This window comes from Chrysemys picta, chromosome 8 (genome assembly GCF_011386835.1).
Source record: "Chrysemys picta bellii isolate R12L10 chromosome 8, ASM1138683v2, whole genome shotgun sequence".
NCBI classification, from domain to species: domain Eukaryota; kingdom Metazoa; phylum Chordata; order Testudines; family Emydidae; genus Chrysemys; species Chrysemys picta.
This window is the reverse complement of record NC_088798.1, coordinates 57,896,647-58,473,362: the sequence shown is the minus strand read 5'-3', so window position 1 is coordinate 58,473,362 and position 576,716 is coordinate 57,896,647. Positions and strand designations below refer to the sequence as shown.

Here is a 576,716-nt window from a genome sequence, read left to right as displayed (position 1 = left end):
CACCCATTGTTTACATCAGAGATACTGGAGCACAAATAAGGAAGTAAATACACTTAGTATTGATTCTGTGCTGTCGGTGTGTTTACATGGAATTTTCAGCATTGTTGGTCTAGCGCAGGGCCGGGCAAACTTTTTGGCCTGAGGGCCGCATCGGGTTTCAGAAATTGTATGCTGCGCCTCCCCAAACAGCCAGGCGTGGCCCGGCCCCTGCCCCCTATCCGACCCCCCCCTCTGCTTCTCGCCCCTTGACGGCCCACCCAGGACTCCTGCCCCATCCACCCCCCCTGACTGCCCCCGAACCCATACCCCTAACTGCTCCCCGCTGCCCCATCCACCCCCCCTGCTTCTTGCCCCCTGACTGCCCCTGAACCCCTGCCCCTAACTGCTCCCTGCTGCCCCATCCAACCCTCCCTCCCTCCTTCCTGACTGCCCCCCCCCCAGGACCCCTGCCCCATCCAACAATCTCTTCTCCCTGACTGCCTCCAGACCCCCCACCCCTAACTGCCCCCCACTGCTGCCCCCCACTGCCCCATCCAACCCCCCCTTCCTGATTGCCCCCGCCCGGGACCTCTGCCCCATCCAACCACCCTGTCTCCTGACCGCCCCCAGAACCTCCGCCCTGACTGCCCCCGCCACCCCATCCAACCTCTCCTCTCCTTCCTGACTGCCCCACCCCTATTCAACCCTCTGTTCCCTGCCCTCTGACTGCCCCCACCCTATCCACACCCCTGACCACCCCCCAAACTCCCCTGCCCTCTATCCAACCCTCCTCCCCTGCTACCTGCCCCCTTACTACACTGCCTGGAGCACTGGTGGCTGGCGGTGCGGCCGCACCAGAACAGGCAGCGGCGGTGCCCAGCTGGAGCCAGCCCTGCCCCGTGCAGCACAGAGCACCGGGTCAGGCCAGGCTCTGCAGCTGTGCTCCCCAGAAGCTCGCAGACCTGCTGCCCAGAGCATTGAGCCGGCGTCACAGTGAACTGAGGCTGCAGGGAAGTGGGAACAGCAGGGGAGGGTCCAGGGGCTAGCCTCCTGGGCCAGGAGCTCAGGGGACGGGCAGGAGGGTCCTGCGGGCCGTAGTTTGCCCACCTCTGGTCTAGCGTCTGTGTAGCTTCAGTGGAGGTGGCAATGGTGAGGCGAAAGAGGACACAGATATTTTTACCATGGTCACCCAATCCTACTCTGAGCAGGTTTAGACAACACTGTGGGGGGAAAATGCCTGTGTAGCGAGCACAGTGGGTAAATGGCTAGTGCACACAAGGCTGTTGAGGGGTGTGTGAGTGGGATACTTCTTGCCTAATGGAGATAGCCTTAAAAGCTCAGAAAATACAATGCATTATGGTGGAGTTTCTTTGTCAAACTTCCCTTCCCAGTGCTAACAAGCTTCCTGAAAATGTCAGTGAGTTTGGCCATGGTGGTGATACTGTCCACATTGAGGGCTGGTCATTGTGCAGAGTTTCATTTGGAGCTGACAAATGAGTATATTTTCCCACCTATCCCAGTAATATTTGGTCATCTGGTTGTTTAATGTTGCAACAGGAGCCTTCCCTGTAAACTGTATGGCTTCTGTTTTGCTTCAGTTTTTTGCTAGAGATGTGTACCTTGGGAGCTGTTGGTTATTGCTGTCTGTCAGTTGTGACTGAACAAACAAGTGGGTGTGGGGACAGAATGATGGCTAATGAGATAACGGAAGTCAATTTTTCCCCCCCTAGCTAATCTCATTTGTCTTTTGCCTTGTTCATAACCATCATACTGGATCAGAGTGGAGGCTGCCATGATTCATTGCTTATAGAAGTCATTATTAATTCAGTATCATTGTTTTGGCTTTTAAAAATATTTCATTATTGGCACACATCTGTTTTTATTTTACTGTAATATATCAATTCCAATTTACACAACTAACATCTGGGAGACAGTGCTGATCATGGGTGCTTGGTTGTCTGGCTTTGCACCACTCCTCAGGAGTAATGGAGCAAACTTGCAACCATGAAGCTTGTGTTTGCAATAGATGGTTCTTTCTGTGGGACTGGCCTACAACTGTGGAACTAACTCGTGCAGGGACTAAGGCTATGTCTACGCTGACACTTTAGTTGCTAAAACTTTTGTTGCTCAGAGGTGTGAACCCCGCTCCCCCGAACGACAAAAGTTTTAGTGACAAAAGCACCGGTGTGGACAGTGTTTTGTTGGCAGGAGCTGTGCTCCCGGTGACGAAGCTACCATCCTTTTGTTGGAGGTGTTTTTATTTTGTCACTGGGAGAGCTCTCTCATGGCGATTAAAGAGCAGCCATTCAGTGCACCTTACAACTGTGTGGCTGCAGTGGCACAGTCGCGCTGTTGTAAGGTGCACAGTGTAGACATAGCCTAAGAACATCTGTGGATTTTGCTGCTTTCTGGGCAAATGTAAACTGCACTTCTGCCTCTAGCTTTCCTACACAATAACACATAGAAAAATTGAATGAATGAATGAATATGCTAAAACTATGCATTTTTTCCACTTGTGGTGAGAAATAGAGAGGAAACATTCCTTGACAGATCGTAGTCTTGTTTAATTGTGGAAGGCACTCAGATATGATGGTGATTAGCATCATATAAGAGCATACACCAAATGGATTCTCCCCCCTCCCCCATCTTAAGGTAAATAATTTCAGGCTTTGTAAGTACCAGTTCACTTCAGTGTATACAGGAAAAAACCTGAATATCTGTAATGTATTTTTGGTGATGAAACACTTTTGAGTCATTAAATATACTTGCAAAGGGGAGTCCTTTCTCATTTTACAGATGTTTCCACAGAAAGATTCAGCAGATACTTACAGATGACTGAAACACATAATGTATTGTATACGACTGACACACGTTTACACTACTTCAGAGAAATACTAGATTTTTCTCATTCATCTTTGAAAGAACAAATCTTTGATGAAAGAAACATGGCTGGTAAGGAGAGCTAGCAAACTGAAGTTTATTGTATGTTTTAAACTCTAACTTTTGAACCTCTGGAGAGATTTAACAGCCTATTTCAGCTAGAGTTACAGTGTGGGGATATGTTTTTAAATGCATCTTTTTTACATCAGGAGGCTGTAAACCTGAAACTCAGCATGCTTGAAGGATAGTGTTACCCACTTTCTGTTACAGGATTATAGCCTAGTAGCAGGCAGGCCTGAGGAAATATTCAGAGTGGGCATGCAAGTGCAAGCATGCCCCTCCTCCCCTTTTACATGTGTTTTTAAACCATTCTACTCCTTTTTTAATAGAAAATCATGTTTGTTTGTTTTTTTAAATATATATACACCAACGTTCTCATCCTCATATCCAAACTTCCTACAAGAAGATAAGAGGGGCCTAGGGCAGTCTTCCCCTGGCATGCCTTTGGAGGGAGAAATGGTGTATTGTGGAAACAAATGCTAAAGCAGCATAAAAGACATCAGAAGGACAGTCAGTATGAGAGGAATTAAATAGTTTAAAGTATTACGTTCTGTTGCTCAGTCTCACAAACAGAAAATCCAGAGAAGGAAACTAACCAGCAGTAACTGGCTTGACAGTGGTTTAGCTCTTGGAGTAGTGACTTTTCCTGAACCGTGTTAAGGGCTGAGGTGGATGCATATACCTTAGACCGCAACATTAAATGTAATTGTTTTGCTGCAGGGTCTCCCTCTACCATAGATTGATGAACCCTTTGTTTAAATCACTTAAAGCCCATTTCTGATCACCAGGTTTTTTTGTCCAACTCTCCCACCCCTGAGCATTTTCCTCCTCCTCGGTCCTGGTAATGCATTTATTTGTATATTGGAGTGTGCGTGATTCCTTGATGTAGAAACTCTTTAATTGATAGCAAGGTTCTGCTGGCTTTAGTTGAGCCTCCTTTCACTACATTTGATAAAAGTACAGAGTACTAGTATCCTCATCCCAAATTCATGTCAAAATGATTTTGAGATTCATATTAATAATCTGATAACTAACCTGTTTTCTTTCCTAAATCTGTTTGCCAAAGGAAGCTAAATTGTATAGGTTAGATGTTTAGAGGGCTATATTTTACTGTCTGTAATGAATGAACTCTTTAATAAACCTCTAAGCGTTTTGTAGCTTTTGATGAAGAGTCTATGGGCGAATCCTTTTGGCACAGATCACTACAGTGGATTAAATTACGTATTCTGACTTCTTAGTTTGAAAGCCCTAGAGCTCATTTAACTACATCAAATGCAGATTCATGGCAGACAAATGTAACTTCTCTGTTTATAGAGTCTTTTGTGAATGCTTGATGCTCCAATTTTAGCTTTCCGCAGCCCTATTCTCTGGATGTGACATTTTGTTCTGATGCCATTAACAATTTTGTTAGGTTTGATACTGCTTGCTAAGATCCCAGGGGTGGAGCTCTGTAGAGACAATTTGTGAAGAAAGAAGAAAAAATTGCTTACTGTTCTTCTTTGAGTATATTGCCTCAACAGATCCACACTTACTTTTTAGGGTATAGCGCTTTAGTTTGAGTTAGTGGAAGGAATTGAGGTGATGGGAGGTCCAGGCTCCTTTTTATACTTGTGCCAAGTATTTGGCTCTCTCCTTATCCCAGATTGGTTCTGCAAAGACAGTATGTTTAAAGGACACTGGTGAGTAACCCTTTCTTTCTCGGGTGTTCTGGTGCAGTTTTCATCTCTGATGCTGGAGGGACATCAGTTTTATTGCATTGCTACGTGTCATGTTGCTCGATAATGAAGCATAAAACTTGGTTCCAATAAACGCACACCAAATATTTCTACGACTAAGATTCATCATGATCAGAGACTGTCAAGTGCCTTCAGAATGGGATTTTGCAGACACTTGGGTACTTCTGAGTTCATGCTAATAGTGGATAAAAATTTGTTCCAAGAAAGGAGTCAGAACTCATGAAAAAACCTACATGGCTGGAAGTTTCCCAGATCAGATTCGGATGGATAGACTTCTGCTTCACTTCTACCCATTGGAGAGTATCTTATTTAACTTCCTTTCTTTAGAGGGTGAATATTATTCTATTCTTTTTAAAAAAAACACCTCAGCTGTCTGGAAAATAAGTAAATTGAAAGTGCTGGAGTTGTTACAGAAATATAGCTAGTCCAGCTCAAATGTGAAAAAAATATTCTTAATTTGAGACTGACTTTTCTCTATCCCCTAAATTACCTGTTGTAATCTACAATATACTTATTTCTACACCCTCAAATTCTGATAGTCGTAATTTATGCATATCTTCTCCCCTCAGTGACTGACAGTAGCAACCGTTCAGAGAGCTCTGATTTTGGGATGGGAGCAGGAAAATTAGGGTGCTCATAGTAGATCTGTTTAATTTTAATTGACATATGCTCACATCACAAAAACAACTCAGCTGGTACTAACTAGCACCTTTAGCAGCAGTCTCAACACAGAGGCCAAGGAGTAAATAGGCTCAGAGGCTGAACTTCTGGCTCAGTCCTACAAGTGGTGCTGTACCTTCATCATGATTCATATACAAATGACAACGTGTTGTGAGGAGAAATTTGTGCTGCTCTTGGTCATGTTTTTCCCTGTTCTGTGGTGAGAATGCTTAAGTCTCTCACTTAAATCAGCGTCTTTTATGGGCATTCAGTGTACTTACTCCAAAAAGATAGACTTCATGCATTTTTTTTTTTTGAAAGGATCAAAATGTTGATAGCAGGATTTGCAGGTACTTCACTTGCAGTTCCAGCCATTGTTTAAAATATATATTATTGGGGTAGAAGAACTGGTTTTATATAAGAATTTGTAGTTAACCAAAAAGCACTCAGTAGAGTAAAATGTCCTAAGTGTTTGTCTTATTACTGACATTGGCCATCATAACATTCAAATTTTTTTTCTTAAATACACGTCATGGAAAGTCAAGTTTAAAATAGACAAATGGCATTTTCTCCAGCTTTATGCATGCAAGTATGTTTATCTCCCCTCTCTTGAGATCCATAGTGCTTTTTTTAGTGTTTAATTTGGCTGTGAGATAGTTTTCAACTGTACAAAGAAAAGGCACACTCATTTTTAGAAGGGGAGATGGGGTAAACTGAAAACAGCCAAATAGCTTCAGCCAGACTGTAGCTGAAGGAGATTGTAATTGAAAATACCTTAACCCCCCCCCCAACCCAAAAACCTATTTCACAAGATGAACAGTTTTGATAGTATTTGATTTAAGAGATAGTTAAACATTTTATGGATGATATTACAACTCTGTTTCTTTATAAGGTAATTAAAAAGGGATACAGAAGGGCTTTGCTAAACTATTTCTGCTGAATGTCCTTAGAATTAGCATATACAATTATGTACATTATTTCAGTGGTGGAGCAAAAAAAGGCTACCATGTTGTATCAGATTGCTGTTGTTTGAAAACTCAGGTATTCTGTACACGCTGCTATTGAATGAAAGTTACAGTTCTACCATCGCATGCTCAAATGTCAGGAAGCGATAGGTTTAAGGTTGTACCACCTTAATTAACTCTGCACCCTTGTTTTGTATGGATTACAATAGTGTCCAACAATTTGAGTCTATACTCTTTATTAAATGCAATTATTTCTACCTTAGTTAAATACTACATATGTGTAGCATCTTGTACTATTATGTATGCCAAAGATGGTTCACAAGAGTAATTTGTTAAGTGTATACACAAAATGCTACAATGTTTTAACGACAAAGCACACAATATTAATGAAAGTTGGGCATATGCCAAGTTCATAGCGAAGTTAGCTTCACAGCTAACTGCTTCATCCCTTGAATTGTACAGACCATTATGAAGGCTGTGCTACCAGCCCAAATTAAAATGTGTAGAACCTGGTTGCTGACTAAATTACTACAAAATACATGTTGGGCTAGATGATGATTTTACCATGTAAGTCACTACAAATATTCTAGATCATTGACTATTTTGAATATTGGAGGTTTTAAAAAATAGACCAAATTACTAGATTGTAGAAATATTTGTAGGCTATTGTGCATGTATATGATATGAGTGTGAACATATAATTAAGATTGTAGTATATCTTTGTCTCTCAATTCTTCCCCTTAGGTTTCTCCTTTTTTCTCTGGTTTTCCTGTCATGGAACCTTCAAGATCTAATATTAATTCATATCCATTTAAAAGATAAATAGAAAAGATTTTGTAAAATAGTGCATTAAACAAGCTGACCCTTCTTGTATATTTGTTCTCCTTATGTACTGAGCTTTGGGCTCTTTTGTTTCTTTCAAGCAGAAAATTGTAGCAGGGAGCGAAAATTGAGCTGGATAAATGTAAAATCCTGAGTGTAGAACTGGGCAGGTATGTGAAGGAGCCACTGGTTTTCAAATAACTTTAGAATGTATGTATTTGTAATTAAATCTGCAAATACATTCTGTCAGTTTATTGGAATCTTAATCTTTACCTACTTGTAGGTATTTCTGAAGACCTCTTCTCTTTCCATCTTTAAAAATAAATTTGTGATTAAATCAGACTTTCCTAGTCTTGAAAAATAATTTTATATCTCATGTGAAACTAGAACTTTCTGCTTAAAATAAACTTTACCTCTTGCAGTTTTTATCCATTTTTAAATTTATTTATTACAAGGAACAAATGCAACATCATAAGTTTGTGGGTTTTTTTTAACTGCTCTTTGTTCCCAGTTAATGTTACTCTTTGAGGGCATATGTATGTCCATAACAATTTCTGACATCAAAAATAGGATTATTACTTTACTTCCTGGGTCAGAACAGTGTCTTCAGGTTAGTGCATAGGACTGAGAATTCCTTCCTAGCTCTGAACATGAGTTGCATTATGACCTGCATAAGTTACTTACATTTTCTGTGTTCAAGATTTCCTACTTGTAGAATGGGAGCAATAATAATTTATCTACTTCACGGGGGTGTTGTGAAACTATAAACATTAGTGAATTAAAAGTGCTTTGAGATACTTAAATGAATGGTCCTATGGGATGAAATATTATAATAGATTAAGGTGTGAATAAAAATAACATCTTCTGTAGGAGATGTCAGGGGTCACTAGGAGTCTCTAGGGGGTCAGCTGGTCTCTCAAACTCTTCAATTGCTGTTTGTCTAGCAGGAGAGGAAAATTTTATTTCTTCTTCTGTGTGCTGTCTTCCTGAGGATTTTAGAGAATGCAGATGGAGTAGAGGATGCCACAAAACATGCAGTTTTCTCTTCTCTGTGCCCTCTCCCACTCCTGATTTTAGGAAGGTGTCATTCACCAGTAAATTCTGATATTGGAAGCCTTAAAAGGACTCTCACTGACTTGTCAGTAATTCCTTCTCTCTGGTGCTAGTAGGGCTAAACATGCAGTCCTGAAAATGGGTTTTCATGATCAATTATAAGTAGGTGTAGGGTGATCGGATGTCCTGATTTTATAGGGACAGTCCCGATTTTTGGGTCTTTTTCTTATATAGGCTCCTATAACCCCGCCCACCTCCTGTTCTGTTTTTTCACACTTGCTGTCTGGTCACCCTAAGTAGATGAGAGAAGTGACTTGGAAAGTTTCTTTCCGATCTTGGTAGAGCCTGAGAGAAAATCATGTGTTTTCTCATAGTGGCTAGGATCCTGAGCAAACTGAAGATTGATTTCATTTAATAATGAAAGCTGCTTTGGTGCTAGAAGTTATAGCTAGGCTAGTCAAAAAAGCATGAACAGAACAAATTAAATGGATTCATTTCCTGCGTGTGTCTCTAGTTTTTAAACAGTTTAAGGATTTCATGCATGAGTCCTTTGACTTTGGCAGTTACTTTCTAAGACAATTGCAGGCAGTGGCTAGTTCCTCTTTGAGCTAAATCCAGCTCTTTCCTGAGCAAATGCTCAAAAATAACCATGTTTGCCAAATTACAGCTTCTTGGCTGTCAGCTTTCAACAGCTTTGCAGAAACTAATGTCAAATCCTGATAACCAAATAATGGTGGCATTTGACCTGGCTACTCTTGAAGAAGCTGCGATTGAGTTTAATTCCCTGCTTGTGTTGCTTTTCATACCCCTGAAATTAAGCTATGATGGACACATCCATTTTTTGTTTCTTTCTCTTTCCCTCCCCCAAACCTAGATGTTGTCATCTTCACTCTGATGGGCCTTAATTTACAAGCTTTAAATGTAGATTTTATTCTTCCCTTTTCACTTGTGTGAAGTCGAGTGTTCTTTGTGCATTACAAGTCTTGCCTTAATTGCTGTTGAGGATTTCATACTATTTAATATTTCTTGAGTGACCAGACAACAAATGTGAAAAATAGGGACGGGGGTGAGGGGATAATAGGAGCCTATGTAAGAAAAAGACCCGCAAATCGGGACTGTCCCTATAAAATCGGGACGTCTGGTCACCCTAAATATTTTGACTGGTGTGTATCCTATCATATGAGACTCCCATCTTTGTTGAAATGGACCATTTGTGTTACATATAAAAAGAGGAGCTTGGGTTGTTTAGTCTGACAAAGCGAAGGCTGAGAGGGGATATGATTGCTATCTTTAAATATATTAGAGGGATTAATACAAGGGAGGGAGAAGAATTATTCCAGCTTAGTACTAACGTGGATACCAGAACGAATGGATACAAACTGGCCGTGGGGAAGTTCAGACTTGAAATTAGACGAAGGTTTCTGACCGTCAGAGGGGTGAAATATTGGAACGGCCTACCGAGGGAAACGGTGGGGGCGACGGACCTGTCTGGTTTTAAGATAAAGTTAGATAAGTTTATGGAGGGAATGGTTTAATGGTAAAACATAGTAGTCAAGGAAAGCCAAGCAATGGTGGGTAAATAGTATAATGGCTAACGGGGTCGGGCTGGAGACTCTTGCCTATATGCTCGGGGTCTTACTGATCGCCACATTTGGGGTCGGGAAGGAATTTTCCTCCAGGGCAGATTGGCAGATTGGCTGAGCCTCTGGAGGTTTTTCGCCTTCCTCCGCAGCATGGGGCAGGGATCTCTAGCAGGAGGGTCTCTGCCGATTGCAGTCACTAAAAACAGGATTGGGGACTTCAACAGCAGAGTCCAGGGAAGGGGTAGGGACGGTTTTATGGCCTGCAGCATGCAGGGGGTCAGACCAGATGATCATAATGGTCCCTTCTGACCTTAAAGTCTATGAGTCTATGAGTATGAGACCACAGAATTTTTTCTTACCAGAATTACCCTGGAATTTTCATTTTCCTGATCACCTAGAAATTCTCCTAATGTGTGTCACAGCACATTACTTGGATAGCTTAATGGTTAGGCAGCAAAAATTGGCTTTTACTTTTCTTAAGTTGCTATTTTAAACTTAAAAGAAAAATTTAAAAAACTAGTAAAAAGCAAATCAGAATGTGAATTGAGTTATCAACCCCTTGCATTGTGGAATCTATCAAAATAAAATTATATTTGATTGATTCATCTTAGTGTGATGACTGTGCTTCTTGGTTAAGTGTTTTATTTGGTGTACCATTTAGTGTATTTCCCAGGACAGACGTTTCAAACATATGGCCGTGGGTGGTATCTGGCTTGTATGATTCATTTATGTGGCCCCCATGACAGATCCAGGCTGTGCAGTATCTAAATTTTCTTTCTTGGGGGAAAAAAAAGTTTCTAGCCTTTGTGACTGCAGAGATGGTTCATGTTTTGAGGACTAAGTGTAAACTGACACAATTACATCTGCCTGAGTCTTCAGAAAGCCTGAGACAAATGGCTCAGAGGTGTGAACTTTCGTCTCCCATTAATCTCATTGGGGGTATCCTCTCTCAAGCCCAATGATGACACTGCAATGTCAACGTTAACTATTTGTTTGCTAAACGACATAGTGAATGGAATGGGAAAGGGAGTGGGAGTGAATCCCTTGATGGGTGGAGTTTGGTAGTTGCTACAGGGAAAGAAACACAGAAGAGATGCACAGACAAAGTGAGAGAAATGGCAATGGGGAAGGGAGAGAAGCAAAGGGCAGAAATAGCAATGGCCCAATAGGGAACATTTTTTTTTCTCACTGAATGGGACAGTAAGATACTGAATAAGTAAGTTTAGTTACTATAGGAAGTAACTGTAGTAACTATATTCTCCCTTGGATCTTTGTGCAAACCTTCCACTGACATTAGTGGGAGATCCTTTGTGGATTGAGGGGAGTATAAATCCTGAATTTATTTCCTGGCCCTCTCTTCTGAATGAGTTTGACATTCTTGTCCTAGGAGCTGGTATGTTAAACATAAAACAAAATACAGTGTTAGCAAAGTAAGTTCATAAGTTACCAGTTTTGGAAGCTCCTCATTCTCTTGAACTTCATATACAACTATACTATTCCTACTTAATAATAAACTAAGACTTAACCTTGGAAAAATCTGTTAATCCTTTTTCTGCTACTTTATATTAATAACAAGGTTATTGTTTCAAGTAGTTTCATGTACAGTTTTCCTTGCTTAGTTGTCTTTCTACTTTTCTTGGAAAGTGATTTGAAAATTTGCATCAGTGGTCTGAATAAAGAATCTGTGCTCCATAACACTAACACTGGAGGCCAGATGTAGCTAGATTACCACAGGAAAATACAGTACTTCAGTTGAATTAGAAAAAGTGTTGGAAGATGAAGCAGTTTCGGCTGCAGTAAGAGATCACCTGAAAATTTTCTCAAAATATTCTTTTTCATTTAATCCAGGCAGGCACAATTCTACTTGCTGACTCACCGAGGGCATGTAATTGTTTTTTAAGGGTGAGTTAAATATAAATCATGTTTTAATTGTCACACAGGAAAGTTAATTTTGTGCCCCAGTTATAAATATATGACAGTTTTGCAAATCTGATTTAACTTTTATGTGATATCTGTTCGTTTCAAATTAATCCAGTTTTTTAATATGGAAAACACTTTACCTGGCATGCTGTGCAAAACTGTCCAGATAGTGAGATGATCTTCAAATGAGAGCTGCAAGAATTCTGAGGCATTTGTTAATTAACGATTAAAACATTTTGAACCAAGTTCTCAAAATGTCAACTAAATGGTCCTAGAAAATAATTTGTTCTGAACCCACCCCACCCATGTGCAGATCTGTGATTCCTAAATGAAAAGCAGGTTTGTTAGACCGGTGTGTGTACACTCTCTCTTTCTCTCTCTCGTTAAACTCTTAAGGTGATTTGTTAAGGATTAGTTTATGGATTGAGTTTTTTAATTGGAGGAAATTATATGGCTGGAATTTGTTCTCTGGATGGGGGGAGGTTTATGTTTTAAGAAGATAAACTCAGATTTATGCCGGATTTATTTCTGTTTCATAGCTAAATCCAGAACAATGCTTGATTGTGTTAAATATGCTTTTTATTGAATGAATAAGCAGTGATGGAATGATGGGGCTTGCTAGAAGAAAGTCTGAGAGAGTTTTTCAGATTGAGAATTTGTTTCCTGGCCTTCAGATGTACAACACTTGATTTGATCTATACAGGTTTGGTTCATTCCTTGATGTATTAAATCTGTGGCAGCAATGAGCGTTCTTTTGCGTGAACTGCAAAATTAAAAAAAAAAAATCAATTTAATTCAGCAGTGTGCTGAATAGCCCCACTGATCAGGCTAAATGGAAGAGTCAGGACAGAAATAGCTAAACATTCTCACTGATCTACCCCCTGGCGTGTTGAAAATATACTGTAAAATAGGTCTGTGGTGCTCCATGGTAGCTGTGATATTACAGGTAAATGCATATGGAGTATCGCCACAGAGCAATAACTGTGATTTTTTTTTTTTTTGGAGAATCTTAAAAGAACAATCTAATTTTGGTGGTTGCTCTCACTATCCATGCGCAGAAGGACATTCAGCATTGTTGAAGTACTCATTGCATACTGTGATGAAATACTTAACAAACTGATATTAACCTTGGCAGCATAGCAGGGGTATTCTCTTCACTGTACCTCTGTGGTCCTCCTTAGATCCTTTACAGTATTGCCAACCTCAAAAATTAAAAAAGCTGTCAGACCCCAAAAAATTACAAAATTGGCTCCAACATCATGAGATTTTAAAAAATGTTTTTTTTTCTTTTGATTTTTGAACTCCCATCCCACCCAAGTGTGTGTCAGAGAGACAGAGTGGTCAGCTGTCCCAAATTTATTGAATGAAGTGACTCCCGCCATCTCTCCCCTCCCCCGCGTGCTGCAGGAGCTCTTGCTTGCTGCTGGATGGTGTGGAGTGTCTAGTTTCCCCAAACTCAAAAATTGTAATTTTAATTAATTCTGTGCCAGTCCATGCCAGGACGTAATTATGTACCCCCTCCCTTTGGAGGGATGAGGAGAAAGCAGGAATGCTTCTTGGGCTCTTTGTTTCATCCTCCCCTTTCCTCCTATGAGAATGGCATCACCTGCTTCCTCTCCCACATCTCTACTCGTAAAGTCCTCTCCGCTTCTGAAGAGCGTAGGGAGAGCTCTTTCCGCCTCTTGGAGCAGCCCAGATTGCCTGCTCTGCTCTTCTGCAGGAGATGGGGAAGGCAGTCAGTCACAGGGGTTTTCCCCACGCCAGAGTGGAAATCACCTAAATGCTGGAGTTTCTCATATTGTTGCCAGATTGGCTCCAGCAGGGTGTGAAGTCACAAGATATGATAGCACTTGCTTTATGTACTTAAAAGACTTCAGGAGGTTGGGAAGTACAATAGAGGTGGAGACATTGCTGCCCTGCTGTTAATCACTAAGGTTAGGTAATGCTCCCTGCTCCTCAGTGCCCCGTTAACCTCTTAGGGTCTGTTAATTTGTGTCTACTGCCCATTCCTCTGGTTTGTGGAACAAGATCATGACCATATGCTGAGGAACTATAGAGGGTATAAAGCAGTGGGTATGCCAAAGGCCCTGTGTGAAACCGTTTTTTGGTTGGACAAGATGTAGCCCCATAGATTGCATAGTGAAAATGAATATTACAAGTGTCTAAAGCAGTGGCTCTCAACCTATTTTCCATTGTGGGCTGCATCCAATACTACCCGTTTGGCTCTGAGGATGTCACATGGGCCGCAGCTCTGTGCTGTTTGGGCCGCAAGCAGATTGAGAACCTCTGGTCTAAAAAGTTAAACTTGTGTTGTCCTAATTTTTTTAAAAGGTATGACTAATATACCCTCATGCCTGTACAGAATTAACCTACAGGCTGCAACAAAATTGATTTTTATTAACGTAACCATACAAAAAGTTCAGTGGTAACTTTGTAGACTTGAATTCATTAGAAATTACTATTATGGCTCCAACACCTGTATTTTCATCGTGTATTCTTGCAGTCAGCCTCTTTGCAGACTGCGGCCCCAATTTAGCAAAACATTTAAGCACATGTTTAAATGCATCCCTATTCAGCACAGCCTTGTTGGAATGTATGTGTGTTGAGTACTTTGCTGTTTCCCCTGTGCTCCTGAAACTCTCCATGTTGCACCCAGGCTGCATGATGGAGGAACAAGATTGACTCAGATGTAGACCCCAGAATGCAGGGCTGAGGAGCATGCATGGAAACAAGATGTTTGGGGTGAAAGACAAGAAGAGCAGGGACATAATAGCAATAAGGACAAGTTGCTGGCAAGGAATGGTGGGGAAGCAGAATCAGAATGGGACAGGCTGGGGGGATGTGATGTAGTTACTGGGTCATTACGCTTGCACATAAGGGAGCTGAATTAGAGTTCTACGGGCAACCTTAATTCAAGTATTTTCTAATTTTGAGCACTTGATTTGGAACCTTAATGTTCTTCTAATGTAGTTTTTTTGTAGGTACTGTAATATTTTCTGTAATATTAAGCCACTATTTTGAAGGTACTATATCCATGTAAGACTTCACAGGAGTGTGACTGCTGTACATGAGTGATGTCCTGTCTTTTCCTTGCTTGTTGCAGAGTGGAGGGAGCAGGAAGTGCAGACCTGTGTTTAGTCTGGCCTACATTGTTGTGATACTGAATCAAGAGGATTTCCTGTTTTTTGTTTTGTTTGCTTTTTTTCCAGAAACGTACTTGTTCTTTCTTTGCCTCTTCCCCCTACTCTCCTTCCTGCGCATCACCAGTCCAAAGTGGAATGTTTCCAAGATTCTTTGAAGATGCTTATAAATAAACCAAGTTCAATATGAATTTGTTTTTTTCCCTGACTAACAATCTCTACTGCAAATTACTATATTTCCATATAATTGATCCAAGCATGGTAAATTTCTTATTAGTTTAAGAAAAATAGTTACGAAATATTACTAGCTGTAACTGTGGAGACTAGAAATGTAGGAAAATGATTTGAAGAGAATACCAACAATGATAACCATAGGGAGAAATTTGCAAGATGACTTGTTTTGATTTAATGAGCAAGAACATTACATGGAACATGTTTTAATGTAGAATAAAATAGGAAACTTGAGATCAGGGTTGGGAATGGCAGCAATGAAGTTTTTATTCTAAATAAGGCACAATCTTGTTTTTATGTACTATGTAGTCTGAAAAATCTTTTTAATGGATATTGACTGACAAGGAATGCCAATGAATTCTTGGGGTCGTTGGTGCTCAATGTAAGAAAGGGAAGGATTTCAATAGCACTTCCTGCCATTCATAAGGAGTATAAATTTCACTGGTTCACTGTGTTTAGATTCTGGATTTCAGGTTCTTAATCTACTGTGAATTCTGTATGTTTTCTACCACATGGAGGAGCAGGTTCTTTGCTTACTTAAAGGTTGTACATTCCCACATTGTTTGTGGAAGAGGGTATACATAGAGTATATATCGTCTTGTATTCTGTACCCAAGAATATTTGTGGTGTAGATTTTTTCTCCATTCTGGAACTGTAGCCTCTGGATAATTACCTTGGTTTGCCTAAGGAGCCAGTTTGGATTAATACTATAGAGGAGCAACAACGTATACTTCCCAAAAGAGTTTCAGTAAGGATAAATGTCACATTAACTAACTAAAGCAGATTTACTTGCTGTGACAGGATGATACCACACAACTGGTAAAATTCCTCAAATTTAATTCAGACTAAAATAAAGAGAACTCTTTTTCAGTGTTTCCTGTTTGGACACCAGAAATCTGACACTGCTGATGGCTTGTAAGTGGAACATATTTTCCCCAAGCCTTTATAAAAATTCCCCCGTTTTTGCAGTTGTGACTCAGTTTTGTAGGGCCTATCTGCCTCTTGTCAGGCATTGGCCTGTCTGTGGGAATTAGGATGTGCACATACCCAAACAGTGATGCAAGATTTGAAATCACACCAAGTGCACTGCCAGAATCCATTGTGCGGGATTGTGCTGTGTTTCCAGTTCCAGCTAAAACTCCTTTGTCCTACCTAGGCCATGTAAGCTGGAGTGCTGAAAAAATGGTTATGCAGCCTCAAGGAGGCAGAGAATCCAAATTGCACATTAATTTGGATAAGTAGGTAAACAATAAATACGAGAATCCTGCAGAGCACTAAAAACCCTTTCAGTTTTTTTTTTTGTCCTAAAGTTTATTTTTAGACTTGGCAGTGAGATTTGTGACAATAATTGGTATATTGTTTAAACAAGATCACTGGCTCATTGTGCATGTGTTAATCTATGTTCAACTGGTTTGTTTTAAAAAAAATAAAAATACCCCCTCAAAAATCTGTCGTGGGGCTATTAAAATCCTCCAAATTGGATGTTTCAAACACACTTGGTTGTTGGAAAATATATATCACTTTGACCATTTTTGCAAATCTGACAGTTTTTCAAATCTAAATCCTGGTGGCACTGCATATAAAATGCAGGCATCTGATTGCAGCAATTTTCCTCTCCCTGTGAGGCTCTGTCATTAGAATAAGAGGGCTTCAGGTGTTTAGAGCAGCTTTTAAAAAAATAAAATAAAAATGAATTATAATATGTAAATAAGTGAACCTATAATTGCTTTTTGCCTAATGTAGTGAGTCTCAACCTATTTACCATTGTGGGCTGCATCCAATACTACCTGTATGGCCTGGAAGATGTCACATAGGCTTCAGCTATGAGCTGACTGGACCACAGGTTGAGAACCACTGGCTAATGGGATTGAAATGCACAAATTTACCTTTTTGGTCTTGCTTTAAAAATGCAGTGCGTTACTCTGAAGTGTCTATTAAGAACTGAAATGGGGATTCATGTTTGTGTCTGAGTGACATCATATTTGTTGGGTTTTTTTGGTTTACTAACTGCCTGGAAACTTACCCTGCAATGTGGAAGTCAAACTGTGTTGTTTGCTGCTCACATCTTGTGTAATACAGATTCTGCAGTCAGTACTCACTTAACAGTTCTGTTGATTGTGTTCTGAATCTGAACAGAACATAGTACATAGCTGCACTAAATCTTCTAGGCCAATAGGAGTAAAAAGTAGTGATTTTGCCACTGAAGGAAGTAAATAAAATGCCATAGGATATGCTCAGGCAACAGAATGGCACTTTAAGAATGGATGAGTCACTCCTATATTATCTTTCTGGAGGCAATAGGATCTAGTCGTTAGTTGGGGATTAGTACTGTTGGAGCTTTCTGGGGTTTATTTCCGAGTTCTGCCAATGACTTGCAGTGTGGCCTTTTATAAGTCTTTTAACCTCCTGTGTACATCCGTTTATATGAGGATGTAACAGTAACCTCACTGGAGATGTTGAAACTTAGTTGTTCGTTGGTAAATGCTTTTGACATGAAAAGTGTTACAGAAATATCAATTGCAGAGTAGACTAGGGTTACCATTCGTCCGGATTCTGCCGGACATGTCCGGCTTTTTTGAGTTAAAAATAGCGTCCGGGGGGAATTTGTAAATGTCCGGATTTCCCCCCCCCCCCCCCCCCCCATGCAGAGCGTGCGCGGCTTACGGGGCAGCCGGCCGGATCATGCCACTCGCACGGGGCTCCGGCAGCCAGAGCCCCTCCTCCACTTTCCCCTCCTCTCCCCTGCAACTTGAGACCACTCCCCTCCTCTCTCTCTCCCTCCCTCCCCCCCCGCATTCGCAGATCGCCGGCCGGCCATTTGCCTCGGGCCTCCGGCAGTCTGGAGCTCCTCCCCCTGCTCCCCCTCCCCCCGCTGCCCAGCACGTTGCTCTGCAGCACTCTGTTCTGAGCGGGATGATAAGGGGACCAGGGGGTCAGAGAAGCGGCAGGGAGGTTCTGGAGGGGGTAGTCAAGAGACAGGGGGGAGGGTTGGATGGGTCAGGAGTTCGGGGGGGGCTGTCTGGGGGTTGGGGGTGTAAGGTTTTGGGCAGAGTACAGGTGGGGGGGTCTCAGGAGGGGGCAGTCAGGGGACAAGGAGCAGGGAGGCTTAGGTAGGGGGTGGAGTCCTGGGGGGCAGTTAGGGGCAGGGGTCCCAGGAGGGGGCAGTCAGGGGACAAGGAGTGTGTGGGGGGGGGAGTTCTGAGGGGGGGACTGTCAGGGGGCAGGAGTGGGGAGAGGGATCGGAGCAGCCAGGGGACAGGGAGCAGAGAGGTTTAGATGGGTCGGGAGTTCTGGGGGGGGGGCTGTCAGGGGGTGGGGAGTGGTTGGATGGGGCGTGGGAGTCCCTGGTGTCTGTCTGGGGGTGGGGGTGTGGATAAGGGTTGGGGCAGTCAGGGGACAGGTAGGGGGTAGGGTCCTAGGGGGCCAGTTAAGATGGGGGGGGAAGGTCTCAGGAGGGGGCAGTCAGGGGACAAGGAGCAGGGAGGCTTAGGTAGGGGGTGGAGTCCTGGGGGGCAGTTAGGGGCAGGGGTCCCAGGAGGGGGCAGTCAGGGGACAAGGAGTGGGGAGGCTTAGGTAGGGGGTGGAGTCCTGGGGGGCAGTTAGGGGCAGGGGTCCCAGGAGGGGGCAGTCAGGGGACAAGGAGTGGGGGGGAGGGTTGGGGGTTTTGAGGGGGCGGGAAGTGGGAGGGAGTGGGAGGGGCAGGGGCAGGGCTAGGGCAGGACAGGGGCGGGGCTAGGGCGGCGCTCCTCCCATCCTCTTTTTTGATTGTTGAAATATGGTAACCCTAGAGTAGACCCTCTTTTAAGCAATAACACAAAGGGCCAGAAAAACTCAGCCCCTGGTAGGAGTCCCCAGTTAAAACTGGGGAAAATATTGTAACAGAAATATTTGAGAGTATTTTTTTAAGTGGTTGCTTAAGACTAGGTTGCCTATTGTAGATAAGGTCCTCAGTGTAGCTTTCATAGCTTGAAGAACTGGACTTTGTACGCAAAGTTGATTGAGGATTGACCTCAGAAATACGCAGCTTAGTCATCTGGTAAGTGAATGTTTGTGCTGAACGAAACTCAAAACAAAATAGTTTGGAACTTGAAAGTGAAGTAATCTCTCCAGAACAGAAATGAGGCATGAAGAAACAAAGTGCTGATGTCATGGACATTGCCTGAGGCTGATGGTGTGTGTAGTTCTTTCAGGATTGGGGTTATGCCTCTCTCTGGCTGCCATATAGAATACAGAGGACTGTTGGCTCAGAGAGGTAATCTTGGTGGTGGGGGCCCTTGCCTAGAACACATTCCTCATACAGATGTATTGCCATGCGTGCACGCTGTCCTTTTTTCTTTTTTGGTGGTGAAAGGGTGTGTGTGTGTATGGAAAAGTATTTCCATAAATAGTCTTCTGAAAGTGACAATCTGTTCCTTCCTTCCTCTTCTGACCATTAGAGTTATCCTATATCCTTCTGTTGTTGGGAAAAGCCTCCTGTACATTGTTACCTTCAAATATATTTAGTTTAGCATTAGACTTAAATATAAATAAACTGGCACAGAAAGGCTATTTTATTTTAAAATGATAGTCCTGGCATAGCTTGCTCTCTCCTGGATGCTCACCTGCCAGCTGTGTTTGGATACTCATGTTGGATCCATGCGCTTCTAAACTCCCCTGAGTTTGGGGCAGGGTTTAGCCTCTGCCTCTGGCCTATTGGGCATACTTCCCAGGTAGAGTATCTATCTGGAACTACTTCTAGGGAATGGGACCCTCTGGTCCAGCTGCATTGGGCTACCAGGACCAGTGCTGGCCCCCTCAGCTGCTCTAGCCACTTCACCCTCCTGGATATTCTGTTCTATAATTTAACCCTTCAGGGACACATGATAATTGAAACAAATAACTCTGACTTCAAATCACAAGAGAAACTCAAATTTAGGCAAAATAATAAACATCTGTAGGCAATTTCTTCCCTCAGCCCTCACCACTTTACAGCATTCTTTGCAAAGGCTTTGGTCAATGCCTCCCAGGTCCCCTCTTCTGGAACTCACTCCCCTGGCTCCGTCTTCTGTTCCTGATCACGGAGCCTCCTCTAGCTCCTCCACCTAGCTCCCTTCAAATTATTTAGATCCAGCAGTCAAAACCCAAGCATCAGTTAAAATGTATGCTTGCTGAGCTAACACCCTTTCTGTTTGTTCCTTCCTTTCTCTTGAGATTTTCTATTGCCCAGCTCTAGCCCCTGCAATCAACCTGGGGAGAACTGATTTCTTTTAGGGTATGGCTTCACTACCAATGTGGCTGTGTAGTCGCGGCACCAGCGTTGGGAGAGAGCTCTCCCAGCCAGGGGTGGCTCTAGGCACCAGCAAAGCAAGCAGGTGCTTGGGGCAGCCCATTTGCAGGGGCGGCAGCGATCCAGCATGGAAGTTGAGAACCAACAGGGGGCCCTGGGAGCTGTAGTTCCTTGGTTAGCTCCCTGCCTATAGAGCCAGCCCTGGAGCAGGGAAAGAACTACATTTCCCAGCATTCCCTTGGCCGCTACCACCAGAAAGGGAGGTGGAGGGAGTGAGGTAGCTGAAACGTCATACTGCAGCTTGCTGTGAATGGAGAGCTCATTGCTAGAGTGGGGTGGCCCTGGGGACGGGGAACAAGTATGCCCAAGGAGTAGAAGGCTTTGGCCCAGCTATCCCCTTCTGAAGACATCCCCAGACTGGATTAGGGATACTGCTGTGACCTCACCTTGCAGCCCCCAAAGAAAGAATTGGGTGGACTAAATGGACAGTGCCCCTCTCTATCTGAAGCCTAGCAAGGGAGGTACGTGGATCCCACTAGAATTTAAAATGAAAAGTAAGGGAGGGGAGGTTCTGGACCTGGGCAGCTTTAGATACAGAACCAGGCACATAGGAGGATTTCCACGTCTGAGCCATGGAAGGAGAAAATGATTTTTCCTTTCCAGATTTAGCTAATATTCAGAAAGGGAATCTAGCACCTGCCCTCCAGATTTGAACACCTCAACATTCAGGAGTGCTCAAGCTCAATTCGGGCAGCTGTTACTTCATTTCTCCCAAATCAAATATACTGATCCACTGTAACTTGCTGTAGAAAAAGTAGGATAAAATTGAGCAAGAAATGCTCCCCAGTGATTATTAGGACTGGAATTGCTATTTTCAACAGCCATTGCCATCTTTTTTTTATAGTTTTATTTGTTTAAAAGGAAGACAGTGATATTGCATTGGCAAATTCCCCATAGAAACAAAGAGTGGAACAAAAGAATAATAAAGGCACCTTAACTTTTCCTCATTTATGGAGGACAGTCTTATAATATGCTTCCAGATATCCTCCAATCACACAAGCTGAAAATTGTTCCACTTTACTGCAGTTCTGTAACCATATGGGAACCAATCCTGTCTGTGTTCTGTGCACATCTAAAATTCCTGCTCAATGACCTGCCCTGGGAGCGAGTTACCAGTGACCCAGGGCTGGGGTGGAAGGAAGGTACAGTTGGCAGGGGAGAGCCCAGGGCTGGGGCAGCAGGGGGTGCGGGTGGAAGGGGGAGAGCCCAGGGCTGGGGCGGCAGGTGGTGTGTGGGTGGGGGCACTGGTGGGGGGGAAGGGGGAGCCCAGAGCTGGGGCAGCAGGGGGGGTGGGTGGGTGGGTGGGGGGGAGGCCCAGAGCTGGGGCGGCAGGGGGATGCGGGCGGTAGCCCAGGGCTGGGGTGGGGGGCAGCCAAACATTTTTTTTGCTTGGGGCGTCAAAAAACCTAGAGCCGGCCCTGCTCCCAGCGCTGTGTAAAAAAAACAAAACAAAACAAAAAAACACCCACCCCCGCAAGGGGAGTAGCTACCAGTGCTGGGAGCATGGCTCCCAGTGCTGGTGCACTGTCTACACTGTCAATTTGTGAAAAAACACCCCTCTGAGCGATGCAAGTTTCAGCGCTGTCAAGTGGCAATGTAGACAAGGCATTAGTCTTCAGTCACCTCATTGTTCTGGGCTGCTTCCCACCTGAATGGAGGATCATTCCTTTATTATTCTTGTTGCACCTCCCTGATCCTGGTCTCGGAGGTACATGACAAACCCTATTAGCAAATAGCTGATTGCTGTGTCACTGAATGTCTCAGAATATACTGAAGAGCTTCGTATAGTCTCCAAGATTTTTGACAGGTTGTCATATTTCCTCCCTGTCATCCATTTCTACTTACTGACATTCACAGGGCTGATTTGTAGATAGTAATTATAAGGTAATGATGACATCATATATAAAATCACTGACTAATGTCTGCATGGCATTTTGGATATACTTCAATGCATTATCCCAGTTTTACAAAGGCCACTGGGATTAAATTTCTCATCCAAGATCGGAAACTGAGTCAGGAGTCCTGGACTCATTAATTCACCTTCTCTGGCCTCCTGCACTAAACAGCAGACCCCACTCCCTCTTGCTGTTTCCCTATATTGCAACTTGTGGTACCAATTATTCCCCAAGAAGTGATATAGTCTAATCTAATAGATAGTAACTTCTTTGTCTGCTTCTCATTCAGCAGTCACTGCAAAGTTCAGAAAATAGGAATCAGATCAGTAAGTTTCACATACTTCAATGGTTAACTATGAGTGAAACTAGTCGTTTTGTGTGTGTAATGATCATATAACTCAAATATTTAAAATGCTGGAAAGGTACACACAACTTGTGTGAGCTAACGTAATTGTCTGACCTCTCCCTTGAAAACATCTGGGAAGTCTTTTTTACTTTGTTAATAAGGGCACCAAAGCCCTTGGGTCTGCCCATTGGGGTTTCTTATCACTAAACTGAAATCCTGAATGCATGAACACTTGGCATAGGGAAAAGACTAATCAAGTAGTCTCCATAATGCTTCCGAGGTGGCAAAGGCTGGGGTCATCTACCTGATATGTATGTTCTGTGTTCTGGGTGGGAGGGGAGAAAATTTGGGGCAAAAATTCCAAAACAAATACTGCAGATGAATGAATGTTGCCACCACTGTCGGTATTTCCACCTTGTCTACCACAGCCTCTTGGCTAACACCAGTGCAGGAACCATAATATAAGACAGAATTTTTCTATTAAAGATTTGTGGTATTTACACAGCAGAACGTAAGCGCTCTAATTATGGATATTGCTGAAGTTTGTTCCTTATTTATACCGTAATAATATATTGGTGTATAATGGTATTGGAGAATACTGTTGATTGAGCAGTGGTTGATTTTACTTCTTGGTTTGGAATGAAGATGTTGGCTTTTTTTCAGGTTTTCCAGTTTCTGAGAAGTTACAACTTTAGATGTGTTTCATGGGGATAGTAGCTTGCTGGAAAAAAGGCTGTTTATTCACTCTGTGAGACTGCTGCTGTCACCAGTGTTCAGGTGTTTCATTATTGTGGATTGTTGGTTCACAAAACAGTCTGTGAAATCAGAGCAATTTCTGCAAATGTGGTTTTGAGAGGTTTTGGTCAGCGTATCTGTTGCTCCTAAATTCTGCTAGCTATAGGTATAATAGGAACAGAGGAATTGCCATTCTGGATCAGATCAGTAATCCTTTTAATCCAGTAATTTCCCCCTAGGTGGACAATACGTCACGGTTTCAGAGAAAGGTGTAAATATTTCTATTCTAGCTTATTTTCTCTTAGCCGTAACCGTGTCTTTTCTGGTAACAGGAGTAAAATAACTTGTTTTTCTCACTATTGTCAATAGATATGACTCAATACATACATGGAGCAGATTCTTTAGGTAAGACTGTACCATTTTTACACAGTCATTCAGAACAAACCCACATTGAAAGGCTACTACTTCTGTTTCTTACAAAGTTCAACCTTTTAATTTGGCAAGAGCCCCCTGCAATAGTAGTTGACATTTACATAACTTGTTAGTGAAGGGACATCACATTGAATATTTACTTACGTCTTGAAATATATTTAATTTGCTGTTGCTGAAGAGACTCAGGCCTAGTCTTCACTTACCGGCTGGTCCGGCGGCACGCCATCGATGTTCTGGGATCGATCCCGGAAGTGCTCACAGTCGGCGCTGGTACTCCAGCTCGCCGAGAGGAGTACGCGGCGTCGACGGGGGGAGACTTCCGGCCGCGTCTGGACCGCGATAAGTCCGGACTAAGGTACTTCGAATTAAGCTACGTTATTAACGTAGCTGAATTTGCGTACCTTAGTCCGAAGTCCGGACTAAGTGGGGACCAGCGGTGAGAGTAGAGGGGGAGCAAAAATACGCAGCTGTATCTTTGTTTAGGTCCCATGTAACCAATTAGTTTTTACAATTTGTCGAAGAAAGTAATGTCTCTTTACATAGTAAGTTCTTTAAATACTTCAAAATTTATTTAAAATTCAAAAGACATTTCTCGTTAGAGTAGGCCCCAAAATTTAACCTAATTTTATAATTGTTAAACTGTGATTACTGTAGAGATCGTCTTCCTCTGTCGAGAATATAAATCTAAATAATTAATCTAAATTAACAATTGACTTTCCTCTTTCCTTATGGGTTAAACCACTACTGAACACTTTACAGGTGATGTTACCACCTACTACAATATAGCTGCAGCTGAGTTCTCATTAATTGAAGAAATTGGGTGTGCTATCACCACAGATCCTAGCCTAGAATCTACTCTGTTCTATACCAGAGCACTTCAGGTAACTTTTGTTTATTGTGTAACATAACATTCTCTTTTTACATTCAAATAGATATTTGTATAGTAGCTAGTTGCCCTTTCCAGTGTGCTTACTTCTCCTCCCTTCCCTTCTATCATCCTCCCCTCTGCTGCTGCCATATTAAAATCTTATTAGATGGTGGAATTGACTTCAGAGGTACCACCCTGTCTTCTCTGCTCTACTTCCCTATGGACAGCTCAATGCATAGTAGTGGAATTTAGTATCCTCCCCAGGATTGTAACACCAAACCTAAGACTCCAGCTATGTTGTCCTGTTCTTCTTCCTTTTTTTCCCTTTGCACTGTTTAAGATTTGCAAACTGAACTGATTTTAATACATTTTTAATCTCTATTTTTATTAAATGAATCTTTGCTCCAGATTCCTTTAACAGATTACCTTTTAACTCATCCAACTTGGAACAGTAGAAGTAGTGCGTCGCTGCACACATGTACACACTGTAAATTTACAGAAAATAATTTGATATGTCTGGAACTTTGAAAAAAGTCAATTGAATTCTATAACTTCACCATTTTTGCTAGATAACATCAATTACAGGCTCTGTTATCTTTTCCTTCTCCTCCCCCCCCCCCCTTCTATATATAGTTGAAGAATATTCTACAGATGCTGCTTGTGGGGCAGGATGTTTAGCCTTCCCTTTCCTACTTACAGCAGCCAAGGCTTTTGATGTCAGATGAATGATGTCCCATTAATATGGTGTGTCTGTCTCCAGTAGTGCATGCATGAAGTGGTTGATGCTAAAATTATCAGGTCTCATTATTTTTGACAGCCTGCTTGTAGAGGATGTGGTCACTTATTACATTTGTGTATGAAGGGGGATGGAGAGAGAGAGAAAAATGGTCATGTGAATTTTGTTTGAACATAGTCAGCAGGGCCTCTGGTAGAATATTTATCCTTTAACATGTGTATATGCTACAAATCCTTTCCTTTGGTCCGTAATGCTAACTTTGCAGTTAGTTTGCTTGGTGCTGTGATCAAATTTAGCAATATTGTCTACTGCTGGCAGAATGTTGGTTTAAAAGATTCCAAGTGTAATACTTTTTCCCTGGCTCAAGTGAAAAGAGGATGGGGCAGATGAAAATGTAATTTTGCCTACTGGAAAACAATTTCAGTAAAAGGCTAAATCAGTAGGTTGGTGAAGATTTGACATGGTATTCAACCCAATCTGTAATCATAAAGAAATGGATATCAGAGTGGGAATAAGTACAGTTGCTAGTTTTAGATTTTCTTTTCAGTTGAGAGGGATCTTACAAAGATTGTCACTAAAGGAGATGAAATATGTTAATGCTACTAGCCTTTCTTTTAAATTGAAATATGAAGTCAGATATCTAAGTCTTAATGATTTGTCTCAAGTTAAGCCCCACAGTGTTTTTTGTCCATAGCACAGTTGGCAGTACCTGCATTGGGGAAGCCAATCCTGGAATAATAACGGTTACAAGTCAGGACTGAGGGCCTGCATTAGAGAAATTTGCACTGGTATATGTATGCTGATGTAGCTACATCAACTGTAAGTCAACTCAGTAAAAAGAAAAGCACTGAGGGGAAGAACACATGGGCCAGTCCTGTGGCTACTGGATGTCTTGGTGAAGAGATGTCTGGCAGTGGTGTAGTTACATGATGACTGAGGATTAAGCTAGAAGGATGTTGCCATTTATTTGGGTCACAGGCCCATTGTGCTACTGGAAACCAGCTTAGCTTTCTGATTTATTCAAAATTGCTGATCTTTTCCTGCAAGCACTAACAAATTAGTCCAGTCTCTGACATGCATTTCTAGCTGAGAGTTTGCCGAATTAACAGTTTGTAGTGTTGCATTCAGAAGAATGCTAATTCAGGTTTCAATAGATAGCAATGATCCCAAACACAGCAATTTTTAAGGTACTACTCAGCTTTTCCTGGAGTGTCTTCATTCACTGATGTGAAGCAGTCACATGTAGATATGTCAGGTGCACTGTTCTAGACACGTAGTCCAAGGAGAAGTGGTCTTCACCTACAGGAAGTATTGCAGCGGGAAGCAGATGGATCCCAGTGATAGGAGATGGGAAGGGGATGTTAAGTCATTAATTACTTAGCTTTGCATAAACAAAACTTAGCATTTTGAAAAATGTCTTTTTAGCAAATGGAAGGAAAGTCATCTTTGAGGTTATTTAGCTATGTATTGTGATGTTTGGGTCAATTGAAAGGGATCTGTGACTCTCTTATTAACTTATCAATTATGGTTGGCACCAGGGCACTTTATGTACAGTTCCAGCTCTAGTGTGTCGTGTAGCCTGAGTTGGCTTTGAAAGTGAAAGAATATAGAAAGCTCTAGATTGCTTTTTCCCATGGCTGGTTGAATAAATTTTTCTTTGGTATATTTGTGTGTGTTTACTTGCAGACTGTCCAAACAATACGTAGGGCACAGTACTGAATTTGTAGTGAAGGCCGTATCCAGATGTCCCTCTGTTATTCATATATAAAGCAGTGTTGCAGTAGGCTTCAGCGGCCTTTTTCTCAATGCAATAAATACTGAAGATGAACTAGAATTGTGTATGTGTATTTCTGCTTCTACACACTCAGGAACTGGATAGCTTTCACAGAAAGGGCATTAAAAGAAATTAATGAATCTTTGTCAAGGACTGGATCTCCTCCAACTGCTTAGCAATTAACATTTTTATCACTTGACTAGTAATGCTTATTACTAAGCAATTAGTGTTTAAAACTTCTGGTACTCCAGGAGTTGTTTACAGTGGAGCTGGGTGTGTCATGGGGAAGTACTAAATGAGGAAAGGGAACTGGTGGGGACCACCACACGGAGGAGAGACAGCTAGGGAGAGGGAGGATTAAAGTGGCTGACTTCATTTTAATATACTTGATTTTAATGGGTTTTGATCATAAACTTAATGTTTTTTTCTATTTTCAGCACTAGTTTTAGAAACCCTTAAAGAATTATATGAGCATGAATGTGACATACATATATAATGGCTTCTCTGGCTCTTTTATAGGAAGAGGATTAAAGGGAAAGTAGACAGTAATGGCACATTTGGCACTATTTTGTAAAAGGATTTAGGAAATTAAAATTTATTTTTAAAACCAGTGTTTAAAATAAAAACTAAGAAACATATGCAGCTTTTCTGGCATGAACAACTCTAGCAGGATTTATGTAAATGTGCACATAGCTTTTTCTTATTACAGTGATACAAATTATACAAGTCTAGTAATAGTTTCCCCCCCCCCCCCCCCTTCATTTTCAGTAGCTGGAGTTGTAACAAAATGTAAAAGGTGACAGAGTACCAACTAGATAGAGCAGTAAGTGTAAACTCGATGTAAAGTAGTTTTGTAAAAGTAGATTAAGTAAACCCAGTTAAAACAACAGAAAAATACATAGCCAAGATATCTTGCAGTTTATCCTCTTTCTAAACCAGATTGCAGAAATCTAGTTTTTTGTGCCCCTGTGTAGGTTGGACTCCTCTGTTGAGCTCCCTATTCTAAGTTTGTCTTAGATATCCCGCTGAGGGAAACTTGATCTAATGCAGTGGTCCTCAAACTCTGGGACATGCCACCCAGGGGACACGAAGGAATGTTCAGGGGGACGTGCAGCAGGGCCTTGGCCAGCTAGGATTGCTAATTTTGGTTGGACATATTCCTGGAGGTTTCATCACATGACATAATCTTTAATGAAAGATTAATTTTTAATTCCTGGAGACTCCAGGGCAATCCTGGAGGGTTGGCACACCTAGTGGCTAGTTCCTTATTTTAAAGGAATGGGTACAATCTCATGACTAGCTGAAAATGAAAGACTGTATTTCTTTCCACAGTTACTGGCCATGCGTTAAGAAGCTATGGTGGGTCCTGCACTAAGATTGCACATTGTCTTGTGAATCTGATGATCAGAAGGCAGATTTCTTAATAAAGAGAGGAGATAGATGTTCTGGCTAGCAATTTGGAGCACTCCTCTTTCTACCAGCATCATCTTTTTCTTGTCTGTGTACAGATTAAATGGGAATAGTTTAGTTACTGAGCATGAATATTTATATTTTAGTAGCTGAAGTATGTAAGTCAGCAACTGTACTTTTATTTTAAAAAGAAATAGCAGTGTACATTAATTAATCTGTGAGATTCTTCAGTATCCTTAAGATACTCAAGGTTTTTTTTTTAAAAAAAGAAAAGCCTCACTGGTGCTCACACTGTTAATATAAAATTAGCAATGACATTCCAAGTGATTGCTAACACTCAGTGTGCATAACTTCAAAAAGGAAAACCCAATTCCCTCCTGAAACAACAAGTAAACATGTCACTAATAAGATATATGCCTGTCCATCTTCCTCCTTACTTTTCTTGAATGTTGTTTCCCTTCAACTCTCCTTTCATCTGCTTTTGCCTTTTTTAGGTTTCAAGTTCTTTCTTGGAATCATAGAATCGTACAACTGGAAGGGACCTCGAGAGGTCATCTAGTCCTCATGGCAGGACTAAGTATTATCTGACTATCCCTGACAGATGTTGGTCTAACCTGCTCTTAAAAATCTCCAATGATGGAGATTCCACAACCTCCCTAGGCAATTTATTCCAGTGCTTAACCACTCTGACAGTTAGGCTGGACATTAGGAAAAACTTTCTAAACCTCCTTGGCTGCAATTTAAACCCATTGCTTCTTGTTCTAAGGAGAACAAATTTTTCCCTCCTTGTAACAACCTTTTATGTACTTGAAAACTGCTTTGGAACAGTGCTTCTCTTCTAGTGCTTAGAAGATACTTAAAGCTTTTTGTGCAACTACCAAAATATTATAAACAATAATGAGGGTTTTCCATTATAATCCTGTGACTTAAGTAGATCAAAATACCATATTGCTTGTCTGTTAACAAAAAAAAAAAAATTAATCACAAAGAAATCTGCATTTTGCATATTGTACTGTTAATTATCTTTTGAAGATTTAAAAAAAATAATAAAAGCTTATATTAGTACATTTAAGTGTGAAAATCAAATGATTAAATGACTAGTGGATTATTAAAAAAAAACCAAAATAAACAGAACTTGTGGTCAAAATTATCAATGTTGAATTAAAGTAGCCCTCATGCCAAGAATTCTTGTGAGCTGTGGGGCTGTGTTCACATATGCTCAGTGGTTAAAAACAGGAGGTGAAAGGTGAAAATGTTCTCCAGTTGACCAATGAGCCTGTTTCTTTCACTGCAGTTATTTCTCCTGTTGACAGATTAATAGGTGACTTTGCACGGCTTGGGACCCAGCCTAACCAGTAAGTCAATTTGCACTGTTGCAAATCTATTGCAACACAACAGACCATGTAAATGCTTCCCATGAAGAGTTTATGGTCTGAAATTATGGCGTTCTTGCCCGTGAGTAACTGGACTAAGATTGACCAAAGTGGAAGAACTCTGATACATTAACTGTCTTGGATGCCACCAACAATAATAGATTCTGAAGGCCAAATGAGATCAATTTGAAGACAATGGGGTTGCATTGGTGTAGCTGAAAGCTTTGTTTGGCTTCCAGCATCTTCATTACTGGTAGCATTGCATGAGAAGTATAGAACACAGTTTGATTCTGAGCCCAGGATTAGTTTGCTGAGTTTGCAGTTAGAAGAATCATCTTTTTATTTCTAGAGTAAACAAATTTGATGCAAAATCATCGAGACACAATAAACGCAGAACCCCACTGTGCCATTGTTAGGTTCACTTTTCAGAGAAGAGCCACCCGTTGTTTAGAATATCTTGAGCTTCAGCTAAACGGAGATAGCCAGACAATGTTTCCTTCAGTTTAAAAGTCCATTTTTCATTTGATGAGCAATGGCAGCATCAATGAAGAGAGTAATTAGTAAAATGCCTTTCTTTCTTCATTTACATTTAAACAAACTAATCTCTGATTTGAGGTTCCTGGACTTGTTGTCATTGGAGGAGTTAATGTTTCGTGTCTTTTGCTTTCTGAAGTTCTGAAACAGAGTAGCATAACATGGAATTTTTGTCTGAACTTCCCCACCCAACTAAAGATACTTTAAGAGTTGAATTCATAGCTTGTTTTCTGTGTTGCTTTATCCTGTATTATGCATGCAGAAAGGATAACTATCCTACATATTTCAGAGTGTCTTTATCCTACATATGTGTATATATAGTGCATCTTTGTTTGGAAATGTGTGGCATAAAAATGTCGATGGGTTATGGTATTCTGTTCAATAGAAAATCAGCTTATAGATGAATTACAGTAAAATGAGCGGGCAGATTGGTTGATAAACTGAAATTCCCCTGTAAAGATGACAATGACGTCTTGTCATTCAATAAGCTGTTTGTAGGACAGCAGCAGAGGGGGAAGGGAATGGGACTGATCATCATTCCTGTCCTTGGGCAAGCTATCAACTACTATCTATCTTGTTCTGCCTTTAACTAGTGTTGTATTACATCCATTTTTTTTAGAATAATGCTGACACAACTAGCTGTGTATTTTCCAATTTAAAATCTCACACCCACACCCCCAGCTCTTGCCATGCTGCTCATATGCTGGGATCTTGTCCTATGACTGAGCTCAAGAGCTCTCAAAACCCTATATCCAAACACGATTTGCATCTGCACTGACTATGGTTTCAAGCTGTGTTTCAACAGCATTCAGAAAATGTGCTAAGATTTTGCAAAGGGGAAGACTATAAGATGTCTTCAGCTAGTATGATTACTAAAAAACAAAACAAAAAACCCACCACTTTATCTTTACTAAAGCATGTAGTGGTCCTAGTAGCAACTGTTAGAATGCTTCTCAAACGTGGTTTTGTAGAATTGACCAGAAATACACCGAACCATTTCCAAACCGTTTTAGCTATTTGTTTGTTTGAGTAAATAGAATAAACCACACCAAGCTTCCATATACTTTTATGTATTTTTAAACTTCTACAAAGCTAATTTCCTCAGATGCTAACAGAGGCTTTAAATTCATATATTTAATCTGATTTATTTTGGTTGCCTCTTACCCATCTCAGTGGTTCTGCTTGTGTCCCTAAATTGACTTTAGTGTCTACGTTTGCCTGATGGTTTGCTGTTCCTCATACTACTTAATTAAAATATTCTCTAGTCAGTGTAGCTATTAAAATGAAAACTAATGCTCTTCTCAGTCTGAAGAACCCATTCTGACTCTCCTGCTTTTACTTTCTTTGATTGCTGCAATTCTGGCCATTGCTGTTCTTAGTGGTGCTCCCCTCCCCCTTTTTCGTTGTTCCTGTGGTCATGAATTGACATTGACTGAGGACCGTGCAAAACATGATCAGGTTTTTTCAAATGTAACAGAGTTTCCATAACTTGCCAGAGAGATGCCAATGAGTATTTATTGGGTCTAATTTTTTAAATTGAAATGAAGCCATAATTGTCTCCAAACAATGTTCAATCCTTTGCTCCAAGCTAATGTGATACATAAAGAAAAGGCTATAGATCTTTAGCCCTACCTGGTAAGGCAGAGGTCTCCAACCTGGGGAGTATAGGGAAGAGAAACTACCTGACAGGTGGAAAAATTGTATGACTCTAGAATGGGGTGGGCAAACTTTTTGGCCAGAGGGCCACATCGGGGTTCCAAAACTGTATGGAGGGCCGGGTAGGGAAGGCTGTACCTCCCCAAACCCTAACCCTATCCGCCCCCTCCCACTTCCTGCCCCCTGACTGCCCCCCTTAGAACCCATGACCCATCCAACCCCCCCTACTCCTTGTCCACTGACCATCCCCTCCTGGGACCCCCTGCCCCAACCACCCCCCCGGGACCCCACCCCATATCCAACCCCCCCTGCTCCCTGACTGCCCTGACCCCTATCCAGGCCCCCCGGGACCTCACCCTCTATCCAATCCCCCCCCCCCCAAGTCCCTTTCAGAATGTGGCCCTGCGAACATGGGCGGAGGACTCAGGAAGAGCATGGGCAGCCACGCAGCTGGAGAGAAGCAGCAGTTTCCCCTTCAAAGTGCTGCTTGTCTCCTGTAGGCTGGGCGGCCACCCAGTGCTCCTCCTGAGTCCTCCGGCCGTGCTCCCGCCACCTGCACCGCCTGCCTGCTCTCCTGAGGCTGCAGGTGAGCCTCCCTTGCTGCTCTCCCCTACCCCTGCAGTGCAGCCCACTCCCGTGCTGGCAGCACGGCGAGCTGAGGCTGCGGGGGAGGGGGGACAGCAGAGAAGGGGTGGGGACTAGCCTTCCCGTTTGGGAGCTCAGGGGCTGGGCAGGACAGTCCCTTGGGCCGGACGTGGCCTGTGGGCCGTAGTTTACCCACCTCTGCTCTAGAATGTACTATTCCCTTGCCATAATTAATGTTCTCTTGAGGCTGAAAGTGAAGCTGGAGTGCTTCTTGAAAGCAACCTGCCTTCCTTCCCTGTTTCCACTGTGGTTCATAATGATGCTAGCTACAGGGCTTTTGGTACAGACAGCAACAGGTGGTTCAGACCTCACTTTTCACTGCTCCTGTGATAATCCACTAAATAGCAAGAGCATAACTAACCTGGACATGTGGAACCACCAACAGATGCCTCCATTCTAAGCAGCATATAGCTTCCTGCTGAATGGGGAACAGGAAGGGGGAACTACAAAACGGGGGAGCAAAACTGAGGAATAGTTAGAATTGGCAAAGGAAAAAATTATAGAAGAGAAAGGACCAAGGCACTTGAGAATGAGAGTAAATGGACTCAAAGAAAGTGGAAAGTGTTCCAAATAAGACATGAATAGACATAGGTGGAAGCAGGTGTGCGTGTCTATCTGCCAGCTCATTAGAAAGGGGAGCTCCATCAGAAGAATATTGGGAAACACTGCTATAAGTACTGTACTTCTGGGTTGCCGGAGTTTCATGACTCTTCTGACTCTCCTTACGTGATTTTCTGTCCTTGATCAGAATGAGGAGTTTGTGTTTCTAAGCTCCTTTTGAATGCACCACCCTCTTCTTAGAAGTAAACTGAAAAAGGAAGGAAAATTTGAGGTTGTGCTTTTCTTTGCTGTTTTATGGTGGTGGGAAAAAAAAGACTGAATGGTTTTACCAACAACAATAACAACAACAAAAATTTCTTGGTTTTGCTTTAAAAATACAGAAATGTCCAGTTCCCTAGTCAGAATTAAATATTTTTTTAAACTTCTGCATTCCCTGATCAGAATAGCAAAATTGTGTGATATGAGAAGAGCTGACAGAGTGAAATCTCCTCAAGAAACTGAAAATTAACCAGTCATGGAAGGAGAAAGAGGTCTTAGCTGGATTTAAAAAAAAAATCAGACTTGTCTTAATTGTGGTCACAAATATGACACTAAGTTTTGACAAGGGCAGGTTAATTTACTTTTCCATCAATAATCCATGTTACTCTTCCTTGCTAAAGTTTTAGTGGTGTCACTCTTAAGGCAAAGCAGGCTCTCCTTACAGGTGACCTGTGAGATCTTAAATAAACTGTTGTGAAATGTGGGGAGCTCTTCCCCTTTTGATTGAAATAAACATAGAATATATTATGTATGTTAAGACACATTATTTAAACTCCTCTAACTTGTGAACTCAGGGGTAAGGCAGATTTCTTTTGCCTGTCCTGCTAGAACCACTAAATACACTAAATCACAATATGTGACTTTGGAAAGGGGAAAATAAAACTTCTTCCCAATGATCAGACACTGGGCCAGATTCTGCAGCTTTGGCGGTGCAAAGGGGTTGTAAAGCTGCCCTAACTAGATGGCTCAAGATTCCTTCAGCATGTCCCAGTCATGTCCTCTTGAAAATCACTAGTCTGCATAGTTTAAGAAAGCCTGAAGCTGCTGTGAACCGTGGCCTGGACTAAACTGGCTCCTCAGGAGCCCCTGGGGTTAGGGGAGAGTGAAGATGGTATATGGCTAGACTTGGAAGCATTAGGTTTTTATCAGTTAAGGTCAGTAAACACTGATTTCACCCTTCACACGCACACAAACCAATGAAAAAATATTTCCACCACTAATAATTGGAATTTACAGGTAGATAAAGTAAGAAAAATGCTGCTTGAGAACTTATTCGAGTTTGATTTAAGGATATTTACTTGGTATGTTGTGACATGTGCAGCTGACAATTTATGTTTTAATAGTTATAAACTTTAACTTTTTGGGGATCTGTGTGTCTACTGTCATTAAATAATTGTCTGACCACCTCCATAATTTCTCACAACTGTGAAAATTTGAATCAATAAAAATAAAAAAAATCTTAAACATTTATATTTTCTGTCAAAATAATAACATATAAACCAAACTCTGCTAAGCCTATATATAGCCCTCTCTTAGCTGCACTGAGCAGAACTCTGGTGTAGTCGAGGATCTAGTTCATCAGGTGCATTTTTCTGAAGAAATTACAAAGTTACAAATGAAGGAAAATGTCTAAATAGCTGCCCTGTTTTTCTTTCCTTGCTATATACCTGCAAGACATTTCTGTTTATGGTATACTTCAGTTTGTGTGTATGGTGAATGTTCAACCCAGGAAAGGACAGATCTGGGAAAAGCAACATTTGGGAAGGTACTGGGAACACAAATGTTGGTGCCTAGATATTCAGAATATGTCTACATACGGCAATTAAACACCCACAGCTGGCCTGTGTATGCTGTTTTGGGCTTGGGCTACGGGGCAGTTTAATTGCAGTGTAGATGCTCGGGTTGGAGCCTGGGCTCTGGGATCCTCCCCTGGGCTCCAGCCTGAGCTCGAACATCTACACTCAATTAAACAGCCCTTTAGTCCAAGCCCGGTGAGGCCGAGTCAGCTGGCACAGGCCAACCACAGGTGCTTTGGGCATTTCTGCACTGCTATTAAAGTGACTGGTGAACTATAAATGCCCAGATATGAACAGTATCATGCACTGTGAGTATGATCTGCCGATGGGAGTTTTTTCTGACAACACAAAGCTTTTATTTGATGATTAAAATCATACTGAAGAATAAGGGGGTGAAATTCTCTGAATCCTAGAACTTTCTTCCATTTGCTGTTTTTCTGCTCTCTCAATGAAGGTGTTGAATCATACCTGACTACAGTAAGAAACCGGAAAGCAGGAGACTTTCTTGTCTTCTGATGTACTCATGGTCCTCTTGTTTTTCTGTCTCCTAAGGTGATGAGGACAAAGATGGGAAATGCTGAATGTAAACTTGTTTGTAAAATATTCCTTGCTTATAAATGAATCTGGACAACTTTTAAGCCCATGAACTCCCTTTTCTGGCCTGCCTGGGCAGGATCCAACTTTCTCTCCTTCCTCTAGTCTAGTCAATAGCGCTTTAGTGGTTGCTGTGCTTGCAGCTCTTGGAGAGTACCCACAGCCACTGCACCATCAGGAGTACTGAGATTTTGGAGATGACCTGAGAAATCACACAAGAGCCTGAGCCTCTGGCCAGTGCTTGATTGTAGGCACGTATGCATTAGATGTATCTTGTCTCCTTGGGCAGTGTCTGTGACACTCTTGCCATTGGCTTGTTTCTTTCATAGTGAATTAATTTACTCATCTGTTCCAGAGAGTAACATGTTTTTTACAAAACACAGGACTCTACATTTTTCAATCTGGATTCTGTTTTTCAGATTTTCTTCTTTATTACTCATAAACCTGGCCACTTTAAAGTAAACACAGCCGCTATCTTTCTGTTGTACATGCCAAAAAACACAAGATTTTTTTTAAAGGGAATTGGTGGTGGTGGGTTGGATATCTTTACAGTCCCATTCCATTGTTGATTCAGAATGGAACTGCTGGAGCAATTCACAATGTTTGCCTTCTGTAGTTATCAGCGACGTACATTGGCTGATGAAAGAGCTCTAGCTCAAAGCAAAGGTTCTGTAGTGGGACGGACAATTTTATTGGTCTGCCAAGCCAAATTATCCTTTTATACTACCAGCAAAGTCTTTTTGATTGTCGCTGTTGTAACATTAGCCCAAGGGTCTGTCAATATTTCCATTATAAACCCCCTATTTTCAGGGGCTTATGAATAGACTATTAAAAAAAAAAAAACCCTTGCTCTGGTCTGAAACTTGGCATATGAGATCTGAGTTCAGCAGCAGATATTTTCTTTAACAAATTTAAAATAGTCAGCTGTTTCTTAAGCTGTAGAGAGGGCAAAAAAATGTCTTTGGTTAAACAGATAGGAATATTTTTTCCAACCCACTTATTCCAATTAAATTTATAAAAGCAAAACTCTACTCCCTATTAGAGGGGGAGAAAGGCATGTTCCATTCGCCACAAAAGTTTGCCTCAAAACTTTCCCTTTCTTCACTTTGGTTTAAGATTGACTAAATCCCACCCACCTTCTCTCTTCTTTCCTCCTCCCCTATGCATATTTCCCTTCAGTATATTTACATTATTGCTACTCTAAATTAGAGCTTTCTTTCCTTTACTCCAGCTGATCCATGTAACATCGCTTTTGCCTTGCTGTCTGAGGTTTGCAACACCCAATTCTTATGAATCTGTCTTTGCCTCTCTAAAGGAATTTTGAGATACTTTGTTTGACAAGCTATGTATGGTAAATATACACTGAACAGATTTATTCAGGAATTGCAATTCTGCATTAAATGTTGCTTTAAGCTATCACTTGATTTACCCAACTTCTTAGGTCCTGAACATAAGAAGGATGACTGCTAATTTAGATTTTTATTTTATTTTATTTTTGTTGCTAAGACTTCATGCTGCATGAATGTGTGGCTTTAAACTAAGGTAATTTCACATTCCCTTATTAACCACTGTTGTTGCAAAGTGAAAAAGTGAATTACGATTGGCTCAGAACCCCATTGTGGGTTTTCAAGACTTTTTTTTAGTCATTTCCTGAATGTTTGGTGCAGAAACGTGAAAGCGCAGGAAATGACAACTGACTTCGCAGAGCTGAATTCATCTTCAGAAGCCAAACAATTTGCTGTAGGTGAGGGTTCCTGTGTGCTGAAGACTCTACTGAGATGCAGAAATATGGAGTAATAAGTGATGGTGTGAAACTCTATATCTAAATGATACCCGATTGATTCCAGTTCATCAGGAAGAACATCTGCTGTCATTCGTAGCCACACTACTGAAAAAAGCAGCTCAAGCATTAAAATGCTTTTGAGTACTCCTGACGAATGTGAACTGTAGCTGTATGATTGGTAAAGCACAAGGAAGTGTAAGTTAAAGAAACTGAAAGTCGAATGGTGGAAAATGAGTGCGTTTAAAAAGCAGTACCGTCCCTCCGCTGCAGCCTTTAGAAGATCGTTGTCAGAACAGGGGAGTGGAAGTACAAAAGTTGCAGCTAATTTGAAGGACTATCAATGGTACTACCAAATGAAGAGTAAGAGGACACATGAACAAGCTATTTCAGATCTAGGGAAGTCACTTGGTGCATACAGGTGGCAGACGCATCCCAGGTTTCACTGGAAGGGGAGCAAGAGAGAGTTGTCTCACAGTCTTAAATGGAAACATAATCAGCTAAGTCCTATTGAATGCCCTTTGAGGATGGACAATAGTGGTGTTGATGCTCTCCAGGAAGACCCAGCAAGAAAGATGAGCCAGGCAGATAGTATACCATTTCGAGTTCCATTCAGCAGGTCTATGTCTGAGCCTGCACCACACTGGAGAAATAGAAGTGTAAAGCCATTTCTGCAACCAGTGCGCTCAGTAGATTGTGAGCAACAGGGATATTTCATCCATGGTATCTTCTCTACACTTTCAAATGGCTTTTCTAAGATGTTGACCCGAAAAGGGGAGCCCAGCACTGAGCCAGTGAATGAATGGGGGACAGACTGTAATCAGATTGATTTGAATACAGGTAACAATGAATTGTTTTGTTCTCCATGTAGCTGGTTAACAGGTGAGCATAGTTACTTGCTCCTTGGAGAGATTTTTAGTTATTTAAAACTATTTGTAACTTCATACTGATTTTACTGGTGGCTAGTAATATGGGGAAGCTGATAGCATCTACATTAAATTGAGTGCTTCCTGATGTGTCCTTTAAATAGAGCAGTTTATGCTACTGTGGCCTTCTGAAATGTTTCCTTTCCTCCACTGTTGTCCTTGCCTTAACAGTGAACCCACTAAATGCAATTCTTTAAATGAAAGTGGGGTGGTGTTTAGGACTTTCCAAACAATTTTGCACCCGCTTAAAAATTTGAAAGGCTTTTTAACATGTCTTTTGGTGGTTTTAGGAACTAATAGCTCTCTGGAATGAATTGGATATATGGAGTGTACTGTTTTGAGGGCAAACTCTGAGGACTTGTAGTACCTTGATATATAAAACCTGCTACTGTCAAACTGGAGTGTGGAGGAAAGTAAAGCTGTCTTTAAACGGTGTACCAGGAGTGAAACTGATTGATTTAATTGTGCCAGATTCACAGTTTTGTAACCAGTCAGCTAAATTAATGTATGTTGTGTATTAGATGCCAAGAACAATAACGTTTGTAAAGATTTAGCTAGCTGGGAATGAGGTCAGCAAGCTTCTTGATGCCAGTCTGTGAGATTTCATTTAAATCTACCCCGTTGAGTATAATGCTTTTAAAGCGAAAGAGAAAAGGGGAGAGAAATTTGCCTCCTGTTGTCACTCTTGGTTTTTCATTTGACTTCCTAGTACTAGCAGATCTGATGCAAGTAGCTGATGCAGCTATGAAAGTGCGTTTAAACTCTTACTTGTAAAAACTCATAACGTTTTTCAAAATCCTCCAGATTATCGTGCTAAACCCCCGATTAATGTCTGGATCCATCTTAGATCATTGGACAAACCCTCTGTATTCCGAAAGCCTCCGTTTTATTATTAGAATGTACTCTGCTGACCTGGGCACTTACGATCTCTTAATTACAGTGGAGTGGTCTTGTATTTTATACACTGCATTTTTTATTGGAGTCAGTCACATCTCCTTGAGGAGATCCTACTAGTGTGGAATGTGGGTGCTGATCCTTGTTTACATTGCTGTAGGCAGCTCTAGTGCCTACCTGGCTGCTAGGATTTTTGTGCCCTGACGAAGCCCTCTTACTAGTAGCCCCTCTTCTCTCTTCTCCAGTCATCTGCTAATTCAGGGTGAGACCAGAAGTCCAATTGCAGATTACTGCGATAGTGGGGGGAACCAGTGGGTTAGAGTAGTGAATGGGGTGTTGCAGAGTGGGCCAGGTCCGTTTTCTGGTAGGCCTTGTCTGCCCCACTGAACATACATCTTCAATTGGGGCAGAAAGGGAGGCCCCACAAGAAGTGCTGCTGCTCAGGCTGATGCTGGGCAGGTAGTCCCTACCACATAGGAGGCTCTGGGGGTCAAGATTCTGACTTGGGTGAGAGCATAGAGGGGTGTAGGGGCTCAAGATAAGACATTCTTCAATAAACCCTTGAGCATTGTTATGGGAACTGATTTGGATAAGCAAGGCAAAAACCTGGGAACCGACATGAGCAAAGGGACTCGAGAGAAGATAGTTGTTGGGGAACTGTTCAGAGACACCAGACTAAGACAGACACCCGCTGGGATGTTTGAAGAAGCTAGGCCTGACTAGGCCCTCATTTAGGGTGACCAGACGTCCCGATTTTATCGGGACTGTCCCGATATTTCCTTGTTTGTCCCGCGTCCCGACCGACATGCGGTCGGGACACTGGACAAACAAGGAAATGCCCCGGAGCCTAGAGCCCAGAAGTGCTCGCGCCCCCCCCCCCCCCGACCCGACTCCACCCCCTCCTCCCCCGATTGGCTCCCTCCCCGAATCCCCGCCTCTTCCCCGGGCTCACCATTCCCCCTCCCTCCACAAGCGCTGGAGGGAGGCCCGGGAGACTCAGGGGAAGCGCGGGGCCGGGGTGAGTAAGAGTCCGGCCTGGTCCCTTGCAGGCAGGACTCAGTTGGGTGGTTGGGAGAGGAGGGGGGCGACCCGCGGGGCCAGGCGGCGACTGTTGTTGTCCCCCCGGGCAGCGGGACTCGGGAGCAGCCGCTGCTACAGCTCCCACTGCCGCGGGGGAGGAAGCGGCCATGGCGCTCCGCGGCTGCGGCGCCTCCGAACCCCCCGAGCCGGGGCCTGGTGCGGGGACCCAGCAGCGCGTACGCTGGGCCCAGCCCCTGGCCAGTCGCGTCTGGGCTGCTGCCCAGCTGGTGCTATCCCGGGGCGGAGGCATCGGCAGCCCAGCCCCATTCGTTCCCCTGCGGGACGGGGGGGCTGGGGCCTGCTGCCCCCACTCCGGGGCCGCCGCGCGATAGCACCAGCTGGGCAGCAGCCCAGACGCGACTGGCCAGGGGCTGGGCTGGGCGCAGCGTGCGCGCTGCTGGGTCCCCGCAGCAGGCCCCGGTTCGGGGGCGCCAGAGCTGCAGCCGCGGAGCGCCATGGCCGCTTCCTGCCCCTGCGGCAGTGGGAGCTGAAGCAGCGGCTGCTCCCGAGTCCCGCTGGCCGGGGGTGAGAACAGCCGCCGCCCGGCCCCGCGGGCCGCCCCCTCCTCTCCCTACCACCCAACTGAGTCCTGCCTGCAAGGGACCAGGCCGGACAGTTACTCACCCCGGCCCTGCGCTTCCCCTGAGTCTCCCGGGCCTCCATCCAGGCTTGCGGAGGAAGGTGTTTTTTTTTTTTTTTTGGCCCCGCCCCCTCCCCGCCCCCCCTCCCCCGCGCATCACCTCCCCCCTCCCCCCGCGTCCCGATATTTGTCTTGGGTGATCTGGTCACCCTCCCCTCATTACAGGTTGGCAGGCCTTCAAGTAAGATAGACTTGCATGTAGAGTGTTTGTTTTTAAACTCCTTGTCCCTAAATGCTTTATTCCTAATGTGAAAATAAACAATACTTTGATGTTAAGAAGGCTGTCTGATCTCTCTATATCACTTGTCACAGACTCCAAAAGGAAAGAATCACAGGTGCCAAACCCAGCCAGGCTGCTGGGTAAGCATAGTTGAGCCACCAGGGTCTGGTCTAAGAATGGGAGAATCCTAGGATTCCAACCCAGGAGAGGTAAAGGCACAAGGTCTAAGACCAGAAGGGGTGTGCGCAGAGACACCACAAAGGGCACAGAGGTGCAGCTTAGCCCTGATATGGACCTCCTCAATTGCTATTGAAGAGTCTAAGTTACAGGAAATGATCAGGTCTCCTATATTCCTCCCAAAACTCCACACAGATTGAGCTCAGAACAGTGGGCAGGCCACTGTTTGGCCATCTGGTACCATGGCATTCCAGGAAGCTCTCTGATTTCTATGTACGGAGGAAAGCATCTTCCCCTGACTTAAGAACACAGTCCTGGATTTTGTCATGGGAGGAATCCAGAGATCTGAAAGCCTGTGAGAAGTCCAGAAAAAAAACTTTCCCCTTCCACAGGGGGCATAATCAGAATCCTCAGACAAGCCACATTCTTACTCTGCCCAAAGGTGATGTGCTACTTTTTACTGCATGTCTGAGAGATGGTGCAAGACCTGTGTTCTCTCCCTTGCGCAGGCACAGCAGTTCCCTTTTTGGTGAAGACACTGGTACTCTCAATGTTGAGGGAGGTGTTTTTCCTCAAAGACCCTTCTGACAGGCAGTTCAAGAGATGATTGTGGGCTGCATCCATGGCCTTATGCTCTAAAATGCTAACCATTTGGCTGCAGGCTTTGGAGTCATTAGGGGATCACAAGTAGATGAAAAAGGCATTGGCTAACCTCTGCTTGGATTCCAGCTTCTTGGTATGATTTCCTTGGATGTGACCATCCCTGCTACTGACTAATAAGCAGCAAGTCATATTAGGCAACAGAATACTGCTCTTCTCAACATGGAGGACTTGAAGAGATGGATTGAAGACATCCCAAAAAACCTCTTGCTTTTATTAAAAGGAGTATGAGAAGCCTCTGCTTGGTCATGTCACAATGACTTCTAACCAGAGGGGGAGGCCTACTTGAGATGTTGTTCAAATGCAGAGTTGAAGAGGCATGTGACTTTTCACTCCATATTCTTTATGAAAATATGCTTATATAAATATGACATAACTGAGATGTACTTTATGCAAGATGGGTCTTGTAAGATATCATTGGAAAGGTTATAATTTACTGAATATGATTATCCAGTTTGTATGCCTGTATCTGAAATTAGGAATATTGACTATATATCTGTATTTCAACTATGCTACTTTGGGTGATGCCCACTGCTAACACTTCAGGTAGAACAATGGAAAACTGAGACAGGGCTGATGACCCATCAGCAAGGATAATGGACTGTGAAAAGGGTTGGCCTTCCTGTGGACACTCCATACTGCCACTGACTCATGGACGCTGTGATACTACATAGACAGGTGATCTTGTCACCTGATACTAAATATTACCTGGGACTTCTTGTAACTTTCCACTGGAAGGGAAGGGAGGGATCAAGTTTGGGAAACAAAGGATTCCCACCTTATGTAAATCCTATTTAAGGAAGGGGAGGAAGGCAAACTGGATTCCTCCTCTCCATAGCCTGTCTGCCCAAGAAGAAAGTCTGCTAAAGCTGCCTGAAGGAAAGGCAAGCAGGGAGTCCAGACTGAGATGGGTCCAGTCTGAAAAGGAATATAACTGGAACTCTGAACCACAGAAACTTTGCGACCTCCCTAAAATAACATTTAGGGTGAGAATTTACATTTGGTAACCTGTTTCTTAAGTATATTGAGCTTAGCTTGCGTGTTTTGCTTTATTTGGTCAGTAATCTGCTTTGTTCTGTCTCTTCTCTCTTATATTCACTTAAAATTCACCTTTCTTAGTTAATAAACTTATTTCTTGTTTATAATATAACCTAGTATATGTAATTTCTAATTGGGCGTGGGGGTGGGCAAGAAGTTGTGCATATCTCTCTCCATGTTGAGAGAGGGGGTGAATTTCATAAAACCTCTGGGTTTGTACCTCTTAAAGGGAATGGGCGTCAGAGTGTTGGGGTGAGCCCTTAAGGCTGAATCTTTCCAGAGCTGATCTCTGTCTCTCTGTGCAGCTGGGTGTGGCCCTGCCTGTGTGCTTGTCTGGAAGAAGCTTGTGAGCCTAACCCAGCAAGGCCAGGTAAAGGAGACCCAGCTTGGCAGAATAGGCTGACTCAGTGGCATCCCAGCACATCAGGTGACACCCCAAAGGGCCCAAACCTGTCACAAGGCACAGCAGAGTGGGGTTTATCTGGAAAGAAATGGGCCAAATCATTCTAATTACAGCAGCCAGTCATCCCCCTTCAATGGTGGAAGGACTCTGAATTTCTCTGGAGGGATTCTTCTGGATCTAGCAAGTACCTCAGCAGGGGATAGAATGCCCACAGGACCGCACACCAAATAGCAGTGCCGTGTATGTGGTAGGGCATATTGGGATAGACTACCACACAGATATTTGGGAGAGAGGTAGATAGACAAACCAGTCAGCTAGTACCCAGGAACAGTTAAAGATCTCTGTCCACGATGTCCTGAACTGGTTAGAAGAAAGCAATTCTGAGACGTCGTTAGCCTCTGGCATGGCTGAAACACTGTTAGATGCCACAGTGGCTCAGTTTTAACTGTGTTTAGAGCCAGGCATAACATTAACTGGCCTTCACACTGGTTGTAACACAGACAAGGCCTTAAGCTAAAGGAGTTTAGACTCAATATTTTTTGCCATTAACTTTCAATTTGAACATTATTTATAACCTACAGAAAGCTGAGAACAGTAAATGCATCAACTCAAGAAAGAGAAATATCATTTCAGTTAACAAACATCTGGATTGTAAATGCTCTTATAGAACAGGAGTCACAGTTTACCCCAGCCTTATTTGTTTCTTTCTTTACCCTGTTTCTGGTGAAACTCTTGTTTCCATTCCTTTTTTGGAACGTTTCATCCTGTTCCCATTCTTAGCTTTTTTTTTTTTTTTTTTTTTTTAAAGATTACTGAAGCAGGAGAAGGTTCTCAGAAAATACACATTTGATTGTTCTAATTTACCTGGAGCTCACGACAGAGCAGGTTCAGTTGAGATATTTTCCAGCTGCTCCACTTCAATAGAACTAACTCTCTCAATCTTGCCTTAGTATAGCTCTGCTTGATTCTGGAGAAAAAAATATGTTTACTATTCTATAGTGTTTTTCTGTTTGGCTACAACTAGCATTCTCTCGTTATCATCGTGATTATGGTATTTCCTTCAGAATTGTTTCCTCCTTTTGCTTCATCAGGACAAAATACCTTTGCTCAACATAAAGATTCTGATTTATAGTTCAGCTGATTTCAGAACTTACCCTATTTCTCCTGGCACCTCCAAAAGAGGGGCATTTCTGGTGCAATCCTGATTTTTCAAAAGCTCAACTCATTGTCCAAAAAACACCCCATTCTTTGTAATTTGATAAGCTTACTCAACCTCAGTCCCCTTCACTATGTGTTTCCAGTTTGGATTCCTCAGACTACATTCCTGACATCCTTCCATCCAAATTATTTAGATTCTGTCCTTTTAGATTGAAGCGAGACTTCAGTAACTTAGCAGTTTTAACACTCAGTTGTTCTGTCAATTCCCAGTCAGGAAACTGTTTCATTCTGTTTTGGGAGACAGGATCTGGTATTTAGTATGCATGGAAGCTTCTATTTTTGTATTAACTTTTAAAAGCTGCTTCTGCATTATAAAACTGTTTTTAATTAAAAATCATCATCCAAGAGAAATTCAGAACTAGCTAATTGGGTCTACATAAGACCCTTTTTCAATAAAGTGGTTTAGTTATTCCCAGTTGAATAAAAACCAGTTTATTCTGTATGCATTTAATTGTATTACTTAGTATACCTGCCCAAATAATTTACAGACTATCTTTTGACTGAATACCCTGCATATTTATGGTGCTATATAAATAACTATATGTAATTTCTGTTGGGTGTTTCTATGATGGGTTAGGGCACGTGATCTATTTACATGTACTTTAGTTAACAGTTAAAATTGAACTGGTTTAAAGTTGTTTCAAGAATGTTTTATAAATTATGAACCTAGTGCTGTACCCAAATTTTTGTAAGTTCGTTTTTAAATCTGTATATATGGAAATAATCCACGACAGTTCACATGCTGCCTTTGACACGCGTGCCATAGGTTGCCTACCCCTGGCATAGAGAGTATGCTTATAATGTTTGCAGATGATACCAAGCTGGGAAGAGTTGCAAGCGCTTTGGAGGACATGATTCAAATTCAAAATGATCTTGACAAACTGGAAACATGGTCTGAGGCCTTGGCTACACTGGCGCTGTACAGCGCTGCAACTTGCTGCGCTCAGGGGTGTGAAAACAGCCCCCCCCCCGAGTGCAGCGCTGTAAAGCGCCAGTGTAATCAGCGCCTGCAGCGCTGCACGCTTGCTCACAGCACTGCAAGCTATTCCCCTCGGAGAGGTGGAGTACTTGCAGCGCTGGGAGAAAGCTCTCGCAGTGCTGGCGGCGCGACTAGTGTAGCCAAGGCCTAAAATAAATAGGATGAAATTCAGCAAGGACAGGTGCAAAGTATTCCACTTTGGAAGGAATAATCAATTGCACAAATACAAAATGGTGCTTTATGGCATGTTGAAAATTACTCAGAACTAAGGCAGTCTTGAAATTTCTCGTCGGGGAACTATTACAGGTTTTTGACAGCTTTAGGACACTGTGTTTAAAAGCATCTGATGAAGTGGGCTGTAGCCCAGAAAGCTTATGCTCAAATAAATTAGTCTCTAAGGTGCCACAAGTACTCCTGTTCTTTTTGCAGATACAGACTAACACGGCTGCTACTCTGAAACTTATTTTTCTCAGAGTCTTTCTTTTTTACTGTTAATTACTGGCTGATTGCAGTCATTATAATGCTAACGTGGATTGGAACCAGTAATAATGGGCAAACACATTCAGCTGAATACTTCTGGTTTAAAAAAAAACCTGTAAAATAATTAACAATGTCAACATTTAAACTTGTCAATAAAATGTATAGTTAGGTAGCATGGACAAACTGTTGGAGGCAGGTACAATCTGTTCGGGTTAGGGTATAATAATATGGTTTTGAGTTTTTATCATTTAAATCTATGTGCTAGTATTAGGCTTCAGAGTTATCATCCATTGGGATGACTATAAGCGTTCATATGCCTAAAAGCTATTATTTCAGGCTGTTTGTAGACATGGAAGGAGAAAGTTACAATTGGTTTCCACTCAATTCATGTCTGCAAGATTGTTTTCAATAATAAGGTACTGAAATTTAAATATTTACAACATGCTAGAGTCTGCGGTAAGATGGTAAATTCTACTGTTGTGGAATTTCAGAATATACAGGGTCTTTTCTTATGATTAAGGTTGCCTAAACATTTCTGTAACTAGCACTTAGTATGAGTATTTACCCTTTTTCTTCTTTAAAAAATTTATCTATATATCTATATAGATCTAAATTAGAAAGGCCAAGGCACAAAACAAGATTAAACTAGCTAGAGACATAAAGAGTAACAAAAAAACATTTTACAAATACGTTAGAAACAAAAGGAAGACCAAGCACAGAGTAGGCCCATTACTCAATGGGGAGGGAAAGACAATAACAGAAAATGTAGTAATGACTGAAGTGCTAAATTCCTTTTTTGTTTGATTTCACCAAAAAGGTTAGCAGTGATCAGACAGCTAACCTAGCAAACATCAGTGTAAATAGGGAAGGATCTGAGGCTAAAATAGTTAAAGAACAAGTTAAGAATTATTAAGGGCTTGTCTACACTGGCAGTTTACAGTGCTGCAACTTTCTCGCTCAGGGGTGTGAAAAAACACTCCCCTGAACGCAGCAAGTTTCAGCACCATAAAGCTTCAGTGTAGACAGTGCACTAGCGCTGGGAGCTGTGCCCCTCGTGGACCAGTGTTGCCAATGTAGACTAGCCCTTAGACAAGTTAGAAGTCTTCAAGTTGGCAGGGCCTGAGGAAATACATCTTAAAATACTTAAGGAACTGGCTGAAGAGAACTAGGCGGAGGGATAGCTCAGTGGTTTGAGCATTGGCCTGCTAAATCCAGGGTTGTGAGTTCAATCCTTGAGGGGGCCACTTAAGATCTGGGGCAAAATCAGTATTTAGTCCTGCTAGTAAAGGCAAGGGGCTGGACTCAATGACCTTTCGGGGTCCTTTCCAGTTCTGTGAGATAGGTATATCTCCATATATTATTTTATTGGGCCAAAAGAAATCTGATGAGGTTCAACAAGGACAAGTGCAGAGTTCTGCACTTAGCATGGAAGAATCCCATGCACTGCTACAGACTAGGGACCAAGTGGTTAGGCAGCAGTTCTGTAGAAAAAGACCTAGGGGTTACAGTGGACGAGAAGCTGGATATGAGTCAACAGTATGCCCTTGTTGCCAAGAAGGCTAACGGCATTTTGGGCTGTATAAGTAGGAGCACTGACATGATCATTTCCCTCTATTCAGCATTGGTGAGGCCTCATCTGGAGTACTGTATCCAGTTTTGGACCCCACGCTACAAGAAGGATGTGGAAAAATTGGAAAGAGTCCAGCGAAGGGCAAAAAAATGATTAGGGGCTGGAGCACATGACTTATGAGGAGAGGCTGAGGGAACTGGGATTATTTAGTCTGCAGAAGAGAAGAATGAGCGGAGATTTGATATGTGCTTTCAACTACCTGAAAGGGGGTTCCAAAGAGGATGGATCTAGACTGTTCTCAGTGGTACCTGATGACAGAACAAGGAGAAATGGTCTCAAATTGCAGTGGGGGAGGTTTAGGTTGGATATTAGGAAACACTATTTTACTGGGAGAGTGGTGAAGCACTGGAATGGGTTACCTGGGGAGGTGGTGGAATCTCTTTCCTTAGAGGTTTTTAAGGTCAGGCTTGACAAAGCCCTGGCTGGGATGATTTAGTTGGGAATTGGTCCTGCTTTGAGTAGGGGTTGGAGTAGATGACCTCCTGAGGTCCCTTCCAACCCTGATATTCTATGATTAGTGATTATCTTTGAGAACTTGTGGAGAATTGGAGAGATCCCAGAGGACTGAAAAAGGGCAAATGTGGTACCTAATTATGAAAAGGGCATAAAGACAACCCAGGAAATTATAGACCAGTCAGATTAATTTTGGTACCCAGAAAGATAATGGAGCAAATAATCAATCAGTTTGTAAGTACCTAGAAGATAATGTGGTGATAAGTAACAATAAGCGTGGATTTGTCAAGAACAAATCACATCAAGCCAACCTAATAACCTTCTTTGACAGTGTAACAAGCTTTGTGGATGGGGGAAGGCATATATATGATATCTTGACTTTAGTAAGGCCTTTGATGCTGACTCACAAGACCTTCTCATAAGCAAACTAGGGAAATATAGCCTAGAGAGATGAATTTACCATGAGATGGGTGTACAGTTGGTTGGAAAACCATACTCCAAGAGTAGTTACAAGTGGTTCACAGCCAAGCTGGAAGGACAAATTGAGTGGGGTCCCGATATCTTCATAAATGATTTGGATAATGGCATAGAGCAGGGGTCGGCAAACCTTTCAGAAGTGGTGTGCCGAGTCTTCATTTATTCACTCTAATTTAAGGTTTTGCATGCCAGTAATACATTTTAACATCTTTAGAAGGTCTCTTTCTATAAGTATATAATATATAACTAAACTATTGTTGTATGTAAAGTAAATAAGGTTTTTAAAATGTTTAAGAAGCTTCATTTAAAATTAAATTAAAATGCAGAGCCCCCCCTGCAGACCGGTGTCCAGAACCTGAGCAGTGTGAGTGCCACTGAAAATCAGTTCACGTGCCACCTGTGACACGTGTGCCATAGGTTGCCAACCCCTGGCATAGAGAGTATGTTTATAATGTTTGCAGATGATACCAAGCTGGGAAGAGTTGCAAGCGCTTTGGAGGACATGACTCAAATTCAAAATCATCTTGACAAACTGGAAACATGGTCTGAAATAAATAGGATGAAATTCAGCAAGGACAGGTGCAAAGTATTCCACTTTGGAAGGAATAATCAATTGCACAAAGACAAAATGGGAAATGATTGCCTAGAAAGTAGTTACATAGAAAAGGATTTGGGAGTTATAGTGGATCACAAACTAAATATGAGTCAACAATGTAATACTGTTGCAAAAAAAGCAATAATTCTGGATGTACTACCAGGAGTGCGGTAAGCAAGACACAAGAAGTAATTTGTCCACTCTACTCAGCACTGATAAGGCTTCAGCTGGAGTATTGTATCTGGTTCTGGGCACCATACTTCAGGAAAGATGTGGACAAATGGGAGAAAGTCTAGAGGAGAGCAACAAAAATGATTCAAGGTCTAGAAAACATGACCTACGAGGAAAGATTGAAAAAATTGGGATGGTTTAGTCTGGAGAAGAGAAGACTGATGGGGGGCATAAGTCTTCAAGTATGTAAAAGGTTGCTATAAAGAGGAGGGTGATAAATTGTTCTCTTATGCCACAAAAAGTGATGGCTTAAATTGCAGCAAGGGAGATTTTGGTAAGATGTTAGGAAAAACTTCCGAACTGTCAGGGTGATTAAGTGCTGGAACAAATTACTTAGGGGGATTGTGGAATCTCTGTCATTGGAGGTTTTTGAAGAATAGATTAGACAAACACCTGTCAGGGATGGTCTGAATACTATTTAGTCCTGTTTCCAAGCAGGGGACTGGACTAGATCTATTGAGGTCCCTTCCAGTTCTATATTTCTACGATTCTTTTATAGATTTATTTAAAAAAACAACAACCAGGAAATCCCATTTTAAAGAAATTCCGACACTTATAAGGCCAGGAACATGGGGTTTAGCACTCAGAAGAAATTTCAAAGATAAGAGGGCATACCAAATCTTAACTTCTTTAGGGAGCGGCCTCTTCAGATTGGTATTCTTGAGTTGCATAACATTTCTTTTGAGTCCCAGAGCTATTTAAAGTGAAGTTATTTTCTAAAAAATGATTCTAAACTTGAACTTCCAAGTTTGTGTTTTAAACGATGCTGCTAGTAAATGCACTTGGTTAGAAAAAAATCTTTGTTTACAAGCTAAATCAGTATGAAATCTGTAAATTAAACTGGTATCCTAGCTCATGCAGCTTTCTTAGTAAAGATTGCGTAGGCCAAATGTTGCCCTCAGCTACTTCTATGACTATGTAATCTTTAGTAGGACTCAAAGGTGAAACTGAGTTAACAGTTCTCTTGATGATCATGAGCCAATAATCCAATTCATTAGCCTGTTGATTCTCCAGGGCTGATAGTAGTAAAAAAAAAAAAAAAGTTTTTATCTAGAGCAAGCTGATACAACTGAATACACACAGTGAACAGTTCTTCTGATAAAAAGGTGCCATTTTTAGTCACTTTTTAGAGTAGCACTATTCTTTAAAAAGAGTTGACTCTTGGCTGCCATGCTTCAATACTGTACATGGATTTAAGCTTTCACTACTGAAGAGTTTCCCAAACCCCATTCTTTCTGTGCATCACTCTCCACCTAGTGACACTCTCAATAGACTAAAGGAGCTGGACAGGAGTGGAAGGAGGAGTGAAGAGGTGCAGAGGCAGATGTGGACATCTCCCAGTTACTGGTGTGCAGTTTTCCTTTCTCAAATAATCACTTTCTTTATCATCTAATTTTGATCCTATAAGGAAAGGCTATTTTAATAACTAACTTCTATATATGTTCTATTAGGAAGATAGGGATCTGTGTGTTTAAATATGGTGTACTGAAATGCTACTGATTTCAAACATCTGTTGCTAAGAATTTAAAGCCTTAGCCTTGGCTGGCGTGTTGCTAGATCGTTGAGGTGCTGAGTTTCCTGTCAGTGCAACTGTAGTTTCATAAAAATAAACATTGTTAAACCACCATATTTTTAAAATGACTGACTGTCCTTTTCTTTACTGGACTTTCTGTCAGCATAAGGCAATTTTCAGTGATAGAGATTTTTCTCATATCTGAAGTCTAGAGCTAGTTTTGTAAGGGAATGATAGGGAAAATGAGTAATGGTTCTGACTCTGAGAGAAAGCAACTAGTAATTATGTCCATCTGAACACGGGGGATTTTGGTTACTCAACTTTGTCCATCACAAGAGGTAGGGCAGGTCTACACCAGAAACGCTACATCAGCGAAGCTACAGCACATCTGGTGAAGACACTATGTTGATGGGAGAGCGCTCTCCCATTGCCATAATTACTCCACCTCTGCAAGAGGCGGAAGCTATGTCAGTTGGAGAGCGTCTCACGCTTAGGTCACGGTAACTTGCGTTGCTCAGGGGGGTGTCTTTTTTCCCCACCCTGAGACATAAGCGGTAGTGGAGGCCTGCTCTCAGATGTGCCACTGGCATGTATCCTGATTACAACTGAGAACAAGCTCCAGCTTTGCCTAGTTTTGGGTCTGACTTATGTGTGTGCATAGTAAAATCCTTTTCTTAATCAAGATGTCCAGATGAGAAAGGCCTTTGGAACCTGTTAAGGCCCCAATCCTGAATACTCTCAACTCCTGTGGATTTCACTGATAGTTGAGGACCTTATTACTGTGCAAGGTCAGGGATTAACAGAAGATACTGTAATAGTAAAGCTATTGTAAAGGGATCTGCAGAGCCTGTCGTATTACTGGACAGGACTCTGCTGTTTGAGGATCATTTTTTATAGTAGAATAGTGATGTAGAGTGGGTATGGAAGGAATAAACAGCAGGCAGGCATGCACTTTTTCTTCATATCATCTTTGAAGAGACTGAAGCCCCTGAAATTGTTAGAGAAGCTGAGTCGACAGAACCAGCATGAGCAGACACACACAAAATACCTGCACACTAGAAAAGCACCTGAAAGTATCTTCATTGTCACATGACTGACAATCAGGGTTGCCAATTTTGGGTGGATGTATTCCTGGAGATTTCATCACATGACATGAACTTTAATTAAAGATTAATCTTTAATTCCTGGAGACTCCAGGCCAATCCTGTAGGGTTTGGCAACCCTATGATTGAGTCACTTTCTTTTAATTCTTAGAATAAGAAAAACAGTATAATCCCTAAAGATATTCTTTCTGCTTCATTGGACAGTTTCTGTTGGAACCTTCTATAGCTGCCACCTGCATGGCTTTCTGTTACAGACTGAAAGAAACTGTACACACAGGTGCACACCCAGTAAACAGTTACTGCTTTTAAGTGCCATTGGGCTTCAGTAATTAACATCAGAGACTACAGATTCATTCCCATGTAGAATGCATCATTCTGAATTTTATTATGCAGTATCATAGCTGAGAGTTTAAATACATTAGTCGAGAAATTAATGTATGATTTGCACAGCAGCCATAACTCAGACTCCTTGTGCATATGTAGCATTTTGAATTACACTATATGCTGCTAATTGTATCAGTATGTGCCTGCATTGTACAGCATAGGGGCATAGATATGCAACAACTCATCTTCACTGTGGCTAAGTAATGGTTGCCGTGGAAACGGTAACTTAAAATTTCCTGACTTTTATGCATTTAATATTTGTCAACTGTTCATTTGGTTTTTGTTTTGTTTGCTTGCTTGCTTAAAAGGGGGAAGGAAAAGAGACAAAACTGTGATTGCAGATTGAAATAAGCACTCTTATACAACACGAGTCAAATAGATGTATTGCATATTTAACTAGAATGTTCATGCTTGAGAGTATTGCATGTTCAAATAGACATAGCTATGTTTATTTTAATAGCAGAGCTCTGAATACACATGGTGGAATGCAAACATTGCAGAAAATAGAAAAAAAATTAGTGCAAATGTCTTCAGATATGTCAAAGGCACTTGCTGTCCATGAAGTAAGTGTGTGTGTGTGTGTCTTTAAAATATCCTGTTCAGGTCTATCAAAAGTGATTGTGTGAGATTTACCAAACTTTTCCAAAGAACTCAAGATCAAGCACAGGAAACTTGAGTCCAAATAATGTGCCTAGATACAGGTTTATGAAGAAAACACCTGCTTACCTATAACTATAGTGATACTTTTGCAATTCTTTTTAAGATACCCAAACATCCCTTGCTTGGTGTACCTGAGGTGAACAAACTTTGAACACACTTTTAAAATAAAGCCAGATCAATGTACAAATGTTTAGAGATATTGAATAGATCACTTGCTGCTCAGCCTGGAGTCTGGCATGTCTAATGCCCAAAGAATGCACAAAGAGAGATGCTGTAATAGCCTAGAGATATGGAAGCATGGCCATTGATGTATAAAATAAAATTCAAGGCAGTTTGCATTTTAATGAACTTTAATCACATGAGAGTTTAGAAAATAAAGAAAAGGAAATGATTTTTCTGGTTGTCATGATGGCTCATTGCTTCACGGCTGGAAAGCATGTTGATGTGTAGCTCACGATTCCAATTCAAGTTTTTATGCTGTTCTTGGAGAGGATGTTGTGAAAAGGAAAGGGATGAACTGTTGTCATTGAGGACGAACTGTTGTCATTGAGGACAGAACAAGTAGTAATAGAATTAAGCTACAGCTGGGGAGAAAAGAGCTTAAATATTAGAGCAAACTTTAAGAATTAACTAGGAACTGAAACAAGATGCCCAACATGATTGTAGTTGTCATTTGAGGTTTCTGTAACTAGTTATGACATCTGTCTCTTTAGAGGGGGTATCAACCAATATGGTTCTATGGAAGTTGCAAAATGAGGATACATTGTCTGTTTTACACACACTAAGATTCCTTATCAGGTGAGTTAGCTCAGATCTGTGTTTTTTGTTACACTTCTTGCTTCTGTGTCAAGTGCTTGAAATCTGTTTTAACACTTCTCCCTGCACCACTATTACAGAGTCCTCTCAGCCTCTGTGCACCCATCCTGCATCTCCAGGCCTCTTGGTGCTCTCTGTCACTCCAGGATTGACAATAAGGGGGAAGTGGATCTCTGTCTTATGCTTGAGACTCTCATACCAGTACAAGAGATGAAATTGTACCATCTACAAAGAGTATATGAAAATAGCTTATTTTTCTGTGGAAGTTCACCACTGCATACAGATAATGGTTTGTCCACTAGATACTAGTATCAAGAGATTGTGTGATATTAATGCAGACCTTTTGTTTAAAAAGGGAAGAAAAAATTTCTGCCTTTGAAATATTAAGTATTTTATAATGGAGAATTTAGAACAGCTTGAGCTTTTGTCCTATATTTTTTGTTTCAGTTGTCTGAAAGAGTAATCAGGTTTCAGACTGGAAAGAGGTAAATGGCAGTGTACCCCATTGGTCTGTATTGGAACTAGTGCTGTTCCACCAGGGTCGGTGCAAGGATGTTTCGCGCCCTAGGCGAAACTTCCACCTTGTGCCCTCCCACCTCCCTGAGCCCTGCGGCAGCTCCCCCCCCCCCGCCCTGAGGTGCTCCCCCCCCCCCCGGGCAGCTCCCCCCTCCCCCTCCCGGGGAGCCGTGTGGCAGCTCCCCACCCCAGCTCACCTCTGCTCCGCCTCCTCCCAGAGCACACTGTCGCTGCTCCACTTCTCCCGCCTCCCAGGCTTGCGGCGCCCATCAGCTGTTTGGAGACGCAAGCCTAGGAGGGAGAGAAGCAGAGCAGGGTGGCGTGCTCAGGGAAGGAGGCGGAGCAGAGGCGAGCTGGGGCAGGGAGTTCCCCTGCATGCCGCCCCCCCCCTTACTTGCTGCAGGCAGCCCTCCCTGCACCCCCCTGCACCCTCCTGCCCCAGCTCCCTCCACCTAAAGGACGACGACCGGGGCGGCCGAAGATCCGGCTGCTGCGGTCGCCGCTGAAGAAAATGCCGCCCCCCAAATGCTAGCGCCCTAGGTGACTGCCTAGGTCGCCTAATAGGTTGCACCGGCCCTGTGTTCCACATATTCATAAATGATCTGAAAAAAGGAGTAAAGTGAGGTGGCAAAGTTTGCAGATGATACAGAATTATTCAAGACAGTTAAGTCCAAAGCATATTGCACAGAATTACTAAGGAATCTCACAAAACCGGGTGGTTGGGCAACAAAATGGCAGATGAAAATCAATGTCGATAAACGCAAAGTAATGTACATAGGAAAACCTAATCACAACAAATACATACAAAATGATGGAATCTGAATTAGCTGTTACCACTCAAGAAAGAGATCTTGGAGTCATTGTGGATAGTTGTCTGAAAACATCCTCTCAATGTGCAGTGACAGTCAAAAAAGCTAACCATGTTAGGAACCATTAGGAAAGGTATAGATAAGACAGTAAATATAATGCCACTATACAAATCCACGGTACACCCACACCTTGAATACTCCATGCAGTTCTGGTTGCCCCATCTCAAAAAAGATCTTTTAGAACTGGAAAAGATACAGAGAAGGGCAACAAAAATAATTAAGGGTATGGGACAGCTTCCATATGAGGAGAGATTAAAAAGACTGGGACTTTTCAGATTGGAAAAGGGGAGGGATATGATAGAGGTCTATAAAATCATGACTGGTGTGGAGAAAGTAAATAAGGAAGTGTTATTTATTCCTTCTCATAACACAAGAACTAGGCGTCACCCAGTGAAATGAATAGGCAACAGGCTTAAAACAAACAAAAGGAAATACTTCCTTGTACAACACACAGTCAACTTGTGGAACTCATTGCCAAGGGATGTTGTGAAGGCCAAAAGTATAACTGGGTTCAAAAAAGAATTGGATCTATCCTCCATGAACTTATCTATCGGTGGCTATTAGCCAAGATGGTCAGTGATGCAATCCCGTGCTCTGGTTGTCCCTAAGCCTCTAACTGACAGATGCTGGCAATGGGTGACAGGAGATGGATTATTCGATAATTGCCCTGTTCTGTTCATTCCCTCTGAAGCATCTAGCACTGGCCACTGTCAGAAGACAGGATACATGGCCAGATGGACCGTTTCTTATGTTATGTGTGACTGTGTTTACACTCTGAATTTGTGTGCATCTTTGAGATCTCATTGTGTTCAGTGGCATAGAAGTAGCTCTTTAACTAAAGCCACATGAAGGACAGCTATCTGTAGTTATATTTGAAAAACATTTCCTTCTATTGTCCAAGTTGGTCCTAGATACTAATCCCTTGTGTACATGAACCCTCATCACCTCCACCCACCTTCTGGCAGCATACAGAATTCTTAGAGCTTACTGCAGAAATTGTATGCTTCCTCTGTAAGTTGTACTTCCCAATAGAAAGGAGATGAATTTCAACGATGACTGTTAAATGCACAGATGGGGGTTATTTCTCTTCCCTTCTGTAAAACCCCACTCCCAAACTAGATGAAAACATTTCAACCAAGAACTGTTACTTTTCTTTCCTCAGAAATCAGATTGAGTCTAGTGACTAACAGCCATGCTGTGAAACTGCATTTCATAATCCGCTGTTATCAGGGCTCTTTAAAGAGAGCCATCATCTGTAAATTTTAGTATGGTCCTGCTGTAAGTATTTATTTATTTCCCCAGCAGTCTATGCATCTTTGTGAGCCTCACATGTTCTCCTTCCAGAATTTGAGACAGCTTGAAAAAATGAATGTTAGTGAGGAAGTTTAGGTGATTCTTAAAATCCTGCTTGTGGACAGCATTATTGGTACGGAAAACATACGGTACATAAAACATTAAGGAGCAACAGCATGTTTGTGCTTAAAGGATGTAAGGTATTAAACGCATTAACTCTAAGCATCCAATAATTATCAATAGTAAAGCAGTATAGCAAAGGTTTAGTCCTGGTGTCCTTTACTTTTCTGGGATGTGGGGGATTGGAGGAAGGTGGGAAGAAAGAGGGGAGATGTATGAGGAATCCCCAGGTAGCATTATCAGGTGTGCTGTGTGGTTGAGTGACTTTTTGGCTATTAATTCTGGCTTTTCTCCTGGTGACCCCACAAACCTGGAGGAGGAAAATTCACATTAGAAAAAAATAATTCCAGTGAAAATGAACAAAATATCTTAAATGTTTGATTTAATTTAGTTTAGAATAAAGATTCTCATCACTTGTTCGCTTACCATGCACTCTTATTTTAGATCAGACAAATGAAAGATTAAATGAAACTTTCCCATGTTTCTAGAGTTGGAGGAAGAGTGTAAAACTTCCTGTACTGCTAGAAAATACTTAATTAGCTATGCCATTACCATAGTGTGCATTAACCATAATTAATCATGCTTACCATAACCATACTAAACTTACTTCACCTGTGAAATTTTGGTACCTACCTGCAGCATCTTCGCTGCCTTCAATTTCTAAATTCACCTCAGCCTCACAAGAAGGGACTTTTCAAATACATTGGTCCACAAGAATGTATTTTTGTATTGTCATGATGTTTCAGCCCTTAAGTTTCACTGGTGTAGGTTACTTCTTTCTACGTTTCCTTTATTTCTCAAGTCATAGTTTCCTTGGACAATATGCAGGCACAAAATCAGGCCAGTTACTCTACAGTATTCTGAGTAAAACTGAGCTTTGGTTTAAAAATATTTAGGTCATGTGGTGGTAGTAGTTAAAGCAAAACACTGAGTCAGGAGGCATCTGATCCTTCATCTGAGCTGAGACAGTGATTCACTGTCCAACCATGACCATATCAGTTGTCAACTCACTATCTTTAACCAAAGTGGATTTTTTTGTTTGTTTGTTTTGTAAAAGACAGTTCTCCTTCCCAGTTATTGCATCTGAGCCTAGTTTCCCTAGGTAAAGTAAGCTACCTCAAAAAATCCTTAAAGCTGAATTTGAGAAAAGGGTATTTAAAAACCTATTATCTCCATGCATTGGACTAAATATAGTGATTCAGATTAACAGCAATGGGAAGACTTTATTTGTTGTGCAAAACTGAGTAATACAGAACAGAATCCCCATCACATTCATTCTCGATTTCCCTCTGAAAAAAGGGGGGAACTGAAAAAAGCCTCTTCTGTATGGTCCGAATGTTTCTTTACTAAAATGTGTGCAGATTCTGCAGGGAGAGAGTAAGACTTGGAGGGCAGGGGAGATGATCTTTTTATTTGTTTGTTTGAAGTGGGTGAAATCCACTAATTGGTGGATAATAGCTGGTTCTAGACTCTGGTTAAAACATTTGTAAGATGCCAGAACTGGGAAGGTCTTCCAAAATAGCATGGGGAGCTGGTGGGAGGCTTCTTTATAATCTATTTAGAGTCTGCTGGAATAATACATTATTAAGGCAGTTTGCTGTTTTCTGTGGATCAGAGAAGTTCATATACTTTAATGACTTGGATAATACCCTATGAATGCAAGGAACAATGCCCCTTCCCCCTAAGTGAAAGACATTATGCTGTCTCAGTAAGATCGCACACATCTATGCAATGGTGGTTGTCTGTAGTCTCACTGTATCCTCTCAAAATTCGTATAGTCTCAGGCTTCAAGATGTATGTTTGTTGCAGAGTCCAGGAGGTGGAAAATACCTAAAATACTTGAGCTATTTTTCTGGGAAGCAATCAGGTTTTCATGTAGATTCATTACTCCCTACACTTCCAGCTTGAATACCATAGAAATCCACAGGCTTTCATCTTTAGAACACCAAATTTTTCTTATCTCAGACAGGTGACTTTTTTTCTATAGGGCAGGATTTTTTTTTTAAATAAATGGGAAACCTGAGGTCAAGTCCATGAAAGCTGTATGTGGAGGGTTGACACCTAAATGCTAGCTTTCCGTATTTCAGTTTTGTTGAAGCAAAACTGAGGATGAAAGTGTCTGAAAGGTTTAGGCCTTATAGCGGTTTAAACTGCACAGGGATAACATATAGCCTAATGTGTGCATTTGCCCAATTGGTATTTAACTTGTACTTGTATTGGTATACTTGTGACACCCAGCCCTTACCATTCAGCAGCTTTTTCTTGACAGTAGCCCAGCATTCCTCAATCTTTTCCTTGTCAATACCCCACATAACCCTCTGATATCTGTGAAACACACCTTCCCCCCACATCCCACTCAGGTTGAGGACCCCAGATCTTGCCTAATGCTTTCTAGGTCAGGACTGGCCTAAGGAAGGAAGATCTCCTCTCCAGATTAAATCCAATTGTGCTGTTTCATCAAGAGTTTTAGTACACTGAGAATCCCAAGGTAGCACTTGATTGATCATGCTTCACTAAAGGAACATGGTTCCATGATGTAGCTTTTATATGTTGCAGTATTAAATAGGGTTGCTAGGGTAAGAAGCTCCAACTCAAATCAAGTTTCAAATCAAGAGGTAGCTAGCAAGATTCTATTTGTGGATTAAATTATTCTATGGAAGTTCAAGATCAGGGAATAAAATGAAAACAAGGGGAATAATCTGTACTGATAAACTAATCATCTTTGTTTCCATTTAAAGGAAGTTCTCTAACATAATAAGCAAACAATTTGTGAAGAGGTCATTTGGAATTGCAGATATGAAGTGAGTTTTATGTTTGGCTAGCTGGTGATGGTTTGCTGGCAAGGGAATGGAATAAGGCAGTCTTTGAGAGGTGCTTTGGTAATAGCAGACAGGGCCGGCTCCAGGCACCAGCCCACCAAGCTTGTGCTTGGGGTGGCACCTGGAGGGGGGCGGCTTGGTGCTCCGGCTCCGGCCGCCAGGGAGAGCGGAGCCCCGGCTGGGCTCTCCGGCCTCCCCCCGGCGCTCTGGGCTCCGGCCGCCAGCGGAGCTGCGGCAGACTCGCCGCCCTCCCCCCGGCACTCTGGCCGGTCGGGGAGAGCGGCCTGCGGCCGGGCTCGGTGCCCTCCCCTGCCGCGCTGGGGGGGGGGGGAGGGGCGGCGGGAGGCTTTTTTGCCTGGGGCGGCAAAAAAGCCAGAGCTGGCCCTGATAGCAGACCTGCCAAATGTCATACGTCGGTCATGGCACACAAGCATTTGGTCCCTAGCCCAAATACAATCCTGCAACTGCACTGGAATCCTGTGCATCCAGAGGGGTTGCAGGAGCTGAGCAGGGTGTCCTCTAAGCTTATTTCTCCCAGCTGCTTGGGGCCACTGTAGAGCTGCAGTTTGAAAGAGACAGGATGCCTCTTTCCTTCTCCCTGCACCACTGCTGGCTAACTAGGGGAGAGAGCTAATTGTGGAGTAAAATGAGATAGTGGTCAGCATCTGCAGCTGTAGGATTTCTCTCTACTGGTAGTTCAAAGGTGGGAAAGAGGGGAGGAGATCAAACCACTTTTACCCCAGGGTGATATTTAGCTCTGGCCCTTAGACCTCCTAAGAAAAGTTCTCTGCCTCCACTTTCTCCAGGGAGAAGTGTCACTCAGGGAGCTACTCAGAACTTAGTGGCTATGTAGTAGGGCATATAATCTTTTCTTCAGTTCAATAAAATCTCTCTGCTTTTGAGAAATTGAGAGTGTATTGCAAACTAAGTGGGAATTTAACTTGCTGAGAGTGAGTGCATTTAATACTTGGGAGTGAAGGAGAGGTAAAAACTCAGTGGTCTGAGGCACAGAATGACAGCTGAAGAGGTGGGAAGGAGAATCCACTTAGCATTGTGGGCAGGGTCATACTGATGGCTTTGAGTGACTGCAAGTTATTTGAAGTTCTGGGTATCCTTGGAAACACAAACTATTATACCAATGGGAGCTTCTGTTTTGATGATGTCATGAGGTTTACAGAATCGTACAATGAGCCTCTTGTTTGCAGACCTGCACCAGAAGGTTGTGCTGGATTTGAAACATGCCTGCATGCTCTGTAGGATTCCAGTCTTAATTGTGTTACGTTTTTGGGGGTTCTACAGGTTGGGCTGTGAAGCAACCTTTGATTAGACCCTGGATTTTAAGGGCTCACAAAGATGTTAGTTTTTTTTCCCTCTCCTGATTCTCATTCTGTTTTTCATTACTGGTGCATGCCAACTTTACAAGACTTGAAACTCAATGGAAGACAGACAAGAGAAATGAGGATCAGTTACTCTTTTCTAGTTTAGCAATAGGCTGTGCAGTGTGTAAGAAGCTTATAGAGCTCAGCAGCATTCAAGCTAATTGACCAGCTTTAAACTGCCATTAAGAGCTTCCTCACCTTTGCTAAAGAGAGCTGAGCTGTGAACTGAGAAGCTTTCTCTGCAGTAATTGAAATCCTGCTGTCAGGCTGGTGATTGAGTTGTCTTAGACCAACTGCTTCTAACTGCTTAGGCCTGGCCTGTGGAGCTGACATGAGGGCCGCTGTCTAGCTTGGCAGAACAATATGATACACTCAGCATCTGCCAGTTAGGCTAATGTTAAGCCCTTAAGATGGGTGACCAACCTGTGGCTCCGGAGCCACATGCGGCTCTTCAGAGGTTAATATGCGGCTCCTTGTGTAGGCACCGACTCCGGGACTGGAGCTACAGGTGCCAACTTTCCAATGTGCCGGGAGGGGTGGTCACTGTTCAACCCCTGGCTCTGCCACAGGCCTGGCCTCCACTCCACCCCTTCCCACCCCCTCCCCTGAGCCTGCCATGCCCTCACTCCTCAACCACTCCCCCAATCTCCTGCATACCATGAAACAGCTGATTGGGAGGTCTAGGGAGGGAGGGGGAGGTGCTGATCGGCTGGGCTGCCAGTGGGTGAGGCGCGCAGGGGGGGGCAGGGGGAGGAGCTGATGGGGGGGCTGCTGATGTATTACTGTGGCTCTTTGGCAATGTACATTGGTAAATTCTGGCTCCTTCTCAGGCTCAGGTTGACCACCCCTGTCTTAAGACTTGGGTCTCCTTTTGTTAGAACAACTCCAGGGCTTTCCTTCAGAAGAAAATACCTCAGAGAGGCTACTCCTGTGTATTTTAGCAATGTAAACAATGTCTTGCAGCTTAATGCAGTTGGTTCTAAAGCAGTTGAGTACTGTTAGGCAAAAACTTGTGATACTAAACATTAGGGGCTGAGGCTGGTTAATACACTAGTTTACCCCATTGGAAGATCTAGAATATTAACGTGGCTTAGGTCGTAAGTAAGAGATTGGTGCTTTTGGCCTAATTTCTACTGGACAGTTGACAAGGTTGCAAAAACAACTGCCCAAGTGTCAGTCTCTTCTCAGGGGAGACTCATGACATAACCGGGAATAGCACAGATGTTACAAATCAGCATTGAGGTAAATTGGCAGAGCCATCTGGGAGCTCAGCTGAATAGGTGTACTTACCATGCTTGACTTTAACAGGACTGTTAATCATCTATCCTTTTCCTTGAAAGGGTTTTTCCAGTGCCTGTGAAACAGTTCTGCTTTTCCTATTCAAAGAAAAAACTTGGCAAGTAGCTTCAGCAACATCAGGAAGGAGCTGCCTGCTGCCTTTGCTGCTCTCATTGCTGAGACGGGGCAGGCATGTACTTAATTATTTACAGGTTTGTTTTTGTTTTCCATCTTTAATTGCGAAGGAGCTCCTGGTGGGACTGGAGCAACTTGATATGCATGAAAGTGACTGCTACATATTTCAACCCATCACCTCACTGGATCATCTTAAATTTTGTATGTAGAAAATATCTACCAGAAAACTTTAGGAATTTTCACAAACTTTGATCTTGTTTCCTAAAACTCCAGAGGGAGTTCCCTACTTTTCCTGTGTTGAGACCAGACTGCTTCTGTGTTGAGAGAGATGGAGAAGACAGCTGACTGCTCTTGGTGCAGACATAGCAGATTTCCTTGTAAGCATTCAGGCTTTCCAACTGTTGTAGAAAGACTGGTGCAGATTGAATCACATCAGGACATCTCATGGGAGATGTGGACAAACCCTCTTTAAATGGAAAATGAGGCAAACGCCTGTAAGTGATTGGTCACCAGGCACAAATGATGGAGCACATCATATCTGAATGTCCCCTTCGGCCTGGTCCTGAAGGACATTCACCAGCTCACTGCTGCGGCAAATCTAGATATAAATTTGTAATCATTGCTACCTACCCAAGCCATATGAAAGAAGACTTGTTGGTAGCCACTGTGACTCTCCTAAAATTGGCCATCACTAGTACAGATACAAAGATTCCTCATTTCTAACAGAGGACAGAAGAGCTTCAAACCACAGTTAAAGTAGGGTTACCATATGTCCGTTTTTTCCCGGACATGTCCGGCTTTTCGGCAATCAAACCCCCGTCCGGGGGGAATTGCCAAAAAGCCAAACATGTCCGGGAAAATGCCGGCCGGGCACTTCCCCTCCTGCGGCTGCCTTCCTCCTCCCCGGACTCTTCGGCTCTGTTTAAGAGCCGAGCTGCCCGAGCGCTATGGGCTTCAGGCAGCCCCCTTGCCTCTGAACCCCAGCCGCCGGCCGGGCACTTCCCCTCCCGGGCTCTGGCGGTGCAGGGTCCGGAGGCGTGGAGGCTGCCCAAAGCCGGTAGCGCTCGGGCAGCTCGGCTCTTAAACAGAGCCGAAGAGTCAGGGGAGGAGCAGAGCCTCCGGCCACGGCGGCTCTGCTCCTCCCCTGACTCTTCGGCTCTGTTTACGAGCCGAGCACTACGGGCTTCGGGCAGCCCCCATGCCTCCGGACCCTGCGCCGCCGGAGCCCGGGAGGGGAAGTGCCCGGCCGGGGCGCAGGGTCCGGAGGCATAGGGGCTGCCCGAAGCCCAAACGCTACCGGCTTCACGGTTTGCCAGGCAGCCTCCAGACCCTGTGCCCCCGGCTGGGCGCTTCCCCTCCCGGGCTCCAGCTGCACTGGGGAAGCGCCGGCCGGGGGCGCAGGGTCTGGGGGCTGCCCAGCAAACCGTGAAGCCGGTAGCGCTCGGGCAGCCCTTTTCGCGTGGCTGGGAGTGGGAGGGAGGAGGGGGCGGGGAAGGGGCGGGGCTGGGGGTGGGAAATGGGTGGGGCCAGGGGGGTCCTCTTTTTTTTATTTGTTAACTATGGTAACCCTAGTTAAAGATATGGAGATTAAGATCAAGTAGGAGATGCATTACCTAGCATCCAAAATGAGGGACCTGGAAAACTGAAGCAGATGCTGCAGCCTATGTATTGGTATCCCAGAATCCTCAGAAGAAATAAGTAAGGTAGCTTTTACAAACTACTTTCTGAATGTAGCTTTTCCACTACAAGCTCCTACCAAATACTGAGAGTGAGTGATCTTATTAGGCTGCTGGCTCTTAAACCTAGGTCAGGTGAAAAATACAAGCAATAACCTGCAAATTTCAAAAACGTTGTAAAGACAAATTCATGTAAGTATACAGGAAAATTAAAAGGAATGTTTGGTCATCAAATATTTGTCTGGATCTCAGTGTGGAATTGATGACTGAATGGAAATACTGAGTGTAAACAAGTATAGATCTTCCCTGAGCAGTTTATGGTGTTTCAGCTGGCCATATGGCCCCCATCCTCCACAGTGAGAAACATATTTTTTGGTGTGTGTGTGACACACAGGAACTAGAGACGGAAGCTCTGGTTCCTGACTGGTCATGTCTGTTATGTTTTGGGGTCCACCCACACCAGTAAGGGGTTCTGTCACTGCCTGCCTGGTATATTTTTGGGGCCCTTTGTACTGTGCAGCTGCGTTTCAGTTCCCTGACACAAGCAGCCTGCCCACCAGCACATGGTTTCACCCTGGCTCTCATCAGCCTAGTAACTCTCTGCAAGATGACACCAACAGCCCTTCCAGTTCTGGGTCTCCCCAGATGCATTCTCCTTGACTTCTTAATTACGAGACAGTCTGCCTGATCCCCTCTGGTTCATCACCCCGAAGGGTGAAACCAGCCATCCTCCGGTTATCAGTTCACTTTGGCATACACAGTGCACACAGTTTGCACACCAGAGACTTGCTTGGGATAAAAATAAACAAAAACTTTATTTAATAGAAAAATCTCAGATTCAAAGATGAAATAGTAAGAGGAAGCAAACATATGAATGTTGCACAGAAAATCAACATCTGCAACTGCACATTTTACACTTTTATGTTAGATAAATCCCCCTTTCTAGTAAATTACCTATTACCTTAAAACAGATTCCCAATGTACCCCTCAGCTCTAGGAGGGATCCAGCATTCCCAGACAGCCTTGAGATTGTCCCCCAGGTTCTGGGTGGTGATCAGTTCAAACCCCTTCCATTTTAAAAAGGGTTTGCAGTTTTCTTCAGCTACTAGAGATATTCAAAGTGGGGAAAACTCCCTCCTTTCTTAGTTTCCAAAGTCTGGGATTTTCTTTTCAGTTACAAGCATATTCCCATTTCCTTTGATGTTTCCTCATAGTTTTTTCCTGGGCTTGCACAATGGCAAGGTGCTTAAAGTCCGTTTCATCTGCCTTCACTGCCTTATTGCTCCACTGCGCAGTTGTGAGGTGATGGTGAAGTTGCACCACAATCACAATTTTCTGTATACACATACACACACATTCATAACCATAACCTGCACACGTATCTCAGAATGACTGTTAAGTTCAGTGCATTACAAGCTGTCATAGAAGATCTTTATTTATAGTAAAATAACATTATGCAATCAATTGTTTTAACTGCTTATTTTTGGGGGAGGATTAAACCTTCTGTTTGGGATGTCTGGACCCTGTCACAGTGACTCACATGGATTCCTCCTTGCCTGATACGGTCCTAAAGTGTGGGAGGTGGGGCGGAATCAGTATTTTAGACCATGCCTCGTTCCTTTTTGGTCATGGATCTGTCCCTGGTTATCTGAAGTCCAAGAAAATGCAAGTGATCAACTAATAGATTACCTTTGCAGGATTGCCCAATGCGAGAGGCGCTTAAGGAAGCCATAGAGGATTAGCTTTGGATTCCAGCCCCAATGGCACCGTGGCGCGGTCAAGCCATTAACTGTAGGTGCTGCCCGCTTCTTAACAGTTGTATTTTAATGCCATCAACATTTTGACAAATGGATTTTCCAGGTAGTCTTGGTTGCAAGCAGTTGGGGTAAGAAGGCCTGACCGATCACAAATGCTGATGGTCTGACAAAGTTGTCATCTTTCCAATCTCCCACCGTCAGTGTCACATTTCTATACAAGTATCTAGGCATCTATCAGCACCAGCAGCTGCCAGAGGAAAATGACTAGATTCAGTTCAAATGGAGTTGTGTGCATGTTCATGTTTGTTGGATGCAGGTACTAAATATAACGGAAGGAATTAGTGCTGGACACTCATCTTTGTAATAATATCCTATGTAAATGGAATGCCTTTCATCCCAAAGGATCCCCACATGCTTTACACGTTTAAAATAATACATAATCCACAGGGATCTTTTCACCTACCATTCAAATTCAGCTGCCTCTTGATTGAAACATGGCCACACCATTTCTCATCCAAAACTGCTGTGTGAATGTTATATCTGCAAGTGGAATCCTTGATAGGGCCAAATTGTGATGTAACCAAAACACCAGGGTTAGCAGCTCTACTTTGGTGCGGTGTATCAATCATGTCTTTAATTACCACATGGTCAGAGCTAGGTTTTACTTCTCCTTAGACTGCATCTGCAGCCCTATAGTACCCCCAGTGCCATTCTGGGACATTAAGTATCTGTACTGACTTGGAGAAGTTTGCCATCTATTGATTCCCCAAAACCACTTAATGGAGCACCCCAATTTTCCTTGGAATACTTCCTTCTACCTCAGCCTTGCTTATCTTGAGAAATGTGACACATCTTTTTTAATCAGGATTTGGGAATTTGAGAAACAATAAACGCAAGGTAGAGCCATGTGAACACATGATAGTATATTCTTCACTGTGCTTTTCCTAATGTCCTGTCAGAGCCCGTGCTCCTTAAGACTTCTCTCCTATACCCCAGAGCTTGTTCACTCATCTTTTAACTGTGCCACACCTGTCTGGACACCTGTGATTGCTTTCCTGGTTAAAGCTCTCAGATCTAGTTGTCTCTACATTTTTCAACCCTGTACTCCTCCAGTATAGTAGATCCCTGCAACTCTTCATCTAAAAGTTGTGTGGCTGCATGAGATGGTTAAATACAGTGTAACTACCTGTTTTCTAGGAATTGTTTGTGTGTCACATCAGTGGCTTCTTTTAAAGCAATGCTATCTTAGTAGGAGCTTAAGCTGCTTATGTGGGGCAAGGGAATGAAATGCAATGACATACAAACATGTTTTCCCCCCTCTTCCTTCATTTCTTTACTTTTATATCATTAGCTTAATCACTTTCCAAGTTTGGGTTCAGTCCTATAAATGTTCCTGTGCATCAGAGCCTAGTCTTTGTGGGACTTCACTGCACTAGCCAGGCTTGAAGTATCGGTTTCAGGTCAAAGGCAGGGTGAAGGTTCAGGTTGATGCTTATTTTAACTTAACTGCTTTGCCTGTACATATTTGTAAGTGTAGGGGGTGCTGACAGGCTCTCAGCTGACAGCATTTACCCAAAGCCCTCTGAGACTCTGTCACCATGGTAAGTATATCAAATATCATGAAAACACTGACACCATTTAAATGAACCTGTTGTCAAAAGGTGTGTTAGTGCTCCCACTAGTTATATATAAAAAAATAACCTCCCTGTGGGTTCACTTTGCCGTTAATTTAGTTATGAAGGAATTGCCAACCAGCTGTATCAGAAACATTAGGGGGTGAAAACCTGGCCCCATTGAAGTTAGTGAGAGTTTTGGCATTGACTTCAGTGAGGCCAGGATTTTAACCTAAGAGTGTATTGTAAGAATGAGCTTTTTTTTTTTTTTTTTTTTTTAAATGGGTATAATCAGGAATAATGTGACTTTCAAAGCAAATAAACTCCAGTGTCTGAAGTAATGTCCTGATTTTCCCTTTGGTAATCAGAGAGAGAGAGAGAGATGACCTTGGGTCAGAATATGTGCAGACTTTTGTCTATTTTGGGCTGACTTAATGCGCATTAAAAATGCACATGGTTTTAATGCAAAATTCCTCAATCTGAGAATTTTTTTTTGTTAGGGACAGTCAGCCCCTTTTAAATACTAAAAATATCTCCTCTTATTTGCATAACACTACATATTTTTGCTGGCATTGTTAAGGGAGAGGAGATGCTCTCTTGTTACTGCAACAAAAGGGCGCATTGTGACCAAATGACATTGAGGCATGTGTTAACTTCTGGAAATCATTCTCTAATTATATAATACTGAGGACTGGCTTTGGGAAATTTGCTAGACTTCTCCTGTTTTGAATGCTGTTTGAGTAATATTTTTAAAATGCTGCATGCTCGTAATGGAACGATGCAGAAATGCACCCACTTATACTACAGGTACCCATCCCAAAAAACTACGAAAGCACCCTTCAGCTCTTACAAAGTGTCACACCTCTTTCTGGAGGGACCAACTTGGACACTGGCTCTTTCTCTCCCTTCCTCTGCTCCCTATACTAAATCATACCCCTTTGTTTGCCCTGTCATGGTAAATCCATTGTTCACATTCATAGATGCCTTCTAGTTTGAGAATGATAATGTACGAGTTGCCATCCGGCTGAATAGAAGGAGGCTTTGTGGATATTTATAGACATGCTGAATGGAATTTCCAAAGCCATGGAAAAAAAGAACAATGCAGTTGTAGATCTTCTGGTAGGTCAGGTGATGTGACAGGCGTGCAGTGATGCTCTCCTCAGTTTAGCAGGGGAGTATGTACAGAAAAAGGAGTTCTGTTTTTTTAAGCTTGTTACTCAACTGATATTAGCATTTGAAGGGTCATAGGGTATGATCTTTGATCCTGTGAGTAGGCCAACTGATCTATTTTTTTGAATTTCCTGATTGTAAGAATGCAGAATGGAATGGATTGCATCAGACTATAGGAGGAAAATCTCTCATCAGTGCTTGCATTTTTAGGTGCCCGGCTTAACACGTTGATACTCTGCATAACGTCTGCAGGATTTAGAATAGGGGTTGGTTTTCCAGATGCGCCTTTCTAGTCCATATTTCATATTTACTTCAGGTCCAAAAGCTTAGCAAAGCTACACAACTGCATTCTTGAATAAATTACCTTCAGGAGAGACTTTGGCCTTCCAAATGTTGTTATGCTTTCTTATGTGAGCTGCCTCCTTCACAAAATGGCCCCACACTGAGAAATGAAGTAGCCCCGGCTTTGAACCTTTCCCCAGGAAAAGGTGTGCCACATTATCGTTAGTGAGAAATCCCAATTTTGTTATCTAATTTTCCACAATTCTTCAAACACCAGGTGACAATTTACTCCTATGGTTGCTAACTTGAGCGGTTGATTTTTATGTACTGAAATCCTTTTCGTCCCCATTATTCAGTACTACTTAACCTCTTGAAGTTCAAATGTAAGATAAAGGCGTAGATGAGGAATACAAGAAAACAGAGCCTCAGAGTTTATGAAACACTGTGCATCTTTGACACTGCTAGTGCACTGTCATAGGTTTGCATGGTCTTTGAAAACACTTAAGTCCCAAATAGTCTGTAGTCTAAACTAGTAAAATACCTCACAGACAAGCTTTTGCACAAGCTCTGGAGAGATCAGCCACCTTGGAAGACCCACTAAAAAATGAGTAAGGTGGATAGGGATATTGCTTGCCACAGAAACAGAGGCCATTCTGGGTACAGTACACAAATTAGTACCAAGAAATATCATTTTATCATGGTGCATTCTCTGTGTAATTTGCATTTAGTTTCCCATGGGTCTGCAAGACAGGCTTTCTGCTGGTTCCTAGAATGTGGACATCCAAATTGTGGCCTCCAAAGTTGCGCAAAAAAAAAAAAAAAAAAAAGTACCTGAAGACACTCTCCACTGTCTTACTGCAGGTACTGTTGTACAGTCAGAATGAAGAGATGACAGAACTGTGTGCTGACATTCATTGCTCTTCACTGATGTACATTCCCTGTTGGCTACTGGCAGTTCCTTATACCAAGATGGCATATTACATTGCCAGCAGTTGGTGCGGAAAGCTGTTCTGACGTAGCTAACCCACTTGACAGCATAACTGTGGCTGGCCCACTCTGCCTGATGCTCAGTTAAGTACTGTAGTTGTTAGTGCTGTGGGAGATGTTATTCTAGTCTATAAATCGTATGGGCTGAGTGTAGAAATACTGGATGCTATACTGGTGAAGCCTACATTTAGTGGAAATTATAATGCAAACGATTTTGCATTTTGCAACTTGCATTTAGCTTCTACACCAAAAAGAATAAGTCTGAGTAACATAGTTTTATTTTTTTTGTGATTGTCTAAGTTAAAAACGAATAAGGGGTTTCTGTGTGCACACTTGATATAACCACATCAAGTAAAATCCTGTTTCACAAACCTTAGTTTGTCAATGACAAAAAAAAAAAAAAAAAAAAAATTGGAAGTGTAATGCTCTATTTTTTTAGACTGAACTGTGTATGTGCTCCTCAATATTAGGATAGTGTATGGTGCTCAGACCATGTTTCACAATGATAGAGATTGTCTCATTTAACTGAGTCTCCTAAACAGGATTTTGAAGAATGCTGAAATACACAGAAATTAATTGTGCTTCAGAATTGCTCTAAACCAGTGGTTCCCAAACTTTAACAGCCCGCGAATCCCTTTCACTAAATTGTGAAATCTCATAAATCCCCTCCTAAAAATGAATATTTTCAGGGGTTTAAGTTTAAATTTCCTCAGTGTGATGGATGCCCCAATTGCCGGCACCGCTCTTCCTGGGGTTCGGGCTGCCGGTTCCCCTGCTGATGGGGGCAGGGCTCAGGCTGTCAGCCCCAACTCCCCGGCCCCGCTCTCCCTGGGGTTCGGGCTGCCAGCCCCGCGCGGAGCGCTGGGGTTCAGGCTGCCAGGCCCCCCCACTGACGAGGGGCAGGATTAGGGCTGCCGGCCCCAACTGCCCAGTCCCGCTCTCCCTGGGGCTCAGGCTGCCAGCCCCGTGCAGAGCGCTGGGGTTCGGGCTGCCAGGCCCCCCACTGACAGGGGCAGGATTCGGGCTGCCAGCCCCAACTGCCCAGCCCTGCTTTCCCTGGGGCTCGGGCTGCCAGCCCTGCATGGGGAGCGCTGGGGTTCGGGCTGCCAGGCCCCCCACTGACAGGGGCAGGATTCGGGCTGCCAGCCCCAACTGCCCAGCCCTGCTTTCCCTGGGGCTCGGGCTGCCAGCCCTGCATGGGGAGCGCTGGGGTTCGGGCTGCTGACCACCGGGACTCGGGCTGCCAGCCCCAACTACCTGGCCCCGCTCTCCCTGGGGCTTGGGGTGTCTGCCCTACAACCAGGTCCCACCTGCTGTCTCCAATACCCGGGGTTCTCTGTCCATTAGTGATTTTTTCTGGCGAACCCCCTGTAATGTTCTGCGAACCCCAGTTTGGGAACCACTGCTCTAAACTATAGTAAATCAAGCCTATGTTGCAAGAGTCAGGTAGCGTAGCACATAGACATGAATTTATTGGCAGATTCAATACTAATCATTTCATGAAATAGTCCCTAAAAAAATGTAGATGTTTTCTGAATGGTCAGAAAAATCCTACTGTAACAGTCTTTATCTGTGCCCTGAAAACTTGGCTCAGGTTAGGAGTCAGTGTTTTCAAGCTGGCAGATTCAGAAAATTTAGAGCTAGAAGATTATATTTACCTATCTGAAAAATTTATACAAATATTAACTCTTCTCACATGCATATAATGCTTTTACTAGTATATAGAAATTCAGAGTGTGTACAGCTTCTGATATGGACTGCATCTTTGAGGGCTAAACATTTAATTCTAACACTACAGTCTTGGCTTATACTCTACTTTTCTCCTAAGATTGATTGAATGCTGCAGTGTCTGAGGATTTGCTGGCCTCTAGCGGGGAAGATACAAAAGTCTAAAAACTATAACATATTTTAGCTCTGTACGAGTCAGTTTTAATTGTGGGTTGTTAGTGAAAGGAAAGGAGCGTTAAGAATCATTTGGATCTCAGCAGAGATAAAGCAGTGTAAAACTTGAATGTAAACTAGCAACAAAATTTAATGTTACAAAATAGCCAACATGTCTGACACTTGGAACTGTGTAAAGAGGTTCTTTGCATGTATGTTTCCTAAATTTTGATAAATTAGAGTACCCAGGGCTGTATATTCTTCCTCAGATAGATGTGCTCATTGAAACTTGAACAGCAGTCTTGACCTTTACTACCATTATTTCAACTGAGGGGTTCCCACAAATCTTTTAACAGCATACCTTAATCCTTACCTATATCCTTTATATTAATAATACCAAGCCAGCAATAGCTCTGTCCAGTCTCATCACTCCTGATGTGCAGCACCTCCTGCTGTTCCGGACTTGGCTGCTCCTGAGTGGAGACTGCCATGCATGGTGTGTGTTTCGTGACATAGATGCACACGTTTAAGTTTTAGACAAGACAATAGGTGTGATATCTTGCCCAATCTTGGAGAAAGCTTGTTGGTGATAAGATGCACAATGCATGGCTATTTAGTGCATATAATTTTAATGGGAAACAAAACAAGTTTTAAAAATAAATGTGCTCAGCCCACTAGACCACTTTGCCTCTCAACACTGGGAACCCGGCAGGCGTGAATTCTATTCCAAATTCTGCCACTGAGTCACTGTATGACTTTGGGCAAACTTTTATGTCTCTGTCTTTACAATCTTTATAATGGAGAGTGACTCCCCCCCCCCCCCACTTCATTTTGGAAGGGAAGCCTCTCAGTATTAGAGAAGGAACTGCTGGCAGGACATTCTCAGTGAAGAGCACTCTGCTTTGGAATCTACATCCACCATAGTCTGAAGTAGCCTGCATTTATTAACTTTTAAGACAAGGCTTAAGGCCTGTGTGTTTACTCAGGCTTTTAAGGAGGGAGAGGCGATAAGGGCTGATGTTTATGAGGGACAAGGGGATTGAGTATGGAAGCTGCTGCTTTTTACTTTTGTTCCAGTTTTTTTAGTTCTTAGCACAGTCACTTAGAGGTGCTTCAGGTGCTTTTGATTTGTTACAGATCTATTATAAATAAAAATAAACGTGTTAATATTTGTACTGTGATCTATACAAAGTTCCACACAGCTGACTTGTAGAAGAAGAATAGACTGTTTAATATACTGAAACATGCACTCTTTTTAAATACACTTTGCAGTTTTACGCTGTTTCTATCTACAGAGACTCAAAAGCACAAGAAGATGGCTAATTAAGCTCTCTAATGTTTCTGTTTTTCTTTCACAGATGTGAAAGGGCCACCTACCCACAGACTGTCCTGCGGCCAGTCTCCCTACACTGAAACTACAACATGGGAGAGAAAATATTGCATCCTGACGGACAGTCAGCTGGTGCTGCTCAACAGGGAGAAAGAGGTGAGACACATCCTTTGAATGTATTTGTCAAACAGTCAGAGAGTGTTTCTCTTCCTCTTGATTAAGGGAGTCATGACTGCAGTTGATTGTATAGATCAGGGAAGCTAAAATAGTATTAGTGGTGGTAGGAGATAGGGTATTGTCTCTATTAATGTACTGAGAAGAGAAGATGCTGTCTGCAAACTTCATATTATGTTGTCATTTTTGCTATAGTCAGCTGGGAGGAGAGGGAAGCTGAGATAGGGTTTGCCATTTTCTCTTGGTAAACTGGGCAAACGATAGGTGTCACTGGCAAAAGATGCTCAAAGCTGTTACAGCCTTCTTCGCTGTAGCTGTAAATTCATTATTTGTGTCGGTGGGATACATGGTATGGTGACGTGGTATAAAGGCTATCTCAGCATGATTCAGGGATAGCTACGTACTTCACTCGCCTTGTTCCAGCCACAGGCTGATAGAACCTTTACCCTACACCACACTATCATGTAGTCTGTATGTCAAACATTAGAGGAAAACCTATTACAAATGTGCTAGTTTTAAAGATTTTGTTCAGACTGTTTTTGTACCCTTCTGCCTGTAAAGCTAGTCTCCTCTACTTACCATGAAACCAACCAGACAGTTCTCAGAAGGAGCTGTAGGAACCTCTTAAAAAGTGGCCTAAAAATGGTTTTAAGGCCCAGGATTCCATAGCTCCGGCAGTGAGATAGGAATTTCCATGTTCCTCTGCTTTAAAGCTTGCATATCTGTCGCTGCACAGTCTCAAGATATCAGGCCTGAAAAACTATCACTGATGCAGCACTGGATATTGTCCATCTTGTGCTTTGATCAGTGTAAGTTGTTCTGGGATCTCAAATATTGGAAGTAATCTCTTGGGAGATGTAGCCAGTGAGGTGGTCAAAGATATATGAAAAACCGTAGATGCATGTGGAAAAATTCGTTTACCACAGGGTTCTGCAGTTTGTCACATGGATGTGAATGGTATGTGGATTTATAACAACACTTTAAGTCACTAAAGAAAATCATGGGCATGGAGGAACTAATACTATCCATGTACTAATCCCAGTTACACTCTGTATAAGAGAAACATACCTCATAAAATGTAAATTGGAATACACTAGGTTAAATCACAAATAACTATCTGAAGGCTGTTTTTGAACACTAATCACATAATAATTGGGTGTTTATTTCAGTTACAAAGATCAGTTAGGAAGGTTTTGCAAGGATATGAGTAAGATGAATCTCTTGGCTAGAAATAAAATCATGTGGGAGGGTTGTATTAGTTCATAGTATCACTAGTGTATTAAGTTAATGAGTGATATTTAAATGCTTTCCTGTTCTGCCGGTTGTATGTCAGAAATTGAAGATTCTATATGTGGGCATACAGAACAGGGGTATTAAATATACCAGTTACAAACAAGGGAATCCAGCAGGAAAGTTAACGTTCGCAGTGTGGTCTCAGAGGAGCCTGCCAGGAGTATTGCCTTGAGAAATTACTCATCGCTTCATCCAAATTGAGCCAAGTAGACACTGCCTGTGGTACAGTTATGACTCCATACACTGAGCATCTGACTTGTTTTAGAAGCTACAGTCTGCAGACTCAAATTTGCAATTCTGATTTGTTTTTTAAGTAATTGTAACTACTCTAAATGGAGAAAGAAGGGAAAGTCCTACTGGAGCCTTCAGTTGCACATAATAAAAATAGAAGGCCTCTAAATCTGTACACATGAGGGTGTGTTTCTCTGCACTTATAAAAGCACAAGTAGTTTTACAAGAAATTCTCTTGTGCAATCGTAAGGTGAAGAAACAAAGAGCTGATAAAACAGACTAATACAAAACAGCATAAGCACAAAGTGGTTTTATATCTTGAATGCTTTTTGCAATAGGTTAATCTCGGTTGTGGTTGCAGAGGACGGAAAGAAAAAATCCACTTGGTGAATTTTAATTGGCAGGTTATTCCTGCCAAAATAAAAGGTCTAGAGATCGGAGTGAACTAAGATGAAAAAGGAGAAGTTGGGAGACAAGCTTGGGTGGAGCATGTGGGATGTAGGAGGAGATTAGAGAAAACACTGTAAGTGGGACCAGAACTGTGTAGAGCCCTGAAAGTATAGGTGAGTAGCTTGAACTTGATACAAAAGGAAAGTGGAGGCTAGTGAAGGGAATGACGAAGTGGGAGAACATGTTCAGAGTAGCATGTGAGGAAGATGATCTGAGAGGTATCTTTTTGCCTAGGTCAGAGGGGGATGAGGCAATCAGTGGGAAGTTGGGCAGAGAGAGAGGTTATGGTAGCGAAGGTGAAAGGTGGTGAAAGTGTTCAGCATCTATTTTTTATTTTTTTTTATTTTGATCCACTAAAGTAAGAGACTTTGGGTTAAATTGGAAAGGCTCATACTAATACGGTGTTCACTGAATGTAACGTTTTATATCCAGACGGGGGGAAATCAGTGCATACAGAATACAATTAGGGAAGTAAAATAAACCCTAACTGTTTCACCTGTCGCACTGGACTAACTTGTGCTTCGTTTCAACACAGGGAGTGTTCTGAATGAAATGTGTAGACCTATTTCAGTATGCTTGGGGAAATGAATAGAAACATGTAATAAGACATTGGAAAAACTGCTTACAAGTATTTTTTTTCCAGAAACACTACACAAGTACATACATTGATTTGACCGAACAGAGACAATGCCAAGAATTCACTGTGTGCATATATTTCACGATGCAGTTGGGTCCAATGTATCTGCAGCTACTTAGACAAAAATGTTGGAGAGTAGGTTAACAATAAAAACTTAACACTTTGTGAACTTGTATGGAATTAAAATTGACAAGGAAGAAGAGGAGCCACCACTAAGGAAAAGAAGAGATCGAAACTCAGAAACAAGTGGAAAGAGAAATAAGCCTAAGGGGGAGGGGGACACGAGCCCACGGGCTCCTCCATGAAGTGAGGAATCACTAACCTGTGAGATGTGGACCCACTGTAAGATTTCAGAGGCGCTTTTATGGTGTGATCATGCCTTGCAGCATCTTCCAAGACCAGTAGAACAGGTCTAGGCTGCTTCACTTAAAAAGTTAGGGTTTTTTCCCACAATGGAAACATATACTAGATCTGTTTTCCACTCTGATGTTTGGGGAGAATGTGGATCTTTCCATCATCTCAGTAAAACTTTTATGTAAGGTAAGAGCTGTGAGAGCATGTTTTTAAAGATACCATAGTACAGGGCTATTCTCATAAAGGCCAAAGAAGCAGAGTTTAATTTAAGGGGTAATGGAATAGTTTAGTGTTTCTGAGGAGTGGTTGCAGATGGATAATCACACAGGACTCCCATGAGGGAGGACACAAAGGTGGGATCATGTGACAAGTAAGTGGCAGTCACCCCAGCAGGGTTGCAGTTCTTCTGAGGTTCACTGTCTGTAATGTGGCCGTTGTCTGGGTAGAGAATCTGTTGTTTTGTTTTAGATTAGAAGTAGACTGGGCAAGGATGAAGAGCATTTTACATTACGCAAGATTCTTTCTGAAGCTTCTTCTCTCAGATTCCAGGTTCTTTGTTTGCCTTTTTCAAGGACAAAGGGGGATAATGACCAGAGTCAAGGTGTAACTGTTGATAGTTTTGGGGGGGACACAATTTAAGGTTTGGGGGGGCACCCGACTGCCCTGTACGTTGCCTCTGCTGCCCACCCCATTGTCCCTTTGCATGCTCCCCCCTCTCACGGTTTCCTCCCGCTTTGCCCCTGAAGCCTGCTGCTCCTCTCTAACTCCCCTCCCCCCTCCCCACCCCCGGCAGGGCACATCCAGCTCCCAGCACTGTGCAGAGAATCAGCCCTGGCGGGAGCGCTCAGCACACCTGCAGCCTGGCTGGTGGGCTCCTTGCTCCCCCGCTGCCTCTGGCTGGTCCGGTGCCCTGGAAAAGTTCAAGACCCTCCTGCACGGGACACTACGCAGGAGAAGCCAAGCCCTGTGTGTGCCAAAGCCCCTGGAGTCCTGCGGAGCGCCGACACAGGGGAGCCTCTCTGTCCCTCAGATAAGCACTGGTGTGGAGTGGGAGGGATTTCCAGCCCATTCCTGCCCCAAATTCACAGGCTCCGCAGCAGAGCTATCTTTGCCCCTCTGCCACCCTGCTCGGCCCAGGTCCTGTCCCCCAGGAGCATGGGGCTGCTCCATCCCCTAGGCTTTGTGCCCAAGGCAGCAGCCATGTATGGTGCTGTTCCTCCTGCAGGGGGCGTCCTCCCCTGCTGAACCACCTCTGTCCAGGCTCCATGGCGGCTGAAGCCCCTGCACAGCCCAGCACCTGCTGCTGGTTCAGGGAAGGTGGGGATGGATCTGCTGGTTTCCTCCCCAGACCAACTCCCCGCTGCTGGGCACTGGCAACAGCCCTGCCCCGCCTGCTGCCACCACCTGCTCCAGTGGCCCTTACCGGCCCCAGTGTGCTGCCCAGCCGGTTGGTCTACATGGAGAGCCCCGGGACTCCACTGCTCCTGCTGAGCCCCCTGGTTTAATAGCTCCCCAGTGCTGGTGGATGCCTGGCTGGAAATGGAAGGCAGAAATCTGGGGAGGCATGTGACCTGCGTGCTGCCCCCCATGCATCGCCTCTGATATGGGGCTGCCACATCCTTTTTCCTGCCTCCTTCAACCTGTGACGAAAATTTGCTTCCTGCTGGCCTCTCCTACTAGTAGCAGCAGAGGGAGCAATTTATTTTTTCCTACTCCCCCCCACCCCTCCCTTATCCCCCCTCATGGAGCAGCAGCAGTGCTCGCAACAGAAGCTACAGGGAGCAAAACTTGTCGCATTAATTTCTTCTTTAAAGGCACAGAACCAAATTTTCCAAAGCACCCAAGTTCAGTTTTCAAAAGAGGCTTGGGGGTAGAGATGAGAACTTTCCAACAAAACTTTTTTTTTTTTTTTGATTTGTCAAAACAAACTTCAAGAATGAATGGCTAATCTGATTTGAAACAAAGTTTCAAAATTGTTGAAATGTCCCATTTTGATTTTTGATACTTTCTAAATAAAAGCAAAAGTTTTTTGTCTTGAAATCACTTTATGGTTTGACCTTTTAGGTAATTTATACTTTAAAAGGTAAAAAAGTTGGACAAGTAAAACAAGATTTTTTAATTTTTGGCTTGATTTGGGAAATTTTTGGATATCATGAAAATTCTCACAGGACAGGAAAACCAGTTCCTTCCAACCTCTGCTTAGGGACCTTGAGTGCCTTAGACTTTCATTGAGACTTAGGCTCCTGAGTTCCTAAGTCACTTTTGCAAATGTGATTTGGGCTCCTATGTCACTTGGGTACTTCTGAAAATTTTACCCGCAGTGCCTTTATTGTTGTGTCTGGCTGAAAGCCCCAGATATAGGCTTTGGTCTTAGGATTTGCACCACAGAATATAGTTTGATCATGTAGTTCAGTTGCAAGGATATCTCTAAGCTCTTGACCTGCCCTTGTTGAATCCTGGAACTTGCAAGTCAAACTTCTTAATTGGCAAGAAAAGCTTGTGGAATGTCCATGGATACCTATTTATATCCCAGGGGTCAGTCTGCTGCAGGGTCTAACATTAAAACAGCAGCTCCAGGAAGGCCAGTTCAGGGTTAGACAATACTCAAGATAGTGGAGTCTTGCAGCTTGCCAGGAAAAAGTTACTTGAAGAAATAACTCAGAACCTAAATCCCATAATGGGCACTGAAGTGGCAGCATTTCAGGATTCTCTTCAGTCCTGTGCTGAAATGCTCAGTAAATGGAATAGATCTGGTCGGGGTGTTGGGGGGAGCAGGAGGAATACTGTTTAGACAAGGCTTAATATGCTACATAGGTCATGGAGCTTTGGTTCTGCCCTTGCAGGTGTTTCTGTGCCACCTACTCTTGGAGTACATTTGACTCAGTCTAAAGCAGCTGACACAGCATGTCTGTCGTCTCCAACGTTGAGATATGCAAGGTTGCTGCCTGGAGCTCATTTTACACATTTATGCAGCATTATTTCTGTGAATTGACAGCTAGATCTGATGCCTGGTGCCTGAGGACAATTGTGCAGTATTAAACTAGTTCTCCTTAGACCTTAGGATGATAATGCTAGTTAACTTCCCAAGAGTGGGAAGCAGTACTGACAATACTTCAGGGAGAAAGAGAGGTTACTAAGGGCATGGCTACACTTGCAAATGTAGAGCACTCTGAGTTAAACCAGCCTTTGTAGAGCGCAGTAGGGAAAGCTCTGCAGTCTGTCCACACTGATAGCTGCAAGCGCACTGGCGTGTCCACATTTGTGGCACTTGCAGAGGCATTGGGAGCAGTGCATTTTGGGCAGCTATCCCACAGAGCACCTCTTCCCATTCTGGCGCTGTGGCTTGTGGGAAGGGGGAGAGGGATGCCGGGCATTCTGTGTCCTGTCCCATCAGTTCGTATCCCAGCAATCCCTCTGCTTCCGTCCACAATTGGCACCATCTTTCAACGTTTTTTGTACTGCGCGCTCTGTCTTCCCTTTCGGTCTGCGGGAATGGAGCCCGAACTGCTGAAGAATATGCTGATGAGTCTCGCCAGCACATCACATTTGACAGTCGAGTTATTCCTTAAGATCCAAAGTGACAGCGAGGACTCCGATATCGACTCGAGTAATGTATATGACACAAGATTGCTTATGGCATTCACGGACATGCTCACCACCGTGGAACGGCACTTTTGGGCTCGGGAAGCAAGCACTGAATGGTGGGATCACATTGTCATGCAAGTCTGGGATGATGAGCAGTGGCTGCAGAACTTTTGGATGAGAAAGCCACTTTCATGGGACTGTGTGCTGAGCTCGTCCCCATCCTGCGGCGCAAGGACACGAGATTGAGAGCTGCCCTGCGGGTGGAGAAGCGGGTGGCTATTGCAATCTGGTAGCTGGCAACTCCAGACAGCTACCGATCAGTTGCTAACCAGTTTGGAGTGGGGAAGTTGACCGTTGGAATCGTGTTGATGCAAGTGTGCAGGGCCATTAATCACATCCTGCTCAGAAGAACCGTGACTCTGGGTAACGTGCATGACTTTGCACAAATGGGTTTCCCTAACTGCGGAGGGGCGATAGATGGGACGCATATTCCAATTCTGGTACCAGCCCACCTAGCCTAGTACGTTAATCGGAAGGGCTATTTCTCTATGGTTCTCCAGGCACTTGTGGATCACCATGGGCGTTTCATTGACATTAACGCAGGCTGGCCCAGAAAGGTGTATGACACACACATCTTTCGGAACACTGGCCTGTTCAGGAAGCTGGGACTTTTTTCCCGGAACAGAAGATCACCGCAGGGGAAGTCGAAATGCCCATTGTGATCCTTGGAGACCCCACTTACCCTTTACTGCCGTGGCTCATGAAACCCTACACAAGGAGCCTGGACAGCAGCAAGGAGCGGTTCAACAACAGGCTGAGCCGGTGCCAAATGACTGTGGAGTGTGCTTTTGGCTGTTTAAAGGGCCGTTGGTGCTGTCTGTATGGGAAGCTGGACCTGGCCGATAACCGCATCCCTGTGGTTATATCCGCATTCTGTAACCTCCGTAACATTTGTGAAGGGAAGGGTGAAAGCTTCACTCAGGCATGGAACTCGGAGGTTCAACACCTGGAGGCTGAATTTTAACAGCCAGAGTGCAGGGCTATTAGAGGGGCCCAGCGCCGGGCTGCAAGGGTTAGGGATGCCTTGAGGGAGCAATTTGAGGCTGAAAGCCACCAATAATGTCTGGTGCCCTGCATGGGAGTGAAGTTGGTTCCAATGTGAGTAGTAATGTGTGTTTGCTATGTATGATACATTGATTTGCAGTGCCTGTTGCTTTCCTGGGCTAAGGTATCTTTTACTTTATGCAATAATAAAGAATGTTTTCAAAGCAAAAAAAATCCATTTATTGAAAAGAAACACAACTGCTTGGGAAACAGAAAGGGCAAGGGGGTGGGGTGGGGAATGGTACAATCACAGATTTGCGTATGTCCTGTTATCATATTCAGCCTTCCTGTTTGGAGTGCCGTGCAATGAGTGCTGCACTTCAGGATGGCTATACTGCATGGTGATGGGGGTTGAGTGCAGTGGATAAGGGTCGTAGTTTTCAGGGCTGGGTGGTGAACCTACAGGTGTTGGAGGCAGCTGGTGGCGATAAGAACCCGGATGTTGGGGAAAGTCAGTTGGAGGTGAAATGGGGGCACAAGGGAAAGAATTTTGGGACGAGGGCTGGGAGGGTGGGGGGCACGGTAGGCACTCCATGATGCTTATCAGCCACTCCATGCTTTGGTGCTGGTGATCCGCATTCTGCTGGAGGACCCTCCTTTCACTCTCCCACCACTCCTGCACTTTTTGATTTTCATTAAGGGACTGCTGCATGACTTTATGCAACATGTCCTCTTTGCTTCTACATGGCCTCTTCCTGATTCTTTGCAGCCTCTCAGCCGGTGATAACACAGACAGAGCAATGATTCCCCCGTACTTAAGGAGGGCAAGCATAGTCTACACAATAGCATAATTTGCCGGTCCCAAAGCAAGTGCACATAACCCACGGGAGCCCCAAAATGGTGAGTAAGCACAGAGTCAAGGGGGACTGATTCTTTCATGGCTGTACTGACCTCTGGGTTTCTGTGTCTTGGGAAGAGCCAACAGCTGCAGGGGGCCCCTATACTTAACACTGTCCCCACATTTTCCACAGGAGTTCATCCTGGAAGATATCTCACTGCTGAGGGTGACCTTGGAAGCAAGGGAGGGTAGGCATTCCACAGCTCCTTCACTTTAACCCCGCAATGCAGTGCATCCCTGTCATAGCCCCTTTCCGTCAGGGCTGGCTCCAGGCACCAGCCGAGCAAGCTGGTGCTTGGGGTGGCAGATTGTTCGAGGCGGCATTCCGCCCAATCCTAGGGCGGCACAGCTGCTTTTTTTCTTTGTTTGTTTGTTGTGCTGCTCCGGCTGCCCTGTAGGGGGCAGCGGCGTGGAGGACGGGAGCGCCCGGCAGCAAGCCCAGCAGGGCAGTCCGCGTCCTTCCCTCCCAGACGACTGGAGCGGCGTGGAGCCTCCCGGCAGGCGGCGCACCAGTCGGGGCCGCGTACCGGTCGGGGCCGCTTGGTAGCGCCCCGCTGAAGCCCTGGCTGCCCCCCTTCTCTCTCTCTCTCTCCCCCACCTTTCCCTCCCGCTAGCCAGGGCACATCTGCAGCGCAGGGAGTCCCCATGCACCCTGGATCCGGCCGCGCCGTAGGTTTTTTTTTTTTTTTTTTTTTTTTTGGCTTGGGCGGCCAAAAAGCCAGAGCCGGCCCTGCTTTCCATCATGGCCCTTGATATCTGGAGCGCAGCTGGGACTGGACAGCTTCCTTCCGACAAACACTGATGAGGTCCAGCACCTCGCCATTGCTCCATACTGGGGATCGCTTGGTGCGTGGAGGCATGGTCACCTGGAAAGATTCGCTGAGAGCGCTCCACGCCTTGCTGAGCAAATAGGAAGGGGATTTTCAAAATTCTCAGAGAATTTAAAGGGCAGGTCTGACAGTTGGTCACCTAAGGGCAGAGCAGTAGAGTTCAAAGTGATGACCAGAGTGGCTAGAACAGGCATTGTGGGACACTTCTGGAGGCCGATCAGAGCGCATTAACAGACGAGGGTGTCCACACTGGCATCCACAGCACTTCAGCGGGGGTGCATCAAATGTTGTTCCACTCGCCGAGGTGGAGTACCAGGAGCGCTCTAGCCACAGAGACAGAGCGCTCTACGTGCCTTACCAGTCTAGACGGGTCATGAGTTAGAATGCACTGGGCTGCTTTAATGCGCTCTAACTCGCAAGTGTAGCCATGCCCTTAGTAAATAATGCTAGTTTAAAATGACAGTATAGATCCCTGATTCCCCTGCCACTTACCTTCCTCTCTTCTTCAGAGTCTTTAACCCTGTGTTTGAGTTTGTTTAGACTGAAAACACAGTTTCAAACAAGAATAACACTGTTCTACAGCCAAAATGCTTCTGAAATAAATGTAGTCAAACTTTACTAATTCTGGGTCACTGAAAACGAAAATGATGCTTAAAATTGTTGATTGGCTCTAGTTTTCAAGATATGCTATTGGGTCAGTATATATGATCCTTGACTTGGGAATGGCGGAGGATAAGTGAGTTATAAAGGGAAGGGATCTCAATTTAAACCAGAAATGACTAAAATACATCTTTGACTGGATCTATGAATAAATCTATGACTGGGTTTGGACAGTACTTGCTTTTTAGGCAAAACAATGAATGATGCAATCTGAAGCTGGTATTGCGTCATACATGATATGAATTGCATCATGTTATTCCTAGAAGTCATGGATGATGCAATCATAACGAAGCTTACATCACTCTGCTAAACAAATTGCCCTATATCAGCTCTAGAAATCATACAGTGTCGTGCTCTCTTATTTGTCAGTGTTTGATTTTGCAAAGGGACACATTTCTGTTTAGCCAAAGTGAGCAGAGATGCCTCGTACTTGTGTGAACAGTGCAGATAACTTCTGCTATGTTTGTGGTGAAGTGACTTTTGCATCACAAAAGCGCAGTATAACCACTATGGTTAAGAAAGCCTATCACCTTTATTTTGGCTGCAAAATTGGAGATCAGGACAAGAGGTGAGCCCCACACATATGCTGCAACACTTGTGCAACAAATCTTCGCCAGTGGTTGAACAGGAAAAGGAAATCTATGCCTTTTGCAGTGCCAATGATTTGGAGAGCGCCAACAGATCATACCAGCAATTGTTACTTCTGCATGGTGCCTCCAGTTGGGAAAGGTGTGTCAAAGAAGAAAAAGTGGACTGTGCATTATCCAAACATTCCATCAGCTATACGCCCAGTACCCCACGGAGAAGGACTGCCGGTTCCTGATGCACCAGAATCATTCTCACTTGAGTCAGACGAGGAAGAGGATGAAACTTCTGGTCCTGAACCATCAATGTCACAGGACCCACATTTTCTCCCATCCTCCTCCTCTGAACCACACCTCATAACACAAGATGAACTGAATGACCTTGTCAGGGATTTGGAACTACCCAAGAGTAAGGCAGAGCTGTTGGGCTCCAGACTACAGCAGTGGAATCTCCTGGCAGGTGGTGATAGGGTTTCCATGTTCCGTGACCATCAAAAGGATCTTGTCCCATTCTTCTTCATGGAAGGTGATCTTGTAGCCTGCAACAACATCGATGGTGTGATGGCAGCCCTCAACATCGTTCACGATCCAGATGAGTGGAGACTGTTCATTGATTCATCGAAGACGAGTCTTAAAGCTGTTTACTGCATAATGGCAATGTTTTGCCATCAATTCCAGTTGGTCATGCAGTCCATATGAAGGAAACTTATGACAACATGAAACAACTTTTGAGGTGCATAAACTATGACCAACATCAGTGGCAGCTTTGTGGCGATTTGAAGGTTGTTGCTCTCTTGCTTGGTCTGCAGACTGGATACACAAAGTACTGCTGTTTTCTCTGCAAATGGGATAGTCGTGCAAGAGATTCCCACTACATCAAGAAAGATTGGCCACTCCGACAGTCATTGGAGCCTGGGAGGAAAAGTGTTCAGCATCTACCACTTGTTGAATCAAGGAAGATTTTGTTACCACCCTTACACATCAAGCTGGGTCTGATGAAGAACTTTGTCAAGGCCATTGACAAAACACAAGCAGCTTTCAAGTACCTCCGTGGAAAATTTCCAAGGTTAAGTGAAGCTAAGATAAAGGAAGGTGTCTTTGTTGGTCCTCAGATTCGTGAACTTCTTCGAGATGATGCATTTGACCATGCACTGCGTGGCAAGGAAAAGATGGCATGGAAAGCCTTCCAGTTAGTGTCAATAAATTTTCTCGGAAACAACAAGGCAGACAACTACAGGTTGTTGGTGGAAAACCTCCTCAAGGCATACAAAAGCCTTGGTTGCAACATATCATAAAGATACATTTTTTGCACTCTCATCTAGATTTTTTTCCCACCGAACTGCGGAGCAGTGAGCGACGAGCACAGCGAGCGATTTCACCAGGACATTGCAACAATGGAGAAATGCTATCAGGGCAAATGGAGCCCATCAATGCTTGCAGACTATTGCTGGACAGTGACAAGAGATGCTCCATTTAATGAATACAAGAGACAAGCCAAGAAGCACCGAGTAGACACTGAATAGGACTAAACTATGTACAGAATAGTTTTTTGCATTTTGTTTCATAATAAATTTTATTTATATAACCCTTTTGCTGATTTTTAAAGTGTTACATAAACAGGACAGGTGAAATATTATCATGTAAAGCAACCATAAACACATGAAAAGACCTAGGTTTACAATTTATGATTAAAACTCTACTATCTACACAATATACATAGAGATAAAATGTAAAAACTTAAATAACTTAGAAACAGTAGCCAATCAGTTATTTTAATTGTCATATTTGAATTCAGCACATCAAAATACATAATAAATAGTACATTTTAGCTCTGAAGAAGACAACTTCTAAAAAATTGTAGACCAGTGTAATTTTACTGAACCCAGCACTGTTTTAAGACAGACTTAGGCCAAATCTACTCTAACAATTTTGGCTGGTGTAGCAATGTTTGGTTGCGGGTATGCCTTTTTTTTTTTTTAGACATTTCAATACCTACAAAAGCCCTATTGTAGATGCAGTTATACCACCATAAATTGCTTTCGCTGTATAGCTTATTGTGCTCACCAAACTAATATAAATTATACTGGCAAAATAACTTTTTTGATTGTATACGCTGCATCTACAGGAGCAGAATTTGCTGATAGTTATACCAATAAACCTCTTACAGTGTAGGGCAGTGGTTCTCAAACTGTGTGTCCAGACCCCAAAGTGGGTCATGACCCCATTTAAATAGGGTCCCCAGGGCTGGCTTAGACTTGCTGGAGGCCGGGGCCAAAGCTGAAACCCAAGCCCCACCGCCCAGGGCTGAAGCCCGAGCCGCGCTGCCCAGAGCCAAAGCCAAAGCCTGAGGGCTTCAACCCTGGGTGGCGGGGCTTGGGTTACAGGCCCCCTGCCTAGGGCTGAAGCCCTTGGGGCTTTGGCCCTCCCTCCCGGGGTGGCGGGGCCCAGGCTTTGACTTTGGCCTCCCAACCCAGGGCAGCGGGGCTCGGGCAAACTCAGGCTTTGGTCCCCTGTCCTGGGGTCATGTAGTTGTTTTTGTTGTCAGAAGGGCTTCATGGTGCAATGAAGTTTGAGAACCCCTGGTGTACGGCACCCAATTTAGAAAAACACTAAGTGAAAAGGAGATGGGTTGGAGTCAAGGCCTTTGCTTTTGTAAAACCTTCCACTTGAAGGTTCAGTTTATGCAAGAAAACATATCTGGGACCCTGGCAGACATTGCTTTCCAAATGGTCATGACTAAGAGTACATGTGCTAGTCCCAAGAGAATTAATTTACAGTTACTATGCAAGTATCAATCATTTTCTGCTAACTTTCAACTGTTGACCTTCTTACCAATGCTATCTCATCCTCTTTAGCACTACCTTAGTCACAACTTAAAAATAAATCCTGGAATTTCAACTTCATACTCTTTTATTTGTCAGAATTATTTCTTCCCTTGCCCTTTCTTCATCGTTTTTCATAATTCCTTGCTTTTGTCTATTTAGATTATAATCTCTTCAGGGCAGGGACAGCGTTGCCTGTATTTCTATACAGGGCTGTGTAAATTCGAGTTTGTGGTGCTATGTAAACATTACATAACAAGTAGAGAATGAAAGAGACTGGCATTCTTGAACCCCTATCCCTTTGTATCAATGTGTTGCTTTTTAAATGACTTTGGGGGGGGGGGGCGGGGAACTAAAATAAGTGTGGTTAATTTTGGTCTGAACTGTGATATTTCATTTAGTTCCTTCTTTATGTACAGTAACTCCTCACTTAACGTCGTCCTGGTTAACGTTGTTTCGTTGTTGCGTTCCTGATCAGTTAGAGAACATGCTCATTTAAAGTTGCGCAATGCTCCCTTATAACGTTGTTTGGCAGCCACCTGCTTTGTCCACTGCTTGCAGAAAGAGCAGCCCGTTGGAGCTAGCTGGTGGGGGCTTGGAACCAGGGTGGATTGGCAGTCCCCCATCAGCTCCCCTAAGTTCCCTGTGCAGCAGCCGCCCAGCAGGCTATCAATTGCCAGCAGGGCCGGCACCAGCTAAGGAAGCAGGTGTTTGGGGCAGCCAATAGAAAGGGGCAGCAGTCCGTCCGCTACTGGGGCGGCACGTCCGAATTTTCTTTGGCAGGAATTCGGCAGCAGGCCCCTCAGTCCCTCTCTTCCTCCTTGAGCTGCCGCTGAAGTGGTGCCAAAGAGGAAGAGAGGCAGTGAAGGACATGCCTCCGGAGAATGGAGTGGTGCGCTTGAGCTGCCACCGAAGTGCCGCCGATCGGCTTTTTTTTTTTTTCTTTTCCCCCCCGCCGCTTGGGGTGGCAGAAAACCTGGAGCCGGCCCTGATTGCCGGGCAGTTCAGCTGTCCCCCCTCTGCCATATGCTGCTCCTGCCCTCTGCCTTGGAGCTGCTCCCGGGAGCCTCCTGCTTGCTGTGCAAAGGGGAGGGGGGAGAGGGGTGCTAATGTCAGGGTGTCCCCCTCTTCCCGCTCCTGCCCCCTGCTCCTGTACCCCATCTCCACAGCGCAAGCGGGGACATGACAGGGCGCAGGATGGAGTTTGCTGGCAGCCGCTGCTATCTCAACTTGCTGATCTACTTAAAAAGGCAGTGTACTTAGAGTGGTATCAGCATTCTTAAAGGTGCAATGCTCATCTCTCTCTCTCTGTGTGAGTGAGAGTGTGTGTGACAGACACACACACACACAGTGTGTGTCTGTCTCTCTGCCATGCTGTCTCTCCTCCCTCCATTTGTGCTGCCTTGTAGTGTGTGAGGCTACATTAACAACAATGTGTTAACCCTTAAGGGCTCAGCTGAGTGCTCATTAATCATTTAGCAGTAAGGCATTCCCTGGGAAATATTCCACCCTCTGACTCTGGAACCTAACCCCCCCCATTTACATTAATTCTTATAGGGAAATTGGATTTGCTTAACATCGTTTTGCTTAAAGTAGCCTTTTTCAGGGACATAATTACAACGTTAAGCAAGGAGTTACTATATGTTTTTGGTTAAAACCATGAGAGGCTTCTTTTTTTTTACATAGTCTTTACAATGCTAAAAACTGAACAAAAGGGGAGGGTAGAAAAAAAACCCCGTTCTTAAGGGTTAGAAAGTATGGATGAGATCTGTGGGTTCTTTGAATTCAAGATAGATGCTACTTTCTGGTAATCTGAAGAAGAAGGGTAAGCATGAATAGGGGTCAGTTATATGAATTCGCCAAGGTGCCAGTTAGATTTTAAAGCTGAAATCTAACAAATTAGATTTGCGAATTATAAGTGTTATAGCCAGTATTGAGTGGAGTCTAACTATGATAACCCCTTTTTTGCTAAGTCTAAGGAGCGTTAGTTGACTAATTTTAACACTTGGTTCTTTCCAGGCCTACATTTAACTTGGACAGTGTTTCTCAGATCAGGACACTTGGTTATTCTTAACCAAGCAACAGTTTATTAATGCATCCAGGACCACATATGTATACAATCAATCATAAGTATACAATTAATCAGTCAATGTGGACACAACAAATGTTCTAGGCATGTACTGAACACAAAACATACATGCAGTCTTGTAAGAAATTAACATAGACCAGTGTTGGGAGCCCAGCAGCTATACCAGGGAACAATACAAATCACTAAGATTTTCTTATTATATTTACTAATAATCATCAATTATCAATTCTCTACCTGTAATACACTTCTTATATTTCCAGTACTTCTCTCTGTAAATAAGGATGCAACTGTTTTGAATGAACTTTTAAGATTGTGGTTCCTGATAGTTGAATGATTTGGTATGATAAAAACAAGAATATTAAAAGCAATTGCTTATCATTTGTCTCTTAGGCCAGTTTGGTCACAGAGGTTTAGCAGACTCTGGGGTCCACACTGTGGCCTCAGATTTATATTGTTTCCAAGTCCATTGGAGAAGGGTAATGCTCTTAACGTATGTCTATGCTGCCTATATTAAAAAAAACCTGCAGCAGCGAATCTCAGAGCCCAGGTCAATGGACTCAGGCTCACACTAGGAGGCTAAAAGTAGCTGTGTAGACGTTCCTGCCTGGGTTCCAGCCTGAGCAGGAATGCCTACGTTGATATTTTTAGCCCTGGAGCACAGCCCCAACTCAGTTCACCTCAGGTCCCACAGATAGGGACCACACATCTCAAAGAACCTCCAGTTACAAGTAAGTAACCTCCTCTTCCTATTGGGCTGTGGTCAGGTGGGCACTCAGCTTTCAGCTCTTACTTTCTCTGCTTCTTCCATTCATATCCAGTAGATGGCATCAGTCTACAAGAAATGTCTTCAATCCTTTACTTTTCGGAGGTTTCAGAGTAGCAGCCGTGTTAGTCTGTATCCGCAAAAAGAAGAACAGGAGGACTTGTGGCACCTTAGAGACTAACACGGCTGCTACTCTGAAACCTTTCATTATGCAAGGCACTGCATTTAGCCGTATGGAGTGGAAATCCATCAACCTCATGAAAAAACTCGTACTTTTCGGAGGCTTTTTATATCTGATTGACTTCCAAAATTGTATTTCAGAATTTAGCATAGATTAATTCAAATATCCCAATTTTTAAGTAAATTCTTCTATTTTTCTAAAGTTTTATATCCAGGTTAGGTGCTTATATCTTTCAGTATTCTTTTATCTTCTGGTGTGTTAAAATTCTTATCACTTCTATAGTGCAACAGTAATTTAGAGAGAACAAGCAAACATCCCCTATAGTTCCTAGTTTGTACATTCTCTGATTATATCTATATCTCATTTCACATCTTTTAGGGCATATCATAGGCTGAGACGTTACATTGGAGGAATAAGACAGATTGCTCACTTAGAGACACAGATCTGATTCATTAGGCAGACAAATGTACAGTTTCTAATTTCAGGTGAAAGATATATTTGGCTGCTTGGGGTATCAGGTAGTTGGCCCTCTGGAACATTCAGCTTTTTGATAGGGTTACCATATTTCAATAATCAAAAAGGAGGATGGGAGGCGCCCCGCCCTAGCCCCACCCCTGTCCTGCCCTAGCCCCACCCCTGCCCCTTCCACTCCCTCCCACTTCCCACCCCCTCAGAACCCCCAACCCTCCCCCCCACTCCTTGTCCCCGTGATTGCCCCCTCCTGGGACCCCTGCCGCTAACTGTCCCCCAGGACTCCACCCCCTACCTAAGCCTTCCTGCGCCTTGTCCCCTGACTGCCCCCTTCTGAGACCTTCCCCACATCCTAACTGGCCCCCTAGGACCCTACCTGTCCCCTGACTGCCCCAACCCTTATCCACCCCCCCCCCCCCCAGAACTCCTGACCCATCTAAACTCCTCTGCTCCCTGTCCCCTGACTGCCCCCTCCTGGGACCCCTGCTCCTAACTGCCCTCCAGAACCACACCCCCTACCTAAGCCTCCCTGTGCCTTGTCCCCTAACTGTCCCCTCCTGAGACCCCCCCCCACCTGTACTCTGACTGCCCAAAACCTTACACCCCCAACCCCCAGACAGCTCCCCCCGAACTCCTGGCCCATCCAACCCTCCCCTGCTCCCTGTCTCTTGACTACCCCCTCCAGAACCTCCCTGCCGTTTCTCTGACCCCGGCCCCCTTACCGTGCTGCAGAGCAGCGCGCTCAGCAGCAGCGGGAGGGGAGCAGGGTTGGAGCCCCAGACTGCCGGAGGCCGAGGCGAACGCTGGCCGGCGATCTGCGAATGCGGGGGGGGGGGGGGGGGAGAGGAGGGGAGTGGTCTCAAGTTGCAGGGGAGAGGAGGGGGAAGTGGAGGAAGGGCTATGGCTGCCGGAGCCCCGTGCGAGTGGCACGATCCGGCCGGCTGCCCTGTAAGCCGTGCACGCTCTGCATGGGGGGAAATCCGGACATTGACAAATTCCCCCCGGACGCTATTTTTAACTCAAAAAAGCCGGACATGTCCGGGGGAATCCGGACGAATGGTAACCCTATTTTTGAGTCATCCAGCAAGCTAATTTTTAACTGGTCTAAACTTACATTTTCTACTCCTCTCTGGCCTTTGGTTAACATATAGGAGACAGTACAGCACTTGCACAGGGGAAAAAAGGGCAGTTGTTATTGTCTGTGTCCTGGCTAGGGATTCGCTGTAACTAGACCAAGAAAGATGGAAGTTTCATCCACATGTAAATTATGGGAGTCTCTGGTTAGAGGGACTAACAATAGTGATAAGACTCTTCTCAAGCATCTGAGCTTGCCTTTCCTGGAAATAGTGTACTTCAACTTCAGTTTAATTGATGCTTCCAGACAAGATTTCTCACATGTTGAGATGGGCATGTTGATTCTCATCCTCCCCGAGAGGAAGCTAAAGATTTTGAATATATATGGTGTGATCAATGTCAATCTTACTTGCTGCAGAGAGTTTAAAGGTCAGAGAGAGGATTGTAGCTGGTCATAGATCTTCAAGGCATATTTGATACCTGTATTAATTACAGTACCCAAGTTACGATTTCATGTGTGTGGAAGGCAATCAGAGTTGTGAAGCTTGCCACTAGTTAAAGAGCCCTAATCAAGTTTTAGGCAAGTGTTGGGTCTCAAATATCTGGGGGAAAATGGTCCTATTTAATGGATTTCACTGGTACTTGTTGAATAGTATATTCAACGTGATGCAGAGCTGGTAAAATGCTGTAAGAAACTATTGAATAAATATTGAATAATCTCTCTGAAAAATCACGAAGATTCACTGGATAAGACACTCATTAAATTTTATTATACCTGTCTGGTATCAGCACCAAACATGGACCAATGAGTCAGGTAAATTTCGCTCATGCATTTCTGCACAGATTCTTTTCTGCCCTTTTTGTTTTTCTAAGTAATAGCTCCTTCCACTGGCCATCATCCCCTCTAGGACACAGTGAATTGATGATACAGCTGAAAACTAAGCTTAGGCATAGCTGCAGAAACTTGGACCTCCTACTAACAAAGAATATAGATTAGAAACCTTGTTGGAAGGTCGGCCTCTGAGAAGCGGGAAACCTATTATCCCATTGTCTGCCTTTGCATGGCTAGCAGAATGGATGCAGGGATACCAGCCTCACCTGATGGATCTGAGGTCTAGTAGTCATGTAAAAGTGAAAATAGTTACTGGGTGGCAGAGTCTGATGCAAGAAGATAGACAAAGGTGTAGAGAAGCTGTATTTAGAGAGAAGGGACTATATCCACTTTGTGCGCTAATTAGCAATCTAGTCTTAGTTCCTTTGCTTGTGAGCTTCCCTGTATTGACTACAGAATTAGAACTGGAGTGGTGGTGCATGTTTGCTTAAAGGGTAGTTGTCACAAATCAGGCTTTGTGGGTGAGGTTAAGTGGAGTAGGGCACAGGATACTATGAAGATATTACATGCAGCATTCAACAAGAGCAATCTAAAAGAAAATGCAGAGATAAAGATGATAAAAGAAATGAAAAAGCATTCAGTAGGAAATATGCCTAAATGGTGTCTGCAAATGAAAACTGCAAATCTAATATTTGATCTTGTTTGAATGAGTGTAACACAAACCAAAAATATTAGTGTTCATTTAGTTTACTAATACTCTCTCAAATAGACCTCATTCATCAAATCGTCTGAGTAAAAATCCACCATCAAACTATAAAGTTTCAAATAGAATATTCATGAGGGAATTGAGAAATTTATTTTGAAAAAATGAGCAGTGCTTGAAGGAGGCAACAGACAAGCATAGTATTAAATTACATTTAAAAAGAAGACCTTAAGAGAAATGTTAATATTGCACAATTAAGTACTCAAAAGTCAGAAAATGCCGGAGCTAAGATTGCATGAGCCCTTAAGGTACAATCTATAACTAGATGATCACATACATTTCTCAAATACAACATATTATTCATATTTTATATGCCTTTGATACAAATTACCAATATCTTTTGCTATTACTGTTACTTTGTGTTATGCCAGACAGGAACAATAAAAGATATTTATGTATAAGGTGCACAGTGAGGCTGAGTTTTTCACTCCACAAATTATAAGATGTAATTTTTTCCTACAACCATATAAAGAACATGATCCTGTGTGTAATGTGAAATATTATGTGACCATGCAATTAAAGACTGTATCTCAGTGTCATATGCACAAGAAGGTAGAATAAGTTACATTTCTTGACTTTTGAGTGCTTATCTGTGCAGAATTAATGTCTCATAATTAATTTTTAATTGAAAATTTATAGAATAAGTAATTTGGAAAGGGGGAAAAAAACTGCATAGTTCCAGATTGGTGGTACGCTGCTAGTGCAGTTTCCCATGAGGCCAGGTCTCCTTTAGAGTCATTGTTTAAAAAATATTGTATAAAATAATTGCTGTGCATGTCTGAAGTTTGCATTTTTTTCAGTGTTTTCTAGTTCTGTCAAATCTCAGCCAGTTTTCACTAGAGCACTTAGTAACCACTGACAAAGGACTATTCCCCTGCTAAAACATCAGTTTTCTACCTACAGTCATTTCATATGCAGAGCTATTCAAAAAAGGTGGCAAGAATTTGTTTGTTGAGTAGGGTTACCATACGTCCGGTTTTTCCCGGACATGTCTGGCTTTTCAGCAATCAAACCCCTGTCCGGGGGGAATTGCCAAAAAGCCGAACATGTCCGGGGAAAATGCCGGCCGGACACTTCCCCTCCCGCGGCTGCTCTCCTCCTCCCCTGACTCTTCGGCTCTGTTTACGAGCTGAGCTGTCCGAGCGTTATGGGCTTCAGGCAGCCCCCTTGCCTCCGGACCCCAGCCGCCGGCCGGGCACTTCCCCTCCCGGGCTCCGGCGGCGCAGGGTCCGGAGGCATGGGGGCTGCCCGAAGCCGGTAGCACTCGGGCAGCTTGGCTCGTAAACAGAGCCGAAGAGTCAGGGGAGGAGCAGAGCCTCCGGCCGTGGCGGCTCTGCTCCTCCCCTGACTCTTCGGCTCTGTTTACGAGCCGAGCGCTACGGGCTTCGGGCAGCCCCCATGCCTCCGGACCCTGCGCCGCCGGAGCCCGGGAGGGGAAGTGCCCGGCCGGGGGCGCAGGGTCCGGAGGCATAGGGGCTGCCCGAAGCCCAAGCGCTACCGGCTTCACGGTTTGCTGGGCAGCCTCCAGACCCTGCGCCCCCGGCTGGGCGCTTCCCCTCCCGGGCTCCAGCTGTGCTGGGGAAGCGCCGGCCGGGGGCGCAGGGTCTGGGGGCTGCCCGGCAAACCGTGAAGCCAGTAGCGCTCGGGCAGCCCTTTTCGCGTGGCTGGGAGTGGGAGGGAGGAGGGGGCGGAGTTGGGGCGGGGAAGGGGCGGAGTTGGGGTGGGGCCAGGGGGTCCTCTTTTTTAATTTGTTAACTATGGTAACCCTATTGTTGAGGAACAATTTTGTTCACTCTCCTTATAGTCTATTATAGCTCAAAAGTTTTCTCAAACTTATGGAGAAACTAGATACAGAAAATTTCAGCCCAGTCAGTGAAACTTAAGGAAATATCTAAATAACTGAAAATAGTGGGCTATAATGGAAATATATAAGCAACTGAAAATACAGACATTGGTAGCAGTCTACCTATTGTAGGGGGGTAGTCCAACAAGGGGAACCAATTGTCATGGTTCAGGGATAGCTGCATTTTCAGCCTCTCAGTAACTCTGAGTGCAACCCTGCAGGTGATAGACCTCTTGCCTTCATCTCTCTGGGAAAATTGTGGAATTCCTCCCTGACTCTCAGACTGGGTCATGGGATATGACTGTGAACTGACTGACTTCCTCAGCAGACCCGACTGGGTTAGAGCCCTGCCAGTTTTCTCTTCAGGAGCTGTGACCTTTTTCAAAACAAAGTATTCAGTCTCAATAGCCAGAACAGACCATAACAAAAGCAAAGGGTTAGTAATGCAACACTCTGCACACATATCTCGTATTGGCCTGACCTAAAGCTTAGGTAGATCTGGCTTATCCAGACACCTCCACATCTGGGAACTGAGGTTCAGTCTGCTTCCCCACTGTCCCTGAGTCTCTCTCTCTGTCTTCAGGGGCAGACCTTTCATCAGTCCCAAATCTTTGTCTCCCTGCCTCTATTGAACTTGGCCAAACCAATTTATGCGGTTGGGGGGGGGGGGAGGGAGAGAGTTCCAAGCAGTTGATTCTGTGTTGTCCATTAATTATTGGTAAATGGGTGGCTATCAGAAGTTTCTCCACACTCTTATCTGTGTGCATGCTAACCCATGTATAACCTTTAGCAATTAATAAATCTGAATAAGCCTGCATTAATACTGTGTCCAGTTTTGGGCCCCACACTACAAGAAGGATGTGGAAAAATTGGAAAGAGTCCAGCGGAGGGCAACAAAAATGATTAGGGGTCTGGAGCACATGACTTATGAGGAGAGGCTGAGGGAACTGGGATTGTTTAGTCTCCAGAAGAGAAGAATGAGGGGGGATTTGATAGCAGCCTTCAACTACCTGAAGGGGGGTTCCAAAGAGGATGGAGCTCGGCTGTTCTCAGTGGTGGCAGATGACAGAACAAGGAGCAATGGTCTCAAGTTGCAGTGGGGGAGGTCCAGGTTGGATATCAGGAAAAACTATTTCACTAGGAGGGTGGTGAAACACTGGAATGCGTTACCTAGGGAGGTGGTGGAGTCTCCTTCCTTGGAGGTTTTTAAGGCCCGGCTTGACAAAGCCCTGGCTGGGATGATTTAGCTGGGAATTGGTCCTGCTTTGAGCAGGGGGTTGGACTAGATGACCTCTTGAGGTCCCTTCCAACTCTGATATTCTATGATTCTATGATTAACCCTTAGTAATCATATAGCAAATGCTATAACAATCAAACACAGAGATGTATATATAATATTCATAAAATATTTCAGGCATCTTCCATCTCCTTCTCATCAGTAACAACCTTAATTCAAAAGTTCCTCTGTCCTTTTTGTATGCCATACTGATCAGAACATTGGTCCATCTATCCAAGTACAGTATCTTGATTCCAGTCCTCTGTTATAGTTGATTGTAATGACTGTGTGTCTTTGTTGGCAGTAGTTACTTCATGCTTTTGTAGAGTCTCGAGGCCTTGGGTTTAAGAAGCCTTGTCATCTGATTAGTAAATTCTGCCTGATTTTAACAGTATGGAAATGAGTAGCACTTCAGACCAATGGCTCTTGGCCCTCAGTAATGGGAAAACCAGTTTCCAGGTACAAGATTTACCTTGTAATTGTATATGTTGTTTGTTTTTGTTGCTTGGTGTCTTTTTGGCACAGACACGTGTACCTCTGTGTGCTATGCACAAGTCTCTCTGCGTAGTTGCATTTCCTGGTAGCTCACTTCTTTTATAATAAACGTACTTCCCCTTTTCTGGATTGTAACCTCTCCAGAATTTTGTCGTAAGGTTGGATCTGCTGCATCCTGTCTGAATATTATTGCCAGATCAGTGAAAAATTAAACAAATCTCATTGAGACTGAGTATTAGAAGAAATATATAATGACAAATTAAAGATGTTGGTATCTTTTTCTGTAGATGCCTGTGGAGGGGGTACAGGAGCAGCAGGCAGAATCAACCAAAGGGCGGTGCCTGCGACGTACAGTAAGCGTCCCATCTGAGGGTCAGTTTCCTGAATATCCACCAGAGGGAGCCACTAAGCTTGGTAAGTTACAAAATTAGAAAAGCAATGTACTAATTTTAATTTATAGATGTATTATTTCTCTGTGTTAAAGAAATTGTTTCTTATCCAGCATTGCTGTCGTCAGTTTGCTCAAATCAATAGCATTTCAGCTAAATGTTAGCAGAGGTCACAGGAGAGTGACCATTGTGTATAATTGCCTGATAACAAAGTGACTTCAGTGTGTTAGGATTTATCTGAACATTAGTGAGGTTACTGTTGAGTCCTGGGAGGGAATACTGCATGGTACGGAGGCTTATAACTGCATTTGTGAGGATACTAAGGAGCTCTTGGATTTATAACTGTGAATCTGTGAGCCCAGGTCAATAGTGCTGCATGCTTTACAGACCGTTTTAAGTGGCTCCTCCTGGCTGTTTGTTTGAGCTGTTACTTGGTTATGATTTACTTTATTTAAGCATTTTAGAAGTTCCTTGGCTTTGTATTTTAGTGACTACTGGGCTACACCTAATCTCCATACCTGATTACACACTATCAGAAATACTGTCCATTTGAAGGTGGTGGCTTCCCAAATAAACAACAAGTTGTGAGCAAGGGGCTGTGCCAGTGTTGGTTATAATCATACTTTTCGAAAAATGAATCAAAGGAGACAGAACTGGAGGGCACTAAGGAAAACTGAAAAATAGATGAGCAGTTGTGATAATAGGGTTTCCACAAGGCCACATTTTGGCCCAGTTCCCCATGTTCTCTCTCTCCTCTTCAGTCAGCCAGGAGCAGTGAGGGATAGTGGAAGGAAGCAGCAATAGTACAAAGTGATTTCTTGTTTCCATCTGCAACTGGTGAAAGAGCATGGCTCGGCAATAGGCTGTCTCTTGCTGCTGGGGCTAGGAACAATTCTGCTTTTGCCCAGCTGTAAAGTTGCAATCCTAGAAGAGAGTGAGCTGCAAGAAGAGGCTGCAGGTACAGCTCTAAGCAGCAAACTAAGTAGGATAGTGACTTCATGTAAATATGAAGCATACATAAGAGGGGTTTTAATCTCACAGGTGTGTGCTTTTTTTAAAAAAAAAATTAGTCTATAATTACATGGATAATAAAATGCTCTAAAATAAATATTTTTTCCTGGGTATAGATGCAGTATAGCAGTTTCAATAGCTGTTAAGGCTGTATTTGTGAAGCACTCTACCTCACATTTTCTTCCTGAAAACAAATTTCCTGGTGGGAGGGAGTTTGAGCTTTTTCTCAGTCTTGCATTAGGGGTTTGGAAGAGAAATGCAATTTAGAAACTTAAAAGGGAAGATGCCAATGTGTAGGAATAGGAATAATATAAATGTGGTTTTTAGCCCCTTATTTCCAGATAATGGAAATTACACCTCTACCCCGATATAACGCTGTCCTCGGGAGCCAAAAAATCTTACTGTGTTATAGGTGAAACTGCGTTATATTGAACTTGCTTTGATCCGCCGGAGTGCACAGCCCCCCCCCCTCCCCCCACGAGCGCTGCTTTACCACGTTATATCCGAATTCATGTTATATTGGGTCGCGTTATATCGGGGTAGAGGTGTACACACAATTTGTTGCAAGCCAGAAGTGCTTAGAAGTCTTCAGGAATTAAACTCCTAATCTTTTTTTTATTTTTTAAATAATAATAATAATGAAAGTTTAAAGAAAGTTATACCTGACCATTAAGCAACTGAAAGTCTGGAATGCCAAAGTTGAGATTGCTAATGCAAATTTAACTCTGCTTCTTTGTGTGCATGTGTTTATAATACAGATTGTAATTCTATGATCACATACTCAAATAATAGAATATATTTTCCCCTACACCCTTAGATACACATGTAGCATCTTATGCCAGATAAGAATCCATTAAAAGTGCATAGGAAAAGTACACAATAACCCATAGTCAGACAATTTTTTACATATTTTGTATACAACTATCATAAAAATTTTGCTGGACCATATAGGTCACCTAATTTAGTAGCTAAAGAGGTGTGGGCACACAGAGCGGGAGGGGAGGAGGAAAGACACGGAGAACAAGATCATGAATGAAGGGGAGAGATGATGGATGAGTAGGAAGGTTTTAATGTCTGATCACTCTGCAGTAGATCAGGTTCCTTTTGTTTACTTTTCATACGCTGACTAGAGACATGGTTTATCAGTCATCACAAAATACCTGCTGATTGAAGAAGCTGGGGTGGTGTAGAGAGAACGGTGAGAAGTATATTTTTATGAACAAGACAGTGAGCTAGAGGGCAAACCAATGAAGTAAAGCACTGGGAATGATTGTAAAGAAAAGGAAACAGATGGCAGTGGGCAGAGTGTATCACCAGCAATACAGATAACAGCTGGACTGAAATAGTCTTTGAATGGACACTAAAAGCTGTAAAGCACAATGGGGCAGATAAACTATCCAGCAATGAAATTGCTGTGCGGAGCAGATTAGAGTATCTAGCTAGTCCTAAGGAAGTATGTGTTTGACATGGGAACAGCAGACGTTATAGCTTATGAGAGTGTCTGAAGTTACTATCCAGGGATGTGCTGGATCTATTTTACAGCTGGATCTATTATGAAGGTTAATGGATGGCAATGGTATTTGCTTTTTTCCTATAAGTAAGGCTACTGTACATGCTTGACTATAAGAAATGAGAGAATCATTATGTAATCAGTTAACTGCAGTGCTACAGTTATGCCTTTATAGAACACATTCAGATACTGTACTGAACCAACCTTTCATTGACTTTAGCAATTGACAAAACATTGTTATATTACTATATGATGAGACCATGCATATGCTTTGGGCTCAGTTCATGACTAGGAATAATACTGATTCTTAGGATTCATACCGCTGTCTGTGATCAGAACACTGTGGAAACATCCTAACACCAATCCTATAAAGTATGTAACTATATATTGTCCATGTTATAGATAAGAAACTGAAGCCCAGGGCAGATCTGTTGCAGGCACAAAGTTAACACACACGAAGGTGGGCATCTTGTTTATTTTCAAAAGAACAAAAACAATAATCAATGGATTGGTCATAATTAAGGCTATGTTTTAGTCACAGGTATTTTTAGTAAATGTCATGGACAGGTCACAGGTAGTAAACAAAAATTCAGGGCCTGTGACCTTGTACTGTATACCCTCCTAAATCTTGGGGGGAGGGGAGAGGAGGCGGCCCTTGGGTGCTAGAGTGCGGGGGGCGGCCTGGGACCCCCACTGGTGCTGGGGGGAGGGGTTGGTGGAGCTGGCAGGCTCCTTACCCTAACCGGCTCCGCGTGTCTCCCTGGAAGTGTTGATATGTGTCCCTCGCTCAGTTCCCAGGCGGTCCACGCGCTGCCTCTGCCCCGAGTGCTGGCTCCGCAGCTCCCATTGGCTGCGGTTCCTGGCCTGAGGGAGGGAGGGACATATTTCCACTTCCAGGGAGCCCCCCAAGGTAAGCGCCGCCCAGAGCCCTCACCCCCTCCTGCACCCTAACCCCCAGCCCTGAGCCCCCTCCCACACCCAAACTCCTGCTGCTGCTGGGGAGGGGGTGCATGGTGGCCAGAGACTGCCCCAGCAGCAGCTGATGCGGCTAGCCCAGGGGCTGCCTGAGTTGCTCGGGCGGCCCCCAGGCCAGCCTCTGCAGAAGTCACGGCAGTCCCGGAAAGTCACGGAATTCGTGACCTCCGTGACAAACTCACAGCCTTGGTCATAATGCATAGAAGTATGTTGCGTGTAAAAAGCTTCACCCTCTGGCTCATCCTAAATATTAAAGGAATGTCTATTGAAAGGAAAGCTACCCAATTTATGAAGAGACTGCACATGGTTATTCTATGTACTTGTTTTACACAGGTTGTGTGTAACTAAGGCTTTCCTGCGCTAGGTTAAAACCAGTTAAACTCCGCTGTGAAAATAGCTAATGAATAACACTGTGTGTGGTATTAAAAACTGTTTATGGAAGGGATGGGCAGACCCTCAATATCTCCCTTACGCACTAGGATCTCACCCATGGGAACACATAGCTTCAGAGGTAGTTCCATTTTAAATATCATACTGTTTCATCTGCTAAAAATGAACCATTGTTTTGTTTAACACCAGTCCACTAAAACATACGTCTCTGATGTGCTAATCTTCATATGGTGAGCAATATGAGCCTCCAGTGCTGGCACCCACACAGGAAGTTTAAGGATGAGTTTCATGAAGCAGGCTGAATTAGTGTATCTTCTTAATTTCCTCTTTTACTGTTACTTTCCTTATAATTACTTTAGGTCCTGCCATTCGGTAGCTTATAACTCTTCTTTAGAAAGGTTATGTTCTTAGTAATTTCTCATGGTTTATAATTACATATTGGTATTTATAAATCAACCATACAGAAAGAGCCTAAATTAATTTCACTGATTCATAACACGTGCCAGATCATTAGCACAGAATCACGGATCTGTTTCTAGTAGGGGTCCTATGTTTCTCCTGTCCCCCAAACATACACACAATCAAATGCAAAACAAACCACTGCACAAAATAAAATCTACAAAGTTTAGATATAATTTGGGGGGTAGTTTTTGTGGCATTTTGAAGAAAAACCTTGTTTTGACAACATCTGTCAAATGTATTCCAAGGGGTGGGAAATGAAAAGGCAAAAATCTCTTTTAATTAGTGCTTCAGTTATCTGGAAAGAATTACCATACCAGGGAGAACCTGTAATTAGTAACAACACAGTCTGTCTGTAAAATCTAATTGGAAGCAAGACAAAACAAAGTTGATTCTCAAGATTCCTTGGTGCTTAGAAAAGCTGTAATTGATGCAAATGAGGAAAATCCATTGAGAGATGAAGTCTTTGGAGGATAGAAACTAAAGACTATTGGATTTGGACCTATTGAAGCAAAGTACCTTATCTTTATCTATGAATTTTCTGAATTTTGGTGCTCTTTAAAAGAGGGATTAATAGCACTGGCTAGAGAGGCAGGTCAAGCATGAATAGGCTGTGTAGATTCCAACACCTTTTTAAACTTACACCTCAGCCTTTGCTATCTCACCCTTTCCCAGATGGGAGAAGCTGCCTCATTGTGCCAAACTCTGGGGTTTTATGACTAGAGATTAAGGATAATATTTTCAAAAGTATCCAAATAGCCTTTTCAGAAGTGACATAGACAGTTAGGTATCTATGTCACATTTTCAAATGAGACTTAAACTGCTAAATAACTTAGGTGCATTTGAAAATTTACCCTTAATTCCCTACATTCATTTCATTTGTGATTTAAATGGGTTTCTGAATGTGAGATTGCAGCATCCCAACCCACCACCATCAAATTTCTGTTTTACATTTTTCAAAAGGGCAGGAACAGTCTAACCTCTTGCTTTCTAGCTGTTGTAAATGAGTCTGGTGCTTCAGTGCTCTGAACAGGGAAGTCGGGGGGAGGAAATCTAAGAAATAGAAAAGATTCTGGCTGATAACTAAAACATAGAATCATAGAATCATAGAATATCAGAGTTGGAAGGGACCTCAAGAGGTCATCTAGTCCAACCCCCTGCTCAAAGCAGGACCAATTCCCAGCTAAATCATCCCAGCCAGGGCTTTGTCAAGCCGGGCCTTAAAAACCTCCAAGGAAGGAGACTCCACCACCTCCCTAGGTAACGCATTCCAGTGTTTCACCACCCTCCTAGTGAAATAGTTTTTCCTGATATCCAACCTGGACCTCCCCCACCGCAACTTGAGACCATTGCTCCTTGTTCTGTCATCTGCCACCACTGAGAACAGCCGAGCTCCATCCTCTTTGGAACCCCCCTTCAGGTAGTTGAAGGCTGCTATCAAATCCCCCCTCATTCTTCTCTTCTGGAGACTAAACAATCCCAGTTCTCTCAGCCTCTCCTCATAAGTCATGTGCTCCAGACCCCTAATCATTTTTGTTGCCCTCCGCTGGACTCTTTCCAATTTTTCCACATCCTTCTTGTAGTGTGGGGCCCAAAACTGGACACAGTATTCCAGATGAGGCCTCACCAATGTTGAATAAAGGGGAACGATCACGTTCCTCGATCTCCTGGCAATGCCCCTACTTATACAGCCCAAAATGCCGTTAGCCTTCTTGGCAACAAGAGCACACTGTTGACTCATATCCAGCTTCTCATCCACTGTGACCCCTAGGTCCTTTTCAGCAGAACTGCTACCTAGCCATTCGGTCCCTAGTCTGTAGCAGTGCATGGGATTCTTCCGTCCTAAGTGCAGGACTCTGCACTTGTCCTTGTTGAACCTCATCATGTTTTTTTCTGCCCAATCCTCTAATTTGTCTAGGTCCCTCTGTATCCGATCCCTACCCTCTAGTGTATCTACCACGCCTCCTAGTTTAGTGTCATCTGCAAACTTGCTGAGAGTGCAGTCCACACCATCCTCCAGATCATTAATAAAGATATTAAACAAAACCGGCCCCAGGACCGACCCTTGGGGCACTCCACTTGAAACCGGCTGCCAACTAGACATGGAGCCATTGATCACTACCCGTTGAGCCCGACGATCTAGCCAGCTTCCTATCCACCTTACAGTCCATTCATCCAGCCCATACTTCTTTAACTTGGTGGCAAGAATACTGTGGGAGACAGTATCAAAAGCTTTGCTAAAGTCAAGAAATAACACATCCACTGCTTTCCCCTCATCCACAGAGCCAGTTATCTCATCATAGAAGGCAATTAGGTTAGTCAGGCACGACTTCCCCTTCGTGAATCCATGCTGGCTGTTCCTGATCACTTTCCTTTCCTCTAAATGTTTCATAATTGATTCCTTGAGGACCTGCTCCATAATTTTTCCAGGGACTGAGGTGAGGCTGACTGGCCTGTAGTTCCCCGGATCCTCCTTCTTCCCTTTTTTAAAGATGGGCACTACATTAGCCTTTTTCCAGTCATCTGGGACCTCCCCCGATCGCCATGAGTTTTCAAAAATAATGGCTAATGGCTCTGCAATCTCACCCGCCAACTCCTTTAGCACCCTCGGATGCAGCGCATCCGGCCCCATGGACTTGTGCACGTCCAGTTTTTCTAAATAGTCCCAAACCACTTCTTTCTCCACAGAGGGCTGGTCACCTTCTCCCCATGCTGTACTGCCCAGTGCAGCAATCTGAGAGCTGACCTTGTGCGTGAAGACAGAGGCAAAAAAATCATTGAGTACATTAGCTTTTTCCACATCCTCGGTCACTAGGTTGCCTCCCTCATTCAGTAAGGGGCCCACACTTTCCTTGATTTTCTTCTTGTTGCTAACATACCTGAAGAAACCCTTCTTGTTACTCTTAACATCTCTTGCTAACTGCAACTCCAAGTGTGATTTGGCCTTCCTGATTTCACTCCTGCACGCCTGAGCAATATTTTTATACTCCTCCCTGGTCATTTGTCCAATCTTCCACTTCTTATAAGCCTCTTTTTTGCGTTTAAGATCAGCAAGGATTTCACTGTTTAGCCAAGCTGGTCGCCTGCCATATTTACTATTCTTTCTACACATCGGGATGGTTTGTTCCTGCAACCTCAATAAGGATTCTTTAAAATACAGCCAGCTCTCCTGGACCCCTTTGCCCTTCATGTTATTCTCCCAGGGGATCCTGCCCATCTGTTCCCTGAGGGAGTCAAAGTCTGCTTTTCTGAAGTCCAGGGTCCATTCTGCTGCTCTCCTTTCTTCCTTGTGTCAGGATCCTGAACTCGACCATCTCATGGTCACTGCCTCCCAGGTTCCCATCCACTTTTGCTTCCCCTACTAGTTCTTCCCTGTTTGTGAGCAGCAGGTCAAGAAAAGCTTTGCCCCTAGTTGGTTCCTCCAGCACTTGCACCAGGAAATTGTCCCCTACGCTTTCCAAAAATTTCCTGGATTGCCTGTGCACCGCTGTATTGCTCTCCCAGCAGATATCAGGGTGATTAAAGTCTCCCATGAGAACCAGGGCCTGCGATCTAGCAACTTCTGCTAGTTGCCAGAAGAAAGCCTCGTCCACCTCATCCCCCTGGTCTGGTGGTCTATAGCAGACTCCAACCACGACATCACCCTTGTTGCTCCCACTTCTCAACTTTATCCAGAGACTCTCAGGTTTTTCTGCAGTATCATACCGGAGCTCTGAGCAGTCATACTCCTCTCTTACATACAACGCCACTCCCCCACCTTTTCTGCCCTGCCTGTCCTTCCTGAACAGTTTATATCCATCCATGACAGTACTCCAGTCATGTGAGTTATCCCACCAAGTCTCTGTTATTCCAATCACATCATAATTCCCTGACTGTGCCAGGACTTCCAGTTCTCCCTGCTTGTTTCCCAGGCTTCTTGCATTTGTGTATAGGCACTTAAGATAACTCAATGATCGTCCCTCTTTCTCAGCATGAGACAGGAGTCCTCCCCTCTTGCGCTCTCCTGCTTGTGCTTCCTCCCAGGATCCCATTTCCCCACTTACCTCAGGGCTTTGGTCTCCTTCCCCCGGTGAACCTAGTTTAAAGCCCTCCTCACTAGGTTAGCCAGCCTGCTGGCGAAGATGCTCTTCCCTCTCTTCGTTAGGTGGAGCCCGTCTCTGCCTAGCACTCCTTCTTCTTGGAACACCATCCCATGGTCGAAGAATCCAAAGCCTTCTCTCCGACACCACCTGCGTAGCCATTCGTTGACTTCCACGATTCGACGGTCTCTACCCCGGCCTTTTCCTTGCACAGGGAGGATGGACGAGAACACCACTTGCGCCTCAAACTCCTTTATCCTTCTTCCCAGAGCCACGTAGTCTGCAGTGATCCGCTCAAGGTCATTCTTGGCAGTATCATTGGTGCCCACGTGGAGAAGCAGGAAGGGGTAGCGATCCGAGGACTTGATGAGTCTCGGCAGTCTCTCCGTCACATCGTGTATCCTAGCTCCTGGCAAGCAGCAGACCTCTCGGTTTTCCCGGTCAGGGCGGCAGATAGATGACTCAGTCCCCCTGAGGAGGGGGGGACAATGCCTGACTTGATGTGACTTAGATTCTCCACTTGCCACAATAGCTACTGAACTAGGATGCTTCATATACAAATCTATAAACTGAATTTAGAGGAACAAGAATGAGAGAACACAAGAGTCTGTGGAAATAGAAAAATTTGTAGTGGTAGAAACTGCAGTTTGATTAGTCATCTGGGCATGTGTACAATATTTTTTCCTCAGTAAAACACCCATGGAATGCTGGCATAAGTTTGCCGTTTCAATTGTGTAGGATCAATATTGCTAATAGAGATGAGTCCAAATCAAAATATCAGATCCAAGTTTGCAGGCCAAAGACCCTCATATTTGGTAAGAGTCAAATACTGATAGATATTTTAACCCCCTCATATTTAGGAGTGTCCAAACCTGCGGTTTTGGTTTGGGTCTATCTCAGATTCCTGGCTCTACAAGCAGGAAGCAGGTCCATCTACAGGGTACTTTCTTTAGGTCCAAGTAACGGTATTTCCTGCTTTGTTTTCATTGTTGCCTTATATAGTGGAATCCCTCTAATTGATGTTAGTGTGCCTGTTGTTGCTGGGTGCTGACACTGATGTTTCCTCTGTATATCTGTTTAAACTCTTTTTCATAACATTTGTCTGTTTTTTGGTTCATGGAACTTCTTCAAAGCCAAAGCACGCTTAGGAAATTTTGCATTTTGGGGGCAAAATGATGCTTCAGTCAGTTGTCCGGATGTTTGCAAAGCCACGTCTGCTCCACAAATTCACACTCCTGCATTCCAAAATGTTGCAGGAGAGGAGAGAGACGATGGGAATGATGCTAGAAGTGGCTTTCCCACTTCTGTCATTGTCACTAGCTTTAATACTTCTATAGGCTAATGGAATTTAGCTATGCTTAGGGCCCCGAATACTATATGCTGCATCAGACCTATCTTATATAACAAGGCCTTCTGATTTACGCAGTGGAACTACTCTGAATTATGGCCCTGATTCAGCAAAAGCACCTGAAGCATGTGAGAGGCAGGGTGGCCCAGTGGATAGGGCACTGGACTGGGACTTGGGAGTCTTGGGTTCTTTTCCCAGCTATGACACTGACCTGCTGTGTGACCTTGGGCAAGTCACTTCACTGCTCTGTGCCACAGTTTCTTCTCCTTCACTTTATCTACTTAGACTGTAAGCTCTTTGGAGCAGGGGCTGCCCTTCACTAAGTGTTTGGTTTGTTCAGTGCCAACTACAATGTGATCTCTCTCAATTGGGGTCTCTAGGTACTACTGTAATACATAGAATTGATAATAGTTAAGCATGTGCTTAAATCATCACTATCCCGTAAGGCACTTAAGCATGTGATTAACTTTAAGTACATGCTTACATTCTGTTGCAGTCAATGAGAATTATGCAGCAACGTTAGCTAGTTGTGAAATCATTCAGTATACATAAGACTAATGGGGAGCTGTATGCTGCACCTCCCCACCCTTGGCAATAACATTCAAACAGTTCACCACACAATTAAAATATTAAATTTGTTGAAGGGAGGGGGTGGGGGGACAGAATGGCCACAAATCATAAGAGGTCCTGGGGCAAGTAAGCTAAATGCTCATCAGGAGATCCTGCACTAGCAGTTCTGCATAGCAAGTGCCTACCCCTCCCTCACAGGTCTGAAGTCAAGGAAATGACGGTCCATTTCTGCAGGAGGGGAGCTTATTGTTCTGTGTGACTGGCTAGGTGAGCAATGGCTATGCCCATGTGTGGAGGGCTGAAACACTGTGCTGGGGGAAGCAATCAGAGGCTTGCAGGGACAGACTAAGTCTGGCGGACTGAGACTGCCACTGCTGGAAGGCTTAGGAGCTCCACATAGCAGCTAGCTTCCTCACTCTGAGTTCCTCCATTGGATTTCCTTTCACCGTCTTGTCAATTAGACTATTGATCTTTAACTTTAAGTCACTCTGTGATGCAGCCCTGCCAGACCTGTCAACTCTTGCACATTACTGAGCTGTTAATTCCCATCTCCTCCCTGCCCACCTCTGTTAGCCTTTCCCACCCATTCAAGCACCTTTGTGCTTTCACCCATTCTATCCCTTTTGGAGGAGATCCTCCCAGAAATGAGCATTGCTGTCCTCCAGATCCCTCCATAAATCTCACCTGTGTTGTGATGCCTACAAATATCTCTGCAATGGTTAGGCATTTGGTGTTGACACTGGTGCCTATTGTGGTGGCTTCACCTTTTACCCTGTCTCTCTCCCCTACCCCACCATTGTTGTCTTATATGTGACATTTGCCCACCTATTGTGAGAGAGAGAGAGAGAGTGTGTGTGTTGTGGGGCAGGAGCTGTCTTGTTTCTATGTGTACAGTGCCTAGCACAGTGGAGCCTTAATAAAGGCTTCTCTGTATTACCATAATATAAACAATTGAAATAATTATCTTCCCCTGTTTTGCAGCTAAGCTACCCAGGAGCAGGGTTCCATTCCTATAGAAGGGAGGAGTTCTGCATAATGGGTCCCCCCCATCCCCTTACACAGTTCCTTAGACAGTGCTTCAGCCCTTTCTGCTGCCCTGTCTGTAGGAAGATCCTTGGTTGTGAAGGATCTCCCTCTCCCTGCCCCTTGCACCCTCTCTTATAAGCAGTAGGGTGAGAGCAGGTGCAGGAGACCTACTGAACTCCTGTGGGGAGAAAACAGGAAAACTGATATGGATAAGGAAGGCAAAATTGGCAGGTGGACAAGCTAGGCAGTGTGAGGAGGATGGAAAAATGGCAAATTTTGTGGATTTATTTAGTGCAAAGAGCCTTGCATCACAGCGTATCAAAAAGATGTCATGTTGTCATTTGCACTGTCCCATTGTAGTAGACATGGGGTTCTAAATACCCCTCACAGTGTTCCTATTAAGTTATTAAATATCATTGCCCCTGTACTATAGATGGGGAAACTGAGGCTGAACTATCTGATGTGCCCATATCAAGCAATGTTAATGTCAGAACCAGGATTAGAGCCCAGGTCACCTGACCTCCTAGACTCCAGGGTCCCAGGCAGATCCCCTAGCCAGAATTTTCAAACTTGATTGCAAACACCTGCAGTTACCATTGATGCAACCAGAAGGAATGGATGTTTGGCATTTATGAAAACCAAGCTAATTTGAGGTCCTTAATCAAGGTGTCTGCCTCATCATACTAGAGCTAAAATTTTTGGTCTTAGCCCCCAAACAGAGGACCCAGAAAAACCAAAAGTGTGAAATCTACCGAAGCTAATATTTTTGCATTCAGATTTTATATTTAACTCCTTGTCCCCCAGCTCAAGCACCCAAGCGCACACACAGTTGATGGATTTTTAAATTCATCCTTTCTGAGCTAGTGATGTTTTCATACATGAATTACTCAGAGTGGAACTCATTTTAACAGTGAAAATTCCACTTTCACCTGATCCACTGTGCAAGGGGAGAAGTGGTAAAAATGAGGCACCAGTCTGTTTTGGTGCCAGATCCGGTACTGAATCAGGTGAAAATACTATCAGGTGACTAGTCAGCAATCCAGAAATCCTTTCTCAATACTATTTGAAAGAATGTGTCCATGGGCTTGGAAATGGTGTGAGCAACAGAACATTAGTTAAGTAATACTTTGTTTGATTGCTCCTTGGAATGTGCCTCCACCATCAGTTTCTGCAAGCAGCTGCTCAGCACTTCTAGCTGGAGGATGATTGCACCAAGGAAACACACAGTCCATGTTCTTCCTTCAGGTAAAAAACTTGGCGGGAGAGAACAGTAACTAAAGAACGATGTTTAGGATTAATTCTGTAACTGCTGTTCCCCATCCATAATATTCTCTGTATCTGTAATGATCAGAACCGAGCCTTGCTGTTTGCATGTTCCAGATGAGATGAATACTTTCTGTGATGGAGGAATAAACCTGTTTAGACAATACATTTACTGTGTGAACCAGTCTGTTGCAGTCCTTTCTGTGCAATAAAGTGTCTTGAATGATTACGTGATAAAGGAATACAACTTTTTTCATGACTGGAAAAAACCCTCAGTTTTAAAAGAAGTGCTGTTTGTGACCTGGTCAGTGAAGGAATCTGCAATGCACCAGTCTGGGTTAAATCTGTGCATTGAGCTAATGGCATACTTAAGAAAGGGGCAGATGTTTTGAAGAAATAGGCTTACCATGCCTTCTAACTGGATAATATGCTGAAACGGACTTTGCCTGTGAGGAATATCCGTTTGAAAGTGAAGGTGGGGAGTTGCAGCGTACAGCTCCCCATGTCTGTATTCCACGAATATTCTGTCTTGATGAAAGACTTTTCCTAACAGAATTGTCCTTCTGTGCCTTGTTGGCATGTGCAAAATGTCCATCTCCTGTCAGCTAACAAAGTGTCTGGTTGGGGCAGTAAAAAAATGGGAGCTTCAGCTTTGGTTCTGTCAAATTGGCGTGTGCATGTGCATGTGAGCGAGAGAGAGCGAGAGAGCATGGACTTTTTGGTATTTCTTTTTTTTAATTAGCATCTTGTAAGTGTGTATGTAAAACAAACCTTGTATGCCAAAAATGTAGTAAGCCTGGATTGAGAGATCTCCAATAGATACAATATAAGTTCTAATGAAATCAATGCACTAAGCACAATACTACATTTCTGTATGTGAATTTTAACAATACTGAACTGAGAGAATTGACTAGCACCACATATACGGCAGAAGGGTATTGTGCAAATACAGCCACAAGGCCTTCCTATTGCACTTCAGTTCTGACCTGCAACAATGTTAGTAACACTCCACAATGCATAAACCTTTCAGAAGCTGAGACTGCAAAACTCCGAGGTTAGTTTAATGATACGAACAAGGGTCTGCTGAAGCCTAGACAGAGCACCCAACTTTTGATGTAGCACATATTTGAATCCAAGTGTGAAAGTCAGGTGCACTGATTCACTGTCATCTATTGCTGTGATTATTAGCTGTAAGTAGTTGAACTGCAGTTATTCACAGGGAAGTTAATTAAACCTTATTGACTTTTTATTTATAATTTCTTATTGTTTTTAGAAAATATTAAATTTGTATAGCACCTTTTAGTCCCAAAATGCTTTACAAATTGTATTCCATTGAAATGCAGTAACTCTTGGTATAGATGGCAGTATGAAATTGCTGTGCAGCACAAGGCCAGCTCTTGTCTGACGCAAAATGTGTCCTGATATTGTTGGGCTCTGCAGAAAGAGACAAGACTTCGGGTTTTTTCCCTCAAGTCTCATTTGAAACCTAAACTGTACAGAATGCAGTTTGCCTGCCTCAGAATGATGATGAACTGAGCCAACCATGCACGGATTAGAACTGTGCCTTCAAGGAGGCTCTATATTTTAAACATGATGCTTAGACCTCTCAGACATCCCCTCTGGCATTTGAAGCTATTCATATATAGAAAATTGCTAAGCTTCTGTGTTTTTCCTCCAGTATAACTCAAGTAAAGGCAGATGACTTGTTTGTTTGTTTTTAAATGCTGCGGCCACAATCCTTATACACCAAATGCCAGATTTTAGCACGGAGCAAATTTATCTGGTTAAATCTTAAACCTCAGTAGAACAGGAATTAATGGTAATATGAATACACAATCTTAACACTTTGATATGCTGTGCACATAATCTGTGGGGGGAGGGGTTCTTGGAAATGTGTTACTACACCTTTCTGAAAGAAATCCCTGTAAAAGATTGTAAAGTTTATAAGAGTGGCCAGTGTTTGTCTTGCATCTACAGTGAGAAACAGAGATGTTGGTTCCAAGAGAGGGAAGCTGCAGGACTCCTTGGGATGGGCAGGTTTTTGATCTGTTCTGTAAACAAGCTACTGTTTAAACCTGAAGAAAGCTCTTACCTTGCTGAGCCCTATTTTTACTGTTCAGGGTTCCTCTGATATATACAACCCTCTGCATCAGGCATGAATTTGCTGTGACTTGTTCAATTTTGTGCATACTTTTCTGTATTTATGTTGCTTGCTCTTGCTTCAGAAGCCTGCTTATATTTACCTAGTTTGTGCACACTTATGGAGTTTTTTTACAATGAATAGTATGACAGCTGATGGAAAATTAACTGTAAATGGCACCTTTTATGCAGATCTCCTGTCCCAAGGATGACACCTACCCTTGTCTTAACTTTTCCAGTATAGACCAGGCTTAACTTGTTAACTACATTGATTTAAAAATCAGTGAAGTTGAACTAGTTCAAACCCCTAATGTAGACCTACTACTGAACTCCCTTTATCCAATCTAAATGGGAGTCTGACCAGGGGCAGATCGATTAATCAAATATTCAGATAATCAGGAGAATGGGAAAGTGCAAGGCTGCAGCGCCATCTAGTGGCCACAGGAGTGTTCACCCATTTCTGGACCTGTGTGCACTGAGAGCTGGATAATGGAGGGTCAGCTAAACAGGGTTCTACAGTACTTCTACTGTACTTACACCTTTTTAACTATTGCTGATATCAATTTAGCTAAATTGATAACTTACCAATGCAAGTATGGGTTTAATTGGTTTAAGTGCATTAATTATAGCTATTGCACCAATTTAACTAAACTGATTTTAAAATTGATTTCATTACATTGGTGCACTTATCTAATATAGACAAAGCCTTAAGTTCCCTATCCTGTGCTAGATGCCCATGGATTAGTAGCCCATCCATTTCCACTACATTCAGTTAAGACACCTTTGTGATCTTTTTATAAATAGAGCTTGAAAAATTTGCCTAATACTAACTATTCTGGAGACTAAGGATATATCTACACAGTAAAAAAGACCCGCAATAGCAAGTCTCAGAGCCTGGGTCAGCTGGTTCAGGGTCATGCTACGGGGCTAAAAAAAAAAAAGTGTAGATGTGTGGGCTTGGGTTGGTGACGTAGTTATGCTGATGTAAGTGTATAGTGTAGACCTAGCCTCAGATACTGAACTGGACTTATTCCAGCAAGAATATAGGCTATTTTGATAACTTGTTACCTTTACTCTAACTGATGACTCTTTTATACTGCAGGGGAAGAGGAAGGAATTATACTTGCTCTGATTGTATCAGCAAAATAGACAAAAATGTGTTTCAACAGTACAGCAGAGAGATAATTTGTTTAAAAGAAAAATAATAAAGCCACTGAGGGAAAGTGGGTTATTGAGCTCCATTGGAGTTCATCTCTTTCCTAACAGGCACCTTTATGTCGCATGCAAATCCCTGACTCCCAAAAGAAGCCTTGGAGATGGGGAGGTCTGTATGTTCTAGTGGTGATTAGTATCCATTAAGATCCAACTCAATGTCCAATAAAGTGCTTCTGGCTGCAGGCTGATAATTATTGATGCATTTTTGAGACTTCTTCATCTGTGTATTACCCAGTGAAAGATGGAAGCATTTATTCGTTTTGGTCTTAGAGGTCACTGCAAATATTTACATTTGAAGAACAGTCACATTTTTGACAAATTTCAGAGTAGCAGCCGTGTTAGTCTGTATCCGCAAAAAGAAGAACAGGAGTACTTGTGGCACCTTAGAGACTAACAAATTTATTAGAGCATAAGCTTTCGTGGACTACGAAGAAGTGGGCTGTAGTCCACGAAAGCTTATGCTCTAATAAATTTGTTAGTCTCTAAGGTGCCACAAGTACTCCTGTTCTTATTTTTGACAGAGATATCTGCCGGTGGTACTGATGAAGTAAAGACCAGACGAGCCACTGAAAATTTCTGCTTTGTAACTTTCTTTTCCTCCCTGCCAAGGGTGGCACATTGCAGCTAATTCTCTTCCATTTGGAAAGGTCTAGAGGAAGTTTTTGATTTTTTTGAAATCTGATGTGAGGGTCACCTTTTGACTAGTGCTCTGGGTCTCACTGTGCCAGTTGGGTAAGAGACCCGCTTTTGTGACCACGAGCTAAAGGACAGTATTAATGGGCATCTTTGGCTGGCTTTAGGGAGTCTCAAAATATCGGAGGATATCTCTGTTCCTGTTATTCGTGAAACATACCAAGAAGGCTCTAAGAACGAGCTGCAGCTTTGCATGACATTTCTGAGCAAGTGGGTGAATGCTAAGTTTGAATAATTCCAGACAGAGAAAATGCTGTTATTTCCGAGGCCATGGACTGTCAGGAATGTTGTGGGAAGAAGAGGCTCCACATTGTGTCATGATAACTGAGAATCATGGGTTGGAAGGCATCCTGACCAGTACATGCATGGGGGTTATAGATTAGATATAAGCAACAAAGCCAGATTAGAGTGTGTATTGGTGGTTTGACAGCTGCCCAAGGAAATGCACCAGTAAGCAAATGCTGCACCTCCTGACACGACACGTTTTTCACAGTATATTTTAAAAGTAGAAGACAGCTTGGTCCATTAAAAATATACCAGACACTGCTAGTCAGAGATATATATGAAAGATGAGTTAGTGTGTTCCACTAGAAAAACTGATAGGCAACACCCTGATGTTAAACCTAGCCTTCCTGCTACCATAGGCTCCCGGGAAGGGGGAGAGAGCAGGACTTACTGCCAGGACTTACGATCATATTTGAGACTTCATTTTTCATATCACTCTGGCTAGTAGGTGTGTATGAAATTTGAAGCTCCAAGCCCTCTAGCTGTTGAAGAGGAGGAGGATCTCTTTTAATCTCTTCTTCCCTATGTGGAGTCTTCTGAAGGCTGCGTATGAGGAGGGTTTCTGCTACTTCTCTACCCTTCTCCATGTGACTTCTGAATGCTGTGATGGGAGGCGGTCTCTACTGCACTCTCCCTGCTTTTGTTGCCCTGTGAATAGCTCCAGTGCCTTTTCTCTGCTGCTGCTCATGGCTCTCAAGCAACACAAAATTGACACAATTCTTGAAAATTTCATTTGCTACCTTTAGGGTTCTGAATAGAAACTGTGAAACTGTCCACAGTGTTAGTGAGGTCACTGCCACTGATTTGGAAAAGCTGTGAGCAGCAGCAGAGGCACTGAAGCTGTTAGTGTGCAAACCTAGGCAGACAATCCTCTTTTCAAATTTGGAATGTTATTTTCACAATCATAAAGAGTACAACCTTAACTGAATCCATTGAAAGCATATATTCTCCAGAAATTGTTAGTGCCCCCAAAGTTGCTAAGGAACGCTGGCTGCCGGTGAGTGGAAAAGTGGATTTCTCAAGGTCTGTCATAGAAAGAGAAATCAGAATTCTTTGAAACCGAAGGGGTCACTTGCAGTGACTGGCTTTAGCAATGGCTGTGATAGAAAAATGAGTGAAAGCGCTGAAGAGATAGCAGATGGGCTGGTAGCACTTAAATGCCTATTTTTGGATGCCTCTTTTTCCTGAGTATGCCTGCATGCAAAAACAGCGTTAAATAACGTGCATCTTTAAGGGAAGTTTGGGGGCAATTCAAGGCACTGTCCTGCAGAAAGCTAATTTGGTGCATAATGATGTCAATTTTTTTCCTCCACATTTTGGAGTTCCCAGCATTCTCTAGGAGATTGGCAAAATGGGAATTTCAACAAAAAGGCAAAACCCAATGCCATAGTCCAAATTCACATAGGTCACACCATCAATCACTGGGTTGTTTTGTGTAAATGTCAGATACCTTCATGATCCTTGGATGAGAGAGAGCTTGTTACAAGGACTTTGCAGATTGCATTTCAAGTTCCTGCAACAGACTGCTTGGATACCCCATTTGCTCCCTCTTCCCCTAAGCACTCTCCCTGCTTATACATCAACCACCACTTATGGTTCCTTTTCTGCTCTGCCTGATATCAGCCTTGAGAAGGCTTTTAGATAATGGCACAATGGGAGAGGGCTGTCAGTCTATTAAGAATCTGAATAGAAAAGAGAAGAAATCTGTTTGAGACAGAGCTTAGCAATTTCACTGTGGATGTTTAAAGAAATATTTTAACGTGTATAGGGAACTTAATATACTGTGCTTCTTCAGTCTTTGAAACAAGGTTTACTCTTCTATTTTATATTTGGCTTAAATTCAATCTTAGTAGTATACTTTATTCTTGCCATTTTCTCTCACTGGAATTGGGTAGAGTTTTAAAACACTCCAAGTAGCTGTGTATAGTTAATCCCTCCTCCAATACAGCAATCCTCACTACATACTTGGGGGTCTATTTCCTTTAAGTAGAATCAGATCGTTCCTTTGGCATTTCAAGAATCTAAATTTCTTCATGGCAGGTATAGCAGGATCGTGGCTGACAAAGCCAGATCTGACAACTCATCAGGTCCCTAGAAAACACTTCCATTTACAGAACAGCCAACCCATGGTCTCGGGGATATTAACCCATTTTCACAACTGGAACTGTAGTGTAAGCCCTCTGTTTCTAACCAGGCTGAAATGGAGGATTCCTGAATGATGTAAAGCAAGAACTGGAATTGTAACTGGATGAGACCTTAAAAGCCCATGGCCTGTCTACATAAATACTAAAATTCTGATGGCTCTTTAAAGAAGAACATGGATTTATCCCAGTGCTCTAGGCTTTATTGTTCCCTTCTTGCTGTTGTACAGTGTTGTGTGCACCAGTTGTTGTCTGTTGCTCTCCACCCCAGACATAGCTGCATTTCTGTCATGCTGAAGATAGTTTGTAAAGTGTTTTGGGATCCTTCAGGATAAAACGTGCTATATCATTATCAAACTGTTCATTTTAGTGGGGACACGTGTGGAGAAAGAGGGAGGGAGGGAGATTACTGTTAGTTCACAAATTGCTTTTCTAAGGAATCCTATTAAACTGAGATTGTTCTGTCCTTCCACTTCCCCAATAGTTAAGTATTTCTAGAACCAGGTCAAATTAATCTCTGTATAGATGGGCTTGTTTTACTTTTTTATACCATTGCTAGTGTCGGGGTTTTTTTTAACCTAAAGGCCTGTACTAGCATGAACCATGTACCTAGTTCTTGGTTTCTGTGTGTGGTAGTTGGCTTTAATTTTTTACTTAATTTTAGAACATCAGGTGGGGATGATATTATTTTTCATTCCACAATCAATTTTGTCTGAGCACACTGTCAGCGCGTTTCTCTCCCAAGAACTATCCTGTGGCTTTCATACATATTTCTCATGTGAGCCTTAGCAGGGGGTGGGGTCATGAAAGCTTCTATTCCTACTGGGAAAAAATTGCCAGGGCGTGGGGGTTGTTGCATAAGAGGAGAAAGAACAGAAGCTTATCTGAAACAGAAGTAACACAGAGAAAAGGAAGAGACATGTCACTAAGGAGAGAGGAATTAAAAAGGAAGAAGAGATCATGTTACAAACAAATGAACAAAACAGGAAAAACTTTGAACAAACTACAGAAGGTGGGAAAGAGCATGTGGTCTGTTTACTATCAGCTGTTCATTAAATTGTAGCAATAGGCTAAGTGATTTTGTGTTTCTCTCATGTCTATTTTCTTCTGCTCTGGTGCCCAGACTGGCAGGTGGGATCTGCTGGGAATCAAACTGTGGATTTTTAAATTGATCAAACTTGACGTGTTATCCTCAGCAGTGGCATTATAATGTGTTAAAGGCATCATGCCAGTAGCAGGGACTGGAATGTGTGTTTTCCCCTTTCTTTCTCTGCATGTTAAAGAGCAGCTTTCGTTCTCTGTTCTAGGGTAATGCTGCTGTACCTAGAAATCAAACTCTCTGCAATTTTAAAATAAACAAAAAAGATAGCAAGGAAAGATCTTTTATTTCAGACTTCACTATTTCTCTTTCAAAAGCCAGAAATCACACCCTGAATAAAAAGCAATCCCAGTTCAGTATCCAAGGAGATAAAATGTGCATTGTTTGTTTGAGAAAATCATCAGGGGTTTGTTGAGAGTTGTATATTTTCCTGAGATGTAGAGGTAGCTGGCGGTAGTAGTATCTTTAAGTATAAAACACAATTTTATGACACTGGCACTTAAAGTGGCAGCGAGTGAGCTCTTTGCTCCCCTGTTTGATTTGGGATTGTACTTTCTTGGAGTCAACCTAGTTTGTAATACTTTGGACAGTTTGTGATAGCAGCTTCTGAAATCAGCACTTCTTAGTTAGTTTTTATATAATTGATTTTAGATGTATAAATTTTTGAGACATCTGCTTGGATCCAGTGGCTTTCATTAGTTTAATACATCTGTTATTTAACAGCAGTTTCTCTCTCTCTCTCTCTCCCTCTCCCTCCCACCCCCCAGCCCTGTGTGCTCATTGTCACTCTCACTCTATCCACCCTCCCTCCATCCCCCATGGGACAGGAAAATTGTCTACCCGTCCCTGGTAGATTGTTAGCTGTTAATATGGGAGACTGCACGTGCCCGAATGCTGCAAGAGAAGGAAAGCAAGTGAGGGGCAGCTATTGTTTAACTGAAGCCAAGGAGCTGGGAGACAGGCTTGGGTTTGACTGGCTTTGGCTCTAGCTTTTCTGCATTCCAAACTGTCTGAGGCAGAGAAAATAGAGAGTGAGCGAGGAGTATGCACAGAGCTTTGTGGCTGTCATGCTGGCAGGATTATGGTAGAGGCACTAGGAGCATCACAGAATGCAGTTCACAGGTAAGATCCCTCATGATATTAACCACACAAGTCTGGAAACGTATTACTGCTGTATTCCATTGAGGTTTGACTGGATGAGAGGAGAACAGGTATTGTGTTAGAAATGTAACTATGCATGTAGTTAAGAACTAAAGCCTTGCTTTTCAGCCTTTCCTTGGTGCCTACTGTATACATACTTTTTGCATTACTTTATCAGTGTTGTACACAGCTGCTATTTTCCCCAGAGATGTTCACATGTGTTTCACCTGACAGGATGAATGCACAAGGGAGAGGGCAACGTGGGTATCTATCTTTCACCAGTGCAGAAACCAAGGGCAGTAGTATCCCTCTGAGACCCCATGTGGGAGAAGAGACGTCAAGAACCAGGACATTACCATAACTAGTTATAATATTTAAAATAGTTGCTTGCTATGTGAATTCTTAGATTAAAGAAAAAACCCAACTCCTCTCTAAAAACCCTTACATAATTAGGATAACTCAGGAAGAGCAACCTTCCACGTAAAATTAGATTTATGGATAAGGGCAAATGTGCTTTACTTGCTTTTTAAGAACACATTGAGTGACATTCTTAATGTGCTAGTTGCAGCTGGCACTGTATGTTGAAATCGATATAAAATTTTGCAAACCTAGCTTCCTGTTCACCAGGAAGAGATGATAAATCAAAGGTATTCAGGAAAACCCACAGGTGGTTCACACAAGCAAGAGGCTTTTTCAAAAGAGTAAATTTTCGTACTGCTGTTTTGCTTTTCTGGCAACCTGTGCTTTAAAATATATTGTCATAAGATAGTAAGCTGGAAACCTTCAGATTTTGTGGTGTTCGATATTTTTAGACATGTGCCACTGACTACAAAAATCAGTAAGTTTTGTATGAAGCCAAGCACTGAAATCTCGGAATAAAATGTTGACTACCTTGGAGTTGTCTTTTAACACGTATTGATTAGAGAGCGGTCATTCAGTTATTTCCTGTTTAACCCCTTCACTAGAGACAGACCTGCTAGTTCGCTCAGGCAAAGTAACTTTGCATTGTGTCACCCTTAGCCAGTGTGACGAATAATATCCAGAAGCTGCTTGTGGTTAGAGAATGAAAACATTCTACGTTTATTTTTTCATATAAGTGTGGATTCCTTAAAACAAAACAAAACAAAAAATCTCATAACCAGCTAACAGGGGAGGCTTACAGTAGAGTTCATGCTCCCTGCCTAGTTTCATATGGATGATCAGAGGAAGGTGGTTGAAAGGGGAATTTCCAGCCTTTTCTGAGGCCTTTTATCACATCACTAACCTGTTGTTATAAGAGTTGAATTAAAAGGAATAGGTTCGGTAGTGCTAGGAGCTCCAGAAGGTGGAGGCAGAGGACATTTGTATCCGGATGTTTTTTGTGGTCCCTAAATTTAGCTGATGTTCTTTACATTTCTTTTGGAGCTTCCTGAGCAGGGGAGAAGCAGCACAATTCTAATGAAAGAACGGTTCAGGAAAGCTGCTGTCAAAATGATCTGCCTTTACGCGCAGATGGCTCTTTACAGTGTATGGGAAGGAGTTGGCTGTGTTATTTGGATACAAGAGAAAGAAGGGCCATCCTGTTGCAATGAGGCTTGACCTGCTCTTTCACATTTTCTAGTACCACAGTAGCTCTTACCATAGGACAGTGTGCGAGTGCATGAGTTAGAATTTTATTAATAGCAGCATAGCCTTGTGCCAAAGAGCAGAAGACAAAAAGTATTACAATAAAACTTAAAAATTAAATCCAAAGTTATAAAATATTAAAATACTCATAAGTACAGATTTAAAAAGACATACTCCAGTAATCTACATATGATCGCCATGCGACTTGCCTTTTCCTTATTTTAACGGCTGACCAAGCAAATATGGCAACTGCTTGGATTACAGATACACTATCAGCCCCTAACAAATATTCTGTTTTCTGAGAGGTCAAGAAAAAGGAACCTGGGATAAAAATATGGAAAGCCATTTTGACCTCAAATGACAATGTAATAAATAATGGCATAGATCTTCCACCTGCCCTAAACCAAATGGACAGAAGCAGTTACATTTTTTATGCCAGTTAATTGGCCTTCTAAGTAAGCTGTCTGCATGAATTGAAAACTGAGATCTGTAAAGACCCTTCTAAGCATGTTATTACACAAACTGTCTAGTTGTCTGGCATTATCCATGAGTCTTTTTAACAAGGGGGAACCAAGATGATGTATCTGAAGTAGATACATCTGCCTTATTTAGTTGCTTATTAATATCCTCTGTTCTCTACTTGACTAGGGATTTTACGTTTTTAAACTTAAACCTAATAATTTCCAATTTTAAAAAACCTGGATGATGCAAAGAATTTTTAATATATTCTAACCAAGGAAATTTATGTGAAATTCTTGCTGAGCTGCATCTCTAAGCACAACCTTGCAAACCTATGAGTGCGTACTATGAATATGAAGCCAAAAATTAATATTACGGTATTGCATTTTGGACAGGGTGTTAAACTTTCACTTCAACTCATTACGAGTGCATTTATTGACATGCAGGAGGGCTGTGGCCTTCAATGTAATTACCTGAAAGGACCTTGTTCTTCTAGTACAGAGCCTCGGCAGGTTTCGCGAGGCACTCCAGCAAATGACGGAGGAGTTGGCTAAGGGTGGCCTCCATTTTTCGTGGTCAAAGACAAAGCTGCAAGATCTAGGACTAGGTCCACCTGCGACTCCAATCTCTCTGAATAATGAAACTGTTGAAGCAGTCTCTAGCTTTTGCTATTCGGGTTCTATACTCACCACTTCCTCCAACTCTCCATCAGATTGGCATCTCGGCGTCTGCCATGCGTCATTTACAATGAATATCGAATCAACATCATCTCAGTACGACAACCAAGTTCAGGATCTATTTGAGCTGTATATTTTCCATACTGTTGTACAGCTGCGAAACATGGACACTATGCCGCTCAGACTGGTCAAAGCTGGAGGCTTTCCACACACAATGCCAACATCGTATATTGGGCATAAAGTGGAATGACCTAATTTGTAATGCATATGTTTATGGTCACTCCGGTCTACACACTATCAGGGCCGTTGACATTCTGGCAAACGCTGTTCTCTGAGTGGCTTGTAACATTTGGGATAAAATTCCACCAAGCAGGGAGTGGAGGTGGTCCAGAAGCAGACCCCCTATTACATGGATTCATCAAGTCTGTTCAAATATTGGACACTCAGGCCATCAAGCCCTTGCGGCCACAGAGGAATGGACCAAATGGAGAACGATTGCTGCAGCCGACCATTCGGCTCAGCATTGAAGAATAATAATTTTGGACAGAATAGAATTCATACCTGTCTCAGCTCTAAGAATAGTGGCTGGAGTATTTGGGAGATCAAGGATCTTCCTAAGAATTTTTGTTTTGAATCACTTCTAGTCCTTTGAGATCATTCTATCCCTACAATTCTGCTCCATAGAAAATTTGAGTGCATACCTTAGCCTCAAACACTCAAAGGCTGGTGCAATTAAGTTGCTCACACAAGTCCAGATAAAATGTAACACCTCTTGCATTGAATCTGAGTTCTCTTTTGTACCTGAATATGCTTATCCCACAAACCATTTTGTACAAATCAAATACCCAGGTAGTGGAAAGAGCTAACTTGTTGCATATATAAACCAAAAGGGTATGATAAACACGTCAGTTCCAAAGGTGTTTGTGACAGTAGAAACATATCCTCTGCACATAATAAGATAGACATAGGGTGGTTCATGATTTTAGGGGGAAAATACTGATCCCCTTTTAATGCAAAAGCAACATCATTAATATAAAAGCTAAAAAGAAAAGGGGCTAAAAGATAAACCTGTTGAACTCCTTTTGTAATTGAGATAGAATCAGTTGGTTTGGTTTTTTTGGAAATTTTTTGCCAGAGTCAGGATTGTATTGTATGAATGATTGGCCTGTTTGGTTACATAATTGGTCCATTCTCCTACACACCAACTGCTCTCTGTATCTGTTGTGGGGAGGTCAAAGGACAATCGGTGCTTTAAAAACCTCACTTTTTAGGTAACCAATGTTAGCTACCAACTGTTATGGTCAGTCTGAGTGGCGATTCTTTACATAGCTTAACAGTGCTACTTCTTACTCAGCCAGTGGAGTTTGTTTGTTATGACACACAGTATGCAGTTTTCCTCTCCCCACACTTGCAGTACACTGAGCATGCTGAATGGGGTAGTGATTTTGTGATGTGGACACCTACCCAGCAGAAAGTGAAACAAATCCACCAACTCATTTACTTCACTTGGGTCTCCAAGCAACCATCGTAGTGCTGCCAGGCATTCAGAATATGAGTCAGGCCCTTAAAAATCATGAGATTATTTTAAAATATTAAATTTTTATTCTTTTAACTGGCCATCTGGTTTCTGAGTCATTAGGTTGATCTTAAGTCAAGTTTTTAAGCTTTTCTCTACCACAGTGAGGGCTTGAAACTTTTTCATAAATGAAAACTGATATTTTGTCCATGGTCACTTGATTCTAGGAGCTGAAGCTTTAAGAAAACACCAAGAATCGCAATATTCACAGTAATATTGAGAGTTGACAACACTGCTGATCAGAGCGTGACATTTTTCAGTCAGTTCTATTATGTTTAAGGTGACTAGGAGTCTCTTAAAACAAAGCACCAGAAATAATCTTCTGCCCTACAGAAGCTTTTGCAGAATTTATGCTCCCAAAGCCTAACCCTAACCCTAACCCTAACCCCAAGCCTTGTCCTGGTGTATTTTGGGCTCCCTATAAAACATGGGATGGATTCTCCAGGGGAAGTCCCTTTGATTGTTCTGAAATCTCGATCAGGAGGCATTTGTGAAGAGTATCTACAGGACACTCCACCAATCTGCACAGGAATTAAAGTAAGATCTACAAAACAGACATTAGATCTGTAATTTAGTATGGCTCCGAATGCTGGATGGTGAGGAAGAAACTGGAGCAGATCTTCAATACGGAGGAAATGGAAGTGTTAAGTTCGATGCTAGGAATTACAAGGATGGACCATGTTTGGAACACACAAATTAGAGAAAGTGTGGAGAGTGGCACCAATTACTGAACAGCTGAGAGAATCCAGCCTTCGATGGTTTGGGCTTGTGAATAGAAGACTGGACTGAAAAAATATAGAGGAAACAGCATGTTAAACCTAGAAGTGGAGGGTTAGAGAGAGATTGGAAGCCCCAAAATTAGATGGATGGATGTCATGCAAAACTATTTGGTTTGCTGTAGAGAATTGCTTCAAGACCGACTGGAATGCAGAAGGGGGACTTGAAGAGCTGACTCCAGATAGATGGGACTAAGGCTAGAAGAAATAGTATTAAACAAAAACAAATGATCGATGCATTAAATTTCCTGAATGGGTCATTAATGCAAGGAAGTGTCTTGAGCCTTGATAATTACCTCAGTTCTGCCACTGTTCATGTTCATAACTTGCTAATATTTATCTGTATGCAGAGAATATGAGAGGGAAAGAGGGAAATGTGATTCATGAACAAGGATGGAGGGAGAATCCATAGGATTGGAAGGACCTCGAGAGGTTATCTAGTCCAGTCCCCTGCATTCATGGCAGGACTAACTATTATCTAGACCAGGGGTAGGCAACCTATGGCATGCGTGCCAAAGACGGCACACAAACTGATTTTCAGTGGCACTCACACTGCCTGGGTCCTGGCCACCAGCCCGGGGGGCTCTGCATTTTAATTTAATTTTAAATGACGCTTCTTAAACATTTTTAAAAGCTTATTTACTTTACATACAACAATAGTTTAGTTGTATATTATAGACTTCTAGAAAGAGACCTTCTAAAAATGTTAAAATGTATTACTGGCACGCGAAACCTTAAATTAGAGTGAATAAATGAAGACTTGGCACACCACTTCCGAAAGGTTGCCGACCCCTGATCTAGACCATCCCTGACAGGCGTTTGTCTAACTTGCTCTTAAAAAATCTCCGATGATGGAGATTCCACAACCTCCTAGGCAATTTATTCAAGTGCTTAACCACTCTGACAGTTAAGAAGTTTTTCGTAATGTCCAACCTAAGCCTCCTTTGCTGCAATTTAAGCCCATTGCTTCTTGTCCTATCCTCAGAGGTTAAGAACAACAATTCTTCTCCCTCCTCCTTGTAACAACCTTTTTATGTACTTGAAAACTGTTATCATGTCCCCTCTGTCTTCTCTTTTCCAAACTAAATAAACCCAATTTTTTCAGTCTTCCCTCATAGCTTTTTTAGACCTTTAATCATTTTTGTTGCTCTTCTCTGGACTTACTCCAATTTGTCCACATCTTTCCTGAAATATGGCACCCAGAACTGGATACAATACTCCAGTTGAGGCCTAATCAGCGCAGAGTAGATTGGAAGAATTACTTCTCGTGTCTTGCTTACAACACTCCTATTAATACATCCCAGAATGGTGTTCGGGGTTGTGGGGTTTTTTTGTTTTTTTTCCTCAACAGTGTTACACTGTTGACTCATTTTTAGCTTGTGGTCTACTATCACCCCCAGATACCTTTCTGCAGTACTCCTTCCTATGTGGTCATTTCACATTTTGAATATGCGTAGCTGATTGTTCGTTGCTAAGTGGAATACTTTGCATTTGTCCTTATTGAATTTCATCCTATTTACTTCCGGTCATTTCTCCAGTTTGTCCAGATCATTTTGAATTGTAGTCCTATCCTCCAAAGCAATTGCAACGCTTCCCAACTTGGTATCATCACAAACTTTATAAGTGTACTCTCTATTCCATTATCTAAATCATTGATAAAGATATTGAACACAACCGGACCCAGAACTGATCCCTGCAGGACCCCACTCATTATGCCCTTCCAGCATGACTGTGAACCACTGATAACTACTCTCCGGGAATGGTTTTCCAACCAGTTATGCACCCACCTTATAATACCTCCATCTAGGTTGCGTTTCCCTAGTTTGTTTACGAGAAGGTCATGAGAGATGGTATCAAAAGATTTACTAAAGTTAAGGTATATCACGTCTACTGCTTCCCCCCTATCCAGAAGGCGTGTTACCCTGTCAAAGAAAGGTATCAGGTCAGTTTGACACAACTTATTCTTGACAAACCCATGCTGACTGTTACTTATCACCTTATTATCTTCTAGATGTTTGCAAGTTGATTGCTTTATTATTTGCTCCATTATCTTTCTGGGTACTAAAGTTAAGATGACTGGTCTGTAATTTCCCGCTTTGTCCTTATTTCCCTTTTTATAGATTGGCACTATATTTTCCCTTTTCCAGTCTTCTGGAATCTCTCCCGTCTTCCATTTTCAAAAATAATCGTTAATGGCTCAGATATCTCCTCAGTCAGCTCCTTGAGTATTCTAAGATGCATTTCATCAGGCCTTGGTGACTTGAAGACACATAACTTGTCTAAATAATTTTTAACTTGTTCTTTCCCTATTTTAGCTTCTGATCCTACCTCATTTTCACTGGCATTCACTGTTAGATGTCCAATCACCACCAACCTTCTTGGTGAAAACTGAAACAAAGAAGTCATTAAGCACCTCTGCCATTTCCACATTTTCTCTTATTGTTTCCCCCTCCTTATTGAGTAGCGGGCCTACCCTATCCTTGGTCTTCCTCTTGCTTCTAATGTATTTGTAGAATGTTTTCTTGTTACCCTTTGTCTCTAGCTATTTTGATCTCATTTTGTGCCTTGGCCTTTCTAATTTTGTCCCTACATACTTGGGTTGTTTGTTTATATTCATCCTTTGTAATCTGACCTAGTTTCCACTTTTTGTAGGATTCTTTTTTGAGTTTCAGATCATTGAAGATCTCTCAGTTAAGCCAGGGTGGTCTCATCATATTTCCTATCAGTGGGATAGTTTGCTCTTGTGCCCTTAATAATGTCTCTGAAAAACTGCCAACCGTCTTCAATTGTTTTTCCCCTTAGACTAGAATCATGTTGTGGACAAGGTCACTTATCACAATTTTTCCTGGAAAGTCCCTGTTACATGACTAGAGGTCTCAAATTACCATTGTGCAGGTCACTATGCACTAGTCTGGAAGAAGCTTTTGTGGGTAATTTTCTGGTTTGATTTCTGTGCTGCAGGATGTTGATGATGCAATCTGTTGTGAATTAGTCATCTTTGTGACTGGGCCAATTGCATTACAGCAGAGGAGAGGATTAGCTCACAGCTGATGTTAACCAACCACAGGTTTGCCAACATCTGAAGGGAGCAGGCAGAGACATCAGAGGTGGAGCAGGGTTTGTGATTGACACAACATGCCAAACCCTGTTCTGTTAGAGAATCCTAGGCATTTATCTTGTTCCGAATAAAGCAGCAAGATAAACTTGTTGTGGGGGTATTGCATAAAGCCAGTGTTACGTAGTTCTCAGGCTTGCTTGAAAAGGGCAAGGTGCTCACAGGGTAAAATTTGTTCAATTGTGAGTTAATACTGAAGGGGCAAAGTGTGGTGGTGTTCCTGGGTGATGTGACTGATAATTCTTAAAATGTAGTATGATTCAGCATAGAACCCTTGAGAATATGGAATGTGACTTCTTTTTAAGCCAACCAGAATTCCACATATAACAGGATATAGTTCACTGTGTGCCTTTAAGCCATAAGGGGTGCTGTGTGTATACTATCCTTGTTACACCGAGATGGGCATATTGAATGATTAGAAACCATATTAAAGTCTCTTTCCATCAAGTTATTACTTTTTTTTCAAAACTGTGGACCTTTCTGGGATCACTAAACAATTTCATGAAGGTTTCATGAGAGGAGGAGAAATAGGGAAAGGTGCAATGAGTGAGTGGTCTTTTGAAATGAACTGGATTCTTTTTGGAGAATCTCAGGGCTCTGCGCTATGACTAGGTGCCTGTTAGAGCATTGTGGTATCAAAAAGAAGTTTGTGCAGTAACCCAATGGTGACAGGAACAATGGAGAGTGGCAGGGATGTCTAGTCAGTTGGGGGCACTATTTTATAAAGGGTCATGACACCTCCATCAGATTGAAACTCTTTATTAGTAGGATTATGGTAGGCCCTAAAGGCCCCGACCAAGATTGGGGTCACATTGTGCTAGGCATTGTTCAGACTTGCGATGTGACTGTGTTCCTGTCCCAGAGAGAATTTACAATCTAAATAGATAAAACAGTCAAAGGGTGGGCGGGGAAATAGAGGGAGGTGAAATTATGTGCCCAAACTTACACAGCAGGTTAGTGGTACAGCCAGTAGAAACCGCCCTGGACAAAGGAAGTATTCACACAAAACTGGCTTAGTTTTTAAACTTAAATTCTTTTTCCAAATCTGGATAAGGTGAGCCTGCGTTTACACTAAGTTCTCTGAAACGTTTTTATGCTGCAGAATAGGTCGGAAGGAAGGTTTTTCAACTTCTGTATGTCTGATTGTATTAAATGGGAGAAATAGCTTGCAGCACCAGTAGGAACTTGGAGATGAACTCAGTGCAAGCTTCAAAAACCTTGCTCTGATTGTTTTCGCCTTTGACAGTTCAGAGTAAGTCAGCAGCTTCCACTGCCAGGGATCAAGCAGATGTCCTCAAGGACCAGAATAACTTGTCAGCTTGCCTACTCCAGTGTACTGTACAAATTCCCAATGATTACATAGCGGTCTGGAAATAATTAGTCTTTATTTTCTATTTTATCATTACAATATGATGTCCAATAAATTAACTGTTAGTCTCTTCTAAGTGGCTGAGACATTTTTAAACAAAGTGGGCCAAGGAACTTCTAAAGAAATCGGTCTCTGTTCTTCCCACACCCCCAACAGACAAAAAAACCTTTAAAAAACAATTTGAATGGCTAAAAAGTGAAAGCACTTTAGGATGGTATAGATCAGTGTTTCTATATCTTAGCATTCAAGAGTATTCTCATGTGCCCCTGCGGGTGCTTCAACCACTTGGCTTCTCTTAGACATTCTCTGCACACAGTGATCCCTTCACACAGCTAACTGTGGCAATCATTGATACTAAAGTTAGTTGTAGTTGAGCCACCCCGATTTGGAAAGCTAGATTGACGATCTTGGTGTGTGTCTACACTGCAAAACCTGCTGCAGTGAGTCTCAGAGCCTGGGTCAACTGACTAGGGCTCACACTACAGGGCTAAACATAGCAGTGTAGATGTTCTCACTCAGGTTGGAGCTCAACTCAGGTTAGAGTTAGGGCCTCCCTTGCCAGGCTTCAGAGCCCCAGCATGAGCAAAAACGTTTACACTGCTATGTTTTTAGCTCAATAGCACATGCCTGAGTCAGCTGACCCAGGCCCTGAGACTTTGCTGCCATGATGTTTTTTTCCCCCTCATATAGATGTATCCTCAGTCACTAGCAGGGAGAGGGAGTTGTTCTGTTCTATAATGGTAACTTGCGTTTGCCTTTCAATCTCCTTAAACTAGAAAGGTGGCAGTTGTCGTCAGTTAGTGATGTTAATGCAAAGAGGAGCTTGAAATTATGGGATTATTACTTACACGAAGCAAAAACTAATTTCCTTCCGCTCATACCACACAATAGCAAGTAGTTATATGCCAAGTAGAAATGAATTTTAATATGAAGTGAAGAAAGCGAGGTTGCCCTTTGGATAGCTTCTTGGATTGAGGCTATGAAGCCGCTGGGTAACTTCAGAACATTTTTTCTTAGAAGACCTGCAATGTTTTTAATAATTTTTGTCCTCATCATCTTTGGGCATGGGGGGAAGAAGCTGCATCTTGTTTGATCATTGGATCTTCTTGAAAGTCCACAGGCAGGAAAGTGTTTTTCTGCTGGAACAAACTGTAATTCTGCAAAGTTATATCATTCGTGACACAAGCTGCTCAGATTCTTCCCAGTGTAAGATATTGAAATAAGTTTTCCTCCTGCTTTCATACTGACATAGCAAATTCTGTCTTGAATTAGGCAGCTTGCGACTCTAGTCTGTGGAGAATTTGGCCCTAAAGTTCAGTGTTAAACTTTTTCAGATTGGAGGGCGGGAACTGTTTTTCTCATTTCTCTTTTAAACACAGTTTCAAAATACTATTCTGAGGAAGAGTTTTCTTTTCAATCTGTATGCAGTGTGCATGGAAGGGTTTGTTTCAGATCGCTCCTCGTGATTCTTCAAGGGTTTGCTACTTCATTTGAGCAGCCAATGTTTTTGATTGGGGGGATCAATGGGAAGTTTAACAAAGGAAACAATATGGGACACCCAATTTGCAAACACATGCTTGGAACAAAAGGGTCACTGTTAGGGAATGATGGCTCACATTTTGAGAAATTCTGGTGGCTGACATCAGAAATAAATTAGTCTTTATATCTCTTAGCATGCTTATTGAAGTGTCCTACATTTAGGGTTGCCAACTTTCTACTCGCACAAAACCAAACACCCTTGCTCCGCCCCTGCTCTGGCCCTTCTCCGAGGCCTCGCCCCTCTCACTCCATCCCCCCTCCCTCTGTTGCTCGCACTTCCCCACCCTCACTCGCTCATTTTCACCGGGCTGGCTCAGGGGGTGAGGGCTCCGGCTGGGGGTGCGGCCAGAAATAGGAGTTCAGGGTGCGGGAGGGGGCTCTGGATTGGGATGTGGGAGAGGGTGAGAGCGCCGGCTGGTGATGCGGGCTCTGGGGTGGTGCCAGGGATGAGGAGTTTGGGGTGCAGGAGGGGCTCTGGGCTGGGGGGTGCAGCCAAGGGGTTTGGAGTATGGGAGGGGGCTTTGGGCTGAGGCAGGAGGTTGGGGTGTGGGAGGGGTGAGGGCTCCAGCTGGGGGTTCAGGCTCTGGTGTGGGGCCAGGGATGAGGGAATTAGGGTGCAGGGGGTTGGGGTGAGGGCTCTGGCTGGGGATGAGAGGTTTGGGGTGCAGAAGGGTGCTCTGGGATAGGGCCAAGAAGTTTGGAGGGCAGGAGGAGGATCGGGGTTGCGGCGCAGGAAGGGCTGTGGGGAGCAGGCTCCGGGCAGTGTTTACCTCAGGCAGCTCCAGAAGCAGCATCATGTCCCACCTACGCGGACGCGCAGCCAGGCGTCTCTGCGCGCTGCCCCGGCCGCAGGCGCCACCCCCATAGTTCCCATTGGCCACGGTTCCTGTCCAGTGGGAGCTGCGGAGCGGTGCTTGGGGCAGGGCCAGAGCACAGAGCCCCTTGGCTGCCCTACACCTAGGGGCTGCAGGGACATGCTGCTGCTTCCGGGAGCTGCACGGAGCCATGGCAGGCAGGGAGCCTGCCTTAGCCCCGCTGCACCGCTGACCAGACTTAGCGGCCCAGTCAGCGGTGCTGACCAGAGCCACTAGGGTCCCTTTTTGAGTGGACGTTCTGGTCGAAAACCAGACGCCTGGCAACCCTACTTACCCTAGCTAGATATTTACAATTTAAAACAAAATGTCTGCTTGCATGGGGCATACATCTCCTTAGGAAAGCTATGATGTAAATTGGATGGCTTAGTAAATAATATGTTGGCCCTTAGCTCCAGTGAAATTAATTTAAATATTTTCAAGGTAATTAGTAATAGACACTCAGATTTCCAAACTGCTGAATGCATAATTTAGTGCAACTGACGGATTCTGCTAAGAGGAGGCCTCGGGCCACATCCAGCGTGGAAATGCAATTATTTTGCGCAACGAAGAAAGAAAATAATATGCAGGTGCTTCATCAGCGAGCCACTTACGAAAATCTAGGAATCTTCACTGCTAGAAATACTATTCACAGAGCTCTTGATTACTGTTACAAGTGTAACTGTTTACTGATCCAAATGAAGTTTATGCAGTAGGTGAATGAACAAGGATAGAAGGAAAATTTGACTAGATGACCTATGGTAATGTGACTTTTCTATTACCAATTTTTGATTCTATTAACTTTTGTATAAAATTATAGATATTATCAGTCCAACAAATAAATACCCCCAATCTCTTTGCCCATCTTTGAATTTGAACCACAGTTAAAGGTACTGAAAAAAGTTAATGCTAAGGCTACGTCTTCCTCTCCAGCTCCCATTCAAGGAGGTTCAAGTGGCAAGATGACAGTTACTCATTATCCCTGCAATCTTCAAGTAGACTCACGCCAGATTCTTTCTTTCTATATGACTGTCCAATAGATGCTCCCCAGGATCTCTCCCTCACCTTGTGCTCAACTTGGTGCTGCTCACCATTTCTGGCAGCCTTCCTGATGTCCCCCCAGATATCATTCCACTAAAATTTTGTGTGCAATGTATTCTGGGGTGGAGAGTGCCAGGATACGCAAAGCTTGCACGTGGTCGTAGTGAGCCGAGCAGAGTGGCTGCAAGTGTCAACCCAGTTACCACAGAGAATTCTTGGAGCTGTACCTTGGAAATCTGAAGCGCAATTGCTGCACTGTGACTATAATCTTAGTGGGTAAACATCCAGCTAATAGGCAAGATCAATTTACTAGTATAATTTAATCCAATCTGCCAACCTCTGGATCTAGTCTAAAGTTCTCCTTCAACTGCTCAGCTGTCTGCCTTTAGCTCTATCAGAATCGTTTAAGGGAATAGGCTACTGAAGTGATAGACAATCACAAGGAATTCTATTTATTATTTAAGAAACATTGCATGCTCTCAGTCAGAGAAGTAAAGTGGCCTCTTGCTTACTTTAATAAACACTAAAAGACCTCAGGGCTAATGGCCAAATCTGTCTTCATTTTGGAGTCTACCACTCCTTTCCTCCTGTTGCCTTTACAAGATGTCAGTGAGGGCAGTTCCTATTGAAACCAGTGTTTCCTACTGCTCTCATCATGATCAGTTAGGGATTTCGGTTTTCTTCTTTCCACATGAGTGAGTGATCACTAGTTCAGTGTTTTTGATATCTGTCAGCCTTGGGATGGTGGCTGTGTTCGGGGAAACTACGGGACCTCTCGCTGTGGCAAAATATATTGTTGCAGCAACACTGTATTGCATAGTGGTTGTCATCTTGCAGTGGGCTGAGAATTGCTGAGATAGACTACTATGGATCATTGCCTGAATTAAAATAATAGCTTCAGAAAGCATTCTGAAAATAAACAACTAGAATATGACTGGGCATGTTTGTATTTTGTCATTAACAGTTTTGCCTTATTAGCTTGCTGTAGAATGGGTTGGTTTAAAGAAGGAATCTGATTGTTCAATCAGGCTTAGGTGAAAAAGGGGTTTGGCCCTGTACTGTCATACATTTATTGCTTCAGTATTGTAAGGAAACATGTGGCTAGCTTGAGGCAAGTCTCTCTCCCTGGTATAAATTTACATAACTATGGGATACTTACTAAAGGTTAGTCTGCACAGCAATTTGTCTTGTCAGGATGTTATGATATGACTGGGAGACTATCGTTTCGTGAAATGGTATTTAATCTTGCTTGTGTGTAAGTGAAGCCGAACTCTGTGTTTATCCATGTTATGCTATAGTGTTTAATCCCTTCAACATGATTCCACAACGCGTGCATGTGCACACATATAAAACTATTTTGTCCCACCTTTGTTATACCCTGGTCAGAAGGCTATTACATTAGAACACAATTTCTCAACACAGTAAGAGTTCCTTTATAGATGGGCACATAGAATGATTTGAGTGTGGAAGATGAGCTTGGGGTTGTTAGCTGGCTGTGGAGACTTCTGCTTCTATAACTGGTCTGTTTAGATATCTTGAAAAATTAAATATTTAATTTGGGACAGGTCACTTGTTCAAATCCGGAGGAGGGCTGTCCTGATGGAAAGTCATTGCTGTTTGATGGCATTTTGCCTCATGCAAAATGACTTAATGAACTTTTGCTATGATCTAATGTGCAAATGAGGAGCAGGAATTGCTGGCTGTGTCATTGACTAGTGGTGTAACCTTGAACAAGTCATTTCATCTCTTTCCCTGGCGCCTTCCCCTCCTCTCCCCCCCCCCCCCCAATGTCTTTTTGGATTTTAAGCTTTTCTGAGCAGGGAGTTATGTTTGTGCAGTGGCCAGCACAGTGGGGCCCTGATCTTATCTTGGTTGGGGCCTCTAGATGCTACAAATAAGTCCTAATCAAAAAAACTTATCACATTGCTGGCAGTCTTGTTGGTAGCTTCTGCAGAGGATCAAAGGACTGGTGGTTATGGAGAATGAACTAGTCCTTTTAACTCTTGAGATGGACCCTCTGGGTCATGAATGAGATGCATTTGTGGGACATTGTGAAGTACTATTGTTGTACTATGGCTGCCCATCCTGCACCTACTTCCAGGTCCAGGTTTGTAAATACATTACCTTCATCCAATACTTAAGTAACCTTTAACATTTTAATAAGAATGACTTGAGTGTACAGAGTATAATTACATTGCTGTGAAGGAGTCACTCAGTGACTACATTAGAGCCTAGCAGTCAGTCCATCGGAGACTCTGCTGTGTGAGTCAGATCCATTTTTCCTTTTCTTATACAGTAAGTGCCTCATACATAGAACATTAGTACGTTTTGATTTATAATACTACTGCTACTTTGTGCTTACATAGCGTCTGTATCAGAAGCTGTCAAAGCTCCAGTATTTGCATATATTATGAATGATCATTTACTAAATTGCTTTATAAAAATATGAACACCCTTGCTTCTGTGCAGCTTGACCTATCATTGGTGTTGACTTCTAAATCCATAGGGTAGCAAAGATGCTTAGCTTCAGAGGTTTCAAAGCCATAACAGTTTGAGGTGACACTTTTGACAGGTGAAAAGTAGTAGATGCTCGTCCATTGATGATGATATAAAGTGTTACTAATTATGGATTTATAATTTGTAGCTGCTATTTAGGAGGTTTCAAATTTTCAAAATATATGGGCTTTACAGGAGTTCAGTTTAATTTTTTGCTGGATGGGCTTCCACACATTCAAATGGAGAAATACTCCAAAATTTGGGAACGGGACAATTGAAATCAAATAGTTTAATGGAAATACTGAATTTTGTCCACCTTCCACTCCAAATAACTATCACTTTTAACTTTGGAGAAGCAATAGCCTTTCCATAATTAAGGTGGAGACTTGCTTCCCATAATAACACTGTTTTTTTTGTTAACCCATTCCACCTTCCCTCCCCACATACACATTTTCAGATTTCACTAAAGGTTATTTCCATTTCAAATTCTGCATACTCTCTCTCTGGTTGGAAGACCATTTTCTGTCCACATTTACTTTAGTCCAGACGAACTATTTTTGCAACATAGGTCTCAGGGTGGAAATAAGTATTAATCATGTTTTGAAAATTCTTCTAATGTTTTTTGCAGCAACTTATCTCAAAAGCTGCTTGTCCTGGAATATTCAGACAAGACTTATTTGACAGCTCTTGGCAAGCTCCGGAGTACAAGACCCATTTTGAGATGAAGAAGGCATATTTAGGAAGTTATTAACAGCATGTGTTCTATCTCTGGCAGACTATAAAAGGGAGACCAAAGCTGTCAATCGAGAAGCTTCAAAATGTAAATCAGTTGCTATGCAGCTTTGTTACTGTTTACAGTCTAGACGTACCTAAACGGGGAGAAGATTTCTGATAGAGGGCTCTGCAGTCTAGCATGCAAAGTCATAACAATATCCAGTGGCTGGAAATTGAGGCTAAACAAATTCAGACTGGAAATAAGGTATAAATTATAAATAGTAAGTGCAGTTAACCATTGGAGCAACTTAGCAGGGGAATGGATAGATTTACCATCCCTTTGAAGTCTTTATGTGAGGATAGGATGTCTATCTAAAAGATATGCTTTAGCTCAACCAAAAGTAATGAGTTAAATGCAGGAGTCACTGGATGAGGTTCTGTGGCCCATGTGATGCAGGAGGTCAGACTAGGTGATCATAGCAGTCCCTCCTGACATTTTGGTCTATGGATCTGTGAATTTCCATGCTTTTGAACAATTCTGTAGAGTTTAACAATAACTGGTTTTTCAATTATTGTGTTTTTATAACTACAATGCTCCTAAGAGGATTTTTACCCTCACCCTTTTTACCCTCCTATGTACTTTCAACTTCTGGTCCAGGGCAAGCAGGCTTATCACATGGTGATGTCCCTCCTGCCTCCAGCTTCTCAGGATATGTCTACACTGGAAATGCTACAGTGCCACAGCTGCTCTGCTGTGCTGTAGACACTCACTACAGCGATGGAGAGGGTTCTTTCATTCATGTAATAAGTGCACCTCTCTGGGAGGCGGTAGCTAGGTTCATGGAAGAATTCTTCCGTTGACCTAATGGTTTCTACATCTGAGCTTAGGTCAGCTTATCTAAATCACATAGTGAGTGAAATTTTTCACAGCCTTGAGCTATGTAGGTAAGCATGTAGTGTAGACTGTGTGTGAATCACATAAAAAGGACTTAAATTGCATAAATACTTCCCTACATTACTTCCTGTGTAAAAAGTTGCTGTAGTTGGCCCAAAGATATTATGTGACGGTTAGTGGGAAGAGAGGAAGTCAACATTATGAAAAAGTTTGAAAACCTCAGAGCTACTGAGTATGTTGAATTCCTAATTGAGCACTTAACTGTTTCCTTCTCCCTTCCTTATACGATTTTGTGTTTTGTCATGATGTTACATAAAATCACAAATTGCTGTTTCAAAAAGCCACTTTTATATTTCTGATATTTTTCCCCTCTGTGAATATTACTTTAAAAAATACAATACAAGAAAAGTGATGTTTTCAGTCTACAACACATGGTGACAATGTCACAGGGAAAAGTTAAGAAGGTGTAACCTTGTGTTCCAAGATTGTCCCACCAGATGCCCTTGATAGAAAAGTGAAATGAGAGAATGAAAGGAGAACTAGTGAAATTAGCATTTTTAGTCAATTTTCTATAGAAGATGGCATTCATGCCTTTCAACATTATAAATAACCTTTAAAATGAATCAATTTTCAAACGGAGGATATGAAGACTTTTGTATGCACCATATTTCAGTTTCCCAAGAAAACTGGGAAGGAAGGAGGTAAGATGTTGATGCTGTATTACTCAATGTAGGGGTGGAAACTGACTAGCTAAGCATTTCGAACTAAGTCTCTGTTTAATTCCATCCTCCGTCAAAATAGTCATGCCATCAGTTTCCCTTTAAAATGTGCAAAGAAAACTTTTTTACAAAATTACAAAACCAAAATTTGTGGAAAAACACACAAACTACCCCCTGATACTGGAAAAACACAGTTTGTCAAATAATTAATATTTCTCTCACACATGCCCTTCCATCACAGAATTGTCAAGAACACAGGAAATATCCTAATTTTCATATTAGGATCAAGTACCTTTTCTATGAGTCTGAGAGACACTCAGCTAAGCCTTACATGCTTCTGTGGTATTTCACTTTTGAACTGTACCATGTTTCCTCATTAATTTGGATTCAGTGTAGCATCTGCCTTGCTTATAGATTTTTAAGAAAATATCTGCCCCATACAAACAACTTGCTACTGGATGCCTAGGTAATTGGAATTTTCTTCTCTGTTGGGCCTTGATACCACTTTTTCTTCTTCACTTGCTGGCTAGGATCCTATTCTTTGCTTTGCTGATCTAGTGGCTTTTGTTTGGGTTGGGTTTGGTTTGGTTTTAGTCCATTGTCAGCAAGTGGCCCAGCTCAGTCCTCCCTCCTCTTAGTTGCAGAAAGGCAGTTTGTAATTGGGACCAATAATAATGCAGTTGTTGGGACTGGGATAGGTTAATTAAAATGAAAAACAGGTTTACTGAGAATAATGAACAAAGGGATCCTGTCTCTTTAAAGGATGCAGTTTGATCAGTGCATCAGCCTGATCCCTGAAGACAAAGACATTTTTGATTTTTTTGGGCCCAGGAGTCCCTCACTTATCAGGACTTGTCTTGGCTTGTGCATGTGTAAACCTGTAAAATGGCATTTTGTGCAGAATAAATCATATGCCAAAAATCCTGTATAGTTAGATCTGACCCCTTCCTCTGTTGTAAAGTCACAATGCTGCAAGTCCCCTTTGTAGTGCTGCAGGACAGTCTTGGTGTCTGGACAGCGCAGAGTTATGCTCTCTTTTTTGTAAATAAACTGAATCTATTACAATGTGGATGGCTCCTATGAACCCCCAGCATAGCTCATTTCTACTGACCCTCTTATTTGCCCTGTGGAAAGAGAGCTATTAACTAGGGAGGCTATCGTCCAGCAGGACTTCTGATTGCTACTTCTCATTCTGATGAAGAGGAGCTGTTCTAATATTCTTAATGCTGCTGTTGGCAGTCAGAAACAGATTCCATTATTGTTGATCAATGCAGCTGCCATGCAGGAGGAGGGAAAAGGGGAGGGGTGAGAGCTTCCTATTCACAGATTGATCAACCTGCCATTGCATCAACAAATGCATTGTGAGAAAGCCTGGGATGCTGTTATAATAGCTGAAGCAGGAAGGGACTGGTGAAGAGGGGAATGCAGGTTCTCCAGCTGTGCTGGGTTTTTTAAATTGCCTCTAAGCTTTCTTTTCTTCACCAAAAAAGCTACTGAATTTGATTTTTGTTTACTAGGGTGATAGTGATATGTTATACGTAACTGATTAACTATTGTGCTGGCTGAAAATTAGAGCTTCTTCTGCATTAGGATCCATTTCTTTTTATTTCAGTTGCTCGTATATCTTATTCTGCTACTTCATCATTTTAATTACAAGCTTTCTCCCCACTCTTCCCCATTTTCTAGTATTTCTGCTTGGGCTGAAATCAGGCACAAAGGGACAAGGAACACAAATCTTCCTTACTGCCCCCCTCCCTCCCAGCCTCCTTTATCAAAATGGTCTGACAGAGAATTAAGAGGGGCAGGGTCACACTTTCTGTTTCATTTTGTCAGTGTAGTCAATAACTTAAGTGCTGGACTCCCAAGGCCCTCAACTCATCCCCACCCTTCCTTCCCTGCTTCGTTCAGTCACTGTGTTCTGTATGGAAAAGTTTTCTGGCTGGAGAATGAGTCTCCTATCTCCTGGTGATGTGGCTGAATGGCTGGATAGCAGCACAGAAGATGAGAAAAGCCTTCTCTCATTTCTCGGTACGGTAGGGTTCTCATGATTTTTAACACTTTACTGGCAAGATTTTACTACTTGGGCGTGGGGGGGTGTTAATTTTTCAGTGCAGAGTTGTAAAAGGAAGCCATTTAAAGCAAGCTCTGAAACGAGATGGGAGTTTTAATTGGTTGGAATCAGTTAAAATAGTTCCAACAAAACAATTTGGACAAATGCTGAAGCAGAGTGAAGTGACACATGTGTTGTACAGAAATGTTTCATCCCAACTGTTACTTTTGGGTCTGTTTCCGCTTCACCAGCTGATCTCCCTGTTTAGTCAGCGTCTATCCATGTAATTCAACATGCACTACAACTTTAACTTATCATGCGTCTTAGAAGTAATAAGTTGAAGTAGATGGAAAAGATGGCTGTGGGTGTTTTCCCTTAATTAGAAATTTGTGCATGTTGCATTAGAATTAAAATTTCAGACAGAGATATTCCTTAAATAATTTTTTTAAATCTAGAAACTGAATTCCGGTTGCAGCATCACAGTGAAGTGCCAGATACTGCTTCTGTCTACTTAGGATAAGGATTTTGTTAAGCTAAATAGGAAATTATTCATTTAAAATTTTCCCTTGCTCGGTTTCTTCCCATTACTCTTATTTATTGTCCCACCCTAAAAATTTCTTACCCCTCGTTGTTGTTTACAGCCGTCCAATAGTTGTAGCTGACTGTCACTTCGTATTCCCCCTTAGTTGTCACTAAGCCAAGCTGTAAATATTTAGATTTTAGTTCCCTTAATCTTTCCACATAAGTCATTGCCTCCTGCCCCTTCATGATTTTTGTTGCTGTTTTCTGAATTCCCTCCAGTTTGATATTTTCATGGTATGGAGATGCCTAGAAGTGTCTGCTGTAATTTGTGTGCAATTTCAGCTTCAACACTGTATAAAGAGGTAATATCTCCTCCCTCAGGGTCTATGCTGTGATACCTCTCCATATTGTACTGACTTGGGGAACTAGGTAAGGTTTTAATATTTTTTCTTTCCATGATGTGGCTGCCACCAGACTGGACAAATGAGTGAGTCTTCATCTGTGAGTCAAGCAGGCAATAGCTGATTTTAGATACTGGATTTTTGTGCCTTGTTCCTCCTCTGTCCAGTGTGCAGGCTGGCTTCCCAGGTTGTTCTCCTGCCTCACTGGAAGTAGTTGCTGCAAGTTCCTTTCTACTGAGAAACCGTCTTACTTGCAGGTCTCAACAGAGCTCCAGAACAACATAGGACTTGGGAGAAAAATGGAGACTCAATCCCAGAAAAAGCAAGAGGATAAGGGCGGAAAGTGCTCCTTCTGTTCACCGTCCCCCACGACCAACATTGTGGCCTTCTGTGGAACTACCACAGCAAGCCTAAGTAGGGACAGAAAATTTCTGAACTGGGCAGCAGTGCTCTGCTTCAGCAGCCTGGGCCCCCACCTTTCCATCCAGACCGAGAGTCCATCAGGAAAGCTCCCAAGTCCTATCGCCTGGGTACCCAAAGACAACCTCCGGGGGAATAGGACTCAGATGGGGACTCACAAGATAAGATATTGGAGGCAGGGCCCTGGCCTCCAGCCCCCCTCATCATCAGTGTGTGGAATCCCTTCATCCATAAGCTTCAAGAAGGGTATCCGTTGTCTTTCATTCTGGAGTTCTCCCAGGATGGTTTGAAGAAAGGGTTCTCTGCTTGCTCCCTGGGTCCTGGTTTCGGTCCTTAAGTTGCATAAGTTCTTTTCCATTATGATCAGTTTGATTAAGGCAATATCTTATGTTAGGCTCCTATTAAATATCTAATTTCCCTTTGGAGCCTAAACCTAGTGCTAAATGCCTGAGATTTACACCTGTACTTACTGTTCTATACTTTCTTCCTTTCATAGAAAAAGTGGCTTTTCTAATGTTCATTACCGTGGTCCTGAGACTCAGGGAAACCTCAGCCCTGGCTTGCAATTTCCCCATCAGGAAAGAAAATAGTTTGCTCAATGTTTCATAGTTTGTATATGGCCTCAGTTTTCTGTCATAATCATGAGATACCACTTTCCAAATTCTGCCCAATCCCAAATCCAGACTCGGGCTTCAATGGCATCCTTGGACACCTGCTGAACATGAGGCCTATTTTTTCCTAATCAAACCCTTCTGCAGGTTCAGGGTCTCTCTTTGTGCTGCTCACAGAAGGACGAAGTCCTGTCCTGATGAACCAGAGGCATGAAAACCTAAATCACTAACCCTGGTTTATTAAGAGCAGTGGGAAACTGCTGCAGAGCTGAGTTACATCCAGGACTCTATTGCATCTGAAAATGCTTATTGCATGTTAAGTTAAATGACAGTGCAGATCTTAGAAATGGACTCAAACCAAAACCCAGATCCAGATTATTATTATTATTATTATTAAATATTTATATTGCAGTAGTGCTTAAAAGGCAACAAAGTTGGGGACTCAGTGTGGTAGGCACTGTACAAACATATAATGAATGGCATTCCCTGCCCTAAAGGCTTTATATAGATTAGACAAACAAAGGGTAGGAGGGGAAACAAAGCAACAGAGGGGTGAAATGAACTACTCACATGGAAGTCATTGGCAGAGCGGGATTTCCTGAATCATAGTCCAGTGCTCTACCCACTAGACTATGTTTCCTCTGACCTAAGGAAACTCCAAATAGTAAGGAAACCAGATGAGCAGTGAGCCTGAAATGGAGCAACTGTGGAGAAAGGGGCAGGAGGGAACAGCACAGGGGAAGAGGAATGTCAGGCACTGATGACAGTATTGGCATCTGCTGCAGCTGCTTGTCTCTGCTCTTGCAGACTCAGTTTTGGTCTGGCTCCTTGTGATGCTGGCATACCCGGTGCCATCTGATGCCAAAGTCCCCATGCCTCAATTGAATACTGACAAATACATAGCAGGAATCAATCTGGCTCAGCTGTGTGTTAGTATTGTTAAAATGGGTATTAGAATTATAAGAGAGTTTTCTGTTTAGACTTTATAAATGCCTGCAAGTTGCTGCACACATTAATCTCCCTTATAATATCTGTATCCCTTATCATAAGATGGGAGCATTTGTATTGTAAGCCTCTGTAACTGTATAGATCACCTGCAGGAGAGAGACATTAACTGGTGTGAAATGCTGGTCTCCAACAGAAGGTGTTATGTCCTGTCCAGTAGGGAAGACCCATCAACATCAGACAAACTATTGTGGAACATTCAAGAAGGCAAAAAACTTTGTTGATTGCTCTCTGCTCCTCTTCCCTATTCAGATGAGTCATGCAAGTGAATTACTCCCATCAGTTAAGTTTGCAGCTCAGAGCGCAAGGGAGAAGGGAATAAAACCCCTAACATGAAGAAACCATATACTTTATGCTGACTGGACTCTAAGGGGCAAGGTTTCTAGGATAAACAAGAGATCCTCAGCTGCTTAGCCTGAGTTAGCCCTAAGGACATGTAGAGCTTTCTTATTATGAAAGCTTCTATTGCCTCTTGGAATTTAAGATTGTAACTCATTTGTGTATGTATCAAGTATCAGAGGGGTAGCTGTGTTTAGTCTGTATCCACAAAAACAACGAGGAGTCTGGTGGCACCTTAAAGATGAACAGATTTATTTGGGCATAAGCTTTCGTGGGTAAAAAACCCACTTCTTCAGATGCATGGAAGAAATGGTTTTTTTTTTTTTTTACCCACGAAAGTTTATGGCCAAATAAATCTGTTCGCCTTTAAGGTGCCACCACAGGTTGAGAACCACAGCGCCCCCCCCTCCCAATCCCGAACCACCCCCACAGACCCCTATGCCCAGCATCTCCTGCCCAGAGACCCCTCCACAGAGTGGGGCCAGGAGCGGAGCTCTGGGCAGGGGGCTGGGCGGCAGCGACCCTGGACTCCAATGTGCAGAACTGGGTGGCAGGACAGCTGGGCAGGAGCCGCAGACCCCACCATGTCGGGCTGGGCGGCAGCCGCAGACCCTAAACCCCAACCCTCTGGGACCAGGTGGCAGCTCTGGACCCTGTGGGGCTGTGTAGCAGCCCCAGACTTCATGGAGCTAGGCTGATTCTTGTAAGTATGTGAGCACCATTTTGGTAACAGGAACACCTGCTGTCATTTTCCATTTTCAAATGTCTCTATCATGGGATTGTGATCACCTGTTGTTTTAAAATACTCAGTAGTTGGCTCGGAAGCTAGGGTGACCAGGTGTCAAGTTTTCTGGCTCTGGTCAGCACCGCCAACTGGGCCGTTAAAGTTCCGTCAGTGGTGTTGCATCACAAAGCCAGGCTAGTCCCTACCTGTCCTGGCTGGCACCACACGGCCAGCAGGTCTGACTCCTAGGCGGGGGCGTCACAGGGCTCCATTCGCTGGCCTCACTCCAAGCACCGGCTCCACACTCCCATTGGCCTGGAACTGGCCAATGAGAGCTGGGGGGGAGGAGGCAGTGCCTATGGGCAAGAGCGGCGCCTCCTGGCCCCCTGCCTAGGAGTTGGACCTGCTGCTGGCTGCTTCCAGGGCACTGCGTGGTCCACAGTGCCAGGAAAGGCAGGAAGCCTGCCTTAGCGCCCCCCCACCCCCACCCCATCCCGCTGCACCGCTGACAGGGAGCCGCCAGAGGTAAGCCCGCATCCCAGCCCTGCGCCCCCCCTCCAATCTGGAGTCCCCTCCTCCACCTCAAACCCCTCATCCTCAGCCCCATTCCAGAGCCCTCACCCCCTCTTGCACTCCAACCCCTGCCTCAACCCACAGCCCCTTCCCACATTCCAAATCCCTCAGCCCCAGCCTGGAGCCCCCTCCTGCACCCCAAACCCCTTATCTATAGCCCCACCCCAGAGCCTGCACCCCAACTCCCTACCCCAACCTGGAGTCCTCTCCCGCACTCTGAAGCCCTCATTTCTGGACCCGCCCCAGAGCCCTCACCCCCTCCCACACCCCAACCCCCCGTCACACCCCAGTGAAAGTGAGTGAGGGTGGGGGAGAGCAAGCCACCGAAGGAAGGGGAATTTAGTGAGCAGGGGCGGGGCCTCAGGAAGGGGCGGGACTAGGGTGTTCGGTTTTGTGCGACTAGAAAGTTGCCAACCCTATCGGAAGCCTTTGATTCTTGCTGCTATCCCGTAATTGGTTGGTGATGGGAAGCTGTAGCAAATGCTCTCACAGTGTTTCCTTCATTTTTTATTCTCTTCTTTACTTATCCAAAGTATTTCACTTTTACACTTTTCATTATCAAACTCACCCCATTTCATGTCTTACTTTTTATCTTTCCTGTCTAGACACTACCTATCAATATTCACTTTGTGGTTGTAGGAATCACCACAGCAAGATTCAGTTTTGCCCACTAAGTTATACACTGTGGAACTCGTATTCTCTTATATTTTATTCAGAGCAAGAGTTTGGTGGGCTTCTGAGCCTGGTGCAAATCATATTTGTTCTGGCTGACTTCTAATTCCAGTTTTTAACTGAAGGAATTAATTAAACCTGTATAACAAGTCTTTAAACTAGGCCCCACAATTCTAATTCTCCCCAAGTGGGAGAATCCAAAGGGATGATGCTTATTCCAAGGTAAAGCCTTAACCGTTTCACATTTTCACATGCAGTTTCCTTTTTCATAAGAAGAAAACCCCGTATTACGTAATAGAGGTTTGAAAAATCCTATTCAGTCACATCTCATCTTTTCCTTCAACCTCCTTCTTCATGATTGGTAACACTCGCCTTCCTTTTGCTTCTTATTTCTCCCTCTCATGTTCTTGTCCTTTCTTTTTTTCCCCCCTGCTTTCTTACCCTTTAACATCTCCACTTTGTAGGCATCATCACCAGAAGTAGAAGAAACCACAATTAGGAACTGTCTGTCTGAAACAAGATTGTTGCTTGAATGGTTTGAGAGGGACAAAAAGGACAGTGAGGCAGAAATACGCAGTTCTGTCTTGTCTGAATCGCAAATGCCATGACATTGAATGTGTATACTGTACTAATGAATCATAAATTACCTTGAGAGTGTTAATTGTTTTATTCAGACTTGTTTAAATGTTAATTGATTTTTAAAGGCGTTTTAAAATGAATTCGATTCCCCCTTTAATAGTTAACAGAACAGTGATCTGTTCATACAGGAGGTATTTGAATTATGCCCCTAACTGAGTGATCCCATTGGTTGAATATTCACTCTTTTGTGTATGTGTGTGTGCTTATATAGAATCATAGACTATCAGGGTTGGAAGGGACCTCAGAAGGTCATCTAGTCCAACCCCCTGCTCAAAGCAGGACCAATCCCCAAATGGCCCCCTCAAGGATTGAGCTCACAACCCTGGGTTTAGCAGACCAATGCTCAAACCACTAAGCTCTCCCTCCCCCCCTCTGTGTTTTTTATATATATATTTATATTTAGAGAGAGAGAGAGGAATCAGGTCCTCCCTTTGTTTATTACACTCACTTATTCTGCCTTGTCTCAAATAAGATTGTAAATTCTTCATGGCAGGAGACTATCTTTTACTCTCTTTGTACAGCACCTAGTGTAATGGTGCCCTGATCCTGATCTGAGACTCTAGATATTACCACAATGTAAATGTACAGTAATGTATCCTCACAGGACAAATTCCCTAAGGTAACATAACTAGTAAAGTGACTGTTTAAAGTTCTCTGCTGTCTTTGATAACTATAAAATGTAAAAAGGCTGAGAACTCATGGTTTCTTTAAGCCATAATGCCTATTGCGGCTAAGGTTTAATGGTATGGAAGGGGAGCTATCTTTACAGAATAAAAACTAAAATAAAATTACTGGAGTTTACATGTGGCTGAATCATTGATTGCATGGCTAAAAATCAGGGCTGTCGATTAATCTCTGTTAACTCATGCGATTAACTCAAAATTAATTGCAATTAAAAAAATAATCACAATTAATCACCATTTTAATCGCACTGTTAAACAATAGAATAGCAATTGAAATTTATTAAATATTTTGGATGTTTTTCTACATTTTCATATATATTCTGTGTTGTAATTGAAACCAAAATGTACATTATTCTTGATTACAAATATTTGCACTGTAAAAGATAAACAAAAGAAATAGTATTTTTCAGTTCTCCTCATACAAGTACTGTAGTGCAATCCCTGTGTGTGAAAGTGCAACTTACAAATGTAGATTTTTTTTTACGTAACTGCGCTCAAAAATAAAGCCATGTAAAACTTCAGAGCCTACAAGTCCACTCAGTCCTACTTCTTGTTCAGCCAATCGCTAAGACAAACACGTTTGTTTACATTTACAAGAGATAATGCTGCCCTCTTCTTATTTATAATGTCACCAGAAAGTGAGAACAGACATTTGCATGGCACTTCTGTAGCTGGTATTGCAAGGTATTTACGTGCTAGATATGCTAAATATTCGTATGCCCCTTCATGCTTCGGCCACCATTCCAGAGGACATGTTTCCATGCTGATGACGCTCGTTAAAAAAATGTGTTAATTAAATTTGTAATTGAACTCCTTGGGGGAGAATTGTATGTCCCTTGCTCTGTTTTACTCGCATTCTGGAATATATTTCATGTTATAGCAGTCTCGGATGATGACTCAGCACATGTTGTTCATTTTAAGAACACTTTCACTGCAGATTGGTACCTTCTTTCAGTTTTGTCAAATGTGAGATTTCGAAAGATAGCTACAGCACTCGACCCAAGGTTTAAGAATCTGAAGTGCCTTCCAAAATCTGAGAGGGACGAGGTGTGGAGCATGCTTTCAGAAGTCTTAAAAGAGCAACACTCCAATGCGGATACTACAGAACCCGAACCACCAAAAAAAAAAAAAATCAACCTTCTGCTGGTGGCATCTGACTCAGATAATGAAAATGAACATGTGTTGGCCGCACTGCTTTGGATTGTTATCGAGCAGAACCCATCATCAGCCTGGACATGTCCCTTGGAATGGTGGTTGAAGTATGAAGAGACATATGAATCTTTAGGGCATCTGGCATGTAAATATCTTGTGATGCCGGCTACAACAGTGCCATGAGAATGCCTGTTCTCATTTTCAGGTCATATTGTAAACAAGAAGCGGGCAGCATTATCTCCTGCAAATGTAAACAAACTTGTTTGTCTGAGGAATTGGCTGAACAAGAAGTAGGACTGAGTGGACTTGCAGGCTCTAAAACTTTACATTGTTTTATTTTTGAATGCAGTTATTTTTTTGTACCTAATTCTACATTTGTAAGTTCAACTTTCATGATAAAGAGATTGCACTACAGTACTTGTATTAGGTGAATTGAAAAATACTATTTTTTATTTTTTTTACAGTGCAAGTACTTGTAATCAAAAATAAATATAAAGTGAGCACTGTACACTTTGTATTCTGTGTTGTAATTGAAATCAATATATTTGAAAATGTAGAAAACATCCAAAAATATTTAAATAAATGGTATTCTATTTTGTTTAACAGTGCGATTAATCACGATTAATTTTTTTAATCGCTTGACAGCCCTACTAAAAATATTTACTGCATATAAATCACAATGGCTAATTCCAGAATGGCTTACTGTTCAACTCATGTTACAGTGAGTGGTGATTAGTTCTTTTTTACGGTGGGGGATGCGCTAATTGAGCTAGCTAAAAGAGATGTAAATGTATTTCTTACAGCTGGGGCTATCTGTATAACTGGTAGACTTCTTGCTGGATATGATGGGAACAGCTAGAGATTGATAAGCTTAGGTAGCAATTGGTGACTGTTGGGAGGGGACAGATTCTTAACATTTTTTGACAATGGAGCTGAGTTGGAGGGACCAAATTATCTAATAGTATGTGTAGCATTTTTCTTTTACTCTTCTCACAAATAGATACAACAATCAAATTCTGCTAATATACATGGGTTTCCCCAAAGGGGAAAAAAATTGAAAAGGAGATGATGGAATGCTGCTAAACTGTCCAGGTTTCTACAATAATATTGTAAAATTTGCAAAATGTTCAAAGTGGTAAAAAAAGAGACTTTTTGCTGGGTTTAATGGGAAAGTAACTAATGCATGAATTTTCTTGGTTCATGCAAGTTAATAATAAATAAAAAGGTTATGTCTTTGGAAAAAAGCAGCATTTGTGACTATCTTGAGAGCTAGCTATCGTATACCTGAATATTGAATACATCCTTCCACATGTCGAAGTCTCCCTTGAAGTTCAGAGCCAGGGCGTAGTAATACATTTCATAATGCTTCCATGCTACTAAGCCATTGCATTTGTAAACTGCTGAAGGCTTATGTGACTACACACAGACTGAGAATTTTTTAATTATCATAGGAATAGAGAAATTTCCAGACTACATCAGACCCATCTAGTCCAGTATCCCATCTCTGACAGTGACCAGCATCAGATGCTTTAGAAGAATGCATAAGTACATCACACTTGTCAGATGTGAGATGATCTGTCTCCAACAATTAGGTCTCATCATGATCTCTACTAATTAGAGATTGGTTTAAACCCTAAAGCATGTGGTTTAATATCACTTCAATAATTTTTCATAGCAATAACCATTAGAACTCTGGATGTTCTCATTAGCCCTATAAATGTCTACTCTCCTTTTGAAACCTTTTAAATTATTGGCCTCGACATTTTCCTGTGGCGGTGGGTTCGACTGTCTAATTGCATGGTTTGAGGAAGAATTATTTTCTTTTATCGGCTTTGAATTTTCCACCTGCTAATTTCTAAAATAAACAATCCCAATCTTTTTCATTTCTCTTCATATGATTTTCCATGTCCCTAGTCACTCATTACCCTTCCCTGAACTTGACTAATTATGCAATATCCTTTTTGAGAGTGACCAGTACTGCACACAATATTCCAGACGTTCATTTCATCCTCTCCATGCTGGAAAAAGGCCTTGGTAGTAGGATGCAAGGGCCCACAAAGGCAAGGATTCAAGTTACAAAAGGCTGGAAACAACAAGCTACTATACTGGAAACCCAGAAATTTGTGGATCATTGCTCTGTCGTTGGAGGGAGCTGAGACCAGCATTTGTGGCCACGACGACTGGATTCAGTGGAGAAGGGTGCCCGCCATCTGCCGTACCAGTGCCCCCTGCTGAACACTTAATAAAGTGGCAATGGTGTCTGTCTTGAAATAAACCATTCTCCTGCTATGCTGGCCAAAAGAATGAGCAATTGCTTGTTACAGTGGGAAGAGGGCATTGCCATGTGAAGGGGTGAAAAGGGAGCTATATGTCATCCTGTGTAGATCTGGTTTCACAGGCATCTGCCATTTCTGAGTAATTGCCTCAGCTAGTTTGTAGCTGACTAATATTATTTAAGACAGATAAATGAGGCGATGAATTAAAAGCACCCCACAGAAATGTTTACAACTTTTTTTTTTTTTTTTAAGATTGAAAAGGGGGAAATCCATTTATTTTTCAGAGGTTGAGAGAACAGATGAAAAGGTTTCAGACTGTTATTTATCCACAGAGACAATGTGATTTGTCTGTAGGCTTGGCCCCAGAAAGTGAGCCATGCAGAGAATGATTGTAATTTAATACTGAGACCATGAAAGGTGCATTGATTTTACAGCAGGTGAAAACAATGCAATAGTAGTATGTAGCATGAGTCGGGGGAGGCAACCATCTAATATTGGCCTAGCAGCAACAGTATAGATTTTCCACCCAACTCAGCAGAAATGCTTCTTAAGGGCACAGTAGTTGCATCGCTTTCACTTTGTAGGCTTGGAATTAGAAGTAACTGGGCTAATTTTACATTTTGCTAGGGCCTGATCCAGCAGGTTGCTAATCTGCTCCTGCTGATATTTTTTGTTGTGTTACTAATTGATTGCAAGCATCTCCTCTGGATATTTGCTTCTCCTTTCCTTACTTAATAGACTTTTATGAATCTTCTGAGCATGGAAGAAACTCATTTCATGCAGGAATCCCAACATCTTTTATCTACAGATAACTTGCATTGCTGCTACATGGGTATCGGGGCTGGGCATAGATTCTTCTCAGCTCTCCTTTGGTTTAATCTTATTTCTCCCTATAACTCCCTGTCATGGGAAAGGACCCCCTATTGTCAAAAATGGTAGGGAATTAAGTCTTCTGTTTTCATTTATGACTCAGCAAAATCAGCACCGTGTTAAATTACTTGGGATGCTTTGATGATGTGAAGTGATTTCCTGTGTGTGTATATTGGAGAAAGCCAAAGCCATTACATTAGTTGATGCTCTTTGATTTGAGGCAAAGGAGTTCATTTTGGCCCCATGTTCCAAATGCATAGGTCGCTTCCATTTCCTTCAATTACATTTCCACCAAAATTTTGATTATTGAAATATATTTGATATGGCTACCTCTCTGAGTACTTATGCCAGGAGAAGTTCTATGCTACGTGCTGCAGGCTGTATCTACCTAAGGTATGTCTACACTGAAAGTAGAAACCTGCAGCTGGCCTGTGCCTGCTGACTTGGGCTCGATCTAAGGAGCTGTTTAATTGTGGTGTAGACGTTCAGGCCTGGGCTGGAGCCCGGGCTCTAGGACCCTACGAGGTGGGAGGGTCCCAGAGCTCAGGATGCAGCCTGTCCCCAAAAGCCTACACTGCAATTAAACAGCCTCTTAGCTCATAGACTCATAGACTTTAAGGTCAGAAGGGACCATTATGATCATCTGGTCTGACCCCTGCATGCTGCAGGCCACAAAACCGTCCCTACCCTTTCCTTGACTCTGCTGATGAAGTCCCCAAATCCTGTGTCTTAGTGACTTCAATTGGCAGAGAACCCTCCTGCTAGAGATCCCTGCCCCATGCTGCGGAGGAAGGCGAAAAACCTCCAGGGCCTCAGCCAATCTACCCTGGAGGAAAATTCCTTCCCGACCCCAAATATGGCGATCAGTAAGACCCCGAGCATGTAGGCAAGAGTCTCCAGCCTAACCCTTGTTAGCCATTATACTGTTTGCCTACCATTGCTAGGTATTCCTCAGCTAATATGTTTTACCATTAAACCATTCCCTCCATAAACTTGTCTAACTTAATCTTAAAACCAGACAGGTCCCTCGCCCCCACCGTTTCCCTCGAACCCCGTGAGCCTAAGTCAGCTGCTACAGGCCAGCCACAGGTGTCTAATTGCAGTGTAGACATACCATAAGCTTTTGGCTTTTTTGCCTCCCCTCTTTTTTGAGGCGGGGGCAGGGGGAGATGATGAAGATAGTAGAAATAGAACTAGCAAAGTATTCTGAGAGTGGGATTGACTATTGTTCAATCCTTGGTCTAGCACTGGCCCCTCTCTAGGCATTCTATTGGCTAAAGGTGTCCTGTCAAGCAGCGATCATCAAGTTCCGAAACCAGGAAACGGCTGGTGCCCCACAGGTTATGAAGGGAAGTGTCCAGTGCTAATCATCAGCCTGTGGAGAAATCTCACTGAAAGCTAAGGGTCTTTCTGTTGCAAGGTTTGACAGATTGATTAATTTATTCTGTGTGAGTGGAGCTGTTTGCATCAGCTTCATGATTTTGGACTAAATGCTGTGCCCTGCCCATTTACCAGTGTTAGCTGGTGATCACTGTTCAACTTTCTATGTAGCTCATTTTGGAAGCTGTTCTCTGTTAGCAGTTCTTTAATCATTGATCCTTAAAGGCAAGCTGAGAGACTTATATTTTTTTTAAAAGAAAAAGCCTACAGTAGAGGGATTACTACTTTTGCAGCAAGATCCTATTTTCTTAACCTTTCAATCGGTATGATGTTAAATTTTGGTTTTCTCCTTCAAGACTTCTTGGGCGATATCTACTATAATATGGATAAAATAATCCAATTGGCAAAGTCATCACAGGTAATGTTCTGCTTGGAGAAGGCTTTTGTGTGTGTGTGTGTGGGGGGGGTCTTGATTATTTTTGGTGAAGAAATCCTTGTTCTCTTGGCAGCAGCTGGCTGTAAATTTCAGTAAACCTTTGTTGTTGCTGTGACTCAGGATATATAGTGAAATTTTCTGTAGCTGAGGGGAGCCGGCAGTTGGGCGTCTGTTAATAGCCTGAAAGTAACTAATGAGGATGTGCAGTCGGAACGATTGATTGAATAGCTGCAGTCCTGTGTGTTTCTTTCTCGCTCTCTCTGCAAGCTGTAAAGAGGGAGGGGGAAGAGAGAGAAAACCAGCTTTCTCTTAAGTGGAAGTAGAACGGATCCCAAGGGCCAGGAGGCCAGAAATGGAAGTTTAAGCTGCATCTATCTTTTGAAAGGAAAGCGGCAGAAGTCAAAATGTCAGTCTCCGAAGTCACAGTTTACTCCTTTTCTTTAAGATCCAGAAGATAACAATGGACTTTTTCTAAGGATGTGGTTTTTCATATCCTATTGAGAATGTCTTATTTATGAAGCTGGATTCCTGTAAGTCTAGTATTTGACCTGGAGATGGGCAGCAGTTGTGATAAAGGTATTAATATGTGTGTCTGTGTGTGTGATTTTTATAATGTGCATGCTGTATAAATCTATAAAATCAGATACGAGCACATCTTCTGTAAAGATTTGAGCTTGCAAGATCTGCCTGCATGGATTTAGGATGCCAAAGTCATATCTTACTAAGGTCATATTTCCAGAACAAGGAGAAACTGACCTATTTTTGTATCTGCTGAGGTATATATGTTGTTTTATCCAGGCAACTATGAATCTTCTGATGGTCTCAAAGTTTGAGCTAGCAGTAGGGTCACATTATCTGCAGGAGACTGAACTTTGACCTTTCTCAAATTATGTTCAACATAGGATAAAATCATGATCTCCCTCTGTCACAGATTTTATTTGGCAATGTTAACTACTACATTGCTTATTGTAAAAAGAATAGTTGGAAGTTCTGAGTTGTATTAGCAAGTGTACAAGGTAGCAATACATATGGGTATTGAGCTTCACCAATGTGTTTAATCATAACTGCCTATTGCCTATAAGATCAAATCAGATTCCTAATTTTGACCTTGTTGCCAGTCTCAATGTCTCTATAACTTATCTTGGTAGCAAATAAGCCATATATAAATATGTAAGTATAATTTGGCTGTTAGCTAATGCATCTGAAAGTTTGTGACGGCTTCTGTCCAGAGCAGGATAAAACCTAATTTTTTTTTTTCAATTCCCCTCACCCACCTTCTTTTCTGTTTCTTCTCCAGAGGTCCCAGCAGAGAGGTCTCCTCGCAGAAGGAGCATCTCAGGAACCAGCACATCCGAGAAAACCAACTCCATGGATGCTTCAAACACCTCTCCTTTCAAAGTCCCCGTAAGTGCGCCTTTCCTCTGAAGGAGAGATGTCTTCCCATTGAATTGGGTGTGGAATTTAGGTTATCCTAACAAATCAGTAGTCATGTAGACTTTAAAACCCAACCATGGGGTGGTGAGCAGCCTAATTTCAATATGTCCTAGATACCCGTGAGATCGCTTTGTAGGCTTCACACTGGACATTTATTTTCTTCTCCAAAAAAGAACTTTAGGTTGGTGATGGTATGGGTGTTTTCCCCAAATCAGTGGAATGAATTAGGGGTCTGAAATGGCTAACAGTTTATTTCAAAGCTACTGAAATTGATCTCTGCGCGTGTGCATTAACTGGCCTTAATTCTTCTGGTTGTTAGATTCAATTTACCATTTCAAGTAAGGAGTGTGGATTTTCTTGCCAACATTGGTTGGTGTACTAAAGTTGGTGTACTAAAACCTACAGCACTAAAACTTTTCTATTGTTCTTAGTCTGAAAGAAGAAGGTTCTGTCAAATCACAAGTCAAGTTAAAATGAAGTGCTCTTTAATATTTTACCAATAGTTAGATTTGGTTTAAAAAAAAAGGCAAAGTCCAGCTTTATTATTGTAGAGATTTTTATGTTCCTCCCCATTGTGTGTAAGAACTCTTGAGAGCTTGAAAATTGAAACGTTTGTCCACACAGCTTTTGGCCTTTTCTATGTGTGATGAGCACTGATTTCTCTTCCTGTGTTCTCTGTGGAGTTGAGGCCAGTATAGCTGCATTTTATTTGTGTGCACCCCATCACCTCCAAATCACTGAAAGTCACCCAGAATACTCACAACCCTGAGAAGAATAGTTTTTAGCTAACTTCAGATACAGACATGTTTACGTGCTTATTTTGAGATGAATCCCCACAAAATTGTCTCTTGTCTTTTTAATGTATAAATAAGTGATGGATTCTTTAATTTTACAATCAATATTTTGCCAGTATGAAGGTGGATTCAATTTTATTAAAGTTGCTTTAATCTGAGCCAGATCATAAACTCCAAATTAATTGTGATTTAAAAGAGAAAAGTTCCTGGTCAAGTTAATGGTAGCTCCATCTTGGACTGTTTTCCTATCCTCTTTCAGATTAAACTATCAGTGGTAAATACAGGGAGATCACTATCTTGGAGTAGTTTATCCGTGCTCGACTCCTGTGTTTTTCTCAAAGCCTCATAATGAGACCAAAAGTTGAACTTCTGATATCGGTTGAGGGACCACCAAAATGCGCTTTCCTTGTTTTAAAGACCATCTGAAGTAAATATTCATATTGAGACTATTTTGGTAGTCTTAATGTGCTGTGTTCTAAATGGCACTCGAAAATAGGTTTTTAGTCTAATTACAGAATGTACTGTATAAACTCGATCATAAGCTGGTTCGTTTATAAGCCGACCCCCCCCCCCCCCCCAAGATGGATAAGTAAAAATGGAAAATTTTTATAACCCGTTCATAAGTTGACCCTATAATTCAGGGGTCAGCAAACTTTGGCCGCTGGTGGGCCGAGATGGTTTGTTTACCTTGAGCTTCCGCAGGCATGGAGGTAAACCTAAGTAAACAAAGTGTCCCGGCACGCCAGCTGCTTACCCTGATGGGCTGGGACAGCACTGGTGGGGAATTTTTTTGCGGGGGAGAAGCTGGGAGTCAGGGGAGTAACCCCTGTGACCACCCCCCACATTACCCCACCTCTAGCCCGGGACCCCCACACTCTCCTTATCCCATCCCACCTTATCTGGGGAGGGCCAGGGGAGGATGTCTCTGACCTGGCTGGAGCTGCTCCGGCAGGTGTACGCGGCCGCAGCATGTTCCAGCGGGCTGGGCCAGGTGGCGCGGCCACAGCCTGCTCTGGGGGGCAGGGCCGAGCGGCACGGCTGCAGCCTGCCAGCCCCGGAGCTGCAGCTGCTTCGAAGGCTGGGGGGAGAGCAGTGTGGCCAGAAGTGGAGACTCTGGCCCCGCCTCTTCCCTTCTGTCTCTGCTGGCTGTGCTGCCTCTCCTTGCTCCCTCTGTTGGGGGGAGGGGCTGTGTCCCACCTCTCCCTCTCTATACCCATTCATAAGCCGACCCCCTTCTCTGGTGCTTCCCTTTTTTACTAAAAAAATTCGGCTTATGAACGAGTATATACGGTTACTTGTTACAACTTTATAAAATCTCAAAACTTGTCTACATGCAATGAACCCTTATAGTATAACCATGGGCAGCAGAGTACATATGGGTACCATGGGGATTTTGGGGAGCTTTTGTAAGTCCTAGTGACTCTTACCCAACCCATCTGTATTGATAAGAAATTCCATTAGTCTTACAGATGTTTGAATGTATTGTGGTGGTCTGTCTCTACAGCTTATCTATAAATCACAAACAAGATTTGAAGAAGCCATGTACCAAATCACTTAATGTCAGCCTGGGTTTTTTGTTTTTTATTTCCGTACCTTTCACTCTTTACGATCCTTCTCAAATGTCTTTTCTTCAGCTGCTTTGTATTGTCTGTGAAATTAGGCCATTAACACTTCAAAAGTATTTCTTTTCACTTATGTTTTCTTCTTCAGCCCTCGCCCTTCCTTCCCATGTCTCACCTTTTCCAAGTTATTTTTTCTTCTAATGCTGGTTTGGGTACGGTCTTATTTTCCTCTTTCCTCCTTGCAATTTTGATGGGGCTTTAAGAACTCTAAGGCAAAGAGGTGCAGGAAGCTGTCCACACCCTATCCTTTTGGTCATAAACAGCAAAAAGTAGCTATTGTTGCCACTTGTGCAGCTGATATTGTGCTCCCCTGTTGTCCTGACCACCTGTGTAATGGTGGGCCTGCTGTACCCTCCTGATTTGTATATAAAAGACAAGACTACTGGCTTTTGTAGGTTTTTCTCTGCGTATGCTATCTTGTATGCTGTGGTTGTTACCAGGCCACAGTAAAGATGAGATGAGACCTGCCTGTGTTTCACACCGACTGCTGGATGTTGCAGCCCTCTACTCTCATTAGGTTAGTGGCTTGCTGGTAAAAATCAGAGCATTTATGAGTAGAGCTTGGCCCAAACCAAAACTACTGAATTCAAACATCCTTCTAACTTTGTGGATTAGGTCCAGTACTACTTATGAATAGAAATCCCCTCTTGTATATTCTCTTGATTCATATTGTTTTTTCTGGCTCCAAGAGGGATCGATCTAAGGAGAGGGGTAAATGGCACAAGTATAGGGAAGCCCAATATCAGTGGTCTGGGAATGGAAGGTGTGGCTCTAATAGCATTAAAAGTTATTTGTGGGGGTTTCTTCATCTCAGTGGGTGCCCATTTTTAGACAGGAAGAACACAGGAATAGGAAAGCACCTGTTTTTTTTCTTCAGTCATTGATACTTGCACTGCACATTTGAGGGGGCAAACCAGCAACCTGTGCATTGTGCTGTTTCAATGATTCTTTGCTCCTGGCTTGGGGGATGGAGGGGAGAGGCGGAGCGGGCGGGGTTATGCCAAGATTTTGAAAAGAAGTTGCATTTACAGCTTTCTAAGCTTCTGTTCTCTCAGGTAAGCATTTAAAACTCTTACTCTTGATAGAATGTACTGGAAATCAATGTTCTATGCAGCTTTTCTCTAAACTCCAAACTGTGGTATACAAACAGAAAAAGGCATGGACTTTCTGACTGTTAATGGGCCTTTGTCCAGTGCTTGGAGTTTTGATTTACAAATGCATAATGTGGGGTAAGTGAACATTCTTTCCAAGAAAAGTTCTTTTAAATAATCTGTCTATGGTAGTCATTGGGAATGGTTTTATTTAAAGGGTTGGCATGTAAACTTCAGAAAATTCAGTTTGCCTCCTACATATATGTTTAAAAGCATATTCTTCTATTTAAACTTACTATTCTATAATCTCAATAATTATGCATACGCATTCTTTGGTTTACCATGTCACAGTCAGCCTATGCTGAGCAATATATGGAATGTGGTTGTCTTGTTTATCTCCCACAAAAGGGAGTGAAGTAGGATTCTGCTGATATTGGCAGTGCACTACAGAAGGGATAAGGAAAGGCTTGTGTGTAGAGATAAGAACTGTTAGTGCTTGGCCTTTTCTTCATTCCCCAGCCCCCCAGCTACATTAGTGTTAGGTTACTTCGTTTTCCCCCTAGATTCAGTAGTGTTACTTCTCACTCCACAATTGCCAAACATATTTTTTGGGGGGAAGGATAGACACAAAACATTGAAAAAAACCCACAGCTTTAAAAAAAATTACTGAATATTAGTGCTGAGAAGTTAGAAAGGCTGACAGAACTCATCCACCACCAGGCCTGGTGGTAGATGAGTAGGCGAAATACCAGCTTTCCCCTCCTACACACACACTGTGCTCTGTCAGTAAAACAGTACCACCACATCTCCTGCTATTTCATTATTGAGCTATTGTACAACTCTGACAGAACACCACAGTCCCCTTCCTGCTATTCCATTTGAATTGGGGATTAGGCTAAAACATGAGAATTCCAAAATATGGAACCTCCAGAAGTGATAGGACAAAGGTGTTAGTAACCCATTGTAAAAAAAACAGGTCCTTAACCACCACCTCACCTTTTTTGACTAGTTTTGTTGATTTATTAAAATCAATACCGATATTACGTGACTCAATGACATATGTGGGCACTTTAAAAAAATAGAGGAAAGAAACAGTCTTGATGAAACACATAAAAATGAGCTAAAAAGGTCAGGGTGTAGGCTCTGAAGTAAATGAAATGATTTGTATGGGAACCCTGTGCAAATAGTGATGGAAAGGCTGTTTCTTAGGGACTGTCTTCTTTGGTTTGCCTCTAGTTCAGAATATAACTGGATATACAGGAATAGTGTCTGCCTCTTTTGCTCTTTAAGAGTCCTGCTAAATAGAACAAAAGACAATGCAGCCAGCCTAACTGAAGGTCAAAGCGTGATGAGATCTCACTGCTGCCCAGACTCGTATCTTATGCAGTCAACGAGACCAATGGTTGTCTCAGGAGCACTGCTCCGTTACAATCAGGTTGCGAAGCTAGAACAAGTCTCTGATCTTTTTTGGCCATGTGACCATAAGTACACGTTTTTAATTCTGCAGTTGTGCTAATGCAGGAGTTTGAGTTGTTGAGCTACCATTAGTGTATCAAGGCAGCACAAGATTTCTGTGCCCCAATATTCTTAATGAAAAATCATCTGGCTGTGCTTGAACTTTTTCCTCCCTATTTTAATATTCTCTTGCTTTTTGTTCTGCTCTCTCACACCATAACACCCATTCTTTACATTTACCCTTGATATTTATTTTATTTCATATAAGATTTGAGGCTTTGGGCTCTCACCCATTTTCCCAAGGATTTTGTATAGTGGGAAGGACTTGAGTTATTAGTTACTTCCAAGAGGCTCATGGAGCTTTCACCTTTCCCTTTATTCTGGGTTGCTGTTATTTATAGACTCACAGGAATTAGAGATATGTATCCCCATGCAATACAGATTTGTTCTTTACAGTAAATTCTCCAGTGCTTGGTCAAGAGATAGTATTTCTGCTACCGTGGCAGAGTCTAATGGACTTCAACATGAAATTTTTCATTGTATTTAGCCCAAATTTTTCTTGTTTCATTTAATCCCATTACTATTAATTTATATCCCTTTAGGCAACATAACAACATTCCACTCTCGCTTTGGTTTCACATTGTCCAAACAAGTACTGATATTGTCAGTTATTGTATCCCCTACCTTTAAAGCATGGTTTAGCCAAGCTATACAATATCACCTTATTTTTAAGGTGTCCTCTGTAAATCAGGCTTTCCAGACCCTTTATCATTTTTCTTGTTCCTCTCTGAATTCTCTCCAATTCACTGGCATATTTCTAGTATCACCTTGACCAGGTGTTCTCTATTTTTAACCCCTTCAGATCCCTTAGTGTTATTTCTCTATCCTCACTGGCACTCACTGTATTTCCTAATTTCATATAATCTCTGAATGTCATTAATGTGCTGTTTAACTTCCAGATCGTTAATAAAGATGTTAAACAAAACCAGTTCTGCAACCCAATCCTTGCAGCACCCCATTGGTCAACCTTTCACAACTTGTTAATTGTCATTTATCATAATTACCCTTTTTCGATAGTCCTTCAGCCAGTGTGCAAGCCGTGACAGTAACTTTAAAAAAGCCCATTTGAATTAATTTTTCAAATAAGCCTATATGCTACATTGTGAAGCACTTTACAGTAGTATAGGTGCACATTATGGCAAGCTGAGTGCGAGTGTAGTGGAGGAATAGAGGGGCAAGAAACTTGTTTCCTCCTCCCCAGCACACGGAATAAACAAGATCTGGCTGCTTGCAGTCCTCCTGCACAGTTTTGGGGCATGGGTGTGTTACACAGCCCAAAGCGCCTCTATCTGTGCAGAGGTGCTTCCCTAGCCTTGAGCCATAATTTTGGCTCTAAAGGCTTGACATCTATTGCAGTCCCTTCATTGCAAATTTTGCTGCTTGATTAAACAATAATAAGAGAGTCGTATGTGATTTGTTCTTCATAAAGCCCTGATGTTCATCACCCATATTTTTGTCATTGTCCAGATGACTAGACCTCTTTCTGCTAATATTTATTCCTTGATTTGAGATTAAAGTTAGAATCACTGGATGTTAGTTGCTAGGATTGCTCTTTCCTGGTTTTAGGACCCTCTTCAGCAAGGTGCTTAAGCATGTGCACAATCCCACTGAAGTTAGTAAGACTGCTCTTGGGTTTAGTTACACATGTACTGAAGTAACTTGCAGAACTGGGGCCTGAAAGTGCAGTACTGCTCCTCTCCTAACTCTCCCCAGGTATCAGATAGATACCTACTTCTCGGTGAATTTTCCAAAATAATTCACAGTGGTTTGTTAACTTAATTCATTTAGGACCCTGGAATACATATCATGTGCCCCTCCTGTTGTGTTTTCCTGTACTAGTTGGTATTAATTTTTTTTCAAAGTCCTTGTTATTGCCTAATTTCTCATACTTCTCTATTTGTCTTGTTAAAACTAGTTTTTAATTTTTTTCCCCATAGCTGGCTGTTTTCACGTTTATTGATGGACCTAGCTTCTTGCCAGGACTTTTTTCACTTGGTATATTTATAAAAGCCCTTCCAACTCCCCTTCAGCTTTTTGGATAGCACTAACTCGTTCTGCTTTTTTGCTTCCCTTATCTTCCGTCACAAACCTGAAGTGTGACTCTAGCCTTGTTTGGTACCCTTCACATTCTCTATTTCCACTGAAGACTTTTCACACTCTCTTTGAGCTTACAATGCTGAAGTTACAGAGGCTGCTCACTTGTTCCTTGTATTTTAATTTTGCAGGATAATTGAACTGCTAACCCTTGATTATGGTTGCTTAACATTCTCTAGTCTTTCGCTACACTCACATTTTAATACAGCCTTCCTCTATGCTATGCTCAGTGTTCCTTTCATTTCCACAAAATTGCTTCTATGAAATGTAATGCTCTTACCCATGTACTACTGTGTTATTTGGACCCGTTCCTTTCTACACTTTACACTTTACTCCTAGAAACATCGGAATTGATAAACCAAAACAGATAGTTTCTCCATCTTATTCACAGTCCTTCCTTTGATAGTGGCCAATACCAAATAATTCAGAGGAAGGTTTAAAATAATGCACCTAGTCAAGTGTGCAGCGCTGTGCCACTGGAGAAAAATTCCTTCCTGAACCTAGCTGGCAGTCAGCTTGCACCCTGAAGCATGAGGATTGCTCAGTCTCTTGTTATTTTTAAACCTGTCTGATGCAACTGCAAATGTTATTCCTACTTACATAAATGTGTAATCCTTTTTTAATCTTGCTGAAACATTTGTCTCTCTAATATCTTGTCAGTGAATTCTCAGGCTGATTATAGAGAGCATGAAAAAAAATCTCCTGTTACATATTTTTTAATTTGATGCCTCTCAGATTTCAGTTTTACCCCTTGTTTTGTGTTTTGCAGAAGAATGAATAGGGGAGCCCAATTAGCTTTTATTAACGTTTTTGTATACCTCTGATCCCGTTGTATTTTTATTTCTAAACCAAATCATCTTAGTCTTTCAAATCTATCTATATATGTAAATCCTTTTACTCTCTGCCTCTAATCAATTTTGTATTTCTTATCTCGTCTCTTTTTTATTTTATTTATTTTTTTGTCATTGTCCGTTACTGAGATGAGATAACCAGACTAGAATGCCATATTTAGAGTGAGGAAGTCCAGTGCATTTATAAAATACCATTTTATGTTTTCTTTATTACATTTTACTCTTTCTCAATACATAGAAACTCTTTTGTTTTATTTTTAATGCTATGTGTTAAGAAGGCATCTTCACTGAGGTGTCCACAGTGATTTGTACTGCCAGATCTTTTTTTTGATGAGTTTACAGCTCATTCATAATCTGTCGTACTTTGGGGGGGGAAGGGGTTGCCCAATACGTTACCATGCATAGTGAGATTTATCTGTCTTTCTGTTGCCTGATCAGTTAGTTTTTATTAGGACCTTCTAGAGTCCCTCATAGTTCTCTAATATTTTAGTAACCTGAATAATTTGTCTGACAGCAAACTCCTCCATCTTTGTTTTGTTACATTTATTAAAGTTCTGTGAAGAAAGGTGAAGCCTCACTGTTCCCAGTACTCATTCTTGGAGTAATCCCCCTATTAACTTCCTTCCACGCTGAGACTGGGCAGATTTCCCAGACCTTTTGCTTTCTGTCTCTTCACTGGATTTTTAACATATGACACAACTTTTCACCTTGGTTTCTGAGCTTTCTCAATAGCCTCTTGTGAGGAACTTCATAAAAAAAAAGTTATACTCTTCAGCACGTTCAGTAACAGCTTCAAAGCATTTCTAGTGGGGCAGCAATAGCTACAACTATTGCTATCTCCAGTGAGATGATGGCCATCTCCATAATTCATCCAATCTGTAATCCTTTTAACCTGAGATGGGAAGAGTCCATGAGTCACTCCTAAAGTCCAGTTTCCCATATGCTGTTGTTGCGATTGTTATGGCTAATAATAATGTATTACTACTGCTACTAATACAGTACCATACATGAACATGGCACTTTCCCAACACATCAAAGACAATGTCCCCATCTCTCTAAGACATTATAATTTAGGTTGAATTTTACATGCAAAAATGTTGCATAGGTGCTGAGTATTCCAGTCACCCATTCCACCCTGACTTTACTGCTCCTAGATCTCTGCTGATGATGTTGTGTTTTACTGGATAACTCACATTATTATTATTAGCTTGTTGGTTGCTGTGGAAGTTGCTAAGAGAAGCATCATTTGTTATGCACAAACGCTTCTCCCCAAAGTGAAAAATTCTTATGTCTGTAGTATGCAGTAGTTAAGTATTTTCGTTCATACCATGTTGTCTGTGAAGCTGGTTGTTTGGGCATTTATATCCTCCTCTCCTGGTGATTGTCCCCTGTTGTACTGAGATACAGGAGAGCCAGTGTCCTGTTTTGCAGTACTGATCCCACTATAAGTGATACATAGTTGCATTTTACAGCTATCACCCCATTGCACTTAAGATCTGCTGTCAGGGATTATAGTCCCCCTTCCTTCTCTTTGCTACTGACAACTGCATTTGTAAAGTCCCACGTGATTCACCTCTTCTGAGCCTTGGGCCTTGGCTACACTGGCGGTGTACAGCACTGCAACTTGCTGCACTCAGGGGTGTGAAAAAATTCACCCCTGAGCGCAGCGCTGTAAAGCGCCAATGTAATCAGAGCCTGCAGTGTTGCACGCTTGCGCGCAGCGCTGCAAGCTATTCCCCTCGGAGAGGTGGAGTACATACAGCGCTGCGAGAGCTCTCCCGCAGCGCTGGCGGCGCGACTACACTCGCGCTTCGCAGCACTGCCGCTGCAGCACTGTGAAGTCCCGAGTGTAGCCAAGGCCTTGGTCTACACCTAAAAATTAGATCAACCTAGCAACATCACTCAGGGTTGTGCCCTATGTGACATAGTTAGCTGACCTAACCCCCATTGTAGATACAGGTAGGTTGATGAAATAATTTTTCCATCAGTCTGACTACTGCCTCTCAAAGAGGTGGGTTATCTGCATAGGTGGAAACCCCTTTTCTGTCGATTTAGGAAGTGTCTACACTACGATGCTACAGTGGCACAGCTGCAGCCCTGTAGCTGTGCTCCTGTAGCGACTGTAGCTAGACATACCCTTGGCTGGCAACATCGTCTGAACAGAAAGTAGTGAGTAGTGAGTCTGCTGCTGAGTTTTCAAGTGACTTGAAGATAAGAAGGCACATGTGAGATTCTGCTGGTGTGGTTTTGAGGGGTAAAGTTGGTTTGTATTGAATTTGCCATTTGTCTCATTAGGAGTGGAGTGTTGAAGCAATGTCTAGAAAGCCTCATTAGGGCAGAACACTTGTACAGTTATTCTCTTAGTGTTTGACTCCTTAAATGTCTGCATTCATATAGTGCTGTTCATCTTCAGAGTGCTTTGCATCTAATTAATCCTCATAAACATCCTGGTGTGTTGTTAATAAAGTATTTGTATACCTGGTTTTTTTACAGTTGAAGTAACAAGCATCTTTTTTTTGTTTTAAACCACCAATGGAAATGTTTCTATGAAATTTAAATTGTTTTTAAAAAGAAACATTCCTCTGTAGTATTTGAAACCCAGACATTTCATCATGTTAGGAAATGAGAACCAAAAAGTGTCTATTTTCAACTGTCTATGCTCAGGTAAATGCTATAAATATAAGTAGCATAAATAGCAACAACAAAAAAGTGAGGGGGGAAGAGGGGAAGAGACCTTATGTTAAGGTATTACTAATAGCATTGACAAGGAATTTTTTTCCTAAAAATTACTTTAACCAGACAATGTCTCTTTAAATATAGTGTTGAACTCAGGGAAAGAAAAATTTGTTCAGGCGGAATGAGAGTTTAAAAAGATTTCTTCTTTTTCTTAGTTTGATAGTGTTTGCTGCAAATAGACGCTGGATACCGCCTCCCCTTTATTTTTGCATTCCACATTTCGAGAGATTTCTTTTAGCAAAGAAACATAAAGGTCAAAAAGCTCATCTTTGTTTTTCTAGCATGTGTGAATTTTCATGCTGCTCCCAATTTATTCATCTCCAGTCATCAGCCCTATGTGATCCTGTAGCAAAGTACAGAGAGCAACTAAGAGGCAAACAATTTAATGTGTTTTCAGAAACAAAAAAAATATTTCCCAGTAAGCTTGCATTATTTTATTTTATTTTGTCAGATTGTTAGCACTACACATCTGGCTATCCTGAAAGCTGTCATTTATAACCAACATTTGGATAGCCATATTTGACCAGTTAACTTGTTATATCTTTTGCTCAGTAAAAAAAAGTCCATTGTCCCTCTAAATGTATGATGTGACACTGAAATGATTATAAACACTAAAAGAGTCAACATTGAGGGCATTGGGGGAGGAGTGGCTGCATTCCCTTCTCAGCCTCTTCCAGTTTCTGGGAAGGGGAAAAGCTTTCTTCTCGCCCAAGGTTTGTCAAGGAGCATTAGGTAGCTGTTGCCTATCCATTAACCAACTTTGTGGGGTGCTGCCTGGTAAGGATCACCCCTAATCTGGGGGATAGCTAGCCCCAGATGCAGCGGCAGATGCAGGAAACAGACTTCTTTCAGCATAGTGATCATTTCACTGGGTCATGGGGCTGTGCACAGGTTTGGGGAGCACTTACCAAGCAGCTGCATTGGTGCAAGTTCTTTCCTGTTTTGGCTAGTATTGGATTGGGGAGGAGGCGATCTCCTTCTGCTCAGAAGATCTTCTTACCAATTTTGGAAGAAGAGGGTGGGAGAGGCTTTTATTAATCTGCTGCCTTCCTCACATTTCCCTCAAAGAAGGCTGAATGAGGGTGAGGATATTGGCATCTAGTGCTAACTGAAGAATTTGTGGGTGGCGGGGGAGAGGAGTTTTCTCTGAATTTTCTGTAAGTTTTGGCCTGTGAAACGCTCCTCTACATTCAAAAATTGAACAGAGCCTACAATCAGTCCTCCACCTCAAGAGGTACTTAGAGAAGGAGGGAAGAGGGGAACCAATTTGAGTTAGAAATTGGAGAGAGAGGAGGAAGGCGACAAGTGAATTTTCAACACCAGTGAGGGTGGAACTGTTTGACATCTCTTATAATACTCCCTTGACTTTGCTTATAGAGAAATAGCCTATGAAGTTAGGCAAATTTCTCTTCCCATGCTATGCTTTTCCACCAAGAAATACAATTTAACTTAGATGCATTCGATATATCCCATGACAGCTATGCTGAGTTGAAGTGAAAATATCTATGTCTGACTCTTTCATCAAAAAGAAGAGTGTTTCAGCCATTAAATGTTGCTTAATCCTATTGGATTAAGAATTGCTAAATTTGCATTGATTGGGCCAGGAATGCTTGTGTTGGCAAACCTTGGAAATAATTTGGCACAGTATGGCTTAAAATGCATGCCACGTACTCAGTGATTTACAGGACAGAAGATGAGATAAGCAAGCAATGCTGAGCTCAAAAAATTCAGTTCGTTTTCTCTTAACAAAATACTTAGGTGTGGCTTCCATTGCGCTCTCATTAACACAGCTCTACTTTAACTGATGGTCTTGTAATGCAATCTGTATGTCATACAGTCAAAATTTGGAAATGTCAAGTTACTACTCTTTGTACTATAACTTCTCCTCTTGTCATGCAATAATTTTTATTGTACCTTAATGGGGTTATGATCAGTTTTAGTTTTGTTGCAGACTGAAGCATTTTTGGTTTATAAAGTAGAGAAAGGCCCATTTGTTTAGTCATTACTTGCATAAGCATTTCCCTATTTCACTTGCTATGACACTTCATTTTAGGGCTTCTTCAGCAAACGTCTGAAAGGCTCCATCAAGAGGACAAAGAGCCAGTCAAAGCTGGACAGGAATACAAGTTTCCGTCTTCCATCTCTCCGCAACGCTGATGACAGGTAGGAGTCTCTGCACTTCCTCGGAAGGAAGCTGGTAGTTTCAGCTCAACTCTTCCAAAAGTGCTTGGCAAAACACGTTAGTTAGTCTGTGTAAGCATGCCTGCAAACTGACAGAAATGAGGGACAACTAGTGGTTTTGTTTTTTAAACTAGCAGAAATATATGTTAGTCTGTTAAATTGTTAAATGTTGCGTGTGCTTCCATCAGACGAGATTGTCATTAGTCCTAAAGATGGCTGGTGAAAAGGGGTTTGCTTAAGTGTCTGCACTAAAATATCTTGTTCTTTTTTTTAGCACTTCTTCTCCCAGGTCTCCAAACACCTTATAAGCGTTAAGTTTCACAATACAAGACTGTGGCCCTATCTGCATTAGAGAAATTTGCACCAGTGTATTTACACCACTGCAAACACAAATATCCAGTGCATCTTCATTAGGAGTTGTGTGATGTAGTTACAGTGGAAATCCCTAACATATACTGTACTGCAGAGCATCACTATTGGGGATTCATACTGTTGTCAAATACAGTCATGTAGTTACCACAGTGTGAATTTCTCTAATGGAAGCAGGGCCTGTTCTTCAGAAAACTAGAAGTCGGGGCTACAGCTCCCAAAATTCAGAAGCTAGCTTGGTTAGACCCACCTTAGCACTCTCAGTTGGTATATCTAGGCTTGCTTGTGTTTTGCTGGTGGCTTGGGAAGGCGCAATATATTTTGTTTTTACCTGCCTCAACTGCATTTTTCACTTTTGTAAAGTGTCATGATGGTCTTAATTGGAAGCCAGACAGGTTATTTTTTACTCCATGAAGCCCAGTGGTAGAGTTGGATTGAGTGGTAAATGGGCTGCCCTGTACTTAGGACCCTGACAGGCTTCTTTGACTTTACAACATTATTGTGTGTTTAATGCATTTTCTCTCTCTCTGCTGGGCTGAATTCATTATTTGTGTCTGTCATGCTGCGCTGCTTCAATCGATAGCGCTGCCTTCTCTGTCTAAAAAGCAGCGCATAAAATCGTGGTGACAGCAAGGCTTCAGACGTTAGAGGCCTTGTTAACTTTGTGAGTTATGGAGAAACTGCTCACAGGATGTAGCCAACAAAGTGGATGATGTGCTGCTCCTTCAATCATGGCCATGTCACCCATGTTGTTGTGACGAAAGGTCTGTCATTAACTCATATTATCAGGGACTTAACTCTATAGGTTTAAGCATGGTAAATAAGGTCACTATGTCGTTGTGAAGTCTATGGTTTTATAAAAATATAATAAGTGAATATAATGTAACTGGGATATGCTTCATGCAAAAGGTTTCTTGTTAGGTATCATTACAAAACTTATTATCAACTGAGTATGATCATCCTATTTGTATAAATGTATCACTCTTGTATCTAAAACTAGAAATACAAAATATAACTCTGAGGGCCTATTGTAATTATGCAAAGTGTGGGCCATTAATGGTGGTTTGGAATCTTGATAACTCCCATTAACCAGAACCATTGTTTACAGATGGCTGTGTTTTACCTGTAAGTCTTTCTGTATATGCGTGTGCTGGCAAGTGGGTAATGAAGTCTTGCAGTGACATGTGATCATGTCACCTGAACTGGAATCCATCTTTAACTTGGTGCTTTTCCAGTGAGGTGGGGGGTGGAAACCCAGAGGGACAAAGGGTTCCCGCCTTATGCAAAAGATATATAAAGGGGTGGAACAGAACAGAGAGAGAGAGAGGAGCCATCATGAAGAATCCCCTAGCTATCACCTGAGCTAGAACAAGAGCTGTACCAGGGGAAAGAATTGTGCCCAGGCCTGGAAGGTGTCCAGTCTGAGGAAAAAACTTACTGAAGCATCTCTAAGGGTGAGATTATCTGCATTTAGTTTGATTAGACATATATTTGCGCATTTTATTTTATTTTGCTTGGTGACTTACTTTGTTCTGTCTGTTACTACTTGGAACCACTTAAATCCTACTTTTTGTATTTAATAAAATCACTATTTACTTATTAATTCAGAATATGTATTAATATCTGGGGGAGCAAACAACTGTGCATACCTCTCTATCAGTGTTATAGAGGGCGAACAATTTATAAGTTTACCCTGCATAAGCTTTATACAGGGTAGAATGGATTTATTTGGGTTTAGACCCCATTGGGAGTTGGGCATCTAAGTGCTAAAGACAAGCACACTTCTGTGAGCTGTTTTCAGGTAAACCTGCAGCTTTGGGCTAAGTAGTTCAGATCCTGGGTCTGTGTTGGAGCAGACAGAAGTGTCTGGCTCAGCAAGCCAGGGTGCTAGAGTCAGCCTGAAAGGGAGGCTGGCTGGAGTGATTGAAAGCTGCTGCTTTCCCTATCTCTCCTCTCCCCGGGCTCCCACACCAACTTTCCCTCTTACAGCGCTGTCCTCAGAACTCCCACATTATATGCCTCTTGCCCCAGCAGTCTGTACCTCCCACATATCTTTGCCACCTTTCCCCATTCCCCTATCAACTGTGCAGCTCCTACTCCAACACCTCCCCCGCCTTGTGCCTGCACTAGAGATGCTGCTAGGAGGGGGCCAGACAAGAGTTGCTAAAATAGTTGGGAATTAAGCTGCTCTGCTTTCTAATACCAGGCTTGCTGCACTCTCTGAGCATAGCAATCCTTTTTCTGGGAAGTGACCAGAGGGCGTTGTTGGCATTTGTGACTTTGCCGGCCCTGTGACATGAACATTGAATTTTTAATATATTTGCACAGGAATTCTAAAGGACTCAGCAGGAGCTATCACAGGCAGCCAAGAAATCTAAACAATGAGGACAAATCCTTGTTCATTTGGAGAAGGGACTAAGTTGGGTAGATAAAGGCCCAAGATGAAGCAGCAAGCCAGGAGAGAATAGTTAGGCTTCCTCTACCAATAATAAAATTCACCCCAGCATCTTTATTGCTATCAATAAATTAACTGTTCTGTAAAAGAGTATTACTCTTTTGCTTGAAATGTGTAGCAATTTCTTTTGACATCACACGTGCTCTGCCAATGCATTTGTAAAGTGTTGTGCTACAGGACGATGAGGGAAAAGAATACTGCTTCAATCTCTTTGGAAAGAAATTAATGAGCGTTTGTAGCGGTACTAATCTCCTGGGCACCTTACGTGGAAGAGACTGAATGTTTAATGGAGTTGTGTTTGCATTAGTGGCCTCTTTTCCGGAAATGCACCACTGGAATACAGCATCTTTGAAAGTGTGTAATTATATGCATTACTTTACTTTATAAATACAACCACAAAGGAAGCTAAACCCCAATGATTTTTAGTAAGTTTCACTTTGCAGCCAAAGGTCTCAGAAAATACAGTTGGCTGGTATGGCGTGAAAAGACAACTGAAAATTCACATGTGAATGAGGCAGTGAAGATAGAAAGAGATAGCTAAGTACGAGGGAGGGTGATGGGGTGGGAGGAGGAAGAGGAATTTAAAAAAAAATTCTCAGCCTCTTTAAAACAATATTGAGTTTATTTATTCAAAGTTCAAAAGAGGAAGATGCAACCATTAAAAATAGCTTGTGAACAAAGGTGAAAAATTAACTTTTGTTTTTCTATAATTGTGTTTAATTAATATGAATGTCTTCACTGCCCCTTTATTATTATTGGTTTATTACATATAAGAACTTTCCTAGCCTAATCCCTAGTGAATCAGACCTCCCCATATCTGAGGAGATACTCACAAAGGATGTCATGGTGTTATGCAAGTTTACAGGGCTAGATAGTCAGGAGACTTACTTCATCCCATTTCACAAAAAAATGCAACATTATTATTATTATTAAAATACACGTCATTAGCTTACCCCAAAATCATTCACAAAAATAAGCTCCTTCCTACCAAGTGGATATGGAGAGAGATGGATATTGCTGTTTCATTTTTCTAATGGTTCCAAGATGTTCAGGTTCTATAGTGATAGAGGTGCAATTTATAGAGAAGTACCTATAGATGCCAGGAGATTTACTTATCCTGGTGTGTTTCAGGATTTGGTACTGCAGACTTGTATCTCATTCAGGATGTTGGCAGGTGGCCTGTGAGCAGAATTGTTTTGAGGTAGAGAGATGACCCCGGAAGGGAAGGGGATTGGAGAATGAGAACTTCCATACAGGATGCAGCTGGGACTGCTGCAGTGGGGAATTGATCATCCAGCTTAAATATACTGAAACTGGATTCAAAACCAGGTTTCAGTATAGCTGGCTGGCATATCAGGCCAGCTCTTCAAAACTGGGATGTTAGCACAATACCTGTGCACCCAATCTGGATCTGCACCTTCCACAGCACTGTTTTGTCACTGACTTACCTCACTTCTGCTATTCCAGTTTCTGGCTATCTCCTGAGCAGAGCCTGCTGTGCTTGCAAAATTATTTCGGATCTCTCAGTGCTCTAGCTTGAAACTTCCAGACTCCTTTCTCATTTGTGACCTAAGCCGGTTTTGAATGGAGTTTTCCAGATACTGCATCCCAGAGAGATACTGTATTGGATATATGTATCTCATGTTGCAAGAGCATTTGGCACCATTTACTGTATCCGCTTTCAGATTTTTCCTAGGCTGGTTCCCATTGCATTCGTCTCACACACTTGCATCTTACATGTGTTGGGAGTGTCTTCCTAAAGCATAAAAACATGTCTACTTAATCTAAAGGTAAAGCAGCATAAAAGATTAAAGAATAACATGCTTTGGATAGGAGATAGGGCAAGGAGACCAAATTAATATAGTCAATTTGTGGCTGGGAGTCTGAGAGCATCTCCAACCGGCCTCATAATCCTTCCCTTAGGTTTGTTTGTGTGGGGAGTAAAGATGGTTGAGCCTGGTTGCATATGCTCTCAGCAACGGCATTAAAGCTCTTGAACAGCTGGGAGGGTTTTGCCCTGCTGGGATTTACTGCCACGTGGGAATCCTCCTGATTTAGTAAAAGTGATTTTATGGCATTATCAGATAGTCGTAGTTTGCCAGTCGTTCCTTTCTGTGCTTGCTAAGAATGGACCCTGCCAGGCACCAGGGCAGTCAGTAACCATGGCTTTGGGATTCGTGGTGAAGCGCTACCGCTGCTCTCAGACCAGCTCTTTCTACTATCGGTAGGTCCTCTCATTTTTTCCCCTCTATTCTTTGCAGTACGGAGGTGGAAAAAAGATAAGATAAATGGAAACAAATCTTGCAGTGTTTTCATTTTCTTATTCACTCATTCTACTTAATCCTTGTTTAAAAAAAAAAAGTGGGTGATTTTATCCTGTTTGAGATTTGGGGATAAAAATCTGTATTACGCAATTCGCTATTAAGGCGTGACTCACTCAGGCGCACTCATTCAGCATATATCATTTCTGTCTACATGCTGGAGAGTCCCGGGTGGGGGAGGAGTGGATGAAGCAGGTTGTCGCTAAAGAAATGTCTCACTGGTCATGTTCTAGTGAGTGTTTCTCTTAGCCACTGCTTTCAGGTCTTATGTAGCTGCTTTGTTTTTCAGGAAAAATTGAACAAGCCCACAAAGTTAAGCTTCCTGTCATAAACCTTCCCTTTGTGGATACAGACTCTACCTTGGCTGCCAGTTCAGTTAGCCCCTTTATAAACATCCCCCTTTATGTCAAATGCATTTCTGTAACCCACAGCGCACTGTCAGGCATGCAGAAAGGAGGCTCCACCCTACATAGTACATTTCCATAAATAGCATTTAAATGAAACATTATAGTTAAGTATCTGCTTCAGCAAAATAAAGGAGTCTGAAATGTTAGCAATAGGGACTGTGATTGTCAGAGGAAAAATAATGTTATGATTATGAAATTCAACAGGATGTTCTGTGGCACCGTATGAGATTTATGTTAGACAAGCTGTGATCTGTATGTGGAGAGAGCTCGAAGGGCTTTGAAATTAAACATACATGGTTCAAATAATGAGTTTAGGGCTTTGGGTAGGGCCCTGCAATTAAACAAGTTCTGAATCTCTGTGCTCAGAAAGAGCAGAGGCTCTTGTTTACATTCGAGTTCTATTCATTGTCAACAAATAAACTAAAGTTTCCAAAAGTGAATAAACATACATATAATAAAACTGGTTAGACTCGTAGAATTGTTGACCAAGTAATGGGACATTTGGCTAATTGATAGTTGGAAAACCAAGCAGGGTGTGGTGCTTATAGAATGAATGCTTGCCATGGGAATCCACTGCTTCAGCCCTGGTTGAGTACACCTGTACTTCCGGACTGAGACGCTGTTGCTGACTTTAGGGTTCAGTTCAGCGGACCTGGGATTCCTAATTGCAATGTTGAGCAGAAACTCCACCACACAGGAATCCAGGTTCTCTTTGTTGATTTTGTGGATAAGTATTGAATTAATCCTTTTGATCTTAGGAAGTATCTCTGTTATCGCATCAGTGTTGTGTTGTGGATTTTTCTGAAGCATACAGGCATAACTTTCTGGACAATTTTTTAATTTGAGGACAGTTGAGACAAATGGGTTTTAGTTGGGTGGCTGGGCTGAGCAGGATTCAGCTCTCCTTACTAATATAATTCTAATCAACGTTCTTGAGTTTTACCTTGATTTGTTGATGAAGAAAAAATATTATGGGATTTTGTTCCTTCAGTGCTGTACTTATTTAATGTTTGGGTTTTAGTTTATTGATATTCCCGGAACAATATAATGCTCTCCCTAGTATGTTGAGTAATTGAAAGCCTCTTGTACTTTGTAGTTTGGCTTTTAAATAGGTCAAAATCAGCAGGACAGCTTCATCACCAAAGCAATTAGGTTTTAACCCTTTTCCTCCTTATGCTTGCTAGAATACAGTAGTGGCTCATTAATCGATTGCTGTGCGTCCGATGCTGCCATTGGAAGCCTGAGGTTTTCAGTTCCCAGCCTCCTCTACTCACAACTGAAATCCTCCTGAAAAGGAGAACTATTGAATCATGATGTGCAAGGAGACAGGGTCAGATTGGGGTTGGAGTTGTATGGTAGTGTTGCTGGAGATACCTTGTCAGTAGCGGTGGGATTCGGCGGCTGGGTCAGTAGTTTGGGGCATTGTCAAAGCTCTGATTGAGGAACATGCATACTTCACTGTGAGGACCACTCCCCATCAGCATTTGGAAAGAGGTGAGAAGTTGAAATGTTTCCCCACACATTCCTCCTATCGCTACTTCTCATGATAGAAATGGTTGGTTGGTAATGATGCATTTTAACCATGTTTCCCTTATGCAGAGTTTTTACCATGTGCAGTAGATAGAAGAAATAGTAGGGAAAAGATTACTCATTTAAGGGTCAGTGTAATTGAAATCAGGATTTGGGTAGTTAGTGGGGCTGTTTAATAGAAACAGATTTATGCAAACAACCCTTCCCCCATGCTGGGCCTGCTTGATCTTCCTGTTTATAGTAATCCTGCTTCTCTGGGATTACCTCTCTCTTCACAGACACTCTAAGTAGTACTCATTTTTCCAATAGCTTTCCATCTAATACGGGAAAGGCTCTTTTAATCTGGCATCATCACTGGACATTAGAAAAATAAGTGAGTGGCTTTGAGTTATTAACTGTGTGTCTATGCCAGAGGGGTAACGGGGTGGGCAAATTGTCTATTTTTTTAATTACAACAACAGAATGTTGGATGAAACTATTTTAATAGAAATATTTTAATTGCCTCTGACTGAATTATGTCCCGAGCAACAGTATCATAGATACTAAACAGTTTTACCAATAAATGAAAAATACATTGTGGCAGTTGCAGATGCATTCATTCACTTTTAGCCCAACAAGCAACTCTCCAGTATCACTGTGGTGTCAGAATGAGGTTGAGTTTTAATCAGTTGATAGTTGTTTGCTTGGCAGTGCTGAAAGGAACCGATCACCAAAAAGAAATCTGTGCAGGAGAAAATACAGTCACTTCCAGAAATTGCTAAAAACTTATTCACAGCCCCTCTCCGCTGACCAAACAAGACCATTTTATGTCCAAGTTGATCTGAGAGAAAACCACGTTCAAAATTAGTAGGCTAAAGAGAATGTTTTGTTTTCTCTGCAGCAGATGTTTTAGTCAAAAATTTAGCTTGCGAGGTGGGATATGGTAAATGTCTCCCAGCGGGGGAAGATCATATGTGAAGATAAATAGAACTTCTGTGATGTATTTTTCTTCAGCCCCCGCCCCATTCCTAGTAGGCCACTGACAAGCAGTTTTTTAAAGATATTTTCCCCTCCTTGCCATTCTTTACTATCTAGGACCTAGTTAACTTGTTAAATCCAAGGAAGAGCAATTCGCTCCTTGCTTGAAAGGTCACCTTTGCCTTGTTGCAGAGCATGCTCCCTGAGCCCTGCTGGCTGCTGCTTCTCCCTGCTGTCTTCCAGCTCTAACCTCCTTATAGATGCAGCACCATGGAAACAGGCCCAGTGTTGAGCAGGCTACGCACCGCCAGGAACCTTGTTTGTGTCACCTGAGGGGCAGGATGCAGCATGAAGGATGAGGAGAAGGGATATTACTAAACATATATGGATGGAGTAGCATTTCTTCCTGCCCAGTGTTCCTGCCTGGCTTAAAATTCATCTGAAACTTTTAACTAAAGGCTTGAGATGAAAACTACTGCTGGATTTTGTGCATTTCTTCCTCTGCACATCTGGATTTCTTTTCTGAGATGTAGCCCAGAAAAAGATTTGGAGAGGCTGTGATGTGGCACCACTATGATTTGGGGGTGCACTGCCAGATGGCTGTACAATTGCTTCATGTAGGTGCGCTTGATTGATGTAAATTAGAATGTGTTGGCCATTTTAACCCTAGGATGCTACAAATGTGATGGCTTAATCAGGATTTGTGAAAAGTTGCCTCGTTTTGGAAGGGGTCGTCTGCCTTCTCCTCCCTTCTGACCACCCCCTATTCTTCTGCTGTGAGCTGTTGGGGCTGGAATTAGCTGTTGGTGCTCTCAGCCAGTTGTTCCCTGGCATCATTCACTAAAGGACCTTCTTTTGGAACTGAATTTGCTGAGAATTTGGGAGAGTTGCCACTTGGGTAGCCAAGTGACCTCAGCAGTTCTTTCTTTAGAGGAGAAATTTAAATTAGAGAGAGGATTTTGCATAGAATAATATTAAAGTGGTGCATTGTGGTGTGTGTATTTTAGACTTGCCCTACCTAATTGCAGCAAGTGTTCAATTATACATGGCTGAGGTTTTAGGTTTTCCTTGGTACAAGCTACTGCTGAAACCTATTATAAAAAAATCACAGTGCAGACAAAGTGCTCATACTAATGTTGTCAATTTGTATTTGAAATCTTTTTTGTAGCATCCATCTTATCAGAATGCAGCTGTTCCCTCTGTTTAGATCATTTTAATATATTTAATGTAACCTACATTTTCTCTGAGAATGTCTAAAGATCCCATGTGAATCAACCGGCATGCCAGAAGTAGCTGATTTTGTGCAAAACTAAAATGAGGTGAACTCAGCTTGCTTCTTAATATTTATTCTTCACGGTATCCATGTCTTGGTAAGCTGCCTTAGAACTGGTGAAGATGCAAACAAAAATGCATTTGGAGAAGGCTTCCTGTTTTCAAATATCCCTCAATAAAGCTGCTGCTATCGTATTGAGAGTTTAAGATTTCTTTAATATTACGAAGTATTGGATTTTCTTAAAAAAGAGTTTCAAGGGGAAGTACAATCTTTCAGAGAATAAAGCTGCCAGCATAGCAAATAAAACCGTCCCAATCCTTGAATAGCCATTCGTAAATGTTTTTGCTTTGAAACTAAGGGCTTGTCTACACTTAAAATGCTACAATGGCACAGCTGCGCCGGTGTAGTGCTTCAGTGTAGACACTACTTATGCCAACAGGAGGGGATCTCCCATCAGCGTAGGTAATTCACCTCCCTGGGAGGCAGTAGCTAGGTCGATGGAAGAATTCTAGCATAGTCTGTATGGGGACTTAGGTCACTTAACAATGCTGCTCAGAGGGGTGGATTTTTCACACCCTTGACCGATGTAGTTAAACCGACCTAATTTTCTAGTGTAGACCAGGCCTACATTGTGGCCCAACTATGATGGGAAACCTTGGTGAGAAAGTATTGCTTTAAAGTGCAGCTGTACTCTGAAAAATGTGTGCACTACTACTCACACATCTGCTCCTCCTTATGCTTAGTCTTATTTGCTGTGCATTGCTTAATAGTGATAGGGTTAAGCATGTGCTTAAGTGCTTTGCTGAATCGAGGCCTAGATTAGCAAATATGTTTTTACTGTTTTTATCCCTGTTCACTGTGCAGAATCTAATGCAGTAAGAGGGGGACCTGGATTCTATTCCTTGTTTACTATCAATCATTTCGTTTACTAAATTCCAATTATAGGGATGATCAGTTAGGGATGAGTAGCCCCACCAAAGTAGTGCCATTGAAAGCACAATTTTACCTGCAGAACCTTTTATTCCAGGTAGTGATGCACAAGGAGGAAAGAACCTGAGGTGATAACATTTATTCTGGAGTCAGAAACTGGTACTTTACAGCGCCACTTTGACAGTAGACTGCACTAGGTCTACTTTATTTCATTCAGGCCTTGCCTACACAAACACTTAGCTCACAGCAAGCTGGGATAAGAGTCTACTCTGCACTAGCCTGTAGCACAAGTGCATGTGTGGACCCTCTGCTGCACACCAAAATTACTGTAGTGCACTTTATCTACCCTACTTTGAAACAGTAGATTCAAGCGCACTGACAAGCTTCTAGTGCACGGCATCAGGGTCCACATGGACACTTAGTGCCTGGCAGGGTAGATTTACACCCCAGCTTGTCACAAACTAAGTTTTTGAATAAACAAGCACTAACATACAAGTATCAAATGGAAATTTAATTCTGAAAATATTGTAAACCATTTGACATGCAAAACTCGTCCCAACACTCTAAAGGTGACAAGTTAGCTGGAGGTGTGTGTCTTTGAGAAGTCAGAAAGAACCAAAAGGAGACTGGCGGAATTTATTTGTTTTAGAGTTATAAAGTACTTGTAAAATTGTACAGACTGGTTAACCCATCAGTCTCAATCTTCCTTTGTTTCTGGATCTTGCCAAAGCTTGTTCAGGAGAGGTCTCCCTGACCCCCTCTTATTTTTCCCCTCTTGTCCTCTTTTTCAGGTCTCGTGGACTGCCAAAGCTGAAAGAATCTCGTTCACATGAGTCTTTGCTTAGCCCGGGCAGCGCAGTGGAGGCATTGGATCTTGGGATTGAAGAGAAAGTTTTTGTCAAACCGCTTCACAGCAGTATCCTTGGACAAGACTTCTGCTTTGAGGTAAAGAAACTCCACCCCATAAAAGTACAGATTGCATGGTGTAGTCAGTCAGTATGCATTCCCAGTGTGCACTGTTTTGTGATTTCCTAAGTGGGTGAATAAATCTGTTTTCTCAGACATTTGAGGTTATGATGTAGACCATCATCGTAAGATTCTAAAGTCTTTGGGGTTAATGACGTCCATCAGTCAATGGGAATAAATCTTTTCAGTGACTATACTCTTCTAATTGAATGTTTGTGTATCTGATACATATCTAAGCATTTGTAATGTGTATGCAGATATATGTCTTAAGCTTGCTTGTTTCACTCCTCATAATCTGAATTCTCTTACAATACATTTTAAAAAAAAGTTAAATATGACCAAATTGAGAAGTCAGCTGATATAAGAGCTCTGCTCCAAAAGCCCTGTTCTGGCAGGTTATTGAGGAAAAGCTTGAGTAAACAGAGGCCTTGCAGGTGTCCGGAAGGTCAACAAACTTGAACTTTGTCAGGCAATCAAGGGATTAAATCTGTGGCTCAGGGCTTCTGCTGCCCACTGGCCTTCTCCCTCGCTCCCCTGCATTCATATTATGGGGCTGTTAGCAACAGCACCCCAGCTGATCTTGGTTACCAACATACCATGGGAAGAAAGTGGCCTCTAAGTTAGAAAGGTCTGCAAAGTTAGTGGAAGGCTACTAAAGGTATATTACATAAGTTTGCTTTTAAATTGGATAAACCCTACCTAAAACACATGTCTAAAGCTGACAGGATGAACAGCATATTATCAAGTCCTACTTCAAGGCCATCACACTCAACACAACGTCATGGGCCCACTCGGTCTTCAGTGGAGTTATGCCTGGGATGAATATGGCCCCAGGTGTCTAAATCCCTGACGCAAAGATCTGTTTGCTACCTTGAAAACTGCTCTATCAGAACGCCAAATATATCAGTCTTATCCCTTTTCCTTAAGGGAACACGTTCAGAAGCTGTTCCAACTCATTTCAGAGTAGTATCTGTTGTGTGGATATTGATCTCAAAGGCCCAAAGAGTTAAAGGTGTCTATAATCTTTCACTGTCCAACATTAAATAGAGATAGGTAGGTTTGGGGTTATTTTAAACAGAGGCCTTGGTTTTACTCAGTAACTTGACAAACACCCAAAAGCATTTATTCAAATGAAAAGTTTATTGATTAAACAGAAGAAGGAACAAGAAATCAAAACAGGCATTTATACTGAAACTCAGGTTGAGTGATTATGCAAAAACAAACTTAGTCAAAACCTTTAAAGCTTTTCTCCTTTTGGAGGCAAAAGATCAGTCTCTTATTTTCAGAACAACTTTTCTTTGATGAAAAGGAAAGAGTTAATTTTATTCCAGCGTTGATGTGTAGAGGGCATTTACTTATCCTCGGCTTAACAGACAGACACAAGGCAGAGGAGAGACAGGTGAGAAAAGATGGGTGAAATAAGCTTTTGCTGATGTTTTTGGAACACAGGACCGCTGATTAGTTACAAGAGGATGCTTTTGGCTGGCAAGTCGACCATGACACCTGCTACTTGGATCCTGATTTACGATCTGGTCAGGGATTTCATCTTACTGGATATTTTCTTCATAGACAAGGCAGGCTTGGATGAATACAACATAGTTGACTTCAGGATTCGATGAAAAGCCAAGAGAGTGAGAGATAGAAGGAAAGAAGGGAGGGCATAAAATAACACCACAAAGCAGGGGTTCTCAAACTGGGGGTGGGGACTCCTCAGGGGGTTGGATGGTTCTTACATGGGGTGGAGCTGTCAGCCTCCCACCCCAAACCCCACTTTGCCTCCAGCATTTATAATGGTGTTAAATATATTTAAAAGCATTTTTAATTGATTGGGGGTGGGGGTCGCACTCAGAGGCTTGCTACGTGAAAGGGGTCACCAGTAAAAAAAAGTTTGAGAATCATTGCAACAAAGGAAGGGAAAATGATGCAGGATCTTACGTGCCCCTGCAATGCTGGCAATTATATATCCCTGCTAATGGGCTTGAGGACTGGATGTCACAATCATGTGATGACTTTCAGCACTCACAGGTGAAAACAAAGTACCATGAACAAGATTAAGGCCAGCAGGCCTTCCTCTCAGGAAGAAAGTCCTTTAGATGAGTCAAGGTGAGCTGGGATGAGTTGCAGTGCTGGCAGTTCTGGGGATAAGCTGGGACACCAAGTGGGATGGCAGATGAGAGGGAGAACTGAGCTGAGCTGATCATGTCTTTTTTCAGTCTCTTTAAGAAAGGGTAAAAGTGGATGTCATAGTTCATCTCCCTCGTTATTTTGTCCACCAATTAGGCCTCGTATCCATCACACCAATTTTGGTCTCTTAATTCTGGTTCCACATCTTCCGTTTTTAGTCAGCATAATTTCAACAATCTTTGGGTTATATCAACATGGCCTTTTTGGTTTAGATTAATCAATCTTCTTTGTCTGGTTCTTTTGCACTTGTTACAGCATTCCGCATTATAAACAACTTGACCTATTTTTCATGGTTATTGTAACATCTTATGAACTTTCACATACTTTTTACATCTGAGCTCACAATAGAGGTATACTTTGTAGGCTCAATAGTCACAACATAGCCCATTGGCTGGAAGCACTTCCTATTCTGCTTCAATCTTCCTGGGTAGACGGAAGACAGCTGGCAAAACAAATGCAAAATTTAGTGCTAAAATTTAGTCTTAAAGTGGTTTTACCATGCTCATATATTTGAATGGGACCAAGAACAGGGAGAGCTGGCAAGGCCAAATAAAAATTGAAGCAAAATGTGACTGTTTCCTTATGTGCACAAACAGAGCTAGCGTCTGTTTTGCTCCAAGTGGTGATATCTCTTCCAAATGCAGAGTAAAACATTTTGGCTATTTCAGCCCATTGATGTGTATAGTACCCAGAGTGTGCACTTTTTAGCTTCCTGAAGACAGTATTTCCAGTGACATCCAGCAGGGATTTTTGTGCATCAGACCTTTCATCAACATGTGACTAGCTCTCTCCCTACACCTGCTCTGTTAATGATCACATTGTCTGCCTTGGGGACTTATGGGAATATTGCAAGTATCTAGAGGCTGCAGTTCAGTTAGCATGTGCACAAATTTCAAATTGCTGACTACATCCTTATTTTACAGTCTCTCAGAACATTTGGGTAGAACAGTGTGTTTCCCTTCAGTTTTATACCCATCTGAGCTGAGGTTTTTTTCTCTGCACTCTGTGTCCTTTTCAGGCTTGTTCCTTCCCTGCTCCCATATTTTGCTGCCTCTTTCATATTTGCTCTCAATGCTTGAAAGTCACCTATGACTTTTGCTCCTTTTTCTGCTTTGCAGTCTTGCCAGAACTGGACCTGTTTTTTGTGTTTCAGGTAACCTACTCCAGCGGCAGTAAATGTTTCAGTTGTTCCTCTGCAGCAGAAAGAGACAAGTGGATGGAAAACCTACGCAGGACAGTGCAGCCTAACAAGGTAATAGAAGAGGAAGCTGCAGGAACATTAACACCAGTAAAATGTACATGACATGATTGGATTCTTGTCCAGATGATCTATTAAACCATCACAGAGGTGCTCACCTATTTAATTAAGTTGATCACACCAAAGTAGCTACTGAGGAAGGAGGCCACTCTTGGTGTACCAAAATCTACCAGGCACCACTTTATATAAAGTGCAATAGGCTAAACCTTTAACTAATATATTCCTGTTACCTTGTCTCCTGATCCTCATCTCTAAGAACTTCCATTCATTGAGACTGATCAAGGAACTACCATTGTCAGTCAGGTGAAGCGTCTGGTTGCTAGGCTTTAGATTGGGTTTCTTCTAAAGTGTGACCCAGGAGCAAGGATACAGAGCATCATGGCCCAATAGAGGGGATAGCTCTTGGTAACAGAGTGATGTCTGTCTGTGTTTTAAAACAAAAACATTTTTTTTACTGTTACCAGAAATTTTATGAATCTGCCAGCTGCTGAATGGCAGAAGCGAAGAGCAAGTTTGTGTTCTGAACCAATTTGATCAAATTGATTCAAAGGTGATCAAATAGCGATGTATAAAATACATTCATTGCGTGATCAGTGTTTTCTGTTTGAAAAGAAAATGCTCTTTTTCCTCATCACTTTCTCTAAATCAACGCTAAGCTCTTTGTTCTGCACAGGACAACTGCCGTCGAGCCGAGAATGTGCTCCGTCTCTGGATCATTGAGGCCAAGGACTTGGCCCCCAAGAAGAAATACTTCTGTGAGCTGTGCCTTGACGACACTCTGTTTGCCCGCACCACCAGCAAAACAAAAGCAGACAACATCTTCTGGGGTGAACACTTTGAGTTCTATGGCCTCCCGCCCCTCCATAGCATCACAGTTCACATCTATAAGGATGTGGAGAAGAAGAAGAAAAAAGACAAGAATAACTATGTAGGACTGGTCAACATCCCCATGGCCAGCGTGACTGGCCGTCAGTTTGTAGAAAAGTGGTACCCAGTCAGCACACCTACGCCCAATAAAGGGAAATCAGGGGGGCCTTCCATTCGGATCAAGTCCCGATACCAGACCATCACCATCCTCCCCATGGAACAGTACAAAGAATTTGCAGAGTTTGTTACTAACAACTACACCATGCTGTGCTCAGTGCTGGAGCCTGTGATCAGCGTGAGGAACAAGGAGGAGATGGCCTGTGCTTTGGTGCACATTCTTCAAAGCACTGGCAGAGCCAAGGTAAGAGCAGAAGGAACACGTCACAATGATTCCTGAGGCTCATAAGCATTTCTCATGGGTTTTTAAAAAAATAATTCACAGATTAGGAAGGCTGGGTTTGCATAAATTTAAATAGAGATTAAGATGGGACTAGTATGAGGGGTGTACAGCCCTGGAAATGGGAGTTAGAGGAGGGGAACACTACCAAAGGGGAGAGGCTGTAGAAGGGAAGCAAAGTAAAGCAAAGCAGAATGAGCGTTTTAAAGAAGTTTGGGCAAATCCTTTATAAAAGGAAAGCAATATAGGTGTGCAACACATTACCAAAGGCAGGAGTAGCATCTGTAAGTGCGAATATATTCCAAAGTGCTAGATGTAGACACTTAGAGTAGATAATTATTGCAGGGTTAAACATTAGCCCATGTAGGTGGAAGGGCTTCATAGCATCCTACCATCACAGAAAGTTACATTTGTATCTTGAGTACATAAAACTGTTTCCTGCATTGCTGGATAGGTGATGCACCATGAACACTGTAGCATCAAGGGGCTTGCAAATAAAATTTTGTAAATGTGTCTTATAAACAGTGAACAGCAAGGGTTCACCACAGTTAACATGGGTGATTAGCACTTGGATTAGCCTGTCTGGATTGTGAGTTGCTACTCTGAAAAGCCATACCCGCATTGCTGCATCCTCACACTGATGCAGCACTCACTTGTGTGTGTCACTCAGACTTCTGGGACGTATCCCATGGTTCTTCATTTGCAATAAGCTGAGCTACTCTATGATTCTATCCCAACTTGTCTGTTCTTCTGGGTACACAGGGGGCATTGTGGGAAGACGTTGGAAGACTATCCGTGCTCAAATGGTCACTTTGTCACTGCAAAGCGGGTAGATTACCAGCCTGAGTGAAAGTGGAACCCAAGCTCTACCTCTATGACCCCCAGCTGTACCAGCTACCCTGAGTTTTTAAAGCACAGCCAAACTTGGATGAGCCGGGTGTTGTGTGTGGACGGGAATGTTTACATAATCCTTTAACTTTTATGTACTATATTTACCATCTTCCACTGCACATGTCCCTCTCGATAGAATGTCCTTTATGACCAAGCGTGATGAGAATTCATACAATATCATTTGCTTGTCTGATCTAGAGCAGTTTACAGCTAGAGTAGCTCCTATAGCATTGAACTGTAATAATTCTGGCAAGCCATCTCCAGATTCCTTCAATGTTCCTTGCAACAGTTAAGTAAATTAGCATGTTAAAGCTCTACCTTTGTAGTGCTTGTATTTTGGATTCTAATGTACTGGTGAAATCTTACAATGTAGGATATTACAACCTGGAGCTCTCAAGTGATCAATCCAGGATTTTATTATATTGTTGTTACGCTTGAATCTCACTAATTTACACTGATTGAGAAAACTATTGCCAATTTTTAGAGAAAATAAAAAGGTAAGTAAATAACAATAAAGCAAGGGTAATGTAGTTTGGTTGTAGTTATTAGAGACTTCCTAGTATACTAGTAATGTGCTTCAGTAAATTTTGTGAAGTAGCATTTTAGGGATGTGAGACCTCATGACCTCTAACTGTGTGAGAGGCTGCCACTTTTTTTTCCTGCAGATTAGCAAGCTTCTGTTTTATTATTCACGGAGGCTTGATGGGATGTTAAAAGATGTAGAAAACAAACAAAAATTTGGTCTCTGCCCCCAGGAGCCTTATAGTGTCTGAGGCTGGATTCTGGAAGGAGCTGATTGCTTTCTGTGGGATGCTGAGTGCCCTCAGTTCCCGCTGGAGTAAGCAGCTGAGGAATTTGATTACCACGCAGGACTGGGTCCTGTATTAGGAGCTTGCAGTCTGCTTTGATTCTTGCCCTTTGTTCTGTCTGGCGTGCCTGATAGCCTGAATGCAGTTCAACACAATGCTAAATCAAGGCATAGTAGGAGTGCTAACTTCGTCTCCCAAATCCCCAGCCCATTTTATGCTCATTAATTTCATTGGTCTAAATCCTTCTTAATAAAATTCCTTTATTCAATAAAAAGTTGGATTTGCTTTCCTCCTGATATTTTGAGTTTGGATAGCAGGGAAACAGAGCTAGTTATCTCTAACATACATCAGTAAAGCATGACTATAACATGTCAGCCATGGAGGAGTGAATATGTCATAAAATGTCAAAAAAGCGTGGTTGAAGAGATTTTTTATTTAGCGGCTTGCTTCCACCTTTCTAATTTTACCCACCAGTCCCAGCTGCTATTCCAATTTTAGAAATGAGTCCAAAAATGACAGAGCTGGGGATCTGTATTGGCCTATGCAGTCAGGTACACAAATGTGAGGGGAACTCTAGCTAATCTGTATAGCCCCCAGTGCTGTAATATCTGCATGCCTTCCCCGAGGCCAGGCACTTCAGTTCAATAATCCTCTCATCCTGTTTTGAAGAGTGCAGGGCTCCTTTTACTCTTCCCATCTGGGTTCTAAAGTCATTGAAAGAGCATAGCATGATTCTGTTTGGTTAATAAACCTTATTCCTGCTGGACTTTTTCCCTCAGGACTTCTTGACCGATCTGGTGATGTCTGAGGTAGATCGCTGTGGGGAGCATGATGTTTTGATCTTCAGGGAGAATACACTTGCCACCAAAGCCATTGAGGAGTACCTAAAGCTGGTAGGACAGAAGTATCTTCATGATGCACTAGGTAAGAAAGTACCAGTCTCTCTCTCTCTCTCTCTGTCTCTCTCTCTCTCTCTTTCACAGAACCTAGAGCCAAATACTGTCAGAGCAATCCACCAAGTAACATGGCTGTGCTTTGAGTATCCTCATGGGAAATGCATTGACTGCTACTCCAGCCTCAAGGCTGGAGTTGGTTCTATGGCTCTAGGACCGCCGTGTACTGAGATTCATGGCCCCTTGCCACATAGCACCAGATCCACTGGCCTCAGCCAGTGCATACAACGGCACAGGGATCTTTCACCTAGGGGACTTGTGGCATGTCCCTTGCGTGTACTCCTGAAATGCTGCTCTCTCACCATGTGCAGTAGAACCTCACTGGTTCTGCTGCATCTGGGCCCTTCTTGTTTATGGAGTGCAGAGACAAGATTTGGCTCCTAAGATTTGCAGCAGCTGAAAAAAGATCACACTCACTTCTGTGTGGATTTAAGGGGTCCCGTTTAATGGTTATCTCATCCCAATGCTCTACATTTTTCTAGGTACCATCTTTTCCCTTGTTTCTCCTTATTGATTTAAATGTCATATGTCTTCCTTATGATTTATGAATCATTCAGTATGAAGTACATGAATAGGGATAAAGGTGATTTTGATAATCTAACAACTAGGAAAGATACTGACAATATAGATGAAGTTCAGTGCTTTTGCATCGTGCAAGATTTGCATCTGGATATTGCTGGTGAATCCAGTATCACGTATAATCCCAGCTGAAAGAAGCTAAGTGGAAATTTCAAGAAAGGGTCAGAAGTGTTCTGCGTAAACTTACATAGCCCCTTTGGTGGGGGAAAGGAATCGTAATGTTGAAGATGTTCCATACAGCAGGGCAGCCCAAAGTCCCACCTGAAAACTGATATGCACCTAGGGGTGTGAGGCTGAGTGCAAAGCTGATCATCCACTGTATTTTATTGCTGGGGCACCTCCAACCAAGCTGTTCCTGTTCATTTGTCAAGGAAGATACAAGTCCAAGCCAGTATTGGGGTTGGGTGCATGTATGTATTATAATAAAGATTTGACAATTTGTATACACACTATACAGTAGCATTGAGCTACTGGCAAATTTCCAGGGTGGCCCTCTGAGTCACAAGCATTGGTCATGACCTCTGCTTTTAAGCAATTAATTCAATACCCTGAGAGTCACGTTTCTCTTAATCCCACCCTAACCTTCTAATCCTGCACCAGATGCAAACAGAAATATTCAGGGTTACATGTGGCCAGCTGGAGAGAATGAGGCTGTGAGGCTAGTGAGCATCACAAACCAGGAGAACCTGCTTCAAGCTGTTCCAGTGACCCTTTGAGATGCTTGTCTGAAGTGCTCTTTACTTAAGGAAAAGAACAGAATCAGTTGTTCTCCAGGTGCTCATCTCAGCCTACATGCTTAGCTCTTGCTCTTGTGATGTCCCAGGTCTCAAACCCAGACCTAGGAGACCACAGACAACAACTGCATCCTGTCCTCCACCCAAGGTCTGGTGAAACCTGGTGGGTCAAGAAGCTAGTAGGACTATAGCCTCAGTCAAGGCACCGTCCACGGAAGCCCTGACTGGAGGATTGTCCAGCTCTACCAGTTGTTCCAACCATGCTATTTAAGCCAGAAGGTGGCACAGAAAGTTTGCCCAAGCAACAAGGTGATTTCTTCTTGTGGTTACTTTGGATCCTGCTTGTGCTTGCACCCAACCCTGTTCCTAATTCCTGCTCCACTCCTGTCTCACCCATGTCTTCACTCCTGTTCCCACTGTGCTCCATCCCCGTGCTTGATCCTTGCCTCTCCTCTAGTTCCTGCCCTTACACCTCACTTCCAACCATCTGTGATCAGTCCTGGCTCCGACCCCGGCCTCCGACTTCTGACCCTGACTTTGGCTTGACCCTTGGCTCTGATTTTTGCTATCTGACCTCAGCCCTGACCCTCAGCTTCGATTCTTGCTTCTGACTCTGGCAATTAGAAATTGACTCTGGTGCTGACCCTTGGTGCCATTCCCCAACCTGGACACCTGCTCTGCCCACTAGACCTGACTCCTGCTCTACTAGGCCAGACCACCTGCATCCCCATAACAGCACTCACCCTCCCCCCTCCCCCCCAACTTCCCGCCTTCCTAGCCTTACCCCTTCCAGCAAGCCTGCTTGTCTACCTGTCTTACCTGCACAGAGACACTGCTGGCTCTGTGTCCATTTCTCCCTGCCCCCCCCCAGCTTTGCTCTTGACACGTGCCACTGCCAAACAAGTAATCCCAGCCACAAGTGCTATCCCAACATTGGGTATGTCTACACAGTGACTAGACACCTGCAGCTGGTCCATGCCAGCCGACTCGGATTGCAGGGCTATTTCACTGTCATGTAGATGTGTGAGGTGGGAGGGTCCCAAATTGGGCTCCAGCCTGAGCCCAGAAATCTATATAACAATGAAACAGTCCCTTAGGCTGAACCCTGCAAGCCCGAGTCAGCTGGCACGGGCCAGCCGCGGGGTTTTCCTCTGCTGTGTAGACATACCCATTGCGACTCAGAGTGCGCACAGCTCCCAGTAAATGGACAGCTTCTCTACAAGGAGGCTGTGACGAACTGGGACTGTTCTTAATGTGGCCTTTGAATGCTGAGTGGGGAGTGTTGGCTGGGAAGGCAGGGGAGTGTGGCTAGGATGGTCTGCATGGGGGGATGGGAGACTGGCCGAGGGAAGATACCTGAGCGTGTAACATGAGAACCCAGGAAGGGGTTAGAGGCCAGGTGACCCCTTTGCCCGGGAAACAACAAAGGCTGGGGAGGAGTTTCAGTGCTGGTTGATGGAATGGCTGGGAGGCAGACGGGGCTCTGACCCCCAAGGGGCTGTGGTGCCCTGGGACCCCAAGATGCACCTAACTGGGGGGATCCTGTTGTCTGTGCCTGCAAGACCTGTCTTGGACTCTGTTCCTGTCGTCTAAATAAACCTTCTGCTTTACTGGCTGGCTGAGAGTCATGGTGAATCGCAGGAAGCTGGGGGTGCAGGGCCTTGGTTCCCCCACACTCCGTGACAGAGGCACTGCCAGCTGTATGCTGGTTCTTCTCCTGCCCAAGGTCCCAAGATGAGCCACCTTTCCCCTCCTGTTTCTTGGCCTAGGGGAGATTGGAAATTGAGGCAGGCCAGGTTAAATCATGTCAGAACTGACTCCTTCCAAGAGACCCAGCCCTCCTCCCTAGTGGCCTGGAAACTGGCCAGTCATCCATGTGTTAAGTGGTTGGCCAGATTAGTCAGTGTCTCAAGTCAGAATCGGAGATGTGGTTATGTGTATTTTGAGCGTATTGTGTATATCTTTTCAAATTCTGCCAGCTTTACTCTCACTGGGTAGACCCTTAAGGCACTACTCAACATGAGTAAGAGTGGCAGAATCTAGCCCAGTACATGGAGGCAAGCAGCATTTTACTTGATGCCTTGTCTTCCGGCAGATTTAATTATCACCTTTTGGTTCAATATGTTACATTTGACTGAGAGTCCTTTAATGTGCAGTAGCTACATGGATACTTTTATTTATACTATTTATACATTGTTTTGGACACCAGTACTAAGCGATAAGATTGTGAATCATAGAAGTTAGCGATGGAAAAAGACCTGTTACGTCATCCAGCTTGTTTCCAGCCTAGGCCAAGATGGCTCTTGAAGATATATTTATCTAGTTTTAAGTGCATTACACAGTACATTCAGTTAGATTCCATACTGTGCAAAACAAATTAACCACGCTGAATTCAGTATTAAGTGTATAGTATACCTACAAGCACATTTTAATACATGGTTAGGATTTGGCTATGGACTACGGAGAACAAGTTACAAGTGCATAAAAAATGCTTTGGGAAACTATTGTTACAACCAGAGTTTGCTTACCTAGAAGCGGTGCTGAGCACTTAATACTAAACTGCCTTCCCTCCGCATAATTTTTCTGTAGTGGAGCCCAGATTATCTTAAAAATAACCAATTAGTTTTTTATCAAATTGTTATTCATCAGCCAAAAATACTTGTTTTGATTATACTATAGCATTGCTGTTTACTAGATTGAATCTCCTTCCTTCTGCTGTGAAAAGCTGCTTTCTAATACTTCAGTTCTCCTCTTAGAAGTTCTTCTCTTTGGCCAGAGTTGAAGTACTAAATAATGCTCCTCACAGCTTTAGGGCTGGTCTACACTGGGGGGGGGGGATCGATACAAGATACGCAACCTCAGCTACGCAACGGTCGACGGTGAGCACGTTCGGGGATCGATGTATCGCGTCTTAACGAGACGCGATAGATCGATCCCGGATAAATGGATTGCTACCCGCCGATACGGCGGGTAGTGAAGACGTACCCTTATTCTGTGCTGTTGAAGTTGCCCTGTAATCCTTTAATGGCCCAATTTCAACCCTTGTGGCAAAGTACACTGTGAACAGAACTCATTTCAGGAAGTTGTAGGTTCCGTTTCTTCCCAGGGTTCAGGCACCAGCAAGTTTCTAAACTGGATTTTCCCATGAACTATGAATACTTGTTCAGAATAATTACAGCATGACCAGGTGTTGGCTGTAAGGTTATATACTCAAGCACATGAACAAAAATTTGTGGAGGTGAAAAGATTTGGGTAAATGTACTACCTGTCCTGCTTGCAAAGCCATGGGTGGTTTGGTTTTGGGTTTTTTTTGTTTGTTTCTTAAACAACAATTTTTGTACGGACAGTCCTTCCGGCATAAACTCCAAACTGGGAACATCTTCTGAGGACACAACTGAGGAGTCATTGAATCATTAAGCAGATAAGGGAAGATACCAGTGCACAGTGGCAGTTTAAAAAGTAATGAGTATGCTAGAGTCCATATGAGAGAGAGTAGAAAATACACTGACATTACAGAATATCAACCAATGGAGGTCCCACCATGCCCAGTCTGAAGTTGTGTGTCCAATTTCAATTGCCTCACTTTAAGAAAGAGAGGGTAGAAATTTAAAAGCTCTAGAAATAGGCGTCAAAGATTCCGCAAGATGTAAAGATGACAAGAGACTGCATAAACCAGAATTAGTTAACCTGGATTGAATTATTCACAGTTGCAAAGAACAGAGTGAAAACTGGTGATGCTCCTTTTTTACCATGTCTCATAACACAAGAACCAGGTGACGCTCAATGAAATTAAAACACAGTAAATTTAGAACTAATAAAAATAAAAAGTATTGTCAGATTCATTGCCAGAGAAGGTCACAAAGACAAATAGCCTGGCTTTGCATTTTAAAGGAATGGATAATTTTATGATCACTAATAACATTTGTTATTTATGCAAAAAAAGGTAAGGATAATCATTCTTCAGGGTGTAAGCTGATATCTTGCAGGGGTCAGAAAGGAATTCTCCCTCTCATCTTCCCCACCTCCCAATATACAGCAGTTGCACAGCTGGCTAGATTCATTATTTTGGGAAGGGAGAGGAGTGGGATTTGCCTTCCTCTGACGCCTCAGCCGTTGGCTAGAGCACCAATGGCCTGATCTGGTATGGCAAATCCTGTGTTTGAAAACAGTTATGAGGAGTCATGTACTCCACGTGTGGTGTCTGGAGACTACCTCGCTGCAGATGCTGGGTGCAGAAAATGCAGTTGCCAAGGAGAGGCATAAACAGGATTTAGAGATACATCAAGAAGACTTTTCTATAATTGCCACTGTTTGTAATCCTCTTCCCTTACAGGGGAATTCATCAAGGCTTTATATGAGTCAGATGAGAACTGTGAAGTCGATCCCAGCAAATGTTCATCCAGTGAATTAACTGATCATCAGAGCAACTTGAAAATGTGTTGTGAGCTGGCCTTTTGCAAGATTATCAACTCCTACTGGTGAGCACCTGTCTCTCACTCATTGGCCACTTGGTTTGACCATTTGGTTAGGAAAAGTAAAAATAGTATCCCTCTCTCTCCAAAATATGGGAAAGCAGCAATTGTTGTGAGACCGAGGACAAATATACTTCCATATATTATAGGAGCTTGGGTTCCTGTGGCTTACCACTCTCTACACAACATCGCAGAGAGAAGTTCTGTCCAAACAAGGAGTACTGACACCATACTCTGTCCTAAGTACTGTACCATATGGGAATGTCCCCTGAAATATTTACTGTGGCACTGGAGATACAGTGAATGATGATTGAATCAATGGGGTAACTTGAAAACTAAACTTCAGAAGTTCAATTTGAACTTTGAATAAGCAGCTGATAGCTTGGATGCTTATGTGAAATGTTTTTCAGACCTCTTAGATCTGCAATAGTGGTCTGGAAATTATATTGTGGGGAAAAAGCTTCACAGGAGATTTCTATTAGTGTCGACTTCTGATCAAGCTTGAAATGTTGAAATTCTGTCTTTTCTGCTTCAGGCCAGATCAAATGAAAAGTAATAATAAAAAAAAAAAGTTAACTCAGCATTCAAAATTTTAAGTCCAATTATAGAAATGAGCAACAGTTCAGTGTGTGTCTGAATTTTTACAAACCAATTTGTCATTCACTTCAAACTAGGGATGGACATTTCTTAACCTGTAAATCAAAGTGATCGAAAAGGATTTAGTTTTATATCTTCTAGAGGAATGCTTAATACTTAAGTGTACCAAATAAAATGGTGATCTAGGAGCTAAGACTAGAAACCTAATAACATTTGCTGGGCTGAAATAACAGAATAGCCAGCATTTCTGTTTCTCATGGTTTTGCATTTCCTCTGACAGGCTGTCAGTTCAACCTGTTACATTTCACGCCTTTGTCATTTTATGATTGATTTAATTGTTTGCAGTGTGTTTCCTCGTGAGCTGAAGGAGGTGTTCGCATCCTGGAAGCAGAAGTGCCTCAGTCGGGGCAAGCAGGACATCAGTGAACGCCTGATCAGCGCCTCACTCTTCCTCCGTTTCCTGTGCCCGGCTATCATGTCCCCTAGTCTCTTCAGTCTCATGCAGGAGTATCCTGACGACCGGACATCTCGCACTCTGACACTCATTGCTAAAGTCATTCAGAACCTCGCCAATTTTGCTAAGTAGGTGGCAGTAGCATATTAGCCCTGAAACAACACAATGTTCAGGGGTCTCAGTCTCACTGCATATTATTGAGGAAAGGAAAGGAGAGCTCTGTGCAAATGCAACTCTAAAGCTAAATCCTAGGAATACTGTGTGAAACTTTGAATGGGGAGGATACTTTTCCACCCACACGCTGCGTGGCTACATAAACCATGTGTACACTGTTGGCCTGATTCTGTTTTCAGGAGTAATCACTGAAGTCAGTAAAATGACACTGGTGTAAACTGTTATAATTGAGAACAGAATCAGGTGTTTTCTGTGTAAGTACATATACACTTTGGTTTTTATTTGATCTCATATAAAGAATACAAGTAGAATTCAATACAAGTTACTTGAAGGTGGTAACTCTTTTTATCCAAACTCCCAGCCAAAGGAATGATGCAAAGGACATATGCCCAGAGTCTCCTAAAAGGGTAGTGTATGTGGGGGGGCAGTGGTGGTGCCTGTCACCCAGTGGTATGAACAGTGGATTGTTAGTACCTAGATGAGTCAAGCAAAGCAGTGGGATTCTTCAGTCACGTGCGCCCCCCTCCCCCTTCTCCTTTCAGGAAGAAAGATGAAGGGGAAAGCATTAGAATAATTCTCTGAACACTTATCTGTTGTATTCTGTGTGGAGGTCATTCGCGCTCTCTCTCTCTCTCTCTCTAGGTTTGGTAATAAAGAGGAGTACATGGCCTTCATGAATGATTTCCTGGAACATGAATGGGGGGGAATGAAGCGCTTTCTGCTGGAGATCTCTAACCCAGACACCATCTCAAACACCCCTGGGTTTGAAGGCTACATTGATCTGGGCAGGGAGCTCTCAGTTTTGCACTCCCTATTATGGGAGGTTGTGTCCCAACTTGATAAGGTAAAGCAGGCTCAAGGGCTGGGAGGCTGGATTCTGCAATAGTACCATAGCAACTGTCAACACCAGGAAATACCCAAGTCCTATTTTAGGGGGATCTTTCTAAAGTTCAGTAACTCTTTAGAAAAGTATGTGACTGTGGTGTTGAATATTTATCCTTTCAATGATTCCAGATCAAGGCCTAGCTCCTGCAAGACCTGTGAGACCTTGAACAGGATGTGCAAGGTAGTTGTGCTCCAGCACAAGTGTAAATGCTTTGCAGAGGCTGGGTGTTCAGTGTTGTCCTCTGCACAGTGATATGAAGCCTCCCTGAACACCCACTCCCTTACTCACACCTGTGCAGGGTAAAAAGGGCTGGGCATGGATGGAGAATGGAAATATCAGTGGAGACAACTCATTGCTGCACATTCCCTTCTTAGGCTTTCCTCCTCCTCCCAGATTGGAATAGTTTAACAGCAGTGTTTTCATTAAGGGCCTGAGCCAAAGACCATTGCAGTCTCTGGGAATCTTCCTGTTGATTTCAACCGGCTTTAGATCATATTTAGCATAAGATCAGGTTCCCCATGTATGCCCTGTCCCATTCATATTTTTACATGCCCCGCATTGTGCATGGTGAAGTTGATTCTCTAAGAGCCAACACTGCAAGCTCCTGAGATCTGAAAACCAGGTGGTGTCTGTTCTGCTACCTACACCATCACCAGTAATGGACATTCTGTCATCAGCCTTTAGCTGGCAAATTGGCTGATGCATGAGACAGAAAAGACTCCAGCTTGCTTTTCCCTAGCCATGTGGGCTCTTCAGAGCCAATAGAATTAAAAACTGGTAAGTAGAGAGAGGACTCAGACACAAGGAACAGAGTTCTTGAATAAGATTTTGCCATTTTTACATGTTTACAAGCATTTGGCTATTATTCCCATCACACTGCAGAGTTTCAAATCCGCATTATGTTGTCTGCAGTCCCAGATTCCATTTACACCGTACCTGTCAGGTCTTTTCTTTTCAAATTGGAGATGAGTTGGTCTGCAGAGAGCTGCTAATAATATTTTGTTACTACAAAGGTTTGTAGAAATAATGATTTATTCAAAGATTTATTTCCTACTGGTACAGTGTAAAATTATTTGTGTTTGGTGTAGTAGAGTAAATCTAAATGCCCTTGATGCATGAAGATAAAAACACACATTTTAGTTTTATAAGGATTTTTGGATTTGTTTGTCAGTTTCCCGTCTACACTCTTACATTTTTGCACTCTAAATGTCCTATGCAGTAAAATCTCTCCTACAAAGACTGCTTTCCTGAGGCCACTGGAATGACTACCTGAACACAAATGGGCAGATCCTGAGTTCATGTACAATGGGCTATTGCCAGTTTACCTCAACTGAAGATCTGGCCCAAAGACTGAAAGCTTCTGGAATTGCCAGAAGGAAAAAGAAGGGGAAACCCCTCTTTAGAACTGAACTGGACTGGACTTATGAATTTGCCAGTATGAGATCTTATCTCATAGTTACTGGGGGCTGCGGAACTGCTCTCAAAATGCAAATAAGTGGTACGTGGCTTGAGAGTGGAGGTAGGAAGCGGATACAGTATTAAGCCAGCGTATACTGTGCTCTTTTCCCAGTGCAGATGTCTCCGTATATCCTAACAGGTTTGGGGAAAGGGGTTTTGTTTGTGCTAAAATGGGAATTAAGGGTTAATGTTACACTACCATGTTGCTTCACTGTGGGCAATGATTACAGGGACTAGGAAAGGGAATATATTAAGTTACCAGGAAAAGCTGGAGGTTTTAATAAAGGAGAAATAATTGGGAGAAACAAGTGGGTGTAAAGTAACTCTGACTCTACACTGTACACAACTGATTGGATGCCTGTTTCTGGGGGTGGGGTGGAACCTGTCTTTCACAGGAAGGTAGTCTTTGTAATGAGCTTTACTGTGTAATACCTCCCTTGCCCTCTACCCGCACCCCTACCAGTGGCAATGTGTAGATGCCAAAGTCACCTTATAAACTCAGGGTAGATTTCCGGAGAAGAACAGAAAATCTGAACAGCAGCCTCCACCACAGGGATAAAGTGTTGGTAGAACCGCTTTATGGTCAGTTGCTGTTGCGTAAGGTCTTGCCAGTCTAAAGTGTAACGATGCAAGGTGGTAACTAGGCGCTAGTCACTGGCTGAAATGAAAATATTGGGTTGGATGTCACTGGAGTTTCCATGCACTGGGGTGAATGTTACTGGAGTTTTCATGCCGTTAATTTTAATTTCATTTGAAGTGGTGAAAGCCATGTTAGTTCCCAGCTTTTGATAGCACTTTGGTACAAAAGATGGCATCAGTGTAGAATGCCAAAAGGAGAAGGCTGATGAAATGGAAACCTCCCTCCCACAAACCCTTTCAATTCTCTCCTGGATCCCCTGAATGCAGCCCCCCCTTCTCTGTTGGCATGCATTTCTTTTACCACATGACCCCTTTTGCCTGAAAAGTTCCCTCCCATTAGCTGATTCTGTAGTCTCTGAATTCCCATTAATTAGTAGTTACTGTAGTTTTTAACTTGACTCCACCCTGGATTTAGTTTGCTTTGCATGACAGTTTTGCGTTGGAATGGCAATAGTTTGGTTTTATTGAGCATGAATTTTATTTTTGGGGGTCAATCCTAATTTCTTTTCTATTTCCTTTTCTTTCCTCAATGTCTGCTGCACCCTGTTTCGTCTCCTTCATTCATCTCGTCGCCGTGGTTACGCTGCTCCGTAACAATGCATTATGGTCCTGCCACACCCACACACAAACACCCACCCTCCTTCCTTCCAACCTCCACCCCTCTGCATCGTTATCAAAAAATGGCGGATGTCGCGGTGCTTATTGTCCAATCAGGGTGAAAATTCCTTCCTACAGGCGACCGTGGCAAAACTTGGACCCCTCCCTCGCATTCTTGCTGACATCACCAAGTCAATGACCAATCCTACGCCAATACAGCAGCAGCTGCGGCGTTTCACCGAGCACAGCTCTAGTCCAAATGTCAGTGGCAGTCTCTCTTCAGGGCTTCAGAAGATATTCGAGGACCCCACTGACGGGTATGTAACAGCCAGGGTTCAAGAGTAGATATGAAGTAGAAGGGATATAGGATCAGCCATGTTGTAAGACTGTGTTAAGAGAACCCCTGTCCAAGCATAGTTGCCCCAAATTTATAACTAGGTACATGCTAGGACTCAGAATTGCTATCTGTAGTAAGGAGGACAGAATCCCAGTAAGATATGCGAGGACTAGTGCTAAAACATGTAAACTTTGCTAGACCGTTGACTTTAGGGCAGGGAGCTCTCATTGACTTTAGGCAAACCCCAGCATCCTGGCTAAGTGCAAACTTTACCCCAATGATATTAAAAACCAAACCTTATACCACTGGCCAACCTGGGTGAAGTACAATGAGATGGAAAGATACAAACACAATGTGTAGCTCAATATAAATCCTGTAAAGCTGACTGAAATATCTCACTCTAAGAGATCAGATTACCTTTCCAATAGCATTGAGAAATGCATGTTATAGTTAGGCTGAGGGAGAATGAAAAGATTAGAATAGCAAAAATAATCTGTTCTGTATTTAGTGTTACATTTCTCACCTTGTAATTGTTACAATTCCGGAGAGCTCCAGCACAAAGCCTGGTGATGGCTGAAATGCATGAGAACTTGCAACCTAGTGGTTTCTCTGTCCATGCTTTGTGCTGCCAAGTGTAAGGCTCTGTTTTGTGTCTCAGATGTGTCTACTTTCTGGGCCTTCAGCAACTCCTGCAATCAATTACATGTTCAGACAGATTGAATAGGTATAGCCTCCAGTTCTGGGAGGCTGAGGAAGAGTGAAATGAAGTCTGGATTGGTTTGGAATCTAGCTGAAAAATAGCAATGTCCGAGGGGGCAGAAATCAGTGGGAATGGTTTGAGTTTTACCTGTGAGAAGATAGTCAGGCAGTTCTTAAGTAAGGCTTTATTCTTAAAGCTAAACTAATTGGAGACGTGTGTATTGTGACTTGAGAAAAGTAAAAAGCTTCACAAAAGGAAATAATCTAGTTCCCTGAGGCTTTTTTAGAGAGAGGGAAGGGGGTTAATTGATGAAGAAGGGCATCTCTGGGACAGATCCACTGGGGTTGTGGCTGGTTAAAAATTAACCAAATGCCTATCTGCTCCACAGTGACTCACATAAACTGAAATCTCCAACCCAGGAAAATATAGATGGGTATTTTCGAGGGAAAACCTTACTGTTGGTTCAGCAGGCATCCACCCAGAGCATGACTTACTCAGACAAGGACGAGAGGGAGAGCATACTGCCCAATGGACGTAGCGTCTCCCTCATGGACCTGCAGGACCCCCACGCAACTCACAGCGATCACACATCCATCCTGCACGATGTGCCTTTGCGTCTGGCAGGCAGCCAGCTCTCTATAACACAGGTGGCCAACATCAAACAACTGCGGGAGACTCAGAGCACGCCGCAGAGCGCTCCCCAAGTAAGGAGACCGCTGCACCCAGCCTTGAATCAGCAGGGCAGCCTCCAGCCCCTCTCCTTCCAGAATCCGGTTTACCAGCTCAACAACCCGCCTCCACCAATGCCAAAGGCCTCTGTGGACTCCAGCTTGGAGAACTTAAGCACTGCCAGTTCCCGGAGCCAAAGTAACAGTGAAGACTTCAAACTCAGTGGACCCAGCAACAGCAGCATGGAGGACTTCACCAAACGCAGCACACAGAGTGAGGACTTTACCAGGCGGCACACTGTGCCAGACAAGCATGTACCTATGGCTCTGCCCCGCCAGAACAGCACTGGGCAGGCACAGATCCGTAAAATGGACCAGGTTGGGTTGGGCGCCAGGGCCAAAGCACCACAGTCCCTGCCACATAGCGCTTCCTTGCGGAGCACAGGGAGCCTGTCGGCAGCTTCAGGTGCAATGGTGACAGAGCCAGTTCAGAATGGGAGCCGGTCACGGCAGCAGTCCTCGTCCTCCAGAGAAAGCCCTGTCCCCAAAGTGAGGGCAATTCAGCGGCAGCAGACGCAGCAGGTAGGAACAAAATCCTTCTCCCAGATTTTGTCCATTCTCTGTATTTGTAACCCTCTAAGGTAACTGCCCTCTTCAACATTTTCCACTTACTTTATTTAAATGTGAACTGATTCTAGTATTATGTGAGGAGAGGCTGGAATGGGAAGGAGCAGCAGGCACAGGTTGTGGTTTGCCTTGCTACCATTATTAGCTTGGCCAACAACTCTCACTTGTTAAATAAAATGAGCACAAGATAATCAAATTAAGATTTTAAAAAACTGTGTTTCCAGTTTATCTTCACAATAGGAAAAGTGACAAATTTGTTCAAAGAAACAAAAACTGAAGAATTTCAAGAACAAAAAACTGTTTCAAAAGCCAGTTGAGATGGCTGAGTTACAGTATATTTGCCTACTTAAGAGGAGGGAAATGAATCGATAAGAATAGCATAGAATCCGTGTTGCCCAACTGCTAAGCAAATGCAATATTCTCATCAAGTATAAAGAAATGTATATTTCGTCACAACCCAACAACCTTAGCTCCATCCTCCACTACTCTGTCATCAGTAATATCAGAATATGAACAAAATGGAAACACTTAATAGAAATATATATTTACCTATGTCTAATGCATATTGATTGGCCTCATATGCAAATCCACATACACCTCTACCTTGATATAACGCTGTCCTCGGGAGCCAAAAAATCTTACCGTGTTATAGGTGAAACCGCGTTATATTGAACTTGCTTTGATCCACCGGAGTGCGCAGCCCCGCCCCGCCGGAGCACTGCTTTACCGTGTTATATCCGAATTCGTGTTATATCGGGTCGCGTTATATCGAGGTAGCGGTGTACTTAATTTTACCAGAAGTCAATAACATTATGGTGTTTCATCTTACAGAATTTTGTTCTTAACAAACAGCAATTATATAGTATTGAACAAAAAAAGTGTCTGATAAATATTTTAACTGATGTGTACAATGTAGTGGTATCCCATAAAATGAAATACTTAAATACGGAAATTAAGCTAGATAGTCCATACAAATGCCCAACAGTCCATAGCACAACCACCTTAACTCTGATCTATGAAGATGTCCTGTATTCATTTCTCTGCTCTAGGTTAGAACAGTGCATTTCTAGGCAGTTTAAAGTTTATGATGTCCTAACGGTTAATATCCTTGCTTTTAAGTACTTGAGTTTTGTAGTTTACGTGAAAGCTAAGTATATTGTTGTCATTCAATGACCTTATCTGGCTTTGAAATGAGGCCCTGGGATATATTAAAACCAGCAGCTTGAATTGCACAGGGAAGCAGAAAGGAAGCCACTGCAGTTCTCTGACAACAGCTGTTATGTGCTCATGCTGACACAATACGTGAGCCAGGTGGCTGCATTCTGCACTAGCTGAATCTTCCAGGTGGTCTTTACGGGTAGGTCCAAGTAAACAGCACTGCAGTGTCCCATCCTGGAAGTCACAAAGGTGCGAGTGAGGACTTGTGGCAAGGGAAAGCTACAACTGCTTAGACTTGGTTTACACTTAGAAATGTTGTCAGCAGAGCAGTATTGATTCAGTGTGTGAAAAAAAGTGCACCCCTAACTGGTAGTCATATGGCAGCTGGTAGTGCAGACTCCACTTATACCAGCACGGCAAAAAGTCCTTTTGCTGGTACCGCTGTACTGGCAAAAGAGCTCATTGCTGGTATTAGCTGCATCTCCACCAGGAGAGCCTGTTGGTATCGCTCTACCAGTATGTATCTACACCAACAAACCCTTTTAAATGTAGACGAGGCCTTTAGCAATGTATGGGAGAAAAAGCAGGGCAACCCATACCTGGTATCTGGGAACCCGAGAACAATCAATGCTTGAAAACTACCATATGGTGTCTGGCTTTCGCTACTGTAACTGAAATCAGAAATATTGAATCACAAAGTCAAGCTTATTAGGCAATTATATTTATACCAAAGAAATGAATCCCATAATGTTTAAAGCTTTTTATGTTGTTTGTGTGCATATCCCTCATTTTGGGTGCTTGTCTTGTATGTGGGTATAGGCGGGTTTATAGATACAGTATGTTGGATGGTACCATATATTATATGTTTAAACCACTGCTGGGGGGGGGGGGGGGGGGAATCTTCAGCCCAGTATAATAGGAGCTGTACTTGGAAATCCACTAACTGCTCTTCTAATGCTTTGGCTGCCAGGTGAAACAGTGTGTGTGCGTGTTCTGCTGGTAGCTTCATTTTGTACTGCAAGTAGTGCCTTATCGGAATTCCCTCTGGAAATAGTTAGTTTCCTTAAGACCTTTTACTGGAAATGGCTAGAAAAATAAACACACACTTACTTGAAGGCAGTGGGGTGGGGAAACAAATAGGCTGTTTTTAAAGCAGCCTTTTAAAAAATATTACTGACCCTTTTCTCCAGCACGTACACGTGCATATGGGCATGCATGGGAAAACCTACAGCCACTGCCCTTTGCGTGTTTGAGAAATCCCCAGTTGGCTGTTTACAACTTATTGGATAATCTCCTTTTGGGTCTGTTTCATCTTGAGGTACTGATCGCCATATTCCTATGAAGTAAAGCAGTTTCCTCCATTTGCTTAGAAATGACAGAGTGAAAGTGCTGTCACAAACTTTCCTCCTCTATCTACCATCTCCTTTTATCCTTCAGCCATGTTGATGCCTATAGCTATGGTCAGCTTCAACAGACGACATTTCCACTGGCCCTGTAGATGATAAAAGTTGAGTTATATGTGTCTGCCTGGATTTCCACCCTTCCTTTTCTACACTGACTCTTTTCACCAGTACAGTTAGTTTCCTTGCTCCCAGTTCAGTCACAGATATCAATCTGGTCTGTTATTTGTATTTCAGACAACTGAGGAGCTTCTTGAGCTGTTCTGACTTCAGTGGCCAGCCTGTTCTTGAAGCAAATTCCACTGCATATTTTTAATTGCAAATATCACTGTGGAATTCTTTTTCTGTCTTAAAAAAAAGTTGGCTGAGTTCTCTCTGAGTGTTGCTCTGTGGGTATTTGTCATTATCAACCTCTTTGCAAGTTTCATATGTTTTTGAGCACAGAGCAGGGCTGTTTGCTTGTCTGGGAGACATTAGCTTCTGTCTTCCATTTAGTGAGGAGGTGGGGGATAGAATTTTCAGAGAAATTTTGGTATTGAATAAATTTCCCTCTCTGGCCTCTCTTCTGCAATATTGTCACTTGGGACTCTTGTTAGTGTTTTCAAATTGCATCTTACCCTTTGCCGCCTGCTTCTTTGTTGGTGTCCTAACTGTTCATGCTTTTGAATTTGATTTCTGAAAATATTCCATTCTTCAATGTAAAGGTTAACTGAAAGGATATGCTGGTGAGCCAGAGGTCTAGAAGGAGGTCATTAATGCAGTTTGCCATGACCCTTGTTCAATCTTATCCCTCCAGAAGCAAAATAAAAAGCAATTTTGTTTTTGTTAAGGATCAAAATCCTTCAAGCCTTCTAGCAGTTCCCAGTGGCTACAACAGTATTTACTCCTGAGAGATGATGATTGGTGGCAGAGCTGCCCATGGTCCATGTTCTCTCTGCTGTCTCTGTCTCACAGCAAATACTGTCAAGAGAAGTCTAACTGCAGGAGGATATGTATAAAGTTGGGTCACTACAAATAGCAATATCAGTCATGCTGCCACCGAGAGGGTTATTAACCTTTCCACCACAAATTTCTCTCTTTCGGGGCAGAGGGCCTCCATCTCTGTCAAAGCCCTGAAATTCTCTCTGACCCATCTCTACACCCATCACTGGCAGGGCTCCTTGTTGCTAGAATCAGCATGTCATTGTTGGCAGCCCTAAGGCATCCCCTAGACCAATGGCTGAGTCACTGTGTCAGCAGCACTCTCAGCCCCTGAGCATGCGACTAAGGGCTAGTCTACACTGGCAACGCTAAAGCACTGCTGCGGCAGTGCTTTAACGTGGCTTGTGTGGTCACGGCACTCTTAGCACTCTTAAAAAAAACACTCCATGAGGGGCGTAGCTCCCAGCACTGGTGCACTGTGTACACTGGAGCTTTACAGCCAGGGCTAGCTCTAGCATTTCTGCTGCCCCAAGCAAAAAAAAAAAAAAAAAAGCCGCGATCGGCGGCGGCAGTTCAGTGGCAGGTCCTTCGCTCCTAGAGGGAGTGAGGGACCTGCCGCCCCTCTCCCTTGGCTGCCCCAAGCACCTGCTTGTTAAGCTGGTGCCTGGAGCCGGCCCTGTTTACAGCGCCAAGACTTGCTGTGCTCAGGAGGCTGTGCTCACACCCCTGAGAGTGAAAGTTGCAGCACTGTAAACCGCCAGTGTAGACAAGACCTAAGAGAGACTGGAACTGGAAATCATACCTGGATGTCTGACCTGATACGAGGCTGAGCAAACTCTTATTGTAAAATATTATAACTCCCCTATAAAATATGCTTCCCTGAAACCTAGCAAGCAAGATCTCAGCCCAGCAGCTCATTCACTTTTTAAAATACTAAATGAGACAACAATCTGAAATTCTACAGACCATTACTTAGTATGTGAAGCTAGTTAAGTGCCTTTGTGCATTTGAGAAGGAGGGGTAAAAATGAAAGGGAGGACATTGACCCATTTGGACTCATAATTTAGCTGATTTTAAATGATTATAATGTGTTGGGGAATGTCCCCTGCTCCTCAGATATCCATATTTTTAGTTTACCACTATTCCACTAAGAAATTAAAACAAAAAACCTACACTCCTCCAGCAAAGCCAGTGGCCATCGCTCATATCAGACCTGGATAACTACATCACTCAGTGCTCTGTTGCCATCCAGGCAAGGTGCTAATAAACACTGTTCTCATACACCTGTGTAGTCGGACACCCCCTTTTGCATTCATGGAGAGATTTTGGCATCCAAAGCCCTCCACGTAAAGGTCCCAGAGCTTCATTCTAGATCCCCATGTTCTGCCCCTGTTGCACAACAGCAGCTTGCTGAGACCCTCAGCCTTCCCGAGGCATAGTCTTCTGGGGCCTCACTACATTATGCCCCTTTTTGTCTTCTCTTCCCCGTGGCAGGCTTGTGGACTTTGGCTGGGAACCTTGATAGAGACTTGTAAGAGCAGCTGGGCCCTAACAATAGCTCACTCTGCCTCAGTAGCAGCACCACCTCTCAGTGCATAGCTGGCCCCAGTGGGAAAGTACGCTCAGCTGCTCAAAAGGGATCACACGTAGCTGCTAATCTGGAGAGTGGTGAGAGTGGTTTCCAGTGGTTCTACTGTATCGACAACAGCTCCAGTGGGGAAGAGACTACAGTAGCCTCCACCCCGCCACCTCAAAGCGCCCAGCCCAGCCCACAATGCTCCGCTTTTCTTGTCTGTCTAAAGCAGTAACGTAGGAGATGTAGGTCGTGTGGTTGATCAGACTTTGACTCAGGACTGCCTCCTTCCTAGAGTAAGCCCCTCCACATTAACAACTAGCCACTTCGCCATACAGTATGATCCCTCACCCTCAGCTCTCCATCAGTGCTGGCTGAGTATGGTGTAACTCTAGGCGCTTTTTATACGGAAGAGTTTGAGTGCCCAAATTTCAGCAGAGCTGCCATAGTTATCCATATTCTCTCTGCTCAGGACCAACGGCCCTTGGTAATAGGAAGGTATATTTATAGAGCAAAACAAAATTGCCTTATCCCCAGCAATGTGCTGATATTGTCCTTAATACTGCTGCTGAAACAAGGCATCAAATTGCCATGTTAACAGAAAAAGGAAAGCAGGCTGGGAAAGAAAATTTTATTTTCAAGTTTCACAAAGGGGGAGCTGGGGAAATAAAGCAATGTTGCTCTCGCAACAGCAATATTTCCCAGAATTTAGAAATTCTGGCGTCTCACTTCAGGGCATCTGTGCCCATATTCTCCTCTATGGTCCAACAAGGGCACCCATCTTTCCCTTCTGACTGGGGTATCTCCAGGCTGAACAGTTCCCTGCCTTCACCGTTTTGTTCCTAGCAAAGGCAAGCTGACCTGCTTGTCTTCACTTCATAGCAGGTTAACAGTGTGTCTGCCCCCATGTGTAGGTTCCACACAGCTCTTTTGGTGCACGCCTGTTTTATTCTTAAGAAAAAAGCACTACAAAGAAAACATATTAAAGACCATACAAGAACCTACATGATTATTAATAAGCTTACCTGAAATCACCCCAACCCTACCATGGGCTCTGGCAGGAGCAGGCCTTAACACTTCACCTAAAGGGTTTTTTGGGGGCTTCAAGGGCTGATAACCATAGGAATTACATTAGCATCTCCCTCCTCCTAGAGGAGTTACATACAGTTCCACAGTAACACACACACAATTGCATTTTTAATACAATGAACCACAAAGGTATTAAAGAAAAATTGTATCTCAAGTTAAGTGCCTCACTTCTTCAAAGTAACAAACCTGCCATTCACAAACAAGCTACAAATAAAAACTTCCTCGCCTTTCGTGCTGTGTGAGGGGGACTGAGACAGCCTTACCAGGAAGCTAGCTAGCAGAAGGTGAACATGGCCAGGACCCAGTCAGTAACAAGATTTTTTTTCCATAAAAAGGAAAGTGCATCTGCAAACACATAGCATATCAGCAAGCACCAAACAGTCATCTCTTCAAATGTAAGCCCATCTCCTTTCTGAAGTGTCTTGTACTGTCTTTAATCTTCCTTATAAGAGACCTAAACCACAGTACTTCTGGACTCTGGTGTGTGTTGTCTGATTCTGTTGTGTGCATGCCTTCACTCCCCTTTCTTGTCCTTAAGGAGTATGGAATTGTTTTAGGACAATGACTCTGATTGAGGGGAAAGGGAAGCTGTGTGCATGGCTTTAATGCAGAGAGGGGTCTTTCTGCATTAAACTTTTCCTGGATGCACTGATGTTAGAGGGGTTGAAGTATAGTATGTGTCTGGAGTGTCTCTGGAAGAAAGTAGCGATGGTGAGCCTTTGATACTGCTGGACTCACGATGGCCTTCTCCCTCCATTTTTCTCCTCTGAGTAACTTTGACTGTAGAGCCAGGCAATATGTGATTTCTTTGACAGATGCTTACAGCCCTCTCTGCTCCAGGTTCAGTCACCTGTGGACTCAGCCACAATGTCACCAGTGGAAAGGACAGCTGCATGGGTTCTGAATAATGGGCAGTATGAAGAGGAAGAGGTGGATACAGAGCAGCATCAAGATGAAGTCAAGCATGCTGAGAAGGTAATTGCAGTGTGCATTCACCAGCCTGAGGTCTTAGACCTGAGGCTTCCACTGAGCAACAGGCTGAACTGTTCAGAATGGTGGCATACCCTGTTGTGCCAGAATCATGCTTTCAAATGCAGCTGTTACTAGCAGAGTTTTCCCTTCCAATGTGAAGAGGGATTTTTTTTATCCCCATCCTGTAGAGGCCTCCCCACAACTAGTACATTACATGGTTTCGGACCAGAGATCTAATACGGTTCATAAGCATGTTGGGATGGTTGCAAGCTTTGTTTGAAACCATTGTTAGACACATCTACAGACTAAAACAGCATAGGCATGGGCAGAGCCTTGTAAATACACCTTGCTGTTTACCTCCATCCTATTTTAAGACTGAAAATAACATATTGCCTCTATTTAAATCCATGGTACGCCCACATCTTGAATACTGCGTGCAGATGTAGTCGCCCCATCTCAAAGAAGATATATTGGAATTGAAAAAGGTTCAGAAAAGGGCAACAAAAATGATTGGCGGTATGGAACACCTTCTATATGAGGAGCGATTAATAAGACTGGGATCTTTCAGCTTGGAAATGAAACAACTAAGGGAGGATATGATTGAGGTCTATAAAATCATGACTGGTGTGGAGAAAGTAAATAAGGAAGTGTTATTTACTCCTCATAACACAAGAACTAGGGGTCACCAAATGAAATTAATAGGCAGCAGGTTTAAAACAAACAAAAGGAAGTATTTTTTCACACAACGCACAGTCAACCTGTGGAACTCTTTGCCAGAGGATTTTGTGAAGGCCAAGACTACAACAGCGTTCAAAAAAGAACTAGATAAATTCATGGAGGATAGGTCCATCAATCGCTATTAACCAGGGTGGGCAGGGATGGTGTCCCTAGCCTCTGTTTGCTGGTGTAGTGTGTTCCTGGGCATTTAATTGTCATGTCTATTTATAGCAACAATATGCATTATTTTCCAAATAGGTATGCAGGCATACAGGTACCACAGTGACGGGGGCCATACAAGTTCCTAGATAAATTTCTTGGTTTTGGGGCAAAAATAAAGTAGAGTTTTAGGAATAATGAAGGACCTATAAAGGGAGAGTGAAATGTATGGAGGTCAATTCCGTTGTTGGAGGGGGAATTACCGGAAAGAGCAGTCAGGAGAGAGAATAGAACTTCAGCAAAGTAAACGCCGCAAAGGCTCTGTCGTATAGTGTGTTAATGTGCAAGGCATCTGGACATCTAACTTCAAACCTTGATTAGGTTTTAACGGAAAATGAGTTGTTTGGATCCTAGCCAAAGTTTGTTCACATCAGAAAACCACCGTACAGATAGGCACTATTAGCACCTGTTAGTGAGCTTATTCGGAGTAGCTAGGGGCTGTACAGTCAGAGCTGAGGCACAGCGGCAGGCTGTGTGGATGCGTAGCGGGGGTGATGTAGGGCAATATTAGAAAATGTTAGAGTTGTATGGGTAGGATCTTACGTTATGCTAGTCCATAGTTGGCCGTAGTGATTGGTTCTAGCCCTTCCTGTCATTTCCTTCATTTTCTGTGTTATTAAAGAGAAAAATGCACACCTCACCAAAAATATCTGAACTCCTCTATCTAGCTAGCCCTTTTGTTTCTGATTCTGTCCTTCACTCCTGCCTGCAGTACGAGCAAGAGATAGCAAAGCTGAAGGACCGTCTGAAAGTGTCAAGCCGCCGATTGGAGGAGTATGAGCGGCGTCTTCTGGTGCAGGAGCAGCAAATGCAGAAGCTGCTGATGGAATACAAGACGAGGCTGGAAGACAGTGAGGAACGACTACGCAGGCAGCAGGAGGAGAAGGACAGTCAGATGAAAAGCATCATTAGCAGGTGAGAGGAGAGTGCCCTTTTTGAAAGCTTTGGTGGAAAGCAGGGAAACTCTGTAGAGACTGAAGAAACCCAGTTGATTAACTTATTCCTTTGTGACAAGAAGAGCATGATATTTTGCAGGCAGGCAGCTCTTGTCCTCAGTTAAACCCCACAGCACTTCGGAAGTGGTCTCATCCCCCTTTTACAGATGGAGAAACTGAGACACAGAAGTTAAGTGACTTGCACGCAGAGCTGAGGAAAGGATCCAAGACCTTAACTCTCAAGTCTCTGCTCTTCTCATTAGGTAGACCACACTGCTTCGAAAGAGGGAAGGAGCTCCTCTTGAAGTGTGGGCTCCAAACACTGGAATCAGTGGTCCTGTCACTGTTCAGAGCTGTTGAATTTTGGCATTGTTCTCTGTGTAAGGATTGAGTTTAGCCACTTGAAGTTGACAGAGGGGCAAATCGACTGCAGAATATTCTTCTTAAAAGGAAGAGACCCAGTTGTTGGGCTGACTTGTTTGAGCTACAACTGCATTGTCTGAAACACTCTAGAATTGCATTAAGATTTCCTGATTTCTTTCAATGTCCCAGGCTAATGGCGGTCGAAGAGGAGCTGAAGAAGGATCATGCTGAAATGCAAGCAGTCATTGATGCAAAGCAGAAAATTATTGATGCACAGGTAAGGAGTTTTGGATCTCCAAGAACAAAGCATTTTTTGTACAGAAACCAGAGGCCCCATCCTTGTGTCCCATGCAGCTGCCATGTCAAAATCTATTAGATAGCTCTCAGCATTATTGTCTCACTCCCAAACCAGCATCAGTCCATGGCATTGAACATACTACTTGCCTCCTTCATGGAGAGAATTCTGCTTTCACTCAACAAAGACTACAGCATTCAGCCCCAGTGTGATGCAGTGCATTATGGGGTTTACTGAAGCCTCTAAGAAAGAAGTGAGCTCTTGCTGTGTAGCATTGCACAATATTCCGCTAGAGTGTTGTGTCTGACTTCAGCTGACTGTCTGTTGTCAGTCTTGGAATAATGCCTACTGTGGCATGAATCTCCAGTGCTTGCCTTGGCTGATACAGGTTAGCTGTGGGAAAGGGAACTAGTGGATGAGGCACATAGGTGTAAATAATGCAGTTCTGCTCTTCCAGTGTTTGGAAGTATTGCTTCCCTTCTGTATCAATCCTCATCCCGATAGAAACGAAGCTGATAACAAAATATACAACCAGTTTGATCTCTGCCTGCTGCATTATGCTTGTGAGACTGTTTGTCAAGTGCCCCTCATCCTCAAGAGCATAGAAATCTCTCCTGCTTTTGTGCCTTTTAAGTATTAGTGTCACTTCCTAGTTACAATTTTAAAATATTTAACTTTTCCAAAGATACATGTAACGACAACAGTATCCCAGGTGGTTTCAGAAAGTCATTTCACCATGCAGGCGGGAAGTGCCAGAACCACTGAGCTGCGCTTGGAATTTCTCTCCCTCGACATACGTGGGGTTATATATTAATCTAGCCAAAGATGCTATTGGTATATTAGAGCAGAAGTGTGAGCAAGCAGGAAAGGGTACGTGTTAGCCATTTGTTTCCATTATGTATAGTCAACAGTAATGAGACCTGTGAAATGTATGAGTTCTGTATGTGTCACTAGAGAAAATATACAATGGAAAGAGATCTCAAAGACTTCATGGTAGCAAAAACGTATTCTTCAGGAGGTTCTATTTTGGAATCTGGGAAAGTTTTAGCCTCTGAAGAGGAACACTTGTGTGTGCTGTCCCCCAGCACATTTTCCTGTAGCTACTCCTTCAATGATGCTAGACTTGAAAACTAGAGGATTTGGGCCTATGCCGTCTAATATGAACAAAATCACTTGAGTACGGTATCTTGGCCCTTGCATTAATCAGCTCAAAAATATTTAGACTTCTAGGCTAAGAATATAATCCTGCTGGAATTACACCATACCTGCTCCCCATCCACCCTGCAGGATGTTCTAACTGAAGATGCCAGAACAGAAGTCATCCTCTTGTGATATAACTTAAGTGAACAGGAGAATGAAAGGCTTTCTGTGTTCACTGACACTCAAAACCTAGGGTGAGAGAGCTGAGTACAGGGTGTTTGTATTTCATTTTTGACTCCTGTGAAGAAAGCAGAATAGCAGACCCTTTCTTCATGCAGATGGATTGGTATTGCTTTTGAGATGAGCTGATGGTGGGGAGGGGACATGAATGAAACAAGCCAATTTTCATACTTAGGTACAGTCTCAGGGTCTCATTGTCCCAAACTGATGGAGCTCAGGCATGTCCAAAAAGCAACAACCTATTAGACTTCGGGGAGAAAGGTGGATACCTGTTCTCTGACCATGCCCACGCCAACTCTCTGACAGAGGGGCCTGGGCATCCTCCTCCGAGTAGGCCATTCATCTGCTGTCTCCAACCTGAAGTAAAGGGATGTGATCAGTGGCATACAGAGCAGTATAAAAGGCTTCTATAGATGGTCCTTGAAGATGATGGTTATGACTGGTTTGATCACAGAAATCCCGTTGGGATTGTCACCCTCTGAGCCCGTTTTCTCTGCCAGTTTGGGCCTCCAGAACCCTGCCTTGTTGAGCCAGACACGCCAGTCTGCTGCAACAAAGACCCAGGGTCTGATCCACGCCCCCAAAGCTGCAGAGTTAACTGAAAACAGCTTAGCAAGTGCTCCTGTCTTTAGCACTCAGACACCCAGCTCCCAATGGGATCCAAACCCCAAATAAATCAGTTTTACTCTGTATAAAGCTTATACATGGTAAACTCATAAATTGTCTGCCCTCTATAATGCTGATAGAGAGATATGCACAGCTGTTTGCTCCCCCAGTTACTAATTACTTACTCTGGGTTCAATAATAAACCAAAGTGATTTTATTAAGTATAAAAAGTAGGATTTAAGTGGTTCTAAGAAATAACAGACAGAACAAAGTACGTTACCAAACAAAATAAAATAAAACATGCAAGTCTAAGCCTAATACATTAAGAAACTGATTACAGATTAAACCTCACCCCCAGAAATGTTCCAATAAGCTTCTTTCACAGACTGGGCTCCTTCCTAGTCTGGATCCAGCAATCACTCACACCCCTGTAGTTACTGTCCTTTGTTTCAGTTTCTTTCAAGCATCTCTTGGGGGTGGAAAGGTCATCTCTTGAGTCAGCTGAAGACAAAATGGAGGGGTTTCCAGGGCCTTTTATATTCTTTCTCTTGTGGGCGGAAACCCCTTTGTTTTCCTGTGCAAAGTCACAGCAACAAGATGGAGTTTGTAGCCACCTGGGCAAGTCACATGTCCATGAATGATTCAGCTTTTTGCAGGCTGACGCCATTTTTACATGTTAGTTTGAACTTTCCCAGGAAAGCTCAGATGTGGATTGGCGTCTCCCGAAGTCCATTGTCAGTTAAGTGTTTCTTGATAGGACTATTCTCAGTAAGTACCCATTCTCAAGAAGGTGACCAAATGCTTCACTGAAGCTTCTTAGAATCAAACACATTGAGATACAAGTACATAGCCAATATTCACAACTTCAAATACAAAAATGATACACATACAGACAGCATAATCATAACCAGCAAACTACAACCTTTCCGTAGACACCCCAGTTGACCTCCTCTGTACAATACCTGGTGCAACCATAGGACCCTGGTTGCAACAATGATCTATATGATCACAGTTCATGTCAATAATGTCACAATGGTGAATCCCATCTGGACTGTGAACTTGCTTTCAGGGCTTGGCCATCTGCAATGGGGGAGTGCAAGTGCTGAGATCGGGGCGTGGAGGAGCACTGTAATAGATACAGAGAAATTGATGGGCGGGGGTCATGTAGCCAATAATCAGCCTAGAATTATCATGTTTGAGCGGAGAGGAACTTCCCGCTCTCTTTACCAGTCTATGTCAATAGCCTCTCATCTTCTGTGCGATACTGTGACAGTTCCAGGAGCAACACGATGTGGATGTTGCATGCCAGAGAAGTCTGGCCCCTCAATGTCAGCATGCAGAAGGGAGGATTGTTGTTGGTTAACCCCTCCATGCTGAAGGGGTGCAATGCCCCAACATGACGGCTAGATGTTTGTGGCATGATCACCGGCAGTGCAAATTGCTTGAAGGGATCAGCCATGTGAAACAGTTCTGTACACGTCCCGTACAGTAACTCTGATGTTTCAATGAGTAGGAAAAGTAACCTTTTTAAAATGGAGAGAAGTTTTCCCTTTTAATCGAATTTCTTTCTCCTAGCCCAGTGCCCTCACCCCCTCCATATGGGAAACTTGGGGTTGATTTCTGGACCTTACCTCTCACCAAACTAACAAGAGTTGTGGGGGAGTGCCTAGAAAAAAGCCCAAATCAGGTTTGGAAAGGCGAGCGCATCAGTGAACCCATAGAAACACAATACCAGTAGTCCAGTCCTGTCATTGGATAGAGTTTCATGGCCATGATGCAAGGCCTTTTGTGGGTCCTCGAGCAGAAAAGGGATGTTGGCAGGGAACTCAACACCTGGTTGCAGAGGACACAATCTGAAGAACCAGATTTCTTTTACTGTTAATTGATCTGCTTCAAAGTACACTTCGAAGGAAGATTGTTCTCAGACCATGATTCGTTGGCCAGTGGGGTTTAAGGCATCAGGATAGAGAGGTAGGGAGGTCATTCTGTTTAGAGATACTTGGAACAAAACTGGATCCTGGTTTCTCATTTTCAAGGTGAAGGATGTTGGCTTCTTGTCTCTTTCTTCACCACAGAATGCTTTGCCGGAATTGCCATCTTGTCTTGGGTTCAGGGTGTGGCATCCATTATTAAGCTATGCACAACAGTCTTGTTGTTAAACTATGTACATTACTCACAACTTTACCACACAATGTTTGTAGGTGTTGTGAATCCAGAGGCCCTCTCTGTGCTGCCCAGATTCAGAAGAGAGAGGTCTGGGTGATGGTAACCTCCTGAGAGAATAGCATAGCTGCAAAGTTACGCAACAAATCCTGCATCTTGGCAGGGGGTTAGACTAGATGACCCTTGCGGTCCCTTCTAACCCTGTGATTTTATGATTCTATGAAATAGCCCAATTGCTATTGCAAGTGACATCTCCACTGTGTTAAATTACAGGTCATAAATGGGGATGAGATAATTCAAACAGGCAAGTAAATCCAATCAGTTCTCTAGCTGAGCAGTACCCAGCCCTGGCCTGGTGCACTGACCTCCTACACATTCCAGCTCCTACCACTCCCTGCACCTAATTCATGTGCATTAGGAACATGTTTGGTTAGATTGCATTTTCCTTTGAGTGAGGTGGTATCAGCAGGGTGCATCTCCTTTTGCTCACCAAGCTCATGCCTTCAAGATTGACATTCTAGTTAAAGCTTTTCAGTTGTTCTATCTATTTGGTCTGAGTTTGCAGTTACCTCATGTACTGAGCATGCTCAATCAGTGCCAGAAAACACCCCAGCCTTCCATTTTTAACTCTTTGTAAGGTCAAATTTTTTTAATAGAAACTTTTCTTTTGAAAATGAAGATTGAGTCGGGGGAGGGAGTGACTTCAACTTGCAGAAGAAATAGATCTCTGCTAAGTCAGGTTTAAAGGAAGAAAGAAAAATACCTATCTCCTCACTTTGGTGTGGGAGGGAAGGCTGATGCTTTACCTCTCAGATCTTGCCCCTTCGTTTTTCCCCTTTCTGGACCAGGAGCAGTGAATGATAGGACAATGAGTGGTCATGGCCTGATCTTGCTATTGATCTCTACTGACCCTGTTACCTACATCAGCTCTGTTATACACACAGCTCCGTCTGCAAAGGGCTGTTAAACAAGCAGCACCTAAACTCTGTTTTGTTTTGGGTCCCCCACCTTTATTCACTTGGGGAAACCCTTTGGGAAGAACAAACATTCTCCCTGATTGCACATGTACCATACAGCTGACATGCTGGGATGTGAACCTCATGGGGCTGCTGTAAAACTTACGTCTCCTGAGCAACATATCTGAATTATCCCTTAATGTTTGTGCCTTCCATATATCATTTTTCCTTTCCTTTGTTTCTCAATGGGCTGGGGCTGGACTGGGCAGAGACTGCATGCAGCTTTTTTTAAAATAAGAATATAAAATAAGTCAATTGGCTGGTAGCACGGAGAGCATGTTTACCTGCTGCAGTGTCCATTGCTGCTTTGTGTGGTTGCATTTTTTTAAAGGCAAGACAAAAATTGCGAGCTTACTTGTACATCAGTCTCCTTGGTTTGAATCCCCCTTCTCAGTGTCCCATCTCAGATAGCACAGTTGATTTATTTTTTTATGTATTTAGTGAATTCCACTACCCTTTAGCTTCTAAATACTTTATTACTTGAAGTGGAGGCTAGCACTTTCTGTGCCAGAAGAATTAAAACCAGAACAAGAGAACCTTGGATTTTGTAGAGTCCTGGAGCAACTCCGAGCTGGAATGGGTCTAGGAACAGTGTGGTTTGTTTGTTTGTTTGTTTGTTTGTTGTGTTTGTTGATGCCATCTCCCCCTCCACCCACACTTCCCTCTTATCCCTCCCCGCCCCCACCAAATAACCCCTTAGTTTTAGCTTTTGGCTGCTTTACTCCTGTGTTGCTGTTGCACCCTCACCATTGCTGGTGACTGCAGGCTGCCATTATCTGCTGTTTTAATTTCAAACATACTGTGGGTTTATACTGAGCACTCTCCATGCAGTCTTTAGAGACAATGACCCTTACATACCACCTGCACTTTTCTTTGCAAAATGAAACCTCCCACCCCTTGTTTTGCTGCTGCCTGTTTCTGTTTTCCAAATTTTCCAGTAAGAGAGAAAATGCTAAACCCAGGAAGGCTTTTGTGCCTTCAACTGCCTTGTGAAAGGGCTGTAGGGTCAAAAACCTGAAATACTTAACCCCCATGGCTGGATTAGTTCACTAAGCTTAGCAATGATTTATTGGCAGCTTCCATCATGTAAAGAAACCGGGGAGACCAAACTGGGGCCATAGTACCTCCAAAAAACAGAAAGAGGCAGAGACATCCCCATTCCACAGGGAAAGCTGGTAAGGATGTATATGCCTAGAAAGCATCTGAAGACTTGATCACAGCGCAGGCAATGGAAATTCCTGGCAAAGAAAGCGTTTAAGGCAGTGCTGTACTGGGTGGAATGGCTTTGATTTATTGTGTGTCTGTGTTTCAGGAGAAGCGGATCGTGTCTCTGGACTCAGCCAACACTCGGCTGATGAGTGCCCTGACACAGGTGAAGGAGCGCTACAGCATGCAGGTCCGCAATGGCATCTCCCCCACCAACCCCACCAAGCTTTCCATCACGGAGAATGGTGAATTCAAAAACAGCAGCTGCTAACAGGTTAGATGCTGCTGGCCATCTTCCCAGGGGCAGGGCAGACGGAAGCAGACTCAAGAAAGCCAAACACAGATTCCTTACAGGTTTACAGAATGCTGCTAAAAGAAAAACTCTGGAGTGGGGAAATATAGCCCACCATTCAGACCAGGATAATAAGGGCAAGGGCCCTCCATATCGCTGTGTATATACATAGGGAGCCTGTTGTGGGCCGTGTACAGAAAATGCCATTGTAATATACCAAAAGGAAGTCAACCATGTAGATTTTTTTTTAATTATTGCTATTTTTATTATTATTTTTTCCTCTTGTTCAAAGCACTGCAGTCCTTGGGGAGGAAGAAGAGGAAAAGAGAGGAGTGTGTGTGCGCATGTCCGGTGTGGGTGAGGGCGTGAGCGAGAGAGACAGAAGCAGTTGGTTACTTAGAAGCTGTACATATCAGGGTGATTGATACAAGCACATGGAATGAAGTGAAATATTAGTTAAATGAATTATAAAAGAAACTCGTCTGCCAATTTTAACCTTCTCTTCCCCAGTTCTTTAACTGAATACGAACTCCACACCCAACCTTCATGCAGGCTTCTGTATCTGCTATTGCTAGGATATAGGCAAAAGGCTATTCCAGTCTCTCTGAGCATACTGGGTAGGAACTCTTTGGAGCAGTAAGCTCATCTCCTTGTGGTCTGCCCAAAGCCAGGCTTTTCACCTAATAGACAAAGGGAATTGGCAGTTTTAAAGGTGGGATATTTTTACCCCAGTTATAGTAAGGTTTGATGTTTCCTTTTTAGAGTTTACAGAACTGTAAATACCTGTGTTTTTTGACCTTCAGTCCAATTCCCAGTGTGCACACAGTCCATTGTCTCAATGCAATAGCTATCCAAATCTGTTCTCCACTCTCCATTGGAAATAATCAGGTTAGTACTCTAAGGAAAGGGCTAACCAAAGGGCATCCAGGCTCCGTGCAATAGATCCGTGAACATAAAATAAAACTTTCCTAGTTTGTTTATTTTTAACTTTGTCTTGTTCAGTTTCACTTTCACCATTTCACACATTGGGTTATCAGATATCACAACATCCAGAGATGCTTTCTCCAGACTATGCATGATTTTTTAACATCTCCATCCCACCCAAATTAAATTTGCCTTTCTAGTAATGTTTTTTGATTTCTGTACGTATCCAGTTTGCCTAGGTGAGTTTACAGCTGAACCTCAATGTCCCCCATAATGTTGCGCTTGCTTCTCACAGGAGTAAACTTTTGCAGGATGTACATGAACGCTCATCCCGAAATTAAAAAGTGACTTGTGGGAAGGAAGATTCTGTAATATCACGTCATACAAGATTAACAGGAATTACACTGTATTGCCAACTCTCGTGGTTTTACTAGCGGTCTCGGAATACTTGGTGTGGTTTTTTTTAAAGCCCCAGCTTCTGAAGTCAAATGATTGTGAGAATCTCCACTTTCAGTTTGTAAAAAGATATGTTTTTAGCTCTTGTTATTGCAGAGAAAAGCATGAACGTGTGAATCCTAAAAATTCAACAAAGGACCCCAAACTAGACAAATTCAAATTAGAAATTAGGTACAAATTTCCAACAGTGGGGGCGATGAACTATTGGAACACGCTACCAAGGGAAGTGATGGATTGTCCATCTCTTCATGTCTTTAAATCAAGATTGGATACCACTCTGGAAGATGCGTGTTAGTCAGACACCAGTTATTGGGCTCAATCCCCAGGAGTAACTGGGTGAAATTTGAGGGCCCGTGTTATGCAGGAGGTCTGACTAAGTGATCTGATGGTCTGTTCTGGCCTTAAGTACTATGAATCTATGAAAACTTACTGTTTTTAAAATCTTGGGATTTCTAAGCCAATCTCATGACTTTTGGGGGCCTGATTTGAATTCTCTGACCGCTCGGGGTTGGCAATATTGACTATGACCTTAATTCAGAGTCGTTTGTCCAAGTTTGTTTGCTGTTTAGAAATGAATTAGCCTAACTCTTTAGGCAGATTCTATTTCTTTGTTGTAAAGCGCAATATGTTAACTGTGCAAGTTAAAAGTTACTTCCATTAAACATACTCTCACACACATATATGTACGTATATAACTATGCACAAAAACAGAGAGACCATATCTCCTGTACTGTAGGACATATAAAGTAAAAGTGTATGAATCTCTCTTAGTAAGACCTTGGTTGCTACTTCCATTGAGAGGTAGAAAACTTACCTGAAGTGAGTAAGAATTTATTTTTAACGTTCTTTCAGCTCAAAGCTGCTTCCTCCGCCTACTTCTCAAACATGCTAGGTACTAAAGAGCAAGGAGAGGTCCTGCTTAATGTTCTTGAAGCAGCACAGACAAGTTTGTGGAGGCTTCTGTGCTAATGGGACCATGTACTGGATCTGCACAGTAGTGATTTTTAAAAAAAGCTTTCCAAACTATGTTTTCCAACTCTGGGTCATTGTGACCCCTGCTATTTTCTCCCTTGGGAGCTGTGCCTTTCACCCTCTCCTCCTAACCATGTACCAAGGCTGCAGTCATAGTAACAGCTGTGAATCCATTTGTCTATTGTGACTAGCTCTCATATTTTTGCGAGAAGCTGTTGTCCCGTGAAACCCCTTTTAGCTCAGCATTTTTGTGTGGCTTGCAGGCAGCTACCGCACGCCTCCCCCCGTGTTATATAGCTGCACCCAAATTCAGTGAAGTTCACTATATAATTACCCCAGATTATATTCACCCAGCTGTGCTATGCAAAATCTTTTTCCCAAAAGCAGCCCTGTAGATGGGTGTGTACTTTAATCATATAGTATATAAAGCATGTGGTGTGGGTGGGTTTTTTCTCTGAAGTTCAAGATTAAGGAGCAATTGAATGCTTTGTCTATGCATTATTTTGTGGGGGCTAGAAGAAGGTTTACAAGGACATACAGACTCCAGTCGAAATGTCATTCTAGTGGTGCTAGGCTAATGCTACTGAGGGAGCTGGAGCTGACCAGAGCCCACTCTAGCCTTATGGTAATCCACAAACAGTCACTGTTTGAGATGTGTGATTAGATGGTGAAGGCTCTTGGGAATGTATTGTGCATTTGCCTTTGTGTAAGGTTCACATAGGCTTCTGCCAAGAAATTCAAGAGGGACAGCATCTTTCGATGCATATCATATCAAATCATCATCATCAAATACACATGGCCTACTGTGGACCATTGCACCACCAGAGTTGATGGCATCGTACCTGGCATCATAGAGTGAAGTTCCCAACTTTGGGCTGCCTCCATGAGTGTGTCTGTGTTGTAGAGGCATTGGGACAGGGCTGCTAATGGAAAAGGAAGGCGAGGATTCCTTGTCCCAAACTCTCTGGTCCCATCGGTTTCTATTAAGCATCACAGTTTGTGGTTAAACATTATTTGCCAACTGATTCTCCAAGCCTCAACCTAAAACTGTAGCTTTCCACTGTCTGTGATTTTCACTAAATCTAATTTCCTCACCCTTCATCTGAGCTGTGCTGAGTGAGAGAGGGAGTTTACAATATACCTTTGCATTCTCAACAGTTATCACAGTGACACACAGGCCTCAGGCCAACAGACATCTCTGTGGCCAGCCATTGACTGTGTGCTTGTGGTGCTATTTCTTGCCCCAGCTCCTTGAGAGAGAGAGAGAGAGAGAGAGAGAGAGAGAGTAGAAGCACTACTTGTATCCCGGTGTGATGGAGCTAACTGTGACCTTGGGGATTAGGTGCTTGCTGGCCACATCCATGACTCTTGCTTTATGGTGGTCCCTCAAAAAAGACAAATTAACTGAGAGACCTTTCCTATACCAGCCAGTTCGATTTCTGAATTTTAAATAAAAACTCTTGACCTGCTTGTGGTGTTGCAGTTAAGCACAATAGCCTGTGTTGTGCTCTGGCGCTTTGTCAAATTCTGAATGCTGCATTGATGAGGGACGAAAGTAATCATACTGGCAAGAGAAGCAGTAAATATCTCAGGAGAGGAGGGGATGCTAAGGGTGAGTGAATGGCCTAAACGTGGCCTAATCTAAAGGACCCTTCTTCTCAACACAGGGAATTCAGGTCCTAAAGAAGGAAAAGGGGTGGGAGTTGGAGTCACTAAGCATCTACTGTTTTTTCTTCAGTGTATAGAAATGGGTATTCATGTATATAAATACATACACAGCTGCATATAGCTGCACATTTCAAACATTCTCTCTTAGAAACCCTCTCATATCATGAGAAAACTCTGAGTAGGGTGGAGAGAGATGTGCATATTTCCTAGCTAGTGGACATAGGTTGTGTTCTGTGGTTGGATAACCTCTATATTCGGCCATCCCAGAAATGTTTTTCTTTTACATTGTTGCAAATGCTTTGGCATATTTTTTTAACCTTTTGCATTAATTTCGTGCTCTAATGCGAGTTCAAACCACCAGCTTTTAACTAACCAATGGGTCAGTGATTTAACAGTGGTGTATGTTAGCCATAGTCATTTGCTGAGTCACCAATGTGATATATGTACAAATCCTATTTATGTGTTCTGTAAAAATGTCTACATCGTTCTTGGGGAACAATTCATGTCTCTGTTAAACCATTACATGTATATTTATATTGTTGATTAACATTAACCAAATAGGACATTAACTGGTCAACCACTATTCTCCAACAGTGTGCGTGATAGATTTAAAGGGTTAAATTTAGGATGATGCTTTTAGACACTTCCTTCCCTACATTAAATTAGCTCCCATGAGAGAGAGAGAGAATGTCATTGTGAATCACTCCTGCCAGGAATCCTACCTGTACAAAAATAGATTTTCTATCTCAAGGGCCTTAATGAGAGTGTTACTACACAGGACTATTTTACAATGATAGCTCTAAATAATTTATTTTTTAGTTCAACAAATTACACCTTAAAAAAAGTAATAAAGTTGGTTTTCAAAACCATATTTTTATGCTAGTAGCACTGGACTGTTCGGTCTCTGAGCTCCATCTCTGCATTTCATTGTCTGGGTTTGTTCTAAAGAAGATTTATTTTTGTTCTGTGAATAATTTTTCCAAGGTTCTTGTATATGTACAGATATAGATACATTTGAGGTCTTTTATTGATATTCCTACAAAGAATACAAATAAACTTTAACTTTAAACAGTTTGGACTCAGTCTGCCTGCATTGATTAAAATCCTACTGCTCTCACTGCTGGGTGATTGTACATATGTGTTGGGGCAATTTTTTTTTATTTTATTTTTTTAAAACTAGTGGGAGGAAATTTGCAAGGGAACAGTATAACTCAACATCTGGGACAGTTTGCATTGCAACTCCTTGAGCTATCCAAGTAGGGTTGCCAGATATCCAGTTTTCTACCAGAATGCCTGGTCGAAAAGGGACCCTGGTGGCTCCAGTCAGCACTGCTGACCAAGCCATTAAAAGTTTGATTGGCAGGGGCTAAGGCAGGAATCGCGACCAATGGGAGCTGCAGGGGTGGCACCTGCAGGCGGAGGCAGCGTGCAGAGACACCTGGCTGCCCCTCTGCCTAAGAGTTGAGGGACATATTGCTGCTTCTGGGGCGCCTCCGAGGTAAGCCCCGCTTGGAGCCTGCACCCCCTCCCACACCTCAACCTCTACCCCAGCACTGAGCTCCCTCCCACACCCGAGCTCCCTCCTGGGCCCCATCCTGCATCCCGACTCCCCGCCCTACTCCTGATCTGCCTCCCACACCCAAACTCCCTCCCGGAGCTGGCACTCCACACCCCTGCCCCAGCCCAGAACCCCCTCCTGCACCCTGAACCCCTCATTTCTGGCCCCATCCCAGAACCCACACTCCCTGCTGGAGTCCTCACCCCCTCCCCATGCCCCAGCCCGATGAAAATGAGCGAGTGAATAAGAGTGGGGAAAAGCAAGCAACAGGAGGCGGGGGGGATTGAGCAGGAAACAGAGATGGTCTGTGGCTGAAGAGCGCATCAGAGATTGGGCTTTGAAATTGCAGCTTGCTGGTGAGCACAATACGGTTTGTCATTTCTCTCTCTGACTGCTGTCCATTAGAGATCCGTGGAACCAGAATTCTATTCACTGATCTGGGTTTGGAATTCTGGTGCTGTGCTTAGCCTCAGTTCTAAAGTTTGCCCCCTTTGCTGAGCTCTCCTTCCCTATGCAGTAATTCTCCCTGTTTTTTAATCTTCTTGCCCACATGGAATAGTCCGGCTAAACTGTATAGAGAGAAAAAAATGAGGAGTACTTGTGGCCCCTTAGAGACTAACAAATATATTTGGGCATAAGCTTTTGTGGGCTAAAACCCACTTCATCGGACGCTTATGCCCAAATAAATTTGTTAGTCTCTAAGGGGCCATAAGTACTCCTGTTCTTTTTGCTGAAACCTGTATAAAGAGATAGGGTGACACACTGTGGTGAAACAGGAGATCCACTCCAACCATCTTTCTAAACTTTAACTTTGAGAAAGGGTAAAGGGACACTGTCGGACAGAAATTATCTCTTTAAAAAATATTCCTTTATCTATGTTACTAATAACACCGGAAGTAATGAAAACACTCTCAACTATCTGATTTTCTTTGCATTAGTTATTTTGGACACTTTGTGCATTTCTATAATTGTGGACCATGAAGGCAACCTCAGTTTCCCTTGTTTGTAGTAAATTTCTAATTTGCAGGTTCTCTTGCACTAGCCTAGCACAAAGCTACATCCTTTGAGCTCCAGCCACTTCAAGGGAATGTTTATTCATAGATGCACACAGAATAGTGGCTTCTTGGTAATGTTCTATTTATCGTTCCATAGATATGAATTACAAGGGAATACAAAAAGTGGAAAATCCTTCCCACTCTGGATTTGTGTCATGGAAAACTTCGTGTTGGGCATAGATTTGGTAAAAGTTTATTTTTAAAACTGTCATTTTATATACAGGGTTTTAAAGGCCTTGAAGCCTTCAAACTATACACACAGTGAATGTATGCAACTTTGTTCTCCTATTTTTGTCACCACCTTGACGCTACCATCTCTGTTCTGTTCTACATTTACCTGTTGGTGTCTTGTCCGTATTTAGACTGGAAGCTCTCTGGGCTTGAGCCTGCCTTAATATACCTCTACATTGCCCAACACAAGGTGGCCTAATCCTGAATGGGGATTCTGGGCACTGGGGCAAAACAAATAATGTTCTGGTGATACACTGGTTGAGAATTCCCTCCACAAGAGAGACTATCTAATTTCCTTGCACCTTTCCTCAGCAGTTACCTACATTTATTCTACATCCCGGTCTACCTGCCTAAAATGTTAACTTTCCTTTTTATCTATGATCTGCTCATACGCATTCTGGTTCCACTGTCCAAAATTATTTGTTCCAAAAGGAGCATTTTCCCCTTCTTTAGAGAACTCCATGTTAGTGCTGGGTCATTTGGTCTGGTCTTGTCACGGTTCATAGCTGACCCATTTCAGCTGGAATGACCCTATGGGAAAACTCCCCTTTAGTATTTCTTCTACCTGAAGAATGTAAGAATAAAAGTTTTGTGGTTATATAGATACTAGGGTACGTGTTTCTACTTGACAGGAAAGCTGCTGCTGTCTAAACCAGTGGGATACAAGCTTGCTTACACTTAAGCAATATCCTCCTGAAAAGAGAATTCTCACTGTCTCTAGAACACCGTACATTCCTGTCCTTCACCTTCTCTCCCAGCCCGGCACGTTAAATATCCCCGTATCCTTAGAAGGTGTATTGAATTACTGCTTTTCAGTGCAGTGGTGTAGATTGAATATCCTGGCTGTAGACACAAAATGTTGTTTCCCTCTCAGTTCTTCCAGTAGCAAGTAATGAATACTTTGGTTTGTTTCCATGGAGCCAGAGTAAGGATCAATTCTCTGCTGTCCTTTATAAGATCAGTGGGAACCACAGTTTCCAACTTTCACGTGGTAAATAAGCACCCCGACTTTCACAATAAACCAAAAATCAAGCTAATCCCATTTCAAAACAAGCCAATCCCTATATGTGACTAGATCCCCCCAGTGTGTAATCTGGGACTGTTGTGGGCCTGCTGTGCACCCGACTCTCTCCCACCCCTTGCCCTTGCTTGCCGGGAGCCAATCCAAAAAAAAGAAGCAACAACCTACTAGCCAACAAGCAACTCACAAGCCAATAAAGTCAAAAACAAGCCCAATTTCTGTGGTTTTTTTCATGGGTTTGGCATGTCTGGTGGGAACCTGTAACTATCCTGATGTAGCAGAACACCAGGTTCTGTGACTCAAACCAGCTTTCCACTACTTGCAGGAAACCCCCCTTAATACTTAGCCCAGTGTCAGAGCAGTGCAGCTTTGTCTGACCAGGGAGGGGGGCTGCCATCTGAGTCCAGAATTCCATCACAGCAGTTAGCAGGGCTGGGGACACAGAACAATGACCACTACATCGTTCCACCATTGACATCTGCCAACTATAGACCCAGAATTTGTGTTGCTGGTTACAGAAGGGACCTTGTGGGAGAGAAACATCCCAGTGATGAGATACTGGAAGTGAAGGGAGGTGAGGAGGAATGGACAGGAATATGGAATGAAACACTACTATCATGGAGCTGTCTGGTAAAGCCTCTATCATTCTTTCCTCCCTGTTGCCCAGGCCTTAGATTGCAGAGGGACTAATGTGTAGATAGCAGCTGTAGTTGCATGGGAAAAGGGATGTCTCTCACTCAGGAGGTGTGCCCAACAGGAAAAAAAATTTCAGCCCCAAATGAACACACTGCTCTGGCTCACACTTGTACACAACTCCCTTTCCCTCTCCCACCGGCTCATTTTTCCTGTGTGTAACTTAGGCCGGTTTGCAAGCAGGTACCACACTGAAGCCCACCAGAAACTGTTTGCAAACTGCGATTAAGGTGAGACCCTCTTTGAGGAGGACTGCATCTCACCTCATTCAGGAGCTGCTGTTTTATATCCTCAAGGTCGACCAGAGCAGGTGAGACAAAATCCACTTTCAGAATCATGTACCCAGTATCTACACAGGAGAAAAGTGTTGCATTAATGGAGGTGTAGTCCAGTGCTAAGCAAATGCTGCTTTTTCTCTCATCTATTGTAAAATGGTAATGCCCCCTAATAAGAAGTTACAATGTATCACACCTGTGCAATCTACTCACTACTTAAAGGGTTGAGGTGCATGATGCTTCCAGAAGGGCTGCAGTCCATCTCCTCAAGATTGTTGGGCTTCTATCTTGTCGGGAGTACACACATGTTGAGGAAGGCAATTGAACTAAGAAAAGCTTGAATGGGTGCCTGACCATGAAGTGAGTGCCCCTGCCTGTGCAAAACTGTCAGGTCTGAGCTGAATGCTGCTTCCAATGCCATTGTTAATTCCAACACTACTGTCCCTGCTCGTGCCACTCACTGGCTATCCCTGAATGAGAGTTACCACTCCAAGCAGAGACTGAAAGGAAGAGGGTATGTTCTTATCTTAGGGGGAGAGAACTTATACACAGAGTTCACATGCCCTCAGCATGTAAAACTTAATAAAATGAGACTAGACTATACAATGGGTGACAGCATCCCACTCAATTGTTTTTCTCAGCTATGTCCACACATTGACAAGGTTAAAGGATGTCACTTGGGGAAATAGCCACAGGTATCAAAGAGAAGCTAGACAGGAGATGTCCCCTGTAAGCAGTCGTGGCCGCGCCTCCGCATCCACTTCTCAGGGAGGCCATGCCTCCTCGCAGTCTGATCTGCCAGAGTATGCTCAAAACAAAGAGAGGGGGAATTAGCAGTACAGGACGGGCCCCAGCCTTTAAGCAGGAAAGGGCCCCAAACAGTCTGGGCTCTGGCTTAGGGTTACCATTCGTCCGGATTCCCCCGGACATGTCCGGCTTTTTTCAGTTAAAAATAGCGTCCGGGGGGAATTTGTCAATGTCCGGACTTCCCCCGCCCCCCATGCAGAGCGTGCGGGGCTTACAGGGCAGCCGGCCGGATGGTGCCACTCGCACGGGCTCCGGCAGCCAGAGCCCTTCCTTCACTTCCCCCCTCCTCTCCCCTGCAACTTGAGACCACTCCCCTCCTCTCCCTCCCTCCCCCCGCCCTGAATTCACAGATCGCCGGCCGTTCGCCTCGGCCTCCGGCAGTCTGGAGCTCCGACCCTGTTCCCCTCCCCCGCTGCCGAGCGCGCTGCTCTGCAGCACAGTAAGGGGGCTGGGGGTCAGAGAAGCAGCAGGGAGGTTCTGGGGGGGGGGGGGTAGTCAAGAGACAGGGAGCAGGGTTGGATGGGTCAGGAGTTCGGGGGGGGCTGTCTGGGGGTTGGGGTGTAAGGTTTTGGGCAGTCAGGGTACAGGTGGGGGGGTGTCTCAGGAGGGGGCAGTTAGGGGACAAGGCACAGGGAGGCTTAGGTAGGGGGTGGGGTTCTGGAGGGCAGTTAGGAGCAGGGGTCCCAGGAGGGGGCAGTCAGGGGACAAGGAGCGGGGGGGGAGATGTTTGGGAGTTCGGGGGGGGGGCTATCAGGGGGCAGGAGTGGGGAGAGGGATCAGAGCAGTCAGGGGACGGAGCAGAGGAGTTTAGATGGGTCGGGAGTTTTTGGGGGGGGGGCCTGTCAGGGGGTGGGGAGTGGTTGGATGGGGCGTGGGAGTCCCAGGGGTCTGTCTGGGGGTGGGGGTGTGGATAAAGGTTGGGGCAGTCAGGGGACAGGTAGGGGGTAGAGTCCTAGGGGGCCAGTTAGGATGTGGGGAAGGTCTCAGGAGGGGGCAGTCAGGGGACAAGGAGCAGGGAGGCTTCGGTAGGGGGTGGAGTCCTGGGGGGCAGTTAGGGGCAGGGGTCCCAGGAGGGGGCAGTCAGGGGACAAGGCGTGGGGGGGAGGGTTGGGAGTTCTGAGGGGGGAGGGAGTGGAAGGGACAGGGGCGGGGCTAGGGCGGGGCTCCTCCCGTCCTCTTTTTTGATTGTTGAAATATGGTAACCCTACTCTGGCTAGTAGTCAGGACAGAGCAGTACCAAGTTATAAGCCCAGCCCTCACGCAGGGCGGGGCAGTAAACAATCAGGCCTCTGGCCTGCAGTCAGGCAGAGCTGTAGCAAGTATAAGCCTAGCCCTCAAGCAGGTGGGGCAGGGCGAGACATGAGCAGGGTGGGGCAGTAAACAAGCAGGGCTCTGGCCTGCAGTCAGGCAGAGCTGAATCAGTTTATCTGTGCAGCTTTTAAGTAGGGAAGGTCAGCAAACCGTCAGGGCTCTGACCTGCAGTTAGGGCGAAGCACCCACAGTCTATGATCCCAAACTCTCGGTCAGAGCAGAGCAGCAAGTCATTAGGGTTTAGACCAAGGTTGAGCATAGAGTTGCCAACCCTCCCGGTTTCGCTGGGAGTCTCCTGGAATCGGGCACTATCTCCCAGAGGCTACTGAAGCCAAACCGGAAGATTTTAGGCTGCTAAAAGTCCGGCGGTGCAGGGCGGCTAATGCAGGCTCCCTGCCTGCCCTGCCCCACGCTGCTCCCAGAAGCGGCCGTCACGTCCCTGGGAGGGGGCAGGGGGTCTCCACACGCTGCCTCTGCCCCAAATGCTGACTCAGCAGCTCCCATTGGCCGCAGCTGGGACCTGTGGAGACGGTGCCACCAGGGGCTACAGGGACATGCTGGCTGCTTCCAGGAGCGGCATGGGGCCAGGGAGACTGCCTTAGCACTCCCTGCGTTGCTGACCGGGAGCCACCTGAGGTATGCGCCGCCAAGCTGGAACCCACACTCCTCATCCTCTCCGCACATCCTGCCCCAGACGTGAGCCCCCTCCTGGAGCCAGCACCCCAAACCCCTGCCCTAGCCCATACCCCCTCCCACTCCACCACCCTGCCTCAGCCCAGAGCCCCCTCCTAAAACCAAACTCCTTCCCAGAGCCCGCACCCCCTCCTGCACTCCAACCCCCCTCCCACACCACTGCCCCAGCCCTGAGCCCCCTCCCACATCTAAACTCCCTCCCAGACAGTTGGCAACCCTAGTTGAGCACCCAAACACAGTCTAGGGGGCTCGGGCCAGATTCACAGAGTCTAGTGTCCTAGTGCAGCAGACTGTAGACTGATGCAGGCCTCCTGGCCTAAGGAGGGGGAGTACTGCCACCCCAGGAGTGAGGTGGCAAGGGGGACTTGGGCCCACCCACCTCCACTGCATCCTAGCCCAGGGCCCTAACAGTGGCGGAGTGGTCCACCACTAGGTTAGCCAGGATCTGCCCACAACACGCTGACCTTGTACCAGGACAGCTCTTAACCAGACTGTTGTCTAGTTTCCCTGGACTTCTTCCTACTCTCCCTCTCAGGTGTACCTGCGTCCAGGGGTCATTCTCAGTCTCCCCAGGATATACTGCCAAGGGTGGCAATAGCAGCTCCTCAGTGTGAGGAGTGGCAGGGCCCTCGGGGCAGCTGCAGTTCTCCTCAGCATCCCACTCCAGCAGCAGGGAAGACGTGTCTCTCTCTTTCAGCGGCTCCCTCCCAATTGAGCTGCTGGGCTGGCGTTTTATACTTCCCCTTCCTGTCCCACTCTTTTGCTTCCAGTGTGCAGGACGTGGTCCTCCTGGCTCCGCGCACCAGGCGACGTGTGGGGTTCCCTCCCCGTCCGCCTCTGAGGGAGGCCACACATCCTCACTACATCCCCAAATGCAGGTACAGTACAGATAATATAGTGGCAGGGCCTGAATAAAGGATGGGAAATGCCCACTGGCCCTGCTATGCTGGGGTTTGCTTTTCTGGATGAATGTGCTATATCATAAGAATGATTTTCCAGTAGACTACCCTGTAGGGCTCCAGTGCCTTTTAGTTGACTGCCCTATGCTGTATATGTTAAAGAATAAGTTTTTCCTGTAGCACTGCACGGGATTGAAGTCACAACACTCATACCCACAGTTGCCATGTGCAGACATTCACACCTAGTCCGGCTCTGTTGAGGAATAGAAAGTTACAGCTTCCTCTAAGTGCAAAGACATAAATATTGTGGTACAAAAGATAGAAGCAGCATTAGAGTCCCCACCTGTATCTTGAGAGCCCTCTGTAGGGGCACTTCCTGTGACGATGGAGGGCAGTAGCTGAGTGGTAGTTGGGGATTCTGCGCTATCTTCTGTGTCAGAATCAGTGATATCTGTGAAGAGAGAATATAGATCACTGGAGAAATCTAAAATCATGGTTAAAAGGAGCTATAAACTTCCTTAGCACTGATACTGACTCTTCAAGTGACCATTAATAACGATCAAAATAATTTCAAAGAGAAGCTGGATGGTTGAAGTCCCCCAAATGCAGGTATAGTAAGATAATACAGTAACTCCTCGCTTAAGGTTGTAGTTATGGTCCTGAAAAATCCTACTTTAAGCAAAACGATGTTAAGCGAATCCAATTTCCCCATAAGAATTAATGTAAATGGGGGGGGGGGGTTAGGTTCCAGGGAAATTTTTTTCACCAGACAAAAGACTATATATTTATATATATATATACACATATATACACAGTATAAATTTTAAACAATTTAATACTGTACACAGCAATGATGATTGTGAAGCTTGGTTGAGGTGGTGGAGTCAGAGGGTGGAAGGAGGGTGGGATATTTCCCAGGGAATGCCTTACTGCTAAATGATGAACTAGCACTGGGCTGAGCCCTCAAGGGTTAACACGTTGTTAATGTAGCCTCACACTCTACAAGGCAGCACGAATGGAGGAAGGCAGAGAGAGACAGAGACACACACTGTGTGTGAGAAAGAAAGAGAGACGTGCATTGCCCCTTTAAGTATGCTGACCCTACTCTATGTACTGTACACTGCCTTTTTAAGTAGATCAGCAAGTTGAGACAGCAGTTGCTGCCAGCAAGCTCCCTCTGTTCTGAGCCCTCTGCTCTGTGGAGATAGCCTGATGGGGTAAAGGAGTGGGGGTGGGGGGAACAGCCTGACATTAGCACCCCTTTTTCTCCCCCCACTGCACAGCAAGAAAGATAGAAGCAGCATTAGAGTCTCCACCTGTATCTTGAGAGCCCTCTGTAGGGGCACTTCCTGTGACGATGGAGGGCAGTAGCTGAGTGGTAGCTGGGGATTCTGTGCTATCTTCTGTGTCAGAATCAGTGACAGCTGTGAAGAGAGGACATAGATCACTGCAGAAATCTAAAATCATGGGTAAAATTAGCACTAACACTGACTCTTCAAGTGACCATTAGTTACAATCTAAATAATATAAATGAATACATTAACCTTTCACTGCTGGACCTAAAGCAAGTAAATTAACCTACATCCAAGTGGATATTTATAGCTATCTAACCACAAATGTAGAAGCATGGGTGGCAGGCAGGGCCGGCTCCAGGCACCAGCTTAACAAGCAGGTGCTTGGGGTGGCCAAGGGAGAGGGGCAGCACGTGCAGCAATTCGGGGTGGCAGGTCCCTCACTCCCTCTAGGAGCAAAGGACCTGCTGCTGAACTGCCGCCGCCGCCGATCGCGGGTTTTTTTTTTCCCAATTGCCGCCACCAGTCGCGATTGCGATCGCGGCTTTTTTTTTTTTTTTTGGCTTGGGGAGGCAGAAATGCTGGAGCCGGCCCTGGTGACAGGTGGAGCCCCCTTTTGGGAGGCTAGCCCCCAACTCTGCCCCTTGCTCCCCCTGCCCAGAGAAGCCTTGGGCTGGCCAAAGCTGCACCGTGCCTCCCCTCCCTGGAACCAACCCACCCCTGGGAAAAGCGTCTGTTAGAAGACGCTTATGATATGCCCCATGCAGGTTCCAGGGCGGCTGAGGAGGCAGTATGTGTCTCCTCAGCCATCCCGGAACCTGCATGGGGCATAATAAAGCAAAAACTTCGCCACCAAACCCCGCAACTGGGGGGGTTCGGTGCCCATGGTAGCGCTGGGGAGGCAGAGCCTCCCCTGGCCTATTATACCCACCGCCCATGTTTAGAAGTCAGCAAATTTGGCAGCCTTTGCTCAAAGACTGTGCTGTAACGGGGTGGCCCAAGGCCTTTGAAGCCCCATATTGGAGGCTTTGCAGTCCTACCACATGCTGCCCCCAAAAAGGAGCAGTAAAGGTGGGTCCTCCTTCCAGGCCTGCCTAGAAAGGCTGCAGGGAAGCAGCCAGTCAGAGCATAGCAAGCCCAGTTAAAAGGAGCTGCCGGGCCTGCGCCTGAACAGTTTTGCTGTTGGTTGGAACCAGACGGGTGAGGAAGGGCTGGAAGGCTGTGAGACTCCAGGCAAGGAGGCCTGAGAGACACTGAGAACTTCTGCCCTGAGGTAAGGGTGTAGGGGAAGGGGCTCTGTGGGAAGTGGCCCAGGGAATAGCAGCCACAACGGAGTTAAAGGAAGCAGCATGGGGCTGTTATTTGTGGGTCCTGGGTCAGGACCCAAAGTAGTGGGTGGGCCTGGATCCCCCCTGCTGGCAGAGTGGCCAAAGCCCTGAGAAGGGGACAAGTGTTGTTTAGAGGCCCGAATGAAGGGCAGAACTCAGTCTCCAAGGAGAAGGTTCTGGGGGCACTGCTGTATAACAGGGCAGGGACAGATTGAAAGCTAGCCCAGAAGGGGCTGAAAACTTAGCCCCAGAGACAAGGCTAAAGACAGTCACAAGGGCACAGGGACAGGCCCTGTTGGACCTTTTACCTTAGAAGGGGTTTGTTCGGTGATGCATGTTTACTGTGTGGCTGTGTCAGAGGGCTGAAGACCCACCTGACAAGAGCAACAGCTGAAGGGCACTGTGATCAGAGAGAGTGCAAATTCGCACCAGGCCGACAGGGGGTGCTCATGAGAGATGAGTGGCCCCCTTCACAGACACATTGGAGAGAAGGAGGCTGTATAAACCCGATAGGTGCTACACAGACTATATCCACAACTATCACAGCCCCACAGACAAAGGCAGAAAGAAAATCGCTTCTCGGCTCTCTGAGCTGTGGCGCAAGTGTATTAGCTGGGGATGCTGGGGATGGTCAAACTGAGCCTCCCTAAAAGTAGGATGGGCTAATTGGTTTAGGCTAAAATAAAAATTTCATCTTAAACAATTTAAGGCCCTTCACCTGGCTGCTATTGGCACAGCAGAGCTGCTAAGAAAGCCTGTTCTCACATTCTTTCTCTATTGGCCAAAGCCACAAGGGACAGGAAATCATAGGAGAAAATTGGCTCTCATGAGATTTCCAGCCCTGTTTTGGGATCAAAGATGCTGAGATAAACATAACTGTTTGGCTGCTTATCTCACCAAATTATTGAGAGGTTTGCTCACCACTTTGGAAGAATTAAAGTGGCTCGTCCCCTAGAACAGGGGTTCTCAACCTTTTTTTTCTGAAACCCTCCCCCCCCCGTGCTATAAGAACTCCATGGCCCACCTGTGCCACAACTAGTTTTCTGCATATAAAAGTCAGGGTTCGCATCAGGGGGTAGCAAGCAAGGCAATTGCCTGGGGCCCAGAGGTGAAAGTGGGCTAGTACGGGCTGGTACGGCGTACTGGTAAGAAGTGGCCACCAGTATGTGTACACAGCCAATGTTAAAGTGCTGCCGCAGCAGCGCTTCAAAGACTCTCCTTCAAGTGCTGCCACCGCAGCGCTTTAACATCGCTGTCCCTTTTGCCACCCCCAGGGCTGCCGAGGGGAGGGGGAAGGAGAGCTGCCCCGGGGCCTGGCAATTTAAAAGTGGCCGGAACCCCAGGCCCTTTAAGTCAAGCCAGGGTCAGCATTGCTTCAAAGCCAGCCAGAAGTGCTTGGTGTTGACCCACCCTCATCCTGGGCTGGGAGTGCTGCTTCCACAGACCCCTTCACTTTGGGAGTGAGGGAAATCAAGAGACTCATGCAAGCCTCCTGTGTAGCAGCACAAAGCTCTATCACTTGGCCCCATAATATTCTGAACTGAGATCATCATCTGTGCTACCAGGAGACTATGGTGACACATGCAGAGCATGGCACAGAGGTTCTCATCCTGTTCTGTGCTGTAACTCCGTTTCCTAGATCAGCAGCCCACTCAGCAATATGGAAAGGGCAGGGTGGATGCTCCCCTCCCCCACAAGAGTTGTAATCCCAGGTTGAGAACCCATGGTGTAGAGCTGGGAAGTGACTCAATACCTACAGTAAGAGCAAATGAAGGGTAGCACCTGGTTGCAAGAAGAAGGGAGCAGGAGAAGGATAAACATTGTTCCACATGAGTCTGGCATAAACAGGAAGGGGTTTAAATCAGGCATCCAACTTGCACTGCTGTAAGTGAGGCCATTGGACCAGCTCAGCCCGCTCGTAGCTGTGTTGTAATGGAGGCCTATCCAGGCAGTTTCAGTCGCTGCTGCCACCACTCCATTCAGATCTTGAAGGGTTAAAATGTCTGCTAGGCCCTCGTGGTTACTCCTGCAGTAATCGTAGGCTGCGGCCCAGCTCATTGGGGTCCTGACCAGTACAAAGGCGTATTCACTGGCCACAGTCTGGACTGCAACTGTGCAAGAGAGAGAATTAAGAATGCAGACAGCTCTCCCAGGCTGCCTCTACCTCCTCCTCAGCCTGCTGCCCTGGACCTGAAATAAACAGGGGCTGTAGGGGGAAATTTTTCCAAGACAGGAGCCCAGCTTCCATTGACAATCATTGAGACGTGTGCTCCTAAGACATTTAGGCCTATTTTTCAAAATCCCATACTTAATCTATAAAGGGTCTAGCACGTCTGGCTATCAATAAACAAAAATGTATATAGAAATAGGGTTGTATGCTTTTATTGATAAGAACAAACTAAATTAATCTCTGGTGTGAGTGGGTGCAATTCCACCCAAGTCAATGGAGTTGCACTTACTTACCCAAGAATTACAATTGGTCCAACATATGCAGTTACACCAGACAGCATAAAAATGACAAAGGTTATTTTTTCTCATGTTTTGGGGCATAAACAGATCAGCAACTGGGGTAAGGAAACACCCCCTCCCCCATCAACTGGGTTAGAATATAATTAAATAATATTGCACACTTAAGAGCCATGGTGAAGACTTTAGATCTTCCACTGAAGCATCTGCCCTTGTCTACTGTTGGAGACAGGAGGATTTGGATCTAGAGGGAACATACCATAGATCTGATTCAGTAGGGTAATCCATGGGTCCTTAGCTATGGCTGGCCAAAAACAAATACTGTCTGATGGCTGCTCAGCAGACCTTGTGAAATTAATTGGTGGTCTCAGTCCAGTGCCTCATGGACAGGTTTCCTCATCACAAAAACCACCACCACAACTGGCTGCCTTGTTGGTCCCCAAGACAGTTGGGTTCGAGACTGAGCTATCGTTTCATCCTAGATGTCGTCCCTCAGGTCAGACCTGAGCCACGTTGGTAGGACTCCCATGGTTGTCACAGCAATTGAAATAACTTTAGTTCATTTTAGACTTACAGTTTTAGATCAGTTGATTACATTTATGAGTGACTGTTCAGTGCAGTTTGGAATACATGCTAGGTTGCAACTAGTCTGTATGGTTACTAGTCTGTCTTGGTTACCTCTATTTTCAGGATAAGCATTTTTGGACTGACCTTTATGCTGTGTTGTATGGGGTCAAAGGATTAGTACAAAACTACATCTGTTTCAACTAGCAAATCCCCACTAGAGTGAATGAGCCTGGAATGAAGTTGATAAATGAATTCCATGCAGCCATGATATGAATATATTGCTACAATTGTCTTTCTAACCACCACTCCATTATCAGCATGAAAAAGAAATATCTTGGGAACCCTGGGGACAAATACACATGTCCAGATGTTACAAGTATTATCTGCACATTGGCTTACAGATACATTGCAATTTGCTGCATGCTGAATTGCTGTCACTAGAGGTGAAATGCTCGTCACTAGTGAAAAATCTCTCTCGATTGGTAACTGTTCCATCTCCCCCACTGCATAAAGACACATTACTGTAACAAAAGATGAATAGAGCAAATTTGTTTCTTCCTATCTTTCCATGTGGGACTTGTTTCCTTTCTCTCAAATAATTTATATCTCACTCACTGGACTGGGGACATAGGCAAAGTACTGGGCAAAGCAGAAGTAAATCACTTAGCAAAATAGCAAATAGCTCCTCCATGCACACTCCTTCCCCAGCCAGATTGAACAGAAATGGATACATCTTTTGGAACTGACATTTACCAGTAAAAGCCAGCTGAAGATAAATTAGTATATTGTGATGCAGTAAATAAGTAGTGATGGAGAATTAAAAGGGAGGAGAGTATTGGTGAAAATAGCCAGACAGATGGTTCTGTAGCTCAAAATCTGCCACAGAACATGCTGCTACTGTGTGAGCTTCCCTCATTAACAGTCTTGCCAAAGTGGCTCATGTCTGACTTGGAGGAACCATGTCTAGGATGAAAGCATAGTTCAGTCTCCAGCCCCTCAAATCCTTGGCCTTGGGGCCAACAAGGCAGCCATATGTGGTGGTTGTTTTTGTGATGAGGCAGCCTACCCATGAGGCATTTGACTGAGACCAACAATCAATTTCACATGGTCTGCTGAGCAGCCATCAGACAGTGATGGTGCAAACGTTCAGTCACTGTGAATTTGGGCAAGATTCAAACAGATAATTTGGAGGTCAATAAGAATATGTTGATATCTCAATTCACCTCACTTCTCCCAATCCTCTACCTCAACCAGACTTCTACACCCCTGGCTACGTACTGATACTTCTCAACAACTAGGAGGAAAGGGAAAGAGGAGGGGGGCAAGTATGGCAGTATTTGACTAGGAATACTACAAAAATATTGGTTTGAAAATGGATGGAATTTTTCAGTGTAATGTTTGCTTGCCAAAAACCTACCTCCAGGTAATTATTTTTTTGGGATGGGGCAAGTAAATGTCAAAATGTGGGCAACCAAATAAGAAGATTCTTTCCCCCCCCCGCCCCACCTTGGAAAATCCTGCACCTGACTAGTTAAAAGGTGAGGCTTTAGGGAGATCCTGTTCCCAATCTTTGTGCTGAAGTCCAAATCTAAGAAAGCAGTAAAGTACCATACCTATTGCAAGCAGTAAGAAGAACAGCAGCATCCTGTGGTCTATGCTGTACGGTCCGTAGGGGAGAAAGATGAGGGCATCTGGAAACCTCTGTTAAATAATACTGGGATGATTTGCCTAACTGCAGTCACACCTACTGCTGCACTAGAGACCTGAACCATTGGAATAGCACCAAGGTTATTACCAATGGTGCAGTGTACTCACACAAGTCATGTTGTATCAGGTACAGTTTTGCCCCATGCCCTTACTTAAACTAAACTACACCACTGCAGTTGCACTAACATCTGAGGAACTATTGCCAGGGCTCAGCCTGTGAAACATTTTGCCACCAACACCCCCCTCACACATACACATGTAGTGCTGCTGTGCACTGTTAGACAACTACTTTGTTCCACCCCAAAGGTAGCTGCATGTTAACAATGGGAGCTGCAAGGTGTCATTATTTAGTGCTTGTGAAGAGCTTTGCATATGTGAGGTGCTATAATATATTATAAGTGCTTAGCATCATTACACTGTACTTTTGAAAAATTTACCTTTCAGACTACATTGCAGTTTCTCCATTGAGAAGTGCTCCTGACCCTTCACAGTCTGAGGCTGCTGGTCTGAGCAAATCAATTGTTATTGTTTCTAGACATAGACCCAAACCAGGAGTCTGGACTCAAGCCCCCTCTTTTCTTCTGAGAAAGTCTAAATCTACATTTGAAATTTGAAGCCTGAGACCAAGCTATAACTGGATAAACTCACAATACCAAATCTAAATTCGGGGAACATTCACAGTTCAGGTTAATCTATAGGCTTTTTTTTATTTATTTATTCCCTTATCTTGGAGATGAGGAAGGATTCCCAGCATTTGCAAGTGGAGAAAATTGGGATTTTTGGCTGGACAAAGTGTTAACCTGCCACGCATCTAGAACAGGGGTGCACAAATTTTTTGGCCCTAGGGCCATATCTGGGAATAGAAATTATATGGCAGGCCATGAATGCTCACAAAATAGGGGCTGGGTTGTGGGAGGGGTGAGGGCTCTGGTTGGGGGTGCAGGCTCTGGGATGGGGCCAGAAATGAGTTCAGGGTGCAGGAGGAGGCTGGGGTGGGAGAGTGGGGTATGGGTGGGGTGAGGGCTCCGGCTGGGGGTGCAGGCTCTGGGGTGGGGCTGGGGATGAGGAGTTTGGGGTGTAGGAGGGTGCTCTGGGCTTGGACTGAGGGGTTTGGAGGGCAGCAGGGGGATCAGGGCTGGGGCAGGGGGTTAGGGTATGGGAAGGGGTACAGGCTCCAGCTGGGGATGCGGGCTCTGGGGTGGGGCTGGGGATGAGGGGCTTAGGGTTCAGGAGAGTACTCTGGGCTGGGATCAAGGGGTTCAGAGGGTGGGAGGGGGATCAGGGCTGGGGCAGGAGGTTGGGGCATGGGGAGAGGCTCAGGGGTGCAGGCTCCAGGTGGTGCTTACCTCAAGTGGCTCCTGGAAGCAGCAGCATGTCCTTTCTCCGGCTCCTATGCAGAAGCGCGGCCAGGTGGCTCTGCACGCTGCTCCGTCTGCAGGCATTGCCCCTGCAACTCCCATTGGCTGTGGTTCCTGGTCAATGGGAGCTGCAGGGGCAGCATGCAGAGCAGAGGCCCCTGGCTGCCTCTACGCATAGGGAGGGATAGCTCAGTGGTTTGAACATTGGCCTGCTAAGCCCAGAGTTGTGAGTTCAATCCTTGAGGGGGCCATTTAGGGATCAGGGCAAAAATTGGGGATTGGTCCTGCTTTAAGCAGGGGGTTGGACTAGATGACCTCCTGAGGTCCCTTCCAACCCTGATATTCTGTGATTCTAGGGGCCATGCCGCTGCTTCCAGGAACGGCGTGGAGCAGCCTCCGACCCTGCTCCGCGGCCAGAGTGGGGCCATGCTGCTGCTTCCGGGAGCCGTGTGGATTGGCCTCCGACCCTGCTCCCCAGCTGGAGTGACGGAGCAGGGCAAGCCCCAGATCCTGCTCCCCAGCAGGAGCTCAAGGGCTGGATTAAAATGGCTGGCAGGCCAGATTCGGCCCTCAGGCTGCCCACCCCAATCTAGAAACTTACTCTGATCCCTAGCATGCACTCCACATGTGACCTGCTTTCTCGCTACCCATGCTCAATCCAGTTAACAAGCCATGAACCAGATGTTTGGAGATGGATCAGACAGGAGCCCCCCGACTGGAAACACTGGGAAGAAAACAATTGATGTGTGAGCCAGAGAGGCAGCCATGGTAAAGCAAAAGATCCAGCAGCTGGAGGATCATTAGTGGAGGGAAAAATCTGTGGGTGGTTATTGGAAGATCAGAAGTATGGGAGCGAATCCACACTTTGGAGTCTGGCCCAATTTTAGGCGAGGGACAGGGATGGAAGAGGTACTGAGAACAGATACAGTGACACTGTGATTTTTGTATCTGTGTGTTAATGAATATTGTTTGCTATGTGAAAATGCATGATGGAATAACTAGCCCACCACCCAGGCATAGCTGTTGGCCTGGGTTTGTCTCTGTGCTCACCCACTCTAACAAGAGTCCTGCTTAATTGCTAAGAAACAAGTTTTTAGTCTGAGCTGTCCTTGAAATGGATAGAAATGGTTTGTTATCCAAATCAGGCATTGTTTGTGTAATGAAAATTGATGGATGTCACAGGGAGAGTGAGAGTTTAGCAATCTCTTTGGAGCTGTTATTTGCATCTGTGGACCTGACTCCAGACAGAACTGAAAAGGGAATCTGCCTCTCTGCCATTTAAGCTAACATTTTTTGAGGGTGTCAGCTACTCTAGGGAAAGCATCTGCAAATTTGAAGACGGGAAGTATTCAAACCGAGCAGCATCCTTTGAGGACGTGCTTCCGTAGCAATCTAAAATCTGCACTCCGTGCACAGGTCAAAGGCAGGTGAAACAACAATAAATATTGAGCAAAGGAAGTTAATATGCATTCAGATTATTTTAATAGGAAATTATAAATCAAATGTTTCTGTGCAAGTCTGTTTTCTTAAACTTCTGATACTCTTGCTTTGCTTTGCCACAAACTAATGCTGACCCATATCAATCAATGACACCTGATTAGGTGTTTGATATACTAGCCATCTACCCAGTTGAGTATAGTGTTTGCGAGGAATGGAAGGCTCCACATATAGAGGTGACTCTGCACAGGACTTATTATGGCCTCAGGTTGAGCAGATTCCCTACATGTTTGGTGAACGACGTTGAAAGAAGTGCATCCTTAGTCCCAACCTTTCCCCTGCTGACCCCTTTGTCCTCATGCACGGATCTCTGGGCCCAGGGAGAGCCCTCTGCAGGGTTGAATGAAGGAAGGGATGGTGCCATGACGGGAGAGTTAACGTTTGTAAAGCACAACATTATAATATTCACCAGAACCTTCTGAACAGCCCCATCTCTCCCGCCTAGAGCTGTCTTATTCAGACAACCCCAGCACAAGCTAGATCCTTGTGGTCCCTTCTAACCCTATTATTCTAAGCCACTGGGATTCTCTTATCCTGCAGCAGGAGGTGGGGAGTTACCAACCCAGAAACACACATACTTTACATAAAATGAGTCTGCTGAGTTTAGGGTATATCTCAAAGAACTACCTCACTCACTCTCCCAGTTATTTTCATAGAGATGTGATCACAGGGGGCAAGAGTCCATTATATTCACCATGGATTCCATGGATTCACCAAGGGCAAGGCATGCCTGACCAACCTGATTGCCTTCTATGATGAGATAACTGGCTCTGTGGATATGGGGAAAGCGGTGGACGTGATATATCTTGACTTTAGCAAAGTTTTGATATGGTCTCCCACAGTATTCTTGCCAGCAAGTTAAAAAAGTATGGATTGGATGAATGGACTATAAGATGGATAGAAAGCTGGCTAGATTGTCTGGCTCAATGGGTAGTGATCAATGGCTCGATGTCTAGTTGGCAGCCGGTATCAAACGGAGTGGGCCAGGAGTCGGTCCTGGGACTGGTTTTGTTCAACATCTTCATTAATGATCTGGATGATGGGATGGATTGTCCCATCAGCAAGTTTGTGGATGACAATAAGCTGTGGGGAGAGGTAGATACGCTGGAGGGTAGGGATAGGGTCCAGAGTGACCTAGACAAATTGGAGGATTGAGCCAAAAGAAATCTGATGAGGTTCAACATGGACAAGTGCAGAGTCCTGCATTTAGGACGGAAGAATCTCATGCACTGCTACAGGCTGGGGACCGACTGGCTAAGCGGCAGTTCTGCAGAAAAGGACCTGGGGATTACAATGGATGAGAAGCTGGATATGAGTCAGCAATATGCCCTTGTTGCCAAGAAGGCTAACGACATATGGGGCTGCATTAGTAGGAACATTGCTAGCAGATCGAGGGACATGATCATTCCCCTCTATTCGGCACTGGTGAGGCCATATCTGGAGTATTGCGTCCAGTTTTGGGCCCCCCACTACAGAAAGGATGTGGACAAATTGGAGAGAATCCAGTGGAGGGCAACAAAAATGATTAGGGGGCTGGGGCACATGACTTACGAGGAGAGGCTGAGGGAACTGGGCTTATTTAGTCTGCAGAAGAGAAGAGTGAGGGGAGATTTGATAGCTGCCTTCAACTACCTGAAAGGGGGTTCCAAAGAGGATGGAGCTAGGCTGTTCTCAGTGGTGGCAGATGACAGAACAAGAAGCAGGGAAGGTCTAGGTTGGATATTAGGAAAAACTATTTCATTAGGAGGGTGGTGAAGCACTGGAATGGGTTATCTAGGGAGGTGGTGGAATCTCCATCCTTAGAGGTTTTTAAGGCCCGTCTTGACAAAGCCCTGGCTGGATAATTTAGTTGGGGTTGTTCCTGCTTTGAGCAGGGGGTTGGACTAGATGACCTCCTGAGTCTCTTCCAACCCTAATCTTCCATGATTCTATGATATTTGAGTTAGGAGGTGCAGGGGAACATTGTTTTCACAGGTCTGTCTCAAAAATGCTAAGGCCAGTCCAGCTCTGTGCATTTATATAGTGCTTCCTATATACAAATTACTGCATAAATATTCACTAGTTCAGTGGTTCTCAACCAGGGGTCTGGTACCCACTGGGGGGCCGTGAGCAGGCTTCAGGGGGTTTGCCAAAATAAACCAGAAAGTAGGGCCGGTGTTAGACTCACAGGGGCCTGGGGCTGAAGCTGAAGCCTGAGCCCCATTGCCATGCGCTGAAGCCAAAGCTCAAACAACTTAGCTTTGTGGGCCCCATGTTGTGGGGCCCCAGGCAATTGCCCTACTTGCTACCTCCTAATGCCAGCCGTGGCTTTTAATCTCATGGATATGCAGAAAAAGAGTTGTTGAGGACTAGGCAGGCCCTGGAGTTTTTATAGCATGTTGGTGTGTGTGTGTGTGGGGGGGGGAGGGCTCAGAAAGGAAAAGGTTGAGAACCCCTGTGCTAGTGAACCCAAGGAGGTAAACTACTGTGCATGATAATTCCTACTTTATAGATGGGGAAGTGAGGCAGAGGGGTGAAATGATTTATCCTAAATCACATAGTAAGTCAGTACTTCCTGACTCCCAACCCTGTGCTCATTCCTCTACACCACAATGCATCTGATCTTAATCTCCATATTCCCCCCAAATGTTCCCTAATTCCTCCTCATTAAAGGGGCAGCCCTAGGTATTGGAGTCTGCAGTGTACCACAGTGGGAAGAGTATCCAGTGAAGACAGAATGTGATGCTGTCTCTGATGATAACTCCGGAGAGCTTTGTAATGTACAGTTTGTTGCTGGTAAGTCAGTTGCAGCATTTGAGTAATGTTCAGAAACAAAAGGTTCCGCAGCCAATCACCTTGGCTATAATTAACTGGTGTTGCTGTACACACTGGGAATTACCACCCTGGAGGGCCTATGTTTAGTTGTCATCTGATCAAGTAGGAATAAGTGCAATATTAAAAACATTTCAGGGACTCTAAAACCCAGAGTTTGTCAATGCACTGACAAGTGTATGGGGATGGGGAATAAATCAGGAGACTTGCAACAATTTGGAAGGATCAGCACAAGTTGCCAGAGTGGTCCGTCCCCCCACGCCCAGCTGCGGCCTGACAAATCCTAACAATCTCCACTCTAAATACCACTTCAAAGATCTCTGCCTGAAACAGGAGCCAGTTAAATTTATCTGATTAGAAGGCACCAACTTCTCAGCCTCTTTAGGAGATGTTCACAGAGTGGCTGTAGCTGTCAAGCAAGCTACAGTGCATTAGCATATATGTGTGTAGTCAGGTTTCTTGTTGATTCTTTTGCTTGATATTGTGCGTACAAGTCAGGTTTACACGAAAGACAATGGAAAGTTTCCATCAACAGGTGGCAAGTTCATTTGCAGAAAACAATCTCATGGGAGCTATGGACCCTGGGCTATGCATGGCAGTTACTGAGGGAGTCACTGAGACGTTGTATTCCTGTAATGTTGCCAAGGGATTCCTGTGCAGACAGAGGAATCCTGCCTCAAGGCAACAAAAGGTTTCTCCACAAAATACACATGCCTTTAACGTGGAAAGCATCCCGCACTTCCTTCAGCATAGGACTCAGCAGGAGAAGCTCTTCTGAATGAACTAAGAATTGTGTTTGGATATAATGGTCTGAGTTAAAATGGTCATTATGGAGTCTCCTGCTGGTGGCCACCATCTTTCTTGTGACATCCCCAGGCTGGGGAAACCCAGGGACAGAAGTTGCAAACTCTTTTCTAACCAGCTTACTTGCTGTAATGAGGGAGCCATGTGGCCGCAACTGTCTCTGGGGGTCTCTGATATAGGCATGGAGCCAGTGTAACCAACTCATGTGTGGCAGGCAACAGGAACAATTACTAGATCAATCCCAACTTCTCCTGAACATATGTTCCCGGGGAGTCAAACTGTTCTTCAGCTCAAAACACAGGCTTGTGCCACTTGAGATGGTTTAACTGATGGTACTAGGAGGTCCCTTAATCTCTCTGTGGACTAGTTGCTAGAGGGCACTGTCACACATGCACACAAAGCCAATGTATTCGGAGCTACCAAGCTTTACATGCACATTTCCCCTCATGCAGGGCTGCAGTAACTGAGCAGGGATTGTACTGCAGTGACTCCTTTCTGTCCCTGCAGGCACAGGCACTGAGAGCAGGGGGACTGTCATTCTGCCTCTGCTGGCACCCAGCTAGTGTGGCGCATCCAGGGAGGAGGAGGAGATGGCAGCTGTTGGCTGATTTATGGCCTTGGCAGTGGGGAACTGAGGGGATATGGGCTCAGGAGTGCACAGGCTTGAAGGGGCTCACAGGCAGTAAAGGAAGCAGAGACAGAGTAGGGAGACTGTGTCAGGATTCTCACCCACCAGTTCCCCACATTGCCAGTCTCCTGCCATCACCCCCTCAGGCTGTCCTAGGGTCTCCTGCCCCTTCCCCGCCACAAGCTCCAGGGCTCCCTCAAGCATAGGTTGCTTCAATTCCATCTAATACCCTAGTCGCCACTGACTCCTTCAGGCTCCCCAGACACCTCTGCTTTCTTCTGCCTTCCCACTTCTGCATGCTGCAAGGGATAGGCTCCAGCCTTCTCTCCCTCTCACCTACTCCTACTGCATTCTGAGGGCGATCACTGATGAGCTCTCGCTGCAGAGAAATGTCACACATGGAGCTGCACAAAACCAGGCAGCAATGTACACTGACACCCAGAAAGCAAGAGAGAGAGAGACATAGCTACAGCTGTCTCGCTATTAGTGCCTGAAGGAGCTTCAAGAAGAATTACTTTCTTTTCTTTCACAGAGAAGCAGAGATCTCATGCAGTAAATGAAAACCCAGATTTAAAGGGACACCAGAGGTCAGAAATCTGGTCAGTTTAAAAAAAAATTAAAAGTAGTTTTGTGTACTACATCTGCATCTGAGGTTCCATGCCCATTTTTGTGGTTATATAGTCTCCTATATTTTCAATGGTTTTGCTCCTTTTTTCTGTGTAAGAGACTCACCCCAGCAAGCAGGAAAACTGTCTAGAAATGGGGAATGGTGAAAGTGGTTCTGCCCAAAGGGTGAGATTAGGAGCACAAATCCCATTGCCTTTCAATAGGATTTGAGCTCCTAAATCACTCAGGTGCTTTCGAAAAGCATACTCAAAGTAGAATCTTTTCCATCTAATCACTTTCATTTACAGTACATTGGGTGGTACTTGTAACAAGTGGAGTTCAGGTGGGTAAAACTGTTGGGGATAAATCTAATTGAATATTTTCAGACCTTAAACCAAAATGGTTTCAGTATTAGAAGGGGAACAAAGTTCTCGGGGAGGTGGGTTGTTATACTTTCCTATACAATTTACCCATGGTCCAGTTTGGACTATCTGTAAAAATTACTACTGATTCTATGCCAAGTAAGTTGCCACCATCTTTGTGGGTCTCCAGAAAGTGGTGAGGTCTGCTTTCAGTAATGGCACTTCCATTCCCTGAAGCTGTGCCTTCTATGCTGTGACCTCCAATTATCTTCACACAGATTATTTTTGTTTACCTGCCATATTCTTGCCCCAGAGCCATGTTTTGTAGCAATTCTGCCTATGGATACAATCCCATAACACAGTGCAAATGCCTGTCATAATCATGTTTTAAGGTCAAAATTTCATGCATATATCGAAGTATTTTTGCCTCTTCAGCTTCCCTGCTGGCTTTGGTAACAGTGGTGGTTTCTTTTTTTGTGTAGTTATAATCTGCTTGACATCCTAACACTCATTTATATCCAGTATTTAATTTATCTGCTGGAACTAATGGAACAATGGATATTGTTTTGGTAATGTCCTAGGTCAGGAGTTATGGTTTTTCTGCTCCAGGAAACCTCCCATCAATATTAAAGTAAATATCTCTCGATGTGCCATCAAATTACATCAGACCCAGCAAGAAGTCCGTGAAGAGCCTCACACTTGACAGGGGAGTAGAAAAAAAAACAAACAAATGGCTTCACTATATGATTTAGGAAGGAAAGATTTAAATAATCATATTTCTGGTTGTGAAGAGAATCTCTCTCTCTTTCACTCAGAAATTTGGCTTTTAAATTTTCTGTGCATCTTCTAGTTTTCTTCCCAGGTCAATACACAGAGTCTGAGTTCTTAAAAATTCCCATCAAACCCATGAATTTTAAAAATGTTCTAAATGGGAACCAGAACCTCAGGAGGTTTTGATGGCATTAAAGGGACTGCAGGAAGATGGTGACAGACTGAAGGAGACAGGGTTTATACAGTATTTCATCAAATCTTGTGGCTGGCTGGTGACCTAGCTCACTCACCACATATGATTAACACACAGAAGTAATGGTATTTTTCCCAAAGCTGATGAGTAACGGAATAGTCCGCCAAAAGAAAAGTTACTGTATTGTAAGTCTTCCCCTCCTCCCTCCCCCCCCACCACCTCCAACTGTATGTTGAAGTGGGCAGCTAGGTACTGTAGAACATGATAACCATGTCAAATCTCCACAGCAACTTTTTAATGCCCACACTCCATGCATCTTTTTTTAGTTGAATTTCCCCCAGGTCAGGTTGGAGCTGGAAGTCACAAAGAGCATGAATCTGGTACCTTGACTCAGCGAGTCACAGAAGAAATTCAAACTGGATGTGACACCGATGCCTCTTTACAAAGGGCCCCTGTTCTTTGCAAACAACTCTCGCCTCAAACCTGACAAACTCACTACACCAAACATGTCTTGCAGAATATTTACCCATAAAGCATAACATATAAGATATCTGCAGAAAGCTTGTGACTTATCAAGACTCAATTAAGGCTAAGTTTTAGTCACGAGTATTTTTAATAAAAGTCACCAACAGGTCACGAGCAGTAAACAGAAATTCGCAGCCTGTGACCTGTCCATGACTTTTACTATATACCCTGACTAAAATTTGGTGGGGGGATGGCCCGGGGGGCGCTGCAGGTGCTCGGGGTTGTGTGACCGGGGGGGCACTATGGGTGCTCAGATGGGGGTTTGGCAGGGCTGGGGCAGGCTCCCTACCCAGCTCCTGAGCTGCACATGCTGCCTCCACTCCGCCCCAAGACCCAGTTCTGTAGCTCCCATTGGCTGAGAACTGCGGCCAATGGGAGCTGTGGGGGCAGTGCCTGCCAGCAGAGGCAGCATGTGGAGCTAGGAGCTGAGGGAGGGGAGCCGCCCCCTCCAGGTAAGCACCACTCCGCACCCCAACCCCCAGCCCTGAGCCCCCTCACACCCAAATTCCTGCTGCTGGAAGGATGGGGGTCCCTGAGACTGCCCCAGCAGCAGTCGGTGCGCCTGGCCCTGGCCTGCCCGAGTTGCTCAGGTGGCCCGGGCCAGGCACACCAGCCACTGCAGAGGTCACAAAAAGTCATGGACTCCGTGACTTCCGTGACCTCTGTGACAAACACGGAGCCTTACTCATAATCACTGTGAGATGTATGTCTGGATAATATAAAAGGAATAACTAAGATAAGATTTTGTCATGGAGGTCACAGAAGTCACAGGTTCCGTGACTTTCAGAGACCTCCATGACGTTTTCAGTTTCAGCCCCATTCCTGGGGCCGGAGCTGTCAGATGCCTGCGGCGGGAGCCCTGGTGTGCTGAGCCGCTGGAGCGGTGGCAAGAGCTGGAGCCTCCCTCCCCCCAGCAAGGCTTCGGCTATCAGTCCCCATCTCCATCTCTGTGGGGCTCGGGCTTCAGTCCCCCTGTCAGTACCTCCCCATTATTGTTAGTAAAAGTCACAGACAGGTCTCAGGCTTCCATGAATTTTTGTTTATTGCTTGCAATCTGTCCGTGACTTTTACTAAAAATAACCATGACAAAATCTGAACCTTAAGTATAATGTAACTATATGGAAACTTTGCTTTATGGACTTGGAGTAGAAGTTAGTCACCGGGGGATAATATGTCTTAGTGATGACACATTCTAGCGGGAGGGAGTTGTCACCCCACCCTGATTAGCCGGTATGTAATGCAAGGTTCAACTGTCTAGCCTTTCTCCATCCTAACACTTCCAATGGAAAAATCATCAGAGACAACTTCCACCAATTGAAACCACTCAGAGGTTACAAAAAAAAGAAAAGAGAAGAACAGTACAACAGACAGAAAATCGCTGTACCTGTGAATAAAGATAAAAGTCTGTTTCAGTATAACACAGGATGGGGATAGGTACTTTGTATCCTTTTACTGATGGGACATCTTTAGGAGTAGAGATGTTCTCATGAAAAATTGGATCTTTGTTCCTGCAAAGCCAGCCAGCTCTGCAACAGACTGAACTTTGAGGGGAAACCCTACATTTTTAGACGGGAAAGGTAGCTTTTGGTAAGAGTAGACTAAGATTAGCCTTTTATAAATTTCTTTTATTTTGTAAACATTTGTTGCCATCACTCTGTCTTGTTTCAAATTGAATCTCTATTCTTTCTTAAATAAACCTTCCCTTGTTTTATTACAAATGCTGTATGTTATACAAGAGCAGCGCTTTAAGGTAAAACTAGTAAACCGGGGTACACTGCTCCCTTGGGGCACGGCCGGCTCTAGGATTTTTGCCGCCCAAGGCAAAAACAATTTTGGCCGGCCCCCCCCCATTTTTTAATTACCCCACCCCCGACCCCGCCTCAACTCCGCCCCTTCCCCAAATCCCCAGCTCTGCCTCCTCCCCCCAGGCTCTCAAGCCTAGGAGGGAGGGAGCGGGAGAAGCGGTGCACGAAACGGCTGTTTCCCGCGCCGCGGCCACTCGGGATCTCCTCCTCCCTCCCAGGTTTGAGAGTCTGGGAGGGATGGGGAGTCTCTGAGTGGCCGCGGCCACCCTAGCTCGCCACGGCGCACGAAACAGCTGTTTCGTGCGCCGCAGCCGCTCGGGATCCCCCCTTCCCTCCCAGGCTTGAGAGCCTGGGAGGGAGGGCGAGTAGCGGCGCGCGGATCATCTGTTTCGCGCGCCGTGGCGAGCTAGGGCAGCTGGGGCACATTTTTAGGGGCGGCATTCTGGCGCTGGCCATGCCGCCCCTAAAAATGTGCCGCCCTAAGCACCAGCTTGTTTTGCTGGTGCCTAGAGCCGGCCCTGCTTTGGGGCCAGAGAGGATCTGAGATGTCTGAGAGTAGCCAGTGTCAGGGGCTGGATATCACAGGGAAACAATTCCAAGGGACTTGGGGGCTAGGGTGCATTTATTGTTAACCTGCAAGACAAAGGCAGGACTGGCATAGCCAAGAGAAGTATGTTTGAGTGGCTGAAAGCCTGGTGGTATTAGGGAGCTGACACCCAGGTAGGCACAGGCAAGACTCCCTTACTGTAGAGGTTGGGGGGGTAACAAAGTGACTCAGGATCCTGGGTACTCCAAGGAACATCACTATCTGAGCCATCCTGAATAGCCTATGGGTGGTACTTTTCAGCTTCATTGACTTCATTGGCTACTTTTGGCTTCATTGGCTATATGACTGTAGTAGTTAGCAAGCCTGTCATAAATTCATTATACTGCAAGCACAGGGTATAATATTGACATGCATGTGTGTTACATTCGGTTGACCCAGCTTTCAAATGTGAGCCTCTAAATACGTCATCCAAACTGGTATGTAGATACATAAGATGAACACAATAGTTTGAAATAACGTTGAATACTCTAATAAATTTTATTCACTTTTCTATTAGTGAAATATATTAATGAGGGGCCAAATCCTGAGGTAAATGCTGAGATAACACTCCTACTGAGTTCAGACAGAGCAAATCCCACTTCACCTCAGTGGCTGTGGCAGTTTCTGGCAGCAGAAGCAATAGAAGTGACATGGTACTGCTCTGCAGGGTAGGATTCTGGGGATTGCACAAAAGCTGCAGTCACAGCCTGATTCCATTCACAGGGACCCTCTCTGCAGTACACAGGGGCTGTGTTGGGAGGGACAGGGACAGAAGACCTGATCCCTTTTTTCTCTCCTACTGACCATAACTACACCATCCAGGGTGCTGCAGTGGCATAGCTACAGCTCCATAGCTATGCCATTGTAACCCTGGGTGCAGATGCAGACTGTAACGACAGAAGAGGTTTTTTTCCGTTGCTGTAGGAATACCACCTCCCCAAGGGACAGTAGTTAGGTCAACTGAAGCATTTTTCCATTGACATAGCTACTGCAACTCTGGGGGTTAGGTTGGTATAGCTGTGGCACTCAGGGATGTAGATTTTTCACATCCCTAAGTCCCATAGCTATGTCAACCTATGTTTTAAGTGTAGACCAGGCCACAGTGTGACATGGAGGACGGTGAAGGCTACTTCAGCTAACGGATTGAAGTGGTCTCCATGAGGTGGCTTCATAGTATTTTGCATGCTGCTTTAATTGAAACCACTAGGAATCATGCCAGAGTATTTGAGTGCAGAATTTCATCATAAATACATCTGGCTCTAGCAGAATCTAGTGGTGGTATTTACTGGATTGTCCCCAGCAAGTTTCTAACTGAGTATCTAGTTTGGTTGTTTTCGTACTGAATGGGCATTAATTAAACAGGACTTGTGAAGTAGCAGGGATTGGCTGGGCTGATGCTCAGTTTGCCTGGATTCAGCAAAATCCACCCCTTCCACATATTTCTTCCATTTGAAACACTGTAGTTTCAAAGTTAATATGTTTGCTCTGGAGGATGTGAATTGGATGCCTTCCTTTCATCTGTAAGTAATATTGCCATAATTCTTTACTCAGAGCATCATACAAGTTGCTATTCCATATAAAACTAGTTTTATCTGGTTATGTTACTGATAGGCTGAGAAACAGAACTGTTTTTATAAAATACTCTGAAAGACAGAATTTATAAGATAGAGTTTGCATGAGAAGAAAAAAAATCAAGGAATCAGTTTCATTTGGTTCTGATACCATTTTCATATCCAAATTGACAAATGTGATATAGTTCGATAACAAAAGAGATTGATGCAAGAAACCAGGCTTTCTACACTTCTACACTTTTATGGTGGAAAATGCTATTAAAAATAAAATGAATATGGGAATTTGGAATTAGGTGAGAGCTAGAGAACAAGAGAATGAATTAGGTGAGTAGGGTTGGAAGCTTTTTCAGATGGGAAATGAACAGCTCAGATAAACATGCAGCACATATTGATTTAAAAAGTATGTCAGACTTCACATATGTGTTAAAATATTTAGCTAGAAATGAGGCATTGCATCTACTTAGCATCCAAAAACCATGAACAAATATTACAAATCTGACATTCAGAAGTGGAAATGTGACAAAATCTACAATGCTAAGGGAGAAGAACAAAGAAGGGGATGGGTTTCATGGATCAGATTTTGGTTCATCTAGTTCAATATCCTGCCTCTAGGAGTGTCCCACGAGCTGATGCTTCGGAAACTCCCACAAAAGAATAATGCACCCAACTTATTGTTTAGTGCAGTACTTAGGAAGGGGGTGAAGTGATATTATCTTTCTGACTCCCACAGGTTATCAGTTTATGCCTTGCCACATAAGTTGATTATCTTTATCTCAGCATTCATGAGGTCAGATGTAATGAGCTATATGATTATTAGCCCAATAACAGTGTTTGAGGTGATTTAAAATGCCTTCAGTCTGACATCAATCAGTTCACAAGGTTAATTTTGGTCACTGCAAGTAATTTTCAGCTTGAATATTTGGACAAATATTCCCAATTCTTAAAATAATTTGACAAATGTTTTGTGCCAGATGTACGTACCATATCACAGAAAGAAGACTGATCAGTAGCAAAGTATGGTATAGAAAATACATTTTCCCCTCCTCATTTTCAAACAAATATTGCTGAGATAGAAAAGGTCCAGAAGGAGATAATAGACATCCTAAAGAGGCACACCAAGTTAATTATGTGGAAAGGCTGCAGGATAAACATGGCTAAGGAACAGACATGATCAAAGTTTTCAAAGTGCTAAAGAGGATAGGGTAGGTTGATGTAGATAATCTCCTCAAAGTAATGATTAACCCCAGACAAGGACACAGACTAATAAGGAAATAGCACCATTTTGATCTACAGTAGTTCTGATCATTCAGACTCTCACATATCACTATATAATCAGAACTCCCAAGAGCATCAGCTTTTTTTTTAATAGATATTGGATGTGTCTCTCTCTTATACATACAACATTTATCCTTGAACTAGTCAGCAAATATGAGGGTTAGGGTGGACTGAAATTATTATTAGGAACCTATCCTTGCAACAAAGCCCGATGCCAACTCTGTCCACATATATATTCAAGTGACACCACCATAGGACCTAATCACATCAGCCACGCCATCAGGGGCTCGTTCACCTGCACATCTACCAATGTGATATATGCCATCATGTGCCAGCAATGCCCCTCTGACATGTACATTGGCCAAACCAGACAGTCTCTACGCAAAAGAATAAATGGACACAAGTTTGACATCAGGAATCATCACATTCAAAAACCAGTAGGAGAACACTTCAATCTCTCTGGTCACTCAGTAACAGACTTAAAGGTGGCAGTTTTGCAACAGAAAAGCTTCAAAACCAGAATCCAACGAGAAACTGCTGAACTGGAATTAATTTGCAAACTAGATACCATTAACTTGGGCTTGAATAGAGACTGGGAGTGGCTGGGTCATTACACACATTGAATCTATTTCCCCATGTTAAGTATCCTCATACCTTCTTGTCAACTGTCTGAAATGGCCATCTTGATTATCACCACAAATGTCTTTTTTCTCCTGCTGATAATAGCGCATCTTAATTAATTAGCCTCTTAGAGTTAGTATGGCAACTTCCACCTTTTCATGTTCTCTGTATGTATATATATCTTCTTACTGGATGTTCCATTCTATGTATCTGATGAAGTGGGCTGTAGCCCACGAAAGCTTATGCTGAAATAAATGTGTTAGTCTCTAAGGTGCCACAAGTACTCCTGGTCTTTTTTGCAGCTACAGACTAACACAACTGCTACTCTGAAACCTGAAATTATTTTGATTACCACTGGATGGGGCTAGAGTCATTTTTGGTTAGCAGATGCTGAACTCTTTCAGTAACTTCTTTTTAAGAGGGAAAATTGTAACTCAGAGCTGTTTGGAGATCAATAAGCAGAGCTCTTTATACCAATTATCTAATTCTTCTGGAAGTTCACATATTGCATGTGTGGTTTTCCTCTGTCTCCAACAATATGCAGCTGCTGAGACCTAAATCTCGGAAGCAGACTGAAGTTCCAAAGCCCAGCATCAATTAATGCTTGGGAGATGGGGGGAAAATGTAGCTTAAACAGAGCTTTATTTTATCCTGTTTTCTTGAAATACCTGTTATACATCAGCCAAGGGCTAAATATGAGACTGTGATCTAAAATGAGTGACAGAAAAATAAGAGAGCAAGAAACATATATTTATGTGGAATTCATGTCTTTACAATATACAACATTTCACTGATTCCTGATTCAGCTTTTCTGCTCTATATGATTTAAGAGTGAAAACAAAGGAAGATAAGTATGAGTTCAGGTCTAAGACAAGACAGCAAATTTTAATACTTTGTAATGAGGTAGAGTTGAGAGGGATGTAAGGCAAATAGATTTTTGTTTTGGAAAGAAATTCCAAACAGATGGACAATATTTTTAATATTGTAAATATGCTGAAATACAAAACTGATGGGTGCAATTACAATTCCAACATCCAACCTCTACCAACCCCACGAGATACATGATATTAAAATTAGATAGTTATTACACTGATATTAATAACTTAAGAAACTAAATCGCAGCATCTGGAAATTGGGCATCAACCCTGCAAGAATTCCACGGGACAAAAACTAGGTCAAGTAGAGCTATACTTTTCTCATTTTAGGGAGAGGAATTACATACTTTTAGCAACAAGAGAATGCTTTCTTTGCAGGGCCGGCTCTAGGCACCAGCAAACCAAGCACGTGCTTGGGGTGGCACATTTTCAGGGGCAGAATTCCGGCCATCTTCTTTTTTTTTTTTTTTTTTTTGCTTTGGGCGGCAAAAGCCTAGAGCCGGCCCTGGCAGCAGCAGGCATCATGCGCGGGGGACGCCCTGGGGCTGCTGCGGTTCGCGCTGCGGGAGAGCAGTGCCCGCACATTGTGGCTGGGCCGGGCAGGCTCCGAGTAGGGGACACTCGGGCTGGGAGCCGCCCTGAGGGGCACACGGAGCTGCCTGCAGGTGCCGCAGGGCGGCCACCCCCCAGCACCGCAGACGGGGCTGGGCCAAGCGGCCCGAGCCGCCCAGGGACTGTGGCAGGGTGGCCAGAAGCAGCAGCAGCAGCGGGACCACAGAGGGTGGGGCCTGCATCCAGGGCCGCCAAGAACGGGTTTGGACCCTAGTGAAAAATTTTTTTTGGGCCCCCCAGCAAGGGCTGAGAGGGGAGGGAAGCCAGGGAAGCCAGGCCCTGGGCCCCCTTCCGGACCGCCGGGCCACAGTAATTTGTACCGTCTTCCATCCCCTCTCGTCGGCCCTGCCCACGTCCCGCTCTCCATGGCTCCGCTCCCTCTGGGGCTACCCAGAACAAGGAGTAATGGTCTCAAGTTGCAGTCGGGTCAGTTTAGATTGGATATTAGGAAAAACTTTTTCACTAGGAGGGTGGTGAAGCACTGGAATGGGTTACCTAGGGAGGTGGTAGAATCTCCTTCCTTAGAGGTTTTTAAGGTTAGGCTTGACAAAGCCCTGGCTGGGATGATTTAATTGGGATTAGGTCCTGCTTTGAGCAGGGGGTTGGACTAGATGACCTCCTGAGGTCCGTTCCAACCCTGATATTCTATGATTCTATACCCTGCCCCGGCTCCTCAGCGCCCTGCCGGGGCGGTCCCCCGGCTCTGCCCTCCTGGGTCCCGGCCGGTCCTGGAGGTGGGAGCCCTGGCTAGAGGGATCCTGAGCTGAGGTGCAGCCTGGGAGCCCTGCTGCTTACCCCTACCCTGCCAGAGCCAGACTGGCTGGAGGCGAGGGGGGAGCGGGAGGAGTCAGCACTGGTGTGGGGGAGCCCAGGGCTGGAGGGGCACTGGTGGGGGGGGGGATGAGAGCCCAGGGCTGGGGTGGGGGGCAGCCAAAATTTTTTTTGCTTGGGGCGGCAAAAAAACCTAGAGCCGGCCCTGTTTCTTTGTCTTGCTAAGTCACACAGGTAGATTTAACAGATGAGCTTTATTGCACATGATTGCCTAAGATCTGACAGGTTCACTGAAAAAGCACTGAAAAGGGACCACATGTTCTGTGAGGAGCTACATTAGAAGTACACCTGCATTTGTATGGAGACTAACTTTCATTTTGTCTTTTTGGTAAAGAATTGGCTTAATTCTCTGGGGTGCTGCTGCAGCATGGATTTCAGATACAAATTTGTCTTTGTTTTTGGTCCTAATCTTTCTGTGAAAACAAATTCGGATTCACCCTAAAACAAATTCTTTTAAAATTACTTAATTTGGCTGCTGCACTGAAGAAAACATGTTTTTCTTTAATAATACCTTTTTTCCATGAGAGACACAAGGACATGTTAGCCTTAACGGAAGTTTGTGCTGATAAAATATCGAATAGGTTTAAACAGATTTAACTGTAGATCGATTTCTGTTTGAATGCTATGCTCCTTTTGCTTCCCATTATAATGTAATCTTTACTTTATTATTGGAATGTTTACCTCTTTCTGTTTTTGAATCCCTCTGTTTCCTTGAAACTATGTTGATCATGGGTCTATAAAACTGTTTTGACTTTATTATTGTTTATATTTAGCAATACTGGTAGCCAGCCAGGAAGTTATGGTTGTCACTGCATGGCATAGTCATTTGGGATTTCTCAGTACTAGAGATCATAGAAGTCAGGACTTCCTGCTCCAAAAAGTACAGATCCTACCATTTCAGCCGAAGAAGGATCTCTTTTAAAATATGGCCTATAGCAGAAGTTCTCAACTGGGGGTCCACAGCCCCCTAGGAGGCCGAAAGCTGTTTCAGGGCGGATGCAGAGCCCTGCAGCTGAAGATTGGAGCCCCGAGCCCTGGTGCCCGCTGCGTAGCTAAAGCCTGGAGCTGCAGGGTAAAACCTGGAATCCTGAGCCCCAGTACCTACGGCTGAAGCCCTGAGACCTGGCACCCCCCATGGGGCTAAAGCTGGAAGCTGCGGGGCTGAAGCCCGGAACCCCGTCACCTCCCATGGGGCTAAAGGCGGGAGCCCCAGTGACTCTCACGGGGCTGAAGCCAGGAGCAGAGCCACAGGGGTAAAGCCCTGAGTTCCAGTGCCCCCCACAGGGCAAAAGCCCCAAGCCCTGGTGTTCCGTAGAGGGCTAAAGCCGTGAGCACAGGGGGCATTACTCCCCCCCACAAACTGCAGTGTCTTACCCAGAGCGGGGCAGTCCCGGGGGCAACTCCACACCTTCCCCCCACCTCCTTCTCTTCTCCAGCCCCTCAGAGGCCCCAACCCCTGGCCAGGTCAGAGGTAGGGTTGCCAGGTGTCCGGTTTGTGACCAGAATGCCCGGTCAAAAAGGGATCCTGGTGGCTGCTGACTGGGCCACCAAAAGTCTGTTTGGTGGCGCAGTGGGACTAAGGCATGCTCCTTGCCTGCCCTGGCTCCATGTAGCTCCTGGAAGTGGATGTCATGGCCGACTCCTAGGTACGGGGGGGGGGGGGGCACAGGGGCTCTGCGTGCTTCCCCCGCCCCAAGCACTGACTCCGCAGCTTCTATTGGCCTGGGGGCGTGGGCAGCACGCAGAGCCTCCTGGCCCCTCTGTCTAGGAGCCGGACATGCTGACTGCTTCCAGGAGCTGTGCGGAGCCAGGGCATGCAGGGAGCCTGCCTTAGCCTTGCTGCACCACTGACCGGGAGCCACCTGAGGTAAGCGTTGCCCAGCTGGAGCCTGCACCCCAAACCCCCTCCCACACCCCAGCCCCCTGCCCCAGGTTGGAACCCCCTCCTGCACCCTAACTCTCTCCCAGAGCCTGCACCAATCACCCCCTGCCCCAACCTGGGCCCCCTCCCGCACCCAAACTGCCTCACAGAGCCCACACCCCCTCCTGCACCCCAGCCCTGAACCCCCTCCTGCATCCCAAACCCCTCATACTGGATACCACCCCAGAGCCCACACCCCCAGCTGGAGCCCATACCCCCTCCCGCACCCCAAACCTCTGCCCCAGCCCAGTGAAAGTGAGTGATCAGCAAGTGTTCTGTTAAGGTTGGTTTCTTTACATTTTATTAAGGGAAACTGTACTGAACTAAAATACCAGCTATGGATGCAATCTAAATTGTAAAATTTCTTATAGTTAATAAGAAATTGTTCACTTCATTACACATTTGTGAACTGCTAATTTTGCTGTACAAACATTATTTATGCTCATTCTATCATGCAGTTTTTATCTGAAATGCTGTTGTGCGAGACCAAGAGGGGTGTAATCAGACTGGAAAATTCAGCAAATAAACTAACAATATATTAAAATCCTTTTATATGAATCAAAATATTTAAATTCCTTGAGGCTCTGGACACTTCATAATGTTAATTGCAGTTGCACGTATCTAGCATAGTCTAAAAGAGGTTGATAAGATACAGATAGGTTAAAAATCTTGTAATACCAGATAACTTTAAAATCATCTGCAGACTTAATCTTTCTTTTGTAACAGTCTGTACATGTAACTCAGATTTTTTTCTTCTGGTTTATCTAACTTTTGTTTAAAGGATTGAATTTGTTATTCAAATAAAAATTATGCAATACAAAATTCATTGCTACTACTAACTAAAGATGGTCCCATATCAGAATCTCAAATTTAATACCTTCCATTATTTTGAGAACATCCAATAGTAAACAAAACTGCAAGGAGATATGTCTCTGGATCTGGCTGAGTAAACACTTGATCAGTTTTTCTTTCCAGGTTAGATTTCAACTGCACTGAGTCTGAATTGAATTAAGATTTTATTACAATTTAGAAACATTTAAGCAGTTAAATGAAGGGGCTTTTTATTAATATATTTTATTCACCTTTTTATGTGTATTGTAAGGAACTGTAGCAAGAAATAATTGAGAGCCAGGTAATCCATTCCCACAGGAAAACCCACAGCATTGAATAGAGGAGGATGAAATTCATTTCCCACCCACTATAGAATGAGACGTGAGTTTAGTCCCTATGGATCCTCTGGGATATGGAGGGATCAATTTGAACTCACTTTTCATGGATCTGAGACCATTTTGGGAAATCCTGGGAAATGAGCAGCCTCCCAAAACAAAAGCTGAAGCACAATTCATACTTATTTTTGGTCACACTAAAATAACAAGCCTGGGCTCTGGAATTTATTGCAATCCTGAGGGCCAGATCCTGGCCTCTGCTAAGGCCGCATGTCAGACTGTATAAGGGTTTACAGAGATCCCCAAATGGCACAGAACTGGTGTAGTCAGCTGTGTGTCACCCTCACGTCTCACTCCAAAGTAGGGAAATGTGAGCAGAGAAAGGGGGCATGGTTAGAGGGCTGCTGCATTCCAGAAATTCCCTAGGGGTGTTGCAGCTGCAGGTGTTTTAATTTGCTCTTTGGGACCAGCAGCCCAAGAATCATGGAGCCACATATGTGGCTAATGGTTACTTTTCCATCCCACTCCCTGATTGCCACATGGTTGTTTCCAAGTATCTGGCCTTGAGTACCAGGGCCGGCTTTAGGCCAATTCAACCAATTCCCCTGAATCGGGCCCCGCCCCTAAGAGGGCCCCGCGCCCAAGCCCCGGTACGGCGTACCAGCAAGAGCCAGTGTGCTGTACCCGGGTGGCCCGGCTTCCCCAGGGGGCAATTTAAAGGGCCTGGGGCTCCCAGCAGGGGCTGGAGCCCCAGGCCCTTTAAATTGCCACCAGACCCCCACTGCTGGAGCCCTGGGGTAGGGCTGCGGGGCTCTGGGGGCTATTTAAAAAGTCCGGGGCTCCCATTGCTTCTACCGCCCCGGCCCTTTAAATATCTGCTGGAGTCCCGCCGCTTCCCCAGGGCTCCCGCAGCTATTGAAAGGGCTGGGGCGGTGGAAGCAGGGGAGCCCCAGGTCCTTTAAATAGCCCCCAAGCCCCGGGCTGCTGCTGCTGCTACCCCGGTGGGGGAAGGAGGAGGAGAAGGGGGCACTTACCATACAGGATGGGCTCTGCCCGCACCAGCTCTACATCCCCTGACCTGTCTCCAGCCAGCCCGTCTCCAGCCAGCCCCGCACCCACTGCCCAGCCCGCAGCCAGCCCCTGCCTGCAGCCAGCCCCTGCCGCACCCCCTTCCCTGCACCCCCGTCTTGCCTGCAGCAGCCCTGCACACCCTGCCCTGCCGCTGCCCGCAGCCAGCCCCTCACCCCCTGCCCACAGCCAGTCCCTGCCGCACCCCTGGCCCTGTCTCCAGCCAACCCCTGCCGCACCCCCCTGCAGCCCTGCCCAAAGCCAGCCAGCCCCACACACACCCCTTCCCGCACCAGCCCTGCACCCCCTGCCCTGTCTCCAGCCAACCCCTGCCACACCTCCCTGCCTGAAGCCAGCCAGTCCTGCACTCCTCTGTCTCCAGCCCTGCCAACCCCTGCGGCCCTGCCTGAAGCCAGCCAGCCCACCCCACACACCCCTGTCTCCAGCCAGACTCACACCCCTTGCCCTGCCTGCAGCCAGACCCTGCCTACAGCCAGTCCCATGTCCAGTGGTGCCCTGCAGTTCCCAGGGCATAACCCTGCACACCTGCTTCAATGAGGGGGGCAGGGAGCAGCTGGGACCCACACATGTGCACACCCTAGGGTGACCAGACAGCAAGTGTGAAAAATCGGGACAGGGGGTGGGGGTAATAGGATCCTATATAAGAAAAAGACCCCAAAACTGGGACTGTCCCTATAAAATCGGGACATCTGGTCACCCTAGCACACCCCCAGGGAGTGGTGGGGACCCACACATGTGAAACGGAGCTCATTTCTAGTTCAGGCCCATCTTTTTAAAAAAGAACTTTAGGTAGGGTTAACATACATCCGTATTTTCCTGGACATGTCAGGCTTTTTGGTTCATAAATCGCTGTCCGGGAGGAAATACAGACTTATGGTAACCCTATTGGTACAAAAAATACATACTGTGGCACAGCCCTTAAATCAGAATTTTTTATAGGGAACCGGTTGTTAGTAATGAATGTTTTTTTTTTTTTTATAGTCATCCCTGCCGGGGCCCCGCCAAAAATGTTCGAATTGGGCCCCGCATTTCCTAAAGCCGGCCCTGTTGAGTACAGTATCTACAGGCCTGTTTTTCTACTTTCTCGTCTCCATTTTTGCTGACAGGTAGAGTACTCCAGTGCACAAGGACCAGCTGTTTGAGTTTGAAGAGGAAAATTCTTAAAATTCTTCTTCATCATCAGGCCTGCTCATATGATCAATGCAGAGAGGAAGACTGAAGGGATAGCATGTGGGCAAGAGTAAGTACGGTAGACTGAAACACAGCTGCTAGGTTTGAATGTAGATATACCGACTTTGAAGTGTCCCTTTAACTTTAAGGAACACAAATAAAATATCCACTTTAGTGGAACCAGAAGACTAATTGGGTCAGCTTTGTGATGACATATCAGCAAGACAGATCTATTGTTTATAGTCCAGGCATTATCTTCCTTTATTTTCTGGTGAACAAGTATACATTTTCCTGGGCAATTTTTCAGCATTCATTTTCAGAGCTCTGAATATTTGAGTCACCTGTGCTTACCCCATCCTGGCTCTAGAATTAAGCTGATTAAGGGGAACGTGCTGCTCATAGCTGGGCAGTGTGGGGAACAAGAGTTGCTTGATCTGTGTGTTACACACATACACTACAATGCATACTCTGTATACACTCACACATTATTTATATGTATTTGCTTGTTAATACATTTTGACAGGAATCTATTAGTAAATATTTGTTGAAATCTAAAATTAGAAGTTCTACACTAGAAATTAGGCAATAAAATAAACAGTATATACATTCTGACTGATACAAGTTTAAAAAAAATGCATGACAAAATTAGAAGTAAGCATAACCACCCCCATTTAAGTACAATAATTCTCTTGGTCTAGGCAAATGGTTTTAAATGCATGGGATAATGAGACTGCTGGAGAGAGCAATATAGAGCGAAGAGTGCAAAATGCTGCTAATGTGCCTAGTCATCAAATCCTTTGAGTTCCACAGTTCCAACAGTATTATGGTTCTTATTGGAAACTTCTTGAGGCACATCAAGCTAAATTGAAGGGAACACTCTCATAAAAATAGCATTTCAACATGCTGCTTCTTTTGTAATGCTAAATGTGAGCCAAAAAACAGAGGCTATTTGACAGTTCATTGAATCAAAGAGAAAGATTAAGTGACTGATTCCATTTTAATGAAGCAGTTAATATCTAAATTTGAGATATATTGTCCCATTTCATTATTTTGAGGAGTCTCATCCTCCTTCAGTAATACAAAGAGGATTTATGTGTTGAACTCCCATTAGTGTTAATGGCCTGGTTTTCAGTGTTATGGTTTTCAGAGCCACACTTCCTCTGGCTCTTCCTGGTACATTTGTAATGTGGGCCTGGTACTTGTAATACTGGGAAGTAGCCTTAGACTGCCAACTCAGCTCATATGATGTCTAGAGGAGTGTGGGGGCTTAAATCTGTGAATGGCGGGCAGAATGCTTGTCCTTGGATTCCAAAAGCCAGTGACAAGTTAGTTACCTGTCAGGGGTCATGCCAGCTAGGACCAGCTACTGACCTGCTTCCCTACTAACTTCACTGCTAGGCAACTAATAGGTCCAGATGCACTGCCCTAGGACTGCCTGATTAATTGTAGCACCTGATTGGCTGCAGGGCCAGCAACCTGGTTTATAAACCCAGCAGCAAGAGCAGTGAACTGGCTGCTTAATGTACTCCTTGTCTACTGCTGTTCTTAGCCCTGCGCCTGCTGTCTGTAGCCCTTCCCCAGTTCCAGCTTGCTCCTGTTCCTACCCCACCTTTGTCCTGGCTTTGGACTCCTGACTCCCACCCTCAGCTATGCCTTCTGACTGTGACTCCAGTTTACCTTTTGGCTTAAGTGTTGGCTTCTGACTCCTGGCTTCAACCCTTGGCTCTTGTTCAGGACCGGCCCTGTCTGAGTTCTGTTCTAACTAGTAGGCCAGACTCTTGCTCCATCCATTAAACCACACTGCCAACTGAAAGTTATAAACTGCCTGCTGAAATTTCTGGCAATATGATGTTCATGCTACTCTGACCCTGAGCTTCTACCTAGAAGAAAATCTAATGTAAATATATTGCTGTTATTATAGCTAATACACTGGGAAATACTTGTAGGCTGGATTTTTTTTTTTTTGAGCATCCTCCGGCATTTTGGAAATTTGGTGCCTGTGTAAGGCCTGGTCTAAACGGCATAGCTACATTGCTCAGGGATATGACCGACCTAGCCCCTGTGTTGGCAGCACCTAGCTATGGTCTCTCAGGAAGGTGGATTATTTTAGGGTTACCATTCGTCCGGATTCTCCCGGACATGTCTGGCTTTTTTAATTTAAAAATAGTGTCCGGGGGGAATTTGTAAATGTCCGGATTTCTCCCCCCCCCGCAGAGCGCGGCACAGCTGACAGGGCAGCCAGCTGGATCGAGCCACTCGCATGGGGCTCCAGCAGCCAGAGCCCCTCCTCTGCTTCCCCCTTCTCTCCCCTGCAGCTTCAGATCACTCCCCTCCTCTCTCTCCCCCCCCCCCCCCTGCATTCGCAGATCGCCGGCCATTCGCATTGGGCCTCCAGCACTCTGGAGCTCCTCCCCCTGCTCCTCCTCCCCTGCTGCCCAGCGCACCGCTCAGCAGCACTCTGGGAGGGTGGGAACCAGGCTATGCGCTCTGTGGGGGAGCGCGGCAGCGTGTCGGGCTCCGCGTGGATGGGTCAGGGGGCGGGGGTGTGGATAAGGTTTTGGGCAGTCAGGGGACAGGAGGTAGGGGGTAAGGTCCTAGGGGAACAGTTAGGATGGGGGGAGTCTCAGGAGGGGGCAGTCAGGGGACAAGGAGCAGGGGGGTTAGGAGTTCTGGGGGGGCTGTCAGGGGTCAGGGATGGGGAGAGGGATTGGAGCGGTCAGGGAGCAGGGGTGTTTAGATGGGTCAGGAGTTCTGGGAAGGGGGTCTTTCAGGGGGCGGGGAGTGGTTGGATGGGGTGTAGGAGTCCCGGGGGTCTCTCAGGGGGCAGGGGTATGGATAAGGTTTTGGGCAGTCAGGGGACAGGTAGGGGGTAGGATCCTAGGGGGGCACTTAGGATGGGGGGGTCTCAGGAGGGGGCAGTCAGGGGACAAGGAGCAGGGAGGCTTAGGTAGGGGTAGGGTCCTGGAGGGTAGTTAGGGGCAGGGGTCCCAGGAGGGGGCAGTCAGGGGACAAGGAGCCGGAGGGGGGTTGGGGGTTCTGAGGGGGGCAGTCAGGGGACGGGAAGTGGGAGGGACTAGGGCAGGGCTCCCACTGTCCTCTTTTTTGATTGTTGAAATATGGTAACCCTAGATCAGGGGTGTCAAACTCAATTGCACAGGGGGCCAAAACTCAAAACTCGCGGGCCGAACAGTATAAACATTTATTTAACAGACTAAATATTTATGTTTTTTAACCATTAATATGAACCAAAATACAGGATATCATTCCAAAATAAATACATTTCAACTTAAAATATTTTGCTCTTCATAAAAAAATATCCTGTCAATACAATACATTCAAAATCTGTACATGCTGGAATATTAAAAAATCTGAAAATATAAATAAAAAATTGAATTTAAAGCAAAAGTATAATCATAACAAATCATAACATTCCATTTTCTTGTCCTATTTAGTCAGAGCCTGATACTTGGAGTCTTTTCTTTGCAACAAGTTCGTTTATGTTTGGGGTTAGGTTCTGTGTTGTGAAGATTCTCAGGATCGATTGCAGGTGTTCATCAGTGAGGCGACTCCTGTGTGACGTTTTGTTAATTTTCATCACAGAGAACAGCTGCTCGCACAGATATGTGCTGCCAAACATGGACAGGATTCGAGCCGCATGTTGGCGGAGCTGCGGCATCGCTTCAGGAATGAAGCGAGTGAACTGTGCTGGCCCCGCAGTGTCGTACTTTGCCTTCAGTGTCCCGTTACATTGCAGTTCTATCAGCTCCATCTGCATTTCTACAGGTGCGGTTTCCACATCGACTGCAAATGGGTTGCGAAGCAGCTCGAAGTTACTTTTCTGTGCCTCAAAGTCACTGAAGCGCCGTGCGAACTCAGTGCGCAGCGCGCTGAGTTTTTCAGCAAAGGTGGCATTTGGGAAAACTGTGGCACTTTCTTGGTTCCGTATTACTTGGCAACAGGGAAAGTGAGACAAGTTGCATTGGTGCATTTGTGTCTCCCATAAGCGCAGCTTCACTTGAAATGCCTTCACTGCATCATGCATATCGGTTATTATGTGCTCCCGTCCCTGGAGTTGAAGGTTTAAAGCGCTAAGATGCGACGTTATGTCAGCCAGGAACGCCAACTCACATTTCCACTTTTCATCCCGCAGAACTGTGCAGTCTTTCCCCTTACTGTCCATGAACTGGCAGATTTCCTCTCGCAGCTCAAAGTGTCTTTTGAGAACTTTTCCCCGACTTAGCCACCGGACCTCCGTATGATATGGCATATCGCCAAACTCGCTATCTATTTCCCGCAGAAAAGACTGGAATTGGCGGTGATTTAAACCGTGGGCTCTGATAAAGTTGACGGTTTGTGTTACAGTGTTCATCACATGATCCATTTTTAGGACTTTAGCACTCAGCGATTCCTGGTGTATGATGCAGTGATACACTGTCAACTCACCGGCACAGTTCTCCTCCCGCATCTTTGAGCGCATCCTTCCCACCAGTCCATTTTTTTCACCACACATAGCAGGTGCGCCATCTGTTGTAAGTCCAACGAGTTTTTCCCACGGCAGTTTCATGTCGGTTACACTTTGAAATACATTTCCAAAGATGTCTTCTCCTTTCGTTGTCCCGTGCATCGATTTAATGTCCAGTATTTCCTCTGTTACGCACAAATTGGAATCCACACCACGGATAAATATCGCCAGCTGTGCAGTGTCAGTCGCGTCAGTAGTTTCATCCACGGCAAGGGAGTATGCAACAAAATCTTTTGCTCTTTCAGTCAACTGTGTTTTCAAATCAGTCGCCATCTCACAAACCCGATTAGCAACAGTGTTTCTGCTGAGGCTTACATTTGCAAACGCTCGCGTTTTATCTGGACAAAGGACGTCGCACACTTTCATCATACAATTCTTTACGAATTCCCCCTCGGTAAACGGCTGTCCTGATTTGGCGATCTCTTCGGCCACAATGAAACTTGCTTTCACAGCAGCTTCACTTTGTGATTTTGCTTTGGTGAAAAACGTCTGCTGGGATGTCAAATTCTTCTTCAACTCCTCTACCTTTTGTAGCTTCTGTCCTGCGCTCAGGTTTTTGAATTTGTTCTCATGTTTCGTCTCGTAGTGCCGTCTTAGGTTATACTCCTTCATTACAGCGATATTACTCCCGCAAAGGAGACACACTGGTTTACCTGCAATTTCAGTAAACATATACTCATTCTCCCACCGGCTTTGAAAGCCTCGGTTTTCAGAATCAATTTTTCTCTTGGCCATTGTTGGGGTCTAGCTTTGATTTGATATTAGCGTTGTATACATCAACAGACCGCGAACTTGAACCGCGGCTTGCCGTTGGCGGCAATTGCACTGCATCATGGGATTTGTAGTGTGTGTTATTGGGGCGTCATATCACAGGGCCATTAAAAACAGATATATAAAACGATTTCGCGGGCCGGATATAATTGTATGGCGGGCCGGATGTGGCCCGCGGGCCTTGAGTTTGACACATGTGCCCTAGATTATCTACGGTGATAGGAGAACCTCTCCTGTCCAGTGCAGGTAGTGTTTAAACTGAAGTACTACAGTGGCATGGCTGCAGCTACGCCGCTGCACCATTTCAAGTGTACACAAGCCCTAAGTGCCTACAGTGAAGCGCTACTGCTGTGCAGCTGCAGCACTGCAACTGTCCCACTGTAACATTTCTATTGTAGACATAGCCTAAGAGCCTAGTGAGTTAGGCTTCCAAATCCAAAGGAACTTCTGTGCCTATCTCCTTTGACAATCCTAGTCTAGATTCTTTCCTCTCCTGAGCAGAAAGGAGGGAACGGGTTGATGCACCCCCACTTTCATAAGTCTCTGCCAGCTCTTCTTTGTGTATACAGCATACCTGGGTTTCTGCAGAATTTAGAAGGGTATTGGAGGATAGGGAATGAGGAGGGAGAGCTTGGGAGCAGCAACTCTGTTTACTATCTGGAAAATGCTAGGTTGCAATGGGTTTATGGTAATCTACACAGCAGCTAATGTTGCTCAGTGCAGCATGTCCTGCACCTCCATGGCTTTTACAGTACCTCCTTTCTGTGTATGTGGGATTGGGAATTAATGCACAGCTATGTGGGAAGGAGCCAATGACAGCATGGTTTCTCAGTGAGCAGCATTACTAGGTAAGGGAACTGGGAGGAGACAGGGAAGGGGTGACACGCTATGGGAATGATGCAGGATACAAACAGCTGGTGCCTGATTTTCCCCACAGAGCTCCAGGAGCTAAGGAGTTTGAAGGTTCTGTCCCTTCTAAAGCCTCTACAGACCCCTTCCATCTGAACAGAAGAATCATCAGTAGCTCAACAAAGTGAACTTCAGAATGTTTTTTTCCAGCTTATGGATTTTTCCATGGGAGGAGGAGGATATGGACTAACAGTGGAAAATGGGAAAAGGGATTTATTAAATAGTCTCTTATTAAAAACTGTGATGTTGTTGAGATTTGCTTGTTGAAAGACCTACTCTATAAAAGTGGGGGATCAGCTACATCTGGAGCACTATCCACCCTTCTTGGAGACTCAAGGAAGGCTTTCTATGGGCACAGAAGAAGGAATAGTAACTGGGCAGGTAAGTGATGGGGAGTGGGTGGGATAGGTCAAGGTCTAACAGAGCCCCTGGCCCCTTTTCCAAGGCTCCACTCTGCATAGAGAAAACCTCTGGGATAGCAACAGACTTAGCGCTCTTCCATTCAAATACTGACCAGTATCATAACACAAGAACTAGGGACCACCAAATGAAATTAATAGGCAGCAGGTTTAAAACAAACAAAAGGAAGTATTTTCTCACACAATGCACAGTCAACCTGTGGAATGCCTTGCCAGAGGATGTTGTGAAGGCCAAGACTTTAACAGGATTCAAAAAAGAACTAGATAAATTCATGGAGGATAGGTTCATCAATGGCTATTAGTCAGGATGGGCAGGGATGGTGTCCCTAGCCTCTGTTTGCCAGAAGCTGGAAATGGGTAACAGGGGATGGATCAATTGATGATTACCTATTCTGTTCATTCCCTCTGGGGCACCTGGCATTGGCCACTGTCGGAAGACAGGATACTGGGCTAGATGGACCTTTGGTCTGACCCAGTATGGCCATTCTTATGTTAGTTTAGGAGATCTGCAGTATCTCAGCACTTGAAGATACAGTGTCAGGGCATGTAAAATTCCTGGGGTCCAGATAACCCCCTCCCATGGAAAGAAGGAAATCTCAGTGACCAAATTCCCCAAATCATCTCATATGAGGGTCAGGGTTTGCCCCGCTGACCCAAAAGACAGAGCCCCACTTAAAATGGGCATGTTCCCTGGGATCTGTGGGAGGCCAGGGCATCTGCACTAACTTTGGCTCCCATGGGCAGGTCATTCCACTGGTTCCCTGGCAGAATGGGCTTCCCTGCATTCCTAGATGGTGGTTATGCAGAGGGAATAGTCAGGGGTGAAAGTAACTTAAAGGACTTACCGGTACGACCGGAGTCCTGAGTGGGGGCGGGGACTCAACCGGAAGAGGCAGGGCCTTTCAAGATTTAAAGGCCCTGGGGCTCTGGCTGTGGCTGGGAACCCCAGGACCTTTAAATTACCCTGGAGCTACCAGCTGCAGAGGTGGCTGGGAGTCCCGGGGCCCAGGGGTGAATTAAAGGGCCACCACGGAGCTCCTGGCCCTTTAAATCACCGTGGGAGCCCAGCTGCCGGAGCTCCGGCAGCACTTTAAAGGGCCCGGGGCTCCCTGCAGTGGCTGGAGCCCTGGGCCCTTTAAATCACCGCCGCGGAAGCCGGTCCAGTCTGGCACGGCGTACTGGCTTTTGCTGGTATGCCATACTAGATCGTACTGGCTTACTTTCACCTCTGGGGATAGTACAGTATTTTTTTTCCCTTGGTAATGTCCATGGTCTGGAGGGCAGATAATGTGTGTGGATGTAGGGGGTATGAGTTGGCCCTGTGTATTTTCTTAAATAGCTGTATATTTTTGCATCCCTATTGATGCTTCTTTCTGTACAAATTTCAAATGCAAGGCAGAAGGAGGAGTTAGAAGCTTTTCTGAGACTTCTCTTGGGGCTGTTTTGCATGTTGTTGTTTTGTAATGTTGATCGCTTTTTTCCATGTTGGCATTTTTATTCACCTGATACTGATCGGTCACTAGCCTGTCTGAGTAAGTCTTGTTGTCCTCGTTGCATTCTGCTGCTGTTAAGTACTATACTACTTCTCATGTTGGATTACTTAATATTTACCAATCTATTCAAAGCCTTCTGTCTCTTAAAGCATTCATACAAATGTCTGCATTTTTACATGGCTTTTCCCAGCATTGATTTAAATTACAAGTCTTCAATTGTCTAAAAAAATGGAAAGAAGCCACTGGGGAAAACAGATTAATTCAGAATGGAAATATCTTGAAGGAAAATGCCTGTGTGAATTCAAGTCATAAGGACTGAATCCAAATGGTATTAGAGGAGACTGGGATACAAAGAAAAATAGAGGGTCTTTTTGGCTGCCTTAAAGCCATTTCAGAACAGTCTGAGAAACCATACATACATGAATGAATTTGTTAGACACAGAAACAAGTTTCCTTATGTATCTTTCAGTTACACATTGGCTTAAAGCTACTGCATGTATGATGCCCCAAAGCAATACTGGTACAGTAAGTATTTTTAAAATTATTATAAATGGCTTGGAACAAAACAAAACAAAAAAAGTAGGAATTTCCATACCAGAGCAAATCAATGGTCCAGCTACAGCAGTATCCTGCCTCTCACAACAGCTGCAGCAGGGAGTTCCAGGGGTGTTACAGTGTATGGGTGGAGGGAAAAAAATTCCTTTAAACTTTTTTTGTCTTTTCATTCACCAAGAGTTCCCTTTTTCTCATATTATGTGTTCAAGTCAGAAGTAGTATTTCACTGGCTTCCTCTATGATGTATCATTCAATATTTTGTATATGTTTATATCTTTGGGGCAGGAACTATCACTTTCCATATGTTTGTATAGGACTTACCACAATGGAACTGTGATCTGGTTGGGTTCTAGGTGCTACTGGATAATAATAGAATTTATTATTATCTCCTATTATTCCTTACTCTTTTTTTAAATTTCTCCTTGTTTGGAAGCCTTCTCCTGTCCCCTTAAGTCTTAGATCCTTCTGGTTGTCCTTTTCTGATCCTCTTTTATTTCTGCTCTGTCCTTTGAGGTAAGATAACCAAAACTCAAAACAGTATTTAAGGTAATGACATACCATTAATGGCATTGTAGTATTTTCTGTATTATCCTTTATGCCCTTCCTAATTATGGAGCACAAGTTGCCCCTCCATAATTAAAATTGCATTTGCATTTCAATTGTAAACTTTATTTTTAGCCCCTCTTCTTAAATCACAAAAATATCCATGTCCTCTAAACTTTCTGTTTCAGTAAGCCTACCTGAGGTACTGCTAGGTATATAGCCCATATTCCAGACTGGTGAGCTCCTCACAGAAAGGGAGATTTTAATATTACCTTGTAAATTAACTTTCTGCAAAGGAAACTACAGCTCTGACAGCCCTACCCTTGTATTAATGTATGTGGCTATGGTGGTTTTATCTAGAAGCATGTTTCAGAGTTCTTAGGTGTTTTTTTTTTTTTTAGGTTAGTGTTTGTTTCATTTCAGGTTAAGCCTCTTTATTCAGGCTGAGATAGTGAGGCCTGTTAGTAGTCAGCTAGGAGTTGAAGCAACCTGCAACAACTTAATGAAAAGCAGCAGCCCTTAGGAAACTCCAACTAGTACAGAATTCTGCAACACCAAGCTACTGTGAGCACATCAGGCTTGTCCTCTACTCTCTAGACAGGCTTCTCACAGAATATTGAGTCAAGTCCCAGCTCTTGGTCCTTATCTTCAAAGTGTTGAGTGGCCTCGGTCCAGCATATTTAAAAGACCACCTAAAGCTCTAGGATGAAGATTGTGGTTGACAACTTTGCTTCTCAGGCACAGTGAAACTTTCTGCCATAAGAGTAAAGCTCATCTGGGCAGAAGATAGATATTTATTTGGGACTGGTTTGAGACTATGGAAAGAATTCTCATGGGAACTAAGGACTATCATACACTTCACCAACTTCTGTCCAAGTGCAAGGTGCACTTCTTAATTTTGTCACAGAATACAGTGTACATTTTAAAAAAAAACTAACAAATTACTGTGGTTCACACACAGTTCTCCCCTGGGTGTGTGAGAGAGAATGAGTATCACAGAGAGAATGAACCAGATATGACAGATGTTAGTCATGTTTCTTAATGCACTATTGGAAGATCCTCAGATAGGTGATGGGAGTGGTTTAAGGACCTGTAAGAATAGAATAGCCTAGAATCTATAATTAGCGGACTCCTTTGTGAATGATTTTTCTGGTTCAAATCTAAAAGATAGAGCTAAAAATATATTGGAAGTTTTTCTCGTGTAATGTTTCTCCTAGTTTTAAAATATGTGTCTTTTTCTAGTAGTAAATTGAATGGGATAAATCTGGCAGCTAGAAACTGGGTCAAAGGAGGCAAACTTTCAGCATTTTGGAGGTATTAAATATTTATTGGTAATGTTATTTAACTTGATAGATTTGTATTAGTACATATTTGTATAAAGCATTAATCAGAAACTTCTCCCCTAATAATCAGTGGCTATCATTATATAAATAATGTTAAAGCACTGTTGTTCCGCACCCTCACTATATATGGCCATATTCTCAGGGGATGAGGGGGTGGGACAGACAAACAAGACCTTATGGAAACAATGTAAGATTCTACCCCTTCATGTTTTCAACATCTGTCTACTTTACATTATTTAGGACTTGGATTTCACATTCTTCAAATGATAAATTCCCATGCATGTCAATGGAAGAGGATCAGACCAAACAAAATTGCTTTATAAATGTCAATTTTGGCCCCAGCCTGGATCAGAAGAGAGTAAAAGATGGCAGGCTAGAAATAGGCACATTATATTTTGGAATCTGCTTGTTGAGAGTGTTTTGAAGTCTTTCCAAAATATACAGGAAGAATCTATTCCATGTAGAAAGTTCAGCAGCTGTCTCCAGCTGAGACACAGTTATGAACACTAGACCTTTCAGGCCAGCTGCTCTGTCAGATGATTTTCTCACGAAACAGGCCTCACTCACATAAACAGTGGCTTCTTATTATGTCTTTTTAAAACATTTTGTTGAAGTTTACTTATTTAATACAGAAACACTGGCAAACACTGATGTAAGATATTATGGGGTGATGAGTAGCCAAGCAAGAGCATTCCTACCTAAAGTTGAATGTTCAAACCTCCCTAAATTCCACATACATAGCAATCAAACTGAGGGTATAGTTTGGTCTGGAAATTTGAGGTCATTTGGTCAAGGGGTTTCTGAGAAACCCCCATATCCATCAGAGCTATCATCTTAACTATGCATTTTTTGGATTGCTAAGGGTTGTATTTTGTTTGTTCTTGTAACGCTAATGGTCTTGTAGTGGGTGTGTAAGGAGACCTTAACTGCATTTCCTAGCTTTCCAGCATTTTAGTGTTCCATGTTCGGGAAAGGCATGAGGAGCACTGGGGACTATGGAGCACCTGGAACCTTAACTCCATGTTTAGCAATCTTTTTTGCATGTTTGTATGCAAAGAATATTTTATAACCTAACTCATGAGGAGCAAAGTGGGAACATAGCCTCAGAGTAATTACTCCCTTTAGCCCCAGCTCCTGATAAACCCTTCTCTACATAGAGTGCAATGGCATCAAGGAAGATGGCCCACAGGCTTTTACTCAGGGCTGTGGACCAAGATGTTCCCAGGCGCTGCTCTACATACTGTATAGGCAAACAAGGCAGCTGACTAGGGTAGACGATTCTGACTAGGGCGACAGGGGGTTGGGCCAAATCTGAGTGGCACTGCAACCCCCATGCACCAGGTCACAACGCCACTCACTCAGATTTGATCTGGCTGAGCCTCGATCACAATGGAGGGGTGGCTGTGACAAACCTGAGTAAGTGGCACTGTGACCTGGTGCTTGCTCCTGCCTCTCTTTCTGCCATAACCACTGAAGGAGCAATGCATTGCCTCAGAGTCTGATGTGCCCCTCTGGGATGTGCATCCCCCTGGTTGAGAAACTCTGTTCGGTGGTGGTGGTGGTGATGATGATGAGGGCAGCATACTGAAGGTTTGCCTAGGGTGGCAAACTGTCTTCTTGAGTGCCCTCTGGACATACAGGCTACAGAAACTGCTCCCTTGATTATCCCTGAAGGCCTTTGGAGGTAAAACGTTAAAAAAAAAAAGTAAATAGAAATTAACCAAGGTATTTATTTGATTTAAATCTGACCAAACAGACCATCTGCATCCTACACAGCAAAGCCACTCAGTACCATGTGGCAGGGGCCTTCAGTGGAGTCAAGCCAATTTGGACCTACATTTTCAGAGGAAGATTATTAATTATGGGTAAGAAATTATTTTGATTTGTTTTGCATCATTCTTCCTGAAAGCTCCCAGTGTTTTGCAAGATAAGGAAAAAATCATGCTTGCCTTATTCATGCAAGTAGTCCCATTCAGGAATCATATTCACAGGAAGTAGGTTGGGCAGGGCAGAAGACCAGAGGCGAGAAGCATCTAAACTGAGTGTACTTGCCTCTTGTGGCTCTCAAGGAACAGTGGCTTAAGGAGATAGAATCGTAGATTTCTTCTGGGCAGGGGAAGGGAATCAATTCCATAATGGAACAATTATTTGGAGGAACTTCATGGAGGATTACTGCCATGCAGGGGAGAATGAGACTCCTAGTATTCTTGTGTTTATTTGTAGTGCAGTTGCAAGTAATAATCCTTAGCACTTCTATAATGTCTTCCATCCAAGGATTTCAAAGCACTTCATAAATACTAAAGGCTGGACTATGATTGACCCTTTATGTGACTGTACAGTGGTGGAAAGGGAATAAGGAGCTTTCCCAGGACAAGAAAGAACTGCACTCCTGCCTTGAGGGAACACAGGGACTTCTACTGAATTGTTCTGTCTCCTAGGAACTATTCATCCAAAAAGGAGCGGGGAGTAGCCAGAGCCAAGGCTCTTTCCTCACCCCCACATGCTGGTCATATAGAGGAGAGAGCATTGCACCTCTTAAAGGGCAAGGCAAACTGAGCTTCCAACTGTGCAAGTGAGGGGCTCTGGGAACCCTTCTCCCTCTCTGAGGGAGAATGGTTCCTAATGCTCCTACTGAAAACGTATATCTCTGCACCAACCCATATGATGAGCTAAGTGCTATTAGCATAATTTAGCCCTAATAAATTAGGCCTCACAACAATCCTGCAGCACTAACAAGAAATCCTATCACAGGTACAATGTAGATTTGTCCTTGATTTATGCTTTTTTCTGAGATGTAACATTTTTCATTTATTAGCTAACTTAGATCATAAATTAAAAGAAAAGGTGTTTTTCCAAGTAGCTGATTCATCACTACTTGTGGTTAAAAAGAATGTATAGGAACAGATGGCAGGAAGACAGGATTTAAGCAAGGGACAGATGCATCCACATTAGGGAGCTTGGAGGATAAATCTCTTGATAATCATGTCTGCTACAGGAATTCACTTTGTTTACTTAGGTGGTGAAATATGACTAGTTACAGCAATTAGCAACTGCTGTTGTGTATGGTTGGGATATTGCTCCCTTGGATGATCACTAAATCCTATTACAAATAGAGTCCTTTTTCCATAGGGCACATGATTTTGGGGATGCCAGTGTCCGCATTCTTTATGGTAAGGATGTGTAATTGGACCCACAGTTGCACAGGAAAGCCTCTACAAAGGCTGGGGAAACAATGCTGTGGAAATGTCTGATGGAAGACCCTCTCAAAAAATATGGAGAAAGCTGACTTTAGAACTAGCTTTTTAAACATGTCCTTAAAAGAGGGGGGAGGGGAGTGCATGCAATATGAGGAAGATAAAAAAGAGAATGAAATGTAACTACTGTTGTATAACCAAAGTTCCAGCCCAATCTTACAACTGAAGGGCTGAGAAATAACTGAACATGTATCTAAGGGCATGTTCTCATTATTCACATGACTCTTAGCTAGGGTGACTAGACAGCAAATGTGAAAAATCGGGATGGGGGTGAGGGGTAATAGGAGCCTATATAAGAAAAAGACCCAAAAATCGGGACTGTCCCTATAAAATCGGGACATCTGGTCACCCTACTCTTAGCAGTTCTGAGCTGGTATGTTTTTCTATCAGGGACAGTCCACATTTCCACTGTACATTACAACATATTGCATGACCAGTTCTGTCTGATCCTTATGAGGGCCACATAAATTGGGAAAGCTCCTTATTTCCTCTCCTCCATTGTGCAGTCACATAAGGGTCAACTGCAGCCCAGCCGTTAGTGTTTATGAAGTGCTTTGAAACCCTTCAATGGAAAACATAGAAGTGCTAAGAATTAGCAACAAAGACTCCCACAAACATATCAAACCTGTCCTCTGCCCTCTACCGTGGCTTCTCATAGAATTTCAAATCAAATTCTTAGTCCTTATTTTTGAATGCTCCATGAGCTGGGCTCTGGGTATCTAAAGATCGTTTCATGATTTGGAATGAAGACCTTGGTTGACAACTACCATCCTTGGGTAGTGGAACTGTCAACAATAAGAGTAAAGCTTGTCTGTGCAGAAGACAGAACTTTCTCCGGGGCGGACTGAGACCATGGAATTAACTTCTCCAGGAACTAAGAACCATCATGAACCGCACTGCTTTCCACTACAAGTGCAAGGCACATTTCTTTGATCTTGCCTTCTCTACTATAAACACATAGCAACAGATAGATTTATATTTTAAAAAAATAAACTACCAAAAAAAGACACTCTACTGCACACTCTTCTCCCTCTGGGGAGAGGATGAGAGAACAAACAGCGTGTGACAGATTTGTAGTCATGTTGCTTAATGCACTGTTGGAAAATGCTCAGATACTACAGTGATGAATGCAGTATAAAAACCTATCTAGCATTCTCACTTCTAACTGGGAGACCTGGAAATAGTAGCATGGTGCACATAGTTCAAATGTACTAGTCTGTGGCTGACTGGCAACTACTGTATTGTGTAAGCCTTAGCAGAGATTGTTAACCATTGGGATAATCTTTATTATTAGCTTCATATTTTACTGAATTGAATGAACACTGTACTGTGATTAATGCAGGAAGAATGTCTTCCAGTTTTTACTAAGGACTACAGTCGATGTGTATTGTATTGAACTTAAACATACTCAAAAAGAAAAGAGGAAGATTCTGATGATGATATCAATAACTCATGGATTGCTCTGGGTCTGGTTGCTATTTAAACTAAAACACAGACAAGGCCACCAATGAGAATCATGTACTGGAAGAGAGGTAGGAATGTGTAAGACTAAAAGTCAATGACTATTTATCTTTCCATGGCACTCTGAATAACATTCCATTTACATTTCTTACAGCAAGTACCCTGTATTTTGCACCTGGAAACACACACACACACATTTTATGTCCGCTAATGGAAACATTAAATTTTCAATTTATTTGATCATGTTCAATTACAGATATATTGATAACTTCCAACTCAACAGGGTATGGATATAAATTCTCATTCCTCAGAGAAACAGTTTTGAAATATTTAAAGTATATTCATTAGTTGGATAAAGTAATATTTGTACTTTGGCAGTTTTGAGGATAAGTTGTAAGAATAATGCAGCACTCAGTTTGCAAGGAGGCCATGTCCCTTTTGGATTTGCCAGGATGACGATACATGAAAAATGCAGAATAGTTATACTTCTGCATAAAATGCATAACCAAACAAGAAATCATAGAAATATACACTTTTGATATTATTCAGGATATGCATGTGTCTGAGAAACTGCTTCTGAGATGCTACAATAATAAATCCCTATCCAGAAGAGTATCTGGCTGCTGGATAAATAAATAGATTAGATTTATAAAAAAATATTTTTTCTGTGATATATGTGGAATATACAGAATATGATGTGATGGTAGTGTACTATAAATGTTTTAGTCGCTCTCATTTGAAATGAGTGGCATAACTCAGTTGTGGCTTTGCCAATCGTGAATAAGAGTAATGTGGTTACATCAGATTCATAGCAGTAAACCTTTGTAACACTATACTTTCATGTAGTTGTGTCCTCTCTGACATTTCCTATCATTCTGAGTGTTAACAGTGCAACTTGTAATGTTCTGCTAATGTAGATTTTTGTATGGAAAGTTTAATATAACAAAGGGAAAATTAATTGGCTGGTGTACACTGCTTAATGTAATTTTAATTTAAGAGGGAAACTTTAAAAAAAAGTTTTTCTTCAGATCTTTAATTAACAGTTTGTCTTTGTTAGCTAAGATTAATGTTGACAATTTGGCAGGGACCTAAATGCCACACCTAAATTGCATAAAATGAAGCTGATTGCTGTAGCTACAAGTTAATATAGAGAAGTGGCCTGTGATGTGAGAATGAAGAAAACGATTCTTTCTGCGATTCCTTACCAAAGACTCAACCAGGAAAAAGTAATAATCTAATGCTACACACTTTCTCTGCTTCACTGTTCAGCTTCTATCTAGAACCTTCCTCAAATGGCCCCTGTAATTGTTTCAGTACAAGTCACCTAGTCTCATATCAACTCCTAACCCACTTTTGTCCCATAAAATATATTTAGCAAGAATTAACATTTAACATTAGATTATAGATCCAATTTTCACCAGCTTCAATACTTGTCCAGATTAAGTCATCTTCTGACTGTGTTCCACAGTCTAATTATGTCTTGTGTGAAAAAGTATCTCCTTTTATCACTTTTGGATTTACCACCTTTCATGTAATTGAATATCCCCTTCTATTCTTGAGACAAGGAGAACAGGAGCTCCCAGTCTACTTTGGCCAGATCATTAATTATTTTGTATATTTTTGTCATGTCCCCTGTTATTCATCTCCTCTAATATAAACAATCCTAGGCTACTCAAGAGTTTGTCCATGCCTCTAATTGTTCTTAGTGACCCCCTATGTATCTCTTATTTTTCAAAATCCCTTGTGAAATGGGTGATAATATTCCTGTTGAGGCTGCACCATATATACAATGGCATATTTTCTGTATTATTCTTCACCCTATTCCTTATGCATCCTAACATTTTGCTTTTTTTTTGTTTTTACTCTACCTGCACATTGATCAAAGATCTTTATTGAGCTGTTGACAATAATGCCCATGTCATTTTCCTAAACTGACACAATTAATTTAAATCCCATTACATAGAATCATAGGACTGTAAGGGACCTCGAGAGGTCATCATGTATAACTAGTTTGATTTTTCCCTCTAATGAACATTATTATTTATAAATGCGAAGTAATAATAAAAGGTTAACTTAATTTTCCTTCATGTTGCCCATTCATCTAGTCTGGGTAGGTTCTCTGAAGATTTCAGTATTCCATGGCCTTGACTAACCTGAATAATGTTATGTTATCTGCAAATATTGACATCTCATTGCTTACCTCCGTTTTCAGATCATTAATAAATATATTAAGCAATATTGGTTCTAGTACAGAATTGAATGACATTCTGCTGCTAACCTTTTGTCATGATGGAAATTGACCATTCATTCCTATACTGTTTCCTGTCTCAGCCAATTTTTGATGCATGACAATACTTTACCTCTCACTTCAGACTTAGTTTCCTCACTGGCCTCTTGCGAGAGACTTTGCCAAAGGTCATTTGAAAGTCTAAATAAATTGTCAACCAGTTCTCCTTATCCACTATTTAACTGGCTCGTTCTAAGAATTATAAATGCGTAGTGAAGCAAAATAGTTATCTCCTCCCTCAGTGAAGGAAAATGATTTATAAATATTTTTAGCTTTGCTCCCCCTTGGATTAAATATTGAATATTTAATCACTGTGCTAAACTTGGTTGCAGTTAGAAATCTGGTGAACCCTTCTTTCAACTCAGGCCACTGCATTGGCCTATCAAACTGAAAGCCTGGTGGAGAGTTGAAATTTGGTATTTAATTTTCCTTTCATTTATGCTGGTTCAAAATGAGTCAACTTCTGACACTGTGCCATGTGACAACAGGAAGGACTGCTTTCTTCTAACACCAAACACAGAACTTTTATTAGTATCAGGAAAACAGTATTTGCTTGTTATGGTTAAATCCCTAACATCATTCCCTCTCATTTTCTGCTTTAAGGGGTGGAGCTGGGGGGCTTCTGTGTGGAATCTTCCCCAATCCCTTTTCTGCTATATATTTTAAAAAGTAGTGCACATAGCCTCATAAAAATCATGCCATGCTCCATCTTGATTTACGGTGGTCTGCTCAGGCAGAACTTTTCATCCTGGGACCTGTCGTCTCTACAGATGCTACCTTTCTCTTTTAGAAATGATGTATATATAGCAGGCGGGCCAGGGTTTGGATGGTAGTTCATGGATTGGCTGGTGTATGTACACATTGCTGACACATCTCTGAAATGAGCTGTGAACTAAGCAATAACTGACTTCCGTGTAGCAGAGAAAAAACAGCGAGTTAATTAAGGAGAGAGATCAATGTTCGTAAAGCAGGCCGAAGATGAACAGTGGTGCTGGAAGTGGGGGTTCTGGGAGTGCTGCTGCACCCACTATCTTGAAGTAGTAGTAACAAACACCAAATACATGATTTCCATCATCAGCACCCCCACTATAAAAATTGCAGCACCCCTGAAGATGTATAAATGCAAAGGATGAGTTATTAGAGGCACTCAGGTGGTCTGGATCAGAGTAGGCAGGCTCCCCACGGGGCGTGAGTGGAAAGGGGCCCTAACAAAAGCAGCCTGGGGTAGCGTCCAGAGATGGCCCTTCCAGATGTGCCATATGTTTAATGTATTGTGGACTGGAACCTGCCCCACTGAACGCGAGCGATGGGGAAACAATCACAGGCGAGGGCTATGCGTAGCTACGTTTCCCCCGCTCCTTCCTTTTTCTCTGTGTCGACCAACCGCAGCAAGAGGGTGCGCGCGCCTCAAACCCTCTACCCCCGCAGTTGAGCGCGAGCTGTTCCCACTGCCAGCGGCGGTTGGGCAGTTGCGATCGTTGGGTCTGTCAGGCCGGGCGCGCGCGTAGTCACTTGCGCCGCAGACGCTTCAATCGTAGGCGGGGGCGCGCGCGGTCGTTCATCACCCGGCGCCTGCGCGGATGGGCCCATTTCCCCCCCTTCTACAGAGAGAGGAACTTATGCGCATGCGTTTTCTACCTTCCTTCTCTGTTTGTGGTGGTGCCTGCTGTTCCCTCCCCCACCTCGGGTCAGGTAGCCGCTACTGAATGACAGTAATCCAGACCGGGTGAGCTGCAGCGGCGGCGGCCCCGAGCGCGGGAGCCCGCCTGGCGGACGGAGTGATTCCTTCCCCGCTCCGTCTCCTTCGCAGGTAAGCCAGGGGATGCACCCCCGCCACACACACACTTCCCCGACGTGAGGGAGGTCGCTGGGCCGGTGCCGCCTCTCCGGGGAATTGCGGCTGGGTATTGTCCAGGAGGTATCTCCTCCGCTCTCTGCAGCCCTAGAAGGAGGATAAACCGTCGCTTGGATTCCGGGCCGCAGGGTTGCAGGGCGGGGCTGGAGGCGCACGGTCCCCTCCCAGATCCGGGGAAGGTCCGGACCCCCCAATCCGGACCCTCTGGAGTCGGGACGGGGGTCACTGACACCACCCTCCACCCACACCCACACGTGTGGTCCCCCACGCCCCAGAGACACGCCTGGGCGACGGGGGAGTTGGACTCCGGCCTTGGCCCGTGCTGGCATGGGGCGCGCGGTGGGTGAAACGGGGGTAGTTACGGCATAAGCCCCGCCAGGCCAGGGCAAAGCGTGCGCTGTGTGAATGGGGCTGGAACGCCCAATTCCCGCCCGTGTGTGAACAGGCCGGGGGGACCGACCATCTCCTAGGGTGGGATGGGCGTATGGAGCGTCCCCGACTCAGCCAGCCCACCTGCCGTTTGAATGGGGCTGCGCGATGGCGAGAGGGATATGATGTGAATAGGGAACATGGATCAAAAGGCACGTGTTTGGAAGGTGGGCTACCTTGGCCTGCCTCCCATGCCGGACTAGAGGACCCACAGTTTGAAAGGGCCTGAGCCTTGGCCAGGTTAATGCGCCGGTGTTCCTGTTAATTGGTCTGTGTGTGTGATCATTAGATGGGGATACACAAGAGCTCAAACCGGGTGCGAGTAAGAGCGTGCACGGTTTGAATGAAGCTTTTGCTTATTGACAGCAGTATGGAATGGTCGGTCTATGTTTTAAGAGAATTAGAGCTTTTGTGGTTTTAATGCATTAGTTGTGAGGTGTGGGTACAGGGTAACTAACTGAGCCTGTTGGTGAGTTAAAGCACCTAGGGTTTGAATGGGTCTTTGTGATCATGAGATGGGGTTATGGAGCAGCTTGGGTTGCAAAATGGATTATAGCATGCACTCTTTGAATTAGGATGGGTTTGGAGTGCTGCACTACCATGGAGACTTTTATAATGAAGAGGGAAAGTTTGGGTGACAGAATCCTGAAGTTCAACACTCCTGATGCCACTGGCCTGCACCTGGAAACCACTGCAGTAGAACAGAAATAGGTGTTGGGTCATAGACACTAGTCCTTTTTGGAGATGTGGTTCTGGGAGGGATGTGTAGGCTAAACAAAGAATTAGATGCAACTGTCTCAGGCAGACTAGTGACAGACAACCATTTGCTCTTAAATGCGCAGTTGGAGACTACTTCAGTTACTGTTTCACACAGACAGTCCAGTATATTCAGAGAGCTGCATTCTCAGAGGCAATTTAGCACAGCTGTTACTTTGTTTGGATGGTAGGGGGAAGGGAAAACTGTGCTAATATAGACGGAAAAGAGGCAGATAAGACACTGGATTCTAATCAAAGAGAAAATAAAGTGCAAAAAACAAATATCCAGATAATAGAGAATTCATAAACTCTTGCAGTTCTCCTGTTTACTGGGTTCATTTCAAGATTGGCAGTTGCTATAGGGGACTATTTTAATGAAGTTAACTTTTTTATAAAAAATTAAGTTCTTTCTATCTGTAACAATCTTATCTACCCCAGTTCTATGTTTAAATTTTTAAATAAAATTGGCACATTTTTCAGTCCATTAATGTAAGGTATTACCGTCATACCAGTTGTAACCGTGCCTTTTTTTTAACTCTACACAGTGTTGTAAACTCATAATAAGGAAACAAATGGTAAAATTAAAAACATTTGTCTCCTCTCATGTTCTTTTGAACTATGTTAAATATATACTACAAGCTTTAGAATCCTTAAAAATAGTAGGACTTTCATGTACACCACCATTTCAACATATACTGTACTGATTTGGATCCTGATTATATCATACGGTCTGCATGCGGACCATAACTCCTATGATGTAGAGCTTCATTTACTCCTGGAGGAATTCTGTGCCAAAAAATTAAAAGTTCTGCACACAATATTTTAAAATTCTGCATAATTTATTTGTAAAAATAATGAAATATAATCATGCCAGTTTCAATTATTTTGGTAATTTATTTAAACTACAATACAATGGATGGAGAATGGGAGTGAGGAGCATTGGAGGAAATCTCCATGCCCCTTTTGTCTAATAGTAATGTAGCTAGGTTTTACCCTTTATTTCTAGTTATTAGTCAACAAGTATATGCAGCCATAACATCAGTGTTACGCCCTAGGCAACTGAAAGAGCAAGTGAGGGTTGGGGTGTCAAACTCACAATTTATATTGGCTACTGACCATCTCCAGAAAGGCCAGTAGTAAACAGTTCATAGATCACATTGATAGGAAGTTTTTTCAGCCCCAAAATTTAGATCAGTTCTAATCACTAAAGCACCATAAGCATTTATAAGGCCATACAGTTATTTACAAAAGGCTCCTTTACACTACTCTGGCAATGTAAAGGAATCTTAAAACTTGTGCACCCATTTTATACTCCTGGGGGAATTCACTAAGAACATTGGGAACAATTAAGTAAGCAGGCTGCTACATCCTGCTGTGCCCCATGCCTGCCTCCTCAGAAACACCCTGAAGCCTTGCCCCACTACGTCAAGCATGCTGCAATAGCGAGCAAGAGGGGGCAGAATGTCTGTCTGTCACTGGCATGCATGCCCTGCCCCCTCAGTGGTGATTGGTGTCTTCCCACGCCCGCCCTGTCCTGGCCCCCCACCCTCCTGGGGATAATTGATGTCTTTGCTGGCTGTTCCGGGTGCCAGAACTGACGTGCCTGTCCTGCTGGGGAGGAGTGCGTGACCACTCTTGCAGCTTCTCTTTCTGCCACGTCAGAAGTCATTTTTTCCACTGGGAAGCAAAAAAAATCTGCAGGGGACATGAATTCTGTATGCGTGCAGTGGTGCAGAATTCCCCCAGGAGTATCTATGGGGGGCTCCATGCTGGTGCAAGAAGCTGCTTGTATAGATCAGATTGTAGCATCAGGGTCTAGTGGATAAATAGTAGTCCCTGAGTTGGTATTTCCTGGTCTTTTTCAGAAGTACTGCCCCTTGTTTTGAAGCAATTTCTATGGAAAAATGTTGCATTTATCTGAAAATTTTATTTAATAACACTATACCACTTTCTTCTGCAGGTGAATCATTTACAAATGCAAAAATGTTTGCATTTTTTAGCCCCCTACCTACCTCACTTTCTTTTCTTTGCCAGCGAAGAGAGTTAGGAACCTCTCTTTCATGTGAAGAGGACTCTGCTTTTACTTAAAAAGGACTAAGACCTTCTGTACATCTTAACATTTGTGTCACTGGGGAGAGCTGTAAAACATAGAGTATTTCCACTCAGAGGTTTTTGCAGTTCTAAGGTTCAAGTTTCCTTCCCAACAGGGATGAAGTCTCATTGCACACTGAGGCTAGTTCCACACTAAAAAGTTAGGTTGACCCAGCTATGTTGCTCAGGGGTGTGAAAAATCCACACTTCTGAGCGTTGTGGTTAAGCTGACAACCCCTGGTGTAGACAGTACTAGGTCAATGGAAGAATCAGAATGAGAAGAATTAGAATTCTTCTGTTGACATAGCTACTGCTTCTTGTGGAGATGGATTACCTATGCTAATAGGAGAACCACTCCCATCGGCATAGGTGGTGTCTACACTGTAGTGTTACAAGTGTAGACAAACCCTCAAATACTGCAATGCTGGGTAGCATGTTGCCTGGGTAGCATGTCTGAGATAAATACCTATAGGAGAGAGATGTTGAGTAGCCACTAGGAGTTCAGTTCACATCTTCCCTAAATACCCTGTGTTAGATCTTGATTCCCGCTCTGATGCTAGATTTCAGCAAGCAGTGGTTTGGTACTTCTTTACCTAAAGAACTCCTCAATCCATTGTCTGTTCTATGTGGTGTTGCTTGCCACTCTTCCACAAGCTGGAATACTGTACATAGAGGCCCTCATAAAAGGAGAGGCTACTTTCTGGTAACTGTTGTACGAGAGTTGCTTCTGTGCATTCACACTTTCCTTCTACGTTGGGGTTCTTAACATACTATTTGGCTCCATAAGAAGGAACTGAAGTGTTTGGTGGCCGTACTGTTATATATACTCAGATGTTCAATGCTGATGTCAATAGAGGGTCACCATGTAGTCCCAAAGAACACAGCTTTGCTAGGGATTGATTCCAAGAGCTTGATGCCATTGGGCGCCAACCCCCAAGTGGGAATACACAAAGAATATCAGTTGCCAGCAGGGTGGATTTGATTTAAGTCACTAGTTAGGAAGACTCGATTTAATCATGGATTTCTACATAAAAGTGCATTCTTGTTGGTTGTTATAATCTTAATACATATTCTTCAGAACTCAGAGATAGCGGTAGGTTTCATTTTTAGAAGGTACACACTATACATTTTTAAAGTGATTTATTTTGAAAACTTTTCAGATTAGTTTTATAGCTATATCAGAAAATGAATGATTGTTTGGTTATTTCATTTACCAAAGATAATTGAAGCAGATATTTATGAAGTCATTGGGAGGTGAACTATCTCCAATTCAACAGGTTAATCATTAATATTTGGAGGATTTTCTTGCCATGCTGTATTAGGAGGAGAACATCACCGGACAGACATTTAAATTGTTTTATTTAACTAAAACAACAATGTTATGTATTCTGGATTTTTTTCTTCAGAAACAAACATACAATATTTTAACAAAACAAGCGTATGAATTTTGGAATGTAGTTAAACATTCAAGTTTTTTAAAATCAGGTTTGTTTTTGTTAAAATTGTTTTTAACTAAAATAATTGAATGAAATATTAAAAAAAAAAAAAACCCCAAACAAATTAAATCATCTCGGCTAGCCAGGTCAACAGGAGAAACTTAAAATATTGGCTTCTGCAGCTAACTCAGTCATTTTCACCTTCATTTTCTTGTTTGCTCATAATCTGGAAAAAAAACGGACAAACAAGCTTCCTTGCTTTTTCAGGTCCCAAACGATTTCTCAATTTGGAATGAATTAGTCCAAAGGAAGAAAATATTCTTTCTACACCAGCAGAAAAGGCTACTGCTGTTAAAAGTGAGATTATCACTTCAACAGTCTCTGAATCCAAGTGCTTAAGGGACTTCCACCAGTTCACTGGTGTGACTTTCTTTAAAACATAATCAGCAAACACATATTTCTTGAATGGTTCTTATTCCCAAACTGGGCCTCTTTTATGGCCTGCTGCCATTATAGGTTTTCTCTTCTAGTGAGAGAATGGTATGGTAGATCTCAAATCAATGAAGGCTACACTCAGAAGGACCTCAAGATTTCTGGAATATGCTGCTCAGACAGTTCCCCTTTTGTTTCTACTGCCCGTCCCTCCCTTCTCACATTTATCTCCAGATTTCTTCTCCTTGTCTAGATCTATTCTGCACCTAACAATCTTCTATTCACTGAACTTTTTGAAACTTTGCACTTTTAGAGAGAGGTAAGGGATTGACTCTGTGTACACAAATTTGCAGAGGGACAATAGGGTTGAGGTCTGTTATTTCTCACTTCTCTCTGTTTATTTATTTATTTATTTAAAAACATTTTTGCTGTTAAGAAGCATGTTATCTTTGGAGGCACAAATCCACAGTTTGAGAACTGCAAAACTAAGCATCTCTGATGGTATCTTCTAGACCAGTGGTTCTCATAGCCAGTCCGCTGCTTGTTCAGGGAAAGCCCCTGGCGGGCCTGGCCGGTTTGTTTACCTGCCATGTCTGCAGGTTCGGCTGATCGCGGCTCCCACTGGCCGCAGTTCACCGCTCCAGGCCAATTGGGGCTGCGGGAAGCGATGCGGGCCAAGGGATGTGCTGGCCGCTTTTCCCGCAGCCCCCATTGGCCTTGAACGGCGAACCGCAGCAAGTGGGAGCTGCGATCGGCCGAACTTGCGGACATGGCAGGTAAACAAACTGGCCTGGCCCGCTAGGGGCTTTCCCTGAACAAGCGGCGGACCGACTTTGAGAACCACTGTTCTAGACTGAGCACTGAGTCCCATTGGGTAGATGGAAAGATTAACCTAAATAATCTATACAGAAGCCCCTGGAATCCTATAAGATTGGGTCCCTAATCCATGAACTATTGGAACTCTATTTACAAAACTTTTCATAAACATTACATGAATATATTGTCTCATATTATAGAATTAGAATTTATAATCCCTATTCCATGATGAGATATCTTTGAGCTATCAAGTATCTTAATTAAAACTATCTTTAACTATATTTTTCCTCAAAAAGCATTTGATAAAAAAAAATCCAAATTAAGTGTAAAAAAAAGAAATCTGATTGTTTTGATTTTTTTTTTTTAAATCATTGATTTTTATCCACCCTGGTTACCAGTAAGTAACCTGTTGTTTTTTTAAATTTTATTTTTGTCTTTATTAAAATGGAGTTTTAGGACTTTAAGATCCCTAGATTTTTTTTTTTTTTTTAGTTAAACATTTCTCTTGACATACTCCAGATCTTTCATCAGTATTTGGAATTGATACCTGATGCATCTCTATCTAAAACCATTATTTCCCCAAAACAAAGAAAAGGAATTCCCAGATTTCAGAAGTTTCAGTTTCTATTTGAGATAGCTCATGCAATGGCATACTGCTTTAGGATGAGGCAATTTCTGATTTTATTTCCATTAATTAAAAGTAAACAGACTATATTACTGCAAAACTATTATCAAATTAAGTACTTTTTAGTAATTTTCATTACTATTGTCTAATAATAATTTTATTTTTCCTGGCTTAAACAGTGCCCTGTCCTAAACTAGTTTTTCTCATGAAATTACCAACCTTGCAAATTGTATTTTTTAAAGAATTGGTTGATACCAAATCTGTGTCCTGCTGAAGTTTGAGAATTTTGCCACTGACTTCAGTGTAACCAGGATTTGGTCCTTGATTGATTTTTACCTACTCAGAACTCTGAGCCAATTGAACTTCTGCTTTCCGTTTGAATTGAAAACTTTGCTTTACGGCTGGGTAGTGTAATCTAATTACTTGGCTTTTGTGTGAACTAAGGCATGCATGCACTATATTTCACTACAAACACATCATGACATGTTTCTGTTTTGAGAGTCTTTTACAGTCCTATATTTGACAGTGTTGTAAAAGAAAATGAGCAAGAAATTTTTGAGAAGATACTTAAAAATGCCTCCTGAAACTATTTGGAAAGTGTACAAACTAAGTCATATAAATAAAAATTTTAGACTCCTCTGACAGCAGGTCTGTGTCCCAAAAGCAGAATCAGACAAATGTAATGTGTTGGTTCTGATGGAGAGACATGTTGTTAGGGAGAGACCAATATTTTATCCATAGTTATATTTGCAACAAGGCTGTCATCAGAAGGCTGATCTTTTTGCTCTTCATTTAACTTATAAGAAAAAAGATCCTCAAAACATCTTTGTTTTCAAAATTTTAAGGTTAACTGTCAGGGTAAAGAAGAACTTTTTTTTTGAAAACCTGAAGGAAATTAAACATACCTTTACAAAGGAAGAGATTTAAACTGGACATTCTGAAATTTTTGTTAAGTGTCTGATGCCCTTATATATTGGGAGGGAAAGTCAAATTAAATTTGGGAATCACTTGGTAGTTTCTATAATAATCCCATGAGTAGGTCAGTTTTCAAGCAAAGAAAACAAATATACAGTATTTTGTTAGGATTTTCAGAAAAATACATGAATCTTTGTTGTAGCTAGTGGAATGAAAAAAAAATGATAATTTTGTCATCAACTCTGATGTGAAATACTTTGTGAGAGCCCTTTGTGTTAGGAAGCCTTTGTATGTCAGTGGATTGAAGAAGTGGAGAATTTACTCCTGCAGACATTAGGCTTCAGTACAAAACAATGCATGCACTGAATGGTAGTCCTCATATTTCCCTAGCTCCACACTCCCATTCCTCTCCTCAGATGCAACTGAGCGTATGGTCCGTGATCTACATTTCCTTCCAGTTGATTTAATCCATGCAATGCTTATCAGATCCCCAATGAAAGTTACGGAATTGAGAAACGTGGTGGGTTAAGGCAGTATATTCTAAGATCAGTGTCCCAAGCAGTGCTTGAAAGCTCAGTATGATTACATCAGCTGAGTGTGTGTGTGTGTGTATGTGTGTGTGTGGAATCTCACTCTTATTTTTGGCACCTTAGAGACTAACAAATTTATTTGAGCATAAGCTTTCGTGGGCTACATCCCACTTCAAAGACATGTTTCTGTTTTGAGAGTCTTTGACAGTCCTATATTTGACAAAAAGAAGAACAGGAGTACTTGTGGCACCTTAGAGACTAACAAATTTATTAGAGCATAAGCTTTCGTGGACTACAGCCCATTTCTTCGGATGCATCAGAAGTGGGCTGTAGTCCACGAAAGCTTATGCTCTAATAAATTTGTTAGTCTCTAAGGTGCCACAAGTACTCCTGTTCTTCTTTTTGCGGATACAGACTAACACGGCTGCTACTCTGAAACCTATATTTGACAGTGTTGTAAAAGAAAATGAGCAAGAAATTTTTGAGAAGATACTTAAAAATGCCTCCTGAAACTATTTTTCGAAGAAGTGGGCTGTAGCCCACGAAAGCTTATGCTCAAATAAATTTGTTAGTCTCTAAGGTGCCACAAGTACTCCTGTTCTTTTTGCGGATACAGACTAACACGGCTGCTACTCTGGAACTCTTATTTTTGTAGTAAGTATTCTTATCACAAAGAGGACATTACTTTTCTTATGATGTCTGTCCAGTGAACTTAATAAATTAAGTTATAAGGAGAATATGTCATAGGGACTGTTACAATTTAGATCCATTATGCAGTAAAAAGATTATTTGGTGTAAATAAAAGCTGTCTGTCTAAATATACCCATATAAGGACTGGTTATTCCCCACTCAGCAAGCAAACATGTCACTGACTATTTACCAGATGTTCTAAAGTTAAAATTAATAAGGTGCTTCAAATGAGAAATGTCTATGTACTGTGAAAAATGAATACGATTAAAATATTTAAAATTTTTATTCTTAAATTAAGATAAAGTTTCAGTTGAGCTTCTTCCCCATTTACTGCCTCTTGTAATTTGAATTTTGATACAAAAGTTAAAAATATAAAGGTAAACTTAAGTAGGAGTATCAGTAATGTATTAAGATGAAATTCATCACAGTTCTTTCACACATGATTAATAACTAACAACACTTGGGTATTTTTGTAAAGTTGTAATAATTTCATAAGATGTAGAGTAGAGAATACAAAACTTTCTATGTAAATCTGTTTCTAAAAGTATACAGTGTACTTTAATTGCTAAATAAAATTCCCATTATGTTTTTATAGCTCATTAGACACAGTAAAATAAAGTTGGTAAATTATGAAGAGAGGAAGACTACTTTGGATTGGCATAGAAATATATTATGATTAGAAGGGGGCAGATTCCCTGTCACTTAGGTAAGATTGTGGTGGGACAACTCCCATGGTACCTAGATACCTTTTATCTCTTTGACCCTTATCAATCTGATATAGTCCTGCCTGTTGCATAGACATTGCATTGGTCCATCTCCTGACAATAGATGAAGACCAGGTGTCCATGCTGGAGATAGTAGATCTATCAACTATCTTTGATATGTTAAGGTGATGCTGACTCTCCTCTGAAACCTTATGGGGTGGATGGGACTGCTCTTCAATGGCTTTGGTTTTTTTCCCTGTTGGACAGATCTCAATGGGTAGTTGTGGGCAATTGCCCCTCTTCTTGGAGAGCTGTCATGTGTGGGGTGCTGCACAGTACCATTTTTCACCCCTCTTGTTCAACGTGTATATGGGGCCATTAGGAGGGTTAAAATGAAATATGGGGTTAAGCTTTTTCAGTGTGCTGATGACACCCAACTGTAGATTCTCTCTCATCTGTCTGGGATGATGCAATTCAGCTCCTCAGTCAGTGTCTAATTGAGTGTGGAGCCATGGGTGAGAGTAAGCTGGCTGAGGCTCCACTCAGATAAGACTGACGATGATGGGTTGGAATAAGCAACTGGAAGAGATGTTGAAGGTATATTATCAGTCTCCAGGATTAAAGGAGCACATCTGCCATTAGTTATTAGTGTTTGCGACTGAGGGGTGATTTTTAGACCCCCAGTTGTTGTGGTTTGACAGTCATATTACAGCAGTGACCCAGTCAGCTTTTCACTGCATCTGGCCCGGAAGTTGTGATCTTTCCTTTGAGATGTGATGTTTCCTACTGTTATCTATGCTTTTGTCACCTCTAATATTAGACTACTGCAGTGTGCTCTGCATGGGGACTGCATCTTATAATATAATATATGGAGATATACGTATCTCATATAACTGGAAGGGATCTTGAGGGTCATTGAGTCCAGTCCCCTGCCTTCAATAGCAGGACCAAGGACTGTCCCTGACAGTTTCTGCCCCCTCCCCACTGATCCGTAAATAGCCCCCTCAAGGATTGAACTCTCAACCCTGGGTTTAGCAGGCCAATGCTCAAACCACTGAGCTATCCCTCCCCATTAAACCATTTGGAGACTGAAGTTGGTGTAGAATACAATGGCTTGCTTATTGAGTGGGTCATTTCACTGGGAGCACATGCCATCAATGTTCTGGGATCTGCACTGGTTGTCCCTTTAGTTCCAGATGGAGTTTAATGTGTTGGTTGTGACCTGAGACTGCCTGGCTCCCTATGCCATATTGCTACTGCTTTGATTAGCAGGGGTTCTCAAATTGGATCCCCTTTCTTATAAAAGAAAGGGGCTGGCTGTTAGAACATTCTCCTAGGAGGGCTCTGTGTCTGAAACTTGCTCCCCCTTCTTGGCCTGAATTTGGGGACTTCCTGGGCATTCTGCTAAAGATCCTGGGTCTTTGGAAAAGGCTGAGGGTATGCTTCCTAGATGATGACTGGCTGGCTAGCGGAGTTCCTGGAGAAGTGATTTCAGTGATGATGAGATTTAATTTAAATGCATTTATTTTATAATTAAGGCTCTTGGAGCCAGGGCTAGGTGTCTTTAATATTTTAAATCTAAATAAATAAAATGTATACCTGAATAGTTAAAGCAATATAACGCTCTTGTGAATGCAGTTATGCCAATATAAAGGTGATTTATACTGGTATAGGGGAATAAGCTGTAAGGCATCTTTATTCAACTACATTCACACTAAGGAATGTGTGTGAAATGGATGGATTTTATTGTAAGTTAACTGTCAGCGCTTCAGACAAAGTAAAAAATGAGTTTTCGGCTATATCTACAGTAGGTCTTTTAGCTGGTATAATAATAGGGTGACCAGATCAGAGGCGAAATATCGGGACGTGGGGGGAAGGAGGCAGAGCCAAAAAATAAAAAAGCCGGTGGGGAGAAAAAAGAAAAAAAAGCATGAACAAGCGGGAAGCGCCTAGGCTGGTGCCGGCCACATGCAAATGTAAACAGCGGCCCCTGGGTCCCGGGACACAACAACCCCTGCCTGGAGCCCGAGGACTGACACCCTGACACCGTGGAGATGGGCACGGAAAGGGGAAGTGCCCCTGCCAGGTCCCTGCGCGGAGACTGGCCTGGGCTGGCCGCGGGCGCGCCAGCGTGGGGCAGCCCCTTCCCTGGCAGGCTCCAGCTCCCTGCGGGCCTGGCAGTGCAGAGCTGTAGTGACCTTTGCGCCACTGGGCTACACCCCGCTGGAGAAGCGGGACCTTGCTGCGACCCCCAGGCCGGGACTCACCCAAGCATCGCGGGACAGGATCTCCTCACCTAGGGTCGCACACCCAGCCAGGCACGCACTGCTCCCCCCACCCTGCCCCCCGGAGGCAGACAGACTCACAGATTCTAATTATCCCCAGCACTGCGGCGGAGCCGCCGCCCGACTGGCCCTTCCAGCCGCTCCTCCGCCTCTCCCTCGCTGCGTGTCAGGCAGAGGCATGCGCCTGGCACCCGGCGCCAACTACACCCCTCCAGGGCCGGGGCGCACGTGGTGGAGGTGAAGCCCCGAGGAACTGGAGTCCCCATGCGGGCAGCTGCTGCCCCCCCACCCATGGGCGCATAGGAAGCCGGTTCCCCAGGCCGGACCCGTGGCTGCCCTCCTGCCTGCGCTCGGGCCAGGGCCAGGCCGGACTCACCCCGCTGTCCCCGGGCCTCCTCCCTCCAGCGCTTGCCTGGGAGGGAGGAGGAATGCAGCGTGCTTCGGGAAGACGCAGGGATTTGGGGAGGGATCCAATGGGGGAAGGAGGAGGCGGAGTTGGGGCGAGGGAGGGGGCGCGAGCCGGAGCGGAGGGCAAAAATTGCTTGTTTGTCCAGTGTCCTGACCAAACATTGGTTGGGACGCGGGACAAACTAGCAAATATCGGGACAGTCCTGATAAAATCGGGACGTCTGGTCACCCTATATAATAATATTGGTTAGGAGTGTTTATTCTTTATAATGTTTTTATACCAGCAAAGAGTCATAGAGTAGGCTCAGTTATCCTGGCAAAAAAATCCGTTTGCCAATGTAATTTATTTCATTTGGGGAACTGACATAAGCTATACTGGGAAAAGTGTTAGTATAAGCTGTCTTCCCCTCGCTCCGCCTCCTCCCCCACTCCCCATGCAGGAGATGGGGTGTGGTTTGCCGGTATAGCTAACAAACCTTTTCTAATGTAGATAAGGCCTTGGTCATCCCCATGAATCGCAGTCAGTCACTTTTGTTCACACAGTTTTTACAAATACAAAAGGAAAAAGAAATGCTCACCTTCTAAGGGTTTGTCTCCAGTTACCAGGGGTTTGACGCACGGTGATTGATCCATTGGGGGGGTCGATTTAGCGGGTCTAGTGAAGACCTGCTAAATCGACTACTGATCGCTCTCCCATTGACTCTGGTACTCCACCGGCACGAGAAGCATAAGGAAAGTTGACGGGAGAGTTTCTACCGTCGACCCAGCGCGGTGTAAACACCACAATAAGTCGACCTAAGGTATGTCAACTCCAGCTACATTTTTCACGTAGCTGGAGTTGCGTAACTTAGGTTGACTTAGTCCCGTAGTGTAGACCTGCCCGAAGTAACAGCAACCTGTGCAGAATTCCTGTTTGGGATTATCTTATGCCCTTGAATTGCTCTTCTGGTGCCTAGACACCACCCTGGTTGGTGTTTTACAAATATCTAGTTAAAATACAATGTGAGGGAGCTTGTGAAAGAGAGCAAAACTAATCTAAAACAAATCTAAATGTCAAGTTGATACTCTCCTTGTTTCTGCTTAGTCTTCTGACTATAATTGTGAAGTGAATATCAGATATGAAATGGATGTAAGTTCAGTTGTAAAGAGAAGGTATATTCTGTCAGGGATATTAAAAGGCTGGGTAATTAAGTATTTTTGAAGTATAAAGCAAGAGTACAGTCTTTTTATGCTTTTGAGGAAAGTCTGTCCTGATAAATATGAAGGAATTACCAATCTTCTTTAGAAAGTGTGCTTGCAGATTGTTCTTTTTTGAATGTCTAATTGCATGTAGTGTCTTCTGCTTGTTTTTTAAACAAAATGCCAACAGTGCATTTATGAAACTTGGCTCTGAGTGAATAACTTATGCATACAGCTCCAAGTTGCATTATATGCTACAACTTGTGTTTTATTAGTATTTTATTAATGTTTTTGAGACGTCAAATATCATGACACAGCTCCAGGAAAAAGGCAAATTTATTTGAAGTTTTCTTTGCGGAACCTAATTAATATTTCAAAATAAAAACTAATTCACAAGTACCCTTTCCAGGAGAAACTGCAATGTATATAGTATTTAATGTATATGAGACTTCAGTTTGTAGAAATAGGATGTGCATAACTGATTTTTCAGACTTATATTTATGGTACAATCACAAGTGCAACAGAACTTGTCAGAACTTGTGTGGGTTATCAAAAAGGCAAATTGAGTGATCTGGAGAGGAAAAGAAACAACTCAAATAATGGCAACAAAATAATTCACAATTGCTATTCTACATTTGTGTGGTGGTATTTAAATATGAATTGAAAAAATAGGATCATATAACGATGATGCATCTCAGGAAAATGCAACAAAAATGCGCCTATTTGTCTAATGAAGCAGTGTGGCTAACTTGTCTACTCTGGATTTCAAAGTTACGTAGGACTCTGGGGAGAAAATTTTGGAAATAGCCATGGATGTTTGGAGCAAAATATATATTGAGGTTGCATCTTCTACTTAGGATTTAAGATTCAAATTAATTCAACAAAAGAATCCCGGATTATATTAGACTCTGAGAACATATCGTGTATTGTGTTTTGAGAGACCCATTGTTTAACCTGTTTTGGTAATGTTGAAGTATTAATCAGTCCTAAACATTCTTCGAGGGCTTGCTCATGTCCATTCCACTTTAGGTGTGCGCGCGCCGCATGCGCTGTTGCCAGAGATTTTCCCCCCCCCAGTAGTATCCATAGGGCTGGCTCTAGTGACCCTTGGAGTCCCACCCCCATATGCTGGCATAAGGGATGCTGCTGGTCCCACGCCCTTCCAGTTCCTTCTTACCGCCTGTGACCGTTGCTGGAATGACTTTCTCTCCCTTGTGTTTGCAAGACTTCTCCAGTGGTTGAATTTGACAGTTTTTGTACGTAGTTAGTGTTAGTCATGTATAGTTAGCAGAGTTAGATAACGGTCCCCTCAGGGGACAGCATCGCTGGGACAGGGCATGCCCTGGTCCCCAGGATGGGGCTCCAGGGGGTGCTAGAGCTGGCCCCTACAGATACCACTGTGGGGAAAATCTCTGGCAACAGCGCACATGGCATGCACACACCTAACACGGAATGGACATGAGTAACACATCTCAAAGAAACAGTTACGGAAGGTTAGTAACAGTTTTTTATACCTCAGTTGTGACATTTTTATTCTTGGTATGAAAATTATTAAATCATACTATTAATGCTAAAAACTTTCCTCCAAGTGCAATTGTAAGGAAAAGTGAGACTGCTTATAGAATGGGAAATCCACTGTGGGATGGAATCTGTGTGAATTGGTCAATCTTGAACGGGTATCACTGCCATGTAACAATAGTTTGGATGTGTGGCATCAATGTGATACTAGGAGACATATTTGGCCTTCTTGGAATTGTATAACCAGGGTAAGTCTGTTCACATTCAGTGTTTGGGATGATTCATATTTTTGATGCAACTGATTTGTCTCTCTCTAACCTATTGTATAGAATCATAAAATTACAAATATCTGAGGGAAGTCGTAAAAAAAATTGCTGAGTATGTTCAAAGGCTGAGGGTTGTATGTACAACTAAAAGGACTTCTTACTCAAGAGTTTTATATACTGCATTTGCTCTCTGAGCCAGCTGGTATTTTATTTTTCATTATTTTTTTTATCCTGTCCAATTTCTACAGTTTTACAGACTCTGGCTTTCCCAGTCTCTCCCTAAAACTATAGTCTTCAGTCAAAAAGGAAATGGGCAGGAATGGAATTAGAAGGCATGTAAGGTTACAGGCCTCTTTCCCTTTACCTTTTTGTGGGAATGAAAGAAGAGGGCAGACTTGCCTTACTCCCCGGAGACACTGTGGATATCTCTACATGGCAAAGGGAAACTTGTGTCTCTGAGTCTTTGCGCCCAGGTCAGTTGACTTGGGCTGCCAGAGCTTGGGCTGTGGAGCTAAAAATAGTAGTACAGACAGACGTTCCTGCTTGGGTTGGAGCCCAGGCTCCAAGACACTCCACCCCTCTCTAGGTTTCAGAGCCTGGGCTCCAGCCCGAACCCCAACATCTGCTCTGCTATTTCTAGCTCTGCAAGCCCCAGTCAATTGACAGGGATTCTGAGGCTCACTGCCACGGGTTTTAATTTGCAGTATAGACATACCCGGTTAACTCTATGCTTCTTCTAGGTGTTAGACTTCAGGGCTGACTTCTGCTGAATGGGACAGATGTCTAGCTGGCTTTGCTCCTCGAGAGGGAGACAGGGTGAGCCTGAGCAAATGCAAATTTTAGTCGCTGGTGTTTTTCTCCAGCTCTGGTGTCCTTTCCCTACTACGTTGCATGGGAGTAATGAGGTCAGATGTATATTACTTCTAGGTCAATAGGGCATCTCCATGATCTTGTGGAGAACTAGCTGGTATGACTTGAGAGAAATGCCAAATATCTGTGTATTGTACATGTGTGTTTTTTTTTTTTTTTTTTTTTTTTATGGCATGGCTTTATGTGAATGGTAATGAATTTTTTGTTGCTCATAAATGAGGAGGGGAAGGTGTCTAAACTCTCGACACCTATGCACTCGTGCATACATCTTCCAGTACTAATGGAAGTTCCATACATTAATGGAAAGGAGAATGGACTGGTGTCCTTAGGGGTTTACCTTTTTGGTCTAATGTATTTGAAAGAGCTAGCTGCTTAACTCAAAACAAAGAATGACTTGTAGTCAATAAGAGATGGGTTTCAACCCCACTGCCTCCACATCAATTTTCCCTAAGAGGAAGTAGTGTAGTAGTCATGCAGTCTATTTTAGCTTTTTACATTAGTGACAATTTCAGAGATTGACCTGGCACAGTACAGTGGAGTTCTAGATCAGTGGTTCTCAACAGGGGTATATGTACCCCTGGGGATATGCAGAGGTCTTCCAGGGGGTACATCAACTCATCTAGATATTTGCCTAGTTTTACAACAGGCTACACAAAAAGCACTAGTGAAGTCAGTACAAACTAAAATTTCATACAGATGACTTGTTTATACTGCTCTATATACTATACACTGAAATGTAAGTACAATAATTATATTCCAATTAGGGCTGTCGATTAATTGCAGTTAACTCATGCCATTAACTCAAAACAAAATCATGATTAAAAAAATTAATCATGATTAATCGCAGTTTTAATCACACTGTTAAATAATAGAATCCCAGTTGAAATGTATTAAATATTTTTGGATGTTTTTCTGCATTTTTAAATATATTGGCTTCAATTACAACACAGAATAAAAAGTATACTGTGCTCACTTTGTAATCACAAATAATAATATAAATATTTGCACTGTAAAAATGATAAAATAGTATTTTTCAGTTCACCTCATACAAGTACTGTAATGCAACCTCTTTATCGTGAAAATGCAACTCACAAATGTAGATTTTTTTTTTGTTACAAAACTGCACTCAAAAACAAAACTGTAAAATTTTAGAGCCTACAAGTCCACTCAGTCCTCCTCCTTGTTCAGCCAACCGCTGAGACAAAGAAATGTGTTTACATTTACAGGATATAATGCTGTCCACTTCTTATTTACAGTGTCACCTGAAAGTGAGAACAGGTGTTCGCGTGGCACTTTTGTAGCCAGCATTGCAAGGTATTTATGTGCCTGATGTTCTAAACATTCATATGCCCTTTCATGTTTCGGCCACCATTCCAGAGGACATGCTTCCATGCTGATGCCGCTCATTTAAAAAAATAATGCGTTTAATTAAATTTGTGACCGAACTCTTTGGGGAGAATTGTATGTCCCCTGCTCTGTTTTACCCGCGTTCTGCTGTATATTTCATGTTAAAGCAGTCTCGGATGATGACCCAGCGCATGTTGTTTGTTTTAAGAACACTTTCACTGTAGATTTGACGAAACACAAAGAAGGTACCAATGTGAGATTTTTAAGGATAACTACAGCCCTCGACCCAAGGTTTAAGAATCTGAAGTGCCTTCCAATATCTGAGAGGGACTAGGTGTGGAGTATGCTTTCAGAAGTCTTAAAAGAGCAACACTCCAATGCAGAAACTACATAACCTGAACCACCAAAAAAGAAAATCCATCTTCTACTGGTGGGATCTGACTCAGATGATGAAAATGAACATGTGTCGGACCGCACTGATGTGGATTGTTATCGAGCAGAACCTGTCATTGACATGGACGCATGTCCTCTGGAATGGTCGTTGAAGCATCAAGGGACATATGAACCTTTAGTGCATCTGGCATGTAAATATCTTGCGACACTGGCTACGACAGTGACATGCGAACTCCTGTTCTCGCTTTCAGGTGATGTAAACAAGAAGAGGGCAGCATTATCTCCTGCAAATGTAAACAAACTTGTTTGAGGGATTGGCTGAACAAGAAGTAGGATTGACTGGACTTGTAAGCTCTAAAGTTTTATATTTTATTTTTTGAATGCAGGTTTTTTGTACATAATTCTACGTGTGTAAGTTCAACTTTCGTGATAGAGATTGCACTACAATACCTGTAATGGGGTAATTGAAAAATACTATTTCTTTTTTTACAGTGCAAATATTTGTAATAAAAATAAACATAAAGTGAGTACTGTACATTTTGTATTGTGTTGTAATTGAAATCAATATATTTGAAAATGTAGAAACACCCAAAAATATATAAATAAATGGTATTCTATTGTTGTTTAACAGCATGATTAATTTTTTTAATCACTTGACAGCCCTAATTCCAATTGATTTATTTTATAATTATATGGTGAAAATGAGAAAGTAAGCAATTTTTCAGTAATAGTGTCCTGTGACACTTTGTATTTTTATGTCTGATTTTGTAAGCAAGTAGTTTTTAAGTGAGGTATAACTTGGAAGTACGCAAGACAAATCAGACTCCTGAAAGGGGTACAGTAGTCAGGAACGGTTGATAGCCACTGTTCTAGAGCATCACCTAATAAAAACATGTATTTGTGGAAAACAACCCATTTTTTGGGAGCCACTCTTAATAGAGATAGTAGTAATCTTCTACTGTCTAAAGATGGCCAAATCAACCCTCTTAAAAAACAAAACAAACAAAAAAACCCAATCAAAAACAACCTCCCATTTTCCCAACCTATCTATTTGACCATGAAGCTGTTTATTATAACCCTTAGGAAACTGGCTAATCCTGAGATATATTGTGCTTTGCTGAGTGGCCAGTTTCCAAGGGATTGTGTAAACTGGAGACAGAAATTGTGCTGGGAGAGGGAGGAAGCCAGGAGTATAGTCACTAGGTCAGGGCCCCTGAGAAGAGCCAGAAATTTTATTCCCATGACTCCCACTGCAAGGAACTTCTGCATTTGGTGCTTGGCTTGGGATCTCTTTTAGGCCATATAAGGGCTGAAGACCTGTGGAAGCCCATATATTCATACTCCACACCAATATTCAGACAATTTGACAAACACTTGAGGTATTTCTCCTGATGGTAAAAAGAGAGGTTATGCAGATCCTTAGAGATAAAACAGCCTTCTTGTGCTGCTGTCTGTAGAGAGTGAAGTATATTAGACCAGGTCTTTCCCTCAGCTGTACATCTAGCAGATAAGAGGAGACTCATTTGTGGATAATATAAGATGGGGGGGGAAAAAGAATGATTTCTAAAAATGTATATGACTTGTTCATCATTCTTATGATGCGGGTTTCCCCAAGTGGGTCTGCTTGGTTTGAGACAACACCAAATGTTCCAAATATATCTGTTTTTATCCTTTGTAGTTCAGGAGCTATGAAGATGTAAAATTTGCCTCTTATTTCTGTTTATCTAATGGATCAGTTTTCTTGAATTTGTTTGAAATTACTTGTCAAATGATTTCTGCAAATTTCTGGTCTGCAGCTTGTTGGTGAGCAGTTTGAGTATATGATATTCAGAATTTGGGCTGCTTTGATTGGCAGTATTGCCAAATCCACACAGTCAAAAATCATGACTGCCCCAAAACTTCATTAGGTTAGCTTAAAAGTTATATAATTTTGGGTTCTTTTTATTTGCCTTCTGGCTTTTGATCCTTTAGGGTTTGTGTTTTCAAGTCTTTCTCCACAACTGTGAGGGCTAGAAAGCTATTTTTAATGAAAGCTGAGATTCTCCTGTAATCTCAAGTAGCTAGGAGCTGAAGCTTTAAGAAGAAAATTCTGAAATTCCTGATAAAATTGAGAGTTGGCAACATAGACATGAATATTGTATGTATGTGTGTTTTTTCTGTTCCCAGAGAGAATAAACATAATTCTTAGAATTAACTTTCTGATGTGGATAGTTGCAGTTTTAAACTTGCTCTCTGTGGATGCTATGCAATATCTTCTTGAAATCTGCTGTTAGAGCAAACATTCCTGTGAGTGAACTAAAGTCACTTATTAGAATGTTTCTGGCAACAACAGAGAACTTACCTTCAAGGGAATGGAGCTCTTATCTGAATGGAGACAGTGCTCTATTCTCTCAAGGATTCCAAGCGGGATGCTGAGGTAATCAAGCATACCAGCACCATACTTGAAGCCATTCAAGTATCAGCTTCAACAAAGGCAGAGGATGCCATCCTTCACTATCTCCAACCAGAATACTCCTCCAGAAAGCAGTCCTGTTTGTCAGGAGGCATGTAGCTTTAATCTTCCTTGTGAATATTTTAAAGCACAATTAACTTGGGTTAATATTTTTAGGGTGTATAAAATTTCTACTAAACAGGTAGACTCTGATACTAAATATTGAGGTCAAATTGGAGGTAGTGTAGTGGGAATCTTAGGCCTGATCTACGCTGGGGGAGAGGGAAGGAGAGAGCGATCTAAGTTACGCAACTTCAGCTATGTGAATAATGTAACTAATCTTTTTGCGGATACAGACTAACACGGCTGCTACTCTGAAAAATGTAACTGAAGTCGACGTACTTAGGTCTACTTACCGGGGTGTCTACACTGCGGTAAATTGATGGCTGACGCTCTCTCGTCTACTCCGCCTGTGCCTCTCATCCTGATGGAGTACCGGAGTAAACGGGAGAGTGCTCAACGGTCGATTTATCGCGTCTAGACTAGATGTGATAAATCGACCCCTGCTGGATTGATCGCTGCCTGTCGATCCAGCGGGTTATGTAGACAAGCCTTAGTTGTTCCCACATGCCCATCCTTTTGTGGTATTTAAATTACTGAGAGCTCCTCCACAGCAGAGGATTGTAACTGTGCTGTTCCTATTTTTTTCCCCTCCTATGTGGAGGCACTGTGTGTATCAGCAGCAAAATGATTGAGGTGCTCAGAAGGAGAATAGAGGCAGGAAGCAGAAGAGACCAATTGCAGGAGAAGAGGTTGCTGAGGGAACAGATGAGTAGTTTGCCTCATTCCTTTCTAATCAGTGGTGATGTGTTGACTTGGTGGTCTGGTGCCAGTATGTTTGAGTTTTTGTTTTTTCTAGGCCAAAATGAGCACAACCAGTTGATGGGGTGGAGGGTAACTTCTTGTATGTAGAGATTTTCTGTGGCAGACTGAAATAGCAATCTTGGTAAGCTCTGGAAACAGTCTAACACTGTGGTAAGAGCCTTTGATAGGAGGAGAAAGTCAAATAGGTAGGGGAAATGGTGTGGAGTTTTGTTTTGTTTTTGGAAGACCCTTGATGAGCAAAGGGGCAGAAATTCAGGATGGGGTGAGATTGACAGAAATGAAAAAGAATACACAGACAAAAAGAGGAAACTGGAGGCAGTTGTTGAATACTTGGATTGGTGGCAGGAAGGAATAAACCTTCATGCTTCACCTCCAATCTCTTGTCTTTATCACTTTTGCACACTACCCATTTAAGAGTGATGTTTTTGGGGGTTTGGGGAAAGAATTCCCTTACTGAGAAAAATGAAATTAATACCCTTAAATATCTATCTCCAACATTCTTTCACCATTAAATAATAAAACATCAATAGCTATTTTCATTATATGACCAAGGCAAAGTTGTGTTTCGAGTCAGCTGTAGGAACACAAACTAACACATCTTATCTTATTTACCACAGATGTGCTGACATGAATGATTGTGATGCAAATATAAGGGAATAAACAAAATTTTAAACTCTCTTGGAAACATGGCAATAAACTTTTTCCAAATGGAAAAGAACATTGCCATCTCTCAGAAGCATTGTTTACCACCAGCTACTTGGAAAATCCTTCCTGTCTTTTGTTACTTCTTTCATTTTCAGTTCTGTTCTAGTCTTTCATTTTTCACTGTGTGATACCAGCCCTGAATATTCCTGGAGCCTGGGCACCACGGAAGAATATAACTCGCCACCCATGGGCATGATTTCCCGTTACAAAAGCCATGTTGACTCTTCCCCCAACAAATTGTGTTAATCTTTGTGTCTGATTAAATCTGTTGGTGTTTTGTTTTTGTTTTGTTTTGTTTTACTACAGTTTCAACCAATTTGTCAGATACTGAAGTTAGGCCTACTGGCCTGTAATTGCCAGGATCACCTTTGGAACTTTTTTCTTAAAGTCAGTGTCATATTAGTTATCCTCCAATCATCTGGTGCAGAAGCTGATTTAAATGGTAGGTTACATACCACAGTTAGTAGTTTGCTCACATTAGTGATGGATATGTCTGTCTGGAGGTGGGAGCTTACGTGGGTCTGCTCCAAACTCAGAGTTCATGGTCCTCGTGGGACCTGTCTCTGCTTATTAATGTCAGGGAGCTAAGGGCTGTCCACCTAGCCTGTCAGGCTCTCCTATCTTAGGTAAAGGGAAGAAGCCTGTTTGTTCTCACAGATGACACAGTGGCAATGTTCTGCCTCATCAGGCAGTGAGGAGTCCGCTCTTTTGTGCTTTGTCATGAGGCAATTCGCTAATGGAACTTTTGCATTGCCGATTTAATCAATCTCAAAGCCTCTTACCTTCCAGAGGTGCAAAACAAGCTTGCAGATCGTTCGAGTCACCAAGAGTGATCTCTCCACCTGGACGTAGCCAGGAGTGTTTTCTATCAGTGGGGGAATCCCCAAATAGACCTGTTTACAACCAAAGCCAACAGGAAATGCCACCAGTTTTATTCCCTACAAGGTCGCAGTCCTGTTTCCATCACAGACACTTTCCTACTATCCTGGTTGAACAAGCTCTTCTATGCTTTTTCCTCAAAGTCCACTGCTACTCCAAGTTGTTGCTAACCATAAAATGAGACTTGCCTGGGTTATACGAATAGCCCCAGCCTGGCCCCAGCAGCACTGGCTCTCCAATCTGTTGGTGGAGGCTCTGATTTCACTTCTTGTTGGACCCAGACATAATTTTGCAGGATCATGGTTGGCTGCTCCAGCCGAACCTGTGGGCACTTCATTTAACAGCTTGGAGGCTCCATGGCTAAATCCTACAGAGGAGTAACTCTTGATTGGAGCAAGTTCACCATGTCTTGTTAAATAGTAGGTAGGCTTCCACCAGGACTACTTAAATTTTGCAATGGAAGCATTTTTTCATCTTATCTCATCAATTCGAGATTTCCTCAATCCAGCATAGCCTGGACTATCTATTGCACCGAAAACATCAAGGGTTGGTGATTAATTCTGTCCAGGTCCACTTAGCAGCAACATCAGCTTTCCATCTTCATGTGAACAACTGTATCACAATCAGATTTTTTAAAGGCCTGGAAAAGTTGTATCCTCGGATAAGGAAACCGGTTCTCGGCAGGACTTGAACTTTAGTTTTGTCAAAGTTTATGATCCTTCCAGTTGAGGCTTTAGCAATGTGCTGCTTACTATACCTATTACTGGAAATTGGCTTTTTTAGTAGCAATCACTTCAGCCAGGAGGGTGGCTGAGCTGTGTGCTCTGACATCTGAACCTCCTTGTACAATTTTCTTCAAGGACAAAGTGTATCTGCACCCTTATCCAAGATTTCTCTCTAAAGTGGTATCTAATTTTCATATTAGCCAGTCAATTTACTTGCATATGTTTTACACAAAACCCCATGCCAATAGAGAGGAGCAACACCTGTGCATGCTAGATGTTAGAAGACCTTGGGCATTCTACATAGGTAGGACTAAACAATTCCATTTGTCAACCCAACTTTTCATGGCCATCACAAACAGGATGAAGTCTCTCCCAGTATCATCACACAGAATTTCATCATTTTTGTGTATACAGGCTGGCATTTCCACAGCGAGCAAAGTAACATGGCATTCCACAAAATCACAATGAGCCTTGTCAGTGTTTCTTGCACAAGTCCCTATCTAGGACACTTTTAAAGCGGCAATTATAAGTCCCCACCTTCACATCCCCATTCTGGAGACTCTTTTAAGTTTGAATGAGTTGTGCGTGTACATAGACTCCCATGACTTCTGCTTTGTAGCATGTGAGCTGCCAAGAATGGAACGGACATGGGCAATCACTCAAAGAGGATAAAACAGTTACTAACCTTCCATAATAGTTGTTCTTCAAGATCTGTTGTACATGTCCATTCCACAACCCACTTTCCTACCCCTCTGGGTTGGAGTTGTATGGTGAAAAGGAAAAGGGGAGGGCAGGTTTTGGGGAAGTTGGTGTTATGCAACGGCAGAGGGTGATTGAACCGCACTGATGGGTAACACTGAGGAAGAATTTTCCAGTGACTGAGTGTGGGGTGCACAAACACCGAGTGCAATGGACATGTGCAACACATCTTAAACAACAGTTATGGAAGATTAGTAGCTATTTTTTTTTCTTGCTTTTTCAACTCCCAATTGGTCTCTTATCTTTGAATGAACTAGTCAGTGAGCTGAACTAGTTGAATAAACTGAAATAAAGAAAACGTTGTCTGCATCTGCAGAAGAGACTGCTGCTATCCAAAGCTGGTTTAGCATTCCAACAAAGCCTGGTTCCAGGTGTTTGCCAGTGACTTCCACCAGTTCAGTGACATAACTTTCTTTAAAACTTGGCAGCAAACATGTACTGCTTAATATTATTTTTTAAAATGTTCTTAATTTAAATTATTTTAATAGGTCATAATACATTTAGGCTTTAACATAAATTGTCATTTTAATTATAAATAGGTTTGTTTTTTATTAAATTAAATACAGGTTTATATTTTTTAAAAAATCTGGCTTTAATAGTCCAATTTTATTTATTTATTTATTTAAAAATCAACTTTTTTATTCACCATGGGGCAGCTGGTGGTAAATCCTTCTCCAGTTCGTGAGCTTGCAAAATAAGACAAAACTCATTTCCAAAGGGCCTCCCAGATTCTGGCTATGTCTGCACTAGAAATCTTACAGCGGCACAGCTGTACCGCTGCAGCTGAGCCACTGCAAGCTCTCCTGTGTAGACTCTCTCTGCCACTAGGAGAGAGCTCTCCCACTGGCATAATTAAACCACCCCCAATGAGAGGCAGTAGTTGTGTCAATGGGAGAGCATCTTCTACTGACATAGCACTATCCACACTGGCGTTTCTGTTGGTGCAAATTATGTCAGTCAGGAGTGTGGTTTTTTAACACCCCTGACTGACACAAATTTTACTGAAGAAGTGCTAGTGTAGACATAGCCTAAGAGTTAAAGGGTTTTTTTTAAATAGTTTTTTAAATAATCTAGTCACACTTAAAAGTATTCACTGACCAAAAAAACCAACCTTCAATAATGCAGAGTTAAGGTATCTCGTGCCCTTCACAGACAAAAGTGCTGGTGGGGTAGGGTTACCATACGTCCAGTTTTTCCCAGACATGTCCGGCTTTTTGGTAATCAAACCCCCATCCGGGGGGAATTGCCAAAAAGCCTAACATGTCCGGGAAAATACCGGCTGGGCACTTCCCCTCCCGCGGCTGCTCTGCTCCTCCCCTGACTCTTCGGCTCTGTTTAAGAGCCAAGCTGCCAGAGGACTCTGGCTTCGGGCAGCCCCCATGCCTCTAGACCCTGAGCCGCCGGCCGGGCACTTCCCCTGCCGGGCTCCAGCTGCTCTGCTCCGGCGGCGCAGGGTCCGGAGGCAAGGGGGCTGCCCGAAGCGGGAGCGCTCGGGCAGCTTGGTTCTTAAACAGAGCCGAAGAGTCAGGGGAGGAGCACAGCAGCCGGAGCCTGGGAGGGGAAGTGCCCGGCCAGGGGCGCAGGGTCCGGAGGCACGGGGGCTGCCCGAAGCCCGAGCGCTACCGGCTTCACGGTTTGCCGGGCAGCCTCCAGACCCTGCGCCCCCGGCTGGGCACTTCCCCTCCCGGGCTCCAGCTGCGCTGGGGAAGCGCCGGCCGGGGCTGCAGGGTCTGTGGGCTGCCTGGCAAACCGTGAAGCCGGTAGCGCTCGGGCAGCCCTTTTCGTGTGGCTGGGAGGGAGGAGGGGGAGTTAGGGCGGGAACTTTGGGGGAGGGGCGGGGAATGGGCGGAATTGGGGCGGGGAAGGGGTGGAGTTGGGGCGGGGCCAGAGCCCTGTGGAGTGTCCCTTTTTTTTTATTTTTTAAATATGGGAACCCTATGGTGGGGACAGTGCTATAGCGGTGGGAGATGCTTTTCTGCCAGTATAGCTACTGCTGCTCATTGGGGGTGGTTTAATTATGCCGCCCGGAGAACTCTCCTGCTGGCATACAGCAGCTACACAGGAGAGTTTTCAGCGGTGCAGCTGTGCTCATAGGCGCCGAATGCATTGGTGCTCCAGGGCTGTAGCACCGACAGCCAGCCTTCCCCCGCCCACCCTTCCTCCCCCCCCCCCCCCCCCCCGAGCACGCCGCGTCCTCGCTCCTCCGCCTATCTCCCAGCTGCCGCCAAACAGCTGTTTGGAGGCGTTAACAAGCTCTGGGGGGGAGGAGCGGGAATGTGGTGTGCCCAGGGGAGGAGGCGGGGCCGTGGCGGGGATTTGGGGAAGGAGTTGGACTAGGGGTGGGGCAAGGGTGGGAAGAGGTGGGGCAGGGATGGGGCCTCATGGAAGGGGTGGAACGGGGGCAGGGGTGGGGGTAGGGGGTCGAGCACCCAGGGAAAAGCGGGGAAGTCGGCATCTATGGCTGTGCTGCTGTAAGGTCCGAAGTGTAGACATAAATTCCAGTCTGCTGTTCTTTCCTCTAGGCCACATGATTTGGATCACTAATGCTGTTCCATGCCCCCACGATTCTAGAACATTTAGAATAATTGTTCTTTAAATAGAAAAGTCTTGTCAACCTCAGCTGTAGTAGAGCTAGCTCTCTGCTTTAATATTGTATGAAGTTAATCATCAGCAACTGCTTTGCTATATCCTGATTCCCAGCACAGGATAATCCTGAAATACAGGAGGCTCTAAGAGGTGTGAAGTGGGTCATTCATCTCAGTATGATGGTCTCAGCTAATGAGAGCACCCCTTAGAGATGAGTACAGCCTGAAACAATGGCTCTGACATGTGAACTGCTCCATTCATCTCAGTGGGTGTTCCATCCCCCTTCCCCAGTGTTTTGAGAAACCTGTGATGTGTCTAAATCATACCTGTTCTCACCACCTCCTCCAGTCTCAGCAGTGTGTTCTTGGTGCATGCTCCTAGCATGTCTATTCTCAGCTCCCCACCCCAAGCAGCAGGGCCACAGAGCTTGAACCCCAGATGCCAGCTCACGCATAGGGCAGGGAGAGACTGGCATAGACCCCTTCAGAGGGTCAAGGTCCCTCAAATATGGGCTCTTGGCTCCTCTGTTCATGCATGCGTGCATGCTCTATGTATCTTGTGACCATTAGGCACGTGCCTGAAATGAAAGCTAAATTCTTTGGTGAATACAGTTCTGAATTTTGCTCCCCTAAAGGGGCAATGGGGCAGACACTAGTTGGGGGTAACTCTTGAGCGATTAAGACCCCTGTTACAGGATTGGAGCACTGGTTTGATCCCTAGGTCTGGGCAAAAAAATACATCAGCCTTAAGAGAACTGTTTTTTCAGATTGCTGTATCTTGGGAACCCCTTGGTCAAAATACCTCAAATTTGGCTCCCTAACTGTACCCTGTGCCCATTTGAGGCACACCAAATTTCAAGGCAATCCGAGTAACCGTGCGGGAGCATGTAGAAGAGTTGAGCTTTAAATAGAAAGCTGGTCTTGCCCTTAGCTATAGCAGGCCTGACAGTCTGCTATAATAAACTCAGAGCTTGTCTACACTTACAGCTGCACCAGTGCAGTGGCACAGCTGCACTGGTTACTGAAGACACTCCATGCTAAAAGGAGAGCTGCTCCCATCGGCGTAGGTACTACACTTCCCCAAGAGGTGGTAGCTATGTTGACAGGAGAAGCCCTCCCTTTAACATAGCGCTGTCGATGCTGGGGGTTAGGTCACTATAACTATGTTGCTCAGGGGTGTGGAAAATCCACACCCCTGAGCAACGTAGTTATACTGACACAAGTTGTAGTGTAGATCAGGGCTCAGCAAGTTTCCTTGAATGTTTTTAAGTAGTTTTTTCTCTAGTGCTTATTTAGAAGATACTACATCATGGTTTCAGTCTGTTCTTGTTTAATTGAAAAATAATAGCTAAGGCAATAAAGTAAAATACATTTTTTTAACATTAACCCCCTTCACAAAGAATCAGAAAACAGAAGGTATGTAGAAATCAAATAGGCTGGTGGGTGATCCTGAAAAAATGAGGCTTTTTAGAAACCCAAACTTTTGTGGACAAAGGTCATGAATAGAAAACTTGTTAGTTGATTCCTGGCTCTTGTGCAGAAAAGCTATCTGATTATAGTATTGTATTTGTTGTGTCTCATAACTTTTTTAAAAAGACAAATGATCCCTGAAGTTGTGTGAGGGAAATCACACATTTTTCAATAGAAAGCCCTTATCCGACAATTGCAGTCTCAGCTCCCTGAAACACGTGTCCAGCTGTTTGTTTTTAGTTCATTAAACTTGCTGCTTTAAATAGTCCTATCCTTCTGGTGGATCCATGCATGCGTTGTGAGAGGCAGGGGCTGCTTCCTTGCATGACTGCGTGCAGATACTATGGCAGAAAACTATCGCCTCCTGTTGCACCCACTACCGATTAACTCTTGGCCTGAGGTCAGAGTCATCTTTGAGCACTGCTACTTTTGAATGGTGGTGGTTAAGGAGGTAAGGAACTTGTTTATTACTGTAATTCATTTTTAAGTTTAAAGTTGCATTTTGTTTTCCTGTTTTGTTGTGAGTGGGTTTTTTGAAGCTGAGCTAATAGATTTCTTCTCTCGTGGTTCCTTCTAGGATTCAGAGAACAGGAGTGGTTCATGTCCAGAGTGAAGACGTGCTCCCAGACACTTCTGTCTTACATCTTATCTGATGCAGTGGGGTCCAAGGGATGTACCAGTCTTCAGGCGATGGAAGTGGGGAAATCACTGGGTGCTGGAGCACCATGAGGAGGTAATTTGAGATCTGAGATTAATCTGGGGACATGAGGATTGGGGAATTGCCTGACTGTATCTCTTCACTAATGCCCCTCTATTTTCTTTTTCAGAATTCAGGAATGTGGGAGAGGTGCATCAAAGCAGCTACTGGATTATTGTGCCAACAAGTAGTAAAACAAGCACATTCACAGGTTGTAATTGCGTAGTGGCTGCTTAATTTGTCCATCTTTTTTTGTTTTGTTTTGTTTTTCATGTAAAGCCTCTGGAGGGGAAAACTAAACAAGAATATATTTAAACTAAACTTTTTTTTTTGTATTTAAAGTTTTTTGTAAAAGCTGATAAAATGTTTATTAAACATATCTTTTGTCCCTCATTATTGCTCTGTGGATTGTAGCTACTGTGTTTGGGTTTATACTGGACAGAGTTGAGACCATCCAAATACATCATTGACTGCTTTGGTGCAACTGATATGTGTGAACAGAGTTGGCATATAACCACTGTTGATGGGTTGCTGCTATCTAAACTACTTGCAGTTGCATGGCTGCTCTAAATTGCATCAGTGGACCAGCTCAGCATAGATCAGGCAAGGATTGGTGGAGAGCAGAGAGATCTTGAAAGCCTCAGGATGTGGGCCTATATTTCAAATCTTCCTCTTTTTTTTTTTTTTTTTTTTTTTTTTTTCTTTCCTGCAATGATCTTTTAATTATCAGATTACTCCTGGGCATGTTGAATTACTTAAATGTTTGTTCTTGCAATCTCTTGCTCTTTAGGATTACATATTTGTCAGATGTACTAATGAAGATTACTGCAAGTAATTTAAAACTCTTCTATACATGTTTGAGTGTGTTTTTGGAAAAAATTCCATGGAATGAATTAACTTTATTTTGTGTCCGTCTTGTGGCCTTTTATTGCAGTTTTAATATTAAACATTTTAAAGTCCTATCGGATTGTTCATAGTTACGTTAAACCGTCTGTTTTCCAGTTAATTGCAGCCCTGCCATAGTTCTGACTTGACTTTAAAATATAAAAGTCATAATTAGCAAATTCAGGAAATGTATTTAATCTGTACTCTGATTAAATACAAATGTAGATACCAGTAAAAATTAAGCTAGGATCTGTTTCTCAACACTAGGGGGCACTAATATTTCATGAAATTGAAAATAAAACAAACCTTTATTGTATCAGTAGCATTCATATATAAATAATTTTATTGCTTTGACGGTCCTAAAATATTTTTCCTTACCAAACAGTTTTTCTGTGCAGAAATGAAAACAACAAGCCGCATTATTATAAGAATACAATTTCTGACTTGCTTTCATTTTCTTGTAGGAATGATTACTCTGTTGCCTTGGAAATGAAGTGACTACCCTGCTGCTGTAAATGTAGGGCAGAAGATCAATGGTGTGGGCAGTATGGAGCTAATGAATGGGCAGTTGAGCAATGTTAATATTGCCGCTACTGCTTCAGAGGTAAGGATTACAAGCTTACAGCCCCTTTATTAGTTAGTCAGATATTTAAATCCATAAAATGTATAGGGTTACAAAACCTCCCCCCCCCCAATTGAAACAGTGACTTTTTTCTTTCTACAAAGATACGTTGTGCAGCAGGGTCTTATTCTGTGGATCTTGTCTCTGACATTTGACAGTTCATATTTAATTTAGTTCAAAATTTTGAGTTTTTAGAATGCTTACCGGCCAGGAGCATGAATCAGCCTGTGTAGATTTGCCATAGGCAATAAGTGCCTCTCCTCAGTTTCTATGGATGTGGTAGAAGCTTTTCAGCTCTTGTTGTGTCCGATTATTCTATCGCGCTGTGCCTGGTGTGTAAAAGGAGTCTAATGAAAACTCTTACGCAGTTCCAATTTTTATTTTATTCTTAACTTTTGATAATAATTTCAAACTCAGTAAATGGGTGAGGCTTTGGCACATTTTTGTTGATGATGCGCCTCATATCAGTTGCCTTCTCCAAAGCTTTCTCACACTGCCTGGATGCCTCAGGTGAAGTGTTAGAGCCTCTCTGAAGCACACACTGTAGTCTTGCTTATGGTGGAGCATCTCTTTCTGTTGCTTGTCTCAGTCCTCTTAGTGCCCCCATCCTGGGCTTTTAAGAGCCTTCAAATAGACTCTTGTTTCCTAGGTCCTTTGCTTATAGGCTGTATGTTACACAGACAGCAGATCTTATGGTGGGTTACTTGACTGCCCTTTCTCATTTAACAGCAGTTCCAAAGAGACAAGAGGTACTTTTAATGTGGATAAGCCATAGGACATTCACGCTGCTGAGCTATGTGCTTGGGAAATGGGCTCCTACCGTTGTAGTGGGTTTTGGTTTAAGGGTAGGGGCTTGTTATATCTTATTCAGTACCCTGTCTTTATCTTGAGGAGACCTTAGGATGTGAGGGTGACAAGACAAATGTCTCTTGCTTCCTGGATGATCAGGATGAATCATAGGGTTCTCCATAAATATACTTCTTCAGAGATGGATGTTATGTGAGTAGAAATAACACACCCCATGTGCTTCCACTGAGAACTAGAGATTGACTTCCATCCAGAAGTTGCTCTCTTAGGTTTCTCATACAATGAGTCTTGGTTCTTTTACTCCTGTTTATGAAATCTGCTTTTGTAGTAGCCATTAGTACTTCTTGAAGAGTGGGTGAGGTAGGGTGTCTAACAGCATCACTCTCCCCCCGCACCCCCACCTCCTTCACAGTCATCTGGGGGGAGGGATAGCTCAGTGGTTTGAGCATTGGCCTGCTAAACCCAGGGTTGTGAGTTCAATCCTTGAGGGGGCCATCTAGGCGTCTGGGGCAAAAATCTGTCAGGGATGGTACTTGGTCCTGCTGTGAAGGCAGAGGACTGGTCTTGATGACCTTTCAAGGTCCCTTCTAGTTCTGTGAGATAGGTATATCTCCATATTTAAAAAAAAATCATTAACAATAAGGTCACACAGTGACTATATCCCAAGTCCTGCCAAAGGTATCTTCGGACTTCCACATGTCAACCTATCCACCTTCCAGTTTTCTTCCCTAAGTCACTCTGGTTTTTGTAAAGGAGAAAATACGTTACATACACTTGATGTAAAAGTCTAATGCCCTCCTGATTTAGACAGAACTAAGCCCTGTAGGAAATCTCAGAGATTATTTCTCTCCGTTGCAGAGAACTAAGAGATCTCTGATTTCCAAGCAAAGACTCTCTAGGTGGATATCTGGCTGCATTACCTACTGCTATCAGTCTCATGATCTTCAGCTTCCATAAGAGTATTTACTCACTCTTCTTCAATAGCCTTTTCTTAAGAACTTTCCCATTGCAGAAATATGTAGAGCCATTAGGGTTACCATACGTCCTCTTTTTCCCGGACATGTCCAGCTTTTCGGCAGTCAAACCCCCGTCCGGGGGGAATTGCCAAAAAGCCGAACATGTACGGGAAAATGGCGGCTCTGTTTAAGAGCCGGGCTGCCTGAACGCTACCGGCTTCGGGCAGCCCCGTGCCTCCAGACCCTGCGCCGCCGGAGGCCGGGACGGGAAGTGCCCGGCTGGGGGCGCAGGATCTGGAGGCACGGGGGCTGCCCGAAGCCGGTAGCGCTTGGGCAGCCCGGCTCTTAAACAGAGCCTCCAGCGGCTGGAGCCTCCAGCCCCGGGGGCTCTGTGTAACTGACCCAGTGTCAGTTACACAGAGCCAAAGAGGAGCAAAGCCTCCAGCCCCCTGGGCTGTGTGTAACTGACACTGTGTCAGTTACACACAGCCCCAGCCCCTGGAGGCTCTGTTTAAGAGCCGGGCTGCCCGAGAGCTACCGGCTTCGGGCAGCCCCCTTGCCTCCGGACCCTGCGCCCCCAGCCGGGCACTTCCCCTCCCGGGCTCCGGCGGCACAGGGTCCGGAGGCACGGGGGCTGCCCAAAGCCGGTAGCGCTGGGGCAGCCCGGCTCTTAGAGCCTAAGAGGAGCAGAGCCTCCAGCTGCGGGGGCTCTGCTCCTCTTCGGCTCTGTGTAACTTATACAGTGTAAGTTACGCAGAGCCGCCGGAGCCCCGGAGGGGAAGTGCCCGGCTGGGGGCGCAGGGTCCGGAGGCATAGGGGCTGCCCAAAGCCCGAGCGCTACCGGCTTCACGGTTTGCTGGGCAGCCTCCAGACCCTGCGCCCCCGGCTGGGCGCTTCCCCTCCCGGGCTCCAGCTGCGCTGGGGAAGCGCCGGCTGGGGGCGCAGGGTCTGGGGGCTGCCCGGCAAACCGTGAAGCTGGTAGCACTGGGGCAGCCCTTTCCCCCTGGCTGGGAGTGGGAGGGAGGAGGGGGCGGAGTTAGGGTGGGGGAAGGGGCGGAGTTGGGGCGGGGCTAGGGGGTGGGGAAATGGGCGGGGCCATGGCCCGTGGAGGGTCCTCTTTTTTTTTTTTTTATTTATGAGATATGGTAACCCTAAGAGCCATGACTTGGACATCCATTCATATGTTTGCTGAACACTGTGTTATCACTCATGCCTGAGCTTCTGTTGCCATATTTGGCTCTACTGGTCTGTCTTCGATCCTAGACTCCACTCCGAAGCCCCATCCCTCTGTAGAGAGTAATGCTCAATAGTCACCTAGAGTGGAGCACCCATAGTTCCTACTTGAAGAAGGGAAGGTTACTCACCCTGTGCAATAATTGTGGTTTTTCAAGATGTCCCCCTATGGGTTTTCCACTACTCGCCCTCCTCCCCTCTGCTTCATAGTTCTTTACAACTGGTTCCACGGCAGAGAAGGAACTGAGGGCGGTTTCCCATGCAGCTCTATACAGCCTCAGTGTAAGGCACAAGGCTGCAGGGGGTGTGTGGGCCCAATGGACACTGTTACCTAAAAATCTCCAATCTGAGGTGCATGGAGCACAAACGCACCTAGAGTAGAGCGCCCATAGGGGGACACATCTTGAAGAACTACAGTTACTGCATAAGGTGAGTAACTTTGTCTTTTTCATGTTCTTTAGGATTATGCTGCATATTTGATTTTTTTTTTTTTTTTTTTTTTTTTAAGCTGGCAAATGTAAATGGGAGAAGAGGTGTTTAAAGTGGATACTGCTTGCCATTTCTTGTAATATACTAAAAACCAAAGGATGTTTGTGGGTCAGAATTAAAAAAGACAAAACAAAAAACTGTAAAATTGAGTTCACCACAGTCTGAAGACAACTTGCTTTTGTCTATACCCACGTCTTTTCCCCTGTCAGATCTATACTCATTGTTTTGCTGTATGCAGTGGTGTTGTAGCCGCGTTGGTCCCAGGATAATAGAGAATCAAGGTGGGTGAGGTAATATATTTTATTGGACCAATTTCTGTTGGTGAGAGGGACAAGCTTACCCCAAGCTCTTCTTCAGATCTGGAAAACTAACTCGGGCCCAATCTGCACTATAGAGTTAGGTCGACATAAGGCAGCTTACATTGACCTAAACTCTGTTAGTGTCTACACTACAGTGGTGCTCTTGCCCATACAAGTCGCCCAGTACATAACTTAATTCCACCTCCGTGAGAGGCATAGTGCTTAGGTCGATGTAGTTAGGGCAACACAGTCTCCATGTGGACACTGCGTTACTTATGTCGTCTGACTGTCAGCCTTGTGTGGGGCTGACAGCTGAAGCTCTGCCAGGCTCAGGGCTTACAGCTGCCTCCCCCTCCAGTGCTGATGGCTCGAGCTGTCAGCCCGGCATGGGGCTCACAACAGGAGCTTCTCCCCCTGCCTCCCACCCTAGGGCTGACAGCCCAGTGCAGGACTCAATTTCACCACAGTTTCAGAGCTACTATTATTTCACTTTTCTCTGGCTGTCAGTCCTGGGGCAGGAGGACTCCAGCTGTGAGCCCTGTGCTGTTGTCAGTGGTCCCCAATGCCCTACTATAGTGGATGCAAACAATCCTGGTGAGGATGTGGAGTACCAGCAGAAGGAGGCTAGTGTGGACACCAGCCCCTGATTTAATTGCTGTGGTGGTTGGAGGTCGATCTAACTTAAATTGACCTAATTTTGTAAAGTAGACAAGCCCTCAGTTTCTCTGCTAAATACCATATTTGAACAGCTTGTTTAGAATAAGTAGTTAACACACATTTCAAGGGACCATTCAAGCTGGAGTGGTCAATTAATACCCTTCCAGTCATAGGGAGGGAAGGAAAGGAGGAGTGGGGCAAAAAGCAGCTGGGTGTTAGTGGGTTACAGATTGTGCTTCACCCAATGACTCCCCTTCAGTTTGTCACGCTTCTTATGTCACATTTAAATTTAGGCTGCAGTATTGTCAGAGTGCCCACGTTACTGTTTCTTCTGTGAAATGCCTAGCACACTTGGATGTTGCCAAATAATTATGGGATGCCAGTTGTGCCTCCAATAGTTAAGGCTGAGCTGAGTTTTAGACATAAAGCAGGGATTCATCCTCATAGTTGTGTATGAAAAATACATTGTATCCTCCCCAAAATGGGTGTTTGAGTATAGCAGGGGGTAGTCAATTTGTTTTTTGTCAAGTGCCAAATTTCTTGGACAAGGTATAGTCAAGGTCCAGACTGCAGAGAAGAAAATAATAAAAAACTGGAGGGAACTCCAATTGCTAGGAAAAGGCAGGTGTTAGTAATGGGAGATTCAATCATTAGAAACGTAGATAGCTGGGTTTGTGATGACCGGGTGACTTGCCTGCCTGGTGCGAAGGTTGCGGATCTCTCGGGGCATCTAGACAGACTTGTGTAGTGCTGGGGAGGAGCCGGTGGTCGTGGTACATGTAGGTACCAATGACGTAGGGAAGGGTAGGAGAGATGTCCTGGAGGCCAAATTTAGGCTGCTAGGGAAGAGACTGAAAATCCAGGACCTCTATGGTGGCATTCTCAGAAATGCTCCCAGTTCCACACGCAGGGCCAGGTAAGCAGGCAGAGCTTCAGAGTCTCAATGAGACGATGGTGTAGAGAGGAGGGGCTTACATTCATTAGGAACTGGGGAAACTTTTGGGATGGGGGGAGCCTATACAGGAGAGATGGGCTCCACCTAAACCAAAGTGGAACCAAACTGCTGGCACTAAACATCAAAAAGGTTGTAGAGCAGTTTTTAAACTAGGAGAGGGAGGAAAGCCAACTGCTGCAGAGGAGCATGTGGATCGGACAGAGACTTCTCTTAGGGGAGAGTCTAATGATAGAGAATCTCCAGGTTCTAGTCAGGAGCAGAGGATGGAAGAGGATAATGTAAGGGCCAGATCAGATGATAAACATTCACATAAAAAAGAATCTGACACATCAGAAAAGGGCAGACAAATAAACGGTGACACGTTTTTAAAGTGCTAGTACACAAATGCTAGAAGTCTAAATAATAAGATAGGTGAACTAGAGTGCATTGTGATAAAGGAGGATATTGTTATAATAGTCATCACAGAAACCTGGTGGACTGAAAGCAATCAATAGGACACAATCATTCCGGGGTACAAAATGTATCAGAAGGACAGAACAGGTCGTGCGGGGGGAGGGGGGGGGGAAGAGTGGCACTATATGTGAAAGAAAATGTAGAATCAAATGAAGTAAAAATCTTCAGTGAATCCACATGTTCCATAGTATCTCTATGGATAGTAATTTCATGCTCTAATAAGAATATAACATTAGGGATCTATTATCGACCACCTGATCAGGACAGTGATAGTGATGATGAAATGCTAAGGGAAATTAGAGAGGCTTTCAAAATTAAGAACTCAGTAATAGTGGGGGATTTCAATTATCCCATATTGACTGGGAACATTTCACTTCAGGACGAAATGCAGAGATAAAATTTCTCGATACTTTAAATGACTGCTTCATGGAGCAGCTGGTACGGGAACCCACAAGGGGAGAGGCAACTCTAGATTTAGTCCTGAGTGGAGCGCAGGAGCTGGTCCAAGAGGTAACTGTAACAGGACCGCTTGGAAATAGTGACCATAATACAATAGCATTCAACATCCCAGTGGTGGGAAGAACATCTCAACAGCCCAACACTGTGGCATTTAATTTCAAAAGGGGGAACTATGCAAAAATGAGGGGGCTAGTTAAACAAGTTAAAAAGTACAGTGACTAAAGTGAAATCCCTGCAAGCTGCATGGGCGCTTTTTAAAGACCCCATAATAGATGCCCAACTTCAATGTATACCCCAAATTAAGAAACACAGTAAAAGAACTAAAAAAGAGCCACCGTGGCTTAACAACCATGTAAAAGAAGCAATGAGAGATAAAAAGGCTTCCTTTAAAAAGTGGAAGTCAAATCCTAGTGAGGCAAATAGAAAGGAGCATAAACACTGCCAAATTAAGTGCAAGAATGTAATAAGAAAAGCCAAAGAGGAGTTTGAAGAACAGCTAGCCAAAAACTCCAAAGGTAATAACAAAATGTTTAAGTACATCAGAAGCAGGAAGCCTGCTAAACAACCAGTGGGGCCCCTTGATGATCGAGATACAAAAGGAGCGCTTAAAGACGATAAAGTCATTGCGGAGAAACTAAATGGATTCTTTGCTTCAGTCTTCACGGCTGAGGATGTTAGGGAGATTCCCAAACCTGAGCCGGCTTTTGTAGGTGACAAATCTGAGGAACTGTCACAGATTGAAGTGTCACTAGAGGAGGTTTTGGAATTAATTGATAAACGTAACATTAACAAGTCACCGGGACCAGATGGCATTCATCCAAGAGTTCTGAAAGAACTCAAATGTGAAATTGCGGAACTATTAACTAAGGTTTGTAAACTGTCCTTTAAATCGGCTTCTGTACCCAATGACTGGAAGTTAGTTAATGTAACACCAATATTTAAAAAGGGCTCTAGAGGTGATCCCAGCAATTACAGACCAGTAAGTCTAACGTTGGTACAAATTAGTCGAAACAATAGTTAAGAATAAAATTGTCAGACATACAGAAAAACAAACTGGTGAGCAATAGTCAACATGGTTTCTGTAAAGGGAAATCGTGTCTTACTAATTTATTAGAGTTCTTTGAAGGGGTCAACAAACATGTGGACAAGGGGGATCCAGTGAACATAGTGTACTTAGATTTCCAGAAAGCCTTTGACAAGGTCCCTCACCAAAGGCTCTTACGTAAATTAAGCTGTCATGGGATAAAAGGGAAGGTCCTTTCATGGATTGAGAACTGGTTAAAAGACAGGGAACAAAGGGTAGGAATTAATGGTAAATTCTCAGAATGGAGAGGGGTAACTAGTGGTGTTCCCCAAGGGTCAGTCCTCGGACCAATCCTATTCAACTTATTCATAAATGATCTGGAGAAAGGGGTAAACAGTGAGGGGGCAAAGTTTGCAGATGATACTAAACTGCTAAAGATAGTTAAGACCAAAGGAGACTGTGATGAACTTCAAAAAGATCTCACAAAACTAAGTGATTGGGCAACAAAATGGCAAACGAAATTTAATGTAGATAAATGTAAAGTAATGCACATTGGAAAAAATAACCCCAACTATACATACAATATGATGGGGGCTATTTTAGCTACAACAAGTCAGGAAAAAGATCTTGGAGTCATTGTGGATAGTTCTCTGAAGATGTCTGCGCAGTGTGCAGTAAAAAAAGCAAACAGGATGTTAGGAATCATTAAAAAGGGGATAGAGAATAAGACTGAGAATATCTTATTGCCCTTATATAAATCGATGGTACGCCCACATCTCAAATACTGCGTACAGATGTGGTTTCCTCATCTCAAAAAAGGTATACTGGCACTAGAAAAAGTTCAGAAAAAAGCAACTAAAATGATTAGGGGTTTGGAACGGGTCCCATATGAGGAGAGATTAAAGAGGCTAGGACTCTTCAGCTTGGAAAAGAGGAGACTAAGGGGGGATATGATACTTATATAAAATCATGAGTGATGTGGAAAAAGTGGATAAGGAAAAGTTATTTACTTATTCCCATAATACAAGAACTAGGGGTCACCAAATGAAATTAATAGGCAGCAGGTTTAAAACAAATAAAAGGAAGTTCTTCTTCACGCAGCGCACAGTCAACTTGTGGAACTGCTTGCTTGAGGAGGTTGTGAAGGCTAGGCCTATAACAGCGTTCAATAGAGAACTGGATAAATTCATGGTGGTTAAGTCCATTAATGGCTATTAGCCAGGATGGTAAAGAATGGTGTCCCTAGCCTCTGTTTGTCAGAGGATGGAGATGGATGGCAGGAGAGAGATCACTTATGTAACCCCCAACAATAATGATGAGTAAATAAAACAATTTCAGGGTCTGTTCAAAAACGTCTTCTAGTTTGAATTTGGCCCGAAGTACGCCAATTGACTACCCTGGGAGTATAGAATGAATTTTCTGAGAATTTTACAAGCAAATGCTTTAGTTTGAGGTAAAATTAGTATTATGTAAAAATTAAATTATGATCTTTGAAATACTTAGCACCGATTGGCCGATCTTTTGTTCTTTCATGATCTCAGTAATGGAATAATAGGTTCTTCAAATGTGTCATAGTTAAAATTTACTGAAATCTTGTGCATAAGCCACATTATTTGTAGATTGTTTTTGGTATTCATGGGCTTTTTTTTCCTCTGTGTTAATCATAATTGAAAGTTCTTCTTCGAGTGCTTGCTCATATCGATTCCAATCAGGTGTGCGCGCGCCGCGTGCACGATCGTCGGAGAATTTTCTACCCTAGCAACACCCAGGGGGTCGGCTGTGGAGCCCCCTAGAGTGGCGCCTTCATGGCGCTGGATATATACCCCAGCCGACCCGGCGCCCCCTCAGTTCCTTCTTACCGCCCCTGACGGTCGTTGGAACTGTGGAGCGCGGCATAGCTGTTCTCCACTCTCCCTAGCTTATCCTGTATTGTTTGTAGATAATTGTAGTTGTTGTATAGTGTTAGATAGTTGTTCATTTTACTTTTTAATAGTTGTAGATAGTTAGAGGGGATAAAAGGGGGTTGTTCTCCCCCCTTTTTCCCCCGGCGCATAGCCGGGCTCATGCCCAAGGCTCCCGGCTTTAAGCAGTGCGCGTCCTGCGCTAAGCCTATGCCCACGAGTGATCCGCATGACTCGTGTCTGAAGTGCCTGGGAGAGTCCCATCAAACAGATAAGTGTAAGATCTGTAAGGCCTTCAGACCGAGAACCAAAAAGGAGTGGGACTTTCTGCTTCGGCAACTCCTCATGGAGGCGGCACTTAGCCCGGACACTCCATCGGCGCGTCAGGCCCCGGCACCAAGCGCCTCGGTGCGCAGCGCCCCGGCGGCACCGACTGCTTCTGCACCGCGGGTAGAGTCGGACAAGCCTCCGCGGCACCGGCCTCCTTCGGCACCGCACCCGCCACAAGTGCCTCGGTGCCGATCCTTGTCCCCGGGACATAAGAAATCCCGCAAGGCACAGGAGACTGCTGTTCTGAAGACGCCGGCTCCCCCGGTGCCGGGAGTAGAGCCGCGTCTGCCTTTAGACCACCAAAAGCAGGTGCCTGCTACGCCGTCGACTCCGGCTCCGAGGCCGTTGAGTCCGGTGCGGACTGGATCACCACCTCGGTCAGTGGTGGAGCCTTGTCTCCCTTCGACCCCAGAGACCTTCGCGACGGCGAGAGACCTTATTGCTCTCATGGATCCGGCACCGCTCCAACCACCGGCACCGTTGGCTCCTCGTCTGGTGCAATCCAGGGGCAAGCCTGCCCGGGTGCGCCCGCCATCTCAGGGAGCGGACCCACGGCACCGCTCCAGATCACGAAGCAGGTCCCGACGCCGCTCGCAGTCCCGGCGCCGACTATCACCTCGGCACCGGTCGTACTCACGGCCAAGATCCTCGTCGCGGCACCGTTCTACGTCCCGGCACCGTTACGATCATCGGTACCGATCGAACTCCAGACGTAGTTCCCGGCACCGGTACGAGCGACGCTCAGCTTCGAGGGGCCGCTCCCGGCACCGTGCCTACTCGCCGTCGCCTTCATCCAGGTCCAGATCAGAATCTCGGCACCGACGTGGTCATCGGCACCGATCCCGATCTCGGTACCGCTCACCGGCACCGCGCAGGGACCGGTCATCTCCGGAGCGGCACCGTACCATCCGGAGCTAATTTCGGCGCGATCGGCACCGCCTTGGCCCTCGAGATCGGTGTCCCGTTCCTCCGATGGGGCCTCGAGATCGGCGTACCCCCCTCAGGGGCAGGCCGCTGAGGCGGACATGGGCCACTGGCAGGAGGTAGCGGAGGATCCCACTCAGGGACCTACACACTGGTCGTTCTGGACCCCATGGGCGTATCACCAAGCGCAGGGGGCTCCACCATCAGCCTCTCGCTCGATACGCTCTGAGCATAGGGCTCCAGAAGCCACCATCTCCCGCCCTCCCCCAGGGGGCATGGAGGCTTCCGTGCCCGCACCACCTGACGACCTGGACCCAGGGGCAGGCGACGCTCCGCTCTAGGGCTCATTGGAACAGGACCCGCCCTTAGATCCCTTGCCACCTGAGGCGGCATCCTCATCTTCCCCAGATGAGGCGGTGGCGGGCACAACGGCCACAGGTCCGCCCCCGATAGATCTTCGGGCACACCAGGACCTATTACGTAGGGTGGCACGTAATATGGACCTACAGGCAGAGGAGATAGTGGAGGTGCAGGACCCCATTGTGAACATCCTCTCTGCGGATGCCCCATCCAGAGTAGCATTGCCCCTGATTTGTACGATCCAGGCTAATGCCACTGCGATATGGCAAACTCCTGCCTCTATTCCACCCACAGCCAGAGGGCTGGAAAGAAAGTACTTTGTCCCCTCAAAGGACTATGAGTACTTATACACTCATTCCCAGCCGTGTTCACTGGTGGTGTCATCGGTGAATGCAAGGGAGCGCCACGGTCAGCAGGCTGCAGCGCCCAAATCGAAGGACGCTAAGCGCTTCGATTTGTTTGGGCGTAAGGTATATTCAGCCGGAGGGCTGCAACTTAGAGCGACTAACCAGCAGGCGCTCTTGAGCCGCTATAACTTTAATTCCTGGAACTCTATGGGGAAGTTCAAGGAGTTGGTCCCTCAAGACTCCAGGGAAGAGTTCGGGGCCTTAGTGGAGGAGGGTAAGAAGGTGGCACGGACCTCCTTACAGGCCTCCTTGGATATAGCGGACTCGGTTTCTATGCTCCTGTCTATGGGGGCCATAGAGGAGGTTCCACTAGAGTTAAGGGGCAGGGGATTTTATTCCCGCTACTTCCTGATCCCCAAGTCCAAAGGGGGTCTGCGACCCAACTTAGACTTACGCGGACTCAACAAATCCATAGTAAAGTTGAAGTTCCGCATGGTCTCATTGGGGACCATTATCCCTTCCCTGGATCCTGGAGACTGGTTCGCCGCCCTCGACATGAAAGACGCATACTTTCATATTGCAATTTACCCACCTCACAGGCGCTTCCTGCGATTCGTGGTAAGCAAGGTGCACTATCAATTTGCAGTCCTTCCCTTCGGCCTATCCTCGGCCCCAAGAGTGTTCATGAAATGTATGGCTGTCGTGGCAGCATACCTTCGTTGGCAAGGGATACAGGTGTTCCCGTATTTAGACGACTGGCTGGTACGCGGTCGCACCAGGGAGCAAGTTCGAGCTCACGTCCACATAATAGTACACACATTCCACGAGTTGGGCATTCTACTCAACAAAGAGAAATCCACTCTAGAGCCTACCCAGAGGATAGAATTTATTGGGGCAGTCCTAGACTCCAGACGTGCTCAAGCTATTCTACCAGACAATCGCTTTCATACCATCACAAGCCTCATTCGAGGGCTCAGGACCTTCCCGATTACCACAATGAGGACGTGCCTCACCCTGTTGGGTCACATGGCCTCTTGCACGTACGTAACCAGGCATGCCAGGCTTCGGCTTCGCCCACTCCAGGCCTGGGTATCATCGGTGTACCGCCCGTATCGGGACAGCCTGAACATGGTGATCACGGTTCCGAACTCGGTCTTGACCTCCCTCACCTGGTGGTTGGATCACAGTGTGGTTTGCGAGGGAGTGCCGTTTCACGCCCCGCAACCCTCCCTGCACCTGGTCACAGACGCTTCATCTCTGGGTTGGGGTGCCCATCTCGGCAAACACCATACCCAGGGCCTGTGGACCGCACCCCAACTAGCCCTGCACATCAGTGTTCAAGAGCTGATGGCGGTGCGCCTGGCTTGCCAGGCATTTCTCAATCTCCTACGTGGCCGCTGTGTGTTAGTTCTCATCGACAACACCACGGCCATGTTTTACATCAACAAGCAAGGAGGAGCACGTTCGTCGATTCTATACCAAGAGGCCATTCGCCTGTGGGACTTCTGCATCGCCCACTCGATCCATCTCACGGCATCGTTTCTTCCTGGAGTGCAGAACACACTAGCGGACCGACTCAGCAGGTCCTTTCAGACGCACGAGTGGTCAATTCGTCCGGACATCATCTATTCCGTTTTCCAGAGGTGGGGATTTCCCCAGGTAGACCTGTTTGCATCTCGAGCCAACAGGAAGTGCCACACGTTCTGTTCCCTACAAGGGCGAGCTCTGGGCTCTCTATCGGACGCGTTTCTTCTATCTTGGAAAGACCACCTGTTTTACGCTTTCCCTCCTTTTCCTCTGGTCCACAAGGTGCTGCTCAAACTGCGCAGAGACCAGGCACAAGTAATTCTAGTCGCTCCAGCGTGGCCGAGGCAACGCTGGTACACCACACTGTTGGAGCTCTCGGTTCAAACACCGATCCCGCTTCCGTTGTGTCCAGATCTCATCTCTCAGGACCACGGCCGACTATGTCACCCCGACCTACAATCACTCCACCTCACGGCGTGGTTACTCCATGGTTGAACCAGGCAGAGCGACAATGCTCGCACTCTGTCCAGCAGATTCTTCTGGGCAGTAGGAAGCCTTCGACACGGACCACGTACTTGGCCAAGTGGAAGCGGTTCTCCTGTTGGTGCGAACAACGAGCCAAGTCCCCGTTACAGGCACCTATTCCTCTCATATTGGAATATCTCCTATCCCTAAAACAGCAGGGCTTGGCAATATCTTCAATTCGGGTTCACCTGGCCGCTATATCGGCCTTTCACCCAGGGGAACTCGCGTCCTCGGTATTCTCTAACCCGATGGTCGTTAGATTCCTCAAGGGCTTAGACCGGATGTACCCACAACAACGTCAGCCCGTTCCGACGTGGGATCTCAACCTGGTTCTCTCCAAGCTCACAGGGCCTCCATTTGAGCCACTGGCCACCTCTTCCCTCCTGTACCTATCCTGGAAGACAGCCTTCCTCGTAGCCATCACCTCAGCAAGGCGCGTTTCTGAACTCAGGGCGCTTACATCCGAGCCCCCATACACGGTTTTCCATAAGGACAAAGTGCAGCTTCGTCCACATCCTGCCTTTCTTCCTAAGGTGGTCTCACCGTTTCACATGAATCAGGATATATTTCTCCCAGTCTTCCATCCTAAACCACATGCTACTCGCCAAGACCAGCGTTTGCATTCTTTGGACGTACGCAGGGCCCTGGCTTTCTATATTGACCGCACAAAGCCGTTTAGAAAGACGACGCAACTCTTCGTTGCAGTGGCCGACCGGATGAAAGGCTTACCGGTCTCCTCACAATGCCTGTCCTCCTGGATCACGTCTTGCATCCGGACTTGCTATGACCTGGCCGGTGTCTCGACGCCGCACCTCACCGCTCACTCAATGAGGGCCCAAGCTTCCTCGACTGCCTTCCTGGCTCAAGTTCCGATCCAGGACATTTGTAGAGCTGCAGTTTGGTCATCAGTCCACACATTTGCAGCTCACTACGCACTGGTACAGCAGTCCAGGGACGATGCTGCATTCGGATCAGCGGTTTTGCACACAGCAATGTCTCATCCGACCCCACCACCTAGGTAAGGCTTGGGAGTCACCTGATTGGAATCGATATGAGCAAGCACTCGAAGAAGAAAAGAGGGTTACTCACCGTTGTAACTGTTGTTCTTCGAGATGTATTGCTCATATCCATTCCAAACCCGCCCCCCTTCCGCACTGTCGGAGTAGCCGGCAAGAAGGAACTGAGGGGGCGCCGGGTCGGCTGGGGTATATATCCAGCGCCATGAAGGCGCCACTCTAGGGGGCTCCACAGCCGACCCGCCGGGTGTTGCTAGGGTAGAAAATTCTCCGACGATCGTGCACGCGGCGCGCGCACACCTGATTGGAATGGATATGAGCAACACATCTCGAAGAACAACAGTTACAACGGTGAGTAACCATCTCTACTGAAGAAGAAAAAGACGAAGAACAAATTTCTTTTGTAGAGAATTCCACAAAAAACTGCCCTTTTCAAAGTGGCTGCCATCTCCCTCTCTTCTGTATTGGACTGAAGCCTTAGCTGACCTCAGTGGTCATTTTGAGAAAAGCATTTGTTCACTGAACAGTGGTACTAAGGCCTGGTGTACACTAGAAGTTATCTGTAAACCTGTGTTGGTTAGGAGTTGATTTTTACTAATATAGTTATACTGGTACAAATCCTAGCATGGGTGCACTTCTACTGGTATAGTTTATTTTGCTTCCTGAACTGGAATTAGCTATACCAGTATGAACATTTCTATACCTGTATAATGGCATCCACCTAGCAATGGGTGTTGGGAGGGAAGTATCTAGTGTAGAGTAAAGTCCTGAGTATCTGCCCCCTGACCACATAAAGCTCCATCATCTTCCCTGAGGAAGCTTGGTTGGCTTCACTCTCATTGCAAATGTAAGATAGTGGCTATTTTACAAAGGGCAGGTTTTTTTTGTGAGTTTCTGTTGAAGGAGATTCTATGCACCAGCCTCTGACAGATAAACTTAATTATGAAAAACAGTGGCAAAAATGATCATTAATCCTAAATATTTCTTCTCAAAAGCCACCTGTTGCACCAAATCTACTCAACAGAGAGAAGGAACCATGTGTGTGCAGGGGACTGGAAGGAGCAATTTAGAAGATAGGGAGGAGGGTAAAAATGAGGGATACACTCGGGTTGTTTTCTGCTGCACTGGCAACAAAGAGTAGCTGTAAATCTAGCTAAACTAGCCAATATGTCCTGGCTGCTTTGCACTTCTCCAGAGTGGCATAATACAGCTAGAGTGTACCAGTGAATCTATCCATAGCAGTTAAAAGGATGATTTTTCATATTTTCAAATCATTAGAAATATCAAATAAAAGTTCTTTGAGACTTTTGTTTAATATTGATTTTTTTTTTTTAAAAAATCAACAGCCCAAGAAGATTTCAAGACAAACTATATTAAAATGGAGTTAAAATTGAGATTACAAATCAGTATTTAGGATAAATTGACAGGGATGTTGTAATTATTCTCAAGCTAAATGTTCTAAATCCAGGAAATTCAGAGTTAAGATTCAGTGTAAAAATTTAAAATATGGCATCAGGTGGTAGGAAAAAAAAAATCTAATGTTGAAAAATTTGTTTAATCTAAGACCACAAACACCAAGGTTTAATCCTAATAATATTTTTTAAGGAGTGTTACTGGGCAGATTTAAAGTTGCTTGGTTGCCCTACCACATTTCCTATCTTAACATGTTTGGATTTCTTTTATGACTGAGTAAATGACTACACAAGGTGCAAGACAGTAAAGATCAGGTCAAATATCTCCAATAATTGAGATATTGCTCTCTTAGAAAGCAGTCTAAATGTGCTGTGATGTATTTGGAAACTGGATACCAAGTCAGTCTCAATTTTGAGATTTGTTTAGTTGCAGGCCAATAGTTCAGGTTTAGTCATATCTTAGTCATATATTTCGGAATAAAATAACCCTTTAGAGAATGCTGCCATAAAGCCTGATTGTTGATAACATGGCTGCTTCTCTGTTAGGCTGAGATACCATTGGGTTTAATTACACAAGCGTCTTTAAGTTTTAAGTACAGTGGCAGTCTGTATCAGTGTGATCTTTTGGAGCTGCTATTTTGCTTATTCAGTTACTTTTTTCTTCTGAATAATTTGAGTTGTATCAAAAGTGGCTGATCATTCCAGGCTACTTCAGTGAAGCAGTTATTTGTTTCTGTGTGCTGGTAAACCAATAAAAAGGGCTTTTAAGAATAGATAGTTGCTGTTGTTTTACTCAGCACAGTAATCTGAGTGTCCACACGTTACAAAGCAGTATTACAGGAACCTAACGTTGGTGATTGGAAGCCAGTTTCTATTTGTAGACAATTGGAAAAAACAATCTTTTTGTTCTTTAATATTAACTTTTAACATTAAATGTTGTTGAAGCACATCATGCAGGTTGCTGAAGATGCAAACCTGTGTGGTTTTCCTGATGCATATGTTGAAAAGAGATTATACCGTTACAGTAATGTTGTAGTTACTGTAACAGCCATAATTGTGCTTTTCTGCTCCAACAGCTCTTTAAAATAAGTTTAAAAAATGGAGAGGACTCTATTATTTAAAATTTCAGCTGGGTTAGTTCACTCCATTTCTAGATGTCCCAGTACCTATCTATATGTGGAAAATTAGACGTTGGGTTATCTAACTGATTATAACAGAAACAAATTCTGCTTGCTCTGATTTTCATGGAAAGATGTTGAGAACATCCAAATGTAGTTTGCACTAGTGCTTATGCAGCTGCTGGTACAGTTATTGCTGGATTGGTTGCTAAAAGAATAATTTGAAAACAGTGAAGTTTGGCTGCCAGAACCATTATTGGTGGTAACTCCTGAGAAGGGAAGAACCCAGCTTCCCCCTCAGATCCCACAATTTGCTGTATGTACAATGCAGACCTATTGTGTCCAAGATTATTGTGTAAAATATCATGTATATCTTATGAAATATAGTTGCATTTAGCAAGGACACTTGTATACTGTATTTATCTTTTTTATATTTTACTGACATTCCCCCCTTTTAAAAAAAAAAAAAAAAAATCAGGAGCGAATAGGAGAAAAAGGCAGAAAACCAGAAAGATAAAGGAATGGGATGGCTGGGGAAGGGGAAGGAGAGCAACATTTCAGGTTCCATCCACTAGGATAGTTTGCATATCTGATATCCAGAATCTTGATTGTAAGTAATTTTTGGAGTTCTGGTATCCTTTCAAATTTAAGAGAGAAACTGATTTACAGTCTTATTAATTATTACTTTCATGTTGTCTGCTAACCCAATCGCTACAAAAGGTCTAAACAAAAATCAAATTTATTTTGTAATTGCAGTGATTTTAGTGCTTAAGAAAGGAGGTAGGATAGCTGACATTATATCATCTTAGTACTTACCTGCAATTACCATTTTATTTCAATGTTAGCTCTTTCTTGACCAGTCTTTGTATCTATTCGCCCTGTGCAGTGATTTTTTTTTTTTAAATCTAAGACTAGTAGAAATCATTTTTTGCCTTCAGTAAGCAAGTTTAAATGCCAACTCTCTCTGTGTAAATGTTGTGCATTATGAGCATCATCTAGAGCCCACTGAAGTCAACTGAGGTTCTCTGGTTTCAATGGGGTTTTGGTCAGGCCCTAATATGCTACACACACAAGGGTAATTTGCAGTATAGAAATGTTTCTTGCGACAAAGAGACACTTGAAAATAAACATTTTCTTCTTGTTTTGAAAAGAGAACTGTATCTGTTTTTTTTTTTTTTATTTTGACAGAAGAGTAGCAGCTCTGAATCCTTAAGTGACAAAGGTTCTGCTGAACTGAAGAAAAGCTTTGATGCAGTGGTATTCGACGTTCTCAAGGTTACACCAGAAGAATACGCCGTAAGCAATCAACAAGTTATCTTTTTGTGGGAATACTTATACTTTTGGTGCTGTTTGTTTTCCCCTCTTAACAACCCAATTTCTCCCCACCTCCCACCCACAGGGCTTCAAAAAGAGGCCCTCTGTGGTTCCTTGGGTCACAGGTGCCGACTTCCTCCAGGCCCTGGGCTGGACAGTACAGGACATACATTTCTGGGGGGGAATCTAAGACTGGGAGTGTGTTGGGGTCACCCTGCAGTATAACCAAGACTGATAAGAGCCTGAGAGTAATCCAGCTATGGCTGGCAGGCTGCAGTTACACACAAACATTCAAGTTGTGGCTTGCATGCTGGAAAGTTGTTTGTGAACAGCCCAAGTAGAAATTCCTTCAGCAGGGCATTGTAAAGCACCCGAAGTTGCAGGGCAGGGGTGACAGCTGCTCATTAGTCTGGATTGTACCCTGGTATGTTACAGAAAGGTGGTTTTATGATTTACAGCATTGGACTCGAGATCTGTGTTGTGTTAAGAACATAAGAATGGCCATACTGGGTCCGACCAATGGGCCATATAGACCAGTTTCCTATCTTCTGACGGCGGCCAATGCCAGCTGCTTCGGAGAGAATGAACAGAAAAGGGGCAATGTTGAGTGGTCCAGTCCCACCTTCTGGCAATTGGAGGTGTAGGACACCTGGGGCATGGGGTTGTCTCTATGACCATCTTGGCTAATAGTCATTGATGGACCTATCCTCCATGAACTTATCTAGTTCTTGTTTTTAATCCTGTTACATTTTTGGCCTTAACATCATCCTATGGCAATGAGTTGCACAAGTTGACTGTGCGTTATGTGAAGAAGTCGTCCTTTTGTTTATTTTAAATCTACTGCCTATTAATTTCATCAGGTGGCCCCTAGTTCTTGTGTTATGTGAAGGTGTAAATAACATTCCCTATTAACTTTCTCTATCGCATTCATGTTTAATAGACCTCTTGTCATATCCTCCCTTAGGGCAGGTCTACACTAGAAGCACTACATCGGTGCAGCTGCGCCACTGTAGCATGTCTGGTGAAGATGCTCTGTGCTGATGGGAGAGTGTCTCCTGCTGATGTAGTGCCAGAGTGGACAGCGCTTAGGTTGCATCACACAGCTGGGTGTCTTTTTCACACACCTGAGTGATGCAGCTTAGATTGATTTAAGTGGTAGTGTAGAACTGCCTTTAGTCATCTTTTCTAAATTGAACAGTCCCAGTCTTTTTAATCTCTTCTCATATGGAAGCTGTTCCATAGTCCTAATAATTTTTGTTGCCCTTGGGCAAGTCACTTTTACTTTGCCTCAGTTCCTCATCTGTAAAATATGGTTTATAACACTTGAATTATAATATCATTTGAGCAAGATTAGCTCCAGGTTTTAGCTCCTCAGTGTGAAACTGGTAGAATTCCCTTAGGTCATGAGGATTGGTAACCTTTAAGGGCAGCAGTAGTGGTGTAGAGCAGTGGTTTTCAAACTTTTTTTCTGGCGATCTAGTTGAAGAAAATTGTTGATGCCCGCAACCCAACGGAGCTGGGGATGAGGGGTTTGGGGTGTGGGAGGGCCTCGGGCTGAGGTGGAAGGTTGGGATCCAGGGATGGTGCTGGGGATGAGGAGTTTGGGGGGGGTTAGGTCTGTGGCAGGGGGTTGGAGTGTGGGAGGGGGTCAGGGCTCTGGGCTGGGGGTGCAGGCTCTGGGGGGGGAGCTGGGGATGAGGGGTTTGAGGTGCAGGAAGGGGCTCTGAGTTTTTTGGGGGGTGGCTGGGGTAGGGGATTGGGGCACTGGTTTACCTCAGGGAACTCTTGGTCAGCGGTGCAGTGGGGGTGCTAAGGCAGGCTTCCTGCCTATCCTGGCACCGCGGACTCTGCTGCGCCCCGGTAGTGGCCAGGGGCAGGTCCGGCTTCTAGGCGGAGGTGCACAAGCGGCTCCGTGCAGATCTTGCCTGCAGGCAGGCTCCTCCCCCCCCCCCCAGCTCCCATTGGCCGGTTCATGGCCAAGGGGAGTGTGGAGCCCCGTGGCCTCTGTGCCTAGGAGCTGGACCTGCTGCTGGCCACTTCCGGGGTGCAGCACGGTGTCAGAACAAGTAGGGACTAGCCTGCCTTAGCCGGGCAGCACCGCTGACGGGACTTTTAATGGCCCAGTCGGCAGTGCTGACCAGATCCACCGCGACCCAGCGCCTTAGATTCCGCCACCCAGTACTGGGTGGCGACCTGCAGTTTGAAAACCACTGGTGTAGAGTGTAAGCTGGATGTCCTCTTTATAATAGCCTTTTCTCCGAATGCTTCAGTTAGTTCCTTCTTGATCTATAATTGATGCAGAAACTCCTTATTAGACTGTGCATCTGCATTACTTCAGTTCTTCTGGAGATGCTCATGTATCCTTATAGCACTTATCCGTACTTTTCCAGTCTTATGCTAAGGAACTGAGGTCTGTCTGTCTAGTACAAATGCCTAAATTCCTTTTGAGAACATTGCCTTGAATGCTCTCACATATTCTGCAGTGCTTCAGTACTTCTTTTTGAGGGAGGAGGTTTTGGTGCTTTTTCACAGTGTTCTGGTTCCTACCCTGACATGTCAGTTTCTGCTTTGATATGCCAGACCCTATTTAGATGTGTTTTGGTTTGATTTCGTTGCTGAGACTTCAGTGTCTGTCCTGGTAGTGAAGCACAGTATTTTTCTCCAATGTGTGACTTGGGGTGGTCCAGCATATTGGTTTTGGGGATTTCAGGTTTCTTAACATATTGAGACTACTTGGTGCTCTCAGCATTGGGAGGATCTTTTATCAGTCTCACTGACTGTCTGACGGGCTTTTTAATGCTTCGGACCTGTCTTTCAGATATGTTTTTGAAGAAGGAAGTATTGACTTTAGTGGCTTCAAACCGTAGTAGAACTATGTCCAGAAGGAATGGCAATGTTTTTATTGTGTTTTCTGTCTTGTAGCTTAATAGGATACTCAAGGATGTCAGATTTCCTGTGGATATCATCTTATGCACTGAGAAACTGTGCATGATACCTCCAAACCCTCTTTGAAATCTTGGTATTGGTGTGGGATAGCGTTTCCCCTCTGGAGAGAGACCAGCTGTAGGAGCAGGCAGCCAGTCAGTTCTCCAGCTTCCTGGGGGGGTGGTGAAGTCAGGCTCCATCCCTGGGACGGTGGGTGGCAGGCTCCAGCCATGGGGCTTCTGGCTCTGTTCTCTGGCTGCGTGGTGGTGGGCTCTTGCCCTGAGCTCTCTTCCCCCCCCCCCCCCCCCATCACCCTTGGCTCCCACTGTCTCCCCCAGTGCCCCATCATCCCTGGTCCCCACTCCCTCCGTACCTATCTCTCCATCCAGGGCTTAATTTGTCCCTGGGCTTGTCAGGGCTAAGTAAGTCTGCTGTGAAGACTGATATTTGTACGTTTGTTAATATCATATTTCATAGCAGATTTAGTAAGCTAGCAAGTCTTAAGAAACAAAACAACCAAAAAAGCAAAATAAACAATTAAAAAAAAAGACAAGAATGTGCAAAGCACCTTATTTGTGTTTCTATTCTATTTCGGTCCAGTAAAGAATAGAGACAGCAGTACTTTTTTTTTTTTTTATTGTCTCCAAAAAAAACCCCCCCAAACCTAACTAAATAAATTACCATGATTTGGATATGTATATGTGAATATTTGTTTTTCTTAAAGTTGTTAAAATATTTTTAGGAAAAATTGTCAGAGCAGCCACCTGCAAGAGTTGGTGGCCACACTCTGAGGCCACCAAAAAATTTGTTGTGAGAACCCCTGATAGTCCTCACTCAATTCATAAAACCAACCTTTGAACCTATGAGTGAGTGCTCCCTCTTAATCTATTAAACAGTGTTCATCATAGCAATACATTTTCCCAGAAGAGTAAGGGAACTGCAGGCTTTGATGGTGGATTCACCATTTACAGTTTTCCACAAACACAAAATGATCCTTCGTCACATCCTATATTCCCGCCCAAAGTGGTAACTAACTTCCCTCAAACAGTAAGTTGCTGTACCAGTATTCTTTCCCAGCTTTCATATGCACTTGCATAAATAGAGACTCTACACATTACTCTAAAAGAGCATTATCTTATTATTTAAAAAGTACCAAAGGCTGCAGAAAATCCCCATATCTCTTCATATCCTTTAGAGAATTGTAAGGGTCAGGCTATTTCTTCCCAATGCTTCTCCAGATGGGTTAGGGTTATGTATTGAAGAGAATACAAGCTAGACCCTGTTCCTCTTCCTGTGAGGGTTAAGAAATGCTCCACTCGGATTAAGTCAGCCTCTTTGTTATGCTTTAAATGTGTCTATTATTGAAATCTGCTGAATTGCAACTTGGAGCTCTATACACAAATTCACTAAATATTATTTCTTTAATTTTAACATCCATGTCCAATGCACAATTTGGTAGAGCAGTTTTTCCAGTCACAGTTGAATTAACCAGTACTGTGACACAGAATTCTATCAGACTATCTCTAGAGTAGGAACGTGTAGAGGTCACTTGGAGCAGCACTCACTCACTCTTACATTCCCCTCGTCATCAGAGTTCTTATTACAGGCCTGGTCCCCACTAAGTCCCCACTTCGGACTAAGGTACGCAAATTCAGCTACGTTAATAATGTAGCTGAATTCGAAGTACCTTAGTCCGAACTTACCGCGGGTCCAGACGCGGCACGGATTTTCCCCCGTCGATGCCGCGTACTCCTCTCGCTGAGCTGAAGTACCGGCATCGACGGCGAGCACTTCCGGGATCGATTTATCGCGTCTTAACCAGACGCGATAAATCGATCCCAGAACATCGATTGCCTGCCGCCGGACCCTCCGGTAAGTGAAGTCGTACCCACAGTTGCAGACCTGAGGAAATTGTGGAAGGAACTTATTGCCACACTCCCTTTTATAGCCTTACCCTCAGAACATTTGGGAATAATGAGGAGCAGCAGGAAGGCATGTGAGAGTACTCCAATGACACTTCTATGAAGTGTTCCTTGGAGTTTGAATGTGTAGGGTCCATCTGAAACTGTAGGTAAAGGTGAGTAAACCTCTATTTCTGTTAGCATATGGGCTAAGCCAGTCCCATTATGATGAGAATCTGGAACATCACACAAAACCAGGCATGCATCTGGCCTTCATCCATACCCACAAGCCTAACATCCTGGTTTCTGGTAGAGAAGCAGAGTTCTGCAGCCCGGGTGACTCTAAGCAGGTACTCTGGTGTTGGATATCTTGGAAGTAAACTGAGAAGTATGCTGAGAATAACAAGTTTGTGGTGTGGGGCAAACAAACCAACAAGGACCCCTTTACCTGCATCATACAAAAACTGCTTGATTATCGTTAAGATTAATTCCATCAAGGAACGTGCCAGATATTTTGACTTGTCATGAATTAGTCAGTTTGACTTGTCTCTGCAATTACATTCACACAGCTTTGTATTTTTAACCACTCAGTTACCATCAGTTAAAAAGTCTCCTCCGTAATAGGGGGGCTTTCATCAAAGCTGACAAAAACTTCTGTTGAACCCATGTAATCTTAAATTTCTTACATGGACAGTGACCTCCATTGCAGGGTGAATGAGGTTTAGGAACACTCTGAAGCCTCACCTTCTTGTTCAACTCAAAGCCTATTCTTTTGTTAGCATTGTTCCCATGCCCACATCCCTGTCCTGGTGAGGTCCTTTGCCATATGCTGAATGTTAAGATCATGGGTATTTTATCTGGAATGGTCTGTAAAGCCCATTTAAAAAGTCCGCCCTATACTCCTGGGAGAATACTGCGCCTAAAATAAAAAATTCTGCACACAATATTTGAAAATTCTGCATATTTTATTTGTCAATATAACACAATATAATCATGTCTGTTACAATTATTTTGGTAATTTATTTCAAAATATCTGTCACCAAGTATGTCTGTTACAATACAGACAAAAAAAAAAGATTCTGGTAATTTTTTTTGACAAATAGATTCCTTACGAGGCATATTAATACAGAACTTTTGTGTCATTCATTTAAATTACAATACAGAACTGTATTTCTTGCACTTGTCAGAAGCAGTGCAAAGGCTTGGGGGGAGTCAAGAGTAATGGAAGAGCTGAGGAAGAGGGAAGGAGCCCAAGAGTAAACCTGGAGGGTGTTGGGTGGGAGGCTTTTCTTTTGGGAATGGGGGGGGGGAGGAATTGTTAGGGTGTTGGGAAGGCTGACCCCAAGCCTCTCCCATTCAGTCAGGCATGTCTGCCCCTCTCCACACACCCCTCATTCTCCTTGGGTCTCTGCAGTCCCCATCCCCAGGCTCAACACTATCACCCCACTAGCTCCTGAGCCCATGCTCCAGTCTGTCCCCCCCATTAGCCATTCTGAATCCCAGTCTGTGACACACCCCTCCGCCGCCCCCCCCCCAGCAGCCCTGTGTGGCCCACTCTGTCCTAACCTGGCTCTGCAGGCAGGGTGCTGTGATGAACTCTACTCCTGGGGGAATTCTGCGGCAGTGGACATAGAATTTTGTATTTTCCTGCTTAAAATACATTTTTCTAAGTGCTGCAATTCTGTGTTTTGCCCACCAGCGGCCACTGTGGCGCTAGACCAGCCAGCACTTCTTAGGCAAAATGTTTTTTATGTGGGGAAAATACAAAATGATGCAAGAGAGATGAATTCTGCATGTCCGCAGATGCACAGAATTCCCCCAGGAGTAACTCAACTTTGGGGGTATTTTTACACCAATTTGCTGGGCAATACTGTGACCAAAAGAACTGTATCTAAATGAATCTGGTATCTCTTATTGCTTTGGCCTGGCTGACTGGCAGATGGAAGGCTATATCAAGGTTCATTTATCTTGGGTAAGGTTGCCACTAATGTCTCTTCCATTGTTTCCATTGGAGATATCTGTATAATACACATGTGCAAAACATTATTGTTTGAATTTAGCCTCAAGAGGGAATCCTGTATGTGGTTCTCTAGTCCAGAGCTTGTTTCCAAGGTGAGGAGAGACCAAACTCTCCCATCCACTTCATTTTTCCAGATGTCCCTTTTTTTTTTTTAACTTGGATGCTTTATTTACTTTACTGGAAGTTTATTTGTTAATTGTTGTCTCTTGTAGACTTGACTGTTTTGTGCACTGTTGGATGTTTAAGAGGAACCTTGCTCCTATTTTGTATTTATGAATTAGAAAAAAGTAAAAAAAAAAAAAAAAACTTTCAACACATTGGTCTTGATTGTTGCAGGTGCAGGTTTATTGACTTTTTTTACTCTTCAGGAGTATGAATTGTTCACAGATAATATCTTTAGAAAAAGGTAAATTACTTATTATGCGTCTCAATATTTTATTATATTCCTGGAATCTCACTGGCCTCCCTAGTTCCCCATAGTATTTGGCGATTCTTTTAGAATTATCTTCATTCTTGCACCTAGCTTTCATTTTTTCTTGGTGGTATTTTTGATTGTGTTGATGATTTGGCATGGGCTGTCATCATGGAAGCATCACTTCCTGCGCAATCAAAATAACTAGAACATTTGGAGGGGGAAATATCTGTATTTAGCAGTAGGTGGAATGTGATGGATCATTAAATCTTAATGGCTCAGGGAGAACTGTTACCCTTGAGCTAAGACCCAGGAGTTGAAAATTCTGCACAAGAGATATCTTTACAGAAACTGAATTACAGGGAATTATTTTACCCTTCATTTCACAGGTATGTTATGAAGATAAATTCATTTGTTTGTGAGGCATTCAGATACTAGGCTGATGAGTGCCTTAGAAAAATCTTTGAAATAAAAAAAAAAAAAAAACCTCTCAGCAAGATATTTAAAAAAAAAACATGTCCCTCAGTACTGTATTTTTCTCAATCCTATACACTCTGCTGTTTGGCATTCCAAGCCCAGCTACATACAATACCATAGTGCCTTCCCTAACCTATGGTACCTCTGTATAAAGGAAATAATGGTTTGGTTTTGGAATCTGGGTCTTGAACATGAATGGTCATTACACTTATGTATTCAGGTTAGCTGGCAAGGCTGAATGGAGCTCCATTGACTAACTCCTATTCAGCCAGTAGAGGATGATGTTGAGCAGCAATGAGGTATGTCAATTTAGTCCGTCTGCAGAATTTAGATTACCATCAGAGAGCGAGATACAAAGATATTATTTGCCCTGTTTCATATTTCACAGCACTTCAAAGCCACCAAGTCAGCTCTAGTAAGAGAAACCATTAATTTGCATTAAGGTTTTAATATATTATCTTTGAGCCAGAATCTTAACATTGCATAAAAATTCTTATTACAGTCTCTTTCCATTACTCAAATTATTCCCCAAACTGGACAGATGTTCATTTTGTTAAATGGAGCTTTTGCTAGAGTTTCTAAATTGAGGTTAACTGTTCTGCAATTGTAGTCCACTTTACACTGTCCAGTGAATGACTTTCCTTTTTTGCCAACAAGGTTTGAATATGCATTCATTTTTTTTCTAATGAGACAAATCTTCACTTTAGGGTTCATGTTTGTGTGAATAGGCTTGAAGTACTCCATAGCTGAAGTTCTACACTGTTAACTGAGCGACCAGGAGGTGGCATATCTGCTTACTGGTGGAGGCATTAACTGGTTGTAATTCTGGTGTTAGTTTATTTGTACGATATCCTATTCTGCTCATTCTTGCTGAGATGGGAAAACAGATAAATTCACACAAAAAAACCCTCAAAAACAAACCCTTATTTTTATTCTTGTAGGGAAGTCCATCCTTGGCTCTCTTAGTACTTCATTTTACTTTTAATTGTCCAATTCCATTTGGGTTTCCATTTATCCTATCTGCTTCCCATATTATTACAGGAAGGCTATATGATGAAGCAATAGCTATAAGATTTTCAACTGGGCACATTGATGCTAATGAGAAAAGGGCAGAATGATATTGTATGCAAGAAGATCTGTTGAGATTTATAACACCCCTGGTTCAATCAGTGCCAGAACTGATGAAAACAATGAAATGAACTCAGTAAATACCTCTGAACCTAAAACCGGGTCCACATTATCAGAGGAGACGTAGGCAGAGAGTACCAATCACTATACTAAGACATGCTATATGATAAAATACCTGATTTTTCATGTTTCCAGTTTGATACTTCCTATACACCTGTAGTAAAGACTACTACAGCAAGTTTGGAGAGTGAGGAGGCTAAGTCCCATTGCAGTTGCCAGTCATAGGCAACAAATTACTTGCAAAGTGGCAGGAATTTTTGAAGTAGTGAGTCAGGTGAGGGATGTGGACTATGAAATACTTTTGTTGTAGAAAGAAAAGGCAAGATACGATGTACATTTATTAAAACCCCAGGGGATTAGGAAAATAGCGTTGAACCTACAGTACTGAACAGGTGGCAGTAACGTCTCCAGCTACCAGGTGGAGACCATACTCCTGTGCTCTTAGGGGAAAATATCTCCAATGCACAGATGATGCAAAGAGATGAATTTGATAAGTGTCTTCACCACCACAACTGGGAAGTCTAATCTTGCTGATTTTTGGATCCTGATCAAATCATGTTGGCAGTGTACATTCTGTGTACCATAGAGAATATATATACACAGAGGACATGAAAAAATGGGTGTTGCCATACTAACTATAATGAGAGTAATCCATTAAGGTGGGCTATTATCAGCAGGAGGAAAAAAAAAGTTTGTAGTGATAATCAGGATGGCCCATTTCCAACAGTTGACAAGAAGGGGTGAGTAACAGTAGGGGGAAAAAATTAGCATGGGGAAATAAGTTTTACTTTGTGTAATTCCCAGAGAGGAACTTTTAATCCCAGAGTGTTACTTTTGGGCATCAGGATAGAAATATAAATGATGCTATGCTTAACAGAATCCTTGCTATTACTTTCGTGACAAAAAGCATTTTGGCAATTAGGATAGACAACGTTAAGCCGAGTTAGAAGCCATGAATACTCCTCAACATAGTTATGAAACAAATTACAAAGTACTGCTTTCAGAATTTACAACATCCCAAGGAAATAGTGTTGTGAATATTCATCTGTAACCAAAATCTAGACTTTCATTTTGCATTATAGCCAGCAGTTTTAGTCCATCATCCATTCTAAAACCATTTTCTGCATCTCAGAGACCTATTCATAACAGTTGAGTTCTTCTTCATGACCTCACATAGCAGGCAGCAAAGTCAAATTGGAAACTGAAATGCTATAGTTCTTTCTGGCAGGCTGCCCTGTCTGTGGAGCTCAGATACTTCTCTGCCTCAAAGACAGCACACAAATTTCTCTTCAAAACCAGCTGAGAGGTTTACCAGCAAGGACAGAAATTACATAAAATCTGCAGCTATGCTGCTTTTCACTATTCTGGAATAAATCTGCTTTGCCTGCAAGCAGTTGAACTAGTCTGAAATAGAGATATTTGACCAAGTAGGATATTTTGGGCTGCCTTCATCACACAGTAAAAAAGGATCTAGTCATCTTCAGCCACCTTTATAGATGAACATTAAGTGGACACAGTTCCTGTACACACGATCCCTTAAACCCAAGGCATGTCTCTGCCATGGAAGAAAAGAACACTACCTACACTATGCAACTGATTGCAGTATAACAGCTCTGCACCCAGAAGCATATAGTCCTAACACCACTACAGTTGTCCTTGAGGAGGATCATATGCCTACAGAGCCTGAGCTCTGGAAGATTTTTAAACTGAATGATATGGCCCCTCTTACTTGCATTTTTCCCTAAAGCAGTCCAGCTAAATCCCCAATAAACAATTTCTAAATTGTAGAAGGACCCTGTAATCCTTGAGGAGGAAACTGAATATGTTGGTCGTCATCCTACTGGCTGTAAATTTTCTAGTTTAGCCTGTCTGAGAATCTTTTCTTATATATTTTCTTTTCTTTGTCCCCCTTCCCCCCCGTCCCCCACCCGCGCACACAGGAAAAACTGTGTGGTGGTAATCATTGTAGTATTTGAACACCTCAAAAATAATAATGAATTTATTCCTTCCACACCCATGTGAGTTAAAGTACTATTATGACTGCATAGACGGGGAGCTGAAGTACTGCAACACCTTGCCCAATAAAGAACACTGTGGCAGAGTTGGGAATTGAACCCAGATTTCCCAACTCCCAGTACAGTGCCTTAACCACAAGATTGTTTGCTTTTCCAGATGTTAACTTCACAAATTACATAAATTCCTTGAAAGATGAGCATTCCTCTTGAAGGATTCTTCAGTTTTTCCGCATCCAAGAAAACCAACATTCTCATATAGAAAGTAATGCTTCTCCCTGACACATTCTAGAACAATTACCTGGCATGCATAACCAAATATATTTCTCTTTGTCTGTCTCTGCTGTAGGTTGGTTGATCTTCCGAAATCTTTCTAGAATCTGTTTTATCTGTCCTTCCTCTTTCATTTTAAGCTATGGAGACATTCTTTAATTTATGTATAAGATTGCTAGACATACTCTATTTCTGGAATATAGAAGAATGAATTTTCCCATATTAATTTTTGTAGTCAAAATACTTAGTCACAAAGACCTACCCGGAGGACAGAACAAAGAGATATTGCAAATTTACAGTTGTATTGCACTTACAAATTTTTTCTTGAAGGACACTGGTAACTGAATGAACAAAACAGGTAACCATCAAGTGATCCATCCCTTGTCGTCCATTCCCAGCTTCTGGCAAACAGAGACTAGTGACACCATCCCTCCCCATCCTGGCTAAGAGCCATTGATGGACTATCCTCCACGAATTTATCTAGTTCTTTTTTTAACAATGTTATAGTTTTGGCCTTCACAACATCCTCTAGCAAGGAGTTCCACAGGTTGACTGTGCTTTGTGTGAAGAAATACTTCCTTTTGTTTGTTTTAAACCTGCTGCCTATTAATTTCATTTGGTGACTCCTAGTTCTTGTGTTATGAGAAGGAGTAAATAACACTTGCTTATTTACTTTCTCTTCACCAGTCATTATTTTATAAACCTCTATCATATCTCCCCTTAGTCATCTCTTTTCAGAGCTGAAAAGTCCCAGTCTTATTAATCTCTCCTCATACATAAGCCATTCCATACCCCTAATCATTTTTTATTGCCCTTTTCTGGACCTTTTCCAATTCCAGTATATCTTTTTTGAGATGGGGCAACTACATCTGCACGCAGTATTCAAGATGTGGGCATATGATGGATTTATATAGAAGCAATACGATATTTTCTGTCTTCTTATATATCCCTTTCTTAACTATTCCCAACATTCTATTAGCTTGTTTGACTGCTGCTGCACATTGAGTGGATGTTTTCAGATAACTATTCACAATGACTCCCAAGATCTTTCTTAAGTAGTAACAGCTAATTTAGACCCCATCTTTTTATATGTATAGTTGGGATTGTTTTCCAATGTGCATTACTTTGCATTTATCAACATCGAACTTCATCTGTCATTTTGTTTCCCAGTCACCCAGTTTTGAGAGATCCTTTTGTAGCTCTTTGCAGTCTGCCTGGGACTTAACTATCTTGAGTAGTTTTGTATCATCTGCAAATTTTGCCACCTCACTGTTTACCCCTTTTTCCAGGTCATTTATAAATATGTTGAATAGTACTGGTCCAAGTACAGACCTCTGTGGGACACCACTATTTACCCCTCTGCATTCTGAGAACTGACCATTCATTCCTACCCTTTGTTTCCTATTTTTTAACTAGTTACTGATTCATGAGAGGACTTTCCCTCTTATTCTATGACTGCTTACTCCTGCTTTAAGAGCCTTTGGTGAGCGACCTTGTCAAAGGCTTTCTGAAAATCTTAAGTACACTATATCCCCTGGCTCCCCCTTGTTGACCCCCTCAAAGAATTCTAGTAGATTAATGAGGCATGATTTCCCTTTACATAAACCATGTTGACTCTTCCCCAACAAATCATGTTCCGCTCTGTCTCTGACAATTTTGTTCTTTGCTATAGTTTCAACCAGTTTGCCCGGTACTAGTTGTTTAGCAGTCTTCCTGTGTGTGATGTACTTAAAATTGTTTTTGCTATTATTTTTTGAGTCTTGGGCTAGCTGTTGTTATTCTTAATTATATTTTTACACTTCTTTTGCCAGAGTTTATGCTCCTTTCAATTATCCTCAATAGGATTTAATGTCCACTTTTTAAAGGATGCCTTTTTGCCTCTGACTGTTTCTTTTACTTTGTTGTTTAGCCATGGTGGCACTTTTTTGGTTCTCTTACTAGGTTTTTTAATTTGGGGTATACATTTAAGTTGAGCCTCTATAATGGTGTCTTAAAGTTTCCATGCAGTTTGCAGGGATTTCACTTTTCGCACTGTACCTTTTAATTTTCGTTTAACTAACTTCCTCATTTTTGTGTAGTTCCCTCTTCTGAAATTAAATGCTACCATGTTGGGCTGCTGTGGTGTTTTCTCCGCCACAAGGATGTTAAATTTAATTATATTATGATCACTGTTACCAAGCGGTCCAGCAATAGTCACCTCTTGGACCAGATCCTGGGCTCCACTTAGGACTAAATCAAGAATTGTCTTTCCTCTTGTGGGTTCCAGGACTAGGTGCTCCAAGAAGCAGTCATTTAAGGTGTCAAACTTTATCTCTGCATCCCGTCCTGAGGTGACATGTACCCAGTCAATATGGGGATAGTTGAAATCCCCCATTATTATTGAGTTTTTTATTTTTATAGCCTCTCTAATCTCTCTGAGACAATGAATATGATTGACCCAGGGAAATAGAGTGAGAGTGACTGTATAGCCAGGTAGTTAGGGCACTCCCCTAGGATGTGAGACCCAAGTTCAAATGTGTGCTCCAAGGATTATTTATTTATAAAAAATTGAACAGTTTCAACAGGAGAGATTTGAGGAAAAATCCACACTGGACTATCCTGTAATCCTGTGGCTAGGATATTCTCCTGCAACGTAGGAGATGAAAGTTTAAATTCCTACTCCACATCAGGTGATGGGGGGTGGGGGGAGAATTGAATTGGGTCTCCCACATCCCAGGTGAGTTTCCTAACTGAGCTAAAGATTATAAGGGAGGCTGCCGCTGCCTCTTCACCATTCCCTTTTTGCTCCCCGGCCATTGTATTCGTCTGGTTCTCCTGTGTTTGTGTCAAAATGCCTGAAATCTAAAAGAAAAGACTTTGAAGTGGGTGGAAACAAAATGTTTCATTTTGACCTCACTCAAAACATTTTTGACTCGATAATTTACCCAATTGAAAAAATTCATTTTGGGTTGACCTGAAAAAACAAAGTAAACATCACCCGCTGCCCCCTGTGTATTTGAACTAACCAAAAAATCCATTGTAAAGCCTGTTTGGATTGATAGTTGCAAGGAGGTAAAAATAATTGTAGTGGTCAATGATGAAAATGAGAAGAAGTAAACACCCTAGCAGACATTATAGTTGTGATTGGAAATAAAATCAAAACATGAGGAGGTATTGTTAACTTTTGTCAACAGCTTATACACAGACATCGTGCGTGTACTTAATATTCCCAGGGAGTTAAGAATTTCATTGGGTTTGATTATTGTGACAATTTTCTCCTGAATGATAATTTAATAACTATAGGCAGTTTTTTAACGATGTGGTGAAAAGTCTTTTCTTCTAGAATAATTCACCTTTTCCTTGTCTTCTAAAATACACTGATTTTGTTTGTTTTTGTAAGAGATGGTTTCAGTCACCCAGGTTTGTTTTTAAATTAAAAAGCAGCTCTTCTGTTTTTAGCATAAACACATAATGTAGACTATTGTGGTTGGTATGGGTGAAAGGATTGCAGAAAGAAACTCTTACGTAAAGGGTGAGTATGGAATAATAACTAACTGAAATTCACAACTTTGTTCTATTATTCGTTGCCTCTTAAATGAACTTGTGAGGCTAGGTCTGTCTGATTTCCCTTAGTTTAGAAAACTAAATACAAAACTCATCTCTGTCAGTAGTTCTTCTCACACAGAAACACAGCTCCTCTCGTCACCTTTGCTAAAAACACGAACAAAAAAGCAAACCGCTGTTTATTAATTTTAGCTGGTGGGAAGGAAGAAAATTCTTTTTGTTTTTAATTTTTGGCATATAAACTGATACTATAGTGAGGGATGCCATATAAGAACTTATAGAGACAGGAAAAATAGACTTTTGTCTCGTGTGTCCTTGGGACAGAGGAATCACTCAACTTTGTGGTTCATATGCTACAAACATGAGAAATGACACATGATTGATTAATGAGATGCAGAAATGTTTCAAAAGATACACATATAATGATAAGAGATGGCTGTTTGGAGGATTGAGAGAAACTGAGTTCGTGAGGAATTGAAAGTGCTTTCTTGGCGATTTTTGGAAATCTTTCTATATTTGACCTGATAGCTTATACGTTTTAAATCAGGACTCTCATAAACAAATGCAGGATTCAGTTCATAAGAATAACTTACTTGCTTGTAGATAGGATTATGTTTGTTTGAATAAATGTAAAATACTGACCATTGGTTTATACTTTGGATATGCAGCATGTCTTAATGGTAATAGCAAAGATACTTGTTGGTAACAGATTCATAATATCTGATGTTTCCAGCATGATTATAGTGAAACAACAAAATACAGCAGAGTACAGTTAGCACCTTATAACCATGTAGGATTTTAAACAGACAGAAAATTAATTTTGAATGTAATGTATGACTTTGTATTTCAGGGTCAGATAACACTAATGGATGTCCCAGTATTTAAAGCTATTCAGCCAGAGGTGAGTAGTTCACAGGTTTTGTTTTCAATTTTAAATGAAAAGGGTCAAGATCTTGTGATGTCAACCAACAAACATAAATTCTGGAACTGAAGAATATGTATGCTCAATTATCCTGAGTTTCCATTTCTTATAGCTTTGAAGCAGATGGCTTTAAAACATCATGAGGCTATCTGGATCTAATAATGGTGTGTTTTGGGAAAACTATTGGAATTTAAACACAGTCAAGTAAAGATAAAACGAAGTGTCTGTCTGAATGTTTCTTTTGCAGTGTTTCTGAATGTTAAACATCTGTGGTTGAATATGTATCCTAATACTTTAAAACTTTTCTTACTAGTTGAAAGACACATTTGTTATATTGGTGGTGTATTGTCTTTGGACCTAAATGACAATAAATATGATCGTAATACGCTTTTTGTACATTGATAGTATACTGATAGGCCCGTTTGACTTTTTAGTGTGTGGTTACATTTTCCATATAACAAGTGAGCTACATTGCTTGTCTTATTGCTAGTTCTCTAATTTACATAGAATATCCATACACCTGAATGGTAATGAAGTAGGTGATGAAAAGGAAATAGTGGAAACAAGTATTAATAATACCCAAAAACATACATCAGCAGTTGAGTGCTTCATTCTTTTTTCTACCCAAAGCACATAAACCGAGTGAGGATTATAGTATTGTTCTACCCTGCCTGATAGAAGTGTAGAATAATGGGATGCCTTCCCTATGGTGAATCCCTTTCTCTCTCCCATAAACCCACTCTGTGGTTCTGAAAAAGGTCTTCCTGGATCAACTGGGATGTGGCCCAAAAGAAGGTGATGGGAAGAGACAGAGTGATTTTACCATTTCCACTACAGATGCAGCATGTGAGCATAAGGAGCTTTTATGTCTAAGACTATCTGAGTAGTCAACAGAATTCTTCTGCCACTGGCCATTCCAGTGTTAGCTGTTTAGCTCTGCATTTAATATAGCTTGGTCCATTGTTAGTACTATTTTCAGCTGTTGATGGTTTGTGCCAGTGCTATTTCATGCAGTTACTCCATCACCTAACTTGTCTTCTTTTAACTTGACCTAACTTCTGGGCCATTTTATATAATTTCTTATATTCTGATTAGTGGCGTGTTTCATTTCTGTCTATGGGAATTGTGGTTGATTTACACTAGATTAATTGCAGTTACAGCTGAATGCAGTCCTGGGTTTTGTGGGACTGTTATGCTTTGACTCACAAAATCCCCTGTCCTGTTAGAAGTGGGGGCTGAACAGTACTCTAACCCCACACACCGGGGCCAGATCGCAGCGCCTGGAGCAGGGAGCTGAGCTCAGGCATCACTTGGGACAGGAGTGGTAGAGGCGATTTCTGTGGAGCAGGCTCACTCTGCAACTCCCTACCCACCGAGTGTGGCCCTGACACAAGTCCCCCTTCCTCCCCTTTCTCACTTTGCGTTTTGTCAAATCTGCAGTGAAAGTGTTTTTAAAATGAACATGAGCTGGGTCATCATTAGAGACGATCTGCAATAACATGCAATATATGGCATAATGCAGGTAAAACAGAGCAGGAGGCATACAATTCTCCCCCAAGGAGTTCAGTCACAAATGTAATTAAAGCATTTTTTTAATGAGCGTCATCAGCATGTCCTCTGGAATGGTGACCAAAGCATGAAAGAGCATATGAATGTTTAGCAGATCTGACATATAAATACCTTGCAATGCCGGCTACAAAAGTACCAGGCAAATGTCTGTTCTCACTTTCAGGTGACGTAAATAAGAAGCAGGCAGCATTATCTCCCGTAAATGTAAACAAACTTGTTTATCTTAGCAGTTGACTGAACAAGAAGTAGGACTGAGTGGACTTGTAGGCTCTGAAGTTTTACATTGTTTTGTTTTTGAGTGCAGTTATGTAACAAAAAAAATCTACATTTGTAAGTTGCACTTTCACGATAGAAATTGCACTACAGTTCATGTATGAGGTGAATTGAAAAGTTCTATTTCTTTTGTTTATCATTTTTACAGTGCAAATATTTGTAATCAAAAACAATGTACACTTTGATTTCAGTTACAACACAGAATACAATATATATGAAAATGTAGAAAAACATCCAAAATATTTAATAAATTTCAATTGGTATTCTATTGTTTAACGGTGTGATTAAAACCGCGATTAGTTGCGATAAATTTTTTAAATCACGATTAATTTTTTTAGTTAAATCGCGTGAGTTAACTGCAATTAATCGACAGCAATCATTTTTAAACCTATTTTAGTTTTTCTTACAGCTTGTCTACACTAACAGTTTGTGGCAAGCTGGAGCGTGAACATACCCTGCACTAGCCTGCCACCGACTGTGTAGACAAGCCCTGAGAATCATAGAATTGTAGGACTGGAAGGGACCTTGAGAGGTGATCTATAGAGCTCTGTGTCTGTCCCGGATGTTGCGGAAGTCATGGATTCCATGACTTTCCGCGACCTCCATGTCTTCTGCAGTGGCCAGTGTGGCTGGCTCCAGGGCCAGCTGCTCAGGTGGCTCCAAGGACCGCCACACACCAGTCACTGGTGGAGCGGTCCAGGGGACAGCCACACCAGCTGCTGCTCCAGTGGCAGCAGGCAGTGGTCCCCAGCCACAGCAGTCGTGGTCCTCTGGATCACCGCAGGTGGCCGTCCCTGGCTGGGCAGCTGGGCAAAGCTGCCGCAGTCCACTAGTCCCAGGCAGGGGTCCCCAGGTGGCCAGCTGGAGCAGCTATGGTCAGGAGCCCCTGGCAGCTGGTGCTGCTGGCCCCCTGCAGCGGCCCCCCGAGACATCCCCTCTGTGTGTCCTTCTTCCCCCCCCCCCCAGTTTATACTAAAGATACCTGTGATTAAAAGTAATGGACAGGTCACAGGCCATTAATTTTTGTTTATTGCCCGTGACCTGTGCAAGACTTTTACTAAAAATACCTGTGACTAAATCGTAGCCGTAGTCATCTAGTCCAGTCCCCTGTACTCAAGGCAGGACTAAGTATTCTCTAGACCATCCCTGATAGGTGTTTGTCTAACCTGCTCTTAAAAATATTCTACGATGGAGAGTCCACAGCCTCCTTAGGCAATTTATTCCAGTGCTTAACTACCCTGACAGGAAGTTTTTCCTAATGTCCAACCTAAACCACCCTTGCTGCAATTTAAGCCCATTGCTTCTTGTCCTATCTTCAGAGGTTAACAGTTTTTCTTCCTCCTCCTTCTAACAACCTGTTACGTACTTGAAATCTGTTATCATGTCCCCTCTGTCATCTCTTCTCTTTGAAAAAATTGGGTTTGTTTAGTCTAATCTTCCCTCATAAGTCATATTTTCTAGACATTTAATAATTTTTGTTGCTCTTCTCATTTAGTCATTTTGTTTCTCTTAGCACAGATTAAATCTAAATTTCTGAATATTCTTTACGGTGTTGAAATAATTTTTAATTAAGTTCTAAATGCTTGCTGTTTAAGTGACATCAGAATTTGATTTCTCTCACATAAGCGTAATTATCTGACAAAATCCAGAGCTGAATATCTAAATTTTTATGGTAATTTTTTGTGGTGGTTATCTTTTGGCATCAAAATCAATGGAGAAACTCAACCGACATACATAAACACATCTTGAGCCTTTTGCCTAGATCTATAGCATTGTAAATATATCTCAGAGCTAATTCTTCCTGTCTATATTCAGATATTTACCATAGTTATATAGTCCACAGTGAAACATAAGTTTTAGAAGAGGTAACTTTTGAGGGCTGGCTCATGTCAACATTTTTTTCCTAGAAGCAGATATATTCTAACAAACAACCGTTTGAGAGTGTACTTTTCTAAATTATTAAGAGAATTTTAAGCTCTTGGATAGATGTGTAGAAGGCATATCACTCTCAAGCATCTCCTCCAAAGACCTGGGTGGTAACGGTATGGCTGGGGGGAGGGGGACTGTTTCTCCTATTAAATATTTGACTTCTTTCTTGACAATAATAAGTCAAAGTGAAAAAATGTGCACTTATGGTACCCAAAATATCTTAACCTTTCTTCATACTCCTTAAGTCCCTTCTTTTTGGGTGGAATGCATTACAGAACATTAGTTTCGTCCCCTCAGCTGATTCTGAGCATTCCTGTTTGTGAGATATTGCTGTCTGGTGTTTATGAACTTCAGGAACCTTATAATGAAGTATTTTTTGTTTGGATTGCACTGTAAGCCCCTGATGACACCAAACATTCGGAAAGGAGGTTATAAACAGTAGTGCAGTTCCCCAGCCACTTCACAGAGTGTATGGCTTTGGCTAGCACAACACTGTATCACTTTCTCTCTCGGCGACAGAGATCCTCTTTTGAAACATATAGGAAGATAAGAAAAGCTAGCTTCTATCAAAGTAACACTAGATATCCTCTGATGCCTCCTCTGCTGTCACTTCATTCTTTGCTACATCTCTTCTTTGCAAAACACTGACTTGAAGAATGTGTTTTAGGCTTTAGATGCAGACACCATATCCAGAAAGAAGCTAGTTCAAGCACTCTTTGATAAGTTTAAAAGTATGTAGCTAATTTTCTTCTATTGGAACAATAATCCCAGTCCCAGAAAAGAGAGATGCTCTGTTTTCTACTTCAGGTTCTCTGCATCAGTAAAAAGATCTTTGTCCAGTTCTGGACATCTCTATCTTCAACCTCTCGGTGCACATGTGTTCAAAAAGTTGATGGTCCGGGTAGCCAACTTGAGACAAGCGCAGCTGCACATACTGCCACTTGAACCATCTACTGATGAAGGTGCAGCTAAATGAGGTGATGGCTTGACATTTCTCCACAGTCACTAAACCATCCAATTCCTGGCACATCATGGATTCAAAGTGAAGCAGCAGAACTTTTTGACCCATCTCAGTAATTCTTAAATCTGGGATTTCTGAGCCAACCTAAGTCTTGTGCTAGCGCTTAAGAAGAAATTCAACAAAATTCATGCCCTTCACAATTTGCAGCTAGTTGACATGATAGTAGTTTGTGGAAATGATTTTTGGGGCAGTACTCCACCTCTTTCCCCTTTAGAACTTTCTAATCAGGCACTGGTGGTAACAGAATATGTATCCTTATTGAAAATCCTAGATATTAGTCTGTCTCTTCAGTGGTAGTCTCATCTCTTTAAGGACAAACCTTGGGAAATTCAAATAACTGTCACTCACTATCAGGTTGGAAAGCTCATGTAACCTTGCATGGCACAGGGCAAGTGGCGACCTCAGGAATCAAACTCCTGGAAGTGTGGGGAATGTAATAACCAGCTTTCTTCCCAGGGTCCCCCTGCAAATTGCAGATATCCATTAGGAGAGTGACAACAAAACCATTATGACTTAAGTCAAGTGCCAAGATGGAATAAAAAGTAGGAGCCTAAACAGAGATCATATTCTTTACCTGATACACCTGTCTCTTTTCTTCAGAGCCATATACTTCTATGGCAAAACCAGCATTCAGGTTCACTTGCAAGCTAAATGCAGGAATAAAGGAGCAAGACTAGCACACCATTGTTCAGATTGCATGTAAGTGATTTCATACGTAAATAGACTGTTTACACCCAAGTCCAATCAAAGATAATCCAGTTCTGCTCTTGGCCATGGCACCCATAGGTCAGAAGAGTGGATGCCCAATTATTCTCTGTCTGAGCCTCCAGGGTTATGCCTTTCCCCTCCTATCCAGTGTAGCCAGAAAGATCAGCTAGGGTTTGGATTCAGTAATTTGGATCACCTCTTACTGATATAGGTACCCTTTCCCAGCCTGATTTGTATATGCATCAATGGGTGGGAATGACCGTTCCTCATGATCTCTGTTTATAAAGAACAGTCTTTTACTACTTTTATTTACCATACAAGATGTCTTTGCAAGTGAGTAAAATACTGAGGACGGTTCTACACTAGAAGCGCTACATCGGCTGCAATGTAGCGTGTCTGGTGAAGATGCTCTGGTGAAGTCCTGTCGGCGGTGCTGCCTGGCAAAGGCAGGCTACTCCCTACCTGTTCCGACACTGTGCTGTGCCCCGGAAGTGGCCAGTAGCAGGTCTGTCTCCTAGGTGGTGGAGGGAAGGGTGGCAAAGGGCTCTGCACTCCGGCCAATGGGAGCTTGGGGGGGGGGGGGGGGATGCTTGCGGGCGAGAGCCGCTTGTGCGCCTCCGCCTAGGAGCCAGACCTGCTGCTGGCCGCTTCCAGGGCGCAGCGTGGTCCGCAGTGCTAGGACAGGCAGGCAGCCTGCCTCTGCACCCCTGCTGCGCTGCTGACCAGGAGCCGCTTGAGGTAAGCCTGTGCCCCAAGCCCCTGCCTGAACCCCCCCAAGCCCAGAGCCCCTTCCTGCACCCCAAACTTCTCATCCCCCCAGCCCCACCCCAGAGCCTGCACCCCCAGAGCCCCTTCCTACACCCTCACCCCCCCAACCCTCTGCCCTAGCTCTGAGCTCCTCCCACATGCCAATCCCCTCATCCCCAGCTCTATTGGGTTGTGGGCTTCAACAAGTTTCTTCAACTGGGTCGCCAGAAAAAAAGTTTGAAAACCACTGCTCTAGAGTGCAGTGATTCCAGAGCAAAAACCTAATCAGTGATTTAATCAGTTGTACTGCAGCTAGTTATATTATGCTTTTCAACTGAGGCCAGATCTACAATACAAACTTACATCAGTATAACTACATCTCTTGGGTGTGAAAAATCCACACCCCATGAGTAACGCAATGATACCAAACTAATCCTTGATGGGACAGCTTTTCCTGTCAACATAGCTATTGCTTCTCATGGGGGTGGATTAACTATGCTGACGGGAGAAGTGTAACAGTGTCTTCACTAAAGTGCTATGGTGGTGCAGCTGTGCTGCTGTAGTTTAAGTGTAGACCTGCCCTGAGTTCCAGAAGACACATCTGAGGAATGTATTAACTGCTTTTCATTGAAACGTTGGGTCCTTTTCACTTCAGTTATTCAATATCTTGAATTATAAATTATCAAGATAACTACTGCTACTAATAGCCACACCAGTGAGTTTTTAACTTTTTGTAATGTGTTTAGTTCCTTTAGCTAGATTCTGACTAGGTTAGATAATAAAGTTTTGAATCATTTGGATGAGACAGTGCAGGAGGGATTATAGTTGGGTGTGGGGTTACCACTAGCTATAAAAGTTGCATAATGTTTTCCATTATGAACACTTATTTTAACTCACTCTGATTCGCTAAAACTTTCACCTTCCAGCTGAAATATTTTTCATACTTGTTCTCTGCCCCAGTCTTTCCCTACCTTAAGCCTTGATTGCACTAGAAAACTGAACTATTTGTTAAAAATAGTTAATGTTATAGATTCCATTGAACTGGTATAGAAAACAATTTAAATGCCAGTGTAGAGCAGATAGTTTTCAATACCATTCAAGAAGTCTGTCATTCTTTCTAAAATGGTGTTGAAAATGGGATTGAAATGGTACTTAAACAGTTTTTGCTACCAGTTCAGAAAGACATCTTGCTTAAAAACATTTTCTGTAATAGTTTCATTTCTTAATGTAGACTGAGCTGTAGATTCTCCAGACAACTTGGTTTATTTCAAGGCTCAATCAGGTTCCCTACTCCAGTGTTGGGAGATTTCCACATGAGTAGCAGGTATTGACATTGACAAAAATTGTGATCCTTTTCGACAGATATTGGAGTACCCTGGTGCCTTTTAGAATGAAGGTTCTTCTTCGAGTGCTTGCTCATATCCATTCCATTAGGTGTGCGCGCGCTGCGTGCACGATCGTCGGAAAATTTTCTACCCTAGCAACACCGGCGGGTCGGCTGTGGAGCCCCCTAGAGTGGCGCCTTCATGGCGCTGAATATATACCCCAGCCGACCCGGCGCCCCCTCAGTTCCTTCTTACCGCCCCTGACGGTCGTTGGAACTGTGGAGCGCGGCATAGCTGTTCTCCACTCTCCCTAGCTTAGTTAGTTATTCACAGTTATAGTTATAGTTCTAGTAGTTTATAGTTAAATAGTTTTTAAAACATTGTTCATTTGTTCTAGTTTAATAGTTCAAGGGGATTAAGGGGGTTGTCTTCCCCTTTCTCCCCCGGCCGCGGGGCCGGGCTCATGCCCAACGCTCCCGGCTTCAAGCAGTGCGCCTCCTGCGCTAAGCCTATGCCCACGAGCGACCCGCACGACTCCTGTCTGAAGTGCCTGGGAGAGTCCCATCAAACAGATAAGTGCAAGATCTGTAAGGCCTTCAGACCAAGGACCAAGAAGGAGCGGGACATTCGGCTCCGGCAACTCCTTATGGAGGCGGCACTTAGTCCGGACGCTCCATCAACGAGTCAGGCCCCGGCACCTAGCACCTCGGTGCGCAGTGCCCCAGCGGCACCGGCCATGCCGACCATGCGAGTGGCGTCGGACAAGCCTCCCCGGCACCGGACCTCATCGGCACCGCAAGCACAACAAGTGCCTCGGCGCCGGTCATTATCCCCAGGGCATAAAAAAGCCCATAAGACGGGGACCTCTGTGCCGAAGACGCCGGCTCCCCCAGTGCCGGGGGTAGAGCCGCGTCCACCTGTGGAGCACCGGAAACAGGTGCCTCCAGCACCGTCGACTCCGGCGCCGAGGCCGTTGAGTCCGGTGCAGATAGCGTCTCCACCGAGACCGGCGGTGATACAGTGCCTCCCGTCGACTCCAGAGACCTTCGCGGCGGCGAGAGACTTAATAGCTCTCACGGAGCCGGCACCGCCCCAACCACCGGCACCGTCGGCACCGTTGACTCGTCCGGTCCAATCCAGGGGGAAACCTGCCTTGATGCGCCCTCCATCGCAGGGGCTGGAACCACGGCACCGGTCCAGGTCCCGAAGCAGGTCCCCACGCCGCTCGCAGTCCCGGCGCCGGATATCACCTCGGCACCGGTCGTACTCGCGGCCAAGATCTTCGTCGCGGCACCGCTCTACGTCTCGGCACCGCTATGATCGTCGGCACCGGTTGACATCGAGACGTAGTTCTCGGCACCGATACGATCGACGCTCGACGTCGAGAGGCCGCTCCCGGCACCGGGCCTACTCAAGATCATCTTCCAGGTCCAGATCCGACTCCCGGCACCGACGAGGTCATCGGCACCGGTCGCGGTCCCGGCACCGATCGCCGGCACCGCGTAGAGATAGAACATCTCCGGACCGGCACCGTGCGGCACCGCAGCCCACGGGATTCGCCTCGACGCTCTCGGCACCGCCATGGCCATCGAGATCGGTGTCTCGCTCCTCGGAGGACCTATCGAGATCGGCATACCCCCCTCAGGGGCAAGCCGAGGAACAGGACTTGGGCCATTGGCAGGAGATAACAGAGGACCATACTCATGGCCCATCTCACTGGTCGTTCTGGACCCCGTGGGCGTACCATCAGGCGCAAGGGGCTCCAATAGCTTCGACCTCTCGCTCGGGCCACTCCGTTAGAAGGGCCCCGGAGTCCACCATCTCTCGGCCTCCGCCAGGGGGCATGGAGGCTTCCGTGTCCGCACCACCTGACGTCCTAGACCCAAGCGCAGGTGATGCTCCGGCCCAGGAGCAGGGAGACCAGGACCCTCCCTTGGATCCTGTACCACCGGAGGCATCTTCCTCTTCCTCTCCGGATGAGGCAGTGGCGGGCACATCGTGCACAGGTCCACCTCCAATAGATCTTCGGGCTCACCAGGATCTCCTGCGTAGAGTAGCCCGTAATATGGACCTGCAGGCGGAGGAGATAGTGGAGGTGCAGGACCCCATCGTCAATATCCTCGCAGCGGATGCCCCATCGAGGGTGGCGTTACCCCTGATCCGCACGATACAGGCGAATGCAACTACGATATGGCAAACTCCTGCCTCCATCCCACCCACAGCGAGAGGGGTGGAAAGAAAGTACTTTGTCCCCTCCAAAGACTACGAGTACCTGTATACCCATCCCCAGCCGTGTTCACTGGTGGTGTCATCAGTGAATGCAAGGGAGCGCCACGGTCAACAGGCCGCAGCGCCCAAATCGAAGGAGGCTAAGCGCCTCGATTTGTTTGGCCGTAAAGTTTATTCAGCCGGAGGGCTGCAACTTAGAGCGGCTAACCAGCAGGCGCTCCTGAGCCGCTACAACTTTAACTCCTGGAACTCTATGGGGAAGTTCAAGGAGTTGGTTCCCCAAGAGTCCAGGGAGGAGTTTGGGGCCTTAGTAGAGGAGGGTAAGAAGGTGGCTCGGACCTCCTTACAGGCCTCCTTGGACATAGCGGACTCGGCTGCGAGAACCCTGGCTTCGGGCATCGCTATGCGAAGGACCTCCTGGCTCCAAGTTTCGGGTTTGCCCCCTGAATTACAACAAACCCTGCAGGATTTGCCCTTTGAAGGACAGGGGTTGTTCTCAGAGAAGACGGACTCTCGCCTGCAGAGCCTCAAGGACTCCAGGACAATCATGCGCTCCCTGGGGATGCATGTTGTGGGTCCTCAGCGCAGGCCATTTAGGCCTCAGCCTCAGCGCTTCTACCCCCCTCCGCCTCGTCAGAGACAGGACTCGGCCCGGAGGCGAGGGCGAGGTGGTAGAAGAAGGTGGACCGGCCCTCAACCCGGTCAGAACCAGGGGCCACCTAGACCACCTTCAGGCCCCAGGCAGAACTTTTGAAGGTGCGGTCGAGGATCCAGTCATCCACCAGGATCCAGCCCCCTCCTTTCGGGATCGCCTTTCCCATTTCCACCGTGCTTGGTCCCTTATAACTTCGGACCGTTGGGTCCTTCGCGCGGTGGAGAGGGGATACGCTATCCAGTTTTCTTCAATCCCCCCCTCCTCCCCCCCTTCCCCGTCCCTCTTCAGGGACCCTTCTCACGAGCAACTTCTTATACAGGAAGTTTCTACGCTCCTGGCTATGGGGGCCATAGAGGAGGTTCCAGTGGAGTTAAGGGGCAGGGGATTTTATTCCCGTTACTTCCTCATTCCCAAGTCCAAAGGAGGTCTGCGACCCATCTTGGACTTGCGCGGACTCAACAAATTCGTAGTAAAGTTGAAGTTCCGCATGGTCTCTCTGGGGGCCATTATCCCACCCGGTCTTTCATCCTAAACCACATGCTACTCGCCAGGATCAACGTTTGCATTCTCTGGATGTACGCAGGGCCCTGGCTTTCTATATTGACCGCACAAGGCACTTTAGAAAGACGACGCAACTCTTCGTTGCAGTGGCCGACCGAATGAAAGGCTCACCGGTCTCCTCACAATGCCTATCCTCTTGGATTACGTCTTGCATCCGGACTTGCTATGACCTGGCAGGTGTCTCAGCACCGCACCTCACCGCTCATTCCACGAGGGCCCCAGCTTCCTCGACTGCTTTCCTGGCGCAAGTTCCGATCCAGGACATTTGTAGAGCGGCGGTTTGGTCATCAGTCCACACGTTTACAGCTCACTATGCACTAGTGCAGCAGTCCAGGGACGATGCTGCCTTTGGATCAGCGGTTTTGCACACAGCAATGTCTCACTCCGACCCCACCACCTAAGTTGGGCTTGGGAGTCACCTAATGGAATGGATATGAGCAAGCACTCGAAGAAGAAAAGACGGTTACTCACCGTTGTAACTGTTGTTCTTCGAGATGTGTTGCTCATATCCATTCCAAACCCGCCCCCCTTCCCCTCTGTCGGAGTAGCCAGCAAGAAGGAACTGAGGGGGCGCCGGGTCGGCTGGGGTATATATTCAGCGCCATGAAGGCGCCACTCTAGGGGGCTCCACAGCCGACCCGCCGGTGTTGCTAGGGTAGAAAATTTTCCGACGATCGTGCACGCGGCGTGCGCACACCTAATGGAATGGATATGAGCAACACATCTCGAAGAACAACAGTTACAACGGTGAGTAACCGTCTTTTTAGTGCTATTTGAGTTGGAACTGTATGTTTGATGCAGCATAGCTGGATATTTGACCTGAGACTGCTTTGGCTAGGTCTACTAATGTGAGTGGCACTGATAAAATGGGATCATCCTTTTTTTTTTTTTTTTTTTTTTTTTAATTTTAACTCCGTTTGTAGGTATTCAGTAAGGCCAGTACTTGAACACAACAGGACTGTTTTGGTTCCAACTTTTGATGCACAAGATACTTACTGTTTTGAGATGTCCTTTCAAACCATAACAAGCCAGTCATAGGAAGTAATTTTATATCCATGATTCTCAATTTTTTATCACTTTCCAGGTAAATAAGACCTACATTACTGATTTACTGAATTTTAGGAAGTTTGCTGTCACGCTGGAGAATGTAACCTCTTATAAGGGACATTTTTCATGATATTACAGCATCTGTTTTGCATTTGGCTGTTGTTTAAAGCTGTATATCTTTGTCCTCTTCGTGTCCACCAAACTGTGATGGATATTTCCTGTTCTTTGAGAACTTTGAGGCAGATCACACTTTACAGTTGGTCTGAGGGTTAGGACCACTCCTTTTGGAGCCTTCTCAAAATTCTGTCTTCATATAGCACAAATAGCGGCACACAGTCCTCCTTTGACGCACATCTTTTTCAACCAGTTTAGGGGTGGGGATTCATTCCTTCTCCAAATCTACAGTTTTTCTTCAGTTTGGCTTTGTCACTGCTCCCCCAAATTTAGTTTATTAATTTTAATTTGAACGGAGAGCTTTTGAGGTGGCACTAAGTTGCTCCTTGCTCTCTCTGCTCAAGCATCAAGATGATGGATCTAACACAGACAGTGAACAGGACCAGATTCCCCTGGTACCTGGGGACAGGCTAGATTCCAACAGACACACCTCTCAGGAGTCCAGCCCTTTGGTTGGCATGTGAACTGGGACTCTGTCCAGTGGAAGAGCAGGCAGAAGCCAGGAAGGCTCTCACATTTCCTGTATCCTCAACTAGAGCAATCATTAATAGCATGCCCAGACAGTACTTAATTCAGTAGCTGAGCTGATTTGCATGCCCCTCCCCTCCATTGCAATTGGGGACAAGTACTATGGGACATCTAATAAGCATCATGTTCTTAGCACTCCCATTAATTCAGTATACCCCAACCTCACTCGTCCAGTAGGTAGTTAAATATTTCACCTTCTTACTGGCAATTCTGTTCCTTGACTCCCAGCAAATGTCTCCCAGGATATGTGGCTTAATGTCAATGGAGTGGTAAACTGTACTCCTTCCCACTTCCAAATTATGCATGGGACAGTTCTCTGCCCTCATAAATATGATAACCTTCCTAGTGGACCGTCAGTTCAGCCCTCTTAAAACATAGGGGATTGGCAGTCTTCTTGAGGGCTCTGCAATGTAGGATGCCATCCTCAGACTCTGCAAAAACTGTGTGAGCAAAAGAAACTCCTGGTGTCGGTCAGTCTCCTCCCTTCTCCTATACTAGCCCCAAAGGAAAAAGAAAAACAAACCAAAGACAAAAAGTCCAATGGTATTCTGAGCTTGAATTCCCAGTTCAGCCTTGATCTGTCAGCACCAATAAGCACGTGACTGCAGAAGAAAAAATGAAAAAGATCAAGAACATAAAAAGCTTCTTCACCTTTATCATTCTCTTCCCTCCCCTGATTCACACATTGAAGTGGAAGAAATAAAAATCAAGAAAAATTCAGGCTATTTCCATCTATATATGACTTTTCAGTAGAAAAAGAGGAAAGTTTCTTCATCCAACCCAGGTGAAGCAGAGGAAATGGCACAGGAGACACTTTTGCTTCCACAGCTATTCAAAACCCTGGAAATTCAATCTGAAGCTGCAGGGGAAAGGGAATCTGTTGAGTATGACAAGCAAGCAGCCTGCAAATACTTGCCATTTTTTTTAAAATATCAAACCAGATTATTGGTAAATCTAGAAGCTCTAGCCTCTGCCTGAAGATGAAGATTGTAACTTTGACCAAAGAAGATGCACTGCCTTCTCTTGTTCAGGATATGTGATTTCCCATCAAAGAGAGAGAGAGAGAGTTTCTTCCTAAGTCTCCCTTATCAGTAGGGTAAATGAATGGTGATCTTCGAGGTGTAGCAACAAAACCTCTTGTAAGCCTTGAGATCCTTGGCTCAGTTATTCTGCTTCTCTAAAACCATCCTGGCCTGGACTCTAATGAGCTTATACTCCTAAGGTCAAAAGGCTAAGGGAAGCATTCCAGAAAGTTTTCCTAAAATTACATTTGTCTCTGTGGCACTGGATTCATTTGAACACATGGAATCAAAATCCCCAATACTGCCTCAGGAAAGAGGGATTACAAGAAAGATACTGAGAGCCATATTCCTATCTTGGCTTCAGCAGAGCTATGCTGATTTACACCAGATGAGAATCTGGCCAAGAAAGAGTACATAACACTGTTCCCAATCTTTTAGCTACAGAAAGGGCATTAAAACTAGAACAACCATGTTGATGTACATAAAACAAGTATATGGAATAATACAGATAAACATACAGGAACCAACAGAAATGCAAGCCCCACAGCATAAAACTCTTATGAAGGTGACTTTTTTGTTTCCCTGTATTTCAACTATCTTGTGGAATCCCTTTGAGACCTGATAGAGAAACACTAAATATAAGTGAACAGCAATAGCACAAACTCCTTAAATGAAAAGAAATTGATACAAAGGAACAGGAGAAAATTAAAGATTACTGTCATAAACTCCACTACAAAACAAAGAATTCCAAATTTCTTACCAAAGGTGACTTCAGAAACACCTCAAATGGTCAAAGAATCCATTGCCTTACTAGAAACTGCTTACAGAATTCAAGGAAAATAAACCCGAAAAAGTGAAGAGCACCGGAATATCTGGATGAAATGGTCATTAAACACTCCCTTGCCAAAATAACACTGAAACGACAATCCCAGATTGAGTTAACTAGGGGAACAGTAGAACAAATCAAAATTCTAGAAGTTTAATGAAGAAAAAGTAGTCCATAATTATGTAAAAATATTTAGAAAGGAATGAAAGAAAAGGAGAGGGTGAGAGAAATACAAATATAACAATTGCAACATTCCCTGCCACCAATGTGTCCACCCATGAGAAAAGTCTCGAGACATAGTAATATCACGTGCCTCCTAATAGAAATAAAATGACTTACATGAAGAACAAAATCCATGGAAATATAAATTACTATCTTCCCACAGTTCCTCTGTCAAAACTCATTAAGCCACAGTTGTTAAACATTATATAAATAGACTTGAATGGAATATGCTTAAAAGAAAACTACCTAATTTCAGGGGAAAAACGAGTCAATCACATCTGCCACTATCGATGAAGTAAAACCTTCTCTAATGAGACAGAACCGTACAAATCCTGGAGTGGACATCTAAATATGCACACTGGAATTAATGTTCTAAGAAAGGTGGATAAACATGTAGAATTCCAAGTACCCATTGCAAGATAATGAACAATGAAAAATTATCATTCATTAAAGCCACCATTTCACCCAGGAGTCTTTCCTGGATCTGAGCTTTTTATTGCAAGGCTTGTGAAAATCTGAGGTCTAGAATTTTGACCTTTCAGGGCAGTAATAGCAACACTTCTACCATCAAGCATCACATGCCACTATCTACAGGCTATAAATACTCCATCTCCAGAATTCAAGCACAATCCTTCTTATCCATAGATGGCGAATGTGTTTCTAGTGTTACTACATTCTGTTTCTAGCCCTACATGTCTTTTAAATTCCCACATTCCAGTTATTTTCCAAAACCTTTTTGCCTCCGCACCTTTTTCCTGTGTGCAGTGTTGGCTTTGATGGTTCTTTTTTTCTTGACACCTTGCAATCTTTGCTAGATCTTTTCCAGTGTTAATTCATTGGGTTTCCTGTTACTGTTTATGCTGTTGCTTTTTTGTTTAACAGGTGTGTATTCAAAGGAGAAAGGAAGGGAATTTACGCTCCTCAAGGCTTGTTCATATGACTGATACGAAGTTGACAGCCACACGTATTGTCTGTCTAGACTCACCTATCACATAGAGGTAGGGAGTGGAGCGTTGAGACTTGGCCCCATCTACACTGGCAAGTTTCTGCGCAGTAAAGCAGATTTCTGCGCTGTAATTCCCGAGAAGTACACACTGCCAAGCCATTTACTGCACAGAAACTGCGCAGTTGTAGCACTCTAAAAAAAACCACTCCGATGAGAGGCATAGAGCTTTCTGCGCTGGGGCTACAGCGCCATGGTGCCAGTGTAGACACCGTGGCGATTACAGCGCTGCGATTGGCTTCTGGGAGGTGTCCCACAATGCCTGTTCTCACCTCTCTGGTCATTGGTTTGAACTCCACTACCCCGCCCTTAGGTGACCAATTGTCATTCCCACCCCATACATTCCTTTGCAAATTTGAAAGTCCTCTTCCTGTTTGCTCGGTAATGTGTGCAGTGATCTCAGCGCATCTTTTCAGGTGGCAATGCCTGCTCTACGCACCAAGCGATCCCCCGCTTGGAGCAATGCCGAGCTGCTGGACCTCATCAGAATTTGGGGAGAGGAGGCTGTGCAGTCCCAGCTGCACTCCAGCCGTAGAAATTATGATACCTATGGACAGATTTCATGATGCATGATAGAAAGGGGCCATGACCGGGACACATTGCAGTGTAGGGTAAAAATGAAGGAGCTGCAGAACGCCTCCACAAGGCGCCGGAGGCAAACTGCCGCTCCGGTGCTGTGCCCACGAGCTGCTGGTTCTACAAAGAGCTGGACGTGATACTTGGTGGCGACCCCACCTCCACTGCAAAGGCCCCTGTGGATACTTCATTGGCTCGCGTGCCAGTCGAGAGTGGATCGAGCCAGGAGGAGGAAATCTTGGATGAAGAGGGGGAGAGGGAGGGGAAACCGGAGGCAGAGGATGGCTAGGAGACCAGAGATGCATGCAGTCAGGTGCCCTTTTCTACCCTGGAGGAGCCTAGCCAGTCACAGCAGTCAGATCTTGTCGAAGAGCAAACAGGAGAGGAGGCCCTTGGTAAGTGGATCTGATTTTGGGAATTGCTGAAGCAATTTATTGGGGCAGGAGGGTTGCAGAAAGCAGGCTTGTCTCCCACCGCATGCCTAGTCTGAGCAGCAGAACAGGCTGTTGATAGACTCCCTCACTTCACGGGAATCTCCCTCAGAGGTCTCCAAGAACCTCTCGTGGAGATACTGGGCAATCCGCTACCACAGGTTCCTCGGCAGAGCTGCTGTGTTTCTTGCCCCATTAATGGTAACTTTCTCGTGCTACTGTGCGGTCCTGGGCGGGGGACCATTGCTGCACACAGGCGAGCTGCATAGGGGCCAGGGTGGAAGCTGCATCTTGGAGGAGACCCTCCCTTGATTCCCTGCTCACCCTCAACAGCGAGATATCTTCCATAATGATCACATCCTGTGGAAAGTGTGGGGACAGGAATGATTATCAGGCCCCCCTTACAGTGCTGGCTCTCCCCAAGAGCCACATGTCCAGTGTACAGCAGGGTCCAGGAAGAGTGATTTACCTTGCCCCTGTGGCTACTCAGCATTTTGGGAGTCTTGTGGCTCGTGTGCTTGCCTGGGGGTCAGCCAGCTAGTGACAGGTGTGTGAGTACTGGCTGTGTTTTAAAGCACTGAATCAGTGTTGTCCATGTTGCAAACAATACTGCTTCTGTAAAATGTTGCATTTAAACTTCACAGAGATGACCTTGGGAGCCCAATAACCTTCCTCTGTTAGTGGCGGCAGAACGGCTGTGCAGAATTAGAAAGTGGCCACAAAGAACTAAGGAGGACTTTCTCTGTGAGGTTATGATGCACTCTGCTGCTGAGAAGCAGGAATTGAAGGAGTGGCGGGACAGCGAGAAGAGGGAATGAAAGGAAAACATGGCATACTAGAAAGAAGCCATGGAGCGGCTCTTAAAGGTTATGGAGCACCAAGCGGACACGCTCCAGGCGATATAGCTCTTCAAATGGAGCAGCTCCATGCCCGCCCTCCCCTGCAGCTGCTGTCACAAAACTCTTTCCCAAGTACCTACCCCCCCAACCGCCAACACACTGTTATCAACCTCCTGGCTCCACTCTCTCTACCCGCAGCATTCCACTCCTCCCTCCTCACAGTCCAGCAGTGTGGACTCCCACTACCCATTGCACTCAACACCCATCCCTCTGCAGTTTAGCCCTGCTGAAGTACACCCGCTGCATTGTACTCCAAAGGAGAAGGTTGGGTATGATCCCTGGCCATACACAAATCTGTAGTCATCCCAGAACCCCTTCTTCTCTGGAGACCTTCCCTTCCTCCATCTCTCTCCCTGCTGATGTATTTTTGTCATTTGACACTTTCCTCTGGTTGCTGTCTTTTAATAAAAGAATTGTGTTGGTTTGAAAGCAATCTTTATTCTATTAAGTGAAAGCAAAAAGAGCACTGCAAAGCAACATGCAATTATGTTAAACCCCCTTATTGTATCATGTGCACCAGTTACCTCCTAGCATTACAAGCCCTGCAATCCTGAGCATAGCACCAAATATTAGTGGCTTTCAGCTTCAAATTGCTGCTTCAAGGCATCCCTGATCCTTATGGCCCCGCGCTGTGCCCCTCTAATAGCCCTGGTCTCTGGCTGTTCAAACTCCGCCTCCAGGCACTGAGTCTCTGCAGTCCAGCCCTGAGTGAAGCTTTCACCCTTCCCTTCACAAATATTATGGCATGTACATCATGCGACTATAAGCATAGGAATATTGTCATCTGCCATGTCCAGCTTCCCATACAGGCATCGCCAGCGGGCTTTTAAATGGCCAAATGCACACTCCATGGTCATTCTGCTCGTACTCAGCCTGTTGTTGAACCACTCCTTGCTGCTGTCAAGTTGCCCCGTGTATGTTTTCATAAGCCATGGCATTGCAGGGTTTCCCAGAATCACAATGGGCATTTCAACTTCCCCTATGGTGATCCCTGCTTGCAGCTTTTTGAACAGGCCAGTGTTCTGAAAGATGTGTGCATCATGCACCTTTCCGGACCAGCCTGCGTTCATGTCTGTGAAATGCCCACGGTGATCTGCAAGCACCTGGAGAACCATTGAGAAATACCCCTTGCGATTAATGTACTTGGTGGCTAAGTGGTCTGGTGCCAGAGTTGGAATGTGCGTGCCATCTATTGCCCCTCTGCAGTTAGGGAAGCCCATTTGTGCAAAGCCATCCACAATGTCATGCACGTTGCCCAAAGTCATGGCCTTTCAGAGCAGGATGCAATTAATGGCTCTTCACACTTCCATCAACATGACTCCAATGGTCAACTTTCCCACTCCGAACTGGTTAGTGACCGATTGGTAGCAGTCTGGAGTAGCCAGCTTCCACAGTGCAATCGCCATGCACTTCTCCAGCAATGGGGCAGCTCTCATTCTCGTGTCCTTGCGCCGCAGGGCTGGAGTGAGCTCATCACACAGTCATGTGAAAGTTCTGCAGCCAATGCTTGTCATCCGAGATGTGCATCACGATGAGTTCCCACCACTCAGTACTTGTTTCCCAAGCCCAAAAGTGGCATTCCACTGTGGTCAGAACCTCCGTGAATGCCACAAGCAATCTCTGATCTTGCCACATGAAGTAGCTAAGACACATGTCGCACTGCTCTTGCCTTTGCAGTTTAAGGAATAACTCCACTGCCACTCGTGAGGTTTTGGTCAGAGCGAGCAGCATACTGGTCAACCGTTTGGGATCCATTCCTGCAAACTGAAGAGGCAGGACGTGCAGTACACAAACAGTTGAAAGATGGTGCCAAATACGACAGAAGCACAGGGATTGCTGGGATACGAAGCATTGCATCATGGAGCATTGGGACAGGACCCAGGATGCCCTGCGATCCCCTCAGTCTTCCCACAACTCTTAGCAGCAGAAGAGGAAGAGGTGCTCTGTGGGATAGCGGCCCAGAGTGCACTGCTTTGAATACTGCTGCAAGTGCCACAACTGTGAACATGCTATTGCGCAGGCAGCTGTCAACGTGAACACACAACAGCGGTTTTCCTGCTGAGTGGCGCTGCAACTGCTGGCGCTGCAACTTTGCCAGTGTAGATGTGCCCTTAATGATCAGATGTCATTCTGTGCCCTTAAGATGTGGGTAATGCCTTTGATCCTTCTTGAGGCATTCCAAGAAGACTTCTTAAGTCTGGTACAAAGGCTGGCCTGGAGTGCTTCGAAGAAGAATTTTTTCGAGTTTAAACCTGATTCAGTCAGATTGCAAAGTGCTGAGACTCAATGCTAGTACTACCCATGCAAGTCTGAGGTACACATTTAAAAAGGAGGTACCATTTCATTCTTAATGCATGTAAAATGGTGCTTTTTCATGAACCCTGACTCTTCTCCTCTCCCTCACCTTTCTTGGTCTTGGAAGTCTTTCTTCTGCTCCCATCAGCTATTCCTTCAAACTGCTCCCTCGACGACATTCCCCAGCTGATCTTCTTTGCTCCTATCTTATCCTCCATGCATGCTTCTCATTCACCACTCTACTCATTTGGCATGTCTTCTTCAGACTTTCAAATATACCAATGTCAAAAAACAAACCAGCCTTGCCCTGTCTTCATCTCCCCACCCTCTTCACCTTCGTTTTTCCATTTGCCTAGGATTCCTATCTTTCCTTTCCCATCTCTTTAGGTGCCCTCACCAAGTCTTGAAACCTTCTCTGCCAAAGTTGTTAGAACTTTTTGAACACTAAATACAGTCTGTGTTAAAGTTAATGCAGCTTCCATGTGATATATTTTATGATTGTCAAAATATCAAGGATAGGGATGATTTAGATAGGGTGGAAAAAATAATATAACAAGGAATAATGGGATAAATTTCAGGAAAAAATTTTTAGGCTGACAATGTCAGGAGGATTTCCTTACACTGCAAAATTTTTAGGCCGTTCACAAGTTTTCAAAGGGAAATGGTAGAAGGCTTATGGATTCTGACCTTAAAAAATCTAGACTGAACAGAACACTAGAATACACACTTAGGAAATGACCCTGGAATGGTCTAGATGACCTACAGGAATAATAATTAGAGATGGGGGGGAAAAGCTATTTAAAGGAGGTCTGATCTAAAATCTTCACAATATTGCCTTTGCAGTTGGATTATGTTGCCATGATACTGTCTACTTTTAGTAAAGGGAATAACTTGAGAGTGCTGAAGTCATGTTACTTGCTTGGCAAAGGCAGAACTTTAAATATTTTAATGGGGACCACTGATTGGTTTTCTGTTTAGTTTCTGAGATTTTTGTTTGTCTTTAATCCTTTTGAAATTTGTACTTTGCATCTGAATAAATGGCTCGGTGTGGGATCAGTTGCTAAAATCACCTGAAACTAAATATTAGGCAATGCACGAGTGGTGCTGCCCTACGATATTAATTTTCATAAATAGTTTACAGTTTGAATTTTATTGTGGCAGGAAAAATTTATTCACTGATTATATAAGAAATGCCATATCATCAGACATGCAGTTATATGAATGTTGTGCAGCTCTTGTGTGGATTATAATCTAGAAATTAAAGGCTCTCTCTTCAACTGACAAAAAAATCCAAATATTCCTATAAAAACGTATTTTTCTGTTCTAAGATATTATTTTTAAAGTCAGAAAACAGTATTGCTTTAGTTCTTACTTCTGCAGTTGTACTGGATACCTGTATAATTTAGAATTTACTCAATTAGCAGCTTTTTTTATCTTGTAAACTGGAAATTCTGTTTGAAGGCTCTGACTCTGTCCTTAATTCACCTTGTATCTGGGTATTGCAATGCTTGTGGTATGGAAAATTAAATGTATGTTTAAAAACAAACACAAAAATGCCTCAAAGCAAATTTATAGCTGAGCAATACACTGCTTAAAAAAAGGTTAATATAGAAACTGTAAGAATAGCTTTAATTATAGATAGGTGAATGTTGCTTTTATGCTAATATAGAAAGACCATTACTGTAGTCCGGATGAATAAGCCTAGCAAATACGTTCTTGTAGATAGGCAGTATTTAAAATAAGGAAAATATAAGATGTTCAAAATATACTTGGTGGCTTGCCCACTTTTGATGATTGTACTTATTTAGGCTCAGGGTGGACTCGATTTAATTATGGATTTCTACATAAAAGTGTATTTTTGTTGGATGTTATAAGCTTAATACATATTCTTCACAACTCAGATAGATATAGGTTTCATTTTTAGAAGGTACACACTATACATTTTTAAACAGTGATTTATTTTGAAAACTTTTCAGACTAGTTTTACAGCTATATCAGAAAATGAATGATTGTTTGGTTATTTCATTTACCAAAGGTAATTGAAGCAGATATTTATGAAGTCATTGGGAGGTGAACTATCTCCAATTCAACAGGTTAATCATTAATATTTGGAGGATTTTCTTGCCATGCTGTATTAGGAGGAGAACATCACGAGACAGACATTTACATTGTTTTATTTAACTGAAACAACAACATTAGGTATTCTGGATTTTTTTTCTTCAACAGCAAACATAATATTTTAACAAAACAAGCATATGAATTTTGGAATTTAGTTAAACATTCAAGTTTTTTTTTAAATCAGGTTTGTTTTTGTTAAAATTGTTTTTAACTAAAATAGTTAAATGAAATATATATTTAAAAAAAACAACAACAATCCAAAATTAAATTGACTGTTAGCCAGGTCAACATGAGAAACTTAAAATATTGTCTTCTGCAGCTAGCTCTGTCGTCTTCACCTTCATTTTACTGTTTGTTCATAATCTGGAAAACAAAAACAGGCTTTCCTGCTTTTTTGAGGTCCCAAACGATTTCTCAATTTGGAATGAAGTAGTCCAAAGGAAGAAAATATTCTTTCTACACTGGCAGAAGGAGCTACTGCTGTTAAAAGTGAAATTATCTCTTCAACAGTCTCTGAATCCAAGTGCTTAAGTGACTTCCACCAGTTCACTGGTGTGACTTTCTTTAAAACATCAGCAGCAAACATATATTTCTTGAATGGTTCTTATTTCCAAACTAGGTCTCTATTACAGCCTGCTGCCCTGAAAGGTTTTCCTTTCTAGTGAGAGAATGGTATGGTAGATCTCAAATCAATGAAGACTACATTTAGAAAGACCTCAAGATTTCTGGAATATGCTGCTCAAACAGTTTTCCTTTTGTTTCTACTGCCCGTCCCTCCCTTCACACCTTTATCTCCAGACTTCTTCTCCTTGTCCAGATCTATTCCGCCCCCTACAATCTTTTCTATTCATTGAACTTTTTGAAACTTTGCACTTTTAGAGAGAGGTAAGGGATTGACTCAGTGTACACAAATTTGCAGAGGGACAATAGGGTTGAGGTCTGTTATTTCTCACCTCTCTTATTTCTTTATTGTTATTTATTTATTTTTGCTGTTAAGAAGCATGTTATCTCTTGTCAGGGTTCCCTCCCCACTCTGAACTCTGGGGTACAGATGTGGGGACCCGCATGAAAGGCCCCCTAAGCTTATATTCTTACTGTGTTATAGGTGAAACTGCGTTATATCGAACTTGCTTTATCCGCTGGAGTGCGCAGCCTCGCGCCCCCCCTCCCCCCGCAGCACTGCTTTACCGCGTTATATCCGAATTCATGTTATATCGGGTCGCGTTAGCATTTCCTTGCTATTACCGTATATACTCGTTCATAAACTGATTTTTTTAAGTAAAAAAGGGAAGCACCAGAGAAGGGGGTTGGCTTATGAATGGGTATAGAGAGGGAGAGGTGGGACACGGTCCCTCCCCCCAACAGAGGGAGCAAGGAGAGGCAGCACAGCCAGAAGGGAAGAGGCGGGGCCAGAGTCTCCGCTTCTGGCCATGCTGCTCTCCCCCCAGCCTCCGAAGCAGCTGCAGCTCCGGGGCTGGCAGGCTGCAGCTGTGCTGCTCGGCCCTGCCCCCCAGAGCAGGCTGTGGCCGCGCCGCCGGAGCACACTGTGGCCATGCTGCTCGGTCTGGCCCGCCGTAGCAAGCTGCAGCCGCGCTGCCCAGCCTGCCGGAGCAGCTCCAGCCAGATTAGACACATCCTCCCCTGGCCCATCCCAGATAAGGTGGGATGGGGAGAGAGTGGGGGTCCCGGGCAAGGGGTGGGGTCATGTAGGGGGTGGTCACAGGGGTTACTCCCCTGACTCCCAGCTTCTCCGTCCCCTCCTCCCCCCAAATTTCCCCACCGGTTGCTGTCTCGGCCCGTCAGGGTAAGCAGCTGGCATGCCGGGATACTTTTTGTTTACTTAGGTTTACATCCATGCCTGCAGATGCTCAAGGTAAACAAACCATCTTGGCCCGCCAGCGGCTTACCCTGATGGCCCGGGAACCAAAGTTTGCTGACCCCTGATTTATAGAGTTGGCTTATGAACGGGTTATAAAAAATTTCCATTTTTACTTAGCCATCTTGGGGGGGAGTCGGCTTATAAACGAACCGGCTTATGATCAATTTCTGTAATTTTAGATGTATCATTATAGGATCTTTTTTGGAGCTGGTTTACCTACTTGGTCTCTTTCTTTGTCCCAAGAGGGAATCAACAAAGAGAGCACAAACAAAACCTTCCCCCCCCTACCCCCGAGATTTGAAAGTATCTTTTCCCCTTGGTCCTTCTGGTCTGGTGCCAACTAGGTTAATTGAACTGATTAACCCCTTACAGGTAAGTGATTTTGTACCTATGGCCAGGAGAGATTTTATGTTACTGCATACATAAGGGTTGTTACCCTTCCCTTTATATTTGACATCTCTGGAGACACAAATCCACAGTTTGAGAACTGCAAAACTAAGCATCTCTGATGGTATCTTCTAGACTGAACACTTGCATAGATAGAAAGATTAACCTAAATAATCTATACAGAAGCCCCTGGAACTCCATAAAATTGGGTCCCTAATCCATGAACTATTGGAACTCATTTACAAAACTTTTCTTAATCATTACCTGAATATATTGTCTCATACTATAGAATTAGAATTTATAATCCCTATTCCATGAGGCATCTAATATTTTGTTCAGGACAAGTTAGGTGAGAAAAGGCCTTATCCACCAAATTACTGCCTAGTGTGTCTGTCTCTGCAGTACAGCATGGCAGGCTTTCCCTTTTAATTTGATTTTTCTTTTCCTTGAAGGAATACCCAGACACTTTTCTCCCCTTCTCTTTTATTTTACCTCCCTTTGCTGAACGGTGATGGCATTGGTGAGTTAGACTGGTTTCTTTCCTTCTGCAGTCTCTCCAGATCCTAAGCCCACACAGCCTAGTGACAGTCATCCCAGCGAACTTCAAGTGACTACCTTATAAAAGCCAAAATCTTCCCTCAAAGTAAAGTAAAATAAAATAAAATAAACATAGCTGGGCTTGATTCTCTGCACCCATTCTCACAGAATTAGTCAACAGGGTTGACAAATCAAAATGCTACAAGAAAAAGACAAAGAAGGCAGTATAGCCATCTTCAGTATGACCCCTCAGATTCTACATCACTCAAGGAAGGAGATTTGTTAGAATCTGACTCTGAAGAATCAGATTCCCTCAGAGAACAGTCTATTTCCTCATGAATATTTTAAAACCACAGTAAGGAGACACTGATCTTAGTTGTACCTCCAGAATAAACCAAGCAGAAATCCAGTCTCTTTATAGGGGAAATATTTCCCCTCCAGCTCAAAAATTGAAACTTATTTCCCATCAGTGCAGTTGTTGAGGAAGTGATCAGTTCAGAATGAAAATAGCCATTGAAATAAGTGCCTTAATAGACATCTCATGAAATATTATAAATTCCAGGATTAAAAAAACCTACCTACTGTTTGGTGCAGATACCAGGGACGTGGCTGTGACTGCTGAGGCAAAATAAATGGTCATGCCCATTGACAAAGTGGACTGGAAAATAGAATTCTCATTGTGTAGGAATTAAGCCACAGATGAATCTCTTCTGTCTGGCCATCTATTTTGCTTGAATATATCTAACATGGTTTAGAGGACTGCTCCCACTGAAAGACAGAGACAGCCTTTCTTAACATGAAATCGGTCACATCATCCTTCAAGGAAAATGCCACTGTGGATTCAATCACAATGTCCACCTGGTCAAACGCATCCAGTTCAATTACTAGGACACCCATGAATCCTGTCCGGAGAGCAGACAAGCAAGCAAAACAACTTGTGGCTTCCATTTCTTTTTGCAGCTGAAAAGGTGAGAGAGACTAGGCAAAGTGTGTGGTGGAAATTCAGAAAAGGAAATCTTTCTGCTGTAGGGTGCCATAAAAGGGATTTCAGACAGTTCCATTTGTTTTCTACTATGATCACTCCAGGATCAACAGAAGAGGTCAGACACCAAACATTGGAAGATATGGAAACAGGAATTTAGTGGGAGGAAAGTCCTGGCAGGAGCGTATGCAATCCTTAAGCGCAACAAATGCCAAGGCTCTCCACTTGGGAGAAGCAGCAGATCCCTGTCTGACTAGCAGATCTCTCTCTTTCTCTCCCTCTTTTCCCCCTCCCCCATGTGAAAGATCTCCATTGTAGACAGATGGGTTCTTATGATAGAAGAGCAAGGGTATTTCAGTCTGAAAAATTCCCAAAAGACTGCTGCATTACAGACATTTAAAAAAAAAAAATCTTCGAAACAAACTGGGTTGTTCTTGGCAGTAGAACCACTACTTTCCATTGGGACTGTAGAACCAGTTCCCCAAAGGAGAAGTTATCCAACTTCTCTTTTACTGTACAGAAAAGGTCTGGAGTGATCAGGCCCTTTTTGGACATCAAAGGTCCTCAAGTACAAGGGATTCCAAATGGAGACTCTTTCACACTGAGTATTTATCAAAAGTGATTTTCTCATTCCAGTTGGGTGCATGGATGTGTCTCAAGATTTGCTTTCTCTCGCTCATATTATCATTAGAGGCCCTATATTTTGACCATACGTATTTCCTAAAGGTTCTAGTCACTCATTGCCAAACTTTGCTCTGGGGAATGTGAATGTAATGCATTCCTGGATCACTTCCTCATTTGGAATATGAATGAGGACCACAGAGATCGCTTTGAGAACACTGCAGGAACAAAGATTTTTTCATCAATAATTAGAAAAGCATCCTACTTTCCACTCAATTCTACAGCTGGGAGAAATCGTTTATACTTCCAAAGGCATCATGTATCTCTTAGCAAACAGTCTGACAAATTAAAGTCTGTAATCTCAAAGATCCACTTTGGAAATACTTGTGGTCTCTTGTTGGTACTATGTTAACAGTATACAGTGTGTTGTATATCATATTGATATGAAATTAAAGAATGTGTGTTCTTATATTTGAAGCCCTAAATGGTTTAGGTCCTCACTATTTGAGAGACCTCCTGCCTCTCTGATATACCCACATCTGTTACAGTCATGTGAGGTGCTTCCTGGGATGGGAGGGGGTTACTGGGGCTGAGGAGGCCTTCTCAGTGTGATTGTGATTAAACACCTTATGAGTTGAACACAATAGTTGTGTATTAATTTTGTTGTACCAATAAAGTGGAAGCCAACTGGAAGCATGGAGTAGTGCTTGGTTTTGATAAGTTATGGTACTATGTCTGTGGTGTTAAAATTGTGTAAATGTTTAAAGGGCTTGAGAGAAACAGTAATAAATTGAAACAAATGAAGCTACTTTGCTATTTGGCCATTTAATAATTGCAGATTGTCAAATAATAGACCTCTTGAGGTCCCTTCCAACTCTGATATTCAATGATTCAATAATAATTGGACCAGATTGTCAAAATACAAGTATTCATGCAAACAAACTCTGTTGCATGCACTTAACCCCAGATTTGTGCATGTAGATAAAGGATTGAGCAGATGCAAAACTATGCATACTGAAAATCTGACCCATACTGTGTAGGATTTTGCATTACTTTGTGAGGTAGATTTTTTTTTGTGTGCTGTGTGTATGTTGTGTGATGTAGACGAGGCAAATGTATCGTTGTTGGTGCCTGTACATATACAATTTGGAAGTAAGAAATTTTAACTAGATCTGCTCCTTCAGAATTAATTGTAGATAAATAGCAATGGAGAGCAGCATTTTCCATATAAAATCCTGGTGGTGGTTGGGGTGGAGGTATTAGGGAAGGAATCATAATTTGATAGTTCTGAAAATCTTTTTTTCAGATGCTAGAAATTAGAAATAATTTGTTAGAATTTAGAAGTAAATGAATTATTAGGGGCTCTATTTTTAGGTTTAAATGGGAAATGATAAATCACCTGTTTTTTCTCTCATGACTTGCTGCCATGTTACCTAGGTTGTTTGATGACATGACATTCTGGGCTAATTACAAGGCCAGTGGTTCACATTTTCAATGCTGGCAGTCAAGCAGTCTCTTAAATAAGACTGGGTATTGTGGATAAACAACTAACACAACAAAGGGGCCATTCTAGTTCCTGCCACTGCAACCACCGGAGGAGATGATGGCCCTCTCAGTTTTGTTTGTAAACTTTTTTTAAAAAATTTAGTGTACAGTTTAATGAAACATACTGGATTATGTATATAAGATGCAACTGTCGATGCATATCAGTTAGATACATTTTTTTTAATAAACATCTTGAAGAAATTACCTTAAACCAAACCTCTAAACATGTCATCCCTCTATGCTCTTCCAGGCCACATGTAAATCTAAAAATAGAACTTTCAGTCTGAAACCCACCAAATTGCTATTGTGTTATTTCATCCATTTCAAAACACAACAAAACAAAATACCCCAAACCCTGAATTCAACCAAAATCAAACCCTAAAATCAGATTTTTGAAAATTTAAGAATAGTGTTTACTTAATAAACAATGAGATTTTTTTTCTATTTATGTCTTATTTGCATCCAACCCAATAGATGCAAACATACCAAAGCAGTCTGGAAAAAGTTTAACTCTACATATTTGTCACCTCAGTGCATTGTTGCATTTCATTGCCAAAATAAAGAAAATGAAGATTTGAGTACCTTGAAATGTATATAACCATGTCTGTCTTTGTTTTGTACCAAACATGCTGAATATGCTGATGGCACTCAATAAACTATAAATATTATAAACCAATTGTCATCCTCATATTCTAGGAATTGTCAAGTTGTGGGTGGAATAAGAAAGAGAAGTACAGTTCTGCTCCAAATGCAGTTGCCTTCACAAGAAGATTCAACCATGTGAGTTCTTATTATAATGGCAACATGATTGTATGTATCAGTGTTAAAAATCATCCAAGTGGAATGTTTAATATATATATTTTTGTCATTCACTGCTAAATATTTGGGGTTGACATGCCTGTGATGTAAACGGCTTGCTTAGGTGCAACAGTGTGATTACTTTAGTCCTGTTTAGTATCAGAGGGGTAGCCGTGTTAGTCTGAATCTGTAAAAAGCAACAGAGGGTCCTGTGGCACCTTTAAGACTAACAGAAGTATTGGAGCATAAGCTTTCGTGGGTGAATGCCCACTTCATCAGACGCCGCGTCTGAAGGCGTCTGATGAAGTGGGCATTCACCCATGAAAGCTTATGCTCCAATACTTCTGTTAGTCTTAAAGGTGCCACAGGATCCTCTGTTGCTTTTTAGTCCTGTTTGTTTCTATTAAGCTTTTTTGTTAAATAACAAATTTTGATGAATAAGAGAAGGAAAAGATATTAAGTAGGTTTTCCCCCAGATGTTTGCTGTACATTTCCTTTCATACGGTGGTCTGGGTGAAGGGTTTAGTGTAAAAAGGGTTCCTGATGAAATAGAAACATTTTTCCCATTTATAAGAATATTTAGTGTCTTTGATTTGTGTAGCAGTTCTTGTCCCAAAAAACATGGTGTTGAATTCTGTCAGAATGGTTACATTTTTATTGTGCTCCTGAGAAGACTGTTGAAAATGTGGCTAGATGGCTGTATACCGCTGTTAATCCCAAATTATGAAAGGCAGTGGAAATCCGACCACTGAAAGCAGTTGGCTAAAGCTTGTTACAAATCGCAAACAGCCTGTCTGATTGTGCTAAACTGACTTGCCAGTGAGTCTTGTGTTTGACATAATTTATCAGCCAGAATGACCTGAAGAAAAGCTCTGTGTAGCTCAAAAACTTGTCTTTGGTTGGTCCAGTGAAACCTATTACCTCACCCACCTTGTCTCAGCCAAAATGTCTTCATTTGCTCAAGCTTATGAAAGTCAGTTTGTCTTCTTTATTCAGTTTTTATTTTAAAATGCATCTTTTTATATAAGTCCCTGATACTGTGTTAAATAATTTAGTTGTCTCAACAATTACTTGAAATTAGGGCTATCAAGCAATTAAAAAAAATCGCGATTAATCGTGTGATTAATTGCACTGTTAATAATAGAATACCATTTATTTAAATATTTTGGGTGTTTCCTACATTTTCAAATGTATTGCTTTCAATTATAATGCAGAATACTACGTGTACAATGCTCACTTTATATTTATTTTTGATTACAAGTATTTGCATTGTAAAAAAACAAAAGAAATAGTATTTTTCAATTCACCTAATACAAGTACTGTAGCGTAACCTCTTTATCATGAAAGTTTAACTTACAAATGTAGAATTATGTTCAAAAAAACCTGCATGCAAAAATAAAATCTAAAATTTTAGAGCCTGCAAGTCAACTCAGTCCTTCTTCTTGTTCAGCCAATCACTCAGACAAACAAGTTTGTTTACCTTTGCAGGAGACAATGCTTCCCTCTTCTTGTTTACAATAACACCTGAAAGTGAGAACAGGCGTTCGCGTGGCACTGTTGTAGCCGGCGTCGCAAGATATTTATGTGCCAGATGCGCTAAAGATTCATATGTCCCTTCATGCTTCAACCACCATTCCAGGGGACATGCATCCATGCTGATGACTGGTTCTGCTTGATAACAATCCAAAGCAGTGTGGACCAATGCATGTTTATTTTCATCATCTGAGTCAGATGCCACCAGCAGAAGGTTGATTCTTCGAGTGATTGCTCCTGTGTATTCCACAGTAGGTGTGCGTGCTCGCCATGTGAACCGGTGCCGGAAGTTTTTCCCTTAGCAGTACCCGTAGTGGGGGAGCACCGCTGCGACCCCTGGAGTAGCGCCTCTATATCGCGCTATAAGGGGAGCTGTGCACTCCCCCCCCACCCTCAGTTCCTTCTTGCTGCCAGTGAAGGTAGTCGGAACTTAGTGCTCCAGCTCTGCTGCAGCACTGCAAACCTTAGTAGTACAACACTTCTTAGTAATCCAAATTTCTAGTTAGTGGCCTGGCTCAGGGCATGCCCCGTGCCCCAGGCTTCAAGTCGTGCGACTCCTGTTGCAGTTCTATGCCCAGAAGCGATCCACATACTCAGTGTCTTCGCTGTCTGGGCGAGACTCATGTAAGTGAGCATTGTAAAATCTGCTGGTTGTTCAAACCAAGAACGAAACGCGAACGAGATATCTGTCTCCGGGCCTTACTAATGGAGTCTGCATTGGCACCCGCACGCCATCACGATCTGGTGCCGGGCGCGTCTTCGGTGTGCAGCGACGCCCCATCAGCTAGTCGGCACCGCTCCCCCGCTAAGAAACAAGGGAAGACTCAGCAGCACCGAGAAAAGGACAGGGGCGACGCCGCACCTGAGTTGGGCAGCCCACGATTCCCCTCGGGACCCAGACCTCTGACTCGCGCTGAGTGGAGTAGTCCGGTCCCGTCAGTGCATGCCTCCCTGGCAGTGAGGGTACCATCGACGCCGGAGGCAGCGCAGGCAGTGCATTATAGCTCGCCCTTCCGGTGCCGAGTGTGCCACCCGAGACAGGCCCTTGCTCCAGAGGGAAGCAGCCACTGGGAGCTCATCGACCCTCCCCAGTTCGGCATAGCCGCCGCTCTGAGGATGAGGTGCCTACCCATTCTGCGGGACCATCTCGTAGCCCGCGCCAGACGCCCATGCCATTGGCTGACTCGCCTGAGAGGGAGTCCCGAGGCTCCTCCGCTACTGGAAGGGGTCGCAGGTACCGAGGTAGGAGGCGTCGACGAGCCTCTTCCTACAGGAGTTATAGGAGCAGGTCTCCATGCCATCGGCACCGACGCTCAGACTCGCGTGATCGCTCCGACAGGCGTCGTTCGCGAAGCACCCCTCGGCCAGCACCGGCACCTAACCGTCGTAGCCACAGTCACCGTGGTGACTCTGGAAGCAGTACCTCTGATGGGTATAGGTCTTCCTCGTCGAGATCTAAATCTCAAGGGTGGCACCGATGAGGCCGTGGATGTTCCCATCGCTCGTGTGGCACCGTGTGCGCGTCAGCAACGTTATCCTTGGCACCCAGCCGCCCATCCCCGGGCCGCGCCACCCCGCACTATCTAGCGGCTCCGCTAGGTCCCCAAGTGGGGCACTGGCAAGGGGCACCCTGGCATGGACAATGGTGTCAGTAGGCACCTTGGCCCCAACCGCCGGTACCAGCACGACCCTGTTCGGTGGCAGGGGCATCACAGGTGCATTCAGTGACCCTGCCTCAACACCGGGAGCAGATCCAATCCCTTCACCGGCACCGGAGGAATCCATTGTGGTGCCACCACCCGCCTTACAGGAAGACTTTAAGGCTTACCAGGAGCTCCTTAGGTGGGTCGCCTCCAATTGCCAGCTCCAGGCCAAGGAGATGGAGGAGCCGTTGGACACGTTCTTCCACGTCTTGTCGTCCTCGGCACTGGGCTGTGTGGCCCTACCTCTCCACCAAGGGGTGACCAATATCTCCACGTCACTTTGGCAAACCCCGGCGTCCTTGGCGCCAATTTCAAAAAAGGCGGAGAGGAAGTACTTTGTGCCAGCAAAGGGGCACGAATATTTGTACTGTCACCCGGTACCCAACTCTCTGGTGGTGGAATCGGTAAACCACTGAGAGAGGCATGGCCAACCCGCGCCCATCCCCAAAGATAGACTCCAGAAGACTGGATACCTTCGGCAGGAAGGTTTATTCATCGGCGAGCTTCCAGCTCAGGGTGGCTAATCATCAAGCCCTCCTGAGCCTCTATGATTTTAACCTGTGGGAGTCCCTGCCAAAGTTCAAACCTCTTCTTCAGGAAAAGGATAAGGAGTTCAGAGCTTTGGTCGACGAAGGCACGGCGGCGGCGAAAGCGGCCCTCCAAGCAGCTTCGGACATGGCAGATACAGCAGCCCGTTTGATGGCCTCTGCTGTTGCCATGCGCAGGGCGTCATGGCTCTCGCTGTCAGGGCTGTCCGCGGAGTCCCAGTCCCTCATGCAGGACTTGCCTTTCGACGGGAAAGCCCTGTTTGCGGATCAGACAGACACCCGTCTACACGGGATGAAGGACTCCTGCACCACCCTGCAAACTCTGGGCCTATATGTCCCACTGGCTAAGGACAAACCCAGGCCACAGACCTCGGCTCCTCCAAGTAGGGGCAGATATGAGCCCTCCACCTAAGAGGGCGAGGGAGTAGACACGTAGGTCCCAGCGCCAGTCCCGCTCGGCCCCGCGATCTGGGTCCTCCAAGGGCAAAAGGCAGGGGAAGAGGTGCTTTTGATTCTTTGTGGGGGGCCACCGGGCCTGTTGTCAGGAGAGCCCCCCAGTCAATAAAGTTTGTGTTCTGCAACCGTTTATCTGCCTTCCGAGTGCAATGGTCCTGTATAACGTCAGACCAGTGGGTCCTCAGCACCATTTCCAGGGGCTAAATGTTGCAGTTCATTTTGCCCCCCCTCCACCACCCCTCGCCCCCGGAAATCCCCGGGGACCCAGAGCACGCCCTTCTTCTGGACCAGGAGGTGACGCGCCTCCTCACCCTGGGTGCAGTGGAGAAGGTGCCTCGGGAATTCCAGGGCAGGGGTTTCTACTCCCGGTATTTCCTCATTCCAAAGGCAAACGGCGGGCTTAGGCCCATCCTCGACCTGCGGAGCCTCAACCAGTTTATGGTTCGTTACAAGTTCCGCATGGTTTCCCTGGCCTCTGTTATTCCATCCCTAGACCCGGGGGATTGGTTTGCAGCCCTAGACCTCCAGGATGCCTATTTCCACATCCATATTTTTGAGGGTCACAGGCGCTTCCTCCGCTTCCTGGTAGGGCAGGACCACTACTAGTTTACGGTCCTTCCTTTTGGCCTCTCCACGGCCCCCCGGGTTTTTACCAAATGCATGGTGGTAGTGGCAGCCTACCTCAGGGCTGCAAATTTTCTCCTACCTGGATGACTGGCTGCTCAAAGGCAAGTCTCGGTCTCAGGTGCAGGCCCAGATGAAATTCCTGCTGGCCACTTGCGAGAGTCTAGGCCTAGTGGTAAACGAGGACAAGTCCACCTTAGTGCCGGTTCAGCACATACACTTCCTAGGAGCGCAGCTGGACTTGGTGGTGGCCACGGCCTCTCTTTTCAGGGACAGGTTCGAGATGCTCAAAAGTCTCTCAGCCTCGGTCACGTCCTTCCCCGTGACAACGGCAAGTGTGTGCCTTCAACTCCTGGACCACATGGCAGCCCGCACCTCCATGGTGCCACATGCCAGGCTCAGAATGAGGCCCCTCCAACTTTGGCTGGCCTCCCAATATTCTCTGGACCGTACTAGGCCGTTCAGGAAATCCTCGCAGCTGTTCATGGCATTGGCTGAGCATATGAGCGGGCAGCGCCTTTCCCGCTGGATCACCTCGTGCATATGCACGTGTTACGACTTGGCAGGGGTTCCCCCGCCACCTATCGTAAAGGCGCATGCTACGAGAGCACAGGCCTCGTCAGCCGCCTATGTAGCCTACGTCTCTATCCAGGATATATGTAGGGTTGCCACGTGTTCCTCTGTCCACACCTTTTCCTTGCACTATGCGATCGTCTCCCAAGCACGGGATGACGCCGGGTTTGGTAGGGCGGTACTCTGTCCTGATAACCTTTAAACTTCTACCCACCTCCATCAGATTTAGCTTGGAGTCACCTACTGTGGTAACTGTCCTTTTTCTTTTTTGGTGGTTTGGGTTCTGTAGTTTCCGAATTAGAGTGTTGCTCTTTTAAGACGTCTGAAAACCTGCTTCACACCTTGTCCCTCTCAGATTTTGGAAGGCACTTCAGATACTTAAACCTTGGGTTGAGTGCTGTTGCTATCTTTAGAAATCTCACATTGGTACCTTCTTTGCATTTTGTGAAATCTAAAGTGAAAGTGTTCTTAAAATGAACAACATGTGCTGGGTTGTCATCCGAGATTGCTATAACATGAAATATGTGGTAGAATGTGGGTAAAACAGAGCAGGGGACATATAATTCTTCCCCCAAGGAGAGGATTGCCAGTCACATATTTAATTAATGCATTATTTTTTTTTAAATGAGCGTCATCAGCATGGAAACATGTCCTCTGGAATGGTGGCCGAAGCATGAAGGAGCATACGAATGTTTAGCATATCTGGCACGTAAATACCTTGCAATGCCAGGTACAAAAAGGCCATGCAAATACCTGTTCTCACTTTCTGGTGACGTTGTAACTAAGAAGCAGGCAGCATCATCTCCTGTAAATGTAAACAAACTTGTTTGTCTTCGCAATTAGCTGAACAAGAAGTAGGACTGAGTGTTGTGAAGTTTGACATTGTTTTGTTTTTGAGAGCAGTTATGTAACAACAACAAAAAATCTACATTTGTAAGTTGCACTTTCATGATAGAGATTGGACTACAGTACATGTATGAGATGAATTGAAAAATTCTATTTCTTTAGTTTATCATTTTTACAGTGCAAATAAAAAATAATATACACTTTGATTTCAATTACAACACACAATAGAATCATAGAAAATCAGGGTTGGAAGGGACCTCAGGAGGTCATCTAGTCCAACCCCCTGCTCAAAGCAGTACCAATCTCCAGACAGATTTTTGCCCCAGATCCCTAAATGGCTCCCTCAAGGATTGAACTCACAACCCTGGTTTTAGCAGGCCAGTGCTCAAACCTCTGAGCTAAACTGTCAAAAAATATTTAATAAATTTCAATTGGTATTCTATTGTTTAACAGTGCGATTAAAACTGCGATTAATCGTGATTAATTTTTTTGAGTTAATCGTGTGAGTTAACTGCGATTAATTGACAGCCCTACTTGAAATAGCTATATCTCTGGGCCCCTTGGAACTCTATTATACTCCAGGTTGTAACATTTTTTTATAATGCCATATTTTTGTATATCAGATGCAGTAATTCTCCCCTCTGTTGGAGTCTCTTAGGGCTCCTTTCTTGAATTGACTCTAGTTCATTAAATTCACTTCCCCCCTTAATGTGGAGAGAAATATGCAACAGCTTTTTGCCCCCCCAGTTATGAATTCCACAAACTGGGTTTAGACAAAACAAAAACAAGTTTATTAACTACAAAAGATAAATTTTAAGTGATTATAAGGTATAGCAAACAGATCAAAGCAGATTGCCCACAAATAAAACAGAACGCAATCTAAGATTAATATACTAAAGAAATTGGTTACAAGTAGCAAATTCTCACACTAAATGATGATGTTTTAGGCAGATTACAGAGACTTGCTTTCAGCTTAAAACTCCTGATATTCCTTTCAGAGGCCAAACAACCTCTAGCCTGGGCTCAGCCCTTCTCCCCCCAACCCCCCTCAACTCAGTCTCTGTTTCTCAAGTGTTTCCAGCAGCCTTCTTTCTCAGGTGGGAACAAACCACAATGATGTCACTCCCCTGCCTTAAATAGTTTTTGCATATGGTGAGAATCCTTTGTGTCCAAGTTTGATCCCCACCCCCGGTCAGTGGAAAAACACTGGTATTCCAAGATGGATTCCAATACCAGATGACTTGGTGACATGCCTCTGTAGGGCCATAGCAGCCATGATTCAGAGGCTGTTCTCAGCGTCCCCAGGAAGACTTCCCAAGAAGGTGAGATTAGCATCTTCAAAGACCTATTGCTCTCTCTAATGACTCTTCCTCACAGTGAGCCATCTAGACTGATTGCATTCTGTCTGGTGGGTGTCCCCCCGGTGTAAACACACTTGTAATATTACTAACTTCAGATACAGAAATGATACATGCATACAAATAGGATAATCGTATTCAGTAAATCATAACCTTTCCAATGATCTCACATGCCTTATCTTGCACAAAATACATCATAATCATGCCATATTCATATCATAACAATATCTCTGTGAAGAATATAGGGGCGTGCACAGGCAGTTCTATGTCAACTTAACTTTTGTCAACCAAACTTTGCAGTGTAAACATAGTATGAAGTTCTCCGATGAACTTCAGTCTACTGCACATGATCATTGTTGCTTCCAAAATACTATCAGCAGACCAATACTTCTGAAAAGTATCTGTAAGTGATTTAATACTCCCTTCCCTGCCACAATATGAAAGCTGGCCATGACTTTCTTTTGAAGGCTTGGGGGAAGAAGGAGGAAGACTAAGACTTGTGTACTGTTGTGACGGGGTCCCCGGGATGCAACCTGAAACTGGGGTACTGCTGAGCCCTCTGTCTTACCAACCAGGGCTCCCTCTTGCACTGTGATAATGTGACAAACTGCAAATCTCTCCAGGTCTTGCACTCACACAAACATCCACAGGCAGGGACACACCCAGCTGAGTTACATGAATGCTTTCATGAGCCACCCATGAACCAACAATAGAGAGACTCCAGCCAGTTCCCCAGCCTAGGACTTGGTGCTTGGTGTAAACCAATAGAGATACTCATTTTCCAAAATAGAACTTTGCACACAATAAAGAAACAGACAACAAAATTAAAGTGCTAACAAACAAAGCCGAAATCTCATTACAGGCGAGTCTCATCTTACGCTGGGGTTATGTTCTGCTGTCACCGTGTAAAGCGAAAATTGCGTATAGTCAAAATTACATTGAGTGTAATGGCGGGTGGAATCGCCCGCACTACAGGTACAGTATTAAAATTGTTATTTTTCTCTTTTTTTGTTTTTGTTTTTGCCGACCGCGCAAAGCTGAATTCGCGCATGTTAAATGCGCGTAAGATGAGACTCGCCTGTATTCAAAGCGGGTTGTAAAAATCTCTGAAAGGAGATGTAGAAACGCGATGGAGCAGCGAACTACTCATGTTTAAGACAATCAAGGAGCAGTGGGACAGAATATATGCATTTTTGACAGAAAATGGGGATACTCAGCTCATTGATAGCATTGACCACAATACCTTGAACATCTTAATAGAGTTCCTTAGCCTTCAAAGAAGTGTCAGATGCACTAGAGCAGTCATCTAGAGCAGTGGTCTCCAAAGTGGGGTGTGCGCAAAAGTATTCTTGGGGGTGCGCGGCAGGAGGAGTGGTTCCCCCCCTCCCCCTTCAGCAGTTTGGACGGGAGTCCGAGCGGCTTTTTTTTTCTTTGCTTCAGCAAAAATGGTAGAGCTGGTGCGGCAGGGGGTGCGTGCTCAAAAATTTTTTACTGATAGGGGTGCGCGATCAAAAAAGTTTGGAGACCACTGATCTAGAGTAGTCATCGCAGCCCAGTCTCCACTTAGTGCCCATTTGGTACAAAAGGCTGAAAAAGCATCTCCATCCTTCTACCACTGATGAAGATAGTCTAAGTCAAAGCTTTGCAATGTCTCATGGAAAAATTTGAAATTAGACCTATGCATAGAGTAGCGGTTTTCCTACACCTGCAAACGAAGGGGACGAAATGTTTTCACTGAAGAAGAGAGACAGAAAGATTATCAAGAAACCAAGAAGCTTGTCTCATTGCATGAAGAAAAATATTGCTGCAATGAATCTTATGCTTCTTTTGTCACCTAAATAGACTACATTAACAAAGGAGAAAAAATTGTCACATAGAGTTTGAGGATTCGAATAATGAATGTGGAAATGATGATGATGACGAAGTGTCAAAGTATGTCACCCTGATGCTGACAAAGAATGAAGATGTGCAGCTGCTGGAGTGGTGGAGACAACAGAAGCACAATTTTCCTCTTTTTTTCAGTCGAGTTGCACGGTTTGTGCATTCCACCGTCCCTGCATCCAGGGTACCGTCCGAGAGAGCCATCTCAGTCTCTGGTTGCACAGTTAATGAGAATCAAACTTCACTTTAGCCAGGAACTGTGGATGATTTAATGGTTTTACACAGTAATATTTCAAAGAAAATCAACTGTTCCAAGAGACATCTAAGACGAAGTCCCGCAATTCAGGGCTGGTATAAGTCACAAGCTAAACAGGTGCCCAACTTTTTATTTTATAGTTCAGTTTGTGATTTTGAGTATTATTGACTTGAGATATTTATTTTATTATTTTTGTATGTAAAATGCTATTTGTTCTGATGCCTGTTTAAAATAATATAGCAAGTGTGTGCATTTATGAAGCCATATAGCTTCCTTATACAGTATTGATGAATGCACATTGATGCTCCTCCTGAGAGGTACAGTGAGATAGGGTGCTGGTGCATGAGCAGATGCGGATACATATGAAAGTGGGGTGCGGATCGCGGGTCAGATACAAGTTATTTATTGTGGATGCGGATCCAAATTTTTATATCCCCACAGCTCTCTATCTGTAAGAAGACCTCAGTTTCAAGTCTCCTTTTTTTAAAAGGTCTTCCCCTCCGCACGGATATTCAGGATAGGTAAACTTTAGCCAGGATGTCTTTTCCTGGGTTCTACAATTTTTCTAGGTGCTTTTAGCTAGTATCGTCTGGTTAGGGAGGCAGCCTCTCTTTGCCAGATTGCACCACTAATTGTGAGCATGGTTTTCTATGTATACTAATACATACATTCATAACCACACTCTTCATACATATCTCCTAATGACCATTAAGTTTAATACATTACAAGCTTTCATAAAAAAATCTTACTCGCCTTTTATAATATAATAAAGTTGTATATAATCTGTTGATTCAACTGCTTATTCTTTGGGGTCAAACTCCCTATTCTCCCCTTGGCGTGTTTTGGACCCTGATTGTCACAGGTGCAGAGAACCCAGCTGCTGGTGGTGTTCCAAAGCTGCCTGGGCCCATATGCTGCTGGGCTGTTTACTGCAATAGAGCTAATCAAACTCCTCCCAGAGTAGCATAGGAAAGTCTCCTGTCACCGGGGAAGAAACAAGGCTGACATAACTAGAAATCTTTGAAAGGATTGCAGAGTATCTCCACGAAAGCTTCATTTAGATCTCTCAAGAGGATAAAAGGGATGCCCTTATTCAGATAAACAAAGTATGCTTCCTCTCCCTCTCCCCCGCCTAGCCCAGTAAACCAAAGAATTGAAAAGTGGACACTGAGTCTACTTTCTGACACTAATCTGATGTGGACTGTGTAATCAGATTGCCATACTAATTTCTTTGAATTTATTCCCTAATGTTTTATTTTCTGACATTATAGTACTAAAGTAAGCAATCAAAAGTCAATGCCTTTGTTCTTTAAATCTGCAGATGAGATGGGCACCATTTTAAAATGGGGAATGATGGTGGAAGGGGGTTTAGGTAGGAAGATGAGGTTTTGGGTAACAAAAGGCAAAAAATTTATTATAAATCGCATGTATGTGCTTAACGAGCTCCCTTCCCCTTCATCAGCAAGCTTATCTGCACTCACTTGGTGGGACTGGTTTGAAACCGCTGCTGTGTTTTCCACCTCCAATTATCAGTAACCAGTTTGCTTAAAAATTATTGAAAACTGAGCTCCGTATGTAATGCTCCTCTAGGTATTACACAGTTTTGTAGTATTTGGAATATAAATGTCTGATTCTGAACCTTCGTTTGATACCAGAATGTTGTCAAAGAGCTGTTTTGCTCCATGATTGTGCGTCTAACCAAATTTCTGTGACTTCAACAAGAATACAGTACTTTAGGGACTTGACTCTCTCTCCTGGTGCTGTTCTGTATAAACAAATATGGAACTGTAAAACTGCACGGTGTGAGGTTAGATAGGATAAACAAGGTTTTTTCTTACTGGAAGTAGACACGGGAATAGTGTCTGATTATACATCCAGCCAGAGTCTGCAAGAAGTAATTTATTAGTTTCTCAGAAGTTGAAGAAGCAGTACAAGTTTGGGGATGGGAGGAGTAATGCAGCAGAGAATGCGTCTATAGTGTTTATTTTTTAGAACTCTGTAAACAGCAGTTGCATTACATCCTGCTAAACCTTGATCTTTTTTCAGCATTTTTAACAGTGTAACAAAGAAAAAGTTGCAAGATAAGGTACATCAGTTTTCACTTGCTAATTCGTCATGACTAGAAAGTATTTTTATTTTTTTATATTAAAACTTTGTCAATTTTATTTTAATTTTTAAATATTTAAAGTGAAAGCTTGAAATGTTAATGCAATTTTAGATGTGTTGTATTTGGTAGCAGCCACACTTTAAAAAAGAATGTTCCAGTAACACATTTGCTGTAGACTTCACACTATATAGCAGGGGTGGGCAAACTACGCCCGAGAGCTGCATCTGGCCCACCAGCCGTTTTAATCCAGCCCTTGAGCTACCGCTGGGGAGCGGGATCTCCTCTCCGGCACTTCAGCCAGGGAGCAGGGTTGGGGGCCGCTCCACGCAGCTCCTGGAAGCAGCGACATGTCCCCCCTCCGGCTCCTACACATAGGGGCAGCCAGGGGGCTCCACTCTGCACGCTACCCCCACCCCAAGCACCGCCCCCTGCAGCTCCCGTTGGCTGGGAACCATGGCTTGAGGTAAGCATTGCCCGTAGCCTGCACCCTGAGCCAACCCCCTACCCCAGTCCTGATCCCCCTCCCGCCCACCAAACCCCTCAGTCCCAGACTGGAGCACCCTCCTACACCCCAAACCCCTCATCGCCTGCACCCCCAGCCGGAACCCTCCTTCCGCCCCGCCCCAGCCTGGAGCCTGCACCCCCAGCCAGAGCCCTCACCCCCTCCCGTACCCCAACCCCAATTTCATGAGCATTCATGACCCACCATACAATTTCTATACCCAGATGTGGCCCCCGGGCCAAAAGTTTGCCCACCCCTGCTATATAGTATATAATCTTACTACAGTAGAACCTCAAAGTTACAAACACTTTGGGAATGGAGGTTGTTCATAACTCTGAAATGTTCGTAACTGAACAAACTGTTATGGTGGTTCTTTCAAAAGTTTACAGCTAAACATTGACTTAATACAGCTTTGAAACTTTACTGTGCAGAAGAAAAATGTTGCTTTCCCTTTATTTTTTTTAGTAGTTTGTTTAACACAGTACTGTATTTGCTTTTTTTGTGTGTCTGTCTGCTGCTGCCTGATTGTGTACTTCTAGTTCCAAATAAGGTGGTTGAACCGTCAGTTTGTAGCTGGTGTTCATAACTCGGTTCTACTGTAGTATATTAAAAATATAACATTTGTGAATCTTATAAGACTTTAACAAGGACATTTTTATAGTATAAATTACTTGTAAGTATCAGCTTATCTAGCAATGACAAGACATCAAACTGTGGAATCTAGAGTATAGCAAGGCCTTCCTACTTTAGGCCTTGATTTAGTTTAAATATTATTGGTCGGATTTTCAGAAGTGCTGAGCATCCACAAATCCCATTGAAGTTAATGTAAGCTGCTAGTGCTCAGTACCTTTGAAAATCAGACCATATCACTTTGTAGTAATGTAAACTTGTAATTGAGGTTGCAGTTCAACTTTTATTGTATCCAGTTATGTCTATTCATAACTGTCTCAGATTTTCTTTTTGCCTTGGAACTGAAACTTTCCACTCTAGGAATGAAATCCTGACCCCATTTAAGAGAGTGGGAGTTTTGCTATTGATTTCAGTGGAGCCGAAACTGAACTCAAGCCAGGTCTCAGCTCAAAAGTGAATGTTTTTGGGACGTTTACACACAACATATTCAGTTGTTTTTGAGATTGGTGATTTGGGGGAAAAATACTTTCTCCATTTAAAAATAGGCTTTCTACATACACTTACTTCAAACAGCAGAACTTTAAAGCTTACCTTCATACATGGTTAGCCCTCAGTGAAGAAATCTATGAGGCAAGGTTAGCTTTTGTGGGGGAGGAGGAAAGGTTTAGGAACAACTTTCAAATGAGAAAATAGGAATTAAAAATCGGTGTGTGCATGCAACACACTTTTTTTTTTTAACTGCAAGTTTTTAGTTATGTTATTGCCTGAAGTACTGTGGAGTTATACAGTTTCATAGTGGTTAAATTCATAATTCTATAGTATCAAAATAATATTTTCCCTCTAAATTCAGAGTAGTGTAGTTTAAATTCTCTGGCATCACAGAAAAACACAATTGCATAACTTCATAAGCAGAATTTTTGTTTATCTGTTGTAGCTGTTGTAGGTCTTGCAGTTTATAGAGTTTATATAATAGAATTCTAAACTTCATATTATAGTTAGCTATAATTTTTTAAAAATCTAATGTAATTAAATGCAAATATCTACATTAATGCAACTTAAAGTTGTAAACTTCAAATATTATAGGAAATTTGAAAGTTCAGGATCTCAGAGCAATATTAATGTAGTCACATTTTGCATATAGGGAAGTGTTTTGAATTATTAAGGCTTTTAAGTTAATTTATTTAATAAGTATTATGTGCAGTTTGGGTCAGCTAAGATTTTTATAGCAATGTTAACTTTTGCATTTCCTAACTTACAAAGTTGCTGTAAGTATATTTGGTTTGATGTAGTTTTTAATGTATTTAATTTTTTCACTTCATATATGAAACATACTTGCTTTAACTGCCTTTTTATGTGTTTTAAAACTAGGTGAATTTTCTTTTTCAGGTAAGCTTCTGGGTCGTTAGAGAGATTCTTCATGCACAAACTTTAAAAATAAGAGCTGAAGTTTTGAGCCACTATATTAAAACTGCTAAGGTAAGACTTTATTTGTTTTGGGACTTGATATGCTGTAACTTTTATATGCGAGTTCACCCTTTCAAAAATGCATGTGGATAAATATTTGTTTAACACTCCATTTGGCTGCAGTGGTGTCTGTTAACATGTGGTAGTGTTTGGCCTCATCAGTGTGACAACATCAGCAGAAAGGGTGACAGACCAAAGCTCCAGAACTGGAGTTATATGCCTAAAGAAAAATTTACTTGGTTTAAGAAAATGCTTTCAGATGCTGTATTTCAAATAATTTACTAATTAATTTTTACTAATTTTAATGTTTACTAATTTTATTTTTCTATCAGTATAATTTTTCCCGTTTTGATGGATAATCTGAATTAAGCATCTGTCGCTATTTGCAGGCTCTGAATATTTTACTTTGCTCTGGCAGCTGTTCTTTAAAATACATTGTTTATTTTTGCTGCTTGGAAGGAAAGGGCCTGAGACCTCTTTTCTTCTAATAATAATGTTATGGCTAATATCAATCTGTCTGGTATGAAATACTTTCTTTTGGGTGTAATACAATTTCAAAAATATTTTTTTGAGTAAAGGTGTAGTATATCAAGCAGCCGCTAGCCATGTTTCCCTCATCTCATATTAATGTTGCCTGTTCCAATACATTAGCTAATCATCCATGTACAAATCCTGTTGTTACTTGTGTGAATACTCGTCCATTGTGCAACCTCTGCGTGGGGCTGCGTTCCCTGCGAAGCTCTAGACAGCTCCCTACGAAGTACTATGAAATGTTTTGAGGGCAAGATAGAAGATCTCCTATTCTCTTCCCTGTCTCTCTGCTTCATGGTTTCTTATAGCACCTATCACTATAATATCTAGGTGATGGAAGCTATCCCAAGCATTAGGTTCCCACATTTCCCCCCATAGATCTTAGCATCCATCTGGAAAAAAATCAGAGGGGGGAGACAGGGTTTTAGAATTCTACTTGTTTAGAATTCAAACCCTTGTATGTCTCTTAACAGTGTTACTGGGGTTGAAGTGATGTAGGTTTTGTCAGTTAAAACTTGTCAGAGTTGTGTGCAAGTGGGTTTGGGCATGCCTTTTCTATTCAGGTCGTTATAGTCTTCATCACTATTTAATGCCTTAAATTTTGCCCTGAAAAATAAGATTAGGAGAAAGAAAAGGGATAAAACCTCTAGGATCTATTTTAACTGAAATTTTATTAAAAAGTAGTAACATTAAAAAGATTTTGTTCTGTTCCTGACTGCACTCTTTAACAGAAATATATGGCTAGAATCACTCCCCTGTTTACATCTGGAGAAACTGTCATAGAACTAGGCAAAGGTCCCCAAAGGTCAACCAGGAGTTGGGGAGGTTATGCAGGAGATCAGTAATAGTACAGAAGTTTGGAATGGCTGATTGAAAAAAGGACCTGGTCAGGGGATGTTAGGTGTGCACACATTCAGCACCAACTTGAAGCCGATTTGGCTCCAGTACTCCTATATATTGCCCATTGGGTAATTAAAGCTTCTCTTTTCTGATGGAAATCCCTAAGGGAGGGCAATGGTGGAAACTCCACCTGACCTTCCTGTAAGTGAATTTGCCTGGGTGGAGGTAAAAGGGACCCCATTAGCTAGGAGGGATTCAATTTATACCCTGTTCTGTCTTCAGAAAATCTTGTCCAGTTAGCACTTGTAAATACCATTACTGAACTGCCACTTATTTTCAATTCATTGTTGTATTACAGCCACTGACACACAGCCTGAAATACTGTATGCAATATTCTGCCAAGAGCTCCCTCTCTGAAATGTCTGCAGTTTTGAGATAATTGTGGAAGCCCACTACGTTTTATCATTCGCTTTAGCCATGGAATTGAGATTTGTGTTTAATAGTAAAACGCACACAATTTACTGAAAGTAGTTCTTGAGTCTTTAATCTGTTATAACACATTAACCCTGAGCTAAATGTTAGCTTCAGGAAGCGTGCTTATTCTAAAGCACCTTCTATTACCAGGCATGTAATGCACCTTTGTCAGCTTTGTGGAAAGTACTTACTGGTACTTTACCTGCCTGCCAATATTCATAACTCCAGCATTTTTATTAACACGCAATTCCCAGTTGTTGGTTGTGAAGTGACTCAAATTATATTCTAATCCCTGGAAAACTCTGCAGATTTCTCCACTCAAATCAGGAAGAATCTTGTGTTGTTGATACTTAGTGTCACCCTCATTGCAATGAAATATAACTAAATTCTAATCATCACACTTATTCACCTCATACAATATAGTTTGATTTCTGATACATTAAAGGAAACATCAAAACACAGATTCTGCTAATATGTTCTCCATCCTGTACTTTCATAACACAGGAATTCTACTTAGTGTCTGACTTCATCCCTGGAACTAGAATGTGGTTTCTGAACTTGTGAACACAAGACGCCTCTGTATTTCCTAACTTTTCTTCTGTTTAGACCCAAATTCATTTCTGTTCTTTATACATTTGGTATTATCTTTTATTGTAAATTGTTTTCGTCACAAGTTTAATGAAATGGAGGTTATAGAAAATATAGGATAACACGAATCCCACATTATCTAAACTGTTCTATTTTTCAAAAGTTGTCCATTTTGCACTTGCAGAGTTTGAGACACATGGAAGCTTCTTTCAGAGATGTTGAGAAAATGTACACACATCGTTTGGTCAATAATAGTTTTTTGTTTTTTTTTGTCTACACAGATTCCCACTCTTGGGGTTATTCTTCCCTTTTAAAATGCAAGCCTGAAGCACTTCAACTGTCTGTTCAAGTCAGTTCATGAGTTTAAGGAGTCAAATGTTTTCAAGTGAGGCTATATCAGATACATACACCAGAAACAATCATTTTAAGGTTTAGTTTTGCATCTTATCAGTTTAAACTGAGGTCCTCTCAACATCCTCCTTACTTCAGGCATGCAGAAAAGCCAACACTAGAGAGAGAAACATGTTCCATCTATAGCTGCTGAGTCTGTGGCCCTATTGGCATCAAATCAGCAATTTTGATGGGATGCCTGGGAGCCTTAGTTTCTGTAGAAAATACAGAAAATACCCTCCACCGTGGTTCCCATTTGAGGACTGTTTCTCTTAATGTTCTGTGACATGAAGTGGAAAATACATAAGACCAGTGAGTACTAATAATAATCCAGAAACGATTTTCAATCCTATTCCCCTCCATCATTGTTGTTCATTATTTACATTACCGTAGCAGTACTAATGCACCAGGACCCTATTGTGCTAAGGACTACAGAAACAGAATGAAAAGAGAGTCCCTGCCTCTAAAGTGTTTATAATCTAAGTCGAAGACAGTAACAACAGATGGATACATATAGATGGAGGAGTGGAAGGAAACAGTGACACAGTATTCGTCAGCATGAAGGCAGTGGCCTAACCATTGTCAAGATTTTTTGTTGGCATCATAACAAAGGAGAGTTTTCTTTAAGAGGGATTTGAAGGAGGAAAATAAGGTAGCTTTGCAGATGGTTTATGGGGAGCTCCTCCCAAGCATGAGGGGTAGCATGGGAGAAAGCACAATGATGCTAATTTGAAAAATCTAACAAGTGGGTGACGGACACTGACATAGTTGCCTGGTCAGAGGAAGGGGCTGACACTTCAACAGTGAATGGGAGATGGTATGTAGGGTGGAGAGGGCCTTAAAAGTGAGAACAAACAGTTCATATTTAATGTGATCGAGAAGGTGGAGCCTGTGGAGGGATGCAAAGAGAGAATTACCATGAGCAAAGCAGTGGGCAAGGAGAATGATCTTTGCAGCAAGATTCTGAATGGATATGAGGGAGGCAAAATTACATTTATCAGGGCCAGAGAAAGATATTGTAGTAATCAAGATGAGAACCAGGACAAGAAATTTTGCTGTGTGGATTGACTAGGATAGGCTGGATCTTAGAGATGTCTTGCAGAAAGAATGTAGAGAATATAGATATATCTTGATGTGAGGACATAGAGACATCAGAGTCGAAGATGACACCCATGTTACAGGCCTGAGTGACAGGCAGAATGGTGGTGGTGTCCACAGTGATCAAGAAAAGAGGTAGGGGAGAGGACTTGTGGGCAGAAAGATTAAGAGCGCCATTTGACTTATGTTGAGCTTGACTGACAGGCAGACCTCCGTGAGGAAATAGCAGAACGTGATGCCAAGATTTTAGCTTGGGTAGAAGGAGACAGGTCTGTAGTAAAGAGCACTCCATGTTCCCTGCCTTTTCCTCATGCCTTTTCAGTGATCTTGTTCACAAGAAAGCTATTGTGATCCTAGGATGTGTAAACAGAGGAATTTTGAGTAGGGGTAGAGAGGTTTGGAGCTCTATATTTGGCACTGGTGCGACTGCTGCTGGAAAACTATGTCCGGTTTTGGTGCCCATAATTCAAGAAAGATGTTGATAAATTGTAAAGGGTTCAGAGAAGAGCGCTGAGAATGATTAAAGGATTAGAAAACATGCCTTTATAGCAGGGGTGGGCAACCTATGGCACGCGAGCTGATTTTCAGTGGCACTCACACTGCCTGGGTCCTGGCCACTGGTCTGGGGGGCTCTGCATTTTAATTTGATTTTAAATGAAGCTTCTTAAACATTTTAAAAACCTTATTTACTTTACATACAACAATAGTTTAGTTATATATTATAGACTTATAGAAAGAGACCTTCTAAAAACGTTACAATGTATAAATTAGAGTGAATAAATGAAGACTCGGCACACCACTTCTCAAAGGTTGCCGACCCCTGCTTTATAGTGATATAGACCCAAAGAGCTCAAACTATTTAGCTTAACAAAGAGAAGATTAAGGAGTGACTTGATTACAGTCTGTAAGTATCTAAATGGGAAACAAATATTTAATAATGGACTCTTCTGTCCAGCAGAGAAAAGTATAACAGGGTTCAATGGCTGGAAATAAAAGCTAGACAAATTCAGACTAGAAATAAGGTGTACATTTTTAACAATGATGGTAATTAACCACTGGAATAATTTACCAATGATCATGGTGGATTCTCCATCATTGACAATTTTCAGATCAAGATTGGATGCTTTTCTAAAAGATGTGTTCTAGAAATTTTTGGGGAAGTTCTATGGCCTGTACGTACAGGTCAGACTAGATGGTCATAATACTCTATTCTGGCCTTGGACTCTATGACCCTAACCTCCCCTGCTAGGAAGTGCAATTTAGGTAAAGATACTGGCCAATTAACTATTTAGCTGAAACTCAGACCACTTTTAGGGGAATGTTAGGGTGCGGACACATTGCCAGTTTGTCCTTATGAACCATCACATAATGTGGATCAGCCCTCTTAGCTCACTATCTCTTGTTCCTGAAGTGTTTGCCATCAGAAACACTGTCTCCTGGAAAAATAGTTTGGAGAATATTCTGAAAGAGGTTAGTGTGGTGGTCTGTAGGTTGTGAGCACCAAGTTCTGTCTCTCAAAGATGGAGGTTCAACAACAAGCCAAAAAATGTTTCTAAATTTCTTCAGTGTGGCATATGCAATGACTAAAGGAGTGATTTTTACAAAGGCACAAAAGACAAGTAAGCACCAGCTGCCATTTGTGCTTTTGAAAATCTCTGCTAAATGTCCCTGTACTGGGGAACAGTGAGTTGAAAAAACGGAGGGGAACTTCAGCTGTAGTCAGTCACCCTAGAGTTCTTGAGACTTAATCAGTTTGGCTGACTCAGGAGCTACACCTTTCTTCCATTTCAGAAAGTAACTTTATCTTGTACAAGCTTTGGAGATCTCTAGCGGGATCTGATGAACCTCTTCAGAGTAGGCTGTGCATGAAATTGGAAAAGTGTCATAATCTCAAGTGCTAGACTCAAGTCCTGTTGACCTGACTCTTTTGGGATCAAAAGGTCCTGAAGAATTGAGGCTAGAATTTTCAAAGGCGCCTACGGGAGTTAAGCGTCTAGCTCCTATTTCAATTTCAGTGGGGACTGGGCACATGACTCCTTTAGGTGCCTTTGAAAATCCCAGCCTGAAAGTATTATCAAAGTTTAATTCCAGAAGATCCAAATACCAAAATACCAAGTTGGAATTATCAATATTTACATAAGTTTTATCCTGTTATATCTTCATTATAACCTCTGGGATCAATAATTTCAGAGGAAAATTTAAACAAAAGTTTTGACTCCGGTCCACATAAACCAAGACTCCTGGCACTTCAGAACAGAATTACACTTATTAATTGTAATATAGAAGTTTTATTTGGGGCTTTTGCCACCACAGGAATATTGACTTCATAGCAGCATTTTTTAATGTGTGTTCGATTCTGATCATCTGATAAGGTTAGTTTTTCCCCCAAAATTTTCTTGTTTAATCTGTTCTATCTTGTATTTAGCTGTGACATTTAGTACCTTTCCCAGACCTGAAGAATAACTTTGTGTATCTCAAAAGCTTTTCTTTCACCAACAGAAGTTGGTCCAATAAAAGATATTACTTCACCCACCTTTTGTCTCTGTCATGGGACCAACAAGGCTACAACAAAACTGCAAACAATTACCAAAATGTCTGTTTTGCAGTCTAGTTTTTTAGATCACACCTCTTATGGATAAAGGGTTATATTTCTTACGTAGTTTTGTTTTTCCTGAACCCATACTATTAGCTATGATCTCATTAGCTAAGAAGAATCGGGCTTGATTGATATTTGGGTAGGAGACCTCTAAGGTTGTGACAGATTTCACTTACTAATCTACCTGAGGCGTCAGGTGATCAGGCTGAGGCCACAGGATCGTTTGGGGAGGAGATGACGAAACACACCAAGAGTTTAAAATTTAAAGCTTTATTAATAAAATAATAAAATAACAGCGGAGAGTGATGGGTGCTCCCCACGTCCCTCAGAGGAAGGAAGAAAGCGTTAGTGCTCCAAGCTGTAACCCACTTTCATACTCACTTAGTTCTCCTCTTCTCATGGCTGTGGAGCTGTAGATTTCTTGTCTAGCCCATGACCTTGGGCCGGGGCCAGCGTCTTATCTCCACATGGAGCTAGCTGAAGTGCCGAATTAACCCGTTCTCTGCTCTTTCTTCTTTCCCCCTCTTGGCCTCTTGCACCCTGCAAGGAATCGTCCATTCCATATTCACACCTTTGGCTCTCCCCCGAAATGCCTTGCGTTGCTAGCAACATACAATGCTGATTTGCCTCCCCATGGGACCCCTGAGGGAGGGAGTTCTTGGGCCTGTGACAAGGTAAGCTTAGAGTCCTGCAAGAAGCAGTATTTCAGCAGGTGACATTCTAACCCATTAGTCAGCACTTAACCAATGCTTCAGCATGCTGCTGAATATTGGGATAAAGTACTGTTGGAGGTATTTATCTTTTGAATGAGACATAAAATTACAGTTTTAAATTTAACACTTGTGACTAAACACCTGGGGAAGTTTTTGCAAGAGTAGTGGTGTTTGTGCTGGCTGTGTTTATTGTTACTATTACTTTCTGCTTACCTTACATTCCTTCTAATTTCTGTTAGATATTGTATTATTCTCTTCTTGTAACACTGTTTGCATAGTGCTTGTATGGACTATCAGTTATTGAGTTTTACCCAAGAGAAAGCTGCATCTCAGTGGTGGAAGAAGGGTTCTCATTATATATAAACATAATCTTATAAAGTATTTTAGTTTCTTGAACAGCTTAATAGGACTAAATCGGGGGGCCCAGATAATCTTCATCCAAGAATATTAAAGGAACTGGCACATGAAATTGCAAGAATTTTTAATGAATCAGTAAACTCAGGGGTTGTACCGTACGACTGGAGAAGTGCTAACATAGTTCCTATTTTTAAGAAAGGAGAAAAGTGATCCGAGTAACTATAGGCCTGTTAGTTTGACATCTGTAGTATGCAAGGTCTTCGAAAAAAATTTGAAGGAGAAAGTAGTTAAGGACATTGAGGTCAATGGTAATTGGGACAAAATACAACATGGTTTTACAAAAGGTAGATCGTGCCAAACCAATCCGATCTCTTTCTTTGAGAAGGTAACAGATCTTTTAGATAAAGGAAATGCAGTGGATCTAATTTACCTCAATTTCAGTAAGGCATTTGATACAGTTCCACATGGGGAATTATTAGCTAAATTGGAAAAGATGGGGATCAATATGAAAATTGAAATGTGGATAAGGAACTGGTTAAAGGGGAGACTACAACGGGTCATACTGAAAGGTGAACTGTCAGGCTGGAAGGAGGTTACTAATGGAGTTCCTCAGGGATCGGTTTTGGGCCCAATCTTTTTATTACTGACCTTGGCATAAAAAGTGGGAATGCGCTAAGAAAGTTTGCGGATGACACAAAGCTGGGAGGTATTGCTAATACAGAGAAGGACCGGGATATCATACAGGAAGATCTGGATGACCTTGTAAACTGGAGTAATCGTAATAGGATGAAATGTAATAGTGAAAAGTGCAAGGTCATGCATTTAGGGATTAATAACAAGAATTTTGGTTATAAATTGGGAACACATCAGTTGGAAGTAACAGAGGAGAAGGACCTCGGAGTATTGGTTGATCACAGGATGACTATGAGCCGCCAATGTGATATGGCCGTTAAAAAAGCTAATGCGGTCTTGTGATGCATCAGGCGAGGTATTTCCAGTAGAGAGAAGGAGGTGTTAGTACCGTTATACAAGGCACTGGTGAGACCTCATCTGGAATATTGTGTGCCGTTCTGGTCTCCCATGTTTAAGAAGGATGAATTCAAACTGGAACAGGTACAGAGAAGGGCTACTAGGATGATCCGAGGAATGGAAAACCTGTCCTATGAAAGGAGACTCAAAGAGCTTGGCTTGGTTAGCCTAACCAAAAGAAGGCTGAGGGGAGATATGATTGCTCTTTATAAATATATCAGAGGGATAAATATCAGGGAGGGAAAGGAATTATTTAAGCTTAGTACCAATGTGGACACAAGAACAAATGGATATAAACTGGCCATCAGGAAGTTTAGACTTGAAATTAGATGAAGGTTTCTAACTATCAGAGGAGTGAAGTTCTGGAACAGCCTTCCAAGGGGAGTAGTGGGGGCAAAAGACATATCTGGCTTCAAGACTAAGCTTGATATGTTTATGGAGGGGATGGTATGATGAGAGAGCCTAATTTTGGCAATTAATTGATCTTTGATTATAAGCAGGTAAATATGCCCAGTGGTCTGTGATGGGATGTTAAATGGGGTTGGATCTGAGTCACTACAGAGAATTCTTTCGTGGGTGCTGGCTGGTGAGTCTTGCCCACATGCTCAGGGTTTAACTGATCGCCGTATTTGGGGTCGGGAAGGAATTTTCCTCCAGGGCAGATTGGCAGAGGCCCTGGAGGTTTTTCGCCTTCCTCTAAAGCGTGGGGCACGGGTCACTTGCTGGAGGATTCTCTGCACCTTGAGGTCTTTAAACCACGATTTGAGGACTTCAGTAAGTGAGGCATAGGTTAGGGGTTTGTTACAGGAGTGGGTGCCTGAGATTCTGTGGCCTACGTTGTGCAGGAGGTCAGACTAGATGATCATAATGGTCCCTTCTGACCTTAAAGTCTGAGTCTATAAGTCTCTCATCCAGACAGATTCTATTTAGTGACTTACGGTGTTTAAACTCTCTAATTTGCAACAGACAAATATTTTTGTTGCATACATATTTTTATTTTTGGTTTAAAAATTATTTGCGCTTAATGGCAATAAAAACTTAATTAGCATTACATGTGCAATTTTGGATGGGAATCTTTTTCTTTATTGGATAGTGCTAGGAATACATAATAACATGGGAAAATCAGGAATCTTTATAATAGAACAAACAAATGAATTTCAACTAATCACATACTGTGTAAATCATACTTTCATTTACATAAATGCAAATTTGATTTGCGTTGTATTATTGAACGTTCAATATAATATTGAAAAGTATTTTGTGTGTGTGTTTTTCTTTAAGTGCTCTTTAATGACTGTAAGGTACAAATCATGTGTTGGTCAGTGTGGAAGAGCACCACCACAGCAGGAGCTACAGTTGTCCCTAAAGTAGTCATGATGCCTTACAGAGCTCTAGGGTGAGCAAATGATATAGCATCTATTTCCCTTTGCACCAGGCCAGCTTGCTGGCTTCCATGCAAGGTGGGCAGCACAGGGTCTTGCCCCATCCTCTTAGCAGAGGCAAGTACTCTTATGATACCGAACTATAAACATGGGGCTGCCTGTATGGAGCACAAAATATGGAGAGTCCCTCTGTTCTTTCTTCCCTCCTCATTGCCTTGTGCACGCTTATGGGGTTAGGTACCAGTATTGGCCTAAGAATTTTTTTAATATCAAGCATTGTGGGATGATAAAAATTAAGGGTTTATCCACCCGGGGATCTCAGAAAAATTAGTCCAAATTAACTAAAGTTTCAATTTAAAGTGGATTAGCTAAACAGCATTAAGACCCCATGTGAATGTTCTTATTTAGAATTAAAGTGGCCTTAATGTGGGTTAGTTTAATTCACTGAATTGAGATAAACTGAATTAAGGCCACTTTAATTCTGATTGACTGTCCCCAGTGGGGTTTAAGGCCGTTTAACTAGTCCACTGTAAATTCACACCTTTATTTAATTAAGACTAATTTTTCTGAGTGTCCCCATGTAGACAAGCCCTAAGTATTGAGAGTGAAATTGTTCTTTTAACAATGAGACCAAAAGATGTGAAATATTTCTAAAGGTTTGTCTTCGTGGGGGAATAGGTATTGTGGAATAGCTATTCCTCACTAGTTTCCCATGTGGACATTTATTCCACACTAAGAATGCCTTTGTGAAGTTTAACTTAATCAAGTTTGGAAGTGTATTAAGCTAAACTGCAAGGTATTTTAATGCAGAATTGGTATGTCCACATTGGGAGCTAGTGTGAAATAGCTATTGCACTTTAAAATCACACTTCAGCTTATTCTGCACTTCTCCATGTAGGGCTTAGAGAACAAAAGATGTGAAGTATTTCTAATAGTGTTTCGACTCTATAGGGTTTGAATTCACTAATTTTGCAATGTAGGGAAGACAGTTAATTTGCCAGTATGTTTATCATTTATTGCATTATATATAGGATGGTGTAAGAATGTATAGGGTGGTGTAAGACATTCATATATCCTGAATGTAATAGAAGTAGAGAACTAAAAATAAACAAAACCAAATCTAATAAGGGCTATAAAGACCAAAAAAAGAGACCTATTTCCTAGTCATAGTGAGATCTACTGTATAAGCTTGGAAAATATTTGTACAAATCACTTTTTGGTATGGCTTTTGCTTTTTTAATTAAAAATGAAAGGATGGGGATTTAAAAAAAAACTTAACTATTAATTTCCACATAAATAGGGAATCTGTTAAAGTGTGTAGTGAGAGAGGTTCACATATGGTGATCATCTGTGCAGAATCACAAAGAATAAAGTTTCCATGAAACTCAGTCCCCTAAAGATAATAGCTACAGTCATCCAAGGATTCACCAGTTATACACTGTAAAGATTTAATTAAGATACTATTTTTACACTGTTCCTACAATATGGTTTGTTTTTTACGTATGAGCCTAAATTGCCTTCTGTATAATCTTAAAATGTTTGATCAGTATTTTTAACCACTGTACATCCATCACTTTACTGCAGTTGGAGTATTTTTTCAGTTGTATGTGTTTTCATCTACAGAAACTTTATGAGCTGAATAACCTGCATGCCCTTATGGCAGTGGTGTCTGGATTGCAAAGTGCCCCCATCTTCAGGCTGACTAAAACTTGGGCGGTAAGTAAGCTCAGTAGGGTAATTTGTGATTTTGTTTATTCCTTCTTGAAAAATAGATTTATTATAACCTTTTGTACCTTGCTTCAAGGATCCAATTATTATTAAAGATACTTTTGAGTTCAGTTGTACTGCGTACAATGTGTTTCTAGTCATTTAAGTCTCTATTCTCCTCTTGAGCCTTTTTACATTTTGACATTGAAATATTTTCCTTTGAAAAATTGTTCCCTGCAGATTCTGTTAAATACAATGGTTCCTAATTTGGCCAAATGCTATTTTGTATTAGTTGTTGGAATATTATGAAGGCCAAAGAGAATTGTATTTTAATCATGCAAGAGATCATATTGTTGGAGTTTTTTAGCTATAGAGAATAAATGTCCAAAAATTACTTGTTCAGATCCCATAAGTAATTTTCTTGTTTCTATCGCTGATAACTAAATTTGATCTTTTTTCAGTGTTTCCAAATATGATATTTCATAGTTGTAGTAAATGTACTGAACAGTATATTTGCATGTCTCTTTTTTAATATCAAAATTTGAAAGTGTGAAGTTCTTTTTGTTTGGCAATTTTTTCCCTCTGCTACACTATATTTGGCTAAAATAGAAAGTAAGATGATTTTTCTGTACAAGTTTCATTAGTCAGAACAATTTTGGGACTACCTTTTGCTAATTGCTACTGCAGAGGCAAGAAAATTGTCTGATTTTGCCATAAATTATGTGCCTGCATAGCCATACAGATGGTCTTCATCCTTTGCAATGTATTCAAACACGGTAAGGTTTAATCAGCAATTGAAATACTTGCGTGTAAGGCATACACATGAATTGACTTGTAAAATGACGGCTGACCGTTCTCAGCGAGGGTATATCGGTGTACAGAACTTTCTCCTTTGAGTGATTGCTCATGTGTATTCCACAATAGCTGTGCATGCTCACCACGTGCACCGGTGCTGGAAGTTTTTCCCCTAGTAGTACCTGTAGGGAGGAGTGCCCCCCGCAACCCCTGGAGTGGCACCTGCCTGGCGCGGTATAAGGGGAGCTGCATGCTTCCCCCACTTTCAGTTCCTTCTTGCCACCAGTGAAGGTGTGTCGGAACTGCTCTGCTCCAGCTCTGCTGTAGCTTGTCCACAGAACTGTTCGTTCGATCAACGTTAGTACCTGTAGTTAGTTAGCTGTTTAGTTAGTCAGTGTGCCCGGACCAGGGCATGCCCCATGCCCCAGGGTTTAAGTTGTGCAGCTCTTGCAGGCGTTCTATGCCAAGGAGAGACCCGCACGCAGACGCGCTGCTTGGGAGAAACCCATATCAGCAAAAGGTGCAAGATTTGCAAGTCGTTTAAGCCTCAGACCAAAAGAGAAAGGGACATTAGGCTCCGGGCCATCCTGATGGAGTCGGCGCTGACCCCGACCCTGGAACGCTGCTCCAAACCGGTATCCGGCACTGTGGCATTGATATGCGGCGACCCTCCAGTACCATTGACCAGTCGGCACCACTCCCTGTCCACAGGGGACAGCAGCGGATCTTACGCCAGCCAGGTCTCCATCCATAGCCGTCCCTTGATGGGCCAGGCTGGCCAACCCGGACAGCTGGTCCTGCCGGTGCCACAGCAGGTGCAGTGGTACCGAGCATCGTGGCCGGCCAAATGGTACCAGTGGGCACCATGGCCTCTGGCGCAGCCCTCGGTGGGGGGTCGCTTGGTGGCTGGAGCTTTGGAAGCACTGTCGGCCTCCCTCTCCAGACCCCCGAGGAAGGAGTCGGTGGGACGTAAGTCCTCGGCACCATGCCTGGAGTCCAAGCAGGTGGTGGACCCTCCGGTGCCGGCCGACACCCAGAGCACCACACCGGCCTCTTTGCCCTCCCGGAGGAGGCGATTGCGGCCCCGCCCCCCTATGTCCCGCAGGAGGACTCTAGGGCCTTAAAGAGGGTGGCAGCGAGCCTACACCTCCAGGCAGAGGAGATGGAGGAGCCCTTGGACTCCCTGTTTAACGTGTTGTCCTATCGGCACCGGATAGGGTGACCTTGCCTTTCCATGAAGGGGTGGCTTTGATTTCAAATGCCCTGTGGCAAACACCGGCCTCATTGGCCCCCATCTCTAAAAAGGCGGAACATTAAGTACTTTGTACCCACTAAAGGGCACGAGTACTAGTATGCCCACCCGGCGCCCAACTCCTTGGTGGTCGAGTCGGTTAACCATAGGGAACGGCAGGGTCAGCCAGCCCTGACCCCAAAGAAAAAAAACCTCTCAGACTGGACTCTTTCGGAAGGAAAATTTATTCATCTTCGAGCTTCCAGTTACAAGTGGCAAACCATCAGGCTCTCCTGGGCCGATACGAATTCAGTCTGTGGGGCGCCCTGCCATTACCAATTCACAGTCCTTCCATTTGGTCTGTCTACTGCCCCCAGGGTGTTTTACAAAATGCATGTCGGTGGTAGCAGCCTACCTCAGACGGCAGTCTGAATATTCCCCTATCTGGACGATTGGCTTGTCAAGGGCACCTCCCGGTCGCAGGTGAGGGATCACATGGCGCTCCTCCTGTCCACATGCACTGCCTTGGGCCTGTTGGTAAACAACACCAAGTCCACGTTAGTCCTGGTCCAACGCATAGAGTTTATCGGGGTGCTCCTGGACACAGAATCAGCCAGGGCCTCTCTCCCGCCAGACAGGTTCGAGACCCTGAAAGGTGTCATAGACTCAGTCACAAGGTTCCCGGTGACAACAGCCAGGGTTTGCCTGCAATTCTTGGGTCATGTCGGCGTGCACGTACATGGTCTGTTACACCAGACTCAGGATGAGGCCCTCCAGCTCTGGTTGGCCTCGAAGTTCTCCCAGGCCATGGACAGGATGGACAAGGTCCTCACCGTGCCGGACTCTGATAGCCTCCCTACGATGGTGGTCCACCCCAAACAACATGCTCCAAGGGGTCCCGTTCAGGGGCAGGGCCCCATCATTGGAGCTGGTGTCTGATGCATCGGACCTGGGTTGGGGGGCTCACGTGGGGAACTTTCAGACCCAAGGTCTGTGGTCAGCTCAAGACCTGACCCTACATATAAACGTCAAGGAGCTCAGGGCAGTGCGGCTGGTATGTATGGCCTTCCGCTCATACCTAGAGGGCAAGGTAGTCGGGGTCCTCACGGACAACACAGCCTCAATGTTCTATATCAACAGGCAAGGCGGGGCCTGATCCTCTGCCGCAAAGCCCTCAGGCTGTGGGACTTCTTTATAGCCCATGACATCCACCTGAAGGTTTTCCACGTACTGGGCGCCCGGAACGAGAGGGTGGATCGCTCGAGCAGGGACTTTTCCTCGCAACACGAGTGGTCCCTCCACCCGGAAGTGGCCCACTGGCTCTTCCGAAGGTGGGGAACTCCCCAGGTGGACCTATTTGCAACTCGGCAGAACTGGTGATGTCCCCAGTTCTGCTGGGAGGGGTGGGAGGCCTGGGTAGGGGCGCTATCGCCGATGCCTTTCTCCTGTCATGGTCAGGCCGGCTTCTTTACGCCTTTCCCCCATTCCTCCTAATCAGCAGGGTCCTGGAGAAGATAGTCGGACAAGGCCCAGGCAGCATTGGTACGGGACCCTCACGGGCCTGGCGGAAGCTCCACCGATGCTGCTCCGCCTCGACCTGCTCTCTCAGGACCAGGGCCGCCGCCTACACCCCAGCCTAACGGCTCTTCACCTCACGGTGTGGCTGCTCAGTGGTTAGGTGGAGAGGAATGGACATGCTCGGACCAGGTTCAGCTCAGCCTCCTCAAAAGTAGATGGCCCTCCACTCGCCACGCTTATTTGGCGAAGTGAACCCAATTTTCTAGGTGGGCGGTGGACCAGGGTGACCGCCCCAATCCAGCTTATCCTTGATTATCTCCTCCACCTGAGGACCCAGGGCCTGGCGCCCTCGTTGATCAGGGTGCACCTGGCAGCCGTATTGGCCTTCCATCCGCCGGTGCAAGGGCACACGGTATTTTTCCCATGCTATGACTGGCCAGTTCCTTAAGGGTTTGGACCGTCTTTTACGTATTCTAGACCCCCAGTCACACAGTGGGACCTAAACCTGGTGTTTGCTCATCTCACGGAGCCCCCATTTGAACCACTGGCCACGTGCTCCTGGTCTCACCTCTTGTGGAAGGTGGCCTTCCTGATTCCAATCATATTGGCCAGGCGAGTCTTGAGGGCCCTGACCTCCGAGCCGCTGTACATGGTCTTTCATAAGGACAAGGTCCAGCTCCGTCCACACCCCGCATTCCTGCTGAAGGTGGTCTCCGCCTACCACATGGGTCAGGACATTTTTCTACCAGTCCTCTGCCCCAAGCCTCACGCATCCAGCTAGGAGCGCCATCTCCACACACTCGATGTGCGGCAGGCTCTGGCTTTCTACCTCGAGCAGACTAAGCCGTTCAAAAAGTCCTTGCAACTGTTTGTCGCCTCGGCTGAGCGCGCGAGGGGCCAGCCGATTTCCACTCAGAGGCTGTCCTCTGATCACTTCGTGCATCTGTTCCTGTTATGAACTGGGGGGTGTTCCCCCGCCACCCATTGTCAGGGCACATTCGACTCGGGCGCAGGCCTCGTCGGCTGCCTTCATGGCCCACGTCCCCATCCAGAACATTTGTAGGGCCACCATGTGGTCTTCGGTTCACACGTTCACCTCGCACTATGCGATAGTCACCCAGACCAGGGACGACGCTGGGTTTGGCAGGGCTGTACTTCATCCTGGGAACTTGTGAACTTCTACCCACCTCCAGCAGATACAACTTGGAATCGCCTATTGTGGAATGCACATGAGCAATCACTGGAAGAAGAAAAGACAGTTACTTTTTCCGTAACTGGTGTTCTTCGAGATGTGTTGCTCATGTCTATTCCACATCCCACCCTCCTTTCCCTCTGTCGGAGTTGTCTGGCAAGAAGGAACTGAGGGTGGGGGGAGCGCACAGCTCCCCTTATCCCGTGCCAGGCAGGTGCCACTCCAGGGGTTGCCGGGGGCGCTCCCCCCTACGGGTACTGCTAGGGGAAAAACTTCCAGCACCTGTCCCCATGGCGCGCACGCACACCTATTGTGGAGTAACATGAGCAACACATCTCTAAGAACACCAGTTATGGAATAGGTAACTGTCTTATATGTTACCAGAGTGCTATATTCCTGCAAGCCAGGAGGCATTGTGAAGGGTAGTATTTTTCAGTTAACGTACACTATTCATGACCATGTAGGATGGTATAAGCTTCAGTAATCAGCTGAATATAATTCGCCTCAGGCAAGTTAGGCTTGCTCAGAATTCCAAGTAAACACCATGCAGGTCCTTATTTTTTTTTGTATAACATTTTTTGTGTCAGAATGTCTTAAAATAGTCAAAAATTCAAAAAATTTCAGTTGGTGTTTCAAGGTGTTCTGGGAGAGAATCCCCAACCCCCCCATTTATTTTTAATTTCCTCCCTTCTGTTCCCCCAGTCTGTCTTGGTTAACCACAAGCCCGTTGCCTATTCCATTTTGCACTCTCTGCTAGGATGACCATCCATATCACAAGGGTGTGTCTCAGGCTTCCATCAGGGGATGCTCAAATTAAAGCCAGCTCAGCCTTTCCTCTGACCATTGAAATCTCAGGTAATCCAGTTTTTGAAAAATCTTTGATTTTCATGGAGAACTGATTCTTCTCCCATTTCTGGAAAAGTGTTTTTAACACTTCAGACTTTCCTGAGGTGAGCTCCTCTTCAGAAAGCTTTCTCTCTTGAAATCCAGTTTGTGTAAATTCTTTTGGAAGTAACATTTCCATCTGGTTCTCAATATATAAAGAGGAAGGAAAGCCTTCTAAAGATAGGAAGCACTAACTCAGCATTGTCATCTGTGGAGCAGGTCATGCAATGCAATCAATCCCCAAAACCTTCAGCTGAAGAAGCTGACATTTCCCACTCCCTCTTGAAACATTTTGAATCTTATGACTCTAGTCCTCTCTTCCTGAATGAAGCTATGGGGGACGAAGTAGATCTTGTGCACTCCCATTTAAAACTGACAGATTGAGCATCTCAGTTTATACAAAGAGACCTGAAAACGAAATATAGATGCAATTGGTCTGCCTTACCTATTCCAGATTCCTGGACAAAATAGTGGACTCATTCCTCACTATCCAGAGAGGAAAAGAGTCCTCAACAGAGTCCCCTTTAAAAATTAATGGGTTCAGTAAGCAAACCCATTGTCACCAAACACGTGTTGCCTTCTAAAATCGACTCTTCCTTTTTACATCTCAACAAGACCATTCTCAGCATAGGGAAATTCTAATTAAAGTGGACTGAGCAAGCATTCTGAAAGAATTAGTGGGTTGCAGGACTGAAAGCTCTCTAAAGTGAGGCTCTAAATCCTTCCCCACTGCGCTACAGGTAGTCATGTCCGTTGTTGTCATTGTTCACATAACTGTATCTTTGCCACCAACATGCATGATACTGGAATGGCCTTTTACAAGGTTCTATTGGTCATTTTCACCTCAGTGGCAGAGAAACTTTGGCTGTTTCAACTACAAGGACAATAGGTCAGATTGTTGCAGGTGGTTGGCCTCAGTATAAATACCTTCACAAAGGGAACATACTGACCACACATGTCTGGCCATAGCCTTATCTATCACTCTCTGCATTCTATGATGAAAAGGGACTGGAGAGAAATGATTTAAAAAAAACAAAACCCTAAGATCCATTAAATTGGCTCTTGCTTTTCCTTATGACACTACCTCTGATGTTGCCACAGTCTCTGTAGATGTCTCCTCTGAATTACTTTAGAAAGCGGATACTTATATTTCAGGACTTCTGATCTGTATCCCACCATAACAAGGCAGTTAGATACAGGAACCCTTTGGGGTGAAATTGCATGTCGAATTCCTCAAAAAGAACCTAGAGGGCTGCATAAAATATCAACAAGATTATGCCTAATTGACCCACTTTGAAAAAAACACAATTAACTAATGAATAATTTCATCCTGTTCATAACTTTTGCTGCTAGTTCTTTCATCCCTTTTATTCTATCGGAGTTAGAAGATGCTTCCCAAACAGTATCCAAAAAGGTCACACAAGAAGTGACTTCTTCACATGACAATGAATCCCTGATAGGCCAGGAGCCTGTCCTTCTAGAAGGAAGACAGTCAGTTCTTCAGGGGAAGGAACACGTTTTTGTAGTTATGTATAGTGCCTAGCACAATGGAGCCTTGAGCCACAGTTGTAACCCCCTGTGCACTACTACAGTTCAAATAATAATGAAAACTTCTCCTTTGAGTGATTGTGCACATACATGTTCCACTGTAGGTGTTTGTGTTCCAGTGCACAAAAATTACACACTTTTTGCCATCAGTACCACTAGGTGGCCCATGTGCCCCTGCTCTCCCCAAGTTCTTAGGTCAGGGCATGCAAGGGGTGTGTCCACTGCCTCTCTCTCAGTTCCTTTTCCTGTTGTGAGAGTTGGGGCTCCCATAGTGTTAGCTTCGATTATCCAGCTTTCAAAAAACTTGTAGTGTATACATTTAGTATATTTAGCATACTATAATTAGTTATAGTTTTTATTAGAACCTGGAGGATTTATTATGGAAAAAATCCCCAGATTTTAAACTGTCATGTGTAGGGCTGATATCCATATCACAAATAGGCACAAGAGCTGTTTGGTTTGTCTATGTGAGGGCCATGTGAGAGGCAAATGCCCTATTTGTACTTTCATCTCCCCCCGCCCCCCCAAACTGAAAAGCAGAGATACTGTCATCTTAAGATTCACTTCTTGAAGGAGGCAATGTGACCCGTGTCTGAGCCAGGTCCCAATTGTGATCCAGGAGACTCTGGATTAACTTGGAGTGTCTCTCCAACTACTTCTGAGTCCAAACACAAGTCTGATAGTAAACATTGTTTCCCCCTTCTCTGTCCAGGTCAGAGCATTCTGACTATGACAAGACCTCTAAGTCTCAATCTCTTCTCCCAGAAAGTCATCTGTTAAGTCCTCTGGTAATGGTTAGAAGCTTCACAAATTGAAGTGTTCATCGGTCCCATTTGAGATGGCACCATCAATTCCATCAGAGCCATTGAGACAGATGTCCTCAGCTGTGCCGGTCCTTCTCAGACTGTCCAGTATACTTCAGCTTCACCAACACTGTTGGCATCAATATGATCATGTGGGGAGCCTTCTACTCCCTGGGTATGGGCAGTTAGGGATCTTCTTTGTTTTTCCCTGCCTGACTCTCCTCTGCTGCAGCTGGCTCCAGTATTTGTGCCGACGACGCACTCTGCACTGAAGATATACCCAGCACTGACCTATTAATCGGCTTTTCGGTCACCTAAATATCTTCCCTGGCCCTATTTCTCCATGGTTCTATTTGTCTTGGGCTGCTCCAAGAGACTCTAGACCTCTGTCTCCATTCCCTTTCTAGGAGGAGGTATACTCCTCCCTCAGTACAAGAGGCATCTTCTTAGTATCCTGCAGCCATCCCTCAACCTGCTGTGATGGAATCTATGAAGGAGGAAGAATTACTAGAGGAACCCTTAGATGCTCCTCCCTGTATTTCCTCCTCTTCACTGGACAACGTGTTTACTCTAGAGTCAGTCTCTCTTTCTCCCCTCTTCTCCCCTCCCTACCTTCCCCCTAAGAGAATTTTGAAGTCTTCCAGAATCTGATGAGAGTAGGTGCTTCTCTAAGGCCTGGTCCCCACTTAGTCCAGACTTCGGACTAAGGTACGCAAATTCAGCTATGTTAATAACGTAGCTGAATTCGAAGTACCTTAGTCCGAACTTACCGCGGTCCAGACGCGGCCGGAAGTCTCCCCCCGTTGACGCCGCGTACTCCTCTCGGCGAGCTGGAGTACCGGCGCCGACTGTGAGCACTTCCGGGATCGATCCCAGAACATCGATGGCGTGCCGCCGGACCAGCCGGTAAGTGAAGACTAGGCCTTAGGGTGCAGGCAGAACCTGTGCCGGAGAATACACATATCTTCCTTGATGTACTGCAGACTCCCACTTCAGGAAGGGTTGCCCTTCCTATCAATGAGGCCTTACTACAGCCAGCAAAGAATCTTTGGCATACTCTAGTCTCTATATCCCTCATGGCCAACTGAGTGGGCAGATGATACCAGGTCCCTCAGTAAGATTTTGAGTATTTTTTTACTCCTCCAATTCCTGATTCTTTGGTGGTAGTGACTGCTAATGAATAGTTTTGTCAGCCTGATAATAAGTCCACTCCAAAGGATAAGGAGTTTAAGAAACTGGATTTATGTGGCTTAAACTATTCTGCCACTCTTGAGAGTTGACAATTATCAGGCTCTTTCTTCAAAATATAATTTTATTCATTTCTCTTCTCTTTTTAAGTTTGCTGATAAGTTAGTAGAGGAATTTAGGGACCAGTTTCTAGCTTTGTGCTGTAAGGTGGCCCTCAAACTACATTTTCCTTCAGGCAGCAATAGATGAGGCTGATACCACTTTGCACTCTATGAGCACTGAAGTCTCCATGTGACATTCCTGGTTGCAGGATTCTGACATTACAAAGGAGCTACTGAATACAATACAAGACTTATCATTTGAGGGGTCTAAACTGTTTTCGACCAAAACAAACAAACAAAAAAAAGATAATGCTGTGTGCACACTAAAAGATTGTTGTGCAATGCTTTGCTCTTTAGGAGTTCATAGACCAGTTATGAAAAAGAAGCAGTTTATGCCGCAGTATTACTTTAGAACCTCTTTTCATCAGAGACCTTGATAAAAAGAGGTCACCAGCTATCTTTGGCTGTGGCAGGGCCTTCCCACCAGACATCTGCAACCTCGAAGCAGTCGTTTTGATTTTTTGATCAAGAAATGTATACTGATGATATCTCCTCCATTTGGATTATGCCTGTCTCTGTTTTACTATGCTTGGGAAAACATCATGTTGGACAAGTGGGTACTCGGCACTTTAAGGGAGGGATATGCTATTCACCTCTTACCTTCCTTTTCCCAACCCGCCTTCCCCATCCCTTTTCAGGGATCCCCCTCATAAGTTTGTGTTACTTCAAGAACTATGGTCTCTTCTAGAATTGGAAGCAATAGAAGAAGTTCCTTGCCAACACAGAGGGAAAGGCTGTTGTTGGTGCTTTCTGGTCCTGAAGAAATGCTTTCACCCCAAAGTTGAACTATTTCATAAAAAAAAAAAATCAAGTTCAGGATGGTCACAATATATCCCTGCCACAGAAAGTATTTTTGATTTGTTATAGGCACCAACCATTACTAGTAAATAGTGTTCTACTTCAGTTTCTCTTCATCCCCGATGTTCTTCACCAAATGCATGTTGGTGGTAGCAGACTACCTCCATCGTTTGAGCATTCAAATATTTACTTATCTGGATAATTGGGTAGTTTGTGCTCTATCAAGCGACTGGGTCCAGAGCAATGTCCTACTCATCAGACTAATGTTCTTCCATTTAGGGCTGAAACTAAATTTGGGAAATCACAGTTAAAAACCCACTCAACTCATGACTCATAGAAGTAGACCTCGATGCCAGAACAGCCCTGGTTGATTTCCCAAGGGATTGTTATCAATATCAATCTGTAACCTCAAGTCCAGGACAAGAAGAACAGTGCCTGCCTGCCTTCAGCTCCTGGGTCACATGGTCTCATACATATATGTAACTTCACAGGGCAGACTTCACTTTTGCTGTCTGCAGACCTGACACGATTTGGTGTATCACCAAGAAATCCTCTGGACATGTGTATTTGCGTACCTGGATTGGTAGCTGGATCCACAAAATGTATGTAGAGGAGTTGCATTTCTGTCCTGAGAACCAACTGTTACTCTGGTAACAGATGGGCCCCCCAGCCATTGGTAGATGCATCCCAGTCAATTTCAGGTGCAAGCTTCTTGGTCACCTCAGGAGGTTTCCTTCCACATAAACATGTTGGAGCTCTGAGCTATTCATCAGGCCTGTGAGATACTTATACCCACCGTTGAGAACCAATGGTACAAATTCTCACAGACAACACCACTGACATGTTTGTTTTTTGAACAAGCAGAGAGGAGCAAGAATCTCCCAACTATGCAAGGAGGCTGTCCTCGTCTGGAATTTGTGAATCCTTCACAATGTTTCCCTGAAGGCCTTTCACCTTCTGGGAGTAAGAAACATGCTAGCAGATTTCCTCAGCAGGGTTTTCATAGACCAACATGAGTGGTCAATCAAGAAAGACATCCTTCTTCAGATTTTCCACTGCTGGGTATATCTAGTAATAGACTTGCTAGTGACCAACCTCAACAGCAAATGCATGAGGTTTTGCTCCAGGGCGGGCCTCAGCCCAAGTTCCATCATAGATAGTTTTCTTCTCTGGTCTGGACACCCGCATCTGCATTTCTTTCAGTTCCTCTCATTCCAAGATTACTGAGGAAACTGAAACAAGAAAGGGTGTTGTTAATCCTTATTGAAACAGCATGGCCAAGCCAATATTGGTTCATGGATCTACATCGACTGTCTATCCCCTCACCGATAACTACTACTACTGGTCACAGAACTTCTAACTCAGCACCAGGGCAAATCTCTACATCCAAACCTCAAATCTTTCCACCTTACTGCATGAACACTCAGAAGAAATTGCTGCTGGGAGGTTCAAATCATCTTGGTGAGCATCAGAAAGGAATCCACTAGAGCCAGGTATGCAGCTAAGTGGAAGAGATTTTCCATTTGGGTACAATCCCACAGTTTATTGCCCCATCTCACAGAGGTTACACATGTGCTGGACTATGTTCTGCACCTGAAATTCATAGATTCAAAAATTCTAGGACTGGAAGGGACCTAGAGAGGTCATCGAGTCCAGTCCCCTGCCCACATGACAGGACCAAATACTGTCTAGACCATCCTTGATAGACATTTATCTAATCTACTCTTAAATATCTCCAGAGATGGAGATTCCACAACCTCCCTAGGCAATTTATTCCAGTGTTTAACCACCCTGACAGTTAAGAACTTTTTCCTAATGTCCAACCTAGACCTCCCTTGCTGCAGTTTAAGCCCATTGCTTCTTGTTCTATCCTTAAAGGCTAAGGTGAACAAGTTTTCTCCCTCCTCCTTATGACACCTTTTAGATACCTGAAAACTGCTATCATGTCCCCTCTCAGTCTTCTCTTTTCCAAACTAAACAAACCCAATTCTTTCAGCCTTCCTTCATAGGTCATGTTCTCAAGACCTTTAATCATTCTTGTTGCTCTTCTCTGGACCCTCTCCAATTTCTCCACATCTTTCTTGAAATGTGGTGCCCAGAACGGGACACAATACTCCATCTGAGGCCTAACCAGCGCAGAGTAGAGCGGAAGAATGACTTCTCGTGTCTTGCTCACAACACACCTGTTAATACATCCCAGAATCACGTTTGCTTTTTTTGCAACAGCATCACACTGTTGACTCATATTTAGCTTGTGGTCCACTATAACCCCTAGATCCCTTTCTGTCGTACTCCTTCCTAGACAGTCTCTTCCCATTCTGTATGTGTGAAACTGATTTTTCCTTCCTAAGTGGAGCACTTTGCATTTGTCTTTGTTAAATCATCAGGCCTTTCAAATAATTTTGTGATAGTTCACCTAGCCTCTATTTCTGCATTATAGCCACCAGTAGATGTTTTTTCCATCTTCTTTCATCCCCTCATTTCTTGGTTTTTGAAAGGCCTAATCAACTTTTACCCTCCCTTGTCTGCTTCTGTATCAGTATGGTATCTAGATCTAGTTCTCTCCAAATCGATGGCCCCTGTTTGAGAGCCTACATTCATTACATTCATTGTCAATAAAGGTGGTGTTTTTGCTAGATATAAATCCTGCAAGGAGGGTTTCAGAACTTCACCCTTTCTTGGATGATCCTCCTTTCACAGTCTTTCATAAGGACAAGGTATCCGTTAAGCTATATCCAAGTTTCTGCCTAGGGCAACCTCAGCCTTCCATCTAAGCCAAATTATTAATTTTGGTGATTCCCCCCCCCCCCCCCCCCGCAAAAAAAAAATGACCAAGCCTCCATTCATCTGAGGCTGAAGACTCACTCCATTGCATTTTACTTGGACCACGCTAGATCCTTCAGGTCTCTCCCCCTCCCCCCCCCCCCCGAATCTTTGTAAACTATACTGAAATAATTAAAGGTCAGTCAGTATCATCTCAATGCATCTCACATTTGGGTTCTGTCTGTTTAAAATTTTTTTACAATCTTGCTAAAGTCTCTTCTCTTCTCCATCAAGAATAGCAACTTACTCCACCTCATCAGCTTTCCTGAGCAATGTTCCAATAACTAATGTATGCATACTGTACATGTAGTCATCTGCATGTACTTTCCACTCTTTATGCCATCACTCATCCCTCTCACAATGAAGTCAGCTTTGGCAAATCGGGTATTACAGTCTCTGTTTGGATGAGCCAAAGTTCCTGGTCCTATAAGGGAACTGCTAACTGCATCACCTACAGTGGAATGTATATGTGCACAATCACTCAAAGAACAAGTTACTGTAAGGTAAGTAATTTTTTTCTTCATGTGTGTTGGTATTTCTTCAAACATATGGGGTCTTAAAATTGTAGAGTGGGGACCTTCCTTATAGATTCTGAGGATCTCCCCCTGCAACATTACTTGTCTCCTCTTCCCCACAAAACTCCTCAAAAAAGGCAGTTCTGAACAATCATTGGGAACAATCCTCCTCCCCCACCCCCTGCTTGCTGTCACTGTATCAGGCACACCGTCTCCCCTCTGAGCATCCTCTTCCCACCCCCATGATAACACCTGTGAGTAGTTGAGCTCAGAGATATGACACTCCATGGAAAGGAACCCCAGGGCACAGAGCTCTGTCTGCTTCACCAACCAGAGCTTGTTCCCAGGCTGGGAACAGGTCACTCTGATTCCTGTGCAGCCCCAGGGAGATAAGTGGAGGTGGGCATGTTGCGGCGAGGAAGATAGTGGCAGCACCCTTGCTGATGGCGGGACTGTATCTCAGGAACTAGGATCTGCTCTCTTGGCTCCTAGCCCCTGTATCCCACCTCTGACACAGGAAAGATGATGATTTTGCAATCTGAGAGTATTGAAAAAACTGCTGCAAGCCTTTGCTACCCTGGAGTTTTGGAATTCACACTGATGAAGCCCCTTATGTCAAGCATAACTGCACAAATCACCAATAGTTTGTTCCATAAACAATTTTTTTTTCTATTTGTTGATTCCTTCCCTCCCCTGTTGTTCTGTCCTCCAATATTAACCCTGATATTAACTTCACAGTTTTCCAGGTAAATTTTTGCACTGATTTTTTCACCCTTTTTAAATGTTTGAAATAAATACTGATACATTTCCTGGAAACTTTAGAAAAAATATAAACCAGAAACGCAGGTCCTTACACATGGTGAAAAGACATGAATTCGTCTAGACTAATCATGCTGCAAATACCCATTTTGAGAAGACAAACCTAAAAGGTAAACTTCATGTCCCAAATGTTGGAGCCTGAGAATAGTGGAAAAATCAGACATCCTTGCTAATACTTTGAGCTCTAACAGTAGCCCAATACATTTAAAATATACAGAAGTCTTCAGTGTTATTGAGCATGAGGTGCTGCTAACTCAAATGGTGAGACCTCCAACTAAATATGGACAAGATGGAGATGATGCTGGTTTGAAAAATGAAGTATTTTGAAAACATGCTGTGATCATGGCATCTAAATTGTCTAGACTTAAGCTCCAGCTACCTAAGAGACTGCTTTTCCCTCTATGCTCTGCCACAGTCTCCTCTCTGCAGAGATGTTTAAACTATTACATGAGTTCCCAACAAGCCATTATCCTCATGGCTGTCCTCAGCTCTGTATCTTTCCCTGGAAATCTGCAATAGCCCAAACCTAGCAACCTCTCTTAGTAGATGTAAGACACAACTGTTTCATAGATGGGCGTAGGGCCAGAACTTCAAGGAACACAATTTTCTGGATGACAATTCTCTCCCTTTAAAAATGGCATCTCTCTGAAAGCTGGTGTAATATTTGCTGCATCCTAGTGAAGTTTGTGGGCAGAAAATATAGGCAAGAAAGGCAAAAGGTGTAAAATAAATGCAATTATATATTTGCAGAAGTTCATAGATTTGTTCCATCGTTGTCATGGAAACCCAGGTAGATTTTGGTTATAGTGGCGGTGTAAAATTTCAAGGTTATGTACCTACACACCTAGGATATCTCATTACACTTTTTTAACTACTAATTACTGTTCATCTTCACATATAGCTAAAACTTTGGTTGAGAGACTTGAACACCTAGTCTCCTGCCAAAATGGTCAATCTAAACATTTTTCTACATTTCCTTAAATTTTGGCCCCAAAATGAAATAAAACCTTTAATGTGGCTACTCAATGGTAGTTCTGTTATAACTGATGATCCTGTGACCAAAAAGAGCCAATACAACTGCCTTTTTGCTGACAGAACAATATACACAGGTGGTTTGTGCTCAGACCATTGTACTTTTCTGTGGAGAAGGCAGATCCAAGCCCCTATTGCATCTTTCTCTTACTAAACAGAATTTTTGTATGCGAATACCAGTATGTCTGCATCAGGCAATACATTGATTTTAAAGAATTATAGTGCACTTTAAAATTTTCACTAGATTTTAATGCTCTTATTTCTTTCACTGGAAAATAAACTTATTGGGAAAATTTACAGGTCATGAAGTTTCAAGATAAAGAAACCATAAGACTATCAATAGCTCAACCAAAATGGCATGGTTGTGAAATAGGGCTTTGTTACGGACCTATGCTGTTAGGGCAACCATATTTCCTGCAATCAACTTAGCTTCACTCCCATTTTCTGCTAAGGGGACTTTTAGCTTCACTCCTATTGAGAGCAATGGAAGATAGTGGCCATTTTGAAAGAGGATAGATCTTCATGGAATTCTTTGTATTGGAACATTATTTGTGCATACCTGTTGAAGAAGACACTTTCAATAATGGAGAATAACAGTAAAAAAAAAATTAATCCTTTAAAAAAATGTAACCAGTGCATGAGAGTTCATTGAGTTTTAACTGATATAGACGTTTTAATAGTCTGCATTATTAAGATAATTCAAGGCCAAAAAAAAGGTTTGACATGGTGCTAAATTTCTTAAAGGATCCATTTAAAAATTAATTTTAACTCCTAAACTAACCAATTTTCTTGTAAATTCTGAGAAAATGTATTCTATACTCGAAGAGTAAGAGCGGTAATTTTTGGGATGATACTCAGTATTCTTCACATATAACAAACTGGTTGAATCCTGCTTTAAGTGCAAAATTCATCTCAACCCTAAATGAACTGCAACCCTTCTATCTTGGTCTTTCTTTTCTAGTTATTGAGCCGAAAAGACAAAACTACCTTTGAAAAGTTGGAGTATGTTATGAGTAAAGAAGATAATTACAAACGACTTAGAGACTATATTAACAGCTTGAAGATGACTCCTTGTATTCCTTATTTAGGTAGGTAAGCTTAATATGTTTGGTGTGCAGTATTAAGGCAATAGTACTTGCACAGTGACTTGCAGAAAAACTAAAAGCCATCTTTTAAGCTGTATTTGAGAGTATATTAGTGCTTTTACAAAGAATGTAGAAGCACTTGGTTGGCTGTAAATGTTCTGTATATAGCACAGGGGCGGGCAAACTTTTTAGCCTGAGGGCCGTATCGGGTTTCAGAAATTGTATGGAGGGCCAGTTAGGGGAGGCTGTGTCTCCCCAAACAGCCAGGTGTGGCTCGGCCCCCGCCCCTATCCGACCTACCTGCTTCTCGCCCCCTGACGCGCCTCAACCCCCCCCCCCCCCCCCCCCCCCCCCCGGGACTCCTGCCCCATCCACCACTCCTGCTGTCTGTCCCCTGACCGCCCCCGGACTCCCTGCCCCCTGGCGTCCCATCCCAACCCCCCCCCCCCCTTCCTGACTGCCCTCTGGGAACCCTGCCCCGTCCAACAACCTCTTTCCCTAACTGTCCCCCACCGCTCCCCCCACCCCATCCAACTCCCCCTTTCCTTCCTGACTGCCCCCCCCCCCCCCGGATCCCTACCCCATCCAACCATCCCTTCTACCTGTCCCATGACTGTTCCCGGAACCCCCGCCCCTGACTGCCCACCACCACCCCATCCAACCCCTCCTCTCCTTTCTGATTGCCCCCCCCCCCGGGACCCCTGCCCCATCCAACCCCCCCCCATTCCCTGCCTCGGCCCCTGACCACCCCCCAAACTCCCCTGCCCTCTATCCAACCTCCCTCCCCCGCTCCCTGCCCCCTTACTGCGCTGCCTGGAGCACTGGCGGCTGGTGGCGTGGCTGCACCATGACAGGCAGCTGCACTGCCTGGCTGGAGCCAGCCACGCACCATTCAGCACAGAGCGCCGGGTCAGACCGGGCTCTGCAGCTGTGCTGCCCCAGGAGCTCACCCCCCCCAGAGCTTTGTGCCAGTGGTGCAGTGAGCTGAGGCTGCGGGGGAGGGGGGACAGCAGGGGAGGGGCCGGGGGCTAGCCTCCCGGGCCAGGAGTTCAGTGGCCGGGCAGAACGGTCCCGCGGGCCGTAGTTTGCCCATCTCTGATATAGTAAGAAATAACTTTTCTACTTAAGAAGAAAAATTCCTGTTAAACCTCTCAAGTGCTCCTAAGATTTTACATAGAGTATCAGTTTTCTTGGAGATGTGTAGATTTAATGGTTGACTCATGGAGAAGCAGTTAGAGATTGTTGCTCCTGGAAGTGCTTTCCAAGAACTAAACATTTGACTATAAATTTAATAATGAAAAGTCATCAGTCACTAACTTCAGAGGTAAGCATAACTTCTGGAATCTGTTTTAGGTGTTGTGGAATCTGATTTCTATTGCATATATTATCACTTTGATTACACTGAAGTGACTAGGATATTAAATTGGTGCTACAAAATATAAAAAAATAAAATGGGTGATTTATAGAGATTCATCATGAATAATTTGCCTTCCTATGTTTCTAAGAAATCTTTACTGATTTATTTATGTATTTGCTTAATGGATATAGTTTTTATGGTTATGATCAAATATTTTCACCAGTTTTTTGGAATTACTTGATTTTAAAGAGCAGCTTTAAGCAGGATTAGTGCCTACCAGTGTATTTTTGATATTTTTGTAGTTGAACGTTAATTATATAAAACTTCAGTAATTATACAAATGTTAAAGAAATGCTTGTCTGACTGTTTCCCTCTCCCAGAAACATCAGGCAGGTCACATGAGTTCATCCCACTTAATATGCATTGTGTTGCAGACATCGGTTATTTCTTTATCTACATCAAGATGAGCTCCAATGGCTCACTACAGTTGACTAGACTTGATGATCCCCCCCAAACTCTAAATCTGCTATTTTCTCTTCCTTACTTCTTTGGGCTATTTTAAATCCTCTTGGACGTAGGGATTAGAAATCCTTTATTGTGCTAACATCCACATAACTGTCATGATAGGTACTTCAGCCTCTGTATCTTATGTGGGGGTAAAGAATCAGTCTTGTCAGGCACTGGTAACGAGGGAATGCTCAGCCCCCTGCAGCTCCCACTAGTTTTGTTCTGCTTCAACAGCAGCAGACAGAGTTAACTAGACCTTTGCACTGAAGAGGTTTTCTGAGGAAATTCTTAAAAAATCTGTAATTCTGAATTAGCAATTTGGTTCTATAATTTAAACTTCTAAATGTCAGCTGTGTCTCAGGTTTCTTGGCCTTATAAGTTGTCAGCTCTGCTTCCTTTTGTGAAATACTGAAGCAGCTGATATCCCTTCAGTTGCTTAGGGAGAAAACTAGGCCAAAAAAGAGAGGTTTATTCTTTCACTTCATCCCTTCTTACTGAGTGTCACAGTGGGGAGTTTCACCTCCTCTGGGGGTAGGATACATTTTCCCCTCTCAACAGTCCTATCAAGCCAGAGGTCACCTTGGCTGTCTTTCTCTAAGCAGAAGCAAAACCAGGCAGGATTGACTTGGATGGATGAGATGCAGGCACCATCCTAGAAGCCCAGTGTGGGCAGTGGCATGTAATTTCCCCTACCCCAGACAGAAGAGGAGCCAGGCAGGACTGTAACAGCCCACTCCAAAGGCAAGTGCCTCCTTCCTCCCCTTTCTCAGGAGAACAGTGCCAGAACATCAGTACGCTAGAAGTGTCTAGAACTCACACCTGCAACCGCCACTCCTGATTGTGGTGCTCTTGGGCCACAAATGAAAGGCTTTGAACACAACATGGATGCCAGAATGTTTAGTAAGGGGCCTTTACTCTTAGTCCCGTCCCCAGTCCTGTCACCTCTATATCAGGCCTCCTAAGGGTCCCCTTATAATATCTCAGGAAAGGGCCTCTAGCAAACCCATTTGAGAGAAGAGAAAAAGGATGCTCTAGTGATTAGAGTGCTAATCAATGCTATGGGAGATGCAGATTCAATTCCTGCTCCACCACAAACACCCTGTGTGGCCCTGGGCAAGTCACTTAGTTTCTCTGTGCCTTGGCTCACCATCTGCAAAATGTGGAAAACCTGACTGAGATGATGTGAGGCTAAATACATTAAAGAGTGTAGATGCTCAGATACTACAGTGATGGGGTCCAAATAAGTAAGATAGATAGGTGGATGTGGCTCATGTGGATCCCATGCGATAGAAATGGACAAAACTTGTCCCAGAGCGTCTTGATTCCGGGGATTCCATTCTTGAACTCTAGTCTCACTCTGGGACATGTTTTTGGGTCTCCTGAAGAGGCTTGAAGACGGTAAGCAAAATCTCAAAGGGGGAAAAAATAAAAGGGGAATCTTCCTTGTGAGGCGGGCCAGTAAGAGGATCAATATAGCACATATTTAAAATTTAAAAGAAAACATTATAGGATAGGCTTGCAGTCATAATGTTATGAAGCTTTGATCAGTAGTTCTTTGGCTGCCCTCAATCTGATTCTTATACTGTAAACCCACCCTAAGACTCAAATAGCTTCAGACTTTGGGAGAATCACATTCAGGGTACAAATGTTAACATTTGGGTGTTGTGAAATTGCTGAAAAGTTTCATATGACTTTCACTCAATCAAAAAGAACAGTGGGGAAGGGGAAATACTTTGTTCAATGATACCCACTCTTTAGAATCAGTTTATTGAACCTACTTTCTACCTCTTTGGCAATTCCTGCTTGATTTTAGCAGTGACTCTGCTCATGAACTCCTATATAGAGAGATTAATGTTTCATGTACTTTAAAAACAGATTTTCAGGTATTCAGAGATATGGCATAGGAGATTGATTAATGAGATTTGTAATCACTGCAATCAGATCAGAACTGAACCTGGGTGTGGGGGCTGGGAGGTGGGGCATAAAACATAATCAGAATGGAATTTTAAGTTTTGACTTCTTCCAAACCTCCAAGATTAGAAAATGTTTCTCTAGAGTATTGGAAAGCTCCAACTTACAGCTATTCAAAGGTTTTTTAGCATTAGCTTTTATATGTTATGGGTTTATGAGATATCAATCCAAGCAAAAACAATTTACCAGGTAGGCCAGGCTTCTTTCAGCATCCCAGATATCCCGGGCTTCTCTGCTTCTTGCTTAAACAGTCTTTCTGGTATCTAACATTTTAGAAATAAAATAGACATTTTTCTCTAGCTGATTTGGATTTTTTCTGTTGCTTCCTTAAGTGTACAAAATACAAATATATGCAAAATTGGCAAGGGAAAACAGAAAAATACTGGAAAACTATATGATTGTTCTTCCTTTATTTCAAGTTTGTGCCAGTGCAAACGTGTCCTTTTAGACACATGAACAACTTGTTGTCCAAATTCTGCTGTAGAGTAAGTCTTTGGACATAACATGTCAATTTATTAAAGTCTAATGTGTATTTCCTTTTTGCTTAGAAATGAAAAATTGGTTTAGTTGATGTCTGTAATGCTTCTTGCTGGGACCAGTTGTAGTTTAAAAACTAGTCTATCATCTGGCTTTATACAGTACTAGTTGTTGTTAGTGACAAGTATGTCGTATGCTTTCATTTTAATTCTCCAGAGGAATAGTGAGTTAGATATACTTTTCTGGGGTTCTTTCTCTAATGTTACTTAACTTCTTAGGGATAAATGGCTGGAAAAGCAAATGAAAATGGTTTGGAACAGTAATCTTAGTAAACCTGGAACTGTCTTGGAAGCTTAACTGTTCAATTCAGTTAATCTCTTCCTGCAATGAAAAATTTAACCTGTAGTAAGGCCTGTTGAGAATTTATAAAAATATTCTCTCTAAAGGTTGTTAACTAGGGATTTTTACTGAAATGAGTAGAAGAATATTCAATAAAAGAGCAATTCACTAATCTGTTTCTGATTTTCCACTTGTAGGCTATAATCTATTAAAGGTTTTTTGTTTGTTTTCTGTTCTTTGGTATGTAAAATGTGTACAGAAAAAGTATTGCTTCTGTGTTAAATTACGTATACAATGCTGTTAAACGATTAACTGGTTTAATGGCTCTGCTGTGGCATGACAAACTTAATTTGGAAAGCAACTTTGGATATCACTCCAGGAACTGGGAGAATGGCATTGCTTTATAAAGGTAACTTTTCTGGACTTACTAGGCAAGTTGATTGCCACATGCTGTCTGAGATCCCTGCTGGTGGTAGAAACACAGTTACATTGGCAATGGTCATGAAGGACCCTGCTGGTAGTGGGATTAGGAAGGACACAAAAAGAGGACAACTATGGTGTTGTCTCAGAAGTTTAAAAGGAGTTCAGTTTTGTCTCCAAAATTAATATGAGTATATTTTCACTGTAGAGTTAACTCGAGCTCTTACTTGCATGTTGTCCCTAAACTCTTATACAGACACACAAACCTCTAACCTGAATTTGTTGCTTTCACCTAGGGCTTGCTGGCACATCTGTGGTTATAGGCTAAAGCACAAGTGAGCATGCAGGCTAAATCGCTTGTGGTGATAGTCCTCCAGTTCCTTCTTCTAATTCTCCAGTGAGCCAAGAAGGTCAGACACATTCTTCCACAGTTCACTGGGAAGGAATCAGAGCATCCCCACTTTCTGCAGTGCTAAGAACCATGGGATTTGCCCCCAGAATTCCTAGTGACATACAAGTGTGCAGCACCAATGTGCACCCAGTAACTCAAATGTGGCTTTCAGTGTGACCATTCACACCCGGGCTAGGCTAACCTGGATGCTCAAACCTAGATGCCAGTCACCCAAGTTAATTCTGTAGTGAAGACATATCTTATATGGCCAATTTAAATGGTCAACGCAAACTGAGAATGGATAAGTCATGTTTATTTTATTCTAAGCAAAATATAACCTCTCTGAAAAAGGTTTATAATGGAAATTCTGACAAAGCCCTTGTTATAGTTGTGCTGCCAGACTTCACAGTGAAACAAGTGGGTCGTACTGATAGAAATAAGATGTTTTCTTAGCTTAAAATTTACTACTCCTTGAAATAGTCTTTTATATTTGTGTTTCACTGAAGGTGAGATCAGTAGTGTTAAACTGTTGGAGCTGAGGGAGGGGGAGAAGAAGAGGTTCTCAGAGTAAAGGTGTAAACACTTGTCTGGCAAGTACTAGTCTGGCAAATCGTAAGGAAAAAAATGTGTGTGAATTACTGCTCTAAATCTGAAAATCATTAAAAATGTTTTTGTTCTTGTCATAAATTACAGAACAATCTTAAGTGTTGTTCTGGGAATTTGGCACTTTGACAACACTCATTCTGTAGGAGAGAGAAAAACAGAACAGTGTGCTGCATAGGGATATGGAACATGATAAATATTCTCCATGTATAATTCTTGTAGGCATGCCTACTTCATTTTCCTAATGAGGCAGCAATACAATTTATACTACTGAGGATGTTACTCTGGGAAAGAAAATATGCAGAAAAATACCTTTAGTCAGGCAAAAATTGAAGTCAGTAAATTGAGCAATTCTTCCAAGTGCACTGCTTATGGTTTCCCTTGAGAAGTGATTTTTGCAGTCTTGTAAGTCTTCTCTTGGGGAAATAGAGAGTGTGTGTGTGTGTGTGTGTGTGTATATATTGTACACACATGTATTTAACGGGTATGTGTGCGTGTATATGTGTATATATATTGTACACACATGTATTTAACGGGTATGTGTGCGTGTATATGTGTATATATATTGTACACACATGTATTTAATGGGTGTGTGCATGTCTGTATTGCATGCAAAAATGTACATTAAAAGAACAGTATTAAGGTTGCAAGGTCAAGCACTCAGAAGTTAGGAAATGTCAGAATTAAGGTTGCTTATGCAACCTTAATTGGCTCCCTTGTGTGTATGCATGACAGTCTTTAATTACATGATCTTTTTTTTAGGATACTGCTTCATTCAGTGCACTGGATGAACGATGCTCACTTAATGAGCTACTTTTTAATAATGTTTCTCCTTGTTCATTGTGTGGCCCTATGCTTTATTTACTACATGCTATTCAAACTCCACTCTGGAAACAGAATTATTGGTTTCCTCCTGGGTTTTTCTATGGTGCTCATCACTATATTATCTGAATGCTTCACAAACAGTGAATGTATTTTCATAACACCCCTATGAGATGAATTGGTATTATCCCCATTATATAAATGGAGAATGGAGGGACAGATATTGATTTAGAGATTAAGGTCAAAAGTATCCACTAATTTTGAATGCCCAATGTGAAACACCTAGGATCTTTTTTTTTTTTTTTTCTTTAGTGTGTAACATTATACAGCATTTACTGTTTTGGGGGAATTTTTGAAACTTTTTATTAAGGCAAAGTTGCAATAAAACATTAACATACTATATTGTACATTACTTATTCAGGATCAGGTTAATATGCAAAGAACCTGGCAAATATATTTAAAGCACAGTTCTTTGAGTGGTTCTGCATAGTCTCTTTTATGGATACTGCACCGCCTTTTGGTCCCTAATGGTAGAATCCTCTCTAAGCAGTGTCTGTTAGAGCAGTGGTTTTCAAAGTGCAGGTCGCGATGTGACAGATTTTCGTTACCAATCTGCCTGGGCCCACAGTTGATCAGGCTGGGACCACAGGATCTTTCTAGGGAGTAGATGACTAGGCACACCACATCTCTGAATTTTAAAGATTTGTTGATAAAATAATAAAATAACAATGGAGAGTGCTGGAAATGCTTCCATGTCACTCAAAGGAAGGAAGAAAGCATTAGTGCCCTAAGCCCTAACCCACTTCCGTACTCTCACACTCACTATCCAGGGCTGGCCAGGTCTGAGTGTAGCGTAGGAAAAGAGGAGGGGGAAGGCTGGATGGGAGGTCTGTTCTGTGTGCACAGGTCGTCCAGGATCTGCGGTGTGATCTCCGAATTGCTCCAGTTCTTGGGAGGGCTTTTAAGTCCTGGGTTCCTTTGGGGGTGTCGTCATCTAGGGCCCTCTGTGCCTGGTGCTATTTGTACCAGTCCCAGTCGGCTTGCTGTGGCCTTCTCGGCTGCCCAAAACACACCGGCTCCGGAGAATTTGTTTTCCCTCCTGTTGGCCTTCACCGTCGCTGCCTCATTCGCTCTGTTTTCACTGCTATCCTTGCAGCTCTGCTCCACTTAGTTCTCCTCTTGTCACGACTGGGCAGCTGTAGATTTTTCATCTGTAGATTTCTCGTTGAGCCCATGATCTTGGGCCTGGGCCAGCGTCTACCTAAAGTGCTGAGTTAACCCGTTTTCTGCTTCTTTCTTTCTCCCCCTCCCCCCCCTTGGCCTCTCGTACTCCTGCAAAGGAATCTTCCATTCCCCACTCTCACACCTTTGACCCTCCCCAAAATGCTTTGCGATGCTTGCAACAGCGTTAGCCACATACAATGCTGCTCTGCCTTCCCTGGGGACTCCCAGAGGGAGGGGGGCCATTGGGGTGTGACAGCGACCTAGTACTGGGTCACAGAATGTAAGGCACTGGGTTGCGGTGACTCTGGTCAGCACCGCCTTCTGGGCCATTAAAAGTCCCGTTGGCAGTGCTGTCTAGCTAAGGAAGTGGCCAGCAGCAGGTCTGGCTCCTAGGTGGGGCCACGGGATTCTGCGTGCTGCTCCCGCCCCAAGCACTGGCTCCCAGGCAATGGGAGCTGGAGGGGGCGGTGCCTGCAGGCGAGAGCAACGCTGAGCTGCTTGTGCATCTCCACCTAGGAGCTGGACCTGCTGCTGGCTGCTTCTGGGGCACCGCGCAGTCTGCGGTGCCAGGACAGGCAGGAAGCCTGCCTTAGCACCCCTGCTGCGCCGCTGACCAGGAGCCGCCCAAGGTAAGCCCATGCCCCAACCCTGTGCCCCAGTCCCTTTCTGCACCCCAAACCAGTCATCCCTGGCCCCACCCCAGATCCTGCACCCCCAGCCTAGGGCCCTGACCCCCTCCCACACCCCAACCCCCTGCCCCAGCCCAGAGTCCCCCTCCCATACCCTGAACCCCTCATTCCTGGCCCCACCCCACAGCCCTCACCCCCACACCCTCTGCTCCAGCCCTGAGCCCCTCCCACACCCCAAACCCCTCATCCCCAGTTCCTTTGGGTCGCAGGCATTAACAATTTTCTTCAACTGTGTCGCCAGAAATTTTTTTTGAAAACCACTGTGTTAGAGTGCTTGCATGGTCCCTTGTGTTCATACCCTCAGCATCTCTGAACATGCTAAGGGAAAGAATGTACAGCGCCTTTTACTACCTCAGTTCCTTCCAACTGTTGTGCAAGGTGGAAGTGAACTGCTCTGATCCACTCAGTCTGGGGGTTTTCTCCATTTCTTGCTGCCTTTGTAATTATTTAGTGTAGTTATAGTTTAGTAATAAGTATACTTAGGGTATGTCTACACTACGAGAGTAGTTCGATTTTACTTAAATCGAATATGTGGAATCGATATTACAAAGTCGAACGTGTGTATCCACACTAAGGACAGTAATTCGACTTTGTGAGTCCACACTAACGGGGCAAGCGTCGACATTGGAAGCGGTGCACTGTGGGCAGCTATCCCATAGTTCCTGCAGTCCCCGCTGCCCATTGGAATTCTGGGTTGAGCCCCCAATGCCTGCTGGGGAAAAAAAGGTGTTGAGGGTGGTTTTGGGTAACTGTCGTCATCCAACCGTCACTCCCGCCCTCCCTCCCGGAAAGCGCCGGCGGGCAATCAGTTCGCGCACTTTTCTGGTGAGTGACAGCGCGGACGCCACAGCACTGCGAGCATAGAGCCTGCTGCGACCATCGCTGCAGTTATGGCCATTGTCAACACCTCGCACCTTATCAGCCACCTTTTCCAGAGGCAGATGCTGAGAAATCGGGCGAGGAGGCTACGGCAGCGCGGTGAGGACATGAAGTCTGAGAGTGGCACAGACCTCTCACAAAGCATGGGACCCCGCTCCGTGAGCATCATGGTGGCAATGGGTCATGTTGATGCTGTGGAACGGCGATTCTGGGCCCGGGAAACAAGCACGGACTGGTGGGACCGCATAGTGCTGCAGGTCTGGGATAAATGACAGTGGCTGCGAAACTTTCGTATGCGGAAGGGAACTTTCCTGGAACTTTGTGAGTTCCTGTCCCCTGCCCTGAAGCGCAAGGACACCCGGATGCGAGCAGCCCTGACTGTCCAGAAGCGAGTGGCCATAGCCCTCTGGAAGCTTGAAATGCCAGACAGCTACCCGTCAGTCACGAATCACTTTGGCATCAGCAAATCTACCGTGGGGGTTGCTGTGATGCAAGTAGCCAACGCAATCGTTGAGCTACTGCTGTCAAAGGTAGTGACCCTTGGAAACGTCCAGGTCATCATAGATGGCTTCGCCGCGATGGGATTCCCAAACTGCGGTGGGGCTATAGATGGAACTCACATCCCTATCCTGGGACCGGACCACCAGGCCAGCCAGTACATTGACCGAAAGGGCTACTTTTCAATGGTGTTGCAAGCACTGGTGGATCATAGGGGACATTTTACAAACATCAACGTAGGATGGCCGGGCAAGGTTCATGACGCTCGTGTTTTCAGGAACTCTGGTCTGTTTAGACGGCTGCAGGAAGGTATTTACTTCCCGGACCACAAAATAACTGTTGGGGATGTGGAGATGCCTATAGTGATCCTCGGTGATCCAGCCTACCCGCTAATGCCCTAGCTCATGAAGCCCTATACAGGCGCCCTGGACACTGAAAAAAAACCCTTCAACTACCGTCCGAGCAAGTGCAGAATGGTGGTGAAGTGTGCTTTTGGCCGTCTCAAGGGGAGATGGAGAAGCTTACTGACTCGCTCTGATCTCAACGAAACCAATATCCCCATTGTTGTTGCAGCTTGCTGTGTGCTCCACAATCTCTGTGAGAGCAAGGGGGAGACCTTTATGGTAGGGTGGGAGGTTGAGGCGAATAGCCTGGCTGCTGATTACGCCCAGCCAGACAGCTGTGTGATTAGAAGAGCCCAGCGGGACACGCTGTGCATCCAGGAGGCTTTGAAAGCTAGGTTCCTCAGTGAGCAGGGTAACCTGTGACTATTAAGTTTGTTTAAAGAGAAGCTGAACCTGCCCCCGTTTCTTTACCCACTTACTGTTGACTATCCTCTCCAGCTACATACCCCGTTCACCCCGTCCCCTCCTTTCCAACACACGTTTAAAAAAAATAAATGGAACTTTGTTAATGAACACCGTTTTCTTTATTACGGATTTCGCAGTAAAGTGTTGAAACTGGGACGCAGACTGTGGTGGGGAGCGGGCATAGTGATGGAAAGAACGCTTCTAAACTCGAGGAATGACAGGCTCCTGCTCCTAGAGTGGTCCGCAGTGGTGGACTGGTTGTTTCAACAGAGCTGCCACCCCTCCTTTTCGGGACTCTGTGTGTGGGGGCTATGTGACTTTGTGGCGGTGGAGGATGGTTACAGATCCCCTGCTGCGTGGCTCTGTGATCCAGCATAAGGACCGCTGCATAAGATCTCTATCCGCCCTCCCCCGCCACAAAGTCACATACCCCCCCCCCCCCCCCCGAACATGAAAACCACCTCCCAGACTGACCAGGGTGCCTAGTGACTGCAATGTGTGTGTGACCTTCTGCAGAACCTGCCCCTGTGTCTGTACCCTGGTAAAGGTGACTGTCCTCTCCAATTACCAACCCCCTTTCCCCCCTTCAAACACACTCTCCCCTAAAAGAACATGATGGAAATAGTAATGAACAGAAACGTATCTTTTATTAGCAACTACACAGTTAGGGGATGAAACTGGGACGGGGGCTTGGGTGAGGTGGGAAGGAAAGGACTTATCAAATTTTTGGGAATGAGAGCCTTCTGGTACTTGAGCAGTCTGCAGGGGTGGAGTGACAGTTTTCACGGCCTCTGCCGCCCCTCCTTCTTGGGACTTTGGGTGAGGGGGGTATGGGAGTTTGTGGCGGTTAGAGATAGACTGCAGCGGGGCTCTGTCCTCCTGCCTCCGGTCCTGCAGAACATCCACAAGGCGCCGGAGCATGTCCGTTTGCTCCCTCATTAGTCCAAGCAGCGTTTGAGTCGCTTGCTGGTCTTCTTGCCGCCATTTCTCCGTTCGCTGTGTGCTCGCTGGTATTGCGACATGTTCTCCCTCCACTGGGTCTGCTGGGCCGCATTGGCTCGGGAGCAGCCCATAAGTTCTGAGAACATGTCGTCCCATGTCCTTTTCTTTCTCTGCCTAATCTGCGCCAGCCTCTGCGAGGGGGATGCCAGGGTAGGTCGGGAGACATTTGCAGCTGTGGGATGGGAAAAAGGGAGTGAATTCCTCACAAAGATAATTTTTTGTGAACAATGAACATAGTCTTTCTCTGTGAACAAGACCACGCACAGCACCTATCACATGTGCACTCAGGACAAGGTCGAATTTTTGGCCTTCGCATTCAGTGCCTGGGGTCTTGCAGTGGAGATCAGACAAGCGGGGCAGGACAGTGGAATTCGGGTAGCAGGCTGACATGGTAGACTTTTGGCTGCTTAAAACTTAAATTATAGCACTGCCCTACTTTCACGTTCAAAGCAATGCTCCTAGCGTTGGCCAGTTCCTGCTGCCAGCAATCCGGCAAGCATGAACTCTGCCCCTGTCCCACCCCCTCGCGGCTGTCCCCGGGAAAGAACCCTGTATGCTGCCCCTCTCCCGCCTCCACTCCATGGCTGTAAACCGCCGGTGACAATTCTGTAAAGGAACGGGCAAGCAGTCCCAATAGTAACATTCCCCTAATTCTAAGCAGGTCACCATGAGCGACATCACTCTGCTGAGAATTTCTGAGACTGAGAAAGAATGCATGCTGCGTGAAAGCCAGCAAAAACCAGGGCCGTATGCCGCCATGCTCTGCAAGGCAATGATCCCAGAGTACTTGATGATAGCCTGGCGAGAAAAAGTTTCCTACCACGGAGGACACAATAAGGCCGCTCTCCCCAGGAACCTCATGCAAAGGCTTTCCAATTACCTCCAGGAGAGCTTTGTGGAGATGTCCCATGAGGATTTCAGCTCTATCCCCAGACATATAGACCTTCTTTTCCAGTAGCTGCACTGGCAAGGACTAAAAAGTAGAGCGCCTAGGGCAAACAAATCATGAAAAACCCATTGTTAATATTCCTGTTCTGTTCAAAATAAATGTTTACATGTTTAAAACACTTACTGACTGATCCTTCCCCTGATTCAGGGTCCGGGTTAATGCTTGGGGACGGTTGGTAGGGAATCTCTGTGAGGGTGATGAAGAGATCCTGGCTGTCTGGGAAATCAGCATTGTAAGCGCTGTCGACTGCCTCGTCCTCCTCCTCACCTTCCTCATCTTCCCCGTCCGCTAACATCTCCGAGGAAGCGGTCGTCGACAATATCCCATCCTCAGAGTCCACAGTCAGTGGTGGGGTAGTGGTGGCGGCCGCACCTAGAATGGAATGCAGTGCCTCATAGAAACGGCATGTCTGGGGCTGGGATCTGGAGCGTCCGTTTGACTCTTTGGACTTCTGGTACGCTTGTCTCAGCTCCTTGATTTTCACGCGGCACTGCGTTGCATGCCGGCTGTATCCTCTCTCTGTCATGGCTTTTGAGATCTTCTTGTAGATCTTTGCATTCCGTCTTTTCGATCGCAGCTCCGAAAGCACGGACTCATCGCCCCACACAGCGATCAAATCCAAGACTTCCAGATCAGTCCATGCTGGGGCCCTCTTTCTATTCTGAGATTGCATGGTCACCTCTGCTGGAGAACTCTGCATCGTTGCCAGTGCTGCTGAGCTCGCCACGATGTCCAAGCAGGAAATGAGATTCAAACTGCCCAGACAGGAAAAGGAATTCAGATTTTCCCGGGGCTTTTCCTGTGTGGCTGGTCAGAGCATCCGAGCTCAGACTGCTGTCCAGAGCATCAACAGAGTGGGTGCACTGTGGGATAGCTCCTGGAGCTATTAGCGTCGATTTCCATCCATACCTACCCTAATTTGACATGGCCATGTCGAATTTAGCGCTACTCTCCTCGTTGGGGAGGAGTACAGACATCGAATTTAAGAGACCTCTATGTCGAACTAAATAGCTTCGTTGTGTGGACGGGTGCAGGGTTAATTCGATTTAACGCTGCAAAATTCGACATAACCTCCTAGTGTAGACCAGGCCTTAGTTAAGTTGTGGTCCGTTCTGGGTTATGGTGTCCATTTGTTTTCCCGGTGTTGGACAATTGTGTTAGATGCCTGAAGTACTTGGCAGAGAGCCACTCTCCTTCTCAGTGTTCCATCTGCTGGACTTTCATGTCTAGATCTCAAAGGAGAGGCAAAAATGATGGCAGGTGCTTAACCTTAAGGAGGCTCTTGAAGTTTTTGGCATTTGTTGGATCCAAGGTCTAAGGAAGCCAGTCTCTGCTCCTGTGTCTTTCTCCAGGAAGTCAAAGCAGCTTAAAGATTCCAGGAAATTGAAACCTGTATTACTTATCTATTAAGATGGCCTTTGTTATTACCTACATTAGCCAGAGAGGTGAATGAATTAAATGTCTTGATGATCGATCCCAAGTTTTTGCCAAAAGTAGTTTCTGAATTTCACATCTATCAGACAATTGTGTGATTCTTATTCCAAGAATCACATGGGGTCAGACTGTGTATTCCCAGGCTATTTCTGGATAGTTTAAACAATGGATTGTTGAATGTTACATGGTAGCAGAAATTCCTGTACCTACAGTGGTACTATCTCATTCCACCAGAGCTGTGGCAGTGTCTTTTGTTCACCGTACGCAAGTCTCTGAGACACTTTTACTTAAACATTCTGCCCTTGATTTGGCTTCAAGGGCTGATGCTTGTTTTGGTAGAGTGGTGCTTCAGTCTCTATTCAGTTAGCTGTGTTCCTTCCTCCAGGTTATTTTCAGAACTGTTTATCAAACCACCCATAAGTGGAATATGTAGAGTCCCTCAAAGAAGAAATTAAGGTTACATACTTGTAACTATAGTTCTTTGAGATTGCTCTGCATGTTCACACTTCTGCCCTTTTTTCCCTCTTAGGGCTTGTCTACATTACCCGCAGGATCAACAGGCAGCGACTCACCGCAGTGAAGACACCGCATTGGGTAGATTTAAGCATGTCGACGTCAGCTACGTTATTCACGTAGCTGAAGTTGTGTAACTTAGATCAAACTCCCCCTTCCCGGTGTAGAACAGGCCTTAGAGTCCTATTGTTCTTTTCTCTCAGTTGGCAGTGGAAGGAACTAAGGTAGAAGAGGGCACTGTGTCTCCCCCCGCCCCACCTTATATAGCCTCAGCCTCAGAACATTCAGAGATGCTGAGGATAAGGATATGAGGTGAGTGTGTGTGAGCACTCTGACCTACTTGGAGAGGGTTCTACTATTAAGTATCACAAGGTGGCACAGTATCCATAAGTGTGAATATACAGAGCCATCTCAAAAAAACTCAGGTTACAAGAAAATAACCTTCATTTCCCATGGAGTTGCCTAGCCAGTTCCACTCTCTCATGCCCCATGTCCCTCTCCCTTTCAAGGAAGCAGGGTTAATCAGAGAGGTCATTGTCTCTCCTGTACGCTCAATGTCCCCGCTCTCAATTTTGGTGCCTGGCCCCATCCCAAACTGGAGCAGCAATTGAAGGGAATATCTTGCTTGGCCCCTGCAGCCTGGGCTGGAGCATGCTCAGTGTGAATGGACTCTGGGGAATTTCACTGCAATCAAGCAACTCTCTATCGAGCATGTGTGAAGTGATTTTTTTTCTCAAAAGCTTCTAATTTTGCCAAATTTGGGTGGATTTTTCACAGGAATAGCAAAAAGGAGACACCTCCCTAACACAAAGGCCACATCCCTGTCGAATTTCAAATACCTGCTCCAAAGCATGAGGACACCACAGCATCTCAAAGAAAAGGTCACTAGAACCTTTAAACATGGGCAAAACATAATTTTCACTCACCTCTTTTCTCAGAAACTGCTGCATTGTTTTTGGCAATTACAATAAAATTTACTTAATTTTCTTAGAAACTCAGATTATATTGAATGAAGTCTAGATTAGTACAGCTGTGAAATAACTGCCTTAATTAGAAATGTAACTAATTTAGATAATGCAGATTCTCTACGTTTTTCTAATGAAATATTTAAATGAACTCTGAGGTGACATTGGGGGAGTGGTAAAAAAGGAAAGCTGAAGACTGCTTAACGTCCAATGGAATCCCACAGTAAAAGCCTGACAGAGAAAGTGACACCTGTATCTAGTTCTGAATGACAAAAGGGAAATGGATAGATGAGGTCGATGAGCCAATATCTTTTATTGGACCAACTTCTGATGGTGAGAGACACGCTTTGCAGCTATGCAGAGCACTTCAGGTCTGGGAAAGGTACTAAGAGTGTCACAGCTAAATAAAAGATCAAACAGATAGTTTAGCATAAGTAGTTAGCACATATTCTAAGACCATTTGGGCTGAAGTGGCCCTTGCAAAGGAAATATTTTTTCACAGGGGGTGGGGGAATGCACATTCCCAAAGATACTGTGACAGCAGCCACAGTTAGAAAAAATAAACTCCTATTTCTGAGAGCAGGATTTTGAGTTCTTTTTTTGAACTCATTAATATTTCCCATGAAATTGCAGTTAGTAACCGATGGAGAAAAACTTCATTTTGTGATTACCATGGCACTCTGTCTCTTTTATTAACACAGGTGTTTGGTTTTTTTTTTAAAGGAAACATTTGTTTCAGGGGAACGCTGTTTGTTCAAAGAGGAATTATCATTAAATCCCATTGTTTCAGACTGAATAAATGTTACATAAATGTGTTAGCTGATGTTACTTTGTATTTTTCAAGCAAATAATATGCCAACCTGCAATATTTGTAGCCATATTTTTTGTTTTTCCTTATGGCTTATTCTCATGAACCGAAGATGTCTAGAGCACTTCATTAAACGAGTTGGGTTTGGTTTATATGCACTTTGTTAGTCAATACATATATGTTAGGCATAGTGCACACCGCCTTAATATTGTGTTTTATCCAACACGTGGACAGTTATATTAACTGAATTATGTCTTTCCCACAATCCTGTTGATGTCCATTCACTAATGTCAAGATATATAGCCACAATACCTGCAAAGCTGAAGTCAGCTTTGGCACTGGAAAATATGAAACATGTCAAAGACAAGATACATTTGTTCTCTTTCCTGGTACAAGTTGAGAGGTACATTCACGGGAAACTGGTTTGAAATGTAGTATCCAAAACTGAGAGAGAAGTATACATCATGGTGCCAAAAAAACAAGATAAAAAGCTAATTGTTGCTTAGTCTTAGGTGATGTACAGAGTTCTTTTTCTTAGTAAACTACCATGATACAAATATTAGTTAGGGTTGGAGGCGGGGAGTATATTGTGAGCAACTCTTCTGTAAGGTGAACTTCATGCTGTGAGAAACAAGCTTCCCTGAAAGATTCTGTAAAGTAAGAATTCTTTTCTTTCTGCATTGAACTGCATCGTCTTTAGCTGATAAACTTGGCAAGGCTTCACTGTTTGGGCTCTTGAACATTTTTAATATCAAACCACAAGTATAGTTAAGCAATTGTCTATATTATAGACAGTAACTTTTCAGTTTACCTATGTATTGAAACTAAAAATGAAATGAATAGAAATAAAATATTTACAAAAGCCAACACTGGTGAATCATACATACTAATCTACAAAGATTGTGTTTCAGAACTGTAGTGTATTGATTGATGGAGTCTGAATATAGTTTTAATTGAAAGAATCAGCTATTGGTTTGCCAGCCACAATAGTGTTCTGCATAGCAGCTATCCTAGAACTTCACACTCAGCACTTCTTGCTGCCATTGTGCTTTCACAATTAGCTGCTGTTTGATTCACTCTTGGCACTTCTACTTGAAATGCACACTTATCAGTTTTTTTTAATAACAGGTTTTAGCTGTCTGAGAATCACTTACTTCCCTGAAAAAACTGTTAGGGAATCAGTCTTGGTAGATTGCTATCTGGAAATCAGTGCGTACTTCTGATAAATGCCTTTAGTTTAGAAATCTGTGTTTCTATGTTTATATTTAAATCTAATCTAATTCAGTGATTTCTAGAGCATCTATCTTGTAATATCTGGCCATCAGCTTGGACTTCTTTAGAAGCTGAATTTATACTGTTTCCTGGGAGTAGTCTTCCAAGATTTTTAGGGGAGGGTAATGATAATTCAAACTTCAGAAGTCTCCTGGTAAGTAGCTTACAATAACTTTGATATAGTTGGCAATTTTACAGGTCAGATATGAGACTAAAAATTGTAACTAATTTGTCCAAGTTTAGTTACTGTTCCAGCTCCCAATCCTGTGCTTATTCTTCTAGGCCCCACAGTCTCTCTGCCCATAAGATTCTGTTTCTCCTTTGTACTGTTGTTTCTGCTTGCCCAGTTTCAGATCAAGGTAGCTATCAGTCTGTTTATCTAGATTCCAATAAGGTTAAAGTTGTTACATCTTGTGATAGTTTGTGTCCTACTTTTTTTTTTTTCAGTAGAATCTAAAGGTGGTACTTCCTGCTGTCACGTTCACCTGCAACGTGCTTCAGAGAGAACTGCAATTCCTTAAGACCTGACCCAAAGCCACTAATATCCAATGCGGGGCTCTCTGTTAAGACTCTCACTGACTTTAATGGGCTTTGGTTCAGCAGCTCTGTATCCAAAGAGGCTGTGAGTTTATATATATGATGGCAATATGTTATTGCCAGAACTTATAACAGTCTTCAAGTATGTAAAAAGTTGCTATAAAGAAGAGGGTGATAAATTGTTCTCCTTAACCCCTGAGGACAGGATAAGAAATAATGGGCTCAAATTACAGCAAGGGAGATTTAGGTCAGACATATGGAAAAACTTCCCAACTGTAAGGGAAGTTAAGCACTGGAAGAAATTATTATGGAATCTCCATCACTGGAGGTTTTAAAGAACAGGTTAGACAAACATCTGTCAGGAATGGTCTAGATAATACTTAGTCCTGCCTCAGTGCAGGGGGCTGGACTAGATGACCTACTGAGGTCCCTTCCAGTCCTACATTTCTATGATTATAAGTTCAAAGTTGGCAAATACCATATTTATTTTAAAGAACCCAAGAAAAGTAAAGTACAAGAGTGTTTTTGTGTAAGTGGTTCAGAATGTGAATTTCTGTTCCTTATAATTCCCCAAGATGTATTTTGTCCCATAGGACTATGAGGTAATTCAGCTAGAAAGACAGTTAGGTGGAGGTATAATGTGTCTTTACAGCAGATATGCAAGGATGCAATTTAGTCTACAACTCTCACCCTTACTAGGTGTTACAGAGTAAGTTGCTATGCCTGTACTGAGGCAGAACTTTTCTCTCTTTAGTATAATCTTTTATAGGTGTGGAGATGGGATTTTCACAGATATCTTCTTAAGTTGTGGTGTATGCTTGTTTACTCTGAAAATGCTTTCTGATTTTTAAATGGTATTTCTCCAACTAAACAAACTCTGTTCTTATAATGGTCAAAATGACAGATTTGAGATATTCACATGATCCTGCATATTTTGTATTGTAAAATGTTACAATTTAAAAAAGACATCAGCTCACAACTTCAGGTCCTCGCAGTTTTGTGACTGTTAATATTTGAGACTGATTAATGTAAGAATTGGATTTTAAATAATTTTGTTGAGCAAACTAGTAAATAGTACTATACGTGGGACTGTTCTTCGTTAATACTTGGCAAAGTCAACTTGAGTCTGTGAAACCAAGAAACTCTTTTCTGTATTCTGGCTTTTTTGTGTACCTAATTAGTCCTGGAAAGTATGAGTGAAGTAGCAAAAGTCCCTTCCATCCATTTATATCTGGGCCACAAGAGTATCAGCCCAAATTTGCCTTAGCAATACCACTCTTTTCTTGCTTTTGAAGTTGATCTGCATCTGTATATTGGTTGCCTTTCCTCATCTAGGCAACCACAAATGTCCCCAGGCTGCATTTATACAAAGTTTAGAAATAAATTAATATAGTCATTAACATTAATTTCTTTAGCTGCATCATATTTTCTGAATTTACTATGTAATGCCAACATGTTATACGTGCTGAAATCTGTTCAAGTCATGAACTAATAAAAATGAAAAAAAATTGAATTTTAATGCCTTCTTGGAAACTGAGATTAGATTGTAATTATTTCAAAATGCCAGTTTGGTCACAATTTGCAAAAGGTTGAGAAAATATGTATTTAATATATTCTAGTAAAACTTTTTTTTTTAAATTTTTACCTATTTTGCTGATTGAGTTTTCAAGTGATCAAGAATGATTTTCCTATTCAGTAGCATGCATACCATAGATAGCACTGCCTGCCTGCTACATGTGTTGAGTACAAAGACAAATAGAAAAGACATGAGCACTGTGGAATTTACTCATGCATTTATAAGAGTGTTTGTGTTATAAGAATTGTATTTTGTTTTTATTGTGCTAAGAAAACATTTCTCCTAAATGCTTTGATGGGAAGCAGGATACACATGTCCTGTAAAAAACAGTCTACATTATTAGCAACTATTTTATGTTAAATTCACAACTTCATGTGGAAATGACTCTTATCGTTTATTTGCAACCAAATATATTTCTGCTGGCAAAACTAGAGTTTCTCTCCAATTTTCTGTCTACTATTTTGGGGTGCAAACACATTGTGTGTGTAAATGTTAAAACAATAACAATGTAAGATCAGATATACATTGAAAGTAATCTTATAATGAGTTTTTAAAAAACTATTAAATAACTGAAAATGAATTCATTTTCACATTAAAATAAGACAAATAGTTTGTTTTACATATTTACATGTAAAGGTTGAACTGATCTGAAGAAACTTGTACTGTAACCTAAGAACTATTTTAATCATTTTAATGGCTGCAATTAATGCAAAATGTGTAGGGCTTTAATGAAGATAAATATTTATTGCAAATGTTTAAACCCTTGTGTGTTTTGTGAATTATTAGAAGCTTTATATTTAACACACTGTATCACAGTGAGAAAGTTTAAAAAACAAAAACCCAAAACACTTGTAGCACTGCATTTTGCAGGGCTAAATTGTGCAAAATAAGAGTTTAAATGTAACTTTTTCCCCCCCCTGGAGCTCAAGCACTGAAAAGTTTTATATTTGATCACTTGAAATAGTGGGGTATGGTGGGTTTTTTTCAGTCAATGGGTCTGATCATCATCTGAACTGCTTTCAGGGAATAAGAACCTCCTCTGTACTCAGCCCAAAAAATCCCATCTTGATATTTGCTTCTGTAATGACCTCCTCTGTACCACACTCCATTAAGGTTAGAATGTGCGCAAGCATTGTACCACCAGCCTCCTTTGTGAAAATGGGCACAATTTCCTGTTGGGAGAGAATAAAATAAGTGAAACATCAGCACTTCAGAGGGGAAATGATAGACCAGGGGTTCTCAAACTTTTTTATGCTATCGACTACATATTAACAGAGTGCTTGTCTTGCTAGCCACTTTGTCTCCCATTAGTGATCAGATGGATAACTTCTCCTTCCACTTACAATTCTCTAAACTCCATTGCAACTGCAAACTGCAGTTCACAGAAGATTGCTGGTAATCTGAGGAGAGCTGGGCTGGTCACATGGGGCTGGCTCTCCTCTTTGATTTCAGCTGCTTAATTATATTGAAAGAAACTAAAAACATACTTTATGTAAGCAATTGTTAAGAATATCTGCTTTAAACTGTTCAGAAGTACTTTAGCGGGAACAATGTGACTTGTGCCTTAAGTTTCAATTTCATTGATTTTTGTGAAGTTTACCTTATGAAGAGAGATGGTGGTCAGTCTTCTCCGAAGTTTTAAAAGTAACAATATTAACAAAGTAGCAATTGTTTTAAGTCGTCATTATTTTTAAAATGCTACCTACGTTCAGGGCCAAAACTGGACAATGAGTGGTGCCGTAACACGGTATGTTTTTCTATGGGTCATTTTCAGTTTTTAATCAAGAATTTTATATTAGTATTAGAGCTTTTTATCATTAAAGGGGCATCAGCAAAAAGAATAATATTTTGTCTGAAAATGTTGTACTTGTTATAGTTACAAGTAACATGCAAGGCCCTGATCCTACAAAGACTTCTTCAGGTACTTAATTTTATTCACCTGGGACTACTGAGTGATTCAAGTTAAGCACATGTATAAATCTCTGCAGAATTGGGGCATAACATTGCTAGTAGTGAAACCGATGAGAGAAAATAGTATTCTCTATTTTTTCCAGTTTGTTTACGCTTTGTATATTGGTTTCATTGTTTCCCATATATAATCAGTTGGTTTCTCTCTTGCCAAAAGACCCTTAAAAATATAAGGGGACAGAAAAACTGTTTTAAGTATTTTTAAAGGTATTTTTTAAAAGGACACAATGTTACATTAGCTGAATTGGGAATTTCTTAACTAGTCAGTTTAAAAATATCTAAGTTAACAATGTCCCTTTGAGAAGTGCAAATAATGCTAGCATCAAAAGCTGCTATGAGACTCCCTAATCCATAGAAAAATAGCGTTTTCCAGATTGCTAACCAAAAGAGTGCTTAAAGAGACACAATCAGTTTGAAATCTAATCTATTTTAAAAACACTAGTTAAAAGTAGTGTATCTCTGGCAATTTTTGAGTCTTTATAATTGAATTACAGCACCTAGCACAGTGAGGCTGTAATCTTTTTTTTGGGGGGTGGGTATCTAGGCCTCACTTTAATGCAGATAATATTCCTATTTCAAAAAATATTTTTTCTCTCCATTTTCCTACATTTCAGTGTAGGAAAACTCACAAAAAGAGAGAAAACTGACTGTGCAGGAGAATCAATAAAGCTGACTTGCAAAATGCACAAAAAAGAGATATTTCTTCTCTCTCAATCTTTTGGTTGTAGCAATATTAGATGTTAACTGGTAATAATAAGTACTACAACATTTTCAGATAGAAGTGTCCCTGTAAGATAATGGCTATGTAAAAATTTGTTTATTAACATGCATAATTAAAAAGGAAAGGAAAGAGTCTATGATTTTCTCACATGCTGGTAAAAACTCAAGAAGTTTGCTCCTTTGCAGGATTGCACTGGGCCTATACACAACTAAAATCCCACTAATGCCTCAAAAGAAGGCTTAGATGTGTAGTAAGTTATGTAAAGGCCTACTGCTAACCCTCTGGGTCAAGTTTCACCAAGAAAGACAAATTACATGATTTCTGAGAATAACAGCAAAGGTCTTATGTGGAATAGAAGAAACACATAGCTTATTCAGTCATCTTACCCCTACTGAAGTTGACTGAATTAAAATAACTAAGTCCCCAGTTGTGCAACAGGCTCCATGCAGATGCATGGTTCTGCCTACATGGAATAATTTACAGGATTGAGGTCTATACTGGGATCATTTACAACTGAGTGGATTAACTGAGACATTGCCTATAAGAAAAATTCATCTTCATAAGATTTCTTGAAATTATTCTGGAGCACGAACTGTATTATTTCTTGAAACAGTTATATATGAATAAGGTGGTACTACCAATGGAATCTGTTGCACTGAGCAGCTTTTTCCTATGTATAACATCATTAAAATTCCCTTACCTGTGTATGTATCTCTATCTCTGTCCAGTGTTGTAAATTGTTTTCCATTGTGCCATATCATGGAATCCCCTGCATTTCCCTGGTAAGTTCCCAGACGCAGCCTATAGAATTCACTTTCAGGCTCCAGGCGAAAACTGCTGTATTCTGCATAGACTTTCTTATTACTCCAGTCTTCTAGTTCAATCAATAGCCTATAATTGTCCTGATTGGTAAGCATGTAAATATTTTCTAGTCCCAGCCAGTACTCTCCATCAACATTTCCAAATCCTTTCTGTACAAAGAAAACCAGAATATGAGGTTAAATCTACTGGCTTTTCTGAATCTATTGAATGAAGACATTTACCAGTAGTAGTAGTATATCCCAGTAGAATGTGTATCTAAACTAAAAACTGTTAGGCTTTTAAACTTCTGCTCCACCCTTTCAATTAGTTCCTTTGGGCTAGATTCTGTCACCTTTTCTCAATCTAAGTAGTACTCCACTCCATGAGTAGTCTCACTGATCTCAATGGGACTACTGGCAGTGTAATGTATTACTCAGCATGAGTGAAGGTGTCAGAATCTGATCTTTTGCACCTTTGATTCCCATGATGTGCTTTTTGAAACAATATTTTCTGTGGCACAACAAATGTTGTCCATTAAGATCGTATGAGTAACCCATTACAATGAAGTACTTTGAGGCACAGAAGATAATTATAGATGAGTAAGCCAATACTCAAGATGCATAACATTTTTGTACCTTTTACAAGGTAGAATGGCATTTCACTATATATGTAATTAGACAATCCATCTGTGTACTCTAGATTTCAGTTCTAGTAAATTCAGTGAAGACTATTGGTCTTGAATCACAGACTGCTGGTATGATACCTTTTTGCTAATATTTGCAAGCCATTGTTTCCTTTCCCTAAGAAAATATCCACTTTAGTATCAATGTATAAAGTGTTTGGAGTTGTAAATAAAATACTTATTATTTTTCTTTTAATTATGTGGTGTTTAGTAGGATTACAAATTCTTTTCCTCCATAAAACGCTCTAAGTGAGAGCTAGTTTGTGGGCCAGTTTTCCCCAAAAAGTTAAGCAATTGAAAAACCAATTGTGTACACCCACTACAAAACTTTCACTTTATACTGAAATGTTCAGAGTTATACTCTTTGAGGCTATTGAAGGTAAATACTTTATTCAGATTGTGTGTAAAAGAAGTTTGGTTTTGTGCTTTATTATTTTAATCTCCTTTTTCCTTTTATAAAAGAGGGAATAAAGTAAAAAACATTTGTTATTTTGTCATCGAGGATGCAGCTTTGTCAGATTCCAAGAAATTCAACGGTTAAACTTCTCATAGTAACCTTAATTCACTTCCTCTGCACATTTAAGAGGTAAAATTTATAACATATGACCAGCCATATATGATGATGCCTTTTTTCTGTTTTTATTCGCCTGTTCAGTTTTTGCTAATTCTTAGTTCTTGGGTAACTAACTATTTTACTTCTGATTCTTTTTCAATTGTTAATCTTGCAGCAAAATTAACTGCAGTGGAGAAGAATTGCATTGAAAAATAGCATCTTGTGAATACTGATACCAGTTTCTAGAGGTTACTGTCCCTACCAAAAATTAAGCTGTTACTTTTCTGAATTCTAAAACTTACCTTGTAACTGTCCCAATTCCTGAAGAAATTGACAGATCCATCTGTCCTTTTCTGAATAACTGCCCAGCCTCCAGGGTCCAGACTGTTCTCACACCATAACTGTACTGGTTCATTGCTGTTTTCAGGTTTGATCATATAAATCCCACTGTTGGAATGCCCAGCTTCTTTGGCTTGTTGACAGTCTTTGAAAGGACCTGTTTGAAAAGAACTGTCTTAAGCTTAAGCTTATTTTTAAAAAATGTACATTTGGGACACAAGTTACATATAACATGTAGTTAGTAGTGTATGTACAAAAAGACTTTGTATTGCAATGCAAGACTTTATCTCAGAGGTGGTAAATATCTGAGATCCCATTTTATTCTTGCTGTTTCCTGCTAGAAAGTATTTACTTTCTCATTTTAACTGCAAATTTAAGACTTCCATGGTAAACATTGCAAAACATCCTTTCCAGTTTGTGGTTAATTTTATAAATTTTGCCTATTTCCCCCACCAACCTTACAAATAGAGAACTGTTTTGTTAAACAGGTGGTGCATTTTTTGACTCTTTACATCTGTTATTTTGGTAACTTTTTTCTTTATTGTGTATCACAAATTACACCCTGATACTAGATAGGCAAATATTGCAACTTGCATTTCGTAACTACTTTATCCTATATAGCCTTACCAGATGTAGGATGCTGGCTTACTTCTTCCCTATAATGCATACATTTAAATGGTCATAAAGTAAAAAGTAAACTAGAACGCATGAATAGCAGCAGAACTAGAATTTAATTAGAAAACTTTTGTCAAATTCTGCAAACCCTCTGACAGGAACCTTTATAAATCTACTGATTTTTATACTTCCATTTCTTGACAGTTATGATGTGTGTGCATGGCTGTTAGCCAGGATAGCATGTGAGCAGTGGACCAGATATTTTTGAACAGATAATAGTGTGTGTTTATTGAGTTTCAAACCTACAGTTATGTAGAAATGCAGCTGCTGACTGTAGCTCTTGAAAGTTCTTTTAGGCTCTGAGTACACCTCTACCCTGATATAACCTGGTCCTCTGGAGCCAAAAAATCTTACTGCACTATAGGTGAGACCACGTTATATCGAACTTGCTTTGGCCCCCCCTGCTCCTTGTCCCCTGACCGCCCCCTCCAGAGATCCCCATCCCTAATCACCCCCAGGACTCCACCCCCTACCCAACCCCCCTGCTCCCTGTCCCCTAACTGCCCTGACCCCTATCTACACCCCCCCGCCCCCTGACAGGCACTCACCAGCAGCAGCGGGAAGCGGAGCAGCGGGAAACCTGGCCCCAGCCCACTCCACTCCTCTAGCTCCCAGCTGCGGTGCTCCGCTTCCCACCACCGGTGAGTGCGGAGAGGTTGGGGAAAGGACACCCCCCCCCCCCCCATACTCACCTGCGGCGGGAAGCGGAGCGCCACAACTGGGAGCTGGGGGAATGGAGTGGGCTGGGGCCGGGCTGCTCCACTTCCACCGCTGCCAGTGAGTGGGGTGAGGTTGGGGAAAGGACCACCCTTCCTCCCTCTCCCCCCCTCCCCCTCCCCCCCGTACACATCTGTGGCGGGAAATGGAGCGCCATGGCCCCAGCCCGCTCCACTTTTCTTGCCCCGGCCCCAGCCGTGTCGCTGGGGGGGTAGGTGTTGGGGAAAGGTCCCACGTTCACCAGCAACACTGGAAGCAGAGCAGCCCGCTCCACTCCGCCAGCTCCCAGCTGCGGCGCTCTGCTTCCCGTTGCAGGTGAATACAAGGGGCATCCTTTTCCCCAACTTCCCCACACTCACCGGCGGCGGGAAGCGGAGCGTCGCGGCTGGGAGCTGACATGCTGATCCGCCGGAGCGCTGCTTTACCGCTTTCTTGCGAACCCGTGTTATATCGGGTCACATTATATCGGGGTAGCGGTGTACTATATTTACAAAACATACTCTCCATTTCTGAAAGATTATCTATGAGCGTTCAGTAGGAAACACTGTCAGCTTACATTTTTGGAGATCCTTGCTATGTTGGTGTGTCCCTCTTAAAAGATTAGAAATCCAGCTATAATTTCTACCTCCACTAAATCCCTTCCCCCACAAAAAAATTAATGTTGTTACTACATCACTATTTATATTGTTTTTGGACTGGTTTTATACCATCTTTGAGTCAGCTTTTTCATTATGAACTGGATATGTTCTGATAATGGCTAGCTAGTGATGAATCCCTTAAATTCAACTGATTTGAAAAATCAGTATACTTAACTTTTATATGGACTTATTAACATTCTGTTTAAGGTGTTTGGATACTTTTTTGTTGTGTTTATAGTATAATATAAACATATTAATAAATTATATAAGCTCATGCTCATCTAGAGTAACCATTATTGGGTTACAATTCTGATACTGATTTGAAACAATAAACCTAACCTGCCCAATTAACAGTTTAAACAAATAGCAATATATAGTGATTATCTTTTAACAAATATTTTAAGAAGTGTTTGTTTGTTTTTCAGTTCTCTTCAATTACTAAGATGCTGGACTAGGTACAACTGTCTTAATTTGATCTCTGCTCTATTTTTGAACAAAAAGATGGATGTGCAATGACAATCCTTTGGTAACCCACCTGCTAAATTCAGGGAGAATATTCCATGTGTGAGGGCAGTCTGGAAAGAAGCACAATGAAGTTTGTTGATGGTATCCCTTTAATGTTCTTGATTAGTGAAAACCATTTTCACCCTTAACTCCATCTTAATGGAAGGTTTTTATCTGTTTCTTTAAAGACTTGTGAGTAGTAGTCTGATATTAGATGTGGAAATGTGTAATCAACCAGGATATCCATAGAACTAGTCCACATCTGTTACAAGTTGATATGGAGCTTGAATCACCATGCAGCTTGAAGTTCTGGGCAAATAGAACCATGACTTATTTATTACAGGTCTCTGAGATTTCATTCTTTATTAGCAAGTCATTGGGGCCTGTAATTCTCCAGAGTCATGCATTTTAGGAGTCCTGGTTATTAAAAGCTTACCCAGTTATACTTGTAACTATCTTAAGTCATGACTTAAGGAAAAGAATAATAACCTGGTAACAGCTCAGAGTGCTTAGAAACGCAACTGGAACATAGGTGGCAATTCTGACTGAGCCCTTTGGCAAATGTTGATGGCAGTAACAGCTACAAGAAGTGCTACAGGAATTGAGTCATGATTTCTATAAATTGTGTTGGTGTACTATCAATGTTTATAACTGACTAGACCTTTTGTCCAAGCTAGTGGAATGGGGAGCTTTCTGTAAAGTGCCTAGCACAATTTGATGCTGTATTAAAAAAACAGTGTGGCTCCATAATAAATGTTGTTCTAAAACAACTTCTTGATTATAAAAGATGAGAAAGCAGAAAAATAGCAAAACTTTATAATGTAGATTGAAATATTGAGAACAGTTGAACAGATCTACTACTGTGGCTGTAATACTATGTTCTGTGCAGGGGAAAGGAATCTAGGGGTACATCTACACTACAGGGGGGAGTCGATTTAAGATACACAAATTCAGCTACGTGAATAGCGTAGCTGAATTCGACGTATCGCAGCCGACTTACCCCGCTGTGAGGACGGCGGCAAAATCGACTTCTGCGGCTTTCTGTCGACGGCGCTTACTCCCACCTCCGCTGGTGGAGTAAGAGCGTCGATTCGGGGATCGATTGTCGCGTCCCGACGGGACGCGATAAATCGATCCCCGAGAGGTCGATTTCTACCGCCGATTCAGGCGGGTAGTGTAGACCTAGCCTCGGACTCTTATTTCCAGGACCATTAGAGAGCAAAGCAGATGGTACTGCTGTTTTGATTCACTGCTAAGTAATGGAAGGTCGCAATAGTCTGTTTACATAGTAGTTTTTGATCATTGCTAAAATTCAGCTGGCATTAGTCTCACAGGATGCAGTTTGTCTAAATTTTGAACCTTAGAATTGTAGACACTGCTGATGTAAACTGTTGAAGTGGTAGAAGAGGTTTCAAAGTTACGTTCTAGAATGAAGGAGTGAATAAATCCAACAAATCCTTTAGTTTTGATTAATTATCTTACATCACTTTCTAGGGACAGATAAATCCTTTGATATATCATGGCATAGGAACTATGATCCATTTTTTGTAGTTGTTCATTGGAAATACTGAGATTTGTGACTTGATAAAATAGTTTGCGCTGCGTTGAAGTAAAGAGGTGTTGTTTTTATGCTAATGAAAGGAATAACGTATCAAATATACAGTGTCCCTATTAGGACTTCATCTGTATGGTCATCCTTATGAGAAGTCTAGTTGGGATAATGATAGTACCTGAACATAAATTGTATCTTCCTTCTTCGACAGATTTTTCTCTCTCCACCAAATTCTGTCCAGTTACTAAAGTTAGATGCTGGTGTAACTGAGAACATGGTATGGCCCCTTGTGTCTCATAGTCATAGCTGTTTACTGAAAAACCAAGTTTTAATACTACTTACTGTCACCCAAATACAGAAATCAGAGTGGTTTTCACATCAACAAAATTAACTAAGTTCTAATTAGCTATTCTTATTATCGTTGATGTCATAGCCAGAAAGAAAAGTTTACTATTTCCTCTTGAAAGCTTACCATACAATTTCTTTAACAGCTTTTGGTTTTTAAGAATGAAATATTAACATGAACAGAGACCATAGCTTTGGAATTTTGTTAAATATGTGAGAACAAAGGAGAGCAGATCTATTTCACAAAACGACACCTAGTCTTTTAGCACTTACAACATATGCATTCAAATTTTAAGATCTTAAGAGCATAGGACCCATATCTTATTTGTTTGCTTGGGTGCTGTTGGTAATTTGCACTTTTTGAGATCATGTCCTAAATTTTTACTATTACAATACCAAAATTGCATTCTATGTATATGATGATTTAGCAAATCTGATGGTTGATCTCTCGTGCATGACATTTTGACATATGTTAGGTGGTGAAAAAGGAAAATGATGATGGGATATTACTGTTTTCTTAGGATGGAATATAACTTTAAAAAAAAAAACTGATGCTTGATTTGAGTGGAACAGATGGCTGATGCCCTAATGTGGATTGTCCAGAAACTTTGTTATTGCTGAGCGATTGCAATTTTTACTTGCATTTCTTTAATAAGTATTTTGGAGACATTAAAGGAGAATCCAAAAATCAAAGAAATAAAAACTAACTAACTAAAAATATGATTATAGAAGAAAGATGTGTGAGAGGCCCTTAATGTTCACTTGTCTTGTATGAAACACTGAAGTACAGATGAGGTATTATCCCTTGTGTGAATAATGACAACTATAGTTAAATGTGCCTATACATTTCCATACTAAATACTTTTATGATTTGCTCATAACTTTCTCAATTTTTCACTTTTCCGGCTGTTATTTTCCAAGTCTGGTCTGTAACTGAAGTTGAACTTTTTGGTTAGTTGGTTGTTTTTTGTTTTGGGGGGAGTGTGGCGTTTGAGCAAAAATGATTCAACCATTTTTGAGTAGGAGAACAATAGGGAAAAACACTTCATACTTTAAAAAAAAAACTGGAAATAAGGCATAAACTTTTAACAGTGAGAGTAATTGTTCCAATGATTAATTTGCCAAGGGTCATAATGGATTCTCCAGTACTTATAATTTTTAAATCAAGAGTGGGTGTTTGTCTAAAAGATATGCTCTAGGAATTATTTTGGGAGAGTTCTATGGCCTGTGCTATACAGGAGGTCAGGCTAGATGATCGCCATGTCCCTTCTGGCCTTAGAATCTATGAAACTCAGTGTTTTGAGGCTTTTATTAAAACCGCACTGACTCCAAAACTCGGGAGTAGACAGTTGAAATTGGGCAGAGACTGTTCTTGAGGAGGAAAGATGCTTTTGACATTCCACTGAAAATTGGTTATGAGCAGTTGAAGATTGTAGTTTACACACGTGTGGTAGGTTTTAATTACTTTCAACCAACGATAACTTGAAAAAATATTTTCTCTGTAGAAATTAAACTAAGTACTTAAAATAAGGAAATAAGAGAACGTAAGTACTTAAAATAAGTTTGTTTTGCACAGACATAAGGATCCTCATACCCAGACCAAGTTATGAACTGGGACCAAATGTATGAATTTGTTTTGATAAAGTAGTTGCAAATATAAATATTCAGTTTAATTGCCAGTCAGAACAGTTTTTTTATTTTAAATTAATTGTCCTGCATGCAGCTTTCCTCTTCCCTTTAGTAAGTTATTTAAAATTAACTGTTGCATGATTTCCTTACATGCTGTGCAGCCCAACTTATTCACTAAGGTTCAGATTCAGAAAGTTACTTAAGCATGTGCCCATCTTAAGAATGAAAGTGGCTGCACTGAAGTTTAAAATTAAAGATTAAGCATATTGCTTAATTGGCACCTGAGTGCCTGACCTGTTCCTATTGAGTTAGAAGGATTCTTCAAAAAGAAGAACAGGAGTACTTGTGGCACCTTAGAGACTAACAAATTTAAAATCTCTAAGGTGCCACAAGTACTCCTGTTCTTCTTTTTGCGGATACAGACTAACACGGCTGCTACTCTGAAACCAAGGATTCTTCAATGAAGCTTAAATCGCTTCTTATTTTTGTGTTAGGAATTGAGTATACAACTGAGGTTTATTTAATTAATTTATATGAGTTCATAATTTTGCATTTACATATGCATCTTGCATTTGTATAGAAAACACTTTTTTCCCCTCTAGGAACTTGTCTTCTGTGGGGTTCATTTCTCTAATATTTTCACCTCAGTGTAAAAAAAATAGTTTTCCCAATGTGCTATGTATTTTCTTTCCGACCCACAATTAAAGATACTAATACATGTTTTGTGTAAACTGTTTTCTGCAGTTGTAGCTTAGTGACTCATTAGTACTTGAGAAGAACAGTTGTTTCAAATATAATGAGAAAAAAATATGCTATAACATATATCCAGAAGACAGTTTTACCTTTCATATGTATAATCTTTTCTTCATTTTAATAACATTTATCTGATGAGGACAGCCTTATTGGGTTTTGTTCGTCTTATTTGGCAGTCTCCATTTGTAAATTTTCTGCATAATCTTCTAAACTATCACCCCCCCTTGCTGTTTTTCACTTTTCCTATTATTTTACAGCCCTTTTCTCTTTTGCACTGCTTTATCACACGGTACCTTAATTACAGGAAACAGAGAGGACTAGGAATAGCTTTGTAATTTATTGTATACTGGTTTTTATTTTAACTTTTCATGATCTACATTTTACCAGCTTTGGAACTACTCAATCCATTTTCTCCCACCTCTGTACAAAATGCACATTCTTAAAATTCCCGGACCTCAGTACTGAAAGAAAACACACAGCAAATGAACCCATTAATGTTAGAATAAGTTGACTGAGATTCCTTTAACTTAGTTTCCAGAAATGTGTAGAGGAAAGAGGAGACTTTTTGATAAACGTTTTACAGATAACATTTGTTTGTGCTGTTGCTTTTCCTCATATGTACATACCTATCTGTTTATAATTATAAAACTGAGGGAATGGGTGTCTGGGGAAACAATAAGTCATGATGTAGTTTTGTTTGAAGGTTGTTTTTTTTTTAAAGAGAATTCTGCTGTTACTGTCTGACTAGACATTAACATAGCTTTTTTTTAATATTAGCTGTGTTTCCTTTCTGCCACTTACAGGTGATTAAGTTCTCATGACATCTGGCATTTCAGTTGTACTCTGGGCTAACTTTTCCCCAGATCCCTAAATAGTCCCTCTTTTTATCAACAGCAGGTTGGTTGTAGTGTATGCAGAATAACCATGATAAATGTGTGTTTTCACCCTCAGGAACACTGCTGAATGTCCAGCTGAGTCTAAAACCCAGTGCAGAACATTATGCTATGTAAGCTCATAAAAGGCAAGAAAAAAGATGGTTACTTGGAAAGCATGGACTAAAAAAAAAGATAATCCAAACTTTCAGGATTGAGCAGAATAAATTATGACAGTTTGTGATGCAGTTGGAAATAATTCTGTGAAGTATTTTTAATAACCAGGGTGCATAAAATCAATTATTTTTTTAATTTAAATCGGATTTTTGAAGAAAAATAGTTAGATAGTTTTAAATAAGATACATTATAGCTCAAAGGTATCTCATCATGGAGTAGGGATTATAAATTCTAATTCTATAGTATGAGACAATATATTCATGTAATGTTTAAGAAAAGATTTATAAATGAGTTCCAATAGTTCATGGATTAGGGATCCAATCTTCTGGGGTTCCACAGGCTTCTGTATAGATTTAGGTTAATCTTTCTATCTACCCAATGGGACTCAGTGCTCAGTCTAGAAGAAACCATCAGAGATGCTTAGTTTTGCAGTTCTCAAACTGTGGATTTCTCTCTCCAGAGGTAATATGCTTGTTAACAGCAAAAACAAAATTAAATAAATAATATGTAGAGGTGAGAAATAAGACCTCAATTCTATTGTCCCTCTGCAAATTTGTGTACACAGAGTCAATCCCTCACTCCTCTATAAAAGTGCAACATTTCAAAAAGTTCAATGAATAGAAGATTGTTGATGGGCAGAATAGATCTGGACAAGGAGAAGAAGTCTGGAGATAAATGTGAGAAGCGAGGGACATATGCTTGTTTTGTTAAAATATTATATATTTGCTGTTGAAGAAAAAAATCCAAAATACTTAACGTTATTGTTGTTTTAGTTAAATAAAACAAATTAAATGTCGGTGATGTTTTCCTACTAATACAGCTTGGCAAGAAAATCCTCCAAATATTAATGATTAGCCTGTTGAATTGGAAATAGTTCATCTCCCAATGACTTCATAAATATCTGCTTCAGTTACCTTTGGTAAATGAAATAACCAAATAATCATTCATTTTCTGATATAGCTGTAAAACTAATCTGAAAAGTTTTCAAAATAAATCACGGTTTAAAAATGCATAGTGTGTACCTTCTAAAAATGAAACCTACATCTGTCTCGGAGTTGTGAAGAATATGAATTAAGAATTATGAACTAACAAGAATGCACTTTATGTAGAAATCCATGATTAAATAGAGTCTTCCTGACTCATGATTTAAATCAAATCCACCCCTATTAATAACGTGTCTAGGAATCCTGCTGGAGTTCCAGTAACCCCCAGATTAAATGCATTTTTCTTTCATTGTCACTGGTATTTTTAATACTTTGTGAATCTATATAATTGGGTGAAGTAGGACAGTGAACTGAAAACATTCAGTGAATCTCCTAAATGTGTTCTCATGATATTTTAATAAAGAAAACAAATGCAATATTATCTTTCTCTCCTGGAAAAAATGTTTTTCATTTTAAATATCTATGGTTGGGATTTTTAAAAGAGCCTAAATGAGTTAGGTATCTAACTTCAATTTTTGTGGGAGTTGGTCGTCTTACTATCCTAGGTTCCTTTGAAATTCTCAGCCTAAAGAATACAAAGTTGTTTAGAGGATCATTGTGACATTAAATTGTCCTGCTATCATAAAGTCAGAATCTGCTGAGTGTTGAGAATTCATTGATGCTGGAAACACAACAATGCAATAATGCATAGTGAGTGTAAGTAGAACTGGTGAGTACAGCAAACATTGCTAGCTGCATTTACTTCCAGGGAGTTTCTCTTTTCTTTGCTGTTCACAAAATTCTAATGTAACTTGTGGGACAATAATGTTCTAGAAAAGCAATAAGTAAGTATCAAACAATGTTTGCAGAAATCAAATTTTGTTTCCAACTTATGCTCATCCAGTCTGGAAGTAAAAGTAGTTCTCTACAACCCTGTAACCAGTGAGACTTACCTACACAGCTTGAATTTCAAATATTAAATACTTGCAGCAAAGTTCTCATATGTTATCTATAGGTCAAGAATTAGTCATAGAAATTATTTGACAAATAAATGTGAGAATCTACAGCTGCTGTCAACCTATTTATCATCAGAAGAGGTTGAATTTGCTGAATAAATTATTCATTTTGAATTATTCATTCCACTCTAGTTATAAGTAAGCATTGTAAGAGGGTTGCCTATTTGTTTACATGACATTCTCTTTATTTTGGACATAATATTAATCAACTCACCTTCATTGATTAAAGTTAGCGGTGGTATCCTGAAAGGACTTTTTGTAGGAGAAGTAGCTGGATCAGGTGGTGGCCTTATGTCTCTGTCTCTAGGATAACTTGGGTCCCTCTGTATCTCATTACCTCCCAAAAGGCTGGGAGTATAGTGCTGGCTGTTAGGAATGTGCTGTGGCACCACCTGAACAAGAGGTGGAGATCCGTCGGTGTCCTGTCGTGACAGTATCTGCAAGCACTGCTCTTCCAATAAAGAGATAATCACAGACTGATTATTTACAAGATCAGTTAGTGCTGCATATTTTATTTCAAGCTCCCGGTATCGTGTTGCCATCTTCAACATTTCTGTTGTAACATTGAGGATTTTGTTTTCCAGTTGGGAAAGCTCAAGTGAATTATCACGCTTTCGGATTATCTCATGCAAGAGCTGCATGTAGAGTTGAGTGACTCGGGAGTTCATGTTACGACTTTCTTTTCTCAGCAGTTTTACCTCATTCACAATATTTCCATCCACATCCACCACTAGCTGCAAGATATCAATCTCCCGCTTCTGCTTGGACAATACTTCCTTGAGGTTCTCTATGTCCATCCTTGTGATTTCATCTTTTCTGTTATCTGCTCCTACTCCTTTGGTGTTTACACAAATTGGCCCTGTTATTTTTTGTTCAGGAACCAAGAACGTATAACCACATTTTTTTCCTTCCTCTCCACCATCTGTTGAACGAGGGTGCCTCTCCGGGGACATTTTATTGAGTTTAGACTTTTCTGTGCAGTGTCCTGTAGACAGTAGTAGGAATAATAGCACACCCAAAGTCCATGTAGATCTCTCCATTTTAAGATGAATGTGATGGCTTTCAGAAGACTAATAATTGGATAAATAGAAAGAAAGTTAATAATTAATCAGAATCCAGTTTTAAGACCTTACTTTATATCAAGCAACATATCATGGAAGAGCACAAATTTTTACTTTATGACACAAATGCAACTGAGACTTCTCAGTGTGGCCAGTATCTACAGCAGAGATTTTCTTATGTTAAATTTTAATTATCACAAAAATACTTATTTATTTGGCATTACACTGCATTGTACAACTTGTCTCCTTTCTTGAAGCATCAAGACCTGAAAGATGTCAAGCATTAGACATTTTAGCTTTAATTTGAATGAATACATTTTCAGAAAACAAGCTCCAATGTATTCAGATAACAAAGTAGTTCTTTGATCATAAGCTTGGCTACATAAGTTTATAAATATTAAAATAAAAAGGGAAATATTGTAATTACTTTTGTAGCCAAAAAAAAAAGCAAACCCTGATTTGGGCTTTCCAGAAAATCAGAGGTTGAAACAATTTTTGTAATTTGCATAATATTAGCCTTAGTTCTACATATTTTTATAGTTATGTCTACAGCTAGATTTACAACTAGTGGCTTTGGAGAACTCCCTAACATGGTTGTCATAATTTTACTTTTAAAAAAACAAATTCAAGTAAATTTGGTTTGTAAGAAAAGGTAATGATAGGGTTAGCTGTGAGATCATATGCCCTGACCTGATGAAAATGTGCTTACCTTTTTTCATATATGAATGAAAACAAGTAAGTGATGATCTTTGTTTTTGTCTGGGATCATTTGATGTTTAATATTGACCACTACACATTAGGGAACGTTGAGTGCCTGCCAGCAGGGTCTACGTGGGCCAGTTAGCGTGCAACATGTTGGTTCACGTAAGAATTCATACCCTTCAGGTGCACATTACTGCACCTTGTGGACAAGCCCATCATTTTAATGGCAATTCTGATTTAAACAGTTCATTAGCAAAGCATGTTTGCCTTTTGTGACTTTTTCTCCTAAAAGTTTGATTTCTACTCTAAGATATAATAAAACAAACACACCGCAAAACTACAAGTCATGATTGTATGAAGCGTGATAAAGGGGGGGGGGGAACCACTTCCCACAAATTGTTCTGTACTTAAATTATATTTTCTTCAGCAGGTTAATATTTACCTTTCACAAAACACACAAGGTGGTTAATGGACTACATTCTGGTAGAAATGAAGAAGCAATAGGAGTATTTGTTAAAGTTATGCATGTTTTTAGGTGTCCTAAAGAGTATTAAGGGACTTTTATTACCAATCATTTAAAAAAAAAGTCTTTAATAAACTGTCCTTTTTTCCTAACATCTTTATGATAAGTTTGCCATTATTCCAGATAACTTGTAAAGAAGCAACCCATTAATCTGTAAAAATGTCAAACATGCTTTATCAGCTATAACTGTTACACTCTTTTAAACATATGACACATTAAAATAATGTGTTTGCTTAAATTGTTATGTAGAGAAGTAAGACTGCATTGAAAAATCTGAAGACTATTGATTAAAATTTTCCATTTCTCTTTTTTTGGTATTTGAGGTTATAAATAGCGAGTGGTATTCAGACCCAGAATAAATTAACTATTTTTTATCATTATCTTTGACTAATTGACTTGTGGAAAGGTGGTGGCTTTGGAGTTGATTTACTTTTGTCAGGGAGATTTCTCTCTCTCTCTCCCCCCTTTTCTCTCAGCTACGGGTGGAGCTGAAATTAATCTTTCTCTGTGGTATTAGTCAGGGCCGGCTCTGGCTTTTTTGCCGCCCCAAGCAAAAAAACCTTCAGGGCGGCCGGAGCGGCAAAGCGCGCGCACACACAAAAAAACACCTGCAGGGCGGCCAGAGTGGCAAAGCACAGACACACACAAACCCCTGGAGCAGCAAAGCAGAAAAAAAAAAAAACCTGCAGGGTGGCCGGAGCCAGGGTGCAGGGGGACTCCCTGTGCTGCAGACGTGCAGCGGTGTGCGCGCCCGGTCTATCCTCCGCCCCCTACAGCCTAATATTAGCAGATTGTACACAATACTGCACAATGGTCTCTGTGTGGCTTACCAAGAGCAGCAGAGTAAAACTGAGTAGAAGTTCATTGGTTTCATGCTGCACTTGCCACTTTTGCACAAACGCTTTGTGCAGAAGTATCAGCCCAGACACAATCCTCCTCTTCAGGAGGGAAATTGGTGAGTACCCTATGGTACAGGGGTACTTGGTACAATGGATACTCCACTCATCCCCATTTTCACTGGGGGCAGTCCCTAAATGGAAACAACTGTTCCGCACCCACAACAGGACTGGCAAAGTCCGGAGAGAGAAAGAAAGATACAAACTCCTCACCTATAAAAAATGCCCTTTAGCCTAAAGGAAGTACACTGGGCTGGGATTCAAGTGGCCACAAGTTCTTGTCTTACCTATGCTACTCACTGGTGTTAGGGTTGCAAAATGTACAAAACTCTTGATACCCCTGTTTTAGTAGGGAAGGGGAAAGATAGACAAGTATAACTTCCTCCACTCATTTGATTTTAAAGATGGGGGTGGTAAATGAGATGTTGCACAAAATCACTTCTGGTAATTGTGGAAAGAGAAACCAGATCTCTAAGCTGACAGACCCAAATATCGTTCACTTAAACACACTTCCTTTCAAAGTAAAAATGCCAAATCTTTGTCCTGTTTGTAACCACTACTCGAGTCATTAGACCGCATGTCCCACCCACAGCCCAGAATTAAACCTAGGAATCTTGAATCCCAACATTCTGTTGCTGTCTAGCAAATAGCTGTGTGAACTACTGGTAAATTGTCAGGTTCCCCTCTATGATCTGGCCATATACAGGATGTCTATTTCTGCTGTCAATTATTCTTTTAGCTTAAGTTGTAGAGATCTGTGCTATATATCTGAAGGTCCTGGTTTCAAAAACTGTTGATGACTTATGCAGGAAAACATATGTGGTCATATAATTAAAAGGTCACAATGTATTTGAACAAAAGGTCACAATGTATTTGAACAAGGTGTCAGAATTCAGGTTGCCATTAGTAATCTTAATTCTGGCATTTCCTAATTTGTGAGTAATTGATTTTGCAAATTTCACATTTTTTTAACGTTTTCATATTGATTTAACAATCAAGACCTTTAGTGTTTAACCAGAATGTTGAATATTTACACGTTTTTTTTGTTTTAACCAGCAAGAAAGTATTATGACATATATTTCTAGTCTTTTTTCTTTTATTGGATTACTAGACTGCCAGAGCTAAATGTTATTTTTCAAACAAATTGCCACTGTTAAGACATTTGTAGTGAAAATGTAATTGAAATAATGTAAATTTTTATATTCCTGCATATTTCACAATTTATACACAGTAACAAGTGATTGTCAATAACAAAACATTTAAAGAGAAAATACACCATTTTAAATACTTTTTCCAGAAGTGGAACTTGTGTGGGTGTTTTGTTAAATATATAAATAACTGCTAAAGGTACACTGTCTGAAGTCAGTAGACAACAGCAACGTTTTTTGTCATGCCATATTTCAGGACAAATTATAGGGTAGTCCTAGTGAAAAGGACAAAGGTCAGATAGGAAGAGTTATGCTACACATTTGTGTAGTCTAATCCATATGACTGTAATCCCCCTCCCTCACATGTGTAATATACTTAGCCAATTGTGCAGTGCTTAGTGTTGGAAGTTTGAGGTAAACTTTCAGGTGAGTCATGGTAAAAATATCAGAAATCAGAGCCATTTTCTGGAATATACTGTACTTCTCAACAGACCCTGGACCAATTGAACTAATCCAAACTAAATTTGTAATCCCAACCTGGCTCTCCCAACTCTCTTTAAAAATGAATGTTTATAACTGTGGTGAAGGAGACCTTAAAAATATGAACTCAATAAAAAACTATGTTCTGGTCCTTTGTTTTCATACCGCCATTTCAAAAATAGTCTTGTAAATATTTTTTTAAAATATGAATATTATGGAATCCATGATTGTCACAAAGACACAACCTAAGTAACGGTTTTAAAATTATTGAACAAATGGAAATTTGATATGCTGTAGTTTTTCTCTGAAATACAAGTAATATAATTTCTTAAAAGCAAATGTACTGCAATAAAGCACCTAGTCCATTCAGATATTCTGCTGTAGTCTACTTTTGTATATTCTTTTAATGAACTAATTACATATATAGGTCTCTATCCTGTATACACATATACATTACTCATCATATGAGTAAAGTTACAAACATACCTAAGTGTTTTTAGGATTGGGGCCATAGACATTCTGTCTGACCATAAGAGGTATTAAATGGTCTAAAATGGAATAACCAAAACAACAATTGCTCAAGCTGTGTCTTAGAACTCCAAAATAAACAAATGTTTCAACCTTCTGCTGTGTGGACAGCTGGTCTGAAACTAAGATGTGCCTATAGACATGCAAAGATGAGTTCCTTCTGAGACACAGACTTCGTTGTTAACTTGTGTGCTGTCACAGAAGCTTCCAACTGTGAAAACTTTGGCTCCCCTATGTGTGTGGTATTCAGCAGTTCAATACAGATGTTGACTGACACAGCTGGGGTTCCTAATAAGATTGTAATAAAGAGTTCTTCTTCATGTGGCTCTGCATATTCACTCGCCAAATGGTAGAACCTTCTCCAAGCAGTGCCCATTAGAGTGCATGTGCGCCCCCTCCTTTCTGCTCCCCTCAGCCTTTCTGAACATTCTGAGGACGAGGCTATACAAGGGGACCCTGTAACACATCCCGCTTCCCGCAGCCCCCATTGGCCTGGCGTGGCGAACCGTGGCCAGTGGGAGCCGCAATCGGCAGAACCTGCGGACGCGGCAAGTAAACAAACCGGCCCGGCCCACCAGGGTGCTTACCCTGATGGGCCACATGCCAAAGGTTGCTGATCCCTGCTCTTTCACCTCAGTTCCTTCCAACCTCTGCACCAGACAGAAGTGAACTGCTTCAGTCTGTTTGGATCTGGGGATTTTCTTTATTGATAGTGCTTTTGGTAGCTTTTAGTTGTTAGTGTATCATTTTAGTTTAAGTATAGTGATAAGTGTAGGCAGTTTAGTATAGTTGGTAGGCTTGCTTCTGTGTAATAGTGGAACCAAAGAAGAAGCCAGGGGTTTAAGAGATGTGCTTCATACACAGCTGTCTTCCTGGTGTAAGATGACCACTTCAGGTGCCTGACGTGCCTGGGCGAAGGCCATACTTCTGGGTATTCATTTTCAGGACTTTCACATCCAGAGAGGCACAATGAACTGCAAGTGCTTCTACTTAAAGAAGTTCTAACTGCTAAATCTTGTTTTGAACGATTGCTTAATCCAAAGTCCTGAGGCCAGTTTCTGCTTCTGTGGCTTCCTCTAGCAAGACTAAGCTTCCTAAAGGTTTCAGGTCATTCTGATCTTCACTGGTTCTGGTTCAGGATCCTTCTGTTAAAGCTGTCAAGGCTTCAAAGGCACTGTTGGTGGGAAAAGAGCATCTGCCTGCTAAGGATCGTAGAGCCATGTTATTGGCTCCAGCTGTAGTGATTCCAAGGAAGAATGTGAGGGAGAAGATAGCCACTGTTAGCAGTATCAGACCCGATACATCAGACTTATAGAATCCATCCAATTCCATGGCCTTTGAGGTTCCAACTCTGAAATCCAAGTTGGTTCTGGGTTTAGCTTTGAAGACCAGAGATGTGGAGCTGAGTATTTCTCCAGATCTGGTGTACTCCAGGTTTATGGGATTGGTTCTGTCCTCCACTCCTGTTCAGGGACCATCCTCTGATCCAAAGAGGTCTTTTACTGTGGTGGCTGATATGCACCATTCCGTCTCTGAATATTTCTCTGATCTGACTGAGGGGCAGTTGATAAGGAAGAGACTTCCTTCATCTGCTCTGCCATCTGTATCCATTTCTCATGAAGAGAAGAGCAGAGGAGATTTAGTTTTTCCTCTGAATCCATCTATGCCGCCTCATCCTGAGACTCCTACAGAGTCATCAAGGAAGATCTTTTTCTCACCTTTTATTTCTCTTCGCGTTCCAGGTCTGATACTGTAGCTGGTGCAGTCCATAGTGGATCCAAGATCGGATCCTTATTTAGAGGAAGAATTAAGAGATCTGATTCATCCCAATTCATGTTTACTCAGCCAGGATTCCCCGACTCCTTTGTTGCCCCTCCTAAAGGTATGTTTCCTGTTGTAGAGACTGGCAGTCCTGGACTCCACAGCCCTATTGTGTTCCACCAAAGGAATTTTTTAATCATTCTTCTTATGGATTGGGAGACAAAGTTTCATCTGATAAGGATCCAATAGCTCAGAAATCTCTGGATCCGATTGCACTGGGACTGTCTGCAGCTCAGAAAGTTGTGCCTGATACGCTATCTGAAGAGGAAGATGTGGAGAGAGCTCCTCTTTTTGAACCAGAACAAACGGATACTGACTTTGACCCCAGTTTATCACCAGATGAACATGTGGGTGTGGCTTCTGCTTCTTCCCCTTCTGAACACATTTTACAGTTCTATGACCTGATGGATCAGATGGTATCCACATTAAGCCTGTTTTTGGTGTCTGTCGAAGAAACCTCCCATATGGTATTCAACATTCTTGGGGCTACCTCAAGAAATAGATCGTCATACCAATTCTGGTTGGTCCTTCACAGCCTGCTAAGACTGTTCGTTTGAACAACTCCTGCTTTTTGCCATAACCTTTGTCCACTTTTTTTGGAAAGAGGATCAGCTACCCCATGATGGGATTTTCTTAGTTCCATACGTATCCTGTGCCTAATTTGCTGGTGGTGGCTGCTCCCAATTAAGAGGCGTAGGTCCAGCCAAGCCCACTCCACTCCCGCTGACACAGAGGGAAAGAAGATTGATGTACTTGGGGGAGATTTTTTTTCCTCTCTCTTCTCTCAGTATTAGGATGGCTAGTTATCAGGCAGTGATGACCCATTATTGGTTCTATCCATGAGAAAAGATGGCTGTGTTTGTCCAAGATGATAAAAGAAGGCACATGAATGCTATTTTCACAGCAGGACAATGTGGCAAAGCATGGTCTAAGGGCTTTGTTTGATGCTTTGGACTCTTCCGCCAGAGCATTAGCATCCACGGTTACCTTGAGGAGCATGCTTGGCTGCATTCTTCTTCCCTTGTTGTGAACACAAGAATTAAAGTGGAAGATCTGCCCTTTGAAAGAGGTGGTCTTTTCCGCAACAAAACAACTGAACTATTGGAAAAATTGAAGGAAACTAGATCCACTGCACAGTCACTGGGTCTTTATCCCTATGTTAGAAGGAATCCTTCTATGCCTTCTTTCTGCTATCAGACAGTTTTACCTTCATTCTTATTTTTCCTCAAGTCACAGCTGTCAGCAGTACTATCAGCAAGCTACATCTTCATCCCAGAGTCAGCATAAAAAAGAGGTCTGAAGATCCAGACTCAAGATGAAACAACCTGCTCCCTCCTCTTTGTCTTCATTGAATGCCAGGCATTGGTTATGATGTGAGGATTGAGAGTCATGGACCAATTAGCAAGCATCTATCCTTTCCTTTATTTGGAGACCGGCTATCCCAATTCATCAACAAATGGAGACTTATTACATAGGACAAGTGGGTCCTAGAAATTATAGAGAAGGGCTGTGTCATTCAGTTCAGAAAAATTACCCCCTTTCAATTTCCCTTCTCCTACCCTTTTCAGGGAACCTTCTCACAAGGCTATTCTACTTTTGGAAGTACAAAAGTTGCTCCTGATGTGAACTATCAAGAAGATACCCAAACATCTGTAGGGTCAGGGTTTTTGTGCAAGGTACTTCCCAGTAGAGAAGAAAGGGGGGTGTTTCCATCCCATTTTAGATTTAAGAAAATTGAATAGATACATTTAGAATATTTGATTTCTTATGTTAACTCAGCCTCCATTATACCCTCACTTGCAATTATGGATTGATTCTCAACTCTCAATTTAAAGAATGCATATTTTCATATTTCTGTCCAATAAGGCCTTCCCTTTGAGCTGTCCACTGTGCAAAGAATCTTTACTAAGTGCCTTACTCTGGTAGCAGCACATCTGAAGAAATATAGTATTTTTGTTTACTCATATTTGGATGATTAGTTGCTGAAGTCTGCTGCATGCAAGGGTCTATTTCTTTACATCAGTTTTATAAACTCCCTCCTTTTGGATCTGGGTTTGCTTCTGAATGTCAAAAAATTGAATCTCTGACTAACCCAGAGAATTCTTTTAATAGGTTCTGTGTTGGACTTGGTAGTAGGGAAAGCTTTGCTCCCAGAGGACAGTTTTCTGAAAATAGTGCAGTCTGTTTTGGAAATATGAACTTGTCAAACCCAGAAAGTGATCTGCCTGGGTCTCTGGTTCGATGGCATGGCTACTACCGCTTATGTAATTCTGTTTGCTGACCCCAGAATGAGGTTGATGCAGCACTGGATATCTCAAGCCTAGAAACACAATCTAGACAGACTTCAGATTTTGTCACCATGCCTCAAGATGTTCTAAATTTGTTGAGGAGGTGGATGAACAGATCAAATGTTCTCGGAGATGATCTGTTCAATCCCCCTTCACCAGTAGTCACCATAACTTCAGATCTTTAAACAACAGATGGGGAGCACATTTAGGTCGTCTTACAATTCGCGTATACTGGACTTTTCGGAAAACCAGCTTGCTTATAAATGTGTTGGAGTGAACAACCCTTCATTTGACTCTCAAATATTTCCTTTTTCATATAGAGGGGAAGGTTGTTCAGGTATAGTGATGGACAATGCAACTATGATGTGCTACATCTAACAAACAAGGAGGTGCTTACTTCTTCCAATTATGTGCCAAAGCAGTCAAATTATGGGACTGGTCTATCTGGTGGCCCTGTATTTAGCAAGGTAGGGCAATGTGCTGGTAGATAGTCTCAGCAGGGACAGTTCTCAGATGCACAAGTTGTCCCTAAAGGTCCAAATAGTGCAAGGCATTTTCTCCAGTTGGGGTTGCCCCTACATAGATCAGTTTGCTACAAGGTTCAGCCAAAATTGCTCTCTCTTCTGTTTAAAGGCAGGAAGGGACAGTCATTCCACCTCACACGTCGTCTTTCTGCATTAGGGAATGGGGCCTTCTGTATACTTTCCCCTGCCCCTTTCCATTAATTCAGAAAGCAGCAAAGAAGATTTGACGGGTCAGGACAGCATGAATTATGCTGATTGATCCAGCTTGACCAAGCCAGCATTGATTTGCTTCAGCTGTCAGACAGAGTTTGCATGCATCTCCCTCTGTCTCCAGATCTCTTGTTCTAGCAACAAGGGCAATTCCGTTATCTGGATCCTCAGCCTCTTAATTTGGCTATCGGACTTTGATTAATCTTGAACAGCCCTGTTCTTCATTAGTGCAGAATGTACTGCTCAGTTCTAGAAAAGTGTCTGCTAGAAAGTGTTACTTTTAACATGTCTAGATTTGTTGCTTGGATGCAGGGAAATAGGATTCTCTAGTCCAGCTTTCATTCCCTGTATTTTGGAGTAATGGACTTAAAATCTGAAGTTATCCAGTTGTTCTTTAAAAGTTCACCTGGCAGCTATCTCAACTTAACCATATTTTTGTTGATGGTAGATTGCTTTTTGTGCATAGTATAGGTAAAAGGTTTATGAAGGGGTTATCTAACATGAAATCCCCTTTTGAACCCTTAAAAGAATGAATACTCTGCTATTTATCTATTAAAACAATATTCATTATTCATGAGCCAGAAGGGTGAGCAAATTGCATGTCCTAATGGTTGATCAGCCATTTACAGTTTTTCATAAAGTTAAGGTGGTTCTTAGACCTGATCCCACATTTTTTACCAAAAATGATTTCATATTAATAAAAAAAACTAAATTTACCAGTATTTTCCCTAAATCCATGCCCTAATAAAGGGAAATCTGTGTTACCTACTTCAGATTCTCGAAGGGTTCTTGCATATTATTTAAATAGAACTAAGAGTTTTAGGAAATCATCTAGATTGATTTTGTCAAGAATCATATGGGTCACTCTGATCAGACTATTTCCAGATGGTTTAAACAATGCATCATTGAATGTTACAAGTTAGCAGAAATTCCTGTGCCTATTGTTGTAGGGTCTCAGTCTACTAGAGCTGTAGCAGCATTTCTTGTTTGTGTTAAACATGTTCCTATTGGAGAAATTTGCAAGCTTGCTACTTGGAAGTCAGTACATACATACGTGCTCTCAATGTAGCTTTGAAAGGTGATGCCAAATTTGGCAGAGCATTGCCTCGGTCATTATTTAATTAGTTCTTCGAGTGATTGCTCATGTGTATTCCACAGTAGGTGTGCGTGCTCGCCACATTGCACCAGTGTCGGAAGTTTTTCCCCTAGCAGTACCCGTACGGGAGCGCCCCTAGCAACCCCTGGAGTGTGGAGTGGCGCCTCCATGGTGCAGTATAAGGGGCGCTGCGCGCTCCCCACACCCTTAGTTCCTTCTTGCCGCCAGTGAAGGTGCTTCGGAACTGCTTTGCTATAGCTTGTCCCCAGAACTCTTGTTCATTCGGTGTATGCGACCTGTAGTTAGTACTCAATTAGGTTTAGTTTAGTTTAGTTGGTGTACCCGGGCCGGGGCATGCCCTGCGCCCCGGGTTTTAAGTGGTGCGACACTTGTAGGCGTCCGATGCCAGTGAGTGATCTGCACGTGGACTGTTTACGCTGTTTGGGTGAAACTCATCTCAGTGATCGTTGTAAGATTTGCAAGTTGTTTAAGCCTTGGACTGAGAGAGAGAGAGACATTAGACTCCGGGCGATCTTCATGGAGTTGGCATTGACCCCCAACTCCGACACGCCACTCCGAGTCGGCACCGTGCACCGCGATGTCGGTGCCCAGCAACCCCCTGGCACCATCTACCAGTCAGCATCGCTCCCCATCCATGGGGCACACCAAGAAGGCTGAGAAGAGGCCTTCTCTGCTGCAGCACTGGAGTAAATCTGGGGCAGAGACTAGACCCATGTTGGGCAGTCCTCTATCCCCATCAGCTTCTAGGCCTCTAACTCAAGTCGAGCAGAGTAGCCCGGCCTAGTCGGTGCAGGCTTCCCCGGATGTCCGGATGCCCTCCACGCCGGAGGCTCTGTAGGTGGCCCAGGACATCATGTCTATGCCAGTACCAGGGGCACCATCAATGTTGGCCCCACGGTCCAGAGGCAAGCTGCTGCTGGGATCTCTGCAGTCGCCCTCGACTCGGTACCGGTTTCGATCAAGGGAATGTTCCCAGTGCTGTTCGCCTCTCAGCGACCGTTCCGTGCATAGTCCATGTAGGTCCCCGTCGACGCCCACCAGGTTGGCTGGGTTCCGTCCAACCGAGACTCCAGGCACTGCTCCGCCTCGAGGAGCGAACACCGATGGGACTGAGGCAGACGCTGCTGAAGGTCCTCATCTTGGAGGGGCTATCATAGCCAGTCGCGACACAAACATTAACGCCGTTCCCATTCGTCGTCTCGCGCCAGGAGACTGCTACGGCACTGCTCCCACAGCCCCAGGCGTAGATCGCCGGTGAGTCACCATCGCAGATCCGCCCGTCGGAGCCGATCGCCAAGTAGCCGTTACCAATTGTACCGGTTCTCCACATCGAGGTTGCGGTTTTGGGGTCAGCACCACTTCCAGCGCCACCGCTCCTCCCGGTCCAGAGACAGTGGCAGGTTGTAGGTCAGCCCGGCATACCCTCGTAGCCATCCATTGATGGGTCAGGCCAGCCAGGCCGAACAGCCCGCTCCCCCGGTACCAGGCCCCGTGGCCGGCGCAATGGTACCAGTGAGCACTGTGGCCCCTGACGCAGCCCCCGGTGGGGGTTTGCTTGGTGGCCAGAGCCTCAGAAGGGCTATTGGCCTCCCTCTCCTGGCCTCCGAAAAAGGAGTCGGTGGGACATACATCCTCGGCACCGTGCCCAGAGACCGACCATGTGGTGGACCCTCCAATGCTGGTGGACATGCAAAGTATGGTGCTGGCCTCCTCGCCCTCCCATGATGAGGCAATTACGGCCCCTCCGTCCTGCAGGAGGACTCTAAGGCCCACCAAGAACTATTGAAAAGGGTGGCATCAAGCCTCAACCTTCAGGCAGAGGAGGTGGAGGAGCCCTTGGACTCCCTGTTTAACGTACTGTCCCCCTCAGTACCGGGCAGGGTGGCCTTGCCTCTCCACAAAAGGGTGACGAAAATTTCAAATGCCTTGTGGCAAACCCCGGCCTCATTGGCCCCTATCTCTAAGAGAGCGGAACGCAAGTATTTTGTGCCCACCAAGGGGCATGAATACCTATACACCCATCCTGCCCCTAACTCCCTGGTGGTCGAGTCAGGGCCAACCAGCCCCTACTCCGAAACACAAAGATTCAAGGTGGCTGGACTCATTTGGAAGGAAAATGTATTCATTCTCGAGCTTCCAGTTACAGGTGGCAAACCATCAGGCTCTCCTGGGCCGGTATGAGTTCAACCTGTGGGGCTCTTTGCCCAAGTTCAAGGACTCCCTCCAGGAGCGTGACAGGAAGGAGTTCAAAGAGCTGGTGGAGGAGGGTACAGCGACTGCCAGGGCAACCCTGCAGGCAGTGTCTGATGCAGTGGACATGGCCGTGCGGTCCATGGCCTCCGCGGTGTCCATGAGAAAGGCGTCGTGGCTCCTGCTCTCTGGGCTGTCCAGTGAGGCGCAGACCTCCTTGCAGGACCTCCTATTTGACGGCAAAGCTCTGTTTGTGGACCAAACGGATATAAAACTGCATGGCCTGAAAGATTCCCGCACGATGCTTCAGATTCTGGGCCTCTGTCTTCCGGCTCCAGCTAAACTTAAGTTTAAGCCGCAGCAGGCTCCCACCCAGACCGCCCACTCTAAATACGAGCCCGCTTATAAAAAGTCGCGGGACTATAAGACATGCCCACAGAGGCAGTCTTGGCCTGCCCCCCAGCCTGGGTCCTTGTTAGCCTCTAAGGATAGAACAAGAAGCAATGGGTTTAAACTGCAGCAAGGGAGGTCTAGGTTGGACATTAGGAAAAAGTTCCTAACTGTCAGGGTGGTTAAACACTGGAATAAATTGCCTAGGGAGGTTGTGGAATCTCCATCTCTGGAGATATTTAAGAGTAGGTTAGATAAATGTCTATCAGGGATGGTCTAGACAGTATTTGGTCCTGCCATGCGGGCAGGGGACTGGACTCGATGACCTCTCTAGGTCCCTTCCAGTCCTAGAATCTATGAATCTATAAGGGCAAACAGGCAGGGAAACGGCAGTTTTGATGGGATGCCCGGGGGCGCCCTGCCAGTTCTCATCAGGGATCCACCCACAATAAAGCTTCCCTTCTCCAACCGGTTGTGTGCTTTCCTCCAGGAGTGGTCGCGGCTGACCTCAGACCAATAGGTCCTCAACACCATCTCCTGGGGTTACTCAGTTTACCTCCACCCTGCCCAAGCATCGCCCTGCCCCCGTCCCTCCTGGGGGACTCCTCTCACGAGGCTCTGCTTGAGCGGGAGGTGGGGCGACTCCTTGGCCTAGGAGTAGTGGAAGTGGTGCCAGTGGAGTTCAAACACAAAGTGTACTGCTCCCGCTATTTCTTTATCCCGAAGGCCTGCAAGGCCTGAACCAGTACATGGTGAAGCTCAAGTTCCACGTGGTCTCCCTGGCCTCCATCATTCCCTCCCTGGATCCGGGGACTGGTACGCCGCCCTCGATCTGCAGGATGCGTACTTCCACATCCATATATTCGAGGGGCATAGACGCTTCCTCCGTTTCACGGTTGGGCATGAGCACTACCAATTTACGGTCCTCCCATTTGGCCTGTCCACTGCCCCCAGGGTATTTACAAAGTGTATGTTGGTGGTAGCGGCCTACCTCAGGTGCTAGGGGGGTCTAGATCTTCCCCTATCTGGACGACTGGCCGGTCAAGGGCAGCTCCCAGTCGCAGGTGTGGGATTACGTGGCGCTCAGTCTGTCCACGTGTGCCACTTTGGGCCTGTTGGTAAACGACACCAAGTCCACGCTAGTCCCGGTACAACACATAGAGTTTATTGGGGCAGTCCTGATGCCATGTCAGCCAGAGCCTGCCTGCCTCCCTCAGGACAGAGTTGAGACCCTGAAAGGGTTCATCGACACAGTCACGATGTTTCCAGTGACAACAGCCAGAGAGTGCCTCCAGCTCTTGGGTCACATGTCAGCGTGCACGTATGTGGTCTGCCATGCCAGACTCAGGATGAGGCCCCTCCAGCTCTGGTTGGCCTTGGCATTCTCCCAGGCCAGAGTCAGGATGGACAAAGTCCTCGCTGTGGTGAACCGGTGATCGCCTCCCTACAATGGTGGTCCTCCCCGGGGAACATCCTCCAGGGGGTCCCATTCACAGGCAGGCCACTGTCGATGAAACTGGTGTCTGATGAATCGGATCCGGGGTGGGGAGCCCATGTTGGGGACGTTCAGACCCAAGGTCTGTGGTCTGCGCAGGACCTGACCCTCCACATAAACATCAAGGAGCTCAGGGTGGTGTGGCTGGCGTGCATGGCCTTCCGCTCGCACCTGGAGGGCCGGGTGGTCAGGGTTCTCGCAGACAACACGGCCTCGATGTTTTACATCAACAGGCAAGGCGGGGCCCGATCCTCTGCCAGGAAGCCCTCAGGCTGTGAGACTTCTGGATAGCCATGACATTTGCCTACCACCTACCGGGTGCCCGGAACGGGTGGATCACTTGAGCAGGGACTTCTCCCCTCAACACGAGTGGTCTCTTCACCCAGAGGTGGTGTATAGACTTTTCCAAGAGTGGGAAACTCCCCAGGTGGACCTGTTTGCGACTCAGCAGAACCGTCGCTGTCCCCAGTTCTGCTCGGGGGGCGGGGGGGTGCTATCTCCGATGCCCTCCTCCTGTCCTGGTCAGGCTGGTTTCTCTATGCCTTCCCCCCGTTCCCACTGATAGGCAAGGTCCTGGAAAAGGTAAAGACAGACGAGGCCCGGTCCTACTGATTGCTCAAGCAGCATTGGTACGGGACCCTCATGGGCCTGGCGGTCGCCCCACCGTTGCCGTCCCGCCCGGACCTGCTCTCCCAGGACCAGGGCCGCCTCCTTCACTCCAACCTAGCAGCACTCCACCTCACGGCATGGCTGCTCAATGGTTAGGCTGGGAGGAGAGGACGTGCTCGGAGGGGGTTCAGCGCGTCCTTTTGGAAGCATGCGCCCCTCCATGGGCCGAGCCTACTTGGCAAAGTGGTCTCGGTTCTCCCGATGGTCAGATGAGCGGGGCGTCTTTCCCCCATGGCTGCTCCAATCCGGCTCATTTTGGACAACTTCCTTCACCTTAGGGCCCAGGGCCTGGCGCCCTTGTCTGTCAAGGTACACTTGGCGGCCATATCGGCCTTCCACCCGCCGGTGCAGGGCCACATGGTATTCTCTCATGCTATGACTGGCTGATTCCTTAAGGGATTGGATCGTCTCTTCCCATTCGTCAGGCCCTCAGTCCTACAGTGGGACCTGAGCCTGGTGCCACTGGCCTGCCTCACAGGCCCCCCGTTTGAGCCGCTAGCTACATGCTCCTGGTCGCACCTCTTGTGGAAGGTAGCCTTCCCGGTGGCGATCACGTCAGCTAGATGGGTCTCAGAACTCAGGGCCCTGACCTCCGAGCCCCTGTACATGGTGTTCCATAAGGATAAGGTCCAGCTCTGCTCACATCCTTCATTCCTCCCGAAACTGGTCTCCGCCTACCACATGGGTCAGAACATTTTTCTGTCGGTCCTCTGCCTCAAGCCCCACGCGTCCAGTGAGCAGTGCCGCCTCCACACGCTGGATGTGTGACGGGCTCTGGCTTTCTATCTGGAGCGGGAACAAACTGTTCAGAAAGTCCTCGCAGCTGTTCATTGCCTTGGCAAAATGCATGAAGGGTCAGCTGATCTCCACTCAGCAGCTCGCCAACTGGTTCACATCATGTATCCATACCTGTTATGACCTGGTGGGAATCCCCCACTGTCAAGGCTCCTTCCCCACTCTGAACTTTAGGGTACAGATGTGGGGGCTTGCATGAAAACTTCTAAGCTTAACTACCAGCTTAGATCTGGTCTGCTGCCACCACTCCCAACGTGCTAATTCCCTTCCCTGGGTAGCTTTGAGAGACTCTTCACCAATTCCCTGGTGAATACAGATCCAAAGCCCTTGGATCTTAAAACAAGAAGAAATTAACCATCCCCCTCCTTTCTCCCACCAACTCCTGGTGGATCAAGATCCAACCCCCTTGGATCTAAAAACAAGGAAAAATCAACCAGGTTCTTAAAAAGAAGGCTTTTAATTAAAGAAAAAGGTAAAAATCATCTCTGTAAAATCAGGAGGGAAAATAACTTTACAGGGTAATCAAACTTAGAGTCCAGAGGAACCCCCTCTAGCCTTAGGTTCAAAGTTACAGCAAACAGAGGTAAACACCCTAGTAAAAGGTGCATTTACAAGTTGAGAAAACAAAGATAAAACTAACATGCCTTGCCTGGCTGTACTTACAAGTTTGAAATATGAGAGACTTGTTCAGAAAGATTTGGAGAGCATGGATTGATGTCTGGTCCCTCTTAGTCCCAAGAACGAACTCCCCCCAAAACAAAGAGCCCAAACAAAAGCCTTCCCCCCACCAAGATTTGAAAGTATCTTGTCCCCTTATTGGTCCTTTGGGTCAGGTGTCAGCCAGGTTACCTGAGCTTCTTAACCCTTTACAGGTAAAAGGATTTTGGAGTCTCTGGCCAGGAGGGATTTTATAGTATTGTACACAGGAGAGCTGTTACCCTTCACTTTATAGTTATGACACCCACCGTCAATTGTGAGGGCACACTCGACTAGGGCGCAGGCCTCGTTAGCCACCTTTTTGGCCCATGTCCCCATCCAGGACATTTGTAGGGCTGATATGTGGTCTTCAGTTCACACTTTCACTTCGCATTATGTGATCGTCTTCCAAACCATCCTGAGAATTTGTGAACTCTTACCCACCTCCAACAGATATAACTTGGAATCACCTACTGTGGAATACACATAAGCAATCACTAGAAGAAGAAAAGACAGTTACTTTTTCCGTAACTGGTTTTCTTTGAGATATGTTGCTCATGTCTATTCCACATCCGCCCTCCTTCCCCTCTGTCGGAGTTGTCTGGCAAGAAGGAACTGAGGGTGGGGGGAGCGTGCAGTGCACCTTATACCGCACCATGGAGGCGCCACTCCAGGGGTTGCTAGGGGCGCTCCCCGACGGGTAATGCTGGGGGAAAACTTCGGACACCGGTGCACATGGCGAGCATGCACGCCTACTGTGAAACAGACATGAGCAACACATCTCGAAGAACACCAGTTACAGAAAAGGTAACTGTCTTTTCTCTGGTCCTACCTCCTGAGCTTTCAGCACTACTTGTCGAACTACACGTAAGTAGAAATATGCAGAGCTGCTTGAAGAAATGAAGGTTATTTATTTGTAACTTGAGTTCTTCAAGATTACTATGCATATTCATACTTCTTCTCAGAGTCCTATTGTGGTTCCACTGGCTTAGTGGTGAAGGAACTGAGGCAGTAGTGGGTGCAGTGCCCCATTATATAGCTTCACCCTCAGATCATTTGGAAATGGTGAGAAGAGGACAGGGCTGGCTCCAGGGTTTTGGCCACCCCAAGCAGCCAAGAAAAAAGCCGTGATCGCGATCTGCGGCAGCAATTCGGCGGGAGGTCCTTCGCTCCGAGCGGGAGTGAGGGACCGTCCGCCGAATTGCCGCTGAATAGCTGTACGTGCCGCCCCTCTCCGGAGCGGCTGCCCCCAAGCACCTGGTGCCTGGAGCCGGCCCTGGAAGAGGGTTAGGAGGGAATGCACATTTGTTCTAACAGGCACTGCTTGGAGAATGTTCTACCATTAAACACCACCAAGCAACTCAATACCCATAAGTACCCATGTAAGGGGTGTCTCATCCCCTGTGGTCCAGTCCCAGCATCTGGCAGTCAGAGGCTTAGGATCACTCAATAGTTGCCCTGTTCTGTTCATTCCCTCTGAAGCATCTGGCACTGGCCACTGTCAGAAGACAGGATACTGGGCTTAGATGGACCATTGGTCTGTTGCAGTATGGGCATTCTTACATTATGTTCTTAAGTAGCCTTCATCTCTTGTTTGAATAAACAGATCAGATGGTTTTATTTAAAGATAAACTGAAATGTTTTCAAACACTTGTACTTTAAAAATCCAAAATTTATGATAAAATGTATGACCTAAAAATGACAAATTCATTTTAAAAATAAAATATAAAATGAAAGGGTTTTTTTAGTAGTCAATCATAGATTGTAGAATTTATGTGGTGTCATTAACTGTTATAGGGGGGAAAAAAGACTTTTTAAGCAGATCAAGGATCTGTATTTCATATCCAGGTCTAGAAATGCCTGCAACTTTAAGGGGAAATATAGAACTCCAAGGGCTTGAACTCAGGTCTTGACAAGTAAATGAAGAGGAAGAGTTTGCAACACTGCTGATTGAAAATGCATTTATTTGTAATGTTTCACTGTGCCCATGTATCCTGCTAGAGATTAAAGATCTCAAACAAGGGGCCGGGTAGTGCTGGAAGTCAATGGTATACTCTCCTGGCACTTTTCTGGTGTTCCTATCAGATTCTGTAGCATATTTATTTTGATTTTTTTTTTAATTCTGAAGCCTTACAACTGTGAAGAAAATATACTGAATGTAAACTAGTGCAGGGGTGTCTTACTGAGTCTGCAGACCAGCAAATAAAATGTTACTTGTCTCAATATTAGCTATTATATTGTGGGTGAGATATCTTTTATTGGACCATCTTGTGTTGGTGAGAGAGACAAGCTTTCGAGCCACACAGAGCTCTTGCACTGTATGTTATATTGTTGAACATTTTAGCAGAAAAATTCAGGTACTGTGAATAGAGCTTGAGTTAGAGTACCATTACGTTTTCTCAGGCTCAATTTTAAAAGGAAATACAGAACAAAGCATTTCAATTTACCTTTAATTATTTTTGTTTCAAAATTCCTCTTCTGGTTTATTTATTACAAAGCTGTTATTTAATTAGGAATAATGTTCTTTATTACCAACTTAAAAAAAAATCCAAACCCAACCTAATTTTTCATTTGCAGTGTAGCATTGGTTTCTCCCTGGTTATGACATGTTACCCAACAAATACTGTATGTCTTTTAAATACGTCCGTGCTGGCAGAGGTATTCAGAGGGGGGTAGGTGTGGAGAGTATAATTTTCTAATTGGTATATTTGAATTGTATACAAAGAAAGCTATTTATTTGTTCTGATTTGAGCTGATGTGGTTTTCATACTGAGCATACTAGAATTTTGAAACCATGGAAGAAACTGTAATGTAAATTGGTTTAAGTCATTTTGCTAAATGTGATCTGTCTAACAGATTACATATTTTCCAAGTTTTGTTGATTTAAGGTTTACAGTGGTCTTTCAATCGCATGAAATTAGTCCTGTTTTTCAATCCCCTCTAATTACTTTGTATATTTTAATTACATCTTGTATTTTGTGTCTCAGGATAGAATTTGAAGATCTAAAAGATTTTATTTCCTTAGTAGGGATGACAGATTTTTCTAATTCATTCCACTTTTTAGGACCAGATTCTGCCCTCAGATATGCATAGGCTACTGCTATTGAAACTGATGGAAATTTAACATGCAATCTGAGGACAGGCTTTTGGCCTTTGTTTGTTTGGAGAACATATTATCAGTGCATTTCTTTACTTTCTCCAGAGTTCACCTTTAAAACAAGATGCAGTCATAAATAGTAGACAAATTCTAAATAATAAGAGGAAGTTAGTCTTAGGTGCACACATGCACATACTTTAAGAACACACACAGTAGAAGAAAAAGCACAGCTTTATAACAAAGCAAATTATTTTTCCACATTATGAGTTTTTTCATCTTATTGTTATACACATCTGAACAGCTTTGTCCTTGTTAAAAGAAGCAAAAAATCTCTTAGGGAATGTCTATGTGGGGAAATTTACCCACAGAACCATCCTGGTATAATTCTCCATGTGGACATACTTATTCCAGAATAAGAGTGGCTTTGGGGGAGAGGGCTTATTTTATGTTGCTTTCAAAATGACATAAACTAAACAAAAAAAACCACTCTTATCCTGGAATAACTGTGTCTACAGGCGCAGTTATACTGGTAGGATTATATTCATATAGTTCTACTGGTAAATTACACCATGTAGACAAGCAGTTGTTCAGCGAGTGCCTCTACTTTGGACTATATAACTGGATTACTTAAATCTCTGTTCACTAGAATCCAGTAATAATACAATCTTGTATTTTGTGTGTCAGATCACTATAGTGGTACAACAGAATTATGTTTAGCATTTCTACTCAAAATACTCCTTAGGACAAACAGAAGGCTATTTTCAAGATAGGCTAAAATCTTCAGGTGATTTTTAAAAAAATTTTCAGCAGGGAAACTTGACAATTGCTTTTAAAATTAAAAATTGAAAGAAAATCTCTCAGCAGAAGAGGATTTTAAAGATTATCATGCCATATATTATGAAAATTTAGCAAAAACATCAATGAAATCCTCAGGTTTTTTTGTTTGTTTGTTTTTTTAAAGCTATTCAGATTCAAAAGTCACTGTGTTCCTGGTAGCCAGAAGTTTTGGCTTTTGTTTGCAACTACATTACCTACATGTAACTTTTTAACAAGCAGAAATACTAGACTGGTGAGCATTGCGCATGTTTAGAAATTCTCTGCAGAACTGATATTGAAAACATTTTGCACTTGGCAGTAGGTAAGCTCTGAGAAGTTTTGGTTCATTAATCAGTATATACCTCTCACAGACCAGATTAATAGCAGCACATCTGAGGAACAGCCAATTAAAACCAGTTATTGCTGTCAGAATAAACTTGGTAACAGTTATGTAACTTTTGGCAGAAGCTACACTTTCCATAAGGTCCAAAATATTCTGACTATAAATATTGATATTCCACTGATTATTTAAAATAAACCCTTCAGAGCAAAAAACTAGTGCCTAGGGTCCAAAAACATATAGCTCCAGAATTATTGACTCAGCTGTTGAGATATTTTAGGAACTGTTCTAAAATGTGTGTAGCAAAGACCTTAAGTAACTAAATGTGTCAGTAGTAAAGACTACTTTCAAAAACACATAATGTAGATTTTTCCAATGACATTCCGCTTTCTTGGTTACACCCCATAGCATATTGTAATGGGAGCCAGAGGAGGGTTAGAAAAAATAGTCATTTACCGTTTAAAGAATTTGAACAGGTTGTCAAGAATGTCTAAGACTTTTGTTTTATCCCATAGTTATTTTTCCCAAAAAACTTTTTTTGCCACACCTACATTTCCCTTTAGCTTTTTTTCTGTGGTCTCTTAATCTGCAGGTGATTCCTGAGGATTGGTAAATACAAATAGTTACTTTATATCTTTTCCATTGTTCTAGATGGTTTAATGTTTTTGTATTTATCCGTCTTGAAAAATGCATTGGGGGAGATGAAAAGTGTAAACTTTGTTTAAACTGTTGATATTTTTTAATTCTGCTTTTTTCTTCAGTCCTAATAACTAGATTTCAAGTTTAACCATTTTGATTTTTCAAATATAAAAACCTTAAGTGTTTCTCCATTTAGCATAAATACAGTTGTAAACTAGGATTCACAATATTATTTATGAAACACTTCAGGGGCTTTGCACTTTAACCAGTCATTCAATAATTAACTTTCATTCTCTTAAATTTTAGTCCTGTAGTTTTGTGGATGCATTGGGAACACACCAGTAGCCAAATGTACACACAGCTATCCTTTATTACACATAGTTAAAGCTTTTAAAGGAAAGGAAAAGATGAGTATTTGGCTACAAGAATTTGGATTTAAACAACTTGATTTTCTGTCAAGTTACAGGTTTTAATGTTGTTTTGAACTGATATATGACCAATATTATTCTTGTTTGTTTGTACAACTGGAATAATTGTTTGTTAATAGAGAAAATGCAAATAGTAGTCTTGGATAGAAATTCCCCTAATAAAACATATTAGTTGGATTGATGCATATTAGTAGCTGTTTGAATTGTTGACTGTGCTGGTCTGTTTTCTTCTAAAGTGGTTTTACTTGGATATCCATTTTCTAGCTCTAGTAGTGCTAGCTTACCAGTATGCTCTGTGAAGTTGGGTGAAATCCTGGCTCTATTGAAGTCAGTGGGAACTTTGCCATTAACTTTGACGGGGCCAGGGTGTTACCCATTATGTTCAAGATACACTAACTACATATACTAAATAATTTTCTTTATGCTATCTGCTGATTTTCTATAACCATATATGTGCACTAAGTCATTAAGCTAACCTAAAATAAAATTTACAGATGCAGTAGAATAAAAATTGGACTAAAGAGTATTTCAAAACAACTCAAACAAATGAATTGGTTCATGCTGTCATGATTTTCCCCTATGTTAAACTGTTCTAGTGTCGTAGAGTTTTTTAATGATTATTATCAGATGCTACAGAAATTAGTTTAATGTTTGAGAGTTATCAAATAACTCTTAGGATAGTATTATATACATAAATGACCAATCTCATGCAGAATTGTGCATATATATACAACAGCCACATGCAGACTTGCTTGCAAATAATTTACCTATGGATTTGCAATTAAGCTTAAATAGAAAACTTACCAAAAACAAATTTTGCTGCTGCTTTTTGCTTCTACAGTAGATTGAAAATCCAGAAGTCAACTTGTTTTTTCTTCTTTGTGTTACCAGTGTTGTTTGTTAATCTGTAGTTCTAGTGAAAACTTTTTTTCTTGCCCTGTTAGATCCAAACTGTATTAAAGAATTGATAGTCTTCCTGCAGATTTAATAGAATAAAAAAATCAATCTAACTAAATCTCTCTAAGAAACATAACTGAAGTTCCAGTGTATTCTATTCCAGAAAAAGGGATAGTAGTGTGTTTGAAGCTGCTGTGTCTTACTGTCACATGCAGAAATGCACTAACCAGCTACAGCTGACCCAGATTCCATATACAGTACGCTTGGACAGTTTTCCTTTTCTTAAACAAACACGCACTAGACTTAGCCGTTCAGCCCACCTCTGATGTCACTATGAACTCACTGAAGAGCAAACAAAACTCCTTAGGGTTTCCTATCATAGCCTTTATGAAAGGGCAAGGGGAGGCTGAAGAGCTATGGACAAGGAAAGATTGTTTGCTGGTTAGAGGGAGGGCACTACATGGAAACAGTCTGTGCAAGAGTTCAGCAGGCAATTACAAAACTAACATTTTATTTCACAGCCTAAAGATGCCTTTCAAGTTTTTACAGTACTGGGGTTCATTTAGAAGAAAGATTCTTTCAGACTGATGAACTCAACTTGTGTTCCCAGGAATAAAAGAGGCAGACTGACTGGGTACAACAGGAAAAATGAACCATTTATAGTCTAGAAGAATGTTGAACAGAATGTCACATTCAATTCTTGAAGTTCACTTAATAAGAAACAGTTTTAGCTGTTGTTACATTCTCAAAGAATCTGATACATGTGGAAAATGTTAAAGCTATGTTTGGTGTTGGGTTAGGTATTAGAATATTTGATGCCATCTGATTAGTATTAAAAGAAGCAGAAGCCACATGTATTACGTACTTTTAAGAAACGAAGGATACCATCGTCAGCTTTTAATTCTGTGACTTGAGAGTTTGTGTACAGGAGTCGATTCAGTTTGGGGTTTTGTTTAGTGTAGTTGTCAATTTCTTCAGAAATGACTGACTAAATTTTATGGTTTATTTGTTTTTTTCTCTTAAAATTGTTTTAGATTTGATAAATAGGTCCAAGGATCTTGTATTTTGCAGAGGAGTTGTCTAGAAAGGTACTCTTAATTGTGCTAAAGATAAAAAGGCTGTCACTTAACTTTAAGGAAGAAATAATTGTTTAGATATCTCCTTCCAGAAATAATCTGTTCACTAATCCACAAACTTATAACCAATACTACACTTTTGTTCCTTATGAATCTCTGTTGTTTGAACCAGTAAACATTATTCACCCTTCTTTCTATTTTAGATAGTATTCTGTTCAGATCAGGGACTTTTAACAACTATCTCTGGACACTGCCTAGTACAATGGGACCTAACATGGTTAAAACCTTTAGGTACCACCACAATATAAATATTAAATAATAATTTGACAGTTATTAATTTATAATTTAAATAAATTAATATTATAAGATTAGCAGAATAAAAAATCCTGAATTAAAAATTAGATGAAAATAAAATTAAACTCTATATCAGATTCTATTTAATAACTTTCTATGAACTTTTTTGTCACCTTTCAACCAGAAGGCTTTTAACTTGCTTCTGTGTGCATGCAGACTGTGTTTGTATATTAATATTGGAGCAATGCCCAGAGGCCCCACTCAGGACTGAGAGCTCCACTGTGTTAGGAGCTGTACAAACACAATCACTGCTCCAACTAAGTGGTTTTTTTAATGTTCTTCCACCTGCAAAGCCAAACATTTTTGGGTTACTTTGACCCTAATTATACAGGTCTCAGAAAAAAGAAAAAATAACTAATTTTAGAAGTCCCATAAGTATTACCTAAAATAGCAGGGTTTTTTGTACAAAGTATTGAATTTAAGGTTGGATATATTGAAACCTTCCAGGGCTGAAGCAAGTGCTTTGTCTCATTAGAAAACTGAGATTTTCCCCATTCCAAGGGTAATCTATGAAGTTTTTCTCACCCTGCAGGGTCATGTTATATTGGGCCTTTTAACAGTTACAGGACTGAATATTGCCTGTCCTGCACTTCAGACTGTATCTTGGGGGATGAAAGGAAATCATTTCTGTAACAGGTTGTTTTTAAGTGGTAGCAGCATCAAGCTGCTCAGAAGTTTACAGTGTTAGCATAGTCACAGTAAAGACGGATTAGCGAGCAGAATGTAGGCAAAGCGGTCACATTTTCTTATGATATGGATATCTCCTGGGGGGGATGGGTGTAAGTATGTGTGTGCATCCCTACAGTGAAATGTGCAGACCATGAGAAGCTCTTACCAGATGCTGAAACAGCAGTAGATGTAGAAGTGGTAAATAGAAGACATAAAGTTCAAACCAAGAGAAGAGATCTACGCAACCAGTGTGGTAGAAGAGCAGTTGAAACAAAAGCATTTTCTACTTCAGAATCCAAAATGAGGGAATTGGAGAGAAAGGTCTTCAAACTCATCAGAAATAAAGACTTTCATTTTTCCCATAGTTGTGCACAGTTTTGCTTACTGGTTTTTAGTGGGAAAAGGCATTAGGGATTGTTATGATACATAGCAACCTGCTGTTAAATCATGAATAAAAAATAATGGCAAAATGTCAAGGGGATAAAACCCATGCATAATCATCATGCCCTTACCCTAGACAGATGTTTGATATTACATCTATCCCTGATAGAGGAAAAACTCAAGGTTCTACCTTTTCAGCACTTTTGAATTCTTGTGTAACAAATAAGCTATTAGTGAAATGAATTTAAAAATTGTGTGGCTATATTGGGGCATGTATATATTTAGAATGAAATTCACCCATCCCCACACAAAGCATGACACTTTGCATTGATAACTCAGCCAGCCTTGTGATGGAGATGAAATTCAGTAGCCTTTTTTCCACTCCTTACAGTCCATTCTTCACCCACCTTATTTGTAGATAGTGAGGGCCCCTCTACCAACATGCAAGGGAATTAAAGGAAATGTGATGCAAGTGTCATGTTGGTGAGAGGGAATAGTGTTGCATTTGTTGCAGCAATAAATGGTCAGGGCTGGGACAAGGCTTTGAAAGTGGAAATGGAGAGGAATACATGGACTTTGATGTCTTCTTTTACTGCTTTTCCCCCCTCCTTCTTCACACACGTTAATGCTGCTGTTAAATCCTGCTTGCTTTTAACTTCAAAGTTTTGAGCCTTTGGGACAGAGAATAATGAAGTTGCCAGTGGTGAAGGAAGAAGATGGAAGCTTTAAAGATGAGATTTGGAATTAAGACACTAAACACTCATAATCATTAAAGATCCTGTAGAGCTTTTACAAAGTGTGGGGGAGAGGCAGGGGTCCTGGAACAGTTTGTATAGTGAGGGTGCTGAAAGCCATTGAAGCAAACTGTAAACCCTGTATATGATGGAAACCACTTCAAGCCCGGGGATGTGGCAGCCCACCCCTCCTTCCCATCAGCCCTAGTTCCATCACCTATGGGGGGGAGGGTGTTAATCCAAGTGTCCTAATCAGTTTTCAATTTGTGTATACTCTTTGTCTAGCAAACGCTTTCCCGTTGCTGCAATTTGAGAAGCTTTTCTTTTCTTTTTTGCTGGCATAGAAAGGGAGATTTTTCTGTTGGTGTGTTTCAACACAGCTGAGTTGGGGGAATTAAATATTCGTAGATTCTAAGGCCAGAAGCTAATCATCCAGTCTGATAACTGTATATAACAGGCATAGAACTGCCTCCAAATAATTCCTGGTTGAACTAGATTATATCTTTTAGAAAAACATCCAGTCTTGGTTTCATAAATGCTGGTGATGAAGAATCACCACATTGGAAAAGTGTTCCAATGGTTAGTTAATCTCCCCTGATAAAAACTTACATCTTATTAGATTTTATCACATTGAAAACGTTTAACAAAGTTCATGTTTTTGAACCTTCTGTGTTGAATACCCCTACAGGCTTGTCAAGTGAATGATGATTAATTGTTGGGATGACAAAAGCTTAGAAATGAGACCTGGCATAGTTGCACATAGTTTGATACTTACTTTGCAGATTCTGAAATGTTAATATGCTTCCACTGTCAAAGACTAAAGGTCAGATTGTGCCTGGTCCCTGTATAATACACAAGGAAAGCTTCCAACCTTCCATTGTGCCTGGCCCCTGTGTAGAGAACAGAGGTGAAAGTAAGCTGGTATGGCGTACCAGACCGAACCAGCTTCCCCAGGCTGGTGCTTTAAAGGGCCTGGGGCTCCTGCCGCTGCGGGGAGCCCTTTAAAGCGCCGCCCGAGCCCTACCGCTGCTACCCCAGGGCTCGTGCCGCTTCGGGGAGCCCCAGCCCTTTAAAGTGCCGCCCGAGCCCTGCCGCCTACCCAGGGGCTCAGGCAGCAGGGCTCGGACAGTGCTTTAAAGGGCCCGGGGCTCCTGTCACTGCGGGGAGCCCCGGACCCTTTAAAGCACCGCCTGAGCCCGGCTGCCAGAGCCCCAGGGGAGGGGTAGCGGTGGCAGGGCTCCGGCGGTGCTTTAAAGGTCTCCCCATAGCGGCAGGAGCCCCGGGCCCTTTAAATCGCCCCTTAGCTCCGGGGTTTCCAGCTGCCTCTGTAGCTGGTAGCTTGGGGGGTTATTTAAAGGCCCTGGGGCTCCCAGCCGGAGCCCCGGGGCCTTTAAATCTTGATTTAAAGGCCACACCTCTTCCAGTTGAGGCCACACCTCTTCCAGTTGAGTCCAGGCCCCCACTCAGGACTCTGGCGTACTGGTAAGTCCTTTAAGTTACTTTCACCCCTGGGAGAGAATGCAAGTCCTTACACTCGGAAAGCGCAAAGATTTCACTGAGCTAGTACTGCTGCTGGAGCTGTTCACTGCAAATAGGGCTGAGAAAGGAGTGAGGCAAAACCACTGGACAAGTGATGAAGGGGAGTACTTATTGAATCCCCAAGGGGTGGCACAACATTTCCAAGCAATATTATTTGTGCCTCCTTGAGGCACAAACCAGCAAAGAGCTCTTGCAGGCACAGGGCTTTTTCTCCATTGCTCCTGGAGCAAGACAAAGATTAAATGTCACAGTGGATCCTTGTACACATTAGTAAGTGTGAGCAGAAGTACATTCAAATTCAATTAATTGCTTTTTCTTTTAAATTTGAAACATTTAATAAAGGAAATATTCACTCTAATCTTATTCATTCAGGTATTTATCTCTCGGACTTGACGTATATTGACTCCGCATACCCATCTACAGGGAGCATTCTGGAAAGCGAGCAGAGATCAAATTTAATGAACAACATACTTAGAATAATCTCAGATTTTCAGCAGTCCTGTGAATATGGTAATCTAGCTCATTTATTTCTTTTGCAGTATTATTGAGGGCAACTAATTAATAAAATAAAAATGTTCATCTTCAACCAAGCTGTTATTTAATAAGTCTTAACCAATTAATGTACCATTCCCATCTTAAAACCATAAACCTTATTAAAACCAAATTCTGGAATTGTTGGGTTATCTCTCCTGTCAGCAGGCAGAGATAGAATGAGACTTACTTATCCTCTATTTATCTCTTCTGTATTTTCAAAATACATGCTGTGAAGATCTGGCCTTCCTTGGGTGCAGGGGAGGTCAGCCAAGGCATGGTTATGGATGAGGGGGAACAAAAAACTGCAAAACAGTGGTGAGGGATCATTGTATTTTATGGCCCCAACTAAAGACAGCAAGAGAAATATCTGCTTGTATGCAGATGTTTTCAAGAAACTCCCTTTGTCTAATGATGAATGACATAGTCATAACTGATATATTGCCTCTTCTCTAGATATTCCTCTGTTGCCTCATGTCCAAAAATACTTGAACTCAGTTCAATACATAGAAGAGCTACAAAAGTTTGTGGAAGATGACAATTACAAGTAAGTATAAAATTCTACAACTGACTAGGTAACCTTTTCTTTTCCCTTCTAAAAAAGTGAGTTTTATGTAACAGAAACCTTGAATACAATAATGAGCAGGCAAGAGACCCTGCTTTCATTTAGGTAAATGAATCCAACCTCAACGCTGCCACTCTCTTAAGTCTCTCTTTCTTTACTATAAGGAGACTGAGAAGAAATTGGAGTTAGAAAATAAGCAACAGTAGTCGTGACTTAAATTTTTCCTTTAAACGTTTTATTTTATGTTATTGTTTGAGGGATAGATATTTAAGAAAATTAAACATTAAAGTTGGAAAAAATCCAGTATAGTATCTTTACTCTGCTGTAAAACTGCAAAATGCTGTTGAAGGCAGAAAGTAAACAAACTGATCAGAGCAGAGTTTGTTTTTTTTTCATTACTCTATTTCAGTAATTTTAGGTGTTGTAACAATAGAAAGAATTAAAAATGCAGAGTGGAATTTTTTTTATTTGGAAAACCCTTTAAGCATAATAGAAGGGATACAGAAGTAGACAATGAAAATAACAGGCATGGAGAGACTTGTATATGAGGAGAGAGTGGAAAGATGGAACTGTTTGGAGAGGAGATATAAGGTAATAAAGATATACAAAGTAATGAATGGTATAGCGAAGGTAAACTAGGCACTCCTCTTTACACTTTTTCATATAAGAACTAAGGGGTATCCGATAGAATGGAAAGAAATACATTTACATTTGATAAAAGGAAATTAAATTTTATACAACACTTAATTAACCTGTGTAACTCATTTGCCACAAAATATAATTGATTCCAAGATCTTAGCAGAATTCCAAAAAGAACTACATGTATCTAAGTAACTATAGAACATCCATAGGTTTATGGGAGAGATTAAAAATTATAAGGGATATAAATCCTCATGCTTCAGGGCATAAGCCAATCATTGGTGATAGCTAGAAAGAAAATTCCATGGAATTCTAAGGAAGCTATTCTATAATTGTTCATTAGAGATTCTTGCACCTTCTTGTGAACCATCTGGTGCTGACCACAGTCAGAGATTAGATATTGGACTAGAAGATATAGTGAATTGGTCCAAAGTAGCGATTCCTATCTTCATTTTATCGACTAGGCGAAGTCAATGGAGTCATGTGGTTTAACTGAATGAGGAATATGATTTTAGCAGTGCATATGCCTTTGTATACTGAGAAAATTGTGGAGATAATAAGTTTAGTCTCTTCAAGGTGAAAGGAGATGGCCATTACTACTTTGAGAAAACCAATTGATACTTAAATCTTGTAGCATTTTCTTTCTCTTCAAACGAAAACTACCCCTTTTCTCTGACAGGTGAAGGGTCAGAAAGGTAACTATCCACAATTAAGATAGTTACTTAAAATTAAGTCTCAGAAGAAAAAGTACTTAAACAGTTTCCTTTTTCGTGAAGCTGTATTGAACTGGTAATTTTAAAATGTTAACAATATTGTATAAATTATTCCTGTGGCTAACAAACCTTTAAACTTTTATTTTCTAAAAAGTTCTTCCTAACTTCGTTAATTTAAAAATGGTCAGTTCATCAAAATGTTCAGCAAAAAGCAGTTTGCAGCTTTCCAATAGTATTGAAGACATCATGGAAAAGTAAACAGCTTGAATTATTAACCCAGTCAATATGATTATATATTGTATCAAAAATCTACAGAAGGATATTTCATTTGTTTTTAAAATAGTAGAGCACATTTCACTGGTGATGTTTACCCCTTCACATAACATATGAACAAGGGGTCATCCAGTGAAATTAATAGGTAGCAGTTTAAAACAAACACGTGGAAGTACTTCTTCCCACAACACTCAGTTGACCCGTGAAACTCATTGCCAAGGGATGTTGTGAGGGCCAAAAGTATATCTGATTCAAAAAAAGAATTAGATAAGTTCATGGAAGATAGGTCCCTCAATGGCTATTAGCCAAGATGGTCAGGGATGCAACTCCATGCCTTGAGTGTGTCTACACCTCTGACTACTAGAAGCTGGAACTGGAAGATGGGGTGGATCACTTGATAAATTTGTTGTCTTCTGTTCACTCCGTCTGAAGCATCTGGCACTGGCCACTGTCTGAAGACAGGGTACTTGGCTAGACGGATCATTGATCTGACCCAGTGTGGCCATTCTTATGTTCTTATTGGTTAAAACTTATAGGGCAGGGGTTCTCAAACTGGGGGTCGCAACCCCTCAGGGGGTCGTGAGGTTATTACATGGGGAATTGCAAGCTGTCATCCTCCATCCCAAACCCCGCTTTGCCTCCAGCATTTAAAATGGTGTTAAATATATAAAAAAATGTTTTTAATTTATAAGTGGGGGGTCGCACTCAGAGACATGCTATGTGAAAGGGGTCACCAGTAAAAAAAGTTTGAGAGCCACTGTTACAGGGGGTTTCAGAACAAATTAAAACAGAGGATTACAAATGGTTTTGCCTATTGTGACTCCTGCACATGCCTTTTTCTTTTCATCACTGCTGTAGAAAGCAGAACATCAAGTACAATAAATATAAACTTGGATTAAGTAAAAGAAAAAAGGGGGTTGGTTGTTGCCCCCTTTTAATTGCTAGTGAGTGATATGCATATCTGAAATTGCTCATGTGCATAGCCTCTCTTACACTTGTGATAGCAAAACTTCTTGCAGCATAAACCAACAAATACTGTAGCTTTCAAAGCTTTACATTAAAACACTTCAGGTTCCTGATAAATTAACACTTTAACTTCTATTCCTTTTTTAATGCAGGCTTTCATTAAAGATAGAGCCAGGAACCAGCACCCCTCGTTCTGCTGCTTCCAGAGAAGATTTAGTAGGTAAATGCTTACTTACCAGAAGACATCAAAATTTGAAATCCATTCTTCACTGCCTTTGAGTTACTAGTACAAAAAATTTTCCTAAAAGTGAAGTGCGATAAAAGATTTACAAAACGTATTTGTCATAAAAATTCTAAATTTGTTCTGTAAGTAGACTCTTGTTGTCATAGGAAACTGAGTCAGTTCCTTGGTTTAAATATGAAATTTAACTTTAAATTTAAATATTCATTGTCTGCCATGTCACACTAAATAACTTAATATTTGCTGTTTTCCCTCTTAAATACCTTTTCTTTATTGGAACAATTACCTGTCAAAGGTGTATATCTTGTTTGATCTGCAGCATACAAGATGTACATTTAAAAATGTTTTATGGTGGGATTTTCAAGAGTCTATGGGACTTAGGAGCACAAGTTCAAATATTTTCAATGGGACTTGTGCTCCTAATTCACTTGGGTGCTTTTGAAAATCTACTATGTCTACACTACGAAATTACTCCGATTTTACAGAAGTCGATTTTTCGGAACAGATTGTATAAAGTAGAGTGCACGCATCCACACTAAGCACATTAATTCGGCGGTGTGCGTCCATAGAACCGTGGCAAGCGTTGACTTTTGGAGCGGTGCACTGTGGTAGCTATCCCACAGTTCTCGCAGTCCCCGCTGCCCATTGGAATTCTGGGTTGAGCTCCCAATGCCTGATGGGGCCAAAAATTTGTCGCAGGTGCCTATGGGTAAATGTCGTCAGTCAACCCCCCCTCCGTGAAAGCAACGGCAGACAATCATGTTCCACCCTTTTCCCTGGATTGCCCAAGCAGACGCCATAGCACGGCAAGCATGGAGCCCGTTCAGCCTTTTTTCACTGTCATCGTATGTCTACTAGATGCTGCTGACAGACGCGGTGCTACAGTGCTACACAGCAGCAGCTGCAGCTCCTTTCCTTTGCAAGTTAGCAAAGACGGTTACCAGTCATACTGTACCATCTGCTGCTGTCATGGGTGCTCCTGGCCGGCCTCCATGAGGTGGGTTGGGGGCGCCTAGACAAAAATGGGAATGACCCCCAGGTCATTTTCTTCTTTGTTTTGTCTAATAGAGATTCAGTGCTGCCTAGAATATCAGGCAAGCCTACTAAAGAACCACAGATGCAAGCAGCCGCTCCAGGTCAGAGCCCCAGACATCCCGCAGAAATGATGAGCTGCATGCCATTCTAGGGGGTGCCCGTACAACAACCTCACCCATTGCTTCCCTCCTCCCCCACCCCTCCCGGGCTACATTGGCAGTTATCCCCCCATTTGTGTGATGAAGTAATAAAGAATGCATGAATTTGAAACAACACTGACTTTATTGCCTCTGCAAGCAGAGATCAAAGGGGGCAGGGGAGGGCGGTTGGCTTACAGGGAAGTAGAGTGAACCACCATTCTGCACTTGCTCAGCCTATAGTCTGTCCATCGTGGCCTTGGAGATTTATCCGAGTTCAGATTGCTGTCCCGAGTGGTCACAGTGGTGCACTGTGGGATAGCTCCCGGAGGCCAATACAATCAAATTGCGTCCACACTAACCCTTATTCGAACTGGCAATGTTGATTTCAGCGCTACTGCCCTCATCGGGGAAGAGTACAGAAATCAATTTTAAGAGCCCTTTATGTCTACAAAAATGGCTTTGTTGTGTGGACAGGTGCAGGGTTAATTCGATTTAATGCTGCTAAATTTGACCTAAATTCGTAGTGTAGACCAAGCCTTAGACTGAAAGTACAATTATTTCTTTAAAATAAACATTTTTAATATATTAAGGAACTGCTCCTAATATATTATAAAAGAAATGCTATTAAAGAAGACATCTGGTTAACTAGCAAAAGATTCAGCCTATGTAAGGAACTGGTGTAACCACAGGTCAGGGCCTGTGAGCCAATTTACCCTCTGAAATAGTGCACATTTAGTTTAGAAATAAACTTTTTCAACATTACACATTTTTACAGGAAAACAATTATTAAAATTTAGCTTCAGGGTATGCAGTAAGAGAAAATGCTATGGTACATAGAATCTTAGAATCATAGGAATGTAGGGCAAGAAGGGACCTTGAGAAATCATCTAATCCAGTCTCCTTCACTGAAGCAGGACCAAGTATACCTATACTGTCTCTGACAGGTGTTTATCTAACCTGTTTTTAAAGATCTCCAATGACAGCTATTCCACAACCTCCCTTAGTAGCCTGTTCCAGTGCTTAGCTATCCTTATACAGTAGAACCTCAGAGTTACAAACACTTCGGGAATGGAGGTTGTTCGTAATTCTGAAATGTTCGTAACTGAACAAAACGTTATGGTTGTTCTTTCAAAAGTTTTCAACTGAACAACAACTTAATACAGCTTTGAAACTTTACTATGCAAAAGAAAAATGCTGCTTTCCCTTGATTTTTTTTTTTTGTCATTTACATTTAACACAGTACTGTACTGCATTTGCTTTTTTTTTTTTTTTTTTTTGTCTTTTCTGCTGCCTGATTGCATACTTCCAGTTCCAAATGAGATGTGTGGTTGACTGATGTGTTCGAAACTCTGAGGTTCTACTGTAGTTAGATTTTCGTGCTGTCTAACCTACATCTCCCTTGCTAGCTAACCTAAATCTCCAGATTAAACCCATTACATCTTGTCCTATGTTTAGTGGACATGGAAAACAATTCATCACCGCTGTCTTTATAACAATCCTTAACATATTTGAAGTCTTATCAGGTTTCCCCTTAGTCTTCTTTTCTCAAGACTAAATATGCCCATTTTTTTAAACCTTTTATCATTTTTGTTGCTCTCCTCTGGACTCTCCAGTTAGTCCATATCTTTCCTAAAATGTGGTGCTCAGAACTGGACACAGTACTCCAGCTGAGTCCTCACCAGTGCCAAGTAGGCAGGACAGTTACCTCCCATATCTTATTTACAACACTCCTATTAATATACGCCCAAACAATATTAGCCTTTTTACCAACTGCATCACATTGTTGACTCGTATTCCGTTTATGATCCACTATAACCCCCAAATCCTTTTCAGCAGTACTACTGCCTAACCAATTATTGCCCATTTTGTAGTTGTGCATTTGTTTTTTTCTTCCTGAGTGTAGTACATTGCACTTTATTGAATATCATCATGTTGATGATATTGTCCAATTTGTCAGTCATTTTGAAGCTCTTGCAACCCCTCCCAGCCGGTGTCATCCAAAAATTTTAGAAGGATACTCTCCACTCCATTATCTAAATAATTAATGAAAATATTGATTGGTACTGGACCCAGGACTGACCCCTGCCAGACCCCACTAGATACATCCTCCCTATTTGGCAGCAAACCATTGATAACTACTCCCTGAATACAGCCTTTCAACCAGGTTTGGAACTACCTTGTAGTAATTTCATCTACACCACATTTTCCTAATTTGCATATAAGAATGTAATGTGGAACTTTCTCAAAAGCCTTACTAAAATCAAGGTATAGCATGTCTACATCTTTCCCGCTATCCACTAGGCCAATAACCCTGTCAAAGAAGGAAATCAGGTTGGCATGGTATGATTTGTTCTTGACAAATCCGTGCTGGCTATTACGTACAATCCTGTTATTCTATAGGTGCTTAGAAAATGATTGTTTAATAATTTGTTCCAGTATTTTTCCAGGTATCAAAAGTTAAGCTGCTGGTATATAGTCCCCTGGGTCCTCTTTGTTCCCCATTTTAAAGATAGGTACTATGTTTGCCCTTCTCAGTTCTCTGGGACCTCATGCATCCTCCACGTGTTCTCCAAGATAATTACTAGCATATGTGTCTCTAAGGTTACAGGATGCATTAAAAAAATTGTATTTGGGTAATCATAGAGTTGCAGGACTAGAAGGGACCTTGAGAGGTCATCTAGTCCAGTCCCCTGCACTCATGGCAGGACTAAATATTATCTAGACCATCCCTGACCAGTGTTTTTCTAACCTGCTCTTAAAAATCTCCAATTATAGAGTTTCCACAACCTCCCTAGGCAATTTATTCCAATGCTTAACTACCCTGAGAGTAAGGAAGTTTTTCCTAATATCCAACCTAAACTGCCCTTGCTGCAATTTAAGCCCATTGCTTCTCGTCCTGTCCTCAGAGGTTAAGGAAAACAAATTTTCTCCCTCCTCCTTGTAACAATCTTTTTTATACGTGAAAACTGTTATCATGTTCAGTCTTCTCTTCTCCAGACTAAATAAACCCAATTCTCCAGACTGAATAAACCAATTCAATCTTCCCTCATAGGTTATGTTTTCTAGACCTTTAATCATTTTTGTTGCTCTTCTCTGGACTATTTCCAATTTGTCCAGATCTTTCCTGAAATGTGGTGCCAAGAACTGGACACAGTGCTCCAGTTGAGGCCATATCAGTGCAAAAGATGTCCAATCTTTACTAACTTGTTTGGTGAAAAATGAAACAAAAACGTTATCTAGCACTTCCGCCATTTCTACATTTTCTGTTGCTTTTTCCCCACTGACTGACTAACGGGCCTATCCTGTTCTTGGTCTTCCTCTTACTTCTAATATATTTGTAAAATGTTTTCTTATTACCCTTTATGTCTCTAGCTAATTTAATCTCGTTTTGTGCTTTGTGTTATTTGTTTATATTCATCTTTTGTAATTTGACCTAGTTTCTGCTTTTTGTAGGACTCTTTTTTTTGAGTTTCAGATCATTGAAAATCTCCCGGTTAAGCCAACATGGTCTTTTGCCATGCTTCCTATCTTTCCTATGCAGTGGGATAGTTTGCTCTTGTGCCCTATATAATATCTCTTTGAAAAACTGGGCGCTCTCTTGAACTGTTTCTCCCCTTAGACTTGCTTCCCTTGGGATCTTACCTACCAACTCCCCGAGTTTGCTAAAATCTGCTTTCTTGAAATCTATTATCTTTATTGTGCTGTTTTCCCTCCTACCATTCTTTAGAATCATGATCAGATTCACCTAAGCTGCCTTCCACTTTCAAATTCTCAACAAGTTCCTCCCTATTTGTCAAAATCAAATTTCTCTACCATTTCATGATCACATTCACCTAAGCTGCCTTCCACTTTCAAATTCTCAACAAATTCCTCCCTATTTGTCAAAATCAAATCTAGAACAGCCTCTCCTCTAGTAGATTTCTCCACCTTCTGAAATAAAAAAAAGACCTGTCTCCAATACATTCCAAGAACTTCTTGGATAATCTGTGCCCTGCTATGTTGTTTTCCCAACAGATGTCTGGGTAGTTGAAGTCCCCCTTCACCACAGGGTCCTAAGCTTTGGATGATTTTGTTAGTTACTTAAAAAAAGCCTCGTCCACCTCTTCTTCCTGCTTAGGTGGTCTGTAGTAGACCCCTACCATGACATCACCCTTGTTTTTACCCCTTTTATCCTTACCCAGAGATTTTCAACCAGTCTGTCTCCTATTTCCATCTCAGCCTTAGTTGACATGATCTTCCACAGTTTCCTTAAAGACACTATTTTAGTGTATACAAGCAAAGGAACAGAATTAAGATGGTGATTGGAATCTTGAATCTGAATTTCCTGATCTTTGTGTAATGAAATAGCAAAGTTAATATTTTGTAAATAAGAAATCAGATTGGGCACCATTGCATCCAAAACCAGTAAGGCTACCTATTAAGCTAAAGTTGAATCTGCTTCTCCTGTTTTATTTGTGGCTTTAAGACAACTATCTAAAGAACAAACGATATGTAAATGTGCTATACAGTATGTCTACACTGCAATTGGCTTCAACCAGTTGACTCAGGCTCACGGGGCTTGAGCTAAGGGGTTGTTTAAGGGCTTGAGCTGCAGGGCTTAAGCTAACGAGTTGTGTAGACATTCAGGCTTGGGCTGCAGTCCTGGCTGTAGGACCCTGCAAGGTGGGAGGGTCCCAGACCCGAGCCTGAATGTCTATACCTCAATTAAACAGCCCCGCAGCACAAGCCCTGTGACCCCCGAGGAAGCTGGCATGGGCCAGGTGCAGGTTTTTAACTGCAGTGTAGACATACCCATCAATTCCTATACAGCCAGTTTCTCCATTCCCAACAGACTTGACTTGGCTCTGCTTTGCCTTTGTAATGCTCCAGGTTTTTTAACATATTTATTATTTTAATAAGAATAAATATTATTTTAAAATGACATAGAATAATAAAATTTATGGTTGCTTCCCTCTCTGTGTCATGGAGAAAAAGCCCTTTTAGTTCACAATGATGTTAGGAGGAATAACTACTTAATGGTAAAACTGTTATAAAGATGAAAAGGTTAAGATCAAAAGAAACCTTTTCCTTATTCCTTTTAGATGCTTCCTTTGTATCAGAGTATGCCAAAAGACACATTACTTGTCTAATGGGAATGTATAGTATAATGGTTTGACTTTTTAAAAGACTCAAATGTTTATATTCTTATCGCTTTTTTAACAATACACCTCTACTCCGATATAACGCTGTCCTCGGGAGCCAAAAAATCTTACCGTGTTATAGGTGAAACAGTGTTATATCGAACTTGCTTTGATCCACCGGAGTGCGCAGCCCCGCCCCGCCGGAGCGCTGCTTTACCACGTTATATCCGAATTCGTGTTATACCGAGTCGCGTTATATCGTGGGAGAGGTATAATTATCAGCTCCTCTTAAACTGAATTTTAATTTTGTACTTTAGCAAGATCCTGCAGTATTTTCTCAGAAAGAATCTTATACAATTTTTAGAAAGATATGAACCTTGTGTTGTTGGGTTTTTTTGGAGGGCTGGTAAATAGCATTTGTAATAGTCACACTGGTATTTCTCATGCTCAGTTGGAATTTTCTATTTTTCCTTTGCTCACAGGCTTTGAAGTGGGAGCATCTCCACAAAGTGCACGGAAAAATGTTGCAGCTGAAGGAGCATTGCTCCCACCAACTCCCCCATCACCTAGGAACCTGATACCACATGGGCATAGGAAATGTCACAGCTTGGGTTACAAGTCAGCATTTTATTTACTTTTACAAGTTTGAGCATTTACATATTGGACTGTCTTCTGACAACAAAAGCTTTTGCTTTAAAAAGTGAAGTACTTAATTAGCAATCTTTCTATATAAAGATCACAAAACACAGCTCCTATTCTGGAAGGAATTTATGCAAGAAACAGGGTTTGTCCATTCGTTAATCAGCTTTTTTTAACTTGCATTATGATGTCTTACTGCTTGCCTCTGAAAAGTTGTGTTCCTTACAGCTCGCCTTCTGTGAGTGTGCCTGACTCAGGAAACGATGAACCAGATCTTCCTCAGTTAGAGTACCTGACCTGGATTTCCTCATTGCACACTTAACATAAAATTGCTTTTTAAGTAAAAATAATAAAGGTCCTGATACTTATGTGATTTAAGAGCTTGCATGGATTGCATCTTGTTACCTGCAGCAATTTGGGTTTCCTTTATTTTTTGAATTTGCAAGAGCAGATCCCATGAGATTCCAAATCTGCCAAGTACAATATGATTGCTTAGAACCAGAGCACCTTTCTCTATGTGAAGCTGAAATAATTCTGTCTCACAAGGTTGCTCATTTAGTATGGTACTTCAAGTAGTAGATTTTTAATAGTTTTTTAAGCAAGTGGTGTTTAGATCCTTTTTAATCAGTTATCCTTCTAATTAATATTCTCCTTTCCCTTATGCCTTCCATAAATTATACCTGAAAGGAATTGAGTCCATAACTAGTGCATCCAGCTTTTAATGTTTTGAGATGAACTAATTATCTCCAATTGTATGAGACATGTTGAATTATTTCTTTCTGTAAACGTGCTCGCATGAAATTTAACCTCTACAATTGCTGTTTAAAGAAGAAAAACATCCTATACATGCAATGAAGTCCCCTCTATCCCAAAAGAATGGAGAGAAAAAAACTTTTTGTTTTGGACTTTTGTGCTCCTTAATTTTGTAACAGGCAAACACACTTTAGTGGGACTGTCGATTTAAAAGTTGTGATAAAGCCATTCTCAGATTTGTTCTGTCCTAACAGAACTCTAAAGCAGGGGTCGGCAACCTTTCAGAAGTGGTGTGCCAAGTCTTCATTTATTCACTCTAATTTAAGGTTTCGCGTGCCAGTAATACATTTTAACGTTTTTAGAAGATCTCTTTCTATAAGTCTATAATATATAACTAAACTATTGTTGTATGTAAAGTAAATAAGGTTTTTAAAATGTTTAATAAACTTCATTTAAAATTAAATTAAAATGCAGAGCCCCCTGGACCAATGGCCAGGACCCGGGCAGTGTGAGTGCTGCTGAAAATCAGCTCGCGTGCCGCCTTCGGCACGTGTGCCATAGGTTGCCTACCCCTGCTCTAAAGGAACCACGTAGAATTTATTATATATATACTTTACCAAATATTGGTACACAGCACTGTATCTCCAAGACTCACATTAATGGCAACTCGAGTCACAGAGCCAAATCTCTGTGCACTGCACTGGAAATTTATCCCAAATGATTGACTGGTTTCAGAACTTCTTCTAGCTCAGTAGTCTCTAGCAATAACAATGTTTACCTACAGAGAAATGATAAACTGCTCATTTCATTTTTTCTTCGAACACTCCTTTTGTGTATTCATAGTTCTTGAAGAGCTGAGATTTGTCCTGTTAGCTTCTGAGATTCATGGCAGTAGCTCTAACAGAGCTTATAATGAGAAGTTAGCTACTATGTGTTCGTGTACCCATTATAGCTCAAGACTTCTGTGTAGAGTTGGATGGGACAGGATCTGTACTTTTCTGTATCCTTAGGCAGTTCTGAATTCCACATGAACTTAAAATATGGAGTTCTGTGTAGAACGTTACTTTTAGAGAACAATAGTTATATAGGTAAGGAATTCTACACTACAGTGAGAATACCAGTCTCAGTGGATTCCTACACACTGGCTCTTGCATCTGTGGGAAGAGCTGGCAGGAACTCAGAAGTTCTAGCTGTCGGAAGCAACTGGTGTTGGTTTGCTCTCCCCAATGCTCTGATGAGCTGTGATTGACTATTGTTCATGAAGGAGTTCCCCTGGCACTGCAGACCATTAATCAGTTACACTTCTCCCATGTCAGCATAAAGTTTCTCATTTTTTACTTCTGTTTCCCAGTGTACCCTTTGCTATAGTCTCTAGTCAGTCTCTAATTAAAACATTTGGATATTTTTTTTAATAGAGGCATTTTCCACCAAGATACGTATTGAGTTTTGACATTCCAATGTGCTATTACCCCCTTCTGCTCCACTCTGAGCTAGATATGGTCCAATTGCATCATTGACACTCTGGCCTTTGGTCCTGTTTACATCATTCTTTTAGAGAAGCAGATTCATTCTTCCTTCATGAAGCATTTGATTTAAAAATATATATATTGAAAGTCCAATTAAAAATCATGGAGTTTTTATTTGCTCTTTCATATTGACTACTCTTAAAAACCCATGCAGAAAAACTTCTAGACCAGCTTTATATCTCACATGCCACTTACCTTTTGCTGAGGCAGATAGTCAACTTCCTTTTAAGCTATAATTAAATCTGTTCCATGGCTGAGCAACCCTCCTTATCCTTCTTTTGAAAATATACCCAAAAACTATGTCAGTGTCTCCTCAGTTCCCTTGTCACCTCAAGGAGCATGTTCTAGAGATTATTCTCTAATTCATCTCTTTCATGTGAAAGCTTTAAAAACATGACATCTATCTGTGCAAGTATGAGGCTAACGTGACCTCATTTTGTCCCTAGCATATAAAATACAGTTAATTTTCAAAGTTCTTATAATTACATTAAAGCACTTTCATTTTCATTCAGATAAATGTTATTTCAAGCAACAGTCATCCCTCGGTCCTCAGGGGCATTGTGCAGTTTTGGTACTAATAACCCATGCGAGTTATACCACTAGAGTTTTGTCAATGACCCAATTAAATTATCAAGGGGTGCACAGCAAACTACGTATTATTCTTTAATACCTTGAAGCAGTGGCTGTTGAAATGTATTAAGAATATTTGTATCCTCATTTGTTCCAGTTTCATACACAAAATGAATACAGCAGAGTTTAAAAGTGCAACATTCCCCAACGCAGGACCAAGACACCTATTGGACGACAGTGTCATGGAACCTCATGCCCCATCCAGAGGGCAAGCAGAGAGCTCCACCCTTTCGAGTGGAATTTCAATAGGTGAGACATTTTTAAAATGTAGCTGTGCTAGTAAAAATGTTTTAGTACAGTTGACTTGAAGGTGTGTACCAGCAGGACTATTATAAAATCGTAATAGCGTTTTAGAACAAAGGTAGGCAGGAATGTGCAGTGGGGGCGGGGAGACTGTGTGTGAAAAGTGGCCGAATAAATGGCATGACCTGAACTACAGCTGAGAGATCATTATTAGATGATTGTTTTTAAACCTATTCAGTGATGCATCCAAACAATAGTTGTTTTACCGCTTTCTTTCCAGATATTTTCCCAAGCAAATCCTTTGTTCAAATCATCCCAAATTAAAACTTTTTGCCTTTTGGCACTGATCATTATTTAAAATGTAATACTGAATTAACAACACAAATTTAAATTGTAGAAAAGAAAACCTCTATCTAGTAAGTTTTCTTACTGGAGAAGGTGGTAATCTTCACATGTTTCAGATAAGCACATACTGAGTGTGCATTAGTAAATTATTGGTGCAAGTTTCAGGTGCAGGCTTCACCCATTAAACTACATGAGAAACTTGTCTGTTAATTGTGTGTCTTATAGCGTAATAGAGTATTGCTCATTATTTTGAATTCCAGGTTTTGAAAACAATTTTGGTGGATAAGGGAGTTTAAGTTTTATCCTTCTACTGGGAGAAATAGCTCCTAGTAGGATATGTGGTGATAAAAAAAATTAAAAACAATAAATATATTTAAAATAAGAGGAGACAGTTGCTTGTTAAAATTTTCTACCAATTTTTGTTTCTAAACTTTCCTGCATCATTTAGGGCTTGTCTACATTACCGCTTAAGTCGATGCAACTTGTGTCTCTCAGGTGTGTGAAAAAGTCACCCCCCTGAGCGATGCAAGTTACATTGACCTAAGCGCTGTCCACACGAGCACCAATGTAGCTGCACCGATGTAGCACTGTAGTGAAGACTAATCCTTAGACTCTTTTTCCCTCCTCCTATTATCCGGGAGCCAAGCTACCCTTTAAGTAGTATTTTATGCCCCAGCATCTATGTTCAGCTGACCTTCATTGACGACTTCAGGAGTTGCAGTTGTTCAGCATCTCTCAGGATTAGGTTTTAACTATGTAATTCTCAATTTAGCGTATAAAATAAAGGTTGCATTAAAAGTCACTGGCACTTCTGTTGCTGTTGAAGGGGAGCTGGCACATTTTGAGAAATTTAAAATTTTCACTTTCCTCTGTCTCTTTCTGCTCCTTTCCCCGTGTGACTTCTGTTATATTTGTCTGTTTGGTCCATTTGCCCACTCACGCATTTACTATAGTGGGTGGTCACTGATGTGTTTTACAGGGGGGTTTTTTAGGGGTGAAGTCCTAGATGTGTACCTCTGGGAGTCTATGCTTGAGTGTGAAATCCAAATGGTTCAACCAGTCAATAAGAAACATAGCTTTTGTCCATTTAAAATTCAAACAATACTATAATATGCTTATAGTCCATCCAGTCTTGCAGAAATTCTTTTGGGCCCAAATCCATTTCTAATTTCGGACTAATTCCTCTGACCTTTCCTCCTGGAGGAAAGTGGTAAAAATTTTAGAATCATTATTGTCTGTATATTCCTGCCTTAAACAAAGACAACAGTCTTTACTCCAATGTGTTCCAGTTTCTCAAGTATAACTCCAGTCCTTATTCTTATGGTGGCAGAAGCTGTAATGCTACAGGGTCAGAGAAAGATATTTAACTTCAACTGAACTAATTCAAGAAAGCGTCTCTTTATAAGAACAGTGTCTTTTCAGGTTTAAGTTTAAATAAAAATATGTATTGTAGTATTAACATTTTTATGAATTTTCCTATTAAGTCACACTCCTGAAATACTTGGATTCCAAATGAGATTATATTTTTATAAATAAGTGGTGTGTGTAGATAGGTTACAGTACATACATTGGCTTTCTATTTTTGGGACCCTATCCAGTAGGAGAGAACTCCACAGAACTGCTGTGTGATGCGGCCCCCTGGAGTACACTGTTAAGGTGTTTGGAATCCTCCTAAGTCACAAGCAAACTGCTTTGGGAAATCAAATCTGGGGCCTAGGAACAGGAAGATAAAGTCACCTCTGAACATGCAAATAAATGACTTTCTTTTCTCCTAAACCTCGGTCTCATGCTTGGTATTGCATAAAGCTACATATAAGTTAACTGAGCTTATGGCAAGGGCATAAATTGAGGAAATAACTGAGGGCTGTGAATACACAAGTTTCATTTTTAGGTTGTTACTACAAATCCAGGGCATACAGTCACTATCCAATGTGTTGTGTGTATATTTTATCTCTCATGAACAGTATAACACATTGTCTTTCTCATTTTGACAGTAGTATTGCGAGCAGTAGATGTATACTACTGGTTGACATTCTCTGTCTTCTTGATGTTGGTACTCTTTATTCTAGATTTTTTGTTTTGTTTTGTTAGGCAACCGTCTGTAATTTAATTGGTGTTCCAACTAAAAAATAAATTCTAAAACCCATTATGGTGGCCTTGTGGTAGGATAGAGCTGAATCACTTTGGGAGCTTGGTCTCTGAGAAGTTGGTGAGTAGCCTTATCCCATAGGATACTTGCATTGGACTGATGCACTTTTATTAATGATTTTGACAAAGCTGTCAAATATATGCATTAAAATTTACAGATGCCAGAATAGGTGGTGGTAGAACTTAGTGATATAGCGGTCTTATAAACTTAAGTAGAATATGAAATATGATGGACCAAATTTATTGCTGCTGTTAGTCAATGGAGTTACATAAATTATGAATTTGACCCAAGGTAAATCTCTGTAAAATGATTCCCTTGAGTATAAACAGTGTGCAAGATAAGAAAAATTTAAGTAGCCCTGAATTTATTTAAAATATTGTAGGGAAAAGTTCTGATTTTAATAACAGACTCAGCAGGGGTAAATTGGCTCCATCCCTAACTTCAGCAGAGCTGTTTAAGTTTACAGCAACTGAGGATCTGGCCTAACAATTAAAGAGGATCCCCAAAGAAAAATTGGTCTTATCCTTTTTTTCTTCATGATATCTAAAGAAGGCTGAAATGTTTTTCCTGAGAAAAAGATCTCTTTCCACTTGTGTTGTAGGTTAAAAATTCAAGTGCCCTCTAGGCTAGAGATGGTCTATGGTGATTGGAGCACTAGAATAATGATGACATCATAGGAGTCAAAAAAGGGAGGAAATTTTAGTCTGAATATTTTTTTTAAACTGTCGGGTTTGTTTGCGTGTTTGTTTTTATTAATATAGAAAGCCTATATTAAAGATTCAGCACCCTCATACTTTCAGTCAAGGTATTAGAGCTCACAGTAAACAACCCTGAGATCTCTGAGGTTATCCAGCCAAATCAGTGAAAACCAAACTTGCCATTCCTGATATTTCGAAGGTTGAAAACCTTTCAGGCCTTCTTTCTGCATTACAAAGTAGCAAATAAGTACAGAAGCCCATTTTTTTTAAAAGCCTGCACAAGTCAAATTTAAATTCTGAGCCTAGTAGTTATTAGCAGTAAAGAAAACTAATGGGATGTTGACTAGTATCAAGCACAGTATGTTGCATAGATGCAAGGATGTTTAAAGATTTTTCAGATGAAGTATTTGAGGAAGCTAACAATAGTTATAAAATTTTGCCAGAAGGATCCATTTGAGGCCATTGGAAAGACCAAATATTGAGGACGCATAAAAGAAGAATTTAAGAAGATGGTATTTTACGGGAGGTATTGAATCGGTGAAGTGAGTTTCCTGTTGAGTTGATAGAGTAAAATGGTGTATTTAGGGTATTTAAAGAAAACTTGGCTAGCTATATAAAGTTTAATAAGTTAAAGTGAGTTTCAGTTTTGTAGCTGAGCTCCTTTTGAGCAGGGTGAAAAGGAGTGCGGAGCTGAGATAAATATTTCCTGCTTATGTGCAGTGGGGGGAAGGTTGGGTTTTGTGCCCCCCCCCCTTTTTTTTTTTTACTGCTTTAGGATGTATAAAAGTGGTTTGTTAAATCATTTTAATTTTTTTAATCTTAGATATCTAAGGCATACAAAGTCTTGTTTCTTCCTTTGTGTTTTTGAGATCTCTTTGGAGGACTAGACAACTAGAGTAGAACCTTTCTCATGCCTTAATTGAAGGGGTTGTAAATTTGAATATTTCATAAAGACATTTTTCATATTTGTTCAAGTGTTTGAGGTATATCAAACACACACAGCAGTTATAATAAGTATTGTGACTAAAAATCCTCTCAGTTAATCAAGCTTCACTACTTTGGTACTTGTGGTGTCATGATCCTACTGGTTGTCCAGTTATCCATAGATTATTCCAGAAAATCCTTGGTAGTCCATCGAATCTGATGATGACAAATCTGTGCAGATCATCAGTTTTTGGTCTTCTGGTGTGCCCTCTGGTGACTGTACGAGACAATTCTAGAGGTGCACATTTTGCTGCAGATTGTGCATGGGAAGTTCACGGTCAGTGAATTATGCGCTGCTGATGCTCTGTGACGTCGTTCACGTGCCTCTTGTAGACGCCGGCAGCGGTCTTCCTCAAAGGCGATGCAGGTATTTCTGACTGTTGCACGCCACTGTGTTCTGTCGCTGGCGGTGTCCTCAAGGTCTCTAGGTTTGATACTGCTGTACTGCAGATTGGCTTTGATGGTGTCCTTGTAACGTTTCCGTGGATGACCTATATGTCAGATGCCCTGGGAGAGCTCACCATACAGAAGCTGGCGGGGGATTCTGTTGGCATCCATGCGGCTGACATGACTGGTCCAACGTAGCTGTGACTTCATGATCATCATTTCGATGCTTATCTGGGCTCTCTCGAGGACCTCGAGATTGGACACTTTGTCTTGCCAGCGGATCTTCATGATGTTGCAGAGGCAGCGCCTGTGAAATGCTTCGAGCTGCTTGATGTGACGCCTATATAGTGTCCATGTTTCGCACCCGTACAAAAGAGATGAAAGAACAACAGCTCTGTACACAAGCAGTTTTGTTGATATCCGGATGTTGTGGTGATTTAAAACTTTGACACGCAGACAGCCAAGTGCCTGGCTTGCTTTGGATATTCGTGCATTGATCTCATTATCCAATGATCCATCACTGGTTATGACACTACCCAGATATTTAAAGTTCTCCACTACTTTCAGCTGAGTGCCATCGATGGAGATATTCGGGACAGAAGCATTTGATCCAGGTGCAGGTTGATGGAGAACTTGTCTTTCCGAGGCTGATAGTTAGTCCGAAAAGTTGCGAGGTCTCAGCAAACTTGTTGACGATGTGCTGAAGATCATTTTCAGCGTGAGCCATGAGGGCACAGTCGTCAGCAAAGAGTGCCTCAAGAAGGAGTTTCTGCACTGTTTTAGTCTTTGCATTCAGGCGACAGAGGTCAAAAAGTGAACCATCGTGCCAGTATTTCAGGTATATACCTCGGTCCAGATCTTTCAGTGCATGGTTAAGGACACATGCAAAGAACAGGTTAAATAGGACAGGAGCAAGAACACATCCTTGTTTCGTGCCGTTGGCGATGTTAAAGGGGGCTGATGTGGCTCCATCAGACAGTACTTCGCCTGTCATGCTGTCATGAAAAAGGCATATAATCTGGACGAATTTTCTTGGGCAGCCAAGTCCGTGTTAGAATGGTCCAAAGGGCTTCCCTGTTGACGGTATCAAATGCCTTTGTCAGATCTATGAAGACAGCATACAGGTGCATGTTCTGTTCAATGCACTTCTCTTGTATTTGTCTGACAGCAAGCACCATGTCAACTGTGTTCCGGCCAGGTCGAAAACCACGTTGACTTTCAGATAGATTTGCCTCGGAAATACTGGCTATTAGGCGGTTCAAGATGATGTGGGCGATGATCTTTCTTCCAACAGAGAGGAGGGATATGCCTCTATAGTTTCCACATTTTGCTTTGCTGCCTTTGCTCTTAAAAAGAGAGACAATAGTAGCATTGCGAAGGTCCTGTGGTATGTTTTCATCCTCCCAGATGTTGATGATCACGCTGTGGAACGCTGCTAGTGCTGCTGGACCTGCTGCTTTATATATCTCTGCTGGTATCCCATCTTTTCCAGGAGCTTTCCCTGAACTCATCTGGCTAACAGCTTTCTTAATCTCATCTATAGTGGGTGGAAAGTCAAGATCTGTCAGAGCAGGTTGTTGTGGAATTTCATTAAGGACATTATTACTCACGGTTAATGGTCTATTGAGAAGGTTGCTAAAGTGTTCTCGCAATCTTTCGTTGATGCCTTCTTTATCTTTAATCAGCATTGTGTTGTCTAATGAGAGCAATGGGGTGGTCCTTGGTTTAAAGGGTCCATAGACAGTCTTAATAGCACTAAAGAACATCTTTAAGTTGTGGGTCTCAGCATAGTACTCAATTTCTTTGGCTTTGCTCTCCCACCAGTTGTCTTGTATCTGACGGAGGTCTTTCTGTGTTTTGCTCTGAAGGTACTTGAAATGGTCCCGTTTAGAGACTGAGGAGGGGTCATTCTGCCATTCGATAAAGGCTTTTCTCTTTACTTCCAATGCTGAGCATATTTCTTCTTGGTTCTCATCAAACCAATCCTGATGTGTTCTTTTCTTTGGTCCAAGAGATGTTACTGTTGTGTCAGTCACTATCTGCTTGAACTGGTCCCACTTTTCGGTTACAGTACTGATCAGTTGTCCGTGGGATGTCAGTTTGTCATCAAGACTCTTCTGGAATTTGTTGAAACATTGAGCATCCTTCAGGTTGGCTATATTGAAAGCAGGTCGCACATGCTTACGGCGTTTGTGCCGAGAAGGAACGATGTAGAGTTGAAGAGGCGTCCTGACTAATCTGTGATCTGTCCAGCACTCTGCGCCTCGCATTACTCTAGTAATCAGTACGGCTCGGATGTCTCGCCTTCTAACAATGGCATAATCTATCAGATGCCACTGTTTGGACCTAGGGTGCATCCACGTCGTTTTGTATTTGCCCACTTGTCGGAACAGAGTGTTGGTAATGGTCAGGTCATTTTCAGAACAAAGACTCAAAAGTAGTAGTCCATTACTGTTCATTTTGCTTACACCATGTGGCCCGATTACTCATTTCCAGTTCTTGCTGTCAGCCCCGACTCGGGCATTGAAATCTCCAAGTAGGAGTAGTTTATCTGTTACCGGTGTGGCCTTGATCAGTCTGTTGAGATCTTCTTAGAATTGTTCCTTTGGGTTGTCAGAGCATGTTAAAGTGGGTGCATGTGCACTGATGATGGTGACATGATGTTTGGCATGTTGTGGGAAGCGTAGCTTCAGCAATCTTTCATTGATACCCACTGGAAGGTCTGGGAGTTGATACATCAATAAGGTTTTTATTGCCAGACCAACGGCGTGTATTCTGTCCTCTGTCTCAGTCTTACCCTTCCAGAAGAAGGTGCAACCACCTCCTGGTTCACTCAAGAAACCTTCCCCAGGCAATCTTGTTTCACTTAATGCCACTATATCAGTGTTATGACGGACAAGTTCTCGAGCAATGAGGGCTGTCCTTCTCTCAGGTCTTGCAACAGCTTCTCGATCCATGAGGGTACGAACATTCCATACACCAATGGTAAGTTTTCTCAAATTTTTCTTTTGGTTTCGGCCGCAGATTGGGTTGAACTGCCAGCCGCGGCTTGCTGGCCAGTTGTTGTAGGGGTTGAAAATACAGGGTAGACAAAACCTGAATTTCTAATACAGAAAAAAGAGAGGAAACCCCTTTTAGACAGTCTTTATACATTGTAGAAAGAAAAGGGAAAAAAAGCAGGGGGAAAAAATGAATAGATGTAGGCACCAAACTATTCCAGCCACCACTCACCCAAGGCCTGTTTTTCTCTTAAACTGCAAATCATATCTTTAAAAAAAAATTGCTATTAATAGGACAGTTTCTCAAATTTTTTAAATGAAACCTTACTTATACAATCCCCAAAAATTAATTTATCCTTTGCAATAATAGTGTTATAGCAAGGATTATTTTTTATTTTCAGAAACTTGCAGTTAAATCTAAAGCAAAAGATCAGATACAAATTTTCAATTATCTGAAAAAGGGGAAACTGCTGGAATGCAAAGAAAATTTTAATACATGTGATATTGAAGAATTTTTAAATCTTTTAAAGCAGCATTTCTCAACGACCAGTCAGTGGACTGGCACCAGTCCCTGGGATCTCCTGGACAGTTTAGGAAGGCAATCCCTGGTATCAAAAAGGTAGCGAAACACTGTTTTAAAGCATTGTCTGGCTAAGAAGCCCTCACTAAAAAGTTTAAGAAGAAATAGGTTAATGCATTAAAAAGTTAAATATAAAGATACAACAGGGTATATTCATTTCTGAGTCCAAAGTCTCTTTCTTTTACCTTCTTAGATGAAAGAGCAAGATATGGATAGGGAAAGATCACTTGGGGTGTTTTTGCCACTCACTTTTATAGCTCAGTCACCCTTTGAAATGCATTTTCCTGAGAGTTACCCCAAGATAAAGTTTATTCGCGCTATGAGGATGGAGACAAGAAGTCTGGTGGTGAAAGAGGTTCCTTGGTGTTTTTCCCGTTCCCCTTCTTTGCCAAAGAACGGTCACTTGATAGGTGATTTCCCATCCACTTGGATGACACCTGGCTAGAGGTGTCAGCTTGTCTTTCGTCTTTGAGAAACTGGTTTACCCAGACGTGTCTGGAAAACACATTTCAGACCTAATTTCAGCTTATGTTTATAACTTTACATATGATTTTTCTACATACATTTCACTGTGATGTTAATTAGTTTTGAAATGATACCCCACAAATTAAGTTGCCTCTCTAAGCTGCGCAGCAGCCTATTAAGTGCCACGCAGGCGCTCAGGGCTGGGACGGGGAGAGATTCCTCTCGCCCAGCCCAGGCCCCAACCCAGCCTGCCACAGACCTGCCACAACTGGGGGAGAGGCGTGTCTCTCTCTGCCCCAAACCAGCCCAGGCACAGACCAGCCGTGGCCGTGGGAGAAGCGTGTCTGTCGAGGCCCCAATGCAGCCCGGGCCTGGACCTGCCGCAGTGGGGAGAGGTGCCCCTCCCCCCCAGCCCAGGTGCTGCTGCAGGGGGAGAGAGCTGGGGGAAGTCCTCTCTCTCCGCCATAGCCCTGGGGCAGCCTGCACCCCCAAACCACTCATCCCCAGCTCCACCCCAGAGCCCATACCCCCAGCTGGAACCCTCCCCCACACCCCAACCCTCTGCCCCAGCCCTGAGCCCCCTCCCACACTCTGAACCCTCGACCCCACCTCCACCACATGAATTTTGTTCTGATCACTTTATTTGTATTATTGCAGGGTCCAGATACCCCAGTCAAATTGTGGCCTTAGTGTACTGGGCATTGTGTAAACACATAGGAAGAGACAGTTTCTTCCCCCAAAGAATGTACACTCAAAGACCCTGATCCTGCAATCAAACCAGTATGGGAAAACCTTTGTGATTGTATGGATACCCACTGATTCTTCTTCGAGTGATGTCACTGTGGGTGCTCCACTTTAGGTGTCAGTGCGCCCCTGTGCCCGTAGCCGGAGATTTAAGGTAGCAGTGCCCGGTTAGGTTGCACATGTGTGGTCCCCGTCTCGTGCCACTTCAGGCAGTTAACTGGTGTTGTGCGACCACACACACCCCCACACCTCCCAGTTCCTTCTCTACCGTCTTTGGCTTGAGTCAGAGCACTTAGCACTGCTTCGCAGCTTAGGAATAGCTTAGCTTTCCCTTAGTTTTAGTTCTCAGAATAGTTAGCCTTCCTATTTTATCCCCATCTTTTTCCTCTCTCTCTCTCTCTCTCTCTCTCTCTCTCTCTCTCTCTCTCCAAAAAAAAAAAAAGTTATTTTAAATTTTCCTCAGAGGGTTGTAGGTTTCCCTTTCTACTGCAACATCACGGTTATTGTACCTCCATCACTTTATTTTTTACAGGGAGAGTACGCTACCTGAGGGTCATGCCTGGCTCCCCAGGGTTCAAATGCTTACCTACCTGCAGGCTTTCTGTACCTCTTTCAGATGGACATGCTGTGTGTTCAGTGTCTTGGACAGGCACATATACCTCAGAAGTGCTCGCACTGTCACAATCTGAAAGTTCGCACCAGAAAGGCAAGAGATCTCCAACTGAAACTTCTCCTCATGGAGAAATCTCTCCGACCAGCGTCTGAGCCTGAGGTATGCACCTTATGCAGTCAGAAATCGACATCAGCAGCTTCTGATAAGGGCCCTTTTTCCACTGCACAGGCTCCTGATCAACCCGCCAAGAAGGCAGCAAAAAACCAGGGTACCATGTCCCAGACTTTGGAGTTGGCCAAGAAAAGGTGCTCCACTCAAGAGCAAACGCTCCCGGTACCCACTGCACCAGCCTTGTCAACAGCCGAAAGAGTGGGCCCCTTCAGCACTGTCGATACCAAGAAACTGAAAGCTCCCAAGCAGCCAAGCTCGGTCACAGGCACCAAGGGAAAAACAAAACCCCATGCCGTGGTACTGTCGGCCATGAACAATCGGTACCAAGCACCTCATTAACTCCAATGCTAATGCTGCCACCTAGTGCGGCCATTGTGTACTCTAGTCACACACTGGTGTCGACAAGCAATTTCCAACATGCAGTACTGTTTCCTACCACACCAACGGTACTGATACTGGGCACGTCACAGCAATTCCTCCGCCCAAAAGACCTCTCTGTTTTGTCAGTACCGGAGTCTCCCATCCTTGGCACCAACGGTACCTCGGTACCTGCAGCACTTTGGCCTGGTCCACACTAACCCCCCCACTTCGAACTAAGATATGCAACTTCAGCTACGTGAATAACGTAGCTGAAGTCTAAGTACCTTAGTTCGAACTTACCGCGGGTCCAGACACCGCAGGCAGGCTCCCCCGTCGACTCCGCGTACTCCTCTCGCAGAGCAGGAGTACCGGCGTCGACGGCAAGCACTTCAGGGATCGATTTATCGCATCTAGACAAGACGCGATAAATCGAACCCAGAAGATCGATTGCTTACCGCCGGACCCGGAGGTAAGTATAGACGTACCCTTAATCAACCCAGTTCTCCACCTCTGCTCCACAATTCTCCAGTGATGATGAGGATAGAGATGAGGATGCAGGGCAGTCTCCACTACATTCCTCCTTTATGGCTGCTCCTACCACACGCACCCCTATCTACATGAGCTACCCAATATACCTTCCCAACCAGCGCTGGTACGGGCAGCCCTGGATGCCCACTATGCCCTTCCAATGGCCTTTTTGGAACCGGTGGGCTTCATACCCAAAACAACAACAGGGCATACCTGTTGGCCTTTCCACAGCTGACACACATCACGCGCCTTTACTGATGCCACAGGGCCAACCCTGCACCTCTGACCAGGGAGCTCAAGAGGAGGAGGAATTCTCTGATCCAGCTAATCCACCTGAAGTCCACTTTTCCTCATTCTCACCGGATGACACTGTTATGCCCCCACCTCCCACTACAGGTGATAATTTTAAACAATATCAAGACCTCTACAAGAGGGTTGCCACTTCACTGGACATCTCCCTGGAAGAAGTCCAGGAATCGCAACACAAACTAGTTGACGTACTGCACCCATCAACTTGATCTAAAATCACCCTTCCCATGAATGATGTGATTATGGACCCTGTGAAGTTGCTCTGGCTAACCCTGGCAATGATTCCACCTACCTGTAAGAGGTCTGATAAAAAATATTAATTGCCTGCAAATGGCTCTGAATTCCTTTTTTTTGCATCCAACACCTAATTCATTCAACAATACTACAGGAAACGCTCGTTATGACAAAGACTGGAAATGACTTAATCTTTTCGGCCCCAAAGCATATTCTGGTGTGACCTTACAATTGAGAATTGCCAACTATGAGGCCTTATTGGCAAAGTATGACCACAATAACTACACAAGTCTCTCTGAATTTACTGCCTTTATTCCAGATGACAAATAAGAATGATACAAATAGCTCATCACAAAAGGTCAACTCATAACCAGGACAATGTTATAAGCTGCGCTTGATTCAGCAGATTCAGCTGCAAGATCCATAGAAACTGCAATTGTTATGAGACGAGCCTCCTGGCTCCATCTGTCTGAATTCCCAAAGCTGGTACAGTTGATGTGGAGGACTTACCGTTCAAGGGATCCAAACTTTTCATGGACAAAACTAATGAGTTATGCACGCTCTTAAGGACTCTAGGGTGACATTGCAATCTCTGGGCATCAACACACCTAAGTTCAAAAGATGCAAGACGACAGGACAGTTATCATGCCCCTCGGTTATTCCGATTTCTCCCTCCCCCTCTTCCCCCCCTCCCCCCCATATAAACAGCACAATAGATACAATGACCAGCAGGCTCGGAAGTAAAAAACCTGAAGGAGATGGCAACCTGTTCCTTTGAATACTACTTCACAACCATCAACTTCCAGACAACAAGTTTGAGGCCTTGGTCAAGAGCCCGAGAACTCCATCTCTTTCAATGCTGGAACCATCTACACCTTTCAAGACCTTTGGAGATCGCCTGAACCCATTTTACCCAATCTGGCAGAGTATTATGTCAGACAGATGGGTATTAGAAATTATCAAAACTGGTTACTCTATCCCCCTTATCTCCAAGCCTTCTACCCACCCCTCTTCCCTATCCCTCTTCAGGGACCCCTCTCATGAGCATCTACTCAAGAGCAAACGCATCTACTGTGAGAAGACATAACCTACCTCATGTCTCTAGGAGCAGTAGAACCATACCATCTGAGTACAGAGGGAAGGGATTCTATTCACACTTTTTTTTTCTCACACAGAAAAAAGCAGGCGGTTGGAGGACTATTCTCGACTTATGGCAACTCAACAAATTTGTGAAAACAGCGATTCAAAATGGTCACACTGAGCACCATTATCCCAGTGTTAGAAAGAGAGGGGACTGATTCTCAGCCCTTGACCACCAGAATGCATATTTTCATATATCCATCCATCCCTCACATTGAAAATTTGTACGATTTGCAATAGGATCAGACCATTTCCAGTACAAAGTGCTACCCTTTGGCCTTTCCACTGCACCTTGGGTATTCTCAAAGGCACTTGCCGTAGTAGCTGCCTGTCTACGCAGAGAGGGAATTATGATTTTTCCCTACCTGGACAACTGTCTGTTGAAAGCACCAACAAGACAGGTAGCCCTAAAATCCACCAAACGCACAATAACACTGTTCACCAGGTTAGGCCTTCAGATAAACATGCAAAAATCCACTCTAATACCAGTTCAACACCTGGAATTTATGGGAGCAGACCTCAACTCCCTCGAGGCAACAGCCTCACTTACCAATAAAATAATATCTGACTCAAACCAATTTGATCTCCACAGCACAAAACAGCCCACAAGTGTCTTCCAGAACTTGCCTACAAATTCTAGGCCACATGGCTGCCATGACTTTTGTCGTCCGACATGCAAGATTACATATGCGGTGCATACAAGCCTGGCTCCGAACAAATTGAGTCCCACACAAGCACAGTATAAACTTGCACCTCACCAGGCTACAGACAATCAAAGATTCTGTTTTGTGGTGGACCAACCTGGACAACATCTGCAGAGGGGTGCCCTTCCTACCGAACCCACCGTCTATCACCATCACCACAGTTGCTTCCCGCCTAGGATGGGGAGCACATCTGCAACCTCATTCAATACTTGGCCAATGGTCCACAACAAAGTCTCATCTTTATATAAACCTACTAGAACTGGGAGTGGTTTGGATCGCTTGTTCCCACTTCCTACCACTAATCAGAGACAAGATGGTACAGATTCTCACGGACAATGTAGCTTGTATGTTCTACGTAAACAGACAAGGGGAAGCACAATCACACTCCCTTTGTGTGGGAGCCATGTGCTTTGGCACTGGTGGATCAAGCACAATGTATTATGGCTTCATACCTACCTGGCTGCCTGAACACCACAGCAGATACCCTAAGCAGGAAGCTTTACCAGGACCACAAGTGGGAGTTGAACACACCAGTACTCTTAGACATTTTCCAAACGTGGGGCTTTCCAACTATCAATCTTTTTGCAACCGTGCAAAACACCAAACACCCCCAGTTCTGCTCCAGCACTGCCCTTGGTCTATGCTTTCTGGGCGATGTCTTTCTCATCAAATGGAACACTCCCCTATTATACACCTTCCCTCCCACTCCCCTCCTAGCTGCGTGCTTAACAAGATCAAACAAGACAGATCCAGAGTGATCCTAATAGCCCCTACAAGGTCACGACAAACATGGTATCCTTATCTCCTCCACATGGCAGTCCGCCCACCACGCACACTGCCTCTTCTACCTCGGCTACTATCACAAGACGCGGGTCGCATCATCCATCCTGATTCTCAACGGCTCCATCTCAAGTGTGGTTACCGCATGGCTCTTAGACCCTGAAGTGACATGTTCTGCAGATGTACAAAACATCTTGTTAAACAGTCGTAGGACAACTACCAGACTCACATACATAAGTGGAGGCAATTTAATTCATGGTGCTGACACACAGACCAAACCCCTCTCAGCCCTTTACCTCTCATTCTTGACTACTTGCTGGAACTGAAACTGACCGGCATTTCCATGAGTTCCATTCGTGTGCATCTATCAGTCGTCAGGGCATTCCATCATAAAGTAGATGGATTCCCTACTTTTATGCATCCATTCGCTAAACGCTTTCTTAAGGGCCTCTCCAATTCCTACCCAGATATTTAGAATCCCACCCCAACATGGGACCTCAACTTAGTCCTCCATGCCCTCACCGGCCCTCCCTTTGAGCCCATGACTACAAGCTTCCTCCTACATCTTTCCATGAAGGTTGCATTCCTAGTTGCCATTACATCCGCTAGAAGGGTGGGAGAACTGGCAGCTCTCATTGCCGACCCACCTTACTTTATCTTTGAAAAAGATTGTGTATCCCTCAGATCACATCCCCAGGTCCTACTTAAAGTTGTTTCATCCTTTCACCTCAACCAAACAATATACTTTCCAACATTTTTTCCTAAACCACACGTGGACAAATGACAGTCCAAATTACACACCTTGGATGTTCACAGGGCTATCACCTTCTACATTGATAGAACAAAATCTTTTCGCAAATCTCCAAAACTGTTAGTTTCAATCACCGAACAATCAAATGGTAACTCCATTTCCAAACAGCGTCTATCCAGACTGCATAAAACTGTTACCTCCAGCATGAACAACCACCCCCTATGGGGATCCGCACACATTCTACCAGAGGCTTATCAGCCTCCATAGCATTTCTTAAATAATATTCCCATCACTGAAATCTGTAGGACCACAATCTGAGCCTCTCCACACACATTTACCCAATATTACACTTTGCAACAACATGCATCTTTTGATACTTTGTTCAGACATACCGTACTTTCATCCTGTAGCGGGGTGGTTCCTCGCTCCTGCCTGGAAGGGCTTAAAACAGCCCTGGCAGAGGGCTGCAGCTCTAAAAGCTGGGCTGATTGGGGAAGTAGCCACAGCTGGGCCATGCCCCAATCAGGCCACAGCTGGCCTGTATAAAAAGGCTGGGAGCCAGGAGCTCAGAAGTCTCTCTCTGCACTCAGAGAGAGAAGGGCCTGGCTGCAGGGAGCTAAGACAGAGTACCTGGGTGGAGCAGTGCTGGGGAAAGTCTGGGGAGCTCCAGCCTGGATAGCCCCAGACTGTGGCCTAGTAGGAGGCCAAGGGGTACTGGGGATTGCAGAGGGCAGCCCATGGGTAGGCCAAGGCAGCAGGTCCAAACCCAACCTTACCTGTGATGAGTGGCCTATACTGCAGTTTGCCCCAGGGAGCGGGGACTAGTTGGTGACTGGCAGTGGCCTTATTCTGAGGTGAGGTAGGAATAGTGGGTCGGGGTTTCCCGGGGAGGGGTGACCCTAGTACTGAGGGTTGTACTGCCAAGGGGCAGCACTCCAGATAAAAAGGCACCGGGGTCCGGGAGGGACACGGGGGCCAGAGAACAGGCGGATCACCAGCCTGCAGGGGGTGCTCCAGGACGCTGGAAGAGCTAATTCCCAGAAGAGACCAGCAGGAGGCGTCACGGGTGAGTCCGCCCCTCTACACATCCGCTATGACTTCGACTCCAAAGCTCCCTCCTTCCACCAGAGGGCACTGCTCTGAAGTCACCTAAAGTGGAGCACCCACAGGGACATCACTCAAAAAAGAAGAGAACGTTACTCACCTCATGCATTAACGGAGGTTCTTTGAAATGTGTGTCCCTGTGGATGCTCCACTAGTCTCCCTCCTCCCCTCTATCTGCACAGCTCCAACTGTAGGGTCAGTTCCAAAGATAAGACAAGAGAAGTAAGGATAACAAACGAGAGGGAGGTTTAGGGGTAACAGTGACAGGCACATGTAGTGTTATAGACTAGTTAAATGTACAATTTGATGGCATGAGTCTTTAATATATAAATATGAGAGATTAATTATACCAAAAATTTCTGCTGGCCATCTGCCTATACGTTATTATTTAGTAACTAACTGTAGGCATCATGATAGAATTTGGTTTCAAGGAAAGGCTAGTGCTTAGAAAAATGCATGGTACTGAATGCATGTGTACTGATCTGCGAACAAAACACCTTCTTAAAATATTGTCTATACAGATTACTCTTGGCATGTGTCTGACAGAGTCTTCAAGAAAGTTTTGGCCATTGGAATTGTGTGAATACTTCCTCATGGAGCTGTTTGTACTTGTGGTTATACAAGGAGTCACTGCCCCTCAGTTTTGTACAGCCACTGCAACATCTAATTGCTTACAAGTTTATTTTGAATACTAAGAAATTGATAACCTTTTATCTGATGCTGGAGCAATCCATGATAGTTGGATACCAGAGTTCACAAACTGATCTTGAGTCTAACTGAATAAGTTAGATGAAACATGACTTTCATATATGAACTATTTAGAGCTGGAATATCCTGTTTATATCAGCCAAAACTTCCCAGTGGTCTAGGCTAAGCAAAAAGTGCAGAGAAGATGCATTATAAAAAGCAACTCTAAAAACTCTTATGTCCTACGGAGTGGACACTGAAAAGCACCTCAGTATTCTATTGTAAGAAATTATAGGGCCAAATTCAGAAGTGTTGTGTAATGGGTGTAATTTATACATTGGTAAATTAGTATGAGACTAAAAGACTCTGTATTGATGTAACTTATATACTAAGGGGCCCAGAATCAAGTGTAAAATGCACAAATTTAGATTCCCATCAACGTTAGACTTGCCTCTGAATTAAAATCATGGAATTTTAAAACACTTTTTATATCTCCTACAATTGGGCCTGGAAAGACCTGTTTTAACCTGTAATTAAAAGTTCAGTTTAAATTATACAAAATACATGGCCACACCACCCCAAATAAAGAAATTGCAATGAAACATATCAAACAAAAGAGGAAAAGATGCAGAATAAAAGTTAGAAATACCCAAAAAAGGGAAGTTTGGTGGGGAAACAAAATAAGAAGAAGTAAGCTCACACTCCAATGTCCTTAGACAAATAAACTAAGCTAAGTAGACTTTTGTTTCCATTCACTAAGCAGCATAAATGTACAATGCTTAAAGACGAGCCTTAGGGAGCCGCAAGGAAATCTTTAGTAATATATTTTCTACCCCAGAGAGAGTCTTATTTTGTGAAGCCTTTTATTTCGTTGGGTTTTTTTTTAAGATTCCGCATGTTGTATATGTGACATTATAGCACTTTGCATCTTTAAAGCACTGAATTGTGTTCAATAGTAGGCAAAACAACATTTTAAAAAGCTTAAAAAGAAAATTGTTTTCCCACTGGAAACAAAAATAGTGAGAGTGAGAAAAGTGGATAACAGAGGATTGTCCAAACCCCTCTGGGAAAACATAGGATGTTTTTCCCCCCTCCCCTGTACACTCTTTTCCCTTTTCTTTTATTCTTTCCTCCCTCAAGAGCCCTATGTTTTGTGCCACCCATCCCTGCCAGCCCTGAAGGACTGCATGCAGTTCTTTGGAATCCTGTGGATTTTACATATTTTAATAAGATTTAAAGTCACCTCTATTGACTTATATTTTAAGTTCGGCTTGTTTCATATGTATTTAGATAAGTTGTTTCTATGTATTGTCTCTTTACACACTTTTGTAAACTAAAATGATGTAAACATGATGACAAAATGTAAACAGCCATTAGTATATTGCGTTGAAGCAGGCCACTGGCCTTATGAAATGCTCTGGCAGGCCGTAGTTTTGGCACCGCTGTCCTAAGGGGATTATTGAAGAATGATACAGTTTGCTCCCTCCACATATAGGCTGATTTTTTTTTTAATTCCAATTTTTATTATTAAAAATCCCCCTGAACCTTAAGGTAAGGAAATATTATTTATATGCCTATTCTATGACCCTTACTATCAAATATTTGACAATATTTATTATTACTTTGAGGTGGCTTCTGCATATTCCCACTTGTGATATCAAGGTTCTTGTGCCATGTGCTTCCAAAAAATTCTAGAGAGCAATGACTGTTGTGACCATTACTCCTCCCCTTTACTCCCTCTTTGCTTGTTCAGTATTCCAAGGGTATGAAAGGGAGAGTCCCTTTTGTCTGCTGAAGGTACACACAAGCTTGAATTCGCTCAGTGCCCTAAATACTTCCCTCATCATCATCACTTCTTGTTTTTCTGCATTTTGGGGATTATTTTTTTTGTGAGTAACTTAACTAGTCAGTTTAAAAAGAAAGCCAAGGGTGCTCAGACATCATGAGCATTGCCTGGGCTGTTGAAGAGTGGGAGAGCCCCCTGAAATCTTAATTGACAAGGGAAGTTCTTTAGGCCCAGTCAACTAAGGGCAGGTCTACTCTACTGCGTAAATCAATCTAACTTGTGTCACTCAGGAGTGTGAAAAAGAGACCCCCCTTAGCGATGCAAGTTACAGTGACCTAAACACTGTCCACACTGATGCTATGTCGGTGGGAGATGCTCCCTTGCAGACATAGCTTCCGCCTCTTGCGGAGTTGGAGTAATTATGCCAATGGGAGAGCACTCTCCCATCTGTAAAGAGCGTCTTCACCAGCTGCGCTACAGCAGCGCAGCTGCACCGATGTAACCCTTCCCGTGTAGATCTGCCCTAAGTCTAATACTGTGTTAGTTCAGCATTGACTCTCTGATGGTTAAAAAGGCATTCAGGTGCTCAGTCTACAGAGTTCCTTGAGCAAGTATAAATAATATTCAAAGGTGGTACTCTCAAAGAACTACAGTGAGTAACTTTTCTATCTCAAAGTCCATTTTACAGTAACAGTTTAATTGTGATGTACAAAATATATTTATGAATTCTTGGCATATATGTAATTAATCATATATTTTTATATTCCAAGATGTACATATCTTAGCGATGAATTTGTATGTTTGTCAGTGTCTTAAATTCATTAATACCTTACTTTTAAACAGTTTTTTGTATGAGAATTTCCTAGTTTTAAAATAAAGATTTTGAATCTAGTTCTGTTTTTACAAACAAACTAGCTTCTACTGTAGCCGTTTAAGCAGTTGAATACTTAAAATTTTCAACTCATAAAAGCATTAAGCTCACTGAAATGGCAATGCTAGAAATTAGCTTGCTAGTAGAAGTAGCAAATGTTTAGGAGCGCCACAGATTCAGTATTTACCCCTTGATCCTGATGTCCCCTTTTTGTGGACTTTTACATCTACCTAGTAGAGTTAAGAATTAATGACTTCATTAGATAGGCACCTTCTCATTCATTTCTCCTTTTTCCTGGCTGCTCTGTGCACTCTGTGGTCCAATCCACAGCTTCCTACTCATTTCCCATAGTGTTGGTTGTAAGCCAGGTCAAAGCTTCTTTTAGGGACAAATCAGGGTAGCTGAGACCAAACTGGCTGAAATCTGTTTGGTAGCAAATCTGGGGCTTGGAATTGTGGCTGTAGGATGGGACCCCTCAGCTTAGGGTTTGGATTGGCCAAGGAGGAGGGCTCTAGAGATAGGGAAGTAGAGATTGCTTTCTCTCAGACTTTATGTATCCAATGAAGAGAGCCTTCTCTAGTCAGGGCTTGAAGATTTTCATTGTCTCCAAGCCCTAATTGGTTCACATGAAATCCTTTGAAGTCAAGGGGAAAAAGCTGGACCTTCAGTTTAAAGCTATGTCTGCTGGGTGTGAAAAGTTTTTCAGAGTAACCCCATGCCCTGGTCCCAGCCCCATTCTGTAGTCTCATAGACTCATAGACTTTAAGGTCAGAAAGGACCATTATGATCATCTAGACTGACCTCCTGCACAACGCAGGCCACAGAATCTCACCCACCCACTCCTGTAACAAACCCCTAACCTATGTCTGAGTTATTGAAGTCCTCAAATCGTGGTTTAAAGACCTCAAGGTGCAGAGAATCCTCCAGCAAGTGACTCGTGCCCCACACTTTAGAGGAAGGCGAAAAACCTCCAGGGCCTCTGCCAATCTGCCCTGGAGGAAAATTCCTTCCCAACCCCAAATATGGCGATCAGTTAAACCCTGAGCATGTGAGCAAGACTCACCAGCCAGCACCCAGGAAAGAATTCTCTGTAGTGACTCAGATCTCACCCCATCTAACATCCCATCACAGACCATCGGGCATATTTACCTGCTAATAATCAAAGATCAATTAATTGCCAAAATTAGGCTATCCCATCATACCATCTCCTCTGTAAACTTATCAAGCTTAGTCTTGAAGCCAGATATGTCTTTTGCTCCCATTACTCCCGTTGGATGGCTGTTCCAGAACTTCACTCCTCTGATGGTTAGAAACCTTCATCTAATTTCAAGTCTAAACTTCCTAATGTCCAGTTTATATCCATTTGTTCTTGTGTCCACATGGGTACTAAGCTTAAATAATTCCTCTCCCTCCCTGATATTTATCCCTCTGATATATTTATAAAGAGCAATCATATCTCCCCTCAGCCTTCTTTTAGTTAGGCTAACCAAGCCAAGCTCTTTGAGTCTCCTTTCATAGGACAGGTTTTCCATTCCTCGGATCATCCTAGTAGCCCTTCTCTGTACCTGTTCCAGTTTGAATTCATCCTTCTTAAACATGGGAGACCAGAACGGCACACAATATTCCAGATGAGGTCTCACCAGTGCCTTGTATAACGGTACTAACACCTCCTTCTCTGTACTGGAAATACCTCGCCTGATGCATCCCAAGACCGCATTAGCTTTTTTAACGGCCATATCACATTGGTGGCTCATAGTCATCCTGTGATCAACCAATACGCCGAGGTCGTCATCCTCCTCTGTTACTTCTAACTGATGTGTTCCCAATTTATAACCAAAATTCTTATTAATCCCTAAATGCATGACTTTGCACTTTTCAGTATTAAATTTCATCCTATTACTATTACTCCAGTTTACAAGGTCATCCAGATCTTCCTGTATGATATCCCGGTCCTTCTCTGTATTAGCAATACCTCCCAGCTTTGTGTCATCCGCAAACTTTCTTAGCACATTCCCACTTTTTGTGCCAAGGTCAGTAATAAAAAGATTAAATAAGATTGGTCCCAAAACCGATCTCTGAGGAACTCCACTAGTAACCTCCTTCCAGCCTGACAGTTCACCTTTCAGTATGACCCGTTGTAGTTTCCCCTTTAACCAGTTCCTTATCCACCTTTCAATTTTCATATTGATCCCCATCTTTTCCAATTTAGCTAATAATTCCCCATGTGGAACCGTATCAGATGCCTTACTGAAATCGAGGTAAATTAGATCCACTGCATTTCCTTTGTCTAAAAAATCTGTTACCTTCTCAAAGAAGGAGATCAGGTTGGTTTGGCATGATCTACCTTTTGTGAAACCATGTTGTATTTTGTCCCAATTACCATTGACCTCAATGTCCTTAACTACTTTCTCCTTCAAAATTTTTTCCAAGACCTTGCATACTACAGATGTAACCTTGCAGGTCTCCAGTTCTGCATCCACACAGCCATGCTGTATTCACAAAGGCATCCCTGCTCCTCACTGATTTTTCCAGCCTTGAGTCCGCAGACAACCTTGCTCTCCAGTTCAGCTCTAAGCTGCCCTTCACCCTGGCTCCTTCCATGACCCTCAAGGCCAATGCTACCTCCCTACTAAGATTTTTAAAAACTTACCCCAAAATCATTCTCAGAGCTGGGACTCCCCTGCTGTTATAGTATATAGCAAGTCAACAGTAGGCAGAGGAGGGAAGTTGTGGATTTGGATAGCATTAAGGAAGTCAGTGTGATGGACTGGCTAGAGGCTATTGTAGAATGGGGATGGAGCTAAGGAGCAGGGATTTTTTGGAGGCTAGAGCTAGTCAACCTGTGGAACTCTTTGCCAGAGGATGTTGTGAAGACCAGGACTATAACGGGGTTCAAAAAAGAACTAGATAAATTCATGGAGGATAGGTCCATCAATGGCTATTAGCCAGGATGGGTAGGTCTGGTGTCCCTAGCTTCTGTTTGCCAGAAGCTGGGAATGAGCGACAGGGAATGGATCACTTGATGATCACCTGTTCATTCCCTCTGTGGCACCTGGCATTGGCCACTGTAGAAAGAAGGATACTGGGCTAGATGGACCTTTGGTCTGACCCAGTAAGGTCATTCTTATTGATTGGGCGATAGCTGGAGGAATGGACCAAGTCTGGTAGCTGGAGCCAGGAAGCAGGGCTCATCTGAAGGTTAAAGAGCAAGAAAGAGAGTCCAGCAGGGAAGAGGGGCCTTATATTGCAGACAGTGAAGCAACTGAAGTTTGAATTTACAATTTTAAATGCTTCAATTCTTAAATGCTGTGCTGTAGCCAGTAGAGAGGAAGGATGATCTAGTGGTTAGGGCAGTGGCCTAGGACTATGGAGAGCTGGGTTCAAATCCTTTATTGTTATCTCTGTGCCTTAGTTCCCCATCTGTAAAATGGAGACAGTAGCGCTTGCCCTACCTCAGAGGGTGTTCTGAGGATAAATATATGGAAGATTGTGTGACACTCAGATACTATGGTAATGGGAGCCATTATAAGTACCAGAGAGAGATTAATGACAAGAGGGTATCTCTTGATGTAAATAGAAGCAGTTATAAGTAATGTAAATAACTTTATTTTTATTTTTTAAACTTCCTTTTATACTGAATTTTTTGTACATATACTTAGTTTCAGCTGTTAAGGCCAAGGAATTTGTAAGTTCGAGAGATCTGAGAAAAAAATTGAGTAGGTGCACATTTCAAAAGGAGGTCATTTGAAATTACTTCAGATTCCAGAAGTGATAACCAGAAAATTAACCATAGGAGAAACTGGCATAAGTTTTCTGATCATATATCTAATTTTCAGACCTGACTACGGGATTTAGTCACCATTGTAACTGCAGATCTCAGTACTATGGAGCTGCCAACAACACCTCCATATGTTCACATTTATATATTAGTCTATACAGAATCTGTCATCTCCATCCCATATGTTCTGTGGAGCAAAACAGATGCACTAATAGTCTGACCATACACTTCACTTTCCTGAAACAATTATTTTTTAAACAATTAAACCTAATTGTTTGCCTAAATCTAGGTATACTTAATCCTACCTGAGCATGGGGGTAGGGGATAAACTAGATGATCTCTTCAGGTCCCTTCCAGCCCTATATTTCTATGATTTTAATAAGCATATCAGTTAAATCATTGCTGGTGCTAGCCCATTGGGGGCCTTATGCAGAAATATTTCCCCCTGATCACACAGAACACATACTAATTAATATGGAGCCCCCTTAAGCTACTTGTGGCCCTATGCAATTGCTTAGTCTGCTTATGCCTAGTGCCGGGTCTGGGTTAAATTCAGTTAACTTAAAAAAGTTAATTAAGGGTTTCTGAATCAGCATTGGCTTTTAAGATATTGGAGACTCTCAGTGAAGTTAGTCTGGAGCTAGTGGATTAAGTTCCAGTCTACTCCTGTATGTGTTTGTAACGAAGCTGCATCTGTTCAGCATGACAGTGAATTATCACGTTTTGTGTTGTGATGGCACCTAAAGAAGCAGGTCATTTTAAATGCTCATCGGGTTGGGCATGAAATTAAACAGATGAAAATTTGGGATTGTTGCATTAATTTTGAGAACACTTCTCCCCTTTAGCCTTTGGATATTGCAGATACATAGAATCAGTCTCCTACCAAATCCATATCTCCTACATTTTTTATCTATAACTCTTAAGTCATTCCTAAAGTGAGCACCTTCTATGTAGTGTTTGTTATAGATTTATTTCTGCCTAATCGCTCTCATAGAAATTCTAAGGAAAAAATGTCACAATTGGAACAATTAGACTACAGGTGGTACAAACTGAGGAATAAAATAGTTGGTTTCAAAGTATTATGCCTTCTGGTTTTAGGTAGCAGTGATGGTTCAGAACTTAGTGAAGAGACTTCATGGCCAGCATTTGAAAGGTAAGAAAAACTGCTACATCTAAACCTATATCTCCAACTCCATTCAGACCTCACTAGTTTAAACCTATCACTCAACTCCTTGCAAATGAAGTGTAATGTTAGTGGTGTGCAGAACTCAATTATGTAATAAACTGGGTAACAGCCATTGCTTCTAGACTACAGTGTATCCTTTGGTTCTTGTCAAGCCATTTAGGGGGCAGCACCTTCTGGTTATTAGCTAACAGAGAGCTTTGTCACTTTACTGGCTTATTGCTCAACTTTGTCTCCTGAATTAACTGGACCACCACCAAACCCCTGACAGATTTCCTTTTCATGAATACCGGCATCTCCTGTTCAATATCCTCAACATCATGTGCCTCTCCTGTTTCAACATGTTCACTAGCCCTCAGACCTCCTCTCTGTATCTCTTGTATTCCTGGCTCCCTGCATTCCCACCAAAATCCTGCTGTTCTGGCTCCTCCTTCCTCTGCTGCCTGCTCTCTCCTATTCCCCCCTCCATCCTGATTACTCCTCCGTCTGCAACTCGGGGAAATCCTGAAGCAACCCAGCTATCACTACCTATCCTATGTAATGTAGACTTTTATATCATGCTCATTACCATAGTATATAACACTATCCAGGTGTCATTGACCACTGTAATTCAACCCCCCAAGTATTCAAGAGTGAGATGAGGTGTTAAATAATTACAGTTGAAAATAGTAAAAATTGGAAACCTAATGTTTTCCTGCAAGCTATTAAGTTGAGCCCACTACCTATTCACCAAACAGTCTGCTGGGTAACATGGATTATAATTCTCTCTCTCATATTCAGGGAACCCATCAATCTGGAAACTGACTGGGGTAACCATGCCCACCTCTATGCATGGAGACATGGATAGACATTTTGGCCTAAGGACTTTGTTTATAGCCAGGAACTGTGTCCCTTCCCAGTATTCTGCCTTTGTCTTGTAGAAGCAGTTCAGATTGTATAAATTCCTTATGGAGAGAGATTTAAGTTGTGCTTTGTACCAAAGGTGAACTCTTCAATACCATCTCTTCCTATAAAATCTGTTATTTCCATGGAAGGAGCCCCTAAGCATCCAGTGGATGAGAGGCTAGAACAGTCTCTTCAGAGAAGCAGACTACTCCTTGGCTACCCTGCATGCAGCTATAGCATACAGCATCATTTAGAGATTCCCTGAAGTGCTCAAGTCATCTATATTGATATTTAAACAGAACAAAGTCAGAAAGAAGAGGATCTGGAACTTGCATATAACCCATTCCTATACATGATGCAGCTTGTGAGATCACAAAGTTTTCTTTCTGCTCTTCCTACTTTGCTCCACTCTTGCCAGGAAGAGTAAGGTCCTGAGCTGTGGGTATCATATTGAGTGTCCATTTGATTCAAGTTCCCTTTGATGGACAAAAATTATATGGGGAAGCCTTAGATACAGTGGTGAAAGAAGCCATGGATCTGAGTAAGCTTCCTCTGGCCCAAGGAAGACACATATTTCTTCCTCAAGGGCAAAAAACTTAAAGATTCTAGCAAAACATCAGAACTAATCCTTTCTTGTCTCCAAAGGAAAAGAGTACTTCTCATGGCCCTTATCTCAAGAATCCAGAAAAAAGCAGGTTATCTCCAGTCCCTCTCCCAATAAATAATGAGAATTGGATGGATCAGACTCTCCCCCCAATTGGGGGCAAGTTGAAAAGTTTGCTGCAGGTTTGGGCTGGAACTATCCAGGACAAATGGGTTTGTGCCTGAGCATCATGGCTACCGCATAGAATTTTTCATCCTGCATTCATCACCAAATTCCACATCCTTTTGACACTTCCCTCTGTCCTGACCAAAGAGCAAGCTTTTTTGGACCCTATTTGATGTAACCTCTTTTTGAGGACATTTTCTCTTGTCCGATCCCAGGAAAGGGGCTTAGATTCTTCATGGACACAGGGAACATGTATGAGACCTTCATAGGTATGGCTTATGTCTTTCAATCACTGAGATGGCAGAGCAAAGCTAGAAACTTGATGGGGGATGCTTTGACTGAAATGCCTAAAATTAAAGGTCACTGTGGTGCCTGCCTGAACAGTTGGTAAGTTGTACAGTAGAGTTCCATTCTTGTTATGGGAAAAAAGGTCCCTTTGTGAATAAAGGAGAAGCATCAATTAGTTGGAATTGCTAGCCAGTAGCAAAACCATGACTCACCAAATGCCCTTCATGACTGCCACCTCCATCCTGGTTCAGAGCCAGGGAGAGGGAACTGAAAGTCAGTGCCCTTCAGTTTATCTTCCAGAGTGAGGGGAGTCAGCAGATCAATGTATTTGCTCCAAGCAACAAGAAATTGTACTTTTTCTATCTGAGGGAGTGGGAGAGCAGGATATGGAAGATAAATTGTTCTAATTCAAGTGGACATACCATTTTATGTGCACCCATTCTTTTTCCTTTCCTGGCTTAGGTAACCAGAAAATTCAAAAGGGATGGGGCCTGAGTCCTCTTCCTTGTTTGCTTATCAAATGCTTTTTCTCCTGAAAAATGCCCTCTGTGGAGGTTACCTATTTCCAGAGACTTGGTAATGCAATGATTAATATGTTTTCAAGGCTCAGAAGTTTAAACTGACAGTCTGGAACTTAATAGTAAGCTTTAAAAACTTGGGATCTGGATCAGCTAGTCAAGATCCTCTTGTGGTCCAGAAAAGATCTGCTGTGTTTTAAAAGGTGTGTATGTTGAACACGGTCTCACTTCAGAATCAATGTCAGTCAAAACCTTAGCTACTTACTTGGTAGAGTCACTAAAACTAGCCTAAGGGTGTTAGATGCCTAATTTCCTTAGGCACTTTTGGAACTTTGTTGGTATCTTACTTGTAACTGCAGTAAGAGCCCTCCACTTATCTATGAGGAAAAGTTAGTTTTTACCCTCCTATCCCTTGATTCACTAAATTACTCCTGGGGGAATTCTATGCCACTGCACATACACAGAATTTGTCCCCTTCAGATTTCTTTGCTTCCTACAGAAAAATGACTTTCTGACAGGGAAGCAAAAGGAAGACGAGAGCGGTCATGCAACCCTCCAGCAGTATGACCCTCCGGCGGGGGCGGGACTGGGGAAGACCTGGCTAGTGGCTCCTAACTGCTCCAGGCTCAGTTGCTAGTCCCAGCTGGGCTGTGAAGGATGGGACTTCCTTTTCCCCTGCACGGCATCTGGGGCTGGGTCAGATCCACCCCCTGATTTCTCCCTCAGCTACAGGAAACTCTGCAAACTCCCTCCCCCTGTTTCGTGCACCCATCACTCCTCAGCTGCAGGGGCAAGGTTCCCTGTACAGGGAGCTTCTCCCACATCTGCCCAACTCCCAGGCATCCAGACCCTCCCTCATACTCAGAGACTCTCATCAAGTCTCACCCCTCTGCACTCAGAACACCCCCCTCAATGAGCCCCACTCCCCCTACACCTGGACCACCCCAACGAGCCACCTGCACCCGGATCTCCACCCCACCAAGCCCCAACCATCTGCAGCTGGATCCCCACACCACTGAGCCCCACTCTCTCAGCATCCGCCCCCCCCAACCCTCCCCACATCCAGCCCTCCCTGCTGAGCTCTATCCCCACCACACTCAGACAAACCCCCCCCCTCTTCCCTCCCCCCGACTGAGTCCCAACCACTTTCACCTGGACTCCCCTGCAGACTCGCATTACCATTGCACCCAGAACCCCCCAACAATCCCCTGTGCGTCCGGATCCTCTGCTGAGCTGCCTGCACACAGATTGCCCCACACCTGTCCCCCCAAACTAAGCCCTTCCACACTTAGATCCTGCCTTGCTGAGCCTGCCTGCCCACACCTGGTGTACCTGGCACGGAGGGTCAGGGCCCTGGGGTGTTTCTGGGGCAGGCCCGGACCTTGCACTGTGTCATGATTGAGTGCAGCCTCACCGCTGAGTCCATGTCTGGAGGAATGGGGGGGCTGGACAGTGATCTCCCACCTCTGTGCAGCCAGTGTCCTGTGCTCCCCAGTGCCATGCTGGAGCCTCCACATTTATTTGACAAATAAAATTTGCAGAATTTTAAAATATTGTGTGCAGAATTTTTATTTTTGGTGCAGAATTTTTAATTTTTTGGCACAGAATGCCCTCAGGAGTAACTAAAACATGATCAGAATTACATCTTTCAATTAAAGCTCCTGCCGCCAGCTGGGAGCTCAACTTAGTACAGGGACAATTGATGTCCTTTGACCTTTGAACTAATGGCTATGGCTTTGTTGTCGTTTCTTGTCAGTTGTCATTACTTCTTCAAGGAGGGCCAGTGAATTCAGTGCCTTGGCATTAATAACTTTTTTTGTTTATTTTGTTTATCTTGATTTTTACTCAAGGTTGTTTTTCCTTACCATTTAAATTGGTATATTTCACTCCCTTTATTTCCCCCAATACTTCCCATCCTAATGAAATAAAGTGGCATTGTCTGGATGTCTGCCAAGATATTATTCTACTCAGGCAGAGCAAGATCAAAAGCCACAATCTTTCAATAAGTCTAAGCGGGACTTGTAAAATTGTATAGATGAGCAGATGAAACTCCTCTATTTAGTTTGAACTAGTTCTATAAAATCTCTATTTCATGGATAGAGGGAAATACAGCTTCTTATGGGAAACACTGCAAAATGACAACCTGGCATCTTTTCACTCATTTATAAAACACGGTTGAATGTGTTCTTCATCTTCAGCTGCTCGCTTTGGTTGTAGTATCTTGCAGATTGCCATCCTCGCTTGATCTCTGACTTTCTCTCCCTCCCTCTTCTGAGTTCCTGACTGCTTTCTAATTCCTAATATTCCATTTCCAGACTGATGGATTACTTGTGTATGAAAATAAGATAATTTTGTCCTTACCTACAATTTGTTGTTTTATGGCAGGGAATTGATCAGTCTGGATTTTATCTCCCTCATAGTGATAGCTATATTTAGGTTGCCTAAGGCTTTCCATTATAAAAAATTCTTGTGATTTTATTTATTTATTTATTTATTTATTTTGAGAAGCTCTAACACTCCTCTTTTTGAAGCAGGCTTTTGAAGCTCATCAGGGAGAAAGCCTTCAGGCTAGAGAAGTGCCTTTTCTTTGTCGCTTGAAATTCTGTTCAGTTTTGGCTAAGATATAAACCAGATCTAATCACCATGTCTTCTCAATCATACTGTCAGCAAAATTTTGTCAGTGTGTTCCCTCCTGGGTGGTTGTACCCCAGCATGTAGATAGACCAATGGTCTGTCATCTCAAGTGCTGGTGGGCATAATTACCAAATATAGTTTTTATCCAGATTGAGCGATTCCTTGTTATGCAAAGACAAATTTAAAGATTAGAACAAAGTTTATATCCATCATTTACATGAAAGATGGATGCAAGTCATAAATCTCTCATCTATATATGTTGTTGATGCAACAGTTGTATTTAATTTTTAAAAATTGTAAGCATAAAATTTTAGCTGTCTAAATCATTAGGGTTTTTTAGAAATTTAAAAAAAAATCTGACCTTATCAAATTTTGCAAATTCAAAGATACCTAGGTTGCTGAAGGGCAGAGATTAATTATTTAGAACACAGTTTCCTTGGGAGGGAGAATAGGGTGGAAATGCATATTTATAGTACATCTATGGTGAGGTTTCTTATTACAGCATATGAAATTATTTGAGTTGATAAGGGAGTGTAAACTTTATATTTTGTTTAACCTTTTTGATATTACTGTGTTTTCTTCAGTACTGCTATTAATTAATCAACATATCATCATTGACTTCAGTGGCGCTACATCAATTTACACTAGCTATGGATCTGACCCTATATAACCAGCTTTGAATCAGGCACAGAATAATATTCAAAAGATAAGTTTAGAAAATAAGTGCTGGAATTGGGTAGCAGTACTGAAAACAGCAGTAGTGAAGGGCTCAAAAATTTAAAACTTCCTATGTTACGTTTATACTCCCTTTAAACTGAATCATTGAGATATTACAGGTTTGCTGTCTCTTAGAGCTTAAATAATTTGCATTTGACCTTGGAACCATAATATATTAAGCCACAAATATCATTCACTAACAATATTTTGCTTTGTTGACTTTTCCCAGCCAATAAAGGTGTATCCAAGTGAAATATCTGGTTTTTTTTAATGTATAGCATTTTAAATAGATATTGTCTCATAGCAGAGTGTATGTGATTTTCTTTGTAAGTTGACTTCAGTAGTTGATTTGGAAATGGTGCCAATACTGAGGATTGAGTTAAGAAGTCTTTGTATTCCTCTAACTACTGTTGCTTGTGTGCCTATTTCTAAGTTTAGGGGCCTTATTGCCCTTTGCTTCTTGTCACAGAGTCTGTAGCAGTATCTATAGTCAGCATTAAAGGCAGCAGTTTGCAACCTAGTTCCTTATAGTATTTTCATTTTTATTTTGTGAGTTAAAAGAAGCTTTTCTGTTCTCAAAACCCATTAATTGAGATGACAATAAAAATACCCCAGTGTTATGAGCACTGACATCAAGAACATCTGTTCAAATAAGAAATGTAGATTTTGAAATCTACAACTGCATGTTTTTTTCTAATGAAATCATCCACTACTGCTTATTGTAGGAGTGGTAGTTATGTGGCACAAGAGACTTTATTACACTGTTCTAGCAAATTATGCTGCTTTTATGGATAAAAGTATATGTAATATATACAATTTATAATGGAATCCAACAGGAACAGATTATACCATTCTCTCGGTCCGGTGACAAGAGTGGCACGAAATGGCTATCGAGGCCACATGAAGGCCAGCAGGTACAATAATCCCCTGCATCCAGGGGTCACAGATTTTTCCTCTGGTGTTGGTGGCTGGCTTGATAATTAAGTGGGTGTTTTCTGACATTTCTGATCTTTCTAACTTTCAAGGCAAAATTACAGTAGTGACTTATCCTTAAAATAGAAATTTTCTCTTCTGTGATTTGATCTATTTCATCATACAGGCTTTGGCTCATTCTGTTCTGCCTATCCAGTTTCTAAATATTGTATCTCTACATCAAGACTTAAAGATGCTTTACTATAGGTAGCTTTTTAACAGTGTAACACTATGTGGTGGTGGTAGAAACCATGTTGGCAACAAAGCATACTACTTGTGCTTGAGACTGTGTCCAAGGTGTTTTCTTTGTTAATAATTCTTCCTTGAACTTGCCTTTAAAAAATGACTGACTTGGTTAAATTGCAAATCATGAATTAAAATTGGCCCTCTGTGTGGCCAGACTCATTCTAAATAGCACTGTATATAAAACTGCATGCTCACTCAGCTTTTCATTCTGTCTAAAATTAAATTACAACTGTCTGCAGCAGTGTGGTATTGGAGTTGTAAAAGAGAAGGGAATAACTCTTATGTACTAATGAGTAGCAAGCGTTGCGTGTAATTGAGTTAAATTCATATTCATATCCGTGTCTGAATTTGTCAGTATATCACTGTCAATTAGTAGGTGTAGTGAAAATGTTTGCCAGATTTCTGAGATATTTTGCATATGCATAACTGTTGTGATGGGTTAATGGATTAATTCTGGTTTACTTCAACAGACATGTCAGAAGTCTGTAGTTTCTCAGCATATTTCTAGAGAGCTGATAAATACACCAATTTAATTATGTAAATTGGTTGATACAAACTGAAATTATCCCTGTTGTGAAAATAAGAATCTTTCCTGTTTTAAAGTAATTTGTAAGCCAGTCAGTTGCTCACTTTTAATAAAGTTTAGTTTCCTTTTCACCATACCAGGCATCTGTTTTTGGCATATTCTTTTTGGGCACCATTTAGATTGATAGGGAATTAATAGCACACTAACTGCATTATAACACACACAATTTACTGCTGTGGGCCAGGTTTTCTGCTCTCTATTATTGATGTCCTTTACTGCTCTCAAATATCTTATAATTATTGTGCATGTTTTGTTGAGCTTTTGCTGTGGATTTTTTATTTTATTTTTTGTAATTTCACTGACTCAAATGATTCTAATAAAAAATCCAGTTTTTCCCACTAGGACTTAGGAAAAGATTCTAATAAAATACTGCAACAATGATACAACATTACTTGTTCAGGGAGTAATGACAAATCTATAATTTACCAATTAGAATTAGTTATAGTTGAAATATAACTGTATCCTAAGCTTTGGGAAGTGCATTTTAAAATCATGAACCACCTTCTGGCCTCATAAATTTATTCCTCTGCAGCATGACGACAGGTCACTTGCAAGTTTCAACTAGAGTAAATGGTGGATTCTCTGTAACTTGAAGTCTTTAAATCATGATTTAAGAACTTAATTAACTCAGCTAGAGCTTAGAGGTCTATTACAGGAGTGGGTGGGTGAGGTTCTGTGGCCTGCAGTGTGCGGGAGTCAGACTAGATGATCATGATGGTCCCTTCTGACTGTAAAATCTGAGTCACAGGTTATGTCTACACTACCCCTTATGTCACTCAGGGGTGTGAATAAGCCCCCCCCCACCCTCCTCAGTGACATAAATTACACTGAGCTTGGAGCTGGTGTGGACAGCACTATGTCGGCAGGAGAGTTTCTCCCATCAATATAGCTACCGCCCTCATTAGGGGATTAATTAAGTTGATGGGAGAATGCTGTTCTGTCAGCTTAGAGTGGCTACACTAGAGCTTACAGTGGCGCAGCTGTACTGATGTAGCTGTGCCATTATAAGCTCTCTAATGTAGCCATAGCCTGAGTAATCATTTACTTTTGCTTGTGACTGTAAATTCCTCAAGAGCAATCCCTCATAGCCACCAAAGTCTTTTTCCATGATGAAGTCTAATAAATAAAATGTCAGCATTTCTAAATTAAAGTACAGATGTTTACATTATGTTTGGGTAATGATTGGAGTACTGCTTTGGGTAAAGGATATTTATATATTTTTCATACTATTTTCTCACATGCTTCTTGTAGTTCTGCAGAATCTGAAGATTTGGCTGTTCATTTGTATCCAGGAGCAGTTACTATTCAAGGTGTTCTCAGGAGGAAGACTTTATTGAAGGAAGGCAAAAAGCCTACCGTAAGACTTCAAATATATGCTAAACCATTTTTCCTCTTTCTCTATTTTAAAATATCTTTAAAACAGAACAAAGCTACTTGGTTAAAATCTGGAAGCCTTTGCTCACTTTTTACTCAGTCCTTACTGAAACAGAACTCTTGCTAAAATCAGTAGGAATTATGATCAAGTAGGAACTGACTAAAAAGTGAGTAAAGACTTCAGTATTTGGTACCTTTGGTACCTTATATATTTGCCACTTACAAAGGCTCCTGCTCCTAGATTTGATTTTTTTGGAATTCATGTGATTTGTCTAAATCAAGGAATTACTGTTATGGAAGTTGATCTTCTTTGTTCCTTCAAAAGTATTCCATTAATCCTAAATTGTTAACGTTTTTGCACTTGCATAAATGGTATAACTTATAAATACATTTAACTTACCATAATATAACTTACTATCTATCCATATCCACTGCTAAAAGAAAAAAAATCAATATACCTTTAGAGGGCAAGAGCCTGGCAACTATTGATATTAAATAGAAATATTGTTAAAATATTAGTGTTGATATGTCTATATCGGGGGTAGCTGTGTTAGTCTGTATCTACAAGAACAACAAGGAGTCTGGTGGCACCTTAAAGACTAACAGATTTATTTGGGCATAAGCTTCCGTGGGTAAAAACCTCACTTCTTCAGATGCATAGAGTGAAAGTTACAGATGTTACATGTGCCGGGGATCCCCTGGCTGCATAAGCGGCAGCGGCGCGGGGCAGGAGACCCCCGGTGGTTCAGGCAGCAGCGGCTGGGGCACGTGGCGGGGCTCCCCAGGCCGCACAGGGAGCGGCACCCGGGGCGCGGGGCAGGAATCCCCCGGCGGCCCGGGCAGCGGTGGCTGGAGCACACCGCGGGGCCCTCCGGGCCGCCCAGGTGGCGGCAGCCGGGGCGCGGGGCAGGAGTCCCCCAGCGGCCCCAGTACCAGCGGCCGGGGCGCGCTGCGGGGCTCCCTGGGCTGCTCGGGCAGCAGCAGCCGGGAAGCGGGGCAGGAGTCCCCCGGTGGCATGGGCAGTGGCTGGGGGAAGGGGGGGCATTCCCCCGGCAGCATGGGTGGTGGGGAAGCTGCGGGGGAGACCCCTGAAGGGGGTAGGTGCTGGGGCTCAGTGGGGAAGTTACCTGGCGCCAGGAGCTGCAACTGGGCAGCGGGGCTCTTCTCCGGCAGCTGAGACACGTGGAGACGGACTCCTGGTGGTGGCAGCAGCTGGGCGGCACTGGATCTCTCCAGCAGCAAGGGCGTGGGGAGGCAGTCTCTCAGCGGCTGCGTCTGCGACTCTTCCTGTGGCAGGAGCAAGGTGGAGCAGGCTCCCAGTAGCTGCGACTGCTGGACATAGGGGAGAGGTTTCTCCAGAGGCAGGAGCCCGGCGGAGCAGATTCCCGGTGGCTGCAGCTGCTGGTGGTCAACTGGAAGTTCTTCCGGCGGCTGGAGCATGGCGGGGCAACCCCCCGGCGGCTGGAGAGCGGGGTGTACGTTCCTCCTCTTGGTGATGTCCCTGCAGGCTGGTCTCAGAATGTGGGAGCTGCTTGCGGTAGCATCTCCGGGGGGGGGGGGGATCCTTTTTGTTCTTGTTCTGCTCTCTGGATTTGCTGGTTGGCCGTGACCCTGAGACCCCAAGGGCAGCGGCCGGGAGCCTGTGCGGAGCAACGACCGGGAAGCTGTGAAGGGCAGTAGGTCGTGTTGGGGCAGCCATCAGTATCTTGGGCTGCGTTTTAGGGGCAGCAGGATACATCTTAGTGCACCATTAGCTCTTTTAGCGTAGTAATTATATTATATCAGTGTAGCAGCTTATCAGTTTAATCATTTTTATTGATAAGAACATTTTTATTGATAATGCCTGCATGTGTAACTTTCACTCTATGCGTCTGAAGAAGTGAGGTTTTTACCCACGAAAGCTTATGCCCAAATAAATCTGTTAGTCTTTAAGGTGCCACCAGACTCCTTGTTGATATGAATTCTCGTGTCTATAGACATATTTACAGCCTGTACAGTTTTATTGCCTCTTCCTTGCATACACAGTCTATAACTTCATACATTGTTGAGACACCTCTACAATTCCTGAGTTAAATAAAACTGGATATATTAAGGAGGAAATGGCATCCTTCTTTGAACTTCTTTGCTTTAAACTATAATGGTAACACACCGTTAATGATATTTATGTGTGTAATAATTATATTTATAACTGCCAGACACCCCCAAGCCAAAGCACTTGGAATGCTGCATGATAAGATACAATACAGGGAACCCATGCTTCAGTTGAATCCATGTGGATGGACCCTTGTGTCTGTGCCATTGATTCAACTGCCAGCCTGTGCAGATACAATTGCAAGATCTATGACCTTAATTTTTCTTGATTTAGCAAATAAGTATTTCTCCAGAAGTAACGTATCTATCAGATTATTGTAGATTTACACCACAAAATTCCTTGGATTTTATTTACATTTTTAGACCTACATATTTTTCTCCCTAATCCAAGTAGGTTTTTCAAACTTCGTCTCCCAAAAAATGTTCTGTTGCTGGAAGGTGTCTTTATATTTCCTTTTAGTAACTAGAATGTCAGTTTTGCGGCCATTCGTATCCAACTGGAGTATGGAAGTGCTAACCATTTGTTTCCCTTTCCCTCCCTAATTGTTGAACTGATCCGAAGAGTGAACAGACTAAGCAACCTGGAGTACAAAATGTCATTATTCCCACTCATTTATTGCTAGATCTTTGATGATGTAAATTGGCATAGTTCCATTGACTGAGGGAGCTATCCCAATGTATACCAGCTGAGAATCTATCCCTTATAGATTATTTCTGTATTTTGACATATTTGACATATTTTGTCTATAAATGTGATTCTTGGATATCACAAGCACAAATATCATATCTATTTCTATACTTCTCATTTATTTGCAAGCCCAGTCTATCGTAAATGTCCTTGTTCTAATATATTAATTTATGCATGTGTTCAACTAATTAAAAGTATTGCAAATGATATTGTAATGTAAATACTTTAACTTTATTTGCTCTGAGTTTATTCATTTTATATATTAAAAATACCAAAATGTCCTTGTTTGCTAAATCTATTGATATTAACGAGTGTGTGCAGAGCATCATAATGAGTCTTTTAAAACTGCTGGGATTTGTCAACAAATAAGTGTATTCTGCTTAAATATTTCATATATTACAATATTTTGGTATATAGTAAATTTAGAGAAATAAGATAATTGACCATTTAAAAAAAGACTCATTATGCATTAATTATTGAAATATAGTATGAATGTATGCAAATTAAAGAGTAAATGCTTGCAGCACTTTTTTTTAATCATCTTGATGTATAGTTCCACAAGAAGAAAAAAAGCATCTCTGTCCTTTAATAATTAGACGTTTATGATGCCTGGCATCAAGGTGTTATAATGCTGATATCATACAGTAAATAACATTGCTTTTTGTTAATATTGCTTCTATCAGCAGCTGGTCTGGAAAAATTTTATTTAAACATGGTAATTTCAACTGACAATTTGCTGACAAAGAGCAGCACATCAAAAATAATCAGTGTAGCTTTCTATAAGCCATCACAAATGCCTATTATTGTAACTCAGTTGGCTTGCTGTCTGTGGTTAGAAGCAATGTTATAGTTCCCACTACACTAGTTGATAGAGATGGTCACATTGTGATAGACTTTGAATCCATTGAGAGGAAGACAATTATACCACTATATAAGCATCACCTGATTAATGGTGACTTTGGAACAGAAAGCATGTTCTTCTTCGAGTGCTTGCTCATGTCAGTTCCATTCTAGGTGTGTGCGCACGCCCACGTGCACAGTTGGAGATTTTTGCCTTAGCGATATCTATAGGGTCATCTGTGGAGTGCCACACTCGTGTCGGTATACAAGGCATCGCCAGCCCTATGCCCTCTCAGTTGCTTCTTACCGCCTGTGATGGTTGGTCAGTGCAACTTTTTCTCCTTGCCTAGCAAGTTGGTTAGCGGTTCTCCCCTTCCTTCAAACTTTTAGTGTCTTATAAATAGTTTGTTTACAGTAGTTAGTTAATAAGTAGTAGTAAAGTAGTGTAGTTAGTAAGTTAGAGTCCCGGTGGGGACTTTGCCTCAGGCGGGGTATGCCCCAGTTTCCTGGTTTTAAGCCCTGTTCTGCCTGTACAGGCCTATGCCTGTTAGTGACTCCCACATCAGCTGCTTAAAGTGCGTGGGGGAATCACATGCGAAGGACAAGTGTCGCATCTGTAAGAACTTTCGTCCGAGAACACAAAAGGAGCACGACATCCGTTTGAGGGCCCTCCTCGTGGAGGCTGCTCTCCATCCGGCATTGGAGCCCTCCCAGCTGGACTCTACTCCTAGCACTTCGGCCTTGTGCGTAGTGCACCCCCAACACTGGGAAATAAAGGCCAATGGGTAAAGGATCCAGTTTGGGCTGCCCACCCACCCTGGAGCTACATGGGTGTGCCTCCCTGATCAGACCTCTACCCCTCGTTCCCCCCCCTCCTCTCCAAGGGATCCACCACCGACTCTCAAGAGTGGTAGGGGACCCTGACTCTTGGCAAGGCTGTTGTCTTCCCAGGCCCTACCAGAGTCCAGAGAGCAAAGGACTCTTCCAGTGCCACTGGCACTGCGCACAATGCTGGACCCAGCAAAGGCTCCCTATGAGGGCAAGCCAGCCGTAAACCGCCCACCCACACACCCCATAGGGCAAGCGAACACCCCGGTTCCCGAAGCTGAGGCAGCACTCTCAGTCTCCACAGTCCAGGTTGTCGGTTAGATGTCCTAGGTTGCTGGCACCGCACTTGTGGTCTCCGCCTACTTGACACGGATCGTCCAGAGGGAGATGCTGGTCATAGTATGGCCAGCACTGGTTGTCCTCCCGCCAGTAGTCTCCACGGCATAGATCCCCATCACCTAGACCACAGGAATGATCTCCGATGCGGTACCAGTCTCCTCGCTCCCGGCACCAATCTGCCTACTCAAGGCACCGTTCACCTACGGTGATGGTTAGCCGTCAAACTCAGGCGTTGACAGCCCCACCATGGTCACTGAAGGGAGTTGAGCCCCGCGCCGAGGGAGCACCAGCACGAGTGGGCACCTGAGGCTGTGTCAACCTCCGCGATGCCTTCCTGGCAGCAGGACCAGTGGCTGGCACAGTGGCCCTACTGGAATGCATGGGGTATGCTGGTTATGCCAATGCCCTTTTCACACCACTCATCGGTTCCCACTTTGGAAAAGCAACTGGTGGCACCGGGCTCAGTGCGTGAAGCAGAATTGGATGCCGGGGGGAGGAGTAAATGCCCACTCCTAAAATCCCTTCCCCCATGGGGGATGATGTCCTACACCCTCCCCGTCTCCAGATGAGGGTGTTGCGAGGCTCTCTCCTGCCAGCCCACTGGACAATTTTAAGGCGCCACCAGGCCCTGCTTCGAAGGATGGCTGTGAACTCGGGCCTGGAGGTGGAGGAGATGGTGGAGCATTTGGACACCTTGTTTACTATGCTCTTGGCATCAACCCCCTGACATGTCGCGCTACCAGTGTACGATGGGGTCTTAAAAATAACTAAAGCCCTCTGGCAAATCCCGTTTTCCATCCTGCCCACTTCCAAGAGAGCTGAAAAGAAGTATTTCATCCCACCTAAAGTGTTCGAATACCTGTATACCCACCCACCTTTGGGGTCACTGATTGGCTCTGTGGCCAACGAGAAAGACAGACGGGCAAACCAGTTCTACTCCCAAAAATAAAGAAGCCAAGAGGCTGGAACTTTTTGAAAGAGAAATTTATTCAATGGCCAGCCGTCAGTTCAAGGTAGTAAACCACCAGGTTCTTTTGGGGAGATATAACTTAAACTTTTGGGAGTCCCTCCATAAATTCGAGGATTCCCTGCCCCGGGACTTGGCCCAAGCATTAAGGGCCCTAATTGAGGCAGTGTAACAGGGCGACGACTCACCCCTGTGGCGCCTCCTGTCGGTCGTCCCCTCCCCAAGGAGCCCCCACCCCCTATCCCCACCTCGCCTCAGTCGTAGGCTACTGACAGTCACCAACTAGCCTTCTCTCCCTGGGGCAGACTGCCGTATAAGCCACTCATCACAGGAAAGGAGGGGTTTGGACCTGCTGCCTCGGCCTAGCCTTGGTTCTGTCCCGTACAACCCCAGTATCTATTTGGCCTTATAATAGGCTGCAGCCTGGGGGTTTCCAAGCTGGAGCTTCCCAGCTCCCTGGACCTTCCCCCAGCCCTGCTCCAGCTCAGGTACCTTTATCTAGCTCCCTCTACAGCCAGAGAGAGACTGTGTCTGCTCCCGGCTTCACTGGCCTTTATAGAGCCAGCTGGACCCTGATTGGGGCGTGGCCCCCAGCTGAGGCTGCTTCCCCCGATCAGCCCAGCTTTTCCCCTGCCCCAGCCCTCTCCCAGGGCTGGTTTTAACACCTCTGGGCAGGAGTGGGGTGACCATCCCGCTACAGGCAGGTACAGCAGTGGCTAGATGCTCCCTCCAAATGGCCTGGGACGAGGCTGATTCGGCCAGGGTGATCGCATCGGCAGTGGTCATGAGGCACAGTTCCTGGCTTCAGACCACAGGCCTGTCCCAGGAGATGCAGTCCTCAATGCAGGACCTCCTGTTTGATGGGAATGGACTCTTTGCAGAACAAATGGATGCGAGGCTGCATGGACTGAAAGACACTCGGACAACCCTCTACTTGCTGGGTCTTCATACACCGCAGTCAGCGAGGAAGCAGTTCCAGCCGCCCCCGCCTCCAAGGTCTTGGCAGCCTCGTCAGGGATCTGCAAGGAGAAGGGACAGAGACATGAGTTTTTGTCATCACTGCCCTTCCTCTTCCTGTCACCTGCGCAGCCCAGCCTGGCGAAACATCATGGGGAGCCAGAAGTGCTCATTTTGAGGGTGCGCTCAAGAGCAACGCCCCAGTCCTCTTCCTGGATCTGCCTCATTCTTTCCTTAACCACCTATGTCCCTACTGTTCAGCCTGGTTGCAGGTGACTTGGGACTGCTGAGTGCTTGAAATTATATCTCTGGGCTACACCCTACAATTCTTAGCTGCCCCTTTCCCACCCCTCCCTTCCCTGTCCCTCTTCAGGGACCCTTCTCATGAGCAACTCCTCGTTCAAGAGGTTGAGAAACTCCTGCAGATGGGGACAGTGAAAGATGTCCCTCGGGAAATGAGAGGAAAAAGGTTCTACTCCCATTATTTCCTAATCCTGAAAGCAAAAGGGGGCCTAAGACCCATTCTGGACCTGCGGCACTTCAACAAGTCTCTCAAGAAGGTGAAGTTTTGCATGGTCTCCCTAGCCTCCATCATCCCCTCCTGAATCCAGGAGACCGGTACGTTGCCCTTGACTTGAAGAATGCTTATTTTCATATCTCTATCTTCTAAGGGTACAGACGATTCCTCTGCTTTATGGTGGGCTGGCACTATTTCCAATTCACAGCACTGCCATTTCATCTCTCCTCAGCCCTATAAGTGTTCACAAAATGCATGGCACCAGTGGTCCCTTACCTGAGGCGTCAAGGTCTATCTGTATCTCGACGATTGGCTCATCAAGGGCAGATCTCGGGAACAGATGCAAAGGAGCCTCGATCTGGTACATTCCATCTGCCGTGACCTGGGCCTCCTGATAAGCAAAAAGAAATCAACCCTAAGACCTGTGCAACGGATAGAGTTCACAGGGGCAGTCCCCAACTCTATGCGAGCCAGAGCTTTCCTTCCAGACACCCATTTCCAAGCCATGTTGGACTTAATTTCTCATGTAAAGGACCCACCCGCTCACAGCCGCTTGCACCTGCCTGCGGTTGTTAGGCCACATGGCAGCGTGTACGTACGTGGTCCATCATGCCCAGCTCCATCTCCAGCCATTGCAAGCATGGTTGGCATTGGTCTACATCCCCAACAGACACGATCTAGACCAGTGGTCACCAACTGGTCAATCGTGATCGACTGGTCGATCCTAGAGGATCTCCCAGTTGATCGCGATCTCCAGCGGGACTGCTACTAAGACAGGCTCCCTGCCTGCCACAGCCCCACGCCGCTTCCAGAAGTGGCCAGTGCAGCCCCAGGGTCGTGGAGGGCAGGAGTCTCCCTTCCCACGCTGCTCTTGCCTGCAAGCACTGCCCCCACAGCTTCCACTGCGGTGCTCGCAGAGAGGGGCAATGCGTGGAACCACGTGCTGCCGCCCCCCTACCTGCCCCCCCACACACACGCATAACCATGAACTCCAAACCCACTTTCAGGAATACTGCTTGTGAGTTACATAGAATGGAATCGACATGAGCAAGCACTCAAAGAAAAAATGGTTACCTACTTTTCTTCGAGATGTGTTGCTCTTGTCCATTCCATTACCTGACCTCCTGCCCCTCTGTTTGAGTAGTTGGCAAGAAGGAACTGAGAGGGCGTAGGGCCAGTGGTGCCTAATATACCGACGCATGAGCTCGGCACTCCAGAGGGCACCAATGCCGAGCCTATGGATACCGCTAAGGCAAAAATCTCTGACGACTGCGCACATACACCTTGAATGGAATGGACATGAGCAACACATCTCAAAGAACAGTTACAAAAAGTCGGTAACTATTTTTTCTACCGTGCTCAATGGAGGATGAGTGCTGAAATGACAGCAGCTAAAATGGGTCTTAATAGTTGTGTTATTACAAATATTTTGTGATAAATCAGTAATTTCCAAACAAGTCAATATTTTAATTCTTGCCCCTTGATGGCAAATATATCATTAAAAAGAAAAGGTATTTCTGTACCCAAAGTCAGTGCAGTATTGAATAAAAAGTCTTGGTAAAGTAGAGGAAATAAGGGGGGAGGGATAGCTCAGTGGTTTGAGCATTGGCCTGCTAAACCCAGGGTTGCGAGTTCAATCCTTGAGGGGGCCACCTAGGGGTCTGGGGCAAAATCAGGACTTGGTCCTGCTAGTGAAGGCAGGGGGCTGGACTCGATGACCTTTCAAGGTCCCTTCCAGTTCTAGGAGATAGGATATCTCCGTTAATTATTATTATTAGAAGTATTACCTTGTTTGATGCCTGGATCATTAAGGACTGATCAAGACCTCTGTGCACTACTTTCTTGATTCATATTGTGTTCCTGGGCATGTATTCTTAATCTAACTAGAAATAGCATCAGTGAAAAGGCAGCTCTTTTTGGCTGGGCTAGGTCCTGGGCAGTTGCTGCCCTAGGGAAATTTATGGGATGATGAGGTAAACATACATGCATTTTTAACAACAAGACAGCATAAAATATTTTGTTTCATTAATCTGTTCTCTCTCTTTCTCTGTAGGTAGCATCTTGGACAAAATACTGGGCAGCACTGTGTGGAACCCAGCTTTTTTACTATGCTGCAAAGTCTCTGAAGGCTACAGAGAGAAAACATGTATGTATTATAGTGCATCTCCCGACACTGCCAGCCAAAATTTAAAAGTAAATGCACTTTCCTGATACACACACCAACAGAATAATCCAGGACCTGCAAGTGAGCACTATCCTGTCCTTCAGTCAGTCTGTGTCATCTCAATGGATACAACTTAATAGAAGTAGGCACTGTAATAGGCTATACAGGGAACATCTACTTTGCATGTGTCATTTGGGCTCAATGAAATTGTGTATTAAACACATTAGAGAAGACCTGGAAAGAAAGCAATGCTAATGGTAGTCTTGCGTTGTCACCTATAGACCATACCTTCCTACAATATCTGATTAGAACAGGGGTGGGCAAACTTTTTGGGCCGAGGGCCACATCTGGGTGGGGAAATTGTATGCAGGGCTGGGGCAGGGGGTTGGGGTGTGGGAGGGGGTGTGGTGTGCAGGAAGGGGCTTAGGGCAAGGGATTGGGGCAGAGGAGGAGTGCGGGGTGTATGAGGGGGCTGAGGGCAGGGGATTGGGGTGCAGGAGGGTGCGGGGTGCAGCAAGGGGCTCAGGGCAGGGGGGTTGGGGTGCAGGAGGGGTGCAAGGTGCAAGCAGGGGGCTTAGGGCAGGGAGTTGGGGGGTGAGGTACAGGAGGGGTTCGGGCTCTGGCCTGGCGCCGCTTACCTCAAGCGGCTCCGGGGTGGCAGCAGTGTGCACCGGAGCCAGGGCAGGCTGCCTGCCCTGTCCCCGGCCCCGCGCCGCTCCCGGAAGCAGTGCAGCCCCTGGAGGAGGGGGGTGGAGGGCCTGCGTGTGCTGCCCTTGCTGCGCTTCCAGGTACCTCCCCGGAAGCTCCCATTGGCCTCAGTTCCCCATTCCCGGCCAATGGAAGCTGCGGGGGGCGGTGCCTGGAGGCAAGGGCAATGCATGGAGCCCTCTGCCCCCCTGCCCGGGGGCCGCAGGGACGTGGTGCCAATAGCACCGCGGGCCGAATCCAAAGCCCTGAGGGGCCGGATCCAAAGCCCTGAGGGGCCATAGTTTGCCCACCCCTGGATTAGAATATATCACTGCCCCCTCCCAACATTGAAGCAAACAATGGCAAATATAAATATTTAAATGAGTAAAGAGCTGGAGAGTGTGTTAAACTCCAGTTTTTGTGGATTACTCTTCCTGCCTATTCTGTCTAATCCAGTAATTCCTGAATTGTGGTCTGTGGACCACCAGTGGCTGCAGAGCACTTCTTGGTGGTATATAGAGAGCTGGCTTGTCACGTGATGCTGGCTCTCCTATCTTGTTTCCAGCTGCTAAATCACATTGAAAGAAGCTAAAATTACATTAAATACTTCCTTATTACTACTTTTTTATGTAAGTAATTACTGTACTTGCTCCAGGAATGTTATGCCATAGCCAGTGGAAGGGGAGAAGGGTGGTCTGTGTAGTCATGAAAGGGGGAGTGGATGTATCTATCAAGAGATGGAAGAAAGTTGGGAACCCCTGACGTTGTCTATGTAGAGCCTATACTGTGACTATCACTTCTAGGCAGTAGCTCTATCCAGTGTTTCAAGTCTTCATTAGCCATGTTAATTTTGTCAGATGTCACTGTACATGAGGTCATTACCTTTGCATAAAGCTGTATAATTTTAGAAAATGAGAAGTTGTGCTCCGGAATCCTGGAAAGGGGACTAGCTTGTTTGTCTGTGGTACAAAATGTTCTTTTCCTATTTCTTACATGCAGAGGGCAAAGGTAAGATCTTGGATCTCTGAGAGTTCTGTTCTACTTTCTGTAAAAAAAATCCACTAAAAATTGTCCTTGTCATTTATATAACAAGCTGTGTATTTTCCAAATTTATTTACACTAGTTAATTTCACTGGGAAATATCTAAAGTAGCTTAATAATAGTAGCTTAGTACACTAAAAAGGTTTGAATGCCTTAATTATTTTTTCTCCCCACTTAAATTGGCATTCAGTTTGCTTAGCTGAGAGCAATGGTCCTGCTTAATCTAATCTGTCAATTGTTACTGCCTAGTTTGAAACTAGTGAAGTGCACTTTTGGACAGATTTATATGTGATATTAACAAAAAACGTACATAGTCAAATCTGCCTCACTAAGAGTAGAAATAGCAGGAAATAATGGAAAGAAACAAGATTGTACAAATGATTATATTTAAAAAAAAAATTAAGAAAATAATTTGTTGCTGGCATTATATTGTCAAGGGTGTATTGCTTGTCTTTCTGGAGGCACTGAGAATTTAAAAAGCCTCCTTTCTGCCAGTATGTCATGTTCTTCTTCGAGTGATTGCTCCTGTGTATTCCACAGTAGGTGTGCGTGCTCGCCACGTGCACTGGTGCCGGAAGTTTTTCCCTTAGCAGTACCCATACTGGGGGAGCACTGCGGCGACCCCTGGAGTGGCACCCGTATATCGTGTTATAAGGGGAGCCATGAGCTACCCCCACCCTCAGTTCCTTCTTGCCGCCAGTGAAGGTAGTCGGAACTTTTGTGCTCCAGCTCTGCTGCAGCCCTTCTTCTCGACCTTAGTGGTACCGTTGTAGATCGTTCTTCAGTTGTTAGAGTGGGCTCGGGGCATGCCCCGTGCCCCAGGCTTCAAATCGTGCGACTCCAGTCGCCGTTCTGTGCCCAGGAGCGACCCTCACGCTGAGTGTCTTCGCTGCCTGTGAGAGACTCACATCAGCGACCGTTGCAAGATCTGCAGGTCGTTCAAGCCAAGAACCAAGAAGAAAAGAGACTTCAGACTTGGAGCTCTCCTGGTGGAGTCGGCGCTGACCCCGACACCGGTACGCAGATCAGACTCGGCGCCGGCCGCTGTGTCGTCGGTGCGTAGCAGGGCCCCTTCGACCAGTCGGCGCCGCTCTCCATCCAAAAAGCAAGGGAAGGGCCCAGCCTCACAACGACGCCAAGATAAGGACAAGAGGGAGGCTGGTCCCGCGCTGGGCAGCCCTCGATCCCGCCCCCCCGGGCTCAAAGGCTCCAACTCATGTGGAGTGGAGCAGCCCGGTACCGTTGGCCCAGGCATCCCCACCGGTGCAGATGCCGTCAACGCCGGAGGCAGTGCAGGCTGCGAAGGACATTATGTCCCTGCCCGTCCTGAGCTCACAATCGGGCACGGGCCCTAGGTCGCGAGGCAAACCCCCTTTGGGTGCCCACCAGACCTCTCTGAGCAGCTGCAGTTCCCACTCCGAAGATAGTTCCCTGCACCGCTCGGCGCGCAGCGGCCACCCTGGACGCCAGCCAGACCGTCCAGGTTGCCATCGGGAAGGGAGATGCGGGGACCCTGTACGCCGCCTGCCAGCGAGCATAGGCACTGAGAGAGGCACCGGGAATGCTCACCTGCTAGACATGGGTACCGGAGCTGTTCTCGACGGGACAGACATCGGTGCTCCTGTTCCAGCTCCTGCTCATCTAGATGTCACGCCAGAGGCTCCCCTCGGGTACCTTGGTGTCAGGGCACCGGGCTTCGCGTCACCATCATGTGTACCGAAGCAGTTCGTTGTGTGGGTACTGTTCATCGTCGTCGAGTTCCCGGTCCCGAGGGAGACGACGTCACAGACAACACTCCTACCGCTCCCGCGGCACTGAGCGTTCTTCAGCGACCTCGGCACCCCTCTACCCGGCCTCGGCGCACGCTGTTCTGTCGGGACCTTGTGGCAAGGACAGTGGTGCCAGTGGGCACAGTGGCCATCGGTGCCAGCCCAAATGGAGACCTGTTCAGTCGCTGGAGCATCCCAGGCTCCATCGGCCTCCTCCGACCGCCCGTGGGACAAGTCGGTGGGTCAGGAATCCGCAGACCTGTGCCAGGACTCTGACCTCGGTCTCGACGCCCCGGCACTGACCGAGGCACCCGGCTCCGTGCGGGATGTCTCTCCGGCACCGGACGACATCACAGTGGCACCTCCGCCATTGGTCCCGCAGGAGGACTTCAAGGCGCACCAGGACCTGCTAAAGCAGGTGGCTTCCAACCTCCAGCTGCAGGGCGAGGAGATGGAGGGTCCGCCTGATTCCCTCTTTAAAGTCCTGCGCCAGGCCGCATGGCCCTGCCTCTGCACCAGGGTATTGCTAAAATTTCTAACTCCCTGTGGCAAATTCCCGCCTCCTTGGTCCCAATCTCGAAAAAGGCTGAGAGGAAATACTTTGTGCCGGCGAAGGACCATGAATACTTGTATTCCCACCCGGCACCCAACTCGCTCATTGTGGAATCGGTAAACCACAGAGAGCATCTAGGCCAGCCCGTGCCCACCTCCAAAAACAGACGCCAGGAGACTGGACTCCTTTGGCAGAAAATTTTATTCGTTGGCTAGTTTCCAGCTTCGTGTAGCCAACCACCAGGCCTTACTGAGCAGGTACGACTTCAACCTGTGGGAGTCCCTGCCTAAATTTGAGCCCCTCCTCCCGGACTGGGACAGGAAGGACTTCAAGGCTCTGATAGCAGAGGGGTTGGTGGCGGCTAAAGTGGCCCTGCAAGCAGCGTCCGATGCTGCTGATCCGGAGGCCCGCTTGATGGCATCCGCAATCACCATGTGCAGGGCGTCGTGGCTCCTGTTGTCCGGGCTGTCGATGGAGGCCCAATCTCTGATGCAGGACCTCCCGTTCGATGGCGAGGCACTCTTTGCGGACCAGACAGACATCAGGCTGCATGGGATGAAAGATTCCCGCAGCACCTTGTAGACCTTGGGCCTCTCCGTCCCTCCGGCTAAGGACAAGGCCAAATCGCTTCCGGCGGTTCAACCTGCGAGAACCAGATATGAGCCCCCGTACAAAAGACCCAGAGACCAGAAGCGTCAGTCTCAACGGCAGTCCTTCTCTGTCCCGCAGCCTGGACCCTCTAAGGGCAGGAGGCAGGGAAAGAAGCAGTTTTTGACTATTTGCAGGGGGGCACCGGGCCTGTTGCCAGGGAGACCCCCCCGATTAATAAAGTTTGTGTTCTGCAACTGATTGTCTGCCTTCCTCAGGGCGTGGTCCCGCATAACTTCGGACTAATGGGTCCTCAGTACCATTTCCAAGGGCTACATGTTGCAACCTCACCCCCACCAAATCACCCGCCCTCCATGATGGCCCCAGGGGACCCGGACCATGTCCGCCTCCTGCGTCAGGAGGTGGATGGGCTGCTTCACCTAGGGGCGGTGGAAAGGGTACCGGTTCAATTCCAGGGCAAAGGGTTCTACTCCCGATACTTCCTGATCCCGAAGGCGAAAGGGGGTCTCAGGCCTATTCTGGACCTGCGCGACCTGAACAGGTTCCTAACCCATTCTAAGTTCCGCATGGTGTCCCTGGCCTCTCTTTATCCCCTCCCTGGACCCCGTCCATATTTTCGAGGGGCACAGACGCTTCCTCCGATTCATGGTAGGGATGGACCACTACCAATTTGCGGTCCTCCCCTTCGGCCTATCCATGGCTCCCAGGGTTTTCACGAAATGTATGTCCGTGGTGGCGGCCTACCTCAGGCGGGAGGACGTACAAATCTCCCCTTACCTGGACGACTGGCTCCTCAAGGGGGGAATCTCATTTCGAAGTGGAGTCCCACGTGGAGCTGCTCCTGTCAACATGCGCCGATCTAGGCCTGGTCATGAATGAGACCAAATCAACATTAGTGCCTGTTCAGCGCATAGAGTTCATTGGGGCCCTGCTGGACTCCTCCAGGGCCACAGCCTCTCTCCCCTTGGATAGGTTTGAGACCCTAAGGGATCTCATCGCCTCGGTCACGGCCTTCCCGGTGACCATGGCGAGGGCGTGTCTTTGGATTCTGGGACTCATGACGGCGTGCACTTACATGGTCCTCCATGCCAGGCTCCATATGAGGCTCCTCCAGATATGGCTGGCCTCCCAGTTCTCCCAAGCTCGGGACGGTCTAGACAAGGTTCTCACCGTCTCGTCCCCGATGCTGGCTTCCCTCCTATGGTGCTCCTGCCTGAGCAATATGCTGGAAGGGGATCCCTTCAGGGAGACCAACCCCTCCATAGACCAGATGTCTGATGCTTCGGACCTCGGCTGGGGAGCCCACACGGGGGACGTGCAAACCCAGAGAACGTGGTCGGCCCTGGACTTGCCCCTTCACATAAACGTCAAGGAGCTCAGGGTGGTACGGTTGGCGGGTGTGGCTTTCCTCACACACCTCCGCAGCAAGGTGGTCAGAGTCCTCACGGACAACACCGCCGCCGCCATGTGCTATATCAACAGGCAAGGTGGGACTTGCTCCCTAACCCTCTGCTGAGATGCCCTGAACCTTTGGGAGTTCTGTATAGCCCACGATATCTCCCTGAGTGCGGCTCACTTCCCAGGCGTCTGCAATACGCAAGCGGACCGCCTCAGCAGGGTCTTCTCCCCCAGTACGAGTGGTTGCTCCACTCGGAGGTCGCTCACCGGCTCTTCCAAGAGTGGGGAGCTCCCCAGATCGACCTGTTTGCAACCCGTCAGAACCAGCGTTGCCCCCGGTGGGGGAAGGCGCGATCTGCGACGCGTTCCTCCTGAGCTGGTCGGGCCAGCTCCTATATGCCTTTCCCACCATTCCCCCTCATCACCAAGGTCTTTCAGAAGGTGAAGGCAGACAAGGCGGAAGTCATTCTCATAGCCCCGGCATGGGCCCGCCAGCATTGGTACGGGCCTCTCCTACGCCTCTTAGCAGCCCCCCTGAGGGCGCTACCACTCCGCCCGGACCGCCTCTCCCAGGATGGGAGGCACCTCCTCTATCCCAGTCTGGCCGCACTTCACCTGACAGCATGGCTGCTCTGTGGCTGAATGAGGAGGAGAATAGGTGTTCGGAGTAGGTAAGGCGAGTCCTCCTGGAAAGCAGGAAACCGTCCACGCGTCGGACGTACGTGGCTAAATGGTCCAGGTTCACCAGGTGGGCGAGTGAGCGGGGAGTGTCCCCCTCCGCTGCACCTCTCCAGTTTATTCTGGACTACTTCTTATCCCTTAGGGCCCAGGGACTGGCACCTGCCTCGGTCAGGGTGCACCTGGCGGCCATATGGGCTTTCACCCGCTGGTGCAAGGCCACTCGGTCTTCTCCCACTCGATGACCTCCCATTTCCTGTAGGGCCTTGACCATTCATTCCCGTACGCTACACCCCCCGTGCCACAATGGGACCTCAAACTGGTCTTGTCCCGTCTGGTCTCCCCCCTTTGAACCCCTGGCCACATGTTCCTGGTTGCACCTCTCGTGGAAGGTGGCCTTCCTTGTGGCGATCATGTCAGCCTGCCATGTCTCAGAGATCAGGGCCTTGACCTCAGAACCCCCCTATACTGTTTTTCATAGGGATAAAGTCCAGCTCTGCCCACACCCGGCGTTCCTCCCGAAGGTGGTCTCCGCCTTCCATATGGAGCAGAGCATCTTCCTTCCCGTGCTCTGTCCCAAGCCCCACTCCTCTAACGAGGAACGCCGCCTCCACACACTCGATGTGCGTAGGGCGTTAGCTTTTTATCTGGATCAGACTAATATGTTCCAGAAATCCTCTCAACTCTTTATTGCCTCGGCCGAGCGGGCAAAGGGGCAGCCTATCTCCACCCAGCGGTTTTCCTGCTGGATCACCTCATGCATACGCACGTGCTATGATCTGGCGGGGATTCCCCCGCCACCGATCGGCAGGGCACACTCTACGAGGGTTCAGGCCTCATCAGCTGCCTATGTCGCCCATGTCCCCATCCAGGACATTTGTAGGGCGGCCACTTGGGCCTCAGTTCACACATTTACTTCACATTACGTGATCATCTCCCAGTCTAGGGATGACGCTGGGTTCGGCAGGGTGGGACTTCGTCCCGAACCTTCATGAACGCCTACCCACCTCCAGCAGATATTGCTTGGAATCACCTACTGTGGAACACACCGGAGCAATCACTCGAAGAAAGGACATAACTGACGTTCTTTGAGATGTGTTGCTCCTGTCTATTCCACACCCCGCCCTCCTTCCCCTCTGTCGAAGTTGTCCGGCAAGAAGGAACCGAGGGTGGGGGGAGCCCGTGGCTCCCCTTATAGCGCGATATACAGGCGCCACTCCAGAGGTCGCCGCGGTGCTCCCCCAGTACGGGTACTGCTAAGGGAAAAACTTCCGGCACCAGTGCACGTGGCGAGCACGCACACCTACTGTGGAATAGACAGGAGCAACACATCTCGAAGAATGCCAGTTACTGAACAGGTAACTGTCCTTTTTGTGCTCCTGTTGCTGACTTGATGCCTTTAGGTTTTATTCCAAATAATGTATTTTTCCAAGAACAGAATCATTCTATAAATCTCTCTTGCCTGGTGTTTTCTCCATTTCAAAATATCAAATGATAACTCAGAAAGGGGGAAATAGTACTTCCCTTGTACACTAATATGGGTGAGAAAGAGTTTTACTATAACACCTGTAACATGCATATACTTCTCAACAAGTAATTTTAAAACAGATTTAATAAAAATGTTGTTGAAAAAAAATCTGAGTAGCTCTTGGCAGTGGGAAACCTAGGGGAGTTACATAGCTAGCTATTATATTCTGTTTCTAAATAAAAAGTTTCACTTCTATTTATAAATGGCTTGTTGATTAACAATTTATTGCAGAGTAAAAATACAATAATGAATATCACACTATAAGGGGAGCCATCTTTTATCTTAAAAGTCTTATTGAGGATAAGTAGTATACATTAAATGGACATATAATAATACTTCTCCAAAGGTAAATACATAATTCCCAGATCAGAATCTTTAAACTGAAGATAAGACTGAAAATGTATTGGTAACTTTAAAGGAAGGAAAATCTATTAATTTCACTTTTAATGGAGATATATCAACACTTTGGCATTTAATCTCTACTTCTGATGACCTTATTAGTGCAATGCCTTCTGATGCTCCCATGTGGTGGTGCAGCTATGCACCTCCTATATTGCAGGGTTATTGTGAAATAGAATAGTGTAGCTCTCAGCCTGCCCCTTAAATCCTAATTATCTGATTGTGGGCTATCAGGGAGCCTGTTACAGCTCATACTTGTTTAGTTATTATTCAGGAATGAAGTTTAACTATCTGAGGGTAAATTGGAGATGGTCTGCAGCTGTGTTAATTTCATTTGTGTTTAGAAGGTAACTGATGCATGAATTGGTATATCTTCTGTTGCACAGGTTGGGTGGTGCATGTGATAACAGTTGCATAATAAAAACATATCCAGGAAATGAGTTTGTGAAAAGTCCTTTTCACAAGACAAACACCAACTTATTGTCTTGTAGATATTAATATATAAAATACAAACATCAGTTATTCAAACTTAGTCAAAGCTACCACATAATGTTTCCTCATATCTGCTAGTATAAGATGAGATCCATAGTCTGTATTAGGAGGATAGGGGAGGTCTGAGAGGTGAGAGGTAATAGGCGACTAAGGGGAACAAAACAGGTTACTTTTAATAGTAGAGAGATCACTTGAAACTATGAGGTGATAAGTTTATTTATAGTTGGAAGGGGCTGGACATGAACTGGTCATGAGAGAGGGGTCTTTTTTTAAGGCATATACATGTCTGATATGAAAAATATAAATAGTAATATGGTACTTAGCTCTTTGCATGTTAAAAGTGCTTTACATCAATATGAACAACGAGGAGTCTGGTGGCACCTTAAAGACTAACACATTTATTTGGGCATAAGCTTTCATGGGTTTAAAAAAAACCCACTTCTTCAGGTGCACCTGTACCCCACCCCCCAACTCCCTGCCCTGAGCCCCCTCATGCATCCTTCCTGCACCCCAACCCCATGCCCTGAGCCCCTCCCTGCACACGGCACCCCCTCCCACACCCTGCACTCCTTCCCGCACCCCAACCCCCTGCCCTGGCCCTGCATACAATTTCCCCACCCAGATGTGGCCCTCGTCCCAAAAAGTTTGTCCACCCCGGTATACACACTGACACAAACCCATGTGCTGTATCTCTGACATTATCTATTTTTACTACTTTGAGGCTTTTTGCTTTTCTGCCTTTTTTCTCTTTCTCAGCTCTCAGCTTCCTTCCAGCCTTAGCCCTCCTTAGCTCAGTTTCCCCCAAGTGGCTCACTGTCAAAGAGCCTCCAAAGATCAATTTCAAGCAGGGCTAATTTTTCCAACCACGAGGGGAAAATCCCTGAGGCCCTAGGAGGAGGCAAATATTTGTTTTGAGCAACTTAAGCAGTGGCCCAGGAGGGCTTATCTGTGTCTGGCCCAGGAGGGCTTATTTGTGTCTGACCCAGAGCTGGTAAAAGAGTATGGTTGCACAAACCCTGCCTATCGGATATGCAAAGTATACGCAGCAAGATAAAAGGAGTTGCCACCAGAGTCCTTGTTGTTTGTATCACATTGTAAGGAGACTGAAGAATGCTGGGATGCTAAACTGTTGATGATGACTTTGGATTTAGGATGTTATTTTTAGTCTAGTACCTGCTATTGCATTTGTTAATTTAAATTATGGACAGAGGTTAGAGGGCTAAAGTGCAGTTTATTTCTTGCACAGCCCCCAGATAGTTTTGCAGAGATACAAAATATCTTAATGTAGGACAAACCTTGGGATAACTAATGTGAATTTTGGAATGGAAATATTTTTAATCTATCTATTAATTAAATTGCCTGTTAGGGAATTTCTGCTGTAAACTCTATCTCCTTTTACTCCTGATAAACTCAGAATAATCACCCGTGGTAATTATTTGTGCTAATGCTCCCTTTTTATTGGATATGTAATGGTTAAGTCACATTATTTACAAACATTTGGAACATGCATTTGGTACTTCATTCTGTATATCTGCTATAAAGTATTATAGTAAAAAAATAGATATTTTAAATAGAAATCTTTTTTTAAACTAGTTTTAATAACTTGGAAAACTTTGAGACTATTGTCACTTTATCATTTCCAAAGGTCAGTTGCTAATACCTAAAGCAGAGTTCAGAATCCGCTTGTTGAAAGAGAGAAGTTTGAAAAAATTTCTAAAACAACTGTTTCTGTTTGGGACGCAAAGTCCAAATTCTAACTGCTGTGGTAGACTTGAGTCGTTTCTACAAGCTGCTTCTAAATCAAGGGCATTGCATCATTACTCTGTGTAATTTAAACAACATGCAAATTTCCAGTCGCATTTCATATTGTGCATCTGTCAAAATTAATCTGAAACACATTGTGTGATTAAAAAAAGGTTTGCTTTACTCACGGATGGTTTTTAAAATGGCATACATTCAGAAAAGAAGATGGTATAATTATTATATTATGAAAGATGTGTAAAGGCTTGTTTAAAGGCTTCCTGTCAAATTCCAGAAATGAGTGTTCTGGACACACACAATCCAAGTTTTGGTCACAAGCCTTTAGAGTAATAGTTAGGAAAGCATCATCTTTGCCAAAAAGCCCCCTTGACCCAGAAGGAGGATAGCAACATTGCCAATGGGTGGGAGTGGGGAAAGAAGTGGCATAATCCTGGCAGTGCTCACCCAAAAAAGTATTTATTTGTGGGTTTGTATATCACATGTACAATGATGGAGTATGGTGGTATAAATATTTTATTGGTATGAGTTTGGATTGTTCTTGCTATTTACAAATGGCAGTGCTACAAGTGAGTTATATAGGTCCTAATGAGTCTTCATACCACTTTGCACTATTTTGTATTTTATTCATGCCACGTTTTTCCAAAAAAAAATCTAATTTTAGAAATGTTACTTTTAATTTTATAGGGACTAATTTTCGTATCTCAGCCTCGATAAACCAGATTTTGTTAGTATCTTGAGACCAGTTGTACAGAAGAGGGAGAGGAAAAACAGTATTAATACAGTTGTAAAACTTCTAAAAATGATCTTAAAGTATACCCCATATTATCAAACTATTCCATAGCTTGTCACAAGAATAGTAAAATATGTGATATGTTGATATTCTTGTGATAAGCATTTATCATGCATTTTTGACCATTTTTGTTGTCATTTACCTCACCCAGTACTTGTTTGCTATTTCAACCCTTTGCAAATAACTGTCTTTAAAAAAAAAAAAAAATTAGCTATATGGCAAATGTTTTTCTTCACATATATCACACCACCCAACATCCCATCCAAAAAGTAGAACTTCCACAAAATTGCCTCCCACCCCAAATAACTCCAGCCTGAGGCCCAGGATAGGTATGATTTAGTCCTGGACCAGTAACAGCTTTTCTAGACATAAAAATATCAAAAATTTTACCTGATATCTCATGACTCCAAAGGGATATAGATGCAGGAGTTTTATCCTTATGAAAAAGACGGGTTTCAATCTTACCAAGCATTTGTTTCTAGGTCTGGCGGTTACATTGTTTAATTTTTAGGTATAAAAAGGATATTTTCAGTAATTTTTAAAGATTTTTATGGTTCATTTGGAGACCTAGACAGTTGAAATGAGATTAGCTAAGGCCCTGGCTTTGCAGAGAGAGAGGGGTGTGAAAGTCTCAATACAACTTTTAACTGAAATATTTGTAAAATAGTTTTTTCTCTAATATACATAGCATAAACAGAATATGAAATGATGTGGTATAGTATAAAGGTTTATTTGGTACAATCTGTATAATTGAGTAATGGGTTTATCACTTGGCTGTAACGCATCTATCACAAACTCATGCAGATAAAAGCCTTTGTGACATTAGGGCCCTACCAAATTCATGGTTCATTTTGGTCAATTTCACAGTCATAAGATTTTAAAAATCGTACATTTCATGATTTCAGCTATTTAATCTGAACCTCTCGGTGTTGTAATTTGTAGGGGTCCTGACCCAAAAAGGGATTGGGGGGAGGGGTCACAAGGTTATTGTAGGGAGGGTTGCAGTACCGCTACCTTTACTTCTGCGTTGCTACTGGCGGCAGCGGTGCCATCAAAGCTGGGCAGCTGGAGAGTGGTGGCTTCTGGTCGGGAACCCAGCTCTGAAGGCAGAGCTGCTGCCTGCAGAGCTGGGCCTTCAGTCAGCAGCCGCCACTCTTCGGCCACCCAGCTCTGAAGGCAGCAGCGTAGAAGTAGGGGTGGCATAGTATGGTATTGCTACCCTTATTTCTGCACTGCTGCTGACGCAGTGCTGCCTTCAGAGCTGAGTGCCCAGCCAACAGCCACCGCTCTCCAGCCACCCAGCTCTGAAGGCAGCGCAGAAGTAAAGGTGGCAATACCACAACCCCCCTAAAATAACCTTGCAACACCCTCTGCAACACCCTTTTGGGTCAGGACCCCCAATTTGAGAAATGCTGATCTCCCAGTGAAATCGGTATAGTATACAGTAAAAGTATCATGGTGCTGAAAATACTGAGTTTTGTCAAACTGTACAATATATATGTTTATGACCACACAACTTTGTGGCTGTGTTGTTTCCTATTATTTCTTTATGGAGATCCAGAATAGCATTATTTTGTATTTATGGCAGGTTAGCAGAAAGCAGAGTTGGCCCTTTATTTCCATATTTTTGTAATATGTGATGCTTTAATTCTGGCTGAACCCTCTTGCTTAACATTAATACATACTTTGTTTTTTTCAGTTCAAATCTACACCAAGTAAAAATGTGTCAGTGGTAGGATGGATGGTGATGATGGCTGATGACCCAGAACATCCTGATCTCTTCTTGCTGACTGATTCTGAAAAGGGTGAGTAACATCAGGAGAATGGTGATACGCATAAAGATCTTGTCTTCAGATTCACCTGACTTTACAATCACTTAAAACTCTGTTAGGCGTGCTCATAATTAATAACAAAAACTTTGAAAGGGATATTAAATCTCAGAGCTTAAGCCAAAATTAGGAACTCCGTAGGAAGCTCCTAACGCCTACTTTCCTAACGTAAAAGTTTTGCAGCAGCTTTGCCTGATACATGTTTGTAAATCATGCTTGGATCATACAGACATTATGTACATGAAACTGCATCTACCTCTAATAGGAAGCTGAAGATGAAGCCTGAGCAACTTAGCTTTGTGGGGCCTCCTGTGGCATGTGGCCCCTGGCAATTGCCTTGCTTGCTACCCTCTAATGCCAGCGCTGCCTTTTATATGCAGAAAACTGGTTGTTGTGAGACAGGCGGGCCATGGAGTTCTTATAGCATTTTGGGGGGGGGGCTCAGAAAGAAAAAGGTTAAGAACCCCTGCACTACTCCTCATAAGCACAAGTTTGGTGTTACTAGACCAAGCAGTTTTGGAGATATAATGAACTAACGAACAACTAGGAAAATATTAAAAATGAAAGCCATCTCATAAAGTAGGCTTCTAATAAAAATCCAGCATCGGCTTTAACTATGGAGAGACTATTAACTCTCCATTGTAGTTCAAAATATGCAGAAAGGGCATCAAAAGCTGTTCTGATAATATATTCTAATTCAGTGGCTCTCAAACTTTTTTACTGGTGACCTCTTTCATATAGCAAGACTCGGAGTGCGACTCCCCTTATAAATTAAAAACACTTTTTTTATATATTTAACACCATTATAAATGCTGGAGGCAAAGCGGGGTTTGGGGTGGAGGTTGACAGCTCGTGACCCCCCATGTAATAACCTCACGACCCCCTGAGGGGTCCTGACCCCCGGTTTGAGAACCCCGTTCTAACCTATCTAACATGTTGTTCTTCGAGTGATTGCTCAGGTGTATTCCACAGTAAGTGTGCGTGCTCGCCACGTGCACCGGTGCTGGAAGTTTTTCCCTTAGCAGTATCCATAGTGGTGGAGTGGCGCCTGTATATCGCACCATAAAGGGGTCTGTGTGCTCCCTCCACCCTTAGTTCCTTCTTGCCGCCAGTGAAGGTCATCGGAACTTTGTGCTCCAGCCTAGCAGTAGTCCTCTAGCCTTAGTGGTACAATTCTTCAACCATAGTTAGTTTCTCTAGTTAGCGGCCTGGCTCGGTTCATGCCACGTGCCCCAGGCTTCAAGTCGTGCGACTCCTGTCGCAGTTCCATGCCCAGAAGCGATCCGCACTCTGTGTCTTCGCTCTGTGGGCGAGACTCACGTAAGTGAGCGTTGCAAAATCTGCAAATCGTTCAAGCCTCGGACGAAGCGTGACTGAGAGATCCGTCTCTGGGCTCTACTCATGGAGTCGGCATTGGTCCCGGCACCGGTGCGCCAACCTGATCCGGCACCGGGCATCGCGTCCTTGATGCGAAGCGAGGGCCCATCAACCAGTTGGCACTGCGCTGCTGTGAAGAAGCAAGGGAAGACCCAGCGGCGCCAAGACAAGGATAGGGGTGAGGCCGGACCCGAGTTGGGCAGCCCATGATCCCCATCAGGACCTAGAGCTCATGCGGAGTGGAGTAGTCTGGTCCTGTCCGCGCGTGCCTCTCCTCCAGTAAGAATATCCTCGACGCCGGAGGCAGCACAGGCAGCATGTGACAATCCTAGTCATTCCGGTGCCGGCTGCGCTGCCCGAGTCAGGCCTCCAGTCCCGAGGGAAACCACCATTGGGTGCTCACCAACCATCTCCAGCCAGATCTGAGGCAGAGATGCCTGCCCGTTCCGAGGGGTCTTCCCGTAGCCCATGACAGACCTCTACTCCATCGGCTAGGTCGCCTGGGAGCGAGTCTCTGGAGGCCTCCACTGCCTGGAGGGGATGCAAGCACCGTGATAGAAGGCGTCAACGCTCCTCTTCCAGTTGGAGTGATAGGACTAGCTTTCGACGCCGTCGGCACCGCCCCTCACATTCGAGTGTTCGCCGAGACAGACGCCGTACTCGGAGCGCATCCCGACCGGCACTGAGGCATCGTAGCCACAGTCACCAGAGGGATTCCAGAGACTGTACCTCCGACGTATACATGTCGTCGTCATTGAGGTCCAAATCCCGAGGTCGACACCAACAAGGCCAGGACCGGTCCAGCTGCTCGTACGGCACCGTGTGTTCATTGGTGACCTCAGCCTCGGCTCCCAGCCGTCCCTTCCCGGGCTGCATTGCCCCTCAAGAGCCAGTGGCTCTGCTAGGACCCCATACGGGCCAGTGGCAAGGGGCGCCATTGCAAGGACAGTGGTTCCAATGGGCACCGTGGCCCCAAGCGCCCGCACCGGCGAGACCCCGTTCTGTAGCAGGGGCACCCCAGGTCCACTCGGCGTCCCCGCCTCAGCACCAAGATCAGTCCTCAGGCCCCGAGCCACCGGCACCGCACCCAGGCCCGGACACGGGGTTTGAGCCGACGGTACCGCCCGACACCCCGGAGGTAGTACCGGTCACCTCGTCGGCACCGGATGAGTCTATAGCGGCATCACCCTCTGCCTCTCAGGAGGACTTTATGGCTCATCAAGAGCTTCTTACATGGGTGGTCTTGAATCTCCAGCTCCAGGCTGAGGAGATGGAGGAGCCATCGGACACTTTGTTTAATGTCTTGTCCTCCTCGACACCGGGCCGTGTGGCCTTGCCTCTTCACCAGGGGGTAGCCAATATTTCTACCGGACTTCGGCAGACCCCGGCTTCCCGTTCCTAAGAAGGCGGAGTGGAAGTACTTTGTGCCAGTGTACTTGTACACTCACCCAACCCCAAACACGCTGGTGGTGGAATCTGTTAACCACCATGAGAGACATGGCCAGCCCACCCCTACCCCCAAGGATAAAGACACCAGGAGACTAGACACTTTTGGGAAAAAGGTTTATTCATCGGCGAGCTTCCAGCTCAGGGTGGGGAACCACCAAGCGCTGCTGAGCCGGTATGATTTTAACTTGTGGGGGTCTCTGCCGAAATTGAAACCTCTTCTCCAAGACAAGGACAAGAGGGAATTTAAAGCGGGGGTTGACGAGGGTGTGGCGGGGGCGAAAGCAGCTCTACAAGCAGCTTCGGACACAGCGGCCCGTTCAGTGGCCTTGGCTATTTCCACATGAACGGCGTCGTGGTTCTCGCTGTCTGGGCTGTCCGCGGAATCCCAGTCCCTCATGCAGGACCTGCCCTTCGACGGGAAGGTCCTGTTTGCGGACCAAACAGACACTCGTCTGCATGGGATGAAAGACTCCTGCACCACCCTGCAGACACTAGGCTTCTATGTCCCGCCACCCAAGGATAAACCCAGGCCTCAGACCTCGGCTCCCCCAGTTAGGGGCAGATACGAGCCCCCGCCTAAGCGGCCAAGGGGGCATCGATCCCAGCGCCAGTCCTGTTCGGCCCCACGACCGGGCCCTCGAAGGGCAAGAGGCAGAGGAAGAGGCGTTTTTGACTCTTTGCGGGGGACCACTGGACCTGTTGCCTGGGAAGCCCCCCAGTTGATAAAGATGGTGTTTGGCAACCGTTTACCTGCCTTCAGAGTGCAATGGTTCCGTATAACATCGAACCGGTGGGTCCTCAGTACCATCTCCAAGGCGTACATGTTGCAATTCTCCTCGCCCCCTCCCCACCATCCTCCATCCAGGGAGGACCCCGGAGACCCGGAGCATGCCCTCCTTCTAAACCAGGAGGTGGCGTGCCTCCTCACCCTGGGCACGGTGGAGAGAGTACCTCGGGAATTCCAGGACAAGGGGTTTTACTCCCTGTATTTCCTGATCCCGAAGGCAAAAGGCGGGCTGAGGCCCATCCTCGACCTGCGGTATCTCAACCAGTTTCTGGTCTGTTGCAAGTTCCGTATGGTGTCTCTGTCCTCTCTTATTCCGTCCCTAGACCCGGGAGATTGGGTCAGCCTGGACAAGGTCGTCACACTTCTACCCGCGGTGATGGCCGACCTGCAGTGGTGGTCCCTCCCAAGCAACATGTTGCAAGGGATTCCCTCCCGAGAGGCCCCTCCCTCGATACATCTGGTGTCAGACGCCTCAGACCTGGGGTGGGGAGCCCACGTGGGGCGCTTCCAGACTCAGGGCAGATGGTCAGCCTCAGACTTGCCCCTACATATAAATGTCAGGGAACTCAGGGTGGTGCGCCTAGCCTGTATAGCCTTCCACCGGTATCTGCAGGGGAAGATGGTCAGAGTCCTCACGGACACGGACAATACAACCACAATGTATTACATCAGCAGGCAAGGGGGCACGAGGTCCTCGGCCTTGTGCCAGGAGTTCTGTATAGCCCACAACATGTCCTTGAGGGCCTTTCACCTACCCGGCTCGCGTATCGCCTGAGCAGGATTTTCTCCCAACCGCACAAGTGGTCTTTGCACAGGGAGGTTGCCAGGCAACTCTTCCTAGAGTGGGGTACTCCCCAGGTGGATCTTTTCGCCACCAACCAGAATCGCCTCTGCCCTCAGTTCTGTTCCAAGGCAGGAGGGGGCAAAGGAGCGATATCGGACGCGTTCCTGATTCCATGGTCAGGCTGCCTGTTCTACGCCTTCCCGCCCTTCCCCCTGATAAGCAAGGTCCTACAGAAAGTGAAGACAGACAGGTTATCCTGATAGCGCCGGATTGGGCCCATCAACATTGGTATGGGACCCTCCTACAACTTCTAGTGGCCCCTCTGTGCAGACTGCCGCTCCGACTGGATCTCCTCTCCCGGGAGGGAGGATCCCTCTTCCACCCTGACCTGGCCATGCTTCACTTGACAGCGTGGCTACTCCATGGTTTGACGAGGAATAGGGGAGGTGCTCTGAGGATGTTAGGCGAGTCCTGCTGGAGAGCAGGAAGCCCTCCACACAACGAACCTACCTGGCCAAATGGTATCGGTTCTCCACGTGTACGAGGGAAAGGGGCTCCTCCCCCTCATCCGCGTCACTCCAGCTCATTCTCGATTACCTACTGTCCCTTAGGACCCAAGGGCTGGCGCCTGCTTCAATCAGGGTAGACTTAGCAGCAATTTCGACTTTCTACCCTCTGATGTATGATCGGTCGGTATTCTCCCACCACATGACTTCCCCATTTTTGAAAGGTCTGCATCGGGCATTCCCTTATGCCAGACCCCCAGTCCCGCTCTGGGACCTGAACCTAGTACTCTCCCGCTCTTAGCTGCAGCGTTTCTAGCTGAGTGGTATCCAGTTTCACTGAACTTTCCTTGTTGAACTTTCTTTCGCGAGTCCCTGGCTCGGAGCATGCCTCGTGGCCCAGGCTTCAAGTCGTGCGACTCCTGTTGCAATTCCATGCCCAGAAGCGATTCCCACAATCAGTGTCTTCGCTGTCTGGGCGAATCTTACGTTAGTGACAAGTGCAAGATCTGCCACTCTTTCAAGCCTCAGATGAAAAAGGAGCGTGAGATCCGACTCCGAGCTCTCTTAATGGAGTTGGCATTGGCCCCGGCACCAGCGCGTCAAGCTAACACCGCGCCAGGCTCCGCATCTTCGGCACGTGGTGAAGCGCCTCCGGTGCGCCGTTCCGAATCGGCACCTGGTACCACATCCTCGGTGCGCAGCGAGGCGCCATCAACGTCCCGGCACCACTCCCCAGCTAAGAAGCAAGGGAAGTCTCAGTGGCGCCAACAGAAGAACAGGGATAAGGCCGGACCCGAGTTGGGCAGCCCGCGATCCCTACTGGGGGAGAGAGAGCGGATCCCACTCCTCCGGTCTCAATCGTCGTCGAGGAGGTGGCAAGAGGCAGCGCCGTTCCAATTCCAGCGAGTCCGAGAGGAACAGGTCACGACGCCGTCGGCACCAACCCTCATACTCAAGCACCCGCTGTCACAGGGGCCCTGCTCTCGGTGAGTCCCGAGATTCCCCGGCACTGAGGAGCCGTGGCCACAGGTGCCGCAAGGAGTCCAGGGATAGCTCCTCGGACATATATCTCTCGACCTCCTCCAGGTCGAAGTCTCGGGGCAGGAGCCGTCACGATAGAGACCGCTCCAGCCGTTCTTACAGCACCGTGCGCTCCTCCCGGACCTTGGCGTCAGCGCGCAGCCGTCTCTCCCAGTGCCGCACCACAGGACCAACCTGCCCTGTCGGCGCCCGATGCACCTCTGCTCCAGGCCGTGCCCTGGCAGGGACAATGGTGCCAGTGGGCACCGTGGCCTCAGGCACCTGCGCAGCCGGGACCTCGCTCCGTGGCGGGAGCCTCTTAGAGCCAACCAGCGTCGCCTCCCCAGCACCGGGATCAGGCTGTGGGTGCCGAACCCCCGGCACCGACTCCGGCACCGAACCCAGATGTGGAGCCCACGGTGCCGTTGGCCGCTGAAGGCACTGCACCGTCCACCTCTTCGGCGCAGGGCGATTCGGTTGGGGTACTGCCTCCCTCTTCTCAAGAGGACTTTAAAGCGCATCAAGAGCTGCTTCGGAGGGTGGCAGCTAACCTCGAGCTCCGGGCCGAGGAGATGGAGGAACCCTCCGATACTCTCTTCAATGTCCTCGCCTCCTCGGTACCGGGGCATGTGGCGCTCCCTTTCCATCAGGGAGTTGCCAACATCACCACTGGCCTTTGGCAGACCCCGGCCTCTCTTGGGCCTATTTCCAAGAAGGCCGAGAGGAAGTACTTCGTCCCCGCAAGGGGTCTCGAGTACCTCTACACCCACCCAGTTCCAAACTCCCTGGTGGTAGAGTCAGTCCACCACCGCAAGCGGAATGGCCAGCCCGCGTCCATGCCAAAGGACAAAGACGCTCGTAGACTTGATATCTTTGGAAAAAAGGTTTATTTGTCAGCGAGTTTCCAGCTCAGAGTGGCCAACCATCAGGCGCTTCTGAGCCGTTACGAGTTTAACCTTTGGGAATCCCTCCCCAAGTTTGAGCCCCTCATTCCTGACAAGGATGCGAAGGAGTTCCGGGCGCTGATCGAGGAGGGTACGACTGCCGCCAAAGCGGCTCTCCAGGCGGCTTCGGACGCAGCAGACAGAGCCGCTCGTTCGATGGCTACCGCGGTCTCCATATGACGGCGTCGTGGCTCTCGCTTTCGGGGCTGTCGTCAGAATCCCAGTCCATAATACAGGACCTGCCGTTTGATGGCAAGGTCCTTTTCGCGGACCAGACAGACACCCATCTGCACGGGATGAAGGACTCCTGCACCACCCCGCAGACGCTAGGCCTGTACGTCCCACCTGCCAAGGACAAGCCCAGGCCTCAACCCTCTGCTCCACAAGCTAGGGGCAGATATGAACCCCCCACCTAAGCAGCAGAGGGATCAAAGGCGCCAGTCCCAACGCCAATCCCGCTCGGCCCCACAGCCTGGGGCCTCGAAGGCCAAATGGCCGGGAAAACGGCATCTTTGACTTGTTGAGGGGGTCACCGGGCCTGTTGCCAGTGTACCCCACACACAGTTAATAGTTACCTTTTCTAAACCGTTTATCGGACTTCCGACTGCAGTGGTCCCCTATAACGTCGGACCAATGGGTCCTCAGCACTATCTCCCAAGGGTACAGGCTGCAGTTTGTTTCAACCCCTCCGGGGCTCCGGAGCATGCCCTCCTCCTCGGTCAGGAAGTAGAGGGAGGGAGCGCTGGAAAGGGTACCACGGGAATACCAGGGCAAGGGCTTTTACTCCAGGTATCTTCTCATCCCCAAGGCTAAGGGCGGGTTTTGGCCCATCCTCAACCTGCGGAATCTCAACCAGTTTCTGGTGCATTGCAAATTCCGCATGGTATCCCTGGCCTCTATTATTCCATCCCTAGACCAGGGGAATTGGTTTACGGTGCTGGACCTCCAGGATGCGTATTTTCACGTCCACATTTTCGAGGGTCACAGGCGTTTCCTCAGTTTCCTGGTGGGTCAGGACCACTTCCAATTTACAGTCCTCCCCTTTGGCCTTTCTACTGCCTCCAGGGTATTTACAAAATGTATGGCGGTGGTGGCAGCCCACCTCAGGAGGAAAGGGCTGCAGATCTTCCCCTAGCTCGACGACTGGCGGCTCAAGGGCCGGTCTCGCGCTCTGGTGCAACAGCAGACGAGCTTCCTGCTAGACACCTGTGGGGCTCTAGGCCTACTTGTAAATGAGGAGAAATCCATGTTAATTCTGATTCACTTCATAACCTTTATAGGGGCGCTGTTAGATTCCCAGATAGCCATGGCCTCCCCCTCACGGGACAGATTCGAGACGCTCAAAGCTTTCATTGCCTTGGTCACGGCCTTTCCGGTAATCACGGTACGGGTGTGCCTCCAAATCCTAGGCCACATGGCAGCTTGCACCTATGTGGTGAGACATGCCAGACTTCGGATGCGGCCCCTTTGGCTCAGGCGGGCCTCCCGCTATTCCCAGGTCAGAGACGGCCTGGACAAGGTGGTCACAGTGCCCCCCAGGTTGGTGGCAGACCTCCAATGGTGGTCCCTCCCGAGCACCATGCTTCAGGGTATTCCCTTCCGATAGTCCCCTCCCTCACTAGATCTAGTGTCGGACGCCTCGGACCTGGGCTGGGGAGCCCACGTGGGGGATTTCAGGACTCAGGGTATGTGGTCACCAGAGGAACTAACCCTGCACATAAATGTCAGGGAGCTCAGGCCCATACGCCTGGTGTGCGTGGCATTTCGCCAGCACATACATGGGAGGGTGGTCAGAGTCCTCATGGACAACACGACCACCATGTATTACGTCAACAAATAGGGGGGCACGCGTTCCCGGGCCTTATGCCTCGAAGCCCAGCTCCTGTGGTAGTTCTGTATAGCTCACAATATGCTCTGGCGGGCTTTTTACCTGCCCGGCAAGAGCAACACGCTCGCGGACCACCTGAGCAGGGTATTCTCCCAACAGCATGAGTGGTCCCTGCACAAGGAGGTGGCCAGGTGGATCTTCCTACAGTGGCGTGCTCCCCAGGTAGACCTGTTCGCCACCGCCCAGAATAGACAGTGTCCTCGATTCTGCTCCAGAGCGGGAGAGGGTGACGGGGCGCTATCGGATGCATTCCTGCTCCCATGGTCGGGGCCCCTATTGTACGCCTTCCCGCCCTTCTCCTTAATAGACAGATTCCTACAGAAGGTGGAGTCAGACAGGGCAAGGATTATCCTCATAGCCCTGATTGGGCCCGTCAGCATTGGTACGGGTCCCTGCTGCAACTCTTAGCGGTCCCTCCTTGCAGACTGCCGCTACGTCCGGACCTCCTCTACCAGGAGGAAGGTCGCCGCCTCCTCCATCTCAACCTAGCTACGCTCCATCTGATAGCGTGGCTGCTTCGTGGTTAAATGAGGAGGAGGGGAGGTGTTCTGAGGATGTGAGAAGGGTCCTGCTGGAGAGTAGGAAACCCTCCACGCGGCAAACCTACCTGGCTAAGTGGTATAGGTTCTCTAGGTGGGCGAGGGATAGAGGTTCTTCTCCCTCTTCCGCGTCTATCCAGCTTGTCCTCGATTACCTCCTATCCCTTCGGACCCAAGGCCTGGCGCCCTCTTCCATCAGGGTGCACCTGGCAGCCATTTCGGCTTTCCATCCCCCGGTGCAGGGCCTGTCTGTGTTTTCACATCACATGACGGCCCGGTTTCTGAAAGGGTTAGATCGGGCATTCCCTTACTCCAGTCCCCCGGTCCCGCTCTGGGGGGACGTCCTAAATGGCCTAAACCTGGTACTCTCCCACCTCACAGGGCCTCCTTTTGAGCCGTTAGCCACGTGTTCGTGGTCCCACCTGTCGTGGAAGGTGGGGTTCTTAGTGGCTATCACCTCAGCCCGCCAGGTCTCCGAGCTCAGGGCCCTGACCTCTGAACCGCCATATACGGTCTTTCATAAGGACAAGGTACAGCTCCACCCTCACCCCGCCTTTTTGCTGAAGGTAGTCTCGGCTTTCCACATGGATCAGGATATTTTCCTCCCGATCCTCTGTCCAAAGCCCCATTCCTCCAATGAGGAACGCCACCTGCACATGTTAGACGTGCGCAGAGCGCTGGCCTTTTACGTAGACAGAACCCGGCCATTTAAGAGGTCCCCCCAGCTTTTTATTGCTTCAGCCGAACGCATTAGGGGGTGACCGGTCTCCACCCAGCAGATCTCCTGCTGGATCACTTCGTGCATTCGCACCTGCTACAACCTGGCAGGGGTCCCCCCGCCTCCTATAGTGAAGGCTCATTCGACGAGAGCCCAGGCCTCATCAGTGGCCTATATGGCTCATGCCCCTATTCAGGGCATCTGTAGGGCTGCTACGTGGTCCTCTGTCCACACTTTTTCATCGCACTATGCGATCGTCTCCCAAACGAGGGATGACGCCGGGTTTGATAGAGCAGTGCTCCGCCTGGGTAACCCTTAAATCTTTACACTTAAACTCCTACCCGCCTCCATCAGGGATAGCTTGGAGTCACCTATAGTGGAATACACATGAGCAATCGCTCGAAGAAGAAAGGACAGTTACCTGTTCCGTAACTGGCATTCTTCGAGATGTGTTGCTCAGGTGTATTCCACGTCACGCCCTCCTTCCCCTCTGTCGGAGTTGTCTGGCAAGAAGGAATTGAGGGTGGGGTGAGCACGCAGCCCCCTTTATGGCGTGATATACAGGCACCACTCCAGGGGTCGCAGCGGTGCTCCCCCACTACGGATACTGCTAAGGGAAAAACTTCCAGTACCGGTGCACGTGGCGAGCACGCACACCTATAGTGCGCCACATAGCTCCTTCTGAGAAAGCACATTTATTCTTAAGGTAAAAGCATTACAGAGTACATATTAAAAACAATAAAAGAATGTACACACATGCTAATAAGCTTACCAGCAATCACCCCAATACCATGACGGGCTCTGGCAGGTGAACAGTTCTACAAACCTCACCAACAGGTTTTTCTATGGTCACAAGTTCGTAACAGCTGTTAGCTCAGAACAATCACACTCATGAAAAGTTTAGTCGCCCCTTTATACAGCCAGTATCTTTGAACTGAAAATAGATCATTTGTGGACAATGGGTCTCTTCTCGGTTAGTAGCTTCAAAAGACTGGGTTTTTGCATAATCAGAGGAGTTACATTTGCATATACTTGTCCCTAGAGGTTTCTTGGGAAACCCACTTGACTATTTGAAACAATGAACTTTTAAAGTTTTTGAAGCTCATAATGCCTCCCAGGTTTACATTAATCATGCCTCTTCCCCCCAGAGATGTTATATACAACCTCATAATAATATATAAACATTTGCATTTTTAATGTAATGGACACCTAAGATACTTAAACTTAATTCAGTAAGGTTTGTCCAGGATATCGCAGGAAATTGCCCCATCTGTCACAGGTACCATGAACAAAAAGTACTTTGGTCACAACGTTCTAAATAATTTGGTGGGATCGGGGTCTTGGGGGGGATTTTTGTTTTTGTTTTATTTTGTTTTTTATTGACACTGATCTTAATAATTGGTTTGGAGGCTGTGAACTTTTGGCAGAATATAGCACATCTGTTGTATAAAGTCAAATGATGTTGTTTAAATTGCAACCACACCACCCAAGGTCTAAAGTTATATGAATAGAATTCACTCTTTGATAATGTTTTATTTACTGTTTTATTTATTTATTTAATGTATTTATTTGAACTTCAGTAGAACTGAAGTACAGTACTATATTTGTTATTGTCTGATTTTTTTAATCAATTTTTTTCCTACCTCTGTCACTTTAGGAAATTCATACAAGTTTCAAGCTGGTAACAGAATGAATGCAATGCTGTGGTTCAAACATCTGAGTGCTGCTTGCCAAAGCAACAGACAACAGGTGAGAACAATACTGTGAAAACGAATTGAGAGCTGCTGATCGGAATTTGGCATTGGTAACTAGCTCTGAAAGAAAATGGAGTACTAGTAGGTCAGTTTTTATGCAAAACAAGATACTCCTACCAATACGCACAACTTGGAGGTAACATGAAGATTGTGTTCACAAAGATTTAAGCCTTTATAAGGATCAAATGAAGCAACTGGGCAATTTGGAGGGGGAAGGGATATCTTAATACTTGTAACATATTGACAGGGTTTTATGCATAATATACCCTTACATATCTTTATTTTTTTTAAAGCAACATACTAGGCTATTATAAAGTAATAATTCAAAACACCTTACTGGTAGTATCACTATTGTAAGCTGTAGTAGTGTTTAGAATCAGTATTGCAAAATTCTGTGTAATGTCATTTAGGGCTGTCAATTAATCACAGTTAACTCACGCAGTTTAACTAAAAAAAATTAATCACAATTAATTGCAGTTTTAATCGCACTGTTAAACAATAGAATACCAATTGAAATTTATTAAATATTTTGGATGTTTTTCTACATTTTCATATATATTGTATTCTGTGTTGTAATTGAAATCAAAGTGTATACTCAGTCCTACTTCTTGTTCAGCCAATCACTTAGACAAACAAGTTTGTTTACACTTGTGGGAGATAATGCTGCCCTCTTATTTACAATGTCAACAAAAAGTGAGAACAGGAATTTGCACAGCACTTTTGTAGCCAGCATTGCAAGGTATTTGTATCCCAGATATGCTAAACATTTATATGCCCCTTTGTTCTTTGGCCACCATTCCAGAGGACATGCTTCCATGCTGATGACGCTTCTTAAAAAAAAAATGTGTTAATTAAATTTGTGACTGAACTCCTTGGGGAAGAATTGTATGCCCCTGATCTGTTTTACCTGCATTCTACCATATATTTCATGTTATAGCAGTCTCAAATGACGACCCAGCACATGTTGTTCATTTTAAGAACACTTTCACTGCAGATTTGACAAAATGCAAAGAAGGTACCAATGTGAGATTTCTAAAGATAGCTACAGCACTCAATCCAAGGTTTAAGAATCTGAAGTGCCTTCCAAAATCTGAGAGACGAGGTGTGAAGCATGCTTTCCGAAGTCTTAAAAGAGCAACACTCTGATGCGGAAACTACAGAACCACCAAAAAAGAAAATCAACAATCTGCTGATGGTATCTGACTCAGATAATGAAAATGAACATGCATTGGTCTGTACTGCTTTGAATTGTTATTGAGCAGAACCAGTCATCAGCATGGACGCATGTCCTCTGGAATGGTGGTTGAAGCATGAAGGGACATATGAACCTTTAGCACATCTGGCACATAAATACCTTGCGACCCTAGCTACAACACTGCCATGAGAATGCTTGTGCTCACTTTCAGGTGACATTGTAAACGAAACGGGCAGCAGTAGAACTGAGCAGTAGAACTGAGTGGACTTGCAGACTCGCATTGAGTGGACATGCTTACTCTAAAATTTTGTTATAATTGAAACCAATATATTTGAAAATGTAGAAAACATCCAAAAATATTTAAATAAATGGTATTCTATTATTGTTTAGCTGTGTGATTAATCGCACGATTAATCAAGATTACTTTTTTTAATCGCTTGACAGCCCTAGTGTCATTTTTGTTAGGTATTGGCTACCCAATATAACCTTTAATCAAATTTTGTGTTGCTTATATTGCTAAAAAGCATAAAGAAGCACCTGAGTGTGAGCTTGGGTGGCTAGCCCATGCCTCTGCCAGTGCTGCTATTTTTAGTGTGGGAGCTCAAGTTGAGCTAGTGCAAATCTGCCTACCCAAGCTGAGGGGCACACTGATGAGAGCTTAGCTTTGAGCCATAAGCTACATATAATGCAGTGATGTCTGTTATAGACATTCTTATTCAGTGCTACTGGTGCCTAGGAAAAGGTCACAATCCTGACAGGTGTTCAATCTACCTTGTCTTCTTTAGTCACCTGTATAAATATCAGGACGGCCACCTAAAACAGTTACTTAGGAAGTAGGCTTTTCAGGTCCAGTAAACCAAGTGCAGTATTAAAGTTTGGCACTGTCAGAGGTGGGAGGCCTGTCCTAACTTTTTGCTGTGTAAACACACTCATGTTGAGGGGTCAGTAGTGGAAGAGGATGAGTTTGAGATGACTAGTGACCTTGAAACACTTCGAATCTCACCTTTTCCAGATGAATCTATGATTTCTTCGTGAACTGATTTCCCTTCCCGGACTTATTGTGACCCCTTGCAGAGAGCTTCAACCTAGGACTTAGTCTGGTCCCAAGAAAGCTCACAGGGTCTTCATTATTCTGTAGACCAAGTACCTCAGATTTGTGGAGATCCCTTTTAAGCAAGGGTACCATGAAACTGACAAGGAATCTTTGGTTATCCCCAGATTCATTCTTCCGACTCTGAAATAGACAAACTATCCCTCTATATCAGGTCATTGAAAAAGGTTTTGAATATTTTTACTTGTCTGACCTTGGGCTCTCAGATTGACTCTCCAGCTGATGTGAGATCTCACTATGCTGAAGCTTCTAGATACATATCAAAGAATAAGGACATTAAGCAGCTGGATCTCTTGGGGAATAAGATTTATTCCTCAACCACAGTGCAGATGAGGAATGACAGCTCTCTAAAAGTGCTGGCAAAATATGACTTCCTCACATACAACAAGCTGATTGTTCTAGATCTGCTCCTGGAGTATATTAGCATTTCCTCTTCTTTATAGGAGCAGTGTTGTCAGCACTTCCCGTTTTCTAGCCATTAAAGAATGATGAAGAACACTGCTGTGCACTTCTTCCTCTCCATTATTTGGGGAATGCCTTCACAAAGATATGAGATTTGCATATTCTATGAACATGGCAAGACTTGGTCTTATCCTAGTCTCTGTTCAATGGAATTCCATAAACTGGGACCTTCAGCTGCGAAGGCCTTGCATCTGTCTTCAATAGGCTTGTTAACTTTAATAAATGTTAAATTCTCAATTGTGGCCAAACTACATTATGTCATAATTCACCTGTAGATATAGACCAGAGCCAAATCATGTTATAACACATTTTATAAACCATACTGCAATCTAATGTCCGCCTTCTCTGTATATATGTTTCCTATAGTTGTAGTTACTCTAGTGCTGCTTGACTGGTTGTATTTACCCGTTTTTTTTGTAGAGGAGAGAGGTAAACTGAACATTTTAAACTTGCAAGGGGTGGGTTCTGAAAAGATGAAATATGGAAAGCCAATTCTCAAAATAAAAATCAGCTGTTACTTGTGTTTTTGTTTTAGGTTCCTGCCAACTTGATGTCTTTTGAGTAAAAAGCTAATTCAAAACATGAAAGAGAACAATTTGATGAACTGTTTCTCATAATTTGAGCATGACGTCCTGAAGAAAGCGTGCCAGCTATAAATTTATTTCTGAGCCAGAACAGAACCTAAAGACTCAATCTCTAAACGCTGGAGTACTAACAGTTTGGGGAATGGATTCCCTTGAGTGAAAAATGGAGTTGCACCATGAACTGCCATGGACCATGCTTCTTAATATTTTCTGAACTGACCTGTGGAAACCACTGCCTTAAAGAGTGAAAGGAAAACCAACATGCAACACCAAATAGTGTGTGTGAAACTTATGGCGGTGCTGTGCTTGGGTTAAATAGGTTGTAGCTAATTTGCATTTCTTTTAACTTTATACTAATTTGGGGGGGGGGAAATCACCTTTTTAGTATTCTTTAAAAAGGGTATAACCATATTTCTTAAGGGTTGCATCAACAGCTGGGTTTAGACTAAGGACATAACGGTACTTACACATTCTAGGGATGGTGTTTAGACTATACTAGCAGCCTTCAATTGGAGCTTCTCTCATGCTCACTTGATCTGGAGCATCATTAGTTTTCTCAGACCTAGACTATGAGAGCTGTAACAAATGCAACGTTTTTTGTTTGTTTTGTTTGTTTTAAGTACTAAACTTGGTAACCTTAGTACTGTATAGGAACCTTACTTCCTGCCAGTGGCACAAAGGCTGAGTGTTTGTACAGCACACTTTTTCTTGTAAGCAGGATCGTGATACATGCTTGTCTAGTTCCTGGTTGAAGAATAGTCTGTTTTGGGTTTTTTAAGTGGGAGCTGTGAGGTGTCATCAGGTCAGAACTGAGTGTTTCCTTCCCATTGTGTTTCTACACTGGTTACTTTCCTCCATGTGATGGTTCCACTACACAACAAACACTGGATATAGCTCACAGAGATGTTTTACTTCTCTGGAGGGATGTTCCCCTAGGTACAGTTAAAGGGAGGGAAAAGCAGAAGACCCTCTCTCAGGGTAAAATGCTTCAGAGTATCAGTTTTATAAGACCTCTTTTTTACAGTGTTTGAGAGAGACAATCTCAGAGTTTCCATATTTTCATTTTGAAAAAATGGTTTTAATTATCTGTATTGTTCAAGATTTAGGAGCTCGAACTATGTTTGCAATTCCTAGAGAAGTTTAATCTAGGAAAGAAAAATAGGGTGGACTAGATAATCAAAACCTTTTTCCTATATATGAGTAATTCTTTGTCACTAAACGTACTTCCTCAAAAAATTTAAAATCCCAAACTGGAGGACAAATTTGCTGTGTTCTATGCATTAAATTTTCATTCATGCCTTATTTTGGGTTCTTTTAAGTTACTTCATTATAGTCTCTTGTACACAAAGCCCTATTTAACATTCGGAACATTGATCTTTATAAATATGGAAGAAATTCTAATAGTGTCGAGGAAAACTTCTTGAAAAAGTGGTAGATATTCCACTGAGATTGTAATTCAAAAGCAGTAAATAAGCTTACAGTTGCACCCCTAGACTTTCTAAAACTATCCAGTAGTCTGAGGTAATGAGTTCTCTTGATAATCTTAAAAAAAAAAAAAAAAAAAAAAATTCAGAGGTGGTAATTTGTTTGGTAATGTACACTTCATTTATTAAATCAGGGTAATGGGATAGAGTTTCAGACATTAAAGTTCCCAGAATCAATATCGCATTTTCTTAACAGAAATCATTAGTTTTTGACTGAGGCAGAGGAGGAAGGTTGCTGTCCCTACTGAGAGAACAAACTAGCATAAAGAGAGAACCATTCTTGGGGAGGAGAGAGGTGGAAAGTTGGGGCGTTTCCAAATGTTACTCTGTGAAATCTGTTTTTAGTATAAAGAGGATATAGTAGATGCACACTTCTGTGTCACACTTACACAATTTGGTATCACTTTGTATATCTTTTTCTGTGGAGAGTGAATAATCAGTTCTGATCCTGAAGTAGTATATCCTGAAAGGAGGTTGCTCGTGACGAATCACTTTTCAGTTCAAACATCACTTAACCCATGTTGGGTGTATAGCAGAGACAACATCTTCATAGCCAACAGTATTACTGTAATAGATTTTGCACAGCTTTAGTTTTTGTTTTGCATTTTTAAATTACTTAGTGTGTGTTTCTTCTCAAAAGTGTTTTTAACAAAATGTGTGTACTTTTTTTAAGCATTGTGTATGGTAACCCTGTGGATTTTGAATTTTTTTTAATAAGCTAATTTAGATGCATTGCAGGTTAACTATATCTATTCTTATGTTAGTGAGAGGAAACATGAAACTGGGAGCCACAGCCTGACATCACACAGCTTTGCTAAAGACAGAGTCGGGTCAGAAGGTGTTGTTTTTGTTCTTTGAATTTATCCAGATGTCTTTTCTTCTGTTTTTATGGTATATAGAGTAAGATGGGGAAAGCAGTGCTGAGCCCTTGTCAATAGTCATCATTAGATGAACTGTTGCCTGTAGCTGCTCTCTGCCTATTTAGACATCATATATCATTTTGATCTTTATTTTTCTAGCCTCAAATATCTCATTTTTCGTGGGAGAACTGTTGGGAAGCCTCTTAAAATGTTTAGCAAGAATAATAAGAGAAACAATGATTAATGAAAAAAAATTTAGATACTTAGTACCAGAAGTTCAATATCTAGTTCTGTTTTATCCCATATTAGTGTTTGTGACAATCTGAAGTATTACTGGAATTAAGACTTTACATCTTTTGAATTGGAAGATTATTAGGGAAAAATGATTTTTTTTTCTCTCCTGAGAGGAAACCTGTCACAGAAAGCTTAAATTGAATGACAACTCAAATCAACTATGAAGAGCACAGTAATCCACCTCTCTATAAAAAGTAATAGTTAAACAAAACGTTTGAAGTAGTAATGGGAAAACAATACAGCAGCCAGATATAGATAGGTAAGGATGCACTATCCAGAATGTCAGCCAGTTGATTGTGTTTGTCATTGGTTTATCTTGCAATGTTTTTCTTTAGTTTTTACTTTCAGTAGCTGTTGAAATTTTGCAGCTAACGTTCATAACTTTATTTTGTTGTATTTATATCTTTAGTTGAAAGAGGTCTCTTGAGATGTCTTGTAGAACAAAAGATCCATTATTACAGGAATGTGGACAAAAATAGTTCAGAGTAGATCTTCCTGGCTGGGTTATATGTAAATCATCTGCTGACTGGTATACTACAAAGCCACTTTTTTCACAGTTCACTTCCTACAAGATTTTTAGTTTAAACCCCAACAGAGAGAATCCACCCAGTTTAGAGAATTATTTGTGGTGATACTAAATGTAGTGCACTTCTAATACATCTCTGGCTATCGTAAATTGAAGTACTAAATGCTAACTTAATGTTAGCTTTCTAACTTAATGTTATTTCTTTATAACTTCTGCTACATTTAATCAAATGCCTTCCATTTCAGTGTTCTTAAAGAGCTAATGTTAGTCACAATTGATTTTACAAAATGGGATCTATACAATTTGAGTTAATCTAAGCATGTGCTTCATTTTACTAACCATTTCTTGTGGAAAATGCTGTTGAAACATTGCCCAAGTTACTCTGATTCAATGTGCATTTGAGTTAAGTATGTACCACCTGGTTTTAATACCCAACTTTTAACCTCTCCTACAAGGAACTTTTCCAAGAGTCTAACAAGTAGATACCACTTCTGTAAGTTCTGAAAAGGAAAAAGCTCACTATGCTGAAAATCGTGGCAGGGCGATCTTCACTGCCTCAATTCTACACTCTCTCATGTGGCCCTTTTGGGGAATTGACTATTTGTTAACTTTCCCTCTCAGAACTCAGATGTGTTATAGAAGAATTTGCAGCAACATTGTTGCTACTAGCAGAACATTTACTACTGAAAATGAAAACATAAGAAACAAACTATCAAGGAAACACAAAAGAATGCAGCACCGTTGCACCAGTTTATTTTTGTTAATTGACGTTAACTATGTAGTTTAATGCTAGTTTCCTTGCCACATTTTAAGTGCGCTTATTTGCAATTAAATTTTTAGAAGAACATACTCTTCCACTGTTAATGAGAAATGAAGGCAGGTTGTCAACTGGAAGATGCTTTCCCTTCCAACAGAAGTAAATGTAGCTTTGTGTTGCTAAGGCACTGTGGGCCTTTTGGTAAAAGGAAAATTGGTTGGTGATGTTTTTCTGGCTCCTGCAGTGGCATTTTTCTTCATTCTCCTTCTCTGGTATTTTCATTCACAAGCATTAGAAGTCCTAATCTTTTCACAGCCATTTTAGTGTACTGCCTGCTCTAAGCTTCAAAACACTAGACCTGGTAGTAAATCACACCAATGAGTTGTTTATTCTTGCTACGAGGTCAACTTTTAAAAGCGTTGTTATTTAAATACTGACCCTTTCTTTTTTTCCTTTGCCTTTCCCTAAAAATGGCTTGTGTCTAAAGTAAATTTGGTGTTTGGGAGAGTTGTTATTGAAGGAATCTGTATAAATGAATGCTGAACTTCTTCAGTGGGTACAACTGAACTTCTTTTTGGTCATCATCCAAACTTTTGTGGGGAGGCAGACACTTGGATCTGAGAGAGACTGGTCAGTGCCTTATTGTCAGTTTGAAGTCCAGTTCTGTTATTCTAGAGCTGAAAATACAATAGTAACCATTGGACCGAATTACTTTCCCTGATTTCTGTATTGTGTACCCTCTTTTCCAACATTTTTACTTTTCTAACAGAGGAATTAGTCAATTTTGGTCTGTGTAAGATAGATATGATTTAAATTACTAAACTGTTTTTCTAGGTTTGGTAATTTTTTTAGCAGAAGCAGCCATTGACAGATTTGTCTGCAGCTTTTATCAGAACTGTCTAAACCATCTTGTAACAATTTTTCTTTAAAATATGAAACATTTGGAATGTCAAGCCTAAGAGGGGGAAAAAAAGCAACAAGAATAAATAAGGATCAGAGGGCATTCCGAGTAATTTCTAGTGTTTGTGAACTTTAGTTCCCCTAGCTAAAAATGAGGATTCTCTCTTCCTTTTTATTCCTTTGAAACACTCTACTGTACAAATGTGAAAGGACTATACCTAGCAACCTTTTTGTTAATTTAGAATAAATATCAAGGAGAAACTTAAAAAAAAAAACTGGACAAACTGTATATTGTAACTTTTCTTGAAGTACTTTAAGCATATTTGTGCAGAGGTTGTTTGTTCTATTTCTGGTGTCATACCATCTAGTGAAAACTAAGTTTGCCTACAAGAGATTTGTGAGCTTTGAAGCATTAAGCTTTGAAGCACATAGCTTTGGATGGAGAAATTGATTAATAAGCTTTCACAGGTTGAGTTTTTTTTAAGCAATGAAAGCCACATACAATAGAATATTCGTTTTCCTTTAAGACGTTGTGATAGAAAACAGAGCATTTCCTCTGCGGTGTTTTTTACTTCAGATGTTTGAAAGGAAAAGCATAACCTAGCACAGAAATAATCAACCTTAAAGGGTTCTTCAGTGACAATTGAAAGGATTAGCCCAAGGTGAAGAAAGCAGAGTTTTGAGTCTAGCCATGCATGTTACAGAACAGAGTTGAGGATTTTTCTCAAGGACTATTACTATAAAAAAGTGCCACAATGAGATGGAGGCTTTTGCAGACCAGACCATGGGAGCTAATTGCTGGAGCTTTTCCTCAAACAGCCAGGAGTAACATAAACATTCAGTTTCTTCTGTACACTTGATTAGTTTCAAATTTACCTTAGTGGAAGAGGGATGTGGCCTCCAATTCCTCAGCAAAGCTCTTGCCATTCCAGAACTGCTCCCAAATATGGTCCAAAAGTAGTAAAAGTTGACTAATTAAATAGGGAAAGAAAGGATCTTTACAGTTCACCTGTTTACAGAGCCCTTGACTCCTTGCATACAGATAAATACACCCATTCAAGCCCTACTTTAGTAGTGCAGAGGATGGGGAAATCATACAATCTATAATAAGCCAGGAAGAAAAAACAGATTGTTTATATGATAAACACAAGCCATTTTTAATGTTATTCTTCCATGTTGACTTGAGATGCTATAGTGATAGTAATTGCACTATGACCTCTATGAGTGATGTGCAGTTAGACTGTCCTCTAGCCTTTTTTCTTCTATTTTTTTAAATACTTTAGTGTGGGCGTGTGTGAAATTGTGTGTTTGCATAAGCTAGTTTAAAATTACTTTAAGTATGGATTTCAGAAATCTTTCCTACTGAAATAAATGATTTAAAATGTGGATTTGTGTGAACTATTAGTTTATTTTTCATAATCATATTGATACCGCAACCACTCTCGAGCACAGAATTTGGTTCTTTCTGAATACATTGCCTGGGATCAGCTGGAATTTGTGTATTAAAAGCTCTTTTCAATGGACCTGTGAAGAACAGCATGAAAATAATATACCACTACAAATAAACACGAAAAAGAAATCAGTAAACTAACAAGGAAAGACAGTTAATGGAAAAGAGCTTTTATTTTATTAATTTTTACAGCTCCTTCTATTAGCTGCCAGTGAGCAGATGCTTTCCCACCATGGTATTTCCATACATGTGCTGTCTGTTTTTATCAGATTTTCCTCTTGATTTCTTCATCCTCCTCATCCTCCTTTGCCTATACACTTTTCCTTTAACGATGAGGTAAATTAAATTCATTGCAAACACAGCCATTAGTTAACATGCTTTATTCCTATTACTTTATTAAGAAACTGCAAAAAGGTAAAAACTGAGCATGTGGAGAGAATGTTGGTAATGTGCAAAGTACTTTTTTATTAGCCCTTGGCATGGCATGTCAGCGTTCTGTGCCTTTTCACTGTGTTACATCACATTGGAACAGGACCTATGTAGCTCTTGGTGTGAAATGATGTGGATTATTGCTTGCCAGGTTATGAACCTAGGGCCCCTTCTACCCTGTTTCCTTGATGGAACTATTTGCTTCTAGACTGGATGCATTAAAAAATAAAAAGGGCAGAGCAGACTTTACTCTTCATTATTTCCAAATTATGGAACTTTTAAGACTGTTGTTAAGTGTTCAGCACTGTGAAAAATTATATGGAATTAATCTGTCATCGGTTTTATTTCCTAACTCATTTTCCAAATCTTTTTGTTTCTCATAAACTGCTCACTAGAGCTCAGCACAACAGTTTTGGTGTGCACATTTTCTGATGAGGACTGATTCCATCCTTGCAGATACAGTCTGCAGTCTGTGACATGGCTATTACTGGAAGTTGAATGATGCTGACTAGAGCAGTATTCTTGGCTCAAGTTTTTGGAAAAGTCTTTTCTCACCTGTCTAATCACCTCTCTCCACACAAGAGCCTTAATTGTTCTTGAAGTAGTGTCCCTATGGGTGCTTGACTGTAGCTGTGCTTGTGTCCCTGTGCTGCTGATTGGAGAGCTTCGGTAGCAGTGTCCGTTAGTCCCACACATGCACTGTCTCTCCTCATGCTGCCCCACGTGGCTAGTCAGCACATGCTTGCTTAAACCCCCTCAGTTCCTTCTCAGTTGCCCCTGGCTAGAGATGGAGCTCCTTGCAATCCATTAAGATCATTGCTCTATTCGCAGTTAGATAGTTAATTAGCCTTGTAGCATAGTGTAGTTGTAGTTTCTTCTTTACCCACTTTTTTCTGTCTCTTAAAAAAAAATTGGGGGAGGAAAAACCTTTATTTTTCCCGCTTTTCTTTCACTGGGGACTCTTCCCCCACAACGGGGTATGCTAGGCTTCAAGAAATGCCTCACTTTCAAGGAGGCAATCCCGATTGCAGACAAGCACTCCCAGTGTATTCGTTGTCTCAGGGAAGACCACCTCTAACAAAAGTGTGGTCTCTGCCAGCAACTTCAGCCACAATCTCGTAAGGACAGAGAGCTCTGACAGAAGATCATCTTCATGGAAGCGGCTCTCAGGCCCCCTCAGGACCTGCGCCAGGAGTCACCTGGCAGACATGAGCCACAGCCCTCTACATCTAAAGGTTGTAGGTTGAGGAAATAAACTGCTGACCCCTCTCACAAGTCATCTAAGAGAGTGGGAAGTCCCCATAGTGAGCCCAGAGATGGCCATAAGCGATCTCCATCTTGCTCGGTATCTTTGGCACCGAGACCATCTCAGTCTAGCACCCATGGCTAACGGACACCATCAGCAGCCAGTACCACTGAGCATGGGGACTGAGTCGTCAGCACTGGGGGACAGGAATAAGAACTCCAATAAAAAGATGTTCCTGATACATGAGTCTATATTGGTACCACCATTGATGCCTCGCCAAGCACCAGAGTGACCAGTACGGACAAGATCCCTGACACATACACACACCCCCCTCAGCACTATCATTGAGACCATTGGTACCAGCGGAATCCCATCACTCCAGGAACTTCCGCATGCCAGATGTCCTGGGGTCCCTTCCCCGTGGTACCAGGAATGCCTCACTGAGCCTCTGCCTAGCACGGGAATCATCTCCACTACCATGCCACATTTCCCCACTCTCTAGTTCAGACTGCAAACCAACGGACGTGGTGTCACAGTACTCCTTTCGGGTCCCATATAATCAGGGTCGCTGAGAGCGGGTTTGGGCCCCGGTGAAAAAAAAATTTCGGGCCCCCCAGTAAGGGCGAACTGGCTAAACAGGGCCGACGAGGGGGGGGGGGAAGCGGGGCCCCGGTAAGGCGATGAGGGGGGTCGGGGGGAAGCCGGGCCCCCTTCCGGACTGCCAGGCCCCAGTAATTTGTACCGGCTTCCCCCACCCTCTTGTCAGCCCTGCATATGATGCTCAGTACTGACAGAGCCCAAAGGTATCCACAGATGGCCCCACCACTGCCATCCTGGTATGGCCACCCATGGGCACCACTGCCAGGCTCTGTGCCACCACCACTTCAATGGCCCTATTTAGGAGCCTTAGGTGGCATACCACCAGCATGCTCCTTGGGCTTCCAGCCTCGCCCGAGAACCCTCAGGACACAGCCCCTCGGACACAGCATCAGAGCTTTGGAGGCTCCACAAGACATCATACAGGCACAGGAGGTCGGTGCCAAGGAAGAAGTGACACTGAGGGCCATATCCTCCTGCTCCCCGGATAAAGTCATCATGCCTTCCCCATCAACTCTGGCAGATGACTTTTGTCTCTTCCAGGAGTTGGCAAAGAGAGATGCAGATATTCTCCAAATACCACAGGAAGAAGTCAAGGACACACCATCAACTCCTTGACATTCTCCATTCTTCCTCCTCAAAGATCGCCCTCCCTATTAATTAAGTCATCTTAGACCCAGCAAGAACTGTATGGCAAACTCCAGCATCGGTAGCACCCTTACCTGCGAGTGGGCAGACAAAAAATACTATGTCCCCGCCAAGGAATCTAAGTTTCTCTTCTCCCACCCACCACCCAACTCCATTGTGCTGGGTGCCGTCAATTCCTGTGGCCGACAACACTAATCAAGGGCCACTCCCTATGATAGGGACTGGAAGCACCTGGACCTTTTCGGAAGGAAGGCGTATTGCTTAGCCATGTTCAAATCTGTATCGCCAACTATCAGGCCCTCACGGAAAAATATTACTATATAAACTATTCAAAATTGAATGACTTTATTGAATGGATGCTGGAGTCACATTGTGACCAATTTAAGGAGGGCCAGTAGTGGCAAAGACATTGCTGTAGTCTGCCCTCGATACAGCGGCTAGGTCTCCCTCCACAGCAGTGGTGATATGACAGGACTCTTGGCTCCATCTGTAAGGCTTACTGATGGAGGTACAGTCTACGGTTGAAGACCTCCCTTTTGGAGATGTGGCAAAACCTCCCTTCACACTCTGAAGGACTCTAGGGTCCACTCTCTGGTTGCTGGGCATCTACATGCCAGGACAAAAAAGCTGGTTCAGTCCCCAATCCCAGCAAAGACCATGCATATCCCAATATCTGGCTAAATGCCACTATGAGCCTCATAGAGAGAGGCAAATTTCCCAAGCACAAACTATCTGGCCTGCAATCTTCTTCAGCCCAGCCCTCTGTGTCCAGACAAGTTCTGACATGCAGATCGAGGTGCCATTAGACTACTCTCCCCCAACTGATACAGCCGACCATTGCTCTACACCCAATTGGCCACCGATTGGCAGCGTTCTGCAGTGCCTGAGAATGAATAACATCAGACTGGTGGGTCCTAGAAATCGTTCGAACTGAGTACTCCATCCATTTTATCTCCCTACCCCCTCCAAAACACCCTTCCCCATCCCTCTTCAGGAACCCTTCTCATGAGAATTCACTGTGACAAGCGATAAATCATCTTCTCCAGTTAGGAGTCATAGAAACGGTACCTCAACATCTATCAGGCAAAGGGTTCTTCTCTCGTTACTTCCTAATACCCAAAAGGAAGGAAGGTTGGAGACCCATACTAGACCTCAGAACTCTCAACAAGTTTAAGGCTCTAAAGTTCAAGATGGTCACCTTATCCAGCGTTGGAGCAGGGAGACTGGTTTTCGGCCCTCAATTTTCAGGACGCCTATTTTCGTATCTCAATCCTACTGACTCTCAGACAATTTCTCAGATTCACTCTGGGATAGGACCACTACCAATACACAGTGCTCCCCTTCATACTATCATCAGCCCTGAGAGTATTTTCCCAGGTTCTCTGTGATGGTTGCTCTCTTGTACTCCCCAGGGATCATGATTTACCTGTACTTGGACAATTGTCTTCTCAGAGCCAGATTTCTCCAAGAGATCTTGGGAACTGGGCCTACATATCAATGCCCATAGGAACACGGGATTTGCCCTTCCATATCAGACCAAGGGCTCATTTAATCTAGTATCCGGTCTGATAGCGGCCAATACCAGAAACTTCAGAGGAAGGTGTTGGATACCCCATGATGGACAATTGTAGAATGACTTGCCCATAAGGGAAGTTTCTTCCTAAATCCTGACACTTATTGGTTGTCTTATGCCCTAAAGCATGAGGTTTATATTGCTTCTTTTTAAAACTTATGTAACTGTGGATGTTCTCACTAACCATACAAATGTCTAATCTCTTTTTTAATTCTACTAACCTCTTGGCCTTGCTGATATCTCCTGACAGTGAGCTCCATGTGTTAGTTATGCATTTTGAAGAAAAAAGCAAACCACACCATTTAATCTTGCTCTGACCCATCAGCCGTCACCTTGCAGTTAGTTGACAGCACAAGAAACAGCCCAAGTGGTGTCAGTTTTTGCCTCTTCATAGCAAAGTGTACTTCGCCCTTAAAGACAGTGACACCAGTTAGCTACTGAATGGCTTTGTAATAATCTTGGTCCTTTCAAAAAGATCTAGCCTTCGTACATGTATAGGAATTCATCCTTTTTTATCAATGTGTGTATTTTATGAATTTGCCATTTCTTCCACAGAATGGTGAGGATTGAACTTCAAAAGCCAGTGGGGAAGGGAGCTTATCCTCTTGAAAATGGATTTTTGTTAATATAAGTTAATTCTAGCACTAAAGAAAAGCATCACTGTCCATCCTAGACACCTGCAGTTTATCTACAGAATATGTACAGAAGAAAAGCAAGTGTCCTTATACATCCCCATCAATGCATCTCAGCATTGATCTGCAGGGACCGTCTCCAGTGGTTGTTCCGGCTTTTTTCTCATTCAATCCTTATCCTGTTTGGGACCTCTAACGAAGGTACCTGTTAGAATATAAGAAATTACCACATCAGAATGCTCAGACAGCTTTCTACTTACTCCAGTCTCGTGCTTCCAAGAGCAGCTTTCTAACCCATGTCACAGAGGAAAGTGAATCTCCCTTAACTCATCTGGCTTACTGTGCAGTAATCTATAGTGATGGAAGAATTTCTTCCTGACCATAAATGGAGACCAATTTAAGCCCAAAGCTCTTTGTATGAGGTTCTTTTGATTATAAGTCAAAAATGACCTCTTTTTCATTCTTTTCTGGTGTTTTTAATTGTGTGTTTAGTTCACACTTAGAAAGATTCAGTTTTTCAGAAAATGAATGAAATTGTGCAGTAAAAAGAAGTAAAAATTGGAATCATATGGGGCTTAAAGTTACTTTCCACATCAGCTATAGATTTATATTTTGGACTTAAATATAATGCCTTAAATCTTATTTTAGATCCTTCCACAGATGTCTGTATATCAAATATTTTAGTTATTTTAAAGTATAGTCCATATATGAATAATATACCTTGCACTTACCTTGTACCTTTTTTCTAAGGATTTCAAAGCACTTTACACAATGTGTACACAACAGGTAAAAGAGTATTGCTTACAACTTTGCTTTTAGATTTTGCTGTGTCTGGAATAACAGAAATATTTGAGGATAAATACGCTAATCATTTGGTTAGCTGAGAATATCTGCTACCCATTATGCATGGCCTTAGCATGCATGCTACTATGGTATCCAGTAAACATTTACTAAACAATGTCTCGATTAAATCAAATTCTTTGTGGTGTTCTTCCATTTGCCCTTAACTGTACAAGAGCTGTCAAATAACTTGCTGGTTATCAGTTCAGAATGTGAGGAAGCAGGTCCTTAAGCCTCTGGCAATATATTCCTATCAAGTTCTTAATCTCTATGAGCCGTTGGTGAAGAGCTGCATGAAACCAGCCTGTGGATCAGTCTTCTGTCTCTCTCAGGCTATGTTTACACTACAGACCTTACAGCAGCACAGCTGTACCACTGCAACTGCGCCACTATAAGGTCTCCCGTGTAGCCGCTGTATGCTGATGGCAGTATATGGCCCAATGAGCGGCAGTAGCTACACTGTCCACACCAACATAGCGATTTTGTCGGTGAAACTTATGTCAGTCAGGAGGGTGGGTTTTTTTGCTCCTTTGACCAACAAAAGTTTTACTGACAAAGTGCTAGTGTTAGATATAGCCTTATACACTGTGCAAGAACTTCCAGGAGCACATCTACTGACACGAACTTGTCTGCTATGAGCACCATGAAGGCAAATCTCTGCATCAGAGTGGAGCCCCATTGATTTCAAGGTACAGGGGTCATCTTGTACAGAAGAGCTTGCAGTTCTTTTTCAAGTGCTTGCTCGCCACGTGCAGAGTCACCAGAAATTTTCCCCCAGTGGTATCCAGCATGCTGGCTCTATCGCCCTCTGGTGCCGCATGCTCATGTGGTATAAGGGGCCAAGCTGGCCCTACGCCCTCTCCATTCCTTCTTACCGCCTGTGACGGTCACTGGAACAACTTCAGGTTTCAAACTCTGTGCCTCCTGTGGCAAGCCCATGCCAGTGAGCTACCCACAGTCCAGCTGTCTGAAGTGTCTGGGGGAAGCACATGTGCAAGAGCCTTGCCAGATCTGTCACAAGTTCAAGCCTTGTAGGAAAAAAAGGACAGGGAGGCTACCCTAAGGGCCATCCTGATGGAAGCTGCACTCAGACTGGTGTCTGACCCAAACCAGTCGGACTTGGCACCAAGTACTTCAATATCGGTGCAGAGTGTTCTTCTGGCAGCACCAGCTGCCATCTTGACAGCCCATTTGATGAGAGCTCAGGCTTCATCATCAGTGTTTCTGGCTCAGGTCTCCATGCAAAACATCTGCAGAGCAACCATCTGGTCATCAGTATGTACTTTCTCCTCCCACTGTGCCATCCCCAGCAGGCTAGGAATGACACCAAGTTTGGTAGAGCAGTGTTGCAATCCACACGTCCATGCACTCCAAGCCCACCTCAGGTACTGCTGGGGAGTCACCTATCATGGAACAGACCTGAGCAAGCACTCGGGGGGGGGGGGGAAGAGTTATTAACCTTTCAATACTGTTGTTCAAGATGTTTTGCTCATATCTATTCCACGACCCGCCCTTCTGTCAGATTTCAGAGTAGCAGCCGTGTTAGTCTGTATCCGCAAAAAGAACAGGAGTACTTGTGGCACCTTAGAGACTAACAAATTTATTAGAGCATAAGCTTTTGCAAAAAGGATCTGAGAGGGTGTGGGGCTGGCCGGGCCCCTTATACCAGCATATGAACATGTGGCACCAGATGGCGATAGAGCCAGCCCGACGAATACCACTGAGGGGAAAACCTCCAGCAATTGTGCAATGGACATGAACAACATATCTTGAAGAACAACACTTACAGAAAAGTTAGTGACCATTTTTTTAGGTGCCTTTGTACAAAAAGGGAATACTCTAGCCGCTGGAGTATTCCTTTTTTGTACAAAGGCACCCCAAAAAATGGCTAGAGTCTAGCCAAGTTTGTTGAGATGAATATTTTCCAATTGCACATCAATCAGGATCTACTTCCTGAAGATGGTGAAGGTGACAAGCTTCAATTGTATGTGTGAGTGAGCTGGCCATCTGCTTGTAAAACTCCTCCACAGATTCTTCATGGAGCAGCATTATTGTCAATCTAAGAGAGAATAACTCTTCATCCTCCATGCCATTGTTTTCATATAAAAAGGATGGGCCAAATATGGTTAAAATTGTGCCCTCATAACAAATAGCTACATGGGCGGTGGGTATAATAGGCTGCAGCTGCTGTTGCGAGACACAGGGCTGGGTTGGAGGGGAGGGGTTCCAGCCAGCCCGGGGCTGGGGGGGGGAGAGAAGAGGCTAGCCTCCCTGATGGAGCGGGGGTCCACCCACCACCCATGGATAGGAAGGGAGGCAACTAAGGGGCCTCACCTGAATCTTTGGATTAGGACCAGGTACAGCAAGAAAGGCCTCAAATTGCTTGACCAAACCCCATCTCCCCCTCCCAAAAAATTAGTCTAAGAAATTTTTTTTAAATCTGCTTATCTAAACTGTAAATATCATTTTCTATAACTAAAACCTATTAATAGCTTGCAGCACAATGCCTTTGAATCCCCATTTGGTCCATGAAACATCATTTGGTGCTTGATAGTTGTTTTTAATGTTATATGTAAAGTAAACAACTTTTTTCTATCTGCTTTCCCATTATAGTGCATATGCATATGGAGCCTTGCCAGGACCACCCTTTCCCAGCACTCCCTGGACACAGAACTGTGCAAGGAGACCCTCTGCACATATTGGGTACAATAGAACCTAGATGGTGTCTCCCCTCCCCTGTGCCATGTGGCCTTGGGGGGAAGGGCACGGAGGGACTGCAGAGAGGAGCCAGCCAGAGACTCCAAATGGTAGGAGCAAAGGCAACCAAAGCAGGGATCTATGGGCATTCAGCTTTGCGAACAGGGGCCGCTAACAGGGAGTTTCAAGAGAGAGTCTGGAAGGGGAGTGGGAAGGGGGCGAGGTTCACTTGCCATTCTTTAAAACCTTTAAACTAAACTATAATCAAAACTTCTTGATTTAAACAAAAACCCTTTCATTAACCTACGTAGCTGTAGGGGAGAATGCAGGCAGAAGCCCAGCTGCAGAGTGGGAGCTATCCTGTTTATTGCGCTCAGTGTAGCATGTATGATTACCTGCCCTGTGGGTGGGCGGCATGTGTGTGCATTCAGTGCAAGGAGCTCCTGGCCCTCAGAGACCGCGTATGGGCTTTGGAGGCCAGGGTGGTGGAACTGGAGGAGCTAAGGGAGGCAGAGAGGTATGTTGATGAGGCTTTCCGGGACCCTGTAGATTTGTCCCACCGCCGGTCAGACAGCCCCTGTGCTGTTAAGGAGGATGAAAGGCTCAGGGAAGGAGAGCAGTCAATGGGAGCAGAGGGAAACCTTCCCATAGTTGGGACTCTCCTTCCAGGTGATGTTGGGGTATCCTCTCGCACTGAGGTTACCTCTCCGAGGGAGGGAACTCCAGTCATTAGGAAAAGGCCGGTGTTAGTAATGAGAGATTTGATTATAGATAACTGGGTTTGTGATGACCGGGAGAACCGTATGGTGACTTGCCTGCCTGGTGCGAAGGTTGCGGATCTCTTGAGGCATCTAGATAGAATTATATGTAGTGCTGGGGAGGAGCCGGTGGTCGTGGTACATGTAGGTACCAATGACATAGGGAAGGGTAGGAGAGACGTCCTGGAGGCCAAATTTAGGCTGCTAGGAAAGAGACTGAAATCCAGGCCCTCTATGGTGGCATTCTCAGAAATGCTCCCAGTTCCACGCGCAGGGCCAGGTAGGCAGGCAGAGCTTCAGAGTCTCAATGCATGGATGAGACAATGGTGTAGGGAGGAGGGGTTTAGATTTATTAGGAACTGGGGAAACTTTTGGGATCAGGGAGTCTATACAGGAAGGATGGGCTCCACCTAAACCAAAGTGGATCCAGACTGCTGGCACTTAACATTAAAAAGGTTGCAGAGCAGTTTTTAAACTAAGAGATGGGGGAAAGCCGATTGCTGCAGAGGAGCACGTGGATCGGACAGACTTCTCTTAGAGGGGAGTCTATTGATAGAGACTCTCTAGGTTTTAGTCAGGAGGAGAGGATGGAAGAGGATAACCTAGGGGCCAGATCGGATGATAAACATTCAAACAGGGCAGCAAACAGGGCGGCTAACAGGGGAGTTTGAGAGGGAGTTCCCATTGGAGGAGAAGGTACCTGTATTTGCATCTGTCCTTGTTGTTCTTGTGTGTTTGTGTTTGTTTGTAGGGGCCGGCAGGGGCTGGGTGCTGGGAAGGACGCCGAGCCCTGAGTAGGGGGCGGGGCTTGGCTGATCAAGGGGCCCATAAAAGCGGCCGCCCAGCCAGGCAGCGGTACAGCTGCGAGCAGCGGCAGCAAACAGGGCGGCTAACAGGGGAGTTTGCAGGGGGAGGCAGGAGGGCACGGTGTGTTCTGTGCCCCATTCCCCCAGGTGCTGTGGGCAGAGACCGCAGCAGCCATGAGCCAAGGAGCAGCAGCAGACAGAATGCAGATGGCAACATGTGGAAGCTGTGGTATGTATATAGTCCTAGCAGGAGACCTGGAACAAAGGTATGTGTGTATGAAGTGTCGCCTGATAGTGTTACTGGAGGAAAAGATTAAGGGGCTGGAGATGCAGGTAGAAACCCTGGTGGAGTTTAGGCGGGGGTTTGAGCAGCTGATGGAGGAAAGGCAAGGGGAGGCTGAAGGAGAACGCCCT

At 43.6% G+C, this 576,716-nt stretch overlaps 3 protein-coding genes and 2 long non-coding RNA genes across 36 annotated transcripts in view; 3 read left to right on the top strand and 2 right to left on the bottom strand.

Moving 5' to 3' along the window:
• RASAL2 (RAS protein activator like 2) overlaps positions 1–218,083 on the top strand; it is a 273,501-nt gene extending 55,418 nt beyond the window's left edge. For 3 of the 16 annotated variants that reach the window (XM_005304207.5, XM_065554537.1, XM_042851221.2), the window contains 18 exons: positions 73,240–73,367; positions 96,848–96,974; positions 152,175–152,281; positions 165,068–165,177; positions 176,229–176,382; positions 179,741–179,839; positions 180,519–181,073; positions 183,589–183,733; positions 189,409–189,553; positions 190,490–190,726; positions 191,415–191,616; positions 194,470–194,669; positions 195,778–196,639; positions 203,666–203,800; positions 205,446–205,648; positions 206,221–206,308; positions 210,749–210,779; positions 212,804–218,083. In XM_005304207.5, coding sequence (XP_005304264.2) covers positions 73,240–73,367; positions 96,848–96,974; positions 152,175–152,281; positions 165,068–165,177; positions 176,229–176,382; positions 179,741–179,839; positions 180,519–181,073; positions 183,589–183,733; positions 189,409–189,553; positions 190,490–190,726; positions 191,415–191,616; positions 194,470–194,669; positions 195,778–196,639; positions 203,666–203,800; positions 205,446–205,648; positions 206,221–206,308; positions 210,749–210,779; positions 212,804–212,946 — 3,671 coding nt within the window. In that variant the 3' untranslated portion in view covers positions 212,947–218,083. Of the gene's footprint in view, positions 1–37,449; positions 38,370–70,061; positions 70,084–73,239; positions 73,368–96,847; positions 96,975–116,915; positions 117,066–118,044; positions 118,275–151,070; positions 151,454–152,174; positions 152,282–165,067; positions 165,178–176,228; positions 176,383–179,740; positions 179,840–180,518; positions 181,074–183,588; positions 183,734–189,408; positions 189,554–190,489; positions 190,727–191,414; positions 191,617–194,469; positions 194,670–195,777; positions 196,640–203,665; positions 203,801–205,445; positions 205,649–206,220; positions 206,309–207,011; positions 210,348–210,748; positions 210,780–212,803 lie in introns of those variants that run through there. The other 13 variants (XM_005304206.5, XM_005304204.5, XM_042851220.2 and 10 more) reach the window with 13 other exon arrangements.
• LOC122173807 (uncharacterized) lies at positions 32,509–44,864 on the bottom strand. The gene is made up of 3 exons (XR_006174683.2): positions 44,432–44,864; positions 35,624–35,702; positions 32,509–33,567 (listed from the first exon to the last, which is right to left on the bottom strand). It is a non-coding gene; the product is annotated as an uncharacterized LOC122173807 (long non-coding RNA).
• A 56,889-nt stretch (positions 218,084–274,972) lies between the features above and the next one.
• On the top strand, positions 274,973–561,107 carry RALGPS2 (Ral GEF with PH domain and SH3 binding motif 2). Of its 17 annotated transcripts, XM_005304200.5 has the most exons (22): positions 275,152–275,356; positions 304,108–304,263; positions 304,358–304,438; positions 305,577–305,716; positions 323,715–323,822; positions 339,442–339,492; positions 368,319–368,402; positions 382,824–382,913; positions 394,523–394,615; positions 410,876–411,002; positions 474,782–474,919; positions 475,397–475,487; positions 478,249–478,316; positions 485,115–485,250; positions 488,278–488,429; positions 512,689–512,743; positions 519,421–519,498; positions 521,640–521,745; positions 531,043–531,135; positions 544,558–544,663; positions 556,357–556,448; positions 559,757–561,107. In XM_005304200.5, the coding sequence occupies exons 4-22, from the start codon at positions 305,660–305,662 to the stop codon at positions 559,784–559,786; spliced, it is 1,755 nt and encodes a 584-aa protein (XP_005304257.1). In that variant the 5' UTR covers positions 275,152–275,356; positions 304,108–304,263; positions 304,358–304,438; positions 305,577–305,659; the 3' UTR covers positions 559,787–561,107. The 17 variants fall into 17 exon arrangements, 12 of the variants coding, with proteins under 12 accessions (XP_005304258.1, XP_065411744.1, XP_065411743.1 ...); XM_065555670.1 differs by lacking the exons at positions 304,108–304,263; positions 304,358–304,438 and adding an exon at positions 297,419–297,554 and having other exon boundaries at positions 275,172–275,356; XM_005304203.5 differs by lacking the exon at positions 519,421–519,498 and having other exon boundaries at positions 275,196–275,356.
• ANGPTL1 (angiopoietin like 1) lies at positions 431,243–469,940 on the bottom strand. Its single transcript, XM_005304199.4, has 5 exons — positions 469,564–469,940; positions 446,121–446,976; positions 436,069–436,262; positions 434,431–434,701; positions 431,243–432,213 (listed from the first exon to the last, which is right to left on the bottom strand). Exons 2-5 carry the CDS (start codon positions 446,944–446,946, stop codon positions 432,026–432,028), a joined length of 1,479 nt encoding a protein of 492 aa, XP_005304256.1. The 5' UTR covers positions 446,947–446,976; positions 469,564–469,940; the 3' UTR covers positions 431,243–432,025.
• A 13,547-nt stretch (positions 561,108–574,654) lies between the features above and the next one.
• LOC135973237 (uncharacterized) overlaps positions 574,655–576,716 on the top strand; it is a 10,080-nt gene continuing 8,018 nt past the window's right edge. The window contains exon 1 of the long non-coding RNA XR_010590029.1: positions 574,655–574,848. This is a non-coding gene — a long non-coding RNA (uncharacterized LOC135973237). The remainder of the gene's footprint in view (positions 574,849–576,716) is intronic.

What these genes read in the sequence shown, in the direction of transcription:
- RALGPS2 (XM_005304201.5), top strand. Translation starts at nt 305,660, where the DNA reads ATGGAGCTAATGAATGGGCAGTTGAGCAATGTTAATATTGCCGCTACT. An exon ending in GGCTGACTAAAACTTGGGCG is followed by an intron (nt 394,616 to 410,875) that starts GTAAGTAAGCTC and finishes TTTCTTTTCTAG; the next exon opens with TTATTGAGCCGAAAAGACAA. An exon ending in GTGGAAGATGACAATTACAA is followed by an intron (nt 475,488 to 478,248) that starts GTAAGTATAAAA and finishes TTTTTAATGCAG; the next exon opens with GCTTTCATTAAAGATAGAGC.
- ANGPTL1 (XM_005304199.4), bottom strand. Translation starts at nt 446,946, where the DNA reads ATGGAGAGATCTACATGGACTTTGGGTGTGCTATTATTCCTACTACTG. An exon ending in GCTAACTTTAATCAATGAAG is followed by an intron (nt 436,263 to 446,120) that starts GTGAGTTGATTA and finishes CTTTTCAAACAG; the next exon opens with GTCCTTTCAAAGACTGTCAA. An exon ending in GGAATTGGGACAGTTACAAG is followed by an intron (nt 434,702 to 436,068) that starts GTAAGTTTTAGA and finishes TTCTTTGTACAG; the next exon opens with AAAGGATTTGGAAATGTTGA.